Source organism: Brachycentrus maculatus, unplaced genomic scaffold (genome assembly GCF_059751285.1).
Source record: "Brachycentrus maculatus isolate JH-2025_06_01 unplaced genomic scaffold, ASM5975128v1 h1tg000147l, whole genome shotgun sequence".
NCBI lineage: Eukaryota > Metazoa > Arthropoda > Insecta > Trichoptera > Brachycentridae > Brachycentrus > Brachycentrus maculatus.
The window spans coordinates 1,213,664-1,790,379 of NW_028280900.1; the positions used below are offsets into that span (position 1 = coordinate 1,213,664).

Sequence of the window (576,716 nt, forward strand, 5' to 3'; positions counted from 1 at the left end):
AGCCCAGAGTATCCCCTTTCGGTAATATTGTCTGCAATATGTGATAGCAACTGCTCAAACTTCACTTTGTCGGTTTTATTTATCAGCTCAACCCCATTCAGCAATCTAAAAATAAAAATAAAACCTTTGAATATTTTATTTTAAATACATCAATGTTTTATTTATTTTTTAGAAAACAATCACTCAAAACAAGAAATAAACATAAAAAAATTATGTTAAAATACCCAAATGCAACACAAAACAGTACTGTAGAACGGGGCTACTCGAACTTTGACGTGTTCCTTGAGCCCAGTACAAAAAAAAATTAAATCTGTATTTGGTCTACAGTAATGAACATATCGACAAGATTCATTGTTTCCCTGACAGGTGACACTTATTGTCACGATACTTCGTTCGATACCACAATCTAAATACTTTTTTTGTACTGGGCTCAAGTAACACATCAAAGTTCAAGTAGCCCCGTTCTACTGTACCCAAAAAAATTACATGAATAAAAAAATTCAACAGCCTCCCTTTAGAAATTAAAAATATGAAAGACACAAACACTCTAAAAACACAAATAAACTTAACAAACACTACAAACATACAGACTATACAATAAAAAACTAAAGATAACTCCCTCGTACCGCATAAATATATATGTTCCCCTGTAATATATTTTTTTAAATGTATAACATGATACTATAAACAAAAAAGAAGAAAAATGTCCCTCACCAAGCACAAGAGCTTAGTCTCTTTTTTGGAGAGGCTCAGCGCAGCTAAAATTATAAGATTGTATTAACCGTTTAACTGCTGAAATGTTTTCTTTAAAGTATGCTTCAATTGTTTAAAACTTGTTTGCAATAATGGTTCATTTCAAATTATGTGAATTAAAGGGGGATAAAAAAAGGTTTTTACAAAATAAAAATACATTTTTATTTTTTGTCGGTATTAAGACGCCGAAAAATGTCGGTATATCAATGTTTTTCAAAGTATACAAGAGTCAATATATTGCTTCTCAGCAGTCAAACGGTTAAGTAGTAATGTATTTAAATTGTATAAAAAATTTTACTTAAAAAAAAAACCCTCCCAAATATCTATAACATGCTGTACTCTGCGTGGCAGAGTTTCAGTTGAGATTTGACTGGTGGTAACAGGGGATCAAACTAAGTGTAGTTTATAAAATAAAATGACAACTTTGTAGTTTTTTCCACATGAATTTTATTTGACCAGCGACTGGGTTTCATCGTAACAGACATCATCAGACTGATTACATCCATCTAGTCTGATGATGTCGGTTACGATGAAACCCAGTGGCTGGTCAAATAAAATTTATGTGGAAAAAGTACAAAGTAGCTATTTTATTATATAAAATGCTTCTCCACTAAGAAATGTCAGTACAAAACTTAAAACTATGTGTATTTTAGATGGTATGTAATTAAGTCCGCCCCCGTGGTGTAATGGTTAGCGTGCTGGAGGTCCCGGGTTCGATTCCCAGGGGGGGTTCAAATAAATATAAGTGATATTTTCACTATAATATTGATTCCATATTACCCTGGACTGGTACCTGAAGCAGAGGGCTGATCACTTTTCCTTCATGAATTAACGATCAAGATAACACTGCGTTTATATAATGCAGTGCTCTTTTCACCATTGGGGGGCGGATAAGGGTTTGAATGAATGAATGTGATTAAGTTTCAAGCTCCCATACAATGGTCAGAACAAACAATAGAGAACTCACCCGGGAGCAATTTTGATCCAACACAACTCCATGATGTTGGTGTATATTTATAAATTATAATTCAGTCAATACGGAACATAATATACAACTGCATGGTTTCACAATGAATTTGTAAAATGGAGCAATAACTTGAATAATATTTATCTTTGAATATTTTGTATCTAGATACAATTTAATCAAATTCGAGACGGAAGAGTATGGAAAAAAATCCAAAACCGTTTTGACCGACTCAAAAACCAACTAATTCGTATAATAGGATAATGGTATAATAATAAAATGGACCGGTTCTGGAAACAATTTGACAGAACAGCGGTTTGACAGATGACAGTGACAGAAAGCATTAGGCATCTTTTGTTCATTCTATTTTATGGCTATTCATCCTTCCAAGTTTAGTTTTCCAGACAGTATTGAAAATGACACAGACCCTTGACTAGTGATGGGATTCAAAATTTTCAAGAACCAGTTCACCCTTTAGGTATTACCTCCCCCCCCCTCCTATAAAAAAAATCTTTCAATTAATCATTTATTCATTTTTACTCTGCACATAAACAGAACATTCACATTACAACTGAGAATGCTCCAAATGATGAAGCGTTTATCTTTCACTATATTTTTTAATTAAATACAATAACTTAATTGAATTTTCCCACTATTTTTTTCTATCTTTCAAAAAAATTCTCTTCGTGAGGTTAAAATATTTTTACAACGTGGTGGACCAAGTAAACCGAGCGTGCTCCGATTTATGATCTCAATCGGAATATTGTGACAACAAAGGGTTAATGACCGGTTCGGTGAACTCTAGAAATTTTAGGCACCAGTTCTACCAAACTTGTGCAAACCGGCTGAATCCCACCACTGCCCTTCACCCGGATATTGAATTGAAGTGCATTCAATCGTTTGAAATGTGGCTTCACCTCAGAAAGTTTTGTATTCTCTGGATGGATAAGGTCACAAATGAAGAAGTTCTAAGAAGAACTTGATCACGTAGAAAACTCTTGTCGAATATCAAGGTTTGGAAAATTTCATATCTGGCTGATGTATTACGTGCAGAGGAATACCACTTTCTACAAATCATTATGATGGGAAAAATAGAAGAACGTCAAGGAGCTGGCCAGGATAAGAGAGATGGAGGAGTTGTTCCAGACGACACAAAACCGCAAAACCTTGATCGCTATCGTTGGGGGGGCTGACAAGGCACATGAAGAATGAGAAGTGAAAATATTTTTACAATAGACTTTTGAATAAGTATTAATAAAATACTGTAAAATATCATAATGAAAAGCGCAGAAAAAAGTTTTATAGTATGCTCTCAGAGAATCAATTTGGCTTTAAGATTTAAGAGATGCAGTACTGAGTTAGGGAATTCTTCGAGATACTTACTAAATAAAATGACACAACAGCGAGCCGAATGGATAGACCACAATTTAAGTCACCCAGGCCTGCTTGTTATGATTACGGGGGCATGTGCGAAGGCACAAACTACAGAGGACAACCCCGCTCAACCTACATGGACCAAATTATCTCCTACATGCGTTGTAGCAGGTACGCCGAGTTAATGAGATAAGTATAGGATAGATGCACGTGGAAACTGACTATGAAATAATCAAACCAATCATCACAAAGATTGTAACTTACGAAGAAGAATTTATTCGGGTATTTATTTAAATAAAAGGTTATTTATTTCTAAATCATCTACATAATTAAATAACATCGACTAGGCAGAACTACTACACAGGTACTATAGTATAAATAATTTTTGAGCAGAACATTCTTAGTAGTATATAATGATTCTCAGTAACCGAACTTAGCCCAATAAGGAAATAGTCGTACAAATGTTGCCATAATGAATACATGAACTCATGAGGGGTGAGGGGAAAGAATAGCTGTCAAAAATATAGGTGATTGTCAAAATTAATATCCGTGACATTTTGCCACATTAATTTTGTATTAGTTTTTATCTAAATGGTAATGAGAAATTTCGATAAAATTTGAGGGTGACATTCACGATAATGAACGCATATTTATATAGTTGATATTTATTTATTTTCTTTAGTCATAAAAACGTTCAATCAGCTTATAATCGTGTAGGCGTGAATACGTTGAGGTTATACATTTAATAATGGATGAGGCGATTACTGACATTGCTATTAGGCAACATGTAAAATATTTTTTAAGACTTTTAAATGTCTTACCATCGGGGCTCTCTTCACACGATACAACAAGGTGAGTCTAACAAGATATATATGCGAGCGCACCGAGGTATTTTACGTGAATACTAATATAATATTGGTTTATTTTGAGGAATAAACGAGTCTTATTCACCTTATATACACAGTTAAGAAATTAAGTCTTTTCCAGATTGACTTTGGCATTTTTTTCTATATCGGGTTTGGATTTACTGAAATCAGTTTCGGCTCTGTCAACCATATCGCCTGATATATCTTCTAATATAATTGAGTGGATCTACAGACTTCAAATTTTACCGGAAAATGAAGGTAAGCATAGTTACTTGTTAGAGAAGATTTATTATCTGTATAATACTAAAACTAAAAGTGTGTTGAGATGGATGGTGAGGAAAGAAGGGTAAAATAAATTTATGAGGCGAATGTAGTTGGAAAAGGAGCAGAGAAAAACTTGACATGAACAAGTATGTCGAATACTTGAACGCATAAGGAGTCAAAATGTGGGGATGTTTGAAGAGATGCATTATTGTGGAAGAGGCGAAGAATGTTTCCAAAGATGGTGTGGTGCAGCATTCTATTCTCTCTGCCTGTCTCTGCGGAGAAGTGGCGTGATGGTTAAGTAGTTAGTTAATACTAAAATACTTGAGGAAAATGCCATTTTAATTAAAGCATATGCATGGTTTTGCTCATATCATTGAGAATGTAAATATTTGTCAAATTTCAACATTTAAATTCACCTAATCGTGGAGTCTGCTAGGTTACCCCAGAGTTCAGTTCTGGGACCTTTTTTAAAACTTTCAATTAACTAAAGATTTTGAAACATAATAAAATTCCACGGATTGTGGTCTGACTGCTACGCGGATAATAAACTAATTTATTCCTACTGGGAGAGAAAAATGAACCCGTTGATTCTATTGAGAGAATAGGAGAATGGATGCTTGAAAACAGTTGACATTGAACATGTTCAACTGTAGATAGCCACACCCAGTGACACTATCCAATATGAGGAGTACCACTTCACTGGCTGTTAAATTGCCGGGCTTGTTCTTAGATTATACTTTCTCCCTTGAGACTCAAATCATCAAAACATCAAGTTTATGTTTTTATCAATTATTGCAAATTAAGAGTACTCATCATTTAATTTTATAGTCATTTAATTTTATCTAAGTGCCCTTGAGGTAGATTTTGTAAAAATCGTGCAATAGAAATTGTCCAAAATTATTATGTGTTCTGGGAATCAATCAATGTCCAAATGTTTGAATTTATTGTATTTAAATTAAAATTTGGATTTATTCTTACCCTTACTGTGCCAAAAAAATCCACGCGTTCATTGCTGTGTAGTTAATACACATAACGTTCATAGACAATTGCCTAAATTCATTATATTTTAAGTCAAAAGTGATGTTTATTGAAGTTTGATAGCTGTAAACATGAAAAAATCATCGACTCACGCTCATTTGTGAGCCAACCACCTTCACTGGCTGCCCAAAAGCGACTGATGACTGCAGCGCATTCAAGTCTCAACTCGGTTCATTACTAGAAACACAACTGAGAACTGAGACAGCATATCTCCCATTCCGATTTAACCAAGAAAAGTAAGAGCGAGATGTGAATAGCGTCGAAAACATTTTTTTTAAGCATGAATATACCTACAACACTCAATGGCACATTTTGATCATTTTGTTCATTTTTTTCCTAATTCTCACAAAATATCAAAATATCTTATAATATGCCCGATAAGTGGTAATTGTTACAATTTTTCATTCAATGCGTAAATGTATTATGGAGGAATACCTAAAATCTAAACTTATTATTTTTTACATTTATCGAGATATTAATGTTTTAACACGCAATGTGTACTAGTTACACATTTATATATTAATTTTTAAATCAAACACAGATTTTTTTAGTCTACTAAACTGTATTTTGTTAAAAAACATATGAAAATTCAAATTGTGTAAATTTTTTTGCCTAGTTATGGCATTTTCAAACGAATGTCTAGTTACACATCACCAGAAATGAAGGGTTAAATTAGGCATCTATGTTTAGCAGTATAAAAGTACTCCTAACTGTATATTTTGTGCATAAAAATAAGTCAAACAAGATTATTGTAAATCTTTCAGATGACGATATGAGCCTGTGTGGATTTCAAGGGTCCTCAACACTAAATATAGATTTAGACGGATGCACCAAACACTACCGATGTGGTCACCTTACTATGACCTACACGGGACTGTGTTGTCTCATTATCTTAGGAGATGACCTTTCTAGAGTGCACAGGAAAGCTATCATAGCTGGTTTGTGAAAAATATTTTTTATTTACAGACATTTTTTCTGATATGATAATTTAGCAGTAAACAAAATTTTATTAATAGATAAAATATAAATACCATTTCTTTTGTACCATTAGTTGTAAATACGGGTAAGAAAAGAAGAAAAAATCAATATTTGATGTATCAAAATATAGTGATATTTTTAAATAAAATTTTTATAATTACTATTTGTATAATTAAATGAAAAGATGGAATAATAAAACGCAGATTTATATTCTAAATTATGATAAATAAATAAAAAATTTAACAATCTAATTTTATGTCTACCTCCAGTGGTAAAGCCGTTAAGGCTGGAAGTCTTGGGTTTGATTCCCAGGAGGATCAAAATAAATATCAGTGATTTTTCACTCTAATATTTATTTAATATTACTCTGGACTGATACCTGTATACAATGCGGTGCCTTATGCACCATTGAGTGCGGATAAGAGTTAGAAAAATAATTACGCTGAAAAAACTTTTACTAAGACAGGAATAATTTTTTTGTTTATATATTTCATTAATAAAATATGTAGCTCCTATTGTTCACATGGAATCATATTGACCTATGATTCTTTTCTAGCTGTCAAAGATTCAATTGAATTATTGTAATACAGTGAAACCTGTTAGATTGAACACCACTAGTGCACTGAAAAAAACGTTCAATGTAAGGAGGTGTTCAATTTAACAGGTAAATAAAAAATTATAGAAAAAAAAAATATTTATGCCAATACAAGTAAATTTTTTATTAAATTTAAATGAAAATATTTATTGTTTCTTTAAGAAAAAATTTTCAACTGTCGTTTGTTTTACGTTTTCCACTTGGTACTTGCACAACTGATGGCGGACAGAGTTTAAAGTCTGTGAAAGACCTTTGACCTCATGTGTATTGGCAAAATCTGAGAGGCACTTTAAGCTGGCAAATGCATCTTGAATTGTGGGCTTGGGAATTGGAATTTCTTGAACAATTGGTTCAATTTATTCGTCTAATGATTCAAGAGATACAAAAAGAAGATCTTCCTCCCAACCAGTTTCTGTGGATGTTTCAAATGCTGGAACATCCTCATAAGGATTATTAAGATCTGCAAATCCGTTAGTTGCTGTTAAATCCTGTAATTCTTGTTCATCAACATGACTATCGTTAGCACTTGACTCTAATGTCATTTCTTGAATTCCAGCTTTTGCAAAACAATGTGATATTGTTAATGTTGTTACTTCATTCCAGCTTTGAGAAATCCATTCAATAGAGTTCTTGACATATTACCAGGTAGATTTTTTGTGAATTTACTTTTTATCAATAACCAAAGGTGAAATAATAAAAAAAGTAAAGGAAAACAAATAATTTACCAATATTTAGCTTATCTAAAATTATTTAATGTTCATTCTAACAGTGTGTAATTAAATGATAAATACTATTTTTAATGTTCAATGTTCAAAGTATAGAGGTGTTCATTCAGAAAAGGTGAATTAGTGAGAAAATGGATGTGTGTGTGTTCAATGTATATAATGTAGAAAGGTGTTCATTCAGAGAAGGTGTTCAATCTAACAGGTTTCACTGTATAACAAATCCTAGAAGATAACCTTCAGTTTTATGAAAATTCTTTTTTCGTGTTTATTTTTCAATAATTATACATAAATATGAATGATTCAGAAAAAAAATTATGAATGAATTACTATAATGATTCTTATTTTTATTGGATTCATCCCATCGTAATTTTTTATATTTGATGTTCAAGTTGAATATTTTAACAGTCAAAATCAAATTATTAAAAAATTAGCCTGAAGAATGACCTCTTACTTTCTAATACTTCATTTAAACTTTGTGCGAAAATTAAAATATAAGTAATGATTAATTATGTTTTTAATAGGAGTGAAGTGCTTACAAAAACCAGAGGGAAATTATTCTGCCGCGATCTCGGGAACGGAATCGGATATGCGTTTCCTGTATTGTGCAGCTTGCATTAGTTATATTCTGGATGACTGGTCAGGTTTCGATGTGGAGAAAGCCACAAAGCATATCATTGACAGTATTGTAAGTATCTATTGAGCAGCGAGCAATCAAATCAATTAACAAAATATGTAAGTCATTTTTATATTCGAATGTTTTTTCTTTCTTAAGAGTTACGACTATGGAATTGGCCAAGGACCAGAACTGGAATCGCACGGAGGCACAACATTTTGCGCGATAGCAACACTAAGTTTATGTAACCAACTAGATAAACTATCCACACGTCAAGTGGATGGGCTCAAGCGGTGGCTGGTGAACAGGCAGGTTGATGGGTTCCAAGGAAGACCTAATAAACCCGTGGACACTTGCTACAGCTTCTGGATCGGCGCTACACTCAAACTGTTGGGAGCTCTCGACTTAACAGATTTCGAATCCAATAGGAAATATATTTTGGATACGCAAGATTCAATAATCGGCGGATTTTCCAAGTGGCCCGATACTAATTCTGATCCATTACATACCTATCTGGGTTTGGGAGGTCTTAGTTTAATGGGAGAAAATTATTTGGATGAAGTCATGCCAAGTCTGAATATTAGTATTAGAGCCTACAATCATTTGAATCAAATCCAGCAGAAATGGAAAAATGAGTGACCACTTTTTAATTATTACTGACAATAAAAGTTACTAAAACTATGTACATATAATTAGGTTTGAAACAGTAAACTATCGTAACATATTACAGTGGAAATTATTTGATATGAATATTTAATAAAATATATTGTTGTGTTTTATGTTTAAAGAATGAACAAATATTTTTCATGTTAAACATTTAAAAATGAAATGTTTTCTACTGTGCATATTTCATTTACCTTACTGCCATTTTCTTTTTGTTATTATCTTGATAAAAGTGCTTGCTCATCTTATTTAAAATTGTTTATTCTGTGATTGTGTTTCTGTAGTTTCATTTTTTTAAATGTAAATATACTAATATAGTTTATACATTTAATAGATTAAATGCTTTTATTTAATTAACTATTGACAAGTGCTCTTTTCTTTATATAGATCTATTAAATAAGATGCAAAAAATAAAATTGTACCGTAAACCCATATTCCTTTGATATTCCAACAAATCACATATTACTAATCTTTACAATATCTTTTAAACAACTCATAAAAAATATTATACCAGAGGGATTATTTTTAGTATGTTATTTATGTGCGTTATTAAAAATTATGCTTTGAATAATAGTAATTTAATATTAAGGCACAACAAATATAAAAATGTGAGGCTGATGTATTGAAATTTATACCATAAATGTATTTGACGCACAATTATTTTTGTTGAAGCAATTTAGGATTAACTTTTATTTTTAATGAATATATTTACAACTTAAATTAGATAGTAGTCTAAACAATAAAATTGAGGCTATTTTATTTTACGAGACAGAATACAAAAGTCTCGTATTTAAAAAAGAATTATAAATGGTTTGTGACTTTTTGCAATACTATATTATAGATATAATTAAATTATTAATGAGTATTATATTAAAAGCATTTATAGGGTCCACTACATAATATTTTTAATGTAGATCTCTTTGTGAAGTGGAACGATTAATAATTATAATATCTTAAATCGAAATATAATAAAACTTGAAGACTCGATATATTATTTTTTCATTATAACATGATGTTGTGTATTCTACAGATTTTAAATTTTATTTCATGATATATATTTTGTAACTTAAATTTTGCAAACTAGCATTCTTATTCCATTTGTTAGCACTCTAATACATATTTTTTTTATTAAATTGTATTACATGTTTGCTTTTGAAGATTTTCATTAAACTGTGCCATTTGGCCTGGGATTTCACTAATTATTATTTAGATTTTTTTTTCATAAATCCGCTAGACATTTATTTAACACAATCAAACTATCCTTTGTAAAGTTATTAGTTTCAACACTACCAGATAAATTTAATGAACAACTTTGTAACAGCGGGATTGTGTGACTTAGATATTAAGGAAATTTATGTTAATGAAGCGCCTATCCTTGTTATGCCTACAATAGTTAAATTTGCATGATATATGGGTACTTTTATACTAATTCTCAAATTATTTAAGATTCACGGACACATCACCATTATTTTGGAGTTTTCACTCAATTTGGTATTGATTGTTAATTACATGAAAGCACGATGATCAGTCTTATTTCTGATACACCCTGTGAATCAAACCCAGGACCTCCAGTATGCTAAAAATGTGCTCATCAATATGTTACAGAGGTAAACTAATATATTTTTTAAATGTATATACATATAACTACATTTCGTACATGATATGCTTTAAAAATATCCCTATTTGTTTCTCATAAAATTAATCTGTAAAAAATCAAAATGAAAAAATATTGAATTAATATGCATTATGATTACTACAAACTTTGTGATACTTTATATCTTAAAACAAAGTTTTTTTGTCTGAACTATAAAGATCTACAATACTTGCCATGTTACTTTCTCACACCGCGAGTTAAAAGTCATATTATATACAGATTAATTTTAATTAGTGGTATTATGTATATGGCAGAATTTTACCAAGTACTTGATTTAATTATGTATATTTTTTTAATTATTAGTTATAATGAAAGTGTTACCCAGCTCTATAGAATGAATCCTGTTGAATGAAGTATATGACCGGACAAAGTACGATTGACATACCCATAAAATGGCATTAATATTTCAGCAATAATGAAAATGTAAGATGCAATTTGTAAAGAATTCTATAACTATTTGATTTGTATCTTTGTGTAATAAACCATGCTAGATGTCAATTATAACATTTATGCGTTTTTGTTTAATTTTCGGAAAGACATTTTGAGTAAATCCGCATCTTTTTGCAAAACTACTAATGGAATATTTAAACCCTGATAGATTATTATAAAGACCAGATGTCTCAACAGACAACAGTTAGATCAGTGATGAGCCACATATATCGCAGAGCTATTCACAAACTAAGTTGTCTAAACTTTAAAAAAAAATGTTTTTGACCACTTTTTATTGGTACTTTTTTTATCCAACAGGTTTTGACAAGAACCTAGTCATCATCAGGATTACACGTTCTTGTCAAAATCGGCTGGAGAAAAAAAGTGCTTAAAAACAAAGTTGTTTTATTTTATAAAGTTTATAAAATGTGCCACAAAGTATCTGCGAAAAACATTCCATTCAAGAAATTGAACTGTCTGAAATTATAAAAACTATGAATTATGAATTCCCAAAAACAACATCCCACTTGGATTTGATTTCCTTTGCAGGTTTTCCCGCCAAATTGTTTTTTCGAGTTTATGAATCTATTTCTTATGGCAGAGAATTGCAATTGTAAAATTAATGTTAAGTAAAAGTATATATATAATCTGACCCCTATCCACATTCAGTGGTCCTCAACCTTTTTATCGCCGCGGACCAGTCAACATTTGATAATTTAACCACGGCCTATTGTGGCTGGAGTATGTAGATTGTTTTGATTTAATAAGTCGCATGTTTTACTTCAAAGGTGTTGTGCCGGAAGTAATTTGGCATAAAATTACTTCATTATGACGATTGTTATATATATTTTTTTAATAACTGAATAATTATGTTTTGAATATTGAAAGCATTAACTTTGTGGATCATATTATTATATTATTTTGAGAAATAAAAAGACTTTGTTTTTTGATCCACTCACATTTTTATTAACTAGTTTCTCTTCAAGGTTTAAAGTTTAAACTTTAGTCATAAATTAAACCTTGAAGAGGGCAACAGGTTGTTGCCGAAACTAGTTGGTTAATAAAAATGTGAGTGGATCAAAAAACAAAGTCTTTTTATTTCTCAAAATAATATAATTAAATAATTATTTACTTTTTATTGGGTATAATCAATTTTTTTTGGGTAATTTTGATTTTTAAGTATGATCTTGGGCGGCCCCGTACTATTTGATCCACGGACTGGTGCCAGTCCGCGACCCTTGGGTCGGGGGCCACTACATCGGACTGACACAATGTTAACTTGTTCACTAATTATATAAATGAGAGTTGATCCCTGCACTTGTGCTAGTCCAAGGTAATATCCTATAGGACCTCCAGCTCGGTAGATAAATCCGCTAACAACTACCCTACAGAAGCTACTCAAGCTGAGTTATATAAGGCGGGATGTCTTATCATGGGCAGAATGATGGATGTTACACAGTGGATAGTCATCACTCAAAGCAGTCAATGACAGGTCATAAGACTATAATTTTATATATTTTTTAAACTCTTGAGTGTTTTACTTTGTAGTTAGATTTATTTATTTACCGTAACATAATTTAAATATTTTTTTACTAGGATTGTATAAATTGTTGTAATTATTTTCTGAAATAACATTATAAAAGCTTTAACACACTGCCAGTAGCAAGAAGAGTGTCATACCGCATGCCTTTGTCAGGTACAAAGTTTTGAGTACTAATATTTCTTAACTTGTTCAAATTTTGTTATAAAATTGAGACGCACAATGTTACCAAAAGTGTCAAGTTTTTGTCAATTTATGTAAATTTTAATATTAAATCATTTGTACATTATGTTTTTCTTTATTTGACTCTGAACATCTAGCATAATTTTTATTGGATTTTCATGGTAAACTGCAACGAAATGTGAGTAGGCAGGTGCCTAGGCGTATTTGGGTAGGCGCTCGACTGTGAAACTAGCGACGCGGGTTCGATTCCCGCCAATTGCAAAATGAATTTAAGAAAGGTTTATTTTCAATTGGTCTGGGTGTTTGTGATGTATTTTTCACATTTACCTTCCCTATCTTTACTATCCTACCTGCAGACAAGTATCTAAAATAGACGCTTTGTGGGTTTATCCTTTTCAAAAAAAAGAGTAAGTTCGTGTATTATTTCCCCCCTTGATGTTTCAGTCATTACAGGGGCTATCTTCAAGGCGCTATGGCACTGAAATTGTGACATAATGATATAACCAAAAATATTGTTATCATTGTTATTTTATTTATTTTTCAAATCTTTGTAAAGGTTTTTGTTGGACACTTGAACAATGATAAAAATAGCTTATTTAGAAAATAAATTAGTAGTTTTTCAACACTCCAATAGAACACGCATAATTTTTCTTAATTTAGTTTTGTTTACATAAAAAAAGACATTCCAGATCGTGCCGATACGGCGTGAGTGTAAAAAATTGGATGGAAGTTCAAAAAAAATTACATTTTTTATTACCTAATAATGTATTTCGATAAATTTATATACAATGACTGTTTGGTTTTCTATTCAAGCGTCCATTTTCTTAGCACTAATGGCTGAAGATATCTTGGTGGGATCATATTTGTATGTCTTTTGTAGAGGACCCTTCCCGGCTTTATTGAATCTCATTTCATCCAAGCGCAATCTCTCTTCCATTTCTCTAGTCAGCTTCATGTTGGTCCAGGAGTCTTTCACGCCGTTGACGAAACCCTTAGATTTGACGGGTAGCGTGTCGGGGTTGTGCTTTATTAGTTTTTCAATCTTGAAATATTTCCTCACCTTGGGAATCTTGAGGAAAGAGACTTGGCACAGAGATATGAAGTTGGACGAGGTCCAGTAGCACAGGATGGCCCCGGGGAAGTTGATGATGAAGGGAAACATGACCACGGGAATGGCGCGCAGACCGTACTTCATCAGGCCCATATTGTTGGAGTTCATGCGCCCCGTCTCCGCCCCGACCTCGATGGTCACCAGCAGCGTGAGGCTGGTGATTATCGGCAGAATGTAGTACTGGTCGGGAATGCACAAGTCCGTAAACCACAAGGTACCGCCTGTGGCCATGCTCTCCACGGGGCAGTTGGCCATTCCTCGCAGGCCCATGAAGAAAGATATGAAGAATGGAGCTTGTATCATGGGCACCAAAAGACTTCGGAACGGGCTCAAGCCCTTCTCCTTCATGAACAGCATCAGTTCCTGCCCGTATCGTGCGGCATCCAATGGATTGCCTGTTTGTCTAGCTTGGGTCATTTTCAATTGAAGCGCCTGTATCTGAGGCATATTGTTATTCATGCGGGCATTATTCCTCTGGGCTATTATGACAATAGGGAATACGAGTATCCTTACGCAAATTGTACCCATTACTATGGCTCCCCACCATGGAATATCATATGTAACATGTAAGTATTCCATACAGTTCTGTATGATACCCACCGGACTCCAACCCCCTAGTCCCAGGCTGGCCAGTGTGGGTTCTCCGTTGGAAGACAAACTCGCCATTTTCTCCACTATGTCAGCCATTACAGGGGCAGGGGGTGGCTCGGGGATGTCGGGTAGTACGGAACTAGCGAAACCTGCGGCGAACTGCGTGTTATTGAACGGCGACTTAAATTGTGTGGGACGACGGTCATTATTTTTGGAGATAGACCAATTTGTACATAAATAATACTGCTGTCGTCCATTCCAAATGTGATAATTCCTTCTGGAATATCGTAGTTTGGATGAGTCCGGTAACCTAACCTCAAATATTTGAGGTATACTAGCGTATTTACCGTGGCGCTGAATAATTTTCAGCATTTTTACAAGACAACAAATAATAAACTAACGAGAAAACCTGAATTATATCAATTTTCGACGTAAATGCGCATCTCTGACATCGAGAAAAAATAAATGCAGAAAACCTCATGCTGGTCACTCACGACGAGGAAAATAGTAGATTTTGTTACATTTTCTCTGGTTTTGTAACGTTCAAGTACGAAATTTGGAAAGACGAAAGATTTCACTGCCAACCTGGCGATATGACGCGAAATCATTAGTATATAATGTTTGTATATAAGCTTCGTTCGAGTCTGGCCGGGCGGCCGTTATGAATTCATTGCACAAACTAATTTATGTAATTCATTGTAAACAATAAATGACAAGCCGGGTGATCTCGTGTTGAAAATAACCATTATATATTGGAAATGTGAGTACTTCATTATTGGTAAGGCGTTTCCTCTCATTCCGCCGTTTGCCAAACAGCTGTCAAACAAATTACGCAAGAAATTTGTCTCGACTGCTGCTCAAATAAGCGCTAATTAGAAGAAATATGTATTCTATAACCTCCGGAATGACCCCATCAACAGCATTGCAGGTAATCAACTGTTTTTGTTGTTGTTTTTCATGCCTGAAAAACTGCAATCTTCTTTGTGTGAAATGTCATTTTGACAGTCCGTTGACAGCGAGTCTGTTTTCATTATTGTTTTTATGTTATATTTTAGGTAAAGTACGGACAACCGGCATAGTTACAAGCACATTTATTGTCATATAATGTTATTTATTGCACTATATGCATATAAAATAAGATTCAACAAACACAAAAGATGTCATTCAAAAAATAGCTACAGCACGTGGCGTATAGATTTTGAAATGGTTTTCCAGTTTTACTTATACAGTTACAAATGTCAATTTACTAGTGGGTGCAATGCTTGGCCATGTTTTGTTCACAAAGAAATAGGTATGGATGATAATTAATAAATAATATTGGATATATGATGTAAGAAGACCAGCCCGACGAAGCTTGCAATCGCAAAACCGGACTGGACTCTTTTGCTGACAAATTTCCAGCCCCCATCTGTGCTCCACGAGTAGTTTTATGATGAGGTTGGAACTCTTCATATCAACCCCTCCGAGAAGCCTGCCACTGTATACCTTATAAGACCATCTTAGTGTATACCGGTGTCTGATATCCTCACATCGGAGATCGCTCAGTGGGTCGTAATGCTCGCAATTATTTTTCAAACATAAAAACTAATTCTGTAACTTTGTTACCTTTTCAGACTCTTGCAACTATTGGCAAATGACTTGTCGCGGCAGAAGGGTTCCATTTCCCCCATTGTGTTGGCGCTTTGGACAGTTTCATTTCCTAGCGCTGGATCAGAATATATAAACTACAGAGGACGATTCGGCATTGTTTTATTTGGATGTGTAGCCAGTAATTACTGTTTTAGTGTTTGCAGATATGTATAGGCAGATAGATGATATAACCATGAAACGTGTGTTATTGCACAATTTTCTTGGGAGTTATTCATCGTGACTAATATATGTATACTCTCCCCCCTGAAAATAAACATATTATGCTCTTAAATATGTTTTTATTTTGTTCATTAATGACCGAGATCCTTGAAAAATATCATCCTATCCCGCTCTCTGTGATCTTACAACATTGGCCTTAATTTTTTACAGAAATGCAATCTAAAGTAACTAACTGACCATCACGCCGCTTCCGCAGGGATAGGCAGAGAGAATAGAACACCACACCACGCTACTCTTGTCTTTGTACACATTCTTCTTTACGCATCCCCTCACACATCCTCCTCCCAACCCTTATCCGCACCCCAAAGGTGCATAGGGCACTGCATTATATAGAAGCAGTGTTATCTTGATCGTTAAATACACGAAGGAAAGGTGATCAGCCTTTCGCTTCAGGTACCAGTCCAGGGTCATATTAAATATATATTTGACTGAAAAATCAATAATATTTATTGCGACCCTCTTGGGAATCAAACCCGGGACCTCCAGCATGGTAGCCTAGAGCGCTAACCGCTACACTATGGAGGCGGACCTCATACATACCCGCCGATTATTCGGATTCCTGAATTGACCACTTTCAATTATTTTAAATACTTGATCATGCCAAGTTTTGCCCGGTCATCCTCTGCTCATGTTCCCAACAAGATTCGCCTCATAAATTTGTTTAACACTCCTTTCTTCGCTCGTTCGTTTAGATCTTTTATAACTAACTAACTAACCATCACGCCGCTTCAGGCAGAGAGAATAGAACGCCACACCACTCTGTCTTTGCAAACATTCTTCGCCTCTTCCACGTTCATGCATCTCCTCATACATACCCGCCGATTACTACGACTCCTAACCTGACCACTTTCAAGTATTTAGCATACCTGATCGTGCCATGTTTTTCTTGGTCTTTCTCGGCATAAATTTGTTTTGCCGTTCTTTCCTCACTCATTCGTTCCACATGTCCAAACCATCTCAACGCACCTTTCTTAATTTTATTGATAATGGTTATCTCCGCTTTGCATTCCTTCCTTATTTCACTATTCGAACATCTATCATACATCGTTTTGTCGCACATTCTTCTGAGAGATTGCATTTCGACTGCACTCAGTCTACTTTCATCCTTCTTTTGCCAACTCCATGTTTTACTTCCATACATTAGAGTTGGAACCAGGACTCCGTTGTGCACTGCCAGTTTAGCTTCCGCTGATAGGCTTTTATTTGCCATAACTGATATTATTAGAGGGTATTTCTTTTTCATCGAGAATTTTAATGACTTCCTTTAATCTGACTCTATCGAATGCTTTAGTAAGACCTACAAAGCAGAGGTAAGCTGTCTTATTGAACTCTATTGCTTTTTTAACTAATTTGTCTAACAACAAATGTGTTGAACTTATTTACGTCCGAGTTCACTTAGATCTTGGTTCGTTTAGATCTTTTATAACTAACTAACTAACCATCACGCCGCTTCAGGCAGGGAGAATAGAACGCCACACCACTCTGTCTTTGCAAACATTCTTCGCCTCTTCCACGTTCATGCATCTCCTCATACATACCCGCCGATTACTACGACTCCTAACCTGACCACTTTCAAGTATTTAGCATACCTGATCGTGCCATGTTTTTCTTGGTCTTTCTCGGCATAAATTTGTTTTGCCGTTCTTTCCTCACTCATTCGTTCCACGTGTCCAAACCATCTCAACGCACCTTTCTTAATTAATAATGTAATAAATAATAAATAATATATATAAATAATAAATAATGTATGTAAAAATAAAAATAATAGATCAACCTGGCTGATCGGTGATAATATGCGTGAATAGCCTATAAATAAAAAAAAGACATTCATAATAACAGCAATGGGGGCGCGAGATAGAGACAGGCATGAATATAGAAAGAGGTAGAAAGACATTCGCCGGAGCTAGCGGTTGAGTTCGGCTTCGTCCACAGAACCAAAGATCAATTAACGAACATCTATTTACTTATATTTCTTCTTTTTTTATGGCTATTCACCCTTCTAGCCAATGCGAGTTATTTTTTATTTATATATTATTATTTTACTCTTTTTACAATTTAAAAAAGATAAATGTTTGAGTTTTTATTATTTACAAAAAAAAACTTCAATTTCATACTATTTCTGTGAGCCTGAGCGGCTCATTATTAGAAAGTGGTATGAAATTGTGGTAAAGTGGTTCGAACCGAAAAACTTTGATTAAAAAATCCGAGACACTAGCCACGGGACCACAACCCGATACGATTTGAATTATTTGTTTTTTTTTTTATTATCTTATTATGTTTTTTGTGAAGTTTATCTGTATGTATTTATATATTGAGCCTTCCTACATGTACTATTGTAACCCACAAATGTATAATTTTTATTTTTTATTTTTTAAATGTATTTCATGATATCTTTAATGATTCTTCTCCACGCGTGCTTTCAATCGTCTTCTGTCCCCTGCATCAATCACCCTTCTCCAGAATCAGAATGTCAATTTGTCACTGACTCACAAAGCCGGCAATTCGCCGCGCCGCACATAGGGGCAAGATGACTCGAAAACAACAAAAGCGCGATCGTGCGGAACAGCTTTTGAAGATAGTTCTGAACGATGCAATCGCCGCAGAATTGAAAATCTAGGGAACTCCACTCTACTTTCACAACTAGGTCATGCAACGACAATGAATCTGAAAGCTTCTGGATAGCCAGTTGCATCCAAATTATTAGCAGAAATAAAAATTATTACAAACAAGTTTGGGAGGTTAATAAGGTTGAGAGGTTAGTGGAAAACGGAATGCTAATGCTGGAGAGGTCTGAAAGGAAGCCGTCATTAAACGGGCACCCAATGAAATAAGATCTAGGTCTCCAATTAATGCCCTGCAAGTGCAGGCCTCTGACGCCCCCTTGGAATTATTAACTATCATTTTTTTAAATCAGAATATTATATTTTTTAGTCGAAAATTTTAAGATAAATTTACATGTCAAGTATTGTCTTCTCAATCCAATTCCATTTTCCACTAACATCTCAATCTCATCGACCTCCCCTAACAAACAAAATTAATTGAAAATCATTTGTAAATGTGTATGAAATATATAAAATAACTAACTAAACAAACTAACTTAATAATGAAGCTAACCCCAATTACAGGAAAACAAACGATATCAATTCAAATCGTATCGGGTTGTGGTCCCGTGGCTAGTGTCTCGGATTTTTTAATCAAAGTTTTTCGGTTCGAACCACTTTACCACAATTTCATACCACTTTCTAATAATGAGCCGCTCAGGCTCACAGAAATAGTATGAAATTGAAGTTTTTTTTTGTAAATAATAAAAACTCAAACATTTATCTTTTTTAAATTGTAAAAAGAGTAAAATAATAATATATAAATAAAAAATAACTCGCATTGGCTAGAAGGGTGAATAGCCATAAAAAAAGAAGAAATATAAGTAAATAGATGTTCGTTAATTGATCTTTGGTTCTGTGGACGAAGCCGAACTCAACCGCTAGCTCCGGCGAATGTCTTTCTACCTCTTTCTATATTCATGCCTGTCTCTATCTCGCGCCCCCATTGCTGTTATTATGAATGTCTTTTTTTTATTTATAGGCTATTCACGCATATTATCACCGATCAGCCAGGTTGATCTATTATTTTTATTTTTACATACATTATTTATTATTTATATATATTATTTATTATTTATTACATTATTAATTAAGAAAGGTGCGTTGAGATGGTTTGGACACGTGGAACGAATGAGTGAGGAAAGAACGGCAAAACAAATTTATGCCGAGAAAGACCAAGAAAAACATGGCACGATCAGGTATGCTAAATACTTGAAAGTGGTCAGGTTAGGAGTCGTAGTAATCGGCGGGTATGTATGAGGAGATGCATGAACGTGGAAGAGGCGAAGAATGTTTGCAAAGACAGAGTGGTGTGGCGTTCTATTCTCCCTGCCTGAAGCGGCGTGATGGTTAGTTAGTTAGTTATAAAAGATCTAAACGAACCAAGATCTAAGTGAACTCGGACGTAAATAAGTTCAACACATTTGTTGTTAGACAAATTAGTTAAAAAAGCAATAGAGTTCAATAAGACAGCTTACCTCTGCTTTGTAGGTCTTACTAAAGCATTCGATAGAGTCAGATTAAAGGAAGTCATTAAAATTCTCGATGAAAAAGAAATACCCTCTAATAATATCAGTTATGGCAAATAAAAGCCTATCAGCGGAAGCTAAACTGGCAGTGCACAACGGAGTCCTGGTTCCAACTCTAATGTATGGAAGTAAAACATGGAGTTGGCAAAAGAAGGATGAAAGTAGACTGAGTGCAGTCGAAATGCAATCTCTCAGAAGAATGTGCGACAAAACGATGTATGATAGATGTTCGAATAGTGAAATAAGGAAGGAATGCAAAGCGGAGATAACCATTATCAATAAAATTAAGAAAGGTGCGTTGAGATGGTTTGGACATGTGGAACGAATGAGTGAGGAAAGAACGGCAAAACAAATTTATGCCGAGAAAGACCAAGAAAAACATGGCACGATCAGGTATGCTAAATACTTGAAAGTGGTCAGGTTAGGAGTCGTAGTAATCGGCGGGTATGTATGAGGAGATGCATGAACGTGGAAGAGGCGAAGAATGTTTGCAAAGACAGAGTGGTGTGGCGTTCTATTCTCTCTGCCTGAAGCGGCGTGATGGTTAGTTAGTTAGTTATAAAAGATCTAAACGAACGAGCGAAGAAAGGAGTGTTAAACAAATTTATGAGGCGAATCTTGTTGGGAACATGAGCAGAGGATGACCGGGCAAAACTTGGCATGATCAAGTATTTAAAATAATTGAAAGTGGTCAATTCAGGAATCCGAATAATCGGCGGGTATGTATGAGGTCCGCCTCCATAGTGTAGCGGTTAGCGCTCTAGGCTACCATGCTGGAGGTCCCGGGTTTGATTCCCAAGAGGGTCGCAATAAATATTATTGATTTTTCAGTCAAATATATATTTAATATGACCCTGGACTGGTACCTGAAGCGAAAGGCTGATCACCTTTCCTTCGTGTATTTAACGATCAAGATAACACTGCTTCTATATAATGCAGTGCCCTATGCACCTTTGGGGTGCGGATAAGGGTTGGGAGGAGGATGTGTGAGGGGATGCGTAAAGAAGAATGTGTACAAAGACAAGAGTAGCGTGGTGTGGTGTTCTATTCTCTCTGCCTATCCCTGCGGAAGCGGCGTGATGGTCAGTTAGTTACTTTAGATTGCATTTCTGTAAAAAATTAAGGCCAATGTTGTAAGATCACAGAGAGCGGGATAGGATGATATTTTTCAAGGATCTCGGTCATTAATGAACAAAATAAAAACATATTTAAGAGCATAATATGTTTATTTTCAGGGGGGAGAGTATACATATATTAGTCACGATGAATAACTCCCAAGAAAATTGTGCAATAACACACGTTTCATGGTTATATCATCTATCTGCCTATACATATCTGCAAACACTAAAACAGTAATTACTGGCTACACATCCAAATAAAACAATGCCGAATCGTCCTCTGTAGTTTATATATTCTGATCCAGCGCTAGGAAATGAAACTGTCCAAAGCGCCAACACAATGGGGGAAATGGAACCCTTCTGCCGCGACAAGTCATTTGCCAATAGTTGCAAGAGTCTGAAAAGGTAACAAAGTTACAGAATTAGTTTTTATGTTTGAAAAATAATTGCGAGCATTACGACCCACTGAGCGATCTCCGATGTGAGGATATCAGACACCGGTATACACTAAGATGGTCTTATAAGGTATACAGTGGCAGGCTTCTCGGAGGGGTTGATATGAAGAGTTCCAACCTCATCATAAAACTACTCGTGGAGCACAGATGGGGGCTGGAAATTTGTCAGCAAAAGAGTCCAGTCCGGTTTTGCGATTGCAAGCTTCGTCGGGCTGGTCTTCTTACATCATATATCCAATATTATTTATTAATTATCATCCATACCTATTTCTTTGTGAACAAAACATGGCCAAGCATTGCACCCACTAGTAAATTGACATTTGTAACTGTATAAGTAAAACTGGAAAACCATTTCAAAATCTATACGCCACGTGCTGTAGCTATTTTTTGAATGACATCTTTTGTGTTTGTTGAATCTTATTTTATATGCATATAGTGCAATAAATAACATTATATGACAATAAATGTGCTTGTAACTATGCCGGTTGTCCGTACTTTACCTAAAATATAACATAAAAACAATAATGAAAACAGACTCGCTGTCAACGGACTGTCAAAATGACATTTCACACAAAGAAGATTGCAGTTTTTCAGGCATGAAAAACAACAACAAAAACAGTTGATTACCTGCAATGCTGTTGATGGGGTCATTCCGGAGGTTATAGAATACATATTTCTTCTAATTAGCGCTTATTTGAGCAGCAGTCGAGACAAATTTCTTGCGTAATTTGTTTGACAGCTGTTTGGCAAACGGCGGAATGAGAGGAAACGCCTTACCAATAATGAAGTACTCACATTTCCAATATATAATGGTTATTTTCAACACGAGATCACCCGGCTTGTCATTTATTGTTTACAATGAATTACATAAATTAGTTTGTGCAATGAATTCATAACGGCCGCCCGGCCAGACTCGAACGAAGCTTATATACAAACATTATATACTAATGATTTCGCGTCATATCGCCAGGTTGGCAGTGAAATCTTTCGTCTTTCCAAATTTCGTACTTGAACGTTACAAAACCAGAGAAAATGTAACAAAATCTACTATTTTCCTCGTCGTGAGTGACCAGCATCAAAGATATAATCCAACTTGGTAGAAAAAAACTGTGATTGTCTATGCTCAGTTTGAATCATTTTAGTCTATGATCTCGACATGCTAGCGATGGAAGGGCAACGATAGAAATGTAGCGTTCGTAAATAGTAGAGAGTGCAATAGACTGCGTTACAATTTCATACAATAAAATGCAGTCAATTACTTAATTATTTCCATAAAAAAATGCTCCATCCTTATATCGTCCTGTAAATTGTATTCCATTTTTCAGACACATTTGTGTCTATTGATCAAGTGAAGTGTTGTTGTGCTTTCAAAAAAAAAATAGTGTAGTGTTCCATAGTATGTGTAGCGTACTTCCATAGAACTACACATTGTGTGCACATCATTAATTTTGACATTTCGTTTTTGATATCAATATTGACATTTTGTTTCGTTAAAATAGGCGTTATATTATTTGTTTTAAATATTCTATACATTTATTTATCTAAAAAATATATTTAACCCTTCTTCTCGTTAAATCAATTTTTCCATCCCTCAGTTTGTAATTAAATGTTTGTGTATTTGCACTTGCACTAAGAATCAACCAACAATGGATTTGGTTTTACGTGTACATTCATGACATAAAAATTTGAATTTGGTATTTTAAAATATTTTGTACAGGTGGATTAAAGAATAATGGTGCTTTAAATTCATTTATCGAAGGCCCTAGAATAACCCATATTTTTTGTTACGTTGTTTTTTTGGAGAATGGCCAGACTGGAGGATATTGCAAAGTTTGAAGATGAACACCGGCAAAATACACAAATTCAAAGGGGAAAATTATATTTTTCCAAGGACAATATACTTTCCATTGATGACATAAAAGTAAGCATGCTTGTTTCTTTAAATAATTTATATTTTATTGTCAAATAGGTTATTATCGTCCTAAATTTAACGGACTACGTGTAAAATTATTATGATTATTTTAAAATTTATTTTTCTCTTAATATTCATGAAAATAATTTGTGTCGGGTTGTGGTCCCGTGGTTAGTGCCTCGGACTCTTGAGTCAGATTTTCTCGGTTCGAACCCACTCTACCACAATTTGATTTACCACAACTCGACCTATTTCTAATAATGAGCTGCTTAGGCTCACAGAAATAATATGTAATCGAAGTATTTTTTAAATTAGTAAAAACACAAATATTTATTGATTTTAAAAAAATTAATAAATAAAATCAGTATTTTTAACATTATATTCGTAAAATTCACTGATTGAAAAACAGTATCCTTACGAGTTAGTAAATTCATGTTAATCCTTTAACCACCGCGCACACCATTTATCCTGTTTTGGCCAAGCGCTATGCGGTTGCATATGCTATGACTCATCCTATGGTGTCCTTGGCTATACTTAACTTTGCTTACAAAAAAAAAATCTAATATTTACGCTTTAAAAAATCAGTACTCAATGACAGGATATATGTTCTAGAGACAGGATAAATATGAATGACATCTGTCGTTAATATAATTTTTTTTATTCTATCGTTAACCTTTATTCCCTAAGTACATCCTGCTTTGAGAATAGATGTCTGCAAAGAATTTAGGCGTGCAGTGGTTTGACTTTGTGAGGAATGAAGAGATAAGGCATAGGACGCAGTAAATTTTGGTCGCAACTGTCGTCAAGAAAAGGCGATTCAGTTGGCTAGGCCATGTACTCCGTATGCCTTCCGATAGCCCTCATCGAGCTTACATCTTTTACAAGGCATCAGGTTCGCGCCGCCCAGGATGGACATTTTAAATTGATGTTATATTGTTACAGGAAGAATTAACACTTGAAGATGAAGTAAAATGCAGATTATGTCTGCAAAGAATATCAACCTGCGACGCTATTTCGATTTGGGAAAAAGATGAAAACCATAATGAAAATATATTTCTATGTTGTTCCGTAACAGTCACTCGAGATGATATTTATATACACCTCTGTCAAAAGTGTTTACTCAAAATAAATATTTTTATAAAATTTCGAGACATGTGTTTGTCAAATGATCTTAAATTAAAAGCGATGCAGGAGTTTAGTAAAGATGTGCAAAATGAAAATATTAATGAAACTTTTGGCGATTTAGACAATATTGAGGTGGAAATCGATACCAATTTCAGTGATGCAAGCATTGATTTTTACGATGAGCAAACATCTTTTGATCCCAATTTTGTCTTTGAAGAAACGACAAGTGTTAAAAAAACTGGTAATTATCTTTATTTACTAATCTTTATGAATAAAAATATATTTATTAGTTTGTTTTAAATCTTAATTATATATCTGCAAAAGGTGTTTTTACCTGTGACAGGTAAAAACATGCTTATTTACCGCAATGACATCGCCATCTATTGCAATGAATGTAACAGCAAACACACAATACTAAACATTGCTCATGGACAGCGTGTTTCTTGACACCTACTAAAATATTGTATACTCTCACAAGCATTGTGAAATTAAACATTAGATATGTGTGCTATCTCATTTATTTTTTTCCCATTCAACTAGATTGAGCTACAGCAACATGTGGCCGGGTATAGCTAATGATAATATTTCAATAAAATAAAAACACATTTAATATCCAAAATAGTAGACATTGAATATCACGGGTTTTTTTCTTTGGTGCTCTAATTCTGTTCTATTCAGACACTATTATTATTATTATTACTACCATCACGCCGTTTCTCCGCAGGGGTAGGCAGAGAGGATGGAACGCCATAATCTTCTGTCCTGACATACGCTCTTCGCCTCCTTCACATCCATACATCTAGTCATACATGCCCTCCGATTACGCAGACTTTTGGTTTTGATTTTAGGTTCTGATTGATCTGATCGTGCCAAGTCTTTTTCGGTCGTCCTCGTTCTGTTTTCCCTCTCACATTCGCCACATACATTTTCTTAGTCATTCTCTCGTTATCCATTCGTTCCACATGTCCATACCACCGCAAAGAACTCTTCCTAATCTTTTCAATTATTCCTCGTTCAGCCCTCAGCCATAATAGGTTTAAACACATTTTTGCATACTATTGGTAGAGCGCGTGACATGCCAAAATGCGTTGTGATATTCTTACCTCGGTTATTAGGTGATATAAAAATTAAACCCAAACTCTCGTAAGGTGTGCAGCACTAGGATGTTGGCAATTTACGGAATTGTACACTAAGTATGTAGCGAAACCCAATATTCATAAATATTCTTTGATGTACCATTACCGACCTCGGAAAATAGGGAGTGTACTGTATGATGTTTTAACATAATATGTACTTTGTGAATGGGAAATGTGAAGTTTTTATTTATTTAATTTTTTGTCTTTTCCCGCTTTAGGGAGAAAAAAGGAGGTGTATCATTGTAAACAATGTCCCATGGTATGCTATAAACGATTAGACGAAAGAAAACATCGCCGATCTCACATGCAAACATCTGAGAAACAACAATATAGCACAACCCATGACAAATTTATTTGCTCTTATTGTGAGGTAAGTCTCGATGGGAGATGTATTAGTATAAATTTAAGTGTAGCGTACGATATAATCGTTTTTAAAATGTATTATTGGGGTTGCAGGAAAAGTTTCAGTATATTTCACGTCTCTCCAAACACCAGGACAAATATCATCCAAATATGGAATTGGTCGAGTCACTTTTATGCCAGATTTGCGGAATAACGCTCGAAAAGGGCCAAAGAATAAGCACACACATGTACAAAATACACAAACCTAAATCTCCCGTAATTTGCGATACTTGCGGATCCAAGTTGAAGACCAAGCGAGGTCTCATCAGGCATCTAATGGAAGTACACTTAGCCAAGAAATGTAAACTGTGTCCAGTTTGTGGCAAAAATGTAACTGCTACTCGCTTTCGACAGCATATTAAATCGGTTCATGAAGTGCATCATGTTTGTACATTTTGCAACAAAAAGTTTGGAATGCCGTGTAAATTGAAAGTTCATATGCGAACACACACAGGTATGTTTGTAAGTTTTATATACTAAATATTGAGTTTTTTGGCATCCAATCAGAGATAGGCAATCTAATCCTAAAACTAAATTGTGCACAAGTGTATAAAAACTTTAAAGAACTGGAACTTACGTGAGTAAGTAACTAAATTGGTAAGTTCCTTAATATCCGAATAGATATGCCTACACTAGGCCATAAACTCATAGATTTTAATAAACCTTTTTGTTCCATAACGTACAAACTAGAGATGAGTGATATTTTACTGGTGACTTAGATGGTCACCGGTGATACCGGCGACCCCATTCTCCTCAAAGCAGAGAGCTCAGGGTCGCTGCTTTTTTTGAGAGGCAATTATAAAAAATATTACTTGTTTCATGTTACTTTAGTTTATCTTTATTTTTAGAGCGCTTTTGTTGTTTTGTTAGTTTTTTTAAATGAAATTTTACTATTGTTTTACCTATTTGTAGGAATACAAAATAGTAAATACATTTAAAAATATGCTCTTGTATGTTGTTGTTGTTTTTTTATATTTTTAGAAATAATAAATAAGCTTTGTGCGTTTATTTTATATATATATATATATATATATATATATATATATATATATATATATATATATATATATATATATATATATATATATATATATATATATATATATATATATATATATATATATATATATATATATATATATATATATATATATATATATATATATATATATATATATATATATATATATATATATATATATATATATATATATATATATATATATATATATATATATATATATATATATATATATATATATATATATATATATATATATATATATATATATATATATATATATATATATATATATATATATATATATAATATATATATATATATATATATATATATATATATATATATATATATATATATATATATATATATATATATATATATATATATATATATATATATATATATATATATATATATATATATATATATATATATATATATATATATATATATATATATATATATATATATATATATATATATATATATATATATATATATATATATATATATATATATATATATATATATATATATATATATATATATATATATATATATATATATATATATATATATATATATATATATATATATATATATATATATATATATATATATATATATATATATATATATATATATATATATATTATATATATATATATATATATATATATATATATATATATATATATATATATATATATATATATATATATATATATATATATATATATATATATATATATATATATATATATATATATATATATATATATATATATATATATATATATATATATATATATATATATATATATATATATATATATATATATATATATATATATATATATATATATATATATATATATATATATATATATATATATATATATATATATATATATATATATATATATATATATATATATATATATATATATATATATATATATATATATATATATATATATATATATATATATATATATATATATATATATATATATATATATATATATATATATATATATATATATATATATATATATATATATATATATATATATATATATATATATATATATATATATATATATATATATATATATATATATATATATATATCTGTAATTAAAAAAGAAGGGTACAAAGTTTAATTCTCTTTAGTGTATAGATCTACAAGTAATGTGATACCAAAGACGCGCACAGGGATGGACAAAGTAAAGCAGCGACTAAGTCGCTGTTAAACGAAGCAGTGACTTACAAGTCACTGTTGCCGATATACTGGTCACTTAAAAATCACTATTAAGCTGATTTCTAGTACAAGCAAAGGATTTTTGGCGAAAGTTCCAAAAAAATGCATTCACTATATAATAGAAGAACTTAACTTTATCAACAGCTTTAAACAAATACATGTAACTATTTTTTACACAGTTTGTAATGCCTTCCCAAGGCAAAACAGCTGTCACAAAATACATACACCCAGTAATAATGATGGAATATAATATTTTATAATTTGGACCAACACCACTGATTTGTTGCAAGCTGATATGTAGAATATCCATCTTCTAGTACACTGTTATGGTATTTTATCTTGTAATTAAAACATGTAAAATAATTTTGAAGTTTCTATAAATGTGTATTTTTTCAGGGGAAAGACCATATTCTTGTCCTGACTGTGACAAAGCCTTCAGCCATCACGTTACGATGAAAATTCACCGGTTTAACGTCCACAAGGTTAACATGTTTGACCGACCCAATCCGACATTAAAGTATCCGCGAAAACGAAACAAAAACAAGCATTCAAATACTAGTAATAGTATTGCAGTATAACATATAAAGGGGATATATCGTGGGTGTACTGGCAAAAAATGTAACTCGAAAATATGCAATTTTCACTTAATGATGCATATATGTATAAAGTTTAAAACGTTTTAGAAACTGGTAAAATACACTAAGCAGTTTGAAATGTTATATATATCGCTCACTCCTTTGAACAACGTCATATATCAAAAAACTTGATTTTTCAGGAGATCGTTTTTAAAGTTTAAAAATGTAATAAAATGTATTAAAAATAAATATTAAGACACTTATTGAACTTTTTACTGTGCAACAAATCTTTTTAGGTAAAACCTGAATGTTTTTTCTCCATTTTAAAAATATTTCGTATATTTAAAAAAATAATTAAACAATACTTTTTTTTTCAAATTTCAAAAACAACACTTTCTGCCCTGTAGCGGGTGAATATTAACTTAAAAATAAGCCGCTTTTGCTGAAATATAGTACATTTTCTAGGCATTCTGAAAACATGCACAACTGAAAATTGTTGATTTTTTATATATGACGTTGAAAGGAGTGAGCGATATGTGGTTTTAAAAGTAAATTCTACTTTAAGTTTACTAGCGGGTATTTTATTCAGACTAAAAGCTTTAAATAACAGGGATTATTCAAACAAGGATTTTAGAGTTAACGTTTTTTGCCAGTATACCCACGATATTATATCATTACTGTAATCATTATTCAGATGTTACATTTTTATTCTTGATTTACAAAATTCGTAATTATATAATAAATTATTTTGGAATATGTGTATTATATATGTACTTAATTTAGAAATTATTTAAAAAAAATCATTTGGAAAAAGAAAACTTGTTTTTAATATTAAATAAAATGTCACATTTTTAAGGTATTCTTAGTTTAATTGTAACTAACTACAATTATATAAATAAATAAAATAATAAAATTCTACTTTCTAAAAACAATAATCAAAAATATTAAAGATTAATTTAATTAATTTTATATTACCTACCATAAATGAGAGTAATTGGATTGCAAAATATACAATAATCCTTGGTCCTGTACGGGACCGTAGGGCATAGAACGATGCAAATCTGAGGTCCTATACAGGACCACTGGTTGTTTAAAGTTAGTATGAATGTGAATGTGTATATTCAATTCCTGAATTATTTGTATCAAGGTTCTGTTGATATTTCAACATCGGTGGGAATATGGAAGTCTGGGTAAACATATATGTATTGAATAATGTGGTTGTAAATAGGTTCTAACATCTAGCATTTTTTAATGAATATTTGGACACAATATTTTGAGTGTGTCCAAATCTCTGTTCACATATCTGAGTTTGTCCACTTAGGAGTTATTTATATTGACATCTCAGCGTAGATGAAGGAAGAATATGGAAGTGTGGGTAATATATATACTAGGATGCTGTAGTTCCATATTCTTCTCTATATTATATATAAAGATGTCGGGATGTCAATATAAGTATTTGGACACACAAAATTGTTTGTGTGAATTTTCTTCTTTAATTAGAGAGGATATTCGTAGCATATTCACTAATGTGTTGGATACCAAAATTGCCGGCAATGTGTGTATTTTTGGCACAGACAAATCTCTTGTTGATGTGAGAGTTGTGGAGCTCTGCTACTTGTGAGGAGCACGCGGCGGCGGGGTCACCGGAAGTATGTAGACTTCCTTCCCTAAACATCAAATAAAGTGAAATATATAGACAATAGTTTTTTTTGGTGATCAATTTTTTACCTTTTATGTGTGGTAAAGCGATATTTGGATGGTGAAATAAAGAAAGAATGCATGGCCGGTATAAAAATTATCGATAAAATTAAGAAAGATGTGTGAAACACATTGTTTGCGGGAAACGCTTGAAAGTGTCTTTTACTTACTGTTGGTAGAGAGCGGGAGACACTTAAAAGCGCTCTATTTACTTAGCGAGAGATGCTAAAAAACATTGCACAGATCGGAATTAGGTTTACGGTTACATGTGATTAAATTAAATTTCTATTTCAAATTATTTATAAAAATTAATATATACATTACAAACAATATATTCAAGGTGTATACAGTGATCAGTAAACGACCCTGATTAGTAAACTAATTAGGGTCGGGATGAAAAAACCGCCCGACAACAATGTGTTAAGATTGTTTGGATATGTGGGACAAATGAGTGAGGAAAGAATGGTAAAATGAATATCAAACTAATGTATGTAGTTTAAAATAGAACTAGAAGAGGACCGAGGAAAACTTAGTATGATCAAGTATTCCAAATACCTGAAAGTTAGGAGTCAGAATAATCAACGGGTATGTACAAGGCAGTGTCACCTCCAGTCTCCCGCTCTCTAGTGGTTAGCGCGCCAGGCTACCATGCTGGAGGTCCCGGGTTCGATTCCCAAGAGGGTCAAAATAAATATGTTTTAGTGATTTTTCAGTCTAATATTTATTTAATATGACCCTGAACTGGTACCTGAAGCGAAAGGCTGATCACCTTTTCTTCATATATTTAACGATCCAGATAACATTGCTTCTATACAATGCAGTGCCCTATGTACCACTGGGTGCGGATAAGAGTTAGAAGAAGAAGGATGTATGAGGAGGTGCATGAATGTGGAAGAAGCGAGAAATTTTTCCAAAGACAGAACGGTGTGGCTTTCTATTCTCCCTGCCTATCCCTGCAGAGAAGCTGTGTAATGGTTAGTTAGTTAAATTCTTTACTGTCATTTGATAAATAAATAAAAATACTTGTTAGTGACTAATAAGACCATTCCCAAGAGATCAAAGTCAAGATAGAAATGGCGACAAACTGCTTCTTCAATATGCCAGATCAATTAATGACATTGTGTACTAAGGGTGGTGAAAGATGATCATTAATAACTCGCTACTGTATTGCCTTTGGTTTACTATAAATAAGTATGACTGGCTCTAAGTGAGTGAGGTTTCTAGGAGACACAAATCTAGAATCCGCTTACCAGACTATGCGAGTATGCACACAATTGCGGCTATGTTTTTGTCACCAACATACCCACATTCCTTACAAACACATTAATTCTACTATGTTTAGTAAATTATTAGCTCGAAGACATTTCTCAGAATGCTTGTTCACACGTGGCCAATATTGACTTGGTTTAGTAGAATATCTTAAACTATTGGCCTCGTGTAAATTCTATGTTCTGCTTTATTTGAGATTAACGCTTTACTTTTCTATAGAAACTTATAATTAAAATATATATTACAAAGTAAATAATCGATAAAATTAAGCATTATCGATAAAATTAAGAAAGGTGTGTTGAGATGGTTTGGACATGTGGAGCGTATGAGTGAAGAAAGAACGGTTAAACAAATTTATGGAGCGAATGTAGTTGGAAAAAGAAGCAGAGGACGACCGAGGAAAACTTGGCACAATCAGGTATGTCAAATACTTGAAAGCGGCCGGGTCAAAAGGCGTAATAATCGTCGGGTATGTATGAGGAGATGCATGAATGTAGAAGAGGCAAAGAATATTTGCAAAGACAGAGTGGTGTGGCGTTCGATTCTCTCTGCCTACCCCTGCGGAGAAGCGGCGTGATGGTTAGTTAGTTAGTTAGTTAATAAATTATGCTCACCAAAATTCATTCCCAGGTTGTGCGTTTCCATCCCATGCGTACGTTTCCACTATCAATTTCCCTTCATTTTCATCAGTCAATTTAGAAGATGGTTGTCTATCGGATAAGTGAACTTTTATGCCACCTAAAAATACGAGCAGAGATAGGAGAAGAGTACTAATGCCTGATTAATGTTTGCAATATTTCCAAAATGTATTCTAATTACCTAGTGGATGTGCCGGACATGCAATGAGCAATCCAGAGTCACTTAATATATCTGAAATATGAAAAACATAAATTGAAAAAAATATAAATTGAATCCCAATATTTTGGGTGCGTGAATTTTTGGTCACAAATCCTAAATTTGCTTTACTTAGAAGTTACTTTATTGTTCTCTCGACAAAGATGAAAGAATCAAGAAGAAACCAAGAAATTTGAAATACTTACAGAGCTTATGACCTGTCATTGGTTGATTTGAGTGATCAATTTAAATACTGCATAACATTTAACATGATTGACACCGCAGTACTTAAATTTCATAGAGTTGTATGTATATAGATATGTCGTAAGTGACAACATACATTTTTTCGAGAATAAATTTCAAATGCGATATCTACGATGGGAGGTCAAAAAGTTCGCGGAATGACAGGGAAGGATAATGAAATGAAACATTAAACTATTTTTCCTTTTCAATGTATTCTCCCTTAACCCTAATACATTTATTAGATCTGTCAAATAACTTATTAATACTGTCGAAAAAAAAAGGCGTCAAAATAGGCCGAAATTGCCGACTTCATTGTCATCGCCAATTTTTCATCCACCTGCGTGGAAGTTCTTTCTTTATTTTTGGAAACAAATTATAGTCGCTTGGGGCCAGGTCTGAGCTGTAGGGTGGGTAGCGCAGTTGTTCAAAACCGCACCGGTGAATGGCAGCCGTCGCAACATGGCTTCTGTGCATTGTCGTGCAAAAGGAGCACGTCTTTTGTAAGCTTTCCTCGCCTTTTTTCTTTAATAGCTTCTTTTAATTGATCTAGTAAAGAAGCGTAGTATTCTCCCGTTATGGAAACACCACGTTCCTTATAATCAATCAATAGGATACCTTCTGTATCCCAAAAGATCGTCGCCATGATCTTTCCGGCCGATTGAGACACCTTTTACTTCTTAGGAGGGGGTGTGCCTTTTTTATGCCACTGCATCGACTCTTACTTTGACTCAGGTTCATAATGGTGAATCCCAGTTAAAATTTGGGCCATAACTTCCTCCCTTTGCTCTCCACAGCGGTCCAAAAACTCGCAACAACTTTCGACGCGATCGCGTTTTTGATGGGCAGAAAGCATTCTCGGAACCCATCTTGCACAGACTTTAGTCATGCCAAGATATTGATGTAGGATGTTTAAAATGGTTGTTTCTGATACTCCAACTAATGTTGCAAGCTGTTTTTTCTTTAGCCGGGCATCTTCCAATACAAGTTTTTTAACTTCTTTGATTATTTCTGGCGTGGTAGCCTCAATCGGCCGTCCAGGTCAGGGGTCATACCAACACATTTAGTATTAAAATTAGGAAGTTAAAAAAAATATATATTAAAAATTATTCACCTTCACGTATATTTTTCATATAGGCAAAATGTACATCTGATATGCCCATTAGCTGCGCGGATAGATTCTTAATTCTTTCCAAAAATGTCTTAACGAAAATATTATCCTGGTGCAAGAATGCTCTCCAAACACCTAGACCTGAAAATTATCCAAAAATTACTTCTTCTACCCCTTATCCACACCAAAAGGTGCTCACGGCAATGCATCAAATTGAAGCAGTGTAATTTTTTTATCATTGATTACACAGAGGTAAGGTGATGAGCCTCGCATTTTAGGTACTGGGTAACATTAAATCACTTATAACACTCTCCTTTTCATTCACCATTCACTTTGTGTAATACCACTCAAAAACACTATTTCATGACCATTCAAATGTAAACAAATGTCTACATTTGACCTAATGATGGAATTGTTATTCCGAATCCGGTACCATGAAGTGATATTGCACAAAGTGAACAATGAATGAAAAGGAGAATGTTATATTACAATACCACAATGTTAACAATGCTTTTAAGATACAAAATAAATCACTTGATGTTTATTTTGACCCACCCAGGCGGGACCCAGGAATTCCCAGGAATGGAAGCCGGGACTTCTAGCATTACCCTGGATTGGTACCTAAGGCAAGGCTAGTACCCTTGCATTTGTGTATTTAATAATTAAACATTGTGTCGACCTGAATGAATAAAGGGCAGAAGAAGATATACCTATTCCTACGACGTGTAGGTACGCTGTTTTCCCCTGATCCATGGCCCTTTTATTAGCTTCAAGAAGTGCGCAGTCGAATGCAATAGAGATGTGTCGGGCGTACACGGCATTATCAAAAAGGGTCTCTCTATCATAAACAAATCGCTTTGTAAACTTATCTTCTATTCTAGAATCCTCATTCTGATGAATATTCAATGCGTCCTTGTAGGTTAGGCTGGGCACCTAAAGAAGCGGTTAATTAATTAAATATAATAATTCAGTAAGAATATACCATGTCGATTCAATCTTAAGTTTACACATACTTCGTAAAACTTGGCCCACAGATCTCTCCATAAAAATTTACCCTCGTTAGTAGATAAGGGGTTGTACTTTTCCAAGAATCCTCGGTTTTCTTTGCAGCCATATCCATTAGAATACGTATTTTGTTTTTCATTAATCAATATTTCTTGAAATTCCATCACGTCTCTTACTTGAAGTCGTGTTCCGATCAAACCTACTCGTATAGAAAAATGTTAATGGAAATCAGTGTCTTATTCTTATTGGATACATATAGAAAATATATGATTGTTAGTAAAAAGGCAGGGCTTTTTTTACATGCAATGCGGCGAAACGGCATAGGCATCTTTTTTCATGGATATATAAATTCATTAAAACGATAAAAAATGGTATTGTAATGATATTTGAATGATGTTTCAATATATTATATATATATATATATATATATATATATATATATATATATATATATATATATATATATATATATATATATATATATATATATATATATATATATATATATATATATATATATATATATATATATATATATATATATATATATATATATATTTATATATTTTTATTTATTAACTAACGTCCAAGTGACTGAAATCTAGCTACAGCTTATGCACATCGCTTATCATAACCCTACTCGGGCTTCAACTTTTTAAGTTTCATAGCCTATGCCTACTCGTGAGTGGATGTACTCTTTATGTTTAAAGTTACTATAATTTCATGTAATTCATGAGTGAAAATTCTAGGCAAAAACACTCCCTATATTTTTTTTATGAAAAGAGGAATGTTTGTGTTTTTATTTACACAAATATTTCAATTTTATCATATTTCTGTGAGTCTAAGTGGCTCATTATTAGAAATAGGTATCAAATTGTGGTAGTGGGTTCGAACTGAGACACTCTGACCTAAGAGTCCGCGACACTAACCACGGGACCTCAACAAGACACTTGACATGAAGTAAGTTCCGGGACCTTTTTTGTTTAAAAAAAGCCCCGAGTAAAAGTATAATACAAGTACATCAATATAAATATATGGGCTGTTGGATAAACCAATGGGACCTTTCCCAAAAGATCAAATTCATGGTAGAAATTGCAAGACACTATTTCTTCAAAATGTGTGACCTCCTTAGTAATTCAACCGAAGTCTGTGCATGAGTGATGATGCCACATATCATCCATATTTCTCTATGGCCTGTCAAAGCTAACTCTCACCCAAGCTATCATATATCTATAAAGAAGATTTAAGAACTTAAAATATGGTGCTATAGAAAAAGAGATGGAAAGTTGTAAACAATAAAAAAAATAAAGGCATGTACTTGGCATTTTGTAAGAGTAGAGAAATAATATGAATTATATTACAGGGCAAATTTGAAGCATAACCAACAACACAAAGAATGCTAGTAAGGTCCTTGGTTTTCTCATTGTTAATCTATAGTGCGGAGAGTATCGAATAAAATAGGAAAACCCTTGTAATGTGATGTTTGCAACAAATGCTGCAGATTATATGAACACCCAGCCGTACAAATCCCTCGATAAACAAAAGTTGAACTTACGACAGAAACTCTCTATGTAACTTATATTCTCTTAAGTATGTGCAATAGACGACTTCTCGATTTTTTTTTGGAACATCTCCAAAAGAAACCTTGATAACCTAAAGAAAAATATCTTGATAGGGAGTGTCGAGGGTACGAGGGGCTGACAAACAAACAGATGGAGCAATCTGATCACAGAGCCGACGGTGATATTATTTATATGCTAACGGAGTAACACGAAGCTGTTCAGGATGTCCGTAATTGCAGCCAGCTATTTTGCCATATTGTCATGAGAAATGTGCAAAGCAAGTTGATTAAATTAATATGCCATTTAATAATGTTTAAATTAAAAAAGATGTATGTATCAGAAATACCTATTATAATGCCAAATCGTTCAATATTTTCCAAATCTGGTGTCACTAAACCTTGGTTATTCCTGGAACCATTGTTGATGAAAACTGTTTTTCCAGACACATAGAGCAATGCGGATAATTTCATTTCATCGTAACTTAAACAGTTCTTTAGCAATAAAGGTGCCTTTTCATTTTCCGTACCCACTTCGGTCCAACCAAATAGTCTGTTCAATAAAACATACAAGTTAAAATGAATATAAAAAATATAACGTATCATATAATTTTAGAGGTAAGCTCTTGTCTCTGCAGCACCTTCCACTGTTCTGTGCCCAAAATGTAGTTTTTCGGATCTTGATTCACAATGCGAAATTCACTCTACGTCACTGCGGACGGTATGCAATTATTAAACTAGAGGACAAGGCATTTAGTCACATGTGCTATTTCATTAAATACAACACATTGACTAATCACAGCTATTCTTACAATTCTTACATGAATACTTGTCCTGTAATGATGACAGTATCTCCACATGTATTGGGACATGTGACAGAAGGAGGGGAGTTGGAGGAAGGACATTGTTGGCCATCTGGAAATATAATTTACACTACCAGTTTGGCCTTAGCAGTGCCATCTGTTGAATTTTCTGTGGAGTAATATAGTTAAAAAAATGTTTAACTAAAGTATATTAAATAGTAACCCTGTTTCTCCGGTAAGAAGTCGATAATAATCTCGAGGACCACAGAATACTACGGATCTTTTTAGTAGCAATCTTTCTATGAATGCTTCAATTCCCATATTTTTATATAATTCCCGTTCTATTGCGGTTCCATGTTTTCTGAAAGCGAAATAAATAAAAAATATTGTATTATTTTGAGAAATAAAAATATTGTGTAATATTGTGAATATATTGTGAAAAAATGAGATGAATATGGATACCTTTTATGTAGAAGAAATTTGCACATTAGAAATAGGACCTTTTCATGAATAAGAGGGTAAGTGGACACTATGTTTTCCTGTAAAACTGTTTTTGAAACATCTTTAGACAGGGTTTTGCATCTGTAAAGAAATTGTAAGATTATAAGGATATGAATGCTTATATGTATTTGCATTTTTAGACTACTATGCCCACTCAAATAGCACACAGCATTAACTGAAGGTAAAGTGATCCTCCCTGTATTTCAAATTTTTAGATAAGGGAGTGGAATGTATTTGATGGGATGCAGTCATTACGTCATCACAAGTTGATTCGGGGTAAGGGACATTATTCCACTATAAAAATAGAAATAGAAGAGGAATAAATGTAGGGACATTAGAATAACTACAATTAATAGGGCACTAGGGGATGCATACCCATAATCAATGGCGTGCACAGAGAATTAATTAGGGTAGGCAGTAGAGGTAGGTAGTAAGGTAAGCTGGTACTACTTGGTAAGGTAGGCAGTGGTGGGATTCAACTGGGTGCGAATTTTTAGAGTTCGCCGAAACGGTCCTTAACCCTTTGTTGACACACAATATTCCGATTGAGATCATGTATCGGAGCACGCCCGGTTTACTTGGTCCGCCACGTTGTAAAAATATTTGAACCTCACGAAGAGAAAAAAATATTGGAAAGATGAAAAAAAAATAATGGGAAAATTCAGTTAAGTTATTGCACTTAGTAAAAAGAATATCGTGAAAGATATACGCTTAAAAAATGTACAAGTAAACAATGTTTTCCTTTCTATTACTTGCCGGTCTCCCACAGGGCCAGAAGGAGATAGAAATATTTAATATATAAAAACATTTTTTTTATAGGGTAAGGGGGTAGGGGTAGTACCTAAAGGGCGAACCGGTTCTTGAAAATTTTGAATCCCATCACTGATGGTAGGTACTGGTTGCGTTTTTGTATGTCACACGGGTAAGTTGGGATAGGCATTGCTTTTCTGCTTATATGGAAGGCACGCCTCTGCCCATACTCGTCTTAACTTGTGAATGTTTGAAACTGCTAATATGAAAAAGTCCTTTTAGGAAGAGCAAGACACTTCTTACTTAGAAGTAAGTTCTTACGAAGTTGGAAACTAATCTGACGCAGTGCTATATGCACCATCGGGTGTGGATAAGAGTCAGAAGAATAAAATGAAACTTGTAACATTTAAAAATATATAAACATAAATAAAAATGTTTTTATTTTTTATTTTTTCAAAATCGTGAATTTCCTATAGTAATTCACCGATTGCTTTGATACAAGTTTGCATTAAAATACCCGCGTGTTTTTAAACCATTTATACAACATGTTTCTTACCTATCACAGGTGAAAACAACAACAAAAATTACCGCAATGGCAGCGACATCTGTTGAACGTAACAGCAACACACGCAACTCTTAACATTGCTCAGACATACATGGCTGGCAGCGTGCTACTTGACACTCTTGCACATTGAGCAGTTTTATTTGTTATAGATCGCATGTTGCTTCATAGATTTTTCAAATTTTTCATTGCTTCACAAGCATTGGGCTTTCTATTTTCTTTGTTTTCCATTTAATCAGACCACATTAGATCATCGATAGCAACGCGTGGCCTGGTGCAGTTAGTTCTAAGTAATATTTACAATAAAACAGCGTTTTCTTCACATGATTTTCGAGCGGGAATATTATCGTATTAAAATAGAGTAATTTCATAAATTGGGGATACCGTTTTAAATGTGTTAAATATTTCAAGAGTTTTTTTTACAATTCAAATAATTGCCTTTAATTTGATTTTATTTTGAAACATGTTATTATTTTAAAAAATATAATACGCAAATATGAAACAGATTTTCGTTGGATAATTTGAACAAATGAAAATAAAATCATTGAGACTACAAACTGAAAGAGATAGTAAGTAAATATTTATTTATGGGTATGTACGTAAATAACTGCTAAAATAAATAATAAAAGTATCCTTTATATTATATTGATATTCCTTTTATATACATATTTGAAATATCCATTTAACATCGTAGAAAAAAATGTATACTTTTCGCTCACTCCTTTCATCAACGTCATATATAAAAAATCGTCAATTTTCAGTTGTGCATATTTTCGGAATGCCCAGAAAATGTACTATATCCCAGCAAAAGCGGCATATTTTAAACTTAATATTAACCCGCTTAAGGGCAGAAAGTGTTGTTTTTGCATTTTGAAGAAAAGTTATTGTTTAATTTTTTTTAAGTTTTTTTAAATATACTAAATATTTTTCAAATTGAGAAAAACTCTTCAGGTTTTACCTAAAAAGACCTGTTGCACAGTAAGTGGCTTGATATTTATTTTTTAATACATTTTATTAGATTCATAAACTTTAAAATCGATCTCCTGAAAAATCTTTTTTTTTTAATTTATTTATAACGTTTTTGAAAGGAGTGAGTGTTTTATTACCGCCTAGTTGATAAGCTTTATTTTTTTGTTAAATTTAAAAATAATGTTTAAAGAAAAACCCTATTGACACTCATCACAATTGAAAATGGCCATAATTTTTTAGGCGATTTCATTGATAAAGACCAAATAACTTTACCTGGTAGTTTGTATTGGAAAAGGATTAGGAAACTCTTCGCTATTTTTAACAAGTTCATCGTAAATTTGTATCGTAGGATCCCCTGCAGGTTTCTGTATCAAGCGACACTCATCTAGAAATTCGCGGATATTTTCCATTAAAAAAAAATATATCTGTAAATAAAAAAAATCAATAAAAATATTTCATATTTTATGATTTTACAAAAACACATCACTGCGTGAATATCACATCGTTCGGTGTGTATTCATTTTTGTCAAAATTTGACTCTAAATCAGAAAAAAAATCATAAATAACAACTAATGGCACTCACAAGATGGTATGCTGCATATACAGTATCTACTCAATGAATTAGGGCCACCCATTATTTTTTTGAATACTCTGAAATCTTTTGGATTATTATATTTATTTTACATAAATACATTAGGTTTTCTATTGACATCTAATATCATGTATATTACCTTCAATAATATGTAAAATATACCTGGATTATTTAAGCCTTTACAAAATTTCAAACCCTTTTTCTGAGAAAGGTCCCTAATTAGCGCAGGTAGACAGATAGTTGAAAGTTCAAAAAATAGTCCTATCTCATTTATTAGTGAAGTTTCTTGAGTTTTGGTTGTTGTTTTGTTCAGAGAGGTTATATAGTTATCGTGTCTTGTGAAAAAAACTGAATTTTTAATTTTAGTTCATAAAGTATAAAAAAAAATTGTAAACACAAGTGTTTTTTTTGAAAAGGACAAAATGGGAAAAAGTAAAGACATTTCTGAGGAAAAAAAGTCTAGTGTTATAGTGCTACTGAAATAAGAAATACTATCTAATAGAGAAATTTCAAAAAAAGAAAACGTTTCTCGTCAAACAGTGGACAGAATTTCAAAATCAATAAAAAATTAGTCACCCGCCACCAGCAATCGGCGAAAGAACTGTCGTAGGATTAGAAAAACAACACCGAGGACTGATCGAAAAATCGTTCAAAGTGCCTTAGAAAACCGTAGTGCATCAGCAAAAAAATTAAAAATAAAATTGGAAGAAGAGGGTATAAATATATCGGTATCAACACTGAGGCGACGTCTTTACGAAGTAAATCTGAAATGCAGGCGCCCTGTAAAAGTACCAAAATTGACACCACGAATGAAAGCGGATCGATTAAAATGGGCCAGGCTACATCGAAATTACTCGGTAGATGATTGGAAAAAGGTATTTATTTAAATTGAATTTTCAACATATCATTTTAGTAAATAAACTTATATATTTGAATTAAACTTAAATTTTCATTATTTTTTAGGTCATCTTTAGTGATGAGTGCCGGTTAGAAACCGTGACAGAGAGCCGTCGATTCGTCAGGAGAACACCAATGGAACGTTACAATGAGGCCTGTATGGTAAAAGTTATCAAACACCCCCCTGCAACAATGATATGGTCATGTATTATTAACAATTTACCTGGGCCGTTGTTTTTCGTGGAAGGAACAATGAACCAAAATTCCTATAAGCAGGTCCTCGAACGAATTTTATTGCCCTTCTACCATACACTCGACCCAACAGAAGGTCCATACACCTTCATGCAGGATGGGGCACCTTGCCACCGGGCTAAATCAATAATAAAAATTTTGTCTAACAAAAATCTGCCTTTGCTCCCCTGGCCTGGAAATTCTCCGGACCTTAATCCTATAGAAAACGTATGGAGCATGTTAAAAAATAAGGTATCCTCATTTCCAAATCCGACAGTAGACTGTCTAAAAAAAAAATTAAAAAATTTGGTCAGAAGACGAAGAAATAAAAAACATGATAAAACAGTGCATTTTAAGTATGCCAAAAAGAATTGAGGCAGTTATTTCTGCCAAAGGTGGAAATACTAAATACTAACTATATTTATATGAAAATATATGCATAATTTAAGCGTAATAAAGTGTTCATATGTAAATAAAATTCAATGTTGTTTTATTCAAGGTTTTCTCTGAGTTATTCCTGTTTGAATTGAGAAATTGCGCGAAATTCTGCGTGGCCCTAATTCATTGAGTAGATACTGTATTTATGTACGTGTGATCGAAAAATACGTTTGTAGTTACGTTTTTCATACGTTACATACCTAAATATATTTTAAATACTACAATTGTTCCGTTGGAATACAGTGTTCGGTTTATAAAAATGTAGTATTTGCAAATTATGTTACAATATTTGGCGATTGAACAGTACATCGCTTGCATTAAACCCATTAACTACACTGTTGGTTTAAAAGGAATAGATTGTATATCGCTAAGAAAAAAAGGTCACCAATAATCCCGCAACTAATTTTTCGTTAAATCCATTAATATATTAGTTAATACTTATTAATCAACAAATTCATCCGTGAAATCTACCAAGATTTTAAGGCAAATTTTGATATTTCTTTGCTTTTTCACAATTCTAAACAAATTAAATTAAATCAGATTTTAAAAATTTCTATATCTTCTTTTTTTTGGCAAAACACTTAAAAATTTAGTGATACTTCGTATTCAACATAAAACGTACATTGCGTTTTTTAGCGAAACTTTGTAGTACCTACTACAATTTGCGAACACTACAATTTTCAATGTACATATTTACATAGTATTTCTTATAATAATAATAATTGAAAAAAAACCTTTTCGTTCGACTGAATAAGCGCACGAGAGTTTTTGGCTTGAGGAAACTCGAGCCAAAAACTCTCGTGCGTTTATTATGAGGAAAACCTCTTGCGGAATTCCGAATCCGATGAAAATGTTCGTGTGCATGGTACGTACTTTTTGAACAAGAAAACTAGCGTGTACCGGCTTCCTTGAGGTCAATAGAGTAAAACTGATATAATATGAACTATTTACCGTTTATTCTCTTTAACACTGATGATTTATTTTAATAATAAATTCTTTGTGAGATTACAATATTTCCAGATAAAAATTAAAATGAATTTGCACAGGCCGCACCGAAGCAGGAAAAACTCGACACTTATCTATCGATTCACGTGACACGTGAGCAAAGACTGACTAATTTGTATAGTATGAGTAATAGTCACGCCTTCAATTAACAAATTTAATTAAATTTGTAAATAATAAAGTGTGAAAAAACTTTAGCATTTCAAGTGTAAATATTTACGCTTAGGGTTGCCGTAATTGGCTCCTATTGATACAGGAGAATAAAAAAATAAAAAAAAAAAGTGGGTAGGTGCCAAAGTCGAAGCAAATTCGTAAAAATATAAACAGAAAGTAAAAAATCGAGAAATTTTCATAAGAAAGTAAATATTTTAATATTTAATGTGATTTAGAATGTAAATCGATTGAACAAATGAATAGTAAATAAATTTCAAACTCGCTAACAATCTTATTTTCACAAAATAAGATTGTTCCGAAGTTTTTACTACAATATAAACTAAAAGAAAAAAACAGTCAACACCCATATGTGGAGTTCTACTATACGTATCTATTATATAGTAGATACATTGCACGTCGTAAATGTAAATGTAAAAAAGTATGAGAAAATAAAATTGTGGTAGAAAGGTTTCAGGATATCAAAAACTAAACTCATTATTGTATCTTAATTTTATCTAAAGAAATCAAAGGTAACAAATTATTCACCTAGCCTCCTCTGAGTAGTATTTGAGTACATGTGATCCCTCGCACAGGCAATTCCAAATGACTTTTTTTCTCTTTTTTGCAACGTATTACCATATTTCGAAATCGGAAAAAGAGAGTTCGGTGTGTTTTACATTAAAGTTTAAAATAATATTAATTTTTTTAATACTGGGTGTATTGCTACAAAACATTACTTTTACTCTCTCTCTCTGGTCTCAATCCTGCGGATTGGTCTGTAGCAATATATGACATCTCTTTCGCCATTCTCGCCTATTTTCGGAAGTCCTCTTCAGCTCCTCATACGTCGAGCAGCCCATGTCTTGGTATAAGTCGCATAGGTATTCGCGGCAGGGGGGTCTTCTGGCGTTTATTCCCTCGATCATCCCCTCTATTATTTGGTGCAGAAAACCCTCTTGTCTTAGCATGTGGCCGATCCATTCGGCGCGTCTTTTGGAGATAGCCGCGACTACTCGTGGTTCCTTTCTTTGATCAATCGTAGTACCTCGTCGTTGGAAATGTGGTCTCTCCAGGATATCCCGAGCATTCTTCTATAGATCCACATGTCCAACACATTCAGCCTATTATTATCTCTTTCAGATAGGCACCATGTCTCGCAGCTATACAGTAGCACACTCCATATATACATTTTGACAAGAAGTTTGCGTAGTTTCAGATCTATATGATTTGAAAATCACCGATTTACTGTTAAACACAAGTCTTGCTTTTACTATAGGTAGTTATTATTTCCAAAGTATTCAAATTATATTTTAATTATTATTTTTCTCCAATAGTCTAATTTAAATAAAATTAATCAACATTCAATCATTGTTTTCTTTGTAATTCATATTTGTGACTATTTTTTTTTAAAGACTTTTAAATATTTTTTATCTATCGCCTTATCTTTTTGATAAATAATCGAGTTTCAAAACAGACAACAAAAAACTCACATTAGTTTTGTATTGGAAAATTGTAGAGTGTGTATAAATCATTTGATTTATATTTTTTTAGAAATTGCAAAACGTAATGTGGCCAAACTCGACACTGAGTTTGAAAAATAAAAATGATGTCACGCCAAACTCCACTGCTTCTAATCCTAAGCAGTAAGGGCGTTTGTGCAATACACGGAATTACACGGAATTTTACCGTCCGGCACTGACGGCACAACTGACGTTACCAAATAAAACAGATGATTGGCTTGGATTGGCTTGTGCTTTTGTCCATCTTTCTTCAGATCGGTGCGTGAACACGTTGCGCATAAATTCGATCACACTAAACTGTCGTTTCATTTTCATTTTTCAAAACCGGACGGTGAAATCCCGTGTAGTGGACAAACGCCCTATGGATTTAATGGTTTGAGAAAAATATGTATGCATTTTTGAAATCAGAAATAAAAACAGGTTTCGTTAACATAAATTTATTTAATTTCCTTATTTTATAAGTAAATATATATATATATGATTTGTAATAATTATGATAATATACATGTTATCAACTAGGATATCCTGCTGCAAGTATATGTGCATACCGTAGTACTGTGGCTGGATACATTACATGTTAGAACTATTCTCTAATATTGCATCGCATAAGGCTAATCTACATTAAGGAACACACACATTCTGGGAACAGAGTACAACATCCCCAAAAAGGTTACAAACAAAAGGAATGTGTTGAGATTTTCTTAAATTTAATGTTAAATACACACACAAACACACACACACATATATGTCTGTGTCCGTGTGTGTATAATTTATTTCAACATTTTGAGTAAATAATCCCAGAATACTCCAGAGTACTAAGGGTCGTCGGAGAGGCGACAGAGAGTCATAATAAAAATACATTTTTTTTAATATTAAGAGTTTATGGAAATAAATGAAAAATAATCAGATAAATATTGCATTATTACATTTTCGAGAAGTTAAATAATAAAAAAATCTAAATATGTTTTTATATTTAATAAGAAAAAAAACCTTCACATATTGTAGTCATACAAGAGAAAGTGACCAAGTGCATTTTATACAAAAACGTGATGATTGACTATTTGATATCTTACTAGCTTAATATTGCTCTGAAAAAAATTCCAAAGGATTTTAAACTTGGAAGTATAAGAATATTGACTTGTTAAAAATAACTAATTGCATTGATGTTTATTTTCTTGCCAACCAAAGTGATTTAAATGGCCCTATTGAACATTTTATGTTTTGTTAGTTGGTCACTTTCTCCTGTACGACTACGATATATCCGGCTATAAAATATGTTTAGTATTCTGAGGTTAAAAAAGCCGCCATAGAAAAAGAAAATAGATGTGGATGTGAGACTAATAAAAGTCTCAAGGCTCACTTGATAAAAAAGAAAAATTACTATTTTCTATGAAACACACACCAGATGTACAATATTTGACAAATTATAAGAGAAAAATCATTATATCAAAGGAAAAGACATTGTATCACAGATAAGGACTGATACAACTGATACACAGATAAAACTGGATACTTCTGACATCCTGTCCACTGAGATATCCTATCCAACAACCTTTTAAAGCGGGACTTGTGTGAAGTTTTAAGATTGCAACGGCAGATGGCGGAAAGTGAGGTGTTTATTACACAACTAATAGACAATCAAAAACAAGGTAAATTAAGGCTCACCCTCAGTAGCCTCCATAATCCGTCCATGGAAAATGATAATTTTTACTTTAAAATGACCATCGTTCGAGAACCATAGAGAATTTGTTCAATAGAATTTGTTACAGTACACACTGATTGGAGATAATTGTTCATTGTTTATCATCTATGAGCTAAAAAAAGTCCTCCTTCGAATTCAAGTGTGATTTCCAGATGGGTCAAAAGAAATAAGTGATTGTTCACTCCAGCAAGATGCTGGAAATTGTCTGCAGAGCCTTTGTTAAAAATCTACTTAATATACCTTGCAATTCCTGTCTCCTCGTAGCTTCCCTCATAATAATTTGTTTTCACGTCATGATCATTAAATATCATAGATAAAATAGAAACATTTCATAATAATGATGTAAGTACACATGTCTCTAATATAAATGTCCTTCAGTGTTATGTAATCAATTTCATTTAGTTATAATGATTTTTTTCCCTTTATTCGTTTAGTATAAATGATTGTCTTTAAAAATTTATAAACTCGCAGAAAAATATGGAAAACAAAAATCTAAATCTATTTACGTCCGCCACTTTTTAAAACAATACTGAAAATACATAATTATTACACAATATTCTAATACGTGAGTGATTGCAACTAGCAAAAAACACAACAACAAAAAACTCAGTTTTATCCATCTAAAAAACACAAGATTTGTTCCTCTTACTTTTAACTATAACTTTATATCGAATCTCTAAAATAAGATGGCAATTTTGACTGCGCCAAGCAGATACAATGTTTGTTAACATATTAAATACATTCTAAAAATTTATCACATTAATATACCATTATGGGGGATCTGATTGGCCTAATACACAGTTTAACGAATACACCTATGCGGGTACATATCTCACTTCACCATTCGGGCGAAAATATCACTAACAATCGCTGTAATGACCTTTCTTTGCTCAAACACGCACCAAACATTATTGCTCAAAGCATAAACTTAAAAAAAAGAGGAAAACCCAAATACAAGGTAATCGGACAGCAGAGAAAGGTCACCAGTGTTTATATGTGATTTTTACTCAAATCAAAATTATTTAAATAACTTCTTTATTTTTTAAAAGAGACTTTGACCAGTATTCCTGAAGCGAAACTTCTTAAAGTACATTTAATTGTGAAAAAAGTGGACAGTTCCATAGGTGGCATGACTGGAAGAACAAGGATGTTTCGCTTTTTGTTACGCTAGCCAGTTACAGTTGCGATATAAGTACTAGGGTTTCAGACATAAATGAGGGTGTTAAAACAAAGCTTAGAATTACCCAAAGCAATGGTAAAATAAGTAATTGATGCCAAAACTTCTGATGAAATGAAGAAGAAAAAAACATCCCCCGGGGATGCTTGTAAATAAATAAATAAATCACCCGAAGCGGACCCCGCACAAATGATATGGAGCAATTCCAATAAACCGTTTAATAAAAGGAGTCGTGTCTTTGCACTAAAAGGAGGATTTATACGTGACCCGCCACTATCCACCTTTCTCCGCTTGTGAAAATAAGAAACCCACTCTAAATAAATAAATTGATCTCAATAATAATAAAACAGAAACCCGGCCCAGTCTAATTTATGCATGTAATACTTTCTCATATATAGGCTTATCCTTATTCCTACAATCTTACCTAATGAACCCAGAAAAAAAAACATAGTACAATAAGTGATGACCACGGTACATACAACCTTTTTTACCGCAGTCTTTATTTATTATGTTATGTTTTTTAGGCATTGCCTCCTTAAGCGTGTCAAGAAATGAGACTGAGAAAATTTGTGACTTTGAACATACATTTCTTATTTTCTCTTTATCTAACCCTCATTCACCTCACCCAGTGGCGTATGGGGAACTGTGTCGTATCGCCATAACATGATTTGTCCGAACCGGCGTTGAAACTCAATGGTAAAAATAACTTTTGTTCTCGCATCACTCCAGGAAGTTTTACATCACGTATCTCCATAAATTTAAGTATAATCGGGGTCTACAAATATATATATATATATATATAGTGGTGTATTTTTCAAACACGGTGCATTCACATTCACCAAGCTATGTAAAAAGGTTTTTTTCAAAATACAATAGAAATTTGTTAACATTAAAGTTAAACTGTTAATAGTAACTCTAATAACAATGACACATTTTTCTAAAAGTTAAATCGATTTTATTTTCACACTCCGGCTATCGATTCCGGACTGAGGGAACATAACATCGGTCTCCCTAACATATCAATGACAAATTTGCAAACTGACATAACCGCTACAAACTCCATTCCCACTGCGTGTCGGTAAAAATTTTTTTTTGGTAATGGTACTGCGTAAATACGTTAAATGATCCCATAAATGATAAATCACATAATGTGATTTTATACTTGCTATGAAAAAGACATTATTTTAGCATTTTGCTTAGGTTAGGTGAGTTTTTGTTTGGTTTTCAAAATCAATTTTTTCGGCGGTTATATCATTTTGTATTTTTGCAGAGGACATAAAAATTTACAATAATAAAGTCGGTCGTACCAATACCTCATATTTTATACACATCAAGTATACAGACATCCCTTGCCATCTGCGGTTTCAAATATTTACAGACAAGCAATATCAAAAATAAATTCCTTAAACTTGGTTAAAATATACATATATTTTCATAGGCATACGAAACAAAGTGAATACATATATACTTGCTACTGTTATATGCAGCCAGCAGTTAGAAAATTAACAAAAAAGGAAAGTATACAAAAGAGAATTACAAATTTAAAATAATTCCAAATTAAGCATATCATTTATGATAATAGCAATATTATTAAAAAAAATAGTAGGAAGGCAATAAACTGCAAAATATATAGATTTGGAGTTATACTTGGTTTAAAAAAATTACATTATGCCAAATAAAAGACCAAAAGGAGTTTTTAGTCGCTCCTACACAATTATTTTACTAACACACTTGGGACGAGTGTTTTTTTTACGCCTGCGTACCGCTGGCGACTGGATTTGATAATTATGTAAATAGAGTTAAGACCACAACAAAGAGATTGGTACATAATATTCATATAAAAACATCAAATATGTACATAATTCCTTCTATTCTGACTTAAAAATACCCTTCCCGTCCTTAAGCATCAATCAACCGAACGGGTAGAAATACCTTTCCCGTCCATAGTGTGATAAGTGGCTTACAAGATATGAGCTGATATCCTCACCAGTTGGCAATTAGTGAGAAAACTGACGGACAGATGGCAGTCTGAATAGAATGGGCATGCCATATTTCATTAATAGTGTCATGTACTCTCACACACAACTGAGCGTGTTTGGCATATTACGTAACAAGGAAATACTAAGACATATTGTATGGAATCCACAATTGATCTAATTTGCAATATAGCCTCTGAAGATAACAAGAGATGCCTGTATTAAAAACAAATATTCCGAATGCTCCCTTAAACTTTAATTTTATAAACTAGCATTGTATAATTATAAAGATCATTATTAATACTAGAAGATTCGTGAAACAATTTTCCTCAATTACAGAAGTAAACTTTATACAATACATTAATTTAAATACACAAGATATTAAAACGTAACCCAGTTTAATGATTAATTTATATAATTTTTCATGTCACACGACAATATGGTGGCATAATAACAAAAGTATAATTTATTTTTTTCTTTAAAAATTTAAGTAGAAATTACCCTTTTTGATAAAAAATTTATCATTAAATTGAAAGAAGTCTTCGAGTGATAATTTTATATTATTTTCAACAGTACAAAATATAGATGTTTTGCTCGAATCAAGTATTTTATACGTAAATAAATCATTTGCAATTACTTTTCTCTAAAATTCTTCTTAATAGCTGTTTTTACAACAATTTAATTATTTTGTAACGCAATTTCCTTATACATAATGCTATTCGTGTACCAAGTATAATTTAAAATGATCACTGCTGAGCAAACTAATTTTATTTTGTGTCACATTCACAGTTCGAATAATAAGTCATGTTTTAAGTGAAAATATTGAATAACCGATTCTAAAAAATTTAAGCCTGGGTCCCGGAAAATGATACCCTTATTGGTGATAGTCACACAAGAGACATATTTATATCGTATCACAAACAATCCCCCGTATTTATATTTTAAACATCAAAAAATCAAAGAAGAATTATTTATATGCATTTAAAGTAAACGCCTGAATTCCCGCTATTGAAGAGAGCTCGAAATCTAAAAAAAGTGCATGATTATTTGGTCAGGTAAAAAGAAGTATAATATTGGTCAGCGACAAGTGCTCGCTTGAACTGTCAACTCGTATAAAGTCACCGTTCAGCCAGAAGTCAGCAATCAACAATCGCTGTGATGCCCTTTCTCTCCGCATAGCAAAAAAATTATAATACAAACTCATATTTGAATTATAAATTTATGTGCAATTCAAAGTAGTAAAACTAATTAATTTTGTCATTTGTTTCAAGAGGGGTCACCGCAGCATTTGCTAGTTAGTGAATTATGCACAAAAAATGACAATAGATAATCACAAATGATGATAGGTACACTAAAAAAAATATTACAACATATTAATACAATGATAAAGATAAAACAATATTCTTTATTTAGTAAAATGTGACCAAAAATATAGAAAATCTGTACTGGAGGTATTTTTTACGCAACATTCGGTATCTATCATAACAGTAACTAAGTCGGAAATTAGGGGAATAAAGTGTAATTCTTCAGACTTTTTCCATTTCAGATACACTTTTCTTTCGCGACTGTAAATTTTTGTCTACATTTATGTGAATGAAAAATCAAGATTTTGATGTTAAGTGACGGAGGTGTGATTAAATTGAAACAAATTGGTTCTAACATACCTGCAAAATGGTATTTTTAGTACTTATATATTTCTGGCCAGTGTTACCACGGATCACTATGACATCAATGAGCACATTTTGCAAGTAACACAGCCAAATAAAATACAATATCAGAATAATAACCTTAGAGAACGAATCAAATAAAGTTTAAAAACTAATCCGTATCGTGTTTGTCCGTATTTATTTCAAAGTAATTTGAATACATGAATTTTAAAATAAATATCTGCGCCAAATATCACGCATTGAATATTGTAAGCATTCTGCGAAAATTGATTCACTCGCATCACAGACGTTTGTCAGCCGCGGGCAAAGGATTAAAGCAGTTGCCGCGGCTAAGTACTTCATTATTTCTGAATCACGGTTTTAAGTCCAAAAAAAAGTTTAAAACCTAAAACTAGAATATCAGAGCAATAGTATAAATAAATTTGGCAAACAAATTTAAATGAACTATGTCAAAATTACGCGGCTAGACTGGGTCAATTTTTGCAGTATGCTCGGGACATGTAACTCTTTGTCACGCAATTTTTTTTAAATAAAAATATTAATTCCAATGAAGTTTGGGCAACATGCTAATAATATCATGAGCAAATTACATTGTTTGCATAATTTTTAAAACATGGTTTTTATTGTGCTACAAAATGTTTTATTATATGTGTAAACTTGATTGAAACGGAATTTACTGTAAAAATATTTAAATTTTAACATTTTACTGTCTGCCATCATTTGGGGCAATTCACAAACTCGGAAATTATCAGAAGAATAAATTAAATTAAAAGTACATATAAAAAAGTGATTTAATTAAAGAAATTAAATTGTTTACTTTTATTTTTGTCAATACCTAGGTGTCATTTATTAATGCATGATTTTCTTTGTGTTGAATTGTCAACAAATTTAACGTCTCACACGAAATGTCATGAATGCTTTGTAGAGTAAAACTGGAGTATGATAGTGAGAGTCACAAATGTCAAAAGTAAACGACGTCTTGTACTGCAATTGCAAAATCGGTTACCACAATTTTTTTTTTCTTCACATAATGCACCTCGGTTCAAATAGAAAGACCCGATTTAATTTTATACTATCTTTGATTAGTGTCTTGCGTGTCATTCTACATGGCGCCATTAGTCTTTAACATTAATAAATTGAAGCTGCATTATAATGACACCTTAGAATAAAGAGTATTAATCCATTTACAAAAAATGTTAAAATATTACACATTCTCATTTTAACAAAATTACTTGTTTTATATATATATACTTTTCACATTTACAGTACTATGAGAATTAACCCAAATGATCCATAAGCCAAATTGTTAAAAAAAATACTGAAATTTCTTATCCAATACCACTTTTATTGTTTCTACAGAGGAATGATCATAGAGAGAACACACATTTGCATGTATTTTTGTCGTTGACCCTTAGATGATATATAAATAAAAAATTCAGTCAGTAAAATAAAGATGATTGTGTGGTGAAGGGGTACGGGGGGTAGGGGGGTAGAGGGGGGGGATGGACAGTAATTGTTCTAGGTTGGCTCTGTGGAGGGGTGAGAGGAGAGAGATGATAGCGACGCTACTCTCCCGTGTCCACCCACTTGGCCTCTTCCGCTATTCTATCCAGACAGTCACTGAGATACTGGAACTGAAAACCACAAAAATATTCATATTTTATCAAACTTTTTGCGCAGAATATATATGCACATTGGCAAATTTATATCTATGAAGCAACATGTCTTGAAATGGACTGTTACACTTAAAATAAAGTTTTTTTTTAATATATAATTTTTACAGTTTGGGTGATTGTATTCAAGGAACTCTTCTGTTTTTCTGCGCGGATTTTTGGAAGAGTTTTTTTTTTCAACCTTTTTTTGTACTATTTTCATCTGATTTGTAAAAAATGGCACAAGAAAAAAACTATTTCACAATTCTTAATATACTAATTCTTGATCGCTAACAAATTCCCTTTATTTTACCTCGCTTCATTCATTCATTATTTTTTATTGTTAAAACTCTTTTTTTCTTACGACCGCATTTCTATTCTTTCTTTATATATGCATTTAACCTATACTTTTATTTGTTTCTGTAAATTTGTTGTGTTCTCATCTAATTGATGAAAAACATTTAAACAATTTGTATTGCACTGTATTTCATTTCTTGTAATGTGTTTTTTTTTGTTTGCGAACCGTAAATAAATATAAGTGTATAATTTTGTTTGATGTAGTATTCGGTGGATGGATGTGTACTCACGTATGGCGTGTAGATGTTGAGGCAGCGCGGGGGGCGGTCGGGGCGCTTGCAGTGCACGCGCAGGCAGCCCGCTGCCGCGTCCACCTCCCACTGCTGCGGCACCACCTCCACCACCTGCGCCGGCACCTCGGGGCTGCCGTCCGCCCGGCACGCCACCAGCGCCAGCGACGAGAACCCTGCAACGCGGGGCCGACATTACCTAACAGGGCTATACAGCGGCCAGGCTCTGTCCCCTGTTACTGCAGAGTTTACATACCCACCTCCGTCTCCGGTAATGGTAAGCACATTTGGCTACCGAACCCGGGACCTCCCATAGTTAAAATATCGCTCATTTGGTGCAACAATGGCGTAATTACACTTTTAGAAATATTACAGGAGATGCCATTCAGACATTGTAGCAATAGAAATGGCGCCATTATACTCAATTCTACAAATGACACTCGCACCGTCTTGCAAAATTTCATCACAAAATCAATTTTGTCCATGTTCCTCCCGATTTAAATAGTCTTTCCGCACATTTTGACATATTTGACTTTAAAAAAGTGTAGTTACGTCATTGTTGCAGAGCGATATGTGTTTTTTTCACTTTAATATTTATTTAATTTTTTGTGACTATCTCGAAGAGCCATGCCAAATGGATCGGTCACGTGTTGAGACAGAAGGGTTTCCTGCACCTGATAAAAGAGGGAACAAACGCCAGAGGACGCCCGCATCTTTGCGACTTATACGAGGACATGGGTTGTTCGACGTATGAGGAGCTGAAGAGGGTTTTGCAGAATAGACCGGAGTGGCAAAGGAGGTGTCACTTGTTGCTGCATACCGATCCACAGGATTGAGACAAAAAAAGGAAAGCGGGAGTGATCATCTTGCCTTGATCATTGTGTCAATGTCATGCAGTGCCATATGCACCATCGGGTGGGAATAAGGGTAAGAAGAAGTACCTGAAGCACAGAAGTGATCATCTTGCCTTCATATAAACAATATAGTAAAAATTGCTGCGGATGTGACGCAGTGACCAGTTTGCTGGTTTGGTTGGGCGGTTGTACTCACCTACGGTGGGCACCAGCTTGCCCTCCTTGCGGGAGTCGGTCTGGCAGGGCGGCAGGTGCGCGCGCCCGTAGCCGGGCAGCGTGCGCGCCAGCGCCAGGTACTCGCTGCAGCGGGAGAGGTCCTGCAGAGCCTTCAGCTGGTACAGCCGCTCCCCCGCCGCGCACGTGCCGCGGTTCACCTCCTCCACTGCCTGCAAGCCAACAGGGACACAATTAGTCACGCTACATGTACCATACATACACCACCTACCAATACCCAATATTTGGAGCGGAGAAAACCCAAAACCCATAAGCTTTATCAAGATGCCCTTACACCCATTAAAAGTCACTGTTTGGTGTGCTTTATGGGCAGGTGGAATCATTGGCCCATATTTTTTTAAAGACGATGCTGGCCTTCTGGCCGAGAGCGCTGCAGAACCATGATTACTGACTTCTTCGTACCTCAGTTGAATGGCATTGATGTGACAAAACTGTGGTTTCAACAAGATGGCGCAACATGCCACACGGCGGATGCCACAATAAATTCATTGCGGAAATTTTGAATTTGTATACCACTAAAAACAACACCCTATATTAACACTTACCTACAAATACATATTATGATGTTTTTAAGAATTAGTTTCTCATGTCCACTTATTAATTTTAAAATAAAAACTGAAAGTAATAATGCACTAACAATATATTAAAAAAATCGTTATTTTACTTAAGAGTGGTACTACTGGTAAGAGTTGGTGTGGGTTCCTCGAGCGCCCGACGCGGCTCCTGAGGAACCACGCTCCATCATTTATTTACTTTTCTCAGGACATTTACATCTCAAGCCTGTAATTTTTTGCTCATCTATAAATATTGTGATTGGTATTAACTTGAAATGGTTAAAAGTTATAATTTTACAAAGGTTAGCTGTTTACTGATGAAAGTGCATCAAGAATATCATTGCGTCGTTCAATATAGCAATGCAATCCTAAACGGTATAATGTATTTCTAAGAATCTGTGCCGAATGAACACATGTGGCCATGGGGCGTTAAAAAGTGCTTTGTGTTAGTCCCTTAAGGGTACGTTACGACCATAGTGTATTCATCCGAAACCCCTACCTTCTCGGGAATAAATGACTGCAGTAAAAATGTGCAAAGACAATAACGATCCTAGAACGTGTGCTTAATCGGTTAAATTTGATGAAATCGAACTACGAAAACCTCAGAGACAAAACAATCATGTCGGATAACGGAAAGGCGTCGAAAGAGGATAAAAGCGAAGTCCCGTTTGAACTGTGTTGAACCCGACTGTGCTAGTCTGGAAGTTGGAAGTTGGCCATCCACAATGACGAGGAGCTCAACAAGCTGCCCTCCAGCGTGACGACCATCGCTCAAGAAGGCGTCCTGCCCAACACCTTAGCCATTTTCCAGGCCATAGGATCAAGAGGAAGGCGTTTTAATTTGTCATCTTTTCCCCGCTCCAGACTCGACGGCCCGAGACCGATTGACGACGTTTTAATCCATTTATTTTTTGTATATCATTATCATTATCATACTATTATTATTATTATTATCTATGTCTTTATAAGCGCCCTTGAGGTAGTATTTTACGAAAATGGCGCTATACAAATTATCCAAATTATTATTATTATTATTATTATTGGACAGTCCCGAGACTCCTATCATAAACCTTAAATGAAAATTCAATAGATGTCACTGTAAACCTTAAATATCGCAATATTATAAGCAAAAAAAACAGTCTCCCGTTACAGTGCTAAAATTTTTGGTAATTGTGATTACAGTTTCCCGCAAACGGCGATTGGCGGACTGCAAAACTCATCTCCCACATAAGTTGTGTCAATATAGAAACTAATATTATTTATGAACTATTATAATACATATCTTGTTGAGAACCATTAATTTTTAATAACAATAACATATGCGAATGTATGAGCAAGTCATATCAGAACAGTTATGGGAAAAATATAGCCTCAGAATAAATATGAATGTATTGAAATATTTCCAAAAACATAGATAAGTCTGACAATATTATAGCGAATGCGGTAGGTAATTACCTGCCAGAAGACAAAGCTAGCAGCCTGTGGATCGTTCCTCAGCAACTCGGCTTCGATGGCCAGGTTGAAGAGCCACTTCCTGACGGTGAGGCAGCTGCTGGAAGCCGTGGAGTAGTTCTGGATGTATAAAGCGTGCGGACATTCTTCCGGTTGTAATTTTCTTTCTGGAAATTAACAAATATAATAATTGTCTGAGGAATAATTGTTAGGAAATTACAGGACAATTCGTGGATCTAATAACTTAAGAGCCGAGTCACAATCTTTCTAGTAACAAACTTAAAACATTAAATAGTTTCTTCATTTCTTATTTCATTTGTTTTAAACAGTCAAAAATATCAAATACAAAATAAAGACCCAGATCAACGTCCCAAGGACCCAACTCTAAAATTTAGAATTAGCGTCACATTCAGTGTTTGAAAATGATGCGGAATGCATCGAAACACGTGTCACAGTAGATTTTAAGAAATAATGGTATTTACTAAGTAAAACATTTGTGAAAAATGGATAGATTTTTACCACAAAGTGACTGCCGAATCGATTAATGAAAAACAAAATAAAGAGTTATGGAAATCAATTATATGGAAAAATCCTCAAAAATATTAATTCTTAAATTGAAAACCAAATTACTTTTTTGTTAAGTTCTCTGTTTGATTCAACATTTTAAGTGCATGTTAGTCTTCGGTCGGACTAAAAACGCATGTGATTAATATTTTATGTAGGTTAAGGGTAGTGGTAGTTTATAGTGCTGTTTGCGTACTAGTGCAGTGATTGTCCAGACAAAGAGATGGGGATGTCTGGAAACTGGTAGACTGAAATCTCGTCTTTCACATTTTAGCACAATTGTATTGGCAGAATGGTTGGGTGTTCCATGAAGACAATTAGTTGAGAGGAATGGACTCACCGAAGTTGTATTCGATGATCTCGAAGAGGTAGAAGTACTTGGCGACGGCCTTGGACAGGCCGATCTTGTCCACCACGGCGCGGTAGACGTCTTCGGCGTTGGTGGCCTTCTTCACGGAGACGGTGACCACCTCCCGGTCGGGCAGCAGAATCTTCAGGTCCACCGGGGACGCAGTCACCGAGTCCTCCGAGTCCGTCAGGAACTCCTGGATGTGGTCTGACTCCGCTATCACCCGCACCGCACACACCTGAACAGAGCAAATGGAAAAATATAAAATATCTAAACTATAACACTGGCTAACAATGATTTTGTAACTGGAATTTTGATGACTGATTTTGACTTAGTTAATCTTTCTAATAAGAATGTTTAACTAAGTCAAATATTGAATACAATATCTATATGATGACAAGCTTGTATCACATCAAGTTTTGATGTTATTATCATTTTATTGTTTGTATGGACTCCATACGTTGAAACTTTAATACTGGTTGGTATCTAGACATGTTTTAGTCTAATTTTAATCTAATTATACATATGTAATTAGATGACTCAACAGAGATGAAACATCATTATATACAATAGGAATATGGAAGTCTGGACATTCACAGGTCTTATGATCTGACATTAGCTGTTGGTGATTATTTTGTACACTGTGTAAACTTCACCATTTTGTCCATTATTGAATATCCATTTCTGTCTGTCTGGATCTGTCTGGAAGTTGTGTGAATCTATATAAAATAAGACCTTTGTGAGTCTTTATCCGCAGTTGGTGTACAGTCTGTGACACCTTCGGTAATACGTATCGCGCATTTAACGCACAGTTTGTGCAACACAAAGAACCATGGGTACCATGATATTCTGAACTAAAACATGGCTAAATCTTCATATTTTTTAAATGTATAGAAACAATCCCCATGAAACATATCTTCTGTACAGTTACATGATAAAATTGGGCTATGTTGATCGTAGCAGCCTTCGTAATCAGACAAAAAATGTCTGCATCTCGCCTTCAAAAAATAACCTCAGTTTAAACTGATAGAAAAAAAGCTGTAGGCGATCTAGCTACACCGTCGAGTTGGCAGTGCTGACAGGACGCGTAACGTGACAAATTCTAACGGAGATTTCCGAGCGAAACCAACGCCGAGGCGGGCTGATTGCAAAGGCGATGAGAGCTACCTAGTTCGTTGAAATCATTGAACGTTTTTATTGCGACTTTCATTTTGCTTCTTTAATTTATTTATAGAGTATTAAGTATTTTGTAATTATCTGATTCCAGTGTAATCGCACTTATATAAATACAAGGACTAACTGTGAGTAAAACATTCTTTGAATTTCATTCTGGCATTTCCTCATTATACTTAAAACGTGACCACCTAGCGTGATCACGAAACGCGGCAACATGTCGCCCATCACCAAAAATAGCAACCCGCTATAAGTGGTTGGCATAAAGCTATTGTTTTATTTTATAAACTTTTTAATTCACCTAAAAAAATGGAAAAGCAATCAAAATGTACCTTCTCTAAATACTGTTCAAGACCTCGTCTTCTGGCATCTAACTGTTGTTCGCTCAGAGCAAATGGCCACTTCCCGGGAATTTTCGGGAAATTGAAACCTGTAAAAAATTGTGGAATCAAAATACGAAAAATCATCTATATTTGAAACAGCCCTCAAAAGTAACATTCACAAATTTACAACCAAATCAGTTTTCCCTATGGTGTTTGATTCAATATCATCGGTTAAAATCCGAGAGTTGTCACCACCCACTTTAGTCCTCTCCTGCTCTTTCCGACTCACAGAATTTTGGATTCTATTCGCAGCAGTTGATAAGTATCAGGGGCTGTCAGCATTTTTTGGGTTATTAATGTGTAACTATTTATCAATTTTTCAGTAGTTCCGTTACTATTGAAGAGGACAACCTTGGGGGGCTACAGCATCATGTCCTGCTAATTCCTCCAACTTTTTGTGTTTACCCAACTCCGAGAATCAAAGTTGAAGGCACATCAGAAACATAGATTCTTCCAGTGGGTATGATGATGACCAGTAGGTATTTTCTTCACACTTTGATTTTCCTGTTTTACAATACCATTCAGGAATCACAATTCAGGACACAATTCTTAACTGTGTCCTGATGAATAATCGTGTTCCATTTGAAAAGTAGAATTTCCAAGAAATAAATACCCCATATTTCATTTTGGTAGAATATCCCGGAAACCCAACAGAATTTACATTAAGTAAGAAGATCTAACTTTGTAAACCTCCGTAGTGTAGTACTTAGCGCGCTACGCTACCATACTGGAGGTCCCAGATTCGATTCCCAAAAAGGTCAAAATAAATATTAATGACTTTTGGTTTAATATTTATTCAATATCACCCCGGACTGGTACCTGAAGCCCAAAGCTGATCACCTTTCCTTGGTGTATTTAACGATCAAAATAACACTGCTTCTTTAGGGTGTAGTCCCCTATGCACCATTGGGTTAGAAGATATAACCATAAGGGTAAGAAGATCTAAGTTACCGGCAAACTCCTTCTTGAGTGAGGCGTGCAGGTTGGCAAACTCGCGGTAGCGCCGCGAGCACAGGTGCCTGCCGGCCATGTAGATGTTGAAGGCCACGTACTTCTGGCCGGCGCGGTCCACGCACTGGTAGTCCGGCACGGAGATGGGCAGCGAGCGCTTCTCGCTGTAGTCCACGTAGCTGTAGCCGGGCCCGTCGTCGCACGGCTCCAGTCGCTCCGCCTCCTGCAAGGATGAGCGGTGGTCACACATTTATTTATTTATTCATACGCCATCAGTAAGCTGTTACAAACTCAGATTTACACATGAACTGTACAGTTATCATAATATGTTAGCAGACACTGGATCATTCACCCTACGGATGAACTATCAATATACGTATATTATAGATGTCTCCAACTTGAGACGAAGCATCCATTATTTATTTGCAAAAGAAGATGGAAGTCTGAGGAACCCAGAGCTTATGACATAACAGACAATAGATCATTCACCCTATGGATGATTTACAGTGAAACCCCGTATTTTACGTTTTTTTAGGGACTGAAAAATGAAAATTAAATGGAGGGAAAATATATTTAAAAAAAATCTTTTAATTTTATTTATTTTTTGTGAAAATCATGTAGACTATTTGCACACAAAAACCTCAATGGAGGGAACATATAAATAGGCATTTATTACCTAAGTTTGTTTAAATTTAAAATTTTGCTTAAATTATTTACTTTAAAAAAAAACACCTTGTAAGTACCTTCTTCTTTCAAACATATAACTCATATAGTACATCTTTGCTAACTTTTTTCATTTTCATCTTTTTGATTGTTTTGTTTTCTGTTAAAATAAAATTTTTGTAGTTTATATTAGCACTTTTAATCTAATTTAATTTCTGATTTCTATTGTATTCTTGCCAGTGCCCTTTTATTAAAACCTAAAATAAAATGTATACCAACACACAGGCCATGCCTTTGTGGGATCTTTTTTAGTATTAATATTATATATTTTTATGTACTTGTAATTATAATATATTGTGAAATGCAAAAGAATTTAAGATAAGAAAAAAACATATGCTGGGCATTATCAAAGGTGTCACAGACTCTGTGCCAGACACGGATGGTTCTTTATCAAAACGGTATAAAAATTGATTACAAACCTGTTGCGTTACGGATATGACTGTCAATGTGAGACAATCCCCTCCGGACTTGATCAAGTCCACCACTTGTTTGTGTGTCGCTCCTTCCACATTGATTCTATTTCTGGAATAGAGGAAAACAAACTGTCAACTCAACAACTGGAAACACACTAAATTAATTAGCAAAAATACCTCATTCATTGCATACGACATTATTTTCCAAATTTCACACACTATGAAAGACATAAAAATATCATTTTCTATTTATTATACTTATTTACACCATGTATTCAATCACAATAATTTGAGTGTGTCCAAATATTTGTGCACAAATGCTGCATTGTGCTCCACCCGGAGCTATGTTTTGATATCACAGAGTTGTTGCTTGCATCATATATACAGCCTTTTGAAATTTAAGTCATGTGGTCGTCAATCATGGATAGAATGGTAAATATTACACAGTGTATAGCGTGATTACTTAAACCAGACAATGATGGATCGAAAGCTCTGTAAATATCCGGACTTCTATATTTCTTTACCCAATAAACGTCTTTAATTATGTTGAAATATGTTAAAAAATAAATCAATATAAAATAAATCATGTATGATAAGTATTGGAAAATAGTATAATATATAAATAAGAAATAGTCACCCATCTGGTTGTAGATTTGCCTCGATATCGTATATCACAAACTCAGTCCGAGGGCACACATATGAGCTCAGCATGTGTGTCCCCACAAACTCTATTCGGACCTTCATTCTGTCGCACTTTTACATGAAAATTTACTTTAATATATTTTTAAAGGAACAAATCTGGAATACAGGACTATATTTCTTTTTCAACATCAATGCGTAACTGTAAAACCAAGTCAAAAATTACTTGCAACACAACTAATGATTCTCTGACCCTTAATCGGACCTGATGGTGCATAGGGCACCGCATTAAATTGACGCGGAGTTAATTATATATGAAAGTAGGGTAATCAGTCCTACACTCCAGATTTTCAGATACAAGAAAAACACGGGATTCAGATGACGTAAGTGAAGAAGCTCAGGTGAAGGCTATTAAGCAGGAAAGGAGAATAGCGCCAATAGTAAGGGCATTCGGGGTTGCATATCAGAACTAGTATTAGTCCTGTGTAACTTAAATACTGCTAATATGTACAGGTCCCGTAAGGACTTGTTATGATAGCCGAAAAAAAAGTTTGGTATTCGTAGAATTTTTCCCACCTCTGTAGTGTAATGGTTAGCGCGTTTAGCTATCGTGCTGGAGGCCCCGTCTCGATTCCTGGGGGTGGGGGGTTAAAATAGATATTAGCGTCTTTTAACTGTATTTTTTTAATGGAATAACCTGCCAAACCCCTGCTTGTCTGCAGATAAGATGAGAGATTAAGAGAGGGTAGATGTGAAAAATATATAACGTCTTTTAGAAAATTCCATTTCTGAATTTCAATAGTTCAATATACGGATGTATTTTAAGGGATGGGTGAGCAGTTTTCGCATGTTTTTTCCCCGATAAATCAATAAATAAAAACATCCTATAAAAATTACGCTAGAGAAGCTCCAAACTTTTTTTGTACCGTCATTCGGTCAACTGGGTCAGTAAAGAAACGCAAGAAAAAACGATCCGCAGTGCGTCAGCCGCCGTGCTAAGTGCCCGAGAGGAGCTTTTTTTTCTCCTTGTTTTCGCGTCAAATTACAATAATATTATGCAAATGTTACGTAGAGCGAGTGCCGGCGCCCGATAACACTACTTATTGGCGAAAATTCAAATCGAAAAAACGTGCTAAAAATACACATATCGTCGGCAGAAAGAAATCACACGTGATTCGCGCGAAACTAATCATTCACACAGGAAATTTATAGAAATAAAAATTTTCTAAATAAAAATTTATTGAAATAAAAATATTCATAAAAAAATGTGAAGTGATTAGCGCGTTGGCCACCTCGTCGGAGGTCCCGGTTTCGATTCCCATGAGTTTAAAATAAATATCAGTTCTTGCATTTATTTTGAATAACCCGCAAAGCCTCTATTTTTAGAAGTTTGTCTGCAGGTAGGATAGTAAGGATAGGGAAGGTAAATGCGAAAAATACATTACAAACACTCAAAAGACAAATAGAAAATGAATATTTCTTGAATTATTTTGCAATTGGCAGGAATCGAGCCCGCGACGCCAGTTTCGCAGTCGAGCGTCTAACCAATTACGCCACGGCGCCTGTCGTAACCGTTTCTTGTGATAAAATTTAGCTGTAGATACAGACGCTTCGTTAGAACAGAACACTCACATTACACCCACATTATTACACATGGTTTAATTAATTAATCGCGAGAGGAAGAATTTAAGCGAGGGTAAATTATTTACAAGGAAAGGTTAGCGAGTTGAGGCCTCGAGACGAGCTGTGGAGGTCCTCACTAAAAAGTTACATTTCCAATATCGCACAATAAATCATTTAAATGCAAATCTCTTCCGTTTACTGTATTCTATCGAAATCTTAATCTAAACGTGACCAATCCTGTGTTAAACCAATATGAAATCATCAAATCCCACCAGAACGTAACAATTTTACACGCTACAATTCCTGATTACTTTAAATCATTTATAATGAAAATGTAACGTTTTGGTGAGGACCTCCACACTTATTATAATGTTATAAGGGAGTGCGGCTGGCGACGTGGTGGCGACCGACTCGACGCGAGCGGGTGGGGAGAACGACACCCTGTCGCCTAATTGGCGACAAGATTTTCACATAATCAGAGTTGTGTCAACATAATTGTATCTACAGAACGTCTGGTGGTGAGAACGAGATTTAATCAAATACAAAATATAGAATATACAAAGATAAATTATCGGTTTACTCCCGAAAGGGTAGAATATAAACTCTTTCCGCTTCTGAACATTGAGGTATAATACGGCTTTAGATTTTTTATTATTATTATTTATTTTATTTGGAAATTTTACAGAGCAGTTACCTACATTAAAAAGTAGTAAAAAAAACAGTTATTTGCGCCATTCCAGTTACAAAATTTCACGTAGCTCGAAAACGGTTTAGTTCAGAACCAGTGTATATTTTACATTTTAAATATAACAATATACTAAACCCCCCTATTATGTTGAGATAGGTACCACATTATTGGAGGGAACTTTATATGGGGTTAATGTTTTAAATTGAATTTTTACATTTTAACCAGCGGAAAAGACTGAAATGAGTAATTTAAAATAAAAAATAAAAAAACAATTTAAAACATGAATAACCCATATAAAGTTCCCTCCTATAACACGGTACCTTTGTCAACGTTATAGGGGGGTTTACTGTAATTAGTGTATAGACATTTTTTTTTAAATATAAAATCGTTACATATCACAAAGTTCACATAGGTACAGATCAGCCATAATAAAGTACGAAAGTCTGATTGCGAAGCGAGGCACGTACTGTGAGAAAACCGGTAGCGTTTCCTGGAAACATCGAGCGAATGAGAACGTACGTACAAGGAGGTTGGTAGGCATAAAAAAGTAATCATTGATAAACACACCGCAGCAACAGAGAGCGAAATTATTGAGTGGAAAAGTGGTTGTACAGTATCTACTCAATGAATTAGGGCCACCCATTATTTTTTTGAATACTCTGAAATCTTTTGGATTATTATATTTATTTTACATAAATACTTTAAGTTTTCTATCGACATCTAATATCATGTATATTACCTTCAATAATATGTAAAATATACCTGGATTATTTAAGCCTTTACAAAATTTAAAACCCTTTTTCTGAGAAAGGTCCCTAATTAGCACAGGTAGACAGATAGTTGAAAGTTCAAAAATTAGTCCTATCTTATTTATTAGTGAAGTTTCTTGAGTTCTGGTTATTGTTTTGTTCAGAGAGGTTATATAGTTATCGTGTCTTGTGAAAAAAACTTAATTTTTAATTTTAGTTCATAAAGTATAATTTTTTTTTGTAAACACAAGTGTTTTTTTTGAAAAAGACAAAATGGGAAAAAGTAAAGACATTTCTGAGGAAAAAAAGTCTAGTGTTATAGTGCTACTGAAATTAGGAATACTATCTAATAGAGAAATTTCAAAAAAAGAAAACGTTTCTCATCAAACAGTGGACAGAATTTCAAAATCAATAAAAAATCAGTCACCCGCCTCCAGCAATCGGCGAAAGAACTGTCGTAGGATTAGAAAATCAACACCGAGGACTGATCGAAAAATCGTTCAAAGTGCGTTAAAAAACCGTAGTGCATCAGTTAAAACATTAAAAATAAAATTGGAAGAAGAGGGTATAAATATATCGGTATCAACACTGAGGCGACGTCTTTACGAAGTAAATCTGAAATGCAGGCGCCCTGTAAAAGTACCAAAATTGACACCACGAATGAAAGCGGATCGATTAAAATGGGCCAGGCTACATCGAAATTACTCGGTAGATGATTGGAAAAAGGTATTTATTTAAATTGAATTTTCAACATATCATTTTAGTAAATAAACTTATATATTTGAATTAAACTTAAATTTTCATTATTTTTCAGGTCATCTTTAGTGATGAGTGCCGGTTAGAAGCCGTGACAGAGAGCCGTCGATTCGTCAGGAGAGCACCAATGGAACGTTACAATGAGGCCTGTGTGGTAAAAGTTATCAAACACCCCCCTGCAACAATGATATGGTCATGTATTATTAACAATTTACTTGGGCCGTTGTTTTTCGTGGAAGGAACAATGAACCAAAATTCCTATAAGCAGGTCCTCGAACGAATTTTATTGCCCTTCTACCATACACTCGACCCAACAGAAGGTCCATACACCTTCATGCAGGATGGGGCACCTTGCCACCGGGCTAAATCAATAATAAAAATTTTGTCTAACAAAAATCTGCCTTTGCTCCCCTGGCCTGGAAATTCTCCGGACCTTAATCCTATAGAAAACGTATGGAGCATGTTAAAAAATAAGGTTTACTCATTTCCAAATCCGACAGTAGACTGTCAAAAAAAAAATATTCAAAAAAATTGGTCAGAAGACGAAGAAATAAAAAACATAATAAAACAGTGCATTTTAAGTATGCCAAAAAGAATTGAGGCAGTTATTTCTGCCAAAGGTGGAAATACTAAATACTAACTATATTCATATGAAAATATATGCATAATTTAAGCGTAATAAAGTGTTCATGTGTAAATAAAATTCAATGTTGTTTTATTTAAGGTTTTCTCTGAGTTATTCCTGTTTGAATTGAGAAATTGCGTGAAATTCTGCGTGGCCCTAATTCATTGAGTAGATACTGTAATACTCTAACAAAGCGAGTTGGGCTTGAATGATTAACCCTCCCTTCCCGGTGTTGTGTACCATGTACACATTGCTTCTAATAACCATCAATATCTCTATAAATATAACAAATACAAGGCTAAGATTTTAGGTATTCTTCCATAACATATTAACGCATTGATTAAAAAAATTATATTAATAATAATCAGATTATTTTTAGACATCTCATCAGAGATGAAGAATATGGAAGTCTGGGCATTTACGGGGCTGACGACCGTCATAGGCTGGTTTAAGTGATCACTTTACACACGTGTAACATTCACCAATTCTACCCATTATTGACAACCACACTACTCAAATTCTTGGAAGTTCTATATATATGAACCAGTTTAGAAACCTTGTTCTTGAATCACTAGAAACATCTATTGGTGAGATGTAAAGAAGCTTTTTATTAAGCAGAAACTCTTATATTAAATATTGTTGTAAATAATAATCAGAATTTATCGGGTACATCGGAGGTATTTTTTGAATATCGTAAAAAAATTCGCGTATAAACAGCGCGTGAAGAGTGTGCGGGAAGCGCGACACTATATTCGCATCTCACTCTTGCATATTTGCACTGTGCAAGAGCGAGGAGCTCAAAGCTCAATGTTCTCAGTCTTCCTCCGGCTAGCGGCAGTCGTCAGTAGCTCTTGAGCTTGCAACTAGAGTGGACCTATGCTTGTTCCGTGAGCGTTGACAGATGGTTTTTTTTTATGTTTTCAGCAAATAAATCTAAACTATTATTTTTGACTTCATTTATAATAAATTAAGGGGTTTAGATATGAATGTCCGTATTTTTCCGATTTAAAATCGCTATTTTTTTATTGTGTAGTGACTACCCAACACCGGCACGCGCATTTTTATTTTAGCACCGGAAAGGAAAGGTTAAAGTAGGTAAGTCAGATTTACTATTTAAAAATAACGCGACGGTATTTTATATTTCAGGGTTGGTACGAGTATTACAGTGAAAAGGTACGTATTAACTAAGTAGATAACTACAGGAATGTAGATAACTTCTGTAACTGTTACGAGTAGAAAGCTAATGATGCTAAAAAGAACAATAATAAATATTTGTTGAACGTTATTTTTTTACTAAACAGAAGTAAACTTAAGATTAAATGTAATTAATTTCATTAATTGATTCGGCAGTCACTTTGTGGTAGAACCTATCCATTTTTTAATAAAAGTTTTACTTAGTAAATAGGTACCATTATTTCTTAAAATCTACTGTGACGCGTGTTTCGTAATATTTATGTGATATTTGAAAATGATGCGGAATGCATCAGTAGATTTTAAGTCACAGTAGATTTTAAGAAATAGTGGTATTTACTAAGTAAAACTAATTAAAAATAAATATAAGTAAATAAGATATAAAGTAAAGTTAAAATTAAGTGTCGCAAAGAATCAATCACTGTTGCTGATGAATATAGTACATATCGCTCATTTGGTGCAACAATGACGTAATTACACTTTTAAAATAAATAAAAAAACAAGTTAAATATTTCAACATGAACGGGAAGACTATTTCCATCGGGAGAAACATGGACGGAATTGATTTTGTGGGGAAATGCTGCGAAATGGCGCGAGTGTCATTGTAGAATTGAGTAAAATGGCATCATTTTTGTTGCTACAACGTCTGAATGGCATCTCCTGTAATATTTCTAAAAGTATAATTACTTACGCCATTGTTGCACCAAATGAGCGTTATAACGTAATATTTTTATTATAAGAAAATGATAACTTCTTCTTCTGACGCACTCATTGGTGCAAGGGGCACTGCATTATATCGAATGTTAATTTAAAATTTGATTATATAAGGACAAGGTGATTAGTCCTGCGCTTCGGGTACCAGTCCAGGGTAATATACAATAAAATATTGAAGTACACAATCTAATTTATTTATTTGACCGCCCTTACAATCGAAATTGGAACCTCAAGCTAGCCAAACGTGCTAACCACTACAATACGTCGGCGGACAACTGATAACGCTAAAGTAATAACAATCGAAAAATGACTAAACAAGACCGGCACTAAAACTATGGAAACGTTGATGCATGTTTTTTTTTAGAACTAATATAAATATGTATAGTGCGCCTAAATACAGGGCAATATAAAGACTTTTTGAAATTATTAAAGAAAACACTTGTTTTTTTTACCACTTGAGTTTATTTGTGACAACTAGTTTCGGAAGCTAAGCTTCCATCGTCAGGTTTAAATTAAAGTTTACATTTAGACCTGAAGATGGAAGCTTAGCTTGCGAAACTAGTTGTCACAAATAAACTCAAGAGGTAAAAAAACAAGTGTTTTCTTTAATAATTTCAAAATATCTGAATATTATTAATATTTAAAGCATTTACTTTGTGGTTAGTCATTTTTACTTATTTATTTTTTCACAAAAATGTTAATAAAATTAGTATATAACCACTCACCGGTGAGTGGTTATATACTAATTTTATTAATATTTTTGTAAAAAAATAAATAAGTCAAAATATCTTGCCATAAAGTAAATGCCGAAACAATAAATAAAATAATGACTTCTTTTTAAATGGGCAATAATAGAAAAGAATCACAAAAAACTGAATCTAAAGTTCTTTTTAAGATGTCAATAATCGGTTTGACAACTTTAAAAGTTCACAGATTTGTGGAGCAACAGATCGATCCAAATCACAGCGAAGCACTGAATGCGTGCAATGCCAGACGATACAAAGACTATTACAATATTATATGTATTGTATCGTTATTGTTTTATAAAATTACGACTTAATGAAAATCAAAGGTCTAGTGACATCATAGTCAGCCAGAGCAAAACGAACTAATATTTGATAAATGACCGAATTCACAAATAATAAATAATTCACGTATAAAAAAGTTTTTGACCTTGTAACGAAAACGACACAATTTAAAATAATAATTTTCTTTCATTAATTAATTCCGCAGTCACTTTGAGATAGTATCCATCCATTTTTATTTTTATTTCACTTGGTAAATACGATTATTTAGTGACAAAAGCGGTATTTACCAAGTGAAACATGATAGTTTTACTTGTACTGTATCAGTTAAAATACTAAAATAGTGGTATTTACCGAGTAAAACTTAAATGAATAACCTTCTCTTGATTTGGCATAAACTTTGTGGAAGAACATGATGATTAAAAAATAAAATAAAACACTTTGGGTTGGTCGAAATACAAACTGTTTGTATTTTAGCCTGTTGATGAAAACGTCTGTAGTTCTCGAAACCAGTCGTATTTACATTAATACCATAAACTTGAAAGTGATCTTATACAAGTGTTTTATTTTTATATTTAAACCATCTTTTTTCTAGTGAAAATGATTATTAAAATGTTTAAAAAACGAATCAGGTTGCGTAAATTTGTTATAACAATACCTACATCATCAATCTTGAACGATAGTTCGCTGAAGGAAGATCGTAGATAATATTACAATAAATTGATACATGCGCAACCCGATTGGTTTTTTTAAGCGAGATTTTCAACAATAAGTTGTAACTGTAAACCTATTTAAACAGTAGTTGTGAATGCAGATAATAGCACTCCGAGTGGGCGAACCATCCACCCAGACGAGAAGACGAGAGAAAAGCTTTAGAGTGGCCGAAGAACTGGACGCATATAGCCGGAAAGGAGGCGTCGAGGAAGGCCAAGAACAGCGAAGAGTGGCAGACATTGAATGGTACCGACCATCACCCAGCAGTGGGTGGATGCGGGTTAAGAGATAGATACCACGAAAGTAAAGCTAAGAGTGACCTACCGGATGCGGGCTAAGAGAGAGACCGCGAATAGTAAAGCTAAGAGTGACCTACCGGATGCGGGTTAAGAGAGAGACCGCGAATAGTAAGGCTAAGAGTGACCTACCGGATGCGGGTTAAGAGAGAGACCGCGAATAGTAAGGCTAAGAGTGACCTACCGGATGCGGGTTAAGAGAGAGACCGCGAATAGTAAGGCTAAGAGTGACCTACCGGATGCGGGTTAAGAGAGAGACCGCGAATAGTAAGGCTAAGAGTGACCTACCGGATGCGGGTTAAGAGAGAGACCGCGAATAGTAAGGCTAAGAGTGACCTACCGGATGCGGGTTAAGAGAGAGACTGCGAATAGTAAGGCTAAGAGTGACCTACCCACACTAATAGTAAATCAGAGCACGCGATGACGCGCAAATAAATTGGGACGTCTCGGCTTATTGCATTCTCAATATCAGCTATTTGGGGTCAAACGAGAAGGTCACAATAAATCATGAATAGTGATATCACGCGTATTTCACTATCATTTCAATAATAATATTATTATTTCAAGCGATTACGCAGCGGAGAATGGAAAGGAGAAAAATTTATGAAAAAAAAATGTTCTCAAAGGGATAATCTCTTTTATTTATTACTAAATAAAATCATAAGACATTCGGAGATTCTTATACGGCACAGTAAATTATAATCGAATTCCGTAAAGAAATAATAGTGTTATAAAGGATTGAACTATCAATATTTAAAATTGGGATTACGTCACCTATGAAACAAAATTGTATAATGTATGAAAAGACGCCAGAAAGTAAACTGCGCGAAATTAAAAATATTTTTTTTTAATAATGTAATAGTAATACAGTATTATAGGATGTCAATGTACGTGCGAATAATTAAGTACAGAGACATTAGAATATATGGTAGGTCAGGAGTCGGAATAATCGGCGGGTATGTATGAGGGAATGTATGAAGGTGAAAGAAGCAAAGATTGTTTGCAAATACAGAGTAGCGTGGCGTTCTATTCTATACGCCTACCCCTGCGGGAAGCGGCGTGATAGTTAGTTAGTAAGTTCGTATATGGTAATGTTATTCTAATGTATACAGATTGTATTTAACGACACTTTTTTACGGAACAATACGATGAATGTTGTAGTTGACAAAAAGTTCCACAGAAATAAATATTTATTTTTTGTTAAATTTATATAGACCCATCTTTGTAAAATACTACCCCATTCCGATTAAATTAGGTGATCCCTGGCACAATATGTTACAAGTAACTACGATTGTTTCTTTAGAAGAAGAAAAACAGATGAAATAAGAAAGAGGTTGAATGTGGGTTGCTACAGATCAAAGGAAGAAGGAAGTATTTATCTTCACGTTAGTAGGTAGAGGCAGTGAACAGGAATATAAACTGAAGTGAAGGTCGGGAAAGAAAAAGTTGCTCCAATATACCAGTTTTAGACATTCACAACATCCGCACAATACGCTTACAAACAATGCGATGTACCATATATAGTATGAACCTATTGATAAGGCCATGTTAAAAGTCGATTTTTCGGAAGAAAGAAAAATTGTCTTTACACACGGTTCAGTGACGTATGGATTTAAAAAAAATAATAAAGAAACATAGTTTCGTATTAATAGCGGGAAATTGTCGTCTATGGCAATTTTTACGCACTGATTTTAGGGACATTCATAAAGAATAAAAAAAAAACATGCATATGAGTAATGATAAATAATATGCTACCTTATCTTACTAAAACGCTTTATTTTAATGAGCAATTTTGGAAATAAATAAAAAAAATCTTTTGATTTGTATAAACACAATGCAAAAATTTAAAATTGTTGTGATAATATGTAGATTGTTTTATGGTAAATTCGATATTCCTCCCGAGTCAAAATAGCACGTCTTTAGTACCGGTTCCAAAATAAAGGCAATCGACAGATTTGGAGGTATTTTTTTTCGTAATAAAATTGAAAAGAGATCATTTCTCGTATTTATATTGAAAACAAATATATGACACGAGCGCAGTTGGAAACAGAATCAGAAGGAGACCGAGGAAAACTAGCCATGATCGAGTACTTCAAATACATGGAAGTGGACAGGTCAGTCGGAATAATCGGCGGGTATGTATGAGAAGATACGTGAATGTAAAAGAGGCGAATAATGCTTGCAAAGACAGAGTGGTGTGGCGTTTTATCTTCTCTACCCACCACGCAGAAGCGGCGTGATGACTAGTTAGTAGATAGTATATCAAATATGAATACACAAAAAGAAGGTATTTTTTTAAAAAGGAAAACTAAAGGTCACGTTTCTTGTTTTTCTTATAACATTAAGTATAAAAAAATGGATCAAAAACACATTTTGCAAGGCTAGATTTTCTTATAACAGTAGGTATAAAAAAAATGATCAAAAACTTATTTTCCAAGGCTGGAACACTCTGGTAGTGAAAGGTTCACAGTTGGATAATCTTCGAACAACGGGTTATACCAGATATGATGTAAAACGAAATGGATACCGTGCAAAGTTCCAGTTTCCGGTGTCCCGAGCGGCGCTCGTCCTGAGGCCGGACCTGGGCACGAAGTCCTGCGGCCTGGTGACGCAGTGCACCGCACTCAGCATGGCTCCGGCACTGCCTGACGGCGACGGCTGGTTGGGCCAGCAGAGCCGCCGAGAGCAGATATAGCGCGACCGAACCGGGTCAAGTGGCGCAGGGAGATATCGGACTGTGACGTAAACACTCACCGGAGATTGGGAAGGCGCTTCGTACAAATATTCGTAATATAAAAAAAATATGTCTTTAAATATGTGACTGTCACTTTTAGATTACCCGATTGGGATGGTATCATTGAAAGCTGTCCCAACGCATTCCCAGATCTGATACAGAAGCATCTAGGTTTCCTGACAGACCTTCTCTTGCAAAGCATTTTTTTTTCATGAACTATGTTGCGAGATTTACAGAAAATATGAAACAACATTGTATCCCGATTTTATTGTGAATTTACATGTAAAGCTTTCAATATCCCTGTAACTGCCAATATAATTGGGATGGTATTCCATTACTTTTTATCGGTTTAAGGTTATTTCTTCCAGCAAGTTTTTGATTGTCAAATATATTAGGAGTTAAAAATATGCAATACGAAACAAAATTTGTAAACCGACCGAATGAATCTAAAAGACGATTTAAGTAACGATTTTTTAAGAAAGTCGGTATTTCATTCGGTTTTTTATTCGATTCCCCATGTCTAACTGTCCAAGCCGCCAGTGTGTTTTTGGATTTATACGCATCATTCGTCGTATATTTTATAAATTGTATTGTACGTAAAATACACATTTTATATAAAGTGATTAAGTATCAATGGGGTTAATACTTTCCACGTATTAAGGAGATAATAATTTCCAACAGAAATGCGTTGATTTTGTTCAAAGTTACCCAAATTGGTTATACTTTCCCGGGTAACGTAGTAACTGTCCTTTTTAACTTAATTAACTTTTGTAAACATCGGAAAGAAAAGAAAACTAGAGTATTTTGGGCAGATGATGGGCCGGTAGAAATCAGTGTCGCAGAAATGTATCCACGTGATGAGGGGTTGAATTGTTCAAGGGTTCAATTCAATTCTAGTGCATGTTTAACCTTGGCTCGTAACGCATGTTTGAGCTGAAACCTTTAGTGCATGTTGGTCTTCGGTTCGACCAAAAATCGCGTGTGTTAAACATTTTGTGTAATTTTAAGTGTGTAAATGGTGCTATGGTGGTGAAGGGTGGTATTGTTTGCATGCTGTGTTAGTGATTGTCCTGACGAAGAGACGGGTACGTCTCGAAACCGGTAGACATAAAAATCTCGGTGAGTGAATCTTGGTTATATACTAATATTATTCCCATTTTTGTAAAAAAATAAATAAGGTTCAATTGTTTTCACGCTTTCAAAATCGCAAATTAAAAACTGGTCGCAGTCAGTGCGAGTAACATAGTATCGACACATTAAGGGTTATAATTGACGCGAACTTTTTGACTCATTTCAAAAATGTATCACACTCCAGGTTAATTTTTACCAACTTATTTTTCGGAATAAAATGAAGACTAAAAGTTGAAAGAAAACGCAGTATGTATACATATTTAACGTCCATTTAAAATAGACTAATAGAATTATTTCCATCGATAAGTATTGTAAATCTGAATTATTGACGGATTAACGTAAACACGCAATTACCACGATAAGCTTGGCAAATTCGTTGTTACGAGTATTTGCGCCGATCTAGCCAGACAAATTAGCGCTGTTTACACAATGATAAAACGCGCAGATTATGCTAATCGGTTCGCAAATTCCAAATTACGATATCTCTATTTCAACGAAATCGTGTCCCCTTTATTCTGGCGTAAAAAAAGAGGGAATTCACGTTTTGATGGATTCAGATTCCGTATGCTATTCGAAAGACCGGCCAGAAGAAATTATAGCCATATCTGGCCACCGATTACATACGAAAGACAACGCTTTAACTACGTAGTGTCGATAACTTTAACTTTAATTCTATTAAGAAAAACACAATTGATTGTTATCATTAACTTCCAGACTACTGGTTGGTTATGGGTTTCAATACGCCGAAGTCGTTAAAATAAAAGTCCGGACGCAAAATAAAAGTTATCTACACTAGGTAGTTAAAACGTTAACTTACGTATGTAATCAATGTCTTGCATCATTCATAGAGCAAATAAAGTTTTGTTGTAGATTGTTACTAACTATCCGGTACAAGGAAGCGTTGCGAGTATAATTCGTTATGTTCAATTATACCATAATTTAAAAAAATAAGTTTAATTACTTGCCAATCTTCAGAGAAATTACTCAATAATAAATCGCACAAGTAAAAAAGTGAGGTGAGGTTAAAAATGAAAATATGATTGTTTTTTTTTCCTAATCCTTATCCGCACTAAATTGTGCGTAGGGTACTGCATTGCATCGACTCAATGTCACATTGGCCGTTACTTACTTTAAGGCAATATGATCAATCCTATGCTTCAGGTAACAGTCCAAGTTAATACTAAATAATTATGAGACTGAAAATCACTAATTTTTATTATTATTATTTTTAATAAAAAAAAATTAACCACTGCAAAGCAACTGCCGAATCTATTAATAAAAAAATGACTGAACATTATAAAATATTTTTAAGGTCGCTTGGTGATGTAGAGAAAAGATGGAGGGATGTAAACTTCAAAGACTCCACCCCGACTTACATAAGGGTCGAGTTTTTGGGTCAGATACGTAACTCGTGTTTAGCGTAAGTCGAATTCGTACCAACTGTTACCCTTCCGACCGCATTGTAACATACGTTGTAGGCGTCTGCCCTCAGTGATGAACAAAACATTGCGAAATAAAAAAAATGACGTAGAGCAGAACTCCAATATCAAAAACGCACATGAAGAACATCATATATTTTATTATCGATCAGGGTTGCTAGATTTCTGAAGTTACAGAGCGGGAAATTCGTATAATAGCATTAGTTGAATGGTAGGTACGTATGATCCAAGGAAGTCGAATTACAATCTATGACAAAAAATAAGAAAAACGCTCAATTAAGGAAAACACGCATATAATTATAATCTTCCATTTTTTTTAAATATTGATGGCTTTATGTGGATTCATTTTTCATGATTTTCATATAAGAACCTGATGACAAATCGCTCATATTGCAATTTATCTGGCCTTAATAATTTGTACATGTTGACATTTTATTTAGTACTTATTGAATAAAGCCCAAAGAAAATGATCTGTGATTACCTACTATATATACCCTACCTTAAGGGGACCAAGTAAACACAATTTCCCTCAAATCGGAATTATCACGGGTAATTCGTCCTAATCCTCCTACAACGCGATTACACGACCATCGCAAGTCCTCGTGAATTTTACTCGTACGAATCCGCGATCAAACATACAGATCTCGAATAGGTGTCTTAATTGATCGCTCGAATGCCAATTAGGACACCTGTTCGAGATCTGTATGTTTAATCGCGGATTCGTATGAATAAAATTAGCGAGGACTTGCGATGGTCGCGTAATCGCTTTGTATTAGGACGACGCCTAAAGGTGATTTTTAGTAACTTTAGCTAGATTAAAGACTATTTTAGTCATGAAACATGATCAATAGAACATTATCTTTCTTACCACTAATTTTTATTATTATTATTAAATTAAATATAACGCTATAAATGTTGGCATTTATTTTATCAATATGAGGGAGTGGACCGGGATGAGCTGAGGATCCCTTTGGCAAAGGATCGTTCAAGAAATTCCAGTATGGCAAACGGTCTTCAATAATTGAGACACCAGAAGAGTAAGAAAGATGTGTCGGGTTGTGGTCCCGTGGTTAGTGTCGCGGACTCTTAAGCCAGAGTTTCTCGGTTTGAACCCACTCTACTACAATTTGATACCTATTTCTAATAATGAGCCGCTTAGGCTCACAGAAATAGTATGAAATGGAAATATTTGTATAAATAATAAAAACACAAATATTTCTCTTTAAAAAAAACGAAGATTATATTTTTCAGAATCCAACTGACATTTTTGCAGTTAGGTACTTTTAAAATGAACGAATACGATTTGCCCAAAAATACGAAAATGAAATTACTTAAAACCCACGAAGCCAGAGGACCTCTAGAGTAGCACTTATAGTATAGTAGTGCCGAATAAGGAAATATAACGCTATCTCGAGGACACTCGAAGCAGTGCTCAAGGATAACAAAGACAACCCTGGGTAAAGTATTCCTTCCGTAAGGTAAATTCAAGGAAATCGGATTTTCAACTCCTTGAATAATGGACGTCTTTGAATAACAAGAGTGCGTAATAAACAATATTTTATTTCGACAATTTTCATAAAAATCACAAAATAGCTGAAAAAGGTTTATAAAGTGATTACTTCATATACTGGATAGCATTCTATCCATAATTGAGGACTAGATATTTAAGTTTTAATTGACATTAAACTTACATTTTAATTATTTCGAATCGTAATAATATTTGTGTCAATGGCGAACTAATATTTACACAAAGTAATATAAACATATTAATCAATTGATTAAATCGCACACCAGGCACATATTAAAAATGAAAATATGATAAAATTGATTTATAGTGTCAAAACAAAACATTGGATTCAGGAAAGATATTTTTAATTGTTTTTTTTATTACATTATTATATTTCAATCCAAATAAGGAGTACAAAGTAATTAATTTAGATAAAGTATACACATACATACAAATATGCATACGTTCATTTTTTTAATACATATTTATCTTTACATACTTTTTTAAACATGTCAACAGTAAAACACACCAACTAATTACACAAATTGGGTACATAGTATTTTCATACATATACGAACCCCATAGTTACGAATGATATACACATTTATAAAATTAGACATTATTTTTTACAAGACGATTAGCGCCATTAATTGGTGCGATTTTTAATAGCAGCTACAGTTCATGGCAGACGTCGAATATTCATCAGTATAATGACTCTTTTAATCTCTATTAATGACTCTTTTTTTACTCTTTTAATGTCTCTTTTTTGGTTTTCACGGAATATTTACATTTTCCTACAATTTTTTAAAAACAATTTTAAATTTATTTTTTTACAAATTATGAATTTGGACTAAGCAACTCCTTAAACTGAATCAACCAATTGTAATGGCTGTAATGGCTATTATGCGAATGTATATGTTGGTTATTTATTGATATTGCCTTCGGAATACTGTAATATAATTCAGAAATTGTATTAGGCTTGAATGTTAGGACTCTATATACCATAATAATTATATTAAAAGTAGCGATAATACTTGCCTGCTTTCTGATATTTGTATCGATTTAGTAATAAACCCCTTTATAATGTACAAAGTACGTATTACGTTATGAGCTTTGCGGTACTAACGCAAGTCTGTAAATGTCTCGATTAGTCGGCATTCGTTATGCTATAAATGTTGGCATTTATTTTATCAAAAGTATCGCGTGTGTTGGACATTTTCACATCTAACATTGGTCAGGAATGGAAAAAATGAAATAAATAACGATTATTTGCACAATCACAAAAATCAACTGTCAAAGTGACGTTTTTTGAACAAACAAAAGCATAGAGCAAAAAAGGGGTTATTCCAAATTTCTACTTTGTGTGTTGTCGTTGGAAATTTCGTTAAATGTAACGAAATGTGCTGCGTTTACATATACTTTATGTACACGAGATACAAGGTATGTCTCGATGTGTCCCAATCAAGACCACACGACTGTATTTAGCGATTGATTGATTATAAGAATCCAATACGTTTTTCATTTTAAAATAAATTGAATATGTACATGTAAAATCGCGTAGGCGTTAAAAAAAGGTAGTCGACTCTGAAATTTTCAAAGTTTTTTCGTGATCCCAAAAGTTTTTGACGACAGCGGGAAATATTTTTTCCCTTTGAGATTTTTGGAGATTTTTCGAACCTATATAATGCTAATGACGTCGGGATGTAGCGAGTTTATGGGTAACTCCATGAACTATATCTCGTTGGTTAGTCCCACTCCTGTCTTAAACGAGGCTACAAGCGCTGTAAATGATATCTTGACTATTCTCAGTAGGTATTCTGGTCAGTACAAACACGCAAAAAAGTGCAGGTAAGATCTCACGATTTCCCGTCGATTTTTTTGGTCGTCGGATCTTCGCATCTCTATTTTATTCCAACTACAATGAGATCGCTGCAATATTCTATTCCCAAGTTATGATTAACAGAACGACCATATGGAATTCTATTATTACAAGCATGAGTAAAGTTTCAATAGATTAGTGCGTCTTTACTAATTACGAAGTGACTCATTGTCACTGATATTGCAAGCGATTCCAGGTCATTTGCCAATTCACATCCAATTAGAAGTACATATCGCTTACTCCTTTCAACAACGTCATAAATCAAAAAACTTGATTTTGCAGGTGTTCGTTTTTAAAGTATAAAAATATAATGAAATGTATTACAAATAAATATCAAGCCACTTATTGAACTTTTTACTGTGCAACAGATCTTTTTAGGTAAAACCTGAAGATTTTTCCTCCATTTGAAAAATATTTAGTGTATTTAAAAAAATAATAAAACAATAACTTTTTTTCAAAATGCAAAAACAACACTTTCTGCCCTGTAGCGGGTAAATATTAAGTTAAAAATATGGCGCTTTTGCTGGGATATAGTACATTTTCTGGGCATTCCGAAAACATGCACAACTGAAAATTTACCTTTTTTATATATGACGTTGTTGAAAGGAGTGAGCGATATAAGCACTAATATAAACTCCGGCAATACGCGTGTACAAATATGCAATGTCACAGAGCGGGGAAGAAATGCGGATTGTCTGTAGTAGTTCATTTCCAGTGAGGCATCGCAACATAGATGTGACGTGCAAGGCTTGAAATGTGTTGAAACAGTAAGGCTTTCGTTTGAATAGGTAGTATTGTACAACCCCAATAATATCTCTCCGGCGGAAGAACAATGAACGAGACAAAGCACGAGGAGAAGGCAGCATCATCTTGTCACAAAGCATCGCGACACCTAATCCCGCAAGAAATGAAAGCTCAATTATTCTTAGAAAGGCCTTTTGTAGTCCGCTTTGTACAATATTCAGAAAAATTACTCAAATAATAATAATAAAGAAAATTGAAGACCGAAAAAAACACGGCACGATCAGGTATGCCAAATACTTGAAAGCGGTCAGGTTAGGAGTCGTAATAATCGGCGGGTATGCATGAGGAGATGCACGAACGTGGAAGAGGCGAAGAATGTTTGCAAAGACAGAGTGGTGTGGCGTTCTATTCTCTCTGCCTACCCCTGCGGGGAAGCGGCGTGATGGTTAGTTAGTTAGTTAAGAAAATATTTATCTATCATCAAATATAGTCCGCCTCCGTAGTGTAACGGTCAGCACGCTCGGCTACCATACTGTAGGTTCCGGGTTCAATTCCCAGCGGGGGTCAAATGAATATAAGTGTAAGACGGAGGGCTGATCACTTTTCCTTCATATGTTAACGATCAAGATAACACTGCGTTTATATGATGCAGTGCCCTATGCACCATCGGGTGCGGATAAGGGTTCACAAAATCATCAAATGACAAACGTGCGTATAATACAGTATATAAGTTTTTTTCTAAAGATTACGGATTTATTTGATCTGGACAGCGATTTCTTATTGAATTTATAGATTGTGAATTGGTGAATTGTTGAAATGACCGATTTATCAATCGATTATCGCTGAATATTTTTTTTGCTCGTTAGACTTACTATGTATTCGCCTGTAGATGAAAACAACTGTAGTTTTCGAAACTAGTCATGTGTAAAGAAATAAAATTCATTAGTGGTATTGTACAAGTGTTTATTTATTTTTTTAATAATCAATTATCTCTCTTTTAATAATCAATTATCTCGCCTGTAGATGAAAACAACTGTAGTTTTCGAAACTAGTCATGTGTAAAGAAATAAAATTCATTAGTGGTATTGTACAAGTGTTTATTTATTTTTTTAATAATCAATTATCTCTCTTTTAATAATCAATTATCTCGCCTGTAGATGAAAACAACTGTAGTTTTCGAAACTAGTCATGTGTAAAGAAATAAAATTCATTAGTGGTATTGTACAAGTGTTTATTTATTTTTTTAATAATCAATTATCTCTCTTCGATTTCGTTTGCAGGAGAAGGTCATTGATAATTGACCGATGAGTAATTCTGTGTTTCAATTAATTTTATGAAGAAATTCAAATTGACTGGTGATCTTTGGACACAGAATATCAATATAACACAAAGTCTGAGTATTGACACGGCACTGGCCGGCTTAAGTGATCACTTTATACACTGAGTAACGTTTACATTCTGGCCATGACTAACCATCCATATTGCCTTAATCCTTGGAGGTTGTGTATGCATATGGAGTATCTTAACGTAACGATTTTGTATCTCGCTGAACAATTTTCGATAAAGTGCTGGGAAGTTAGTTTCTTGAGAGTTCAAGAACAATTGCAATCTGCATAATGTTTACTGCAGCGGCGGATACTAGATAATACCCGATTATTTGCATATGTGTATTAAATCAACTTATTAATAAAAAATATCATCATTATTATAATTATTTAATAAAAAATCATATAAGTAAACAACTGCTGTAACTCCAAAGAAACTTTTAAGAAACGTCTGAGACATTACTATCTATTATTAGAATTCTAACTGTCCATCAAACCTCATCCCTTAGCTTTTTCCTCTACCTCCTTCCCTAAACTCCATTTTTTTTCCTTTGCCTTCCTTATTATCATCAAATTGTAATTTTCATAAATATTTGATAAAATATAAAGTGCACAAGTAGTTGCTTAATCAACACAGCAGTAATTTGTAATTAACGTTTTTTTTATGTTCAAGCACTATCTACCCTCTGATTGCAAACAGCTATATAAGGTATCAAACGTTTGACCAATATCACTAGTCTGTTTTTGGTTGGTTGGAAGATATTGCTTTTAAGCAATAAGCCCACCAATGTACATATTTATTTTATGTACATGAAGTTAAATAAATAAATAAATTTATGCACACACGAAACACAGCTCGCCACTGGTATAGTGTGTAGTGTAGTGCAGCACAGTATACCTACTATGTAGTGTTCAGGGGGAAAGGAAACCTGTTCCCAAGTAAAGGTGACTCCTGAAGTACACTACTAGTAATACAGGAATCAGGCAGGTGCACTGAGCACTGGTACCATACACTGTACAATATGTACACTCAGTGGCGTGCACAGAGTTTTTAATCAGGGTAGGTCGTAGGGAAAACAGGGTTTTATTTTTTTTTTAACTCATCTATCATAACTCTAATAATGAGTGTTTTGGCGCGAAGAAATAACTGAGAAAACTTATAGTTATTTTTTAAATCATTTTTAATATTATTTTCAGACTTCCATATTCTTCTTCATCTCATCAAAGATGCAGAAGAATATGGAAGTCTGGGCATTTACGGGGCTGACGACCGTCATAGGCTGGTTTAAGTGATCACTTTACACACGTGTAACATTCACCAATTCTACCTATTATTGACAACCACACTACTCAAATTCTTGGAAGTTCCATATATATGAACCAATTTAGTACCTTGTTCTTGAATCACGAGAACTTCACTAGAGACATCTATTGGTGAGATGTAAAGAAGCTTTTTACTAAGCAGAAACTCTTATATTAGTATGTGAGGTCCAAATCCTGGATTTTGATCACACACATGAGAAACGCCAGAAAATACCATTTTCATTTTTATTACTTAAGATTTAAAATAGTATTTTATTTTATTTGTTTGGGAATTATATAGCATTAAGAGAGAAAAAAGAGAAGAGAGGGTGAGTGTGTGAGTGTATGTGTGTGTGAGTGTGTGTGAGTGTGTGTGAAGGTGGGAGTAAGAGGGTAAGGGGTATGGTATAAAATGTAAAATGGAATATGAGAGGAAAGGAAATAATTATCACAGTTTTCCATATTTTTTCCATTCCATTAGGGTAGGCACTGCTTATGTTCCTATATGAAATGCACGCCACTGTATCATAATATGATATCACTATATTATAGTGTAGCATATGGTAGTAAATACCACATTATTCCAATCACTCTTCAATACAGTATGAATTATTAAGTGTTTATTTGGTTTGACTATGATGTAACATCTACTATTCCTCCTCCATTTCCATTCCCATATAGCAGTATTGTCCTTGTCCCTAAGGCCCTTCACGTGTATTATCTGTATCCCGTTAAACATATTCGACTCCTAGATCCAAAAAATCTTGAGCGTAGGACTGACAGGGTAGCATCGCGTCGATTTAAATCGATACCCTATGCACCATTTGAGTACGGGTTAGAAGAACATTCGATGAAATTGAAATATTTCAAGTGTGACCATAGATTTAATCAACCAACTTGGGAGCTATTCGTGTCAAAAAACAATTGATGATACCCAAAATTAAATAAAAAGTTTTATTGATATGGGAAAACGGATTTTTTTTTAAATCCTGGTCAAAAAAATAACCACAATTAATTAAAAGTTATATTTTCAGACGTTTCTAATTAAAATAACAATTCGGAAAATAATCTCACGTTTACAAATAAAGATCTCTGCTAGCTAGCAACAATTTTCAAGCATAGGTGTTGTCAATGTAAGTGTGATGTGTTTCACTTGTCACTTGGAGCATATATAGGTACGACTTTAAGAAATTACAGTAACACAGTTGTCAATTTTGGTTTTAGTGGTGAATGTTAGAAGTGTGTGAATTGATTACTTAAATCAGCCAATGGCAGATTGTAGGCCCTGTAAATAACTAGACTTCACCATACTTCATACATACAGACTACATATAAACATGGCATCTTGTAATATTCTATTTTAGCATCATGTGTGTATCTATTAGTATTTTTTAAAGATAAACAATGGTATATTTACATATTATCTATTATCAATAAATCATAAACCCACAAAATCGGAAAACATTTTGATTTGTATCTTATCAATAAAAATGTGTAAATAAGAAAACAAAGACGAAAGTAATGTTTTTTCGCAATGATACTCGGCGGACCTAGATTTATAGCCGCAGTCGAATGTGCCGATCGTGGGAAATGAATAGTATAAAACAAAACATACGACAATGCCCCCGGGTGACATTTGACACTTACGTGAGAATATTTAGACTCGGTCAAACCAGAATTACGCAAAATGCACGGATAAATATTTGGAATGAAAGTGAAGATTGCGACAGTTGTACTTACACTTCTAATATGCGGTCTCCCTTGCGAATTCCAGCTTGTTCGGCAGCCCCTTTTTCTAGCACTGCACTGACATGTTGAAGGGGCGCATACAGTTCTCCGTTTATCGACCGCAGTTGGCCCCCCTCGGAAACTTGACCACGCACATTGAACCCGAAGCCCGTTTCTGTTTTATAAATTGTTACACTTCGCGGCCCATTCGGCGACATTCTCTTCTCGTTTTGTATGTTTTCGTCGGTTTCCGCATCAGCCATATTAGATTTCTGACATTCTTAAAACGACTGCACTAGCGCCACTCAGAACATGCGGATAATTTATGAACTAACTAAATAAGTAAGAACTGACGTATTGATAGTAATTTTCTAAGTATAATTGTATTTCAGGTACTTACCTAAAACAAATCAAGTGCATAATAGCACGTAAATATATGTAGATTTCATATTTTCATATCTTTTCCTTTTGCTTATAAAAGTTAGATTTACTTTTAATATCATATTCGGATATATTATACAGTTTTCGGAAAAGTATGTTCTATTCTACATTATTCTACTTAAAATTTTAAACATACTGAAATCTCTATGTAAATGTATGTATGTAAATATGTCTTTCAGAAGATACTTTAAAAATTATAGGCGATCCTAAAAACTGCAAAACTAAATTTTTTGTATTATACATATATTTGGCAAAATTATTAATGTAGAAAAAACAAGGTTTTACCAAATATGATAAAAATCTAAGAAATGTGTAGTTTCTGCCAACTCTGTAAAATTCTTACTAAGTGAATTAATACGACGAAATATTGCTTTATAATGAACATGTTAAACTGATCTCTAAATTGACATAACCCATTGAACAAGACATCTGACTTACTGTCCGATTGCGGGAGAAAATTTAAAATATCTACTCCTACACATAGAACTGTCACCGGGGGATTCCGCATATTATTTTTCTGCGAACGGATCAACCCTTTCAATCAACAGCTTTTCTGTCTCTGCTAGACTGACCATATGCAAAACAGTGTAACCATCATTGTCAGCCCCCGACAGAAGCTCCAGTGGGCACCATGTTATTGCACCCTCTCCCCTATACATGGCTTATTGGAGAGCGGTTTTCCTACCATTCTTGCGACTTCACATCTGGTCCTTCATCCAACAAGTATTCCACAGCTTCCTAGTCAGGTTAGGTTAGGAAAGAATAAAAAATATGACCGCATCCATAATATGCACTATTGTCAGCGTATTAGTTTTAGAGGAAAAACTATACTGTTCATACTACCCTGATGATATCCGTGCAAATATTTGTGATGTAAAATATCCTGTATATTTTTCATTCTTATTCTTCCAACTTTTATCTGCATCCAATAGGGTACGGGTGTTATATTTAACCAATATTACAGTGAAAAATCACTTGTTTTAACATTGACCCCCTATGAATCGAACTTGGGACCTCCAGTAATGTAGCTAAATGCACTAACCACTACACTACAGAGGCGGATATATATTATCAAGGTGGTTCTACCGAAATGAAACTAGTTGAAAGGAATATATTACGCTTTATTTCACACATATGGAAAACTTGGCATACAATTAAATCTATTTACAAAGGAAAAAACAGAATTATCAATGTCACCTATCTAATCCTAGTGAACAATAATAATAATAATCAATAAGACTGGATAAAATGTTCAAAACAATTAAATACTATATATTTAAATTTACAAACAATTCACTATAATCACCACAATTATTTCAGGTCGATAATTACAAAATTTAAAATAATTAATTTTTAAAGAAAAATGCAACATTTTAATATACAATAATTAAAATCTTATTTTATTAATATTGAGAAACAAATGTTAGAAACAATGTAGCAGAACAACGCAATAGCTAATTCACATCTTGCAGCGTACATGTTGGAAATGTAATACCTCAAACAATATTTTTTAAAAATCTTTGTTGAAATTCATTTAATTCACCATAAAATAGAAAAAGATTTTCTATCAACTTCTTATTACGATAACTTCTATAGATTTCACCATAGATTATTTACATATTGTTTGCGGTAAGGTATTCCATTTCAAGGAAAATGTAATAAAACGTGAAATTGGGATGTTTCACACTCAAATTAATAAAATATTAGTTGAACCTATAAAAATAATTGCAGCGATTACTTATACATAATTTAAATCACATAGGGAATATTATTGGCTTTGCTTTTTGTTGAATAAATATAAAAACGTTTATATCTGAAATAAGTTCAAATGGCAGCGGAATTTAATACAAAAGCAATGAGACGAATGGAGAAATCATACATAGATGGAAAAGTAAAAATGCCTAAAATACAGTCAAACATGAATACAAGATTTCAGTTGTAATGATCAAAAAGTCCCAAATATTTTCATCTGAGCTTGTCATTTATTTTTATACAACAACTCGCCAGTCTGACGAAAATGCTTCTCAAATATTATATCCATGCTTGACTGTAATTGAATGGCATATAATAATATAACATGATATTGCTACAACGATGAAAAGAAATTTCCATTCTAACAGTTATGCATCAAGGTACTGAAAGGAAGCAAAGGAGTCAAGTTCAACCTAGTGTGTAAATACCCCAGTGGTAGAATAGGTCTGAATTAACTCTACGAAAAAAAAGCATTAAAAATTTGAGCATGCAACATGCACAGGAATATTTTTTTTATTTGTAGTAACAATCAAATTTATTAGAAAAATTCACTTGGTGTAGAAAATATCATCCAAACTTCTCAAAAACAGTAGGTCATTTTTATAGTAGAAAATGATTGAGAAAACCGAAATAATTTTTTCAGCAATACCTAACTAAGATATTAATCTTTCATACAACCTATCTGCGAAATGTAGTAAGTAGTGCTTTAGCAACCGAGCAAGGGGTTTGGGTTCGATTTTAATGGGTATAAAAATCAATAAGATTTTTCATATTGACATAAAAATTATGATCGCCTTGTCTTAATGTAATCAAAAATTAAGAAAACTGTAAGAAAAATGTAGTTTTTGTATTTTAATTTCTACGCTTTTATTGACAGACTGCTGATTTTTTTATTGATCGAAATATTTTTATTAACGTGCAAGCATTCAAACTATTTTACAAGGACAAACAATATATGGCTAGTCTATGGTGAAATTTAGAGAAATCATCACAATATAGAAGAGGATTGTGCAGAATATCGTGTATATTCATATAAACTCCTTCTAAAGTAAAATTATTTCTATGAATTTGGCCGTAAATTAGTTGCCATATTGTTTGAGATTACGCATGCAATTTTATATTTATTTAGAGAAAGGTCAAGTGTAAATAAGCTACATTTAGTCAAGTATTGCGATGAAGGGATTAACTGAAAAGCTGCCAGTGAAAGGGTAAATAAGAGGTAAGTGAATTAGAATTATGATAGAGAACAAACAATGACAAATGGAATAGTCAGTCGATATATTTGCTACCATACACGAAATGTAATGATGTGGATAACACTCTGATCCAAAATATGTATGTATTTTTAATGATATGATTTATTTGTCAAATATTTCCGAATTCAGTAAATTTCGGAGTTGGTATACTTTAATTTGCAGTTATATTTTATTTATCAAGACCCGATATATTTAAAAAACAAAAGTTACTAATAATATTTCGAGTGTTAAATTTTTTATTCACACGCTGGTTTTTACGCAACTTAGTTGTTTATGTAGATTTTTTATTGATATCTCAATATATCATAAATGGATCTCTGCTGTTACATGACTTACATTTTTCCACCATAGATGGCCACCATGAAATTTGTATTGGAAGTGCAAAGTGCTTTTGTCACTTAAAATCTATCACTCATGATAAGACAATATCATAACATATTGTAAGCTACTTTACAGAAAAATACAGGTAAAAAAAGTGCATACTATCTAGATTTTTGTTATATTTACTATGTTAAATGTATAATTATTTTTTGCATACTAATATTTATACCAAATAAAACATAAAAAATTAGATATTATGTGTTTCTTGTCTCTCCTGTACATTTTTATAAGTGGCTTCTGGGGTATTGTTATATCGTGAATGATATACAACTTTAGAATTTTGAGTAATGTGGTTTTCAATCTTGGGTGGAATGGTAAATGTAACACTGTATAAAATGATCACTTGAACCAGCTAATGGCGGGTGGTTAGCCGTGTAAATACTCAGACATCTATATTTTTTTATTAACATAAGTTACCAAAATCATGAATTAACAATATGTTGAGGTTTTATAATAATAAAATAACGGGCAATTTTCACTTTTTTTTTATTCATAAAGATTTTTTTAAGTCACGATGCAATTAGTAATATTCTTATAGAAATCTGCAAAGAAATAAAGGAGTTACAAAGGATTCAATTATTTATACTTCAATTTAAAAAAAACCTCATCAAAATGTTATTTCAACAGCAAGAACTAAAACTGCAAACCTTGCAATCCCTGTTACCGTGAAGTTTACGTACCCTGTTGATGCATTTTATTCTGTAAGCAGGGAACTGACAGCTGTGGAAACTTGCACGCACTTAATGAAGACATACTTTATTTCGAGAAGTGAGTTGAAAAATGTAATTTTATATGTATGTAACATTTCTCCCTAAAGTGAAAATAGCTCATTATTTTGTTACATAAATGTGTGCCAGTCCCAAAGTTACATTTGAGTAATAAAAATCAAGACAGTAAAATATGTTTAATTTGAAATAGATTTAATTTACATATCTGCGGTGATTACAATACAATTTTTTAATACAATCTATCTATTCATGGAGCGATATATGGAGTGCGCATTCTGTGACATTATCAACGCTATTTCACCATCAAACTGAGAGAAAGAATTAATTTTACTAGGGATTATATAAACACACCGAGACAGTCAATATTTTATCAAATTGCGTGAAAAAGCGTGATAGAATCACAGATTACAAGAGTTTTATTCTAATTTTGGAATGGAAGTCCACCATATGACATGATTATGGTACGTAGTGATAATTACAATGGTAAATGGACATAAATGTATGTGAGGTACTTCATGAACGGAAAGAATGAGATTTTACGTGCGATAAATTAATTAGAAAAATATTTAAAAGTTTACTCTATGCTCGACATCTCATCATTTTCTTGGACAGATTTGATCAAAGAGGGTATTTCAGAGGAATATTAGATATAACATCGAGAACCATTTCCTATAATTAGTCACATTCAATATCTTTATGAAGGCAAACCATTTTATCTTACCTAATAACGGTGGTCGCGATAATAAGCATCACTAAAGGATACGGATAATTTTGTTAATACCCGTCCGATATAAAATTTCTGACAAACCAAACTAAGATAGCGATGAAGGAATGGAGGACATATGATTAGAAATGGAAGAATTCACTAGAAATCAAGGTGACTTGTGAGAGTGGAAAGTTAACCTAAGGAGAAACAAGAGTCCGTTATTTAGAACAAAGATAATTTGTATTATTGTATCATTGCCATTTTCAAAGTCCCGAAATGATTTTTCTTAAATTCTTGAAAATGTTATACACGTCAAGAAACTACATTCGCAGTAAGAAAAAATAGCCGCCATATTGTCAGCCGTTGTGAAGTGTAATTCGTAATAAGAATTTTTTGCAAAATTCAATATATGCTGAATTTGGAATTAACGGACTTATAAATACAACGTATGGGTGAAAAATAAATGATTTGCCTAAATGTAACATCGAGTCGGATCCCGGGAGTCAGGAATCAGAGTGGAGGATAAAATCAGTCTTGGCTGGCCGAATACGAGAGATACTACCATCTAGTTCCAATTTCCACCGTCGCAAATTATGAGGAGCTAAGAATGGGTCGGAAGGGAGGAGTTATTCCATAGATCCTATAGTTTAAATTACCTAGAACAAAACACATTAGTAGTCTCTAGACTGGCTGCATTATCGGTACCAAGCGAGTGATGAACAAATATTAGGCATTTCCACAAAGGTCACCGTTAAATATAACACTTACAAAAATATATCAACCCATCGAAGAGCCAGTGTCCCGGCAATATCGCGTCAGACTTGCGAGCCTTCGTCGTCCCGTCCCGTTCCGTCGGCCGACGCGCAAACAAACTTTCCACAGTAAAACGGAGCTCACTCCTTTAAAAATACTTAATGCTTAGTGTTCCTGTATAAAAAGTTTCTTATGCGAAATCTAAGTCACATCGCGTCAGAATTTCCTTACGATTATCTTACAAAACGCGAGACCTCGCGCCGAACGTCGTAAATGTAACACTTCACTTTACCACTCAGTCGGAGTTCCTTAACTACGGAGTATCCTCCTCATTGTACGTCAGCGACGAGAATACCGAGGCACGCCTGAATACTTAATAAGTGGAGTTAGTCAAATTTTGGCAGAAACGCGTCGCAAATCACAAATGGACAGATTATTTCCTAAGAGACGAGGGACTCGGGTGATCCGCGGAGATTGGGTTATTGTCTAGTCGGAGTCTTCGTCCTCGTCGAAGCCCGTGAGGTCGGCGGAGGGCAGGTAGCCTTGCGAGAGCGCGTACTCGATGACCGCCAGGTGGCAGAACACGTACTGGTCCGGCATCTGGATGGAGTAGGCGCGCTGGGAGCGGATCTTCTCCACCGTGCCCTTGATGTCCACCAGCCCTGTGTCCTCCAGGCTGGAGATGCAGATGTCCAGCGTGCAGAAAGTGCCTGGAACACGCACAATTCATTCATTCCCCTTATTCAATAAATCAAACATGAAGAGAACAAAATTATCCTCTAAATCCGCAAAGTGATTAGTTTCATAATTTCACGTACTTTAATTGGAGATACGCTTCGTAAGAAATAGACTTTATTTTATTAGTACACTTATTAGGACACAAAAATAAATAGTTCCAACTGCATGACCGCAGTTCCAAAAAACTAATGTAGGAAGAATACAGATGATGCGAGTGAAGGAGTTTGGGACGAAGGATATTACCATTTTGCAGTGCTTTGATATATTATCTAAATATTATGGTGTTGAATCAAATATTTGATGGACTTGTATTATCCAAAATAGTAGTGTGAAGATACACAAGCTGGTACAAGCTGGTACAAGCCAACACGGGTAAGAACCCTGAGTAACTCAACCATAACTATTATTTTATTTTTCCTATACACTATTCTTCCTCCATTTTTTTCTCATACGACAGCTGTCCTTCCTCTTGAGTTCCTTTACTTACATTATCTGATTAATAATAATAAAACCCTTATCCGCACCCCAATGGTGCATAGGGCACTGCGTCATATAAACGCAGTGTTATCTTGATCGTATACGCATGAAGGAAAGGTGATCAGCCCTCCGCTTCAGGTACCAGTCCAGGGTAATATTGAATAAATATAACAGTGAAAAAATCACTTATATTCATTTTACCCCCCTTGGGAATTAAACCCGGGACCTACAGAACGGTAGCAGAGCATGCTGACCATTACACTACGGAGGCGGATAAATTATCTGATTACATTCAATATTATCCTCTCCTAGTTCCCAGATCCAAAGCGCACTCCTCGGGAAAGCCTGACATCAATTATTGTGCTGTTAATGACTTGAGACAGGATCGGAAGAAGGGTGCACCCACCTGTCCTGCCGATGCCGGCGGAGCAGTGCACGATGATGGGCGGGCCGCGGGCGTGGCCGGCCCAGCGGTCCCCGAGCGCGCGCAGGCCGCGCTGCTGGCGCGCGCGTACGCCGCCCAGGAAGGCCAGCACGGCGCCCGCGCTTCCCGGAACGCCGTAGTCGGGCCAGCGCACAAACTGCCAGTGCGACACGGGCCGGCTCTCCTCCGTCTGCAACCGTTACAACACCGTCACAACATGTACACTGCGGCTTAAGGGGATACAACGCAAACGCATGTCAATACGCAAATAGATACGACAGAGTAAAGATACCGTCCTCCCAATCTGCATAACCATTCGTAGACTAAAATTCTAAGAAGAATACATGTTTCAGATGCAAATGTATTTATTTAAAAAAAAAATACAAAACTGAATAGAATTAAATTAAATACTTTTGTTTTTTAACTGTTTTATTTTCGTAAGTTATATATAGTATATTTTCGGCTTTGCAAATAGTATTTTTTTCAGCATCAGTTATTGAATGTGAGTTGTAGAAAGTTTTCTTTCAAAGAGTGTGCACGCTTCTGGAAATACAGGTACAGGCAGCGGCTCCTTTTCATCAATATGGACCTCTCCAGCTATTGGTTACACAAGCTTTCGATAGTTTCTATCCCATACCTTGCCGTTGAATGTAAGAAAATTGGAAATAATGTAAAAAAACAGACAAAATGTATCAAATATGCAGCTTAGTTCGAAGAATAAATGCAGTAAACGGTGATAGAGACACGATGAGGTTTAGTTTAGTATGAAATTAAGTCGGGATAGAAGAAATAACTATACATCCGGGAAAACGATTTAAGGAATGATATATAGAGGTTTCACTGTATATGTATAATTGATTTTTTTTGTTGTTTTTACACCATATATGGAAAAAATATATTTATATTTTTTTAAAACTCCTTTCCTTTCAACAACTCTTTTTTTTCAAAACCATATAATTATTTTGAAGAAAAACTTATTACTTAAGTAAAATGTTACCTGGATTTCTTAATCCAGGCATATTAAATTGCGACTTAATGAATACTAAGCCTTAATGTTACCCATCAATTTACATTAATTTAATTATCACAAACCACCCTCACCTAAACACACTATTTTTTTAATTTTATTTAATTTTTTATAATTTTTTTATTGAAAACCAACAGAATATTTCACAAAAATAACATTATATGATAAAATACAAAAAAATAACAATTCTTATTATAGGTTTCCACCTAAGTAATCTAAAAATAAAAAAATAAAAGCGTCTTTTAGATACTGTTGGTAGAGAGTGGGTGACACTTATAAGCGTTCTATTTGCTTACTTTTGGCAGAGCGCAAAAGACGCCAAAAAACAGTGTACATATCAGAGTTGGGTTTAAGGTTACTTACAATTAGTATACGACCCTAATTAGTGTACTACTTAGGGTCCAGGTTGATGAAAAAACCACCCGCCAACAATGTGTTAATAAAGTGAGCCGACCATTACTCTTGATTTCAATCTTTAAAATCAGATTATTCCAGTAATGTCGCGCAAGGTTGTAGAGAAGCGTCATTGATCCGCTTTAGTTGTGATTGTGGGGGGATAGTCACCTTGAGGTTGGTGAGCAGCATCTCGGTGACCCGGTAGTCGGGGTTGACCTCCACGGTCTGCGTGAGCACGGAGAAGCCGTGGTGGCAGGCAGAGTCCCCGGGTGTGAGCGGCCAGTACTGCCCGCACTTGGGGCGGCCCTGCTCCACCGTGCCTGTCGTCATGACGATCACCAGCGAGTGCTGCTCCCAGACCATGCGCCAGAAGTCGCCAAACGTGTTGGGCAGGGGCCCTAATCCAAAGAACACCAGGTTAGAAGGACCCCTCACAATGAGAACGGGTGTAATAGGAAAAATACAGTGATATAAATATTTGGGCTTTAGCTTTGGCCAATGAGACTAGCGAGTGTTTTTGCCTAGATTTTCACTCATGAATTACATGAAATTATAGTACTTAAAGAGTAAATCCACTCACGAGTAGGCATAGGCTATGAAACTTAAAAAGTTGAAGCCTGAGTAGGGTCATGATAAGCGGTGTTGCATAAGCCGTAGCTAGATTTCAGAGTCACTTGGACGTTAGGTAATTTAAAAAAAAAGGCCAATGAGACCACTCCCAAGGGTTTAATCAGTATAGAAATGGTAAGAAACTGCTTCTTCATAATTGAACGAGAACTGTGTGAAGCTACATCTTTTCAGTGCTTCTCCACTATGGGCCACTATGGGTTCATGACGTTGAAAGCCGACTATGGGATCTCATCTGCTACCGCAAATAAAATGTGGTATTAAAGATGAATGCTCAAAATGTCATGGGTGGAGAGTGGAAAATCGAGAGAAGATATAAACAACACTAAGACAAGAAAACTAGAGTACATTGGCCACTTTATGAGTGAAAAGTAATACAAATTATTACTATATTACTTATTACAAGCAAAGTCAAAAGAAAACACGGCATAGGGAGAAAATCCTGTGTTTAAAAATTGTGGCTTGAAAAGGGTTCCACTGTAGTTGTTGTTTCGAGCATCTATAAAGTGGAAATTTCCATGGTAATTCTTTTCAGCACATTTTTTCAAATCTAACCTAGTTTTTTTTTTAACCTAACTAATAATAAAATAAAGGAAATACATTGGAGAGTTATTATGGACTAAAAGGATCTAATAAGAAATAAAGGAATGCAAACAACTTGCCTTGTGTTGAGATGAATGCATTGTGCTGTTTGTACCCATCTACGTAGTTTGCATTGATGTAATCGCTGCACGGGTCGGTGTCATCTAGCTGCGACAGGAGCACTCTGGAGTGGTCATAGCACAGGACATCATTGTACCGGTTCTTGGGCAAATTCTTTATTAATCTGGAAATATCATTTCAGCATTTCAATATATTGTCTCGATAAACTTTTCCAATCAGAATCATGCTCGTGATAGTGTAAAAGGTAGTGTGGAGGAAGAGGATTCTCATTTTGTTGGTGGCTGTCAATGAGAGTATAAAATGTGATTCATTAAATGTTGGTCAGGAATAGAAAAAGGGTCACTAAATGATGACATATTACTATTTTTTTACATTCACATAAAATCAAGCATGTGTAAGACGGAGAATATTGTGAGGTGGGGACAACAACAAAGGCGATACTGGAATGATCATGTAAACAGATTTCCACGTATCGCTCTTCAAATCATGTCATCTTCAGTCATCTATAATTGCAAGACTCTTGATAGGCAACTTACTAATGAATAATTTATTGAGAAGTATTGTACAACATGTCTTTGACACATTATTGTAAAATAATATTGTAAATGTGATAAAAATAAAAATGAATGAAAGTATTAAGAGGCGTTGGCAGAAGACTGACTTGGTGTGGGTGAAGGTGCCGGTGGGCGGGCTCTGCTTGATCTCGTTGTACTGCTGCAGCAGGCCGGGGCGGCCCAGCGAGCGCACGCGCGCCAGCAGGGCCGCGGGCCCCAGCCCCGCCGCGGGGGCCGCCAGCCCGTCGTCGTCCGAGAATCCCGAGGATGCCGAGCCGCACACGCTGGACGCGTCCGAGCACCACGTGTGCCCCGCTGCTGGATGCCACAACACCAATTTATAGCACATTTCACAACAAAAGAAAATCACTGATTATAACATATGGGAAAATCACTGGTTACTTTGTGGTAAGAAGGTTGAGAGAATATTTTATTTATTTATTTGACAGTCACCCAGTGAGAGGATGTTTCTGCTCTTTCATAGATGATATAAAGAAAATCATGGTAGATTACTCTGTCCATTTTATGAGGGGATGGAAGTACAAAGTAATATGAATAATATTACAAGGCAAATTGGAAAGTTACGCAGCATAGGAAGAAGACATATAATTTCATTAATTGATTCGGCAGTCACTTTGTGGTAAAATCTATCATTTTCAAACACTGTATGGTGTTTGAATATGATGCGGAATGCATCAAAACACTTCAAAATAGATTTTTAGAAATAGTGCTATTTACCAAGTAAAACTTAAATTAAAAATGTATAGAATACATATATCCTAAGTGAAAATTGCCATGATGATTGCCAACCTTCAGCATGGATTGGAACAATGAGAAAAATAATTACAGGAGCAGTAAACTATAGATTTGCACCAATATATAGTACGGATATGATGTTTAATTGAAGCCACACAATTGTACCAATATATGGTATGGATATGATGTACAATTGAATTGCACCAATATGTGGTATAGATATGATGTAAAACTGGAGTTACAGAATTGTACCAATATATTGGTACAATTGTGTAACTTCAATTTTACATATTTTTAGATATGATGTAAAATCGAAGTAACAGAATTGCGCCAATATGTGGTAAAGATATGATGTAAAATAGGGTAAACCTACGTGATATCTTTATGTCGTCCTCATCACCCGAGCTACCCGCCTTGAGCTTGTCCCCGCAGGCGCTGTCCCCGTTGGCGTTGTTGTTGTGTTTCTTGTCGGCATGGTTGACAATGTGCATCTTGACATCCCCGTTGGCGAGGGGGGGCACCTTTATTCTGTCCTCGACATCGCACGTGTGGTCCGAAGTCATAGTATTGTGCCCGCCCGATTCCCGCTGCAGGACGTTACCGTTGGCAACACTCTCTGGCACGAGGGGATTCCTGTCGCAGTGTTGCAGCCTGGAACGCACACACTCAGATTGACAACTCACATTTACATACTAACTACATAGTAGATTTCAAGATCTTAAACGTTGACTTAATGTAGACGACTGTGCAAGAGGTCGGACATGTTATATATTGGAATCTGACTTTTTTTGGAATACATATCGTAACCGTACAGGAGAAAGTGACCAACTACCAAAACGTAAAATATTCAAGAGGGCGATTTAAGTCACTTCTGCTTGGCAAGAAAATAAACACCAATGCAGTTAGTCATTTTTAACAAGTTAACATATTATACTTCCAAGTTTAAAATCCTTTTGGATTTTTTCAGGGCAATATTCAGCTAGTAAAATATCAAGTAGTCAATGATCACGTTTTTGTAAAACAATGCAGTTGGTCACTTTCTCCTGTATGACTACGATATTGAAAAAATATTTTGTAAATATTTTTTTAAACTCTTTTCTTTGCAAAAACAAATATTTATTTTGAAGAAAAACTTATTTTTTCAATGCAAAAACGGTGTTGTAAGAATAAAAATAAATTATGTCAAACGTTATCTGGGTTCAAATAAAATTAAGGTGCGATTTATCGAATACTTGATTTTAGGGGTAGAAAGGTGGGTTGCTAAAAGAAGTATGTATATTCATGGGTGACAAAGATAAAGTTAAAAAAGTGTGTATGGGAGAATGGAAAGAGTTTTTTTTTTACTAAATAGATCTGAACCCGATATCTAGGCATGTGTGTATAACTAGATATCAGGGCATGCGGTCCCTATTAAGCATCCTATATATTGACTCAATTACTAAATAAATCAATAAAAATATGATCTGTAAATAAATATCTCATATCCAACTACTGAAGTTAAACCCTTCTTCTTCTAACCCTTTTCCGCACAAGTGTAGGCAAATGTATAATTTCAAAGAAGTGTTATCCTGATTGTTACTTACATAAAGGAAAGATCAATAGTCTTGCACACGAGGTAGCAGTTCAGGATGATATTAAATAAATATTAAGAGTAAAAAAATCACCTATACATATTTTGACCCCCCGGAAATCGAACCCAGGGCGCACAGCACGGAAGTCAACATTATATTATTGCATTATCTGCGTTGCAAATCCAATTTTTCCATCATTCGAATCTCACGCATTGAAATCCATTTTTTTTTCGAATACATAAAATACTAATATAACACACCTATAACTAATAATAATAAAACCCTTATCCGCACCCCAATGGTGCATAGGGCACTGCGTCATATAAACGCAGTGTTATCTTGATCGTTTAGACATGAAGGAAAGGTGATCAGCCCTCCGCTTCAGGTACCAGTCCAGGGTAATATTGAATAAATATGACAGTGAAAAAATCACTTATATTTATTTTACCCCCCTTGGGAATCGAACCCGGGACCTCCAGAACGGTAGCCGAGTGTGCTGACCATTACACTACGGAGGCTGACATAACTGGGCATCTTAAATACGTAAAATAATAATAAAGCTGGGATTGTGTCTCAACACAAGCACACTCTCACTGGATACCCCCAAGGAGAAATGAGTAATAAATATAAATTTAATAACAGTCAAATGAAAACACGGCTGTTTTAAAATAAGGATAGGCAAGTACTGTTCAATTCCCAATTTAAAAAAAAACAAACAACAAAAAATAACAAGAAAAAAATCCAACACCTCATGAATGAATTGTACATATTTAGAGGAAGCAAATTTTGTTTTTGTAGAAATCGATCTCTTAGTAAAGATGACAGAAAATAGCATGATGGCTAGATGAGAAATGGTATACATAGACTACCTGAGCAGCAACTAGGCGATGGAAGACTTCAGGCCGCGTATGGTGAGGATTTTTTTTTTATGGCGTTGCATTCATAATTTACCTAGCTTATTATGTAAAATGTTTATAGATCAAATAGTGGATTTTTGTTCCTTCTAGCTAAGAACACGTTTTAATCTGTGTTGGGAATAGGAAGGATAAACTGTGGGCCAATCAGGAACTTATCAGCATTTGCTCATTGCTGGAAGAAAACCACGTAAAACTCCTCAGGAGAAGTCGGGCTGTTGACTGTCGTTAACAGGCCTTCCGTTCTACTAGAAGAGGGTTCGGCATTTTGTATTTTAGCTTGGTTTATGGTACCAATATCCTTCTCTGTTTTTATCATGTAGGTGATATCCATCTCTTATGAGAGTTCCTTATGAATGAGCATGGATCTGAAGTTGGATACTTCCTCAACCAGGCTCCTCCAGCTGTTGCCTTTGAAAGCTGAAATGGGGGGAAAGGTGGGAAACAGGTGAGGGATATCTTGAGGTCTCTTCATCGTTTAGTGAGAACAGAGGTATCTAGACGTGAACATGGGGCAGAGCTGCACCAGGAATACTATCATATGGAGGAGACACTCTCAAGAGAGTGGGGGTGTGGTACCTGCCGAGGAGCAAGCGGTAATGGAAGAGTTCAGGCCACCGGGGAACAAGTGGATGATGAATGATCTCGGACTACTTAAAGTGAGAAGAGGGATATCTGCACGCGAGCATGGGGGGAGAACTGCAGCAAGAATGTTACCATACGGATGAGACACTCTCAAGAGAGTGAGGGGGTAGTACCTACCGAGGAGCAAGCGGTGATAGAAGACTTCAGACCACCTGAGGAGCAAGTGGATGATGAATGATCTCGGACCACACAGAGTGAGAAGAGGGATATCTGCGCGTGAGCATGGGGGGAGAACTGCAGCAAGAATGCTACCATACGGAGGAGACACTCGAGAGAGAATGAGGAGAAGTGGGTGATGGAAGACTTCAGACAACCTGGGGAGCAAGCGGACGATGGATGACCTCGTACCTGGCGATGCGAAGTGAAGGCCACACACAGTAAGAAGAGGGGTACCTACGCGCGCACGTGGTGCGAGAGGAGCAGCAGCGCGAGCAAGCACGCTGCCGCGCGGGGGGCGGAGGCGAGGGCGGGGGGACACTCACCAAGCGGCATGGTCCACGCGCAGCGGCCCGCCCAGGCTGCGCGGGAGGGACGCGCGCGGCACGTGCTGCGTGAGCTGCGGCACGCTCACCGTGAACACGCGCTCGCGCAGCTTCTCGCGCACGAACAGGCGCAGGATCTTGAACGGGGCCTTGAACCACAGCGGCGCCGTCACTATCAGCACCTTCTTGAGCTTGGCCGGGTACCCACCCTGAATAACGAGAAAACAACTCCGTCAGAAAGTGATGCATACATCTAACAAACCAATAAAAATGAAGAAAATAATAGTTATATTATTTATTGATTCGGCATTAACTTTGTGGAATGACATATGGATTTTTAAAATTATTTACTTGTAGTAAACCACATAATGAGTTTAATTTAATTTAAACACGACTAGTTTAAAAAATTAACACATGTTTTCTTCTACAGGTGAAAATTAAAACATTAATATTAACATTTCTTTTAATTTTCACCTGTAGATGAAAAAACATCTGTTAGTTTTCGAAACTAGTCGTGTTTAAATGAAATAAAACTCATTGAGAGGTTTATTACAAGTGTTAAATAAATAAAATAATAATAATAATAATAAAATAAAATAAATAATAAGTATAAGTCCAGTTTGGACATGAGTTCAGAGGAGAAAAGTACAAGCTACTGCAACTAATCATCATGGGTAAGATCGAGGGTCGAAGAGGTGTCGGAAGAAGGCGGATCTCCTGGCTCCATAATATATGTATACACGAGTGGTCAGGAGGTACGGGACGTCGTGGAGCTGTTTCGGAGAGCCCAAAACAGGGACACTTTCCCACAAGTGATAGTCAACGTCACCTGTGAGAAAGTGTCCATATTTTGGGTGATAGTCGTGATAAGTGATAGTCGGGGAGACCCGACACGACACGACACGTAAATAAGTAATCCAATATTACGACACGAAGAAAAGACCCTCGAGTCAGTTTCTAGGTTCCCACTCTGCCACAACTTGATTCTAAATAACGAGCAGCTTAGGTCTACGAAAATGTAATGAAATATTTGCGCAAATAATGAAAAAAACCAAATATCTTTTCTTCAATGAAAAAAATCACATATAATCCCCGAGATCACATGAGATCCCGTATATTTTTTAAATAACGAAATTAAAAAGAAATCCTTTAATACTACAAAAGACGAAACTCGCCACAAAAGGTCTAGATTTAGGAAAAGTAGTAAAAAAAACTACTGTATATTTTTTTGCTGTCGAGTCTGTACTCAACAACAAAATATACATTTGTATCTATATATGAACATATCTAGGCTTTATATTGCTTTCATTTTTCCATTTATAGATTGTGAAATAAAGTTGTATTTTATTTTTAAATAAAATCAACGACAGAAAAAATCATTCAAATTTAGAAGTGAGGATAGTATTATAATTTTGTTTATTTAGAATTCGCGACATTTTAAGTATTAATTCAGTGATAGTTATGACGACTTCAACCGCAATAGAGAGAGAGAGAGAGAGAGAGAGAGAGAGAGAGAGAGAGAGAGAGAGAGAGAGAGAGAAGAAATAGAGAATGTTAAGAAAACAAAACTAGAGTGCTTCAGCCATTTATGAAAGATGTATTATATTTGGGAGCAAAGTAAACTCTGTAAAGAAAAAAGACGTATATCCTGCCTTAACAGCTTGAAAGAGTGGTTCTACTGTAACACTGTTTAAATCAGCTCCACACAAAGCAAAAGCTGCTACGATGATTGCCAACCGGCACGGTGAGAAGAAGAAGAAGAAGAGGGACGCGTTGACTTACTGTAATTTCTCTAAAATACCTAAGTCGGTTTGATAAAGCTGTTTATTACTGGATAGGATCGCGTAATCTGTAAGTGCGCAGATAATGTGTGGTAGATAGAGCGATCGGTAGTCACGCACTGTCGGCTTGCTTAGAAATTGCCGATTATTTAAACAGAGTCGTAAACTGAGACTTAGTACGCAATCGGAGAGCCGAAACGTCGTAAAGTTGGGGAATTCTCGGAAAATCCCGACACGAACGCGAAAAGCGCTCCATTCGATCCGAATATTTCAGCGAACCGGCAATATTCGTAGAAGACACATCGCGTATCGTGATTGAAAATCCGCGAGCATCGGGGGAAAAATACGCGAGTGTATAAACAAACACAGCTATCGGGACTATAATTAAGTTTTCGAGGAAAAGATATAATGGACCGTTTGTTTGGAGTCGCAATAAGCGGAAGGAGATATCAGCGTAGCGTAATTGAGCCCCTGTATGAGCAATGAAGTCATATTACATCGGTTCACATCTCCTACAGCTTCCTCCTCCCATATGTCGCGCGATACAACGTGTTCTCGTACTTAGCGCCTGATAGTGCTAGATGGTCCGCGAGTGAAGATCGTGTTATTTTAAGCCAAAACCAAGAAAAAATATCTGTATTTACCAAAACTTCGGTGGGGATACATACGAAACATGCAGCGTAAATAACCTTAACATTCGCAAATTTTTTTGGTGTGTTCGATTCATTGTTCTAATAAAAGGGTTTATGCTAAATAAAAGCTTTCTCAAATCAACCATAGATGCAGCTGCGAACTTAAATATGAAGCGACATGAGATTTATGATACATGTATGAGTTCCAAAAAATAACTCCCAGTGTGTAAAATAATTTGGGAAGAGTCTTACATACTTTTCATAAAGGTCTCTGCTGAAAAAAAAATACACAACTCAACCATTGATCCTGCCTAGAATTAGTTTTGAAATTAAGTGTCAATTGAAGGATAAATGAAACTACCGAAATTTTAGTAGTGAATTTGTCAATCATGGGTAGAATGGTGAATGTTACCAACCTACGATAGGTCATAAGCCCTGTAAATACTCAGACTTCCATATTCTTCTTCATCTATATTGAGATGTTAAAGCATAACCTTAACTTATATTCGCTAAAAAAATCAATACTTTCAAATGTACATTTTATTTTTCTGACTAACATATGCACATTGAGAATTAATTTTAAAACGCCAAAATTATCAGAGATGAGGTTACAGAACACAACTTAAGTTTTAAATACGTATTGAAAATAGTAATTAAACTGTAAACTGTACTATCCGTTAAAAAAAACGTGAGTGATGGGCCAATAACGAATGGAAAATAGTAGGATATAACGTATATGTGTTACAAAATTCAATAAGCTATGTAAGTGGTTACTTGGTTGACCTTCTTGGGAGTTAGTTGGCTGGGGAGTTACTAGCGGTGCCGCAAGTACAATATTTCCGTTGAACCTGCACAATATTTATATACCGAGTAGTTCCGGAGTCACCAACCCCTCGCGGAGTGCAACATCAGCTCGCACGGGGCGCACGCGCGCGACGCGCAGTCGCCGGGGGGATCTCCCGGGAGCTGACACTGTTACCAGAGATAATTGGGGATTGCATGATTCCTGGAATTAGCGATCACGCAACAGTACGGAGAGCTTGATTTGAGAATATCGGCTGGATCCAGGAGATGAATCGACATAGAAAATTCGTTTGAAAAATGTTATAGCTGTCCGTTGTTAAGTAAGTCTCGACGTGGCAGAGAAGAATAGGATTTACATACCTTAAGTGTAACATGTGTATTGTCTCTGACTTGAGCTGTGATCTTTCCCCTTTTCTCCCTCCCGTTCCCCCTCCAAATGTTTTCATAAATTTACAAATTTGGATTCTTAAATTCGAATAGTACAAGCACTTATTTTATAATATTCGTATTTATGAGATTGACTTGATGTAATTGTTCTGTGAAATAAAAATACACTTTACTTTGTAAGTTATACCATTAAAATGTTTAAATTAAATTTTTAACTGGTAAATACTACTACTATTTCTTAATATTTTTATATTCAATAAAAAAACTTCTTAAAAACCTTGATTACAACGTTGGCTTGAATACGAAATGTTACAAAAAATAAAAATATATACGTTTAAATGTACGTAAAATCTGTTTTTTCATAATCGTTGTATTTTACACGAGTTTAGCATAAAATTTAAATTTCACGAAAACATCGAAAGTTCAGAAATCTTGAAAAATATTAATATGGCCAATATTTATCGGCACCTTATTTATGCCTTACTCCATCATTACATTAGTGTTCGAATTTCACGAATTTTACAAGACTGTATAAAATACATCACATCACAGGGCCTAAAGACGATGATGTGTGATGAAAATAACATTGTATATAATACGCATTACATCTTTGGGTAGTCCGCGATATAAAAATGTGTCGAATAAAAGTTCGGATGGGGAGGTTTTCCGTTCAAGTGAGCAGCGACGCGCGGCGCATTGTGAAGCAGGCAGTGAGTGGGACTCGGGTATGCGTCACAGAGGGGTGAACAGTGTGCGTACGTACACATATCGAACATATTCACCAAATCGGGGACGCTATGGAGTGGTAAACGTCGCAAATTATATCGAGATAAGAGAAAATCACCTGAATTCTCCTATAGTCCGTTAAGATTCAAAATATGTACTGGCATTTTATTCACAACATCCAATGAATATATGCTGTATATATGATTTATAGTAGGTACCTATCGGTAGAATGGTGAATGTTACACGTGCATAAAGTGATCACTTAAACCAGCCTATGACATGTCGTAAGACTTCTAAATACCCAGACTTCATCAGATTACATTATTCTTCATCTACGTTGAGATATCACTAGAATTTTAGTAACTATTCATATTATTTTTTGACATCTCAAAATAGATGAAGAAGAACATGTAAGTCTGGGCATTTACAGGGCTTACGACCGTCATAGACTGGATTAAAAATCACTTAACACACGTGTGACATTCACCATTCTACCCAACGATCACACTAATCAAATTCTTGAAACTTCTAGATGCGAGTATATTGATCAAACTCGAAACACATTATGCGAAAGTTTACTAGAGACATCTATGGCGGGAGGAGGAAAGCTTTTATTAAGCAGAAACTCTTTCATATACATACGTATGTAACGCCTTGAAAACAACATGTGATCAACATTTTCGTGTTTTTTTTTAATTTAAGCTTATAATTTGACCTGATAATTTATTTATATTTGGACACACTCTAAGGGGCTTTAGTCCCGTAAATGCCCAGACTTCCATATTCTTCTTCATCTATGTTAAGATGTCAAAGAATAATACGAAATAAAACTCCTTTAATTAGAGATAATCCAGATTTGTGAACAAGTATTTGGACACACTCAAAATGTTGTTTGAAATTTTCGTCGAGTTTCCAAACGCGAATATTTACCGCCGACGTTTCTCTTTAAATAAATTAAATATATGAATATAGCCATTCTATGTGATGTGGGGTAGTGTCGCCACCCCCCACCCCACCGCCTCGCGCTGCAGCCCTCCCCAGAAGGCGCGGGGCGTTGACCCTGGCTGCGATCCCTCTGCCGTACACCTGCCGATGCGCGAGCGGGTGAGGGTAGGTACCCGCCCGAAGATTTACACTCGCGCAAGAGAGGGGACCGGATGGATTACGAGTACCGCGAGATACACAAATATCGAAATGCATATTATTCTACCCCTTTGCGTTGTTGTGAAAACTGCAGCAGCCATTTATAAATAATAAAAAAAACTAAGGCGTTCGATTAAACATTTATATATGACATTCGTTTGAAAATGCTATAACTAGGCGAAACAATTGTCACAAAATTGATTTTATGCGTTTTTTTAACAGTAAAATACAACTTAGTAGACTCAAAAAATCAGTGTTTAATTTAACATTTAATAAATAAATAAGTTAAATTTAAGTTTTGTACCGACATTTCTTGGTGTAACTGCATTTTATATAATAAGATAACAACTATATACTTTTTTTCCATATTTATTTCATTTGACCAGTGATTGGGTTCCGCCGTATCCGGCTTCATCAGACTTCTAAATTTTATATTCTCCAGTAACGACGAAACCCGGTCATAAGTCAAATAATATATATACTTATGAGGAAAAAAAATATATGGTTGAATAACTTTATTATAAAAGGTAGGTGTGTTGCCAGATATTTTTTTAAATTAGAATGCAAAATTGTACGATAGACGTTCAAATGGTGGTGGTATAAGGAAAAAGGCTGAGTTAAGCATTATCATTTAAATTAAGAAAGGTGTGTTGAGATGGTTTGTGCATGTGAATCGAATGAGTGAAGAAATGATAGTATAACAAATTTATGAGGCGAATGTAGTTGGAAATAGAAGCAGAGGAAGACCGAGAAAAACTTGTCATGATCAATTATTTCAAATACTTGAATGTGGCCAGTTCAGGAATAATCGGCGTGTATAAATAAGAAAATGCATGAATGTGGAAGACGCGAAGATTATTTGCAATGACAGAATGGCGTAGCGTTATATTCACTTTGCCTACCCCGGCGGGGAAGCAGCATAATGTTTTTTTTAGTTAGTCAATTAAATACAATAAACTTTATCCTGTAGCTGTAAAATAAACCCGTATGAGCGTAACTCAGCGTTCATCCTTTTAAATATTTAACTATATGTAGATATACTATAATATCCACCTTGTAATCCTGTTTACCTTGTAACGATAGTTCAAAAACAGATGAAGTCGACCCACATATGATAAAGAAAAATTAATACTTTTAATATAATATCGAACCCGGGACCTCTAGAACGGTAGCCAAGCGTGCTGACCATTACACTACGGGTTCAATTCCCAAGGGGGGTAAAATAAATATAAGTTAATTTTTTCACTGTAATATTTATTCAATATTACCCTGGACTGGTACCTGAAGCGGAGGACTGATCACCTTTCCTTCATGTGTAAAACGATCAAGATAACACTGCGTTTATATGACGCAGTGCCCTATGCACCATTGGGGTGCGGATAAGGGTTTTATTATTATTATTAATATAATATAATTTACGAAACCTGTAAATTGCTTGAATGTTTTTCGCAGATACTTTGTGGCACATTTTATAAACTTTATAAAATAAAACAACTTTGTTTTAATCACTTTTTATTTAATATTTTAGAATTAGTACATAAACCCTGATGATGACAAGGTTCTTGTCGAAACCGGTTGGAAAAAGTGTACCAATAAAAAGTGGTTATAACAAAGTTGTTTTATTTTATATACCTGTAAATTATTTGAGTGCGGGGATACGAAGGTAGGTACTCTCTCTAGTAATTAGTATTTGAAATATTGTGAATATTTAGGAAACCGAGATAACTGACACGCGAAGAAACGGTTACGGGGCGCCCACACTGCGTACGCTAAAAGCTTGTAGGCAAAGTTTTCGTTGTCAAAAGAGGGTCGGAAGTGCGCATGTACGAACTTGAATACTTAATAAAGCTTCAGAGAGCAAGGATCCCCTCCCCCTCCTTCGTATAAACAAAATACCGTAAAATCGCTTGTAAAACGCTCACACCGGGAGCAAAGTCGTAAATTCCGACTCAAAGGACCAATAATTTTTTAGAAAAACATATTTAAAATAATGATTGTACGCACGCCTTTAGCAATTCTGCAATATATTATATTTATGTATTAAGATCAAGATTTACAAAACTTGTGTCCGACCCATCATGATGTATGGAATCGAAAGTAGAGCGGACACCGTTGCCACAAAAAACGCGCTTAGAGTGTCAGAAATGAAGACTCTAAGAAGCATATCAGGCAAGAGTCTTCGGGATAGAATAAGAAACGCCAGGATCAGGGAAATATGCGAGATGGAAGATGTAGTTAGGTGGGGAAGGCAACGAAGGAGACAATGGTATGCGCATGTGAGGAGAATGGAACCATCCAGACTCCCCCACATCGCACTGTACGGCCAACCCCATGGTAAACGACTCCCGGGCAGGCCACCAAAGAGATGGGTCGATAGCTGGGAATCGACATTGCAGGAGGCTAATCCCTCTTAAAAAACAGGCCACAAGGCCTACAACATGATGAAGAAGATTAAATATTAAATCAAACACTGATTTCTTTAGTCCCAGGTTCGATTCCCCCTGGGAATCGAACCCGGGACTTCTAGTACGGTAGCCTAACGTGCTGACCATGAAAATATTGTATGATTACGAATACAACAGTAGTGAAAAATTTATCAAAAAAAAGGTACATTAATAACGAAAAATTAATAAAATAAATTTTGAAGATCAATTCAGTAGATTTACAAAATGTCAGATTTTACGTTAGAACAATGAACACAATATTTTTTCTCCACAAACATTTTCTTAAACGACGGACTGGGAAAATTGTCTTAAAGCAGACAGAAAATATAATGATCATTTAGTATTATGAAAGGCCGGGGAGCTGGTCACGTGCTCGTTTAAGTGTGCACTTCAGTAATGGCGTTCTCGCGCCCCCCGTCGCTGCGCAACGCTGGGGTGAGTTTTATCAAACACGCACAATCAAAGCCTCAGTGGACACTGCTGTTATTAGTACCAAATATGCGTAGAACGGGGCTACTTTGATGTGTTACTTGAGCCCAGTACAAAATATATTTAGATCTGTATTTGGTCTACAATAATGAATATATCGACATAGTTCATTGTTTCCCTGACTAAGATTTTTTTTTGGCAGAAACCGTTTGGCAGTTTTTATTACTATAAATGTGACACTTATACGTTACGTGACATTATTGTAGACCAAATACAGATTTATTTATTTTTTGTACTGGGCTTAAGTAACACATAAAAGTTCAAGTAGCCCCGTTCTACGGTACTGTAGCAAGTACAACGTTTAACTACTATGATTTAAATTTAACAAACTCTGAGAAAACGGATTGGTTTTTTTCAAAGTAAAAACGACTATTTTCTGATTAATAACAATTCTTGGTAAACGTTCTAGTTCTATAAAACTATATAAGATTTTAGTTTTGATTGGAGGACTGCTCTCCCAAAGTAGTGTTAATTTAAAATAAAATTTATTTACACTTTTACCTAGGTTCATTTAATGAAATCATTAGTGTATTAAGATAAATGTTTACATATTTGATACATACCTGTTAAACGATCTGAGATACAGGTATGAGATTCGGTGACACATGCACGATTCGAAAATCAAAGTAAAACTTTGCCAAAAAACTGCATTTAGCAACAAAAAAAATACACATTATGACGGTTACCCAAGAGAGAAACGACGTGTGACGTCGCGCTCTTGTGAATTCTATGATTAAAATACATTCATACTTTTTTTCCAGCAAGATTTTTTTAAAAAAAAAAAATAAGTTCCTCATTAAATTTATACATTAAATATTAAAATGAAACTATTTTAACACTCTCCTAATCAATTAGCGTTCACTTTGTTTATTACCACTTTAATAAACACTAATTCGTGACTATCGGTTTTGGAATAATCATTCCATTGTCAGGTCATTAAAATAATAATAAAAATATTTTTAGAATTTAATACATAAACCCTGATGATGGCAAGGTTCTTGTCGAAACCGGTTGGATAAAGTGTACCAATAAAAAGTGGTTAAAACAAATTTGTTTTATTTTATAAAGTTCATTAAAATAAAATTATTACGGTCTGACATTTGTACAAAAATATTTTTTTTAAATATCAAATGGAGTTCTACAAATTAAACGCCAAATCTATAAATAAAAATTTATCATCAAAGGTTAAAAAATCAAAAGTATTTTTAAGGCACACGAATTCCTCATCGATGAAAAGGCAGTAGACAGGATGTAGAGTTTGAGTAGTGCGCGTCGACTTGTGAGGATTCCCTCGAAATGGCTCGACTTGCGATGCCGTCTCGGCTGTGGACACCGCGCCGGCACTGGTGGGCTTCCCTCGTATCGCGTATCGGTGTATTTTGGTGATCAATTACAAAATTTCGCACTCGCTGCGCCAATACGCTTGGCGGAGGGTCGCTGACTCGGCGCTGTGTACCTGCCTCTGGTTGGATATATGAACAGGAAATATGCCATCAATTTCCTTTGTATAAAAAAGGGAATGGAGAATCTCTCAAGAATAAGGTAACAATGAAATAATAAAATAAAACGCACAAACATGCCGAACATGATATGTCGAACAAATACAAAATACTTATGTATTTATTTGTTCTACTAGGTGTTGATCCATAGTTTTAACTTGATCATTAATCATATAAAAGGGAGGTAAATCAGTCCTATTTTATTAGTCTTGTTTTATTCGATTTCGTTCAATGTTTTCATCAATTGATTCGGTAGTCAGTTTGTGGTAATATCCATTTTCATTTAGTTCTCACATGATAAATACCACTATTGGTTAAAATCTGTTGGACACGTGTTTTGATGCATTTTGCATAATTTTCGATAGGTACGGTGTTTGAAAATGACGCGGAATACATCTAAATAGATTTCAGTACCAATTGATTATAAGGATAAGTCCGCCTCCGTAGTGCAATGGTCAGCACGCTCGGCTACTGCTCTGGTGGTCCCGGATTCGATTCCAAGGGGGAGGGGGGTGATTTTATTCACTGAATATTACCTTAAACTGGTACTTGAAGCGGAAGGCTGATCACCTTTCCTTCATGTGTTAACATCAAGATAAAACTGCGTTTATATGATGTAGTGCCCTATGCACCATTGGGGTGTGGATAAGGGCTTGTAGATGAAGGAGAAGAAGATAAAAAAAATAGTGGTTAGTCCAACAAGTGAATTTGAATTTGAAAATAGTTTAATGTTTTAAAAATTGATAGGGTCACGAGTGCACTCACATACAGTTGATGAGCACTTAAAAAAGTTAAGTCGGGAGTTGTTTATTTGCGTTTCTGTGGAAGGCGGGAAATGGCTTCGCGATAGCGGTGGCCGATGTGGAAGTGCTCACTCCGGGAGAAATTCAGAGGAAACTGTCGGTAAACAGGCTACTTCTTGCGAAAATTACATTCCCATTTGGACCGAGTCGCCGAATTCCCGGCCGACGAGAGGGGAGCAGAGGCGGACATTAATCTCAACTATTTTCCGAGACTCGAATAGAACAGGCTAGAAATTAATTTTCCGATAAAATTACTCCTCATGGTGTAGAGGGTAGACATTTTTCAAGCGAGTAAATATTTTTAATTATAATTTTATTTATTTATATTATTTGTTTGGGATTTATACAGCTTGTACATAAAAAAAATATTTAAAAAAAGTTAGATTGACAATGATAAGAGCCAATTGAATAATTCACCAAACATGTTATGAATACTGTTGTTTATTAGGAAAAGTTTTACATGGTAAATATTTTAGAGTTTTAACTGGTACAGTACAAGTAAAACAACTACGTTTTGTTTGGTAAATACCACTTTTATGATTAAATAGTGGTATTTACCGAGTAAAACATAAATTAATGGATAGATGTTACCACAACGTGACTGCCTAATGAATTAATGAAACTAAATATTATTGCATAAAGGCGCCTGAAATCTCGAGATAAAAATTTTCACACCGCGGCTTCCTAACCCTTGAGCACGGTAACCGGTGATAAATTAACAAATTATATAATCTTAACAGAGACGAAAATGTTTTTTGTGCAAGTACTAATAAAAGTGTCAAAGTTTACAGTGGGTACGCCTGTCGGCTAGTTGTTCTAGCCATCCACTATGTAACATCCATCATTGTCCCCGAAATTGTTCATTGATATTTTACTATAATTTTAAACCTTGATACTCTAGTTATTTTTTGTTATTAAAAAAATTTGCACAGTCAAAATATTATTGATGATTATACGGCACTGATATATGTTTTAAGTTTAAAAAAATAAAGAATGGAGAAATTATTATTCGCTCGAACTCTTTAAGTAAACGATGTCGATTGAAAATCTGAATTGATTTAAATTGAAACTGCTTATTGAAATTCCTTTCTCAAGGATTCACGTTAAATTTGTAACGTGGGAAGAACTCTGATAAGGGTATATTGTATTTCATTAAACGAACGAAGCCATTGAATACTAAACTGCGGTAATATGAGATAGTATCTAATTATTGAAAACAATTTGGTAAACGGTTATCAATAAAATATATCGAGAACCAATAATGTGCCACTATCTTGGCAAGTATATAAAAAATTATTTAACATGTAATTTTAAATAACACGGTAAATACCACTTACTTTATAAATATTATTTAACAAGTAAAAGTTATAAAAAAGACAGATATTACCGCAAAGTGCCTGCCGAATCAAATCACAAAAGTGGTTAAATAAACGGTTTTTGCATTTACTTTAGTTAAAGATGTGTGAAATTAAAATAATAATAAAAAACTGTTTTGGTTACGAATTTCCAAAAGGCTAGAATACAAACTGTTTCCGACTATGCATAAATCAAATTGTAAATAAAAAAAATTGTTTATTACCACTTGAGTATTAAATATTTTTTTAAGACTAGTTTCAGAAGATACAGATGCTTTCATCAACGGATTTAAATATAAACTATAAATCAATAAAAATTACGGTTCCGGCGTATCCAAAAAAGCTGCACATTCTGTGAAGTTATACTCGTATGTTAAAATAATAATTGGATTATTGAACAATCTTTGTTTTCGAGTAATTTAAAAATCTCGAATCTTCACTTGTGTAGGAGACATTCGCCAAATTCAGACGAAAACTTGCACTATAAAATCGTAAAATTTCTCAACCGAAATATGGAAACACATGAAATGTATCATGAATATTCTGAATATTTAAAAAAGGCGATAAAGCGTCTAAACTTTCAAACAAATGTAAAGAGAAGTACGTAAGCATACTTGCCGGGGAAGTTAATTTGTCAATCAGAGCGGAAAAATTAAAAATATAAATTATGCAGCCAGATCGTATCCCGCGTTGCCGAATTCACAACATTTACGCAAACAGCTTAAACGAGACTTGCACAACAGGAAATACACCGAGCAGTCTGCGAGCTGAAGGCAGTCACTGCGCGCTGCACGTAATGCCATGACAAGACATCGGTAAGAACAATGGGAGACTATTACGCTAATGACTAATGAATGACTCGGTGACTAAGGATGAGGTCGGTAGATTGCACAGAACTTTGCAGCTAAAACAACAAAACCATTCATTCACAGCTAATGGCGAGACAAAACTCTAGAAAAATAATTTGTAACGTCAGGCGATGATATCCTGGCAATTTCACTGGTAGGATTTTAGTTATGACGAGTTCGGATACTGCAATGAGCAAGAGGTAGCAAGAGGTAGACAGGCGCCGTAGCGTAGTTGGGTAGACGCTCGACTGCGAAACTGGCGTCGCGGGTTCGATTAAATTCAATAATGATTTATTTTCAATTGGACTGGGTGTTTGTGACGTACTTTTCATACTTACCTTCCCTATCCTTGCTATCCTACTTGCAGACGAGTCTCTAAATGTAGGGGCTTTTAATCCTTCAAAACAAACAAAAAACGAAAAAAGAGGTCACAGTAGTATTTCCTGCATGAGTCATAAAAGTGCGTTTTCCTATAGATTTAAACTACTGAACATGCAAACAAAATCTAAAAATACCGTACAATATGATTTTATATTTTGAGATCTCGATATGGGTGAAGAAGAAAATGGAAGTATGTGTATTTACAGGGTTTATGACTTGTCGTAGGCTGGTTACGTGACCAATTTACATACGTGCAACATTCACCCATGATTGACAACCACAAGTCAAAATTTTGGAATTACTAGATATATTCATATCAATCTCGTGCACAATATAAGTGTTATACACATAATTTTAAAAAAATCTATGAAGAAAACAAATTAATTCACAACAGCCATGTATGTTGGATTGAGAAAAGCTTTTATTTAGTAGAGACACTTTTGTTGTATGCAAGATCCGAACCCCGGATTATATTCACATACTACGAAACGCTTGAAAACATGATAATTTTTTTGTGCAGCTTATAATTTGATTATTTTTATCTACAACATTTTGGACGGGTGTAAATCAGTTAACAAGCCTATGACAGGATATAAGCCCTGTTAATATCCAGACTTCCATGTATTGAGATGTCTATACTTCATCTATATTGAGATGTCAAAATGTAAAACTAACTCCTAAGTGGATACCGATTTGTGAACAAGTATTTAGACACACTCAAAATGTTGTAAATAGCGCTTCTGCCCGTTTGAAAATTTTATTTTTGATATGTTTCCGTTCAAAATTTGTCAAGTCTTGCTGTCAGTTAACCAGGAAGAATCTGTGACTAATTGTGACATCTGGAACTTTGTATGATGAACGGATCGCGTATTTTATTACAACCAGTTGAATGCGCCAATGTTATGGCCCCCATTGTACGGCGGTTACAATGGAGCGTTGTCATGCACGAACTCCTGGGTGCGATTTCCGTCTGGGTCGACGTAAAGATTCGCGAGCGAAGAGACAGCTTAGGGTTTTCATCCTGAAAATATCCTGTTCCGTTTAGTCATCTTTGAATGCAAAATATATGAGAACTATATAAAAACTCTAATGTATGGAAGTGAAGCATGGAGTTGGCAAAAGAAGGATGAAATTAGACTGAATGCAGTCGAAATGTGAACTACTAGACGAACGTGCGGCAAAACGATATATGATAGATGTTCGAATGGTGAAATAAGGAAATAACGCAATTAGGTAAGCATTATCGATAAACTTGAGAAGTGTGTGCTGAGACGGTTTAGACTCGTGAAACAAATGAGCGAAGAAAGAACAGTAAAACAAATTTATGAAGCGAATGTATCCATCTTATGGAGAAAGATTTGTTATAAATTATAGAAACTTATTTTTTTAGCACACCATAGTGGGTCCTGACGAAGAGACGGGTACGTCTCGAAACCAATAGAGTAAAATCTCAGTAAGTGGTTAGATACTAACATAATTTATAATTTGTTAAAACGTATGATCACAAAGTTAGTTCTATATTTTTTTTAAACACATTTAAATATGGAATGACTCGCCCTAAAATACATTTTTATAACGCATGTCATTAAAATTTTGAATTGGTATTAGTGTATGAATAGTTTGATGGAAGTTTTGTAGTGTTATTTGCGTTTTGGTGAATTAAACAACCATTTTGTGTAAATTTTCACCGGAAAAACTGAATATTTACATGGATACAACGGAAAATCCGACGAAACGTGTTGGTTAAGATTTAAGCATTCGAGACACGTGATGCAGGTAAATGAAAACGTGCTAAACGAGCAACGTAAATCACGGTCCATTAACAATTTTTATTATTTAAAACCGATTAATCTTTCATAACATGACAATCTGAAAAAGCGTTGCGACAATAATTCATCCGGCATGTGCCTGAAACTCGAGGCGCGTGTTTTTCAAGTAGATACCGGAGTTTTTTCAGTAAAAAAGTACATGTTGAATGATTTATTTCAAAGGAGCTCGGCATCGCGCGTGTCATAATGAAAGCGAATAAAACTAAATAAATGTACGCGACACAGTTAAGTAGGGTGGCACGACCGATTATTGACAGCCTTCACAAAGATAACGGTTTGTAAACATTAAATTTTGAACATATTGAGGAATATTTTTTTTGCCTTTTTACTTTGCAGCTCCACGCCGAATGTTGGCAATCAACGTGACAATTTTTAAATTATAAATAAAACACTTGTTTTTTTACCACTTGAGTATTGTATGTTATTTTTTAACGACTAGTTTCACAAGTTACAGATGCTTCCATATTCGGGTTTGAAAAAAACAAGTGTTTTATTTAAATTTAATCTTGTCTTACCACAAAGTGAATGCCAAAACAATAAATAAAATGACAATTTGTATATTGTCTGCAGCTGCTGTAACAGCGACAGTGGAAACACTTTCCTATATTTTTAGTAAAAACGAGTACTCAGTATACTCGTCTAAAATACCATAAAAATTATGCTACAGGTGCGGATAAGCGGCGGCGAATGGTTAATAAAAATCTTTGAGAGTAAAATATACCACATCCTCGATTTACAGTTCCAACTAGGCTTAGAAACCATATGCGGCATAGAAACTGGCGTAGAGGGCCAATAATTGGTCGTGTTACCCTAAAACGTGCGTGGCACAGTTAAATAGAAATAAATCATGGTTTGTATTATATCCTTCTGCACAATGTGTGTTCTGTCTACAGTCAAAATGACACCGCACGTTCCACATGTCAACTTCGCAAGGAACATTATTTGGGTCATATATTTATGAGTATCCTTAACCACATACAGAAAACCATTTAAATGTTATAATAGAATCATATTTTTAAAACATAAATAAAGCGTGACTCTGCTTATGTTTATAAGAATATTTTCAAATGAAAATCCCGCTTTGTGAACATCATCATAAATATGTAAAATATATTAAACGTACATAAAATGGCTTTGTTTTAACCGACGCATAATCGTACAATCTCGGTCCCTTCACTAAAATATTTTTCATAATTCCGGTACACCAAAATATCTTGTCAAAAACTTCGCGTACGTTTTCGATCATACTATATCCACTTCTCGGGAGGGAGCACTTTCCATTCCTCCACATAACGCATAATTTTCAGTAATTCCTGCACTGTTTAAGTCGTGAAAACGCCCTAACCACAACACTATTGAGGCCTCTAAAGTTGTGTCAAATAAAGTCAGTTTTGTTACAGTCCAGTCGGTAGAAAATTTATCTTTTTTTGGTATTTAATACGTTAGAAATTCTGCCGGCATCGTAAAATGTAGGGAAAACGCAAACCCAATGTGTGATTTATTTATTTGCAACAATCTAGTTCCGTTATCACGTATGTGTTGATTGTAAAAACTTTCATCGTAGAACGCAATTTCATATAGCTTCTAATTGGTCAATATCGCGATTTTTAATAGTGATGGAAAGCGAAATCAAAAGAATATACGAAACATTGCAAAACTTGAATGTGACGTAACTGTCAATCACGAAAACACATTGTCGATAATGCCAGGAGTCCAGTAAAGGAAAAACGGTCGATTTTGTAACACTCGATTTATTGTCCGTCTCTATCTCAGAGGTTGCCAGCCTGTTTGGACCCATTGCTTCCCAGGCGTTATATTTTTTACTTGCCCTAACTTTCTACATTTCACATTTTCTTCCAGATATTCCTCGCGGCCTACTTTTCAAATTTTGCTATTGTAAAAGCTTACTTTTTTCGTCAACGATTCCCGCGACCTTTTTTCGAGTCCCTTGTGCCAAAGATTGCTGAGAAAATAAATCACCCCTTAAAGTATTTTTTACTCCGTATGGCCCCTAAGCGATTTCAATCGCGCGCTTTGAGAATAGCTGGAGTAACTGTCCGTATTATTTGACAAATACATCATAAAACATTTTACAGCATTTGAAATGAGTTAAATAAACAATTAATAATGTAAAATAATGCAATTAATAAAATCAAAAGTACCATTCATTCGCAAAAGATGCGTGACGTAGAGAAAGCATAATTCTCTTCTAACAAACTAACTAACCATAGCGCCACTTCGCCGTAGAGGTAGGCAGAGAGAATAGAACGTCACACCAATCTGTCTTTGCAAACAATCTTCGCCTCTGCCACATTTATGCATCTCCTCACACATACACGTAGATTATTCCGACTCCTGGCCTAAACACTTTCAAGCATGCATTAGAAATACTTAATCATGCCAAGTTTTCGATAAAACGCAAAAAATGGACTGGCACGCATTTGTTTTATTTTTGTATTCATTCAATTCGCTAAAAAAAATAGCTGACGAGGTGTGGACGTTGCATTCGAGAAAAAGAAACAAAAAAATGTAACGTGTTCAATTTTACAGTCGCGAAAAAGGCATCGACTGTATTTTCTAGGATATCTACAACTCAGTATCACTGCAAGGAACTCTCCTACAAAATAGAATAATGTAAATACTAAGAAGTAGCGTCTACCCCACCGTTTACTAAAGGTACACATGTAATATTATTATAATGTAGATACGCCAAATTAGAATAAACGGCGGGTTCCCATTTTCCTGAATAATTTACGTGGTCATAATATTCAACGACTAGTATAAACATTTGCTCAATACCAGTATGTGGGCAGCACAATGGGGCGGAATATACGACCCTTATACGTGTACCCGTCAAATATTTACATAGCCATTCCATTATAAAACGTTTTATACGAGTTACAATTTTAATGGCGCGTTTAGACAGAGTAGGTACCCAAAGGACCACTACTGGTCTCCGAAAAGGTGAAGCTCCTGACACCAAGACTGGTCGTGAGTTACATGACTCACGTAGGTCTTGAGAGTGACCTATGACACAGAGGGAGGTCACTACACCTAATATGGTCGCAGTGACACAAGGGATGCAAGGTCCCTTGACCTCTTTATTAAAAAATAATCATAAAAAATCCTGAACATTCCAAGCAGATAGACTACGAAACGGATTACTGTACATATATTATGTGTGAATTTAATAAATAAATACATAAAATTTCAAAAGCTTTGAATAAAAAATCAACCTATTATTTCTGACTATCAAATATTACAATAATCCAAATCACGGGTAAAAACGCCAGTAGCATTATAAAAATAAATACTTGGGTATTATGCGTACAGGCAGTGGCGTGCATTCTATATGGGCTGAAAAGCAGTGCCTACCTTGGATTACCTTATAGAAACACGACCAGTGCCTACTATGCCTTATCCTTACCCAACCCTACTGCCTACCCTGATAAAAACTCTGTGAACGCCACTGCGTACAGGTTATAAGTTAAAATAGTAATACTATCGGCTAAGTGCACGCCAGATAAAGGAAATGATCTTTATTGAGGTACTATAATTTCCGTTGGTTTAATGCTTTACCCCGACGCACAATGCCGTCCTTACCGAAATTACCGCACGACACCTCGCAGATAGCAGACAGTAAATTGTACGTGTGCTTTAATTCGACGTCCATTGCTAGAATTAGTGAATTAGTAGAAACTTCAAATTTTAATGCCCGTGATATTTTTCTTTGTAGGAAATAATTCGGAAGCCAACCAATTACAGTTCATAAGCCCTGTGACTATCCAGACTTCTACATTCCTAACACAGTAAACTTTATCATCTGTGTTGAGATATCAATAAAAATCTTGTGATTTAATCAATAAAGATATCTTTAATGGAGTGAAATTCAGCATTTGTTAAAAAAAATGGACACACGCAAAAATATTGCGAATGCTACTGCATAAATAACATTTTTACGTTGTGAAGAGATAATTAGCTACTTGAACACTTATCTTGAATCAATTAGTTTTTTTACAACGAAAATCTCCAATTAAGAATCCGATAATTGAAAATCCGCTTTTGCGGTACTTGATCTAATTATTTGATAAATGAAAACATGCAGATTATAATTTTATTTGAAGAAGATTTAAATAAAAATTAAGTTTTTGATTTATATAGTTTTTTTTGTATATTCAAATATGATATTTTTCAAATAAAAATAAAACAAACATGAAAGTTCTTTTTTTACCATGGATGATAAGGAGAGTTTTATTTCCATACCCTTCCCACTACCCTTATATAATTTAATGAGTCACGGGAAGTTTCAGCTGTGGAAAACTCGCCAAAAATGAGTTTACATTTTGAAGTCGTAAAAAGAAAGTTCAAGGAAGAATCCGGGATCGATGGAGACATTTTGATAATAGGAAAACCTTGAAATAAAGTGGCCCAGTGGCCTTTACCACTGGATAAGGACGGGATTTATGTTCAAAAGAAGGTTAACGGGTACAATGTATCGCGAATATATAAAGAGATAATTCAGCAAGCTCTTACTAGCACACTACACCCTCGCACTGAACACAGATGGGGTGGGATGACTCGAGTGTGATAATTTAAGTTTAAATTTTTGCTGAGTCTTCTATACCCATAGAGAATAGTAAATCGTTAAGAATAAAACCTCAAGAACTAAGGAACACACGTATTCGAGAAATCTGTAAAAAGTGTGACTTCTTCTTCAAGCCCTGATATAGGGCCCTGCATCATATAAGTGTTATCTGGATCGTCAACATATGAAGGAAAGGTGATCAGTCCTCCGCTTGAGGTACCAGTCCAGGGTAATATTGAATAAATATTACAGTGAAAGAATCACTCATATTTATTTGACCCCCTGCGAATCCAACTCGGGACCTCCAGTACGGTAGACGAGCGTGCTGACTATTACACAACGGAGCCGGACAAAGTATGGCTACATAAAGGAAAATTCATAAAAAGCAGATTCTCACCCTGTAGCTTTACCTATGTCGATTGTCTAGATTGTCTAGATCTATCTGTAACCTATGTATGCACTTACACTATATTTAACTTTAATTTATATAGAATTACCTTTTGTTGTACAGCGCCCTTAAGGTGATAACTAAAAAAATGGCGTTTGATATTAATTTTACAGTTTGGAAATTGTGTTCATTACACAAATACAAAAATATCCAGAACGTGAAGTGCAAACTGATATATGCACATGGGTATGTATTATAATAAAAATATATGCTTCTAATAAAACGCGACACACTTTCTAAATTTGATTGACGAGTAAGTGACTCACGTTACGTTATCTACTCGGTAGGACGTTGACCGAATGTCTCCAGTCAGCGATGTTCGATGCCATGTCCTGGAGTCCATCTAAGGAACAGAATCCCAGTATCCAGGTGGTTCTTTTATCTCGAAATGCAGACATTTATATTATAAAAACAACAACTATTTAGTTTTTCCCACATTAATTTTATTTGACCAGTGACCGGGTTTCGAAACTCGGTCACTGGTCAAATAAAATTTATATGGAAACAAAGTATACAGCTGTTTTTTTAATTTATTATTATATAAAATGCAGTTCCACCAAGAAATATTAGTACAAAACTTAAATCTAATCAAGCAGAGATCTTTTTTTTAACGTGAGTTACTTTTTACGTTGCACATAATGCACAAGGTTTATTTAAATCTTTTTTGTTGTTTTTTTTAGATGGGTATTGCATTTATTATTTACCTCGCTTATTATTTATGTACAAGGTTTATAGATACAACATTCTGAGTGTGTCCAAATACTTGTTTACAAAATCTGGATTATCTCCAATTACAGGAGTTATTTTCATATTATTTTTGACAGCCCCGTAAATGCCCAGACATATTCTTCTTCATCTTTGATGGGATGTAAAAAACAATAGGTTTATAGATCATTAAGTGGATTTTTGTTCCTTCTAATTAAAAAAAAATGTTTTTTTAATCTGTGTTGGGAACAGGAGGGATTATCTAGTGTGAGCCAATCAGGAACTTCTCAGCATGGTTTATATCTCATTGCAAAGGATTGATTCTTCTCGTCTCTTATTAGTGTTAGGAAGGTTAGAAATTGATCGTTTCCCTGCCTCCAGTGCTATTGGGACAGTCCATTATCCGTTTTCGTGGCAGGTTAAAATGCTAATTCCTTTGTTCAATTAATGTCTACTGCAATATCCGATATAAAAACGGAAGTGTATGGTAATCACCTGCGGTAGTAACTACTTTATAGCGGATGAGTCATTTAAAGTAACGTAGTCGTAAAAATGGTAATCGAAAGCAATTAAAAATGCAAAACAAAGATTATCGCGGCGGTGGGCGCTTATTCGATATTTCAAACCGTAAATTATACTGTAACCGGCCCTTTAAAAAATGTTTTAACTACTAACCAATCGGCGAAAAGTCAACGATTATTGACTAGTCGGTTAGTGGCCGATGAGTCGATTCATTTCTAGACTACATATATCCAAAAAATAACCATAAGCATATTAAAATTGCCAAAAAATAAACATTTTGAGGAATGTATCCAAAATTAAACGAGGTTATTGGATTGAATTCTACTTCTATGTAAAAGATACAATGATGTATATTTTGACGCGTTTCGTCTTAATATTCATCATTGTTATTACATTGACATTATCAAACTGAGTTTGATAATGTCTTAATAAGACGAAACACGTCACAATATACATCATTGTATTTATTTAAATAAAAGTAGAATTCAATCCAATAACCTTGTTTAATTTTGGATGTATTACCTAAAAATTGAAAATGGAATTCTACCAACTGTCTGCAGTTACAATAAATAAAAAATAAACATTCTCAATTATTGGCAACGCCAGTTGTTTAAGTTTTACCCTATTTACTGCGTGAGTTTGAAAGTTACTCACCGCAAACAAAAAAATTCTCGTCTAATGTTACGTTGGAATTATTGATTCGAGAAATAATAAAATATGTCTATATGTAAAAACAGGTGTGAATTTGATACGTGGAGTCGCTGCGACCTTCAATAAATTATCTAGTGTTACGAAGGTCCGGATTTCGGTATTGTATAAAAAGCGCAGATATTTTTTTTACGAATATTAAATTGCGTGCACTGACTACAGTGTGGGACGCTTAGCTAAACGAAAATTAACTTTTAGATCTCAATCATTCGAGTGTACCAATATATAAATACAGACGTGGGATGAAACAGGACGCTCGATAAAAACTAATTTAAATCACAATCAAAAAGAATTGTATTAGTACACATACGTGGGTGATATTATAGGTTACCATATTGTGGATCTATTCTGTAGAAGTGGTAAACTATTATTTTCAACATAACGGAAAACAGTAAAAAAATATATAGGTACTTGTTCAAACAATTTTTCGCAAAATCGCACATGTTTGATACTTTCTCAGGTAAAAATATATCTGATATTCTATTAATTCACTTCGTAGTCAGACACGTGTCATAGTAGATATTAATTGTGGTATTTAGCAAGTAAAAGTTAAATAAACATGGATGTTTTTTCTATCTAACAATGATCGAGATACGAAAAAAGTTAAATTGTCTTCATTTTTTTCGCTAAAAATAAAAATCAGCTAAGTGACACATTGCGAATGAACAAAAGTATAAAGAACATACATCACGCAGCTGCGGTTACGTTGATTTTAAGCACATGGGATACAGAACGACAATATTGTTTTAAATTAAATTTACAGCAAAAATTATGATTTTTTAACTAATGCGGGTAGGATACAAGGAGGTGATTAGCCTAAACTATTTTTAAACGATGTAAACTATGTAATGGACATGTCGTTACAGGATTTGTGAATACGCCGATATAGGTATTAGATTGCCCTAGAAATAGGTGGGACAAAAAACTAAAAAAAAGGATTAAGAAGGCGTATTATTTGGAGTCGATTGATTATAAAAAAAAATATTAAAACTAAACCGATTGCAGAAAGGCGCCGGCGCCGCGCCGTGACGTAGTTCGGTAGACGGGTGAGTGTGAAACTGCGTTGCGAGGTTAAATTCTCGACGATTGCAAATTGAATTCAAGAATTATTGATTTTAAAAGCCACCCCGTTGCAACCAGGGGATTGAACCTATGCTATTTCGGGATTAATAAGTTTGCTAAGGAAAATAATGGCGAAAAACTGAAGTTGGCAGGATAGATATTGGTTATTTTGGCAACACTGAGCAATTCGGTACTGGTGTTATACATGAAGTTACCTCAAGTATTATATTTTGGTAATAGTATCGAACGACTCCGTATATTGTTCTGCGTATAAACGTTCGCCGAAATATGTGCAGTTTAATTTGCAGTGTTCTTCATAATTTCGCGCTAAGAAGGATTAAATGACGATTTTGGGATTCTCGGATTTGAATGAATTTGGATTTAGCATGAAACACGTAAGTAGGTACGCTGATGATGCTGTCGTTGTGGCTGACTCCGTCGAGGGTCTTAATTAATTGTCGACTTGCTCCACACACACACACGAGTTAAAACATACATATTTTCTAAACTAATACGTTGTGGAACGGTTAGCTCCTAGGTGCCCTACCTTGCAAGCCTCGTTGTGTTGTATTTGAGTAATCAGCTCAATCAGGATATCTTTATTACTGTTTAACATTATCACAGAGCCCTGGAAATGGCCCCATTTCTCAATAATGTGAATTCTGTAATCTACGACTGTGAAAATTCACGTTCATAATAAAATACTCTTATTCCCTAGATATTAGATACTCCCATTGCGGTAAGTATGGCAACATATTTGCTGGAAAATTCCGAGAGATTCGCGAATTCGGAAATACAAAGTGAGCAGAATTTATAGATGTAATAAAATAATTTAATCAGCTAAAAGAGGTATCCATCTTTGGCAATTTGTAGTCGGTTGATCAGCGATTTATGCGAAAATAAATTTCCCCGGATCGCTTTACTCTCCGAACAATAAACCACATTTGTATTCCATATTTTATTTAGTTTTAATTTAGTTAACATATTACGTAAGCACGGAGTACGGAGGTACAATCCAATCGAAATAAAAGAGGGAGAAATTTAAATTATATACGAGTACGTAAATTTTGTATCCATTGCGGTATTTCAGGATAAAATACTCCATAAACTGAAATGATTCATTTTGAATAACTAAAACAATCATGATAAATATCGGTAGTTGAGTTTCAAAAGCATCTTATTACCATTTTCGTGTTTTTGTACGTTTTTATACATAAAACGCGAAATGTAAAGCCAGTTTCCTAAGTCTAGTCGTTCTATAATAATTTAATGTATTGGCGTTCTATTGTCCCGGAATGTATATTTGCACGAGGTCAATTTGGGGTTGACCTACTGGGATGTCTTAAAAATTGGCCTAATGTGAAAACCGCACAAGTGTTTACTACACACATGAAGAAGAAGTGATATCATGAACGATTTTATCATTTCAGAAATTATTGCTTGATGGAAATCAGATTTCGAAACAATTGTTTAATATCAAGACGTGCTTAAATCCACTAAGCCATGAAAATAGCATCCACGATACTTTCTCAAACAATCAAAAATAGTTCAGAAGGTACTTTTTGTATTTTTAAGGAATAACCCGCAAATCCTCTATTTTATGAGGTTTGTCTACAGGTAGTATAGTAAGGATAGGGAAGGTGGATGTGAAAAACACATCACAAAAACCCAGACCAATTGAATATTATTATTTTTTATTTATTTTGCAATTGGTGGGAATCGACGAACCTACGACGTCAGTTTCGCAGTCGAGATATCCAACTACGTCACAGCGATGTATTATTTATACAAATTTGAAAATAATCTTATGACTGATTTTTTTAAGTTCTACATAAGGTGAAGAAAACATAATAACACATGAAAAAATATATTACGCAACGAGGACGCAAGAATTGATATTTGTGGTTAGTCGGCTCATTAACTAAGTAAATAACGCATAAGAAATACAAAAGTTTATTTAATTTATTAAGAAAACCACGGTCATCAACAATGACAAGTGTTTAAAAAAAATCAAATGACAAAGTTGTTGACAGTGAATAGCGAGAAACGTGATCGGTGGTCAGGAAGGATGATTCGTCAAATGAAATACTACTACAATAACAAAAAATACCAACATTAGATTAGAGGGATACCTCGCATAGTCCGACAAGCTTTAGGATTCTTTGAATCCAGACGCTTCCATCGCATGATAGTTAGTTCATACTAATTTTCGATTAAAATATGTAGAAGGGCAAAATCAATGTGTTGTCAACGTTAGTTTATTATAAAAAAATATTGAACAAAACATTTACTCAGTTTTATTCCTCCAATATCAGTTTATAACTGAACCTACTCAACGGAATTTGTAAAGTTTATTATTTCAAGTATTCTTAGGATGATTTATTCATAATATAATTTATGATAAAACAATATTAAAAGGTGCACAAGAAATAATTTAACGATAACGATTTTTTTTCTACAACTTTCTTTTCATAAGAATGCGAAATATCAGATCGATTCAACAAAGGCAAGAGGGCCGATATCGCGGTCATTTTTGGACGATAAACCGATACCCCATAGTCAAATAAGTAAAAATAAATTAGAATGTTTAAATATCATAAATTCTTATACTATTTTGTGGCACGTGTTTCGATGCACTTAACATCGTTATCAAATAACGTAATATTATCACCAAGTGACTGCCGAATCAATTAACAAAAAGCTTTTTAAAATGGAATTCCAACGAGAAATATCAGTAGACAATCTCAAGCTTTTAGAAAATCAGAGAAAAAGCGTCACTACAATTTTATAAAAGAAACTCGAAAGATAAAGGTGGTATTTTAGTACGGGATTAGGGTAAACCGTCTTCAAAGGTTCTAGGAACGGATCGTACGGCATAAAGTGATATAATCCTGAATAGGAAATTGGGCTACATACAGGTATACAATATCCTTACCTTGAGGTTAGCTTGCTCGATTTGGCAATCAGAATAGTCGTCCTTAGTAGCACAAAAGGAAAATCAGGAATAAATAATGTTGTTAGCGTAAAACGGTGTACATAGGGATAATAGGGGATCATCATCAGAATTCAAAACGAAAATTGATAATGCCAACGCAATTTTGGTTATAAACATCAACAAAAAACAGTTAAGTAAAAACAAAAAATAAGATATGATAAATAACTCGAGAGAGACGAAGTTTTTTTCCGTAAGGGAATATGGAAGTCACGGCAGTTAATTATAGGGCTTACGACCTGTCATCGGCTTCACTTTTTATATACATAAGTACTTTGTAGCATTCTCCATTTTTGTTTTGATTAAACATCCAAATCTCTTGTTATTTTTGAAATTGTACATACTTAAAATCCATAATGTTTTTTATGTTTTTGTTTTACATTTTCTATAATTTTCACGACTTATTTCATAAAAGAAAAAAGTGCTTTGAAAGAGAGTCTGTCAGAAAGCCAGGATGCTTCTGTATCAGATCAGGGTTGGGATTACTTTAAAGGTACATATACAATATCCAAGCAACCAATCGTATGCTAATCGCAGAGCCATCTCTTGATATTCTTGGCAAGTACATAAATGCGCTGAAACCATTACTATTTCAGATTTTCAGTTAACGCATTCATACATATTTTATTTGTTTTGTGTTTAGCCTGGTTGGGACATTTCCAAACTGCTTGTTCGTGTGCGAAAGCTACAAATCACCAAATACCCTCAAAACCCACAATCCAGTTTGTAAAATGAAATTTCCAAAACTGCCTGCGTTTCAGTATTAGACAAGGTTTAACCAAAACCCTAAAATGTCAAGGTTCCACCGTTTTCATCCTTTTGATTGCGAATAATAAAGGTCTTTGGCATTTTGCAAGTAGAACGGAAAAAAGCGAACAAACGATCACATGTAACATGTTATTTGGGATGACATTGATTTATTACCGACAGGATGGTCTGCGGTTTGATACAAATACTATATGTTATAATATCGTTCTATCGGATATTGGCTCCTAAATAAAATGTCAATTCTTGTCCGGAAAACAAACTTTATTACCAACGAATTTTAACATAGAAAACATTCAATTGAAAACAAAAATAAGAACAATTGTCCATTTTTGAAAAATACATCATTAAATATTTTACATTTGAGTTAAATAAACAATAAATAATGTAATATAATGTGATACATAAATTTCAAAGTACATTTATTTGCAATATGCGTGTTGACATACGGAAAGAATAATTCGATTCTAAATAACTAACCACCGCCTACCGCAGGAGTAGCCGGAGAGAATGGAACGCCACACCAACCTCTCTTTGCAAACAAACTTCCAAATCCATGCATCTCCTCATACACACCCGACGATAATTCCGATTCCTGACTTGAATTTCAAGTATTTGAAATATTTGGCCAAGTTCTCCTCAGTCTTCCTCAGCCTCTATTACCAACCGCGTTCGCCTCATAAATTTATTTCACTATTATTTTTTCACTCATTCAATTTACATGCCCAAACCATTTTTTATTTACAACATTTGAGTGTGTCCAAATACTTGTACACAAATCTGGATTATCTCCAATTAGGAGTTATTTTTTACACGATTTTTTTAGACATTTCAACAAGGCATTAACAGGGCTTACCACCTCTAGGATGTACAATTTTACCCATGATTGACTACCACACTACTTAAATTCTCGAAACTCCTACAAAAATTAATCATTTTTTTTTGTTTATAATTAAATGTAGAGATTTTTAAAAAATTTATTATTAGATTAAAACCAGTATTTTTAGCTTTTCCACTTTTTTTATTTGACCAGCGACCGGGTTTCGTCGTTACCGACATCATCAGACTGGTCTGTCTGACTGACTGACCAGTCTGATGATGTCGGTAACGACGAAACCCGGTCGCTGGTCAAATAAAAAAAGTGGAAAAGCTAAAAATATTGGTTTTAATCTAATAATAAATTAAAAATGCAATTCCATCACGAAGTGTCAGTGGATAATATATATATTTTTTTAAATTGTGGTATTTAGAAACCAAGGACAAGTCACGCCCTACCTTTGGTTATAACATCTTCGTGCAACACATTCGCTTGACAGCACCAAAAAATATGACCGAAACAAGACACGTGTAGGCATTATTCAAAATGTAAAGGGATAATCGCTCAAAGTTACAAACAAAGCAACCCCTTGTCACGTGCCACCCTGTTTCACCTAGCATTCCGGCCTCACTATGGCCTGGCATTAGCGATGAGCGATGAGCATGGGGGATATTAAGGAAAGCTTAAAAACTGTACTCGTTCATTTTAAAGCAGGTAAGTATATACTTAAAAATGGAACTCCTACATATGTATATCATAAATCTCATGATATTGTATAATATAACCAAGCATTGAAGCAGAGAACTGATCACCTCATGTGTTAACGATCAAGATAACACCGCGTTTATATAATGCAGTGCCCTATGCACCCCTGGGGTGCGGATAAGGGTTTGAAAACGAAAAAGAAGAATAGGCTCCAGTGAACTCAAACATAAAGAGTCACGAGATTTATAATATATGTAGGAGTTACAAAAATTTGAGTAGTGTGGTTGTCAATCATGGGTAGAATGGTGAATGTTTCACGTGTATGAAGTTATCTCTTAACCAGTCTATGACAGGTCACATAAGCCCTGTAAATATCCAGACTTTCATATTCTTCGTCATCTATGTTGAGATGCAAAATTTAAAAATAACTAAGTGGAGAAAACTTATATTTGTGAACATGTATGTTTGGACACACTCAAAATATTGTGTCAAAGGTTTTTTTTCAATTTTCGCATTTCCTATTCGGTTTTTATGTATTGTTTATATGCCATTAATAGCAAAATTTTGATGCCTAATATGTCAGGAACTAGAAATACGCAACCAAATTTGTGCACTGATGTGACAGCTTAGAAAATATTTTTGGTTCAAAGTCTTCAATTAGTGTTTTTTGTTGTTGTTATTTTCCTCTTCACTCTTTTTTTTTTAATCTCAACATAGATGAGGAAGAATATGTAAGTCTGGGTATTTACATGACACACTTAACCTTCTTAGCTACCCACTTTTTAATATTCCGAGGCATTTAAAACATTTTGTAATTTTATTACGTGCGTAAAAAATGGTACCGAATTGCTCTTGAGTAATTGAGAATTTGATCTGATAAATAGTGTGTCGATCTCTAGGTTAAGTAGCATAAAATTATTAATTTAGACATGGATACATTTTTCTTTGAACACCCTAGGGATAGTACAATATCTACTAATAGAGACGAATGTACGTTACAAGTCACAATACGGGTGAAGGCTTTGTTCCGAATAAGGTTTCGGGTACATTATGACGCGAGGGGAGTTCGCCGAAACGGAAAACCTTTTCAGGCCAGTCTAGCGACACTCAATAAACCGACATCAGATTTTATCGGAGTGGGACAATAGCGGACCCAAATGTCAGATTAATTAGAGCATCGCGTGCAGCGGACAGCGGACAGCGGACCGCGCACTGTACTCGCGACTCTAATCCAAATTGATTTCGCTAATCTGAATAATGATTTCCTAGATTTTATAATAGTATAAAAAAAAACGATAAATGCTGCTTAGAAACACAGTGCTTACAAACATCATAGGATAACAATATCTCAGGATAACACTGCTATGCGGCTGTTAGACCATTAAGAATGACGCTTACAGAAAACTTGGATCTTTCGAGATGTTACCGGAGAAAATTGAAAATATTTATTAATTTCAAAACATATACGTGCATAAGAATAACATAAATAATATTTCCAAAGAGTTATTTCCATTAAACATTTTAGGATTAAGGTTAACAAGGCAACTACAAAAATATATGCAGGTTCTCTGATATTTCAGAATAAGGCCGGGATGACCACGGTCTAAAACTTTACTAGAGAAATTGGAAACTTGTGCAGAACCTCCAACAGTGATGAGGCGATGGAAGAAGCCACGATATTACACTAGTATTCAGAGATGCTCCTCAAAGTTTGTGTCATCATAAATACAGGATTGTAGGGTAATTTATCTCGCCTCTAGCAGTTAAAATGAATTAGGACCATTAAGTCGTATATAATTCCTGTTGTAGAGAGTAGGGAAACTTCAAGGGGTGGGAGGCACTTCGTACGGGAAGCAAAAGTACTAGAAGTGTTCGCGGTGTAGGTAGCAGTGGTGTTCACGTCACCATCGGGATTTAGTATTGGCTTTAGGGCGGTGAACTTACCAATTTCGGAGCTCGGATCGGACCTTGAACTTTAATTTCTTCTCCGCCCTACAGATCCAACCCACACTCCTACACTCTACATACGAGATACGATGTCCTCTCCGTACCCGGAAATACATCATAGACACAATGACAAATGGTATAACCGAAAATTTGTTACATTCTCAAAGGTTTCATTCCGTTAATGATAAAAAGTCATCAAGAAGAATGGATCCTTGTGGAAATTATTTTTATAAAATAGGAGTAAGCGCGTTTGATTACCGTGATGGAGGTCCCGGGTTACAAATATGAGATTTATTTAACATTACTCTGGACAGCAAGCGCAGTCTGATCAAGTAGGCTACGTGTAATTAATGATGAGAGCTAACACTGCGTCGAAACGATGCAGTGCCTTATGCATCATCGCATCATCGGCATCGGATAAGGGTTAGAAAAATTATATTCACGCGATGTTTTTTCGAGGTAATTACGTCTGTCATTTATATGAGCAAGGTCATGTTGATGGGACACTGTAGTGGCACAAAATGAGCTCGAAAATAGCCAAAAAGAAGAGACGCCATTTTGATGAGTTTAAGAGATAATCACAGCGGCCGGACACGTTGGATAAGTGCTTAAATTTAGAAAAATGGTGTACTTACATAGTTCAAAGTAAAAAAGGAGGAATAATCCATCGGGGATATTTGCGTTCTGGCACGGTACCAACTCTCGCAAAGCGGGAACAGATATCTGGGTTTTGTCATGTGAACTGTCACGATTTCGATTTCATTTTGACGATTCTACCAATGTGAATGGTTTGGCGAACTGACCGTCCAGGTGTTTGGAGGGAGACCAAAATTAGACGCAGTGCGTTTTAACGTCTGCCATTTTATGAACGCGAGAAATCGACGCTTTATACTCCGCCCTCACGGGACTGAATAAAATCTTCACTCGCCAAAAACGGGTTACGACCTTTTAAACAACACGATTGCAAAAAAGGAATGAATTTTAATTAATTTTCACAATGGTCACGTTAAACAAACGTGGTAAGTTACAAGCATTTAATCTTATTTAAAAGTAATTAAAATGTAACATTGTTTTAAAATCACTATATATATATATATATATATATATATATATATATATATATATATATATATATATATATATATATATATATATATATATATATATATAATATATATATATATATATATATATATATATATATATATATATATATATATATATATATATATATATATATATATATATATATATATATATTATTATAACTTAATTATAATGTCTACAGGTTTCGAAGCTAACCGATTCTTTATAAAGAATGATTAATACAAATTAAGTTATAATGAACTAGTAAAACGAATAAGAAAATGCATAAGTATATATATTTTTATTAGAATTCGAAACATACTAACCATCGACAACCTAAAAAGAGTTTACTATGCTATCGTACACTCAATACTACAGTATGGCATTGTTGCATGGGGAGGCTCATACAACAACATACTGAACTCTGTGAAAAAAGTACAGAAAACCATAATTAAAGTTATTTTGAAAAAAAAAAACATTTATCCAACAAAATTATTATTTAAAAAAATTTCAAGTCCCAAATATAGAAACCATTTATAAAAAACGCAATTTTTCAAATACTAAAGGGTGACAATTATTTAAATTAAAAAAAAAAATTATCATCGAGATTCTTAAACGATTTTTCTACTCCGAAATGCAACACAAAGCAATTTCAGCAAAACTTCAAGAATTTGGCAATCAAACATTTCAATAATCTCCCTAAAGAAATAAAAATAATAGATGATGTAAAAATACTTAAGAAAAAATTAAAGCTCATTACATTTAAATCTTGAAGAAATATACAAAAAAAGACTATTATATCTTTTATTACATAACATTAAACCACGAGTGTAAGTACCTCTCCAAGCACAGGAGCACAGTCTCTTTTATGGAGAGGCACAGCGAATCGATATATGAAAGTTCTCCATATGTATAAATGATTCAAATGTATTATGTTATAAACGAAAAATTAATATATTAAATAAATAAATAAAAAAAATTAAAAAAGTTATAATAAAATATTTAAAGTGATTTTAAAACAAAGATACATTTTAATTATAAAAGGGAAAATCGCAAAGTTATTGCGTCAAATATAAATTAAATATATTATTTAAAAGTTTTAAATTTAACGATATTGAACAAGGAAAATATCTCTTTTATTTTTCCACTTGAACGTCTGGCATTTACTTAACATGCCATTCATACTATTTACATCTCAGTTTAATATAATATATATTACGATTTAATAATTAAGTTAAATTGCCGATTTCAACATGAAGAATCATTGAAAATATCTGTCACTCCTTTTGTGCCATCAATTTACAGCATGGGAATCGAGTGCGTTTGCCATTTTCAGGGAGTAAAATAATATTTTTCATTCAATATTGCCCTGGAATCGAAAAAAACTAAAATAGACAGCAATTATAAAAACAAAAACTAATTTTGCCGAGTGCCGTTTCATGAACGATTTGTAATGGATTTTTCGTTACAAGGTAAAAATCTACCGGGTTCATGAATACGGAGAAGAGCAAGCTAACCAATTTTAGGGATAATGACGGGCAGACAAAGCAAAATAAGCACGGATCATCGTTTCACCGCAGAGATGGGCTAATTATCCCATGTCTGATGGAAAGAGGCCGAACGGAATGGACGAGCTGACAGATCGGGTCTAATTTTATTAATCATATTTTAGCACATTAGCGGAACACCGTTCGAGCTGAACACACTCGCATGTGTGAATCTAATATCTGCCGTGTATCGACGAGAACGTGTTGGGTGCAAAATCGGATGTATTATACATACACTATGGATACACTGGATACGATGGCTATGTTTTTGCTCGCAAAATAAAACTCGCGGATATTTAAATGGTGTTCGTTTGACATTTACATTTAGATCAATACAACATGTGTGTATGCAAAATAGATTACGCTTGTTATTTTTCTTATTCTAAGACTTTGTTGGACTTTGATATGCTATTTCCAGGTTTTGTAAATAAAGCAACAAATTATGATGATAGTGGTAGGTACATATTTTTGTATAATGTTATTGAATTTTCAAAATTTCCATTTGTATGTGTGGTCCGAATCCTGGATTAAATTCACATACATGAGAAACGCTTGCAAACACAATTTTCAATTTATTTAAGCTTATAATTTAACAGTAACATTTGACGTAATTGATTTTTTACGACCGTCATAGGCTTGATTAAGTGATCACTTTACACAGTGTAACCTTCACCAATTCTACCCATGATTGACAACCATCCAATTTTAGGAACTTCTAGATATATTTAATTAATTTGTAAATTTTACAGAAAAGTTACATAAATTCATTAAAAATAATGAGTAACAAAAAACAGGTATTTGTAACATTTCCTTTACAAAATTTTACATATATCACGAAATATAAATACCTGGAAGAGGGGCGGGAGGAACGAAAAGGGGAAAAGCGAAAGATCAAAGTTCAAGTCCAAGACAAATTATGTTAAAATTGGGACACAACACGATATGATATAAATATCGACTTACTATAATGATCAAGCTCGTGACATATTACATGTAAGTTTCATGAGAGCTCACAACAACCATCTATGTTGGAATAGGGAAAGCCTTTAAGCTAAGATTCTATTTGGTAAAGTTTACTTACTCGGCAATCGTCCATTGCCTCGTGTCTATAAATAGGTCGCGCGCGGTCCGCAGCGTCGCGGTGACGGTGGCACAGAAGCCAAAGGGAACCCTACTCGGCAGCAGGAGTGTAGGGAGCAGTCGGGAATGCGAGCTCCCTGGCGCGCCGCCAGGAGGACGAGCGGTCGCACCGCGCTACACACGCTACACGCTACACACTACACTTCGACTGGCAACACTGCCCTAATTCCCGACAACCTGTGCACTAACATTACCACACACCCTGTAAATCCCTTCGTAAAACCGCAGTAAACGTAAGGGGCATATCGACACGCTTTTTAATATCTATCACATAATATGTGATAGATATTAAAAAGATGTGTAATATCTATCTTTTTTTTGAGTTGTCAACCAACGGCCCAGATTCACCCATACATTATTTAAATTCACTTCTATGATAAAAATTATACAAAACCCTACTTAAAAACTTTACCATAACTTAGATGTAATTATTATTGAAATTAATTATTTTCATTTTAACCCTTATACGCACCCAATGGTGCATAGGGCACTGCATCGTATAGACGCAGTGTTATCTTAATTGTTCCCTACATGGAGGCAAGGTTCTGCGCTTCAGGGACCAGGCCAGGGTAATATTAAATAAATATTAGAGCGCGTTTTAAGTGAATAACGTTATAACAAACAATTTTTTGGTGTAATATGTCCACACAGGCTAGAAGCATATCTTAAGTAAAGATAAGAGAATAAAACAAGTTTCCTGATTTATCGGGAGGGGAAGAGAGAAGTTACTAACGCGAAATAACTCTAACAAAGTTTTGTAAAAGGAGTGTGGAATACAAATTATGTCACTTACTGAAATTGGTCACTGTAGGACTCAAGAAAATCAACATACCTGAAACAGAGAAAACAAAATTATTAACAAAAATAATATTATTAATCAATTTATTTTTTTTAAAAATACGTAAACACGTAAGCATTGATCGCTGAAAACATATAAAAATAGAATAAAACATGTCGATTACATATTTTTATGTTTTGTAATGACGTTTCTTTGCTACATTTTATACTTGTATATTAAAACAACAACTTTACAGGTATACAACATGAGTAAGTCCAAATACTTGTTCACAATTATGGGTTTTCTTTACATATTTTTTTTAAATTGACACTTCAACACAGATGAGGATAAGAATATAGAAGTCTAGGTATTTAGAGGCCTTATGACCTGTCATAGGCTAGTTAAGCGATAACTTTGCACGCGTGCAACTTTCACCATTCTACCCTCGATTGAAAACCAATGTTGAAAACCAAAAAAAAATGTAATAACTATATTGTTTTATCCATTTTAATTTTATTTGACCAGTGACCGACCGGGTTTCGTCGTTACTGACATCATCACTGACCAATCCGATGATGTCGGATAGTATAAAAGTGGAAAAAACCATAGTGTTGTAGTTTTATTATTTGTTTAAGTCAATTACTCTTAGGTACGGAGGTACAGCAATCCTTATTATAAATATTTTTCCTGAAAATATATTCAACTGAAAAAATCAACATTTTAAAAATCGAGGATATTATTATTTTATTTTTTTAAAGCAACATCGCAAATCCTACCTCGAACATTGTTTTCGAGGGTGTGAATTTTCACATGTGACATATGGAATCCAAATTTTCCACCCCGTTAATTCGAGATTTTACTGTTTAAATACTTGTGTCAACAAAAAAGCGGTAACAGCGAAAACGTATCTAAAAAGGCTATGGAAAACAAGGGAAATCAAAAAGAGATACGAAAATATATTTTTAAAACAATTTAGCGAATGGAAAAAAGTGATAGTTTATAGCGGTGTTTAATTGTTTGCGTTTCAAATTATATTCAAACAAAAACATCTCAAACCAATACAAAGAACTCGCGAAACAATTTAATATTAAAACCGTACTATTTTTTGCATCAATTTCTTTCGATACTAATTTTGGTTAAAAGCGTAGAATCATTTTAACGTTCACTTTTGAGTGATTACTTTTACATATAAAAAAATGTAAGTAACTCACTTGATGATACAATTTTATAACGGTTCTTAGAGATATTCTAAACGTTAATAACGTGGAGGAACCGTAAATTAATTAGCCTATTACACGCGGTGATCCCACAATATTAGCAGATATTTTTTATTTGCGTAATTTGGGATTTTTTAAAATTCTATGTATTTTAATTTCTTAATTTTATTTTAAATTTTACAGAATAGTTAAACATTCATTTACAATAACGAATAACACACATAACAGGTATTCGTACCATTCCAGGTACAAATTTTCACATTTGTAATTTAATATAAATACCAGGAAGAGGGGCGGGAGGGAGGAAAGAAAATGGGAAAAGGGAAAGACCAAAGCTCAAGTCAAAAGACAAATTATGTGAAAATAGGGACACACCACGATATGCATATCGACTTACTATGTATGCGATCTTAGTGCTGACAATGTCGAGTTGAACATTCAATATTCCCATATTCATCGTCGACCAAGGTTGATGAACGATAAATATTAGGAACGTTGTCAAGAGTTTTTTTCTACTCGTACTTATATTCTTTAATATCGTTACGATCAGTGATTCTAGATTCTAGAACATAGACTTCATTACAATTATAAATATAGCGATACATGGCATTAAAATGAGATTTGTAACACGATGAAAACGTTTTACGGAGTAATATTCTTTACAACTCACTCCAATTCGCTCACATTTCTTCGAATAACAAAATATTAACAACCTTCCTTCCTTCATCAACCTCTGAAATGCCTATTTTCCTCGTCACCATCTGTTGTTGCTCATTGAGATCTCAAACTAGGCAGCTTGGTATACCTTGTTCGTAATCCTAAATAACGTTTACAACATTTTGAAATTGTCCAAATACCTATTCACAAAATCTGGATTATCTCCAATTACAGGAGATGAATCGCCTGTAATTGGAGATAATCCAGATTTTGTGAACAAGTATTTGGACACACTCAAAATGTTGTAAATAAATTATCTGGTCAAATTATAAGCTTAAATAATAAAAATGAAAATGGTATTTTCTGGCGTTTCTCATGTGTGTGATTATAATCCAGGATTTGGACCTCACATACTAATATAAGAGTTTTTGCTTATTAAAAAACTTATTTACATCTCACCAATAGATGTCTCCAGTTAATTTCTAGTGATTCAAGAACAAGGTTTGTAAATTGGTTTATATATATAGAACTTCCAAGAATTTGAATAGTGTGGTTGTCAATAATGGGTAGAATTGGTGAATGTTACACGTGTGTAAAGTGATAAATTAAACCAGCCTATGACGGTCATCAGCCCCGTAAATGCCCAGACTTTCATATTCTTCTTCATCTTTGATGAGATGTCAAAAAATAATATCTAAATAAAGTTCCTCACCCTATATTTTATTCGCAAACCTAGTAATTTTTTTCGTTGCGATGTTTGTTCGTACCCCGAGGCAAAACTATTCATTTCTCATTGTTCCAGATACAACAACTTTTCTTTTCTCACATTTTTATTTCGAGAAAAAATAATAGTTCTTTGTTCGGTACAAATTATAACAGAGGAAATGTTTTGTTTTACGATTTTTAATATTCTCGGGCCTCGTATACTAATCCTTTCATTTGGAGAGACGACTTCCAGATCACAAGATTGAGTAAGAAACTTTTAATTGTAAAGCTAAACTAAGCTTACAAAGAAGTAAGAAATTTTCACACTATTTCACCTGAGGTTTCAATCCTAAACATAGAAATAGGTAAAAAAATAAATAAAAATTTCTTGAAATATAAGCAATATAGTTGACAAAATTTTAAAGGTGTGTCCAAATAATGTTAAAAATAACGGATTTTAGCCCGCTTTATGACTTTATACTCCATTGCCGATTTTATCCATGATTGACGACCACACCACTCCAATTTCGGAAAGTTTTACATATATTTTAACACGTTCACTGCGTTCACTATATTGCGAACAATAACGACATGCTGACGAAATATCGATTTTCAAAGCGCTAAAACTATATTAAAAATATGAAATTTATTTTTGTAGATACCAACTAGTACACTGTTCTCTTTGTATGTAGCATTCACGTGCCGCTCTTGTTTATACTCGATTTAAGACAAGCAAGTATAAACACGAGTGACGACTCAAGCTGAGTTTACACTCGCAAATAATACATTCATACATGAAATTAAATTATTACTTTTGTTGTATTTTTTTATTGATGTTAGATGTACGCGCCTGCAGCGTACGCCACACCCAACGTGTTAAGCGAAAGAAACACTTCACATTTGAAATGCAAACTTCATATTAATAAAAATGAATCATTTGACGACATTGAGTCTAAAAAGCCGCATTTTCCGAAGTCTCGAATAATAAGTTCTCTTTTATTCAACAGGCATTCCGCATTGCGCCTCTCGTTCCTAGAATTTAGCTCACGACCACATAATTTGTAGCGTTTTTCTTTCTCTTGTTTCCGAATAATATTCGTTTACCTTATAAATCCTAATTGACTGATTGCGGGAAGCTGCTCTAGCTCTAGGTTCAACAAAATGGGAAATTGATGTTCGAACTGCTCCTTTGTTATGGGTTAGCGATTAACGTAAACTGACGAAATTTTATAGGTTTTCCATTATTTTCTTTGAAATTTAATAGGTAAATACCACTATTTCTTAACATTTATTGTGATATTATATTATATATCACAATAAACATATATTTCGTGATATATAATAATATATATCACGAAATATATTACATTTATATTTCGATGCATTCCGCGCCATTTTCAAAAACCGTATGCGAACTAAAGTCTAAATTTAATTTAAGTTTTGTCTAAATTTAATTAAGTATAATTTTACAATAGATTTTAAGAAATAGTAGTACTGACGAAAAATAACTTTAATTAAACATGGATAGATATTACAAACATAACACCATTGTTAATTTGCAACTGATTTTAAATGGCAAGCCGTTCGTTAATTTACCCTAGTTTGATAGACAAAAATGTCAATAACATATATTTTAACATTCAATAAGAATTGAATGGATTTTTATAAGAAAAACACTTATATTCTTCTATTTTTACTTTATATTCTTAAACGATATTTAAATGTTCTTTACAATTTTATTTTGAAATCATTGATGAAACTAACTACCTTATTATGAAATATCATAAACCAAAGTCAAAGTACTAGCGAGTTAATACTGATCATCTGTCACCGCTTGGCACATAACAAATCTGAATTGCGAACATATCTTTCGGATTACCAATATGATGAACTTAAAGTGGCATTGCTTTTTAAAATTTAAATAATTATGATAATCCAATACACATCACAAGCTGAAGAGTCAAGAGAACACGCGTGTTTTCAATTGACGATTCAATAGATAACCAAGTATCGCCGATACAGGAGACGAGGTTATGATTTGACCACACGCGGTTCCGGAGTGTTTGAATGTGGTTAAAAAACTACGTTGAGTTGTGGCAGAATGATAAAGAACATTTATATGTATATGTATATATATATATATATATATATATATATATATATATATATATATATATATATATATATATATATATATATATATATATATATATATATATATATATATATATATATATATGTATATATATATGTATATATATATATATATATATATAAATATATATATATATGTGTTATGTTTACACAGGTTAACAGCCCAGGAGCACATAGCAGAGGATGAGGACAAGAAAGCCAACCACGCAACTGATAACAATACACTGTACGCAGTGTGGGTACAGATATACTCAAGACTTCAACATCTAACATAATTAAAACTCCAAACTTTAGCATTACGTCATCAGGCGATGAAGTTACGGTATATTTAGAGTGTAATCATAATAACAAGAACGTACTAGCTAAATATTTCACGGGATTTTCCTTTTGACAAAATGGTCGAGAAAATAGGGTATTTTAATGCAAAAATACAAAGTCTTTTGGTATGCATACAAAAATAAATTAAATTGATATCTAAACATAGATGAATAAGTCAATTGAGATGTGAATACTTAAAAGTCTGGGTATTTACAGAAGTCACAATCTGTCTGGCTGATTTAAGCGATCACTTTAAACATTCACCATTTTACGCCTGAAAATGATTTCTTATTAAAATTGCATTTATATTATAGTTTTCCGAACCGTCGCACAGTGCGTTATTTTGGCAATCTAGGGGTACTTTATTATTACGCTTAAAATATACCGGTTTTAGTAGGTTTTTGGATACTTTCACTTATAAAATACATGATTGAGTGAACATTTTGTATTTATCTTATAGTATTTTTAGAAAGATAATAAAATGATAAAATGGGTATTAAAACAACTTTCATGCTTTATGAAAAGAGGTCACAGTTAAATGTGTTTGTATTACACTTAAATGTTTTGGCAGATATTAATATTATTTAAATATTTGTTGTAGATGCATATATGCATAAAACGTCATCACCAATGTTTGTAAAAGAAAGGTATATATTCGTATATGAGGCCAGGAATTATTTGAAAATGGAGAATATTCAAGTTATGTTTTATTCAGAATCACCATTATTTAAATGTTCTTCTGATTCATTAAACTCATATTTTAAGTTCTGTTTGAATAGATAAACATGATCATATGGCATCGGATACTTTACCGTCTATCATACAAAATTCATCGTAAGCTTCACGTGCATTTTTATTTCATTCACAAGTATTTTTGTTGGAGAAAGTGTCGTAATTTCATACAATTTTTTTTCTTTCATCAACTTCTGTAGTCATTGTGTTCACCGTTTCTTGAATAAAAACCAATTAAATGGGGTGCCAATATCAAGTCGACAATGGTGCACGATTTTGCCAAATATATTTTTTGTTGTGTTTAACAGTTCCACTATAAGTATACATATTTGTATTGACATCATAGTAATACTAAACAATTTTTTGTCTGTATGATGGTCTTCTGAAAATTTTGTCGGTACCTATTTTGTCGGCATCATGACAGACCCACTTTAGAATTTTATTTTAACTAATGTTTTTCGAGTAACAAAGAGTTTCAAGCACTTCTTCTTGAACCTTGGATAATCGCGCCCCAGTATGATCGTTAAGTGACTAAAGCGGAATTTCAGCTGAAATTTCGTTGATGGTGATTGCTGGAGAATTTCACAGATTCTTTCGCTTAGTAAGGTGGATATTGTTTCCTATTTATATCTATCATTTGTTGCCTTATGATATCATACTGATGGGTTTTTAGATTATTTTATAGGTAGTGCTTAATCCGCAGATAATTCGGCTTATTTTTTATTGAAATATTTTTTTATTGTTAGGAAGGCAGAAGATAACTCTCTGATGAAGGCGGCAGAATCTCTTTTTCCAGTTTTTCTCAGTTTGATTACTGTGGCCAAAGACAACTCTTGTTGGGTTGTTAATTTAACATGATTTTGTATTTTTCGTTTTTTGACCTTCGATGCACACGATTCAAAAACCTTTCAAGGCCTACAAGGCTTACAAATTGAGCTACTTTTCAAAGTACTTGATAGAACTTGAGTAAAAATATTAGAAAACATAAGATTTCCTTGAATAATCTATAAAGAATTTGAACTCAAGAATTGTTTTCGAGATCTACCCGATTTATTCCACTTTTGCCCAATTTTTTGACAAACACTTCTGATTTTTGTTTTAAAACTAGTCAAAATCTTAAATAACACTGAAAACATATTATATTGCTCCAAAATATATGCAATTATGGCTTCAACTCTCACGCGTTTCGAATCGACGACCCATATGTCAAAAATAGCCTGACGAGAAATTTACGTAGTCATTCTGAAATTGAGAAAAAAATGTATGGGTATGGCAAATTAAGCAAAAAGTTATTATATATGCTAATAAGAATATAAGTTAAGCTTTTATAAAAATACTGTCATAGTACGGTATTTTAGGGTATGGCATACTAAAAGCCTAGTTATAATTGGAATAAACCAATTATAATTTATATTTACGAGCTATAAGTTCAACAAGACTTTGCAGGCTAATGAAATAATATTTACTCAAATAAAAACACGTACAGTATACCTTGATAAATTAATACTATAAAAATATAAACAAATATTACACATACATAACACAAATTTATAATATGATGACTCAAGCGACTGATGCGCATTCGTTTAAAACCGCTCACCCCCAACGGCGCGCTGAAGCTCGGGTTTCCGATACGATTATGTATTTTTCGGAATGACTTAATTTGAAAATAATTAAACAGTTTTGTAAAATGGTTTGTTTTCTATTGGAATAAAATATTTTTTTCAAAATATAAGCCATCGAAAAAAATAATAAAGTTCCGCTAGATTGCCAATATAACGCACCGTGCGTCGAGGCGCTGTTTAGATCTGCGCAACACAAGGGCAATTACTTTCAAGTGATAGTCGACGTCTGACATGACACGTACAGAAGAAGATTTAGTATAATCATTTATAAACGAAATTTTACTCCCGATATTGTGAGATTTTTTAAAAAGAAATGCTGGATAAGGAATTCGTGGGAATTCGAACTAATAGAAACGAAAGTTGGTAACAGACAATAATGATATAAATTCCTGAAGCTGATGGTCAGAACGGATGTAATCTATTGTGAGTACGGCATTATTCCGGATTAACATAAAACACAGGTTCACTATTTGGTGATCATTTTACCAATTTAGATAGAGCTTTGTGTTTCTATGAGAGATGCACGGATCGGAGTTCGAGGCTATTTGCATAATGTGCAGGTATTACGTCACACACTTCCACACAAGTGACGCTACAGGTTTGTGTATAATTCGATGGTTATCTAAAATACAAGTTCATTCATCAAATTATGTATTTCGTTTATACAATCAAAACTCCCACCGCAAAAACGCTGCAAGACTATTTTGATGGGGATTTCGACCACTTTTGGTTATTAATTAGAATAGTTGAGAAATTTAAATATCAAGTCAGTTACGCATTGCATTTCTGATGTGCTGGCGTTTCGATACGGGATCCCACAAAAGACGAAAGTGACGAAAGTTTAAGTAATTTTAAGCATACAAATATAACTAAAGATTTCACACAATTTCATACGATGATTGCCTTACGTAAATAGTCTTTGTTTAGTAAAAAGCTTTCCTAAATCCAACATACATAGATGGCTGTTGCGAACTCACATGTACTGCGTCGCGAGATCGATCAATATATCTAGGAGTTCCGAAAACAATTGACTAGTGTGGTTCTTAATCAATTAAGCAGCATTTGACTAAGTCACGAGTCGTGTAAATACCCAGACTTTCATATTCTTCTTCATTTATGTTGAGATATCAAAAAAGTTATTTCAAGCAGTTGTTGATCTGATTATTTCAATGGCATCTTAAGAAGTAAACGTAGATTTAAAAAGTGAAATGTATCAATTTTTATATGACGATGGGTATACGGACGACATTCACTTGGCCCATTTATCATGGCAAGTTGGGAAGGCTCGCAAGAAGAAAATAAGAAAAGAAGTAAAAATTAAATCATTTCGATAGCACATGTTTCATATTAGTAAACTACTAAATGACGCGTAAAATTGAGGCGAATGAAAATGGTTCAAGAATGGCAAAGGGTGGTGACTTGCGTTATTCAGAATGCAAACGAAATATCGGGAGTCACGATGAACGCGGTTTTCGGAAAAGATTCAAGCAGAGTGGAATAATGTCAAGGAAAAAGCTGTCGAAAACAATTTGGAGGGATTTATGAATTATTACTTGAACGGATGACGCGGCTCATTCTCTCGCCATACGTCCGACAATGAGGTTAATCTCGAAAATTGGAAAAGTAACGGCAATTAATCTTAGCCCAGAGATCGTCGTCAATTTTCATACAAAGTTCCTTATAATATTAAGGTGGGATATTCGATAGCCTGGAACTTAATTTTCTTTAAGCACAGGTAACATTTAACGCAATTGATTTTTGTTATTTATGTATTACAGTGTAAATACCACAATTTCTTGAAATCAATTGTGAAACGTGTTTCTATGCATTTCGCATCATTTTCAAACACCGTAAACAATAGATTTTGAGAAATAGTGGTATTTAACGAGTAAAATATAAATTAAAATAGATAGATTTTACCACAAAGTGACTGCCGAATCAATTAATAAAATTATTGTTTTTTTTTTTTATTTTACTTAAAACACTATTTTTGGATAGAAAAAAATAAGTTTTTCTTCGAAATAAACATATTGTTTTGAAAATAAAAGAGTCGTTGAAAGAAAAGAAGAAAAAACTTAAAAAATTATTTTTTCAATATACACTTTTTAAAAAATCAAATTAAAATAAATATTCTAAAAACATGTGCGCAGACAACACGTGTGGCTTTTTGCGCAGCCGGTCGCGTTCTGAATTTGTACGTTTGAGATACCACCCTTAAGGTGTCTCGTTATTCGGCCAAGTGAGATCCCCCATTCGGCTGTAGTGTTATGATTCGGAGTTCCGTACTGCGAAGGTTAAGGTCAAACCAGGAGACTATAAATTTGTACTTATTACCTACTCATCGCCGAGCGGAGGAGGGCGGGGTATAAAATTAGCGAGACATCCTCGTAAACGCGAGAACGAACTTATAATTTGCTTAAATTATCGCGATAGAAAACAAATAACGAGAACGCACAATACAATCTCAGTGATTAACGACTTACACTATCGTGTTTAGTCCGAAGAGATAACCGGTAACCATGACTTTATAAAGAATGATAAACGAGCATAGTAGCTCGGATTGGGTCAGGTTAACGCTAAAGCAACCTTAAAACCTTTAACCCTTTCGCGGTAAACCCGGCAGCTATGTACAGGCAGACAGTCTTAGACCTGGATCAATGGCGGCTATGTTCAGGCAGACAGCCTTAGACCTGGCTCAATGCTCTACTTCGAAATACGTCCACGTTAATTTAGGGATCACGTAATAATTTAGTATTTTGTTACGTAATCTATAATACAATAAAATTTCGACATCTCAGCCGACAAGGTAATATGACTGATACCATAACATCGCCAAACAACGACGTAATAGGGTAGTGGGTAGTGTCATTAGCGAGAAATGTACGTGTATTTTAATTTTAACGTGTTTACGTAATAATCAAACTAGAAGAGAAAAAATACACAAGGAAAAAATACGTTAAGAGAAATTGGGCATATTCAAAATTTCCCAACCTAAACGAAATTACAACCTTTTTCAAATGTTTTTGTGTGTTGTTGTTTTTTTTTACGTTTACAATTTACATATCTCTTGGCGGTATTTAGTGTTTTCCAGATGAGAGCTTGACCCTGTATAACGAAGAGACCATAGAAAATTCATCCATTTTTGTAGTAAATTTCCGTCGCTCAGTATATATCTCATTTGCCTATAATTGATATAAACGCAACCAGTTTCGTTATGTTTAACAACGTTTTTAACGCAAGTAACTGGAAATTTGAAAAACTCTATAATTTTTGCAAATTCACCTCGTTTTTATCAAGAAAACTACTTAAACTGTTTATTTCAAGACACTACTGTTAAACTGAATTGTTTTTATTTTATTATTATTTTTTTATTTTTTTAAATTATTTATTGGTGCAAATAATTGCTATTTATTAAACTTTTTCGATTTCAAACCAATACATTAAAAAAAACTATCGTTTTACTCTCTGATAATGTCAAGCACACGCGACATTCATGCAAAAAATGCGAAAAAAACAAGACTGCTTTATTTGACTGTTTTTCGTTACTTTTAAAATTAATCGCTAATCTCTTTTGTAGAATTAAAGATTAGCAGTCACAGGAAATTGAAAGCTACCAAATGTAAATTCACAGTAAAATCGGGACACAATTTCAAACATTTTAATAATTTTGGCTTGACAGGAAACCAAGAGTTTCTGTATCGGATTCTGGGAAGCTTTCAATGTATCACAAATATGCACAGTGGCGGTGGACGCAGGTTCTGCGGTGATGGCGATGGTGCGAACGGATGCTCGCATTATTAATAATAATAATTGTAAGACACCAATAATTAAGCATGACGAGGAACGGAGGCGTGAATCACCATCACACGTTGTATTGAGACGCAATTCGGAGATGCAGACATCGCGGAGTGGCACACTTCGGACTAGAATACGAGTACACACACACGAGCAGGGCTGTCAGTAATACTTATTAAAAATATAAGTAAAAATTAACTCTTCAATAAATGTTTAAAGGCATAATGGATAAGAACCATTGCAAAAGGCGAAACAACGCGGAAAGTAGTTTTTATATACATCAATGTTTTTAGAATGTCAAAAATTTTGTAAACACTTATAGGTTTTTTTTCCAAATTCCAGATCAACATTTTGAGTGTGTCCAAATACTTGTTAACAAATCTGGATTATATACAATTATAGAGTTATTTTTCATATTATTTTTAAACCAGCCCATGACGGTCGTAAGCCCCGTAAATGCCCAGACATCCATATTCTTCTTCATCTATGCTGAGATGTCAAAAAACAATATGAGATTTACATGCTTAATATCACTATTTCTTAAAATGTTTCGTGTTTCGATGCATTTCGCATCATTTTCAAACATTGTATGCTGCGGAATGCATCGAAACAAGTTAAACTTTAATAACAAATGGATAGATATTATCACAAAGTGTGAATTAATTGATGAAATAAAACAAAGAATTTCATGCATGAGGGATTACCAAGGTATTTTTTTTATATACGACAGATATAATGTCAGTTTTTTTAAGAAAGAAACATTCCAGAACTGCCATATTAAATCTAACAGATCAATCTTTTTTAAAAAAAGGTCCTCTGTTGATATATCTTTAATAAATTCAAGTTGAAATTTATTTACATCAAAACCATTAAACTGAATCACGAAATCAATAAAACCGTTCAAGACTACCATTAATACTATCGGGGAGTTCGAAAAAATCAAACATATTTTGAATTAATATTGTTTCAAAACGATATGTACTGTCATTGTAGATCAAAATATATTATTTACTTCGAACAAACCAAAATTATCTGAATCATTCATCATTTATCATTATTTATTCCCAAGAGCTAAACTTATTTATGAAGCGAGCCAATAATTCATTAACCAAACTTAATAAAGAAAATTATTTTTCTTTTTCAAGTTCGAGTCTATTTGAACAGTTTATATTTGCGTTTTCAGGCAATTTCAAACTTCTGACATGGTCACGAGAGTAAATAAATTCCAAATATATTTCAGATTTAAGTTATAAAGTTACGGAATTTTTTGTCGTTCTACAAAATAAACAACGTCTGATCGATAATCATATTGTATTTCAATTTGTTCTTTTGAGAATTCGAATTTTGCCAATAATGAAGAAAATAATAATTGACTGAAAAGTTTTCGTGCTTATTGTATCCGAAAATAAACTTCTGTTGTAATAAAGTGTATAAACTGAAGCACGGAGGAAACTGCCGAGATTTTACGACAAATTATTGGCCGTAAAATTCATGATAATTATTAAAACTAGAAGTTATCGATCTTAATTTTATAAAATGACATTACGATTGTAAATAAATATTGTAAATAACTGCAGAATAATAGTGGAGCTTAAAAAATAAGAGTTTATTTTAAATGGGTATTTATAATTAAATATTAAAATCAAACCCTGATTTTTAGAGCCCACAAAAATAGCATTTTATTATTGAAAACACATAAAAATTAAATTTGTGACAAGTGTTTCGCCTTGTTATGGCATTTTCAAACTACTGTAGTTGTTTAAAACTACAGTAGGTTTGAAAATGTCATAACAAGGTGAAACAATTGTCACATGTGTTTTTAATAATAAAATGCAATTTAGTAGACTCTAAAAATCAGTATTCGATTTTAATATTCAAAATATAATGCCAAATCTATAAATAAATTGAAAGAGTATCTTAGTAACACTCTTTCACTTTAAACGCAAAAACATCATTCACCTACCGTAGTAAAAATATTACCGCGAGTTTATTCACTATTAATTCAAATTCTTTTATTTAATCTACCAATTGAACAGCAACATCTTTTTGGCAACCCTGCTACATGACCAGGTGTCACCGCGATTACCGAGAATCGGCAGATATACAGAGGTAGGCGCCGAGTGCCGGGCACAGAGTGGGCACGCCCGGGCACGCCTGGCACGCCGCTCAGCGGGCCGAGGAACACGCCTAACGACGCAATAAAGTCTGCCAGAACTAGAAACATCACTAACCGAACCATATTACTCTATCGGACAGTATCTGTCGTGTCAAGTGTTTCCAATTTATTATTATCGAAGCGAAGACGGCAACAGCTAATAAAGAATTAACCTGTTGGGTGAAGGTGCAAAATAAAATACGGTATGTTTTTTTTCATCCATAACCTACCGTTTGAATTATATTCCTAACGGTGTTTACTTGTATTACTAACATCAGGCCGTTTTTCAAATTCCATCGACGATAAGTGGAAATTGGCATGAACCCTTATAATTCCTGCACTTTGCTTTCGTCCGTTCATGAAGCGTCAGTAAAAAAGATTTACATATACTTACTCGTAAAACGGCCAATATTAGAGGAACAAAATGTCGTTTTAACTAACTAACCATCCCGCCCCTTCTCCGCAGAGGTAGGCAGAGGGAATATAACGCCATACCACTCTGTCTTTGCAAACATTCTTCGCCTCATCCACATTCTTGCATCTCCTCATACATACCCGACGATTATTACGACTCCTGACCCGACCGCTTTCAAGTATTTGACAAACCTGATCGTGCCAAGTTTTCCTCGGTCTTTCTCTGATTTTTTTCCAACTACATTCGCCTTATAAATTTGTGTTACCGTTTTTCTTCACTCAAACGATCCACATGTTCAAACCATCTCACCAACACACCTTTCTTAATTTTATCGATAATGCTTATCTCAATCTTGCATTATTTTCTTAATTCACCATTCGAACACCTATCATACATCGTTTTGCCACGTGGAAGCCATAAGTAACTTATGCGTAAGTTACTTTTTCGGTGGTTCTAGTCCTAACCAAACTTCTAATTAGTAAAATGTGCCAGCTGTGTTCCGAGATGTTGCTTTTGAAGAAAGTGCCTATTGCGGTGATTTTCATTTCAGTCGATATTGAAATTAACATCGCACCGATGAACCTGAAAATTAAATATCTCCTCGTCCGTAAATCCTTCCCAAAGTACCTGAATATCGACTAACTTATCTTGCAGGCGGATTTCTTTATCGTTATTTATTCATTTGATTTCTCGGCAAACAAGAAACAATGGAATCAATGAAAAAACATTGAAAAAATGTTCTCTTAGTTTAAACAGCAGATAGTAATGATTGTAAAACATTTTGTAGAACTCCATATTCAATAAGAAAGCTTTCCAGTTAAAATTAGAAATTAATTTTTCAATCAACCATCAAATTTCAAGATTATAATTATAATTTATTTTTCAATCTGAGGGCTCATTAATCATACATAACACAAGTTAGTTCCAAAGCGCCCTTAGAAATCGAAATAATTGTCACAAAAACCCACTAAATACGCACAATCAAAATTTGTCAATCAGTTTTAAACTAATTAAATTTCTCATTGATGACTTACCTTATACCTTCTACAAAATTACGTCTCTACTTTGTAAAAGCCAATTTAGATAATATATTTAAATTTAGTTTTAAAAGTAAATATATACTTAACATCAATACTTATTTCAATCGATGTTCATTTGTGAAATGAAACGACACAAATAATATTTATCGAGTAACGATAACATGATACAATATAATTTACAAATACTGTGAACAATGCAAAAAACCAACACTCAAATTCATAATAAAAAATATGGCCAGTTTTGACTCTCAGTTTGCGGTTAAAGATACCTGCAGATGATAACGTATTAATACGGTGGACAGCTACCAACAGGTTAAGATGTACTATGAGAAAAGCCATGTGGTCAGACGACGCTAAAAAGCATTAGAATGAAATATTTACGGGATGGGATATGTATATTTATGATTATTTTTAATATAATTGGATAGGACTTGACATTTATATTTTTAAAACGAGTTTAGGTTATTTAAATAAATTTCGAATAAATACCTATACAATGGTACTATAATGATACCTACATCGTTACGGGAATTTACTACTTTATATGCCTTACTAGTCATTCAATGAAATTTAGTTTGGTGAAAAAGGTAAAATTTCATTCTCTTCGTTATGTATGTCTGGTCCCTTAGACTTGGCTATTACTGCAGCTTTATTTTGACTAATTCTGACTTTAATTTAATTCATGATCACCTGGATATCGTACATCTATTAAGTCAACACCTCGTCGATGCAATGTGGTATCCCAAACACAATGATAGGGTGCGGATAGTCATTAATTGTTCATTTTCCTCTCAATATTCCTCAATTTGCCGTTCGGTCCCCAGTCGACGCTATAAGTTATTAAATTAAATTAGGTAGCCGATGAGCTATTAATGTAGGTAAGTATCTTCGGGGTCCGAGGTCATCTTTTGATGGCGTGGTCCGGTGTCACGTGACACGGAACAGCGTGTGGGCACTAATGAAGAATCGATTTTATCACGTAATACCTAGTCGAGATAAGGTCAAGGTGGGACCAATATCATTACCGTCCGGCGCCGAACTCCGCGAATGGAGCGACACACTCGAGACTCTACTTGACATCGTATTTCCACGGCGAAGGAACGTTGGCGGACTAAGAGTTACCTGTTACTTCTGATCCATAAGTTTTTTCCGATGTTCGTATTGCAAATGTTCCAGTCAAGGTTCTAAAAAAATACTTTATGCAAAGATATTTGTGTTAGTGATGGCTTATATTTTCTCTTTTTTCCCCTTTAAACATGCTTCTTACCTTATATTTTTTATATGCCTATTTTCTGTACCTTTTATTGCTTTGTATTTTACATGTTGCCCTGTGTTTTCTTGTTTGTTACTTTCTTATCTATTTTTCAGTCTTGTTAACCTTATTACCATGTCCCAAAAAGAGTAATGGAGATTACTTATGGGGAATTATTATATATGTGACTTATGTATGTAATATGTTTAAATAAATAAATAAAAATTTAGTCTCTGTGCGGAAAGTTTTCGAGATTTGTTGATGTATACATTTAGTAATAAGACACGAAACTCTCTTCCGAATTAATAAACACGCGAAGGATAAATTACTAACTAAAGAAAGAAAAATAATGGAATTTTAGCGGTATATAGCGTGAACCGTAGAATAACTGGTCACTGCAATGATTTGCCACTTTTTGACCCAATCATCGCTGATCAAAAAAGGGGAATATCGCTTTGTCATTATTAAGACGTTTGTAGAAAAATAATATGAATAATAAGCCATATTTTAAGCAAAAGATAATTATAATCTCAAGAAGGAATTGTGTTTTGAATCCTGGGTACCGCCAAATTATACTTAAATCTTTTTTTTGGGATAGTCGTATAGTTATATAGTAAACACTTTTGTGTAGGTCTTAAATATATGTGACAGCTGCCATTAAGGGGTAATATTGCATTTTTAACACGTAGGTACATTCCTTAAAATAGATCTAAAAACACATTTGTACCCGCATTTACAAATCCTTTAAAATATGCCTGAAACGAAATAATTATTTAAAAAAGGCAAAGTCGATTCTTACCCCCTGTATCCTCCATCATATTTATAAAAGCAGATTACCGTCGCTGTGTATCCCATGTTATTAAAATCAATATAATCGCTCCCTATTTCGTTACGTTAAAAGAAATTTCAAAGAAAAAACTTGATAAACTTTGAAAGTTGGTTTTGTACTATAATAATTAATATTGAATGAAAATCGTTATTTGTGATCGGAAAGGTAAATAGAATTGTCGAGAATTTATTTTGGTGCACTGGTATTATAAATAATATTGTAGAGAAACTGAAGAGATTGTAGCGAACGAAGAAGAACGAAGCCATCTTATGTTCGTTTAACGTGCATAAAATGGCTTCGTTGTACGCGGATATTCTCAATTGATGATGTTGTTACAAACTTTAAGTCTTGCCTCAACAAAGGGTTAAGATGTATTACACATGTGCCTACTAAATAATTAAAATTCCATCTATTGTTACGTACGCTCAGAATACTACACATGTTTGCAAGAGAGTAATTATTCCGAGATTTGCAAGCGGACGAGACGATCCGGTAACACGAAGGGCAATTAGTGCAGCTCTGTGACTTGATTGTCCGCGACCTTGTCGCACGTGTCACCCTCGCGGAGTGGCCGTTACAGATCGAGGAAGAAAAGGCGCGGCATAAATTACCGCCACAGAAATACAGCGATAAAGCAATTCCGAGCTTTGTATAGAAAATTTTAATAAGGAATAGAAGGTCGCAAGACGCGGCCATGACACGCTCGCAAGGTCAATGGGAGGTCGCAATTATTCGAGCGTTTTTGAGAGAAAACCCCATTAAAAACGCGGTTTCTAATTAATGAAGGAAAACTAATTATTTCAACATTTTCAAGTAGAGTGAACTGCAGTAAGATGGCATATTTATCGAGAGTGAATTAAGGCCCAATATACGCTTAAACGGAACTTAATTTTCTTAAAACCCAGGTAACATTTAACGTAATTGAATTTTTGCTTAAAACACCGTTTTTGTATTGAAAAAAAGTTAAAATACATGGTTTTGAAAAGAAAAGAAAAGTGTTATTGAAAGGTAAGGAACCAGCCTTAAGATAGGAGTGTAGAAAATCTAGGTATTTACAGGGCTTACAGTGGCTAGCACTACGATATTCAATAAAAAGTTTTTTTTTTAAATTTTCATAACCATTGAAAATAATTGCTTAAAAATAATATGTTGTTTATCTCGATTGATATTTGTTTTTTTTTTATTATTTATAAAAAAAACATTTATTTTTTATTTATTCTCATCAAGCGTCAAAGATCCACCCAGTCCTCTAATCATGAAATGAAACACGATAAAAAAGCTTCAATCGAATGAAGCCGGAACACGCAGTACAAATAGTCTAAGCAGAGTATCCAACGTAACAAATCAAATGACATGAAAATAAAAACAAAGAGTAAAAAAAGTCACGTGACTCGGTGACGTCACGTGACTCGGTGACGTCACGTGACTCGGTGACGTCACGTGACTCGGTGACGTCACGTGACTCGGTGACGTCACAGCGCAGGACAACTTTGCGGAAATTGGAGACAAAAGGCAGTATTATGCAAACAGCCAACAGTCAGAACTGCTGTATTAATAAGTTGGCAGTCTAAAAAGAGTATTTTTCTAGCGGAAGGTAGATACTAAATATTATTCTGAATATTATACTTAATATTACTTAAAGACACACATGGTGGCTTGGTGGGTCTCTGCAAAATAAATATGTTCTAAATATGTAAAAATTGTGATTTAAATAAATGTATACAAAAAAAAATATACATATTATGTCTTGATTTGTAATTACATATAAATTGATATTATAGAATTTTACAAATAAAATGCCAATTCGATAAAAACAAAACAGTATTTATTTACATGTTGAGATGTCGAAAATTTAAAAAATAACTCGTAAATGAAGAAACCTATATTTGTGAACAAGGATTTGGATATACCCAAAATGTTGTGAATGTAATGACTGCCCAATTTATAAGCTGCATAAAAAAATTAAAATCATGGTTTCAGGCGTCTCCCAGAATGTATAACAATAAGAAGACGTTGCATATATCTGAATAAAAGATGCTGCTATGAACACACACATAAGACGTCATGAGATTTATGGTATAATGGAGTTCCAAAAAAATGAGTGGCGTGGTTGTCAATTATGGGAAGAATGGTAAATGTTACACGTGTGTACATTGATCACTTAACCAGCTTATGACAGGTCATAAGCCTTTTGAATACCCACATTTCCAGTATTTATTTATTTAAAGTCTTACCACTGATGCTACGCGACTAGTTTTTGTCTTCTTCTAGCTCTTATCCGCACCCAATGGTGCATTGGGCACTGTATCGTTTTGATGAAGTGTTATCTCGTTGCTTACATGAAGGCAATGTGATCACTCCTGCGCTTCAGGGACCAGTCCAGGGTAATATTAAATAAACATTAGAGTGTAAAATCACTAATAATTATTTTCACCACCCCTTGGGAATCGAACCCGGGACCTCCAGAAAGGCAGCTAAACACGCTTACCATTACACAGTGGAGGCGGAGTTATACTGTACTTATACATTTTCTAGTTTTACATGGAACAGAACGTAAAATATTCCCAACATTATTATATTTAAAGTATTTACTTGTGGTAAGTCTTTTTTACTTTTATATTTTTTAACAAAAATGTTAGTACTACTACTACTACTACTACCATCACGCCGTTTCCCCGCAGGGGTAGGCAGAGAGGATGGAACGCCACACTCTTCTGTCCTGACATACACTCCTAGCCTCCTTCACATCCATACATCTAGTCATACATGCCCTCCGATTACGCAGACTTTTGACACCGCCAGATTTTAGGTTCTGATTGATCTGATCGTGCCAAGTCTTTTTCGGTCGTCCACGTTCTGTTTTCCCTCTCACATTCGCCACATATATTTTCTTAGTCATTCATTCTTAAAAATGTTAGTAATATTAGTATATAACCACTCAATAAGATTTTTATGTCTACCGGTTTCGAGATGTACCCGTCTCTTCGTCAGGACAATCACTACCGCAGCATTCAAACAATACGACCCTTCACTACATTTTTGTAAAAAAAATATAAAAGTGAAGGACGTAAAATATTACAATGTGAAAAAAATATATGCTATGTAAGAAAAACACGATTGAAACAAAGTAAAAACTGCATAGTTCCATGTATAAATCAACCATAAAGAGAGTGAATTGTCACAAGAGTGACGCATCACCCGATACGTGATGCAACTGGCGAACTGATTCAAGTTTACGAGCGTGCTAATAAATATGTCACACGGCGTCATATCACAACAGTGCCCATATTAGCGAGTGCATCACGTTGCAATACACACTCCACACAAGAAATGCATTTCTGCTATTGAATTGTGTTATCATCGTTTGTGTTTCGACATTTTCCGAAAGAAAAACAACATGTTCTCTCAGACGAATGTCTATTAAGGGGGAGTATTCGGTTGTTTAATCACTAGTCCGGCATTGCCAGAAGCCGGTCGTCGTCTTTATGCACGATTTAAAAAAATATATACCATCAGAGGTATATTCAGGTATATTAGGAATATTCAGATATTCGAATGACTTTCTTTAAAAATCCATTTTAAAAACATATTTTTATAATTCTTTTTTTAACTCCTTGCCATTCCATAACACTTTTGTTTTCAAAACGATATTTTCAGAAAAAAATATCAGTTACGTAAAATGGATCCTGGATTAAGAGAAACTTAAGTTACGACTTAACGAATGTTGGGCCTCAAACACACAATACGGTTTGCGATTTTAATGATTTTAAGCACATGGGATACAGAGCAACGGTAATTTACGAGAAAAATATCATTTTAAATATATTGATCGCAAGAGTACAGGTGTTGAGGACCTGGTTAGCATTTTTTGTGGACTTTTCGTTACAAAGTATGTCAAACTTTCAACAGGATAGTGAATTACGTGTCGGAAAAATAAACTTTACTTGACTGTTCAATTTGTCAAACGTAAAGGCTGATTACGCAAAGCAATTTCTACAGACTAGAAATATATCAAAAGCAAAGATAAGAGAATAAAACAACTTTCCCGATTCATCGGAAAGGGAAGAGAGAAGTTAGTGAAGCGAAACAACTCGTAACAAAGTTTGGTAAAAAGAGTGTGGGAAACCAAATCACATACTTACTGAAATTACTGCTTTATGACTCAAGAAAATCAACATACCTGAAACAAAGAAAACAAATGTTTAGCAACAAAAATAATATAAAATAGATAGAAGTACTTCATAAATTACTACAACTATCAATGATCTTAGCATCACATTCAATTCAACTGAAAAAAAAGAGAAATCTTTTAAAATCCGCAGATTCATTCTACGAATTTCAAAAACGTGACTTTTTTATAAATAAAAATAGAAGGCGAATCTTATTTCAAGACTAATATTTTCTTAACTTACTAACTAACCATCACGCCGCTATCCGCAGGGGTAGGCAGAGAGAATATAACGCCACACTACTCTGTCTTTGTAAACATTCTCCGCCGCTTCCGCGTTCATGCATCTCCTCATACACATACCCGCCGATTATTTCGACTCCTAACCTGACCACTTTCAAGTATTTGGCATACCTGATAGTGCCAAGTTTTTCTCGGTCTTCCTCTGCTCCTTTTTCTAACTACATTCGCCTAATTTTTTTTTTACCGTTCATTTCTCACTCATTCGTTCCACATGTCCAAACCATCTCAACACACCTTACTTAATTTTATTGATAATGCTTATCTCAGCTTTGTATTCCTTCCTTATTTCACTATTCGAACATCTATCATACATTGTTTTGTCGCACATTCTTCTGAGAGCTATACTTTCTCACGATAATCTCAGAATAAAGTATTAAAAGTAAGTAAAATAAATATGAAGCCTAAAAGTCTTTCTGCGATATTAACTGAGGTTTGTATCATAATTTCAAATTCCTCTTTAAATATTTCCGAGTGATTCATACTAAATTTCGGCCGGCAAAATTCAAATTTACTTCCCGGATAAATCGGCGACATTTCCTTTTTACTGAAATCATTACGTCGCCCTTAATATCACTCAAATCACTTAACCCCAATAGCGCGCGTAATATATTCAGTCGTTAACATTCATCGCAAGTATTTGCCGTCGTTTATGTCGCGACTTATTGCTACACCTCCCACATCGCGCGCCCGGCGCGGGTACAGTCCGCACTCGTCCAGCGCTCGAGGAACCCCGAACACATTACTGCCAATGAATAGACTCTTAGACTAGCCGCCTAGACCAGAGATCGCAAATGATTTATCGCTACTAAGTCAACTATCCGACTCTTTAGTGTGGTGGTTAGCACGTTTGCTAACAATGTACATATAAGGCCCTGGATTCTTAATTAAGGGAGTCAAAATAAACACTAGTACTAGTGAATTTTTACTCCATATATAGAATATTTGTGTTCGACATGGGCAGCAGATTATGGTAAAATATTTTTAACCCTTGACTACTATCATGCAAAAATATTACGTCTCAACTATGTATGGGTAAATTGATACCAGAAATTTAATACAGTTTAAGATGTTTATATGATAAAAAATCCATACTTATTTCAAATATTACTTAAGTATATGTATATACTACATATACATCAATAAAATTTATTGACTAATTGATGATTTAATAATTAATACTCGTATAATTAATAAACGCTAAAAACGTATGGGCCATTTGACTCATGGATAAGGATAAACAGCCGGAAATGCCGTAAAACCTAAATACTATTGAATGTTTGAGAGTTTCTTGTAGGGTAGGGAGAGATAAAACGGACTGGTCTTTCAAAATATATGGAAGTTAAAAGTTGTAATTTCGGGATGACATAAATATGGAGACCCATTGTTGTTTCGCCAGTTTCCTATGAACAATACTCTGAGAAAATCCAAGGTCTCCGTACGCAAATACTGAATTTAACCGCCGTAATATTTTTGTCGCACAAAACTGCACCATATTTTGATTAATTCGCACAATACTGCACCTACTAATACCTTAATAAACTCCGACTGATTCGTCATTGTTAACCCGGCACACTGATGATACGAAGCGCCGATAGTTCTTACGCGCGATCAATATGCTTTGGCTCCGTCATGTGACGCGACGGTCACTGGATGGATATCCGTAGCGGGAGACCGGATGTCCATTCAAGTCTCATGACAAACGTGTAATAAGTAATAGCGCTTCGCGTGGGATCCACTTGGATTGTCCTATTAAACAGCGCGGCGGGGAGTATACGTAATGCTATTAGACACCCATTTGGGCAGCATAGAGGTGACCTCGTCAGCGCGAAACAAATATCCATACGGAAAGGAATTCTTAGTAATTGTCATCAAAAGTAGTCTTTACACGGACGTGCATTACCGCACGATTACTACTGTCCACGGTCCAGTGTTCGGGATGAACCGGATGAAACGTGCACAACTCGTAAAAAATACCATGTGGTTTATTTCAGACAATGAGTTTTCAGTGTGTATGCCACTTTCGACAACGTACACATTCGAGTGTCGCAAGAACACTGTCTTCCTGAACTACACTAATTACGCAGTGAAGAGCATACGTCCAAAGCCAGCAATACTACGAGTAAATTAATTGTTTAAAGTTGATAATCTCATGGTTTTAAAACGGCATCTTGTCACTCACATATGGATAAAAACTAACCTTCCAGTCAAATAAATTATTTTAAAGACTTGCTCTATAAAGATCCTTTCTGACGAAGAAACATGTAGGTACGCCTCGAAAACGATAGACTTAAATTTCAGTGAGAGGTTATATAACTAACATAACTAATATTTACTTATTAAAAGAAATACATGTTTTAAACGAAGTTAAAACGATATATTTGTTTGAAATCGGAAATATCATGTGTTGAATATTGAATGTGGGTAATCAAATTAATAACTTTGAATACAATTAATAAACGAAGTATAACGAATAATACCATTTTTGTGAAGCATAAAAAAGGAACATTTTGTGGCAATTTAGTAAATTGTCATATGCTTTTAACTAAATCATTTACTTGTATTGTTCTACTTCGTACAGAGACCGAATTTTCTTATTTAAGTGTTGCTTGAAATTTGTGACCCACATTGTCCTCGTATTGTACGTTTTTTGCGTGAGCTAATTTAACGGGAAAAGTAGTCGAAAAGGATAACTACTCAACACTTAAGACCGCGTGGTGACGACAGGATATTGGCGTTTCTGACTGTTAATAGTGTGACCGCAAAGAGTAACAAAATATCGAAATAAGTATAAAAAAGTTAATTTGAATTAACCTTAAGAGCGCTTGTGCACTACACGGAATTTTACCGTCCGGCAGTCCGGTTAGCATGAAAAAACGGATGATTGGCTTGAGCTTTTATCCGTGTTTAATAATAAGAAATAATAATAAAATTGGATAACTTATATAGCGCCATTTTCGTAAAAAAAATACCTCAAGGGCGCTTCACGGTGAATGAATTGTGTTTCTTCGGATCTGTGCGCTCGATCGGTGCTCGATCACGGTGCGCGTGAACTCGATCACGCTAAACTGTCGTAGTCGCTTTTATTTGAAAAATCGGACTGCCGGACAGTAAAATTCCTTGTAGTGCATAAGCGCCCTAAATGTGTTTAAAACATCAATTATTTTTGACACATCTGGCTGCGACAAGTGCTAAATTTGTAATAAAAAGGTAGTAAGATTAAAATAGAGCGCAACACGGAGAGCATAAAAACATTCTATCTTTTTACTCTGTGGGTACATTTCTGCTATATCATGAAATGACTTTTGTGGAATAATATAAAGAATAAAATAATAATTTAAATATAAATAATAAATAATAAAGTTATTTTAATTATACTACAGCATTTACACAAATTAATACACGTTCAATAAACCCGACTTATTTAATTTAATATAACGAGCCTTTAAAACGGACACCCTCTAGCTGAAATTAGTTCGTAATATCGAGATATAACCGTAATAATAAGCTTAGGATCAGATAAAACAAACGAAATCTCATCAGATAAGTTCGATTTGAAAGCGTACTTTCAAAAACTCTATTTGAATTCGTTTTATAGAGTTGTGAAATTCTTTTCTATACAATCTGTCGACCTATCTCGCATCTGCATCTGCATCCAGCGGGGTGACCTCTGCCATTCCGGATAACAATCTGCGCCGAGTTCCTCTGTGCCGGCACTTCCGGCGGGTACTTGCATCACCCCGGAACTTCGTACATGTTCCGCATTCGGGTATGGGGATGAGGATGGCTCCGGGTGTAGACTTATTGGCTGATTTCATATTACTCTCTGCACCAGTGTACTCGTATGTACTACGTACGCGGCAGGGTTGACCTACATGCAAATCAAACAGAGGCCGGTAGTTGTTTACTTTAGATATTGCATACATTGTAGGTAGGTTCTAGAAATACTACTACTAATACTAGTCACTTTAATAACATAATAAAAAAGAAAATATACTGAAAATTTAGATAAATTCTTCTTCTTCTAACTCTTATCAGCACCCAATGGTACATAGGGCACTGCATCGTAGCGGCGCAGTGTTATCTTGATCGTTAATTGCATGAAGGCAAGGTGATCAGCCCTGCGTTTCTTGTACGAGTTCAGGTCGATATTAAATAAATATGAGAGTGAAAATAGGCCATAAATCGGAGATAAATTCAATTTGTTTTAAATACTATGATAAAAAGTATGGTTTAATGTAGAGTAACTAACCACGACTATCAGTAACTTATCAGATCACCGGTAATTTGCCAAACATTGATATCACGATTTTTTTAAAGGATTTGTAAATTTTAAATTTATTTTTAAAATGATGCATTTTTTTGTACGAAGAAAACACCAGATTTGAACGGCTGTTTTCGTATAGTATTGTAGCGTAATTTAATTTGAATCCTCTTCTTCTTCTTCCTTCTCATAGATCCTCGGATCTGTCTGTTCCGTTATCCGTCTCTTGTGACGTGGACTGCCAGCTGTCACGCCATCGCTTTGGAGGTCTTCCGGGTCATCTTCTTCTGTGTGGGTTCTCTTGGAGAGCAATTCGGGTCAGTCTATTTTCTTGCATTCTATTGACAGGGGCATTCCAGAATCGTCTTCCCCATTTGACCATATCCTGCGTCTTACACATTTTCCATTTAAACGATTCTAGGAATTATTAGAAGAATGACGGAAAAGAACAAGAACGAATAAGGAGCCTTTGTTACAAATTATTTAAGAGCACATTTTTAAGGTTCAGCAGTTTCAAGTAGATAATGTTACCAATACCAATTATATTTACATAAGGTAATTTTTGTAACAACTGTTCCCGTTTTCCTCGTTAATTTCGTCACTATTTTCTAGATAAACCGCAGAAACAAATGATATTCACATTTTGTATTCAATTTCTATCCGCCTCCGCGATATAATGGTTAGCGTGTTTATCTACCGTGCTGAAGGTCCCGAGTTCGATTCTCAGGAGGGGGGGTGAAAATAAATATTTGTTTTTAACACTCGAACATTTATTTAATATTGCCCTGGACTGGTCCCCGAAAATCACCACTTCTTCACGTAAGTAACGATCAAGATAACACTGCGCCAATACGATGCAGTGCCCTATGCACCATTGGGAGCGGATAAGGGTTAGAGAGAGAGAGAAAGATTTCTATTGAAAGCATGATAATCAGTTAAAATTGTAAATAAAATGTCTGATTCAGATTTGAAAGAAAAGGAAAAGATTAAGGATAAATAAAGAAATGAAGGAACGACATAATGTAGAACACGAGTGAGTAGGGATTAATGAGAGTAGATAGATAATACAGAAATAAGCAGCTCTCGGTGTAGTGTAATGATGATGATAATAACATGTAAGACGTCGGGCGAGAGATCGTAGCGAATCGCAAATATCAGCTCTAGAAACGTGTTTCACTTTTTACGTCAACAAGTGCCGAAGCGGAAAATTGCCCAAAAGGGGGACAGTCTCAACACTTTCGAGACTAGCGACTGGCCGTATGGAATATCGAAGCGTATTATCACGAATCATTCATTACCGTATACTTAGAGAAACTATAATTTTGCTAATTTGATTAGGTACCTACTTACACCGCCGCCAGAAATGGGACTTGACGTAATCGACAAATGGTCGATTTTGAGATGTGGGCACAATTTTTTTTTATCAAATATATATATATATATATATATATATATATATATATATATATATATATATACATATATATAAATATATGTATATATATATATATATATATATATATATATATATATATATATATATATATATATATATATATATATATATATACATATATATAAATATATGTATATATATATATATATATATATATATATATATATATATATATATATATATATATATATATATATATATATATGTATATATATATATATATATATATATATATATATATGTATATATATATATATATATATATATATATATATATATATATATATATATATATATATATATATATATATATATATATATATATATATATATATATATATATATATATATATATATATATATATATATATATATATATATATATATATATATATATATATGTACGCTACACTGCAGGGGCAAGCAGAGAGAATAGAACGCCACACCAGTCTATTTTTGTAAACAATCTTCGCTTCTTCTTTCATACCCGCCGATTATTCTGACTCCTTACCTGACCACTTCTAATTATTTAAAATACTTGATCAGGTCAAGTTTTCCTCGGTCTCTGTTTGTTTCCAACCACATTCTCCCCATAAATTTATTTTACTATTCTTTCTTCACTCATTCGATTTATCATATATATCACGAATCATTCATTACCGTATACTTAGAGAAACTATAATTTTGCTAATTTGATTAGGTACCTACTTACACCGCCGCCAGAAATGGGACTTGACGTAATCGACAAATGGTCGATTTTGAGATGTGGGCACAATTTTTTTTTATCAAATATATATATATATATATATATATATATATATATATATATACATATATATAAATATATGTATATATATATATATATATATATATATATATATATATATATATATATATATATATATATATATATATATGTATATATATATATATATATATATATATATATGTATATATATATATATATATATATATATATATATATATATATATATATATATATATATATATATATATATATATATATATATATATATATATATATATATATATATATATATATATATATGTACGCTACACTGCAGGGGCAAGCAGAGAGAATAGAACGCCACACCAGTCTATTTTTGTAAACAATCTTCGCTTCTTCTTTCATACCCGCCGATTATTCTGACTCCTTACCTGACCACTTCTAATTATTTAAAATACTTGATCAGGTCAAGTTTTCCTCGGTCTCTGTTTGTTTCCAACCACATTCTCCCCATAAATTTATTTTACTATTCTTTCTTCACTCATTCGATTTATCATATATAATGTTCGAAAAATGTATGCAGATTAAGGATTAAAAAAAATGATTGTAAGAAAATTGATTAGGTACATTACTATGTGTTTAATATCAAAAATAGTAATTTATCTAATAAATATATTAAACCGGATTTATCCTTCCTGGTTCCAATACAGAAGACGGGAATGAAGAACAAAACATAAACCTTCTATGGCAAGGTAAAAACCGAGTCAGCATTCGGATACAAATATTATCGTGTGACGCAAATAGCCCGCGAAACTGCTACAACAATCGGAACGAGTTTTCGGTTTCGCTGCGGCACGACGCGGCGCGGTGCGGTGCGGCACGGCGCGACGCGGCGCGACCCACTGACCGGAACGCGCACTGGGTCACTGCAGCGCCGCGCGCCGGGCGCCGGGCGTCGGACGGGGTCGGGTGTAACGCGAGGCGGGTTGGACTATAGTGGTTCAGAAGGATGGATATATGGAGTACATGCTTATCCGTTATTTGAACATATTAAATAACTTATTTTATACCGATATGCAAGATGGTGACTCATTGTTTTGAAGCCACTTAAGAACCGCTCTACATAAGAATTTTTCAAAAGCTGTGGAGTAGTTGGGTAGACGCTTGACTGCGAAGTTGGTGTCGTGGGTTCGATTCCCGCCAATTGCGAAATGAATTTAAAAAATGTTTATTTTCAATTGGTCTGAGCGTTTGTGATGTATTTTTCACATTCACCTTCTCCATCCTTACTATTCTACATGAAGACTATAAAAGTAGAGGCTTTGCGGGTTATCCCATTTTTTAAAAAGTTTATTTATTTATTTAAATCTACATACGAACCTAGATTCGAGATACGATGAATTGCGCTTGCTACTACATACGACGCCTTTTTCTGTAACACAAGCACAGTTTTCCAGGTCTGCATTAAATGTTGCATTGTGTGAATACGTTATTTCTTTACAAACATATGTATGTACCTGTATTATGTAACGCCAATAATTTGTAATGGTATACAAAAACACAAATCAATTGACTTCCAGTACGATGTGATGGGAAATATGGGTTCGAGATACGAATCAATCGGGAAGTAATTAAATTAAAAACGTAAGTCGAGGAGCCGTACCAAGGTTCTTGGCCGTTTTCTAACGATACTGTTCGTCTTCGGTGGCCATTTTCAGTACCCAAAAAATACTGTCAAGTTTTATGAATAAACCATTTAATAGTGATAGCATATTACTTTTTTTTAATCACCAGATTCCGTATTTAAAAATCTTTTTTTAACAAATGTAACTTAAAGAATGTCACGATCAAAAACGTATTCTTCTTCGTTAATACCAGATCGAAGTATGTATTAATTCGATCATTGATTATAAGAAACCACGGTAATCAGTAAAATCCAACCATTATTTAACTGTCTACACGAGAAAATGTCACAAGAGTTATGACCTTTGTCTAGGTAAGTTTATAGGAGACAAATTTACCAGTGCAAATTAGGTCCCGCGTGAACTTTTTTTAATAGAACAATATGAACTTTCTCCATGGTGACGCATTTTGGAACTAAAATTATCCGAACAAAAAGCGACTCCGACAATGGTTTACAATTAATTTTCTTTTTTTGCGAGCCAAGTAAGGCCAAGTGGCGCGTGGATCGTGGACCGTGGGTGGAGCGGACTCGAGCGTTCAATGAATCATAACGTCACAGCCGATATTATTCGATACGCCATTTTGTGTTAATATTCACGGTTAATCGAGAACGCTCGGATGGCTCGCTCATCGACAATTTATAGTGCGGCGTTTGGTGAATATGCCTTCGCGAGATCGGAAGACCAATACGTAAGATCCGCCTTAACTACCTAGTTAGGTGGCTGCGATACTGTCATATGTATTGGGTTGATGCAAAAGTAATGACCGTTTTTTATGATCCCAGGTAAATTTTTTTTTTCATAAATTATGAATAGTATCTTCTTTTTTTATGATTCCATTGTATAAAGGATGCTTTCCCTCTACTTTCTATTCAGTTTTGGCCTGGCCAGAGTACAGTAATAACCCCTTGTATTTTTTCAAAATGTCGTTCGATAAAGTGCATTTACGTATTGTTTACTTTATGAATTCCGAAAACACAATACCGCGAGTGTGGCAACCAAAAACATTTGTGAAGTGTATGGAGCAGATGTCATCAAAGTTCGACAGGTACGAAGATGGTTTGCAAAATTCCGATCTGGAGATTTTTCACTCATTGATAAACCACGTACCGGGCGGCCATTGAAGTCTGATGACGACGAATTAAAAGTCATAATTGACACCAATCCACGTCTAACCAACAGGGAGATTGTGTCAATGATGGGAGTCAACCAAACAATCGCATTAAGACATTTGAAGCGTATGGAAATGGTTTCGCGGTACGACGTTTGGATACCTCATCAATTGTCGGCTGCCAATTTATTGGATCGTGTTTCAACGCGCGTTGCTTTGAGTGCGAGACAAAAACATGAACCTTTTTTGCATCGTTTGGTGACGGGAGATGAGAAATGGGTCGTGTACAACAACGTGACAAGAAAAAGACATTGGACTATACCTGGACAAGCCCCATTAACAACTTCGAAGGCCGAAATCCATAAAAAAAAGTTATACTTTGTGTTTGGTGGAATAATAAGGGTATTGTGTATTTTGAACTCTTGGAACACTATAAGACAAGTACAGCAGAACGATATTGTCAGCAATTATCCAAATTGAACATGGTCCTTCAAAAGGATAGACCAGAATTGGTAAACAGAAAAGGGGCAGTGTTTCATCACGACAACGCGCGACCCCATGTGGCTATGATGACCTAACACAAGCTAAATGAATTAAATTGGGATGTTATCAAGCATCCACTGTATTTTCCAGATCTTGCTCTTTCTGATTTTTATTTATTCCGATCACTGCGAAAAAATTTTAATGATGAAAAAAATTATTCAATAGAGCAAGTAAAAACATCCCTTACTTCATTTTTCGCATTAAAATCCGCGGAATTTTATACTACTGGTATTGATAAGTTGATAGAAAGATGGAAGAAGGTTATAAGAACTGATGGAAATTATATAATTTATTAAATAAATAATACACAAGAAAAAATTTTTTAAAAAAAATATATGTAAAAAACGGTCAAAACTTTTGCATCAACCCAATAGATGTATAATATTATGGACGAATTCACAAGACATGTTAAAATTTTAAACCTTGTAACGAAAAGTCGATACAAAAACAAGGGATTTAGTAGATCCACACATTCTGCATCCTATCCTCATCAATTTCGCATGGTTAATTACTGACACTCGCGTACTTAAATTAATATATACATATAAACGCAACCCAAGCTGTTTCTTTAAATTAAATGTCTAACAGCCAGTCACAATTTATTTAGACGTCGGTATAAACGTCCGTAGGTTGATCCTGATCTATACCATTGTCAAATTTCAGCATCAGGATTTTTAAATACATACTTATAAATATATAATATTTAATAAGAGACTCGAGATGGGTGGGATCCACCGCTACCCATCTACCGTGGTGTAGTTGGGTAGACGCTCGACTGCGAAACTGGCGTCGCGTGTTCAATTCCCGCCAATTGAAAAATAAATTCAAGAAAGATTTACTTTCAATTGGTCGTGATGTGTTTTTCACAATTACCTTCCCTATCCTTACGATCCTACCTGCAGAGAAGCCTCTAAAAGCAGAGACTTTGCGGGTTATTCCTTTGAAAAAATGTCTCAAAGCGGCTGAAGAGAAGAAGAAGAAATATGCCGCCATGGGACACCGTTTCACTGTGATATTTATAGAATGAAAAAGGGTGACTTTCGCGGATACAGTTCCCAATATTTTTCCGGGAACGTAAAAGAGAGTAAAACATGTATAGCCGAATTCGTCCTTGGCTGGAATACGACTAGGAAAAATAAATAAATACATACCCGATACAAACAATGAGGTTTATTATTTATTCATAGGAATTTGTGTATTGATTAAGGTAAGCTCGTGCCCGTACCTGACGCGATAAGATTGCGATATCGTACCGAAACCGTATACACTAGGTCAGTGTTCCGCAAAGTGTGTGCCGCGGCACACTGGTGTACCGTGGTGATTAGTTGGTGTGCCATGGAAAAAAAGTCGCTTACCGATAAACGAGCGAGAAGAATTCATGGAGCTAAAAACTGATCGGACATTAAAACTGACATTTTCCGAAACAGATCTAGCACATTTTTGGCTGCATATAAAAATGTTAAACAAATTTATGAGGCGAATGTAGTTGGAAAAAGAAGCAGAGAAAGACCGAGGAAAACTTGGCACATTCAAGTATGTCAAATACTTGAAAGCGGCCGGGACAGGAGTCGTAATAATCGTCAGGTAGGTATGTATGAGGAGATGCATGGATGAGGAAGAGGCGAAGAATGTTTGCAAAGACATAGAGGTGTGGCGTTCGATTCTCTCTGCCTACTCCTGCGGGGAAGCGACGTGACGGTTAGTTAGTTAGTTAGTAATAAAAATGAATATCCACTGCTTTTTAAGCGTGCTATTACAATTCTTTTACTATTTGTCACGACTTGTGCGAATTGAGTTTTTCTACTCTAACTGCTTTAAAAAAAGAACGCCCGTGGACGATCAACGAAGAGATAAGAGCAGCCTTATCAACAATTGCTCAAAATTTTGATCGCCTGTGTTCAGCTAAGCAGGCTTAGATTTTGCATTAAAAATAATATGTAAAATATATTCTCGCTTTGTATTCATTTTAAAAATAAATTAAAATAAACTGTTTTTTTTTCTTTGGTGTACCTCTAAAATTCTTGATTTGGCTGGTGTACCTTGAACAGAAAAAAGTTTGCGGAACACTGCACTAGGTTACATATTTGATAACACCAAATGCGACTTTAAATGTGTAGAATTTCAATCAATGTTTCCATTAAAAATGTGAACACTCTATAACCCGATCAACGCTGAGTAAATTGCGTAGTCACTATTTAAACAGATGTTGATACAGAGGAGTTAAGCAAAGTTTGATACAAAAATTAATTACAATTCGAGTATGTCGTTCCGAGAAATGAAGTTTTGAATTCCGGGTGCCGCAAAATCATATATCGCTCACTCCTTTCAAGAACGTCATAAATCAAAAATCGTCAATTTTCAGCTGTGCATGTTTTCGGAATGCCCAGAAAATGTACTATATCCCAGCAAAAGAGGCATATTTTTAACTTAATATTTACCCGCTACAGGACAGAAAATGTTATTTTTTTTTGCATTTTGAAGAAAAGGTATTGTTTAATTATTTTTTTAAATTTACTAAATATGTTTCAAATGGAGAAAAAACCTTCAGGTTTTACCTAAAAAGATCTGTTGCACAGTTAAAAGTTCAATAAGTGGCTTGATATTTATTTTTAATACATTGTGTTATATTTTTAAACTTCAAAAACGTTCTCCTAAAAAATCAAGTTTTTTTTATTTATGACGTTCTTGAAAGGAGTGAGCGATATGTACATCTGTACGTGTCTATCTGTGTTAGTCGCATATCAGTCGTGTTTGTTTAGTGTCAGGCGCGGTCAAGATCATAACGTGGTATTGTCGCGGATATTTTTTTTTACTGACGAACACTAAATTTAGATAACAAAAAAAACTGTGCGATTAAATGTATAACCGCGAATCAAATTTCACTAACGCACCTACTACTCATGAAAAGGCAACATTTTTACTTTCAAAGATTTTCGTACTGTAAATATCGATAAATTTGTATGAATATTAATGGTGAAATTTATAGCCATATTACGTATTAATATTTTTAATATTTAAAGCATTTACTTTATGGTTGGCCACTTTTACTTTGTTTTTTAAATGTAGGTAATGTTAGTATATAACACTCCGTTGAAGTGATTCTATATTTTATAGTTAGTTTTTTAAATAATAATTTTTCTTTTAAGGCTCTACACACTAATATAAATAATATTAATATTTAAAGCATTTATTTTGCATTAAGTTATTTTTAGTTTGTTTTACGGTGGGTGGTAATAAACTTACGTTACTAACATTTTTTTAAATAAAAGTAAAAATTTATAGCCGTTATATATGTATAAAGAAGTAGTATAGACACGTAGACAGGATAATAATTAACAGTTGATCGTTGCCTTTTTATTTTACAACACAATGTATATTTTTTTATAAAAGTATAATTCAAAGTAAGACTAGAGAATATAATCGAATAAATACATTATTTTAAAATATATCATTGAAAAAATATGTAAAAAGTACCTACCTGAACAAGTAACTATAAAACATATACGAGTATAAAGTCACTTAGTTAGGTAGTCATATATGACGTTATATTATTTTAAAATGTTTTCATTGAACGAATATATTTGCAGCAATTAACGCCCTAAACTTGAACTGTGACGTTGTTCTCACAAATGGGCGATATCTTTTGCAACAGCTAAGGTAGGTAGGACGACAGAATCTATAGGGACAAGAGAGGAGTTGACAATTTTTGGCGGTGACAGTTGCGTAATGGTTTACGACAGCTTTTGTTATTGATGGCAAAATCTTACTTTTCAAATTTGTTTTATTTTTCAGGAGAGATGTAAATTCGCGGATTATTTTCGTACATTATTTTATTGCGAGGTCACAAACAAAGAATAACTCACCCCCTCGGAGGCGCAAAGCTCCCGGGAGGGCAGGAAGCCGAAGAGCAAACAGGGTTAGTAAACAATGTTTGATTTATTTTACGAGTGGGCATATTAAATAAAGTTTTTGTCTTCGCCGAAGATACCAAAATACGAGTGCAATAATAAACAACCGTAACGTGAGATATTTATTATTCATGGGACATGGAAAGGCCCACGCACCGCACAGTTTTCCTATTGTCATATAATTTTTTTACATCTTTTTTTCGAAGACCAAAAAAGAATACGTCGTTTGAGGAATATTTACCATTTTTTAACGCATTCTATTAACAAATATAAAATTTAATGCTTAATATTCCCCCATAATTACAAATTTAAACGAATTTCGAGATACTCGAAACCGTTTGAAAACTGTTTAATAATAAAAATAAAAATAATTTAACCTTAAAAGTACAGTCCCACTGAATGTAAATGCGATCCCTCAAAACAAAACGATGTATGATAGATGTTCGAATGGTGAAATAAGGAAGGAATGTAAGGCATTATAGATATATAAGCATTATAGATAAAATTAAGAAAGGTGTGTTGAGATGGTTTGGACACGTGAAACGTATGAGTGAGGAAAGAACGGTAAAACAAATTTGTGAGGCGAATGTTGTTGGTAAAAGAAGCAGAGAGAGACGGAAGAAAACTTGGCATAGTCAGGTAGCCAAATACTTAAAAAACGGCCGGGTAAGAAGTCGAAATGATCGGCAGGTATGTATGAGGAGATGCATGAATGTGGAAAAGGTGAATAATGTTTGCAAAGACGTTCTATTCTCTCTGCCTACCCCTGCGGAGAAGCGGCGTGATAGTAAGTTAGTAAGTCACTTAAAAGCACAAAATTTATGGGTATTATTTTCATTCTTACAATGTAAAATTACTTTTTTTAAATGTTACTCTTACGTATACTACTTTTTCATACTGAAAGCAAGCAATGTATTAGCGGTGTACAACTTAAATAAGCTAGAACGAGTACGAGTATGAAATTCCTAGTGCCCTAGCCATTGCTGTTTTTCTCCTTATCCTGTATTTTCTGTCACATGTAGCAGTAATGTTTTTCACACTGACCCTTATTTTTGCCTTCTGTACACCATCAAACATATTCCACTCCTTTATTCATGAATCTGGAGAGAACGACTGATTACCTTGCATTCATGTAAGCACGTTCAAGATAACACCGTATCGATTAGGTACTTGAGTTTTATTATAATTAATAATAAAAACTGAAATTTATGATTGTAAAAAGTTTATCACTGGCTGAATAAGAACGCAGAAATGGTCGAGATGGTTTGGGCACGCAAACCGAATGAGTGAAGAAAGAATAGTAAAACAAATTCATGACGCGAATGTGCTTGGTAATAGAAGCAAAGGAAGACTTAGGAAAACTTGACATGATCAAGTGTTTCAAATACTTGAAAGTGGTCAGGTCAGAATCGGAATAATCGGAGGGTATGTATGAGGACATGCACGAATGTTAAAGAGGCAAAGATTGTTAGCCAAGACAGATTGGTGTGGCGTTCTATTCTCGCTACCTAACCCTGCGGGGGAGCGGCTTGAATGTTAGTTAATAAGAATTTGTTTTTAATTAGAACGCCTTTTTTAGAACATTTCGCGGTATACGGCCACATTTTGCGACTTGAAAAATTATTCTAAACATTATTTTTTGACATCTCATCATAGATGAAGAATATGGAAGTCTGGGCATGTAGTAGTGTGGTGGCAATTTAGTAGTGTAGTTGTCAATAATGGGTAGAATTGGTGAATGTTACACGTGTGTAAAGTGATTACTTAACCAAGTCTATGACGGTTTTCAAGCCCATTTTCTTCTTCATCTATGGTGATAAAAAATAATGTTAAAAATTACTCCTTATTGCAGATAATCCAGAATTGTAAACAAGTATTTAAACGTATTATGTACCTACATTAAATTATACCTACATAAAATTATTCTAATGTTTCTGTGGCAAAATAGCGTTTAAAATATTCAGCGTAGAGTTTGGTTAAAGGGTGAGTATAGCAGCGGGCGTAATGTGTCGCCCGAACCACAAAATAAAAGGCAGATAGCCTTTCTGTTACAATATTGTATGCATAATGGATGGACGCGCTGGCCGTCGCCGTACTCCGGCCCCGCTTCATAGGGCAATCAATGCGCGAAATCCAACACATCCACACCAACTACAATGTATAGAGACACGTTGACAGGTGGACAATCGATATTTTGTATCTACCCACAAAGATTTTTCGGTTATTAATAGTCGTCACTCATATTTCACTGTATACAATAATATTTTACATTGAAAACCGTTAACCCTTACTGGTCCAATGTCGAATCTCATTCGACATCGATTTTTCCTCTTAGGTCCCATGTCGGATGTTGTTCGACATTTTTTTCATCATTAGTATTATTTATTCAAATTCCAATCTTACATTTTTGTCACTCGTATCTATTACAACAGTATGTGGAGCAGAGGACAAAAGATTTTTTCCAATTGGAATGTAACTATCTAGCTATATATTTTTTTTTAATTTTGGGGGACCGGAAAGAGTTAAGGTTTTATTTATTTTCTTGAATATTTCAAGAAAATAAATAAAACTCACCTAACGATATATTTTAATGTTTTAGATTTAGTACATGTTTGACCCTGATGATGACAAGGTTCTTGTCGAAACCGTTTGGAGAAAAGTACAAATAAAAAGTGGTTAAAAACTTATTGATTTTATTTTAAAAAGTTTTATTTATTTCATAATATTGGAGGCGACACATATATATTATAAAACCCTTATCCGCACCCCAATGGTGCATAGGGCACTGCGTCATATAAACGCAGTGTTATCTTGATCTTTTACACATGAAGGAAAGGTGATCAGCCCTCCGCTTCAGGTACCAGTCCAGGGTAATATTGAATAAATATTCCAGTGAAAAAATCACTCATATTTATTTTACCCCCCCTGGGAATCGAACCCGGATCCTCCAGAACGGTAGCCGAGCGTGCTGACCATTACACTACGGAGGCGGAGGCGGGAAGCCCCATTTTATAAAACCCGTTTTTTTCTCGGAGGCGACACATACATTTCAATATCCCATCTATTTAAAATTTAAGAAAAAGACAGCTTGGTAAAAATCACAAATAATCATGACGCATTGTGACATGTGTTGATTATTGATATTGAGTGCATCGAAACACGTGTCGCAATATAATATATTTAATTAGTGGTATTTATAACATATTTAAGTTTTGTACTGACATTTCTTCGTGGAACTGCATTTTAAAGAATAAAATATTATCAATGTATTTTTTTCTATATGAATTTTATTTGACCAGCGACTGGGTTTCGTCGTAAACGACTTCATCACCAGTCTGATGATGTCGGTTACGACGAAATCCGGTTGCTGGTCAAATAAAATGATTGTGGAAAAAATTACATAGTTTTTATTTTATTCTATGGTATTTATCATTTTACAAAATAAAAAGTTAAGCTTATCGTCAATAATTTAGACGACAGTTACTAGCAGTTCGGCTGCCCAAACTTAAAACACAGTAAGGGACATTTTTTTGCATTTTTGGACTTAGTAGAATCTACTTAGTCCAAAAATTAAAAAAAAAGTACTACAATAAAAAAGTCCCTTACTGTGTTTTGAATTTGGACAGCCGAGTTGGTTACCATATCAAAGTTTGATGAACAAAAAATAAATTTCTACATAAAAAAATCTCGCGTATATGAAATTTCGCTGTGAGATCATAACTCCTGCATATCCGTCGTTAATTTGTTTTGTATTTTTTTTCCGTAAAACTTTTTTGCGGAAGAACGTGCCATTAGCTATGCATGTATTCATATCATGACGTGATGGAGTCCAAAATTGGCAGTTTGGATAATATTATGAGAAATTTGCATAGCGTAGGCGGTCCGCATCGCCGCGCCACGGCGGACAAAGTTAGCCCACCACCCGAATGGATCGAATTGAAAAACAGAGACACGTGATTATTCCTCAAAATAAAACGTGCTTTTCTACCAGCTTGCGTGGGTTGAATTTCACCTTTACGGTTTTCGCAATATGCTCGCTGTTACTTATTTACGCACGTTTACGCGCTACGCCCTTATCATTTTGGCACTCGGATAAATTTGTCTGTCAGCCTTTACACGTACGGTTTTTCACCGCGTGATCTGTGATTTGCGCGTGATTTCGACGGAAGAGGGAGCGTAATAAGAGGAATAAGCGCGCTGTCTAAACATTCTCGCGGTTGAGCGCGTGGCAGGTACTTTTGTTAACATTTTCATTGCAAAATATTTTCAGATAATTCGGGTAGAAGCTCAAATTGTGTCTTCAACTGTCTATATTCAACCGTAAAATATATAAAGAAAAAAAATAATTTGTAGCGCATAAAAAACACATTTGATTCTTCTAACCCTTATCCGCACCCCAATGGTGCATAGGGCACTGCATCGTATAGAAGCAGTGTTATCTTGATCGTTAAATACACGAAGGAAAGGTGATCAGCCTTCCGCTTTAGTTACCAGTCCAGGGTCATATTAAATAAATATTAGACGGAAAAATCACTAATATTTATTTTGACCCTCTTGGGAATCGAACCCGAGACCTCCAGCATGGTAGCCTAGTGCGCTAGCCACTACACTATGGAGGCGGACAAAGATTTGATTGGGTACACTAAAATATACTAGTGGTAGAGACAAGGTTACCATCAATTGTAATATTATTTTTTTGCAAACGGAATCGACCATGATCACAAAAAGGAAAATAATAAAGGTACAATTACAATACATAATACTCGATAAAACATGGCAATGGCAGCAGTCGGTTACTTAGCAGTCTGAGTCTTGAATATAGCACCTCCATGCATTCAAAGCAAAATGCCTGTAATTCAATCGCGTTCCGAAACTGTGCACAAAGCCTGAAATAACTGTGCCGACTGCATTGTGTCCGTGCCAATCTGCATTCTCTCCCTGGGTCTGTAGTGACCCGACCCCTCAGCCGCTGAAGTGATGAAGTGACCTACAGACCTACCCGCTGAACTATCTGGCGCCTATTCTGACCCTTGTCACTGCGGAGAGGACGTCAGACGACGTCCGTACGAGACGTATGCTAGTTGCTAACCTGGTACAGGCTTGTCATCTAGATTTCTCGTTTAAGGGCAAGTATTCGTTAAGTCGCAACGTTATTTTCTCTAAATCCAGGTAACATTTTAGGTTTTTTTTATTATTTGTATACATTTATTGAAATCACAATTTACACATAAGTATTAAGAACTTTTTTTTTTGCAGAGACCCCACCAAGGCACCTAGTGTGTCTTGTCGGTGGAGTTCTTTTTTAATACATTTTTTTTATTGTTTTTAACGATTTTAACCTAATATACACACAAAAAAGAGAAAAAATTATGAATATAAACATTTTACAATTTTCATAAAATTAACTCTTGATCATTTACCCATTCCTTTATTTTGCCTTTGTTCCATATTTTATTTTGAACTCTAACATCCGTCGGCAACAAATTAAAAATGTTCAGAACGATATATTGCAGTGTTGGACTCCCATATTTATTGTTAATTCTTGGGACTATCAAACCTTCGTTGTGTGTAAATCGTGTATCATGGTTGTGTACGAAAGGATTTAGATATTTTTGTCTAGTTTGTTGTTCAACGATGATACTCATCCGTTACATCGTTAATGATATTTTTCTGAAAACATTGTTTTTGCATTAAAAAAATAAGTTTAACTTCGAAATAATTATATGGTTTCGAAAAGAAAAGAGTTTTGAAAGGCCAAATAAAATATAAATAAAAAAATACTTTTTCCATATAAGTATATTCTAAAAACAAAAAAAATATCCAATGCACATATTTTTTTTAAATGCGCGTGAGCACACGACCAGCCCTGAACGTGTTCTGATTTGAACGCTTGAGACAAGCTTGAGAAACTCTAGACCACGGGACTTGTTTAAATATATTTAAATACGGGACTATCGTAAAATGTACGACGATAAGAAAAACTCACATTTACCAAGAACGTTTATTGAAAACATTGAAAGATAAGTGCAACACGTTTTTTGAGAACTTTATATAAAATATGAACATATCGGTAAAAATCCAAGATACATGCTGGTTGTCACAAGATTCTTTACATGATACCTTCCCATAAACTCGATGTCCTTCGTAAATTTTACAAATGCCTAGGGTTAAAAATCAATGTCAGGGGGAAATATTGTGCTATATGGATCCACAACATCTCTTAGCCAAATCGTTTGCCATATTTCAAACACCCATTTATTTTCATATTTCACTTATTACCTAGAGAAAAGGGTATAATTTGATTCGCTATTCTGTAAAGTCGCGTCTGAAGATCTGATATAATTCGTGGAGCGTGTCGATATACAAAACCTTTTTTTCTCGGAAGATTTATTCCGATCCTTTGAAGTCAAACGAAAGTATTATAATACAAAGGAGAGACGAATTCGATAAAAAATATATTTTCAAAACCAATAAGTAAAAATCAAAGGAAAATAAATATTTAGGGGTATTTTTTTTTTGCTTATTCATAAATTGATGATTTGGATATTGTGACTTGACACATGTCTAAAGAAAATAAATAAAACATAAGAAAATTTCACAAAAAAAAGTAATTGAAGCTAAAAAACAACGAAATTTTACACTCGTGTACATCCACCTACCCTTCCTGATTTACATATTTCGGATGTAATTGTTCCTTATGTAAAATATCTCGTGAATAATTGTTCCTTCGAAAAATTATTTCGTGTGTAATTTTCTACTTGTAACTTATTTTACCTCGACGGATTCGTACAACATTAGCTTCCAAATTACACAAGATAGTACGAGTACGGGTATGCAACCTTAATGACCCAAGTAATTGCTGCTATTCAATCATTAAAATATATTCCACTCTTTTCAGACCTAGAGCGCAGGACTGATCATCCTGTCTTCATTTAATCAACGATAAAGTTAACACCGCGTCGATCAGATTCGGTGTCCTGTGCACCAACAATCAAGGTGTGGATAGAGGTCAGATTTTTTTTTTGTTATTTCGAGTGTATTTATTTCCTTTAAAATATAAAAATAAATACTTGTTTAAGACCAATTTTTGAGTTCATTAACACGACTAGTTTCGATGACTACAATGTTCTCAAAATTAGTCGTGTTTACATTAATAAACTCAAAAACTGAACTTGAACAAGTGTTTTATTCTATATTTAAATCATTATGATCTTGTACAAGGTTAGTGTCAAATTAATAAATAATAATAATAATAATTTTGTCATAATTTATCTTTGTTTTTATTTTGATTCGTGTGCAATTTTACCGTGTTTTTTTTATCCTAACTTCGACAAACCACTAATGTTAATTTATGTATCAAACGAATGAAAATGCCATAACTAGGCGATACAATTGTCACAATATTAATTTTTTATGTGTTTTTGTTAATAAAATACAACTTAGTAGACTCAAAAAATCTGTGTTTGATTTAAAATTAATACATAAATTAAAATGAAAGAGTTCTACAAATTAAACGCCAAATCTATAAATACACTAATGTTAACATAAATGGTTCGTAAAATACATAATATCATAAGAAAATCAATATGAAAAAAAATCCTAGACGTCAAGAATTGGAATAAATTTATTTCAGAACCCCATATTTCGTGATATAAATATATAAAGCACTGAAAAACTAGGGGTGAGATATTGTAACATGGGCACAGGTAACACGGGTAGGCCTAAACAAAGACACGCATATCCGAGCGAGTCTACAGTAGTTGGGTTAAGTTTCGGATAGACTTTCCCCGTTTCCATATCTGGAACAGAAGAGTTGAGTGACAGCTGTCGGATGAATGAACCATATCTCTGAGCCCGAACCCGCCAGCCGCCTGTTGCTCTTACTTTCCTCCACATCCGATATCGGATACAGAAGCGCTCGAAGGCTTACTAAAAATAATCGCCATAGGTCGTGACAGATACGTACAACAGGTTTAAAAATCAAATGCAATTCAACGATTCTTTTGACATCTCAATATAGATGAAGAAGAATATGGAAGTCTGGGTATTAACAGGGCTTATGACCTGACATAGGCTGGTTAAATTATCATTTTGCTAATGTGTAACATTCACCATTCTACCCATGATTGACAACCACACTACTAATTTTTTTGGAACTCCTAGATATAAGATAAATATCATGACACAGTATGTACATACGAGTTCACAACAGCCATCTATGTTGGATTGAAAAGCTTTTATTTAACAGAAACCCTTTTATTTGGATGTATTTTAATTGTACTGGGAAACGCCTGAAAACATGATATTCAATTTTTTATGCAGTTTAAACCAGTTATTTTAATTCCGAATATTTTGAGCGTGTCCAAATACTTAATCACAAATTAAGGTTTTCACAGTTAGGAGTTATTTTACATTTTTTTGACAGGTTCCTTTTACGATATATTTAATCGATATAACATAAATGGTATAAATTTATCACATTTTGAACGTTGTAATTGAATTATAACTAACTAACTAACTAACTAACCATCACGCCGCTTCCCCGCAGGGGTAGGCAGAGAGAATAGAACGCCACACCACTCTCTCACACCACGCCTCTTCCACGTTCATGCATCTCCTTATACATACTCGCCTATTATTACGACTCCTAACCTGACTACTTTCAAGTATTTGGCATACCTGATCGTGTCACGTTTTTCTCGGTCTTCCTCTGCTCCTTTTTCCAATTACATTCGCCTCATAATTTAATTGAATTATCTAAACGCATTTCAAAGATGGACATTTCCAATAACATACGAAAGGACATTTTTGCGTTCTACAGAATTCGTGACGTAGAAGTCGTTTTTTTTCGCAATACGTTTCAGCACATACGCATTCGTTTGAAATTTTAATTTCATTCGGTCACATTGCCACGTGCAACCGCCCGTACTTCTCTCCTCTAAGCACATATATTCACAATAACGATTTAAAAGGTAATTTTGTTCGCGGTTACCTATAGAGAAACACGGCACACTTAATGTATAATGACTGGGTCCGTAGGTACTCGTACACTGGCAAGATTGGTAGCTAGCAGTGACGGCAGTAACAACATAGGTGTTAGGTGAGGTATGATTCGGTTCAATTTGCGGCACGATCTCACCCGTCACAAGTCTCATCCATCATCCAGAACCCCTCCGTTCACTTTAGGCCACGTTTAGCGCTAATAATTCCCCATCGCTGCTACTCTAGTAGTAACCGCCTTCATCAAAATTTAAGACCAATCAAATCGCAACGTACGCGTTACATTATACAGTAATACCATGCGATACATAATTAAGTGAATTGAAAATTAACGAACTTTACTAAACATTAATGTAACCAGCTGTACTCAGCTACGCTTTTCTAAGGCTCGGTCTGACTAAATGGTAAAGAAAACACATTTTTTTAAATGTCTGTTTTCACAAAGTTATAAAAATATACGATAAATCTATGAAAAAACAATGCAATGTATTGAAAATGCTAAGTGAAAGCACTGTCAAAAAGCATGCTGTCTGCCACGAGCAATATTAAGTATTGAGTGTGTTAACGTTATATTCAACAGATTACGATCAAAACGCAATTTTCCAAAAAAGGATTTTTTTACTAGTCACAAATAACACAGATTTATTGTCACGTGTATATGATATTTATATTTTTAGATATTTTCAACAATTATCGGACGTAATTCAATGTCATATAATAAATTTGTAATATTTACGTATGATTTATGATATATCACTTACTTCCTTCAACAACGTCATTTATAAAATATCGTCAATTTTCAGTTGTGCATGTTTTCGGAATGCCAAGAAAATGTACTATATCCCAGTAAAAGCGTCATATTTTTAACTTAATATTTACCTGCTACAGGGTAGAAAGTATTGTTTTTGCATTTTGAAGAAAAGGTATTGTTCAATTTTTTTTAATAAACTAAACGTTTTTCAAATAAAAAGAAACATTCAGGTCTTACCTAAAAGGATCTGTTGCATAGTAAAAAGTTCTATAAGTGGCTTGATATTTATTTTTAAAACAATGAATTACATTTTTAAACATTAAAAACGATGTCCTGAAAAATCAAGTTTTTTTTATTTATGACGTTGTTGAAAGTAGTGAGCGATGTGTAGATAATAGTTGATCGAGTACAGTTGATTCCGCAAATAAAGTTAGTGCTAAATTAGGCCATTGTAATTTGAAAATCTTGTTTTTTTTTCTGACGTTTTATACTCTCTTCCTTAATACACATATTGATGTTATAATTCAATTCAATTTAGTTACTTATTACTTCTTAATTATTTTTATCAGAGTGGTGGTAATAATTTGAGTAGAACTTTCTATTTGTAACATTGGAGCAGTGCGGTAATGTGCGAGGTGCAGAGTCTCCAATATCCTGTGGAAATGAACGTTGAACGCAATTTCGGGGGGCATCGCAGTGCATGACTCGGCAAACTGCATACCGCTTGCATCCCACTGACGCGCGCAGACGATTGCACGTCATCGGCTGACTGCACCATCCGCAATAGTCAGTTGATTCACCAGGGAGATAGGTGGCTGATGCAACACGTATGAAATGAAACGTAAAAATTTAAATAATTTATATGAAATTTAGATTGTAAACGAAAACACTTGTTTTTTACCACTTTACTACCTATCACATTTATTTTCAATGACCAGTTTCGGAAGCTGCAGATGCTTCCATTTACGGATTTGAAACTAGTCGTCATAAATAAATATAATACTCAAGTGGTAAAAACCAAGTGTTTTCACATACAATTTTACATATATTTATATACAATTTTTAATCTCTATTATTATTTAATATTACCTTGGACAAATTACCGAAGCGCAGGATTTATCACCTTGCCATTATGTACCTAACGATAAACATAACACTTTTCGTCGATACGAAGAATTGACGGATAGGAATTAGAAAAAGAAGAAGGATCCTAATATCAAGTTATGTACATCAGTATATTTTATTTATTGTTTCGGCATTAACTTTGTGGTAATACATGTTACAATGATTAAAGAAAACACTTCGTTTTTTACCACTTGAGTTTTATTATAGACTACATGTTTCAGAAGTTAAACTTCCATCATTCAGGTCTGTATAATAACTATAGTCATGAAACATGTAGTCTATAATAAAACTCAAGTGGTAAAAAACGAAGTGTTTTCTTTAATCATTACATCAGTATATGTTATAAAACTAATCAATATGCAAAATGTACCATACCGAAATAATAATTACAAGCTCAAATAAATGTATGTAGGGAATGGACACGCTTTTAGGAATATAAAAAAGAATATTAAAAATGATTCAGAGTTCATAGTATTATGGTAAGGGTCGGAGGGCTAATGGAATATGGAGGGAGAGTAATTTGGGAGGTGGAATGAAAGCACTTCCTGTACAAAAAGGTGGAGGAAATGTTTCATAATAAGTAGACCTATAGAATGTAGGGTGTACTACCTTACTAAGCACAGGAGGCGTAACTGACACACGGTGGAATTCTTATCAAAAGATTTACTCTTTTAAAGAAAAAAGAGTATTGTTTGAAAAAAGGAAAAATTAAAAAAATTAAGGCTATCAAAAAAAAATGCAATGGGAACGAATATAGAGAAAAAAGTATTAATCGATGAAAATATGTTTTATACATGATTTGTTTTTTTTTAGATAAACCTCTGATTGATCGCAAATCCCATCAATAACGCCTATAAAAAATTGTCAGTAAATTTAGCTATCCTCTAGCTATTTCCTCTGAATCAATGAAGCGAGCCAGTGACCGAATCAACAAAAGATTCGTTTAATCAGACCGCATCAAAACATTGTATTTTAAAACGCTCAACGATCGCGAGCGAAATTCACTAACAATTGATATTTTCTAGCTCAATTAGTATATAATAAATGAACGGGTTATCAAGATCTAGTCGTCACGAACGTCCCACGTCTAGTGTTCAGCAGTGTAAAGGTTGTATTAGCAGAGTTATTAGAGTATGCACAAGGGCGGCGGTTCCATTAACGCACAAAGCTTTGGGAGAGTAAAAGAAGCCTTTGAATAGAGACACCTTGACACTGCAGGACGCAAGAGTGACGAGAAAACAAACAAAAACAAAAAGAAAACATTAGCGTAGCTGAAAGTGACTCCATTGACTCTAGAACCTTTAGACTTCCAGCGACGTTAAAATTATTCAGCTGTTTTTCACGGAGAGTTTCAAAACACATCCTGAAAATTGCAATTTCCATTAGGAAGGTAGTTTCACATGAAGCAGGAATACCAGTCGACTTATTTTATATATTTTTAAAACCAAAAATATTTTTAAGTTTTGGGCAAATATGTTTCTTATAAGTTTCTTAAGAAAAACAAAAAAAATCATATCGGAAAGGGAAAAACGTGGGCATTTCATATAAACATAAAAATTGGAAAAAATAAAAGCCGCATTTTAAATTCTGACTTCCTTACTGAAATAAGAAGAATCTGCGAGGTCGAAGATGTTGCGCGACGGGGAAGGGTTAGAAGACGTTTCTGGAGAGATCATGTGGAAAGAGCAAGTTCGGATCGAGTGGTGAGGATAGCAGCAGACCAAAGTTTTTACGAAATCTCTTGTGGCTTTGCGCAATAAATAATGATTAAACAAGTACATACATTTTAAAGTTGTAAATACCACTATTTCTTAAAATCTATTGCGACAGCAATATGTTTTCAGCATCATTTACAAACACACATACGGTGTTTAAAAATCATGCTGAATGCAGCGAAACACGTGTCACTATAAATTAATAGAAATATAATTAATAAGAAACAGAATTGATAAGAAATAGTGGTATTTACTAAGTAAAACTTAAAAATGCATGAACTTGTTAAATCATTATTTATTGCGCCAAGCCACAAGAGATTTCGTAAAAACTTTGGTTTAACAATTGAAAAGAAGAGAGCGAAATAATACAGCGAAAAATAAAACAAATCCTGACAGATGCTGCTTTCCAAGAACGCAATAAATAATAAATAAGAATAAAAATCCAGCAAAGAACAGATGGCCGTGCAATTAACATAATGTCAGTACGTAACAAGTAAAATGAACAGGTACAATGACTCTTTATAACAGAAGAAAATTAATATGGCTTTGAAAAAAGGAAGAAAAAAAGTTTTTTAAAAAGGTTCGAATATAAATAATAAGATATTAAATGACGTATTTTGTGGTTTGTGATATAACTGGCATTTATATCATGTGAAATAAAAATAGGAAAAATATACTTTGACATGATTATATATTACGCAAGTGTGTTGGAATTCAGATACGATCCCAGTGTGGCATGTTCAAATAATTTCAAGGAGTGATTAATAAAAAAAAAGTGAAAATAATAAAAAGTTAATCATTGAATAAAACCAATGTTAGAAAACAGTTCACGTGGAATTACTGAAAAAATATTTTTAAAAGAGGACATACATGTAAATAAATATGAATAAATCCGCAAATAAGCCGTGAAAAAAGCGGTCAACGTTTATAACTGATTTATTTTTTATTCATTAATCGCCGGTCATTTTATGGTAAAATCTATTCATTTTTAATTTTGGTTTTACTTATCACGGTTGCTTAAAATCTATTGTGACACATGTTTGGATGCATTCCGCGTCATTTTCAAAAACCGTGTTTGAAATACGGTATTTGAAAACTATGCGGAATGCATCGAAACACGTGTCACAATAGATTTTAATAAAAATTGGTTTTTACTAATTAAAATTAAAATTAAAAATTACATTTTTTAAATTAATATTTCCCGTTGTACAACTTTAACCAACTTACAGAATATATAATACAATTATATATTTTATAATGTATAGAAGAGAAGAAGATTGAAATAAATATTGTAAAAATATAATGAATAAAATATGACGATGTTGTATCATTACTAAATACACTGACATGGTATATACTGTATAGATAACGCTGGGATTTATGAGGGTGGTTTGTATGGTAGACTGAGGGTCGGTGGGTATGTTTGAGATAATAATTTCGCTGATCAAGGCTTTCTAGTATTATATTCACTTTGGGATCAATTGGAAAACTTTATCTTGGTTCCTACATGTGTCTGACATTTGCACATATACAATATTACATAGTATTGTACTTCCATCAAGATGATTGGTAATTTTTAATAAATAATAATCGTTGACAACTTCTATAGAACAGATGAATAATAAAATATAGGCATTCTCGGTTCCCAATAAGCGGAATTGGCGGGGAGGAGAGCGGACGAACCGTTAAATAATGGATGAGATTTCTCGAATTACCATAAATAATATAGAGACGTCCTGGAAACGGAAAGGACCAGAAAGAATGTTCAAATATTTCGTCGTTTTAAGTAATTCTGGCAAATGGATCCAACTAGAAGAATTATAAAAAATGCAAATTTGAGAAGCATTTACCCGTATTCCGAAATTCCATCAATATTGGATTTCTTTTAACGAAAAGTACATAAAGAAGATAATAGGTCGATCATCACCTCCTGTATCCCACCTGTATCCAACCCTCATCCAGATAATGTTACGGGAATATTCGCTAACATAGAATTACAGCGGAGAGGTCACATGTTTTTTCACGCCCGATTTTTTTTAAGTATGTATGTTGGATATTTTATAAGTTTTTTTTAAAGAATACATTAGAGAAAATTTACTGATTTAGGGAAAATTAAGTTGCGATTTAACGAATACTGGACCTAAACTACTCATATAATTGAAATCAATTGAAACGCAGCCATTTTCGGAAATATAAAACGGCAATAAATATTTTTTGACTCTAGAGTATCTTTTTAATAGATTTATATTATCCACTGACACTTCGTGATGGAATTGCATTTTTAATTTATTATTAATTATTATTTTATTATTAATTATTAGTAATTTTTTCACTCTCATATTTATTCAATATCACCCTGGACTGGTACCTGAAGCGGATGGCTGATCACCTTTCCTTCATGTGTTGACGATCAAGATAACACTGCATTTATATGCAGTGCACTATGCACCATTGGGGTGCGGATAAGGGTTTGATGATGAGAGTATCTAAAAGACCTGAGTATTCCAGACGAGTTGGTTGATGGATGTCCCACGCGGAAGTGTGAAACTTTTACCAAAATCAGTGATTATTGTAGTCTCAACAGAAAATATATATTTTTTTATCATGGTTAAATTTTTAAGCCCTCTATAGTATTTGTCAAATTGATTTATGTGTAAAATTTCATTCGTTGAAACGATCAATGAAACATTGCGTACGTAAAAGGTGGAAAGAAAAAATATAATTAAAAATCTTACAAAACTTTGGGAACAAATTTTACGGGGAAAATATATTTCAGTCGATTTCAACGGTTGCCCTTAGAAAAATATTATTTCAAAGAATTCATGAAAACTTGTGTACTTCGATATAAAAGAAGTCCTTTTAGGCAAGGAATGAATTAGAATTACATATAATATTGTATCTTTATAATGACAAGGTTCTAACTAGCAACATTTGACAAAATGAGTTAGATAATTGGATAGAAATGGTTCCGTAAAGGTTTAAATGAGACGCCTCGTCAATAACAACATCTCCGAGTTTGTTAAATCGTTTCATAGTAAAATCACATTTTGATAACGATACAGGGGCAAAAATAGTTTAAAAATAGTTAAAACTAAAAAAAATGTATAGAAATCTTTTATTTACAACATTTTGAGTGTCCAAATACTTGTTCACAAATCTGGATTATCTAGAATTATAGGAACTATTTTTCATATTATTTTTTGACAATTATTATTCTAGTGATTCAAGAACAATGTTTCAAAATTGGTTCATAGAACTTATAACATAGGACGTCCAAGAATTTGAGTAGTGTGGTTGTCAATAATGGGTAGAATTGGTGAATGTTACACGTGTGTAAAGTGATCACTTAAACCAGCCTATGACGGTCGTCAGCCCGGTAAACGCCCAGACTTTCATATTCTTCTTCATCTTTGATGAGATGTCAAAAAATAATATGAAATCTTTTATATTCAGAAGGAACGAATGATAAACTGGGAATTTTATTTTCAATAAAGCCCTCGGTTTGGATCGATATCATTGGGTAGAACAATAGACCTGTCACTTGTCGCTTCCCGCCTCTGTCCTCTCCCACTTTACCCAGCTCACAGATCCTTGACCACCTCCTTTTGGCGGACACCTTAAGTGCTTGTCGGCCTTCGGACAGATGAACAACGCATGTAAATAGAATAGTGTGTATGTATAAGTGTGTAATGTGATCGTAGTATTGCGTTACATTAGTGTTCACAATAGGCACTAGCCTACTAGATTGTCCTGACAACAAGGTGGGTACGTCTCAAACCAGTAGACAAAAATCTTAGCGAGAGGTTTTAACTAAATTTTGGTATCAGCAATAAACAATAAATTTATGTGTCGTTTATTGAGTGAGGACTTTTAAAAAAACATGGAACCACGGGTAGTCAATGATAGAAGGATCTACAATTTAAGGACGAGGAGAGCTTACCCTAACAGTCAACAAAGACGATAAATTGGGATGGAATCAGGAAAAATAAAAATATGGGTTACTAACATAGACAGTTTATTCGGTAAAAATGATTGTATAACGAGACAATTTTTCTCATAAAATAAAATAAAAAGCATTTAAATGAAAAAGTCCGTCAGAACCCTATGAAATAAAGGGTTGAAAGTAATCATATTGAAGAAAACCCGTTTTCACGAATACATCATTATCATAAATAATCACTGAAATTCATCTTGTGACAGCATATGTTCTCACATAATGAAAAGTCATCATTTGATCAAATTGTCATTAAAAAAATAAGATCGATCCTACTTAAGATTTTGAATACTTTAAAAAGTGATTTTAATATAAGTTCTACGAGCATATTATTTAATATTGTTATTTTACTTCTCCTTCGAACATTACTGTGTACTTTAGGAGTTTATTTTTATTACTCTTTATTTAAGAGTGATAACATTTTCGATGTACGCAATAAACGATTTAAAATTTTTGTGACTATTTTCGGGCGTTTATATGTCCGCCTCCGTAGTGTAATGGTCAGCACGCACGGCTACCGTACTAGAGGTCCCGGATTCGATTCCCAAGGGGGGTAAAATAAATATAAGTGATTTTTTTCACTGTAATATTTATTCAATATTACCCTGGACTGGTACCTGAAGCGGAGGGCTGATCACCTTTCCTTCATGTGTAAACGATCAAGATAACACTGCGTTTATATGATGCAGTGCCCTATGCACCATTGGGTGCGGATAAGGGTTTTATTATTATTATATTTATGATGCTGCCCATGTTTATGGGTAAAAGCCCTCTGGAAGTATGAATATTATTCAAGAAATAAATAAACAAACAAAATTACTCACCACAACAGTAAATACTGGTGGAATTATTGGAAAAAAACAAGAACCCTAAAAATATCAATATCCTCAATTTATACTTGACGTAGAGGTTTTTGAATTATTCTTATTGCACCCTCTTCCCGCGCTTGGAACCTTGTCATTCTAGGGGTACATTCGTGTATTTCGATAACCAGTAATGGCGGGTCTCTGCTACCGAGAAAAATGTTTTATTATATTACGAATTCGTACAACACAAAGCATTGGATACGCGCCATATTTTCCGAGAACTAAATAAATAATAAGCACATTTCCATGAAACCGCCATATAAAACATGCGAATAAAAGCACAAGAAATAGAAATATAAAAAAGCCTTTCGTTAGCAGGTCTGCGCCGTTAAAATTATTTTCTTCTGCGGTTTAAAATATGAAAATCTACATAAGAATTCATTCTCAAAGGAATTTTGTTTGATATAAATAAAAAACGTATCGAGCGAAATAATGGTTTAACACCAACAATATCCACAGAAAAATCACGCGCGCTTAGAAATCCGCGACGTAGTACGGCTGTCCAAATTCAAAACACAGTAAGGGACATTTTTTTGTAGTACGTTTTTTTGCATTTTTGGACTAAGTAGAGTCTACTTAGTCCAGAAATAAATAAAAAAAACGCACTATAAAAAAATGTCCCTTACTGTGTTTTGAGTTTGGACAGCCGAGTAGTGGTTGCGTTTTACTTACAATACCCCATACAAATGAACATACTATTTAGTTCTATATATTTACTTATTTTTAAAACAAATAAATTGTAATTCAATAAATGTTTTTTTTGTAATATATATGTAATATTACCCTGGACTGGTCCCTGAAGCGCAGAAGTAACACCTGAGTAAGAAGTACCTTGCCTTCGTGTAAGCAACGACCAAGATAACATTGCGTCAATACTATGCAGTGCTCTATGCACTATTGGGTGCGGATAAGGGTTAGAAGATATGTTTTTTAAACAATTATAGTAACATCATTAGAATGGTAAAAATACGCTTTAAATAACACTTAAAACGTAATTTCCAATAAATAAAATGATATTTATTTCTGGGTAGAATGTTTTTTTCCTCCCCTAAATACAGTAAAATTACTATTGCATGATTTGAAACGGTAAAATAAAACTTTTTATTTTTCGAGGCAACAAAAAATCAGAAAAGGGGGAAATTAAAGATAGGTAAACGAATTCGAAAGTTGCAAAGCATCTAAGGATCAGTCAACTAAAACTTGGTTCAATTTACAATGAATGTGTGTTGTGCTATTCAAATTGAAGCAATTTTCACTTGACTGATCCCCAAACACTTCCGAAACATTCAACTCTCGTACTTATCTCGGAACTTAATACATTTAACATTTTATTTTACCCGAATAAAAGGAAATTGTCCCTTAAACTTTACTTCAACACTCAACACTCTTGTGATCGTGAAAACAAAAATGCTGCAGTAATCAGCAGAACTGTTCATATTCACCCCAAATAATATTGATTTATATTTGAGGGGAAGAATGATCGGTTCACATAGTGAAATACTTGGATATTTTTATGAATTTAAAAATATTTAAATAGAGGATTTCTTTGTTTTTCTTTGGTGGTACAAATGAACAAATCGAAGTTACAAACGCTATTACGAGTAAGGGTAGGGTAAGATAATACAGATCGATTTTATCCGGTGCCTTACGCACCATCTGGATACGGATAGGGGATAAGAATAGGCTTCCAATCAAAGATGGATAAGTTTGTGAAATACCATTCTAACACAAACAGTTAAGTAAAACTAGTTTTACACATACTTATATAAAATTCAACAGTTTAAACATCGAATTCAACCTTTCAGTAAATGAATTTAAAAAATTTCAGACTAAACTCAACCATTTTTTTCATATCTAAATTAAAGGTTTTCTCAAAAAAACTCATCATTTTACGCATCAAATTCAATTGTTATTTTCATAATACATTTTTTCGATACGTTATTTTCAAGTACGTCATAAACACATACTCGTAATTCAAAGCGTTGATCGTAAAGCCGTACACACTTGCCCAGATCGACCCTAACTAGAACTGTGTACACACATAGTTTCCCATATTGTGGAGAAATTTGATAACACGTAGTTAGATATATGGTTCAGAATAACAATAGGCAATACATTACGCAAGAATTATAAATTCAGATCACACGGCGGTTTCAATTGCTGTACCAGACAGCGCGGGAGATAAAATGTGTTGGTCTATCCCTCGGTAAGGATTTATGAGGGCGAGCTTGAGGCTAGATTACATCGGTAGTAGAGATTGGAGCTGAAACGAGTTACTTGCAAAATGTAAACTGTGCTTTTAGGGCACTAAAGACAGCGCAGAGTAAAATTAACACCTCGAAAATACTAGATTCTAAACTAGAAACTAAAGTTGGATGGGGAGGTGCATACAACAACGTATTAAACTCTCCCAAAATAATCCAGAGAAAAAACATTAAAATTGGTAAAAAAAAACCTTTCCCACAAAAACATTATTTTCAAAATTTCAAGTCTCCAATGCAGAAACCATTATTTTTAAAACCAATTGTTCAACTCTGAAAACATGATAAATATTTAAAACTAAAAAAGTACGTCTTCGAGATCCCAAAATGATTTTAGAATAAGAAAAAGCAACACAAAGCGATTCTAATTTTTTTTATAAATATTTGAGAATCAAATATTTTAATAAAATCCCTAAAAGTTTAAAAAAATAAAATAACAAAACAACATTAAAAAATGAAACATGAAAAAGGCTATACTTATCCTTCATTAGCTACAATAAATAAATATTGAGTGTTTAGTACAACCTCAAGAACTTGGTTTCCTTTTTGGAGAGACCCACCGTAACTAGTATGAGAGATAGACATGTAGCAGCTATTGAATTAATCTGTATTTTTTTTTTGTAATTGCATTAAACAGATAAAAAATTGTGATTTTATGTTTTTTTATTATCAGCCATAAACGCGACGTTAACTAGATCATTGATAACAAATGTTTTTTGTAGGCGTGTTTTATTATCAAATCTACCGATGTAAACAGGGCTTAAAGATCGAATTTTAAGTCCCAAACATCAATCCTTGTTTACCCAGAAAAAGTTGAGGTTCCCGAGAGAGAAAAGTTTCAGCATAATGAGTCTGTTTATACAGGAAGGGAAATCTCTGGAAAAACTCGACATCGGATGACCTTTAACTTAAAAGTAATTAGACGAAGTTATCAGCAAGGGCTTTAAGAGTTTACACAGATGGATCAGCTCGATGGATGGGTCGGATGGTTTCCGCTCGCAGTGAGAAATACTCAGAACCGGTAAAAAATACCCTATTGACAAGTGTAGTTGAAACAGTGTGGGTACCAATTTACTTACTGTTGAAGAGTCGCTGTTTTGTATTACGAAAACCAACTTACCTGTAACAAAGAAAACAAAAATTAAATTAAAGAAATATTATGTTTTGAATATTGAAAGCATTAACTTTGTGGATCATATTGATATATTATTTTGAGAAATAAAAAGACTGTCATAAATTAAACCCCGAAGAGGGCAACAGGTTGTTCCCGAAACTAGTTGGTTAGTAAAAATGTGAGTGGATCAAAACACAAAGTCTTTTTATTTCTCAAAATAATGTAAAGAAATATTAATTTGCAAGTCTACATTTAAATGAGCACGGATTCGCAAGAATAATATGAAAATATTTTTTTTAACAAAATGCAGTAAGATAAACCGCAGAGTGAACAAGCTTTTGGCCCGTAACTGGCCACATTCGTGTTACATTTCTAAATTTAAAAAAAGTGTAACAGTCTGTAAAGTTTGACAAGTGGCGGATTGAATTTGGAGAATGTGGGGAAAGAATTTAAAGGTAAAAAGTAAGTTAAATTCCCCGTAGAGAATACATATATCCCATTTACGAGTTATTACCTACTTTATTTTACTTGTGGAAAAGCTCTTTGCGTCGGCAGACATCCAATTCCAATTCCAGTTCCAGCAGACATCAATTGGAGTATATTTATCTATGTTGTTGTTGATATTCCTTGATGAAATTCCATTGTAAAATGCGTATAAATTATTTCTCCTTGAAGTACAGATTCCGCTTACCATGTGATTTACAGGGAATCTCGTGAAAAGAGAATGAGGAAGAAAGGCATAAAAAACTCTAATATATCTTTGCTGGAATCGAATCCGCGTCGAATGTCGGGCGTCAACGAAATTACGCCTGCCAAAAACATAAAGTGGGTTAAGATAATAAAAAGCAATTTAACCGTCGTAAAAAATGTAACGCTTTTATAAAGGAGTATTTTTTAAAGTTGTGAAAATGAGTGTAATTAAAAATATTTTTTCATAGTTTAAATAAAATATTTGGGTTTTAAAAACGTAATACAGGTTTTTCACTTCATTTGGACGTTTCTCAAACCAAATCGTACGCCTCACAATTAAAATTGGACGTTTAAAAAACCAAATTGAACGTTTTACTAAAGCAATTGGAGGTTATATTGTATTTTATAAAAAATATATAGTTTTTAAAAATATATTCAAATCAGTATCGAAAATTCAGTACACAACGCTTGCAGACTATGACAGCGCGCCGCGCAGGCTTGCTGACTTGACGAATAACGCACTTGATAGTCTTAAGAATAAAATATGTATGTGGACAGGTTTTCATACTGACTAATATGAGTGTTTTTTTTTGTAATTCTAACATTTTTATATAATTCAATATAACGTCCAATTCATCTCGTAAAACGTCTAATTTGACTTATAAGGCGTCCAATTTAGTTTGTAAAACGTACAATTTGAAGTGAAAAACCTAAAATATGCACATTTATACTTCAAATGTTATGCATAATTCTTTAAGTTTTTGTTATTTTTTCTACGCTTTTACGTTAAGTAAATTAGATGTACGAAAACACGTTAATTTTTTGTGTCCAGAATGTTCGTGTTAACAGATTGATCGTGATTTCCACCGTACTAAAATGGCAATTCATTGCGGCAGAAAAGCGAACGATAAAACGGAAAGAAGAAAAGCAAGCGTAAGAAAACCTCTTAAATACATAAACACTGAAGAGAATTTGTCACTTTTCGGTCCCAATTCATATTGACTCGAGGAGGACATTTTAGTGTGCTCGTTTTATGGGATATTTCTGTTTTACCGTCCTCTTTAATTTATAGCAGAAGCTTGGCGAGAAAATGGCGGAGATATATTCAATCGGGTCCGTGAAGTGGGAAATGGGGGAGTCAGGAAGGAAAATTGGTACGAAACTAACAAGCCAATTGAATCGCCGAAGGCGTCTACAACTTTCCTATTATCCGAGTGAAAAACATCGTACAAATAATGTTATTTCGGTTCATCGCGTGGGTTGAAAAAATACGGAAAAACGAAGTATTACGAAAAATTCAATGATCAAAGGAAGCCAAAAAAAAAGTTTCGTATAAAATAGAAATAAGTACCGACCGATTGTTTGATATTTAATAAAGGAACATTTTCGCAAACGTGAGGTCAGAGTTCATACTCGAAATTTGCGTTTATTTGCTGTTCGTTTTCGATTTGATTCTGGGAGGCGATTTTAATGTTGCAAGAAATAAACGACCCCATTTGGATTATTTTATCGGGTAAACGACATACTAATCTCAACATAAATTATTCTAACTCTCTTAAATTATTACACATACATATTTGTTGGTTGCCTTAGAAAAAATTCCTTCCCTATTATAAGAATTTATAGCATATTTAGTTTATATCTCTTAAAAATTAATGTGGATGTATATAGTTGACAAAAAATGAATAAAGTTGATCCCTAAAAAACAAATCAAAATATACAACAATACAATAGACATAATTAATTCAATATCTTACATCAATCAAGAAAATGGGATTAATGTCAACACAAATCATTGAGGGTGAATGAATACCTGAAGCCAGGACCTATTTATTTTAAAGGATTTGATTCGACATTCAGTTTGTGATATCTATTCATTTTTAATTTAAATGTTACTTGGTAAATAAACACGATTCCTTAAAATCCATTGTAACACGTGTTTCGATGCATTCAGCATCATTATCAAACACATGATACGGTGTTATTAGAAAATGATGCTGAATGCATCGAAACACGTGTCACAATAGATTTTAAGAAGTAGTTTAAATAATGTCCGAATATTGTAAATATACGCAAGCAAATAAATCGGACTAGAGGAATAGCGAACGTTTCTGACGTCACTTCAAATTAATCAGTCTAAAAACAGAGAAAACGTATTATTACGTACTATTAATTTATTCCCTAGATTCCCTTAAAGTTAAAATAACCCTTCCACAAATGTCCCATACCATCCCTTGTCCCAAACCTGTCCTACAGTATCTACTCAATGAATTAGGGCCACCCATTATTTTTTTGAATACTCTGAAATCTTTTGGATTATTATATTTATTTTACATAAATACTTTAAGTTTTCTATTGACATCTAATATCATGTATATTACCTTCAATAATATGTAAAATATACCTGGATTATTTAAGCCTTTACAAAATTTCAAACCCTTTTTCTGAGAAAGGTCCCTAATTAGCACAGGTAGACAGATAGTTGAAAGTTCTTAAAATAGTCCTTTCTCATTTATTAGTGAAGTTTCTTGAGTTCTGGTTGTTGTTTTGTTCAGAGAGGTTATATAGTTATCGTGTCTTGTGAAAAAAACTTAATTTTTAATTTTAGTTCATAAAGTATAATTTTTTTTTGTAAACACAAGTGTTTTTTTTGAAAAGGACAAAATGGGAAAAAGTAAAGACATTTCTGAGGAAAAAAAGTCTAGTGTTATAGTGCTACTGAAATTAGGAATACTATCTAATAGAGAAATTTCAAGAAAAGAAAACGTTTCTCGTCAAACAGTGGACAGAATTTCAAAATCAATAAAAAATCAGTCACCCGCCACCAGCAATCGGCGAAAGAACTGTCGTAGGATTAGAAAAACAACACCGAGGACTGATCGAAAAATCGTTCAAAGTGCCTTAGAAAACCGTAGTGCATCAGCAAAAACATTAAAAATAAAATTGGAAGAAGAGGGTATAAATATATCGGTATCAACACTGAGGCGACGTCTTTACGAAGTAAATCTGAAATGCAAGCGCCCTGTGAAAGTACCAAAATTGACACCATGAATGAAAGCGGATCGATTAAAATGGGCCAGGCTACATCGAAATTACTCGGTAGATGATTTGAAAAAGGTATTTATTTAAATTGAATTTTCAACATATCATTTTAGTAAATAAACTTTTATATTTGAATTAAACATAAATTTTCATTATTTTTCAGGTCATCTTTAGTGATGAGTGCCGGTTAGAAGCCGTGACAGAGAGCCGTCGATTCGTCAGGAGAACACCAATGGAACGTTACAATGAGGCCTGTGTGGTAAAAGTTATCAAACACCCCCCTGCAACAATGATATGGTCATGTTTTATTAACAATTTACCTGGGCCGTTGTTTTTCGTGGAAGGAACAATGAACTAAAATTCCTATAAGCAGGTCCTCGAACGAATTTTATTGCCCTTCTACCATACACTCGACCCAACAGAAGGTCCATACACCTTCATGCAGGATGGGGCACCTTGCCACCGGGCTAAATCAATAATAAAAATTTTGTCTAACAAAAATCTGCCTTTGCTACCCTGGCCTGGAAATTCTTCGGACCTTAATCGGACCTTAATCCTATAGAAAACGTATGGAGCATGTTAAAAAATAAGGTATACTCATTTCCAAATCTGACAGTAGACTGTCTAAAAAAAAATATTCAAAAAATTTGGTCAGAAGACGAAGAAATAAAAAACATGATAAAACAGTGCATTTTAAGTATGCCAAAAAGAATTGAATCAGTTATTTCTGCCAAAGGTGGAAATACTAAATACTAACTATATTTATATGAAAATATATGCATAATTTAAGCGTAATAAAGTGTTCATGTGTAAATAAAGTTCAATGTTGTTTTATTCAAGGTTTTCTCTGTGTTATTCCTGTTTGAATTGAGAAATTGCGCGAAATTCTGCGTGGCCCTAATTCATTGAGTAGATACTGTATATCGTAGTAAAAACGGAAAACTTTCATGGTTGCCTGTTAGTTTGCGGTTTAGCAGGAGTTTCGGGTGTAGGGTCCAAACATCGTGACATGATGTGCTGAAGAACCTTTTGGTTGGGCAAAACGTTGTAACACGTGTAACATGTATCCATAAGTTTGGATAGAAAATTCATAGCTGATTTGGTATTCACGATTGTTATTTAAAACTATCTTTTAATACTGAAAGGATAGTTTTCAGAGAAAAATACACAGCCAATGTACACGTAGTAACGTCAGAACGGAGTAAATCATGTTGTTTTATAAACAATTTCTATTATGTTAACAAATTGCATTGATTACTACAGTATTACTACTACCATCACGTCGCTTTACTGCAGGGGTAGGCAGAGAGAAAAGAACGTCGTAAGCACTTGTAAAGACATAAAATCAAGACTTAAAAGGCATTATCAAACTACTGGCAGTAGTTTGATAATGTCCTAACAAAGCGAAACAATTGTCACGAACTTAAATTTTATATTAAAAAAATATATATATACAACTTAGTAGACCATAAAAATCAGTGATTGATTTTAATATTTAAAATATAAATATGAAGTTCTAGAAATTCAACGCCAAATAAATAAATACATATAAGTATGCGTGTATTTTTTTTTCGTCGTTTTGTTATTCCGGTACTAACTCGGTTTCCCTTAGCGTTTGCAGTTTCATTCATAGCGCTCGTGACCGTGAAAAAATTAAAAAAATATTATGTACAAATATTATTAATATTTGGGTTAAATGCATCTGAAGAAAGCGTGGAGACGAAACGTAAAATGAATATACATTATTTACAAATATAAGACGCGGAACCAAATTTCTATTTAAATGTCATTTCGCTATCTCAATTTGAAAATGAGGAGTCGTTGATGATGTTCGCGGATCGTCACGGAGTAGAAACTCGTATCACGAGCGAGGGAAAGAATTTCATCCGAAATATTAATAATGAATTGATGATACGTATCGCCACACGGATGGGCGCTTGAATTTTGAAGATTTAACTTGAAATATGTGCAGAATAGTCAAGTCACACAAGTATACAAAGTGATCACCGATGACAGGTCGTAAACCCAATAAAATCTCAAAGAACACCATATTCCTCGTCACGAATTGCTTCGTCTCTGATATATCTTTATCTTTATTATTAAAAATGTAAATGATGGTTAGTTCAAAATCTTACATATCGCTCACTCAACGACATAAATTAAAAAAGTTGATTTTACAGGAGAGCGGTTTTCAAGTTTAAAAATATAATACAATGTATTAAAAACAAATATCAAGCCACTTATTAAACTTTTTACTGCGCAACAGACCTTTTTAGGTAAAACCTGAAGGTTTTTTCTCCATTTGAAAAATATGTAGACAATACCCTTTCTTCAAAATGCAAAAACAAAATTTTCTGCCCTGTGGCGGGTAAATATTAAGTTTAAAATATGCCTCTTTTGCTGGGATATAGTACATTTTCAAGGCATTTCGAAAACATGCACAACTGAAAATTGACGATTTTTGATTTATGACGTTCTTGAAAAGAGTGAGCGATATGCTAAAGTAATTCATCACTTGCTTTGATTTTTTGAGTAACGCTGCAATCGAATATGCGCGAGTTTTTATTTACATGTGACAGGCAAAAACACGTCATTTTAAAACGCCTTTTTACTGCAATCGCAGCGCCATTTGCTGTTTAAACATAACAGCAAAACACGCAAAATTAAACATTGATCGACAGCGTACTTCTTGGCTGCTGCCAAAATATTAAATATCCACAAGTATTGTGAAAAATAATCATTAGAAATGAGCGTTTTTTTTCTATTTTACCAGAATGGACCACAGCAATTCGTGCGGGGTACAGGCTGCTGCCAGTTCGTTATAAATCCAGACAATTTTATGACAATGTTTTCAACACACTAGATGAAATTAGTAACATTGTTGACAGAGAGATAAAAATGCACTAGGGCGTATACAAAATGCCGTATTCTCCTTTGCGAGCCAATCAATAAGGCCATTTTATTAGCACCGGAAACCATAACATACGTTTTCCTTATCTCGCTGACTGCTGCAACATGTATTATACAATGAATCTGACTACGCGAGCATTATCAGATCACCGGACTTGCGCGGTATACCTCGCTCAGTCCGACTAATTAATCCCGTCCTTCGAACAAAACCAAACTCCACCACGAAATTAGGTGTATAGAAGAAAACAGTATTATATTTATTATATTGACATTAACATTGTGAAATTTCTATACGATATATGTCTTGGATGATAACTTCATAATCTTTTTCTGACGTTTCTACCGCCATATTTAAGATTTTAAAGTGGCATTGTTTAATAATTAAAAGTGAATTTGTTGCTGTGTTAAGAATCGCAGTTTAATAAACGTTAAATATTTTTTTCAAAAGTAAATTTGATTCAAAAGGCAACAAGTTATTAATATTGTTTTCAATATTATCGTTATATTTGAAATAATTATGATTTGTCATTTTTTTCTTGAAGATGTAAAAACGAAGAAAAAAATACGTATGTATTTCCTAATTTTTATCGAAGATTTGAAAAAAAAATCTCCTTACACGTGGGTACATTTATGATGATTTTAAATTTAAAATGAATAAAAGACAATGCACTATATTTGTATGACAATATAATTACTAAATTCCTACAAAATTTCATATCATGACTTCAATAAACTTAGTTTTAAAACGATTGTAAGCAACCATTAGCAAAATTCCATTGGATATGTTTGAGATTTATCTCTTCCAAAAAGGAATTGAGTGCATTTTTTCCCGTTCTTTTTTTTTCTTCATATTAATCAATGACGACTTCACCCATCGATTTGTTAAAGCGACAATTGTACATCGAAGAGCAAAGTAAGTATGCACATTTATTTAAGTCCACTCGTATGCACACTGTGTTTTATCTACCAGCAACATATGTAGTTGGCCTATAAAATGAATCAATGTGAATTTGGATCGATCAAAGCCGGATTAAACAAGGTATTCCCGTAACATATGTGTGTATGTTAGGTACAGGTGCTCTCCCGCTCGAACACGGGGATCATTTCGGACGGCGAGGACTGAGGATGCCCAGCACCGCACCGGCCGGAAGTCGTCGGGACACTAAGTAGACACTTTATGGGAGAGAATGTAATGGAATGCGAAAACCAGATTACCAAACCAGCTGCTAATAAGAGTAATAAAAAGGGAATAAACGGACCGTTATACACGTTCGCCATATCGACTTAATGCCGGTAAGGTAAATATCGCTTTGATTTAGTAAATCTGCTCAAAACTCTGGAAAAACGGAACACTTGCGTGGAGTGATTCAAGGGCGCGTACATTCAAAAGAAAGCAACCTTGAAATAATAAATTTTAAAATAAATTCGTGGTTTTCCGTGTAACACTGTCTGCAAAAATATTAAATAATCTGAACGCGAAATAGAGATAAAAAAAATAGCAACGTATTTTTTAATGATAGTCTTAACTAATTTTGTCCGCTTCTATAGAGAAGCGGTTACCGCATTTGGTTGCCATTCGGGGGAACTCGGATTCGATTCCTCAGGGGGCTCTTAATAAACAAAAGTGTCTTTATTAACCGATATTTATTTACTACTCTAACACGTGACAGCGGCCGGGTCAGTAGTCGTAATAATCGACGGGTATGTATGAGAAGATGCATGAATGTGGAAAAGGCGAAGAATGTTTACAAAGACGTTCTATTCAAATTGCGTTCTATTCTCTCTGCCTACCCCTGCGGGAAGCGGCGTGATGGTTAGTTAGTTAGTTAGTATTTATTTAACATAACCTTGGAATAACCCTGGGCTGGTAACTGCAGCGCAAGACTGATCACCTTGCCTTCATATATTTAACGATTAACTAAACATTCCATCAATAAGATGCAGTGCCCTATGCACCGCAAGGTGCGGAGAAGGGTAAGAAGAAAAATAATTGAGAGTGGATTGTTTTATTCCCGCGTTTTGCAGAATTATAAGTTATATTATATCATAAAAATAACAAGAAATATTTACGCTGCCAAGTAGTCCGAATAGACGGCTATAATGCAAGTAAAGTCACCTAGGCAATAGAGGTGAAACGAGCGCCGCAAAGGAAACTCGTACGTGGCTACAGCGTTATAATGTACGTGCAGCAAACGTAGTGCAGTGTGGCAGCAAGTGCGAGTATAGCGCACTGCCAGCGGGTAGTAAATATTGATTGTTCTAGAACAAAGTGGAATGAATGGTTGGCGGGCACTTAGTTATATGTAACTTGCAAGGGTGAGATATAGTGTCATAGCGCGTGTATTATGGACATACAAGCCGTATTCCTAACGGTGCCAAGATGAAATTGTTACAAAAAATAAAAATATCACATTTAAGGGCCAGTATACGATAAATCACAACTTAACATTCTTTAAACCCAGGTAACATTTGACGTGATCGGTCGTATGATCGTGTGACGGTCGTAAGCCCCGTAAATGCCCAGATTTCCATATTTTTTTTCATCTATGTTGAGATGTCAACAAATAATATACAAAAGGAAAGGAGAAAAATTCAATATAAATTCTAAAAACCAAAAAATTCATTAAAAAATTTGGCGTGAAGTGAAGGGGTGAAGTGGCGTCCGTCTCTTAGCGCAACCGGACGTTTACTGAATTCTATTATTACGAGTAAGGCCTTAATAACGTTTAGAACAGAGGTTCAGAACCATTTTGGGCCCATGGGATGTATAACAGCCCACTTCCCTATAAGGTCGAGCAGATCTCTTTTTAAAGCAATCTTAAAAATGTTCGTTATATTTTAACCCCGCCTAAGTAAGCATATCGCCCAAAATCATATAATATCGCCCCTCAAGCGACTTCAATCGCCCACCGGAAGGTGAAATTGCACTGGTTTAGAATTTTAAACATCTAGACTCATCTAAGTTTGTTTCCAGAATGGCCACATATGAAACAGTTGGTGGGTACATGATATTATGAAGAACTGTTATATTAGATAATACTGGGTTAGGATCTTTTAAGGACGTAAAAATGTATATTTTTATATTTATAAATATATATATATATATATATATATATATATATATATATATATATATATATATATATATATATATATATATATATATATATATATATATATATATATATATATATATATATATATATATATATATATATATATATATATATATATATATATATATATATATATATAAATATATATATAAATATGTATATATATATATATATATATATATATATATATATATATATATATATATATATATATATATATATATATATATATATATATATATATATATATATATATAAATATATGGTAGCGTAAACAACATAGTAATTGTTAGTGAATCGTATATTTTTATTTTACAATCATACTAATATCATTCAATCGAGTATAAAATCACATGCAAACGAGTGGAGGCTTAAAAAAATTATAAAAAACCAAAAACTCAATCGAGGACTAGAATATAATCGAATAAACACAATTTTTTAAAAATATATAATTTAAAAAGTACGTAAAAAATATTTACTACAACAAGTAACCATAAAACATACATAAAATAGCAGCTTCTTAATTCAGAATTCGTGATTTTTCAATTTGTTTTAGGATATACAATTTTATACTGTACTAAAAAAATAAAATACACCTTTGGAGGTGAATAAAATCATTAGAATCATAAAATCGTCACATTCGTCCATCTAAAAATAAAGTAAAATATAAATAAATTTTATCTATTAAAAGCATAAGTAAGGTAATAAAACACTCACAAAATATATTTAAAACAACTCTCCTCTTCATCTATTGTTTACTTTGTGTAATTCCAATTTAAAAAAGTGCTATTACACAAAGTAAACAATGGATGAAAAGGAGAGTTGTTTTTTGAATATAAATAATCAGTTTTAAATAACGTACAAGAAAATACGGTTTCAATCGAAAATTGCGTTAGTTTATTTCGGTGCATCGCGTTGTTTCAGAATACCACTACAATATATGAAGTTAAACAGGCGGGCCCTTACAGAATATACTGGGAAAACTTGTCTCGAGGCCAGAGCAACTATAGATACAGCATTAAATAAGTTTTTCGCAGATCCTTAGAGAAATATAAAAGCAAATGGGGTTTTCCAAGGTGGGGAGGGGAATGTTTTCATTTACACTTGCACAAACCGTAGGTGTTTTCGTTCATTCCACGCACTTATGCCGGCAATAAAACTCGTCTGAAGCGTTCCTTGTGTTATTAATTTGGTAAGGCGTTCTCGCACGATGACGCGCATTCCGATTCTGGAGAGATTGCGAAGATATATGGAGCCATTACGGGCCACAGACCTGAATAAAGAACATATGCGGAGATATCTTCATTGGATGGATGGTGCGATATTAGTCTCACTATATTCCACAATGTGGGCTAGATATCGGATTTTATATGAAAACGTCAAACGTCGCGTCAAGAGAACCACTGAGTAATATTGTAAAAAGACACATATAAATAAGATTTTGAGTGTGTCCAAATACTTGTTCACAAATCTGGATTATCTCCAATTATGAGTTATTTTATTAAAACTGTTATTTATTATTTTGAAAAATATATTTGATATTTTCTCAATACATATTCTATCAAACAAAAAAAAGTCAAATCAACCGGGCGCTAACTGAATTCAGTTGTTGCGAGTGAGGTCTTGAAGAAATTTAAAATACCTAACATATACACCAGCATTCAAAAATCAACTTTAATAATTGACCATGTTACGAAAAGCCCATAAAAAGACGATTTGACCCCCTCTCCATTAATATAAAATTATCGTCGGCATGCATATACATACATATATTTTCCGTGTGTGCTTAAAATCAAGTAAATGCAGCCCAGATTCGTAACGTTAAATGAAAAATCTTACGACAATGAGAAGAAATTTAGATTGATTCCATATTTTTCGCTAGTTTAAGAAAAGTCAGATATGATGTAACTACACTACGTTACTTTTTTTTAATATGTTGGCACTGAGTATACCTACACCCTTATTCAATGTAGATTTATGAAGAAAATAAAATCATAGAAGGTACCTAACTCACATTATGCAATAGTCAGGATTCTACAATATATCATTATACCTTATCTCTTATCGACCGGCCCTTAGCGCCGGTCCCATTTCAATCGATGTAATGGAGAAAAAGTATTCGAAAAGGAAATTGGGGGGAAAAAAGCCAACGAAGACAAGTGAACCCTTTTAATGGACTACTTTTTTCCTAATCTCGATTCCACTTGGAAGTAAACGAAGCTGGGATTATTATTTTACCGCAGATTATCGACTTTTACCACGGAAGAGAAGGAGGAACACTAAGGGGAGAAAGTTGAAACTTTTCTTATCCCAACCGCCCAACACAGCGGGGTTTACTTTTATTCTTTATTTCCCTCTTTCCTGACTGGGAAATTGTGTATCCAAGTAGCCTATTTTAAAAATATCTCATATAATTTTATACTTTATATAAAATATTTTATATATATATATATATATATATATATATATATATATATATATATATATATATATATATATATATATATATATATATATATATACATATATATATATATATATATATATACATATATATATATATAAAACTGCAGTAGGTACAGTAGAACCTCGATATAATGAACCTCTATTTAACGAACTTTGGATATAACGGACAGGTAACAAAATTCAACTACATGTTACGCATTTTAGAAATTATACAGAGTTAATTGTAAAAAAAAACAGCAAACTTCAAAATTGCAAAAATCTTGATTCCCTTTTCAAAACAAGATTACCGAAAGCAAGCACGTCGAAATCAAATAGCAAAGTCTGTCGTCAACGTGTTTATGTTTTGTATTTTTTTAAAGTATGATTTATTTAAAACCTATTTTTACATAAAAAGACTTTCGGCTTTAACGGACACCTCCTCCCTCTAATTAGTCCGTTATATTGAAGTTTAACTATACTGATTATTTTACTGTACTGATAATGTGATGTAACAGAACGAGGACGGCCGTAAGAGACCTGGCGCGATCAGGTCAATCAGAACCCAAAATCTGGTGGTGTCTAAAGTCTGCGTAATCGGAGGGCATGTATGACTAAATGTATGGATGTGAATGAGGCGAGGAGTGTATGTCAAGACAAAAGAGTGTGGCGTTCCATCTTCTCTGCCTACCCCTACGAGGAAACGGCGTGTTGGTGGGAGTAGATAATATGTGTAGTACTACAGAAGTAGACGACGTGTTTTATGGCGCCTGTCAATGTTGAATGTAGTAGGTACTTGAAGCCTAACAACATTAAAATATAATATTTAAAAACGTCTTATTACGCAGTCTGATTGATTTGTTATAGAAAACCGTGTCGTATCCCAACTTTCATATAAAATGTTGTGAATAAAATGAGTGAATGTCAAAACAAAAGAGTGTGGCATTCCATCCTCTCTGCCTCTGAAACGGCGTGATGGTAAGAGTAGATAATATGTTTAGTACTACAGGAGCGTGTTTTATGGCTCCTGTCAATGTTGGATGTACTTAAGTACATCAACTCACAACATTAAAATATTTGAAAACGTCTTATTATGCAGTCTGATTGATTTGTTATAGAAAACCGTGTCGTATCCCAACTTTCATATAAAATGTTGTGAATAAAATGAGTGAATGTCAAGACAAAAGAGTGTGACGTTCCATCCTCTCTGCCTACCCCTTCGAGGAAACGGCGTGATGGTAGGAGTAGATAATATGTTTAGTACTACAGGAGCGTGTTTTATGGCTCCTGTCAATGTTGGATGTACTTAAGTACATCAACTCACAACATTAAAATATTTAAAAACGTCTTATTATGCAGTCTGATTGATTTGTTATAGAAAACCGTCTCGTATCCCAACTTTCATATAAAATGTTCTCCTAAACGCGTCTCCTGTTCACCCCAGTTGGCTCATCATCAGATTGCGGGCGCCCCACAATCGCAGCAAGAACACCACTCATTGTACCCAGTCCGGGAAAGTGGCTTTGTTAACATAGTTGGAACGAATCCGGCCAGCGAATCGAGCGTCCCCTCGCACAATGGGCTGCCGCTTCGGCTTATCCGGGCTATATCTGCACTCCAGAGATGCACAGACTAGTTTACACGGGTTGGTGCGCCGGTTTCAGTGACCTACATACTGATCTGGGATGTACAGTTGGCAGGGGTATTATGACGTTATCCGCGTACCATCTGTGTAGTTGTGTAGTACGTCGCTGTTTGAGGCAGGCTCCGTGGCGCTTGGACAGGTAGACGCTCGGCGTCGCCGCCAAGTGCAACATAAATTCAAAAGATTTATTTTCAATTGGTCTGGGTGTTTGTGATGTATTTTTCACATTAACCTTCCCTATCCTTACTATCCTACCTGCAGACAAGCCTCTTACTGTAGAGGTTTTGGGGGCTATTCCTTTAATAATAAAAATAAAACTAACTAACTAACCATCAGCCCGCTTCCCCGCAGGGGTAGGCAGAGAGAATCGAACGCCACACCACTCTGTCTTTGCAATCATTCTTCACCTCTTCTACATTCATGCATCTCCTCATACATACCCGACGATTATTACGACTCCTGACCCGGCCGCTTTCAAGTATTTGACAAATAAAAATAAGGTACTCGCAAATATGCAATTTAGTAAGCGACCGGCTGAGCGAGGGGCCACACGAGTCTCTGCGCATTTTTTTTTGATTTTCCATGTATTGAAAAAATATTTGTATATATTTTTTTAACTCCTTACCTTTGAATAACTCTTTTCTTTTAAAAATCGCGTATTTTTCTCGAAGATTAACTTATTTTATACTTAAAACAAATATGGTGTTTAAGCCAAAAATTCAATTTCGTTAAATGTTACCTGGGTTTAAAGCCCAACATACGTTGAAACGCAACTAAATATTCTTTAAAGTCAGATAACATTGGACGTAATTGCTTTTTACTTCAAATAAATTTTCCCTCAAGATAAATATATGGTTTTGAAAAGAAAAGAGAAAGGTAATGTGTTAAAAAAAAAAAAAAAAAAAAAAAAAAAATATATATATATATATATATATATATATATATATATATATATATATATATATATATATATACATTTTTTAAAATATATGTATGCTAAAAAACAAAAACAAAAATCCAACGTGAGCAGAAAGACGTCTAGCCCTTAGCGCGGCCGAACGCGTAATGAATTATTTTTTTGCGAGTAAGGCTTTAAAGAAAATTTAGTTGCGGGCTATTGAATATCCCGCCTCAAAGTACAGACTGAGTATTTTGACGTTTTTGAGTATTTTGTGTGTAGTCCGATAGAATTTTTGTATTGCCTACAAATTTGGTTAAGGTTCCGAGGTTCTTGCGACGAGTCTACGAGATTAATAGTAAATGGGACCGAGAAGCCGGTTAATTGTGGCGTAAGTAACCGGCTCAAATGTGGCTTACTTCGGAAACTAATTGTATTTGGAGGTTCATTGTGGAATTGTAACCCGTAGGTAAACATTAAAGGTCATGGCATTAAGGTCCTATTCTTGGGGGTGTTATCGAACACACGTTAGAACAAAGCGTTCAGTACTGCATAACACTGTTACTTGGTAGTATTAAATAGCAGTATCGACGTTAGATAAGGAGGCTTACGCTAGCACATATAAAGCTATAAATAATTGAAAATTAGCCATAGCAATGTGTGTAAAAAAATTGTGCATAAATATGACAAGATTATATGTACCTAAATACATTTTAATTTTTATTTTAGTTTATTTAAGTGTTTCTCATTTTAATCCAATATTTATAAAAAAAAATATGGTCATTGTCCAGTTTTGCATCACCATTAAATTATAAACAAAACACTTGTTTTTTACTATTTACGTATTATATAGTTACAGAAGCTACAGATGCTTCTAAAATTAGTCGTAACAGTATAATACGTACATACTTAAATGGTAAAATAAACAAGTGTTTCATTTATAATTTAATGATGTCTTATCATATAGTGAATGCCGAAACAATAAATAACATTGCATCACCATATTTATTTGAAGACAAATTTTAGTTATTTGTATATATTATATAATAAAAGGTATCGGTCTATTTTTTTTTATTCAAACGTTTCTTTGCCAGGGATATAATTTAATGAACATTTCAAAAATGATTTTGCACACTAAGTTAAAATGAATTATAAACATTCGTACATGAAAGTCGTGTACGTTTTCATATTAAATCAGACATCTATCAAATAATAGTTTTGTCTCTTTACTATCCCGGTATTTGCTAATTGCCATTTGATAGGCGCCGTGGCGTAGTTAGGTAGACGCTCGACTTCGAAACTTGCGTCGCAGGTTCGATTCTCGCCAATTGCAAAATAAATTCAAGAAAGATTTATTTTGCAATTGGTCTGGTTGTTTGTGATGCATTTAAATAAATGCCTTGAAATAAAATAAAAAATCTAATGCAATATTTTTTTTTACAATATTGTCACCCTATGGGCCACAGGCATCTCTTCTGGCGGCAAGTTTGCTATATCTCCGCTGTATGACAGAACGATCAATTTCCTCATTACTTAAATCGCTCCAAGGACACGAGGCCAATTAAGCATTTAATTAAAAAGTCTAACGCGTTAAATTAATCACTTAATATAAATGGGAACATCTGTTTCTTGTCAAATAACGGGCGAGCCGAAAGGAATATAGGAGATACAGAGGCGCATAATTATCCGAATCTCAGAGGTCTATCCAAACATATGATTTATTTCAGGAACAAGTAGGTATTTAGTATTTTTTGGCCGTTTTCCAACACGCGAATGATTTTTTCTCTACCAAATACCGGATTCGCGATTTCGAGGAATTGACAATCTTGGTAAAGGATAGACATGGGTCGTTCGTGAACGACCGTATTTCAATTTTGAATGAATCGCATTCATGAATGCTGATCCGTTTATTCACTGGTATTAATTGAGATCTTTGGTTAAATTAACAGCCAACCTTTTTTTGGAGTTGATAGGATTTGTGATAAAATTTTCCGACGCAAAATTTGTTCGGCGAAATGAGACGGATAGCATAGTAACAGAAAAGACACCTAATTAAATTTATCTAATTTCGATGGCCGTATTAGTGATACAAATACATTGTAGATCTTTCTTATATTATTGTAGAAAATAATCCCTAAACAAACATCCGCTAATAATCGTGTTTTACTAGAATTTTACAAAAAAGTACTGCCCTTACTTACCCACACTTCCAAATTACCAAACTTTACCCTACAATTAATATTATTATTAATTATTTTATTTATTATTTCGGCATTAACTTTGTGGCAAGACATTTTACAATGATTAAAGAAAACACTTGTTTTTTACCACTTGAGTTTTATTATAGACTACATTTTTCAGAAGTTAAACTTTCATCATTCAGGTCTGTATAATAACTGAATATACAGACCTGTTATTATACAGACCTGAATGATGGAAGTTTAACTTCTGAAACATGTAATCTATAATAAAACTCAAGTGGTAAAAAACGAGTGTTTTCTTTAATCATTATTATTAATTATAACAAAATCTGTTGGGCACCGAAATCGCCTATTTGGTAAGAATCATACTTTAATAGAAAAATATACGAGTTACTATAGGTAGGTACTTCTATAAGAAGGTGTACCTACCTATAGTAACTCGTATGTAGTTACTATAGGTAGGTACATCTATAAGAAAGTGTTGAGTATTTTTTATCGACGTATTTACACAAGATGCATGTAAAAAGGAATAAAATTATTATAATAACCGCCAAATAAATCTTGCACGGTACGATTAATAAAAATAAATAAAAAAAGTATTTCTTCTAACGATGTTCTGTCGGGAAGGGGTCGATACGCAGAAATTCAGAATTGAATTTATAGTCAACTAGGAGTAAACACGGAACAAGCAGGCTATTGATCGCTGAAATGAGTTCAGCATTCGAGCTGATTCACAGGCGACCAGCGCGTTATCTAAAATCTAAACGCTGCAGGTTGTAAATTAATCGCGAACCTCGGGGGAGGGATTCCGGCTGAAATATTGAAATGTTCCACAGAAAGCGCTAACCTGAATAAGCGGATTAATTTGGTATAAATAAATCACGTGCGGAGAATCCGCGTCGAGGGCTAGCCATCCACCTTGAATCAATACAGCCAAATAATTTATCGCCGAATTACGCTGGGGTAATATTTTCCTAAGAGTAATGGAGTTTACACGAAGATGACGTACCCTATAGTGGGGTATATGTAACGTGACCATTTATTTTTGTCCTCAAAACGGGACATCTATAAATTTTTACGTAATAATATGTACCATATATTTAAGAAAATACGTATTTTTTCATACTTTTTTTATGAATTAATAAAAAGAAAAGGAATTTTGATAAAGAAAATAAGAGGAATAAATACTAGAAATATGAAAAAATGTTGTTCAGGCTATCTAAAAACGGGACGTCCCGTTCAAAACGGGAGTATGGTCACTTTAGGTAGGTATATGGGACTATGCTACAAAAGCCATACGAACGATACGATAGCGAAAGTTAAGTTCTTACATCTCAACATAGATGAAGAAAATCATGAAAGTCTGGGTATTTACAGGGCTTATGAGCTATCATAGGCTGATTTAGTGATTACTTTACACGCGTGTAACATTCACCATTCTTTCTACCCATGATTGGCAACCACACTACTCAAAAATTTGGAACTCCTACATATATCATAAATCTCATGACGCTTTATGTGTGAGTTCATTATAGCATCTATGGTCGGTTTGAGAAAGCTTTGAATATCAAGATCCTAAACGGATTATTTTACATACTGGTAAACGCCTGAAAACATGATTTAAAAATGTTATGCACCTCGTAATTTGACCAGATTATTTAGTGTGAACATAAAAACTGATTATTGCAGTTGAAAATGTCGTTTAACATAACGAAACGCGCTGCGTTTATATAGATTTTAAGCGTATGGAATACAGAGCGACGGTAATTGAATAGCTAAATTTTGGTTTTGGTAGGGGTGAGTGAGAATTAGGTCTTCCCTTTTCTATGTGTGGACTTTTCCTTGCAAGGTCAAACATTTAAAGGCAAACCGAAAATCGTTAAAAGCTAAACGTAAAATTAACGGCATACTTGGAACGATATTAAATTTCCACGTAATACTACGTCGTACTCGTGTGATATAATCAATACTTCAACAACCAACTTGCGGTATACCATTCCATAACTTTGACATCTTATAAACCTGGAATTATTAACTAAATTCATGCGCAGTTATAATTCCAAATAGCGACATATCGCTCATTTGGTGCAACAATGGTGTAATGACACTTTTAGAAATATTACAGGAGATGCCACAGAAATGGCGCCATTTTACTCAATTCTACAATGCCACTCGCGCCATCTCATGTTTCTCCCTATGTAAATAGTCTTCCCGCACATGTTGACACATTTGACTTATTTAAAAAATGTAATTACGTCATTGTTGCACCAAATGAGCAATATCGTAAAAATGTCTTCAAGTCACAAGAGTCTCGTTAGATGTCGCCTTCGACTCGCATGTGGATAGGTGCTTGGATATTCAATATGTTGACAAGTTATATATAAAAAAAAAACAAGTTGTATGGATGTTCAATAATGGGCAAGTTACAGTGTATAGAGTGATCACTTAAGTTCCCAGATGACTGATCGTAAGTCCAGTAAATGCTCGAAATTGTCATATTTCATTCCTATAAATTGTTTCGTACGTGTTAAGATATCTCAAATATATTTTCAAACAGTTTTTACTACCATAATTTAACATATATTTCATAAGACATGCCATGTAGAAATTGACAATACAGGAAACTTGTACGTTTCATTATCCAACTCAAGTCTGTAGATAAATACAAAAATGATATTTTTCGGAAAATGCGATACATTGCAATCTAAAAATCAAAAGGATTGGTTTTAAGTTAAAAATAATACCTACTGATGATACAATCTAACATAAAATTATTATCAATAGTAGTGGTATCATAGATGGTTGACATTTTTAATCGATGTGGTTAAAAATCGTAAAATAAGCGCGTTTTACTTAAGCGTTAAAGTGAGTTTTTATCAGGTTAGGCAGTAGGGTTGGGTAAGAATAAGGCATAGTAGGCACTGGCCGTGTTTCTATATGGAACGCGAGTAATCCAGGGTAGGCGCTGCTTTTCTGCCTATATAGAATGCACGCCTCTGACTATGTATCTTAAGACTTTAAGGATAGTGCTCAACTACGTACTATAAACATATTTTATTGTTTTCGTTAATCCTTGTCGTTTTCAGACCATCACATATGCCATAGAAAGACTAACGACAAAGACTTCTAAGATAATAACGAAGAGTTACAACGCCAATGCCAAATCCGTTGATGAAAAGAGCTAAAACAACTAAAATGACAAAATTTTGTCACACCTCGAAATAATTCTGATTAAATTATACAATTGAATAAGCGGGTTGTAACAAGAAACAAACGGAATGGTACAAACGGCTTTGCAATTTCGTAACAAAAGAGTTTCTAGTTGAATCGCGAGAGTTTCGTTTTGAATTATTCAGGTTTTAGCTTAATTAGAGACGTAATTATTTCCATCTTCCGTCAAGTGAACGATGTTTACTGCGACGGCTGTAATAATTTAAAAATATTCGGGTTGAAAACGGTACAAAAGTGATGAAAGTAGGTACCCCGGTACAATGATTTACAAACATCGTTTTTTTTAAGTACCGTAGAACGGGGCTACTTGAACTTTGATGTGTTACTTGAGCCCAGTACAAAAAAGATATTTAAATATGTATTTGGTCTACAATAATGAACGTATCGTGACAATATAAGTGTCACCTGTCAGGGAAACAATGAATCATATCGATACTTTCATTATTGTAGACCAAATACGAATCTAAATATTTAAATAATTATTTGTACTGGGCTCAAGTAACACATCAAAGTTCAAGTAGCCCCGTTCTACGATAGTAAAAACAAAAACAAAAAAACGTGGCGTACATGTCCGCCTCTGTAGTGTAGTGGAAAGCGTGTTTGTCTACTATGCTGGACGATCCGGGTTCGTGTCCCAGGGGGGTCAATATAAAAACTAAACTAAACCAACCATCAAGTCGCTTCCCCGCAGGGGTAGGCAGAGAGAACAGAACGCCATTGCACCCTGTCTTTACAGACACTCTTCACCTCTTCCACATTCATGCATCTCCTCATACATACCTGCCGATTATTTGAATCCGCTGCATTCCCTCCGACTACCCCTGCAGTAAAATGGCGTGATGGTAGTAAAAAATCTAAATAAACTGATATTCCACGTAAATGTCAGTTACGAGAGATAGTGGTGAGCGACTAAATTCGCTGTTATATATTTTGTACGTAGACATTTTTCTTGCAGTGCGAATGAATTGAAAACAGGTGTGACGTCACAAGTTGAATTGCTTTTTTTTAATTTCAAAACATTAAAATGTTAATTTTTTACCATTTATAAGAAAACATATTTGAAATAATAATTAAGGCAACAGTGGTCTTAGTTACATTTGGAACAGTGGGTAGATTGAAGTCATTCACTTGATGTCAACTCAATACTGAGATGTCTCTTAGATTTGGCAGTTCGTGACATTCCACTTAGTTTCGAGTCAGTAGGGATTACATACTATCTGTAAGTTTTGCTGAAAGCCAATTCCACGAGACGGGAATATAATTCCGCTTTCAAATTAACATGTGGCGGATACATATTTCTTATTAACGATTTTTAAATTAAAAAATGCTTCTGGATACAACTGTAAAAAACAAAAAGATAGGACGTAAGAACTGTAAATGCCTAGATTTCCATATTTTTCTTCACCTCTCTTGAGATCAAATTTAATTTAAAGTAAATTTAAATTTAAAGTATGATCATCGACATACCTTCATTTTTTTAATGAAGGGGTTAAATGTAAAGAAAAGTCACTATGTTTTTCTTTGGGAAATGTTAATGACTAAGGATAGCGATATATACAAAGTAAAGGCATAGATTGTTTTACATTCCTATACACAGGACCAACCTGCCGATGGTTATGCCTGTAGGAAGAGCTACGTTGAACAATATCTCATTGAATATTGATCTGTTCCATGTGTCTGAAGGAGTTTTCCGAAGCGGGATTCTTCTACACCTTTAGCAATAGTATTCTTGCATATTTTCGATTTCAATTTATACGCTTTAAATTTTAAGTTTGTAATGTGTATGTTAATTGTAAATAAATTGAATTGAAAAGGAAAACATCGGCTCCGTTCAGATCAAACGCTGGAAACATACGTAATACGATATCACGCGACATGTATTATTTTAACGACACGTTAGTATGAATGTCGGTTACATTGCAACTCGTTTCGCTAGCAGGTGGAAAAATAAGTAGTATCTAATGCCTTAAAACGAAACGTCTCAGCCGTGAAAATGTCCTCGACCTAAAACGGATATCGTCGCTTATACATACTCGTATTAAAAAAGATTATTTTAATGTATTTAAATAATAATAAAAACGACGATTACGTTATTTATTATTTAGTTATTTTTCTATGTGATACATCACATCAGACATACATTCAGTTTACAAGCTGAATTTTGCAAATGCGTCTAAAATATGGATACAAAAAAGCCTCGAAATAAATGACTATTTGGAAAGATGGGGTGTGCGTTAAACCCGAATGTCCGTTATTTAAAAATAAGTTTAAATTTATTTTTAAAAAAATACATTTAAAAAAAAAATACTGTAATATATAAATATAATTTATAATTTTTGTAAATATAATATCAAATAGAATGAAACAATAACTGCTTTTATAGTATGCAGGCACTATCGAAATTCTCGGGCACGATAAAGTTGATAAAGTGATATTTTCCGCTATCAAAGATGGGAATCGTTATCTCGGTAAGAATACCGGGCGGAAAACCTTACATCCTCTTTCCTACGCTAACTGTCGCACTCCACTTTTACGACCATATTGTCAAGGATCTGCTTCCCGAGAACTGCAAGAAAGGGTGACCTACCGAATTGTGAAAACTACAATTCATTTCCTGCAAAGAAAATATAGCGTTGCGTTACATATAAACTGAAATGATATTCCCAAAATGCTTTTCCAAAGGTTAAGAAAGGTGATCGAGATGAGTGAAGAATAAATACTAAAAGTAATTTACAAGGCGAATATAGTAGGAAAAAGGATCAGAGGAAGACTGAGGAAAACTTGGCATGATCTAGCATGTGAAATACTTGAAAGCGGTCAGGTCAGGAGTCGAAATAATCACCGTGCATGTATGAGGAGATGCATGAATGTCGAAGAGGAGAATGTTTGCAAAGATAGAGTAGTGTGGGGTTTTATTCTCGCTGCCTATCCCTGCGAAGAAGCGGCGTGATGGTAAGTTGGTTAAAAATGGCGCGTACGTAACCCTGTCCAAAGAAATTTACAGCAAACAATAAAATACCATAAATAATTTATGAAATTCTATTGAATAAACGAAGGAATTTGTCTAAATATAAATTTTCGCGACTGCAACACTGTTGCGTAACAGCTCGGTGGAAAACGAGTACGGATTATATATCTTTTCGGAAACTTTGACTTCCTGACAATACGCATCGAAAACTGGACGAAAATTCATTAATAATCCGGATGAAAGTCAAGAAGCAAAGTTTGAGTTATCTTCACTACGTTTAAACGTTAACTTCCTTAAGGAATCCCAGCTTTCGGTAGAACGGTCTACAATCCAAATAAGATTATTATTATGAATATAAGATTACAATGTATGTACAACGTAAAATTGCTCATATTAAAAGGGGTTCAAAAAGGAGTATAAACTACGAATGTGTAATTAACATAATTCATACCTGTCCTGTATACATGTACGTATATTCACATATCCTTGTGCATAATATTTGACTTCGCATTGTAGCTAAATTTGGTTGGGCTCAGATAAACATCTTTTCGCGAGGAAACTAGATATCCCTTCCTTGACAATATGGGCCATTACGAACCCTTTCGGCTTATATTACGACCCCTATTCACAGAGAGGCAGCTTGAGCTATTCCTCCAACTGCGAATGCGGGGCCAGTATTTATTAAGGCAAGGTGTCTTCAATAACAATAGTACGGTGACCTTTATCCTTTATTATTACTATCAGTTTGAACTCTCCGATAATTGACTCCGCTAGATAATTTGTTCCGCTTTAAACGATTGATATTATGATTAAGTGGAATTCAGCACCCATAATTTTATTGGGAGCATATCGAGCATTTCCTCGCAGAACGTCGTAAGCGCTAATTTGAAGGGAAAAGTTAAAAGATATTGAAGATATTTGTATAAGGGACAATTTCTTATTTTTCGAGAATTTTCACGATTCAAGACGATTGTCCATTAGGCCCACATACTTTGAATCACAACTTAATATTCTTTAAACCTGAGTAACATTTGACGTAATCGATTTTCTTCTTAAATCTCCGTTTCTGTATTGAAAAAATAAGTTTTTCTTAGAAATAAATGTACGGTTTTAAAAAGAAAAGAGTTATTGAAAGGTAAGGATTTAAGCAATATTTTTTTTCTTAATATATTAAAAAAAACTATTCCAATATATATTCTAAACAATTTTTTTGCGCAGAAAACAGCGCAGGCTCCTCACCCAGCTGGTCGCGTATTGATTTGTACATTTGAGAGTACACCCTTAAGTGATCGAAACTAGAAACTATGTGACTAATTATTCGAAAGAAGGCTTTACATATTTGAATGTTTTTTGTTTAAATTCGTTCGCCGACGCCTAATTCTAACTTGATTGCACTTTCCTCGTGATTTCATTTACATTCAAATTGAATCCACCTACCCTTAAGCCGGTCTTACGGACCTAGAATTTTCCCTCACCTTTATCCCGAAGGATGATTCCCGTGAATCCCGTGATTAACCGCCCCTGCCGGGGGTGGGGGAGGCGGAGCGGTCCGACGAGCACGGAAGGGATGGCCCATAAACTAAAATAATGAAGTCCTCTGGTCAGTGTTTGGTTTACTAGCGGCACGGCAGAGAGAACAAGAGGTGGAAACTCAGGTGAATTCGCTAGAATGACGAAATCGGAAGACAGGTTGAACGTGGAAGGATATTGAAACCTAGAACGAACTAGAATATCGGCTGTCCAAATTTAAAACACAGTAAGGGACATTTTTTTGTAGTAGGTTTTTTTTGCATTTATGGACTAAGTAGACTCTACTTAGTCCAAAAATGCAAAAAAACCTACTACAAAAAAAATGTCCCTTACTGTGCTTTAAATTTGGACAGCCGATATGAGTCTATACTATAGACTCTATAGGATATAATCTTGAAAATAAAAACAGTATATATACGGTTTATATATATATATGTATATATATATATATATATATATATATATATATATATAAATATATATATATATAAATATATATATATATATATATATATATATATATATATATATATATATATATATATATATATATATATATATATATATATATATATATATATATATATATATATATATATATATATATATATATATATATATATATATATATATATATATATATATATATATATATATATATATATATATATATATATATATATATATATATATATATATATATATATATATATATATATATATATATATATATATATATATATATATATATATATATATATATATATATATATATATATATATATATATATATATATATATATATATATATATATATATATATATATATATATATATATATATATATATATATATATATATATACACACACACATAAATATACATACATATATATGTATTACATTTTTAGAATACACTGTAAGAATATTTTTTTTCCATAAATAAAACATCTATTTTCTGGCATCTGATCTTACATTTAATCCATTTGTACAATATTTAAGATTAAAAAAAAAAACAAATAACGATTTATTTTAACATAATAATTTTATTCAATTTCTTTATCTAGTTGAAAAGTGTTGGATATACCTGCTTATTATTATTTTTTTACTTAGAAAATATTTACGAATACATGATTTTTAAAAAAAACGTGTCGAAATATTATAACCAGGCATTTTTTTTTCAAACCAATCGAGCGCGGTATTCATTTACGTTATAACCAGGCATTTTTTTTCAAACCAATCGAGTGCGATTCATGTACGGGGTATCTATTTTCTAAATATTTTACTGAACAAAGGGTTAAAAGAAGCGGTGACTACGTTATGTACGAGAAAATTGTATCTTTGATAAATCGTAAATCGCACAAGGAATACGTAACGTTTGCAAATAACAACATGCGGCAGCTGTAGAGTAGTTTAACCCGACTCCTTTGTAGTAATATTACAGTGCCAAAGTGAAAAAGGACCTCCAGGGTTCAACTCCCGCCAAACAAGGACTAGAGAAAAATTGCACCACTCGCGTATCGCGGCGAGGGGACGTGCGAGTGTGTGCAGCCTACATGCATTCAAATGCACATCATGTGTGTTCAGAATAGAAGTGAACCATGTCCAAGAAAGCATTTAAAAAAAATACTAATTATTTATGGTACTATGGATATGGTACGATTCCGTCATCTATTTTGATTATTTATTGGTATGTACAAGCCAAAAAAATATATAAGATTCTACTGAATGTACTTTTATTACGTATACATTGTTTTCATTTCAAATACGTTGCCATAGTATTAATAACTTTGTAAAATATTTTTAAAATATCAGATATCTTAGTAGAATATTTTTTTTATAAAGTTGTCTGATAGTGCAGAAGCCACCTCATCAGATCGACACGCTGTTTTCTGAGTTTTCGCTGAGTCCCGCGCTCCAGATGTATGGATATAGGATTAAAATACATTTGATGGGATACAGATGGCGTATATATAGGAGTTCAGGGTGAACCACATTATAGCTATATGTAAAGGAAAATGGAGAAGGTATAGTACCTAGGTAGGAAAAGAAAAATAGCAGCAATGGCCAGAGCACTCGGGGTTGCACAATCGTACTTGCTTGAGTTATGGACACTACTAATAACATGTACGAGTTACTCGAGGACTAGTAAGCTTTAAGTAATCTCCTAGACACACTTAAGATTTATCTTTTTCATTTGAAACCCCATCAATAAAGAGTTATTATTAATATCGCATAAACTAAATATTAATTGAATCTCTTCACTTTGTGGTACTATCTATCCATTTTTAATTTTTTGAAAATGATCCGGAATGCATCGAAGCACGTGTCACAATCGATTAAGAATTAGTGGTATTTACCAAGTAAAAATAAAAATAAAACAATTATCGTTCCATCGATTTAATTACAAAAGTCAATTTCATAAAATATGGACATGCACAGCTTTGCTTCTGAACACCTTTATACCTGGGGAGAAGGCGCATTTCGTTGTATTATTACATTACATTGCAAAAATGCAAACCTACCACCTGCCTCGACTTCACAAAACATTCAAAAGTCAAACACAAAAGAAGAATTTACTTGAACAAATCTAAAGTGCTAAGTAAGTTTGCTTGGATCATATTTGCTGTCACAAAAAATACCTTTAAAGTGGTCAATCACTGTACGGTTACCCAACATAACGAAAATATGACAAGATTACGATTAGAATGCGAAAATTACGATCTTTATCATAGTATTTTTTTCTTCGAAGTGTCATAAAAACCCATATAGAACGAGGACACTATTGACATCGACTCGTATGAGATTCCAGTGGTGTACAGGGCACCGTGTTAACTTGATCGATAACATGAAGGCAAGGTGACCAGTCCTGCGGTCCAGATGCTTGAATATAGTAACGGAATGCGTTTGGAGGGTTGTAGTCGTGTTTAGTTAAGGAGCCAAGGAAGAGAGAAAGAAGAGATTAACATAATTAAGGTTTCCTTAATTTTAATTCATTTATTTATTTAAACATATTATATAATAAGTCAAATTTATAACATTCCCGATGAGTAATTTCCATTTCTCATTTTGGGACATGGGATTATGATAAAGAAGATTGAAAAACAGATAAGCAACAAACAAGAAAACATAGGGCAAAATGGAAAATATAAAGCAATTAAAGGTAAAGTCAATAGGCATATAAAAAAAACACGAGGTAAGGAGCATGTTTAAAGGAAAAAAGATACAATAAAAGTAACCACTAACACAAATATTTTTCCATAAAGTATTTTTCAATTCGTTAATTAATTTATATTATAATATTCAATTTACATTTCTTATTGAATGTTATTCTTGCTTGTTTTATCCGACTGACTATTTCTAATTTTAATCGACAATCCTGAGTAATATTTCTGCTCAAATAAACAGATTCCTGTCCTTTTTTGATATTTTTTACTATCTAGTACAATGTTTATCCTTAATTCCCCTCTTCCTACGAACATACATTTAGTTTATTCTTTGTTTATAATCATGTTAAATTTTGATGTTCATATAATATCTAGATATTTATAGATTTAGAGTTAAATTTGTAGAATTCTATTTATATATTAAATGTTAAAATCAAACACAAGTTTTTTGAGTCTACTAAATTGTATTTTATTGTTAAAAACACATTTTAAAAAAATGCGACAGTTGTTTCGCCTTGTTATGGCATTTTCAAACGAATACTTGATTTTTTCAATTCGTTTGAAAATGCAGTAACAGGGAGAAACAATTTTCACATTTTTTAAAAATGTGTTTTTAACAATAAAATACAATTTAGTAGACTCAAAAATTCGGTGTTTGATCTTCAAATTGAATATATAAATGGAGTTCTACAAATTAAAACAGAATTTATTTTTATGTGTTTTTTAACAGTAAAATACAATTTAATAGACTAAAAAAAATCGGTGTTTGATATTATCAATTAATAATAATAAAAACCCTTATCCGCACCCCAATGGTGCATAGGGAAACCCAGAACCCGAATTAGGCAAGAACTTCTCATAAAGAAGTCTATTTTAATTGGTAGTTTTTAATTTTAATTTGATAATAAATTTCTATCCTAGGAGAAAGATACCCAGGTATGGTATATTTACGAAGGCAGTTTGCATCTTCCGAAAGGACGCGTAGAGCGATCAGCGGTTATTGATTGCAGTGTAACGTCTGCGGGTATTTGATAAGCGGAATGAAGGTATAAGGGTTCCGGAGAATGTATTCCGACTGTATATTGCAGCTGCCGACAGGTGAGAAATTTTGACCTATGCGTACGCTACATAACTCTCAATCAACTCGCAACACATATTCCTTTAAATAACTCATTACTATCTTAAAGTAAAGTGATTCTAGAGCATGGGTGGCCAACATTTTCAATAGCTGGGCCAGATTTTAGAAATGAGATTTCCTACCGGGCCGTAAAACAAAATTTATTTTATTATTCAAAGCAAACAAGATAGAAATAATGCCGTTTAATGTAATACTTTTTCAAGATACAAACATTATTATACAATAATCAGGCATGTTTTCTTTGTTTTAAATTCCACGAACAAACAGTTTATAGTCCATCTGTCTTAAAAACTTCTCAGTTCTTCTGTTACTCTTCTTTTCTTTAGTCCAACGTCTTAACCACTTGACGCCATTAAGGGTCTTGAAATTGTCAGGATAGTGAAATACTCCCATATATGGGATATGATACCGACTACGCACGATGGAATGTTCTTTTGGTGGTTTTGTTTACACTAAAGGGAAAAATGTGTGATTTGCTCCGCGGGCCGCAAGTAGACACCCGGCGGGCCCGGGTTGGCCACCCTTGTTCTAGAGTGTAGTCAAGGATTGGCACATTCGCTCTTATTGAATCGATATCATTGCTACTCAATATTGAAAACGAGTACGAAAATCAGAAAATAATTCCGTGACAATACTTTGTATTTGTATTTTAGTGTACACACACACTGGATTTAACTTTTAAAAGCTATATCCAAGGTATATTTGATGTCTGAACAGAGATGAAGGGAATCAAGGCATTCGCAGGGCTTACTTCCTGGCATCGGCTGACTTAAGTGAACACCTTATAATTTAATAGTTATTTTCTATATCGATTTGGTGCAGTGCCCTATGCACCATTGGGTACAGATGAGGGTAAGAAGAAGAAGAAGGTAAGGGATTCAGGGCGTTCGCAAGGCTTACTACCTAACATTGGCTGAATTAAGTGAACACCTTATACATTCATAGTTATTATCAATATCAATTTGATGCAGTGCCCTATGTACCATTGGGTACGGCTGAGGGTAAGAAATAGAAGAAGATACTTGTGCACATATTAAAAACTTATTCAGCATCCTTTTCCCAAAACGCCAATTTCATTCGCTCGTATGTCGAGTCCCAATTTAAAAATAAACGCCTAAATTCAAAGAATTCTACTAACACATGTGTTTTGTTGTATTCATTATAGCTGAGAAGTGCCAATTCTTTCCCGAATTCCAAAACTTTTTTCACTCTAAAATATAAAGCGAATTTCATTTTACAATTGAAAAGAGAAAAAAATTAAGTGTGTTCCATTCCAAATTCAAAACAACGCGTCAATTCCCATTTAAGCTTTTAAATACAAATAGAATTTTACCAATAATTGAATCTAGAACAGCGAGTTAACTATCTAACCATTACGCCGCTTCCCCGCAGGGGTAGGCAGAGAGAATCGAACGCCACACCACTCTGTCTTTGAAAACATTCTTCACCTCTTCCACATTCATGCATCTCCTCATACATATCCGACGATTATTACGACTTCTGACCCAGCCGCTATTATAAATTTGGCACAATCAAGTATTTGACATATTGAAGTTTTCCTCGGTATTCCTCTGTTTCTTTTTCCAACTACATTCGCCTCATAAATTTGTTTAACCGTTCTTTCCTCACTCATACGTTCCTCATGTCTAAACCATCTCAACACACCTTTCTTAATTTTATCGAAAATGCTTATCTCAGCCTTGCATTTTTCCTTATTTCATCATTCGGATATCTATCAAACATCGTTTTGCCACACATTCGTCTGAGGGATCGTCTCGGGACAGCGAGTTCCGTTCCAAATTTAAAACAAAATATGGTATCTCTTCTTCAACACTTAGCAACACCAATCGCTTGAATCTTTTGGTATTTGCTTTCAATTTTACAATTATATACATTTTCAGATAAACGTGCGTAATATTCCATGGTTTTAAAAACGCATTAATGAATAGTGAGTGTTTTTTTTTTAAATGCAGTGGAATTGAAATTATGATTTGCGATGACAATTTGACAAAAAAATTGTGTTGAATTTCAGTCCCAAATTTTTTATTCGGAGTAATCGGATTTGCGTAAAAAAAACGCACGTGGGACTCACCGGCATAGAAAACCGGTCATTATCATAAAATATGTATGTATTTTTAAAAAATGCAGTGGAATTGAAATTATGATTTGCGAAGACAATTTAACAAAAAAATTGTGTTGAATTTCAGTCGCAAATTTTTAGTTCGGAGTAATCGGATTCGCGTAAAAAAAACGCACGTGGGACTCACCGGCATAGAAAACGGTCATTATCATAAAATGTGTATAAATTAAGATATGATGCGAAGAAGGTGAATGTGTAAATACGCACTCGAGTCAAAATAATAAATGGTAGCCATTTCTCGGTAAACAAAAATCTGAAAACCAACCGTGTAAATAACTGCAAAAGTAAATATTAAAGCTGAAAAGTAAATATTATTTTTGCACAAGAACTGAGAATTTGGAATCGCTACCGACTTTGTTTACGATATATTTTGTGCTGTAGATTATTTACGGCGGATCATTCCTAGTTATTTTCATTTGTACCTGCAGGTAAGCTATATTTAACAGGCTTGAAATAGAAGTTTATTCGCACCGTGAAACATTTATTATCTTCGGGTATATAGGTAAAATAGTTACCTTGTTCAAAGTGTCGGAATTGTGAGGTTTTTAAACCGCAGAAGTGTGGAAGAATCCTCCGTAAGTAAGTAGTGAGTACAATCACATCACAGAACACCAAAATAATCTTAAATACCACGTAATTGTCGAGATTGTACGACAGAACTCACGTCACAAATGTCGCGTGTATTATTTATTTATCAAATGTTATTTATTGCGACGGTTCATATTTTAATGTCATTTTAATGGCGCACTTTTGATAAAAATCGTACTAAGAAGAGAACTGGCGAAGTTTGCATTACGCAATGTTTATATTAGGAGCAACAGGGCGCGAGAAGGCAAAAAGCGACCGCCTGTCACGAACACACCGCAATAATCGAACACCGGCGGGAGAATACGAACAGCACCGTCGGCACGACCGGCGCGGCGGCGAGTCGGCAAAACACTAAATTTAAAAGTGTTTCGCGCGCATATACTCGCGAGCCTGGCGAAATAAACAGCCAATAAAACCATCAGCGAAAATTTAGCAAATAAGAAAAAAGTCAAGAGTCACACAGGAGTGAGAATAAAATTTATACGGACAAGTTTGTTTCTTTTCGCGAGGTGGTGCATTTACTTAACTTTTTTCTGGCTGGCAGCCGTGTAACAAGAATATTGCGGCCAGTGGTGTTCGTGACCGATAAGCTGCGCGCGCACGGGAGCCGACAGCTGAGCGGTTCACAGTGGAATTGTGTGACAGCTGCTGTCACGGGCGGCGTTTTTTTTCCGTCTTAAATTGCACAAAAGAGACGCGAAGGGATAAGTGAGGCTTTCATTGTAATGTTTTCTCCTCTCCCGAAGAGTCTGAGGGCGGATTTGAAACATCAAATTTACATTTCTATTCCACCCTAATATTATTTAATATCCTATGTAACAACGAGACTAAATTGACAATGAAAATTAAGCATACTGTTCAGGATTGAGGATTTGGGAGCAAGCAAAACGGCAAAAAAAATAGTGAATAAGATCAGTCAAATTTTGTTTGGTTTAATATTTTGATCTATTCAGTTTTGAATTGAGTAGTAGATCAAGGTATCAATTAATCATTTAAATAATCCCTAATAAATTCAAACGAACTACCGAGTAAAATGTTTTTTAAATGCCAAAATCATTACAGATATAAAAGATGATATATTTTTCGGGAAAATTGACGATGTAGTTCTGAAAGCTTTAACTTTAATTCGTATTACTATTTATAGCGACATAGGCATTTAAATTTGTAATTTTAAGTAGCTAAAACTATGTATTTTTTACACGAAAATATAACATTTCGATATTTTAAGCTTAGGTTATCTACAATACGTAGATAAGCGTTATCTCTCCTCAAGAATAGACCCCAGGGGTGGTACAGCAAAGCCGTTATTTAAGTAGCGTAGATAAGTATAACTTAACGTCGAGACTTTTATTTCTAACCATTTGGGCATCTTCAAACCGTTTTTACATAAGTATTGCCAAAGTTGATGTTACCGAAAAAAAAAGTTTGTTTAAAAAAAAAACTGATATACGAGATTGGACGCGGATTAGGACCGTCGAGGCGCTGTTTAGACCTGCTTAAGACAAGGACAATTACTCTGAAATGATAGTTGACGTCAGAGGGACCCGACATGACACGAAGAGATAAAGAACTAACTAAAAAATTAACCATCACGACGCTTCCCCGTAGGGGTACGCACAGAGAAAAGAACGCCCCACCAATCTTTACCTTTTTCACATTAATGTAATCTCCTTATAACCCGACGATTATTTCGACTCCTGACCTGAATACTTTCAAGTATTTAAATACTCAGTCATACGAAGTTTTCCTCGTTCTTCCTCTGACTCTATTACCAACCAAATTCGCTCCATAAATTTGTTTCTTACAGAATAGTAACAAAGCCAACATTTATCAACACTACGTAGTTACATGTTCATAATACCACCCCCGGTTATCTTGTATATTTACTTACATAGACCTAACATAGAGAATACGTCGTGAGTTTTTGTACACGTGATGATTCTGCGTTAGTATGTATATGATGGCGTTAGGTTTATACTGGATAATATTATGGAGATTCGAAGTACAAGTGGCTGTTTTACAAATCCACTGGGTTTAGGCGAAGTGACAGTCATATGATTCGGCGAGGGGAGGGGATCATTAGTGAGGGGGTTAGAACGATGAAAAGGTGCGTATTTTTTTGGTAGCTTGCGCGACCAGTGGTAGCTCGTAGAAAAAAAAGCGATGTAATTAAATTCTAAAATTATTTTTTAAATAAAAACATTATTAAAGACGAATTTCATAATACTACTGTTCTTAGTAACATGATGTTTATAATCCCAATTATAAATTCTTACATTAAATTTGGTTAAAAAATAGATTTAAGTTTTTACTGACATTTCTTGGTGGAACTGCATTTTATATAATATAATAACAACTATGTAATTTTTTTCCACATTAATTTTATTTGACCAGCAACCGGGTTTCGTCGTAATGGACACGACCAGTCTGGTGATGTTTTATTTTATTGCAAACTATATAAATTATTTATTAGTCAGGAGTAAGAATTATTGTTGCCATATCTTGTCATCGAGGTATGAATGTTTTGTGCAGAGTGGGACAAATAAAAGTGGCTTCGCTTTGTAAGTTCTACGTTACAAAGCGAAGCATGGAGTTGGCAAATGAAGGATAAAAGTAAAGACTAAATGCAGTTGAAATGCGATCTCGCGAATAACGCGAAGGCAAGGTGACCAGTAGCGCGCTTCAGGTACCAGTACAGGATCACATAAAATTTATTATCAGCTTGAAAAATTCATAAAAAGTCACATATATTGTTATCCATCTCCGTAGTGTAGTGGTTAGCGTGGTCTGCCACCTTCCCGGAGGTCCCGGACACGATTTCTAGGAGGGAAAATAGTAAGACTTAAAATGTAGTTTTAAGCTCCCCGCCAATGTGAAATAAATGAGTACCCCTTCCCCCGCTCCGCAAACCGAATATGGTGTTGCCAGGTACAAATAGCAAATGGCGCGTGGTCTCACGTCTCGTGAATATAAATATAAATTAAATGCAATTTAAAACGTGCCATAAATGAAATGTTTTTTTTTATTATACGCATAAATATAAAATAAACGATATTTAGCCCCGGGCCCGAGTCGCCGGTCGCTTACTTCAACTAAACAAGCCCTTGCCCGAACTTAAGGAAAAGGCATCAATTGCTAAAAAAATCGCCAGATGTGTTAAATTATTACGACAGTAAATTTTGAGCATATTGCAATTTGCAGCCGCGAGATAATTACGCACAAATCAATAATGTAATTGACAGACATTTTTATCGATCGTAAAAACGGTTTACTAAAACCCCTTATCTCATTATTTTGGTATCAAAAGGATGCAGTTTTTATTATTGGTTGAGGAAGAAAAATTCCAGCTCTAAGTCAGAAAAAATATGTAATGCAATACCATATATTCACAGAGAATTTTTATTATACACGCGATTTTGTTTTGCCTTAAAATCCATAATATCATAAAAACATTCATAAATATAAAGTAACTAATTAGGCAGAGGAAAGAACCCCACACCACCCTGTCTTTGCAAACATCCCTAGCCTCTTCTATATTCATGCATCTCCTCATACATACTCGCCTTTCGATTATTTCGACTCCTGACCAGACCATAAAACATAAAATTATAATAAAAATTACGTTTCTCGACATTAAAAAAAAAATAATAAACACGAATACTGCAAGCAATAGTAAGTTTTTTTAAAGTAAGCCCAAGTGTGTTTGAAAATAGGAATAAGTTGCGTCGAACCCAGAACCTCTGACGCAGACACTGAGTCTATGATACAAACCACTAGGCCAAAACCCAACTCAAAACTCGATCAATATTCGTTAATTATTTCAGTCTTTGTTGATATAAATTAATTAAATAAAATATAGACACGCTACAAGATGTGGCAACATTATACTGTAGGTTGAGAGCGTGCGCGGGTAATTCGGTAGCAACTAGGCAAGAAAAAGACGGGAAGACGCAAATAGCACAAGGGCGACAGAGATAGCAATAAGTGTTAGACCTGGATGACGTCATGGCGCGCGAAAACACAGATACGAACTAATCCGCGCCAGGAAAACTGCCGAGAAAAAAATTAAACAGCGGAATAGAAAGGTACCCGGTATTTAGTGGGGCAGAAGTACAGGCCGTGTAATTGAACGGACCCTTTGGAAGGCATTTGATCGTGCATAGAAACTGTCGGATGATCATTTTGAGCGGCGCCTACACAGAATCTAAGGAAGTGTGCGTGCAATCAAATTCTGTGATCGGAATTCAAAATAATGAGAATTCTTGAATTTTGTTAAACGAATTATTTTAATGTAACGTAAAAAGTACCTACTCTGGCGAATTTAACTACCTATAAAAGAGATATATTAATAGTATCAGACGATCATACTAGTGTTAAAACGTAGTGTTTTTTACGATGTATGAAAGCCATAACCTTACTTCTTGACATATTTGTAACAGGTCTAATAATAATATAAACGATATTCAAGAGTCTAGAGGTAGATTTGATACCAGATGGTGAACGTGCATTAAATTGACTAGATTTTGAGTGTGTCCAAATCCTTGTTCACAAATCTGGAATATCTCCAATTAAGATTTATTTTTACATTATTTTTTTGACATCTCAACATAGATGGGGAAGAATAAGGAAGTCTGGGCATATACAGGGCTTATGACCGTCATAGGCTGGTTTAAGTGATTACTTTACACGCGTGTAACATTTATAAATTCTATCCATGATTACACTACTGAAATTCTTGAAACTTCTAGATATATTGATCAAACTCGTAAGACAATATGCAAGAGTTGACTAGAGGCATATATGGTGGGATGTGGAAAGCTTTTTATTAAGCAGAGACTCTTAATTTAAATTGTTTTGTTTATTGTCTTAGAAAATTTCGTTAAAAAAACGAACGAGGTAGTAAACGGATAGGGAATAGTAATTGGATATTCGTTTTCCTCCTCAATGTAATACTGAATATTCCATTCCATTTCGTATTCATTCCACCGGAGACCACCGGAGAGGTCACATGCCTACTCACGCCTGATTTTTTTAAAGAATGTATTTTGGATTTTTTTGTTTTTTAAATATACATACACAGAAAAAAAAGACTCCTTGCTTCTCTAAAACTCTTTTCTTTTCAAATCCAAACTTATTTTTTCAATGCAAAAGCGATGTTTAAAAAAAATCAAATGCGTAAAATGTTTTCAGGAATTAGAGAAAATTAAGTTGCGACTTAACGAATGCTGGGCCTTAACGATTTCGAACAGTATTCGTTAGAATTACATTTCGTGAAAAAATGGCGACTTCGTTGAGCCTTTTGGCGATCCCACTTCATTTACAGAACGTATCAATATGATCATTTTGACTGTTACACCTGATAACATAACATTATTTGCAAGTTCTATTTAATTTAAATATATTACATAAATAGTCAGACGTTTTTTTCGCAAATAGCTCAAATTCGCAAGGCCATTCAAAAGTTTGACATAGTAACGAAAAGTCCATACAAAATATCGATAAGGCCGACCCTCACCGTCTACCCAATATGTAATCTACGGTCATCCATTTTTAACAGCTCAACATAGATGAAGAAGAATATGGAATTCTGGGCATTTACAGGGCTTCCGATCGTCGTAGACTTGGAGAAGTTTTCACTTTACACACGTGTAACATTCACCAAATCTACCCATGATTGACTACTTCACCACTTTATTTTTGAAACTCCTAGATATATTGATCAAACTCATGACAGTACACGTGAGTTAATAAAATCACATAGGGCGTTAGTCCACTACACGGAATTTTACCGTCCGGCACGTCAGTTAGCGTTTTAAAACGATGATTGGCTTGGAATGGCTTGTGCTTTTGTCCATCTTTCTTCGGATCGGAGTTCTTGTTCGGTGCGTGAACACGTTGCGCGTAAATTCGATCACGCTAAACTGTCGTAGTCGCTTTCATTTTTCAAAACCGGACAGCCGGACGGTAAAATCCCGGGTAGTGGACAAGCGCCCATATTCTAGTAAATTACCGTCGCTAAGGACGCGTGCCAAAAAATCAAAGCGAACGCAATCTTGTCCGATTATGTTAATCGTTCTCTTTCGTTAAATGACAAATAACTCAAAACACTTATGTTTAGCCCAAGCAAATTAGGCATATTTAAGGTCAAAGCTCATTTAAAAAAAAACTTAAGTTTTGTGATTTTGGCATGTTTTTCTTAGGTCACCACTTAAATGTGTCTCAGTACTTGTTTTTTTTTTAAATATCTACAAAATGGAATTTATTTCATATAAGGTCCCAATGTGACCTCAATGTAGATACGACTTCTTGGGTTGGGCGTATCGATATAGTTATCACTTATACAGCAAGCAAGCTGTCATTATACAACCTGTAATTTGTTTACTTGTCGATTCAAATATTGCCTTTTCATGCAATTTTTATTTGATTAATTCGGTATGAATAAATATGATTAGTGTCAAACACATTTATATATGCCCTGCGAATATTTTAACCGTCCGTTTACTGCTTACTTATCGTCGGTGGTAAAAAAAAGATTAAAAAAATGAAAGGGTGGTGGCGGCGCGCGGCGGAAGTATATTTTTAGATTTCTTAATCAAATTTCAAAGGTAAAAAGCCTTGCGAACCTTTTTTAAGAGTTCGTCAGTAAATTTATAAATGTAATAGGGTAAAACACTTAGTTACTGGCCATGCCAGCAACTGTAACCCTAACGAACAGTCCATGTTTTTGTTTTTGTTTTTTAATTTTTAATTTTAGATAGTAAATACCACTATTCCTTAATATGGAGGAATCTAGGAGTGTTTATCGCTCATTCGGTGCAACGATGGCGTAATTACACATAAAGAAATATTACAGGATATGCCATACAGACGTTGTAGCAACAGGAATGGCACCATTTTACTCAATTCTACAATGCCACTGGCGCCATCTCGCCGCATGTCGCCACAAAATCAATTCTGTCCATGTTTCTCCCGATGTAAATAGTCTTTACGCACAATTTGACATATTAAACTTGTTTTAAAAATAGTGTAATTACGTCATTTTTGAGCATCAAATGAGCGATAAGTCGGGACAGCAGGGCGTGGGGTTCCATCCTCTCTCCCTACCCCTGCAGAGAAGCTGCAAGATGGTAGTAGGTAGCAATAGTGGTATCCGACTAATGTATCGTAGTATGAAGAGCTTCGACGCAAGGCACAAAGTAATTAATTAAATTCGGTGCATGTTTGGATGTCACTCGAAACTTTAAACGAGTTGAAGTCAACTTTGGTCCAGAGAGTGGAACTAGACGCCGGAGTTTCGCTAACTTTCCTGGATGTAATGAAACGATCGTGTATTGCGGGCACGTTCTGTAATGTACATACACACGTCCCCCTATGTAATCTGAATGTAGGTGGAAATAATAACGTGACGACCGGTGTCTAAAGTATTAAGCAAAATCTAGAGAAAACATACGTACATTTACTCCGGAGTTTCGGCGCTATGATTGCGTCGCTAGCTAGTAATGATAAAAAACAACAGCAACAAAAATGCACGTGCAGCACCGTACACGTGGTAGAAGTGAAAATTAAAATGATAATAAGAGAGATTTAGTGTAAGAGATAGAGAAAGAGAGAATCTCAAAATAAATAAAACAATACAAATTTTGCATAAAAAACACAAATGATCACATATTTTGTATGTTAAAAGCATTGTTAACTTTGTGGTATGGTAATATAACACTCTCCTTATCATTCATTGTTCACTTTGCGTAATACCACTTTTAAAATGGTATTACACAATGTGGACGATGAATGATAAGCAGAACGATGAATGTAGACTACATTTCACCTGATGGAATTGTTTTTCCGAGACCGGTAGTCATGAAGTAGTGTTTTTATGTTGTATTACGCAAATTGAACGATGAATGAAAAAGAGTGTTAAATATGTAATCATAAACCACAATGATACATACATATTACTTACACAGTGCGTGATCCATCAGCTGTTCATATATGGCTTCTGACGTGTACATCTACAACTATCTTACTGAATCGCTTTGTAATGTCGCTCTCTTTTGCCCCACTCCCAAAGCGTCGGAATGTATAGCTCTCTTTCTCTACGTTATATCTTTCTTCTCTCTCGTGTAACGAATTAAGCCCAATGAACGTGACGTGACTTGAAATTTCACTCCAATAATATCAATATAAAATTATCACATCTACTTTTAAACTATAGTTGTACAAAGTACTTGAATTTAATAGTTCAAAGGTTTTGACCTGATTGGTTATATGTAGATAGATACTGCGTTAGTAAAAAATAAGATGGAAGGATGTTGGAACAAGTTTTAAACTGGGACATCGATCCAAAGTGGGATAGGTCCGGGTTGCCGGGGTGGTAACACGGTACCACAAAAACATAAACGTAAAAAAAACATATTATTATTTTTTTTTTTTTACATCTCATCAAAGATGAAGAAGAATATGGAAGTCTGGGCATTTACGGGGCTTACGACCGTCATAGGCTGGTTTAAGTGATCACTTAAACCAGCCTATGACGGTCGTAAGCCCCGTAAATGCCCAGACTTCCATATTCTTCTTCATCTTTGATGAGATGTAAAAAAAAATAATATGAAAATAACTCCTGTAATTGGAGATAATCCAGATTTTGTGAACAAGTATTTGGACACACTCAAAATGTTGTAAGTAAAAAAAACAGTTATACCAGATGTGTAAGTAAAGACAAAGCATCTTTATATACGATACAATACGAAGGTATTGTACGACCTGGCATCTGCTGGCTAAAGTGATTTTTTTTAAACCTTTATCCGCACCCCAATGGTGCATAGGGCACTGCGTCATATAAACGCAGTGTTATCTTGATCGTTTACACATGAAGGAAAGGTGATCAGCCCTCCGCTTCAGGTACCAGTCCAGGGTAATATTGAATAAATATGACAGTGAAAAAATCACTAATATTTATTTTACCCCCCTTGGGAATCGAACCCGGGACCTACAGAACGGTAGCCGAGCGTGCTGACCATTACACTACGGAGGCGGACAGTGACGGCGAAAGTGATTACTTTGCCAATATTGCAAGTTTCCTTTTTATTTAACTAATGAACTTTCCAACAATCACGCCGCTTTCCCGTAGGGGTAGGCAGATATAATAGAACGCCACGCAAATCCGTCTTTGCAAACAACAATCTTCGACTCTTCCTCATACATACTCGCCGATTATTCCGACTCCTGACATGACAACTTTCAAGTATTTGAAATACTTAAACATGCTAACTTTTCCCCGGTATTCCTCTGCTTAACTTGTAGAAATAATTTGTAGAAAACTCAACAATACGGCTGCTCGTGACGACGATTTTCATTAATACTTTTTTTCTTTCTCTCATTAACATTTTCATACCATAATCCATACCTGTATAAGCGCCCTTGAGGTAGTTTTTTACGAAAATGGCGCTATATAAATCATCCAAGATTATTATTATTATTATTAACAGAAGCAGAGGAATACCGGGGAAAAGTTAGATAATAGACCAAGACAATAGTTAAACAGACCAACCACATTCGACTTATAAATTCATAAAACCATCTTAACATACTTTTTTTTTAAATTTTATCGATCATGCTTATCTCAGCCTTGCACTCTTTCCTTATATCACCATTCGAACATATACCATATAATGTTTTTTTTATTTGTTCAGGAATTGTACAGCTTTACATTTAAAAAAGTATATATAAAAACAATTTGATTACATTCTTGAAAATAAAGCCAATTACACAATTCCACAATTTTTTGCCACATATTCGTTTGAGAGACCCCATTTCGACGGCATTCAGTCTACTTTTGCCTTTTTTCATTTGCTGAAAGATATTCCAACAAATAAAAACAGTATTCGTAGTAATAATAGCCGATGCATTTATTACGCCCGATAAGTCTAATACATAAACCGATGAAGGCATAAATAAAAGCCCCATATTTCCGAGTTTGTAGCCACCGCATACTCAGCCGGCCGGAAGTAACATGGTTACCTGAGCCAACAGTGAGAAAATAGAGGAAGAAGAATAAGGGGGGAGTTATTACTCAAAGGAAGAAGTGAATGCAGGTCAGGTAGGAAGATTCGAGAAAATAATCATCTTTAATATATTATTAGATTAAAACCAATATTTTTAGCATTTCCACTTTATTTTTATTTGACCAGCGACCGGGTTTCGTCGTGACCGACATCATCAGACTGGTAGGAGGCTATACAAATTGTTATGTTATATATAAAACAAGGCAGGAGTTGATAACCATGATTTGATATAATTTTTTGATATATCAAATCATGGTTGGATATATATGATATATCAAATTGGATATATATGATATATCAAATCATGGAGTTGTAAGTTGGAGTTGTCAATAATTTTTTGATATATCAAAATTATATCAAATCATGGTTATCAACTCCTGCCTTGTTTTATATATAACATAACAATTTGTATAGCCTCCTACCAGTCTGATGATGTCGGTCACGACGAAACCCGGTCGCTGGTCAAATAAAAATAAAGTGGAAAAGCTAGAAATATTGGTTTTAATCTAATAATATATTAAAAATGCAATTCCATCACGAAGTGTCAGTGGATAATATAAATCTAATAATCATCTTTAATGGCGCAGATTGTGAGCAGGAACCCTCCGCTATAACTGTTTCCAAGAAAATTGGAATGCGCTCTTCCACTCTTACATTGGACCAATTTCTTCCATTTACAGGCATCTTCAGACTGGTGGATGTTTTCATTTATCGATTCGGCAGTCACTTTGCGGTAATATCTATCCATTTTAAATTTACGTTTTACATGTTTTTGTTCAACATGGAAGTCTGGGCATTTACAGGGCTTACGACCGTCATGGGCTTGTTAAGTGATCACTTTTCACACACAGAATTGGTGAATGTTGCACGTGTGTAGGCCCCCGTAAATGCCCGAACTTGCATATTCTTCTTCATCTATGTTCAGATACAAAAAAATATGTAAAAATAACTTCTAATTGGAAATAATCTAGATTTATGACCAAGTATTTTGTAACTCAAAATGTTGTAAGTTTTACTTGGTTATGACCACTATTTATTAAAATCTATTGAGACACGTGTTTCGATGCATCTCGCATCATTTTCATACGCAGATGCGATGCCCTATGCATCATTTGGTGAAGATAAGGGATAGAAGGTTACGAGGTGTGGGCAGAAGACAGATCGGCTGTTCAAACTCAAAACACAGTAAGGGACATTTTTTTGTAGTACGTTTTTTTTTTGCATTTTTGAACTTTGTAGATTTTACTTGGTCCAAAAATGCAAAAAAAACGTACTACAAAAAATGTCCCTTGCTGTATTTTATGTTTGGACAGCCGAGATGTCCTGGCTCCGGAATATACGAGATTGGACGGGGATCAGGACCGTCGAGGCGCTGTTTAGAGCTGCCCAAGACAAGGACAATTACTCTCAAGTGATAGTCGACGTCAGGGGGACCTGACATGACACGCACAGAAGAAGAAGAAAGAAGGGTAAGGAGATGAGGTGATTAAAGTTGACAAATGAATCAGCAGTGCCAATAACTGGTCCGGGAGGCAGTATGAACAACTCCCCTGTTTAACCTAAATATAAAACCAGGAGTCGTTTTTCAAAAAAATATAAACGAACCACCCACAGAGTGTACCTACCTAATGGAAAATTCGAGCAGAAAAAATTCATTTTAATATAATAAATACGAAAATAGAGTTTTCGGAAAAATTATTTACTCCGTCTATATATATAAAAGTAATGAAAAAGCTCGATATTTCTATATTATCGTATTACAAGTACATTATAAGTGAATGCAGTAAAACCTCGATATAACGGACCTCTATTTAACGAACTTCGGATATACAGGCGGACCTCAACTTTCGCACATGATTGGTTCCTGAAAATGTGTGTGAAAGTTAAATGTTCGAAAGAAGAGGGATAATTTTTTTTAAACGCCTAAAATTGTACTTTAAAATTTGTTTTTTTAAAAAATGACTTGAATAAAAATTATATTTTCTCAATAAACTTGTCAAGAGTTATATTTTACTGTTTTTATTTTAATTTTCTTCATAGAGTTATGTAACATGAAGTAGGTACTAACAATAAGTCTGGACATTTACGGGGTTTACGACCGTCATAGGCTGGTTTAAGTGATCACTTTACACACGAGTAACATTCACCAATTCTACCGATGTTTGACAACCACACAACTGAAATTCTTGGAAGTTCTATATCTATATATGATCTAATTTTGAAACATTGTACAAGAATTACTAGAATTTTCAGTCGTGACATCTATTGGTGAGACAAATAATCTTTTTATCGAGCAGAAACTCTTATATTTGTATGTGCGGTCCGAATCCTGGATTATATCACATTCATGCGAAACGCCAGAAAATATCCTTTTCATTTTATTATTTTATCTTATAATTTACTAACAACATTTTGAGTGTGTCCAAATACTTCTTTCTTCTTCATCTATGTTGAGATGTCAAAAATAATATGATAAATAACTCCTATATAATCCTAAGATAATCCAGATTTGCGAACAAGTATTTAGACAATAGTGTTGTATAGAATTTCGTTTATTTACATCCAAATACAGTATTCATACTTATTAATATTTTGTTATTATTTATTTCAAACCTATTTGAATATAACGGACTTTCGGCTTTAGCGGACAACTTCCCCATCCAATTAGTCCGTTATATCGAGGTTTTAATGTACTTATATATATACAATATATATAATACAAACATTCCCTCGATTACTTTTTTTAACCATTCCAATCGCAGAGTTACCCGATCGCAATTTCCCTCATTTTCAGTTTTCCCATTGAGTTTATACTGTATTGCGTCATTTATCCAAACATTTCAGGATCCAATTTAGTCGTGGCTGTGTTTCCGAACGATTTTCCGAGTAAATACCGAAAAGCTAAATATCACTTTTGACATTAAAACATTTTAGAGGCGACGCTAGCGCGTGAAACGCGACATTAAACGGAATTTTCAATTAATTCATATACTTATTTATTTTTTTACAAAAATGTTAATAAAATTAGTATATAACCACTCACCGAGATTTTTACGTCTACCGGTTTCGAGACGTACCCGTCTCTTCGTCAGGACAATCACTAACACAGCATGCAAACAATACTACCCTTCACCACCATAGCACCATTTACACACCCAAAACTACACAAAATGTCTAACACATGCGATTTTTGGTCGACCCGAAGACCAACATGCACTATAGTTTTCAATACAGACATGCGTTACGAGCCGAGGTTAAACGTGCATTAATTAATTAAGAATTAACGTGCATAATTCTTTTAGTTCATCTTTGAGATATAAACACGACTTTACAATACCAAAATGCAATACCAAACAATTCCAACAGAACTTCAAATATTTGGGAACTAAGTACTTCAACATTACACTACGGAGGCGGCACGCTCGGCTACCGTTCTGGAGGTCCCGGGTTCGATTCCCAAGGGGGGTAAAATAAATATAAGTGATTTTTTCACTGCAATATTTATTCAATATTACCATGGACTGGTACCTGAAGCGGAGGGCTGATCACCATTCCTTCATGTGTAAACGATCGAGATAACACTGGGTTAATATGACACAGTGCCCTATGCACCATCGGGGTGCGGATAAGGGTTTTATTATTTTTTATTATTATTAAGTACTTCAACAACCTTCCTACAGACATAAATAAATGAAGACTTTAAAACGCTAAAAAATAAATTAAATGAATTTTATAAATGTTAATCTCAGTAAGAAAAATAAATAAATAATAATTTGAATAAATATAAATTGTAAAATGTAAAACAAGTGTAAGTCCCTCTCCAAGCGCAAGACTCAGTATCTTTTTTGGAGAGAACTGCGTTCTTATTTTTAAGATTTTTAGAAATAGTTCGAAAATTTATTAAAATCTTAAAAACGTTGTTACCATATAAAATAAATAAAAAAAATATAGTTTTGAGTGCGTAAATGGTGCTATGGTGGTGAAGGGTAGTATTGTTTGCATGCTGTGTTAGTGATTGTCCTGACGAAGAGACGGGTACGTTTCGAAACCGGTAGACGTAAAAATCTCGGTAAGTGGTTATATACTAATTTTATTAACATTTTTGTAAAAAAAAATAAGTAAAAATGACTAACCACAAAGTAAATGCTTTAAATATTAATAATATTGAGAATAAAATATATAAAACCTCTGTATTATTTCTTGTACATGGTGTTTATATTAAGTTGAAGTGTAGAATATTTGCGTCGTTCCGAGTATTAAAAGGTTTATTTACGCGAATGATGCTTTCTCGGAAAAAAGTAAATAAAATTTCGAGCGGAAAAGCTGGGAAAATATTTACGTTTTAACAGAGAATCTGCGACGCAGTAATAATAACCAGAAAAATATTATATTTCAAAGCGAAAAAATGGCGTGGTGTATAAAAAAGATTACCCAACAATATTTTCAGTAGGCGTCGAAACGGAAATTATTGTTCTCAAAACATATTTTTAGGTACTGAATGATGTGGAAAAAAAATATGGTAAAGAAACGTGTTTTAACATATTACTGCCATCTATACACAACAAGAGTAACTATTTCCATTATTGGTGTTATTTTACATTACTGTCATCTGTGGAGGAGAAGTTGAAACATATTCAAATGGAATATAAGCTGAATGGCGCGAAAATATTGAAAGTTTAAGTTTTGTTTTGACATGTGATGATAAACACACGAAAGTGATGGGATTGAACGAATTCAATAATCTAATAAATATTTCAACCAAAGAAATAAGTGAAACGGTTAAATGAATAAAAAAAATCGAAAGTCATTGATAGGAATCTGTAACACATACATTGTAACTATACAGTAAGCGGTTTAGTTATCTAAGATGTATATTTTTTATGTTTAGATGTATGTCCGCCTCCGTAGTGTAATGGTCAGCACACTCAACTACCGTACTGGAGGTCCTGGGTTCAATTCCCAGGGGGGTATAAATAAATACATATAAGTGATTTTTCACTCTGATATTTATTCAATATTACCCCGGACTGGTATCTGAAGCGCAGGGCTGATCACCTTTCCTTCATGTGCGAACGATCAAGACGACACTACTTTTATATGATGCAGTGCCGTAAGCACCATTGGATGCGGATAAGGGTTTGAAGATGAAGATCTTGTTTTACCGATAGTACTGTGCTGCCACTTGTGGCTCCGTGGTCCACCCTCAAACACGGCTCTAACGCATAAGCACTCCGGATACTGATCTAGCTCTTCACTTTGAAATCACAATGTATAACACTCCGAGATCACTTACCTTGAGAAGCATCAGGATTTTCTGTGACAGTTCATAGTCGAAGTTGGAGTACTTGGACTGTGACATGTCGTAGATGAACACCAGCCCCGCTCTCTGCGTGTCTATGGACTGCAGGGCCACGTCCAGTTGGTACACCACTCCCTGCCAAATAAACATCACGATTCATCAAAACAATAATAATAATAATAAAACCCTTATCCGCACCCAAATGGTGCATAGGGCACTGCGTCATATAACGCAGTGTTATCTTGATCGTTTTTACACATGAAGGAAAGGTGATCAGCCCTCCGCTTCAGGTACCAGTCCAGGGTAATATTAAATAAATATTAGAGTGAAAAATCCCTTATATTTATTTGAACCCCCCTGGGAATCGAACCCGGGACCTACAGAACGGTAGCCGAGAGTGCTGACCATTACACTACGGAGGCAGACAATATACTACCATTATTCATTTGAATTTTTCGGAGTTTGTTCGGGAATATTGAACTATTATATTACAATGATTAAAGAAAACACTTGTTTTTTACCACTTGAGTTTTATTATAGACTACATGTTTCGGAAGTTAAACTTCCATCATTCAGGTCTATATAATAACTAAAAAATAGAATATAAAATTGTTCTATAAATAAGGAGAGGGAAAAGTAAGGGGAAGGGGTTAGTCAAGGGGCGGAGTTTGAAAACAAAGGAAAAATGGAAAGCAAAGGTGAAGAATTTTGAAACAATAAATTATTTAATAAATTATTATTAGAATTTAGGTTTTTTTGGATTTCTAAATTTTCAAGATAATTCATAATTTGGCCTTTATATGGAACAAGGTGTAATAATTTTAATTTATGAGAGTGAAATAAATTAAAATTTTTACAATAAATTAAAATTATAATAAAACTCAAGCGGTAAAAAACAAGTGTTTTCTTTAATCATTGTAACATGTCTTACCACAAAGTTAATGCCGAAACAATAAATAAAAGAACATTGATATTCATTTATTTCATTGTCTGAGAGCCCAGACTTCCATATTCTTCTTCATCTATATTGAGATGTCAAAAAAATAATATGAAAAATAACTCCAGTTGGAGATAATCCAGATTTGTGAACAAGTCTTTGAACACACTCAAAACGTTGTATTTCAGATCTGCCCACATCCATTATCAACTTATGAATAGCACTTTTATATTAAGATCATATTTTCAATGACTTTATGTATATTGGAAGCAAGTTGTACAGCTTTATTGCATGATAATCAAAGTCCTTTTGACAAGAGGTATGTAACAGATTTTATTTGATGTGTTTCTGTGTTATGGATCTTGTAGTTCTATGTACGTGTTACCATAAAGTGTGTATTGTGATTTGTGGGCTATTCACAGAGAATAACACCAAGTTTTTTTTTTATCAAAAATGAGTCACCTTTTCAGAAACACGCAATACACGGAGTTTGGAAATATATTATATTCAATATCATTTCTCAACCATCCTTTTGACATGATCCCTCCAGTTTCATCTTCTTGTCTTCATGTCGAAAGGATGGACCATACCAGAATCCCTAAACTTGTTATTTAAGGGAATCCAGAAGGACGCCTAATACCAGCAGGTCTATAGAAAAGAAAGAGGGAAAGTTGGATCTGCTCATCACAGGAACAAGACCGGAGTCCTAATTAAACAGATCAACAGATCTATTAAGAGAGGAAGAAGAAGAAGATTTCTCAACCATTTGCTTCTGTACTATCTTTGTAAATGCTAAAATTTTAACTCCACGACCGTAGCTGACCGACATATCTATGACACAGAGAGATGCCCTCCGATTACGCAGACTTTTGACACAACCAGATTTTAGATTCTGATCAATCTGATTGTGCCAAGTCTTTTTCGGCTGTCCTCGTTTTGTTCTCCTGCTCACATTCACCACATATATTTTCTTGGTCATTTTCTCGCTATTCATTCACTCCACATGTCCATACTACCTTAAAAAACTCTTCTTAATATTTTCAAATATCCCTTGTTCAGCCTTACATTCCTTTCATATATCGTAGTCATACAGGAGAAAGTGAACAGGTGCATTTTTTTTTACAAAAACGTGATCATTGACTATTTAATATCTTACTAGCTTAGACCGAGAAAAACTTGGCACGATCAAGTATGCCAAATACTTGAAGTGGTCAGGTTAGGAGTCGAAACAATCGGCGGGTATGTATGAGGAGATGCATGAACTTCGAAGAGGCGAAGAATGTTTGCAAGGACAGAGTGGTGCGGCGTTCTATTCTCTCTGCCTACCCCTGCGGAGAAGCGGCGTGATGGTTAGTTAGTTTAGCTTAATATTGTCCTGAAAAAATCCCAAAGGATTTTAAACTTGAAAGTAGAATATATTGACTTGTTAAAAATGACTAACTGTATTGATGTTTATTTTCTCGCCAAGCAAAAGTGACTAAAATGGCCCTCCTGAACATTTTACATATTGTTAGTTGGTCACTTTCTCCTGTACGACTACGATATCTTCATTTTTAATTCTGTCATACAACGATTTCTGTTCTGTGAACTTGAAAAATAACCCACTAAAATTTCATCCACTTATTCCGGGCATTCCTGATACGCCATTTTGTTTGAAAAAACTTAAAACAAGGGCAAACACAATTTAAAACAGTAAATATTTGTATCAGTAAATAAATAGATGAAACAAATAATGCTCACGCTGTACTTAAATTTATCATTTGTTCTCTTCTCAGAAGTCAGTCAATGACCCATTGAGCAAGCACACACACGCACACACATATCTCTGAGTGGGCGTACTCCATTTTATATTCTTGTAAGAAGTGATTCATTTCCACAAGGCACATTTTTATTTATTTTATTCAAATTCTCCCACCGTGTCTCGGCTCCATGTGATTACTTACTCGGCTCTGCGACCACAAGGTCCTTTAATGGAGTTGTGTAACTTTCAAATTATGCAAATTGTGTCATGATAATGTGCTTTGTGACCCATATGCGTATTCACAATTGCCTTTAAATTTGACCTTGTAATGAAAAGTCTTTACAAAAAAGATGTTAGCCCGGTCTTTACCTCATCTGTATTCTACTCTCATCCAGTTTAAATCATTTTATTTTTTTATTTATTTTTATTTTGTTTTATTTACTATACTTACATTTTTTAATACAATTTCTATACATTTATACATATCGCTCACTCCTTTCAAGAACGTCATAAATAATAAAAAACATGATTTTTCAGGATAATGTTTTTTAAAGTTTAAAAATAGTATACAATGTATTAAAAATAAATATCAAGCCACTTATTGAACTTTTTCCTGTGCAACAGGTTTTTTTAGGTAAAACCTGTATGTTTTTTCTCCATTTGAAAAATATTTAGTTTATTTAAAAAAATAATTAAACAATACTTTTTCTTCAAAATGCAAAAACAACACTTTCTGCCCTGAAGCGGGTAAATATTAAGTTAAAAATATGCCGCTTTTTCTAGGATAAAGTACATTTTGTGTGCATTCCGAAAACATGCACAACTTAAAATTGATGATTTTTGATTTATGACATTCTTGAAAGGAGTGAGCGATATGACAAACTTATAATTTTAGTTTCGCTGCGCTTCTCCAAAAAAGAGACTGAGCTCTTGTGGTTGGAGAGGGACTTAAACTCAAGGTTTATTGCTTTATTTGATCAATGGAAATATATTTTTTAGATTGACATGTAATGGGCATTAATTTTTTTCTTAAGAATTTTGATATCTTATTATTTTTTTATTAATAATAATAATAATAATAATAAATCCCTTATCCGCACCCCAAAGGTGCATAGGGCACTGTGTCATATAAACGCAGTGTTATCTTGATCGTTTACACATGAAGGAAAGGTGATCAGCCCTCCGCTTCAGGTACCAGTCCATGGTAATATTGAATAAATATTACAGTGAAAAAATCACTCATATTTATTTTACCCCCCTTGGGAATCGAACCCGAGACCTCCAGAACGGTAGCCGAGCATGCTGACCATTACACTACGGAGGCGGAGGTTTTTTTTATCAACAACATTAATATTTTAAATTTAAGTTTCACTTAGAAAATACCACTATTTCTTAAAATCTATTGCGATCTTTGTTTCTATGCATTCGGCATCATTTTCAAACACTGTAAGCATGGTGTTTGAAAATGATGCAGAATGGATCAAAACACGTGGCACAATAGATTTTAAGAAATAGTGGTATTTACTAGGTAAAACTTAACTTACAAATGGATAGATTTTACCACAAAGTAACTGCCGAATCCATTAATGAAAATATTAATATTATTTATTATATCGGACACTTGATCATTCACCCTACGGATGAGATGTTAATTTTAAAGGTGTCTCAACTTGAAATGAAACACGTATCATTCTTCCCTTTTTTTTTACGAATATGGATGAGCTTATGATCTGGTATTTAGCTGGCTTAAGCGATCGCTTTATACACTTGTGTAATGATCACCATTGTGCCCATAATTGAACATCCATATAGCATTAATTCTTGAAACCTGTATATATGTAATGGTCTTAGATCCTTCCGCATACCGCTAAGGTTTTCGATACATTCGTGAAGCATGACCGATGGTTACGCCATCAGTTGAGCGATTGGTGAAGTATTTATTAGGTTGTAAGCCCTGGGATGCTCAGACTTCCATCTTCTTTCATAAAAAAAGGGAAGAATGATACATGTTTCATATCAATTTGAGTCACCTTTAAAAATCATTATATTCTATAAAAAATTAACAGTGCTGTGCGAAATCAGAAAAAACCAACAATTTACGACGTTATTAGTTGTTTTTACTACAAAAATCATTGCGAAACATAAAGCCTCTGATGTGTAGCAATTAATTTATTTATATATGGTACATACTACTTATCTTTTTATTTATTTATTTTTTATTATCAAGCCTCCACTTGTTTACGAGTGATTTTAGTTTTGATTATTTATTTTACAAATAGTAAATATTGGCAAACGTCCATAGAAATAATAGCAAATAAATTATTTTTTATACCTGTAACGTGGTTTGATGTGTTGAGTTCTGAGGGTTATGCAAGTACGCAGTGAACACCGCAATAGCGGCACCCATCGCATCTCTGCTAGGCTAAAAACAAAGAAAAATTACGTTATCCAAAAATATCAAACAAATCTACTTCTTCCACCCTTATTCGCACCCAATAATGCTTCATCTCAACAATTTTGGGGTCCATCTTGTGGGGTCCAGTCTTGCAACATTTCCCGCCCATTGCCACTTGAGTTTTGCCACGCGATCCATGATATCTGCTATTTTGGTTCTGTTTTTTATTTTTTCACTTCTTGATATATATGAAGAGTAAGGTGTCGTCCTAGTACAATGCGAATACCTGATCATCGCGCGAATTAACGGCGCGATCATCGTGCTATAGCGAAAATTGGGTATCCTAATAGATAGCCGTGCGAATCCTTGTTGGTGCGATGTGGTTCTTTCATCCCCGACGATGTGATGCGATCATCACGCGAATCTCAAATAGGACACCTATTCTATATCAATATGTTTGATCTCTCGTTCGTACAAACTTAGTTCGCTGGAATAGGTTATCAAACATTTTAGTTGCGCAACGAGATCACGTGAATGCCGATTAGGACACTTATTCAAGATCTGTACAGTGGAACCTCTCATAACGAGTAATTCACTCAGAGTCTCTTTTTCACGACATTCACTTGTAAGTCGGGGCTTTCGCACTAGTCAAAAAAAAAAAAGGTTTTGCTAAACAAGTGTTTCGTTTAGCGAGATTCTGGAATGAATTATGCTCGTTATAAGAAGTTGACCTGTATGTTTAATTGCCGATTCGTATGAGTAAATTTCGAGAGGATAGGTCGGCTGTTCAAACTCAAAACACAGTAAGGGACATTTTTTGTAGTACGTTTTTTTTGCATTTTTGGATTACATCTTTGGATTCTACTTAGTCCAAAAATGCAAAAAAAAGTACTACAAAAAAATGTCCCTTACTGTGTTCTGCGGGAAGGGTAATTTTACCTTTTCACTCGACTCATCGTAAATTGCGTGTAAGTTATTTTTACGCATGACTTTTGCGGCATCTTTTGATCTCATATCGATGTATACAGTATGGTTAAATGTTATCACTTCTTTTCAGAGATGTTTATCTCTATTATGAGCGTGAATCCGCCCGCAGATAGTGTGTTAAGTTTGGACAGCCGAAGTGATGATCGCGTAATAGTATTGTATTACTGCCGTACATGGCTACATGGAGTGGAGGGAGCGGACTCACCAGTATGGTGAACTTGCCGGTGGCGAGCTCGGCGCGCAGGGGATCGGCGCGCGCGTCCAGGCTGCTGAGCCCCTCGCGCGCGCGCGTGTCGCCGTGCTGGCGCAGCAGCGCGAGCGCGCGCGCCACGTCCCACTTGCGCGCGTGCAGGAAGCGCACGGCCACGGCGCGGTCCACGGGCGCGTCCTCGTGCCCGCTCTCCCCGCCGCCCCCGCCCGCCTCGCCGCTCGCCGCCGCCGCCGCCGCCGCTGCCTCCGCGCGGCGCGCATTCGCTATCTCTATGAAGCGGAGGGTGGCCTGGAAAACAATACCAAACAATTACATTATGATTTTATTAAAAAATATATTATTATTTACGAAAGTTTTTTTTTTAATGAAAGTTAATCTTTGTCCGGTTAAAGATTAGGAAGAATTCTTTACTGTGGTATGGACATGTGGAGCGAATGGATAGCGAGAGAATGACTAAGAAAATATATGTGGCGAATGTGAAAGGGAAAACAGAACGAGAACGACCGAAAAAGACTTGGCACGATCAGATCAATCAGAACCTAAAATCTGGCGGTGTCAAAAGTCTGCGTAATCGGAGGGTATGTATGACTAGATGTATGAATGTTTAGGAGGCGAGGAGTGTATGTCAGGACAGAAGAGTGTGGCGTTCCATCCTCTCTGCCTACCCCTGCGGGGAAACGGCGTGATGGTGGTAGTAGTAGTAGTGAATTATTCTAGTCATGGTTTTACAACCATATTAATCACATTTTCAACACAAGCTCCAGGGTTGTCCCATATGTTTGAAATAAAGGTAATTGTTGTATTATTTTTTAATATGGTTAAATTTTTTCTTTTACTGTAATTTATTTTCTATATATTTCTACTATTGCAATATTAAAATTAAAAACGCAGTTCTCTCCAATAAAGAGACTAAGCTCTTGTGCTTATTATTACCACTAATAATTATAGACAGAATGTTAATTAAACGTTACACAGTGTATAAAGTGACCACGTACACCAGCTAATGACAGCTTGTAATCTGTTTAAATATCCAGATTTCCATATTCCCATCTCAAAAACCTCTTCGTCCATATCGAGATATCAACAAAAAAAACACTAGAATACACGTGTCTTACCCTTATTAAAATGAGTATCTTTTTCCAAATAGACATTTCTTCACTTCGTAAAACTAACATTAACTAATTTTATATAAACAGTAGCTAATTATTAATAAATAATTCATATTTACAAATTAATCTGTAAAAAATTACCACTTTTCAAAATATATTTTACAGTATCACCAATAAAAATTATTTTAATATAAAAACTAGTTAAGTACCCGAATCCACAAAACCCGTTGTAAATTGAACGAAGTAACGAAGTCCGAAATCGAAGAAGAGATTTAAGTCGATCCTCACCTCCTTTAAATTGCCCTCATTCAAAAAAATTCAGGGTGCCAAAAATCCCAAAGCGAACGCAGCCTAATTCGTAATGTTTAACGAAATTTTCAATGACAATATGGTAGACAAATCAAAGTGTTTACCTCTAATAATGTTGATAGTCTATGACGTACATGACGTACTCACATATTTCGTAAAAAAAAACCACTGGTTATGACAATAGCATAGTAATGCAATTATTTCTCGTCACTCTTGTTATAACAATGCATTAAACTATCTTTTTTCGATTCTTGGTCAAAATTAGGTAACAACGTCGTTTAAAATTAGGTGGATTATTTGCTTGAGTCGCTGTATTTTGTTACGTTTAAATTGATGAGTAAGCAAAATTCGAAAACTCCAAAATGTACCCTAGGTGAAGAAATATACCTACGTAAAATAAAAAATATATATTATTTTATAATAAAATTAAAAAAACTTTTGTTTTAACCACTTTTTTATTATTAGTGCACTTTAACCTAACCTACCGGTTTCGACAAGAACCTTGTCGAAACCCTAAAACATTAAAATACTTATAATTAATTACATTCCCTTACCAAAAACTTCCACACACTCCGTATAAAATCGGATTTTTTATGAGTATTTTAATGTTTTAGAATTTAATAAACCCTGCTGATGATGACAAGGTTCTTGTCGAAACCGGTAGGTTAAAGTGTACTAATAATAAAAAAGTGGTTAAAACAAAGTTGTTCAATTTTATAAAGTTTATAAAATGTGCCACAAAGTATCTGCGAAAAACATTTAAGAAAACATATAAAAATCTTGTGTAATATTAATAAAATATCAATGATGACTTTGAGATTACACCCTTAATTGCAACAAAAAAACAGTATTAGGCAATGTTCGTTCATTAGATCACATTAATTCCATAACCAATTTTGCTTTTAATATTTTCACGTTTTTTTTAAAATTTGTAGTGAAAGCCGTTTCGCCTGAGACTGTTTGGCAGTGCCCTCCCAAGACAGAAAAGCTGCAACCACAGTTTAGATAGAAAACAAATCGTATTTAGATGTTCATGTATACATTATACACGTATTTAGAACACAAAATATTATTTCTAAATCGTTTAGACACATTTTGAATGGTCGGCATTTTGATAACGCGATATTTGCGTTTTACTGAGAAAAAATTCTCGGAAATCGCTCGAAGCATTTTTTCCGAAAAAATTCGTCTACAACCGCAGGAGCGCCATTAGAAATTATTATCGGGAACTGGTATTTACATCACCGCGTTTTTTTCCGAAGCGTCCACTCGGTCATACAGCGTGATTAGTTTTAGGGCCGTGATACCAAGAATCGATGTCACATTATTATAATAATAACCTCAACGAATGTCAGTCATATCAAAACAACGCAGGGTGACGCGAACAAGTATCTGTAGCGCACAAATAGGGTATTATCACTCGGGAGGAACATCTAATTTAACATACTCAACCTATAAAGGATTGTGTATGACTCGTTTTGTGTGTATAACAGCCGATAAAATCAATATTTTCATTCATCATTTTCTTTTGCAAAATTCGCTTTCGTCAAAACGTTGTTTTCGTAAGCTGGTAACGAATTACGTTACAGAAACGAATTCACACTACTAATATTACAGCTTTATAAAGCAGATACATAAAGGGATACGCCCCATAACACACCCGATGACGTAAAATTTGATGACGTATAGCGGTGTCCATTTTTCCTTTTATCAAAATATCTAAAGTTTAAATCTTCATATCTCTCTTACTTCTCTACAGATTTTAATAAGAATGTTATCGATAGTCTTGTGATTTTTCATATTAATTTATTAGCCAATAATAACACACAAGGAGCATGATCTATTATATCAAACTATCTAACATATCGACAATAACACATTGTAAGATAGGACCCCACAAGATAGATCCTTTTTTTTAAGACGGAGACCTTATCGACTTCTCGACACTTTTCATTGATATATTTTCTTCCAGGCTATCAGGACTTCTTCCGTAAATGTGTCCAAAAGGTTTAGAGGATCCGCCATTTGCACATAGAGCAGCAACATTCGTCGCCAACATCACATTTCAAAGGCTTTCATTTTAAAATGTGTGCCGCGGACTCTTTTGAGTCAGAGTTTCTCGGTTCGAACCCACTCTACCACAATTTGATACCTATTTCTAATAATGAGCCGCTTAGGCGCACATAAATAGTATGAAATTAAAGTATTTTGTAAATAATAAAAACAAAAATATTTTTCTTATAAAACAATCCTAATATTTGCCAAAAAAATATAAGGTTATAGATATTATTTAGAGTCTTTTCAAGGACTTATGACCTATTAACTGCAGGCATTGCAACTCTTAAGAACTGTTTTTGACAGCCCTGTTTTGCATGATACGATATTTTGTATGGTTTATCTGACGATTATAACAGATGAGCAATTAAAACAATTATTGGCAACAAAACATGGCATTAAAATACATGCTTCGTTTTCTTCCGTGTCCGAGCCTAATGGAGCACAGTGTGATGTATCGTATATCAATAATTATCAAAGTATTTTGAAGTTATGTAATTTATTAAAATGAAATGGGTTAATATTTTGGAAAGTGGTGGAAGATTTTTTTCCAACAGCAAAAGCCAGTGAACAGAAGGCACACTCATGGCACTCGTCTTCCGACTGTCACTGTATCAAAGATTTTATTGCCACATTTTTATCACGCGCATTGCTTATATAAAACGATATTTTCCATCTAATATTGCTCAGGAATCTTCTAAGTAAATATATATTTTATTCCCTAATTAATCTAAATTAACAAAACTAACCGTCAAAGTGACGTTTCTAGAACGAACAAAAGCATACCATTGAGATAGTGGAAAAAAATGCAATTTAAGTTATCCAAATTTCTTCTTCAAACCCTTATCCGCACCGCAATGGTGCATAGGGCACTGCATCATATAAACGCAGCGTTATCTTGATCGTTAACACATGAATAAAAGGTGATCAGCTCTCGGCGTCAGGTAATATTGGATAAATATTAGAGTGAAAAATTCACTTATATTTATTTGACCCCCCCCCATGGGAATCGAACCCAGGACCTCCAGAACGGTAGCCGAGCGTGCTGGACTACGGAGGGGGACTAAATCCAAATTTAAAATTAATTACTTTTATTATTAAAAAGAACATTATTTTTGTTGTTTATCCAAATTTATTTTAATTAAATAAAATTGTTTAAGGAAATTGTGTTAAATATAACAAAACGGGCTGCGTTTCTATTTTTTTAAAGTACGTGGTATGCAGAGCGACACTGTTTTACGAGAAAAAGTGTTAGTTTTAACTGCATGAGAATACGATACAAGGATGAGGATCACCCTAATCTCTTTCCCCCATTTCGTTACCAAGTGAAATATTAACGGAATTTGTGAATAAAAATAATATGTTTACAAAATATTTATAGTGTTAAACCACGATAAATGGAACTCTTCCGACAATCTATTATTGTGATAATTTAACAGTGTTGTGTAAAAAATAAAAACAACAACGAAGTCGGAAGTTAGCCACGGTATCGGAAACCGAATCGAAATTTAACAAACAAAAGATCGGCACTTCGCTAATTTAAAATTTCGCGCTTTTTTATATCTAAATCCCGCCAAACGAGCGTCGGAAAAACGGTTTTCGAATCACAAAAGAAGCACGGAAATCTCGTCCGAATTCAAATGGCGAATAGAGCACGACTGAGGCGTTAGGGATGTCATGTCATGTCCCGAGGATGTCGTGCGATTGTATTCGAGTATCGACACGAGATTTTAAATAGTGTAAGATTGTTTCATTAAAATGCGTGTGTGTGTGTGTTCGAAGAGTTCCCAGAAAGGAAGGAAACGTCAAGAGGCGAGAGTGAAAAAACAAACAATGTTGGTACTGGTAAGTATCACATAAATGGGTCGTGTGTATGTGTGCGCCAGAATACCTGTGTGAACGGATGTCTGGCTGAGGAAGAGGACACAGGGGTAAACAACATTCAATTAAAAATAAATAAAAAGTATTTTATTTATTTATTTATTGAACGGCTGATGCCTTTAACATAATACATATATACAGTATCTGATATAAATATACAATAATGAATACACTAAAAGAGAAACAGAAAGTCTTAAAGATAAAATAATAATAAAATAACAAATAGTAAGCACTGGTAAATACACGTCTCCTTCACACACTATCAGCGAGCAGCGAGAGAGTGAAACACAACGTTTAAATTTATCCATTATAACATGGAGAAGAAATGCTGAGAAAGTACAGACTTCAAGGTGGATAACAATATATTAAATAAATCTATACTTTCAAAAGCATTGGCTAACATGGGAAGCCGCGGAATCGGAGAGAACATGGCACAGATTGCATTATGTAAAAATACTGTGAATATAGATTTTTGCCTAGTACCTCTTCGACGCACGCTAAGCTTAATTTGTTATTAAGTTGTGATATAATATTTATTAAATATGACCCTGGACTGGTACCTGAAGCGGAAGGTTGATCGCCATTCCTTCGTGTATTAAACGATCAATATGTCACTGTTTCTATACGATGCAGTGCCCTATGCACCATTGGGTGCAGATAAGGGTTAGAAGAATAATAATAACAATATATATATATATATATATATATATATATATATATATATATATATATATATATATATATATATATATATATATATATATATATATATATATATATATATATATATATATATATATATATATATATATATATATATATATATATATATATATATATATATATATATATATATATATATATATATATATATATATATATATATATATATATATATATATATATATATATATATATATATATATATATATATATATATATATATATATATATATATATATATAAATATATATACATATATATATATATATATATATATATATATATATATATATATATATATATATATATATATATATATATATATATATATATATATATAATATAATATGTCTGTCTCCGTGGTGTAATCGTTAGCGTGTTTAGTATCTCATCATAGATGTCTCCTATGAAATTTTACTTGATTCAAACGGTCGGTTTCAAAATTGATCAACATGTTAGAAGTTCCAAGAATTGGAGTATTGTGGTTGTCGATAATGGGTAGAATTGGTGAATGTTATACGTGTGTAAAGTGATCACTTAAACCAGCCTATGATGGTCGTAAACCCCGTAAATGCCCAGACTTCCATATTGTTCTTCGTCTATGTTGAGATCTCAAAAAAATAATTTACTCTAATATTATACTTCTTTATTCTTAATTTTATTTGATGAGATGTCAAAAAATAATATATACAATAAAACGATTGATTAGTATTATCACATAATATCACCTAAAAGCCAATGTTAATGCCAAACCAATCAATAATATAATTTCACGTAATTCATGAGTGAAAATTTTAGGCTATCCCACTATAAGTGCATGATTTTAATATACCAGAAGCTACGCATAAAACTAAATACGTGGATTCATTAAAAATAAGAGGTAAATGTAATTCGCAAGTGTTGGCACCTCTGGCCGGAGATGCCCTAACTGTATGGCGGATCGCACTTCCGCCGCTGCGACAGCGCTGTACCCCGTACAGCGCGCCGCGCGAGGCCGGTCCTCGCTCTGCACTCCGCACGAGACGCGACACCCAACCACGCTAGTGGCGATACTCATCTGTCGGCATGATGTATCGGCCGAACAGGTTGTGAGGAAATATGACAGAATATGTTATCCTTCGATAGCGATACTTGTATAACAAATGACCTAAAAGTCCTGTAAATACCCAGACTTCCATATTCTTCTTCATCTATGTTGAATTCTTCATCGATACAAGAGGTGTCGGTCGAACAGGTTGTGAGGAAATATTGAATAAATAAAACTATTTTATTTATTGTTTCGGCATTTACTTTGTGGTAAGACTTATAAAAGAAAACACTTAAAACAATGTGAGTTTACATTTAAATCTGAAGATGGAAGCTTAGCTTCCGAAACTAGTGGTCATAAAATAAACTCAAGTGGTAAAAAATAAGTGTATTCTTTAATAATGACAGACTATGTTATCCTTCGATAGCGATACGTGCATAACATATCGCTCACTCCTTTCAAGAACGTCATAAATCAAAAATCGTCAATTTTTAGTTATGCGTGTTTTCTGAATGTCCAGAAAATGTACTACATCCCAGCAAAAGTGGCATATTTTTAACTTAATATTTACCCGCTACAGGGCAGAATGTGTTGTTTTTGTATTTTGAATTACTGTTTAATTATTAGTACTGTTTAATTATTTTTTTTAAATATACTAAATATTTTTCAAATGGAGAAATAACCTTCAAGTTTTACCTTAAAAGATCTGTTGCACAGTAAAAAATTTAATAAGTGGCTCGATATTTATTTTTAATACATTGTATTATATTTTTAAACTTTAAAAATGTTCTCCTGAAAAATCAAGTTTTTTGATTTATGACGTTCTTGAAAGGAGTGAGCGATATGAACTAAAAGCCATGTAAGTACCTAAACTTGCATATTCTTCTTCGTCTATGTTGACTTCTTCATCGACACAAACGGTGTCGGTAAGGAAATATGACAAACTTTGCTATACTTCGATAGTGATACGTGTACAATATTTATCGATAATAATACATGGGCACATCATTATTTCACGAAAAAAAAAATACACAAAAAGAATAATGCCTGGGAATTCGCATTAAAAAAGTACATAGCACACGAAAGCGAAATTGCTTAATTTCGCGGATTCTATTCACATCAGTTTCAAAGATAAAACAGACATAAAAAATTCGATTGTTTAACTTTTATGATTTTCATATATTCTCTCTCGGTGATTTGGAATGTAATGAAGCCTCCAAAAAAGACTTAATCATCAGACAACTTCTCCGCAGGGGCAGGCAGAGAGAATAAACCGCCTTTGCGATCGTTATTCGCCTTATTCACCTCATTGAAAATGTCATAACTAGTAATAGTCATAATTTATTTTTATGCGATTTTTAACAATAAAACACAACTTGGCAGACTCAAAAAATCAGTGACTGATTTAACATTTAATTCAAAAACTTTTTTTTTTGAAGATAAATATTTGCGTTTTTATTATTTACACAAATATTTCAATTTCATACTATTTCTGTGAGCCTGAGCGGCTCAGTATTAGAAATAGGTATCAAATGGTGGTAGAGTGGATTTGAACCGAGAAACTCTGACTTAAGAGTCCGCGACACTAACCACGGGACCACAACCCGACACGATATTCTAATAACTCTTAAGAGCGCTTGTGCACTACACGGAATTTTACTGTCCGGCAGTCCGGTTAGCATGAAAAAACGGATAATTGGCTTGTGCACTTGTCCGTCAATCTCGAGATCGGTGCGCATGAACTCGATCACGCTAAACTGTCGTAGTAGCTTTTATTTGACACAACCCGACACATTATTATTTACCTCTTCAATATTCATGCATTTCCTCATACGTACCCGTTAATTATTTTTACTCCTGACCTGTCTACTTTAAATGAATATTATCGTTTTTTTTTATTAATATAAACAAAATTGTAAATATTCGAATAAAAACATCTCACATGGAAGATTAATTACTCTCTATAAAATACGTTTGGAGAAATATTAAGATAATATTCAGTTCCAAGAAAGGCTATGTGTTTAGGGCATGCTAACGCATGCGAGTCAGTTAAGGAAGTCACGCGACATAGCGTTTAACTCATAACAATACTACTGATTCATATATCAATATTACACATATCGCTCACTCCTTTCAAGAACGTCATAAATCAAAAATCGTCAATTTTCAGTTGTGCATGTTTTCAGAATGCCCAGAAAATGTACTATATCCCAGCAAAAGAGGCATATTTTTAACTTAATATTTACCCGTTACAGGGCAGAAAATGTTGTTTTTGCATTTTGAAGAAAATGTATTGTTTAATTATTTTTATAAATAAATTAAATATTTTACAAATGTAGAAAAAACCTTCGGGTTTTACCTAAAAAGATCTGTTGCACAGTAAAAAGTTCAATAAGTGGCTTGATATTTATTTTTAATACATTGTGTTATATTTTTAAACTTTAAAATCGTTCTCCTGAAAAATCAAGTATTTTGATTTATGACGTTCTTGAAAGGAGTGAGCGATATGTAAACCTGATACACAGAATCATATCGTATTCTTAATAAAACGTTTGGAGTTTCTACCTGACTTGCTCGTCATTTACATTTTTGTAGAAGGAACAGTTCTCAGAATAATTCTCCAAATTTTCTTATTAACACAATAAAATACACTAATGTATGGAAGCGAAACATGGAACTGGCAAAGGAAGGATGAAAGCAGAGTAAACGCTGTTGAAATGCGCTCCCTCAGACAAGAATGTGTGTAATCATAAAAATTACGTTTTGAGTTGAAAATATTTGTCTTGGCCTACAATTTCAGACAGAATAAGGTGTGCAAACTTTTTCTGTAAGCTTAACGGGTCAAATAATTGAATCCTTTGGGACACCAAAGGGAACGCTCTTAGGCTAAAAAGGTCAAGTCCCTCGAATCAACTAAAGGTAGACATGTAGTTAAGATTAAATCATTCATAAGATTTCATCAATCTGTTTTCAAAATAGCCATTAACTAACGCGACTAACGTGGTAACTGTGAACCAACAAAATGTCAACGAAAATGTTCTATAAGAACAGTGTGACAAAACCAACAAATAAAACACTTCTCGTACAAAATAAGAAGGGCAATAGTGGAAACGTTGTAAATTTGGAATATCCAATTATACGGAATTAAGAGAACAAACATGGAACGGAAGTGACCCATCAACTTCCGGGACCGTTATACACTCTTCTTGGCGAGCTCCCACCTTCCGACCCAGTGCACATCGTGCTAACAAACATCAACACGTGTTTTAATTTATGTTAATTTTGACACTCACGATTTCGGACTGACACTTGACGTGACTTATGGATATCCGCTTAAATTTACCTCCCTTTTTGGCCCCCTTAATTGAATACTCGAAAATGGTAAAAAAACGTACGTATACGGATATTTAAAAAAGTCTAAATACAAATTTTCACTTTTTATTAATTCGTTCGGCAGTCACATTGTGGTAAAACCAATATTATTTTTAAATTTAAGTTTTACTTAATAAATACCACTATTTCTTAAAATCTATTGTCGCGTGTTTCGATGCATTCAGCATCATTTTCAAACACCGTATTACGGTGTTTGAAAATGATGCGTAATGTGCCAAAACAAAATCCAGAATAGATTTTAAGAAATATTGGTATTTACTAAGTAAAACTTAAATTGAAAATACATTTTCACGTTTAGAATTCGATTCCCGCCAATTCCAAAATAGATTCAAGAAATTTTTATTTTCAACTGGTCTGGGTGTTTGTGTTGAGTTTTACCCTTTTACCTTCCGTATTCCTACTATCCCTACCTGCAGACGAGCCTTTAAAAGCAGAGGCTTTTGCGAGTTATTTTTTATTTTTATTATTGAATCTTACTTTTCTCTTCCCTAATAGCAGTAATGTCCTTTATACTGATTCTCTTCACGTACGTCACTGTATCCCTTCAAATACATTTCACTCATTCCTAGACACAATCAGGAGCGCAGGACTGATTAGTAATAATCCATCAGGTTTTTCAGCGTAGCGATCGATTACATATTTGGGTGCGGAGAGGAGGCGAAGAAAATTTCAGCATATAAACAGTTTCTATTTGATTAATTGATTGCGCCGCGGCCGAAGTCAACTGGGGTGAATGGTTGATGACAGCACTTAATTCTGCTGCATCTCGGCGAGATGACAGGGGAGGGGGGGGGGGCACGTGACAGCTTCCCGCCGCTTCCCGGTCCGATGGAAATACGCGGCTAGACTCGCCACATCTCTCTGGACAACGCACGTGGGTAGGGAGGTACAAACATGTATCGCTTCACACCGCCTTGATTGTTTTACGATTGTTTTGAGTTGCATTTGAATATGTTGGGGTTTGTTTTATCCGTAAGGGCGATTGTGCACTGCACGGAATTTTACTGTCCGGCAGTCCGGTTTTGTCAAATAAAAGCGACTACGACAGTTTAGCGTGATCGAGTTCATGCGCACCGATCTGGAGATTGACGGACAAGTGCACAAGCCAATCATCCGTTTTTTTACGCTAACCGGACTGCTGGACAATAAAATTCCGTGTAGTGCACAAGCGCACCTAAGAGTTATTAGAATATCGTGTCGGGTTGTGGTCCCGTGGTTAGTGTCGCGGACTCTTGAGTCAGAGTTTCTGGGTTCGAGCCCATTCTACCACAATTTGATACCTATTTCTAATAATGAGCCGCTCAGGCTGACGTATTGGCTGGTATGAAATTGACGTATTTTTGTAAATAATAATAACACAAATCTGTAAAAAAAATTGAATCGATATATCGACTTTGGTATGCTTCGCTAAAAGCGAGGCTCGCCTATATACCGACGATAACGCCGTTGTATTTCGGAGGTCGAGCTGGGAGGTTGTATCGCAGCGTGCGCGTATCTGAAGTTTTGATCCGTCAATAATATTCACAAATTAAATTTAACTACATAATTTATTTAGTGAAAAGTAGAAATATATTTTTTAGTAAAAATCTATTGTTTTCGGTCTTACAATGACGGATTCGTCTAATAGGCGATTGTCAAACATCGTACGAAAATATTTGTTGTACTCAAAGTAGCGATTACAATGTTTACAAAACGGAAGGTTGTGCATCGATAGTGAAAACTCCGAAGATGAGCCAATTTCACACGACCTTGACATATTCTTGATAGTGACAATTCTGTTTTATTTCCCATTTTGCATTTATTTTTAAATATATAAAATATAACTACGTTTATTACAAAATGCTATTTTATTTCAGTAGTTCGATGTTTTACACCAATACCAGAAAGAAATAATAAAATCGGTCTTAAATCATGTCCGGTAATGGGAAGGGGCTTCTTCACGCAGGTGGCGGTCACTGCCAAAGGGGTGGAAGGATAAAGCGAGCAATTTCTCCACAGTCAAAAAAGGCAGAGATAAGCGATATCCACAAAATAAGGGTTGGACACCCTCCCAGGTCACTGGATCTATGGCTGACAGAATATTTATTGAGTTTACGTTCACTTTGCAAAATTCTAGGGTCTTTTCCATAAAGAAAGTGGTGCGACAGCACAGGAAAGAAAGAAAGGCGATGTGTGGTGTGAAGATTAGGGTAAAAAACCGAGTGAAATGGAAAAAAGATAAAAGGCTATGTTTTACTTGACACAGGTTGACAACGCTTTCGCAGGCCACAATAGCTGTCACTTAAATATAAATACTATCAGAAAAATAAAAGCTAACAGAATGGGTAAATAGGTTTTCCCCGAAAGACTCGAACATTAGAAGTGTCTAAATGGCTAGAGGTGCTGTTCTCCTTTTCCTACCTATTCCATTTCCTCCGTTTCCTTTCCCGTATAACAATTCTAAATATTTTCCACTTCTCTTTTAGATTTCGAGTGCAGAATCAATCACCTTACCTTCCTATAATCGGGATCAGTTTATACAGCGTCGACTCTTCGACAGTGAGATAAGTTTGTCAGTTATAAACAGTCAGTAACATTCACCATTCTACCCATGATTGACAGCCACACTCTTCTTTTTTTGGATAATCCTAAATCCAATCTAAATCTAATCGTAGATGGCTGTTGTGAACTCATTCATGGAACGTCATGATATGGTTCATTATTGACTTGAATGATAAAAAGGGTGGTGTGTCATATCATATCAAACCCTTATCCGCACCCCAATGGTGCATAGGACACTACATTGTTATCTTATAAACGTAGTGTTATCTTGGTCGTTAACACACAAAGGAAAGGTGATCAGCCTTCTGCTTCAGGTACCAGTCCAGGGTTAATAATATTGAACAAATATTAGAGTGAAAAATTGGTGGTGTGTCAACCATGGGTATAATGGTGAATGTTACACGTGTGTAAATTGATCACTTAACCAGTTTACGACAGATCGTAAGCCCTGTAAATGCCCAGACAAATATAAAAAAAATAAGTGAAGAAACCCAGATTTGTGAACAAGCATTTGGACAAACTCAAAATGTTATATATTTATTCATTTTTTCTTGATTTCTGATCAATATTAGACCAAAAATATTTAGAAATTGTGAAAATTTAAGATACGATGATAGATCGAGGACCAATTGTGTTTTTTTTTCTGTAATTAACAACTTTTATACAATAGAATTAAAAATCAGACTCAGGAACAATTACTGATAACGAACATCCTGCATTCCAAATGGCCATCTTATCCGCATTTGGAGCGAACACCTGGGGAAGGAAGGCGACATCCGGACAACTACACATCACATCGATTTGTACCATATACCATGTGACCGATTATGTCGCGCTTGATGCAAGCGTTTATCTGTGCGTGTAACTTCTTTTCTGGCATTGCGTATCACGACATATTTATATATAATAAATCATAAATCAATCCTGTAATCTTTTAATAATAAATCCCACTAAAATTTTACATTCTAATGATTTATTTGCTTTTTATTTATATTCTTCTCGACTATTTTTTACTATTGTTCTAACTATGTTTCAAAAATTTGTTAATTTTGTAGGTACCTTGTTAACCTTAATCCTAAAATAAGTAATGGAAATTACTCATCGAGAATATTATACATGTAACTGTTATGTATGTAATGTGTTGTAAGATAAATAAATTTTGTATTAAAAATAAGGCTGATCCACACATTAGCCAATAAGGTCAGTTCTTACCCCAGTATCCAAAGCTAGTTAAAATAATGATTTTTTCTTATAAATTACCTTTGCTCTGTATCCTATGTGCTAAAAATCAATGTAGACGTAACTAGCACTGTAACTCTCTAGTTCTTGCACATAATCTATACACTATTCCTTTATAATTAAACTAGAACTTTTTTTAACCACTTTTTTTATAGGTACTTTTCTCTAACCGGTTTCGACAAGAACCTTGTCACCTTCAGGGAAACCTTTCCCTAAGATTATCCCTGAAGATGACAAAGTTCTAGTTGAAACTGGTTGGAGAAAAGCACCATTAAAAAATTGGTTAAAAACAAAGTTCTAGTTTCTCGTTAATGTCCTACAAATTATCTGCGAAAAAACGTTCAAGAAATTATACTTTAAGTACATATTTCGATTAAGAAACGTTACTTTGATTTATTGATTTGGCGTTTAATTTGTACAACTCCATTTTAATTTATGTATTTATTTTAAAATCAAACACAGATTTTTTGATTCTACTAAGTTGTATTTTATTAAAAAACACATAAAAGTTAATATTGTCATAATTGTTTCGCTTAGTTATGGCATTTTCATACGAACATTCGTTTGAAAATGCCATAACTAGGCGAAACAATTGTCACAATATTAATTTTTGTGTTTTTTTAATAAAATACAACTTAGTAGAATAAAAAATCTGTGTTTGATTTTAAAATTAATACATACGTTACTTAGATAGTTGTTTTTTGTTGTTAATTGCAAATACTTGGAATGCATTTAATGTTTTGTGACATGGTATCTCGTTTTTTTAATATTCGGCCGTTATTTTTCGACTGTTAAGCGTTACTTTTAAAGAAATTGTTAACCATATTCGTAGAACAGATCTTTCAGATAATTAAAACTATTTTTCGCAAGAAAAAAATAGGATACCGTCATACTACGAACAATACAAGCACAATGTAACTACTGTGAACTAGTCCCATTCCGTTATATGACGAGTTCAAAGTCGGGAAATTTCACGGATCAAAAGCGATATTTTAGGCAAATCTAATCTCCGTACACGAATGGTCATTTTGTTGGAATCGTATTTTATGAAATCGTCCAATTTGTATTTCAGCGGGGCATTGTGTTGCGATTTTAGAAAATTGCCACACAATCTCGTTGTTCTCGGAAATCGTAAATCGTAATTTGAATATTAAGTCTCCAGTTTCTAGAAATAGAACTCGTACGCTGAACGCGAAAGGCAGCAGCGTCGCACCTAATGGAATTGAACAAATAATATATTTTTTCAAGAAAATATAGGAGATATTGTCAAAATTTATTTTCCCAATTTTCGCGAAATTGTGCTGGAAGCCTAAAAACATTTGAAAAATGTTAATGCATAATATTTATAAATGGCCACACTCTTCTGTCTTGACATACACTCCTCGCCTCCATCACAACTATACATGCCCTCCGATTACGCAGACTTTTGACACCACCAGATACAAGGTTCTGATTGATCTGATCGTGCCAAGTCTTTTTCGGCCGTCCTCGTTCTGTTTTCCCGCTCACTAAAATATAAGTCCATTCGGCACATATATTTTCTTAGTCATTCTCTCGTTATCCATTCGCTCCACACGTCCATACCACCTTAAAGAACTCTTCCTAATCCTTTGAAATCCGAAAATGAGAAATAGAAATTATTCATCGGGACAATTATATATACTTATGACTTATGTATGTAATATGTTTAAAAAAATGAATAATTCCTTGTTCAGCTAATATATATATATATATATATATATATATATATATATATATATATATATATATATATATATATATATATATATATATATATATATATATATATATATATATATATATATATATATATATATATATATATATATATATATATATATATATATATATATATATATATATATATATATATATATATATATATATATATATGTATATATATATATACATATATTTATATTAATAAAACTACATTACATCGCCGATTATTCCTGACTCCTAACCTGACCACTTTCAAATACATATTTGAAATACAGTGCACTAAATGCAGTGCCCCGTTCGCTCCGTTCCCAGCATTCACTCTCCCTTTTATATCATTATCAATCTCTCCACCCCTAGAAAACATACTTCCCAAAAATACGAAATCATCTATTCGCTAAATTTCCCCGTATACATCTACTTTAAAAGTATTCTTTTTTTGACATCTCATCAAAGATGAAGAATATGGAAGCCTGGGCTGGTTTAAGTGATCACTTTACACACGTGTAATATTCACTAATTCTACCCATTATCGACAACCACACTATTCAAATTCTTGGAAGTTCTATATATGAACCAATTTTGAAACATTATTATTGAATCACTAGAACTTCACTAGAGACATCTATTGGTGAGATGAAAAGAGGCTTTTTATTGAGCAGAAACACTTTTATTAGTATGTGAGGTCCGAACAATTATTTTCCGAGGATTTTGTGAGCTAGTATTTGGACACACTGAAAATGTTGTGCCTTAAAAGTTATTAAAAATTCCAATATTATCATGTTCCCTGCCAGTGGTGGTACACGTTGGATTTCGCTAGTAAGGTAGCAGAGACAGCGTCTTTGAGTGGACCGCTGCCGCCAGACCGGCCTCAGACGTGGCTATGAATTATTAATGACGTCATCCAGTATCATCGCCATCATCTCGGCTCATCATCCGCCGACATTTCGTCACGGACACTCGAGACTGCGCCGCCGTAATAACGCGGGAAAATGTCATCCTCTCCTGTCGAGCGGAGCATAGGGCACCGCATGGAAGTGGCTTTGCACGAAGGCTGGCTAATCAGTCCTGCGCTCCTGATATGTGGATTCAAGATAATTTTTGATCGAAAAGTAAAGGATCATTACTGCTATGAGCGAGAAAATGTAAGAATTATTGTGGGTATTATAGGATAGGAAGATGAGAATAGCAACTAGGGCACTCGGTGTTGCATACCCGTACTCGTTGGTTGTTGTGAAAGTTGTACGTAGGTCTTGTCACGAGTTATGAATGAAGTTTTTCTTTTACCGTTATTATTGTAATAGTAATATAAATATAATTTGTCCGCCTCCGTAGTATAATGGTCAGCACGCTCGGCTACCGTTCTAGAGGTCCCGGGTTCGATTCCCAGGGGGGGGGGTTAGATAAATATAAGTGTTTTTTTCACTCTAATATTTATTCAATATTACCCTGGACTGGTACCTGAAGCGGAGGGCTGATCACATTTCCTTCATGTGTTAACGATCAAGATAACACTGCGTTTATATGATGCAGTGCCCTATGCACCATCGGGTGCAGATAAGGGTTTGAAGAAGAATAAGATATGTACATATTTTATTTACATCATATAAGATTCCAATACAATTTTAAAATTATATCCAATTTCGATGATGCGCATCCAACTGTGAATGACATTACTTTGGATTGATGTAGTATTAATTATTTACGACAATTCTACATCAGTACTTACCTATGCAATATTTCACGACTTATCCATGATGTACCTGCTTTATAGTGATTGGTTTTATGTTACGCACGACAAAACCTTGTATTCATTTGAGTTAAGGTTATCAGTCAAAATGGAAATTATATTGCTTGTATTTATCGTGAGATATTGGAGTGCGGATAAGGGGTTAAAGAAAAATATATATAAATAGAGAGATTAAGACATCTGAAATGTGGAACGTCTTCTTAATGTCACTTGAAAATGAACGTATTCGGTTAGAAGTGATTGTACGAGTACAGTATACCCATCATGGTGTGTGTATTGGCGAGTCGTGATATCGCGAGAGGTAAGGAGGAGAAGGACAGAAGATGAACTTATGCCCGAGAGTACACTAGAACCCACTCGATACACTCGGAGCTACTTTGCAGAATAATGTAGGAGAAAAGCTCCGACGGGGGGGCAATTTATATTCATGGTGAGGAGACACACAGCACCGCAGTGCTGCCAGTCGAAAATGACAAACGAAAAATTTATATCATATAATTTTAAAAAATCCGCACTCGCGGTATAATGATTAGCGTGTTTAGCTACCTTGTTGGAGGACCCGCAAGTCCGATTCCCAGGGGGGGGGGGGTAAAAATAAATACATATTAATGATTTTACACTATAATATTTATTTAATTTTGCCTTGGACTGGTCCCTGAAGCGCAAGAGTAATCACCTTGCTTTCATGTAAATAACGATCAAGAAAACACTGCGTAAATACGATGTAGTACCCTATGCACCACTGGGTGCGGATAAGGGTTAGAATATAAAAATTAGAAATGTAATCCGCTGGTAGTGTGGCCAAAAATATATATTTTTTACTTTATGTAAATATTAAAAAAAAAAAACAGAGAAAGCAATGAAATACACCGGGTACAAATTTTGTTAAAAAATCACAAGTTGAAATTGTAATTGAAATATACCTTTCTATTTATTTATAAAAATAGTGAACAATTCGTTCTCAATGGTAAGAGAATTATTGATGGTTCTGTTTTAAGCTGTTTCCCTTTGAATTTCATAAAAAAAATAACAAAACTATCTTGTTTTTCAGTAAAATCCTATATGATTACAAACCACAAAAAAACCTAATAAGTGAGGCAACATTGAAAGAAGAGGATGATGTGTGACACCTCACGATGTATGACACCACACATATGCAAATATTTCGGATGATCACATGTTATCTGCTCTAACGCAACGATAACACCACGTAGGTACTTTCTAATTTTATTGTGTTTTATTCATTAACCATTTTCAAGTGCGTTTATCCTTATCTTAAATACAAATACAAATCAAGAGATAACAAGCGTTTTATTCATGTGATCCTGTGATCCTTTCAAATACTAGGAAATCCTGGGCAAAATCCCAAATCATCCCTGACACAGTGAATAAATAATGACGAAATAGACTATCTATCACAGCTTGATGTAATATACATATAAAAATAAAGTACAGTCATATCGGCGAGATTATCTGACTGGAACAAATCGCTTAGTCACGACAATAATTAAGCTGGTAGCATAATCGTATTCGATGGTGGTAGTGTAAAATCTACGCTGTAATATGATAGTTCTCCTTCAAAAATCAAATAACGACTTTTCTTACGGAAAATAATCTTACGTCGGAAATTTTTATAATATGACAATATTTTGTAATAATTATTATTAAGTTCAGTTTTTTTTTTAAGAAAATGCCACTCTACGACACATTCTAAACCCTAGATTGGAAGGCGCGCGTAGTATGATATTTTCCTTGCATAATTAGATTATTTTGTATTCATGAATAGCCAAGTAGGGACTGTCGCTATTCGTTTTAAACGATGAAATCACGTATCCACTATTCGTTCTGTCATAAGAGAATTAAAATAAATATTTTGGTTCCCTAATTTTGGGACACTCTGTCCGGCAATTGGTATGACCATGTTAATTAAGATTAACTGTATTTATCTGAAATATTTTTTGGTAGAATATACTAGTGTTACGGCTTAATATTTGTATCAACATGAACTATGACCCCAAGAGCCCGCAAGGGGCAGGGCGGGGTGTACGCGGGGAATGTTTACGTTATCCCTTATGAGATTGAGGCAGGGAAGACTGCACACACTTGTCATTGTACTGTCATGGCGACCTGCTGAATAAACCGATTGCATCCTAATTACGAGTTATTATTACCTATACCCGAGCCACGTAATACTAGGGTGATAGAGAAATCAGTGATTAAAGTTATATCTGCGCCGGGCCAGACATTGTGGCCCACGGAGCTGCCTACTAGAATCATATGGGCCAGAATGTCTCGCCTACAGAGTGGTAAGAATTAAAAAAAACATTTCAACATCAATTTAGTGATTCTAAGAAATCTATTCAGTGGAGGAATGTGGTATTGGTACGACATGTGCGGTGTTTAGTGTTTAATTTTTGTATCGAATCTCGGAATCGCCTTTTTCGTGCGATCTGCCATCACGTGTAGTGCGATACAGTAGTAAGTGTCGTTAGTGTGGAGGGCTATCTGGATCGGAATTAGAGGATGTGTGCTTCGTTATTCGTCAGCCAACGCCGCCATTCATTCACATACACAATATTGCACGCGAGTTTACATCCTCACAGCTTGCTTGTTCATCCGTCTAAAAGCATTCCGGATGAAGCGCTTTTTCAGAATGTTCGGCAACGAATTTCAAGGCCAATGCGAATATTTTACTTCAGTTGCTATTCGATATATTATGGACATTTGAAATTTTCACTAATATGACACTGCTTTCCGCAGGGATAGGCAGAGAGAATAGAACGCCACGCCACTGTCTTTGCAAACATTACTCGCCTCTTCCACATTCATGCATCTCCTCATACATACCTGCCGATTATTTCGACTTTTAACTTGATCGCTTTCAAGTATTTGACATACCTGATCGTGCCAAGTTTTTCTCGGTATTCCTCTGCTCTTTTTTTCAACTACATTTGCCTCATAAATTAGCTTTACCGGTCTTTCCTCTCTCATTCGTTCCACGTGTTCAAACCATCTCAACACACCTTTCTTTTTAATTTTAATTTAATTTTATCGATAATGCTCGGTCTTCTAACCCTATTCCGCACCCAATGGTGCATACGGCACTGCATAGTATTGATGCAGTGTCATCTTGATCGTTACTTACATGAAGGCAAGGCGATCACTCCTGCGCTTCAGAGAACAGTCCACGGTAACATTGAATAAATATTAGAGTGTAATATCACAAAAAAAATATGTTCACCTTCGCTGGGAATCGAACCCGGGACCTCCAGCACGGTAGCTTAACACTCTAACCATTACACCACGGATACGGATAATGCTTGCAATTAATTATGGAGTAAATTAAGGAATTTTACAAAGCAAAGGTCATTTTAAAAATTAAGTACATTATTTATGAGTACTTATTTTTACTTATTTTTTTATATTTATATTACTTTATTTTTAAAATATCAAAGTAAATAGCTAGAATACATATCCCACGGTAATATTTTCAGGTAACAGAGGAGTATCTGCATATATCGACCAACTAAACGACAAAAATAGTTTGCGTAAATTATGCATTCGCTCATCATCCCCTTTCCATCCAGAATATGCTAAATCTCTCACGGGGGAAATAACTCGCTCCTGGAATAGTGGGAAATGAATAATAGTTCAGGGATCACACCCCAAAGGACTGAGATATCCTTTTGACATAAATCTAAACCTTTTTTAGCAAAACGAAAAGGTACCATTTGCCCCCATAGATAAATTATATCATGTGTTCCACAAATCTGTTAAGGCCCAGTATTCGATAAATCGCAGCTTAATTTTCTTAAAACCACGGTAACATTTGACGTAATTGAATTTTTTTTCCTTAAAACACCGTTTTGTAATGAAAAAATCACTTTCAATAAACGGTTTTGAAAAGAAAAGAGTTATAAAAATTATAAAAATATTTTTCCAATATGCGTTCTAAAAAATCTTTGTGTTTGCGCGAGATCACTAGAGACATGTGTGGTGGGATGAGGAAAGCTTTTATTAAGCAGAGATTCTTTCATTTCTATGCGAGGTCCGAATCTTGGATTATATTGGAGTATTTGGACACACTCAAAATGTAGTTTTCATTTATTATAATAATAATAATAATAAAACCCTTATCCGCACCCCAATGGTGCATAGGGCACTGCGTCATATAAACGCAGTGTCATCTTGATGGTTTACACATGAAGGAAAGGTGATCAGCCCTCCGCTTCAGGTACCAGTCCAGGGTAATATTGAATAAATATGACAGTGAAAAAATCACTTATATTTATTTTACCCCCCTTGGGAATCGAACCCGGGACCTCCAGAACGGTAGCCGAGCGTGCTGACCATTACACTACGGAGGCGGACATTTCATTTATTATAGAATAAAATAACAACTATTTTTTTTTCTACGTGAATTTTATTTGACCAGCAACCAGGTTTCGTCGTTACCGACATCATAAAATGCAGTTCCACCAAGAAGTGTCAGAACAAAACTTAAATCAAATATTATTGTAAAAATATGCGTTTTAAAACAAAAAAAATATAATTTAAATAATGTTTTACTTAGTAAATACCACTATTTATTAAAATGTACTGTGAAACGTGTTTCGATGCATTCCGCATCATTTTCAACCACCGACAGTAGATTTTAATAAATAGTGGTATTTAGTTAGTAAAACATTTATTAAAAATGGATAGATTTTACCACAAAGTGACTGCCGAATCAATTAATGAAAATTAATTATTGTTTTGATATACATAAGTACCCTTTCTTTTTAAATTCGTGATAAATGAGTTGGAAAAAATGAATACGAAAAGTGACAAAAAACTATATAAACGCAATCCGATTTTTTTTGTTCAGTGCAATTTTCAACAGAAATTTAGAAAGAAGAAAAAAGTATTATTTCCGCACTTTCTCCATACTTTCGTTAGATCGAGCAACGTCAGTTTTACAGTAGGCTTTTGTCAAATGGCAATTCATTTACGTTTCTTCAATTTCCAACAGACGTTATATCGCTCACTCCTTTCAGAACGTCATAAATCAAAAAACTTGATTTTGCAGGAGAATGTTTTTAAAGTTTAAAAATATAACAAAATGTATTAAAAAGAAATATCAAGCCACGTATTGAACTTTTTACTGTGCAACAGTTCATTTGAGGTAAAACCTGAAGGTTTTTTCTCAATTTGAAAAATATATAGTATATTTAAAAAAAATATTAAACCATACCTTTTCTTCAAAATGCAAAAACAACATTTCTGCCCTGTAGCGGGTAAATATTAAGTTTAAAATATGTCTCTTTTGCTGGGATATAGTACATTTTCTGGGCATTCTGAAAACATGCAAAACTGAAAATTGACGATTTTTGATTTATGACGATCTTGAAAGGAGTGAGCGATATGACAAAAAATTGTTTCACTCCAAACACACGTAATAATACCTATATGAAAACCTAGATTGAAGACAGGAAACATAACAAGGAAAAGTTTTTTGTTCGTTTTACGTTTTGTGGAAAAATAACTTGTCTATCTAACTAACTAACCATCACGCCGCTTCCCAGCAGGAGTAGGCAGAGAGAATAGAACGCCACACCACTGTCTTTGCAAACATTCTTCGCTCTCTTACACATTCATGCCTCCCTCACACATACCTGCCGATTATTTCGACTCCTCGACCGCTTTCAAGAATTTGACATAACTGATCGTACCAAGTTTTTATCGATCTTCCTCTGTTCTTTTTTCCCAACTACATTCGCCTCAAAATTTATTTTTACTATTCTTTCTACGTGTCCAAACCATCTCAGCACACCTTTCTTAATTTTATCGATCATGCTCATCTCAGCCTTGCATTCTTTCCTTATTTCACCATTCGAACATCTATCATACATAGTTTTGCCGCACATTCGTGCGAGGGATCGCATTTCGTTTAATTTCTTTGTAAATTGAGCCAATGGTAGTCTAAAAGGTACGTAACATAGGATAACTTAATTTTTTTAATAAAAAAATGTTAATTCGCATATCGTGCTCGCACGTTATATCGGGCTTGCATTTGGTTACAGTAACCGTGCGTTGCGGTTACAGTAACCGTGCGATACGGCTACAGTAACCGTGCGATACGGCCATAGTTCGGTAAGCCAACAGTGACGTAATGAGTACCCTTAGCAAACACGATTGTCTCGGAGCAATTTCGAGGAACAGAAGATAGTGGCTCGCCTTATCTGAGCGCAACTTCCTTTCATTTTAATTTATGCAATTTCTAGTCGGGTGTGAAGAGTTCCCACATTATACATTCTGTTACAAAACTCTTGTAACGCGGACCATTCACATTGTTAAACAAAAAGAGTAAAAAAAGCATTAGAAATAATAAAGAAAAATAAACAAAAATCGCCATTGCGCAACATGAAGTCATGTAACAAGACAACGGGTTATTAACCTTCATTTAGTCGCCCGGCGATTTTTCGACAGTGTCGAAATTTATTGCAGATAATAAAAAAAAACCTATCGAGAGATAATTCCTTATTCTATTACTGGAGCTTATCTGTACCCAATGGTGCATAAGGCACCTATATAATCAACGTAATTTTAACTCGATTGTTAATTGCATGGCAAAATTGCCAGTCCTGCGCTTCAGGTACCAGACCATGATTACACGAATGAGTGACAACGTCAGAGCGTCTTATTTAAAAAAATGTTATTATTAAAATATATATTTTAGTTATATAAAAATAATGGCGGCAACATAAAATATAAAACAATAAAAGCTCTGATTCTTTATTTCTTCAATTATTTAAATGTTTAAAAATTTCGTTTTAAAAAAAATGTATCTGTCAATAAAATTATTTTATTAAATTATTTTAAATTTTGCTGCGTCATATTGACGATGAAATGTACAAATAAATATTTAAATAATTATTTAATTTCCATTTTAAAAAATATATATAAATGTGAGTAAGTGGTATTCTTCCTTCTATACAGGTGTATGTAAAAATGACTGACAGACATCGACTACTTACTATAATCTCAATATAATTGTGGCTTCCGCCTCTGTGGTGTAATGGTCAGCACGCTCGGCTACCATACTGGAGGTCCCGGGTTCGATTCTCAGGGGGGGTCAAATAAATATTAATGATTTTTTCACTGTAATATTTATTCAAGTCGTTACATTATTTACTGTCTTATTGACTGATCAAATAAATTTACGTGATTTTTCACTCAATATAACCCTGGACTGGTACCTGAAGCGGAGGGCTGATCACCTTTCCTTCATGTGTTAATGATCAAGATAACACTGCGTTTATATGATGCAGTGCCCTATGCACCATAGGGTGCGGATAAGGGTTTGAATGAAACGAAAAATGAAAATTGTGGCTGGACCATTCCCAAAACTGCCTTCCTACCCTTATGGAAGTCCTCCTTTACTCAATTAGCCTGACGCAATTTCCACCCGAGGCTAAGAATTTTCTATGGTCACCAAGCTGCCGAACCCATATTAAGGGTTAGTGATTTTATAACTCGTGATCTTATCTCATTCCACCGCCCATTATTGCGGCATCAATGTAATAAACCCTCTAAAGAAAAAATATCAACACCCAATTAGCCCTCGTTCAAGGGCTAATCAATTTAGGGACGTATACCTAACAAAAAAAGATAACTTCGCACAGTACTAATTCCCTACTTGTTGCTTCGTCGAAATCCATTACGTTTCGCTAATCTTCATTGGGTGAAAGGTATTTTTATTCGTTTAGTAAATTACGGAATAAAAAATATTGGATGAGAGCCAATTATTAATGTGAATTATGTTATTAATATTTCTGACAAATAAGACAAAATTTGACATTTTAAAATATCTACTTTTTTGACATCTCAACATATATGAAGAAGAATATGGAAGTCTGGGCATTTACAGGGCTTACGGCCGTCATAGGCCGGTTTAGCCGGTAACATTCACCAATTCTACCCACGATTGAATACCACATTATTCAAATTATTGAAACTTCTAGATATGTTGATCGAACTCGGAACACAGTGCTTGACTTCACTAGAGACATCTATGGTGGGATGAGGGAAGCTTTTTATTAAGCAGAAACTCTTTCGTTTTATTTATAAAATATCTATTTTAAATTGGTCTGAGTGTTTGTGGTGTTCTTTTTACATTTATCTTCGCTATTCTTATTATCCTGCAAACCTCTAAAAATTAAGGTTTTTCCTTAATATAACACAGTTCGTGAATCCTGCAAATAGCTAGACTGCTATATTCCCATTTAAATGAACTTCTTCATCCATGTAGAGTATGATATTAAAAGGAATTTCTATTACCAGAATAATGTAACTATTACTTTATTTTTATTTTATTATCTGCCTACTCATGTATAAATCAATACACAATATGGCTACAGAGTATCTTAAGAAGCTGTGTATTCCAGATGAATTGTTTGATAGACGTCTCACGCTTCGATCGGCTACAACATCTGCAATGGGCAAAGTGATCTTACCAGCTCGCAACCAACGCACTAAATTTGGCGAGCGTGCCTTTGCTGTTGCAGGACCGACGGCGTGGAATGCTCTTCCACCAATGGTTAGAAATAGTGAGAGTGAGATGATCTTTAGAAAAATACTAAAAACACATTTGTTTGCTAAATCATTTCCACCATAATATTTTCCCCAATTCATTCACAGTGAAGCGCCCTTGATGTATTATTTTACGAAAATGGCGCTATATAAGTTATCCAAATTTATTATTATTATTTACCAAAAAAAAAACTTTATTTTTTTAAGACTTACTTTTTTATTATTATTTTAATATACCAAAAGATAAATTTTAAGTTTACTAAGTAGTCTATCTAATAAATTATAAATACAATTCAGTTTTAAATAAAGTTTGTCAAACGAATTGCCTCCCTTAACATGAGCAGTACGCTCTATTAGAGAGCTAACTCATGATTTAAAAATACTGTTCAATATATTTATGTATTTATGATAAAATATAAACAGTAAAATTTATATAAATATACATATCGACATAAACAGACGCTATTTGAGCATTTTCAGCACTTGTCAACAAAGATTAGGGCACACTAAAATATTGCGAATAAAGGAGTCCGTAAAAGTATTGTATGGTATATGACGAGGCACTCGAAGAATTCCATTGAATCGGCAAGGAAACTCCATTCTTCGGGGCCCGTCGGGACTCCTGAACAATGCCGATAAAGCGAGTAATTTGCAGCCTTTTCCACGGGAAAAGTGAATTGGCGAGAGGAAGGTGGTCTTACACAAAAGGAATTCTAATGAAACCTTAAGGCAGTTCTAATATCCTTCGAAGACAGAAAATCCCTAATAAAACTCATCTTTATTCAGTACAGAGTAGAGCTATCGATATTAATATTTTTTTTACTACTTATTCTTCTTAAAGTATAGAAAAGTGACTAACTATCTATCACGTCGCTTCTCCGCAGGGGTAGGCAGAGAAAATAAGCGCCACACCACTTGTCTTTGCAAATGTTCCTTGCCTCTTCCGAATTCATGCATTTCCTCATATATACCCGCTGGTTATTCTGACTCCTAACCTAACCATTTTCAAGTATTTGAAATACTTGATCACGCTTTACTCAGTCTTCCTCTGCTTCTATTTCCAACTACATTCCTCACATATATATTAGTTTTACCGTTCTTCCCTCACGCGCGAGCGTTTTTGCCTGGAATTTTCACTCATGAATTACAAGAAATTACAATTATAGTAGCAGTGTTGTATAAGCTAGATTTCAGAGTCACTAGGACATTAGGTAATTAAAAAATCCCTCACTGACTCGTATGTCCAAACAATATCAACAGACCTTTCTTAATTTTATTTTTATTTGTCACAAAAGTGACCATATTGCATAAACATTTACCATCGCTTAGGTTAGCCGTATTTATTTTACGACGCGTAGTTTCGGGTAAATGGAGGACAATTTCAACACTGGATAAATTCTCACTATTTGTAGACCAATTCTACAATTTAGATTAATCATTTTCATGAGTTGCTTAGTGACTGTTGATGCTTAACGTATTGAGAGAATAAAATGATTTTTCATCCAATATTGTGTTCAATAATAAAAAAAGATAAATAATAATATAATACTATTATCAAATATGTCCGCCTCCGTAGTGTAATGGTCAGCACGCTCGGCTACCGTTCTGGAGGTCCCGGGTTCGATTCCCAAGGGGGGTAAAATAAAATATTAGTGATTTTTTCACTGTAAGATTTAGTCAATATTACCATGGACTGGTACCTGAAGCGGAGGGCTGATCACCTTTCCTTCATGTGTAAACGATCAAGATAACACTGCGTTTATATGACACAGTGCCCTATGCACCATTGGGGTGCGGATAAGGGTTTTATTATTATTATTTTATTATTATCAAATCCAAAATTATTGGTAAAAACGAATTTCTCACGATAAATACAAGCAATAAAATTTCCATTTTTACTGATAACGTTGACTCCAATAAATACAAGGTTTTGTCGTGCGTAACATAAAACCAATCACTATAAAAGCAGGTACATCATGGATAATACGTGAAAAATTGCACAGGTAAGTACTGATGTAGAATTGTAAATAATTAATACTACATCAATCCATAGTAATGTCATTCACAGTTGGATCACAATCGTATTGGAATCTTATATGATATATATAAAATATGTACATATCTTATTCTTCTTCAAACCCTTATCTGCACCCGATGGTGCATAGGGGACTGCATAATATAAACGCTGTGTTATCTTGACCGTTAATACAATGAAGGAAAGGTAATCAGCCCTTCGCTTCAGGTACAAGTCCAGGGTAATATTGATAATAAATATTTGAGTGAAAAATCACTTACATTTATTTGATCAGTCAATAAGACAGTAAATAATGTAACGACTCCCGAAAGATACGGAACTGTGCATAAGCAGCATGTCCATCAATTGTGATTTTCAATTGGAGGAATTAATTCCATCACTGTCAATTATCATTATAGTTAGGTACTGAGATTTATTCAGGCTCCACACTCTGCACACAAGAGCTGGATGGATATTTCAATTAAATTTATGAATAAGCTGCAACGGTTTAAAATTTGCAAAAGAAAAACAGCACACATTCGTAAACTGCGACTGAATTACATAGTTGCAATAGTTTCGAAAAGGCTGAAACGTATTTCTCGCTTTTTTTCAAATGGTTTCAATTGTTTCGAGACACAATAATAATAATAAACCCTTATCCGCACCCCAATGGTGCATAGGGCACTGCTTCATATAAACGCAGTGTTATCTTGATCGTTTACACATGAAGGAAAGATGATCAGACTTCCGCTTCAGGTACCAGTCCAGGGTAATATTGAATAAATATTACAGTGAAACAATCAGTAATATTTATTTGACCCCCCCTGGGAATCGGGAACCCGGGACCTCCAGAACGGTAGCCAAGCGTGCTGACCATTACACTACGGAGGCGGACAAAAAGAAGGAGACACAAACTGAGACAAATTGATTTTCAATATACACTTTACTGTATTCCAGACGTATGTTTAAAAACAATTAAAGTATATTTTTATGAAATTCACATCACGTTTTGTGATTAAATTACGTATTCAATCTCTCACGCGCCGAAGGAATTTGTGCATAATTAGCTTTAAATGATCAAATCCAAAAACCGAATTTAGCATAGACTTCTTTTAAGGAAATCGTTATTAAATTATGTTCAATTTTTTATAAATATTTTTTTCACGATTACCATGTAAGTATGCAAAAAAATGCGGAAAACACACCGCGGTCACCGTGGTTGATGATATTAAATAATGCACTTTTATTTGAACGAAATTAATAATGATAATATAAATTATGCAATTTTATCAAGGATTGCCGTATTGCCATATTTTGATTGTTTATATTTACGAGTACAATATATTTCGTTCACGTTTTCGCTTAACCTAAATACGAGACCATTAGAGACAAACTCCAATGATATGTAATTTATACGGTGACCACCTGTTGGTAAATAATTAAATAAATAATTATAAAATTGGATGGATGACGATTGCATTACAATTTTTTAACGGGAACTCCGTGTTCCAATTAATTAAAATGTCCCCTTACGACAGATGAGTTGTAAATCAAGTAAAGATTCAATTCGGCGAGTTAGACCCAACAATAAGCATTCATATCGTTCACACCTTTCAACAACGTCATGTCGCTCACTCCTTTCAAGAACGTCATAAATCAAAATACTTGATTTTTCAGGAGAACGATTTTAATGTTTAAAAATATAACACAATGTATTAAAAATAAATATCAAGCCACTTATTGAACTTTTTACCGTGCAACAGATCTTTTTAGGTAAGACCTGAAGGTTTTTTCTACATTTGAAAAATATTTAATTTATTTATAACAATAATTAAACAATACATTTACTTCAAAATGCAAAAACAACATTTTCTGCCCTGTAGCGGGTAAATATTAAGTTAAAAATATGCCTCTTTTGCTGGGATATAGTACATTTTTTGGGCATTCCGAAAACATGCACATCTGAAAATTGACGATTTTTGATTTATGACGTTCTTGAAAGGAGTGAGCGAATGTATCAAAAAACTTGATTTTCAGGAGATCGTTTTTAAAATTAAAAAATATAATAAATCCCTTACCGCACCCCAATGGTGCATAGGGCACTGCTTCATATAAACGCAGTGTTATCTCGATCGATTACACATGAAGGAAAGGTGATCAGCCCTCCACTTCAGGTACCAGTCCAGTGTAATATTGAATAAATACTAGAGTGTAAAAATCACTTGTATTTATTAAACCCCCCTGGGAATCGAACCCGGGACCTCCAGAACGGTAGGCGAGCATGCTGACCATTACACTACGGAGGCGGACAAAAATATAATAAAATGTATTAAAAATAAATATCAAGCCACTTATTGAACTTTTTAATGTGCAAAAGATCTTTTAAGGTAAAACCTGAATGTTTTTTTCTCCATTTGAAAAATATTTAGTATATATATATTTAAAAAATAATTAACAATACCTTTTCTTCAAAATGCAAAAACACCACTTTCTACCCTGTAACGGGTAAATATTAAGTTAAATATATGCCGCTTTTGCTGGGATATAGTACATTTTCTGGGCATTCCGAAAACATGCACAACTGAAAATTGGTTTTTTGATATATGATGTTGAAAGGAGTGAGCGATATATGTACTTATACACGTAAGTTTATCGTCATATATTTTGTATATTAAAAGCATTGTTAACTTTGTGGTAGTTTGAATGAAAATGAGTGTTTTATCGTCACAGTTTAAAATGGAGGATGCAATTGTAGTTTTGATTAATTTAAAAGATCGTTGTTTTCGCTTCAAATATACAACCTTCACAACACGTAGATTGATTTTTAAAATACATAATAATATGACCAGGCATAAAAATACAATAACGTGTTATTTTCTGGTGTAAAAAAATAGGCTACGATTCCGGTTTTGATATTGATAGTCACTAACCACGAAATATAAAAAAAAAACTTATTATAATATTCCAATAAGAATAATTCTCTTGTATTTGAAACTACCTACGATAATTTTATTTGTACAAATATGTGATACATAAAATTGATGTTTATAAAATCGATAGTCAGTTTAAAGATCGCATTTAAATAAAAATTATAGATAATTTAAAATAAGTCAGGTTTGTTTATCCACTGCGTGCAGCCACATCCGCTATAAATACTGACCGAGAATTGAAAATAATAATATTCACTTGTGAATCGGAAGTTCAAATTGAATGATTGCCAGATAGGAAGACTGTCTGAATCATTTGCGTATAGTCGAATTGAAAACAATTACTAAAATCACGATTGATTCGCGATTTGCTGAGGTAGGTATAGTAAACATCAAAAGTTCGACACCCTTTCGGCTGTTGCAATCGCAAAACTTTTCGGGTCAATTCCTACAAGTTGAATTGTTTAAAATATTTACTAGACATATTCGGTAATGACAACACTGATATTTAAATTTAAATAAAAACATTAAAAAAATTAAATTAAGCATAAAACTTGAAAAATATACCGATACCTGTAGCGACCAACATTCTGCGAGAATCACAAAGAACCTGCAGTGTTGGTAAACATTGCAAACTTAGAATATAATTAGACCGGCTTTGGGAGAATATTATTTCCGGGACACTTGGTCAACTATTTGAACTAAAAAAAAGTTTACAAAGTTTAGAGTTATAGAGAATTAAACGCCTATTTACGTCGATAACGGTGTGTCATCATTAAGCAGACGATAGGCGGAACAACTTCGTGTTTTTTATAAATGAAATGTAAAGGAAGAAACGACAAAGTTCCGCGCAAGTAGAACAAACAACGCACTAGCTAATTATAAACTCGTCTTCAGGCGTCATAATAATATATTGACGAAATAAACATAAACAAAGAATTTTTCACTCACCGCCTCCTGATCAGGCGTAAGAGCCGCCGCCATTTTAATTTGGCTACTGACTTGAATTGCCACATTCACTCCGAATTATTCCTCAAAAAAAATTATCTAAAAATATTAGTTTTCCCTAAATGTTGTGCGTAAGAACTGTCAATAAATAATAGATTTTGACGCGTCGCATAATAATTAGCCTTAAAAATTTGACAGATCAATTTCCATATATTCTTACAACCTCAAAACAAAAACTCTTGTTTTGTTGTTTATAAAACGAAATGTGATATACCTTTATAAATAACAGTTACAATAAGAATAGACTGGAAGTATTTTGATTTTGAAAACGTCAGACTTCTGTCATGCTTAGTTGTGTATGATACTCTACCTACATTTACATGATAACAATATTTTATTTGGACGCAAAACCTGCCTTCATTGGAGATGGACAATAAACAAGAAACGATGGGGCCCATTAAAGTGTCACAGCATTCGATACCAATGGAAATTTTAGATGATCTCAGCAGGTAAAGTTAACAAATCTTAATTCATTATTGTCTTCCATTTCCATTGAATAAATATTCACATTAAAGATCTTAAAAACTCATCTTTCGCAAACTGTTGTTTTTAGTCGATTCATTATCAATGTTCCTGAAGAAGAACGAACGAATTTGGTCCGAATATGCTTTCAAATAGAATTGGCACACTGGTTTTATTTGGATTTTTACTGCACTGATGAGACTGCGCATGTGTATCCGTGTGGAATGAAAGAATTTTCTGCACATATATTCCAGGTTTGTTTATCCTTACTAAACTTATAACTATATTACCTCAATTTTAAGATGTCGTTGATTACAAAACATACCGTTATTTTAATTAATACTTAGTACAAAAGAAGTCAGTAACTCAAAAAATGCTTGATTCTTAATGTTTCTTTCATCTCCTATATAATTCAATAAATGGATTCAGTGGTCGCTAATCAATAAACTTTATAATACATATTATTTTTTGACATCACATCAAAGATGAAGAAGAATATGGAAGTCTGGGCATTTTCCGAACTGACGACTGTCATAGGCTGGTTTAAGTGATCACTTTACACATGTGTAACATTCACCAATTTTACCCAACCACACTACTCAAATTCTTGGAAGTTCTATATATATGAACCAATTTTGAATCACTAGAAACTTCACTAGAGACATCTATTGGTGAGATGAAAAGAAGCTTTTTATTGAGCAGAAACTCTCTTTTTAAATTTTAATAACATGAAAATAACTCCTGTAATTGGAGATAATCCAGATTTTGTGAACGAGTATTTGGTCACACTCAAAATGTTGTTTATAATACATAGCTGAATTGATTATTGGAATTTTGTTTAAACAATAACATTCAGTGACTTTTGTTTTTTTCAGCATATCCCATTCCTTCAAAAGCATCGTCCAAACTTGGAGAATATCCTGGACCACTGGAGGGAGTACAAACAGTCGGTGCCGACGTTCGGAGCCATCCTCCTCAATGAGGAGCTCACCCATGTACTCCTGGTGCAATCCTTCTGGACCAAGGCTTCGTGGGGGTTTCCCAAAGGGAAGGTCAATGAGGATGAAGAACCGTGGCACTGCGCTTGCCGAGAGGTATGTCACTATCCGGGAAAACATTAAAAATTCTAATTTTGAGTACTAAAAGAGTGGAATAAATTGTAATTGGTAAAATGACAATAATTTTATTTGATTTGTAAACTGATTTCTTTAAAAACACTACCCTAAGGACGTCTCTCTTTGATATTATATGACACATTGTTTATTCTTAAACTAACAATAATAAAAGTCAAGTTGAAATTTTATTTTACTGTTTTTTATGAAATAAAAAATTACACCAATTCTAAATTTTTATAAATCATATTAGAAAACATAGGGTCAAGCAAGATTTAGTGTCTTAGATTCTTTTAAAATACATAATCAAAATTAACAAATGTGTCTTAGATTATTTTTTAAATATCTCATGGCAATTAACGGTCGAAATGTGTAAATTGTTTAGTGAGTTATCAGAGACCTGCATGAATGCGTGTGGGATTTTTTCCTAATTATTTCGCCGTTCACACAAAGCGATCGTATAAACCGGTCAATGACAGGCCATTAGCCCTATAAATACACAGACTTTCATAATTTAATGCATTTACTACATAACATTGCATCGAGTGGTGTCCCTTTAAATTAAAAGTTTAGTGTATATAAAATGGTGGAAATTTATAAGATTTATTTTTCAGGTGCTGGAAGAAACTGGATTTGACATTACCAGTCATATAAACAAAAATGATTTTATAGAATCTGCCATACATGACCAGATAGTGCGACTTTATATTATTGGCTACGTTCCGCAGAGCACCAAATTCCAACCGAGGTGATTCTTATTATATTTTAATAAATGCATCAAGAAATGAATTCAGTATAATTGTTGTATAATTTACACTTTACAGGACAAGGAATGAAATCAAAGCGTGCGAATGGTTTCCGATTGCTGATCTGCCTTCAAATCGGAAGGACATGACTCCGAAATTGAAGATGGGAGTCAGTCCTAACGCTTTCTTTATGGTCCTTCCGTTCGTGAAGAGGTTGAAGCGTTGGGTTGCCGAGAAAACCCAAAAGAATAGCAGCAATTCCAAGAGATTACGACACAAATCTATGGGTGACATTGAAGTTTCATCAGGGAAAAACAGAAACAAAAGTATAACGCAGGGATTGCAGAAGGAAATATCCGAATACCAAGAGAGTAATGTATTCAAGCCTAAAAATAATTCCAATCAGAAGAATGTAACAAACACTGGAAAGAAAGATAAAAAAGGCAATTTCAAACGGCAGTTGTTCACCAACAGCAATTTTGGGCATCAAGCTATCGACAAGCAAAATACACCCGCCATAGATAGTTCTTGTTCACCTACTAATTACTACGCAAAATCCTGGATGCATTTCAAATTTGACAGAAAGGCCATCTGGGAAAGTATGGCGTAAAATAAACCCTGACAGATTTTAAAATGAGAATAATTTTCTCATCGATGACGAGATATTTTTTTACGAATCTTTTGATAGTAGATCTTTTAGTTTGTTTCCATTACGATACTTTTGAATTTCAAATGCTACTCAGTGACGACATTTAATTTGGATTATATGGAATCAGTTTTTTTTCCATATTTACATTGTTTTGCGTATTACCGATCCGCTTTTGTCCCAGCTACATATGAAGGGCTTTTATTCATTCGCAGAATGAATGTGCTATTTTTTTTCTTCTTCATATTCTTTCTTAACATTATGTATTTTTTACCGTTACCTGACTGACTACCTTCGAAACGGTTTTGCACGAAATAGGTATGACAATTTTTACCAACAAATGTTTATTTCTTTTTTTATTTTTCGGGTAACAGATGACTCAATCAAATTACATAATAAAACAGTTTTTTTCCATTACAACAATGTCTTTTATTTAATTATTTATTATAATATTACAGTAAAATATATTGCATTATTTCTACTTATAACATAATTCATACAAATTTTAACAGAATCGATGTGTATCAGATTATAAATTACATACGTGATATACATTGTTTTCTTGTCAGATTTTTGTGTGTACGGATGTAATGTATTTTTTCTAGTTCAAAATTTACATTGATAAAAATATATTGCATTTGCGGAATATTATATCTAGAAGCAAAAATTCTCATCTTTCATATTAACGGTAAAATAATTATTTACATTTAAAAAATATATTGTACTCTTTTTCCTATTTAAGGAACTGTTTCTTTCATATAGAGATCAAAAATATAATATACTTCGATTACAAATATAGACTATAAACTAATTCTTGTGTGGATATTTTCTTCCTAGCCTCAAAATAACAGTAAATTACAGTGGACGGATTAGCTTCTCTTTACTACAGCGTTATGTTTCAACAGGCTTATGAATTGAATAAAATGTGTGAAAACAAATGAAAACGCAGGGAAAAAAATAAGTAGACAGCGTTTGGTTATTTGTTTAAATGATTCTTAAATAACTTTGGAAATTTGAAATGAATCTAAATATTATCAAAAACATAAGTAAATAAGATGGCGGCCAGGCAATGTCTATTTGTAGACCAAATTTAACAAAATAGTACCAGCAGATTCTACTTTCTGCTGCATATTTTTGCACACGCACACGCAGTCATATTTTATTCCATTGTCTACCAAAAACAAAAATCTTAGCACATCTTACGCAGGAAATTTTACAGTCCTCAGTTTTCCATTTGCAGGAGAAGAATCACAATTACCAAAAATTTTACCGCTGTAGTGGGAGACTGTTTTTTGCTTATTATATTGCAATATTTGAGGTATATAGTGACATCTGTTGAATTTTCGTTAAAGCTTATGAGTATAACTCGGGACTGTGTCACTCTTACTCTTTAGTAAAATATTGATTTTATTACATATTATTAGTGTATAATACTTTATATTTAAAAATTATTACGTGCATGCGTGAAAGTAATTCATAAAAACACAATAATATTGTAGGTGAGCGTTTACATTTCTTCTTTATTTTATCGGAAATTCAATATATTTCAATATTCAATATGCTGTCGCAATAAATATGTTACGCGAGCGGAATACAGACACGTCCCTCATTAACTTACGCTCAACCACCCTTTAAAGTGAGCTACATTGACATACAAAATGTGTAGACCTAAGCAATATTTTAAAAATATTGTGGCAGTCACTCATTGCCACATAAGTATCATAATAACAAAATCTATTTTTTCGCCAGCTTTACAAATCTGCACTTAAAGATGTCAATCTTATTTTGTTCTACAGTTTCGTAATACCCTCGTTAAGCAAAATTAATAAATTCAGTAGAATTATTTACGATCATGTTTTGATTTTTATTGATAATAATAGATTACGGAATGTACAAAGCAAAAAGCAAACATTTTTTTAAAGTTGTAAAATTTGTTTAATACTGTTACGTATTTTCTAATTTGGATAAATATTTGATACACTAATTTTAGATTTTACAAAGTAAATAGCTAATGATTTTCACATACAAAATGTTAGCTTGTACTACAAAGTAAGAAATTTAGGCATATTGACATCTCGACATAGATGAAGAAAAATTAAAATGTGGAAGTCTGGGTATTTACAGGGTTTATGACCTGTCATAGCCTGGTTTATTCTGTTATCTACATGTCAAATGTAATCTTCTTATATTATACATACAATGATTTCTTACTACTCACTGCACAAAATAAATTATAATTTTGGATAATTTATAGATCGCCATTTTTGTAAAATATTATCCCAAGTTTTCGTACTTGACATCAGGTGTAATATAGTAGTTCAACCCTAAAAGCATAATCATTTACCTTTATGACAAATATCTAAACCCTCTAAAAGCCGTTAGTACATTGTCTGTGCCAATTTCTCTCAACGACTATTGACATTAAAATGATTCCTAGCTCATAAAGGCTATTTTTCATAAGTCATAAAAAATATTCCTCTGTATATTAACCAGACGTTTTGCATCTCACTCGGGCCTCGTATCGCAATAGAAACTACATCACTTGTGTTGGAGTGTGAGAGAGACGCACAGTAAAAAATGCTTGGTTTGGAGCTACCACATACAATATTAACTGTTGTATTCTTCAAAGGTTAGACAGATAATTTTTTATCTTAATGGCTTGTTACTTTCTTGCGTTTCTGTTATTGTAATGAAAAAATCAATGGTTCTAAAAAATATGCGTAAAATAAAATAATATAAAATAAAAAATGGTGGCGAGAATATGACAATTAATTTCAAATGTGGCCATTGGGTTGAAAATGCAAATATTTTTTTTTTTTTTACAATATATGTGGTATCTTTTTTGTGTTTTCATAAATGTTGGAATGTTATTCATAAATTAGCAAAATCCATAAGGGTAAAAATAATTCACAAAAGTGGAAAAATATGATTATGGTTCTAGGTAAAGTGCCTTTCATCAAGGGACTTGTACAGATTAGCAGTAGCTTGTATCTCGAAAACCTTTACAGGCATATAGGCCTTTACAGACCCTGAGTATCGTAGCTATTTCGGCTGTTTTCTTTTTACTTCCCTAATTAATAGCACCTACTATTCCTGCTTCATTTTAAGTATTGTAGGATGTTACCGCTATATGGAAAACCATATAGCGGTAACATCCTACACCCTGAGCTCCTACACATAAGTCATCTGTATAATTTATTCCATTAATTTATAATTCCACTCATAGATCAAAGAATTTGGAGCGCAGAGCTTGCTATGTTTGCTAATACATAATACCATTCTTTATCTAAAAATAAAACATCAATATGAATATAATTTAGTATAAGCACAAAAACATCTCTATGTGCAAGTACTTGAGGCTTTAAAACAGAAGGCATTAAATCGCTGGTTAGGTAACACAAACGCTTCTCTGCAAACTGTCAGTAAAAAATAATAATTATGATGGGTGACATATAAATAAGAATCCATTTCTCCCCTATAGTACAAAGGCCAAAGCTATTAACTTGTAAAAATTCTCAATAGATGTCATTTCTATCTGACATATGAAAGCAGTTGATGAAATACGCCATACTTATATACTTCTAAAAGTCAGCTACTATGGTTGTTAAATAATGGCCAGAATGGTGAATGTTACATATGCATATGCAGAGATAACTTAAGCCAGGCTATGACAGATCTAAATTCCCTATAAATTTTATATGAAAGAATACTTTGTCTCTTTTGCGACATCTATATAACATTTCTTAGTCTTGTTTTATATTCAATTTAATTTTGTGGATATATTTTTGTGTTACTAGCCTAACGATGTGCAATCACAGCGCGTGCGGAATCACAATTGAGATAAAATTACGCTATTTTCGCCGTGTTCAATCCTCTATGAGTATTTCGGGGACATTGTCCAATTTTCTTCTTCGCTTTACGCAGACGTAAACGGCTCCTACGAGCATCAGGAACACGGGGATCCCGAGGCCGATTGCGATAATCAGAATAACGAAGAGAGAGAAGCCTTCCATCGGTGGCGACCCGTACCCCATTGTGAAAGACCTACATGAAAAAGAAGTCAAGTATTAATTAGGTATGCAAAGTAAATAGTGAAAACATACAATAAAAATGTTGTACGCAATATTTCAAGTGTGTTCAAGTATTTATTCAACCTATTGAGGAATTATTTTTACTGTACTTTTAAAAAAGATACAGAGATTTGCTATTTTGGTCATTTTTTAGAATAAAGTTTTTAATAGATTTTTTGTCATCGTTTCCATGTGGTAGTTAGTGCTCAGTAGGGGTAAATATCATGTCTCGGCAATTTATAAGTCTGCCCCGAAAACAATATTTTTTGCTGGCATTTTCCTCACAAGTACATACAAAAAAGTGTACTACATATCTTGTGCAGTTTCCAAAATATGCGTAGTGTGACTTCCATATTCCTACCTCAAAAGACTTCTTATCTGTGTTGAGTTATATATAGGGGGAAGTCAGAAATACTCACCAAATGTTATAACGGGACCTCTCGTAATATCCATCTCCTTTGCCTCCCAAGGATATGAACACTTTCTCTTTGAGCAGGATGCATCCAGCAAACTTGCCGTATATTATGTCGGCAGTGGTGTTTGGTTGGATTTCATCCTCAAACAGGTTTCCCATGTGGACTTCTGTGGAAGTGGAAACATCGCGTACAGCTTGCGTGTAGGAAACCGGGCGGAACTGGACAAATCCACCATCTCCCCTTGTGATAGTCTCCGGAGTGGACAGCTCGATGATCTGGAAATATTTATGTTGAAAATGAGATTAAAAATCACACTTTTTCGAGAATCTAAATCTTTATACACAAATTATTTTTTGATATCTTATCAAAGATGAAGAAGAATATGGAAGTCTGGGTATTTTACGGGGTTGACGACCGTCATAGGCTGGTTTAAGTGATCACTTTACACACATGTAACATTCACCAATTCTACCCATTATTGACAACCACAATACTCAAATTCTTGGAAGTTCTGAACCAATTTCGAAATGTGTTCTTGAATCACTAGAATTTCACTAGAGACATCTATTGGTGAGATGAAAAGAAGCTTTATTATTGAGCAGAACCTCTTTTATTAGTGTATGAGATCCGAATCCTGGATTATAATCACATTCACAAATGTTGGACAGTACCCCACCTAGGAGCTATTTATATGAAGATTTTTATTGATATCTCAGCACAGATAAAGATGTTTATTGAGATGGGAATACGGAAGTCAATTTTTATTCACATGTTTCGAAATTTTAGTAATATGTTTAAGGTTAGAAGAATGGTGAATGTAACACATTGTGTAAAATTATGCAAAACCAGTCATGTAAAGCCCTGCATATACCTACATTTTCATATGCATTTCGCTCACTCCTTTCAACAACGTCATATATCAAAAATCGTAAATTTTCAGTTGAGCATGTTTTCGAAATGCCCAGAAAATGTACAGCAAAAGCGGCACATTTTAAACTAAACATTTACCCGCTACAGGGCAGATAGTGTTGTATTTGCATTTTGAAAAAAAGGTATTGTTTAATATTTTTTTTAAATAAACTAAAAATTTGTCAAATGAAAAAACATTAAGGTTTTACCTAAAAAGATCTGTTGGACAGTAAAAAGTTCAATAAGTTGCTTGATATTTATTTTTAATAAATTACATTATATTTTTAAACGATGTCCTGAAAAATCAAGTTTTTTGATATATGACGTTGTTGAAAGGAGTGAGCGATATCTCAATAACCTTCTTTATCTATATTGAGACATCAATAAAATCTTGACATTTTTTATTTATCTAGATCCTTTTCATTTCTAAAGGCCACAATCATTTATCTGATTCTACTAGGAAACATTTTTTCAATTGGTGCAAAGTCAAAAGGCCTTCAGAGTATCAGAGTAGCCAAGAGGCAGCATGCATCCTTAAGGCTGCAGGTTCCTCACCGCTGATCTAGATCATTGATTCCCAATGTGAGCAATATTGCTACCCAGTGAGTTATTGAAGTCGTTTGAGGAGTGATCAGGAGTCTTGGAGGTTGATTTAAAAACTTTGGCGATGAAAGAAAGGTAGGATGGAAATTTTGAAATAAAAGGAAGATGGATTGAAGATGAAAACAATGTGAAAAACTTTATCAACCTCATTGAGAGGTGAGCAACTGGAAAACACATTCTCAATGAGGGGCAATGACCTTAAAAAAGTTGGGAACCTCTGATCTAGATTCAGAAGCTCGTCTGAATAATTATAAATAAAATTATACAAAGTACTCTGTCGAGTAATGAATTATCATAATTATAGTGACCTATGAACCATGAAAAGATAGTGCGGTATGTGTGTCAATGATAAACTGAATGCACATGGTGCCTGTCACGAGTTTGTTGTTTGTAAACATTTGATGATTTCATTTAAATACAACATTTTTTTTCACACAAATGGAATCTTTGAATTCTTTGTTTTGTATGTACCAAAAATATGACTAATTGCAAAGTTAGTCGCATTATTGAAAGAATGACCTCATTTAAATAAGTTGCTCAATAATTTTCGCCTATCCGTGCAGAGTAATGATTACAATGTTTTTACATAGTTTTTAAAGATCCTGAGAGGTCGATATGCTCACCATTCCACTTTTCAACACAGATTTTCTACAATTGAAAATATCAACTTGGGTAAAACGTGAGTTGTACTCACTAGCCATTCAAAACATAGGTGAACTCTGCGCATAATTAGTTCCTAGGACAGGTACTCTGAATAAAGATTGTGACGTGTGACAGGTACGGTAGCCGGGTACATTATACGTTATTTCGGAAGTCAAAACCGGACTATCGAAACGTCCACTGATTATATCCTGGAGGATTCCCAAATCCAATAACAAACGACGATCTTCGAGACTGAGTAATTGATGTTTTTTACATGAAGATGATGATTATGTTATGGATATACATATGTATTTTTAGAAAAAAAGAATAACTCGCAAAGCTTACTTTTAGGGGCTTGTCTGCAGGTAGGATAATAAGGATAGGAAAGGTAGATGTGAAAAATTTATCACAAACACTCAGACCAAGTGAAAATAAATCTTTCGTGAATTCATCTTGCAATTGGCGGAAATCGAGCCCACAAAGCCAGTTTTGCAGTCCAGCGTCTTCCCAACTACACTACGGCACCTGTCAAAAGTGTATATATTTACCTCAAATATCCCTGGAGTATGTTCATCATCCAACCCTTTTCTAATGTTGACGTACATTGATCCACCAATCTTTTCAGTACTTATAAACAGCAACTCCAACGCAAATCGGGACTTGTTAAATTCTTTAGATATCGTCATGTTTTGTAGTATAATATCGACAAGTGTGGAGTTGGCAGAATGGATCAAATGGGGCAACTCGAACGCATACGATGTGTAGGGATACAAATCCATCTAAAGAGATAAAACGATTGCTGTTAATTAATGACATTGTAATGTGAGCTAATCGGACACTATCACGTGTTTGTTTGAGTAATCAGCATCCGTGTATAAAAGTAGCATTTGAAAGCAAAAATAATATTGAAAAAGCCCATAAATTTCAGAGTAAATGAGAGCAGAAAGGCTAGAATTGAATTAAAACTTTACATAGTCACAAGGGAGAAATATGCATCTCATATATCTTAAGTAAATAAATTCGTATTGTCACGTACTGTAGAGAGAAAAAAGGTATTTTTTCAGAAAAGAAATTTTTTGTATTGTAACATAATTAAGAAGAAAAAATATGTAAAAGATTTTTTAAATAATTATTAATATAATCAAAACACGATTTATGATTCAACTGACTTCATTTAGGTGACACTTGTTCCATTTTGCATTATCAAAGAGTATAAGAAAAAAACAGATACACATATGTAAGTATAAAATTTGTTTCTTCTCAAGCCTGAACTCACAAAAGAAAACAGCAATCACAAAAATGAATAAATCCCGTAGAATCATAAATGGCAATTAGATTCATATTAAAAGTGATCGATTATGGAATTTTACAAGTAAATGCCAGTTCAATATAAAAATAAAATATATTTATTTTATTTATATATTTTTATAAATTTTGGGCTATTGTTTTTTCTGTACTTGGGAAAATGGCTTATTTTCATTTTTATCTGTGAAATTTCATGAAGAGATACTCCCAATAATTTGTAACAAATGTGTCACTAATTTGGAACTAAAAAATAGTTTTTTTAAACCATTTATTTAAAATGCAAAGAATATCCTTAAATTATGGTTCAAAATCTGCAATATTCCATAATCAAATAAATTGTGCCCAGTCATATATATAATCAAAGGGACAATCCAATTTTGATATATAAACATTTAAAATTACTGCCGGTACATGGAATATTGGGGATGAGTATCATCGTTGAACAAAAAACTAGACAAAAATATCGAAATCCTTACACAACCATGATACACGATTTACACACAACGAAGGTTTGATAGTCCCAAAAATTAACAATAAATATGGGAGTCGAACACTGCAATATATCGTTCCGAACATTTTCAATTTGTTGCCGACGGATGTTAGAGGTCAAAATAAAATATGGAACAAAGGCAAAATAAAGGAATGGGTAAATGATCAAGAGTTAATTTTATGAAAATTGTAAAATGTTTATATTCTTAATTTTTTTCTCTTTTTTGTGTCTATATTAGGTTAAAATTGTTAAAAACAATAAAAATGTATTAAAAAAGAACTCCACCGACAAGACACACAAGGTGGCTTGGTGGGTCTCTGCAAAAAAAAAAAAGTTATTAATATGTATAAATTGTGATTTAAATAAATGTATACAAACAAAAAAATAAAAAAAATGTCAAAAAGATAGATATACCTTAAGAGTGATATTTCCCGCACGTTTGTCGGTCCCCTGACCAAAATACTTGGCCCTGACTTCCACCATAACTTGTCCTTCTTCTTCTACCAGATCCAGGCGTTCCCACTGCATTCCTTTTGTGTTGAATGCTTTAGTTAATGTCTCGTTGGCCGGGTTGATTACGCCCGTATTGTTCACATCACTAAACTCCCAAATCTGATGTACAAAATAAAACATTGTAAAAATTCATGAAAATAAATGATTACAGACAAAAAAAGACACGGTTATAAACATAATTAAAAAAAATTGTAATTGTGTCGGGTTATGGTTCCGTGGTTAGTGTCGCGGACTCTTTCGGACGCGGAGTTTCTCAGTTCGAACCCACTCTATCACAATTTGATACCTATTTCTAATACATAATGAGCCGCTTAGGCTCACAGAAATAGTATGAAATTGAAATATTTGTGTAAATAATAAATACACAAATATTTCTCTTTAAAAAAAAATATAGATATACATATATTGGCCAGAAATCTTTCCTTTTTTTATCAAAAAAGAGAAATATTTGTGTTTTTTTTATTAACACAAATATTTCTATTATAAAATAATAAAAAAATATTGTATTGAAATTGTAATCTAGTATAATTAAATCCTCTGCCTCCGTAGTGAAATGGTCTGCACGCTTGGCTACCCTTCTGGAGGTCCCGGGTTTGATCTCAAAGGGGGGGGTCAAATAAATATAAGTGATTTTTTCAATCTAATATTTATTCAATATTACCCTGGACTGGTACCTGAACCGGGGGGCTGATCACCTTTCCTTCAAGATAACACTGCGTTTATATGATGCAGCGCTCTATGCACCATTGGGGTGCGGATAACGGCTAGAAGTAGATGATTAAATATTTTCTACTAACCTTGTCAATAACCACTCCAAAGCTATATTTTGGTTGATCAGCGAATGCAATGGATTGTGGCAACCCATCTTGCCATTTTATATCCAAAGTGTTATTATTTTCAGTCAACGCAAACACAATTGTAGGCTTTCCGTATGTGAAGTCCCAGATGCCGTGTATGGTGTCATTTTCCCCGATTGCTCTCACATACAAAAGAGTAATATTTTTGCTGTTGCAATCGATACACTGAGGGTTCATATCTGAATGGAGCTGCAATAAAAATAATAGATAGATATCTGGGCATTTACAGGGTTTACGACCTGTCATTGGCTGGTTTACGTAATCACAATGTACACTACGTAATATTCGCCATTCTGCTCTTGATCGAGTACTGTCTTGTACAAGACAGTACTCGTTTTATTTTTGTTTAATTTAAATTGAAAAAAATAGTGATGTTCCTCTGTATTGTAAATAAATAAATAAACATATAACTACCTCTCTGTCGTAAGCAAGAGCATTTGAAAATGTCAAAACGACACAAAGGATCGTAAATGCCCTCATTCTCGCACATTTAATGGATAACTGAACAAAGTCTTTAATGATCATGACTATTTGTCACCACTTTATGCGATGAATCAGATTATCACGAGATTAATGAACTTGTATTGTCGTTCTACCGAAAAAAATATTATTTTTTAAAAGCCACTAAACTTTGTATGTAATAACACAAGTGTAATAACACTCCTGTATTAAATATAACGCCGCAAAAATGCTATTTAAAATGTAAACAGAATACCCTGTTATCTCAAGTCATTTAAAATTATTATCAGCATGAACACTCGCTATCAACTCACAAAACCATGTCAATTATTTCCATAGATATTTTATATAATTTTACCAGACCATAGATTTTTTATGGCATGTCCTACACAATTTGTGTGGTCAGTTGTTGAAGATGTTGTGCGATGGGGAAGAGAAAGAAGACGTTTCTGGAGAAATCATGTGGGAAGAGCGAGTTCGGATCGAGTGGTGAGGATAGCAGGGGACAGCAGCATAAGCGGGATCAGACCCCCAGGAAGACCACCTCAACGATGGAGAGATAGCTGTCGTTGATAGTCTTCCACCTCCCAGGAGCGGACCGGATGACAGGACATAGTCCTAAAAAAAGAAGAAGGAGAAGAAGAAGAAGAGTTGGTTGATAAATTGATACTGAAAATAGTAAATAACACTGAACAAATTATTCCATCCCAGAGGAACACCGTATTACGAAACATCTGTCATCCGTGGTAAATTTAAGAATCCTCCGGTTCTAAAGACATATGACTCGTCTAGAAGAAGAATTCATGAAACGCCTTCTTGTCTTAAAAAGAGTACCAGGCGTCAGGTCGCATGGCAGCTTCCCTACGCGCTAGTCTGACCAAATACTGAATTGGACAAGTTCTCTCCTGAATAAATGAGCAAGACAAATCCTGTATCTAGGTTTATCAAAGGGATTCAACGTGCTGAGATTCTAATAAAACCTACACTCACAAAAAGAAGAAATAAGTATTAAAATATTATAAATTATGGTTAAAATTAACACAGATTTAATTTTTTTCTTTGCAATTTTCAAATATTTTTTCTAACGAGATTATACAATGAATTTGAAATATTTACATTACCCCGATTATTATTTTTCTAGGAAAATATAATAAATGCTATAGCAACATTTTCTAATAACTGTCAAAATGCAAATTTGACTTTTGACGTCTACAGGAAATTGTCATTTCTGACTTTTGACCGCTTTCGCCTATACAGGTATCTAGGAAATAATAAAATGACAGTGAGATGACTGATATGATGTGTAATTTATTCAAAATGATGTCATAGTATTCAAGTAAAAAGTATTATTATGATCAAGTGTATAGGCATATATTATTAGTTTAAGATATATTGATTTACAAAAGTTTCTTAAACGATTCGTTTTGTTTTGTGATCACTGAGTAAATATTTTAATTTTATCATGCTTCCGAATACAGTAATACTTTTTAGTGGCAAAAGAAAAAGCGGGAAAGATTATATCACTGACAAGCTACAGCAAATGTTAGTAATTCAAATATTGATGTTGTTTTTATTGTGTTTTAATGTTATACTTTTTGCATTTCATGTTTATTCTTTTAGATTAGGCGATGAATGTTGCACCATTGTGAAGATTTCGCAACCAATTAAGAGTCATTGGGCTACGTGCAAGAATCTAGACCTTGATCAACTTTTAGGAGATGGAGAATATAAGGAAAAATATAGATTAGAGATGATCAAATGGAGTGAAGAGATGAGAGATAAGAACTATGGTTGTTTCTGTCTGCTAGCATGTCAAAGTGGTACGCAATTTATTTGAATATTAATATTTTGAGGAATTATCATAATTTTCCTTTCGTATTTAAATATGTCGATTTGATTTATTTCAACACAGTTTGATAATGTTCATATGAGGTAACACATCTATTATTCTAAATAAATTCTCATCACCATCCTGCTTTAATTCTTAATTGGATGTGTCCAAATCTTTTTTCATAAATTCTGGATTTAGGTCCACTTACAAGCTATTTATATTAAGATTTTGTTGTACTCTCGACTAAGGAGTTTATGTATTTATTGGGGTAATGACCTGTCCTGGGCTGCTTAAAATGATCACTTTTTACACTGTTATATTCACTCTGTTACGCACGATTGACCACTACATCACTCAATTTTCAAAAAGGTGACTTAAACCCACTAATTACCCAAAAATCCATAGGCTATTTGGAGCTATTTTTTAATACTATAATGTTTGTCCGCCCGCCTCCGTAGTGTAATGGTCAGCACGCTCGGCTACCGTTCTAGAGGTCCCGGGTTCGATTCCCAAGGGGGGTAAAATAAATATATGTGATTTTTTCACTGTAATATTTATTCTATATTACCCTGGACAGGACTTACAATCTTGTATTTATTTAGATTGGCAGTAACAAGTATATTGAAAGTTTTTAAATGTAAATTCACAGTAAAATCGGGAGACAATTTTATATTGTTTCACATTTTTAATAAATTTCGCAACTTAGTTCAAAAAAAAAAAAAATTGCTTTGCAAGAGCAGATCTGTCAGGAAGCCTAGATGCTTCTGTATCAGATCTGGGCATGCGGTGGGACAGCTTTCAATATACCTTGGACTGGTACCTGAAGCGGAGGGCTAATCACCTTTCCTTCATGTGTAAACGATCAAGATAACACTGCGTTTATATGACGCAGTACCCTATGCACCATTGTTTTATATATATTATATAATGTTTGTACTCTCTACTGTAAAAGAACCCTAGAGATGTCGACCACTTGAACCAGTTGCCAGTTTATCCGGAGCGTGACTCGGGCAAGGAGTTTGTGTTGCATTGATGAGTCCGAGTGCTGCTCGGACAAATCGTATTCCAATTTGTTGGTATTGATTTGCCCGACCCAAATATATTTATGTATTTGTTTTTATTGACTAACCCGAGGAGTTTTTGGATAGTCCTGTTTACAGTTGTTTGGTGATGATTTCCTGCACCGATGAATTTTCTCGCCAAAATTCGGCTGTTAAGTGGTTTGATACTCATACTAATATATATTATTTTTTGACATCTCATCAAAGATGAAGAAGAATTTGGAAATCTGGGCATTTACGGGGCTGACGACCGTCATAGGCTGGTTTAAGTGATCACTTTACACACGTATAACATTCACCAATTCTACCCATTATTGACAACCACACTACTCAAATTCTTGGAAGTTCTATATATATATATATATATATATATATATATATGAACCAACTTTGAAAAATTATTCTTGAATTACTAGAACTTCACTAGAGACATCTATCGGTGAGATAAAAAGAAGCTTTTTACTGGGCAGAAACTCTTTTATTAGTATGTGAGGTCCGAATCCTGGATTATAATCACATCCACAAAAGATTCTCAAATGTTGGACAATACCACACCTAGGAGCTATTTATATGAAGATTTTTACTGAAATCTCAGCATAGAGAAAGAAAGCACTAGAGACATCTATTGGTGAGATAAAAATAAGCTTTTTATTGAGCAGAAACTCTTTTATTAGTATGTGAGGTCCACATGAGAAACGCCAGAAAATATCATTTTCATTTTTATTATTTAAGCTTATAATTTGACCAGATAATTTATTTACAACATTTGGACACACTCACAATGTTGTAAACTAATATATTATTAAATATTTGCCATTGGTTTTTTTCTCGCAGCTAAACCTTCCAAGATATGGATTGTCAGTGACATCAGACGGCGCACGGATCTCAAATGGTTTCGGGAGAATTATGGGTCCAAGATGATAACTGTGAGAGTAAAAGCAGATGACAATATTCGTGTCCAGCGAGGTTGGGTATTCACCCCGGGAGTTGACGACGTCGCTTCGGAATGTGATCTGGACAGTGTCGCGGAATGGGATTTTGTTATAGACAACAGCGACTCTTCCGAAGGTGTTGAACATAAATTAGCGGATTTGCTGAGGAATATAAAATTGAAACAAAATACATCGTAAAATTTCACATTACAAAGCTATGATGACCTTTAGTTAGTTGGCCAATCACGCATTACCGAAATGTATTTATTTTAATAATATTATATTATTGTAATATCTGCGGTTTAATCAACCATCCTACCACTGCAACATACGCACAATGAAATTATGATGCATGTTGACATAATAAACTGACTATTTAATTCAAAATTTGCAAAAATCAATTACAAAAATTATTGTTAAGAATGTTTTTAAGAAAAATATCATTTTTGTCAACCTTTCCGGGAGTACAAAAATTGATGTCCGACTTTCTCTGGGGAGTGGGTTCTTTTAACATGAATTTTTTTTCCCTCCTTAAATTGATGTATTATGAAGATAAAAATTATGTAAAAATAATTTTAAAAAAAAAACACCTATTTGAAATATTTTTCAATTATGACAAAATCACACACAAATATCCACAGATGTCATTGCTATACAAGTCACATCTTACTAACTGACAGACGGATGACGTTCATTAACGTCCATACTCCTTTAAGGAAAATTCACACTGAAGTTCATTTACGTCCATACTCCCGGACAGGTTAATTTGTTACAATGTTTCTTCGCATACATAACTTAATTTTTGTACATTTTTAATAAAATTAGTTTAATAGGTGTCACAATCACTATTTTTATGGATATTTATTTTGTTATTATTAGACAATTTGCTAACAAATGATATGTTGAAAAATTTGGTTATTGAGTTATTTTTTCTTCAGATATTGATGAATATAGTATTTATTGTTTTTTTTACAATGTATAGTATTAGATGAATCGCAGAACTCAATTTTTAATCACTAAACACTAAGGCGTATAAGTGGGGGTCACACTAAATAGTTTTATAACGACCTTCGATTTTCCTTTAGCACATATATTGAAGTTTAATTATTATTATTATCATTTAGTTTTATGATGGTGGTATTGAATTTATTTATGGTCAATGTTATTCAATACATATTTGACTGTTAAAAATATTTTTATAATTGCGTATTATTGTGGAAAAATATATAATATACGGGAGTTATTTAAGTTAAATATTTATTTTTATATCATAAATTTAATTTAAGTGAATTGATATGAATTAAGGCTGATTTTTGTAATGTTTTTGTGTTCTAAAAATAATTATTTGGGAATTTTAATTTTAAGTTTTATTCACGTGTTTTGGTATCATGTTTAATCCATTTTTAAAAACAAATAAAAATATTTTTCAGTTTCTGGTTTTATTTTTTAGTCTCACCTGACTTATCCCCACTTTATAATCGTTAGTAATACAATTAATATGCAAGTTGACAGCTCATTACGTTAGCTACAAATTTCTTAAAGAAAAAAGGAAATTTTGCGCAAAATAAAATATTTTTAATTTATTATTAGATTAAAACCAATATTTTTAGCTTTTCCACTTTTTTTATTTGACCAGCGACCGGGTTTCGTCGTTACCGACATCATCAGACTGGTGAGAGGCTATACAAATTGTTATGTCATATATAAAAGAAGGCAGGAGTTGATAACCATGATTTGATATAATTTTATTGAATTATATAAAAAAATTATATCAAATCATGGTTATCAACTCCTGCCTTCTTTTATATATAACATAACAATTTGTATAGCCTCTCACCAGTCTGATGATGTTTGATATAATTTTATTGAATTATATAAAAAATTATATCAAATCATGGTTATCAACTCCTGCCTTCTTTTATATATAACATAACAATTTGTATAGCCTCTCACCAGTCTGATGATGTCGGTAACGACGAAACCCGGTCGCTGGTCAAATAAAAAAAGTGGAAAAGCTAAAAATATTGGTTTTAATCTAATAATAAATTAAAAATGCAATTCCATCACGAAGTGTCAGTGGATAATATAAATCTATTAAAATATTTTTATTCCTCATTCCACTGTCCACATTTATCTATATATCTTTTAGGCATCACCATAATTCCACATTCGTAAAACTTCCGGTTTTAATTGTTGAAAAATTCAATCAAGCAGTTAATGTTTTAAAACTGAAAAAGATAACTTATATCGATATTGTTAATCACATTTTCAAAATAAGCCCTACATTAAGAAATGTGGGAGGTTTTATTTTTTAACCGTTAGAGTACTGATAATCGATATATCGACTCTGGTACATCCTGCCAAATGTGCGGGCGTCGATATATCGACGATGATGCTAGTGTATTTTGGCGGTCGAGCTAGGAGGTTGTGTCGCAACGTGGACGCTTTTAAATATTTACGATTCGTCAATAATATTTACAAATAAATAAATTAGAGTATTTTTTTTTAAATTGCTGAATGAACAATTAACGTGTCTTAGGCATATATAAGCCTGATTGTTTCGGATTATTTTTAACAATAGACTATTATTCAAATGAATAGATTATTCGACCAACTCAATTATTTTCATAAAACTTTATAAAATAAAACTATAACTCTGTTTTGACCCACTTTTGTTTTTAGTACTTTTCTCCAACCGGTTTCGACAAGCATCTTGTAATCTACAAGTACATATCCATCCCTGCAGATGACAAGGTGCTTGTCGAAACCCAAAAACAAAAGTGGTTAAAAATAAAGTTATAGTTTTATTTTATAAAGTTTCAATTATTTTCATTCAATTCATTCAAAGCTAATTTTAATATTTAAACAGTGTTTTAAAGTAAATTCGTGGAATGAACGATTATATAATCGTTATTATCACTAGATAATATGTACAATATTAGGTCTATTATATGACTGATGCGTTTAGCCATTGTTGCGTAAGCTGCCATGCGATAATGAAAATGCAATTTTAATTATCATTAGGTAAGCATGGCTCTATTATTATTGCATCCATTACCATCTATGACATTGTTATTACACAATTCTCGTGTATCTCGTCTAGGCTGTAGACTGTAGACATGGGAATCGAATTTGAAAAACCGATTCATATTGGGATTTCCGTAATTTTTTAAACAGTGATATTTTTAACAGGCACTTATGGTTCATAAATTCAGAGATTGTATAAATTACATCATTCGTCAAATATATAACAGAAAAGATTATTCAAGGCGGAATAATTGATAGCCCTAAACTTAAGTTTCTTCAAAACAAGGTAACATTAGACTTGATTTTTTTGTTGTTGTTAAAACGCCATTTTTATATTAAAAAATAAGTTTTTCTTCGATAGAAATATAAAGTTTTCAAAAGAATAGAGTTATTGAAAGGTAAGAAGGTAAAAAATGATAGAGTTTAAAAAATTATGAATACTGTTTTTTCAATACAATGTATATATACAATATTTAAAAAAATGTGCGTGAACAACACGTGTAGCTTCCTGCGCAGCCAGTCACCTACTGAATTTGAAAGTACACCCATAAGATGTAATTTGTTTTTCGTATATGGAAAGTGTTAACAAAAAAAATAATTCAAAATAATTTTAAAATTTATGTTGTTACAATGTTCCGATATAAAAAAACTAACGCAAGACCCTTTGTGTAAAATCTATCAATGAGTAATTTATTTACAAAAAAAGTTATTAAAATAATAATTAAGAAATGAAGGAGTTCTAATGGTTAATTAAATAATAAAACCCTTATCCGCACCCCAATGGTGCATGGGGCACTGCGTCATATAAACGCAGTGTTATCTTGATCGTTTACACATGAAGGAAAGGTGATCAGCCCTCCGCTTCAGGTACCAGTCCAGGGTAATATTGAATAAATATTACAGTGAAAAAATCACTCATATTTATTTTACCCCCCCCTGGGAATCGAACCCGGGACCTCCAGAACGGTAGCCGAGCGTGCTGACCATTACACTACGGAGGCGGAGGTTAATTACCTACCATTTATTTTCTAATGGGTATAGTAAACGTGAATGTACATACATACGCGTGTGACTCAAGTCACACACGTATACATACACTGGTCAAATAAAATAAATTTGTTAAAAAAATATATATAGTTCCACCAAGAAATATTAATAAAAAAATTAAATCAAACAAAATAATTTAAAAATGTACATATCGCTCACTCCTTTCAAGAACGTCATAAATCAAAAAACTTTAAAGTTTAAAAATATAATACAATGTATTAAAAATAAATATCAAGCCACTTACTGAACTTTTTACTGTGCATCAGATCTTTTTAGGTAAAACCTGAAGGTTTTTTCTCTATTTGTAAAATATTTAGTTTATTTAAAAAAAATAATTAAACAATACCTTTTCTTCAAAATGCAAAAACAACACTTTCTGCCCTGTAGCGGGTAAATATTAAGTTAAAAATATGCCGCTTTTGCTGGGATATAGTACATTTTCTAGGCATTCCGAAAACATGCACAACTGTAAATTGACGATTTTTGATTTATGACGTTCTTGAAAGGAGTGAGCGATATGTAGGTATGTCTGTAAATACTGCGCAGGAAAATTCTCCGAATTTCACTTGGGCCGGGAAGATTAAGAATACATTGGGGAAAATTTTCCACGAAACTGGTTTTTCAAATGTTGAGACTTACCGAGAAGAAGCGCTTGAACTTGCTATTGAGATTGAGAGTTTTTATTTGTGAGAAACTTTATGATAAAACCGTTTTAGTATTTTTCTCAATTTGATTTACCACAAAATTTCTAAATAAAACGGGTTTTAAGAGTTTTCTCACATTTTTTTAAATCGTTCAAAGCCTTAAATGTAAAAGCGTAACAAGAGGCAGAAATCGTTTGTTATATTTATTTTTAAAAAAAAGTCAATCATGGAATTTTCCTCCCCCTATAGTCTAGGCGTGATGGTAAACAATTCATATAACAATTTATTCATTATTTATGACATTTCAACAAGGATGAAGAAGGGTATGGAAGTCTGAGCATTTACGGGGCTTACGACCGTCACAGGTTGGTTTTAGTGATCAATTAACACGCGTATAAAATTCATTAATTTTATTCACCATGATTGATAACCACACTACTCAAATTCTTGAAACTTTTAGATATATTGATCAAACTTGTAACACAGTATGCGAGAGTACGCTAGAGACATCTATGGTGGGATGAGGAAAGCTTTTTTTAAAGCAGAGACTCTTTCATTTGTATGTATGTGAGGTCCGTGAATTGTGATTTATTTTCATAAACCAGCCTATGAGGTCGTAAGCCCTGTGAATGCCTAAACTTCCATATTCTTCTTTATTTATGTTGAGATGTCAATAATAATATAAAAAATAATTGATACACGATTTTTTTTTCAATAAAAATAAATTGTATTACTAACAAACATAACAAGTGTAAGTCCCTCTCCAAGCAAAAGATCTCAGTCTCTTTATTGAAGAGAACTGCATTTTTAATTTTAAGATTGTAAGTAGAAATGTTTGGAAAATGAAAATTAAAAAAAAATTGTTACCATATTAAATAAAATAAAAAAACTAAAAAAAACTCCTAATTGGAGATAATCCAGATTTGTGAACAAGTATTTGGCCACACTTAAAATTTTGTTAGTAATTTATGCTTTTAAAATACTTTTAAATTGATACAGTGTTCATGGATTTTGAATTTTGAAGCGCCGGAGTAAAATTTTGTCGCCTTTAAAAAAAATTATCGTCTGAAAGCTTAAAAACTTATATTTTTGATTTTTCTTCACAAACAAATCTAATTTAAGCAATCTGATTTGTCAAAAAATGTATATACGCCATATGAAACGAGAAATTTGATGTTTTTTGTGGTATACCAAATATAAGTACGCCCATCCCTACGTCATACCGCCTCCACATTCCAATGCGTTTTGATACTCGAACATTTTGCCAATGGCAAATTGGGGGTTAGTTTTTGCGAATCTTCGCGAAAGTAATCTTCGCCATCATCCCTCTTGCTTCTTACGTGATTTTAAGGGTGGGAATATAGTTTATGTATTTCAGTATAAGTGATATCCATTAAAAGTTAAAGCTAGTCGGTATCGATATCGCATAATGCGAAGGTGCCCGACAGGAGGCGGGGAGAGCCGAAGGGTGGCGGAGATGCCCGAATCGTTTTCTTTCGGCACACTACAAGCGCCGTGAAACCTTTTCCACAGAAATTTAGCAGGGGACGTTACGCGGGGATTCGTGGCCCGGAAAATGAACAATTAAAAATCACAAAAAATAATTCTAGTATAAATATTGATATTTTATACACTTGGACTTTGCATTCAGTTCAAAATCTAAGTGACTAGATTTTTACAGCATTACAGTAAAAGCATTTTATTTTATTTATTTAGACTTCTATCGTAGAGGTTTCTGAGTGTGGTTACCCACTATACCAGAGGTCCCAGATTCAATTCCTAAGGGGGCCAAAATAAATATTTTTTAAAAAGTATTTTTTCAATGCAAATTAATTCAATATTATCCTAGACTGGTTCCTGAAGCGTAAGAGTACCTGAAGCATAACCTTGCCTTCATATAATTACCGATCAACTTAAATCATAAATTATATGCAGTGCCCTATACACTGTTAGGGGCTAGTGAGGGTAAGAAGAAAAAGAACGAGGAGAAAATGAAGAAAAAAAAGATATTTTATATTTACCTTTTTAAAGGGTGAAAAATGTATTCTTAATATAATATTTGAAATATGTATTGAAATTTTAATCTCATACTATTTTCGAAGGCTAAAGCGCCTTGTCATTAAAAATAAGAAACAAGTTGACCCGAGAATCCCGCGACACTCATCTATGAGACTAAAACCCAGTTCAGATGTATTCATAAAGTTGTTTCAAGGCTTTGTTATATGGTTGAAGAAGAAGAGTTACATCACCATATTCCGAATGTGGACAATATATAGGGGATGCAAACCATGCGTTCTTTTAGTGTCCGCTTACAACAGAGAAGGAGAACTTTCTAAATAGCTTAACACGGGCAGGAATCCAACTCCCCACCCAAGTATCCACCCTTCTTTCTCAACCAAATTTTTAACATAATTGCGGTCATAATTTCTAAAATAAACGCATTTAAACTATGATTTATTATTATTATTAATTGTTATTATTATGTTGTTTATAAATAAAAAAAAACTTGGCACTGGCAGAAACATCCCCTCGCTAGGTGACTGCCAAATAAATAAAAAATAAGCGACGCGGAGACGCTTGAACCTCCAGTGTAATGAGTAGCTACTGAGGTTACCTTACTCTGATCGATTAAAGAAGAAGCGACGCAAGAATCTTCAGTGTGACAAGCAGCTACTAAGGTTACCACCTTACTCTGATCAGCAAATCAAGAATCTTCAGTGTAACGAGAACCTGCTGAGGTTACCTTACTCTGATCAGCAACTCAAGAATCATCAGTGTAACGAGCAGCTACTGAGGTTACCTTACTCTGATTAGCGACTTAAGAATCTTCGGTGTAACGAGCAGTCACGGAGGTTTACCTTACTCTGATCGGCGAGTCACATGGTGGTGTCGGGTCGGGGGTCGCGATTGGGCGCGCCTGCATTAGCGAACTTTCATTGATCGGGCGGCGCGGCGCCGGCAGCCCGGCCTTCAGCGCGCAGTCCGCCGTCAGCAGCCGCTGCGTCTCCCGGTGTCCGGTCCGGTGTGCGGAGTGCGCTGTCCGCTGTCCGCTGTCCGCTGTCCGCCGTCCGGTGTACGCTACCGCAGCCCGCAGCATGAACACTGCCCGACCCTGCCGCGCAGTGCCCCCCCTCCTGTGAATACCGACCGACTCTACTCTCCGAACGCCCGACTCTCGACTTTGTTATGGTTTGACTCGGGACCCCTGGAACCTCATGCACTCCTGGTAAGTCCTCGCTCATTCTCTCCTTACATCCTGGGAGACTCTCGCGACACCCCCGTACTCCGTCAGATCGCGTGACCGCCGCGTTTCTTTCCGAATATGATTTATTCATATCGCTTTAAACTGGCGGATTTCCTAGAAAAGTCAACTTCATAACAACCCTTAAATGTAGTTACTACCTAACTTAATTTAATACAAAAATCATTTATAATAACATAACAACAACGATAACGTTCATATACATACAATACTACCTTCGTTATTTGATACTGTAATTATATATGTGTTTAGTTTAAAATAATAATAAGTCGTTTCTGATATATTCATGGAAAGAGAATTACGCTTTAAAGTAGACTAGATTTGGCTAGATTTCGTGATTCTTTCGTAGTAAAGTGTTACATGACAGCTTCGCACCTTGAAAGGCAGCCCCAAGAAAGGGGTTGGTTGTGTTATGTAAGGCTGCGGAATGTGTTCGTTCAGCCATTCTTTCAGCCACACATTTTTACAGGCGAAGTGTCGTCTGTTTCCTGTCCCGAGTAATTTGTCCCGAACGACGGTTATGGTGAAACCGAAATAATCGATATGTCGAAGTAACCGAGTTAATTTTCTTGTGTAAGCATATTCGTTGATCGGTTGCTAAGCAATGTTTTGTTGTACCTTTCAGCGGGCCCTGAAACTAAGCTTTTCAGCTTTTCATATCACTCAAAGCTCTGAATTCTTAATATTATTATATAAAATGACAACTTCTTCATTGTTTAATATACAATAGTACTTACTGGAAATGATAAATCGCAACTGTATCGGTTTAATACTAAAATCGATAATAAGTTTTGGTGCTAGTATGACGTAAATTGTTTAATCCATTATCGCATATTTAATAATCTATTTTGAATATTAAACTTGATAAAAAAGCTTATTAATTATTTACCAAGCAGCTTACTGAAAGCGACATTTAATTTATTTAATACCTTTGTATAAAGTAATACGAAAAACAAAAAAAGTAGTAACGAAAATACGATACAAATATTAATTAAACAAGTAATTTCATATTTCTAAGGTAATTATTTACTGAATATCATATTGTTATATTTAAGATATATAAATTAAACACTTTTATTTTATGGTAGAAAAACGGAATTAATGTTGAAAGATTTTTAATAAAATTTTAATATTTATTCGTGATAGTAAAACATAAACAAATTATCATCAAATATGATAAAAATAAAATTTATAAACATCTTTTTTTGGTATGTTTAAAACAAAGCTTTCAATGACTAGATTTTAAAAAAAAGTTATTAAAATAAAATAATAAAAACATTCTTATGGTAGAGTATGGAACCGAACTCAGATATGAAGTCAGCATCACCAACATGGGACTGTGCCTTCTAGTACCTTATTATTCATTTTATTTTAGAGCCATGTTTTTTGTCTTTGCGACACCTTTCACTGCTCTTTGTCGAAAGTCAGGTTTTCAAATGTTTATGCGACGTCTGGCTTGTCTTTCGACTATTCCAAATAGTTCTTTCTTTGTCTTCCTCTTCCTCTCTTCCCTTCTATTTCCCCCTAGTGATAAATATATCGTACCGCAGTATATGTCCTATCATGTTCCCTCTTTTATTGTCTATCACATCTAATAAGGTTATTTTTTGTTTCAATCTTCAAAGGACTTCGTCGTTTGTCACTCTTCCCATAAAGATAATTCTTTTTATCCTTCTCTAACGCCGTAACTCAAATGCTTCTTATACTTCTATCCCTCTTAGTTATCGTCCAGCCAGCATCTCGCTACCAAAGTCTCCAGATAGGTGATATTATTTTTTTTATATTATTTTTTAACATCTCATCAAATATGAAGAAGAATATGGAAGTCTGGGCATTTACGGGCTGACGACCGTCATAGGCTGGTTTAAGTGATCACTTTACACACGTGTAACATTCACCAAATCTACCCATTATTGACAACCACACTACTCAAATTTTTGGAAGTTCTATATATATGAACCAATTTATAAACCTCGTTCTTGAATCACTAGAACTTCACTAGAGACATTTATTGGTGAGATGTCTCACATATATATATGGTTATATAAATGCCGAATCCCGCTTTAAACTATATTTGCTTTTCTTAAACATCATATTTTTAAAGTAAACAACATCAAATTTAATAAAACAATAGCAATATACGATAAATCGCAACTTTATTTTCGTTACACCCAGTAACGATTGAATTTTTGTGCTTAAAATAAATAAAATAAATTGAAAAAGTTTTTCATGGAAATAAATATATGGTTTTGAAAAGAAAAGTGTTATTGACAGGTAAGGAGTTAAAAAAACAAAAGATGTTTAAAAAATAGTTAAATTCCAATATACTCATATATTCTAAAAAAAACACGTGCGGCCCCTCGCGCGGCCGTTCGCGTTCATAATTTTAACGTTTGAGATCTCGGCCTTAATAAAACTTATTATTAAATTAATTATTTAGTATAATAACTTTTACATGACGATTAAACACATTTAATCGTTTAATTTCATTGGTTTTTGTATTTTTAAGCGTGTGTAACAAATATGTTAACAAAATGTAGTGTAGGGTTAAACGTAGTCCCGTGACAGAAGTGGGTCACCACAAGAAGTAAGGGGGTCATTTAAGGTCCTTTAACAGACGAAACTTCGGTCGTACATTAATTCCCTAACAACTTCGTTACTAACTAGATTTGGACACCGTCCAAAGCCGTTAAGACTCGACTATTTTACATTAAGGATTTCACTTGAAATTAAAATTTGTCGTAAATTAAACCCCCCCTTGAAATTCACTGTCGTTTTAGGGTGAAAAGAGAAATTATCTTCATACCGTTTCAAAATACTGCAGCGTCCTTGGATTACTGGCAAAACGCTCTAAGTCAGGACTGTTGTTACGAGCTTTGTATTTTTTTGACCCTCGATACAGTTAATATTTCGCGCTTTTATCCCATGTGTTGAATATGGCTTGATGTGTTTTGATTCAATAACTTATTTTTAAAATAAAATTATTAGAAACTCGCCAATTTAACATAGGTGAATTATTATTCAGTAAAAATAATAAATTACAGAGACAATAGTTAGAAGGCTAAAATCCTGTAATATACTGTTTGCGTATTGAACGATTTTCTATAATCTTTATTGCACGATAATTATTTCATCGTTGATAACATGAAAATATGGGTATTAAACCGCAATTTCATTGAATAACGAGCAGTCAACGAGCCGGTATATATTACCGTCGTTTAATTTTTTTATTCATTTATTTATTTTATGTGTTCGGGAATTGTACAGCTTTACATATAAAAAATGTAAATAAAAAACAATAGTTACATTAAGAATAATAAACATTACATTAAATTAATAAAAATAAAGCCAATTAAACAATTCCACATATATGTTACAATAACTATTAAAAAACATTCAGAGATTTCAAAAATGGTATGGTATAAAAATAGATTTTGCAGGAAGGAGAATATAAATAATACAGGTGCAGTATAAAGAGTTTCAACCAACGGGCTAAGATTCATCCATATATTATAATATTTAAATTGACATATAAAAACCCATTTCTCTTACCATAATTTAAATGTAATTATTATTAAATAATAAAATTAATTTTGTCATAAAAATTACATAAAATTACCCCGCCTTGTTGTGTATATAACATATAATTTTGTCTAGCCTCCCACCAGTCTGATGATGTTGGTAACGATGAAACCCGATCACTGGTCAAATAAAATAAATTTGGAAAAAACTAAATAGTTGTCATTTTATGATAATGAATGTTTATGAAATAGTAAATACTATAACTAAACTTTTTATTAATATGTTAGTCAGATAACTAAATAATTAAGAAATAAGTGTGATTTTCAGATAGTACAATTAAAGTTCATCGTATTATTTAATTAGTAATATGTGTGTTTTCCTTCTTCTTCATGAGCCCTCTGTCTTCCACTGCTGGATAAAGGCTTCTTCCCCTTCTTTCCATTTCTTCCGGTTAGTTGCTGCTTCCCGCCAGTTTCTACCCCCCCACAGTGTGGAAATTTAAATTCCAAACTCCTTCCAAATCAAATATTTGTGTATCAGATAGTAACTGTTTTTATAACGAGTGCGCAAATTGAATCTAAAAATTGTCAGCTTCATTTGTAATGCGAAGAAAAATTTTAATAAACGAATTGGTTCAGAAAAGCACATTAATTATTTAAAAGGTATTATTAGCGGAGTGACACCTTATACAAATGACTTTTCACTGTAATGAATTTATGCCTCTCGAAATGCGAGTTTTTGTAACGCCGTAAGTCGGAAAATTCAAGGGAAGAAACAGGGGTGTTCCATCCTCCCTTCTCACTCTTAAAACCTCATTATTTATGTGTTCTTCAGACGTTTCTTTACAGTATTCCTGCTTCTTGAGTTTTCTCCCTTTGTGCCTACGTTTCCTACGTTTTTCACTCCTAACTTTTTTATACATGTATTTCTTAAATGATATAAATAAAAGGGCTGCTAGTATAAACGATTTGTAAAAAAACATCAATATATCCTAAAATATCTCTCATCTTATCTTGTATTATCTTATTTATACCGCAAATTCAACATTCATAAATCATAAAAACCTTAGGAATTTTCTTAATAAAGGATTTTGAATAAAAGAAACGAAAATATTCTGTGTCCAAAATTTTCTATCACAAATGCTGGATTAACACCACTAAGGAGTTGTTTAATGAAGAAAGATGAAGAAGCCGATTGAGATAGGATCGTAGAAGCCTGGGTATTTATAAAACGTACAACCTATCCTAGACTGGATTCAGTGGTCACTTTATAAACTGTGTTACTTTCACCATTCTACGCATTAAAGGTCAAAAAGTATCCACTTCTGTTGTAAACAGTGTTTAAAACTTATGTATGTAATACACGTTGCTCATAATTGTTCTTTTATATTTTATTTTTAATTTAAGTTTTACTTGGTAACATACAGATCACTTGTGACGTGTTTCGATGCGTTCCGCATCATTTTCAATCACGGTATGATGCGGAATACATCAAAACACGTGTCACAATAGATTTTAAAAATGTTAAGAAGTAGTATTTACCATGCAAAACTTAAATTAAAAATGGATACATATTAGGGTAATTACCATGAGGTGACCGATGAATCAATTAATGAAATAGTTTTTTTTAAACTCGTTTCAAATTATATATTTTTTTGACCTCCGCTCGTTTACAGCGATTTTAGAATTATAAATTATACGGAGAAAATAAATAATTGAAGTAATAAAATAATATATTATTTATTGATTCGGCAATAGACTTTGTAGAATGACATGTTGATTATTTAAAAAAAATAAAACACTTGAATATACCACTTCATCAGTTTTATTTTATAAATACGACTAGTTTCGAAAACTTACAGATGTTTTCATCTTCTGGTAAAAATTAAAACTAACGAATAAAAAATATATTTAGGGGTATATATAGGTTAATAAATAAAAGAAAGGGGGGGGGGGTTAAGGAACAAGATTTTTTGTAAAAGGAAACAAAGATGATAATGGTGACGTATTTTGAAACAGTATTAAACATATACTCTTTCAGGTAAAACGTTAATTAATAATATACTGTTTCAAAATACGTCATCATTATTATCTATGTTTCCTTTTACAAAAAAATCTTTTTCCTTAACCCCCCCCTTCCCTATATTTATTAACCTTTATATACCCCTATATATATTTTTTGTTCGTTAGTTTTAATTTTTACCAGAAGATGACAACATCTCTAAGTTTTCTAAACTAGTCGTATGTATATATATAAAACTCATTAAATAATATATTCATGTGTTTAATTTAAAAAAAAATTATTATTTTTTAATTAATTTAATAAAAGTTTAATTTCAATTATGTCGGTGTGTAGGAATGTAGAAGTCATATTAAAATCAACCAAAAATACCAAATTAATGTACTTTTTTCTATGGAAATGTCTCTGGAAATGCTATCTCGGATGACTGGTTTTCAATATCACAGATTACGTCCAGTCCAATAGATTGGTCCGATTAACGCCGATCTATTTAATTAATTAAAAATGCCCAAGGTTTGTGCATTGACCTGCTCCGAGGTGCGAGGCAAGGTCTCCAGAACCTAGACCCTTCCCGTCTCTTATTGGGAGCACTGATGGACCGACGGCAGACAGGAGACGGGAGACGAGTGCGAGCAGATCGAGGTTAGCTGCAATATTGGCATGTGGCGGCATGTTGGCTGCAATATATACTGGTTGGGATGTGCTAATAGCGCAGGTTGCATCTAGATGGGAGATAGTAAGAGGATACATAAAAATATCGTGAGTAAACGGTTTCGCTTTCTCTCCAAATATCCTATTGGAAAAAATGCCTGAATTAAGGAAAATTAAAATAAATAAATAACCGGGCATCGATGACGTACGGAAGAAGAGGAGTGAGTGTTTTTGCCTAGAATTTTCACTCATCAATTACATGAAATTTTAGTAACTTTAAATATAAAGAGTAAATCCAGTCACGAGTAGGCATAGGCTATGAAGCTTAAAAAGTTGAAGCCTGAATAGGGTCATGATAAACGGTGTTGCATAAGCCGTAGCTAGATTTCAGAGTCACTTGGACGTTAGGTAATTAAAAAAAAACGTACGGAAGATAAAGAGGTCACGTCATGGTGAAGATAACCTTAAATTGACTTTTATTCGTCAAAAAAAATCGTTGATTTTTACACTAGCTCCTTGACAATGCTGATCGATAAATGGTTTCGATATACTAAATCCTTAGAAATCATAGTCCAGAAATATAGCTTTCCACACTACGCTATAAATGCATAATTTTTTACTATTTAAGTTTTACTTGGTAAAAATGATTGATTCGATCATTTTCATAAACGGTGTTTGAAAATGATGCAGAATGCATCAAAACACGTGTCACAATATATTTTTAAATAGTGGTATTTACCAAGTAAAGCTTAAATTTAAAAATGGATAGATATTGTCACAAAGTAACTGCTGACTCAATTAATGACATTATTTTTAACTGTATCTTAAGGCTCGATTTTCAACGGTTTGACTACTTTTATTAAATTTTTTTAAAGAGACATATATGTGTTTTTATTATTTACACAAATATTTCAATTTCATACTATTTCTGTGAGCCTTAGCGGCTCATTATTAGAAATGGATATCAAATTGTGGTAGAGTGGGTTCGAACCGAGAAACTCTGACTGTGTCACTAATCACGGGATCACAACACGACACTTAGTCAATTTTTTTTTAATTGATTCGGCAGTAACTTTGTGGTAATATCTAATAAAAGTTTTACTCTGTAAATACCATCGTTCCTGGAAATAGCAGTATTTATCAAGAAAAACTTTAATTAAAAATGGATAGATCATGGTTATATTTTAATATTACCGTATGTTTGGTTTTAAATATTATTTAATACGGCAATGTTTGGAAAATAACAAAACAAAGTGTTTAGATTCGAGTCGCTTGTTGTACTCTAAGATGACTCCGAAACTCGGCGCAAGTCATTGTTTCGTTCAGTTACAAATGAATAACATTAGCACAATAGAAACATGTTAATTGAAGTAATTCTTGGCACAAGATCGCGTGAATGGGACAAATGGAGGGTTGGTAGAGGGAGAAAGGAATAACCATTTAATTCGGAGGTTAAAGGTTAAACTAATTAAATCAAAATTAGAAAATTTTATGTTTTTTTTACAGAATGGGCAACATGCAATATTTCGTAAAAAATTGATCCAAAATATTTTTTATTCTGCATTTATTTATTTATTTATTTATTAAGTAAGGTTCTTGTATACAACTTATGTACATTGACTGACTTATTCCCAAAAAAGAATATCTTCCAAACAATTAAAAACATTGACATTCACCATAGATGAAGAAAAATATGGAAATCTGGGTATTTACAGGGCTTACGACTTGTCAGAGACATGTTATTACGATCAAGATGACTCTACATCGATGCAATGGAGCATCTTATTCTCCATTGGGTTAAAAATATATTCATGTAATGTAAGTCGTATGAGATCTATTCTATAAATCTAACTGACGATTTAATAAAAAAATGTAATAACTGTTTTTTTAAAAATTACCCCTTTATGTCACATATTTTCGCTCTATAATCGTAACATCCATTTTCTGCTATTTTTAGCAATGTATTGCTTGTGTTTGACGATTGATTGTCAAACTGACGCAAACATAGAGAAAGAGCCAGAAATATGTATGGATTTATTCCAGATTTTTATTTCTTGTCGTTGGAAATTTCAAAACGCGTAATAAAACTGGACTGCGTTTGAAATAATTTGAGGTACATGCAGCAATACAGAGTAACAGTAATTTACTAGTCGAAAAGTCTAAATATCTCTATACACGCACTTACACTGATTGACTACTTCAAACCTCGTCAATATGTTAGTTACAGTAAAACCTCGATATAACGGACTTATTGGGGGAGGGGGTGTCCGTTAAAGCCGAAGTCCATTATATAAAAATAGGTTTTTAAAAAAAAAAGGTTTTCAAAATATGAACACTGTATTAAAATATAAATAAACAATACAGAACACAAGCTAAATTCTATTTATTTTCTTAGGAGACTCATCGTGAAGTGACGTCACTGTTCAATATCGACGAGCTTGCTTTAGGCAATCTTGTTTTGAAAAACGAATTAAGTTTTGAGACATAATTTGTGATTATCATGGGCGCTAAAAATTGCTTACGTGCGGCGACACTCGGATTTAAGCATGTATAATATTAACAGGACGTATTTAATTTTTTAATATTTTACCGTTTTTTTCCTTTTTATCCGAAGTTCGTTGCATAGAAGTCCGTTACATCGAGGTTTTACTGTACTTACTTTTCTTCTTCTTCTTCTTCTGCGTCGTTAACAATCCACTCTCCTCCTGAAAATATAAATATTTGTAGCAATCTAGGGATTTCGGATAATATGGTATGTCTCCAACACCACATCTCGAAGGGATCTACTCTTTACCTTCCACGGTTAGTTACTAAGCTAAGAAAAAAAAGTGTTATATATGGAAGGATGGAGCACGAGCCAATATGTGCTGGGATATAAATAGTATTCGTATCTGGAACACCCATGGGGTGGAGTTCACCTATTATCATTGCCCACATATCCCGCTGGTAACGTTCCGCTATGCAAACAGCCAACATCCCCGTAGCTACCCCGACTGGTCGGTTGTTTTGCTCGAAAATCAATTTACACGGGAAAAATATTAACTCTGTAAATGATCGCTGAACTCAAATAAATTAACAACATGTGTTTTCAAATTCTTGTTACGTGATTATTGGAGTAGAACAAAGTACGCGTACCATAGAATATTTTTTTAAAGGTGTACAAATTCAAATTTCCCGCAATACATTGATGGTGGCACCCAACGTGTGGCATGTTGCACCATCTTGTTGAAACCACAGCTCTGTCATATAGATGCTATTCAACTGATGTACGAAAAAAAGGTTCTGTAGCGCTCTCCATTGACTTAAAATCCATCATCCATCATCTTTAAAAAAAATTGGGCCAATGATTCCACCTGCCCATAAAGCACACCAAACAGTGACTTTTAATGGATATAAGGGCGTCTCGACAAAGGCTTCTAGGTTTTCTCCACTCCAAATTCGGTAATTCCGCTTATTAACCAACCAAAAATATGCCTCATCGGTGAACAAAATTTTGCATTGAAAAAGAGTATAAAGCTGAATATTATTTTCGGCACATTCACCGAACCTACGACGCGCATAATGGTCATTCAGTCTATTTATGGTGAAATGGCAAAACATATTTACTACAAATCAACTGTCAACTGTCAAATTGACAGTCTATGGAAACAATTTTGCCAGTTTAAAAACCAAACCTCTAAAAAAAATCACTCTTTGTATTTATATTTATAGATACGCTTTGATATTTGATTTCAAATACATTACAGTGATTAATTTTATTTGTCGTTATACATACATATAGGTTCATACAATGATTAAGTTGTAAAAAAGGGGAAAATATTCCATGCAGCCGAAATTGAAACAAACATACTTAATTATAATTATTTCCATATGAAAAATTAAGCTCGATTATTTTCAGGAAAATTCAGCTTTTAGATCTCACGCAGCTTTCAGGAGTAAAAAGGGAGAATTATGGGGTGCTCGGAATCAAAGTGAACCATGTCAATTCAAGATGATGAAGTGTTTTTGCTTTATACTGAAATTTTTTATTATGTCTTGATTTGTGAATGCCTTGGCTGCTTTTCACTTACATATGCATGTATGTATAATATGTAACGTCAATCATTCTGCCCATTATTGGACTTCTATACTTCTTCTTGTATCTTATTTGGAAATGACCAATAAAACTGTCATCTGTGGAGAATTCTGTGAAGTAAATAGCTTTCTTTTCTTGACCATAGGTGAGAGTTCTTTCAAATTTTTAATTTCACGGGAACTGACAGGTAAAACTATCATTTGTTGAGAACTTTGTTGAGTGAATAGCTAACACTTCTTAATCATACGTGAGTGATCTTTCGATTTCTGAATTTCACGAATTAGGGGAACTGAGAGATAAAACTACCATTTGTCGAGAACTTTGTTGAGTAAATAGCTTACTCTTATTGACCATAGCTGAAAGATCTATCGAATTCTTAATTTCATGAATAAAGGGAACTGAGAAATAAAACTACCATTTGTTGAGAACTTTGTTGAGTAAATATCTTTCTCTTCTTGATCACAGATAAAGGTTCTTTCGAATACTTAATTTCACGGACTAGGGGAACTGACAGGTAAAACTATCATTTGTTAAGAACTTTGTTGAGGAAATACCTTTCTCCCCTCTCACGTATGGACGTGAGAGATTATACTGTCAATTTAAACATGTTGAAATAAAGTATTTTTCGGAGCATTGATTTCAGACATATGGGTCAGATTCAGAAAATATGGACTTGAACCATTTTAGTTTCCTGAGAACTATGAGAGCTGCGTGACTAGTTGTATTATATATTGTTAACTCCCACACAATACTGTAAAGCAGTAATACCCTAAGCTACAGTTGTAAAGTAGGCTACCCGTCATAATCGAATAACGCACTTTTTTTTATCACCCAACGCTAAATGAAAATGGAAAAATAAGATAAAAAATGAAACATTTCCTGTTTACGATGTAAAAAAAGTTTCAAATTTGTTACTTAAAAACATATAAACAAAAACTATGGACGTAAATTGAAATATGAATTTGAATATCGTTCACGCGTGATACTTGTATGTAATAAAATTGATATGCCAAATTATTTTCATATAATCATTTCATCATGCTGTATACAATATACCCGTAAGGCATAAGTAAAATTGACATCATAAATAAAATAACATTTTGATATTTCAACAAAGATGAAATATATATATATATGGAAGTCTGTTTATTTACAGGGTTCATGATTTGTCATAGGCTGGTTACGTGTCACTTTTAAAACGTGTAAAATTTTACCCATTATTGACAACCACAGTACTTAACTTTTTGGAGCTTCTAGATACATTGATCAATCTCATTACACAGTACATATGAGTTCACAGCAGCCATCTATGTGGGATTAAGAAAGCTTTTATTGTGCAAGATCCGAGCCTCGGATTCTTTTCTTCGTCTATGTTGAGATGTCAAAATGTAAAAATAACTCCTAAGTGGAGATAACCCAGATTTGTGATGAAGTATTTGGACACATTTAAAATGTTGTGAATAAATGAAACTGCCTATCTACAATATGTCTTATTAATTGGTTCAGCAGTCACTTTGTGGCAAATAAAATCTATCGTTTTTTAATTTAAGTTTTACTTGATAAAATTTTTTTTTTTTCCTAAAATACATTGTGATGTCATGTTTCATTTTTAAACACCGTACGCATTACGGTGTTTGAAAATGTCGAAAAATGCGTCGAAACACGTGTCAATATATTTTAAGAGAAAAGTGGTATTTACCAAGTTAATTAAAATTAAGGACATGTTTTATTTTATTGTACACAAAACACTGAATTTAACCCCTGATGGCGATATAACAATATATAAAGAGTCTCAATAGAGACTAAGCATCTTTTTATACGAAGAAAATAAATATACGTCCTATCATGTAAGGTGTTTTTTACTCTTACAGCAAGATACGTTTTCTGGTGAAACGTGAAGGCTTTCCTTAAAAGAATTGTAAACTTAATTCATCTAACTTTTTCCATTACAGGAATCATCAACTCAGAAAGGAAATTAATCACAATTTTCTGGGAAAAATAGTTTTATTGCATTAATTACGAAGTTTTCAACAATTTTTTATGGACTTTAATTTCCACTTCGCACGTTTTCATTCAAATTATTACAGTAAATAAAAGTTGCAATATTTAAAATGTCCAAATATGTATGTCTCAGTTATCATACTTAGAACCTATTTATATCAAGACTCAAGAAACTAATAAATTTTATACTCCCATCTCTCTTTACCCCTGTAGTGTAGTAGTTAAAGCGTTTGACTATCGTGCTGGAGGTTCCGGATTCGATTTCTAAGATATTCAAAATAAAAAAACAATGATTTTTCATTCCTATAGTTATTTAAATGTATATTAGATTTTTAGATACCTGCACAGGGCTTATCGCTTTGCCATTATGAAATTAACAATCACGATGGTACTGTATTGATACGATCCAGTGCCCTATGCATCATTGAGTACGAAGGGGTTAGAAAAGACAAATTTTAAATTCATTATAATCTTTTCTTGAATGTTTTTCCCAGATACTTTGCGGAACATCTTATAAATTTAATTACATAAAACTATTTTAACCACTTTGATTTATTTATCTTTTTTATATTAAAAAGTGGTTAAAAATAAAGTAGTTTTATTTTATAAAGTTCATTATAAGCTATTCAAATCGATTATTCGCAGATTTATCAAAGTGACTTCAAATTGTATACTATGTATTATATTACATTTATTAGAATTTCTTCGAGAAATATTAGAATTTCATAGTTTTTATTCATTTTTTATTATAAAATAATGGTTGCCTTTCTGACGATATAAAATGTAAAATATTTCCATCTAGAAATAGCACGCAATATGGTTATGCCATTATCCCCTCCTTCGCAAAAACAGCCCTTATTTTACTATCATTTCTCAGCACTCCGCGTAAGGGTTGATCAATATGATTACAAGTAGTGGGTGTATGGAAGTATCGGAGAAAATAGCGCGAGATCTGTACTTTACGGAAGTGTAGGAAAATATATAACGCCATATAAAACTCTTTGCAACTATTTGATTAGAGCTTTATTTTTATAACTTTTAAAGGTTAACGTGAATATCAGTGTAGCGCTGATTTTTTTTCGATTTATTTTAAAATCCTATATTATGTAGATACTGATTGAGTTTTTAGGGATATTATGCAGTGGTATGGCGAAAACCTCATTTGCCTTTGATTCTTTTTCTAAGTCTTATTTCTCATTACTTAGGGTTGTGGAAGCAACGACTCTTCTACAGTTATCCCTGGACTGCTTTGAACCACCGAGGTGCCTGCTGCTGCCTTAACTTGATCGGTCCATCATGTAGGGATCTTCGTCTCCCTCTCTTCCCCTCCAGGCTAGCAAACACAACCAGTCGTTCCAGGCTATTCTCATTACTACGTGCATTTACCTGGGATGAAACAATAATAATAATAATTTTAAATATTTTATACCGCGCCATTTTCGTAAAATACTTCCACAAGGGCGCATAAAATAATTTTACTACTGGAACCATCTTCAGAGCGTTGTGTTATATAACATATTTTTATTAATTTGTTTTACGATTATAAGATATTATTTTTATTTTTAAGTTCTTCCGACATACTTTGACATTATAACACAGAAATATGCATAAAAATCTAATGCATAATTTCATTAATTGATTCAACAGTCACCTTATCGCAAAATCTATCCATTTTTAATCAAAGTTTTTCATTGTAAATACCACTGTCTCTTAAAATCTATTGTCACGCGTGTTTCGATGCATTCCGCATCATTTTCACTATCACGTCATAATGCTCAGAAATCTATCTTGTTTCATATTAAAACGACAGATGCATCGTCTAAAATTTTATTTTATTTACGAATGTCTTTCACAATCTAAACACTAATAAAAATCGACACCTACAATAATCATCACTTTATTTATACGATAAAATACAATGGATTTGTAAACACAATTCTTCTTCTTCTTCTTCATCGTCTTCTTCTTCTTTTTATAGATCCTAAGGATCTGTTTATGCCTCCGCTTGTAGCTCTTGGGATATTGACTCCCAGCTGTCTTCCACCTTTTTGGAGGTCTGCCTGGGGGTCTTCGTCCTTCAGGGATTCCTTGAAGGGCGATACGTGGAAGTCTGTCATCTGACATTCTGTTTACAAGAACAATTCAATGAATATAAATTAAATTTGAGAAAACTATAATTTATATTGATTTATTGTGCGTAGGTTGAATAACCCAGTGTCTCAAAAACAATAATTTAAAAAAATCCGCGTAAATTATTACAATGAGAGAATTTCTTTTTAATTCCGTTTTGAATTTTTTTTTAATTTCTTCCTAAAACGATAAACACATAATACAATGTGAACACATATTTCCTTGTTTTATGCCCGCCCTTGGCATTATTAACACCGAAATTTATACAAATATGCCGAATGTACTATAATTAGCGATCGATATTTTTGTCCTCGTATTACCGACTAGAAACGCACTGACGTGGTTTTATACAAATTTACCGACTGTAATCGGTTCTTTACAAACATTGTAATAAAGGAGACTGAACATCATTTTCAGAATACAAACATCAAGTACTATGTCATGATTATGAATATTTTAAAGTTTTCCAGAATTAAAATGATAACAAGATAGTAACGATAGGAAGATTAAAACATTGATAAAAAGGATAGTTTAAGAAAATGAGAGAAAAATAGGGAGAGAATCCAGAGGAAGCGATAATGTGTTGGTTAATTGGGGTTCATTTGATTCACATCAAGGAAAAAATCGTGATTTGATTTATATTACCAAAAGAGATTTTAGAATATAACAACGTAATCAATGAATTGTTTTTTTTTTATAAAAAATATTTTTGTTTTTATTCTTCACACAAATATTTCAATTTCATACTATTTCTGTGAGCAAAAGCGGCTCATTAGAAATAGGTATCAAATTGTGGTAGAGTGTGTTCGAACCGAGAAATTCTGACTTAAGAGTCCGCGACACTAACCACGGGACCACAACCCGACACAGATAGTAATATAATAAAGAATATGAACTAACTAACTAACCATCACGCCGCTTCTCCGAAGGGGTAGATAGGGGGAATAGAACGCTACACCACTCTGTATTTGCAAACTCCCTTCTCTTCTTTCACATTCATGCATCTCCTCATAAACACTCGCTGATTATTTCGACTCCTGACCTGACCACATTCAAGTGTTTGATATACCTGATCATGCCAAATTTTTCTCCGTCTTCCTCTGTTCCTTCTTTCAACTACATGAATATTATATGTGTATCCACAAAATTATTTTGGAAAGTTGATCGTACCAGTTTTCCTCGGTCTTTCTTTGCTAGTATTTCGAACTACATTCGACTTATAAATATGTTCACTGTTCTTTCTTCACTTATTTGCTCCACATATCGTAGTATCATAGTAATGAACAAGTGCATTTTTTACAAAAACGTGCTTATCGACTATTTGATATTTTACTAGCTTAATATTGCCCTGAAAAAATCCCAAAGCGACTTAAAAACTTGGATGTATAATATATTGACGTAAAAATGACTAACTGCATTGACGTTTGCCAAGCAAAAGTAACTTAAAAGGCGCCCTCCTGAACATTTCACGTTTTTATATTATTTTTGAAATCTCATCAAAGATGAAGAAGAATATGGAAATCTGGGCATTAACGGGACTGACGACCGTCATAGGCTGGTTTAAGTGATCACATTACACACGTGCAACATTCACCAATTCTATCCATTATTGACAACCATACTACTCAAATTCTTGGAAGTTCTATATATATGAACCAATTTCGAAGCATTGTTCATGAATCACTAGAAATTCACTAGTGGCGAAATAAAAATAAGCTTTTAATTAAGCAGAAACTCTTATATTAATATGTGAGATCCGAATCCTGGATTATAATCACATACATGAGAAACGCCAGAAAATATAATTTTAATTTTAATTTTATTATATTTAATTTTATTTATTTACAACATTTTGACTGTGTCCAAAAACTTTTTCACAAAATCTGGATTATCTCCAATTAAAAAAAATTAAAATAACTCCTGTAATTGGAAATAATCCAGATTTTGTGAACAAGTATTAGTAAATTTTACAATTTGTTGGTTGGATATTTTCTCCTGTACGATGTATAAACCATCTCAACGCACCTTTCTTAATTTTATCCATTAAGCGTTTCTCAGCCTTGCATTCTTTCCTTATTTCACCACTCGAACATCTATTTTATATCATGAATAAATAAATTCGTTTGTATTATTATCAGATCATTTAATTTCCAAATCATTCAAATGAAGCTTTTGTGATGTATATTCATTCGATATTTAAATTTCCTTCTTGTCCGATATATCCTATTCAATAAGCCACATTTTCACTTTATGTGACGTCACATCCACCAACCTTGCATTCGTGTCAAAACCGGATGGAATTTAGATTATAAGAATCTGAAGTGAATATTTTACATATAAATTTTTACGTGCATTTTTCTTGATTTACATTATATCAGCGCTGGAAGATCGAATTGAAAATGGCTCATTTATAGATTTGGCGTTTAATTTGTAGAACTCCATTTTAATTTACATTTTGAATATTAAAATCATACAATGATTTTTGGAGTCTACTTATATAATTAGTGAAAATACCTGGATAACGGACGGGAGGAATGAAAAGGTGTTGCCAGGAAGTTTTATTTATTTGGCAGTCACATAGTGAAAGGATGTTTCATCGATTACTTATTATTTTTGCCTAGCACAAATGAGTTTCATGATTTGTATTTTTTTATTCTTTTCAAATACAATATTCTTCTTCAAACCCTTATCCGCACCCGATAGTGCATAGGGTACTACGTCATATAAACGCAGTGTTATCGTGATTATTAGCACAAGAAGGATAGGTGATCAGCCCTCCGCTTCAGGTACAGTCCAGGGTATTATCGAATAAATGTAACAGATAAAAAATCACGTATATTTATTTTTCTCCCCCTGGGAAACGAGCCCGGGACCTCCAGTAAGGTAGCCGAGCGTGCTGGCCATCATACTATGGAGGCGGACTTACCTAATCATACGTTTTAATAATATTTTTTAACGTATTCGTGATATTATAGCACATTAACTTGTTTAGTTACCAAAGCAACGACCTTTTGGCAGTTCACTCCGGAAACGCGACATTTTTTTATTATTTCTGTGCCAAGTCTCCGAACAATGGGGTGTGTTTTCAGGAATTTCAGTAGATTTCAGGGAATGGTTATTGTATGTACTCGTACATCGCGGAACGACCTTTTCGGTTTTGCATCAATATAGCGAGGATTTTATGCGAATATCGTAGACTGCTAAGATTTCTTGTTGAACTTTTATTAGATGAATACTAGTACCGAGTCTTTTATTAAATTAAACTCGTCTGAGTGCTTTGAGACTTTGAACAACGGAAAATGTAACATGAAATTTTACTTATGTGATAAAATTAGGGGATTATGAGAATTCGTTTCATGACTTGATTTTTAAAATAGTTTAAAAGCAAAAACATGTTTGAATATTAGAAGATGTTTTATTTTTTAAAAATTTTGAGATGCATATTTTCTAAGGGACATGTTTGTCAATATGAGTGATCGAGAGGATCTACGTCTTCGTTTAACGCTTGTCTCCGTATTATGGAAAAATAAACATTCTTTGACTTCTCATAAAGCGTTAATAATGACACAAACCATAAAGTATTTTATTATTTTGAGAAGAGCAGAATTTTGTTTATGATACACTCACAAAGCTGAGATAAGCATTATCGATAAACTGAATAAATGTGTGTTGAGATTGTTTAGACTCGTGTAACGAATGATTGAGGAAAGAACGGAAAAACAATTTTAAGAGGCGAATGTAGTTGGAAAGATCGAGGAAAAACTTGGCATGGTCAGGTAAGTCAAGTACTTGAAAGCGGCTGGGTCGTGAGTCAAAATAATAGGCGGGTATGTATGAGGAGATGCACGAATGTGCAAGAGGCGAGTAATGTTTGCAAATACAGACTGATATGGTGTTCTATTCTCTTTGCGTACCCCTGCGGCGTGATAATTAGCTAGTTAGTAAGAATTTTTATAGTTTGAAAAGATATATGATTTGGCATAAAAAAGGTGTTGCCATCGTGTCGACCATCCTGAAATAACTATAATTTAATTTAATACTATGGTGATAACGTCTTGATGATTTCAGTAAAATGACTATACTGAAATCGTCAAAACGTTAACATAATGTGCGCAGATGCGGCAGGCGCTCCATCCTCTTCATCTACGCCTGCGAGGAATCAACTCGATGATAGTAGAAGTAGTATAAACAAAATGAGCACCGTTTATCCCTTTTCCATAGTTCGATCAACGCAAAACTCGGCAAATTTGATATAGCATTTCTTATCGATGCGATCAAATTTTCAATTCGACCCTTTTGTCGTTTTGGGTTTAATTTATGTAGTAATTTTTAAATCAAACACAGATCTTTTTATTCTACTAAGTTCTATTTTATTAAAAAAAAAACACATACAAATTCATATTGTGCCAATTTTTTTCGCCTAGTTATGGCATTTTCAAACGAATGTGAAGATTAAATGGACTGACGTTCATATGTAGCCATACAATTCTAGGTACTTAAGGAATAGTTTTAACATGTGCAGTAATAATGTATGGGAGACAACAATAGTTAATGGGGGATGTATGTAGGTACGTACACTATTATTCATTTTCTGGGAAACGTCACAATATCAATTTTTATGTGTTTTTTTTTAAAATAAAATACAGCTTAGTAGACTCAAAAATCTGTGTTTAATTTTAAAATTAATACCTTTTCCATAGTTTGAATCAACGCAAGACTCGGCAAATTTGATATAGCGTTTCTTATCGACGCGATCAAATCTTCAATTCGACCCTTTTGTCGTTTTGGGTTTTCATTTCCCTAAGTGAATTAAGTTGGGAAACGAGAGACGATAGACGAGACATCCTTCATCCTTCACCCTTCATCTATATACGAGTATAAGCTTGTTGTTTTACGATTGAAATAAAACGCCACATAAAGCCAAGATGAAACGGCTCACCAACAAATATACTGTGCCCGTACATGATCCGCGATATCACGTGTAATTAGGAAAACTAACGTAACAATAAAACAAAGACAGCTAGGAAAAAAAGGAAATTTGTTATTTTTTTTACATTTCAACTTGGATAAAAAAAACTTCTTGCATTTCTTGTTGAAGATGTTGTGCGATGGGGAAGAGAAAGAAGACGTTTCTGGAGAGATCATGTGAGAAGAGCGAGTTCGGATCGAGTGGTGAGGGTGGCAGCGGACAGCAACATAAGCGGGATCAGACCCCCAGGAAGACCACCTAAACGATGGAAGGATAGCTGGTCTTCCACCTCCCAGGAGCAACCCGAGAATGACAGGACCTAGTCCTAAAAGAAGAAGAAGAAGAAGAAGACGTATCTAGTGAAAGTAGATGTATCTAGTGAAATTCTAGTGAATTCAAGCACTATGTTTCGAATTTGAACAAAATATTTAAAAGTTTCTAGAATTTGAGTAGTGTGGTTGTCAATCATGCTTCGAATTGGTGAATGTCACAGTGTGCAAAGTCATTACTTAAACCAGCCTATGACGGTCGTAAGCCCCGTAAATGCCCAGACATGCCACAAAATTCTTCTTCATGTGTCTTTTATGCGAGACATTCATAAGAAACAATTTCCCTTGAGGCTGGAGTATCGGTCTGAACATCTGGGCTATCGATTTATCTCTATATTGTGTTACTTATATGGAAAACTTTATATGGTATATATGGTAAATTAAAGTAAGTAAAAAAACTCGCTACTTGATATATTTGTAACAAAGAAAACATTTTACAATTTAAATTTATTACTCATTCATCTGAAAATAAAGCTTCTTATTGTACCACTTCACGCTGAAGGGAAGCAATCATGGCATTTTTTGCTTTGTATTCTGCCTCTCTAAACAGCAACTTAGCGTTACAGTACATCCACTCTCTCAAGTTTACGTTCAACTTTACCTTGTAATATAATAAATATCATTTCGTATTTCTCTCAATATTTATATTTCAAATTACTCTAGCTTTCTTTTATTTAAATTGTCTGTGAGTAATACCTTTTTTATAAGAGAGAATTCTTTCAGAATACACCAATCCTTACACCAATTTATGATAAGGCAAAATATTTTATTTATGTTCAATTATTTTTTTATCATGCAAAAATTTACAATTTAATATATTTAACAATAATGTGTCTTCGTCTCGCTGGAATTTTCCGTGCCGAGGGCACGATTTCCGTTACGTGTTCACAAATTTTTGAATGTGTCCAAATACTTGTTCACTGGAGTTATTTAAACTTTTTTTGACATGTCAACATAGATGGAAAAGAATATGAAGGCCTAGGTATTTACGGGGCTTATGACCTGTCACAGGCTGGTTCATATGAGTTGAGATGTCAAAAAATTACATGTATTCATATTTATTTTGACCTCCCCTGGGAATCGAAAATAGGACGTCCAGTATTGTAGCCAAATGCGCTAAATACAACAGTATGGAGGCGGAATAGGCGAATTCAGGAGTTAAGGCACGCGAGGTTGCAATGCCGTACTACTTACTACAAGCTTAAATAAAGCTCCTGCGAGCCTCTCATGACACCTAAAAAAACCGCATGAAAACATTCAAGTTTAAATTCCAACACGATGAATTCATTTAATATTTCGTTTAAAGTAATCTTGTGTTTTCAGTTTCCAAAGTATTAAATACAGAAATATTTAGAAAGCTGAAAAGTGTGCTACTTTTTAACACCCCGACCTTGAGTTACTCGGGGGAGAAATGGTGAAAGGAGGAAAAGAAGTAAAATTCCCAAGCAAGAAATAAATACAATATCTTCACTATAAATTCATTTGTATTGTCCAAAAATATTTATTTTTATTACTGGAGTCTGGGTAAAAGGAACATCAAGAATCGTAGCGGGAAGGCCAAATATAAGGGAAATTACTATTATTTTCAACTAATGTCTTACGGTTTGAACAAACTAGGATTTTAGGTCAGTATTTTATTATAAATGAAAAGGATTCATTTTAATATTGTACAGGGTGGCGCAAAATTCATCACTCTAACAGAAGATGTTATAATTTTTGCAAATGGCGTCGTATATCAATAATATTTGACATTTTTGAACTACACAAATGCAGTATGCAAACAAATTTAGGTAAGCGCAAAATGAATCATGCAATTTTGTTTTTAAATAACCTTTTATCTCAATTGAAAAAAAAGATTATGAGTGATAGAAATCTTTACTCGGACCTTTACATTTTTTTTGTTAAATGGAAAATATGATACACGTTTCTGCCCGTTTTATCAATAAATTTATTCACTGCAGCTGTCTAGTTCACAAATGTCAAATATGATTGACGTACGACACCATTTACAAAAATTATTACAACTTCCGATAGGGTGAATAATTTTGTGCCACCCTGTATACACTGAAGACAAATAGCCATTACATTAATTTTAATAAAAAAAAATTAAACAATTAAAATAAAACATTAATAGCTGTTTGTCTCCCATAACTAAAATAATAATTAAAAGAATAGTATCTTATAAAACCACTATAAATTTTATTATAACTTAATCATGTCCTTAATTATTATTTTTTTATAAAATTATAACTTTACTTCATTACAAAAAAATCATGTTTTGCTATTTAATATTTTATTCTTTGGGAAATTTGTATGCTAAAGTATTTTATTGTAGAATTTAAATCCGTAAGACAGAGTTTAAATAAGGTATAAATTCTTTCCGTATGACATATATTTACCATTTTTGGAAGACATTTTATAAAAGTAATCTTGGAAAAAAAAACCTCACGTTGAATGTTGAATGTGACCAAGATTAGTTGCATCCTACGCCTCATCTCTTCAATCCTCACAAAGTCAAACTACCGAAGGCGTAAATTTTTTCGCAAACTCCTATTCTCATAACTAAGTACACGGCTGCTCTGGACCCTTGTAAGGTACCATATTTCACAGCAAATAGCTAGAGAATAGGACCAATGCAGGCATTGTACAGGCGGCATTTGGTCTTCACCGAGTATAGATCCGATCTCCAGACAGCCTTCATACTGTTAAATACGGACGCTGCGAGTCCTAATCGTACTATTTATGTGTTAACTTTCAGAAATTGTTTTCACCTTTCTCAAAAAAACATGTCGTGGATTTAATATATGGGTAGTAAATATATCTTGATAAAGATATCTTGATCACGTGATTTGATATTTATATGGCTAGGCAACCAGTGCAATACGTTTACAGCTACAAGAAAGTCCTAAAACACCTTTCCCGGCGTGTTCCAGCTCCGGGAGTCTCGCACATCACACTAACTAAACCATAATTGTGACATATTTGACGAATAAAAGGTATTATAAAATGAGTTATCAAATACAGCACTACATTATATATTGTTAACCCACAATCGCCTCTAACACACCGCCCACTACACTGTCAACATGCTGAAGACTGTATTTTTTTATTATTTCTAAACACATCAATTCATGCTTCGAAAAAGCCATAAGTTTAATACTCGTGGCTTTTTTCTGATATCTGATGCTGAAATGATATTTAAAAAGCAAATATTAATATAATTCGGCTGATTTTTTATTTTGTTTATTTTAATAAGACCATGATGCAAACAAATAAAGTTCTATAAAGCCTGTGTGCTTAAAAGCGATATAAACGAACTCGATTTTGTTATGTTTGATGAAACATTCAACGACAATAAGTAGACATTTGGAATAACTCTATATTTCCATAACATTATATTTCTTGCACGTTATCTATGGTTTCATTCGTTCAAGAAACATTTGGTTTTGGTTGGTTTTGTTAATAAAGCAAATAATTTGTGTTCATTTAACTTTTTTCAATTCATGCACAACAGAAGTTAAAAAAAAGTCAAAAACAGCATACCGAAAATGCCAAATGCACGCGTTTTTCGTTATGTCAAATAAGTATTTTTGAATGATAGACCCATAGATATCATTACGCGGGAAAAAATGACATCTACCATTTTGCTTGATTGTACGTAGGTCTAATTTTTGGGTCAAAAGTTTTCTAAAATTGATTATTGTTCTAAATTACTATTAAAAACTTTTTTCACAAAGACGATTATTCTGGCGATCGCGGGTTAAAACCCCCGTCTACCTTCCGCTGTAAAATGGGGTATGGGTTAGGGAATGTGGAAGTAATATTTTTCAATTCTCAATAAATTTTGCTTCAAATTACTGGAGAGATCCAGGAAAATGGATGCCGTACGAAAGAACATAAAGACAAAGTGAGATTGATTGGGAAAGTAAACTAAGATAGAATGATTTGGCGTTTGTTAGATTTACATAGAATTTATAAGAGAGATTCGCGAGCTGTTTTTTGTTAATGTTCTAGTTCCTAGAAAATTAAAAATAAAAACACTTAAATATATCGATTAATTGTGTGCAGAGTTTTTAAATATCCTGAGGTATTTGTAAAATTTTGAATAAATTATTGTTGTTGTTGTAGAAGACGTATTTTAAATAGGTCACGAGAGTATTGATTATGTTTGAAAGTTAACTATTATTGTCAAAAGTTTTGAACTTTTATTTTTAACAACTTTGATAATAATTTTTGTTGTCAACATTTTAAAATGATTAAATTAATGTAGACCGATTCATTGAACAGAAACTCTTATATTAGTATGTGAGGTCCGAATTCTGAATTATAATCACACTATCACTTAAACCAGCCTATGAGTGGTCGTCAGCCCCGTAAATGCCCAGACTTCCATATTCTTCTTCATCTTTGATGAGATGTCAAAAAATAATATAATCACATGCATAAGAAACGCCGAAAAACATATTTTTCATTTTATAATTTTAGCTTATAATTTGACCAGATAATTTATTAACAACATTTTGAGTGTGTCCAAATACTTGTTCACAAATCTAGATTATCTCCAATTATAGAAGTTATTTATCAAAATATTTTTATGTCAAATGTCAATTTAATGTCAAAAAAATTATATGATAAATAACACATATTCTTGGAGATAATCCAGATTTGTGAACACGTATTCGGACACACTCAAAATGTAGTTATGAAATTTTGTATTAATTGTTATTATTAATTTGTTTGTAAAATAAAACTTGACACTGGTAGAAACATCCTTTGACTGGGTAACTGTCAAATATTTAAAAAAAATAAAAAAATAATTCACCCTTTTCTGCGCAAGTCCGTGCACTGTCAGATGACAAACGTGAAACCATTTTAGGGCATGCCGTTTACGTGAGGTCAATTCGTACCAACTTTAGAGTACCTACACCCTTCATGTGATTCTTGTCTCCGGAGTTAATTAACGTGTACGGCTGTATGTTATTATTATCTGGGTCAGTTATGTATGCTAAACTATGGGTGTATATGTACATAATATGCACGCAATACAAACGTTATCATTTCCTGCCTGCTAGAAAATACTAAATAACCCTCATACATGGAATGATTGATTTTGTTTTCAGAGCTAAACAAATACCCACACATTTTAATTTTTGTTTTACGAATCCGAGATTTTCACAATTGTATTTTAGAATTCAAACCTTAACTGATTTTTATATTAAAAGAATATAATGAGAAATTCAATTATCGTTTGGTTATATTTATGGAATTGCAAGGGTGAATATTGTAATATAGAATTAAAGTAAAGAACGTATGGAACTGACGGTAAAAATCTCACAAATATATGCATATATATATATATATATATATATATATATATATATATATATATATATATATATATATATATATATATATATATATATATATATATATATATATATATATATATATATATATATATATATATATATATAACAGCGAAACCTCTATCTATCGTTTTTAAACACAGATTGAAATAAATTATGAACGCTGGATTAAGAAGTCAGTACACAAGGAGATACGATCGAGTAAAGATACCGTCCTCCCAATCTGCATAACCATTGGTAGGTTGAAATTCTATAAATACATTCTTAAAAACATTAACATAAATAGATTAATTTTTTTACTGACTTAGAATAAAAAGCGTCGTAAATTATCAGTAAATATCTACTAATAACATTTTCTAATTTTAATCTTAATCTAGTTTTATAGTCAACATAATTTGTTGACTATAAAACTAGATTAAGTTTTCTTGATTTCAAATGATGAATCTTAAAATATGACATTAACAACGTTTGGACGGGGTGCTCGCGGGGTGGTCTGATCGTGGGCGACCGCTCGGTAAAGCTCGCTAGTAAATGGGTGTGGAGTAGGCGGATGGAGCCGCCGCTTTCAAACTTTGCGTAACGATAATGATAATTGTGGTTGTAGCAGGAAAAAGGATATACGGAAACTTTTTATTGATCCTAGTCCCAATGTATTGAGGATTTATGGATAAAGAATCGGAGTACAGGTTCAAATTAAGATATTGTATTAATTTATTAATTTGGCAATAACTTTGTGGAATAATACGAAGATTTTAACATAAAAACAAAATACTTGTATCATGCCACTATTTGAGTTTATGAACGTAAAGACGGCTAGTTTCGAGGACAACGGTTTGAATTTCTTCTGTTTATGAGAACATCTGTAGTTCTCGAAACTAGTTGTGCTTACATTAATAAATTGCACTCGAGACCTTCAACACGAAAGACTCGCATTTTTATTATCATTCATTTATTTATTAGATTTTCTTTTATTTATCATAGCGTATCTTGAATTGTAATTTTACATTACAATTCAAGATACGCTTATCACCCTACTACGGAGACGAATAATTTATATAAAAATTAAAACATTAACAGATAAAGTCTGTCATCTGTAATCATAAGTAAACCCGTTTTAATTCAATTTTAAGTCAAACACTTTAAATTAAAATAAAACTTAATATTAAACTAAACCAAAAATTCCATTTAAAATTATAAAGTATCACTTAAATATCTATTATTTTACAACTATACCATATCTGACAGCGAGTAGTTTTAAATTTGAATGTTATAATTTACAATTTCAAATCGTATAAAAATCGATAGCGCGCAGCATACAGAGAATAAAAACACTTAAAATATGATATGAATATGATTTAAATTTATGTACAAAACATACTTGTAATTACAGTCTCTTTGATACTCGTATATTGATTTTTTGCTTTGAAACAGTACAGATATTAATTTATTTATAGATTTGGTGTTTAATTTGTAGAAGTCCATTTTAATTTATGTATTTAATGTTGAATCAAACACTTATTTTTTGAGTCTACTATGTTGTATTTCATTGTTTAAAAAAATTAACACATAAAAATCAATTTTGTTACAGTTGTTTTGCCTAGTTATGGCATTTTCAAACGACGACATTCGTTTGAAAATGACAAAAGTAGGCGAAACAATTGTCACAAAATTGATCTAACAATAAAATACTTAGAAGACTCAAAAAGTCAGTGTTTTATTTAACGTTTAATACATAAAGTACAGATATTTATATGAATTGTAATGATATTTGCCAAGAATTTATAAGATATCTGTATTTTTAGTGTTTTGACTAAAAATGGATACCTAAAATCAATTTACCGTCTTTGAATCGGGTAACAAATGCCTATAATTAGACAATACAGTCCTTCAATTCGAATTCCATTTCAGCGCAAATTGAGTCGCACATCTTTATCTGGACCCAACTTTAACAGAGTGACTTGAAATATTCAGAGATGTTGTTTCCCTTTCAATCGTATTAGTCTACCCTACCCAGCATCAATGAAATTTCACGAAACTACCCTCACCCCTTTAACATTCGGACTCTCTCACTCTAACATTATATCGGACCGCCTCTTCAGTACATAATTCAACCGTTTACTCCCTCTAAAACCTTACAGAATTCAGTAACAAAAAGGATAATGAAAACCATAAATTTCTATTTAAAATTCTGAAATTCGACGTTATTTTTGTAATTTATATATAATGTCTCTATTTCAGTTTTCAGCGTATTTCAGGATCGGCCGGTGGTTTTTTTAATGTCGTGCGGTTCGACAGAGTTCGGGTGTTTCCGGAAAACTTCGTAGTATTTCGTAGAAGTTCGTAGACACGGGGTAATATCCGCAACACGGTCTGCGCATGCTCCGTGCCGAGGCTCCATATTACACGTACGGAATACCAGTATTGCGTGCTTGCTATGTTTATGCCCAAAGTCTCGTGAAATCACAGGGGATTCCGAAAGAGTTGCGACAATTTTTATTTTATGGCTGTATTTTTTTTTTTTTAATATTTTGAAAATACATTAGGAAAAATACATATTTTAAGATTATAAAAATACATATTAGCGTAATACAACATTTCTGACGAGTTATTATTTTTTGTTTTCAATATACTTATATTTCTTCACAAATTTTGTTAATTTCTATGAACTTTCAACATTATATTGTACTAATATTTATGTACGTACATATTTTATATCTTTTACATTTTTTTATTAACTTTTTATACACACCCGTCATAAAACAATTAAAATCATAAAAATAATGTATGTATGTATTTGAAAACATTCTTTATTCAATAAAATAGTATGATTTATATCACACTGTTGTTTTAAATTATTATTTTGAGTTTAAAAATGGAAAATCGTAGTGATCAATTTTCAGATTAAATTTTATTCAATATTGCAATTTCTCAAAATAATTTAAAACACGATAGTAAATATAGTACTACATTGTAAAGAAGCAGTGTTTTAATCATATAATCTTTGTTTACTTTATAAAAGCAAGGTGATCAGTTTATATATATCATCATATTTCAGTAATTCTTGCACTTTCCAAGCGGCTAGACTATATAATGAAATACCTTTCCATGTAACAAAATTCTTTATTTCTGATCCTCTTCAAAAAATGCCTGAAATATTATATTAGTATCATCTATCTCTACAACCCTAACTGTTCACCATATCTTTTCTTTCTTAATTTTCTTTACCTATTTCCTGAACACTTTACCTACCCTAATCCTTAACGATATTACAATTATGTACCGTAGAATGGGGCTACTTGAACTTTGATGTGTTACTTGAGCCCAGTACAAAAAAAGATTTAAATCTGCATTTGGTCTACAATAATGACAATAAGCGTCACCTGTCAGGGAAACAATGAATCATGTCCATAAGTTCATTATTGTAGACCAAATACAGATCTAAGTATTTTTTTTAGTACTGGGCTCAAGTAACACATCAAAGTTCAAGTAACCCCGTTCTACGGTACTTAAATATACAATAATGTAATCATTTAATCATCCATAATTAAACTCATTATTTTACTTACAACTTCTTCTTTCTTTTTTTTTTAATGTATGTATACTCATTATTTGCCCCCTAATTTAACAGCTGTATAAGGTATAAACGATTAGTTTTTGGTTAGTTTGAAGATATTGTCTCTTTGATATTTCACAGTGACTCCGTAAATTAGGCAATCTTCTGACCAGGATCCTTTGATATATTTAAACATAAAATCAGCAAAAATACATGCACCGTTTTATTCTCTCGGTCATCCTTGTAGTCGAGAGTTAGTACAGTCAAAAGTATTCCGCAATGCTACTGTATAGTGCTGTGCAGGCGTACTACATGTATGTAAAATAATTCGCGAGTACGTAGGTATAGTGTTGTTCTGTTTGCGCTTCTTTGTACTCTACACCGCGATGGAATAACCGTCGCGGTGTAGTAAGTACCTAACTACAACACAGTGTAGTGTTTCTACCAATCCACATATGTTCTACAGCGAGCCAGTTTTCTTTGTCCGGTTTTGTCTGTAGACTGTAGACTGTAGACCATTGACAAACGAATGTACTGTGTATAATACGTGAATTTATTTATGAACACACGCCACGGAGAACTGCGGAGAATCGATTCACTTTAAGACGTCAAATCTTTAAAAAATTCGACACAGATTATGTGATTGTATGCTCGAGAAATGTATATTTATATTAAACCAATCAATACCATTTTTTGATACATTAGTTCGTAAGATTTAAACGATTTTCTTTTTAAACAATAAAGTTGTAAAACTGTAAAATAATTTTTAAGGTTAATTATTACAATTATCAGAATTTTTGTCAATCAATATATCAGAATTTATGCAATTATTTCAAATAAAATATTAATTAAGAGGCACGCATTTTAAACATTTTGAAATTAAAAATGTCTCAAATTTAGATGAAGCAAAACATGAATATCGTTTTTTTTATATGAATCCCAAGGTTTGTGATCTAGTATTTAGCTGGCAATTTTTATACTTATGTAACGTTCACTATTCTGCCTTTTATTGAACATCCATATTGCATCATATTTTTGTATATATGCCATATATATGCCATAGTCTTGGATCCCTTTCACGTTCAGGTAGCAATTTCGATAGATTTTGAAGTATGACTGATTATGTATCGTATTTGTATTAAAAATTCTTAAAATGTTGAACCGGCGTCAACAACAGTCATTTTGAATGTTAAAAAGACACCATTATTGATTTTCCAATGTAGTTATTTATAAAAGAAACTTGTCCAATACATAAAATTAATAATTCCCCCCCACCCTTCTGCCTAAAATAAACAGTAATACAACTATTTTAGTTGCTGTTGATTTGAAATGATCGATGATGGTGATACCTGGGCTGAAACTACAATGAAAAGATAATAATTTAGCTATGAGGCGTAAATAAATATGACCTTAGCTCTTTTCGGTAAGAAAACAAATATTCATTTAAAATAAAGTGGTTTTTACATCCTGACAATATGGATCGATGAGCATTGATCGATTCATACGGATTAAAAAAGTGGCTAGTAAAGATAAGGCTATCTACCATACATTAATTACTATAATAAAATAAAGTTATTTTTGTTTATCTTCTGATTGTAATACCAGGCCCTGACAATGTCAAAAATGAAATATGAAAAAAAAACAAAGAACGATCAATTATTTAACGATTATTGCTATATTAACATCCCATGTATTTATTTGTCAATTTATAATTAGTAAAAAGGGGTAAATGCGTAATTTTTTTAATATCTTATATTTACTTTATAGGAAAACTTTCAGAATATCCAGATGAGTATGACGTATTTTGTGATACAATGTTATTAAACAAACATCAACTAAAAACGAAATCGATGAAAAACAAATTACATTTCCTATTCTAATGATGCTGACCTGATTTGAGCTGGCTTATTTGACCCCAACTGAACTTTGAGGGTTGATTTACGTTACCTCTTTTTTTTTTAAATTTTCATTAATATAGTTCAAAATTTAAGTACAGTACGTGTATATGGAAAATAAATCAATAAATAAATATTGAAAATATGTATTACATGTTAACATCTCAACGTAAGTCTGGACATTCACAGAGCTTACAATCTGTCATAGGCTGCTTTAAGTGATCGCTTTACACTCTACTACTACTACTACTACTACTTCTACTACTACTACCATTACGCCGGTTCTCCGCAGGGGTAGGCAGAGTAGGCATTTGAAAAATATTTAAAAAAATAATTCAACAATACCTTTTCTTCAAAATACAAAAAAACACTTTCTGCCCTGTAGCGGGTAAATATTAAGTTAAAAATATGCCGTTTTTGCTGGGATACAGTACATTTTTAACATGCACAACTGAAAATTGACGATTTTGATATATAACGTTGTTGAATGGAGTGAGCGATATAAGTAAAATATAACATTTACATACGTATTTTTCGTAAGAATTTAATGTCTGCAAATAATGAATTCCTCGTGTTACGTTCTCAGCACGTGGAATGTCAGATTTACAAATTTTATTCCGTCCGAAATAACCCCAGAATACCTCCCTCGAAATTTCCGCAAAGGATAAAACATTTTAAGGGTTAACTTAGGGATTTTGGAAATATTTGAGCAAGGCTTAAGAACTTTTATGCGCAAGGTTAAAAATTGGTTGGTGTCCTCACATTGTTTAAACGGATTAATAATATCAAAGTCCCAGAGGATACCAGAAGTACTAGTGAAATAAAAACCGAAGCTGGAATTACTGGGAAAAGTTAAGGAGTCAACTACGCAGTAAAAATAATAAAAATAATGATAATTTTTAATACAACATTTTGATTCTGTTCAAATACTTGTTCGCAAATCTGGATTATCTCCAATTAAAGGAGTTAATTTTTCATATTATTTTCTGACATTTCTCAAAATGAAATGAAAATAATTAATAATTATTTATTGTAACTGCAGACAGTTGGTGGAATTCCATTTAAAATTTTTCCGTAATATATTCAGAATTGAACAAGGTTATTAGATTGAATTTTTCTTTTTTTCTAGCGTTTCTCATGATTATAATCTAGGATTCGGACCTCACATACAAATGAAAGAGTCAGGATCGCATAGAATGCACTTAAAAATATTGTTACGTAGATATTTTATTTATTACTCAGGGTATTACTTTGTGGTAAGACTTACTAAACACAACTTGAGTTATATTTATTTTAAAGCCTAGTTTCGGAAGATGCAGATGCTTCCATCTTCGGACCAAAATATAAACGGTTACATCATATTTATTATATTATATTTAGTTTACATTAAGACCCGAAAATGGAAGGATCTGTAGCTTCCGAAACTAGCAGTTAAAATAAATATAACTTAAATGGTAAAAAACATTTGTTTTCATTTAAAATTTATTACTTAGATGATTAATGTTTGAAGTAATTGTTAAAAAATTCGGATTTTACAAGAAAAACTTTTTTCTCTTAAATTACGGCAGTAACAACGTAATCGTAGCAACAGAGGAAAACCGAGACAGCAAAGGTACGTCAGTATTGAGAAAAACTTTTTAAACTTATAAGGTAGAAAGTGAATTAATTAAAGTCCATGTAATTATTTTATTGTAAAACCTTTATACTGTAAATTGTTATTGTATCTATTGTATGTAATGTTTATAATCTAATAATAATAAAACCCTTATCCGCACCCCAATGGTGCATAGGGCACTGCTTCATATGAACACAGTGTTATCTTGATCGTTTACACACGAAGGAAAGGTGATCAGCCCTCCGCTTCAGGTACCAGTCCAGGGTAATATTGAATAAATATTACAGTGAAAAAATCACTTATATTTATTTGACCCCCCTGGGAATCGAACCCGGGACCTCCAGAACGGTAGCCGAGCGTGCTGACCATTACAATAATAAAAAATAAACATAATAAAAAAATGTATTTAACTAACTAACTAACTAACCATCACGCCGCTTCTCCGCAGGGGTAGGCAGAGAGAATTGAACGCCACACCACTCTGTCCTTGCAAACATTCTTTGCCTCTTCTACATTCATGCATCTCCTCATACATACCCGACGATTATTAAGACTCCTGACCCGGCCGCTTTCAAGTATTTGACATACCTGATTGTGCCAAGTTTTCCTCGGTTGTCCTCTGCTTCTTTTTCCAACTACATTAACTATGTTCGAATGATAAAATAAGGAAAGAATGTAAGGCTGAGATAAGTATTATCGATAAAATTAAGAAAGGTGTGTTGAGATGGTTTGGACATGTGGAGCGTATGAGTGAAGAAAGAACGGTTAAACAAATTTATGAGGCGAATGTAGTTGGAAAATGTATTTATATGAGAGTATTTCGGCTCAACACAGGCCATGCCTAAAGAGCCGTTATACAAATAGTAAAAAAAATGTATGTATCTATTAAATATAGAAATAAATAAATAAATGTCGTTTCTTGTTCATTTTTTTAAATCACCGCTACTAAATTGACTAATATTACAAAACGTACATTTTGATAGAAGTAAAAATCGAGGGTAATATTATAATCAGTCGTTCAGTACACTAAGCCCGCGCAGTTTTGTAAAATGTATGAATTAGTACTTTCAGTACTTGTATCCTTTCTATGTCATGTCAGAGTTTCGCTGTAAACTATTATATTTAATTCATAGAAAAATTTAAAATGTAGCCGTTATATAGCGTGATGACATGACCGATCATTTAAATATTTACACACACAAGGCTTATATATTACCTACCTACAATTACATACATGTATAAACATATGCCGACACATACGTGTAACGGTTTTTAAATTATGTCACACATACGTCCATATATAAAGTTGATTTATTTTTAATGATATCCGCAGAGAAAAGAAAAAGTCTTACAATAAGTAGAACCCCCCCCCCGACGAAGTGCAGGACTGATTATATTGCCTTCATGTAATTGACAAATTGATAAATATGATAGTTCATCAGTGCAAAGCAGTACCCTATGCACCATTTAGTGCCATAAAGGGTTAGAAGAAGAAATGTGATCATCCTGCTCTCCAGATTATTGATCTGGGATACTGAGGATAACATTAAAGGTTAGGGTGCTCAGGGTTGCATAAGCATACTCACACTAGATTGTGTTGCTTGAGCACTGCTAATTCGTATGGGTCCTTTGAACAATATAATGATCAGTATATATTGTTTGTTAGTATGTATTGCTTGTTGACATTTTCAGTTTCAGAATCTTTCTTCAAACAGCAAATCCGCCTGTTTTTCTGTATTTTCAATCAACTTGAATGTTTTCAGCATTATTCCAAATATTTCAGGATATCCGGAAGATGAATACAAATTACGCCCTAAGTAGTTTCCACCAAATAGATCTGCTGAAGATATTTGATCACGTTTCAAATTTATCAAAACGACGCGACGCGACGCCATCTCGAAATAATATATTCTAAAACGCTAGAAAAATATTTTGTTGTGTTAAATCTAAGCTTTCCAGCCTCAACACTGTCATTTTCTCTCATTTTCACTTTAACTACTACTACTACTACTACCATCACGCCGTTTTCCCGCAGGGATAGGCAGAAAGGATGGAACGCCACACTCTTCTGTCCTGACATACACTCCTCGCCTCCTTCACATCCATACATACATCTAGTCATACATGCCCTCCGATTACGCCGACTTTTGACACCACCAGATTTAAGGTTCTGATTGATCTGATGGTGCCAAGTCTTTTTCGGTCATCCTCGTTCTGTTTTTCTGTTCATATTTTAATTGAAAATAAAATCAGTATTTCCAAAATTAAAAGAAATTGTACTATTTAGTTTAATACGTCGTCCGCCTCTGTAGTGTAATGGTCAGCACGCTCGGCTACCGTTCTGGAGGTCCCGGGTTCGATTCCCAGGGGGGTCAAATAAATATTAGTGATTTTTTCATTGTAATATTTATTCAATATTACCCTGGACTGGACCTGAAGCGGAGGGCTGATCACCTTTCCTTCGTGTGTAAACGATCAAGATAACACTGTGTTCATATGAAGCAGTGCCCTATGCACCATTGGGGTGCGGATAAGGGTTTTTATTATTATTATTTAGTTTAATACGAGTACATAAAAGACTAAAGCAAGAAATAGAATAAAAAACAATTTACCATGGAGTAAATAACGTAGATTCTCAACGGGAACAGTACTATCCAACACTGGGCTTTGGAGAGGTCTTCTAGGACACACTAGAGGCTCTCTGGGAAGCAGGCAACACATTTTTATTCCTAGCTTCTACCTTGGACATTCTGGCAATTTCCTTTCCTTCATCTGAGACAAATTAAGGATTTTTAAAAATAATATTCCTTATTGTTACAATGATTAAAGAAAACACTTCGTTTTTTACCACTTGAGTTTTATTATAGACTACATGTTTCAGAAGTTAAACTTCCATCATTCAGGTCTGTATAATAACTAAAATATAACTATTATACAGACCTGAATGATGGAAGTTTAACTTATGAAACATGTAGTCTATAATAAAACTCAAGTGGTAAAAAACGAAGTGTTTTCTTTAATCATTGTAACATGTCTTACCACAAAGTTAATGCGGAAACAATAAATAAAATTCCTTATTGTTATTGTTATTTATTATTATTATGAATTATATTAAACGATAATATGTTTTATTGTTTTTCTCTCTCTGAAAACGACGAAAACGCGCTTTGCCAACTCTAAAAATTACGAATATTGAATGTAGTATTGGAAGATGATAATTTAATACTAGTGCCATAACAGTTTCTATTGCTTTCAAAATATCCATTACTCAAAATCATTTTATTTTTTAAGTAAAAAAATGTTAAAAGACAAAATTGGACGATTAATTTTGCGCCACCAAAATCTGTATATTGCAGCTGTCTAGTTCACAAATGTCAAATATTACTGACGTACGACGCCATTTGCAAGAATTAAAACATCTTCTGACAGAGTGATGAATTTTGTGCCACCCTGTAGAATAGACCTCAAAGTGTAGCCTGCGCGCGTATTTCAGGAGATTAGTTACATATTTCGAGTAATAATAATCATTTCTCCAACAAACCATTACTCTTGTATGGCCCACTTACTACTCACTTATTATTCTGACGTATCCCTGTACCATCAATAAATCTTGCCCTTTTTATTGCCCGCCGCGATCTCAATAAGATACTCGCATCGTACCCCTGGAAAGATAAGGTTCCAACTACTAAAATTAAAATTTGGTAAAATAATCGATTGGTTCAGCTTTAACCTCGTGGAAGTTTTTTTAGCGGAGAGCTGATCACCTTTCCTTCATGTGTTAACGATCGAGATAACACTGCGTTTTTATGATACAGTGCCCTATGCACCATTAGGGTGCGGATAAGGGTTTGAAGAAGTTAAGAAGTTTTTTTTTAAATCCATTTTTGTGCAATGCTATATTCATCATTGTGTACCAACAAGGATAGGAAGAAGAAGAACATATCTCGTATATTTAGGCTGGTTTTCTGTAAGAATCTCATCCTAGACCACCAAGACAATAACCGGGTGCGCTAACCACCGCATTACGGAGGCCGGACAGTTATTATAAGTTCATATTTTTCATTTTCATATTTCATCCGTACTTACGCAACTTACGCGTACTTTTTATTTTTTTTATTTTTTTTAAACACTCCTTGCCATTCAATAACTCTTTTATTTTCAATGCAAAAGCGATGAAAAACTTATTTTTACAATACAAAAGCGGTGTTTTAAGATAAAAAAACATTAAAAGTAACCTAGGTTTAAAGAAAATTAAGGTGCAGGCTATCGAACATTTTGCCTTAATCTTAAAAGTGACCGATTGCATCTAGGTTCCTTAACAAATTATGTAGTAAAATACCACTTTTTTACGTACCTTGAAATCAGAGAACAAGCAGTTAAAAGTAAATTAAAATGTCAATAATAAGTACAAGAATATGTTAAAGTAATAAACTAGGATGCAATAATCATTTAAAAATCATTTCGAAATGAGTTGGAACCTTGTCATACTAGGGGCACGATATTTCAGAAATCTCCAGCTAGGGGTGGCTGTATTTTGGGGCAGGCTCTATTTGCGTAACCCAGAGCGGGAATGACCCAATTCTTTCCAAGAACAGCCTTATACTTGCTGCCCTCCTGGGAGCGGGGATGCTTCTAGAAGTCTGCGTTCTACATGTAAATATGCGAAGCGACTTAAGGCTGTATTATGTTTCATAGGGGATACGAGAATGTGCTTACAATTAAGCCAAGAGAAGAAAAACGATTCAATACATATATAAATGAGAGTATTATATCTGTCAGCTTTTTGTATGGAATTTCTTTCAGTTCAATTAATGCACCTTGAAATTTCTGGGATCCGAATCCTTGGCTGAAAAATGAATTTATTATTTCTTGAATGTTTTCCGCAGATACTTTGTGGCACAATTTATAAAGTTTATAAAATTAAATAACTTAGTTATAACCACTTTTTATTAAAACAATTTAACCTGCCGGTTTCGACGAGAACCTTGTCATCATCAGGGTTTATTTTAATTCAAAAACTTTAAAAACATTAAAATACTCTCATCAAGCACTTCCACATACTCCGTAAAAATCCTAAATGTTATTTTTATTATTCATTGCATAGCAACCCCAAATAACAATTATTGGAGTCACCCAAAAACAGTATGAATCTGCGCACGCATACGCAAAGTGGAGAACACACACAAAAACCTACTGTGCAGAAATTTTAGGAACAGAAATTGGAAAAATATCAAAAATACGACTGTTACTTAAATTTAATTGATTATTAATAATATTTAAATTTTGTTTTATGGCTTTTTTAATTTCCAAAATCTCTAAATTATGCAATGTATTACGCTTTTTATGCTTTTTTATTAGAATGTAGTATTTCAAAAATACTACAAACCGGTAGGTTAAAATGTATTAATAAAAAGTGGTTAAAACTAAGTTATTTAATTTCAAGTTTATGGAATTATTAAGTCAAGTATTTTTTTATTTTTTGATAATATTTTTAAAGTCGTATTTTAAACCCGGAGTTGGAGAAAATATCATATGTGGTATATATGTATATGCGTAGGTATTCCAAGGAAAGTATTTAACATGCAGTTGATTCCGTTGAAATTGGGCCACCAGTTAATTGGGGCAGATGCTTATTAGGTCTGCTGTTAATGTTTATGTTTAATATAAAAAGGCAAACGTATTGCCATTGAAAATTCTAAAAAAAAAATTGCGCGTGAAAAAACTGTCCGACCCCTAACGCGGCCGTTCGCGTTCTGAATTTGAATTTTGCGAGTCCCACAGAACGGAAAGAACTAAATAGTAATCTACCGCGTTGAGTTGGGACAATATTCCGCTTTATTGGCATAGTAAATCAGGCAAATGCTAAAATGTTATATTGGTAATTTTCAAGGATTTTTTCATGGAACGCGGTGGAATGGCGTTCTGGCACCTTTTTGCACAGATATATATTTTTTTCTTTCTAAATCAATAAGACGATTCAGTTTTTTCGTTTACGTAATAACAATCTATGTTTATTTAAATAATTCGTTAAAATGATAAAATATGGTATACAACATTTTAAGTGTGCCCAAATACTTGTTCACAAATCTGGATTATCTCCAATTATAGGAGTTATTTTTCATATCATTTTTTGATATCTACGGGATAATCCAGATTTGTGAAAAAGTGTTTGGACACACTCAAAACGTTATAAATAAATTAACTTGTCAAATAATAGTCTAAAATAATAAAAATGAAAATGATATTTTCTGGCGTTTCTCATGTATGTGATTCTCATTATGTGGATTCGGACCTCACATACTTATAAAAGAGTTTCTGCTCAGTCAAAAGCTTCTTTTCAAGTCACTAATATGTAGATATCTCTAGTGAAATTCTAGTGATTCAAGAACAATGTTTCAAAATTGGTTCATATATATAGAACTTCCAAGATTTTGTGTAGTGTGGTTGTCAATAATGGATAGATTTGGTGAATGTTACACGTGTGTAAAGTGATCACTTAAAACCAGCCTATGACGATCGTCAGCCTCGTAAATGCCCAGACTTCAATATTCTTCTTTATCTTTGATGAGATGTCAAAAAATAATATGAAACTATGGTAAAGTAATAAATATATAAATGTTATTTGAATATATTTTTTAGTAAATAGCTTGACATGAAGTGAGTTCCGGGACCTTTTTTGCTGAAAAAAACCCTCGTACTGAATTTTAAACAATATATACAATTTATCAAGTAACTGTGAAAATTAAAAATGTGACTGCTGGGATGAAATTGTTTTTCAAACATTAAGAATCAAATAATGATGATGATGAATTGTTATGTGTTACAATTAAAAAATAATCCAAGAAACAAATGTTTTCTTCTTCTTATAATTGATTATTATAAGTCATTAAACGTCTCGGTCCAGCAGTGTCCCAATTAAGCGGGATCAACCCTTGATAGGATGTGTTGTTAATTTCCAATAATCTTACTGATAATGACGGAGGGTTATATTTAGCAGGTTTCGAATAAAGTGGGTTAGAGACCCTAGAACATAAAATTTTATGTTTAACATATTACACTAGCCCTTTTGAATACCTACTTACAACGACAAGACATTTTATGGTTATTGCTATTTACAGAGTTTCCCAAAAGGTAATTTGCAAACGAAATAAAATAAACTCGAATATATAATGTCAATTATATAATGTAATTGTCTGCCTCCGTAGTGTAATGATCAGCACGCTCGGCTACCGTTCTGTAGGTCCCGGGTTCGATTCCCAGGGGGGTTCAAATAAATATAAGTGATTTCCAACTGTAATATTTATTCAATATTACCCTGGACTGGTACCTGAAGCCTCCGCTTCATGTTTTTTCACATGAAGGAAAGGTGATCAGCCCTCCGGCTGATCACCTTTCCTTCATGTGTAAAAACGATCAAGATTACACTGCGTTATATGACGCAGTGCCCTATGCACCATTTGGGTGCGGATAAGGGTTTTATTATTATTATTATATAATGTCAATATGGGATACCTCTGCATAAACATTTCTAATACCGTATTTATAATTTCACAATCCTTGTTAAGCAGTGAAAGTGACAGCACCCGTTAATAAGAACGCTGTCCGCCATGAGCGATGCTGAAAATTGCGTGGTTCTATTACTTAAACAGATAGCGCTGCCATTTTGGTCAAATAAACATGTTCTAGAATAACTCCTAAGTGGAGAAACCCAGATTTGTGAAAAAGGTCTAAAAATGTTGAAAATTTTATGTGGTGAATGAAAACACACTCTTATTCGAATGCAACGTTGTGTCAACATTTTAAAGAAACCGTTGAATAATTAGTTCGAACAAACGAACGCTTAAATTTTTATTTACATAAAGCAATAGATTATACAAAGCTTATAAAATACTGATAACTTATATTGACGTTGCGTAATCACAATCCAATGAAAACTGTCAATTATAAGAACATATTTACAATATTTTAAATTTAAGTTTCACTTCGTAAATACCATTATTTCCTAAATCTATTGTGACACTTTAATGCGTTTTGCATCATTTTCAAACACCATACGTTTCAAATACGGTGTTTGAAAATGATGCGGAATGCATCGAAACACGTGTCACAATAGATTTAAAGAAAAAGTGATATTTACCACGAAATATTAAAACTTAAATGAAAAATGGATTGACACTACTACAAAGTGACTACCGAATCAATTATTAGAACACATTACAATATTTTATTGATCGCGTCCTCGAATCGAAATGTCGCTTCTTGGAAACCCTACTATAAAATTTTATATAAATAGTTTGGTCTAGTTTGAACTCAATTCCGTATGATAAGTACACGGTAAATATCGATCACTCTAGATTTACAAATAAGTGAATATTTGTACAAGGACATTTAGGTAAATTTACATTTCATAATAGGTAAAATGATTTTATTAAAGTGGTCGGGAAAAAAAAGTATGGGCAAGAGTTTGATATTTATTGCATCGATCTTTTTCTCGGGACACTTATTTCCAAAGTAAATGTTTGCGTACTTACGATTGATTTTATTTCCATGAAAGTTTTTTAGGCAAAACTGCTAGTTTTACGGGAAGCAAGACTTGTCGTTGACAGGTAAAATATAATAAAATTGAAATATGAAAATTGAAATATAGTGTAAACAGTACATTTACTGGCCACTTAAGAAAATGAGTTGAAAATAATATTCGTCTTATTTATATTACTCCATTTTCACATTTTCTACTAACATCTGCCATATTTTATTTTGTAAATTAAAAGCATTGTTAACTTTGTGGTATGGTGATATAAGAGTCTCCTTATCATTCATCGTTCATTTTGTGTAATACCACTTAAAAAATTAAATTACATTTTTTAAGGGGTATTACACAAAGTGAACGATCAATGATAATAATAATAATAAAACCCTTATCCGCACCCCAATGGTGCATAGGGCACTGTGTCATATTAACGCAGTGTTATATTGATCGTTTACACATGAAGGAAAGGTGATCAGCCCTCCGCTTCAGGTACCAGTCCATGGTAATATTGAATAAATATTACAGTGAAAAAATCACTTATATTTATTTTACCTCCCTTGGGAATCGAACCCGGGACCTCCAGAACGGTAGCCGAGCGTGCTGACCATTACACTTAGGAGGCGGACAAACCGCCTTTTTTTTTTTTTTTTTTTCAATGATAAGAAGAGTGTTATATTTCATATATATTTCTTATATTATGTTCTTTAAAAAAACACTTTATTGTAATGTAAACATGGTTTAGTTTTATAAATATACTCGTATTTCAATTTTCTACACAAATATTAAAATGCATATTTTCAACCTCATTTTTATACTAGAAACAAGCTTAAAATCATAGAATTTTTAATACATACATACTTCTAAATAAAGACTCTAAGAAGCATATCAGGCAAGAGTCTCGAGTATCGAGATAGAATAAGAAATGCCAGAATCAGGGAAATATGCGAGATCGAAGATGTCGTTAGGTGGGGAAGGCAACGAAGGAGACAATGGTATGCACATGTGAGGAGAATGGAACCATCCAGACTCCCCCACATCGCACTGTACGGCCAACCCCATGGTAGACGACTCCCGGCAGACCACCAAAGAGATGGGTCGATTGCTTAGAATCGACATCGCAGGAGGCTAATCCCCCTTAAAAACAGGCCACAAGGCCTACAACAAGATGAAGAAGATACATATTTCTTTGTAAATAACACTTTTCATTAAAATCATGTCCCGTATTCTGATGCACTCATATTATTTGGATAAATATATTATTGAAGAAAGAATTTACAAAATTGCCGCAGAAAAAAGTGGCCAGTAACTGTCAGTGGGCCAGTAACTGAGTGTTTACACTACCAAAAATATTTTTTGAACCAAACTTTATGCTAACATTAGTGGTTATGTGTATAGATGACATGGGTCCATCGTCTTTTATTTGAAATGACAGGGTTGGAGGCGGCGTAGGGTTGTTGGGAGATAAAGTAGTAGAGAAGGATCACGGAATGAAAAAATGTATTATTATTTTTCACGTATGTTTTTTTATAAATCATTTGTTTTATAATTACAGCGCACTGCCTAAATATGTCGAAATATCGATTACGCGTATTCGAAGTTCGATATTTATAAGGCAACCAATACAAGGCAGGTCATACAACTTGATTTTGTTATTTTGAAGTGTAGAATTTTCTAGCATAGCGCTTTTCAGAATATATGTTCAATATCCCTGATTTGTAAGTTATTAAGTTAAAAGGTTTATTGTATTTCTTTTGTAAAAGATTACAGCTGTAATATTTTTTAATCTTTTACTATATTTTTTACTCATTCTGTATTACTTTATGGTAATTAGACTGTAAATGTTCCGCATTTCGTAAAAAATACATGTAAGAATGAGTCCGTAGTATCATTTATAATTAGGAATATTTGTAATTTAGTTTCAGTGAATTTAATCAAATCAAATTGTCTATCCGACACTAAATGCGAAAATTCGATTGTTAATGTAAACATTTTTGGGGAGTTAAGATTTGAGGCTCGTACCAGCAGCGCCCGTGGCGCCTCGCCGTTGTTTCGTTTCGATAGTGTGTGGGGGGCCTAACCCCCTCGGTATTGTGTGTGGGTAGGTACTGGGCGCTGGGTATCTACTCCGGGTAGGTACCTACTTGGCCTTGGCACACATTTTCTACGCAGGCCACACTGGCGACAAGAAAGGCGGGAACCTCGGTCAAATGTCAAATGTTCAGCGGATAAAGGCTAAGACGCTTACAACGAGCGGATTGATTGTTGTAAATATTACATTACGGAAAGAGTAGATTGAAAACAATAACAACAATTTCTTAAGTTGATAAATAACAGCCACAATAGTGTTTTGTAGTTTCGAGGAAAGAGGCGTTAATTTTATATTCATTTATTTATTTCAATAGCTCAGGGGCATTTAAGGATATCAAATCAAAATCTAATTTGAAATTACTATCGACAAACGAGAATTTACTTGTTTGCCGTCTTAAGAGATTTTCCTTTTTAATATGATTCTAAAAATAAAACTTTTTAACCGTTTCCAATTGTATAGAAAATTCGTCGAGATAAATAACTTTTCTTCGGCAATAAGTAAAAACTTTTCACCGGCAAGTTCTGAAAACCCTAAAAATTACTCTTTATTTTCGTTCACTTAAGAAACGTTTTTTCTGCCTCCATAGTGTAGTGGCTGCATATTCGACCAACATGCCAGAGGTCCCGGGTTCGTTTCCATTTCATATAAGTAATTTCACATCCCAAAAATTTATTGAAAAGATCCTATCATGGCCCGATACAGATTAATTAATTAGATGATACCCTGGTCTCGTATCTAAAGAGCAAGACTTGCCTTCATATAAAAAAACATCAAATTAATATTCCATTAATTTGATGCAGTTCCCTATGCACCATTGGGTGCGGATAAGGCTCATTTGGAGAAACGTCATATTGTCAGTTGTAGCTGATATTTTGAAGTTTTGAGACATGATTATGATTATTATGACCTCTAAAAATTGTTTACATGTGGCGACAATTGAATTTAAGCAAATATTATGCGCATTGTATCCTTACGCTCGATTTTTTTAAAGAATTTATTCGGATACTTCTATGTTTTTTAGAATCAACAAAAAAATATATTTTTTAAATTCCTTACTTTTTAATAAATCTTTTCTTTTCAAACCCATACAATTATTACGAAGAAAAACTTATTTATTCAATACAAAAGCGATGTTTAAAGAAAAACATCATTTACGTTTAATGTTACCTGGATTTAGAGAAAACAATGTTGCGATTTAACGAGTACCTACTTGGCCTTAACAGGATGTTTTTAATTTTTTTATATTTGACCAATATTTTTGTCCGTTACATCCGAAGTTCGACAAATAGAGGTCCGTTTTATCGATCTTAAATACTCTTTTTGAGAATAATTCTCATATTAAAAAAAATGGCAAGCTTCATATTAACGAGTGGGGTTAAGGGGAGGTCATGTCAGTGTGCGTAATTCTCACCGGAACTTACCCAGTAACTCGTTATCCTGTGAACATGATCCTTATGTGTTTTGTAAACTGCCTAATTATGCTGTTACATGAGATTTAGTTATTAACTATGTTCAGTTAGGTTTATGTAGAAATTCCTAGTTCGTTTTGTAACTAGTTCGCATTACCTTTGAACTCTAGGAATATTATTTTGAAATATAAGCTGACACGTGAACTTCATGTCACTGTAATTTTTAAAGAATTATATGGCAGACATAATTAAAACAAAATTTTAAGGACCAATATACGATAAATCGTAACTTAATTTTCTTTAAACCCAGGTAACATTGACGTAATTTGTTTTTTTCTTTCTTAAAATACAATTTTTGTATTGACAAAATAAGTTTTTCTTTGCAATAAATATTCGGTTTTGAAAAGAAAAGAGTTATTAAAAGGCGAGTTTAAAAAAAATGTAACTAACTAACTAACTAACTAACCATCACGCCGCTTCCTCGCAGGGGTAGGCAGAGAGAATAGAACGCCACACCACTCTGTCTTTGCAAACACTCTTCACTTCTTCCACGTTCATGCATCTCCTCATACATACCCGCCGATTGTAACGACTCCTAACCTGACCACTTTCAAATATTTGGCATACCTGATCGTGCCATATATTTCTCAGTCTTCCTCTGCTCATTTTTCCAATCATAAAAATAATGTAACAAAAAAAATCTAATACAAAAATTATATCGGGCGATAAGCTCTCAGCGCAGACGGACACTAATGAATTCTAATATTGCGAGTAAGTCCTTAAGATAACTTTGCTTCTATGCAAAGCAGTGCCCTTTACACCGTTGTATGCGGATAAGGGTAAGAATAGGTATTTATTACCTCTTTTTCTATTCCTGACCCCTATAATTTTCATATCTTAATACGTCGAAGAAAGCCATAAAAAAGAATGACAGATATGCTTAGATTTTGAACCACCCTGAGTTTAGATTAGTTATAAGTTTAGTTTAGTTTTTGCCGCATGAAAACTTTCTCCGAACTTTGCATTTCCACTATTTTTATTACCTCTAGCGGATTGTTTGTAGTATAAATTTGCTGCATCATTGTTAAGAGGTGAAAGGCTAAAACAGGAAGAAAATGGTATCCGCTAAAGATGCTGATTCACGTATCGTAATATCAATAACTTATTCTCGCGGTTGTTGTTCTCGCGACTTTATTAGCTGGGGATGACGATATACTACATTGTATTGAAAATAAACTCTAGTTTTTATGACCGGAAGTTTATTTGAACACAAATCTACGTACATAAAGATGACAAAAAAATAAAGCCGAGTATTGTTACATTTTGACACTTTAACGAAGATGAAGAAAAATAGCTAAGTCTGGGTATTTACAAGGATTATGACCTGTCATACGCTGGTAACATTCTACTACCAATGATTGACAACCACACTACTGAAAATTTTGGGAACTCCTACATATATCATAAATCTCATGACGCTTTATGTTTAAGTTCACTAATTTCATCTACGGTTGGTTTAATAACGCTTTTATTTGGCATAGACCCATTTATTTATGATGTGTGCCAGATCCTCACTAATTTAACTACTCTGTAAATACTCAGACATCCATATTCTTCTTCATCTATGTTGAGATTTCATAATGTAAAAATATCTTCTAAGTGGAGAAATCCAGATTTGTAAACAAGGATTTGGACACCCCCAAAATGTTGTGAACTTTTATATATTTTTATGTATATTTGCATGTTTTGAAACTCCTACATATTTCATAAATCTCATGACGCTTATGTTTTAGTTCACTGTGGCCATCAATGGTTGATTTAGAAACCATTTATTAAGCAAAGACTATTTTATTTAGATGTGTGCAATATCATTACAAATTTAACCAGCCTATGGCAGGTCATTAGCTCTGTAAATACCCAAATTTCCATATTCTTCTTCATCTATGTAGAGATGTCGAAATGTAAAAATTACTTCCATTAATTGATTAGGTAGTCACTTTGTGGTAAAATCTATACATTTTTTAATTAAAGTTTTACTTAGTAAATACCACTATTTCTTAAAAACTACCGTGACACGTGTTTTGATGCACACCGCATCATTTTCAAACACCGTATTTGAAAATGATACGGAATGCATCGAAATACGTGTCACAGTAAGTTTTAAGATAAAGTGGTATTTACTAAGTTAAACTTTACAACATTTTGAGTGTGTCCAAATACACAAATATATATGTGTCTAATATATAAGAGTTTCTGCTTAATAAAAAGCTTCTTTACATCTCACCAATAGATGACTCAAGTGAAGTTCTAGTGATTCATGAACAAGGTTTCTAAATTGGTTCATATATATAGAACTTCCAAGAATTTGAGTAGTGTGGTTGTCAATAATGGGTAGAATTGGTGAATGTTACACGTGTGTAAAGTGATCACTTAAACCAGCCTATGACGGTCGTAAGCCCCGTAAATGCCCAGACTTTCATATTCTTCTTCATCTTTGATGAGATGTCAAAAAATAAGTTAAACTTTAATGAAAATGTAAAAATTCCTCCTAAATGGAAAAACCCAGATTTGGACTCACCCAAATATGTTCTGAACCAAATATAGTTCACTTTTTTTTTATTCATAGGTATGAAGACACGTGTAAATGCGTATTTGGGACCACACTGAAACCGTTGGAGGTATTGATTCGGACCAATTTACATAGTTACTAAATCGTTATAAGTGTGCGACTTGGAATTTCACCCCTGTGATGACGTTTGAAGGTTGAACTGTGTAAAAATAGATCAGAAAATAATAGCCCACTTTTGTTTGTTTTGTTCATTTGGTGGGTCTATTCTAGAAAAGTATATAATTAAAATGTAACATTGTTTTAAAATCTCTGTTTACTCTCCACCAATAATCTAGTTATGTTATGGGTGGGGGGTGAACGGTGCATGACAATTTTTTTTTCTGTATGTATAATGAATGTGTATATATATGTATATGTATATATATGTGTGTATGTATGCGTATGTATATGTATGTATATTTATAAATATATTTTTAAACTTCTTACCTAGAAAAAAAATCCTTTAACCACCCTTTATTAATTCCTCTCCTTTCCTTCTCCTTCCTGCTAAATCTATTATTTTATATAATACCCTTTTTTGTTTTTTTTTGTTTTTTGTTTAATCTCTGAATGTTTTTTTAACAGTTTTATAACATAATTGTGGAATTGTTTAATTGGCTTTTTTTTAACGTAACTATTTTTTGTCAATGTAATGTAATGTTTATTATTGTTAATGTAACTATTGTTTTATATCATTTTTTTATATGTAAGCTGTACAATCCCCAAATAAATAAATAAAAAAATCTCTATAAATATTTTATTTTAACTTAATTTTAATAAAATATTCCTAGTGATATTAAAACAAAGCTACATTTAAATTATATAATAGAAAATCACAAAATTAGTGCTTCAAATATAAATTATATCTATAAAAGTGGTTCACTGTTACCAACACAAAAAGCTGTCGAAAACCATCTCTGTTAAATCATATCGCTCACTCCTTTCAAGAACGTCATAAATCAAAAAACTTGATTTTTCAGGAGAACGTTTTTAATGTTTAAAAATATAATATAATGTATTGAAAATAAATACCAAGCCACTTATTGAACTTTTTACTGTGCAACAGATCTTTTTAGGCAAAACATGAATATTTTTTCTCCATTTAAAAAATATTTAGTATATTTAAAAAAAATTAAACAATACCTTTTCTTCAAAATGCAAAAACAACACTTTCTGCCCTGTAGAGGGTAAATATTAAGTTAAAAATATACCTCTTTTTCTGGGATATAGTACATTTTATGGGCATTCGAAAAACATGCGCAACTGAAAATTTACGATTTTTGATTTATGACGTTCTTGAAAGGAGTGAGCGATATGTTTTGAATCTGTCTTTGTAGAAATTTTGAGTGATTTATATAAAACGTCGAGTAGTTAGAAGAAATTAGATGTCCAAGCTGAGAAATATACGTTTATGTGATTGAACCGGCCTTATTATTTTTTGTTTCGACATTCACTTTGTAGTAAGACATTTTTTAAATTGGAAATAAAACCTTTGTTTTTTTACCACTTGAGTATTATATTGTTATCATTAATTTTGAAAGCTACAAATGCTTCCATCTACGGAATTGAAAATAGATTAAAGCTTTGTTTATATTTAAATCTGTATATATTTTTAAAGTTTGTATTCAAATTCGTGGTTTATATTTACGTTGATGAAAGCATACGTAGCTTCTGAAACTAGTCGTAACAATATAAAACTCAAGTGGTAAAAAACAAGTGTTTTATTTATAATTTGATTGGACCGAAGAAAGAAGACGATAGAGAAGCCTCCAAACTTGTATCAAACTAGGATGATCCGATGGGGTGCAAATATTTGGCATGCTAAAATTGTATTTTGTAGTTCAAATGTCTTACGATTTTACTCTAATAAATAAATCTTTAAGCTTCTGATAGCTTATAATAAATCCTCATATCCTTATAAAAAACGCATTTTTCACTAAATCACGAAATAAAAAGACCTTGATGTCCGACATATCAGTTACGCTAATAAAATTAGACCAGAGGAAGACCGAGGAAAACTCGGCATGATCAGGTACGTCGAATACTTGAAAGCGGCCGTATAAGGAGATGCGTGAATGTGGAAGAGGCGAAGAATGTTTGCAAAGACAGAAAAGCGTAGCGTTCTATTCTCTCTGCCTACTCCTGCGGAAAAGGCGTTATGGTTAGTTTGTTAGTAAAATTAGACAAGGTTGAACCCTATTATTTATTCAATTTAATATTTTCGTCCTCTTTGATGTAAAGCGGTTGAATGAACATGAAATAAAATTCTAAATATACGAAAGACTTAATGCCTCCTGTCAGTAATACGTCGATATGTCTGTATGAAATTATTACTTATTACCACGGTATTACCACGGTAATTTCCACTTTGTCCAGTTAGGTTTTTTTATTCCTTCATTATCATGTTTCTATTTGCGTTCGCTTTTCCTTTTATGTAATTGAATTATAATGTGGGAATACTGTAGACATTTTTAAATTTATGTAATACGTAGGTTACTTCGTTGCCCATGTATGGATCTAAGTATGTTATGTACTTTATACAATTCATATTATAAATACATATGTAGAAAAATTGGACACATATTATTTCAATGTTTTGCTAATATGTAAATAAAAAAGAATAAAATAAATGGTCTATGATGGGAACTTATAATAATATAAAAATAGTAAAGGGTGATCTAATGCATAGGTGTGGTACATAGGTAATCCTTAAAAAATACCTAATGCCAATGCAGTACAATGTAAAAGGCATTGTACGAAATATATTGTAGATACTTACTGTGTGAAAAATTGCATAATATGGCTTCAGATTATTGTGAATAGTAGTGCATTTCAGACGAATTGACGCCTTACCGTTCAATTGGATACAAAACTGCAATGCGTATTGTGGTCTTACCAGCTCTCAACCAACGCATTAAAATTTGACAAGCGTGCATTTTCTATCGCGGACTGATAGCATGGAATGCTTTTCCACAAGTAGTTAGGAACTATGAGGGTAAGGTAATCTAAAATAATTTCAAAATTATTGTTATAAATTTATATTTCCTTAATTTAATAAAAATATTATACAGTACGATTACAGGGGATAAAAATTTATGAAAATGGCGCTATATGAATAACAATTAAAAATATGGCTTGAGACACCAGGAATATAAAATTGTGATTCTTTGGTTAATTCTAAGAAACTGACGTATCAAATACGAAATAAAATATGTAACCTTAAGAGTCAAACATAAAAATCCATTACATAAACGTTACAAAACATCTCGCCAAAGTACACAAAGTTGCAGTGAATATTGTAATACAACTTCTGATTGCATTCACTGCATCGTAACAAACAAATAGCGAGTATCAGGGACGGCGGCGTCCGATGTATTGTCGTTCCGACGTCGACGCCATGGTAAACGTAATATTATTTGTGACGCCGGCGTCTGAGCCGCTGGGAAGCGATACGGCAGCGTCTGTCTACCTAGTGCAAAGCTCCCGGAAGCTCGGAAGCCTTCGGATTCCGGAAACAGCCGCCCTATCGTCAGATTGTCGAGCGCTATGTCTTTTGTTGATAGAACAGATATATTACATTTATGAAAAATCTTTTTCCGAAAATAAACGCATACTTTGACGGTCAAAATAAACTAAACATGAAGTATTTGTAGTGCTTCATAAATTTGTCGTTTTCCATCTCAATAGGAAATGTGAGAAATATTTAATTTGATTTTTTTTTTCAACTTTTATTTTATCTCTCAGGCCAAGCGTTGATTTTTCCATGGATCTCTGTGTGCATTCGAGCTTCTCTGCTTTACTTTTTGTCAGAGCCATGGTTTCTAGTTCATATGTATTCACTTGCAGTGTGCAGGATTCGTACGTTTTTCTTTTTAAACAGGTCGGAATCTCTTACTCTCTGGGATGTATTTAATCACTAGAGACATCTATGGTGAGATGAAAGAAAACTTTTTATTGAGCAGAAACTCTTTCATTTGTATGTAAAGTTCAAATCCTGGATTGTAACGTGAGAAACGCTAGAAAGTATCCTTTTCATTTTACTATTTTAGCTTATAACTTGACCAGTTAATTTATTTACAGCATTTTGAGTGTGTCCAAATATTTGTTCATAAATCTGGATTGTCTCCAATTAGGAGTTATTTTTTTAAATTATTTTTAAACATATCAACAAAGATGAAAAATAATGTAAATTAGTAAGCTAAATGGGTCCTTAGACTTCACTTAGACCTTAGATGTTCACGCACAGACTGCGAAGAGAGAACCTCTGATTTTGTATTTTCGAAATGTATTTCCAATATGATATTTACCTAATATTGTTTTATTACGGCGTCCGAAATAGAACGAGTGTCTGGTTAATATAATTTTATCGATTCAGTTCAACATAACGGGGTGTTCGTTTATTTCATAATCGAATATAAATAATTTCAGTACAACACGCTCCATGATGTCACGCGATGTCGCGTTTATTCCGAGCCATTTTTTTACAATTATAATATTCCAGCAAAACTGCTGAATTTAAAAACTTTGCATCCAACAAAATAGAATTGATTACCTTTCTCCACTGAGAATTCTCTTACCTCTTTTTACAAGACACTCTTTATAAATAAATACATTGAACATCATATTTTCAAAGTACCTAATTTAAACAAAACTATTTTGTTTTTTTATAGTTTTGTATTGATTTTTCTTGGTGGAACTGCATTTTAAATAATAAAATATCATTTCTTGAATGTTTTTCGCAGATACTTTGCAATACATTTTATTAACTTTATAAAATAAAACAACTTTGTTTGTTGTTGGAGAGGACGTATTCGCTGCGCAATGCTCAATAAAAGCAACATTTAGGAGTTTTTTCCCGTTTTTTAAATTACATTTTCATATGGTGTACGGAGTGCGTGGAAGTTTTTGGTATCGTAAGGGAAGGGTAATTAACTATAACCTAGCTATGAGTATTTCAATATTTTAGAATCAGTACATAAACCCTAGTGATGACAAATTTCTTGTTGAAACCGGTTGGAAAATGTGTTCCAATAAATAGTGGTTGAAACAAATTTGTTTTATTTTATTAAGTTCAATAAAATCTTAGCTTGACTACAATACCAGACTACATGTCTAGTCTAATGATGTCGGTAACGACGAAACCTGGTCACTGCTAAAAAAATGTGGTTATTTAAATATAACTCTTGTTTTCTCTTTTCTAGATTACGAAACAAGTCCTGTAGTTTGAGGTTTATGATTAAATGCATTTATCGATGATTTTTCAATTGATATATCGATACTTTCCACATTTTTTCTTCAACAAGCGTACATAAAGTGGTACGATTTTTTGAATATAAATTCTCCGATGCAAAACCAAAGAAGTTATTTAAAAGTAAATTACACGGAAAATAAGCATTAAAGCAACGGCAGACGGTCTGGATGACGGAACGAAATTAGCTTTTAAACAATAGACTGATTTTCGCTTCTCGCAATGAATTAGGGTCCGGGAGAAATGGCGGATTATCCTGACGAAGGCGAGAATTACCGCGCTTTGTATTTTGTATTGCGTTATATAAACATGTCGGACGTTTCTGCGGAGCACTCCAAGCGTGAAATTAAGATAAGTGTGCCCTTCTGGTCCTAATTCCCTCCCCAGCATCCTTTTTATAAAAATATCACAGCCGAAGGACGTCCATATTCGAGATAATGTACAATAGATTCAGGCTCCGTTCTGCGGGCGGGCGGTTTGCCGTGCTAAGCGTTGTGGGGGTATCTATCAGTAGTAAGTCTATTTAAATTGACGTTTACACTTCTGAACTGGTATTCCATAAGGAAGCTACCGTTTTGACTTCGTATAATAGAACATTTTAATTTTGATGGTATGATGGATGGATTACAATGGTATGGACACGTGGAGCGAATGTATAACGAGAGAATGACTAAGAAAATATATGTGGCGAATGTGAGCGGGAAAACAGAACGAGGACGATCAGATCAATCAGAACCTAAAATCAGGCGGTGTCAAAAGTCTGCGTAATCGGAGAGCATGTATGACTAGATGTATGGATGTGAAGGAGGCGAGCAGTGTATGCCAGGACAGAAGAGTGTGGCGTTCCATCCTTTCTGCCTACCCCTGCAGTGAAATGGCGTGATGGTAGTAGTAGTAGTAGTAGTAGTTTAAATATAATATCCAAATTGATCTCTTACAAAAACTCTGCAAAATCAAAATCCGAAGAAAAGCGTCAGTTACCCCGTCCGTACTTAATACGGCAGACAGTTCTTTGCAGGTTTGGAAAAAAAATATAATAATTTCCGAACCTAACGAGGTCAAAACGATCATTTCATCCGTATATTGTAGCCGAGCTATTATGCCGTCTAATATTCGGCAATCCATTTTCCGAATTTCCATAATAATAAGGGATCAATCGGAAAACTATTATCCCAGTTTGATCCTATGTAAATACGAGCTACACAAAATAAAGCAGAGATCATTTTAGCTGTTTTTAATTTGGATCGCGATTACAGTTCCTACATGTCCTACTAACTTCTGGGCATCGATTACAAGAAGTCTACACAAATTAATGTTCATTATTTATTTACAACATTTCGAGTGTGTCCAAATCTTGTTCACAAAATCTGGATTATCTCCAATTACAGGAGTTATTTTCATATAATTTTTTGACATCTCATCAAACATGAAAAAGAATATGGAAGTCTGGGCATTTACGGGGCTGACGACCGTCATAGACTGGTTTAAGTGATCACTTTACACACGTGCAACATTCACCAATTCTACCCATTATTGACAACCACAATACTCAAATTCTCGGAAGTTCTATATATATGAACCAATTTTGAAACATTGTTGTTGAATCACTATAACTCCACTAGAGACATCTATTGGTGAGATGAAAATTATTTATTTATTATTTACTGTACATTTTTCGACAGGGGTAAGCAGAGAGAATATAACGCCATTCTATTTTGTCTTTCAAAACATTCTTCTCCTCTACCGCATTTATACATACCCGCCGATTATTTTGAATCCTGACCCAGCCGCTTTCAAGTATTTGATACACCTGATCATGTCAAGTTTTCCTCAGTCTTCCTCTGCTTCTTATTTCAACTACATTCGTTTCATAAATTTGTTTTATCGATCTTTCCTCACTCATTCGTTCCACATATCCAAACCATCTCAACACACCTTTCTTATCCTTTTCCTTTTTTATACAATTTAAAACACAATTATTATTAATTAAAGATAATCATATTTCATAGTTATGTCAACGCATAGAAAATGGAAGTATTCGATTAAGGCCCAGTATTCGTGAAGTCGCAACTTATTTTTTTTTTAGTTATCTAACGTCCAAGTGACTCTGAAATCTTGCTACGGCTTATGCAACACCGTTTATCATGTCCCTACTCAGGCTTTAACTTCATAAGTTTCATAGCCTATGCCTACTCGTGAGTGGATTTACTCTTTATGTTTAAAGTTACTATAATTTCATGTACCTAATTCATAAGTGAAAATTCTAGACTAAAACACTCAACTTAAATTTCTCTAAATCCAGGTAACATTTTACGTAATTGTTTTTTTTAAACACCGTCTTTGCATTGAAAAAATAAGTTTTTCTTCGAAATAATGATACGGTTTTGAAAAAAAAGGTTTTTGAAAAGTAAGGCGTTAAAAATAATTATTAAAATATATTTTCTATATATTTTCTAAAAAACCAAATTGATCCGGTATACATTCTTTAAAAAAATCGGTCGTTAACAGACGTGACCCCTCGGGTGGTCCCCGGTGGAATGAATTCTGTGCTAACAAATATCCCCTTGGAGAGTATTTCTATAATATTTTGATTTTACGAATACTTAAAGTCGTTGAAGAAGTTTCCATTTTAAAAATACGTAATGAAATACAGATAAAAATATCTATTAAATTAGGTATTTATTTCGTGCCCGTTATCCCATGGTTCTGCACAATATAAACAAGGGGAACGAACCATTACGCTCACTCGTGTTTAGATATGTAATCATAAAATGATTAGTGTACAGATAACTCGTATAGGCATTCAATTCGAGTGCTCATTACTCGACTTCATATCGCACAAAATATACCCACACTTCATGTTCGCTATCCGCTGATACGAGCATTTACAAGTGCGGTGCGTACCTGCGCAGGTACTTATTTTAATTACATCCTGGCAACACCGAGACAAGTCCAAAAAATCACCGGCAGATGTCTCTACTTCAAGTCTGTTCTTAGATCTAACTAGTCAATTTTTTACCTTTTTTGTTGTTTTGTTATTTTCAGACTAGAAAAACCTTAATCCCATGTCCCAAAACAAGCATTGGAAATTACTCATTGGCAATATTTTATATGCGACTAATGCATGTAATGTGTTTTAAAAAATAAACAAATAAATAAAATTCTTGTGAATTATTCACAGGAATTGGATGTCTTCGGCATATGTATATCTTATAGCAATATTACAGTTAGATCTCTACCGATTGAAAAAGATAAACAGCATTCTACGTCACATTTTTCTTATATTTTGTTGGATCCCTTGCTTGGTTCTATCCACCCCTCCTTATTAACTCCTTACCTATTCCCCTGTTTTTCTTATTTCCATTGATTTTTAAAGTTACATAAATTTATATCACAAAACTATAATCACAATATTTTATATCACATACTGCAAACTTATCGTAATTTATGTTTTACTCAAACACTATCTGCCCACTAATTTCCAACAGCTGTTATAAGGTTAGAATCCATTCTATCACAATGTATGTAGTTGATACCTGATTGTTGAATACCAATATTAAAGGAATACTTTGTATTTTCAAAGCATTGAGGCATGGTAAGATAACGCTCTTAATATCATTCATCGTTCACTACGTATAATAGCACTTTTTAAAAAGTTTTAAGTGGTATTACACGATGTGGACGATGAATGATGAAGATAATGTTATACAAGTACCTATTAATAAAACACTACTTCACTATTTTCGAAATAACGTCAGTTGATTTATTGAATTGTGAACTTATAGACATTGTAGATTCGTCATATTTGTAGAATGAGTTTGTCGTGGTATTGTGCAGGATTATACTGAATAGTATGAAGGGATAATTATTGATCATTATAATCCAAATATTGCCCATAAAACCACAATCTGTGTTCGATAATCTAGTCATAGACTATGCGCTTCAATTCATTATTATTTCGCATCGTGAAATATTATTTTCATAGGTCGTTGCGGATGTAAACGTTGAATTTATTAGTATTTATGTTGAATTTATACAAGCACTATCTGGCCACTAATCAAACAGCACTAAATAGTGTTTAAGCGTTGATCAGTCACATTAAGTGTATTTTTGGTCAGTCGGAAAGCATTGCTTTATATCGATACAACTTATTGTAATATTCAAGAAATTATAATACTAAATTAGCATAGTACAGTCTCCATTCTACTGCATAAAGCGGTGTGACAATTGTTTATTTATTAAATTGATTTTTAATTTAATTTCGTCTGAACTTTGGAACGCGGACCTGACTAATTGACTGACGGGAGGATATGGGAGTGTTAACTAGAATATCCTAGAGGCAGTTTGTGGACTCCATATGCTAAACATGTCTGCAGGTAGGATAGTAAGGATAGGGAAGGTTGAGGAAAATGGTTGGCAAAGATAGAGTGGTGTGACACTCTATACACTGCCTACTTCTGGGGATGTGGGGTGATAATTGGTTAGTTACATTTCCTTTTGAATGTTAAAGAAATAAAAACATCACGGAATTTTTGACGGAAGTTGATCTTCTTTAGCTTGACTTTTATTGTTCAAAAATCACTCACTCCTTTCAAGAACGTCATAAATCAAAAAACTTGATTTTTCAGGAAAACGTTTTTAAAGTTTAAAAATATAAAACAATGTATTAAAAATAAATATCAAGCCCCTTTTGAACTTTTTACTATGCAACAGACCTTTTTAGCGGAAGTTTTTTCTCCAAAAATATTTAGTATATTTAAAAAAATAATTAAACTATACCTTTTCTTCAAAATGCAAAAACAGCCCTTTCTGTCCTGTAGCGGGTAAATATTAAGTTAAAATATGCCTCTTTTGCTGGGATATAGTACATTTTCTGGGCTTTCCGAAAACACGCACAACTGAAAATTGACGATTTTTGATTTATGACGTTCTTGAAAGGAGTGAGCGAAATGTTTACTATTTTTCAAATATTATTTTAGCCTGAAACGAGCAGTGAGTAGAGGTAGAGGGCAGTTTGCACATGACTTAATTAGCGAGTTATTAGGGTAGCAGATCTCGCAGAGGTAGCAGGTAGGTACCCCTATCCCGGCCTCGTGGGGGAGAGGCGCTCTTCACACCCTCTCTACAAATACCTCACCCTAATCTGTTGGTTCAGTTTCACGTTCGATTGGATAGTAACCCCCAAATGCTTTGCGGAAGGTTTAAATTACACCCTTTTTTGATTTTCAAAAAAATATTCGAGTTTGTTATTTACGTATACTGCTTAGACATTTTTGTCAGCCTCCGTGGTGTAATGATTGACGTATTAAGCTACCGTGCTGGAGGTCCCGGATTCGATTTCCACGGGGGGGGGGGGTGAAAATTAAAATAGGTGATTTTACACTCTAATATTTATTTAATGTTACCCTTGACTGCTCTTTTTATTTATTGATTTAATTATTTATGGTTTACAAACAACGAAAAATACATAACAATAAAATAAAGTGCAATACAAATCATTCAAATGTTTTTCATCAATTAAATGAGAACACAACAAACTAAAAGAAACAATAAAAGCACAAGTTAAATACATATATAAGGAAAAAATTTTAATTTTATCTTAAAAAAAGAGTTGTAACAATAAAAATAAAATGTAATAAATAAAAATGGAAATAAATTTCGAAGCGCAAGAGAAGCGCACCTTGCCTTCATGTAAGTAACGATCAAGTTAACACTGTGTCAATACAATGCAGTGCCCTATGCACCATTGGATACGGATTAGGGTTAGGAAGAAGAAATCTGAAGTTCGAGCCACCATTTCTTAATTTCATCTTCGCGCGCTTATTTCATTTACAAAATATCAGTATATTTGTAAGGGTTTAATTGATTTATTCGGCAGTCACTTTGTGGTAAGATCGATTGATTAAAAAATTTATTTCACTTGGCAAATACCACTGTTTCATGAAATCACCACCGTATTGAAAATTCTTAGCTTCATAAAAAAAATCACGTTTTTAGGTCTCTCTCAGTTTGTAAAATAATTCGAGAACGACCATCCATACATTTAAAATAAGGATCTCTGCTAAATAAAAAATAACTCAAATCAACCATAGATGTTGCCGAGAACTCACATATGAAAAAACGTCAATTATGGGATATATACATGTAAAAGTTCCAAAATTTTTATTAGTGTGGGTGTTAAAAATGAATAATGTTACACGTGTATAAAGTGATTACTTAAATCAGCCTATGACAGATCATACGCCCAGATCATATACCCAGACTTCCATTTTCTTCTTCTAATATTTACTTAGTGAAATTTAAATTGAAAAAACGTTTGATAAATTTGCTACATAACTTGATAAATTCGCTATGTTTTGCTCAGAAATCAGCTCAAAGAAGGTATAATATTCCATAGGATTATCGTCATACAAAATGTTCGCGTAATAATATGCGGTATAGGCGATCAATAAGAGACTAAAATTGTAAGACAAGTTCTCTTACAAAATCCTTTGAAAGAGAAAATGCGATGCTTAAATTATAGAACAGTGTTGCCACAAAATTTCCCGAGTTCCCGCCATAACTTGCACATGGCGCCAGAACGGTTCGTTCGTGTGAAGGTACCCACTCATAAAGGAGGGTAGATACTCTGCCGTACTAGACGCAGAAGGGGTATCTGCATGAGCGATTCGGAGTGCATAATAATACAATAATAATATATTGAAAATATTTATCATAGAATTTTTTTTAATTCTTCATTTTCTGCATGCATTCGTTAAGATAAAAAAACATATAATAGTATTCGTTATATGTGAAAATAATATTCAAATTAATGTAATATACAGATGTCTTAAAACCGATAGTGACAAAAATTATTCAAAAAAATTATGGTAATACAGTACAAAATATTTCCATTATGTGAAGTGATGTATGGAAGCGACACATGGAATTGGTAAAAGAAGGATAAAATCAGAGTTGATTCCGTTGAAATGCGTTCTTTTAGACGTGTGTATGGAAAATCGATGTATGACAGACTTAAAAATGAAAATATTCGAAAAGGAATATAAAGCTAGAGATAATTAAATAAAATTAAGGTGGTATGGACTTATGGAGCGAATGAATAACAAGAGAATGACTAAGAAAGTACATATATTGTAAACAGGAGAACAAAACGAGGACGGCCAAAAATATTTTGACCAGATCAATCAGCACCTAAAATCTGCTTGCTGCAAAAGTCTAGGTAACCGTAGAGCATGTATGACTAGATGTACATACAGATGTGAAGGAGGCCAGGAGTGTATATTAGGACAGACAAGTGTGGCGTTTCATCCTCTCTGCCTACCCCTGCAGGGAAAAAGCGTGATGGTAGTAAAAATATTAGTAGCAGTAGTCTATTTTATAAATCATCCGAAAAAACAGATTGATGAGGAATGAGGATTGACGTTTGGGGTGGGTGACATTTTGATAGTTTACACCATCGTAGTCGTACAAAAATGACCAACTAACAAAACGTAAAATGTTCAGGAGGGCCATTTAAGTCACTTTTGCCTGGCAAGAAAATAAACATCAATGCAGTTAGTCATTTACAACAAGTCAAAATATATTATACTTCCAAGTTTAAAATCCTTTGGATTTTTTTCAGGGCAATATTAAGCTAGTAAGACATCGAATACTCAATGATTACGTTTTTGTAAAAACATGCACTTGGTCACTTTCTCCTGTATGACTACGACATATTTGTAAAATACACACACGCGTCAGATACTGCTTGTGTGCTTAGTAGGGGGGCATCTAGTACCTACCCACCCACCTTTTACTCTGAACACTCCACAACTACCGACAGCACTCCTCTAAATATTTGATTGTATTATTGGTTTAGCGTATTGAGAGCTTATTTCGCTCGGTACGCAGGGTTTAATTAGTTATCGCGTTAACATGGATGTATTTTAATTCGAAATTCCGATTTGATTTGAATATCATCAATTCGGATTACGTACGGTATTTTAAATTTGAAATGTCTTAAATATCTTTAAGACAAACAAACACTTCAAATGATGATATTTATATAATAATAAAAAAAAATTAAACTATTTTATTATTTATTTTTATATTTTAAATTTTACTTGGTAAATACCGCTATTTCTTACAATCTATTGTGAGACGTGTTTTGATTTAAATAATTTTGATATCTATATTAAATTGAAATTGGATATATATTACCACAAAGTGACTGCTGAATCAATAATAGGAATGTATTTTTCACTCTAATATTTATTCAGTATTACCCTGGACTGGTTCCTGAAGCAAAGGGCTGATCACCCTTCCTTCACGTGTTAACGATCGAGATAACACTGCATTTTTATGATGCAGTGCCCTATGCACCATTGGGTGCGGATAAGGGTAAGAAGAAAAAGATGAAGAAACTCTCAAAGTGATGATAGAATAAGTGTAGAAATATATTTTAAATAATTTCATTGACAGTACGTCTAACATATCGAATTGGGTTACGTTTTTATTGATTTTAAGCACATGGGATACAGACCAAGAGTAATTTACTAATAAAAATATTATTTGACATGGATGATGGTATAATACAATAATACAATGTGGTATGAACTGCATATTATTTTTTTGTGTATGGACTTTACGTTGTAAAGTCTTTGAAAAAACTTTGGAAAGTAAAAAGAACCTTGAATTCCACCATTTTCATTTGTAAATCGTATAAAAAGTAAAAAAGACGTGAACATATAAAGAACATCAATCGTCGAATAACATAAGAAAACTTGCCATGAAGTACGTCAAAACTTGCCATGAAGTCAGAAGATGCGAAGAATGTTTGCAAAGAAAGAGTGGTGAGGCGTTCTATTATCTCTGCCTAACCCTGCGTGGAGGCGGCGTGTTGGTTAGTTCGTTAATATCATAAGATGGCATAACAATTCTGTAATAATATTTTTATTGGAACAAAATATGGACACACAATCAACGGAAATTCCAGTGATTCAGCGGATATTTCTCGGAAAAAAACACAATTTGTCTGATTAATTCCGTTTATTTGGCAAAGTTTCCCAGGCCTTCCAGACCTAAAATGAAATACGAGAAAACAAATTGGGATGGGAGAGTAACATCAAATTTCGGTCTGAATTATTAATTTTGTTTTTAAATTTCGAGAAAATTCAAGAAAATTCGAGTATTTTTCATTCCAGATAAACATTTTCTGATGTTTTTCCTTCATTTAATTCTGGTATTTTACAAGTATAAAACATCCATTTAACATTTTGGAAGGTATATATGTGTTTATATATATATATATATGTATATATATATATATATATATATATATATATATATATATATATATATATATATATATATATATATATATATATATATATATATATATATATATATATATATATATATATATGACAAATGCTTGTTAACGCACTAGTGACATCTAGCGCTACAAGTACTTATATTCAATAATATCTAGCGGATTTTTATAGTTATTTTTTAAATAGGCTTAATCTAGTACTTGTTGATAATGTAAAAGAGTATCACGTGCAATTCAGAAAAATAATTATATTTACTTTACAATAATCTCGCTAGATGTCGCTTCAAACTAGCAGCCAGACTTTGACACATCGCTAAGTAATGTAACAATTAACTTAAATAAATCATATTTTTTTAAATGCTGATTTAAAAAGTAAACAGTTTGTATAATACGCTTGCGCGGTACAAAACTGCAGGATTCTACACCCATATTCGATGCTATAGCGTGAGACATTTGTTACAATCGTCCGTTGTTACTTTCGTACCTGATCTACCCTAGTTCTCTAGTTTACCACATTTATTTACACGCTGCATCAATTTTAGAGCAATCAACCTTAATAACTAAGATAAAATCAAATAGGCTGGACGTTTAAAGGTTAGACCAGTGCTTCCTAAACTTTTAAAAATACCACTCCCATGAATATTTATTTTATTAAACCTCTTGCATAGAATATAAAGTATTTACTCTGTTGGGTTTATTATTTTGAATCAAAATCTCACAACCAAACAAAACCAGATTTGTAATAGTTTGCATTTCATACAGCCGTTAAAAATAAATTCTACGATAGTGATTGTATATAAAAGTTAGGAAAAAAGAAGTGTAGCAGTATGTTTTGAAAATGATTACAATATTGTAAATTGATGATCCTGTTTTTTCATTGAAAATGGGAATAGCATCGGGTAAGGATTTAGGGGATGAGGAAAATCTAAGGAAAGGTGATATAATGGTCAATAAAGGTGTTAAGGATAGGTAAAAATGTTTTAGTCGTTTCTTGAAGGTGTATAGAGAAAGAGAGAAGGTGCATATTCACGGGTTTTTGTTAATTCATTATATAGTCTGGCCGCTTGAATTTATTTGTTTTTTTTTTAAAAGAGAAATATTTGTGTCTTTAGTATTCACAAAAATATTTCAATTTCAAAAATCGTCTCATATAAGAGGTAATTTTAAAAATATTTAAATCATTATTTTGTTCCATAGTAAATAAAGAATAATAAAAATATATAATAAATAAATCAAAATTAAGTGATTATATTTTAAATGATTTATGTAACTGTAGCGATTTAAAATATATTTTTTTTTACAATAGTTTTTTATTTTATTTTTATTTAAAAAAAGAAATAATTGTGTTTTTATTATTCACACAAATATTTCACACATACTATTTCTGTGAGCTTAAGCGGCATATTATTAGAAATAGGTATCAAATTGTGGTAGAGTGGTTCGAAACGAGACACTCTGCCTTAAGGTCCGCGACACTAACCACGGGACCACAACCCGACACCGAATGCATAAATTTTCAAGATATGTGTTATCATTATTATTTATTACTTTATAGTACTGGCAAAAGTATATTCGGTTTAATTTCATAATATTTATGTATGTTTGCTTAAGTTATTTAATGCGATGTTTTTCAACGATCAAAATTAATTTAACATCCGATGTTTTACCGAAAAATTACTCACTAAGTGATTTAAAAAATCATGTTTAGTGCTGATGGTACTTCTCTTCATCAGCTAATAACGGCATAGGATCCAGAAAAACTCTATATTTGGGAAACATCCGAACGCTAGCGAAAAACTAATATTTTTTTATCAAGGACGATGAAAATACAAAATTGTTTTCAGAAATCACTTGTTTATATCATACTTTAACACAAAAACAGTCTACCAGCATTTAATTTTCATCCATATAACCTGTAATCATTTTCAAATACTTTCAAACCTTTTAAATTAGCGATGATAAATTTACAGTAACACGCGTTCGCTGTCTGCTTCAATTATTTATGTTTCATTCCGTCAGATTTCGCGATAAGACCAGCCCCCGCTGTGCATTTGCTAATTAGCAGAATAACCGCCAAAAGTACGCGTTTTATTTTCAACTTTATTTCCCTGAAGGGAATTGTGTACGTAAATTAAAACGTTAAAGGTTTTATTACGTAGATACGCCATTCATACACTCGCGCAACAACAAACACATTTAACACGTTCCCCTTAGTTGCCACTCTTTTGGGGCTATTCAGAGACTATCCGCTAACGTTGAAAGTCTAAATCCAGAGACTATGTTCACAATACTAACTAAATATTTGATACATTTTATAAAAGTTATCAATCCAATATACGATACATCGCAACTTTCTTTTCTTTAAACCCAAGTAACGTTTAACGTATTTTTTTTGCTAAAAATGTCGTTTTGGTATTGAAGAAATAAGTTTTTCTTCGAAACAAATTCAAAGCTTTAAAAAGAAAAGAGTTGAGAAAGAAATGAGTCATTATTAAATTAAAATACAATTTAAAAACATTTATCTTCTATCATATTCTCTCTGATAGTGTGGTAATTATTTAAAAGTTATAAGGGGGTTTACTGTATTGCAGCGTTTTAAAAATTTGTTCCAAGGTTTTATCTAAAAATTGTTCTAAGGTTAAGAGGTATTATAACAAAAAAATATTTAAGAACGAAATTAATCCGTCTCAGAATTCACATTCTTATTTTTAAGCATTCATAACGAGTAAACTCGTTTTTTCACCATCGTTCAAATATCATCTTGACGGATATATTCGTCACATGTGTGAAATAGGTTTGTATTTTATTAAAAATGGGAATAACCCGCAAAGTCTCTTCTTTTAGCCTTGTCTGCAGGTAAGATAGGGAAGGTAAATGTGAAAAATACATCACAAATACCCAAACTAATTGAAAATAAATGTTTCTTGAAATTTTTCCATTGGCGGGAATCAAACTCGCGACGCCAATTTCGCAGTCGAGCGTCTACTCTACTACGGCGCTGTGTCAGTCCCTACTAGTACGGATATCGCTCACTCCTTTCAGCAACGTCATATGTGTATAAAAAAACATGATTTTTCAGGAGATCGTTTTTAAAGTTTAAAAATATAATGAAATGTAATAAAAATAAATATCAAGCCACTTATTAAACTTTTTACTATGCAACAGATCTTTTTAGGTAAAACCTGAATGTTTTTTCTCCATTTGAAAAATATTTACTGCTTATATTTAAAAAAATAATTAAATAGTAACTTTTATTCAAAATGCAAAAACAACACTTTCTGCCCTGAAGCAAGTAAATGTTAAGTTTAAAATATTTCGCTTTCGCTGGGATGACGTACATTTTGTGAGCATTCCGAAAACATGCATAACTAAAAATTGACGATTTTTCGAAAGGAGCGTGAGAAGTGAGCGATATATTCGTTTTATATGTATTTGAAACAGGTTAATAAAGTCACGATTATTACCGTATACAAAATCGCTTATTGTTGTTCTCTTACTTTGTATAATTGACTGCATTTAACACGTGGCTTATTACTTAAACTCTTTAACACCCTCATTTACACAAAGTGTCCTCTACAAAATGTTACTAACCTTTGATGAACCGCGCGCAGTACACAGCGCCACCCCTACTCATTCAGTAAACAAAAGTTTAACCGCAAAACGTCGATAAAACTGCAGAAAATTCCATACTAATTTCACCTAGTCAAAGATTAATCTTTTCCAGTCAAATGGATATGGTTTGAATGGCATAATCATCGGCGGGATTAGCGTTCGTGGCTCTTCATACAGACTTGCACCGGGGAACGTGTTTCGTTGCGGGTGTGTGGTTATGTTAGTGCAGGAGGGTTGGAATAGCTAAAAGTGGACTCTCCGTCTGCATTGCTGTTACCCCGATACTCTTACGCGACACTTTTACAAGGAAAACGGTAATTCCATTAAACGTATTGAAGTCGCTAATACATAATGCATTTATACACATTGCACAAGCGTTGCACATGTGCATACATAATAGTATTATACCTGAGTATTATAAATCATTATATTCATACCAAATAATTTAATCCTGTATCAATTATTGCGAAAATATACTTAACAATATAAAAGAAAGCTTGTATTTATTAATAAAAATACAAGAGTTTTACAAAGTGAATGAATTTTCTAGACATTCCTACTTTACCATCTTAAATTTAATTACGCTCTTCTCTCCAATAAAGAGACTAAGCTCTTTTGCTTGGAGAGGACTTACAGTTATTATTTATTGTTTATGTTTGTGGGTGCTATAATTTTAACTATTTAAATTTTTATCGTTTTTTTCTTCGTTTTACATGGATGCATTGAATTAAATGTATTTTTTCCTCTTTATTTATTTATTATTTAACCCCTCATAACTAAATATTCGTCTGGCGGACTACGCAATTAAAAACATGAAACTTAATCAAAAGTATTTATTTAAAATAGGAATCGCTTACATGGCACTTAAGTTTGGTTTATTAGGAACGAATGTAAGAGACATTTAACAATAAATCACTATTCCGCACAGCTACCACATATCGCTCACTCCTTTCAAGAACGTCATAAATCAAAAATCGTCAATTATCAGTTGTGCATGTTTTTGGAATGCCCAGAAAATGTACTATATCCCAGCAAAAGAGGCATATTTTTAACTTATTATTTACCCGCTACAGGGCAGAAAGTGTTGTTTTAGCATTTAGAAGAAAATGTTTTGTTCAATTATTTTCTTAAATATACTAAATATTTTTCAAATGGAGAAAATAACTTCAGGTTTTACCTAATAAGATCTGTTGCACAGTAAAAAGTTCAATAAGTGGCTTGATATTTATTTTTAATACATTGTATTATATTTTTAAACTTTAAAAACGTTCTCCTGAAAAATATTTTTTTTGATTTATGACGTTCTTGAAAGGAGTGAGCGATATGACATATTATGTCAATATTGTGCGATCCACAAATGGCATTGTATCTACAAATATGGTTAAGTTATCTAAGGTTAAGATGTTTAAATAGGGAATGTTACAGTGTGTAAAGTTATTACTTACACCATCCAATGGTAGGCTTTGTTTAATGCCCGGACTTACCATAAATGTCCACGTTAAACCGTAAGCAATTTTTACCTCAAGGGATACATACGACTGTGTCCAAATTACGCAAACTTTTACGAGCACGGCTATGCAAACCTGAGTGCCTCAGCCATTTCTGCTAATTTCCTGTTATATCTTTGACCGAGATAATCCGGTAAAAAATATTTAAGGATGGTAAATAAAGATTACGCTTCTATAGTGCGGTGGTTTTGCGCACCATGCCAGATGTCTCGAGTTCAATTCCCAGAGGGGTCAAAATAAATTAAAGCTTAATTCCCTTTTAATATTTATTTAATATTACTTAGAGTGGTACCTGAAGCGCTGGATTGATCACCTTGTCCTCGAATAATTAACAATCAACTTAACATTACATCAATTTAATGCAGTGCCCTATGCACCATTAATAACAATACCCTGAATTAGAGTCAGTAATATTAGAAAATAAAGATTAAAGGAATCTATACCCTAAAAAAATCTTTGAAGTTATCAAGTGATATAAAAACGAAGCACAAACGCAATGTTCAGGATTTTTCAGTTTTTAGTATTCAGGCGAAAGGTGCATTGTCTCGGTACCTACTGAAAGCTGCCTGAAAACATGCTCCGTCGATCAACGACCTGTGCTGAATACTGCGGGTACTTCAGCACTCCTTAAACCAGGCCATGAAACGACCAACCATTTCATACCACCCTATTTCCTGAAAAACGGCCTACTGACTGTAACACACTGCACGTGTTTTTATAGAATGCGATCGAAATTAGTGGATACAAGTACAATCAAAGCCATCGCTTTATATTCAATTTTCGTTTTGACATATCGCTCACTCCTTTCGAGAACGTCATAAATCAAAAATCGTCCATTTTCAGTTGTGTGTTCATGTTTTCGGAATGCCCAGAAAATGTACTATATCCCAGCAAAAGCGGCATATTTTTAACTTAATATTTATCCGCTACAGGGCAGAAAGTGTTGTTTTTGCATTTTGAAGAAAAGGTGTTGTTTAATTATTTTTTTAAATAAACTAAATATTTTTCAAATGCAGAAAAAACATTCAGGTCTTGCGTAAAAAGATCTGTTGCTCAGTAAAAAGTTCAAAAAGTGGCTTTATTTGATTTAAATATACTAAATATTTTTCGAATGGAGAAACAACCTTCAGGATCTACCTAAAAAGATCTGTTGCACAGTAAAAAGTTCAATAAGTGGCTTGATATTTATTTTTAATACATTATATTACATTTTTAAACATTAATAACGTTCTCCTGAAAAATCAAGTTTTTTGATTTATGACGTTCTTGAAAGGAGTGAGCGATATCAACATAGATGGACAAGAATATGGAATTCTGGGTATTTATAGAGGTTATGTATGACCTGTCAAATGTGGGTTAAGTGATCACTTACACACGTGTAACATTCACCATTCTACCCATGATTGACAACAGCACGTCTTGTTGCTGTTGTTCTTTCGACTTTTTTAGTTAGGGATGACGACATACCATTTTTTATTGAAAATAAACTCCAATTGAAATGATCGGGAGTTTATTTAAAAACAAAATTACGTAAATATGGCAAAAAAATAAAGCTGTATATTGCTACATTTTGACATCTCAACATAGATGATGAAGAACCTTAAAAGTCTTGAAATTATTTACAGGACTTATAGCCAGTCATAGGCTGGTTGAACAATCACTTTACAGACGTGTAACACTCACCAGTCTACCCATGATTGACAACCACACTACTCAATTTTTTGGAACTCCTACGTATATCATAAAATTCATGACGTATGTGTCTTTATGTATGTGTTCACTGGAGCCATCTATGGTTAGTTTGTGAAAGTTTTTATTTGGCAGAGATTGCAATATCTTAACCGGATTATTTTACATACTGTGAGACGCCTGAAAATATGATTATTAATTTTTATGCACAAATTTTTGAGTGAGTCCAAATCCTTGAACGTGGTTTTGATATTAAATCAATTTATAACATTTTGAGTGTCCTGGATTATCTCCAATTAGGAGTTATTTTTTACTTATTTTTTAGACATCTCAACGTAGATGAATAAGACATAATATGGAAGTCTTAGCATTTAAAGGGCTTACGACTGTCGTAGGCTGGTTTAAGTAATCACTTAACATACGTGTAACATTCACCATTCCATATTTTCCTTCATCTATGTTGAGATGCCAAAAAATAATATAGAGAATGTACATTCCGTTTAAGATTCTTTATATCAGAATTTGATTTGTTTTACAGTCATTTTAAATACCGTTATATGGTACTTATTTATATTTAATGTGTACTTACTTCAAAATATGCACACACTATGTACCACAGAAGTACTATAAGTCAAATGTCTCTATGACACGTATAAATCCGCCCCAAGCGTTTTAATATCTTCAAACAATATTTTAAACTCGACGTAAAGGCGTATATGGGTCAACCTAATATGCAAATCACATCTCCGCACAAACCACGGCTCAATAAAGTCAAGTACATTCGTAAAAAGGCTAACTCGGGTATTCGTAATCTGATTTGAACTGCTTCGTGGGTGTATTCCTTTGTACGCGGTTGTTTATTTTAGTCGATTTTCCGATTTCCCGCGCACCGATGCTGGTTTCCCGCCATATGGGGAATTTGGCGCCAATATTATGCCGCATTTTTTTTTATTCTAATACAAATTATGCGGCTACCGTGTTTTTCCGTTCACGGGTACATTGCTATAATAATTATTGCATGGATAAATAGGTAGGTTCACTTTCACAGCATGCGAGAGTAAGTATGTGTGCATGTGTTAAATAATTAAATTCACCACTCGCAAAAGGATATACAGGAAAACCTCGATATAACAGACCTCTATATAACGAACTTCGAATATAACTTACGAAACATCTTGTCAAATGTAACAAAATTAAATAAAAACGTATTGTTAATATGTATTACATATTTATATATTAAATGTTAAAATCAAACTGATTTTTTGAGTGTACTAAATTTTATTTAATTGTTAAAAAACACATAAAAATTAATTTTGTGAGAATTGTTTCGCATTGTTATGGCATTTTCAAACGAATAAATTTACATATTATTAGATTAAAACCAATATTTTTAGCTTTTCCACTTTATTTTTATTTGACCAGCGACCGGGTTTCGTCGTTACCGACATCATCAGACTGGTGATGTCGGTTGGTCAAATAAAAATAAAGTGGAAAAGCTAAAAATATTGGTTTTAATCTAATAATATATTAAAATGCAATTCCATCACGAAGTGTCAGTGGATAATATAAATCTATTAAAAAGAATAAATTAACATTTAAAATATAAATTAAAAAAGAATTCTACAAATTAAAAGTCAAATCTAAAAATATAATGTGCTGTGTATGCTTGTGTATTATTACCATATATATGTGTATATATATATATATATATATATATATATATATATATATATATATATATATATATATATATATATATATATATATATATATATATATATATATATATATATATATATATATATATATATATATATATATATATATATATATATATATATATATATATATATATATATATATATATATATATATATTTATATATATATATATATATACATATATATATATATATATATATATATATATATGTATATACATATATATATATATATATATATATATATATATATATATATATATATATATACATATAATATTCCGTCATGACTTCGTTTTCATGGTCCTGCTTTTACAAAAATCTTTTCTCCGACAAAGTTTGTGCTGCTAGTTGTATAAATAATGAAGGTTTAATTATTGCCTGCGTAGAAAATGCTTTTAGGCAGATGTGGCTTAGAAAATACATTGCTTAAATTTGTCACTTAAAAAATATATCTCCCTTTGTGGATCTGGGGTATGCAACCCATTTATTATTCGTTTTAATTAAATTTTCCCCTTTTTCCTATTAAAATATATAATATTCATTTTATTGCACGCAAACACTGGGTTTAACCTCCAAGACCTATTTATCAAGTTATGTATTTAGTTCAACCGAGACGAAACATCTCCTTATATTTTTTTTTTATGGAACTTTATTATTATTAATTATATCAGACACTAATTCACTAATTCATACTAATTCACCCTACTGATGAGATGTAAATTGAATGGTGTCTTAATTTGATATGAAACATGTATTATTCTTCCCTTTTTTATGAAAGAAGATGGAAGTCTGAGCATCACATAAAAATGAATATCACCTATGTTCAAACGGAACAAGATCAATAAGTATTTCACCAATTCCTCAATTGACGGCGTTCCAATCAGTCATACTTCATAAATGTATTGAAAATATGGTGAGGACTGACCGGAGCCATTTGGTCGTATCGTAACACGTTACGATGCGAGCATTCGTATAGTCAGTACAGCGAGCCGAGCGCTCCATCCATAATTTCGGATGATCGCTGATGCTCGCCGCTAGCGACGTTACGACGTTACGTTGGAAATTTACATGTTTCATGAATAAATACAATATGGATGTTCAATAATGGGCAAAATGGTGAACGTTACACAAGTGAAAGTGATCACGTAAGACAACCAATGACATGTCGTGAGTCTACATATTTCTATAAAGGTCGATTTACATATTCTTTTCGTATCTTTTGAGATATCCAAAACTTATCTTACTTTAATGAATTGAAAATAAGTAAATTTTAATTTAAATGCAAGATAGGGCTAGCGAATTTGGTTTGTACAAACATTTCTTTAAAATGTACATTGCTTGGTGACCCCTGCTATAAGTAACGGCTGTATTAAGCCTTGAGGTTACCCTTTTAATTCCTTGCATATTAAATTATGGAGAGGTATGTTTACGTTTATTGTATAAACAAACACATTTGAATGTTAATATACATACTAAGTATATGCATACGTATGTGCATGAAGTTATCTTTTATTAGTGCATAAAAGTTGTTTGCCTTTGCTCCTGCGGTACCGATGGCATTTTAATCCATGCGCACAACGGCGCATAGAACGGCGCATAGTGATGGATATAACTGTCACATGGGAATAGAAATTGAGGGAATAGAAATTGAGGGAATAGAAATAGAAATTGGGAATACTAGGTAGGGAAAAAAAACGATAAGTTTTAGGGCACTCGGGGTCGCATACATGTATTATTTCTAGATTATATTACTACACTGCATACAAATTATTACTTCAAAGATCTTCCCTAAAGTAGGACACCATTAAAACAAGTTTGTTTTAAATAAGATTAAACATGGATTCGGAGCAGAGCTTAAAATAAGTTATATTATTTCTACTCAAAATACTCGAAAGATTTTTTTTTAATTTTCCGAAGTCTTCAAAATAATACAAATTAAAAAGTTTACAGCATAAAAATCAAAATGGCGTCAACAAACATCTAGAATTTGTTAAAAACGACGATCAAAACAAAATTGTCATTAATACATGTGTCTAAACTGCACTATCTTATGCTCCAAGGAATCTTCTTTACAGATTTGAGAGAAATTCCACATAAATTTCGTTCATCCGTTGTAGCCCGAATGAAAGCACGATTCTATATGATATCAATAGCTAGGAGAGAGAGTCAAACCGTGTTTTCACATGCATTTTGACCTAGTTTTAAATTCCGGGACCAGTAGAGACAGAGAAAATTGTTCCATTTAAGAAGCAAACCCCAAGATTTTTAAACAATAGAAACGAGTATATATTTATATATATATATATATATATATATATATATATATATATATATATATATATATATATATATATATATAACGTGGTAATATTTTTCTTTATAAATTGGGTGTAAAAATTATGTAAAGTGGGTGTATAATAATAAAATAAACAATGTGTTGCTTTGTAATTAAAGAAACGACAATAAAAGTTTATTCTCAAATAATCTTTACAATATTTTATATCTATCTGATTCTGACAGTTAATAATATTATATTTTTTCTATCGGATCTCTTTTGTTTAATTATGTGCGACGCATGCGACATCTGGTGGTAGAACTGTTTTATGTAGGTACTATTTGTAAGTACTTAATAAAATGTATAGGTAGGTACCTAGTTATTTTATTACATTTATATATATATATATATATATATATATATATATAACGTGGTAATATTTTCCTTTTAAAAATTAAGTGTAAATAATATGTAAAGTGGGTGTATAATAATAAAATAAACAATGTGTTGCTTTGTAATTAAAGTTTATTCTTAATTTATCTTTATAATCATTTTTATATCTATCTATCTATCTATCTATCTGATTCTGACAGTTAATAATATTATCGGAAGTCTTTTGTTTTCTTCTGAGCGACGCATGCGGCATCTGGTGGTAGAACTGTTTTATGTAGGTACTTTTTGTAAGTACTTAATAAAATGTATAGGTAGGTACCTAGTTATTTTATTACATCTCCCCCCTTGGGGATGAAAATTCATAGTAAAATTTTCACTCGTCCTCCGGATCATCTTCTTGTATAAGTTTAGTGATATAATAAAGTTTTTTTTTTTTTTCGTTCTTTTTTTTTCTTTTTTTTTTCTTCTTGACCCTTTTAAAGTAGACACAGTTTTTTTTCAATCCATTTGTTTTTTTCTTTTGAATTCCTTCATTTTTATTCTGATCTCTTAAAGTATCTTCTAATTTAACCAAATTTACAACTTTTAATTGTTCATCTGCATTTTCATTCGAGTTTAATACTGAATTCCTGCTTGGACAATCTACTTCTAAATTCTTCTTTCCTGGAGAATATTTTATTTTATCTTTCGTAGAAGTTTTTTCTACTTTATTTTTATTTTCATTTTTCAAGCACTGTTTCTGTGTTATTTGTACGTCTTTATTTTTATTCTGATCTTTTAAATTATCTTGTAATTTAACCAAATTTACAACTTTTAATTGTTCATCTGCATTTTCATTCGATTTTAATACTGGATTCCTGCTTAGACAATCTACTTCTAAATTCTTCTTTCCTGGAGTATATTTTATTTTATCTTTCGTAGAAGTTTTTTCTACTTTATTTTTATTTTCATTTTTCAAGCACTGTTTCTGTGTTATTTGTATGTCTTCATTTTTATTCCGATCTTTTAAAATATCTTCTAATTTAACCAAATTTACAACTTTTAATTGTTCATTTGCATTTTCCTTCGATTCTAATACTGGATTCCTGCTCACACAATCTGCTTCGAAATTCTTCTTTTCTGGAGTATATTTTATTTTATATTTTGTAGAAATTTTTTTCTCATGATTTTTATTTTTAATTTTATCACTAGTTCTTAAATTTCCACGTCTTCTTTGATTATCTTCTAATCGTTTTCTTTGATCATCTTCTGATTTTTCTCTCTCACTCCGAACATATTGTAGTAATTGTTTTAATACATCTAATGTTTCATAATCCATTTCCATATTAACAAAATTGTCGTTTTATAACGTGGTAATATTTTCCTTTTAAAAATTAAGTGTAAATAATATGTAAAGTGGGTGTATAATAATAAAATAAACAATGTGTTGCTTTGTAATTAAAGTTTATTCTTAATTTATCTTTATAATCATTTTTATATCTATCTATCTATCTATCTATCTGATTCTGACAGTTAATAATATTATCGGAAGTCTTTTGTTTTCTTCTGAGCGACGCATGCGGCATCTGGTGGTAGAACTGTTTTATGTAGGTACTTTTTGTAAGTACTTAATAAAATGTATAGGTAGGTACCTAGTTATTTTATTACATATATATATATATATATATATATATATATATATATATATATATATATATATATATATATATATATATACTCGTTTCTATTGTTCAAAAATCTTGGAGTTTTCTTCTTAAATCTACCTATAGTAATCTTTCATACACGTTGAGTTAGTTAGTGTTATCGAGGGGAACGTTATAGGGGGTTAAGGTTTTTAAAATGTATTTTTACAACATTTTGAGTATGTCCAAATACTTGTTCACAAATTCTGGATTATCTCCAATTACAGGAGTTATTTTCATATTATTTTTTGACATCTCATCAAAGATGAAGAAGAATATGGAAGGAATATGGAATAAAAAGCTTCTTTTTATCTCACCAATAGATGTCTCTAGTGATTCAAGAACAAAGTTTCAAAATTGGTTCATATATATAGAACTTGAGTATTAAAATTTTGAGTAGTGCGGTTGTCAATAATGGGTAGAATTGGTGAATGTTACACATGTGTAAAGTGATCACTTAAACCAGCCGATGATGGTTGTCAGCCCCGTGAATGCCCAGAATTCCATATTATTCATTATCTTTGATAAGATGTCAAAAAATAAATTGTATTTTTACATTTCAACCGACGGACCTACTGCGTTATTCAGGGGACTACCATTATAGGAAAAATCTGCTGCAAACGTTATAGGGGGAAGCTTTATGCGAGTGTGCGTTTTAGGGGAGTTTACTGTACTTAATTCTATAACTTATTTGTATATGTGTATCGGTGAACATAAAAAAAGATATTCAAATGTCCCGACGACACGGGCTCTGGCAAACATGGTAACACTCAGGAGTAACAGGAAATCAATAACAATTTTTTAAAGTAATATTTTTTTCATCTTACAAAATATCAGTGGTAACATGGACAATAGGGGGAGACTTTATTCATGGTCATATTGCTTGTAACGGATTAATTATTATTTATTTTTTTATGATTTTTTTGTTGTTTTAAAATGTCTCAATTCACGTCTTTTCGCGTTTTTTTTAAGGATTTCTACGATATTGTTGTTACATGTGTGATTGTTGATCTATTTAATAAAACATTAATAATTCATTGTTTCTTAAGGCCTCAAGGCAAAGGTAGAATGCAATAACCGGTTGGTTGCGCTAGGGTCACACTTTCCTTCACGGTTTTTTTTATAGATTATTTATCAGAATTTGTTTTTTTAGAATATACATTAAAAATATGTTTTCATATATTTTTTTGGACCTATAAATAACTGTTTTCTTTTCTAAACCATCTTTTTACATATTTCGAAGAAAAACTTTTTTTTTTCAATACAAAAACGGTGTTTTAAGAAAACAATTCAACTACATCAAATGTTACCTGGGTTTGAAAAATGTTAAGTTGCGAGCTATTGATTCCTGGCTCTTAACTATTATTTATTTTTCATATTATTTTTTGACATCTCAACAAAAATGAATAAGAAAATGGAAATCTGTGCATTTACGGGGACTATGACCGTCATAGGCTTGTTTAAGTGATCACTTGACACACGTGTAACATTCACCAATTCTACTTATGATTGACAACCACAATTCTCAAATTCTTGGAAAAATAATAACTCCTATAATAAAATAAAATAATAAAATAATAACTCCGATAACCCAGATTTGTGAGCAAGTATTTGGATACACTCCAAATGTTGTCAAAACAATCGGCGGGTATGTATGAGGAGATGCATGAACGTGGAAGAGGCGAAGAATGTTTGCAAAGACTCTCTGCCTACCCCTGCGGGGAAGCGGCGTGATGGTTAGTTAGTTAGTTAGTTCAAAATGTATTGTAATATCTTATTATTTGTATTTTAATTTGTGTCCCATGAAAATTATTTGTTGATGGTAATTAGATTGACGACGAATAAAATAAATAAATTATAAAAGCACAAAGAAACGTACATAAATAAATGTATATAATCCCGGGTGGTAGACTTTAAGGCTGGTCGTTGTGTTTGGAGGTTCGCTCGCGTGGGAGCCACCCCTGGCGTACTGAGGGTGTTTCCTATCTCCGCGGGGTGGTGCGAGCTGGTGGGCGGACCCGCCGGTCAATATCCCTCCAGCCAGCGAGGGATATCGCCAACTTGGATTGGATTCTATTCCATTTAGGGGATGCACTTTGCCGATCACATTCACTGCTGGCAAATATTTTTTGAAAAGTCATCTCCAATATTGATATATATATATATATATATATATATATATATATATATATATATATATATATATATATATATATATATATACATATATATATATATATATATATATATATATATATATATATATATATATATATATATATATATATATATATATATATATATATATATATATATATATATATATATATATATATATATATATATATATATATATATATATATATATATATATATATATATATATATATATATATAGGAGTGTGGTATCAATTGATTGGGATATATTTCAATATTGTAGATGTCTCACCTTGCTTTTTTTAAAGAGAAATATCTGTGTTTTGTGTATTAAATAAAATTTATTGACATATAGTAAAAAAATGTATATATCCATGAAATAAATAAATAAATAAAATAAATGACAAGGTAAATTAGGTTTTTTCTTTAAAGTATCTATAACTTCTGTTTTTTTTTCATTTATCTTAAGAGATCTTCATTTCGAAATGAAACATTTGAATACTTTGAAATTCTACGCAATCCAATCACGCAATATAAACAAAATGGTCGTTTTATATGATTCATAGGGTAAGGGGTTCTAATTATCAAATTCATATATTTTTAGGCGTTTCCTTGATTTTAAATAATTTAAAAATAATTGATATTAAAATAATAAATGATTCATTGATGAATGTTAGCAAATCCAAGATTATGGTTTTTTGAAAGAGAAGAATGCAGATCTGAATGTGAAATATTGGTAAACGGAGAGATTTTGGAAAAGGTAGATGATTTCGTGTATTTGGGTAGTATGTTTTCTAGGGATGGAAAGATTGATAAAGACTTAGAAAGGAAAGTGAATGCTGGGAACAAAGTTAATGGTGCACTGAAATCAGTTATAGCAAATAAAAACCTATCAGCGGAATCTAAACTGGCAGTGCACAACGGAGTCCTGGTTCCAACTCTAATGTATGGAAGTGAAACATGGAGTTGGCAAAAGAAGGATGAAAGTAGACTGAATGCAGTCGAAATGCGATCTCTCAGAAGAATGTGTGACAAATCGACGTATGATAGATGCACGAATAGTGAAATAAGGAAGGAATGCAAAACTGAGATAAGCATTATGGATAAAATTAAGAAAGGTGTGTTGAGATGGTTTGGACATGTAGAACGAATGAGTGAGGAAAGAACGGTAAAACAAATTTATGAGGCGAATGTTAGCGGGAAAAGAAGCAGAAGAAGACCGAGAAAAACATGGCACGATCAGGTATGCCAAATACTTGAAAGTGGTCAGGTTAGGAGTCGTAACAATCGGCGGGTATGTATGAGGAGATGCATGAACGTGGAAGAGGCGAAGAATGTTTGCAAGGACAGAGTGGTGTGGCGCTCTATTCTCTCTGCCTACCCCTGCGGGGAAGCGGCGTGATTGTTAGTTAGTTAGTTAGTTAGTTAGTTAAATAATAGTTTTATCTTTCTTAATTGCTGTAAACAAATTAATGTTTATTGTAGTTTTTATCTATGGATTTTCAGACTAATGCATACGTTTCACTTTATTTAGATGAAACTAACGCATATTATTATTGTTGCATACTTGTCAATTTCTCATTGTGCTAAACTGCACTTATTTCGTTAACATAACTCTGGTATTTTTAATATTTTATGTTGTAATATTTATAATTTCAAACTAATATTTTTATAATGTAAATGAACGTTTCGTCGCGAGTTCTGCATAGTGAGACGTTCATCAAAAAATAAAACATGCATCATAAAAAATATTTATAATAATATTAAAAGTTTTTGAATGTCATAACAAGGCAAAAATATTGTCACAAATTTCATTTTTATGTGTTTTTAATAATAAAATACAATTTAGTAGACTCAAGAAATCAATGTTTGATTTTAACATTTAATATATAAATAATATATTCAGAGTTGACCTAAAAATACGTTACAAAGAACCTACTTGAATTGTATGTCTGCATAGGCTTAAAAGGCAGTAATATTACACAACACTTCGAAAATTTTACAATTCTAATAAGCTATGCATTTTTAGAATACTACTTTATTCACGTCAATTTATCGAAATCATTCGATATTTTTATTTTGATAACATAAAAATATTAATGAAAATTATTTAAATTGAAAAATATTGTAGTTCATGGTAAAAATCACAATTTTGTAGCCCTTGTTTAAGACCATGACGAATCAAAAATCTGATGTTTTGGGTTAATGGCGCAGAAAAAATGGAAATAATACATCACCTGGTGAAAGAATTTTCCTTGGAGAATTTAATTTCGAGAAAGAAGATTGTTATTCATGGTTTATTAGAATTTATAACTAGCATTTTGTTTTTTTCACCTATCTACATAGGCCTATTTTAGCCTAAAAATAGTAGATCAAAATTTTTTTTTTACCAAATTATTTTTTTTTAGTATAAAATTAATGGGTATTGATATATGGTACATAAATCAAAATACCTACAATTTTATTATGTTATTTATTTCTTCATACACATATTTTTAATGTTTATTTTATAATAATGTTATCACTGGGTTTTCCCGTGACAAGAGTACATTTTACAATCCTTTTTTTAAATATTTATTTTTCATTAATTTTTTTTCTTGATACAAATGTTTCTTAAAATCTATTGTGACTCGTGGTTCGATGCATATCGCATCATTATCAGTTAATTGAAAAATATTTAAAAAATCAATTTAATAAACTTATTGTAGAGAATAAATGGCTTACGATATTACTTACTAGGTTTACGGATATTTACTAGCTTACTAGGTTTACGGACATTTTGACGAATGAACATATTATTTTTTTGGATATTAAATGTTTTATTCAACTGATATATGACTAAAATAGTCGTAACACGTTAGTATAAATATTATGATAACCCAAATGAACTGATCTCTGGAGATTATTTTTGAGAGCTTATTGCTAAAAAGCAATATCTTCCAACCAAAAGCAAACAAGTGATACAAGTTAAGGTTTATACCTCATATATGGGACGTCGATCGACTTTTCGAGCTGCCGATCGCATACTGCATCATCCAGATCGCGAGTTACCCCTTAAAACGAAATCATATTTACGTACCCACGAAATAAAATATTTTTAAGTTACATAAATATCCGAATCTGCTTCAGTTTTTTTTTTCAAATTCATCCATCTTGAACGCATTAAAATTGTAATAAGGGTCTTTTGCGGTTTATCCTAGTTTTATATGAAACCAATTATCTGGCGAGGAGATGGATTTCACTTACTTATTCGAGAGACACAATTTGCATAAACCATCCTCCTTATGAGGGGAGATTTCTTTTGTATGTCTGAAATTGTGCCGAGCACCATCTGGCTTCAAGTCCTTATCTTCAAAAACACTCGAAGATTTACTGAAATTATTCACAAAATGAACATAATATTTGAATCAGATTATTATTAATACCACCTATACCTCTTAAAATACAGTGTCGGGTTGTGGTCCCGCGGTTAGTGTCGCAGACTCTTGAGACAGAGATTCTGGGTTCGAGCCTACTCTACTGCAACTTGATACCTATTTTTAATAATGAGCCGCTTAGGCTCACAGAAATAGTATGAAATTGAAGTATTTTTGTAAATAATAAAATCACAAATATTTATCTTAAAAAAGGAAAAACATACACAATTTAATTTATTTATTTAACGTAACATATTCATTATAAATCTAGCTGTAGCTAGTCACGCATTGCTGTAGCTCAGTCTGGTTAAATGGAAAAGAAAGGAGAGAGAAAGCACACATTTTTCATTTATTTATTTTTGATTTCACTAAGTACTTCTTAAAACACCAAAAAAAAAATTATTTCACTTAATATTCTTACAATACTAGCTGTACCCAGTCACGTTGTGTCTCAGTCTGGTTACATGGCAAAGAAAGGAAAGAAAAAGCACACCTTTCTTATATGTTTACTTTTACAACGCTTGTGAGTTTTAATATTTCGCATCTGTCAAGAAGCACGCCGTCAGCCATGAGAAATGTTTAAAATTTCGTGTGTTGCTGTTACGATCAGCAGATGGCGCTGCCATTACGGTCAAAAACATGTTTTTAATTGTTACAGGTGCATAGGAAAATACCCGCGATTTTAATGCAGCGCTGTGTCGAAATTTCAAAGTAATCGGTGTAAAAATTAGTAGATTTCTAATTTTTGATTCTAAAGAAAATAATACCCAAACACTGGAAAATATATAGAAATATGCTTTGTAAACAACACACGTAATTTACGATGATAACTTTACAGTTTATAAAAATCTTGTGTAATAATGGTACAAAATTATTAATGGTTTAAATACATACATCAATGTTTAGTATAGGAACGCCATACAGGCATTTCACATATAAACACGTACTTTTCACACACAGTTTTATACTTTGTTGCCTAACTGCACCCAATTATGGTGCATAGAGCACTGCATAGGATCAAAGCGATACATGAAGGTCCTGCTGATTGTTGAATCAAGGAGTGGAATATATTGTACATGGCGGATAAATTAAAGAGTTCTAGGTGAAGGACATATCGCTCACTCCTTTTAAGAACGTCATAAATAAAAAAACTTGATTTTTCAGGAGAACGTTTTTAAACTGTAAAAATATAATACAATGAATTAAAAATAAATATCAAGCCACTTATTGAACTTTTTACTGTGCAACAGATCTTTTTAGGTAAAACCTGAATGTTTTTTCTCCCTTTGAAAAATAACTAGTTTATTTGAAAAAATAATTAAACAATACCTTTTCTTCAAAATTCAAAAACAACGCTTTCTGCCCAGTAGTGGGTAAATATTAAGTTAAAAATATGCCGCTTTTGCTGGGATATAGTACATTTTCCGAACATTCCGAAAACATGCACAACTGAAAATTTACCATTTTTGATTTATGACGTTCTTGAAGGGAGTGAGCGATATGGGAAGACATAAAATCCTTGTAAATGGAAAGAGAAATGAAGGGAGATTGGGTAGAGCAATAATGGTTACCGTAATCGGGGTTGCATAACCGTACTAACACAACTTATCGTTATAATACATTGGTCCCTTGAGGACAAACTTTATTAGTTAATCTCCTTTAGAATAAATAGCCTTTTGCAGTGGTTCTCAATTAGTTTTTCCTGCGTGCCTCTTCAAGAAACACCTCTAATTCGCGTACCCCTTAATGCGGAAAATTCTTTTAGCGATCGGTAAATTTGGGCTGGTCGATTAAAATTATATTATTTCGGTAATTGTTTTGAGTAATTGTTTTTTACAAATTAAATTATCTCAAATTACGACGGTTAAATTAAGCCAAGAAGTACCCCCTTCATACAATTTCGTGTTCCCATATTTTTTAAATATTTTTTTAGATGGGAGTTGCATTTATCTTGCTTATTACAAACAAGGTTTTAAGATCAATTAGTTGATTTTAGTTTCTTCTATCTATAAACACTTTTTAATTTATTCTATGTTGGGAACAGGAGGGATAATCTAGTGTGGGCCAATCATAAACTTTCTCAGAATTTGCTCATAGCTGGGAAGAAACCGCGTAAAATCTCTCAAAAGAAGCTGGACTCTAGATTGTTCTCGATAGGCCTTCTGTTCCACTACAAAAGGGTTCGGCATTTTGTGTCCTAGCTTGGTTTATGGTACCAATGTCCTTTACTATTTTTATCATGTGTAAAACCGCTTCTCGTTAGAGTTCATTATGAACTATCATGTTTCGTATCCGATGTTGGATAGGTCCTCACCCAGGCTCCTGTAACGCGCCTCCAGCTGTTGTCTTTGACCCCTGGGGGTACGCGTACCACTAATTGGGAAACACTGCCCTATAGTATTGTGACAAAAGCGCTATAAACGAGTAAGGAAAACGGGTAAGAATGTGCGTCACGCAAAGCAACCTTTGCTAAGCCATAACACTTTTCTCTTGCCGAAATATTTTGGAAAAATGGTCAACTTGAAACCAAATAATAAATTATTTTGATTTTATAGTACTAGAAAAATATCAGCAGACCTTTAAAAATAATTTAAGCATATGATAAATCGTTACAACTTAAGTTTTTGACCAATTTTTTAATTATTCATAGCTAACCAATTAAAATAAAACAAACTTCATTTAATTAAAGGAACGTTGAGTTCGTAATAAATATTTGATTACGTTCTGCTCCCAGTACCCATAAAGACATTAATTAACGGAATTATTTTTAAAAGAGAATTTCATTGATTGATTTTATCGTAAAAGCTATTCGTTTTAAATTTAACTTTCAGTTGTATTATTAATGGCATTTGGTTTTGATAATGACGTTAATTGCATCGAAACACGTGTCACAATGTATTAAAAGAGATAATAATAGTTCTTTTATTAATTGATTCAGCATCAACTTTGTAAAATGATATGTAACTTAGTGAATAGTTTTACTATTCATCTGTTGATGAAAACATCTGTAGTTTTCGAAACTAGTTGTGTGTTATGAAATAAAACTCAATAAGTGGTATTTTACGAGTGTTTTTTTTGTAATAACAATAATTCTCCCAACTTATGGGACATGAAACGAGTAATTTTAACATCAGATAGTTCGTACTAAATTCTACAAAACAAGGAGATTTCGGCCTGTTTAAAAAGAAAAATGTACGAATCCTGCATACTGTCAGTGAACACATATCGTTCACTCCTTTCAACAACGTCATAAATAAAAAAACTTGATTTTTCAAGAGAACGTCTTTAAAGTTTAATACAATGTATTAAAAATAAATATCAAGCCTCTTATTAAAATTTTACTGTGCAACAGATCTTTTTAGGTAAAACCTGAAGGTTTTTTCTCCATTTGAAAAATATTAAGAATATTCAAAAAAATTCTTAAACAATACCTTTTTTTCAAAATGCAAAAACAACACTTTCTACCCTATAGTGGGGAAATATTAATAAATAAGTTTAAAATATTCCACTTTTGCTGGGATATAGTAAATATTCTGGGCATTCCGAAAACACGCACAACTGAAAATTGACGATTTTTGATTTATGACGAAGAAGAAGGAGTGAGCGCCATATGCACTAGAGACTATGGCTCTAACAAAGAGAAATGCAGAGAAGCTCAAATGCACACAGTGATCCATGCAATGATCCATGCTTGGTTTAAGCCTGATGAATAAAGTAAAAAATGAAGATACCAGAAACCGAACCAAAATAGAGGATATCAAGCAAGACTCAAGTGGCAATGGGTGGGACATATTGAAAGACAGGACCCCACAAGATGGACCCCAAGTTTGTTTAAACAGAGACCTTGGGAGAATAAAACAGGCGTCAGGAGACCCTAAAAGAGAAGGTCCGACAACATGAGCCGCTGCGCTGTGGGGGTAGAAACTGTCTGCAAACAGCAACCGACTGAAGGAAATAGAAGGATATAGGCCAATATACATAGGATACAGCCCTGATCTCCTAAACCAAATAAAGCTAAGCGTGCGCCAAAGAGGTACTAAGCAAAAATCTGTATTCGCAGTATTTGTACATAATGCAAACTATGTCATGTTCTCTCCGATTCCATGGCGTCACATGTTAGCCAATGCTTTTGAAAGCATAGATTTATTTAATATATTGTTATCATCCTTGAAATCTGTACTTTCTCAGCATTTCTTCTCCACGTTATAATGGATAAATTTAAACGTTGTGTTTCACTCTCTCTTACTGCTCACCGATAGTGTTTGAAGGAGACGTGTATTTACTAGTGCATACTAATTGTTATTTAATTTTTTTTATTTTAATAATTACGATTTTATGTAATAAGACTATTTGTTACAAGACTTTTTGTTTCTCTATTAGCGTATTCATTCGTGTATTTTTTTTATTTTTGTATTAGATACTGTATAAATGTATTAAATGTATTGCTTTAAAGGCTTCAGCCGTTCAATAAATAAATAAATAAATATCCAGCAGCGGATAACACAAGGCTAGAGAAGAAGATGAAATTCTTATTGAAAGAAAAAATATGTTTCCATATTCCTTAAGCTAACTGGAACAAATTACCGACGCATTTAGAGTTTCAACTGTAATGGCATTATTTCTATAAAATGTTTAATAGGTAGCTAGGGGCTCGTTGTATTTATTACTTTTCTTGTTATGGATAATTAAATTTCCCGAAGATAAATATTTTCCCTTTTAAAGAATTTTTATTACAAAATTTGTTCAATTAAACATAGGAAGGAAGTCATTAAGAATAATAAATGTCAAATGTCAGGATACTAAGTAGATAAAGGATGAAGATTGCATCCTTTACTTATTACCTTTTCAATTAGTTTATTTTTAATCAATGTGTAGATTTTTTTTATCAACAATCTGTTCCCGGCCACGCGTTGCTGTGGCTCAGTTTGGCTAAATATAAAAGAAAACAAAAGGCACCCATTTTTAATATTAAATGAATTTACAACATTTTTAGTGTGTCTAAATACTTGCGCACAAATCTGGATTATCTCCAATTAGGAGTTATTTTAAACATTATTTTTTGACATCTCAACACTCTCTCTAGTGAAGTACTAGTGAAGTCAAACACTGTGCTTGGAGTTTGATCAATATTTCTAGAAGTTCCAAGAGTTTGAGTAGTGTGGTTGTCAATCATGTGTAGAATTGATGAATGTTACACGTGTGTAAAATGATCCTTTGACCCAGCCTATGACATATAAGCCCTGTAAATACCCAGATTTTACATTCTTTTTCATCTATGATAAGATGTTTAAAAAATAATAAAAAAGAGCTTCTATTTGAAAAGTTAAGACCAACAGAATCTATATTTTTTCATTTATATTGAGATATGTCAAAAAATGTAAAAATAACTTTTTAGTGGAAATACTCCAGATTTTTTAAATTATTACAATCTTTGTTATTTGCTTACGATTTTTTCTTGCCTATTATGTACTCGGATTTATAGCATATTTAGTTTATATCCATTAATCAAGATCCGTCACATAGCTCATTTATTCGTCTAATTCGTTTTATCACAATTTCCAAATTTAAAAAAAAAAAACAAAGAAGTAAGTATCCAATTTTTAAAATTTATTCTATTTTATTTAATATAGTTATATTTTTAAGTACTACATAATACAAATTCTAAACATTTGTACATATGGCAAACTTATAGTTTTAGATTCGCTGTGCCTCTCCAAAAAAGATACTGAGCTCTTGTGCTTGGAGAGGGACTTACACTCAAGGTTTAATGTTTTTAATATTGTAGTATAATATTATTTGGATACTCCAGATTTGTGGACAAGTTTTTGGATACACATTATTAAATGTTGTAAATAAATTATCTGGTCTAATTATAAGCTTAAATAATACAATTGAAAAGGGGATTTTCTGGAGTTTCTCATGTGTGTGATTATAATCCAGGATTCAGACCTCACATACTAATATAAGAGTTTCTGCTTAGTAAAAAGCTTCTTTACATATCGCCAATAGATGTCTCTAGTGAAGTTCTAGTGATTCAGGAACAAGGTTTCTAAATTGGTTCATATATATATATATAGAACTTCCAAGAATTTGATTCGTGTGGTTGTCAATAATGGGTAGAATTGGTGCATGTTACACGCGTGTAAAGTGATCACTTAAACCAGCATACGACGGACGTCAGCCCCGTAAATGCCCAGACTTCCATATTCTTCTTCATCTTGTCAAAATGAGATGTCAAAAAATAATATTAAATGATGTTATTGTTATTTCAGAAAGGCGCCCCAAGCGACTATAGCGAGACGCCGAGAGCCCCCGAGTGCCCTCGGCGCCCGGCCCGCGACCAGCGCGCAGGACGCGGAGCCCCGTGACATGAGCGTCCGCCCCGCGCGGACGGGCCCCACCCCTCTCTTCTCTGATCACCACAACTAACTTCATGCATTTCAAGTGAGCACCTCACACACTACGACAGTTAAACAATACACTTGGGCCTCGTATAACACGGTTTTACACAACACGGATGTATAAATTGTGGCATGTTTTTCATACAACACGCTTTTTATAACACGGTTTCATTAAAAATAAATTGATTATGCTACATTTTATTTATTATTATTATTTTTTACATCAATAAACTTAATATGAACATATTAAAAAGAAGAAAAAAGAGAAGACCATACAAAAAATAATAATAATTAAGATGACCATACAAATATCCGTACATATAATGAAATACGTGATTAAGATTGAGAGAAATAATATTGTATTATATGTATTATTTAAGTTTTTTTTTCAAGAGACATGTAAATTTATATATTTTTATTTAAAAAATAAAGTACAAATTCATACATAATTCGATTTTCTTGGGAGCGCAAACCCTAATTTTGTATGAACTTCAAACCTTGTATAACACGAGGTTTTTGAGTAACCATATAACCGTGTTATACGAGACCCAAGTGTATTAATATTTCAAGCCATCCAAGTGTAGTTCATCATCATACATGGATGGAATCCGTGTACTTTGAGGAATCCAATTCCAAAATTAAATTCTGTTTTTAAACAATAGACAGTGTTTATTGAATATGAATTTTTAAGCTCCCACATGCATTTTTTATGGTTTAAATACTTTTCACGTATTGTCATGTGATTGTTTTAATACAGAGACCTTAGCGAGGATGTAATGAAGATATTTTGAAAGTTTCAAACAGTTTGTGCTTAATATAGTAATGCTTCAAGTACAAACAGACAAACAAACAAACAGACGGGACATTACATAATTTTTTATTAACTGTGTATAAATTACTCAGGTAGACTGTATTATTCTCATTAAAATTTCAAAAAAAGATTTTTTAGTCTTTTTGAAAATATTGTTTTTCGATTAATTAATGCGTAATTATGTTTTTATAACAATTTTCATTAAAGTTTTGATATAATATAAGTGTGCAAAACAATTTAAAAATAACAAACATGTTATGTTTTCATTAGCATCGCAAAAACTGACTTTACGGAGAATTATGTAAGGTTTTCAAAGGTTATCACTATTGCTTGAAAATTCGCGATCGAGAGTTGTTCAAAATTAATCTCCTAAAATAAATAGATTGAACATAAAATAATATCGAAAACCGTATGAAATCGATAAAACATGAATTTAGTTTTTAACATATCGCTCGCTCATTTCAACAACGTCATATATAAAAAAAACGTCAATTTTCAGTTGTGCATGTTTTCGGAATGCCCAGAAAATGTACTATATCCCAGCAAAAGGGGCATATTTTTAACCTCATATTTGCCCGTTGCAGGGCAGAAAGTGTTGTTTTTGCATTTTGAAGAAAAGGTATTGTTTAATTATTTTTTTAAATATACTAAATATTTTTTTAATGGAAAAAAACATTCAGCTTTTACCTAAAAAGATCTGTTGTACAGTAAAAAGTTCAAAAAGTGTCTTGATATTTATTTTTAATACATTTGATTTTATTAAAAACGATCTCCTGAAAAATCAAGTTATTTGATATTTGGCAGATTGGTCCTGTATACCAGATGTAAAACAATCTATGCCGATGGTGTACAAGGTAACTGTTAGGAATATAAAAACAAAAGAGTAGTATGGCGTTTTGTCCTCTCCGCCTACCCCTGCAGAGAAGCGGTGTGATGGTTAGTTAGTTAGTTTTACAACATCACTTAAAAAGAAAGTTATAATTTACTTTCTATAAATACATCTATCAGGAACGCAAAAGTTATTTTGGCTATCATGTACTCAATTTAGCAAATAACTTATCAAATGTTACTTCTTCTTTCATCCCTTGTTTTTCTTTGTTATATTCCTCATACCTGGGGATAGTAGTAACTGCTAGATTGTTCCTGAATACTTCGGACTATGTCTCCCCATATCTCACGGTTCTGTTCCTTCAGAGTGCTTCTGGAATTGTGTATCCTGTGGTCTTATTCTGGCACTCCATATAACAGGATATATTTCTAGTAACCTTTTCCATACACATTTTTTAACACAATGAACTGGTTGTCAATTTAACACAGAAAACCAAATGCGCGACGAAATAAGACTCGCATATATTCAATGCTCTTTATAATATAAATTATGACAAAAATTAACGAATTTTCAAGTACAAACTAATAGTATTATACATTTTTTGACACCTGAATATAGATGGGACGGGATGGGATCCATAAAACGGAAGTTTGGACATTTAATGGCTTGGTTAAGTGATCATTTTACACACATCGCTCACTCCTTTCAAGAACGTCATAAATAAAAAAAACTTGATTTTTCAGGAGAACGTTTTTAAAGTTAAAAAATATTATACAATGTATTAAAAATAAATATCAAGCCACTTATTGAACTTTTTACTGTGTAACAGATCTTTTTAGGTAAAACTGGAAGGTTTTTTCTACATTTGAAAAATATTTAGTATATTTAAAAAAATAATAAAACAATACCCTTTCTTCAAAATGCAAAAACAACACTTTCTGCCCTGTAGAAGGTAAATATTAAGTTTAAAATATGCCACTTTTGCTGGGATAAAGCACATTTTCTGGGCATTCCGAAAACATGCATAACTGAAAATTGTCCATTTTTGATTTATGACGTTCTTGAAAGGAGTGAGCGACATCTAAAATTCACTAATTCTACTCATGATTCACAACCACACTACTTAATTTTTTAAATCTTCTAGATATATTGTTCAAACTCGTAACATATTATGCGCGAGTTCACAACAGTTATCTATGGTGGGATGACGAAAGCTTTTGTAAAGCAGAGACTTTCCATTTGTATGTGAGGTTTGAATCCTGGATTATATTTACATACTTGAAAAACTCTTGAAAATATGATTTTCAATTTATTTTAGCTTAAAATTTGACCAGTTAATTTATTTACAGATTTGGGAACAAGTATTTGGACACACTCAAAATGTTGTAATAGTATTCTAATTAAATATTTAAAATAATAGTAAACCATTGACTACTGCCTGTAGGGCTGATATATATAGATCATTAGGCCCATTTTTTAAAAACATTATGATACATGCAAAGGATAAAGTCAGCATCTTATGGTGATCGCTTACTATAAAAATTTAAATTTATGATATTTCTCATTAACTGATCTACAAATCGGATATGGATTATCGAGAACGGAACGAAAAAGACGAAAAATATTGTATTAAAATGCAAAAGATTTTTCATCTTAAATTGAATCACCCTTATCACACCAGAACCTGTGATATAGAGTTATCTTTAATTTCAGTTGCAGTCTGTACGTCAATCTTTAATATTGTTGAAATTTGTGTTTACATTTTAACAGAGAGTTATCTCAATTAAAAAAATAATAATTTGATGGTTCGATTTTCGGAAATACTGAATTTTCTACAGTTATAAAGTGTGTAACATCGCTATTTTATAAATGAATTTTTTAATGAATATTTGGTGATAATTTATAGTAATTTTTGGTGGTATATTTCAGGTCGGTCATGAGAGATCTCGCCCTACCACTGATAGTTCCCTATAACGACCACGTAATTATTACCACGACTACGCTCATCATTTCGACAATCCTTCTTCATCTTTGTACGAAAGGTAAGTTCTCATCGATAATTTACATTTTTTTTAATTCTAAAAACGGCTTATGTCTTTAACGAAATGTACAATATCAATAAAAAATATACAAAAAACTCATCACTATCAGCGAGCAGAGAAAGAGAGAGAGTGAAACGCAAAGTTTAAATTTATCCATTATACTCGTAACATGGAGAAGAAATGCTCAGAAAATACAGACTTCAAGTTGGATAGCAATACAATTGAGATGTATGTCTTACGATATTGGCTGATCTAAAATTATTTAAATTCCTTGAAAGTAATTCGCAATGAAAGATTGCAGCATGCGAATGTGCCAAAGCCGTATTTTGGAATTAATAACAAAAAATGTCAGGTGCCGTGGCGTAGTCGGATAGACGTTCGAATGCGAAACTGGCGTTGTGGGTTCGATTCCCGCCGATTGCAAAATGAATTCAATAAATATTTTATTTTCAATCGGTCTGGATGTTTTTCACGTCTACCTTCCCTCTTCTATCTACCTGCAGATAAGCCTGTGAAATCCAGGCTTTGCGGGTTGTTCTTTAAAGTGCATGTTAAAGTTCATACATATCATATGACATACAGTAGACTAAAAAAACTAAACTCATTAACTATCTAGAATCACAAAATAATCGCAGAACTTTAATTGACTCTTCGACCTTCAAAATAAACAAAAATAACAATATTATTCCTCAAACTTGAACTTGCAGACCTCTTTAGAGATAAACCACCTATCTCTTAGATGAATTATATATATATATATATATATATATATATATATATATATATATATATATATATATATATATATATATATATATATATATAAATGTAATTATAAATAAATTCTTTATCAACACCACACTCCTGACGTTTTTTTTCTTTCTTTGTCCTTCTTAGTCATCTTTTGATATAATGTGACAATAAAAAACCTTACGTTTTCTTAACTCAAGCGTCTTTATTACATTTTATTCATTTATTGTGACAACAAAAAACATATGCTAAACTTCCTCATAAAATCAATAAATCAAAACAATCTGGAAATACTTACGACTGAACTATTTATATGAGTTACGTTTGATAATTTTTACTTATTTTTTTACAAAAATGTTAGTAATGTAAGTGTATAACCACTCACCTAGGTGTTCTTCCATCGGTTTCGAGACGTGCCCGTCTCTTCGTCAGGTCAATCACAACACCAGCATGCAATACTAAATACAAAACAATACTACACGTAACTACCATAGCACTATTCACACACTTACAACTACACAAAATGTTTATCACACGCGTTTTTGGTCGACCCGAGGACCAACATGCACTAAGGTTTATAGAACGACATGCACTAAGGGCCGATGTCTGACATGCACTATAACATGAATGGTTCCTTCCGCAGGTAGTGTGGGGCGCCCTGCTGAGTGGTCCACGAGCGTGAGGTTGGGGCGCTCCGCGCACGGCCCCCCGGCCCCCCGAGCCGGACCGCCCCCCCGCTGTTAGCAGGTGACAATAATACAACCCCGTACTATAATATAATACCTGTATAATCGCCGTTTATACATAATATACAAATACAGTTTTAAAACTTCGAAATAGCGACGGGCGGTGTTTTCATTTTTTATTTTATTTTTTTTTTGAAATTTTACGGAACGGTTACATACATTTACATAAATGAGTAACAAAAAAACAGGTATTTGTAACATTTCATATACAAAATTTCACATATCGCTCACTCCTTTCAACAACGTCATATTTCAAAAATTGTTGATTTTCAGTTGTGTATTTTACATGTTTTTGGAATGCCCAGAAAATGGACTATATCCCAGCAAAAGCGGCATATTTTTAACTTAATATTTACCCGCTACAGGGCAGAAAGTATTGTTTTTGCATTTCGAAGAAAAGATATTGTTTAACTATTTTTTTAAATATACTAAATTTTTTTCAAATTGAGAAAAAACATTCAGATTTTACCTAAAAAGATCTGTTGCACAGTAAAAAGTTCAATAAGTGGCTTGATATTTATTTTTAATACCTTTCATTATATTTTTAAACATTAAAAACGATCTCCTGAAAAATCAAGTTTTTTGATACATGACGTTGTTGAAAGGAGTGAGCGATGAGTTATTATGAAGTAAAAGACAAATTGTGTAAAAATTGGGACACACCACGATATGAATATCGACTTATGGTACTATGTACGCGATCTTAGTGGTGTTTTTATTCGATTTTATTATGTTTTTATTACACATTCATTATATAAATCGACCATAACATTAAAACCACAACGCTTGTGATTATTTTCAACACTTATTATCAAAAAGCATCATATTGAAGCGTCTAAAAAGACATGAACAGATAAGCATTATCGATAAATTAAGAAAGGTTTGTTGAGAAATGTGGAACGAATGAGTGATGAAAATGTACGAGACAAATGTAGTTGGAAAAGGGAGCGGAGGAAGACCGGGAAACACATGGCATGATCAGGTATGTCAAATACTTATAATAACATTATTCATTTAATTTTAAAATTTTGTGTTGAGATGATTAGGTTGTGTGAATCGAATGAGTGAAGAAAGAACAGTAAAATAAATTTATGATGCGAATGTGGTTGGTAATAGAAGCAGAGGAAGGCCGAGGGAGAAACTTGGCACGATTAAGTATTTCAAATATTTGAAAACGGTGATCACTTAACCAGCCTATAACAGGTCATAAGCCCTGTAAATACCCAGACCTCCATTTTCTTTCATTGACTGATTCGGCAGTCAATTTGTGGTAAAATGTATCCATTTTTTAAAAAGTTTTACTTAGTAAATACCACTATATCTTAAAATGTACTGTGACGCGTGTTTCGATGCATTACACATTATTTTCATACGGTGTTTGAAAATGATGCGGAATGCATCGAAACACGTGTTACAGTGGATTTTAAGAAATAGTGGTAATTACTAAGTAAAACTTTAATATATAACTCCATATTCTTCTTCATCTATGTTGAGATGTCAAAAATGTAGAACGATTCTTCATTTTTCAAAATACCTCGTTTTAATGGTATAGCCCAGAATATTGCAACTTCATATTGATGTCAGTCAGCCTTTTACAGTTCAGTATGGGAAATGTCAAGGTGGCCTTTAAAATTTTACGAGAATCCCTACTCAGCTTTGTATCTCCATGCAAAATCCCTTCGGCTATTGTATGCAAAAGGACTTTTGAAGCACTAATACGGAAAATATTCATTTTGACTTTAGCGGAGTAATCAAAGGTTGCCTAAAGGACATCAAGTCAAGGGGTAAAAATAGTTTAAATGCGTTTGACATTTATTAGTTTTTTTTTCGTCCCCAGCGTGAAAGTAATTTCGTCTGGTAAGCAGAAAGTACATATCGCTCACTCCTTTCAATAACGTCATATATCAAAAATCATTAATTTTCAGTTGTTCGTGTTTTCGGAATGCCCTGATAATACATAATATCCCAGGAAAAGCGGCATATTTTTAACTTAATATTTACCTGCTACAGGGCAGAAAGTGTTGATTTTGCATTTTGAAGAAAAGGTATTGTTTAATTATTTTTTTTAAAAAACTAAATATTTTTCAAACGGAGAAAAAACCTTCAGGTTTTACCTAAAATGATCTGTTGCACAGTAAAAGTTCAATTAGTGGCTTGGTATTTATTTTCAATACATTTTATTATATTCTTAAACTTTAAAAACGATCTCCTGAAAAATCAAGTTTTTTTGATATATGACGTTGTTAAAAGGAGTGAGCGATATGTTACACGAGACATTTCCTCTTCTTCCTTGCTCCATCACAAATTGTCGTCGTTGTAGACCTTCAGGGTCAGCTCTCCTCATTCTCGGGTTATAGGTCATTTTATCATATACAACGTCACCTAGGTCATGCATTCGAATCGTGTTATCTCTCTGTAGTATGGATGAACTTTTTGATCTTCCTCTAAATGTCTTTCGAGGAAGATCATGGCGATCGCCTTGTTTACAATGTGTTCAGGTTCTCTACGTCCTATGTGCCTATACCATCTCAATTGCCATTCTTCTACATTACTATTCATATTTATACATGATTGGATAGAGTTTATACATAATCATTTCGGGAAAGCATAACTAGTGCTCTTGGTAAAGTAGTGGGGTAATGTGACTGAATATTCCAAAAATTGGTCTCGCTGCAACGTTTTATACTGATTAAAGTTAAGTCATTTTATTGTTTGGTAGATATGTGTATGGTATAGACCAGGGATAGCAAACCTTTTTGAGCCTTAGTGCCTTTTTTTTTAAATATAATAATATGTCGCTTGCCACATACCATGAAAATAAAAATGCATCTAATATTTGTGAAACTTCAAATTTTTTATCGAAAAAAATAATTAAGGACTTATAAATGGCAAAATAACATAAATAAATTTAAAAATACTTAATAAAATAATGTGGAATCCTCAGAACTTCACTATTAGTGAGATTTTTGTTGTTGGATGCTAGATGCAATTTTTTTTTATATCGGGTTCATAGCTGGTAGCTTTTAATAGAATACAAGCAGTAGGACTATCTTCCGTAAGTCTACTTCTAATGTCTGATTTAATAATGTTCATTGAAGAAAGTAATGATTTACAGGAATAAGTCGATGTTTTGATTTTTTTAAAACTGTTTCTAAAAAACGCGCGCTATAGGTTCACCATCCCTGGTAAAGACCGTTACAATAATCGCCATCCCTAGTATAGACCGTTACAATAATCGACTCTAAGTACTACATACAAACGCATTTATCAATTGACGGGCAGTATCAGCTGACAGATTCTTGCGAATGCTCCTAATTTGCCTTAATAAATTTCCAATATTCTAAAAGAGATGTAATAAAATGTTTCCAGGCCGTCTGCTGGTAAGGAGTCCATTAGACAATGTCCGTGGACTCAGACTCGATTAGCGAGGAAGAACGGTGCTTGTTCCGTCCCTTCACCAGAGAGTCGTTATCTGCTATAGAGATCCGGATTGCCGAAGAGGAAGCCAAGCAGAAAGAATTAGAAAAAAAGAGAGCGGAAGGCGAGGTACGTAATCGATCTATTCAGAACCAAAACTGTTACACACTTATAGAACTAGACTATAAGATTTAATAAAAAATATTAAATATCCCACTTCTGTTATGTATAATACAAAAAATGCACCCGGTACAATTCAAAATTCAATAAACGTAATCTAATTTATTGTCTCTGCACAGGGATAATAAGACACTTCCTTAGATTTGCAATGGACAAAATGAGCAATTCAGCGGAAGCAAAATTTCACAAATTCACGAGTCAAGCATGTACTCCTTTTTATAAATTTGTACATGATTTTTTTGGTTGGAACTTGTAAATCAGGGCACTTTTTCAAATTACACACGAATGAACTAAATCACTTTACAACTTATAACGTATTGTTTATTCTTCAACTGAACAGAATTTGATACAATACAAAAAAATAGTCTGTTTTGTTATATATTGTCTTTCTACAGTCTTTCGTTTATTTTTATTTTGTAGAATAGAAAAACCCTCTTTCCAGAAACTATTTTATAATTTTCATTTAATGCAAACATGATTTTTTATTACTTTCTTCTTCTGTCTATGTTTTATGTAAACCTCTTTCGTATTTTCACAAATTGCAGACCGGTTTTGGGCGGAAGAAAAAGAAAAAAGAAGTAAGGCTTGTTCGTTTGCCCCAAATATCCCATATCTCTTCCAAGTTCGTTTTTTCATTAGATTTGTTTCAAAGCAGCCGAAATGAGTATACACAGTTATCGCCAATTAAGTTAACACTCAAAATTATTACAAATTTAAAAATCAACATGAAACATTACTGATGAAAATTGTACAAAACAGTTCACTTTACCCGATTGGCATCTTACTTTTGGACCTAATATTGAATTAATAATTAGCGATAACTCGAATTGAAATGCTTAGTGAAGCATTGCATTCCTAGTAAGTATGACACGCTTAACTGCCATTTACGCTGATAAAGTTTAGCTGGAGTTCTTGGTGTGTCACCTTTCCGAGGCTGTTGCGTCGGCAACACCCGTCCGAAGGCGAAGAGCGCAAGCCAACTTTGCTCGGTAACACAGCTAAACTTGTGGTATGGCGGACGACCATAAGCTTTAGTATTCAGTTTCCTCTGGGAGGTTTAATTGCATTGTATCTTTAAAATCAGCGCCCAGAATAGAAGAATGGTACAATAGTGACATTATATGCAAGTGCAGTATCTTAAGATTTATACCTATCATTTAGATATCTTAAAACGGACCTGAAAATGGAATGATAGATGTATCATTATTTAGAAGTTCACTCATGAAAAATCCTCTTGGCATTTTCGACATTCATCAACCTAGAAAGTTGTATCGAAAGATACCAATTTGCTTGGAATGAAAACTCACCATATTTCAAAACGTAGATTTTTAAATTAAAATTAAAAAAAAGTGCAGTGAAAATCGCGAATAAGTTATAAGTATACAATTTTAAATTCTTTACAAAAAGATTAGCAGCAGCAAAATTCCCACGTTTGAATGCAGTTGATGGAGATTAAAAGTAATTGGTTGATTGAAATAAAATCCAATGCTTTGAATGATATACACATGTATTTTGTGATCATTTGACACATCGTTGTCATTTTTTCTTTAGAGAATTGGCTTGTCAAGTTCGATAACAAATCAGCCATACAATACGAGCACTGATCAACCAATTAGAGTAACATATCACCTTCGCCACCTCATACCATCAAACTGCACATAGCTGAGATGTAGAATGATCTAGTAGAATTGACCGATAGTAAAACGTTTGGAGAACTGTAACAACTTTGCTAAGTACGCACGATCTCATTACATAGATTGATTCCTTCAGTAGGTATGCGTCATTTCATTTAACTGCATTTTGGTATTGCCATGTACATCTTTTCGAAATTGCAAATAGTGAGATTACATAAAATGCAAACAAAAGCTTGCGAAGCTTTATAAATAATGTGGGTATATCTATTGTTCAATTTTCAGTGAATACTTTTATACTTTTACAGTAAAACTGACACATTAAAGGCTAACAATTTTCAAACTAACACAGTAACACAGAAACGTTTTGTTTTATTTTGTCACCAATACACAACTTATTTGACAACAAATTTTGACATTATATTATGTAGTTAGCACGAAATGGGTTAATTCAATATTGATAATACTTGCACATTGCCTATATCTCAGAAATACACTAATGCAGCATGACTATAATTAATTATTAATTCATTTTAGCGAGGATCGACGTTTCAGTAAAATATTTATGACTCTATTACCCATTAATATAAGGTGACGACCAGATATAGTAGGTAAAATGAGTATATACAACCAAATATATATTTTGTAATGTCTTATTTTGTATTACATAAAGTTTTGTGCACTTCTCGCTTTAATTTTAAGCCTTATCTGAATGAAACATTTTCGTATAACATTTAAAAATCATACATTTAAGTAAGTTTTTTTGCTTATAGAATTACATAATAACATATTTTCGCATAAAACGACCTAAGAGCAGATAATAATTATTGCCACTTTTTCAATATAACAAAAGATTTACATTGCTTCATGCTTTTAATTAACATTAGTTATAGAAACCATTTCAATCTAACGAAACACATCTATAAAACCCTTAACTTAGGAAGTATTATCACACATACCTACTCAAAATTTAATATTTTACTTTATTTTCCTTATTTAAAATTAAGAAATATGTATTTACTTGAAAATTATGTAAAAATAAACATATATTTTTATTTTTTATCGAAAAAACTGTGGTTACTGAAAAAATCTTCAAATTTGTTTTTAACTTGGGGAACTTTGTAGCACCCTTTTGGAACTCCACATATGATATTAAACGGAAAAAAAATTGAGATAATTTTTCACGTTTTGATGTCATGTAAAACCGTATTTTACGGCATATAATATAATAATTTTAATACAATAGGTGTACTTTTATATTAATCATAATGAAATAGCCCATGATTTAAACTAATTGTACGAATATGAAACTTTTATACTAATCTGCAAACGAATCATGAAATAACCTAAATGTTATTTGAATATGAATACTAGCTTGGTGAACATACTTATTTGTAATAAAACAGTGCATTAAATTTTCATATTAAATTTTCTCATAAATTCTCTACTACGTTGTGACGATTTCAAACGATAGTCACAATTTTTTTTAAAAATATGATAGTCATTAAATTGATTCTTCTTTTGTGCCGCGGCCCTCATTGGTCGTGACACTCCTCTTTCATTGTCTTCAAAACATTTTGTGTAGTCTTCTACCTCTCCCTTAATCCGTATCTCTCTAACCACTGATGAACTTGTGGCAGCCTTGATTTGGTCAAACGGCTTCTAGAGCTGGATCTTCCTCTTCTTCTACTACCTTCGACCCCTCCCATGACCGTTAACTTTTCAAGGCTGTCATTGTGTCATCGAGATGTGTTCTAAAAACTGAAGGACTTACCTCAAACAGACGTAGGAATGTCTGTCATGTATGGTTCATTTAGGTCTTTTTTTTCCGTATCTGCTGTGCTGATCGGGGTTGTGGGCGTTTGTGTACCGGCCAACGTCGAGTCGGAATCGGATCTAGCTGACTAATTGAACTAAACACTAATCCCTTTCACTGCCTACACTGGGGTACTTCTAGAAAATTTGGTGATGGACTTACAATCTTGTATTTATTTAGATTGGCAGTGACAGGTATATTGAAAGCTTTTAAATGTAAATTCACAGTAAAATCGGGATACAATTTTATATTGTTTCACATTTTCAATAACTTTCGCAACTTAGTTAAAAAAAATTGCTTAGCAAGAGCAGATCTGTCAGGAAGCCTAGATGCTTCTGTATCAGATCTGGGCATGCGGTAGGACAGCTTTCAATAACAAGGTCTTTTAAAATGGAAATATTTGTCCTTGCGGCCCAAGAAATTCGTACCACGATTTTGACTAAGACTTCCTACATATTTAGAGATATTTTATACCTTCATGTACGTATGTTCTTAAATTTTTTATTCAAAATAGAGTTATTTTCATATGCGAGTTCTCAAAATATTAGCGCATTGGATTTACTACATAATGAATTGGGTCCAGAGGTGTTTTGTTGTTGTTTACATATATATCACAAGTCACCGTGACAGGCATATAAATACGAAATTAGATCTTTCTCCAAGCCCTTAAATCTGGAGCACCGTTACTATTTAGAAACATACAATTAATCATCAATAACAGTTTGTAAATAAAATCTCACAAGCGTAATATTTAGGCTACATTTTTTTACTAATTGATTCGGCAGTCACTTTGTGGTCAAACCTATGCATTTTGATTTTTAGTTTTACTTGGTAAATACCACTATTTACGAATATTATACAAAAAATTGTATTTAACTAGTAAAATTTTAAGTAAAAATACTTTTTTTCTTCTTTAATAGTAAAATGTTAGGTCATGTGAAAAGCGGTCATTTTGCAAAATTCGTTTGAAAATGACCATTTTTCGCAAAATGATTTTAGTTATGCGTTTTTTAAAAATAAAATACAATTCAGCATACTAAAAAAACAGTGTATGATTTTAACATTTAATAAATAAATTTAAATGGAGTTCTGCAAATCAAACCCCAAATCTATAAATAATTCTCAATCGTACCTTCTTGTCAGAGCCGTGCATTCTATATAGGCAGAAAAGCAGTGCCTACCCTGGATTACTCGCGTTTCATATAGAAACACGACCAGTGCCTACTATGCCTTATCCTTACCCAACTCTACTGCTTATCTTAAAAGATAAATCGAAATATGAATTATATGAGTGATCATTTAATTTTTTGAATAATTGAAGCAAACTTTTCTCTGCAGAAAATCAAGTAAAATAAAAACATTTTTAGGGTAGATTTACCATTGTTAGACATGGATCCAATTATTGTCGTTAAAAATCACAACGTCGAAAACTAATTTTTCATTTATAAAATCTCAAATTGTGTGAATAGTCAATGAATAGTCGCTAAACTAACCGATAATGTTTTGCCTACCCAAGTCCATTTCAAGTCCATTTCAACTCCAGTTCTATACAGAAACGGTGGTGATTCTGAATCTAGTTCTGATTAAAAACTCTGTGACCGCCAGCCAAAGTATTCATGAATAATATTTAGGTTATGATTCGTTTCGGATGTAGTTCCGTTTGATTCCAAGATCTCTTTTATTGATCGGTATCGGTGGAGCTGTGAGCCCGAGCTGTGTGACTATGTGGTTGTGAGCCGGTTGTGATTTGGTGGCGGATCGTTGCAGGCTCGCTATGAAGACGAGGACGAGGACGAGGGTCCGCAGCCCGACCCCACGCTGGAGCAGGGGGTCCCGGTGCCGGTGCGCATGCAGGGAGGATTCCCCTCAGAGCTGGCCTCCACCCCTCTCGAGGACATTGACACCTACTATCACAATCAAAGGGTAACAACAACTTATTCATGTGTTATACAAAGGGTAACAACAACTTATTCATGTGTTATACAAAGGGTAACAACAACTTATTTATATGTTATACAAAGGGTAACAACAACTTATTAATGTATGTTATAAAGGATAAAAACAAACTTACTGTAGTAAGTTTGTTAGCACAATATTTCGATTCTTCGGGAGATGTGTCCGAAAAACTAAGGGTCGGTCTCAAACGTATCTCAACGTAACTTTTATCAACCCCAAGTAACGAAGCAAAAAAATATTAAGAAAATGTAAGGGGAGATTCATATTATAATATATGTATGATAAGATGGTTGATATGTAAAACTATATTAGTTCATTCAGAATATGACAGGATTCAAAATGAAGATATTAGAAAGGAACGCAAGGCTGTGTCGGAATGCGGTTTCGAACAGAGTTTCTCGGTTCGAACCCACTCTATCACAATTTGATACCTATTTCTAATAATGAGCCGCATAGGCTCACAGAAATAGTATGAAATTGATGTATTTTTGTAAATAATAAAAACACAAATATTTATCTTCAAAATAAAAATAAAAATGGACTACGGATAGTTGAAAAGATTAATAAAAGGTTTTTAACCATTTAAGTGCTATATATTTTCGAAAGAACTATCTGGAAACGCGATCGCATTCTTTGGCATTAAAACGGTAGAGGCATTATGAAAATGCGGAGCGAATAGATAACGAGAGAAAGACTAAGAAAGTATATTTATGGTAGTTTAGCGATTGTGAGCAGGAGACTTGACACGACCAGGTCAATCAGAACCTAAAATCTGGATGTGTCCAACGTCTACCGGATCGGAGGGTATATATGACCAGAAGTATGGATGTAAAGGAAGCTAGGAGTGTGACATTCCATGCTTCTCTCCAGTAGTAGAACAATACTTTTTTTTTATGTATTTCAAAACATATTACATACATAAGTCATATATACATATAATATCCCCGATGAGTAATTTCTGTTTCTCATTTTGGGACATGGGATTAAGGTTAACAAGACTGGAACACAAATAATAAAGTAACAATTGTTATAAAATAATAACTAATACTAATACATGGCAAAATATAAAAACAATGAACAGGTGTAATAAATAGGCATAAGAAGCATATTTAAAAGAAAATAATTAGAAAAACATAAGGTAAGAAGCAAATTTAAAATAAACAAATGAGAAAATAAAAAAAAGAGGAAATATAACAAATGAGAAAATATAAAAAACATAAGGTAAAAACAAAATAAGAAAATATGACTAATCATTACATATATTTCTTTCCATAAAGTACCTTCTCAGATCATTTATTTTGAATCCCCGAATGGGTTTTATTTTATACTATCTATAATGCACAGAAGGTTCATTGGTCCCATAAATGACTCTAGACCCGACAGAACCATATTTGATTTCATCTAGCGTGAAGGGTTGATACATCGCTCACTCCTTTCAAGAACGTCATAAATCAAAAATCATTAATTTTCAATTGTGCATGTTTTCGGAATGTCCAGAAAATGTACTATATCCCAGCAAAAGAGGCATATTTTTAACTTAATATTTACCCGCTACAGGTTAGAAAGTGTTGTTTTTGCATTTTGAAGAAAAGGTATTGTTCAATGATTTTTTTTAATATGCTGAATATTTTTCAAATGGAGAAAAAACCTTCAAGTTTTACCTAAAAAGATCTGTTGCACAGTAAAAAGTTCAATAAGTGGTTGATATTGATTTTTAAAACATTGTGTTATATTTTAAAACTTTAAAAACGTTCTCCTGAAAAATCAAGTTTTTTTATTTATGACGTTCTTGAAAGGAGTGAGCGACATGTGACCTTTTCTCATTGCAGACATTCATAGTAGTAAGCAAAGGAAAGGACATCTTCCGGTTTTCGGCCACAGATGCCATGTGGATACTGGACCCCTTCAATCCCATCCGGCGAGTCGCCATCTACATCTTGGTCCACCCCCTCTTCTCTCTGTTCATCATCACAACCATCCTAGTCAACTGTATTCTCATGATAATGCCAACAACTCCAACAGTAGAGAGCACGGAGTAAGTACTAAACTTTACCATTATTTGTACAGTTTCGTTCATATAAAATATTTTTAAAAAATATATCAAAATTAAAGTCATATATTATATAATATCATAACCCCTTTTTGACATCCTATAGGTTTTTAGATGATTGGAAACATTTTTCTATAGCAAATAATAGAAAATTTTACATCCTGTAAATACCAATTTATAGATTATAGCAAATTTTTGAATATTCTTAAATTTTTAAACAATCAATTTAGTTAGTGAATTTTTTTTTTGGTCGAAGATCATTGTATAAGTTTATATTGAATTTATAATTATTTTGAAAACGGGTTGGTATGAATAATCAATTTCGAAGCTCTTGTGACGTCATCAAACTTGTTACATTTGCAGACTGATAATTTTTAATGAGAAAAAATATTTTAAGTATAGAGGGAGGTAATTGATGGAAACATCGATTAAAAAGTATACTGTTAAAAATAGTAATAATATATTTATATAGTCCACCTCCGTAGTGTAACGGTAAGCAAGCTCGGCTACCGTTCTGGAGGTCCCGGGTTCGATTCCCAGGGGGGGAGTCAAATAAATATAAGTAATTTTTTCACTCTAATATTTATTCAATATTACCGTGGATTGGTACCTGAAGCGAAGGGCTGATCACCTTTCCTTCATGTGTTAACGAACAAGATAACACTGCGTTTATATACAGTGCCCTATGCACGCCGGATAAGGGTTAGAAGAAGGGTTATTTTCTTAAATATCACTGCAAAGGCACATCCACTATTCATATGTGAGTGAAGAAAGGATGGCAAAAGTAAAACAAATTTATGAGGCGAATGTTGTTGGTAATAGAAGAAGAGGAAGATCAACAAAAACTTGGCATGATCAAGTTGAATGTTGTCTTGAATGGGCATGTCCTTTCAATTAAAAAAAATGAAAACAGTTTACGTATCCTAATATTTAAATTCAATATTGCATGATTTAAGTAAGATCACCCTCCACAGCTTTATACATTTTTCTTATTCTATAAAATACATTTGTGTGCATCTTTCCGGTCTGAAGATGGCGCTAGAGTGACGAAATTGGTTATTTATCATCAAAAATAATTTGATTAAAATATCAACCTGTCGATTTTGATAATGTAAATTTAGTATAAAATTTTGATCCTGTTCAAATCGACATTTATGAGCATATATTTTTTATTATTATCATAAAGCTTTTGCTATAATATTTTATCGTAAAATTATACAAAATAGATTATATTTTTTATATAAAATTGATTAGGTATATAGACAGGAAACTCCAAATTGAGCTTTGAAATCGTAGTTAAATTATTGTAAACTGTTCAGGATTACTTATTAAAACGTTATAATATTGATATGTAAATATTATATTATAATATTTGAATATACTAGTTTCTTTAAAATCGAAATTATATTTTTTTGCAAAGATTTATAACTTCTAAACGATTTTACATACATTATTCAATTATTCTCATACTATATGTCAGCACTTTAAATTATCTAATGGGTCAAATCGATGTTTGTTTTTTTGTATATCTGTTTATTGAAAAAAATACGAATGAAATGCTTTTTTGACAAAAATGTTTCAAACATATTGAATTTCGGTAAATAAAAACACACGCCCGCCTCCATGATGTAGTGGTTAACGCGTTGCATTCTGGGTTCGATTCCCAGGGAGGTTAAAATAAATGTGAGTAATTTTTAAGTCAATTTTGTTAACATCTAGGTCTGGTACCTGAAACGCAAGACCTTGCGAAAAAACGCAACACTGCGTGGATGCAATGCAGTACCCTATGCACCATTTGGTTCAGATTAGGGTTATTTTAAAGGAATATCCCGCAAAACCTGTATATTAGAGGCTTGTCTGTTAGTAGGACAGTAAGAAATGGGATGCTTTATATGAAAAATGTAGACTTATTGAAAATAAACATTTCTTGAATTCATTTTGCAATTAGCGGGAATAGAAGCCGCGACCCGTTACCTAACTATGTTATGTTCCTTGTATTCTTAGAAGAAGACGAAATTCGCGATGGTTTAGAAGTTATAAACCTTTTGTTGAAACGATTGATTACATTAACCTTGAATTTAGTCCCCCTTAGAGGAGCTGCGAACCTTAACATGTACCGTTGAACTTTCCAGAGTAATATTTACTGGGATCTACACATTTGAGTCGGCAGTAAAAGTGATGGCGAGAGGATTTATCCTTCAGCCATTTACTTACCTTAGAGACGCATGGAATTGGCTCGACTTCGTAGTAATAGCACTAGCGTGAGTAGTAGTGACATAGCCCTAGCCCTAGTCAACTAGTATCCATAGATCTAGCGACTCCTCTCCCGGCAACCGTCGACTAACTAGCGATCTCCCGCTTTTCTATGTTTCAACTCAGGATCAAATGTTACGCTCAAAATTTTAACTTATATGAATTTAATTGCAATCTGCAAGTGGAAATTATTATTATATTCTGAATAATATTTTAAAAGAATTTAAATTAAATAACAATAAAATAACGTTTTCATTTTAATTTTACAAAGAATTTAATTATATTTACATATGCCATCAAAATACATATAAAATCAAGTGCAGATTTTGAACTCGTATACGAATATTTTTCATTATATTTTATTGCATTTGACATTTTATTTATATTAAATGTAAAGCTGAATGTGCTTTTTTAAATGTAAAGCTGTACAATTCCCGAACAAATAAAATAAATACAAATAAATATTACTAATAGAAAATGTACTATTACATAACACAACAAAATTTTAAAAAGGATAGCGTGTATGCAGCACGTGTGTTATTCTATTTTATGTTTCAATAAAGACTACTGAAAGAATACGATTGATATAAAAAAGTCAATAAGTGCTTATATTCATATCATAAATACATGTTTATGAAAATTGTTAAAAAAAAACCAGTAAAGATATGCCATTCTTGAAAAAAAGAAGTCATTTGAATCAGCTTTTTTAACCAAAATTTCAACAGCAAAAATTCTAAACAAATTCAAATAATTGATTTTTTTTTTATTTTATCCTTTTAAAATACATTTTAGAGTTACGAATATTGAATGTCTTTGCGTGAGTCTAAATTTACAGTAAGGGATTATTAATACAATATTTAATTTCCTTGGTAAAGTCTATTTGTTTTGGAAAAGAATGTTGAATACTTTACTAACTTAGTTGAAATCGTTTTGTTTTATATCAGGGTGTTATCGGAATAAGGTAACTTTTATGAGCTCCAAATACTATCATATAGTTCAAGACCATTACGTCAGATTGGGAATGATTTCTTTCCCGGTTAGCAAAGTTACTTAGGTTATATTTGTCAACCCGTAACATTATAACAAAACAAACACAACATATTATTTATTATATCCACATTCAGTTTGCATTAAAATTTGTAATGAGTTCATTATTTGAGTGAAAACATTTGGTGCTGTGCTTTGGGCATAGAAAAGTCCCCGCAGCAGTCGTTGGTTATCGACTTTTGTCTGTAGAGGGTGTAATCGATACTGAGAAGGGTAGGAAAGGCTTGAAACGTTTCAATATTTTACACCAAAGCGAGTTATTTACTCATAAATTATCGACGCAAAATAAAATGCGACAAAAAATGTGTAAAACTTTGCTTTCGTTTCAAGTCGTTTTCGCTCTCCAGTATCTATATTTATTTATTACATTCAGTAAATTTTTAAAAAAAAGAGGTTTTTAGAAGCAAAGAAAATAGTAATTTAACATTTTTAATACTTTACTTGAAAATCAAATACATTTATGGGGGGAAAAGTTTATGGAAAGGAATTGTCAAAAGTGAATTGTATGAAAATATTACTGTAATGTGTGTGTATATATTGTACCAAGTACTGTTACAGTTTATAGTATAAAATATACGCATATCACAATATTTTCATAAAATATCAAATATTTTAAAGCAGTCTTCTTTTATGTGATTTCATATCGTTTACTCATTTTCATGTTCGGATGTAAATATTTAGGGTTCAAGTGAAGCAATTATAAAACCATCCGTTTGGAAAATACTATACCTCTTTTAAATGTTGTAAAATATTTTTTAAAGTTAAAAAAAAAGGAAATTATTTTTTAAAAAGCTGCAGCGCATATCTGAAAACATTTTTCTAATAAATTTGGATCTTTAGGTCAGAATTGAAGTTAGTAGAAAATGTGAAAAAGTCTACTTTATCTAATCAAAAATAGCTAATCTCTAAAAATTATTTATAAATTCTGAAGTGCAGGGTTCAATTCCCTGTCCAATTTGGGACATTTAGGTATTTTATATAACGAAAAAGAATAATATTGTTCAATTAATTACAAATATATTAAAACTATTTTTTTTCACTATTTCTAATGTTCACAGAGTGTCTTGTTTGAATAAATAAAAAATTCATGTCTAGCAAAGTTTTAACATAGATATCTGTAGAGATAAATTAAAGTTACTTGATGTTTTAATGAAAATCCCGGAATAGATTTAGATGGTTAAAACCAACACAGTTTATGTGTTGCAAATTATTTATGTGTAATATTAAAAAAATTAAATGTCTTAGACTGAAATTAATCAAAAATATATTTAGAATCAACTTAATTGAAATTAATGTAAAATTTAATCTAGATAAAGTGTATTTTTGATGTGTCGTGTTTTGATTATTGTTTTTCGAACAGGAGATCATACTTTGTATTTTCGAGATGTTTTCTTTTATGACATTATTTGGACAAAATAAATCTGACTCGAAATTATCGTTTGCAAAATAATTCGTATTTCGATGCAAAATAATTTTTATAAAAACCATAAAACTTTATAGAGTGCATTTTATTTTAAATTATTGTAGGACATCTTTGGTTTTATTATACAAGTTTTTATTTAAATGATTTTTTTTTTAAATATGATAAATTAGACCAAATACTGATGTGTGTTTGCATAATGCGTTTTGTGGTTATCCCGTTTTCAATCGCTTGTTGATAACCGAAAGGACCTTTTCGCCACTGTTCGCGGTGTTTTTACTGGTCCTAGCCCCAATTTGTTTTCATCACTGGCAATTTCATTATCTCTGATCAATTAAATTCATTCTAATGATTTTTTCATTATTAATTTTTTTCTTTTCTGCTCTTTCCTTCTACACATAGATGCTATGGGTACCAGATCAGAGAGAGCTCTTTCGGGAAGTTTTTTCGTTCGTCAACGAACACAATTTTTATGTATGTAGACGCTACCACAGAGACATGAGTGTAGACCTCAAATGTGATGTGGGGCGTGTGAATGCCAAATTTTTGCCTAATTTACAAAATAAAAAAAAATTATACTTAAAAAACGTATATTTACTACTTATCTGTTGAAATTACAAAAAAAACGAAAACTCTTGAGATATTTTTACTCTATAATCTTAAATACTTCCACAAATACATTCCTCCAAATGAAATGCACTCAATACTGTTAGTTTTTATGAAATACATATTAAATAGTACTTTAGAAACTTTCAATTATGTGCAAATAATGGATGTAAAAAAACATCTCCGCCAAATCAATTAATGACATCACTGAATCGGTGGTCAATCGTTGAAGCTATGGTCTCTTTTTTGTAAAACAATATACATTTTATTGAATATTATTCACTTGCAGTTATGTAACTATGGGAATAGACTTGGGAAACTTAGCCGCCTTGAGAACATTCAGGGTGTTGAGAGCGTTGAAAACTGTTGCTATAATTCCGGGTAATTATATTGTTGTGCATGCTTGTAGAATTAATACATACAACCATTGTGTTTCTAGATATTTAGACATAACATTTTTTGCTCAAATTTAGCCACTTACATTATAAGTACAAAAGGGCCATCTATAAGACGCTTGTTGAAGTTTTCCGATTTTAAATGGAAACGGTTATATCCTATATTTCATATTAAATTGTCAGAATAGCACTCCTAAAGTGAGAGTAATTTTTTTTGAAGCGTGAATTTGTTTCACAAAATGATGAATTTGTATTGCAATACAATTCCAGAGTTTAGACATGGATAGTACAATCAACCAGAGGCAATTGATGGAGTATACGTACTATATCGTTTTACTGCACATGTACGAAGAACTATCCAAAATAACAATATTGAAATCATGAAGGTCTTTTTTAGGCTTGAGAAATGAGTTGGCAATGAATAATTAAAAGTCACCAGTATAGATATTCTTCCTGCTATTATACATATACATACGATTATTTTGCCCAAATCAAATTTGAAAAAATATAAATAAATGTTTTTTTTACGGAAAACTTATACAGGCTCCTGGAGTATGGTACTAAAGAATATATAATAGTTATAGAAATTATACAAATTTCAACTTTGAATTTTAAAGAAAACAACAAAAGTTTTTAAACTTAAAATTATATGTTTATTTATCGACTGCAAAAATCTAAAATTCTTCAGTCCTTAAAATGAATAAATCTTGGGAGACAACTAAAATAAGTATCATGATATGAAAATGTGTATTCTCCTAAACTCATTTAAAAGTTATCAAAGTTAGTTCACAATATTTGGAATGAGTCTAATTTTTTATTAAAAATTGGGGAGTGTTGGACTTGAAATTACTTACATATATCAAGATTCGTTATTGATATCACAATAAAGATGATCGTATTCCCGTATGAGACTCCTTCATATCCATGTTGAAACATCAACAATAATCTTCACTTAAATTGTTGTTCAAAAAAATAAACATGAAGTGTTTGACTTCCATATCATGACGTCGATATACTCATGCATGATTTAAATCAACGGAAAATTTTAATTATGAAAAACTTCACTGATTCTTCTTATCCAGTTTTTTATATCATCAAAAGCTTAATTGCTATACGTATTGCACTATCCTTATGAAGAAAGTGGTATCGTCACTAAGCAAATAATAAACATATCTGTGTTTAGTGTATTTTAAGTACCTAGGATAACTACAATTAGTCACGTTAGTAGATCCTTTGTATTTTTGTTTCTTGATCTTACCACCAACTTCTCGCATTCGCCACTTTCTTGCTAGGAGCTGCAGTGCTTTGTCGATTTCACCGTTGCTGGAGTTATATCTGTACGATTGTGCGTTTCAGGTTTGAAGACTATCGTAGGAGCTGTAATAGAATCCGTGAAGAATCTCAGGGATGTGATAATTTTAACGATGTTCTCGCTTAGTGTGTTCGCTCTCATGGGTCTCCAAATCTACATGGGAGTTCTGACACAGAAGTGTATCAAAGTGTTCCCTAGCGACGGATCGTGGGGCGACCTGAACCACGAGAACTGGGATAGATTTAATAAAAATGATTGTGAGTATAGTTTTAAGAACTTTAAAAAAATACACTAATTGTTTCCTTTTCTCTACATCTCTTCTAGCAACATATTCGAAGTACCCAACAAAATAATACATTTGGCTTTAAAAAAAACCTTTTTTCACCCGTTTTTTTCAATTTCATTTATATTTCTTTAATACAAAATTAAATTGTGTTTTTCTATGCTAATGCAGAGTAATGTTTACGTTCAATGTCATAAAAGCCATTATCGGTGATAAATAATGATTATCTGAGGCATTGCCTTACAACGCATGTCATGATAAACTCGTGCAATTATGTCTATGTGCAATCACTATGGTTTGCATTGAGTGTCCCTACACTAGTATGTAGATACTTTTGCTTGAAGCACTAAAATCATGGTCTAAATTAAATGGACTAACTATTGGTAACCTCTTCCCTGCTATCTTCCCTTATTAACATTGGACGTAGGTACATAGTTATGGAAACGGTAAATTCTACCTGTTTTATAATTTAAAATGTTGCAATATATTATATATTAAATTATTTTTTGCAGCAAATTGGTACACGAACGAAGCGGGCGACATGCCTTTATGCGGGAATTCATCTGGTGCTGGGTAATGATAAACCATATTTTTTTAATATTAAAAAAAATCCACTGTCGAGGTCAAACAAAAGTAATATGCTGTCGAGAAACTGTTTTCTTTTATATAAAAAAAAATGTTTTACTTTACTTTAACGCGTTATTTGTATGTTGCAGAATGTGTGCTCCTGGATACCACTGTTTACAAGGGTACGGGTCTAATCCTAACTACGGGTATACGAGTTTCGACACCTTTGGTTGGGCGTTTCTCTCTGCCTTTCGTCTCATGACACAAGACTACTGGGAAAATCTCTATCAATTGGTAATGCGAAAAATATTATATTAAATATATTCGTATTTAAATCAAGTAAAATATCATTGAATCTTCTCTCACCATTCTCATAGTTGACTTTAGCTCTAGACTCGTCTGTGACTACAGTTTTGGCAGGTTTTTCAATTTGCTGAATTTAGACAATAAGTATTTTTTTTCAATGACAAAATTAAACACTTTTAAAAATAAGTACGATTCAGATCAGGCACACAATAAATAGAGTAAAAAACCTTGGAAGAGGAAATCTCTGCAAGGACATTCCATTCTTGAAGAGTCTACTTAGGAATTAAATCGAATTAAAAAACCGAATTAATAAAAATATTTTTTTTTCGGTTTAAATACAACAAAGGTTGTATACAACAATGTATTTGAAAGAATGCAAATACTGTAATTACACGATGTAATTAATAAAAAAAAACACTGAAGAAAGTATGTAAGAAGATCAGCTTCCTGGCAATAGCAACACTGAACTTCCAGCCACCATTTGTGCTCCACAAGCAGTTTTATGATGATATTTTATGCTTTATGATGATGTTGTATATTTTATAATTTTTCATCAGCCTAAAGAAAAATATCGACATCTTTAAAAAGTCTTGGTGCAGTATTCAATTTTTGGAATTGTTCACTTAAAGCTAATCTTACCAATCAGTGCATAACTTTGGTTGCGTTTTGTGTATTTATAATATAACTATACAATAAGAAAAGTGTGTTTGATGGTTTGGACATGTGGATGAGAAAAACCTTTAAGACAAATATTTGAGGTTATAGATGCAGCAGAGGAATACCTCAAATTCAGCATGATTTAGTACTCCAGTATTTGTTACAAATAATCAGTGGGTATGTATGAGGAGATCCATGCAAAACAGAGTGGTGTGGCGTTGAAGAAATTCCTTTGTTTTCAATGTTGCCATTTGCTGATTGATTCTCGTTGTTGGCAGGTTCTCAGATCAGCGGGTCCATGGCACATGTTGTTCTTCATAGTCATAATATTTTTGGGATCATTCTACCTCGTGAACTTGATCTTGGCCATTGTCGCCATGTCATACGATGAGTTGCAGAAGAAGGCTGAAGAGGAGGAAGCGGCGGAAGAAGAAGCTTTAAGGGTTAGAAATCTTTTATGTTTTAAAAATACCAGTACTTCAGTTACAAACGTTTTACAGAGTACAAGTTGTAGTATATACAAAGTTTAGTTTGTAGACGCTAGGTTGAGGGATTGAGCCCAGATAATTCTTAATGGACTAAAACGTGAAAAATTTTAACTTCATTTTCCAGTTTGGTCTGGGTAACAAAATGTTTTTTTTAAGAACCTTCACGAGTTATTCCATACAAAAATAATTTAATCTCAACATATTATAAATATAATAAATTGAATTCACGGTATTCCTCCTAGATTTCAAATTAAACTTGTTTTAATATTGCGATACGATCATATTTATGGTACATAATTTTTTTTCTCTCTTTTTTTACACACTAAAAAAAAGCTTTTTGAAACATAATATATAAGGGTTACAGGAAGCTATTAAGTAACTTGTAAAAAATGTGTTTTTTTTATTAATCATATTTGTTTATTATTTTGAGGTGCTTCTATGTGATTGGAATTATTTTACTCTCAAATAATACACATATTCATATTTTTTTGTATCCTGTTGGTAGAAAATCATAAAAAAGTTGAATGTAGAAAATGATACGCTTACGTTAATTCATTCTTTGGTTGAAGTTATAAACAATATTCTTAACGCTTGGCACTTGTATTGTCGTTCAGGAAGCGGAGGAGGCGGCCGCAGCGCGCGCGGCCAAGCTGGAGGCGCACGCGGCCAACGCAGCCGCAGCCGCCGCGGCCGCCGCCAACCCGCCGGACGAGGCGCTGGCCAAGTCGCCGTCGGACTTCTCGTGCCACAGCTACGAGCTGTTCGTGGGCCAGGAGAAGGGCAACGCGGACGACAACCGAGAGAAGATGTCCGTGCGCAGCGAGTCGGTGAGCGAACATCACAACCAACAGCAGCAGATGCTGCAGATGATGCAGGGCCGCCCGCCCCTGGCGAGGAAGGTCAGCACGGTAAGTGCGCATGCCCGCCGCACGCCGCACGCCGCCATCGCTTCTCCCCCGCCCCCGTCCTGTATTCTGAACCAAGCGTCCGACTCGTGTTCAACCGATGGTGTAACCACCTCACCCAATTTACTCACTTACATACGTACAATTGAAAATCATTATTTAAACTCGTTATTTCTGCAATGGAATCGGGAAGAATTGAATAGATATCTTTTGCGTGTCATACTAGGTCCCCCTGACGTCAACTATCAAATGAGAGTCTTTGTCTTGAACAGCTCTAAACAGTGCCTAGACGGTTCTGATTTCCGTCCAAGCTCGTATATTCGGAAGATTGGAGAATCCACTCCTCGTCATACTTCTCTCCTCTAAACACATGCTCCAGATAGGACACCTTCCGGATATTGATATCAGTCGGCAACCGTCTTCCTACTCTTGCTCTTTGGAGCACATTTATATTGCTGACCATATCGGTCCGTGGATCTATGCCATTTATTAAGAAAATAATTCAAGCTATTGAGAAAATTTGAGATGGATGCTAAAAGGCTGATTAAATTTCACAATCGACCCACAAACACGGTTGTGATGTAGTCAAAGCACCTATATCAATACTTCTCGTGAAGCGGCCATTTGTCCTAATCGTTGATTTTGGGACGAACCTCCATATTTAACAATATGTTCTTCTGTTCAAATCAAAATAGTCTCCCTTCCTCATTCTAGGCCATCCTTGTCCTCGAATTAGATTCTCGACACATTGAATAATATAAAATTCATTTGCCAGCAAGAAATACAGAAACATCGTAAACTCTCGTTTATCACGTAGATATTCTTTCCAACTGACCGTCATTCTTGTCGCAATATGATATCAGTGATTTTTGTTTTTAAACTCAAAGCAGTAAACGGTGGCGTCAGTGTCCCTCAAGGGTTTCACCTGGGACCCATTTATTTGTTTTTTTTTGTTGTTGTTGTATTATTCGGTAGTTTATTAAAATTTTAGCATCACTAGGGTGATTAGTATACGAGATCTATAGAGTTTTTGTAATTTAATTCTAAATTCATTTGTAAACTATTTTTAACATTGAAAAATAGCATAGTAGTTTTGCATATATGATATTGTACAGGCTCTAGACATCGTCTACGTTCTTACCCGTAACCTCTGCGCTCTGGTAAAAAATATTGATTTTATTATCAAAACATTATATTTTATGACGTAGGAATGCCATTAGGGACACATTGTAAGCGGAAATGAAACCAAGAGTAGATATATTAATGAATTATTATATCGCTATTTCAGATTACATTAGACTATTTTTCTTTCCTGTTTCCCTTCCATTCTTGAGGACATTATAGTGTCGGGTCATGTTCTCGTAGTGTCTTAACTCCAAGTCAGAGTTTCGGAGTTCGAACCCACTCTACCACAATTTGATGCATATTTTTAATATCGAGCCTCTTAAGACTCACGAAAACAGTAGGAAATAGAAATATTTTGGTTTATAGTGAAAACTTGAATATTTATATTTAAAAAAAGGTAACGTTAACGTTGAGTATCTCAATACATTTTGCGTATGTGACGATATGTCTAATGTTATCGAAATAGAATTTCCTTTTTTCTTCATAGAGATGCATACTGTTTTACTCAGTCTTAGTAACAATCTTTCAATTAGATACATTTGGAGACCATGAACACCAAAAATAGGGACATTTGCGGAGCGTTGTGTATCATATCTACATATTAGTAACATATTGTGGATTGAAATATTGATTTTTACAAAAAACTTTACGTTCACTCATCAAGTAATTCTTATAAAATCGATTGACCCAAAAAAATACTACATTAGTTTATAAAAATACGCTTTGTTCAGAATACGACAAATTACTGGAGTTTGATACTAATAAAAATTGCGTTTTAAAAAACAGAAAAAATATATTACACGACCAAAATTATAAAAAAAATCTTGGAATATGTAAAAAAAAAAATATTTATCAGAAATTTCTGGCAAATGTATTTTGTTAAACATTAGCAATATTTTGAATGTGATTTACAAGTATAAAATTAGTATCTTTCTTCCGTGAATTGTCTCTAACCATCTTTAATTGGCAAAAGAAAGCCTCCTTCATTAATTTCACGATAATAAAAAAAACAATGATCACCTTTAAAGTGAACTTTGAAAATATTTAAGAGAAAACGGGATAAGTATAAGATTTTTTCTCATTTTTTTACTTTAAAAGATAAAACATCACGTTCCTTAACTTTGGCAATAATGTCAAAACACCATGGTTTACAGAAATTGTATTCATAACAGGCTTTATTTTTTATATTATGGTGTATTGATTATATTGTTATAAATATGGGCTTATTTCGTGAGTTTCTTGTAAATAAAGCCCCTTTTGTGGATTCTTTCAAATTTAATATAGCTCCCTTTCGTAAGATCCCCTTCAAAGTGAACCGAGGTCATCTTATAAAATCATTTGGTTCACCTTATTGGGCACCCACATCATCTAGTTAAATTTTCTGATTAATACAATTTTTAAATCGACTTAAAAATATACATAGAATATAGTGTAAGGGGCAAGGCCTCACAGGGAATTGCGCTAGAATACTCCCAAAAATCCTGGAAACCGAAATGATATTTGGTATTAAAAAAAATGGTTTTGAAAATCCCGTAAAAAACTGAAAAACAACAAAAAGTGTTGGCAAAGCTCATAAACTCTTGCACCGGGTTTCGCTTTCCTCAGGAACGACGCTAAGAGTCATACATAAAATGTCACAAGGTGACGTTGTTCAATCACTGTTACGTGAATATAATGAATACGGCTTTCCTTTGTCAAATATGACCCCTCCTTTTAAGTTTTCTTACTTGTGACGTAAGCTTAACGTGTCAACTTCTTAAATAATAAGTCCAAATGTTTAATAAATAAAATTACAAATTCACAAAATATTTATTGACAATAATTACTTGATTAAAGACGGTTATATTACTGTCATCAAGTAAAATGATGGTAAACGAAAAACTTTAAGCAACTATGAAATGTGGATTACCAAAAATATCTACAATATTAATTTTAAAAATATATTTAGTTAAAATTATAATTTTGTGTTACAAACTTCTGAATTTTTGAAAAAAATTTAAATTAAGACTGTGATTTCGGTTTCAATTCCTGGATGAAAAGGGATGACATTGCAATAGGCTTGTGACGATTCTTATATCATTCAATAAAATATTTCATTAACTGGACAAGTCAAACTAAATTTCATTTAATGTTTTACTGGAGTACTGATTTCAATTAGATTGTTTTAAAATACTTATTTTAATTTCTACTTATCAAATGTATATTTCAAACCGGTCTCGAATTAATTTTTATGAATAAAATAGATAATTGTTAGGTTAAGAAATATTATGTGGTATAATAATTCGCTTGCGTTGTTTAGTAAACCCATCCCTGAATGGCTTGATACTCTATAACTCTAAAACTCTTTACTATACATTATATCTATTCTATCCCATTATTACCATTATTCATCTGTTAAATATCCTTTTTATATAAACGATCTATATATACGTAATCGACATTGAAAGAAGATTTTATTTATTCTCGATCGGAGTTAATTTTACAAATTACATAAGCATAGTTTTAATAATTACATTTTTAGTAATTTAGTAGTTTAAATACAAAAAATACTATATTTTTGAATAAAAATAAAGGTAACATTATTTAGAGTTAAAATTAATTTAAAATAATAAATTACAGTTAAAAAGTAAAAAAATAAATATGCGGTAGAGAAAGTGCTCGTATAACGTTATATAATTTAATCAATTGACGATAGAGAAACATTTTTTCTTGAAATTGTTATATTATAGACCTAGTTTCAAAATTCTATCTTATTCAGGCTAATGAATTTAAAGATGTTATCTTCTACGCCTGGATATTTTTTTCTCGTGTAAAGTTATTAAAAACAGATTTTTGACTTGTCAAAGTCTAAAACTAGGAATGCGATAAGTTAGAAGAATGTTCAATACACGTTTTTTTATGAAATAATAATGATTTAGCATTGTGTTTATTATTTCGATTAGGAAATATGTTTTTCTATTATACCTTATGAATTGCCAGCTCTTTATCTATTTTCATTTGATGGAATTGACTTTTTTCTTACACAAATCTCTCATACTTCCTTACTGTGCCCTTAAGTAGGTACCTACATACTATGGTGCCTTTGGAGAGGGTAACTATTTATAAAAATCATTAAAAATATATTTATATTTAAAAAATATATATATTTCGAGCTTTTTTTCATCTTCAAACAACGCTAAGCTTCTTTCAATTGACCGCAATACTATCACATTTGGCACAAAATATAAAGACAAGTTTAAACGATCAAAAAAAAATACTACCTTCTTGTCGCAGCAAAATATCACCCAATTCGCAACAATTCATAGCTTCCCAATAACACCAACTTAAGAAATATGGACACAATATTTCTAAAGGTTCTTACACGCAAATCAGACGGCAATTTTCATCTTGTTTTAATAACTATAAGATGCTACTCATTGCGATTTTTTGGCAGCATTTCAAAAAACTTATTTGGCTAAATTTACCATGTGTAATAATCTAATAACCAAAACTCTAAATACATTTTATTTATTTTATTAGAAACTTATAGTTGTTTCAGCATCATCATTTTCCTTCATTCCTTCTTATTGTCGATGTTCTCCCTTTTTGTATGTTGGAATCAGATTTGTTGTAAATGTTTTCGTGTAAATACTGTCGTTGTTATAAGCTCAGCTTTTTTCAAGCTTGTTTAGTTGGTTTGTAAAAATATCGTAACTTTTTTTCCCCGAAAATAAATGCCTTCTTATTTTAACACAAAAATAATTTTATGATTCAATTCAAGTATAGCTAAAATCGTCAAAATATAATTTGCTTGAAACAATTCATCCATGGAAAAGATAATTTGGATGTATACTCAAGAGTCCTGCTATAGAATGAGTCAGGTGACAATGTTTGGAATTGAATATCGAGTTCTTTACATTAAAAGACTCTCATATTTAGCTTTTAAAATCGACCCCTAACTTACTTTTATCCCAGAACTCTGAATATACGTCCAATACATCTTTTCTCCAAGGATTGTTTAAACAAATTCTATTGCAAAAATTATAAAAAGGCGTTTATTAAATCCATGAAAATTCCATTGATCATTTTAAAAACGTTTGCATCTACAACCTAGAATTATTTTTACAATATTTTGAGTGTGTCCAAATCTTTGATCACAAATTCTAGGTTGTATACCACTTAGGAGTTTATTATTATCAATATTTCATTGATATTTCTACATATATGAAGAAATGTACTAGGATGAGAATATGAGAGTTTGGGTATGAGTAGGAGTAAGTCGTCGTTTTTTGTTAACTTACTAATTTCAATCATAGATGTCATCTATGAAGTCTTTTCTGAAAAAGAGTTCTTTGTTTTAACATAAATACAACTTTTTAAAATTTGAGTTATACGATTTTTGATCACGAGTAGAATGGCGAATGATATATAAATCATCCAATGACAGATCGTAAACCTTGTAAGTACCCGGACTTCCATATCCTCATCTCAATACGCTTCTTCATCTAACGTATATTGATGAAATATTGATAGAACTATCTTATTTACTTCTTCAAACATTTTGCATGCAACAAACTTGTTTATACTTATTTTTCGAATCATGTACCTATTAGTTTTTAGTCTTTCAACGACTTCCAGAAGCATAAATGTAATTTTCTCAATCCAAAGTTGAGTTATTGGCTCAAAAAAGGTTATCAGTTCTGAAAATCGATCAAAATTTGGATTTATTGTCTTCTGGGGTCAAATTTCACACTTCTTACTAGAATAGTACTGGGTATACCTAGACGATCTTATCATCGTTAAAGGTAGGTGATTCTTAAAAGATTTTCTTATTTACGTATTGGCAAACAATCACACAATGTATGAACACAATAGTGGACAAGACGACTGACTACCTAAGATGTTATTTTTAAAGTAATGTTGGTAAGATATTAATTAGATTTAATGGTCCATATCATTGTGCACGAAATGGAATAAAACTTTATCGACTTGCACGATTACCGAGGGATTCGAAAAGTTGTATGCAAAACGAGGCATGGTAGCTCTGCTAAACAGACACACTGGTGACAAACACCTACATAAAGTAATAATAAAACCATTTACCATGGAAGGTGATTTGTTGCTTCAATAGATTGGTAAAACCCCTTTTGAGTAAAAATAAAAACAACTCAAAAACTTGAGGATTTCAAAATATATTGAGCGAAAAATAATTTCACCTAGATAGTCAGTTAAGGTTAATATTGATATTTATTATTAATAATACAATTTCATCAAAATCATTGCTTTGACTGATCTTTCGCACGCAATCGTTGCGGAGTCAACCTGGACATTAATAACATGATGGCAAGGTGATCCGTCTACGCTCCATATTCTTGAATCTAGGAGTGAAAGATATCCGATTGGATTCAGACGATATAAGAAAGTCCATCTTCAAATATTTAGAGACAATAGAATCAGTAAAACATTAAAGTCTTCTTAGACTGTCATTGTCTCCTTGGAATCCTGATTGATTTATGTTAATATAAAAATATCGTTGAAAAGAGTATATTATGTGATACGTAGTACTTAAAAAACTGAGTTTCAATCGTTATCCAAGAATTGTTTGTCATAATTTTGATTCCGAACTTAGCGTTTGTACCATTATAATAGCTAGATATCCATTTATCATATGTACACGGGGGTGTGCCTCAAGGTTTTGAGTTGGACCCTTAAATTTTGACGGCGAGCTTTTTGATAATTCCCTTTAAGTAAGTAATCAAAACCGTATCAACTCAATGTAGAGTGGTGCATTACAATGTATGAAGCATGCAGAATGTGCTCCTGGTGGTTCCGATGTTTGACTATCTCATTCAGTGTTCCTTCCCTGAGGCCTTGGTTGTCCATTGATGTTGTGACTCTTTATAGCACCCAGTTACCTTATAATCTCTAGTCGCTTGCTTACCACTCGGTGTTGTTGAATTGTTCATTTGTATGGCTATTTCCACGATAATGTCGGCTTAGCTTTATATAAGGGTGTATCAAAAATCTCAATACCCTTCTGTTATAAACCAATAAAATTTATATAAATTATATGTAATCTTTGTATTTTTATGCGTATTAAAACAACTAATCTTTTCAAAACAATATCTTATAGTTATGTCAGTAAGGAAGAAATTGCTGCCTAAGAAGTTGCCTAGTTCCTATTGTATAGTGTGTGTGTGAGAACAGATCTTTTATTTTTTAAGGAAAAATATACATTGTACTTTGAAATTATTTTTATTTATGGTATGATATAATATTGTCACATTCAATCATTGTGTACTAGATTAAAAAATATATTCAATTATCTCGTTGATGCTTCGAGCCACCAAATCCGACACTCGCGGTGTCCGTCACACGTGGAATTAGCCATACCTGTATAGGATATATATGATAAATTACCATATTTGATGTGTAATTTGGTCGATTGTCTCTTAATTGAAGGTCCCCCATCCCGACAGAGTAGCTAAATACGGAACTAAAAGCCAGTTATGTTATGCGTCGTGCCGCGACGGCTCGCAGGTACGTGCTGTGTGGTGGTACTACTAGCCGTTTGTTGTACAACTTCTGCCTGTATCCGAGCTGGCCAATCGGCCATCGCTTTATATGATACTATGTTTTGCACCATTCCGCATGTGTTTACTATCAACTCTTTCAATCCTTGCCTCGATACTGATATTATATATATGCGTATCATAGTCGTAGAGGAGAAAAGGACCAACTAACAAAACTTACAATGTTCAGGATGGTCATTAAAGTTACTTTTGCTTGGCAAGAAAATAAACATCAATGCAGTTAGTCATTTTTAACAAGTCAATATATTATACTTCCAATTTTAAAATCGCTTTGGGATTTATTAAGGGCAATAATATATAATCAATAATCAATAATTACGTTTTTATAAAAAATGCACTTGGTCACTCTCTCCTGTATGACTACGATATATCGTATGTATATTAGGCTGGACGAGGTCAAAAGTAACAGGACATGCTTGTAACAAATATCCTACGGGAGTGTTTTTTTTAAACTGTATTATTTAATATGGTTACAAAAGTTTTTTAAAAATAATTTTAATTGATTTTCTAGACATTTCTACTTTTACAATCTTAAAATTAATAACGCAGTTTTCTCCAATACAGAGACTAAGCTCTTGTGCTTGGAAAAGGACTTACAATTTTTATTTATTGTTTATGTTTGTTGATAATATAATTTATTTTTTTTATAAAAAAATATGTTTTTTTTCTTAGATTAAAATGTAGGTATATTATTATTTTAATTTATCTTTTAGCATTTCAATATTTTAATATCTGTATGAAGGTTATTAAAGTAGGTACTCTTTTCCCAAATATTTAAAGTTCAGTTAGAATTGCTTGGTATTGAATTTTGGTATTGTTGAGTGAATGATGAAACTTATAATTTCATATATCTTAACTGTATGACATTATTTACAAGGATCCACTGTTACTTTCGACCCAGCTCCAACCAATATCAACGTGAAAAACCTCTCTCTTTATTTATAACATAAATTCAATCTATCCTCTTATATAAATCTCTTCATATTTATAAATATACTCATACATATTTATAATCTCTACATAATATATACATCTGTTGTATAATTTCCTCTTCTTTTGATTATGAATCTAAAGCCAATAAAGCTTCTTACATAAACATATATATTTACAATATACAGCCCTGGCCATATGTAGTAGGCACCCCCTACAGAATTAGTTTATGTCTTTAAATACTGCGACTCTTGGAATTCTTGCCATCTTTTCGGATTGTATCGTATTTTGATGGATTTTACCTAATACTTATTACTTGTTAAGGGCGAGCGTGGTTTATTTAAAAACACTCTTTTTCTAATTTCAGTTCAGTTTACTACAGTTTACTAATTTCAGTTCAGGTCAGTTTTATATGTGAAACATTGCTCTATAGCTATTTTAATCACTGAAAAAGTGTTTTTTTGTTATTGTATTTTTCATTTTAAATCAAATTAAAATACCAAAAAATGTGATTTGAGTGAAACTGAGCGGTCTCAAATTATTTAAAAGACATATACCAATTCTATAGGGGGTCCCTAATACATATGGCTAGTGCTATATGTGCGATTTTTTTATCTTTTCCCTCGTCAATGCACCTCTATTGAAGTAACAATTTATTACATATTATTTTATTTTGTGTTTCGGAACTCTTCAACCCGTTCCTGGTTTACTGAAGTCAAAACCTTGGCTTAATTATGATTTGAATCAATGTGATTATATGTTGAAATATAACATCTTGAAACACTGGTCACTCATTAGATCTTCGATGAATATATTTTTAAACTGAGCATACCTTAATATATCTTTCCCCATCAATATTTTTTATCCATTATAATTGATAAAAGAGAATTTGAAGCATCTAATTTGTGGCCAGGATAATGTGTGCCTTTATTAAAGAGCCTCTTATTATTGGTGTTTTTCAGACGAGACAGGTAAAGTTGACATTGTTACTCTGACTATCCATTTAGACAGATGACAAATAAATTCGTGGTGTAGATAATTTTAACAATACTTCTTTTCGGCAAAAATTAAATTCACACCAAAATCCGTAACTTTGCATTCCCGGTGATATGGATCAATAACCGGTTTTAAAATAACAACATAATGAAAAATACAAGTCCGGATTGGATAAAAACCCTTAATTTTTCCATCAATCAAATCAATTTGTTTTTTTTCCTTCTTACATTGATTCGCACCTAATGCTGCAAAGGGAACTGCATTACATCAACGCAGCGTTCAGCGCAGTATCAGTCTTGCGCTTCAGATAATAGTCCAGGATGCGTAAAATCACTTTTTAAAGTTTATTTTGACCCCTCTGGAAATCGAATTTGTGGCGCCCAGCATGGTAGCCAAACTCTCTTACCTACTCTACGAAGGCAGACGATATTTTTTTTTTTCAGAATATATTTCTTAAGAGTAGAAAAGAGTTCTGTAATAATGTTCTGCCTGTACAAATGATGTGACAATGTAACAATGTTGACTTGATCCTTCGCGATCTCTGAACAAGAGTTCATCATTGCCTAAATCGGTTTCTACTTATTGTTTCGAGGTCGCGTCTTGTCTCAGTGTGACCCTCAGAGTGCCATGTGTGTGAAGTCGCTATCTCTGTACGATCTTTCAGAAGGCCATGTATCTGAGGCTGCTGTCTCTATATGATCCTTCAGAAGGCCACGTATGTGTGATCATTCAGAGTGCCATGTACGTGAGGTCCCTGTCTCGGGGTATCCTTCAGAGTGCCATGTGTGTGAGACCGCTGTCTCTCTGTGATCCTTCCGAAGGCCATGTATATGAAGCTTATGTCTCTGTATGATCCTTCAGAAGGCCATATGAGTGAGGCCGCTGTCTCTGTGTATCCTACAAAAGGCCGCTGTCTCTATAAGATTCATCAGAAGGCCCGTGAGTGAGACCGCTGTCTCTGTGATCTGATCCTTCAGAAGGTCTTGCGTGTGAGACATGTCAGAGTGGGTGTGTTGCAGGCGAGCCTGTCACTGCCCGGGTCGCCGTTCAACCTGCGGCGGGGATCGCGCGGGTCGCACCAGCTGACGCTGCGCAACGGACGCGGCCGCGTGGCGCCGCCCGGCGCCGACCGCAAGCCGCTGGTGCTCTCCACCTACCTGGACGCGCAGGAGCACCTGCCCTACGCGGACGACTCCAACGCGGTCACGCCTATGTCCGAGGAGAATGGTGCCATCATTGTTCCCGTGTATTATGCTAACTTAGGTTAGTTTGCACGCGGTACTAACAATATAACTGCATACACTTGGTTCGACACGGAATACAGAGGATGATATCGTGGGTATACTGGCAAAAAACTCTACAATCCCTGTTTGAATAATCCCTCTTATTAAAAACTTTTAGCCTGACTAAAATACCCGCTATTAAACTTAAAGTTAAATTTACTTTTAAAACCACACATATTTGCTCACTCCTTTCAAGAACGTTATAAATCAAAAATCGACAATTTTCAGTTGTGCATGTTTTTAAAAGTTCAATAAGTGGCTTGATATTTATCTTTAATAAATTGTATTATATTTTTAAACTTACAAAACGTTCTCCTGAAAAATCAGGGTTTTTTTCATTTATGACGTTCTTGAAAGGAGTGAACGATATATGATATTTCAAACTACTGCTAGAATGTTGAAAACTTTATAAAATGCGTCATTACATAAAATTTGCATATTTTCGAGTCAACGTTTTTTGCCAGTACACCCATGATATACACAATACGAATGCTGAATTTATCTCTTCCAGCCCAATGTAAATATTGTAAATTAGCTGATTGAATACCCGTTTATGCACACGTAATGAATTCACATGAAGAGTATCTACATGAGAACACGATTCTTTAAAAAAATAGCTTCCAAACATTGACTCATTAAAAATGTGTTATAATAGGCAACAAAACTAATGATGTTTTAATTTTATAAAGCAGTGATGGAATAAAATGGACGATTTCTTTTTAAAAAGTCATTACGAAATTCAAATTTTCAATTGGATCATATAAAGGTCATGTCGCCTATTAGTAAACAAATTTGTTTGGGTATTGAGTATTTTAGCTCCTAATACACACACACATATATATGTGTGTGTGTATTTTTGTATTGACATGTTGACATAAAAAAACAGTTGAGTTTCAATAATAAAACAGTTACCCATTTGTAACATTTTCAACTTAAAGTGTAAATAACTTTAAGTAAATAAAATAATTTCTTTAAAAATCAATGCATTATGGATAGATAAAAATACCATACAGTGACTGAATTTGAACTTATACATAATTTTCAATTCATTACAAACATATTTCAAATTTATTATACACCTAATCACAAATAATATAAAAAATAGGTTTGGTAATTAGTGATTATTTTATAAATTATTATTTTAAATCAGCAACAAGTAAAAAGTAAATATGTTTGAGGGTGAAGACTGACTGGAACATTTCGTTGTAACGTAACATGTTAGGATGCGAGCATTCAGGCAGTCAGTACAGCGAGCCGAGAGCTCCATCCATAGTTTCTGATGCTTGCTGATGCTCGCCGCGAGCGATGTTACGACCAAATGCTCCGGTCAGTCTCCACCTTAAGATAAAATTTGACGTTAATTTACTATTTAAACGATTATTGCAAGATAAAAATAACACTTCATATTATACAGAAAAAAAACATCAGTTCAATCAATCGACAAATTAGTCAAGATAGAAATAAATCCACACGTAGAAAAATTATTTTAAATGGTTTAATAAAAGTATTCATCAAAAATCCTCTGTATTCTCGAAACATTGAGTCATCAGCATTAATCGCACCGCAAATATTTATACATTATATTTTACATGTCAAATTTTTTTCATAAAAATAATTTCCTATAGGTAATTTTATATGCTTACAAAATGTTATTTTGAATGACTTCTACTCAAAGTTATAAGTGACAATATTTCAAATAAGAAGACACTTTTGAATTTATTTTAAATACTATGAGTGGTAGAACCACTGTTTGATTAAAAAAATACATAACGTGAATTCCTCTAACAATGGGTCAGTGGACAATCGTTGGGCGCTTGGCCCATAGTTGGGGGAAACGATGCTACTGCTTATAAATTGTTGGCTTCATTCATTGGTACTTAATTTTTTGACGCTTTTATGTGTAGAAAACTTACTAACATGTCATAAAATCTATTTCAATATAATTTAAATGAAAAGATATAATTTAAATGAATTTAATTAAAAATTTTAATTTTATTAAATTTACATCAAAATTTAATAAAATACACTCCACTTACAATGCATTTTAAAACATTTTTTTACACAAAACACAGTTGGTATAATGTACAGTTAGTTTTACACGCTTACAGATACATAAATAACGATAAAAGTTGATATCACTTTTACACCACTTACTTGCATGACAAATCACCACTCGATTTATTTAAAGTATTAAAAAATGTACCTAAAAATTCATTTCTATATAAAAATACACATGTTTAAACGCCATGTGGAATAAGTTAGAGAATTAATCAGTACATTTCTGGTTTGATAATTTTTGGAAAGTAAATTTGACACACTATAGAATATTAAGTGTTGATTTTCTTATTTGCAATTAAATATATTCTTATCCACTTACTTAAAAACAAAATATATAAAATAATACATAAAACAATTAATCATAACGTACACTAATGTGACATATGAAGCGCATGCATGAATTTGAAACAGCTTTAAAATAATTGTGATATTTGTAAAATACAATTATATAAAAGTGTATATATGTACTCCGAAAGCTCCTGTATAGCAACTCTTGACTTACACCTAGACCTACAAATGTAATAATTTATTTGAATATCATATCGGTATTTAATCAATCATGTAAAGAATTTCGGTAGAAAAGAAATAAAAATATATTTATGTATTAATTTTAAATCAAACACAGATTTTTTGAGTCTACTAAGTTGTATTTTATTAACAAAAAACACATAAAAAATTATATTGTGACAATTGTTTCGCCTTGTTAGGGCATTATCAAACGTTTGCATGATGCATTATTGATAAACTAATAATTACATCTACATATAAAAATTCTTAAAAATAATATTACCAACAATTGTATTAAAATCTCTAAAATATGACCATGTCAATAAATTCTTCCCTTCCCAGAAAACAAATATAAGGTTACATACCTACATCCCCCATTAGCGACTGTTGTCTCCCATAAATTATTGCTGCACATGTTAAAACTGTCACATAGAATTGTATAGCTACATAAGGACCGTAGTCCATTTGATCTTCACATTCGTTTGATAATGCCCTAACAAGGCGAAACAATTGTCACAATATAATTTTTTATGTGTTTTTTGTTAATAAAATACAACTTAGTAGACTCAAAAAATCTGTGTTTGATTTAAAATTAATACATAAATTAAAATGGAGTTCTACAAATTAAACGCCAAGTCAATAAATAAAAATATATTACCAATGTTTTCAGAATCATTATCACTTTTAACCGGTAAGGTAATACTAAATATAATATACAATCCACCACCAATACTTAATATAATGTACAATGCCCAGGGCGACAGCAGCAGGAGATAAAGTAACTCTACTAGATCCTAGCCCCAATAGAACCTACTCACAAACCCATAGTCGTGAGTTGGAACACCAGGCAGACTTAAGCTACTGTTCTCTCACAAAATACATATTTACTTGGTACTCGTACATAACGAATATGATTGAATCAGAATCAATAATGCAGAAACACAACAAACAAATACCAAGTTTTCTCAAAGACACTTTGAGTATTTCGCAATAAAGCTCTATAACCTACTAGCATTATCCATAAAATCTTCCAATATTGGAAATATTTATAAAAGAGCTATTTATAATTAGATAATGGAAATAGTTAGATACGAAACCGAGTGATTCCAGGGTATTTTATTGTTTTCACAAGGTGATAAAAGATATATAGTTTTTTAACACAGCAACACATTTTGATAATAAAGTTTAAAATATTTTATGATTTTAACATAGTGATTTCAGTGCTATTGTCTTTATGACGAAAGTTATATTTTCAATAATTCAATCCAAAGTTATGTACCAGCATATAAGCATAGATTTTGGAAAAAACGACCTCGAGCAAAATTCTTTACTTAAAAGATTGAAAATCAGAAACCAAAATGTCAACGAATGTTTCCTCGTTAAATCCGAGATCTCGCTATAACCGTGCTCGTAATAACCGAGTTCGACTGTACTTCACTTGTTAAAGAAAGGAGTTTCTTGCTAAGGTCATTTGTTATTTCAACATGGTGCTTCCATTTCATTCCGTTATTCCAGCATGGATATTCCAGGTTGTATTACAATGCTTGTGGGTGATTCCAGGTTCTCGCCACTCCTCGTACACATCTCACCAGAGCCGGATCTCGTATACATCTCACGGTGATCTTCTGGGTGGCTTGGGAGGCAAGCAGGTCCCGCAGACGAAGGAGTCGCGACTGCGCGGCCGCTGCAGCAGGAACCAAAGCCTATCCAGCCATCCCAATGGGAACCCGTACCAGGACACCAACCATAAACCTCCGCTTAGGGAATATCTTAGTGTAAGATATCATCTTATTCTTCTTCTTCTGCGCGTCGACTATCACTTGAGAGTAATTGTCCTTGTCGTGGGCAGCTCTAAACAGCGCCTCGAGGGGTCCGTCCAATCTCGTATATTCTGGAGGCAGGAAATCTGTCTTCTGCCAACACCTCGTTGTCATTTTGCCTTTTAAGATATCACCACATACCAAAAATATCCAAAATCTAGAAGTCCACCTAGAATACCATATTTTAGTACAAATTATTTTTCATTCAAATTATGTTTCAATACAAAATCTGAAATATCTACTGTGCTAATTTCACAGATAAATTATTTGTAATTTGGCTGTACCAAGGATCAAAACATAGATTTTTCATAACTGATTTTTAACTAATGTAATAAATTTTTATCAAAAATAAGATTCAGTTTTTGAAGATGTATTTATCCACCAATTTTTTCCCCTCTGTGGTGTTTGGTTTATGGAGCCCACTGAAAGAGCCTCATATTTGAAGTATTATGATATCTTGATTGTCGATCATTCGATTAATCACATCACTATTTTTATCTACCATTCATGGACGATTGTTCTAACACTGATGGAGGTTGACAATATTTGATTGATTGATTTATTTTGGTTTCAGGAAATGAGTTCAGAGTGTACAGATGAAGCGGGAAAAGTACTGAAACATTCCAGCGACAACCCCTTCATAGAACCAGCACAACAGACTGTAGTAGATATGAAAGGTATCCCTCGTGGATTTTCAATTATTTCATATATTTTCAATTATTTTATATAAGTCTCTGAACACACACGGATTCATTCACTTCTAACCCCCAATTCAAAATGAAAAATAATGTTAAAAATAAAGTATTCCAATCCAATTTTAGAATGAAAGAATAAAGTTTTTATCGATTTTACAAGTAACTTCTAACGCTCTTTGTCCAAAATACACTCTGCTTATAATTTATCTCCTATTTGTCCAAAGCCAGGTATTTTAGACCTTTGTACAAGACACCTGTTTTCTTTTCCTTTTAACTGCTCCAAATAGATTTATCCTGGTCTTCCTCGTTCTCACTTTTATTATATTTTATACTATATTTTCATATTGAAAAGTTCGTTGCGTTCAGATTATGCCCTACCGTCTTCCATATTGTACTTTCACATGTTTCTAATAAGGTTGTTTTGTTCTTTTGCTGTTTTTGAATTTCTTCCTTTGTCATTTTTTCTATTCAGCTAATTCTATCCATTCTTCTTTATTTCCATTTCATTCAAACCCTTATCCGCACCCCAATGGTGCATAGGGCACTGCATCATACAAACGCAGTGTTATCTTGATCGTTAACACAAGGAAAGGTGATCAGCCCTCCGCTTCAGGTACCAGTCCAGAATAAATATTAGGGTGAAAAAATCACTTTCATATTTATTTGACCCCCCCTGGGAATCGAACCTGGGACCTCCAGAACGGTAGCCGAGCGTGCTGACCATTACACTACGGAGGCGGACTGATTTTTCTTTAACCCCACACTTATTCCATTCTTCTTTTTCCTACTATAGAATGGTATACTCGAGAGATTTAAATTAATTTCTTTTTGACTTCATCGGTATCCGGGTAGTGAAAAGTATTATTTTGTTATTTTTAAATGGTGTTTAGCCACAGTTATTCTGATTTTTTTATCACCAGTTCATCTACAATCTTATGGAAATGTTATTGGTTGGTCCAAAACCTTTTTAATTTGATACATTCCAATCTAAGTTATTTTTAAAAATCTAATGCTGCAACATGACCCTAACTGAAGCGCTTGATTTGATTATAGATGTAATGGTCCTGAATGATATCATAGAGCAAGCGGCCGGACGACAGAGCAGAGCTAGCGACCAAGGAGGTAATTATTCACTGCATCACATTCTGCACCCTTCCAACATTACATTTCCTTGTCGTCAGTTGTCCATCGTGTGCATCCATCACTTGTTGTTAACCATTGCATTACTGTGACTGTAACGGTTGTCATTTCATCATTTTGTGTTGTTCATAAACATCAGTAGTTGTGTTCTGTCAATAACTGTAGAAATATGTACATTCATCAGGTTATTCTCTTTTATCTCTGTCAGGTTAAAAGAAAAAATCCATTAATTGATTCGTCAGTCAGTAATATCTATCTATTTTAATTGAATTTTCACTTGGTATGAATTTTTCGATGCATTTTTTAATGCATCGAAACCCTTGTCACGATAGATTTGAAGAAATAATGGTTTTTACCAAGTAAAACATAAATTAAAATAAGAAGACCAATAAAGATCTTATAACGGAATCCTGTTTAATTTTACATGACAAAAAGTTGGTGAAATATTTAAAATAAAAAAATTCAATTAAAAAACTAGCTTACTAACTAACCGTCATGCCGCTTCCCCATAGGGGTAGGCAGAGAGAATAGAACCCCACACATTTGTGTACAGACTGCTGTATTTGAAAACAATTTTCGCCTCTTTTTCATTCGTCATCTCCTCATACATACCCGCCGATTATTGCATCTCCTAGCCTGAGCACGCCCAAGTAGTTGAAATACTTGATCATGCCAAGTTTTCCTCGGTCTCCCTCTATTACCAGCCCCATTTGCCTTATAATTTATTTTTCCTATTCTTTCTTCACTCATTCGAATCATATGATTATGTTGGTCTGGGCATATGCCCAGACCAACAAAGTGGACTATTAACGTGAAAAAAATATAGAGCGACAAAAAATACATTGAAAAAAATATTTAGAATCATTGAAATAAATACGCTTACGTTCGATATCATTACACAATCGTCCAACTTACCAAAGAAAAATATTTAAAAAAAAACAATTCACACACAAAACACAATATGGCAGCCCTGAACTAAAAACCCTTAAAATTTTAATCATGTAAGAGTATAACCCAAGTTTTCTTTAAGAAGCTTAATTTTGTAGGTATATCTACTTTTAATTTTAACGGAGATTGAAGAGAATAGCTCTAAATATCATTGTGTAGTCTTAGATTTTCAATGTCATGTATCGCGTGTCAAAATCAGATTTTTTTCTTTCGTTTCATACTTAAATAAGTCTTTTTTTAAACTTAATTTTCGAAAATTATCTCATTTAATGAACGAAACATAACTATTCAAATAAGTTATGTTTTTATTTTACGTAAATTCAATTATTTTATATCACTAACTTATTATTATTATTGTTTGAGAAATCCACATTTACATACATTAAAATATTTTGTGTATATTCTTATTTCTTTTGTAAAGTTACACAATATTTGTCACACAAATCGATGAAATGTAAATACATAAGTGATTTTTTGTTTAATTTTTTATCAGTTTTCTGCACATTTGTAAATTTAAAAAAAAAACACTGATTTGCACTCGATGGTGCATAAGAATGCGTTTTATCAACGCAGAGTTTATTGATGGCCAATAACATCAACGCAAGGTGATCAACCCTGCGCTTCAAGTACCAGTCCGGGTGTTATACGTAGTTACAATATTTCAAGATACACCCCAAATGTTGTGAATTAAATAACAACTGGTCAAAACTTAAAAAATGACAGTCATGTTTTCAAGCGTCGCCTAGTATGTAAAATAATTCGAGAAGAATCATACACATAGCTCATAAAGGTTTGTGCTAAATAAATAAATAAAATCTTATTCATCTCAACCACAGATTGTGCCAAAAACTCGCATGTAATAGAAGGCGTCAATTAAAGGATAAATACAATTTCCGAAATTGAGTAGTCTAGTTTTCAGTCGTGGGTAGAATGGTGAATGTTACACGTGTATAAAGTGATCACTTAAACTGGCCTATGACAGGTTGTAAGCCCTGTAGATACCCAGACTTCCATATGCCATAGACTTATATATTGGTTCAAATTCTAAACACAGTGCTTGAATTCACTAGAATTTCACTAGAGACATCTATGGTGAGATAATCTTTATAAGTATAACTGTCGTTTAGGACAGTGTTCCGCAAACTTTTTCTATTCAAGGCACACCTACCAAATTAAGAAATTTCAGAGGCGCATATTAACCATATCATGGTAACATATTATGTTTAATGCGAAATGTGAGTCTACTTAACTGAGCACAGGCAATCAAAATTTGGAGCAATTGTGTTATTTTCACAAAGCTAGACTTTTTTCCGCGGCACACTAACTAATCACCACGGTACAGCAGTGTGCCGCGGCACACACTTTGCAGAACAATGGTTTAGGATAATCACAAGATAATCATCATAAGACATCGGATCATTTTCATATGTGCATAAAAAAATCTTAGATTACTTTTTTTTCAAAATTCATCGAAATTTATTATGTTTTATTAAATTTATTATTATTATATGTATGTATTTATAATGCCATTTCTTCTGTTTAGTATTGGTTTAATACGATGTTACTTTACCAGAATATTGTTTTGACCGTTGGGTCAACTCAGGGGGATTGAGATCTGAAGATGTTCTCATCCGATGGTGAAAGTTATTTTGCATAGCTGTCTTTTTAAATAGTTACATTTGATTTAAAATCGCATTTTGCATGGCATTTTTTTTCAATCACGCTTAAATTATTTTACAAAAAAATAGAGCATGCTGTGAAAAATTATACATTTTTTAGTTATAGCAAAAAATTGTCAGGTTGTGGTCCCTTGGTTAGTGCCGCAGACTCTTGAGTCAGAGTTTCTCGGTTCGAACCCAGTCTACCAGAATTTGATTCCTATTTCTAATAATGAGCCGCTTAGGCTTACAGATATAGTATGAAATTGAAATATTTTTGTAAATAATAAAAACACAAATATTTCTCTTTTAAAATAATACAAAAAAAAATTGTAAATATATTTTTTAAATCGCTACATGTACATAATATATTTTAAATATAATCACTTTAAAAATCATATTCCTTATTTTTGATTTATTTATGATATATTTTTATTATTCTTTATTCACTATGGAATAAAATTATGATTTAAATATTTTTTTAAAATACCACTTGTATAAGATAATTTTTAAGTTAATTAATGTAAACACAACTAGTTTCGAGAATATCTGTATATCTCAAATCTAGTTATGTGCACATTAATAAATGCAAAAGTGGGCTTATACACTTGTTTGATTTTTACATTTAAACTTTAAAATCAGCGGTTAGTTAAATTACGTTATATCTATTTTATTGCAATATGATTTATTATATTAAAAATACAAAAGCATATTTAATTATTTGTGTTCAATACACCATTTTTATTGGTTTTTTATACACATTTAAATATAATTTTTGGCACATTTTTATGCACTTGTTTAGTAAATTAAATGTATTTTATACAATTTTGAGGTTTTGTTTTTAAGCACAATAATTTTTCTTTTTAAACAATGCTTCAGATCATATTTAATTATTTTATATACATATTTTTTCTATTATTTATTATTTAAAAAAGATAGTCAGATAATACGAATATCATTTTCAAATAAATACTCTAAAAGAATTGAGACCAATCATCATGATGATTAAACTTCATTATTTAATTCGCGTGAAAGGTATTTTGAATTTTTATTTTACATAACTGAACGGTGGGTATTTGACATTTTAATTCATAAGAACTGATAATTTTGTATTTTTCTGCACTTGTGTGACTTTTAAATTTAAAAATGATCTTTTTATAATCCTTAGTCAATAAATAAACAAAAAGGTGCAGATTTATAACATTCAAAATTATTTAATGTAAGTCTTATAATGCATTTTTTGAAGTAATTGTTTTCTTATTCTGATGCTTTTAAACGATTGAATAGTGATAAAATTGTGGTTATGTTAGTATATTGTACAACCCCTCATCGAAATTTTTGTCTACCAGCTTCAAGAGGTAACCGTCTCTTCGTCAGGACAATTAGTATGTCAGCATCCAAACAACACTATTTGTGCTGTTTTACCATCGCACATTTCATACACCTTTATTAAATAATAATCGCTTGAGTTATTAGTCTTCGGAGTGACTAATAACGCCTGTGATTAACATTGTATTTAATCTAGGTGTAAGTGTGTTCGTCCACCTCCATACCGTAGTGGTTAGCACTTTAGACTACAGCGCTGGATATATTGGGTTTGATTCCCAGAAGGGTCAAAATAAATTGTATTAGTAATTTTTCACTAAGTATTTATTTAATATTACCCTGGACTATTACCTGAAACGCAGGGAGTTTATTTGTGTATTTTACGAACAAGATAAAATTGTTTCTTTATGATACAGTGCCCTATGCACCATTGGGAGTACAATGTGTTATGTGGATACATTATAATAGTGCTATGAAAGTATTGTTTGTAAGGTAGTTGTGTGGTGATTGTCCTGACGCAGAGACGGGAGACTGAAATCTCGGTGAGTGGCCATACCTGTATACTAGCGTAACTAACATTTTTTTGAAATGTTTGATCATTAAAAATACTTGATTGAATAACAGCTTTCATCGAAGCTTCGTAAACGAATAATCTTGCTTCAGTACTTGCACCAAATAAGTAATATATAATTTGACCAAACATCAATATGTTTTGCATGCACATTCGTAATTTTTGAAATTGATGTTTATTGGCTTCTGATTATAAATTTGTTTTTACCCGATTTTGTAGATTTTCAGTGACTTAGCGTCCCGATTGATTTTTGTCACGAGCATTACTTTTAGGTGTGCTACAAATACAAATTGTTTGATTGGATGTAAAATAATTGCACATTCGAGTGTTTTGAAATGTGACGGTTGAACATCTGCAAGATATGGTAATTTTATCAAAAGGGAGTAAAAAATGCGTTTTTTGTTAAAAAAAATGTAGTGTTTTAGATATCAAAAGAAACAAGGTTGTGCCAAGAGAAATTTGGGCCCTGGTTGAAAGTTAAAGGTTGAGACTGGCGCTCTCTCTTTTCACGGTAGTATTGAAAGCATATCACGCGATTGTTCGACCGACACGTTAATCGAAATTAAGATATTCTATTATAGTTTTGGAGGATCTTAATTCGATTGCCTTTTGGGATGGCACTTATCAAAATTTGAATACCGTAATATTCACCGAGATTTGACTTAAGGTGGAGACTAACCGGAGCATTTCGTCGTGATATAACTCCATCCGAACATCGAATGGAGTAGTCGGAACGAGCTCGGCTCGCTGTACTGACTATACGAATGCTCGCAACGTAACGTGTTGCATTACGACAAAACGACTCCGGTCAGTCCATACCGTAACACTTTTGATATTCCATTAACGAGACATTTTTTCAGCTTTTTAGCGGGCTTTCATTCAACATTATTAACTAATTGATATCTCTTTCCCCTTGTGACTGATTGTACCTATTTAAACAATGTAAAGTATGATTGATTGACCAATACTAATACTTGGCAATTGGCAGTGTCCATATACTACTTCCCTCCGACAGAGGACGACGAGGATGGGCCCACGTTGAAGGACCGCGCCCTGGAGGCCTTCATGAAGGGCATCGACATATTCTGCGTGTGGGACTGCTGCTGGTTGTGGCTCAAGTTCCAGGAGTACGTGGCTCTACTCGTGTTCGACCCTTTCGTGGAGCTCTTCATCACACTCTGTATCGTAGTCAATACTTTGTTCATGGCTCTCGACCATCACGACATGAATAAGGACATGGAAAAGGCGCTCAAAAGCGGAAACTATGTAAGTAACATTGCTATATTTAATCAATAAAATTCGAACATCCTGTATTACTTGGTGAAAAATGAATTTCAAAAAAAGCGTCATTAGAAAAATCAAAATAAACATGATTTTTACGAGAATTCAATAATTACAAAAATACTATCAAAATAACTCGGCTGTCCAAACTCAAAACACAGTAAGGGACATTATTTTTGCAGTATGTTTTTTTTTGCATTTATGGATTAGGTAGAATCTACTTAGTCCAAAAATGCAAAAAAACGTACTACAAAAAAATGTCCCTTACTGTGTTTTGAGTTTGGAGAGCCGAACTGTCTTTATATAAATTTTCATTATACATGTTTAATATCATTAAATGAAGCAAAAATTCCCTGGTTAAACATTCAATTCCCATCAAATGTTTTATTTCAAACATCTAGTTTTAAATACAAAGTTAGTAAATATGTTTTTTTTTCCAACTTTACATGTATGTGAACTATATACCACCATCCATCTCCATAATAATAATAAATTGTTCGATTTCTTTGAATTTTGTTTATAGAAAGTCGATGCGTGGTTAAATTTCATTGAGATTTTTTTTCTTGAACCCTGTTCTGACGAAAATTATCATAAAAACTTTTCTAATTTTTTTTTCCAGTTTTTTACGGCAACATTTGCAATTGAAGCGACCCTGAAACTGATAGCCATGAGCCCAAAGTATTACTTCCAAGAAGGGTGGAACATCTTCGACTTCATCATCGTGGCCTTATCCCTCCTAGAACTTGGCTTAGAAGGAGTCCAGGGATTATCTGTTTTGAGATCATTCCGATTGGTAATATAGCATTTTATTATTTTTACTTAACCTGAATAATTTTGGCTTAATGACTTATCTTTCTTTGATAACCTTTATTTCGGAAATTGGATACAATTTAATAAGGGTGGATTTATTGTAAAAAGGCCTCTGGGGCCATTTTGAAGACATTTTTTGTATACTTTCATTGAAGTACTCATGTTTTTTAAATATAAATTTAACCTTACAATCTTAGCATTAGCATAGTAACACTATTTTATTCTAAAGTAGGAGTCTAAGGGTCATGTAGAAGTTATCAAAAAGATTGGGTTTCTGTTTAAATACTTCTGTAGATAACTTTAACTTTCCTTTACTTGACAAAAAACAAACAAATATTACATTTTTTATAAAATTTTCCTTTGGTACCTTTCTGACAATACAAATTCATAAAAGTTGCAAAAACAATTTAAAGTAAAACATCAGAAGTAATTTTAACTAATAATTATCTACACAACGCAGTTAGATTGGTAATTTTTTACTGTTATTTCAGCTCGGGGCATTATAACTTAGGAGTCCCTTAGAAAGGGCTTAAAAAATTACCGGTAAATTTCTATTAAAAATATTACTTTTTTAGTCAAACCATTGATTGACAGGGTTCAACTTCCTTCTTTTTGTATTTTTTTTATAACCGTTCTTGATTATATATGGTTTTTATAGCTTGAAAAAAGTCTATGTTAGGTTAATTTTTCTGTAATAGAACGACCACTATTTCAGTTCGATATCGTAAATCGAAGAAAAACATGATCATCACTATTTCGAAACATCAACAGTGTTTTCTGTGGCCTCGAGCAAATTTTCGCTATTCGAATTTGGAATTCCGAATACACGAAACCTATTTAAAACTGCACACGCAAACGTCTCTTGAAAGTGTTTTTGAAAACGTTTCATGCATTCAGAAATTCAGTAGAATTCGGAAAATCGACAAGGCTTTGCAAACTGAACCACTTTGAAAGGCGAATTGGATGAGTTTATGTTTAGTGCAATGATTAAATTGGCGCGATGTTTTCAGCTTCGGGTTTTCAAACTGGCCAAGTCTTGGCCGACGTTGAACCTGCTCATTTCCATAATGGGCAGAACGGTCGGAGCTCTCGGCAACCTCACATTCGTTCTTTGTATTATAATATTCATATTTGCGGTCATGGGTATGCAGTTGTTCGGCAAGAACTACACAGGTGTGCACTGGGCACTGCCCGGGTTGGCCTCGACTCTAAATTATTTCAATTTTCAATCCTCACTTTACAATATTTTTCAATCTTTATTGGAATTGGGGCTTGCTTATTAGATGAAACATATTCTAGTAGGATTTTTTTAATGCTTACTTTCGATTATTTAACTAATTTTAAGATCTTTTCAGGAGTTTAACACGTGTTGTATTTCCAGGAGAATAACATACATATGTGATATTTGCATATATATAAGCTAAGATTATTATCCAGAATTTCATACTTTATTAAATTGGCATTAATTTGGTGCTATAAAATTATGGTTTGAGTATTATAAAATAATTTAACACTTGTGTAATACCACTTTTGAGTTAAACAATGTAGACCCATCTATAATTGTTTCAAGAACTATTGATGTTCTCATTCACAGATGAAAATTTAAAATAAAACATGTTATGATAAAAATAAAAACCAATTTGTGATTTAATCCATTGATTACAAAATGTATAGTTCTTTATACTATTTCGTTGTGTTTACATTAGTAATTTTATATGTGGTCTTATACAAGTGTTTTCATTTGCTCTTTCACTTTTTTTACAATTATTTTCTCGTCTCCTTTGGGAGCGTAGAAAATACTTAAATATGTATTAAACTAGTTTTGATTTTTAAAATATTGAGCTCCTAAATTCAACCCTTTTCATGGTATAAATACAATTAAGCGATTGATATTTTTAAAAGCATATTTAAAGAACATTTGAATACTAAATCACAAAAAAATATTTGAGAGATTTATTTATGTAAGATTTGTCTTATATCAGTACATAAGCAATACCGTGTTCATAATATGTATTTATTTCTAAAATAAGTATATCTTATGTCACCAATGAATTTTTAATTTGTTACTTTAATCCATTTCCATATTCTTTACAAGCACAAAAACTACATTTACTTCTTAAATTGGTATTAAAGAGAACATTATTTATAGATATCTCAATAATTTATTTAAAATTGAAAATATATACAAAACAAAAACACATAACAAAATAATGTTCAAAAACTCTAATGCCAATCAGGACATATATATATACATACACACTTTACTTTTAATTCGCTTAAATTTGGAGTATTACGACACATAATTTAATGAATAAAAATGCTAATTACAGCTTGCATTGCTTTAAAACGATAGACATAAATTTTCTTATTTATTAAAATTGAATAACGCGATTTTAAAATTAATTTTACAAAGTTTACGAACACAAACGAGCAGTTTACAACTAACAACTTTACAAATAACACTATACGTTTTTAATTCATATTATTACAAAAATTATAAAGTGATCTAACAGTATCGTATACACGGTGATATCTTATTGTGGAGAATGTTGGTGTATGTCCATGGTATTGACTTTACACAAAAATTAACTGTTTTCCAAATTTCTTTACGTACTAATAATAAAGAAAATGAATAATAATAAGAAAGCTGTCCCACCACATTCCCAGATCTGATACAAAAGCATCTAGGCTTCCTAACAGACCTCTTGCAAAGCAATTTTTTATGAACTATGTTGCGAAATTTATAGAAAATATGACACAAAATTGTATCGCGATTTTACTGTGAATTTACATTTAAAAGCTTTCAATATCCCTGTAACTGCCAATTTAAAGAAATACAAGTTTGTATAACTTATTGGCAGTGTTTAGTGACTGTATTATTGGTTGACATAAATTTAAAAAATAAAAAGCTATTTGACAGAAATCTGAGGTTGTTGATATGCCATGATTTACCAGAATCTCGGTAGACTACGGTTTTAACAATTTTCTTGGTATGCCATGGCTTTTAGCCAATCCATTGGTGTGTGATTATTGTACACAATACAATGCCATTGTTTCACGAAATCTATTGGTTATCCATGATTTCGCATTTTATTTTTACCAATATATAGTTTTACATAGTCAATTAGTATCTCAAAATTTACGCAGTCTGTTTGTAAACCTTGGTTGTATCCAATACATTTTTGGTATGGCTGAATTTCACTCAATCCATGCCATGGATGTACGCAAACTACTAGTATCGCATTTTATTAGTATGGTATGGTTTTGTGCTAACTATTGGTATACCATGGTTTTGTGCTAACTTTTGGTGTACTATGGTTTTGTGATAACTATTGGTGTACTATGGATTTTGTGCTAACTATTGGAAAGCCATGGTTTTGTGGTAACTATTGATATCACGGTGGAATACGACATTATGTCTATCTTGTAACACTACACACTACTCATACAGATGATCGCTTGACGCTTTCCCTTACAAACACACGTATACATTTCAATCTGTATTCGATATTTTCCTTCAAACTACTGCACAATTTAACATTGCTTTTGCAGCTTCGAGTATTCAAGTTGGCAAAGTCGTGGCCTACACTAAACTTGCTTATTTCTATAATGGGAAGAACTATGGGTGCTCTCGGTAACCTGACGTTTGTGCTGTGCATTATCATCTTCATATTCGCCGTGATGGGAATGCAACTCTTTGGCAAGAACTACGTGGGTAAGTCTTATCCAGATCTACAACTACCCCGTTTATGCAACATAGGTAAAGGGAAACAGTATTACATAAGTAGGTGCCCTTTGACTATACCAGTGCCTTCTATATATTGTCCTGGTAGAATGTAACATTATCAATTTATTATTAGATTAAAACCAATATTTTTAGCTTTTCCACTTTTTTATTTGACCAGCGACCGGGTTTCGTCGTTACCGACATCATCAGACTGTAACATTATCGTATACCAGAAACATTCCTTTAAACATTACATTAAAAAATTCACTGCAGTTAATTTTTTATGTAAATTGTACTTAAACAATGTACTTTTTTATTTGATGATTATTTCAAACAGATTTAAAATCTTCTATTTGAATTTTAATATATTTTTTCAAATAACATTTCTTGATGGAACAACATTTCACATAAAATTGCAACTGAATTGCTTTTTCCACTTTCATTTCAAATAAACGCGGTAATGTTAATTAGTATTAACTGGTAGTTGTTTAATTACTATATATTTATCTTACAAAGACTGCTTTATATCAAAACTGTTCGATTATCACATTTAAAAAAGCTTTTAAATCGAAATGCCACATTAAATTTAAATCAAAAAGTTGTACTTTTTGCAAAGATTGTAACGATTGCTACATTTATATTGTAAAAAAACGATACACTCTCGTAAATTCGGATAGTCGTAAAGTTTATGTTTTGTTACCAAATTTTTGAACAATTGGTATTGTAGCATGGCAATTAATATTATTATCTAGAAGGCACTGGTTTTTTTTATCATTTGTTTCAGTAATTACTACTCAAATTCTTAAATTATTGTTTTATGTTAAGGTTCTGTACAAATATCTCTGCAACTGCAAATGTATTGTCAATCAATCAATATATAAACAGTAAAGCTACAAAATAGACTTTTTTTGAGGTTCCCAAAAATAGACTCAATTATATTTTATAATTAAAATGTAACATCATTTTAAAATCACTATAAATATTTTCTTTTAACTTAATTATAATGTCTACCGGTTTCGAAGCTAACCGCTTCTTTATCAACTGCTTCAAATATAAATCATATTCAATTATATTTGTTCAGTAAAAACCACTCTTGGCTAGTTTTTAGTATACAAATTAGTTGGTCTTTGTTTTTAGCCAATTTTTATGGGGTGGAGCAGTGCTCCTGTCCAAATATTAGAACCTATCCTTTCAGATTGACAAGAGACAGTCCTCGATTGATTGCGCCCTGCTTTTCAGAACGCAATACAAGAAAGTAGCCATAAAACATCACCCAATGTCAAGATGACACGTCGAAAAACAATTTAAGCGTTTCTGATCGCTTTTTGATGATTTTAATGATTTTGAAGATTGAACCAAAATGATATTAACACATTGTTTGCGAGAAACGCTTAAAAGCGTCTTTAACATACTGTTGGTAGAGAGACGGGAGACACTTATAAGCGTTCTATTTGATTACTTTTGGTACAGCGCGAGACGCCAAAAAACATTGCTAAGATCGGGGTGGGGTTCGCAGTTGCTTGTGATTAGTATATGACCCTAATAAGTATACTAATTAGGGTCGGGGTTGATGAAAAAACTGCCCTTAAACAAACATGTGTTAACATAAAGTGTGATATTAGACTGTTTTTAACATTGCTTTTTCACTTAGATAACGTGGATCGGTTTCCTGATGGAGATCTTCCACGATGGAACTTCACAGACTTCATGCACAGCTTCATGATAGTGTTCCGAGTGCTGTGTGGAGAGTGGATAGAGTCCATGTGGGACTGCATGCTGGTGGGGGACGTCTCCTGCATACCATTCTTCCTGGCCACTGTCGTCATTGGCAATCTTGTGGTATGTATTGAATTCTTTAAGTACTTGGGAAGTGTCCTTGTTAAAAACGCTGACCCAGAAACCGAAGTAGAGTGCATAACAGAGGCCGCTCGTACAGTTTTTTTTTTAATAAGATAAGAAATATATTCTGTAATGACAGCCTCATTCTGAAGCTTCGGCAGAGAATGGTTAGGTGTCATGTCTAGTCAGTACTTCTACACGGAGTTGAATCGTGGACCCTCAAAGTTGGCACTATGAACCGGCTAGGGGCATTCGAAATGTGGCTACATCACAGAATGCTGCGTGTTCCATGGACCGATATGGTCACCGACATAAATGTGCTCTAAAGAGCAAGAGCAGGGTGAGAGTTGCTGACTGATATCAAAGTCCGGAAGAAGATGTTGGCTTCTACTTCTCTACTATAGGTCATGGATGATGAAAAAATACATATATCGCTCATGATAAAGCAACAACTCGTGAGGTACTTACTAAGAAAATTGCAAAAGAGAAAAAAAACTACATTATATCAACTTGTTCATTATTGCGCTGTATTTGGTATAATTTATTTTTTCTTCTCTTTTTTAGTAATTAGTAATAGAGTTGTTCTTTAATCATGAGGGATATTTAATGTACTCTACTACTACTACCATCATGTCGTTTCTCTGCAAGGGTAGGCAGAGAGGATGAATGCCACACTCTTCTGTCATGACAAACACTCCTAGCTTCCTTTACAACCATACATCTAGTCATACATGCCTTTTGATTACGTAGACTTTCAAAACCACCAGATTTTAGGATCTGGTTGATCTGGTCGTAGCAAGTATTTTTTCACATTTGCATTATCTAGTTATTCATTCGCTCCACATGTCCATATCACCTTTAAAAAAAAAATCTAAATGTTTTGAGTTATCCCTAGTTCAGCTTTGCATTCCTTTTTTATATCTCCATTTTAAATTATGTCATACAACGATTTTCCACACATTCGTATGAGGGAACGTATATCAATGGCATTCACTCTGCTTTCATCCTTCCTTTGCCAATTCCATGTTTCGCTCCATACATCAGTGTCGGTACGAGCACTTTGTTGTGAAGGTCCACAACTGTTGGAAATTCAATAAAAAACGTTTTAATTTATTTTACTATTACTCTTATCAATAATTTATTTTATTTTAATTACACGATTAAATTCATTAAACGGTAAAATTTATTATTGAATGGTTTTTAGTAAAACATGTCTTACAATTCCAGGTTCTTAACCTCTTCTTAGCCTTGCTCCTGTCCAATTTTGGTTCATCCAGTTTGTCGGCTCCCACCGCTGATCAGGAGACCAACAAGATCGCAGAGGCATTCAACAGGATCTCTCGCTTTAACGCGTGGGTCAAAAGAAGTATCTTTAACTTCTTTAAGTTTATCAAGAACAAGCTAACCAATCAGATAGCGGACCATGCGCCAGGTGAGACGGCAACCTAACCTAACCTGACTTAATAGCTTTAGAATTGATCCAATTAGAGAAACGTATTGGTGTGATTTCAATGTAATTAATATGAAGATGACTATGTTTTTCTAACCAATTAACATATTTTGTACTTTGGTAGCAATTGTGGCTGATATGGTCAAGGTTGTGACTGATTTGGTCGCAGTTGAGGCTGATATGAACACAAAACACCGAAAATTTGCTTTGTGATCATATTAGCATGCAACGTAACCAAAAATGATACGGGAAGTTTTCAAATCACTCTCGCAACATCATTCCCTATTTCATTTTGATGACATCTTTATAGATATCGTTTATCTAAAAAAAATTCAATAATTTTTAAAATCCAACTTCTCATTATGTTCTGAGAGTAATGAAATGGTTATTGGTTAGAAAAACAAAACAATTAAGAAAGTGTTTATAAGTGTCTATCAATTATAAATTAATAATATAATTTTACTGGCTTTGATTAAGCAATTGTGAATTTCTTAATAAAATGTGAATTCATTGACTCTGTCAATAAACACTCTCCGCCGTAAAACTAAATATGAAATATTGAACATAAGTATGTACAATAAACAGTTAGGCAACTCACCTACTGCCATAGCTTTTGCCTAAAAGAAACTTGGACCTTTGTGGTTTTGAAGTTTCCAACCTATTGTGAATAAAAAGTCTGTATTTGTTGGTCTGTTCGAGCTTTTATAACATTGTTAGCCCAAAGGGTGTACTATAAAAAGAGCTTTAACCCCAATACCTCAATCAAACACCTTGAAATAACCAATGTTTAACTTTTTACAAATAGATTTTTTATGTTTTTCACTAATTGTAAAATGTATTTTCTCTGCACTTTAATAGCAGGATAGTGAATTGATTTTATTACTTTCAATAAAAAATAAATACTTATAAATCATTCCTTATAACACTTTACATTTTGAAAATTACCGGCATTATTATAATTTTTAAAAGTTTTGCATGCTTTGTGATTCCCTGTGTTAATTTTTTTATGTAAGTTGTACATAAAATTGCGTTTTGTGAAAGTACTATCCCACTTTTAAACCTTTTGTCATTTAAAATGGTTTATCTTGGATGTTTTACTGTTGAAACTGACATTTTATGGTTGATTTAAAATTAATATACTAAACATATAAACATGAATACATGGTAATGTATAAGTGGTATCATAAACCAAGCTATGACACAAAATACCAAACCGACACAAATTGACGACAGTCAACAGTTCGGCTTTTTCTGGGGAGTTTTATGGTTTTCTCTCAGCAATGAGTAAATGCTAAGAAGTTCCTGATTAGCCCACACTAGCTTATCCTTCCTGTTCTCAACATAAATTAAAATAAAATATGGTTTTAGCCAGAAGAAACAAAAATTCACTTAATGATCGATAAGGTAAATAATAAATGCTACTCTAATATAATATAAATAAACAATATAACAATAAAACATGCGGAAAAAATCAAGACTGAGATTTGCGTTTCATAACATTGATGTTTTGAGATTGATAAATAATTAAACAACTGAAAAAGAGACAAAACTTTTGAATCAACCACAAAATGGCAAGCCTGCACGCTTTATTTTTAATAACATGTTTTGCTTGTTCTATGTGTTAATTTTTTAAAGAAATTTTCATTATTTTTGTGTGTTGTTAAAAAAAAACATTGCTGTAGTCAGGGGCGTGCATTCCATATTGGCAAAATATCAGTGCCTACCCCACCTCTTACTAAGTAGCGTCTGCCTTACCTTACTATCCATCTGATTAAAATGTTTATGCACGCCCTGTAGATCACGTGTTTTCTGTGAATAATTTAATTAACTTTTTCCCATTGAATTTAAAGTAAGTCTATTAAAAATATTATCTCTATTATGTTTCTATCAATGGTATTTTTTCTAACTGATGATCTTAAAACAATATATGTATGTAAAACTTATTTTTGCCTAATTGTGAAAAATAATATTAAATTTATAATTATTTATAGTAATTTTACTATCTTCCATTTCAAATATCAGCATAAAATAATGAATACAATTTCAGATTATTTTTTTTCTATTTTTTTGTGGTTGCATTTTTTGTTGTTTTTAAAATAATTAGGTTTATTATTAATATATATCATTTTTAAATGATTTTCAAAAGTACATGAATTTGACTCAATAAAATGAACTAGACCAAACCAGAATGCCATCTCTGTTTGTAAAATTATTTAAAAATTACATAGTTACACACATGCGGAACCGATTATTGAGTGTTAAATTAACTATTTTTAATTGAAGTTTTACTTGGTAAATAGCACTATTCCTTTAAATCTATACACCATATGGTGTTGGAAAATAATGTGAAAATAATGTGGAAACATGTGTCACAATAGATCTTAAGACATAGTGCCATTTAATAAGTAAAACTTAAATTAAAAATGCATAGATATTACTACGAAGTAACTGCTGAATCAATTGTGAAAAAGTTAACTTATTAACTGCGAGGTGTAGATAGCTTACTTCTGGACTAACTTACTTTTGTTTATAATGAAATTGTTATTTTACATTCAATTGACTGGTTAGTAAGTCAATGATACCGAAAGTAAAATAATTTAAAATTAGTTTTTTTTTTACCATAAGGTATTTATTAATTTATTTATTGAACGGCTATCTAATATAAAAATTATAATATATTTCTAATAGAAAATCTAATATAAAAATACACTTATGAATACACTAATAGAGAAACAAAAAGTCTTAAACATAAAATAATAATAAAATAACAAATATGTAGTATGCACTGGTAAATACATGTCTCCTTCACACACTATCAGCGAGCAGCGAGAGAGAGTGAAACACAACGATTACATTTATCCATTATAACATGGAGAAGAAATTCTGAGAAAGTACACACTTCAAGGTGGATAACAATATATTAAATAAATCCATACTTTCAAAAGCATTGGCTAACATGTGAAGCCGCAGAATCGGAGAGAACATGGCATAGTTTGCATTATGTAAAAATACTGCCAATATAGATTTTTGCCTAGTACCTCTTCGATACACGCTAAGCTTTATTTGATTTAGGAGATCAGGGCTATCCAAACAATTGTTAAGAATTTTATACAACAGGACCAAATCAGTTATTACCTTTCTATCACTAAGATTTTTTAATTTTAGCCTCTTCATTTTGCAATTATAATATAACTCAATAATGGGTATATTTAGTTTAAAATGAATGTATCTAAGGAAGTTGTGTTATAATCTGTCTACGCTGTCAGCGCGTATAGTATAATGAGGAGACCAGACTGTGGAGCCGTATTCCAACTAACTTCTAATTAAGTATCTATACTATGTAGTTTTATCTTCTTTACGATAAGCATAAGAGCATTCTGGTTTGCTCTATTACCAATTTGATGTGCTGAAAGGTTGCTGATATAAATGGAAGATATTAATATTACTCTGTTATAGATGTTGTCTGTACATGTATTGTAATTGTTGTATTATATGTGTGTTCAGAATTGAAATCACGCCCCCTTCCCAGTCCCGGTTTCCGGGGTAACTAGTCCCGTGGTTGTGTTTGTGTAACACCCGATGGATATTGTGCACGTGTGTTGGTGTTGGTAAATGTTGTATCTCGTTGTTAGTTCGTGTTGTAATACTACAATATATTATAAAGGAGGTCATGCGCCGGTTTTAAGGTTTGTCGGAAAGTACACATTATGTATTCCAAGAACACATTTTACTTTTTATTTCGGATCGCCACAAAAGGTAGGTAAACTTACTCAACCTGACCTTACCCGACATAAAAATACAGTAAACCCTCCTATGCTTTATCATAATTTCTTCCAAGTAGAATATATTTACTTATTGTATCGTGTGAACCTCCCTAGGACAGAGCAGCGATGTACCGATGAGTCATCAATGTTACTTCCGCTGAGCTTGTCTATCTAGGTCAAGATACACGGATCTACTGCATTATACGAGGGACCACCATTATAGGAAAGAACTCCCGTAAACGTTATAGGAGGGTTTACTGTACACCTACTGCATACATACTTCATATGTTTAACACACATATTTATAAAATCACACCATATACTGAAATCAGTTATAGCAAATAAAAACCTATCAGCGGAAGCTAAACTGGCAGTGCACAACGGAGTCCTGGTTCCAACTCTAATGTATGGAAGTGAAACATGGAGTTGGCAAAAGAAGGATGAAAGTAGACTGAATGCAGTCGAAATGCGATCTCTCAGAAGAATGTGTAACAAAACGATGTATGATAGATGTGCGAATAGTGAAATAAGGAAGGAATGCAAAGCTGAGATAAGCATTATCGATAAAATTAAGAAAGGTGTGTTGAGATGGTTTGGACATGTAGAACGAATGAGTGAGGAAAGAACGGTAAAACAAATTTATGAGGCGAATGTTAGCGGGAAAAGAAGCAGAGGAAGACCGAGAAAAACATGGCACGATCAGGTATGCCAAATACTTGAAAGTGGTCAGGTTAGGAGTCGTAACAATCGGCGGGTATGTATGAGGAGATGCATGAACGTGGAAGAGGCGAAGAATGTTTGCAAGGACAGAGTGGTGTGGCGCTCTATTCTCTCTGCCTACCCCTGCGGGGAAGCGGCGTGATGGTTAGTTAGTTAGTTAGTTATATATGTATTTCACATGCTTTTGGGTCTCAACAAAAGGTAGGTAAAAAAATATGACCTATTGTATTCTAACCTAACGTAACCTCACACAATTACATATTATCTTCACTGATTCCTTATAGTGCATACATTTTCAAATATCAACCTAACCTTATCTAACCTAACCTTACCTAACCTAACATAACCTCACACAATTACAAATTACCCACACTGATTCCTTATCGTGCATACATTGTCAAATACCAATTTCTTCTCGGCAGAGCATCGTAAGAATGAAATTCTATTTATACAAGTTAAATTTTATTTACGTAATATGTCAAATTCTCGCTGATATAAAGCATGGCGATATTCAGTATTCTTGTCAAAATTTCAATCTAAAAAGAGATAACCAGACCTCCTATATCCATTAAAAATCATAATTTTTCTAGTAAATTACTATCGCTATACCATACGTGCTTAAAATTAATATAGATGCAACTTGATTCCTTATGTTAAAACGAAGTTTTCAACAAGAACAAACTTCTTAGTCTCCACTTTTGTCAGTTTAAGTCTGTTTGATAGATGTTTGGTATTCATTATTATTTTGATTCCTAATTAATATTATCAAAAAACATAGCTTATTGCTCTCTGAAAATATGAAACACACATTATACCCATTTTATCAATTTTGAAAGATGACTGAACAAAGACAAAATGTAGATGGGTGACTAAGGGGGTTTTTACTTTTCATTCATATTAAATCTGTTTTTGTAGAATGGACCCAAAATTCAATTTCAATTTCAATACACATTTAAATAATGTATTTTTTTTACATACGATGATGTTTTATGACTCAGTTTTAATTTCCTAAATTTTGAACGATTTTATTAAAATTGACACTTACAATGTTTTGCTGGGAAGAACTCAATAATACATTCTTATATTCTGCACGCATAATATCTTTACTTTTCATATTCCATTTAACACAATTTTTATATAATGCATATAATTTAAGAATAAAAATTAGTTTGAAAAAATATTCACAACAATTTACTGAAAATAATGTTTTCTAGAGATGGAAAGATTTATAAAGGATAAATAAAGGAAATTGAATACTGGGAACAGAGGGAATGGTGCATGTTCATTTTTCCGTCTTATTAAACTTCTTCGTCTATGTTAAGATATCAATAAAAGTTTTATAAAAATACTTTCTTCTTCTTGAACTGATTGCAAACAAATATTAGAACTCACTTAAGAATTGTGAATGTCATAATAAAAAAAAAGTAATTAAAAATCACATTTTCAGGTGTTTCCTTGTATTTATATTGAATTGTTTATAACAGAATCACACACGCTTATTAACGATTTACACATACGGATGTTGCCTATAAAATTTGTACTGAAAATTTACAATATCACTTGCAACATATGAGTAAATGTATAGATTTTTTCAAAATTGAGGAAAATGGTTGCAAATATATAAAATACACGGAACATCTCATTCATTCCCATCTCAAGAAAATTCTTGGTGCTGTCATTAAATTACACATATTACATACATTATTCTCACAGAACACTTATTACATGCAAAAAAGTATAGTTCATATTTTGATAATCCCATTTTTTCAAAATTTCGAACATTTAATTGAATTTGACAAACAAAATAATCTAGGCGACTGATTACCAACTGGATATTTTAGTTCCAAGACTATGTCCACCTTAATAATTAAATAAATAAATTAGTTGAATAAACAACGACTAGAAGCTACGACTAAGTCATGCAGGGTTTATTTCCCATACTCGTGGCTTCAGTGAATTGTATAGTGACTAGTATAAATCTTTTGATGTACATAGTCAAGAAAGATTATTTAATTTTCATTGATTTTATGCCTTCATTATCATGTTTGTCGAACTATTTACGTGTGATATTAGATCAAATGCACAAGTCATTGAAAATATCACCAAAAGCCTGCTTTGAATGATGGTCACCGCAATCCAAACCTTAAAATCGGTTCAGCCCCTCGTTTCGTCCATTGTCCTGGAAGTAAATTCTAAAATGGCGGTTTGTGGCGTGATTGTTTTGTTCCCGGCGCGGACCCAGGTCTAAAGGCCGCGCTCTGTGGTCGCTGTGTTTCCGCAGAAAGAGGAGTGGACGGCGAGATGGAGATGGGAGGAGACCTGGACGACGCCGTCATCTACAGGGACAAGAAGCACAAAGATCAACTAGAGGTGGCTATCGGTGATGGCATGGAATTCACTATACACGGTGAGCAAAACTTGAGCAATGACGGAAGACTAGACAATGACTAGATATTAGGTTGAGTATGCGTGACAGTTGGGGATTCTGACTGGTTGAGTGGGAAATGCAATAACTGAACATTTTCTACAAATGCCTTGGCACTGTTCCGTGTCTGCAAGCTGTGCTGTTCGGGGTTATGGAGGAGTCTGTATTCCAACTAACGTCGGGTTGGAATCGGATGAACTAACCAACTGCTAATCCCTTTCAGTGCCTACACTGGGGCACTTCTAGACACTTGGTTTTGGTTTTACAAACTTCCATTTTAAACAAGCTACAGATATTGCCCTCCTGATTCGTCAATGTTTCACAACCCTCAAATTTAGGCTTTCGTTTCGTATGCTGACACGATAAAAAAAAATCTCATTGCCTTCATACAATGTAAATCGAAATAAATTGCAATAATGTTGAGTAGTTTTTTTTATGAATTAACAGGTGAAATAAATATATGTATACTGACATAAAGATTGGATGTTGTATTTTTATCATTGAATTAATAAACCTTTCTATTATATACCATATATGTAATTATGTCTCTGCATCTTCCAGGAGATTTGAACAACAAAATGAAGAAAGGAAAGATGTTGATGAACAACATAAATGCCATCAGCGGAAACCACCAAGACAATAGACTGGAACACGAACTAATGAACCACCGAGGCCTTCCGTTGCAGGTTTGACATCCACTCCTGATAACAGTTTGAAAATTGTGAGTTAAACAAGGGAACCTCTAAATATTAAATGCACTAAAGTTGACACTTGTATCCCAAATTCAGGACGACGACACCATCAGTCAGAAGTCTTACGGCAGCCACAAGAACAGGCCCTTCAAGGACGAGAGCCACAAAGGATCTGCGGAGACGTTGGATGGAGAGGAGAAGAGGGATGCCAGCAAAGAAGATTTGGGGCTTGAAGATGGTATGGTGTTTACTTTAATAGAACTAACAATTAGTAAAACAAAATTTTCATGAGTGATTCTCAGCCGCAAATTTGGCAATTTATCAAGACAGCTCCAAAGAAATATTTGTGGATTCTGGCAAATGTTTATAAAATCCTGAGTATATCATCAATTACTGATATTTTCCTTTCCCTACCTACCATTTTTCTCTATTTCCTTTCTCATATAGTAGAAAGGAAATATCCTTCTTTCTAAACTTTTTTATTTTCGTTCCAACTGTTTTTCATTCCAAAATCTAAGAATCTGGATCGCAGAACTGATCATCTTATATTATCAACATTATTACTTATATTCAAGTTATTACTGATCAAGTTAACACAGATAAGAATCAAAGAAAAAAGAAAGATATTAAGGGTATTATACCTTATATTACCTTGTTGGCACAGTATCTCTATCCTCTCAGCTCAAGTTGTTTTGATTTTGATGTTGAAGTTTTCACGCCATAGAGCAGATAAGTTAACTTTGCTATATGGAATTTAAAAACCTATTTCTTATTACATTAGATTGAAATTATTTGCAGATCTAGAGGAAGATGGAGCTGAAGACGGCGGCTTGGACGGCATCCGACCAGCGGTCCTGGCTGCTAATGATGATGAAGTAATCGAGGACTCTCCAGCAGACTGCTGCCCCGAGCAGTGCTACGCCCGCTTCCCCTTCTTGGCAGGAGACGATGATGCACCCTTCTGGCAAGGCTGGGCCAACCTGCGACTCAAAACCTTCCAACTCATCGAGAATAAGTACTTCGAGACGGCTGTCATCACCATGATCTTGCTCAGCAGTTTAGCTTTAGTGAGTTTATAATATTATATACTATAATATTTATAATATTGTCCATCTCCATAGTGTAATGGTCGGCACGCTCGTCTACCTTACTGGAGGTCCCGGGTTCGATTTCCAGGGGGGATCAAATAAGAATCAGTGATATTTTCACTCTAATATTTATTCAATATTACCCTGGACTAGTAGCTGAAGCGGAGGGCTGATCACCTTTCCTTTGTGTGTTGACTATCAAGATAACACTCCGTTTATATGATACAGTGCCCTATGCGGTGCGGATGAGAGATGAAGATGAAGATGAAGAAGAGTTTGATGACTGAAAGCTTTTCATCACATTTTTCTTTCTTCTTCTTTAGTCTTCTGTCTTCACTGCTGTATATGGGCCTCTTCCGTATCCATATAATTTTTTTTCGGTCTATTGCTGCTTGCAGCCAATTTTTAACCCCCACAGCGCGTAAGTCGTCGGACCATCTTTTTAGAGGTCTTCTGATGCCTCTTTTACTCTTTCATAGTCTCCATCGCAAAATTATAGGGGTCCACCTTGTGGGGTCTTGCAATATGTCCTCCCATTGTGCTATTTGATTCTTGCTACGTGATCCATGGTATTCGCTATTCAGGTTCTGTTTGTTACATTACTGGATCCGATATAGAAGCTCTAGGCTGATACTTTTGAAATGGAACTTATAGGTATTGTTTATTAGTTTATGGCGAATTCTATTGGTAACGAAATCTTGGTGTGAATTCCAGGCTCTTGAAGATGTCCACCTTCCCCAAAGGCCAATTCTTCAAGACATTCTATACTACATGGACCGAATCTTCACCGTCATCTTCTTCCTCGAGATGTTGATCAAGTGGCTCGCTTTAGGATTCAAAATCTACTTCACCAACGCTTGGTGCTGGCTTGACTTCATCATTGTCATGGTATGCTCTTATTCTATAATTTGATACCACATCGGTACATTATTAGTAGTAACGTAACCACATTTTACCACATTACTAGCAAAAATGTATCATGCCGAATTGAAATGAATCTATTTTGATAAGAATGCAAAAATCATTTTTTATTGTTTTTTGAGTACACAATTAAATATAAATTACTTTAATTCTACAACTTGGCCATCTGAAAATACAAAATTTAAAATTGAGATTTTTTGCTAATAATTGGATAATTTGTTTTTAAAAATGAGGTTTTTATACTTGCAAATGCGACTAATTCCTATTTTAAATACTAAAAGGAATAGTTGTTTCCATTTTTTTGTTGTTACTATTTTCCTTATAAATTTAAAACGGTTATTTTTTCAACTGAATTTTAATGTAAAGTATTATTAAATCAAAAATATTTCCGGATTTGAATTTAAACACCTTAATTTACCAAGTAATATAAAAAGATTTATTACATTTACTGACTTAATTCTAATACCTTTTTTTAAAATCCTGTTTTATTTTCAATTTCAAAGTGTTCATTATCCCTAGAATTGTCTAAATAGTGCATATTTATTTTGTTTTATTCTTATGGTGTTGGAACAAGGGAATCATTATAGGTACTTTTGTAAAATTAAAAAGAAAATTTCGTAAGGTTCCTTTTGATTCCTCACCTCATTATAATTGTTTTATTATTTTGTTAAATATATTTTTAACTTGTTCTAAAAAAAAAACAGAAATAAGAGTTAATGATGCTGTGAAATAAAAATGGTAAAGTGTTTGCTACATAAATTTCCGACAAACAATATTATTTTCAAATAAAATAATTTCATTTGAAAATCGCTTGCAGCATTATAACTTGCAATAAGTGTAAGTATTATAGACAATTTAAGCCGCATCGCTAACTGGACCAATGAACTTTGCCATTTTTGTTTCGACAACTCTCATAATATGGATCAAATCAAATGTGGCTATAACAAACACTGGAAAATGAGCTAAACTAAGATTTTTCTGGAAATGTGAAATTCTGACAAATAAATTAATTCATTAGAAATAATTCATCAGCAAGGAATATGAAATATATAATTATAAACACAAATGCATAGAAACAAGAGTTTCTATATTTTTTGTTACAGAGTGAAAAGTTACATACTTAAATTACACACCTGACTAAGTAGGTTACATAGGAAAAAAATAAGACTAGTAATAAAACTATGAATAAGAATATGTAATATGAAGGGTAAAGACTCTGGTTATTGTCACCTTCAGCAACTTGGTTTAGTCAATATTAATTTACAACTTCATCATATCAATGTTATTGATTTTTTTTATTGTATTGTTTAAATGTTCGCTTAATTTCATACTTCTTGTTTTCAAAGTTACATAAAAGCAAGGAATATAAGAAAGCTACACAAGATTTCAATGTTTATTGCTTTTAGCAAGATAGCGAGTGTTTTTGCCTAGAATTTTCCCTCATGAATTACATGAAATCATTGTAATTTCAAACATAAAGAGTAAATCCACTCACAAGTAGGTATAGGCCATAAAACTTATAAAGTTGAAGCCATGATAAGCGGTGTTGCGTAAGCCGTAGCTAGATTTCAGAGTCATTTGGACGTTAGCTAGTTTTAAAAAAATCAGTTTTTATCAGATATACTATTTAACTCATATTCACAGGTGTCAATAACTAGAGAGAGGGTGTCAAAATCATCTCTGTTTACATTGTTGGCTCAGAATGAATCTATTGTTGATATAAATTGGTTTCAGCCACAATTGATTTGGTGTAAATTATGCTTAACTTCAAGACATATTATGTAAATGTATTGTCAAGTGTGTTTTGGTGACTTGTGCCTAAGTCTGTTAGAGAAAAGCATATTAGCTAGGTGTGATCCGAATTAACGAGATGGTTTGGCGCCTAGTTGTCTCTGATAAACCTGGCAGCGGTGTGGACGGGCGCGGACGACATCCCGGCCTTCCGTTCCATGCGAACTCTGCGCGCCTTGCGGCCCCTGCGCGCCGTCTCTCGGTGGGAGGGCATGCGCGTGAGTTCCACACAACCAGGGGGACCACTCGCTACTTGTCTACTAACCCGACTTGTGTAACTCCTAACCTAACCCAACTTGTGTAACTCCCACTGAGCTAGACAAACAACTGGAGCGGGAAACACAAGAAACCCACTTGTGTAACATCTCTTGTCGCGGTGGTCGTGATATGGTCACAGAATGACGAAAATGGTGGTATCATATTTGATAAAAATAGTTAGGAATATTGGTACATTAAACCAAGCTAGGACACAGTAAAAGGACACTATCCCACTTTTAAACCTTTCGCCATTTTAAATGGTATATGCTAGAGGTTTTACTATTGAAACTGGCATTTTGTGGTTAATTTAAAAGAAATATATTAAACATGCAAACTAAATTACATAGTAATGTATGAGTAATGCATGTGCATTGATACCATAAACTAAGCTAGGACAGAAAATGCCGAACCCTTTTCTAGTGGAATGGAAGGCCTATTGACCGACAGGCAACAGTCCGGCTTCTCCTGAGGAGTTTAACAAGTTTTTCTCCCAGCAATGGGAGAAGGCTGATTGCCTTACACTAGAATATCTTTCCTGTTCTCAACACAGATTAAAATAAAACACGTTCTCAGTTAGAAGAAATAAAAATCTACTAATTGATCTTTAAACCTCGTACATGATAAACAAGTTTAATAATGAATGCAGCTCCCATCTAAATATTTAAAAAATATTGATTAAAATGTGCTTTGTGGCCATATCCGAAGCTACCATGACCAGGAATATTAAATGGGCTTTTGAATCTGTTATTTTTTATACATACATCTGATCAGCAGCCCGTTAGTCACTCCAGTTGTTTATGAAACTCATTGGTAACTCCATTACTGATGACAGCTGGATCATACACAAAGTTGTTTATAAGGTAAAAATAATAACACCAGCCATGATCCACTTTTTCATTATACCAGTGATAGGGTTTCTTTGCTTGAATAACGTCAAACTGAGGCTATAGACCAGTTGACTATGTCAATAATAACGAAACCCGGTCACTGTTAAATAAATAAGAAGTAGCTATCTAGTTTTCCATATAACATTCTTAGTCACAGTGACAGCTTATGTGGTCACAGAGCGGTGAAAATGTGCTTTGTGACTTTATCACCCACCACGGCAACTAAAGATGTTGCATGGATTGTGGTGTTATTATTTTTATGTCTTTTTATGGCGGTTTTTTAAGTGACTTGGGAGACTTTTCAAGTGACTCCAGGAGAAGACCATTATAACTCTGTGTACAGCTCAGTGTGTGAACTATGCCTGTTATGTAATATGTATAAAATGTGTTGCAGATCTCCTTATTATTTTAGAGCTGATGTAAGATAACTCGGCTGGACTTATGAATACTGCATAGATGAGCAACGTGCCAATAACAACAACATAATGATTTCTCACTTTCAAGAAAGAAATCATTATGATGATTTCTCTCTTTTAAGTGATGAAATCATTATAATACTTGTTCTGAAGAAAATGTGGTTTGAATGATGAGTACCGTGCTGTGTACTGCAAACTATACGTAACCTCTAGTAAAGAGTTACTAGCAGTTAAAAGCAATTGCTTTGTTATAACAGAGAATCTTTGATTAAAGCAATGTTTATCATTTAACTTTTGTCAATATCTATGATTTAATTTGGTACTCTCCTATATCAGCTCTTTAAATATATATCCCGTTTTGCAATACATCTTGTATATTACAAACTAATGCTTTTCCAGTGCTTTGCTTGAGGCTTCAGTGAGAAGTCTATATAACAATTTCTCTTCGTTTCTATGTCGATTTGGCTAATGTGTATTTATATACAAGCCTGTGTCCGTATGCTAATTCTCTAATTGTCTGTGTTGTGTGTCTGTATGTCTGTGTGTGTGGTTGTACTAATATACTATACTAATACAATATACCATCAACTATCGCTATCCTCTTCTTCTATCCATTCATCATAATGTAGTATATTTAAAATAACTGTCATTGAATTTCATAATATTTTGGCAGTTTTATTTTTTAAGTATAGTACATTTTAGTACACTCATTGAGATTAAGTGTATGTCGGAACGTTTGTCACACAATACATTTAAATTGAGTATGTACCATTGATAAATGTGCGCTTGCTATAACTAAACGCTTTCATTCCCATAGGGTTACCATGTATAAAAAATTATAAAAAGAGTGACCATTTTGAGATTTTGACAGTTGACCATCAAAAATATGTCTTGGAATTTGGTATTGCCACTATCAAAAAATAATATAAATAAAATCTTATTGGAACATTGATCCGAAACATTATTTGTAAGAAAAATTATTGATTTGGGTAATATCTACAAATTTTGAAATATACTATGTGATACTATAAATTATAAAAATCTATTGTGACACCATTGAGCACATTGAAGCATGTGTCACAATAGGTAATTCATAATTGTAAGCATTAAATAAGTAATTTTTAAGTTATACAATAGATTCATGGCTAAAAATGTATTATAATCCTTTTTGAAGTAATAATTACAGTTTTATGAGTTTTCTCTTCTAACATGCACTTAACCCTTATTTACTCGAACACTCGAGTTAACAAATAGACAGTTAGTTATTCATTAACTATTATGTATTAACAATACATTAGACCATACTATATGTACATAGTTTTGGTCAACCACAGACGGATGGTTTAACCAACAGTTGTGTAATTATGCTAAAAATACAGTACAATATAAAATATTTGGTTGCGGAGACGTTTGATATGGTCATAAAGTACATTTTTGGTGATTGATGACTATATCAGCCACTACTGCGACCAGAATTATTATAAGGTAAATGAAGTAAGGTTTTGGTCCCCGAAAAGATATATGGTAACTCTATCATACATGTTGTCACTATATTAATGTTATTCACTCGATGTTTTGCAATTCAGTTATAAATGTATATTTTGTTTTTTTATCATCTTACAAATATTCAGCTTTCGGGTAAAGTTACGAAGCGAAAATTACATCATGGATGCAAGATCGTAAGCGAAGATACTTGTTGAATTTTTACCAGGTCCTTAGGTTTGTAGGTAACACTGAGCGGTGCGGGGCTGGCGTCGTTCCGAGGTATTGCTTCCCTTGACATGTTACATGTATTCAGCTTGTGTGATTTGTAAATTCGACAGGTGTCTCTTATTAACTTCGTGGCCGCGCTTTGCGGCGCCGGAGGCATTCAGGCCTTCAAAACTATGAGGACTCTCCGTGCCCTCCGTCCGCTAAGGGCCATGAGCCGTATGCAGGGCATGAGGGTACGTAACCACAAAAAAACCACCAAGATTTTTCTAGTTATTACAAAAATAGCAGCAACTTACACTCAGCAAAATTTGTATTTTAAATCGCATCATAATTTTCACTATTTAAAATTGGATTGAATACATCCTTCACCTTTGTTAATTTATCTGTATTTTAAAAATCACCAGGTACACAATTCTTACCATCAACAGCAGCAATAGGTTGTTGTAATTAGAGCATATTTCACATGTTATATATTGTTTTTATTGTAAAATATGGAAAAATCGCATGCAGTATTTGTGGTCGCAACGGTAGCTGATTTGTTCAAAACGACCATTTAGGTCACTTTGTAACTATATCAGCCGCCATTGCTACTAGAAATGTTACATGGGATGTTATTTATGATTACCTTAGAGGTTTTTTTTCACTTGTATCAGCAATATAAGTTAGTATATAACCATTTACAGTTCTAGTTTTGGTTCCAAGACATCTATCTTCTTGTTGAAACAGTCACTTCGCCAACATTTAAATATTACTATGTATATGCCAACAGCATAGCACTATTCATATCAAGTATCAAATTGAATGAAGCTTTTAATAGCAGCGGACTTTAAGTCATTTTTATACATCCGTTATGTATTTTTTTAATATTCAAATATTTATATAATACTATCCTGGATTATATGTGATGGTACTTGATTCGTAGATCACATTGCCTTCATGCAAAAACTAATCAAATCGGAGAAATTGGAGATTGTTTCATGCAAAAAAGAGTAGACTTAGAAATTATATCATGTACAAATCTAATTCCGGACCATTTCTGATAAATTCTGTTGCATAATCCTAATGGATCATGAAATAAGAAAACAGGGAAATTAGTCCATTTACCTCTGCTTGTTCATTTCAGTAGTGTAGTGGTAGTTACGTTTGCTTCCCTGCTAGTAGTCCTAGGTTCGAATCCCAGGGTATTAATAAATATGAATCATTTTTCACTCCAATATTTATTTAATATCACTCGAAGTGAGGGACTGATTATCTTGCGGTTTTGTAAATAACGATTGAGATAACAATGCGTCAATACAATGTAGTGCCCTATGCACCAAAAAATGCAGATGTGAGTTAGAAGAATAATTGTTTCTTGTAAAATGCTGATGTTTTAAGCATGTGTAACTTTATATGAATGTGTTTAGTGTTATTTGTGGGTGTAGTGATTGTCGAGACAAAGCTTCATAGTAGAATTAGTTTGAACAAGGTCACCTATTGAACAAAGTTGGGTTGGGAGTTTATTCCTGGCATGGGAATGTGCCAGATGATGGTTCTTGGGATCTAAAGATTACAGTTCTTGATCAAGAGAATAGTACAAACTAGCAGTATCCTAGTCTAAAGATAGTACGAATGCAGCTATACTATCCTGAGTGTCCTAGGCATTGCTCTACCTTCTCAATTCCTTTATCGTTTTGCAATAATGATCCTAATATGTATCCTTTCAAATATGTTCCACTCCAATTGAGAAAATTGCGTTTAGGACTGATCAACCTGCCTTCATAGTATTAACTATAACATAAGTTAACACCACCTCCATCTGATAGCACCATGTGTCATCACTGGCGTGCACAGAGTTTTTTTTATCAGGGTAGGCAGAAGGGTTGGGTAAGGATAAGGCGTAGTAGGCACTGGTCGTATTTCTATATGGAACGCGAGTAATCCATGGTTGGCACTGCTTTTCTGCGTATACATGCCTCTGTGTGTCATCAAGAAGAAACTGAAAATATAACAGTCATTTAAGGCAAATGACTCAATATTAAGGTCCCAATGATTGCAAGACCTTGCTTATTCCAATGTCAGGACTCCGAGTACACTCTCAACTCAACTGTGTCTCATGGGTGACTCTTTTTAAAGCGATTTTTCAATGACGAAAAAGACTGGTATGTCTCAAAACCTGTTGAAAAATATTGTGTAAATGGTTACTCAGTAAAAATACCGAATACATTAGTTTGTTTTCGTTTTAACCAATAGATTATTTCCTTTATTGGGAGGATAAGATTTGGAGTGTAATCGATTGCTGCTTCTCCTTTTCACAATGCAAGTAGTGCAAACATCAGCAGTACCACTGGACTAGCCGACAGTACAATATACAGAGTAGAGATCAGTGAATGGATGACTAGCATCATTATCTAGAGTACCATGTCCCGTGCACCAGATCTAGCTTACAGTATCCATGACCTGAATGGCTGAATCAAGGAATGTTCTTTATCAACTTTGGCTGCTATTTTCTAAGCGATACATTCGTGTTTGAAGTAAAATCGAAATAAAAATGCCAATTAATGGGTCCTTTTCTTCTATATCTAATCCAACCCAACCCAAACTAACCTAACATAACCCTAAATATCTAATGGCGACATTTAACAGTTAATTTGTCTCTCTAACTAAATGCAAAAACAGTGTTTTTTTGAGATTCTTACATATAAGCAGTGTTTGTCCTCAATTTCTTATATAGCAGAATAACACTGTATATACACCACCAATGATGTATCTGAGTCCATCTGCACTGATCTAAATGCCAGAAGAAATCTTTTACACATTTTTGTGCGATTTGCAATATTCATCAATAGATTTTACTCTTTCGCAAGAAAATGTCGCCATCAATAATAATTATTTAGTATCTGTAAATTTATCAAACATGACTTTAACGAGTTACAGACACAAAGTAAATAAAAAAATGATATTCTGCCTTTGGTTATATTAAGTACTTGAATATTTGTACGCAAGAGATCTCTGGTTGGATTTCTGGTAGCCTATATTAATTCAACATGATTTTTCAGTGTCACAAGTTTAAGATCAAAGTAACATTGCATTGTTTTGATGTATATACCATCGGCTGAGGGACAAAATAAGGCAATCTATTGATGTGCCTTTTATTGGCATTTTTATTACTACTGTTTTCTTAAACGGATGTGTTAGCTAGAAATAGACAAAATGTAACAAGTATTGTTTTTAAGTATTTTAAAATGTATCCTAAATGATCACTGAAATATAATATATCAATTGGGTGTTTTAGCATTTATGTTTTTAATATTCCTCTTTGTGGTGGAAACCGATGTAGTCACAAAACACGTTTCCGGTGTTTTGCGACCATATCAGCCACCACCACGACCATAAATGTGACAATGATAGTAATCTACATCTTCTATTTTATAGATAAATTACTCAATATTATGTATGGAATCATTCCAGATTTACTGAAAAGAATTCTCTCATTTCTTTATGTATTTTTCATACTGTGAAAACTCAATATAAAAAATGCCTTTATTTCAAAATGGCATTGATATTTTTATTAGATATATATTTTTGATAATATTATCAATTATTTAGACAAAAGTCAAATATATTTGACAGATGTACTTGTGATTCATTTAGTTTTGAAAGGAGGGCATAACAAAGACAAGGTGATTTTTTCTGATCGAGCTGTTTTAAAATTTAATTCAAATTTAACAATTTCGATTTGATATTTTCAGTGTGAATAAAATTGAAAATCAGGTGTAACTACTTCTTTTTATCTATTTTAGTTACAATATTTTGAATCTTTAGCATGGACAGTGTATATTCATTTTCTCCACTCCGACACGTTTAGATGGTAACACTTGTTTAACGGTAAGCAACACCTTTTTAAAAATAAATGTGTTATATATGGCTGGAAACATTGATCTTATTAACAAAATAGTAAAAAAAAAATAATAACCACCTACCTATATATTTAAAAAAAATACATTGTTTAGCTCAATCATGGAATAACATGGCCATCAAGGCATTGCATACGGAAGTTAACACGTTAACTACATAGTGTAGATAACTTAATCTTACATCTGTACAATAGAAAAAGCAATCTTTATCACATATTTTCAATAAGTTTTACTTACTCACAATATAAATCAAAAACCAGTTTGAAAATAGCAAAGTCATTATTAGAATTAAAAGTCCAGAAGTAATATCAAAGTAATCAACACTACGTAGTTAAACCGTGAACTTCCATATAGAATCCGAGCCCTGATATTACATACCATGAGTTATCTCCTAGTCAATCAATTCCAAAATACCGTTTATAAAAATAATCAATAAATAAAGTTATAAAGTAAAAAAGATCACATAAATTTGAATGTTGCATCAATCCTTTTTTACTAGCACCACACCTGACTGTGATTTTCTGATACAACGTAGCAAATGTTAATGGCTCAAATCTTCCTTTATAGGATGGATTGCCAAAAACAAACTAAAAATAGTAAAAAAGCATCACTACCTTTTTTAATACCTTGAAAGCATGAAAAAATTTTAACCTTTTGCTCTGTGGGTACATTTTTGTGTACAGCTTAAAACACTTGAATAATAAAATTTTGGATGTTATCATAGATTTTAATGCATGGAATATTGAAAATTAAGTAATTAATAAACCAATACAAATTTGGATTGAATTGAGATTTACAAAAACATCTCTTGGAACTGTTAAATATTATTTTTCTGCTGAATTTGTTTTCTGCTAAATATTTACGAACTTTCTTAGCTTGAAAAGATCAATGTTTCTGAATTGCATGACAATTGCTTCTTCGATGTTTTTGCTAACTAAAGAATGCATTGACAGTGTACATTTTTCATTGACTCGTAATACTATAATATCACATCGTGCATGGCAATGTGAGGGCTTCTATTTACCACTAAGATTCTATTCAAATTAATTAATATTCTTATGTTATTTTAAAATATGATATGTATATCTAAAATGCTTTCCCCAAAGCAATGCTATATGTTTGTTTTATTAAAGGTTTTACTGGTGATTACACCTAAACATGAGTGTCTGATCACATCATATTGGACGCCTTTATATGACGAAGTTATATTGTATTTTATAAAAAATAAAAAAATACATTTATAGTAGAACCTATTATTCTAAATAGAATTGAAAATCTTGTCTGAAAACTTGAGTACACATCGCACGTACAGACTTTGAAAGCACGCAAGCTTGCCAACTTGACGGTTAACGCAATCGAACCTAACCAGTGAACACTGACGGTATTTGTAAAAGTATATGAATATATTTTTTTATTTTTATAAAATACAATATAACATCCAATTTGCTTTTTAAAATGTCCATTTTGAATTGAAAAACCTGTATTTATATTTATAGAACATGCATGAAGTTCCGGGTGGATATAAAAAAATATAACATATCGCTCACTCCTTTCAAGAACGTCATAAATCAAAAAACGTGATTTTTCAGGAGAACGTTTTTAAAGTTTAAAAATATAATATAATTTTTTAAAAATAAATATCAAGCCACTTATTGAACTTTTAACTGTGCAACAGATCTTTTAAGGTAAAACCTGAAGGTTTTTTCTCCATTTAAAAAATATTTAGTATATTTAAAAAAAAAACTTAACAATACATTTTCTTAAAAATGCAAAAACAACACTTTCTGCCCTGTAGCAAGTAAATATTAAGTTAAAAATATGTCTCTTTCGCTGGAATATAGTAGATTTTCTGGGCATTCCGAAAACATGCACAACTGAAAATTGTCGATTTTTGATTTATGACGTTCTTGAAAGGAGTGAGCGATATGTGCCCACTCTGATATTATTTATTAAATATATTGCCCTGGATTGGTATTCCACATTATTAAAGTCAAATTAACACCTCATCAAAATATGGTAATGTTGTTAGCATATGAACGTCTTTGTTCGATTCGAAGAACTGTGCTAGACTCCACATACAAGTTATTGATATGTTTTTAATTATATCTCAACATAGATGAAAAAGTTGTTTAGATATGGAAATATGGAAGCCTGGATATTAACAGATTTTCCTATCCGCCATTGGCACGTTTAAGTGATCACTTTATATATTCTGTATGACATTACGACTCCACCCACGATTGACATCATATTTCTCTAATTGCATTTGGCTACTACGCTCCCGGGTTCAATTCCCATGGGGGACAAAATGAGATATTTTTTTCACATGGACTGTTACCTGAAGCGCAGGACTGCTTTCATATAATTAAAGATCATAGTGCCTTGTGCGTCATTGATGAGAATAAGAGTTAGATGAATTTAAAATGATTCATTAAATTTTATGATTGCACAACATCCATATTATATCCTAATGAAATAATGAAATTTCGTCTTGTAATAGCTCCTATACATATGCAGTTGTTTTTGGGAATGCATTCGTGGGCCACCCGGTACATCTATGATTCTGATTTCTATCTATGTCAGTACAGTAAATTTAGTTTTTATCATTGTCACCATTTACACTGTGACATTGCCACTTTTGGACACATACATCTAAATTTCCTATACTTACAGAGATGAGATGTAACATTAGTGGTTGCGGTGGCGGGTTTTATAGTCACAAACCATATTTTCAGTCGCCATCTCAACTAATATGTCATGAGCATGGATAAACCAGATGGCCCGTTATTCTTTGTCCGCGTGTGCCAGGAAGACTTCCATAATTCGATCAATATTGACGGAGATATTGTAAGGGTTGAAATTAATAGTAAACTATGTATGTTTGCAGGTCGTAGTAAACGCATTGGTTCAAGCCATCCCATCTATCTTCAATGTGCTGTTAGTGTGTCTCATCTTCTGGTTAATTTTCGCCATCATGGGAGTCCAGTTGTTCGCCGGCAAATATCACAAGGTAATTTTTTTATTTTTTATTTTTTTATATCTTAAATATTGAAATTAAACACTGATTTTTAGGGTCTACTAAGTTCAGTATATTTATTTTTTTAAAACACTTCTTCTGCTTGGTATGCCTTGAGTCATTCTACATTTTCTTGCAACATCAGTTTGACAGTTAACTAAGACTTGTGTTGACCGTTTTAAGTGCTGAGAATTTTTCATGTACAAACAAGCATACATACAGCATATATATGATAAAATTGCTAAAGACCTTTTTTGCAGAAATGTTCCATTTAAATTTTAGTAAAAAATAATGGGTTTTTGCAAAAAAATATATATCTGTTTTTCAATAAAATAAGTTTTATTTATTTTTTTATTTTTGTTCATTTAATATATTTACATTTTTATTTATAACATAATACATTTGAATCATTTATACATATGGAGAACTTTTATATTTCGATTCGCTGTGCCTCTACATAAAAGAAACTGTGCTCTTGTGCTTGGAGAGGGACTTACACTCGTGGTTTAATGTTATATAATAAAAGATATAATAGTTTTTTTTTGTATATTTTTTCAAGATTTAAATGTATAGAGCTTTAATTTTTTTCTTAAGTATTTTTATATCATCTATTTTTTTTATTTCTTTAGGGAAGTTTATTGAAATGTTTGATTGCCAAATATTTGAAGTTTTGCTGAAATTGCTTGGTGTTGCATTTTGGAGTAGAAAAATCGTTTGAGAATCTCGATGATAAATTTTTTGTTAAATTTAAAGTAAAAGTAAATTTGTTTGATTGCTTATTCGCAAATTATTGAAGAATCAGAGCTTTAGAATGGCACTCTCCGTGACACAACCTCCCAGCTCGACTACCTATCGTCATCGTTGGTATATTGAGGGCCGTGCTTTTGGATAAATATATCAGAGTCGATATATTAATTCTCAGCACTGTTAAAAACAGGTCACAAGGCCTACACCAAGAAGAAGAAGAAAACTTTAACGGTTCAATTGCTATTTATTTATTTTCCTTTATTTGGTTCCTGATCAGCATTAGATATCGTTTTACTCTCTGCAGATGAAAGTTTTCTAAGGAAATTTTCATATTAAGATATGTACATTGTTCTACTTTCAGTGTGTCGATGCCAACAAGACAACGCTTAGTTATGAAATCATTCCGGACCGGAACGCTTGCATAGCGGAAAACTACACTTGGGAAAACTCGCCTATGAATTTCGATCACGTGGGTAAAGCGTATCTCTGCCTCTTCCAAGTAGCCACCTTCAAGGGATGGATTCAAATCATGAACGACGCCATTGATTCCAGAGAAGTAAGTCCATTTAAACTGTCATTAATGGTGTACTCTCAAATATACAAAGTCAGTATGCTACTGGCAATTTTATGTTTTATGTTTTTGAAAATATGTATGTTGGAATTGGGGAAAATAAATATTTATTTTTTATTTTTTAACCCCTTACCTTTCAATAACTCTTTTCTTTTCTAAACTATTTATTTATTTAAAAGAAAAACTTTTTTTTAATACAAAAACTGTGTTTTAAGCAAAAAATTCAATTCCGTTAAATGTTACCTGGGTTTAAAGAAAATTATGCTGCGGGCTATTGATTATCCCGCCTTGACCCTAGACCATGGGACTTGTTTTGATGTACCTTAATACCAGACTGTCGTAAAATATACAGGGATAAGAAAAACTTACATTTTACCAAAACGTTTGCTACATATTTATAACATATTTTTTAAGTGAATCATAAATATGAGTATGTAACTAATTAATGTTTATTGTTATATTTCAGATTAACAAGCAGCCTATCAGAGAGACGAATATCTACATGTATCTGTACTTTGTGTTCTTCATCATATTTGGGTCATTCTTCACTCTCAACCTGTTTATTGGAGTTATCATCGATAATTTCAATGAGCAGAAGAAGAAAGCCGGCGGCAGTTTGGAGATGTTCATGACAGAAGATCAGAAGAAATACTATAATGCCATGAAAAAGATGGGCTCTAAGAAGCCACTGAAGGCCATTCCCCGCCCGAGGGTAAGTATTTGTATTTTGATTTAGTTCTAGCACAAAAACTAGTGAATAACAAGTGATACTGAAAGTCACATTCATAATTAGCTAGTGAAACTGGTAGTCACATTCATGAATAGCAAGTTAAACTGACAGTCACATTCATGAATAACAATAGAACGGTACCATGGCTCACACAGCATGAACTTCCATGGATCATTTGCGGGAACACTGTCCCAAATGGCTCATCTCTCTTAGGGGCGTTCTTCACTGGCGTGATCACCAGATTCAGCCCCCTGACTATTTCCTGTGGGGCTACCTTAAAAAATTGGTTTACACAAATCATCTAAAGACCTCTGGTCAGCTAAGGATGATATTTGTGCTGCTATTGCCGACAAAAGCACAGATAAGCTGGAAAAACTAGACAGAAATGTAAAAATTTGACTATGTCAGCGTATTGACGAAGACGGTGGCAGCCTTCGAGATGTCATTTTTAAAACCCAATGAAATAAAACTTTAAATCTGCCCCTGTACACAGAAAAAATAATTAAATCCATACTGATAACACTTTTTGCGTTATGATTTTTTTAAATAAGGAAATGACTACGCCTCACCCTGTATGTGTACATAGTTATAAATAATGAGTGTAACTAATGGTTTATACTATTTTCCAGTGGCGTCCGCAAGCGATAGTATTTGAGATAGTGACCAACAAGAAGTTTGACATGTTCATCATGCTGTTCATCGGCCTGAACATGTTGACCATGACGATGGATCACTACCAGCAGAAGAAGGCCTTTAGTGATGTTCTGGATTACCTGAACATGATATTCATTGTGATATTTAGCTCTGAATGCTTAATGAAAATATTTGCTTTAAGATACCATTATTTTGTTGAACCATGGAATCTGTTCGACTTTGTCGTCGTTATTTTGTCTATATTGGGTAAGTCGCGTCATTTTACTAACTTATTATTTACATAGCCAATTTATTATTATTCAACCCACTCCCTTTTTCCTGAATACATATTATAAAGGTAAATTCACACATTTTCCACAGTAGTGTAGTCATAATAGGAATTTATTAGTTTTACAGTTCAGATATCAGACTGTTGTGATTTTTTTTCTTCTCTCTAGAATTTATTTCTCTCTTATCGCATTATTTAATGTTCCTGTTGAAATTTTGGCCTTGTAACAAAATGTACTCACCCTCGAAATTTTGATTCATTTGAAATTTTTGTTTTTTATAGTATATATATATATATCCATCACTCCATACTTGTTAAATAAAAACTTGGATGAACCCCTAGATTTATCTTTGATTCGTTCATTTAAGAAATGCCGCACTTGCCGCATGTTTTTGACTGCTCTGTTATGCTTAAAATCAATGGTTTAATACATTTGTAGCATTACATTATCTTAATTTGTTCGCTTTGAAGTCCGATATGGCTCCTAAGTGTACTTTGTTTTCAGGTCTGGTCCTCAGTGATCTCATAGAGAAGTATTTCGTATCTCCGACGTTACTGAGGGTTGTGAGAGTGGCCAAGGTGGGCAGAGTCCTCCGGCTGGTGAAGGGCGCCAAGGGAATCCGGACCTTGCTGTTTGCCCTCGCCATGTCGCTCCCCGCTCTATTCAACATCTGCCTGCTGCTCTTCTTGGTCATGTTCATCTTCGCAATATTCGGAATGTCCTTCTTCATGCACGTCAAGGACAAGAGCGGACTGGATGACGTGTATAACTTCAAAACCTTCGGCCAGAGCATGATATTGCTCTTCCAAGTGAGTATGGCGAAGCTCTCCGGGAGGGTTCTAACCAGAGTTGTGACCGGGGAGAGACTAACGGGAGTGGCTTGTTTCAGATGTCGACGTCGGCGGGGTGGGACAGCGTGCTGGACGGGATCATCAACGAGGAGAACTGCTCGCTGCCGGACAACGAGCGCGGCATCGCCGGGGACTGCGGCTCCGCCACCATCGGCATCACGTACCTGCTGTCGTACCTCGTCATCAGCTTCCTGATCGTCATCAACATGTACATCGCCGTGATCCTGGAGAACTACTCGCAGGCCACGGAGGACGTGCAGGAGGGGCTGACGGACGACGACTACGACATGTACTACGAGATCTGGCAGCAGTTCGATCCCGACGGCACGCAGTACATCCGCTTCGACCAGCTGTCGGACTTCCTGGACGTGCTGGAGCCGCCACTGCAGATTCACAAGCCCAACAAGTACAAGATCGTGTCTATGGACATCCCCATCTGCAAGGGCGACACCATGTTCTGCGTGGACATCCTGGACGCGCTGACCAAGGACTTCTTCGCGCGCAAGGGCAACCCCATCGAGGAGACGGGCGAGCTGGCCGAGGTGAACACGCGGCCCGACGAGGTGGGCTACGAGCCGGTGTCCTCCACGCTGTGGCGGCAGCGCGAGGAGTACTGCGCGCGGCTCATCCAGCACGCGTGGCGGCGCCACAAGCGGCGCGAGGAGGGCGAGACGGAGGGCGAGGAGGCGGAGGGCGGCGGCGGCGGCGTGGCGGCCCGCGACACCACGGTGCTGGCCGCGGGCGCCGGCCACCGCGTCGTGCTGCAGGCCGAGCAGCACACGGAGCAGCACCAGCTGTGACCCGAGGCGCCCGCGGGGGCCGACCCCGTCGCCGGACGTTAGCTTCGTCGCTAGCTTTTATATCCGACAAATCACCGACGCTTGTAATATAATGTTATTTTGTTGTTAACTATGGTTTACCGCCCCGTACCTTCGTGCCGCATCAGTAGGAGAGAGGCTTCGCGTCTCGTTGCGGAACGCGCGGTTGTATATTGCGCCCGAAGGAAACGGGGTGGCCGCGGGGGCCCGCCTTCCCCCGAGGACCCCCGCGGCCGCCCCCGGGGAGCCCCCCGCGTAGTGAATCGTGATCTGTGTAACTTATCATTACGGACTATAATCGCGGTTCCCGTCTGCTAGATTGTGAATTATTTAGTCGACTATATTTTTGTAACAAAGTGAGTATGAGCGAGCCCGCGCGGAACCGTTCCCTGCCCGCGCGGAAGGTTCGCGCGCGAATGAGATTACTTTAAATTTTCCAACATGCAACGTAGGTTATTATGGGTAAGGAGTATGAAGAATACTGCGTATAAATAAAAAGCTTCGTGTGCAAACAAAAGCTAGCCTCTTATCGATGGATTTAAATGTTTGTCATTTATTATCTCGGCTGCGTACATCCGATAATTAATATTTATACAAAACTTTTTTATAATCTTCCATGGAAATTTTGCGGTCGCCTTTTGCCGGGTCCGCGGGACCGGAGCCCCGGCGCGGTCCGGCGCGGCGCGGGAGGGCGCGGAAGCGTCGGGGCCCCCGTCCCGGCGGGAGAACACTAGATATTACGATCCGACACTCGGATAGATTATTCAGCGGCACTGTGTTACATTCACAAAACCTTTGTCATTTTACACCATCTTAATCGCTTGCTTTTGTGACGGTTGAAGTTCATCCTAATATTATATTAAGTCCTCCCACAACTCTCAAGTTTGCTTCGTTTTGAATGGTTCCCGACGGACTAATGGAAGGTGGGATTCGTGATAGGATAGATATTTCAGCTTTAAGGACCCGCTGCCGGCAGCCGCCTCTCCCCTTCCCCAGGCGGGCGGCTCCCAGCGGCATTCGGTTTATGCGGTCTCAACGTACATTACCTTTAGAATGGTTTGCACAAATTATTCTTTCTAGACAATAATTGTTTCGGAAGTTAATCAGTTACGTTTTCGTTACATCTGATCGGTTATCGCCTTTGTAAATTTTATTTGGAGACATTTTAAGGAAACCGTTACGTTACTGTAACCAACAGACGCCTTATAAGTTCACGTTTATTAACAAAATATAACAGAATTATAGAGTATTTAATTAAATTACTATTATTATTATTATACATATTGTTGAAGTTTGTACAAAATAAACTAAGTAACGATAAATATAGAACTTGACTGCTTTACACGAGACTTTTATTCTGGTTCCCCTTTTACTTGCCCGTGTAATATTTCTAGTCTTGGTGGTGGCTGATACGGTCACAAAGTACTATTCCGGAGCTATGCAACCATATCAGCCTTATATACAATGGTTATCGAGTATAGTGCATCAGTGCATGATACTTACTTGCCGGGTAACATTTCTAGTCTTGGTGGTGGCTGATACGGTCACAAAGCACTATTCCGGAGCTATGCAACCATATCAGCCTTATATACAATGGTTACACGAGTATAATGCATGATACTTACTTGCCGGGTAACATTTCTAGTCGCGGTGGTGGCTGATACGGTCACAAAGCACTATTCCGGAGCTATGCAACCATATCAGCCTTATATACAATGGTTACACGAGTATAATGCATGATACTTACTTGCCGGGTAACATTTCTAGTCGCGGTGGTGGCTGATACGGTCACAAAGCACTATTCCGGAGCTATGCAACCATATCAGCCTTATATACAATGGTTACACGAGTATAGTGCATGATACTTACTTGCCGGTTAACATTTCCAGTCGCGGTGGTTGTTGATACGGTCACAAAGCACTATTCCGGAGCTATGCAACCATATCAGCCTTATATACAATGGTTACACGAGTATAGTGCATGATACTTACTTGCCGGTTAACATTTCCAGTCGCGGTGGTTGTTGATACGGTCACAAAGCACTATTCCGGAGCTATGCAACCATATCAGCCTTATATATATGATCCATTATACTTATTTGTTCATGTAATAAAGTTCCAATATTCACCACCGTTACTGGAATAAAATAAACAACAAAAATGGATACCAGGGGATTCCTGACTGCATACAGCATCAATTGAAAGTTGTTTAATACAATTTGTCTTTGACTTAATTAAGCATTGATCTTTCCCTTTTTCCCCTTTCTTTCCTCCCATACCTCTTTCAGGTATTGTCTCAAATTCACATATCGCTCACTCCTTTCAAGAACGTCATATATCAAAATTCATCAATTTTCAGTTGTGCATGTTTTCGGAATGGCCAGAAAATGTATTATATCCCAGCAAAAGCGGCATATTTTTAACTTAATATTTACCCGCTACAGGGTACAAAGTGTTGTTTTTGCATTTTGAAGAAAAGGTATTGTTAAATTATTTTTTTAAATAAACTTAATATTTTTCAAATGGAGAAAAAACATTCAGGTTTTACCTAAAAAGATCTGTTGCACAGTAAAAAGTTCAATAAGTGGCTTGATATTTATTTTTAATACATTGTATTATATTTTTAAACTTTAAAAACGATCTCCTGAAAAATCAAGTTTTTTTGTTTATGACGTTGTTGAAAGGAGTGAGCGAATTGTGGAATTTTGTACTAACAAGTACTTTGTATAACTCATTTTATATGAATGACTTGATTTATGTAATTATTTCTGTAAAATTCCCAAAAAAAAAAAAAAACAGAATAAAGGAATAACCCGCAAAGCTTCTATTTTAGAGGCTCATCTGCAAGTAGGATTTTAAGGAAAGGGAAGGTAATTATTTATATGTATGTAAATTCAATTAAAGAATTAAATAACATTTAAGGTGTCTCAATAATAAAAAAAATCTGAATTTGCCGATCAACTTATATCTGAAGACTTGATCTAGATAAACCAACGGACATAGAATTTTTACATGTAAATAATACTGAACTTCATTTAAATAATCTTGAAAAATTATAAATTAGTAAATTTAAAATCAAAAAAAGATCTACTAAAAATAAGTAGCCAATTTGACTTGACTTCAAGTCAGCTTTTGAAAATATTCCCATTGTGATTCTTTTATCTTCTTTCTCTCCTTCAAATAAAAAATTGTTATATATAAACAGGTGAATGATCATGCTATGGAGCAATTCCACGTTATGGTTGACTTAATGAGAGAATGATTATTCCGAATCCGAAAGTTATTACCATCCGACTGAGGTATAACCATCTCCTTTTCCTAGAAACTGCAACCTAGAGTACGCAGATGATGCTGTTGTAATCGATGACTCCGTCGAAGGTCTTCAATTAATTATCAGTAGAGTAAATAGGTACTCCACGCACATGGGGCTTAAAATTAATGTCTCAAAATCTCATGTGTTGTGCAATTTGTGCTGCTCAATGGTTGCTAGCCATCTGGCTAGCAACCATTGATGTTGAGTTACCAGCTCATAGAGAAAGTTGAGAGTTCATAAGAAAAATGGCAGCCGTTATAAAGAACTGGGAGTGCGTTTAGGGCTTGCGGAAACCACATTCAGCAGTATGAAGGCTGTCCGGAGACAAGATTTGTACTCGGCGAAGACCAGATGCCACCTATGTAAATGCCTTCATCACTCCAACTATCTCATATTATACAGCTGTGAAACATAATACCTCACAAGGTCCCAGAACAGCCAAAATATATGCCTGCGAAGAATTTCAGACTCGAGGTGGTTTGACTTTATGAGGAACGAGGAAATACAACATAGGGCGTGGCAACCCATGGCCGCAATTGTTGTCAAGAAAAGGTGATTCAGTTGGCTGGGGTATGTGCTTCAGATGCATCAGGTTTTTACAAAGCATCAGGTTCCCACCGCCCAAAACGTCCACTGTTGACAGTTCTCATCAGAACTTCGGGACGCAGACCTGATTACTTGGAGACAGTTTGTGGACTCCATATAGGGAGCAGATATAAATAAGTAGTAGTCCATGTCTACTTACAACTCTTTTTTTAAATTCTTATCTGCACCTGATGGTGTATAGGGCACTGCATCACATAAACGCATTGTTATCTTGATATCCCTCCGCTTCAGGTACCAGTCCGGGGTAATATTGAATACATATTAGAGTGAAAAAATCACTTTATTTATTTGTTATTTATTTGATTCCCTGGAAATCGAACCCGGGACCTCCAGTACACTAGCCGAGCGTGCTGACCATTACACTACGGAGGTGGACTAACTACTCATCCTTGATTAAAACATATGTATGTTATTTGTACATTAAAGTATTTACTAACAAGATTATTTCTTTACATCCTCACCTTTTTGGAATAGCTTGCACAAGCTTGTATGAGTACATGTATGCAGCCCCCAGAGCCTTACCTATTTCTGCTATTATCATACACCTGCCTATATTCTTCTTCCATTTCCTTTTCCATATAGCGGTGATGTTCTTCATCCTGAGCTCCTTTACTTGTACCATTAAATATAATCCTCTCCTAAGATCCAAAAATTTGAAGCACAGAACTGACCACCCTGCCCTGCCTTGGATTGCCACATATTCAACGATCGAGTTAACGCCGGGTCAATTTGGTGCAGTGCCTTGTACAACACTTGAGTGCAGATAGGGGTCAGAAAAAGACCTATTTTATTTTATTTTGTTTTTTGCACCATGTTATTATGAAATTGTGTAATTTGGATGTAAAGGGAGTTCAGTATACATATCGCTCACTCCTTTCAAGAACGTCATAAATCAAAATACTTGATTTTTCAGGAGAACGTTTTTAAAGTTTAAACATATAACACAATGTATTAAAAATAAATATCATGCCACTTATTGAACTTTATACTGTGTAACAGATCTTTTTAGTTAAAACCTGGGCTTTTTCTCCATTTGAAAAATATTTAGTTTGTTTAAAAAAATAATTAAATAATACCTTTTCTTCAAAATGCAAAAACAACACTTTCTGCCCTGTAGCGGGTAAATATTGAGTTAAAAATATGCCTCTCTTGCTGGGATATAGTACATTTTTTGGGCATTCTGAAAACATGCACAACTGAAAATTGCCGATTTTTGATTTATGACGTTCTTGAAAGGAGTGAGCGATATATGCTTCAATCAAAAAGATCACATACATTTTTGAGTAAAACTTTGTGGTTGAGTGTAGTTTATACGAAATACATATTCTCATATTTTGTTTTCTTGAAGCAGAAACCTTCATGAAATGTATGTAATATTCTTTCCAGAATTATTTTACATACTAGGGGAGAAGCCTAGAAAACACATTTTCAATTTCATTAAATTATATAATTAGTAAATTGAATTATAAAAACAGAGAATTGAAATTGCAATGATTTTTGTAAAATATGTATCCTTATTAGATTATTTACTAGAAATAAAATCACACTTTGCCAATGAAAATGTAGTAATTTATTTACAGTGAAATTGGAAGACTATACTTGCGCCATACATTTCATGTCCAAATTATCAAATATATGTTTCTCAAAGTATTTTAGTTAACAATTACTCTACTTATTATCAATTCTGCACAACAACACATTCTCAAACAGGTTTAATAATAAAACAAAGATTGAGAAACTAATCCGAAACTAACACTATAATATTTATTATTGGTGGGTGACTAAACATATTTTGTATAATAGATTTATATTATCCACTGACACTTCGTGATGGAATTGCATTTTTAATTTATTATTAGATTAAAACCAATATTTTTAGCTTTTCCACTTTTTTATTTGACCAGCGACCGGGTTATATCAAAATATTGGTTTTAATCTAATAATATTTTGTATAAATGAAATAACCCTATTTTCAATATTCCTTGCAGAGGATATAAGGAGTTCACTATATATATAGTGTGTTCACTTAAAAACGCAACAATTTGTCATATCTGCTCACAGAAATTAAACGTGCAGAGTGCAATCAAACGATTTATAAATTTCGCATTTGAATAATCTTATTTTTGTGTAACTTAGATCCTTTGCAATGTAAAACACACACAATTTTGATTGACCTATACATTTATGCAGCTGAATTTACTTATTGTGATAGTAGATGTGATCAACCTCTTATAGACAGTCAATACCTGCACAATAATTTCTTTTTATATGCTTTATAAAATAAAACAACTTTGTTTTAACCACTTTTTATTAGTACACTTTTTCCAACCGGTTTCGACAAGAACCTTGTCATCTTCAAGGTTTATGTACTAATTCAAAAACATTGAAATACTAATAGTAAGGTTATAGTTAATTACCCTTCCAATAAAAGCAACATTTATAAGTTTTTACCCGTTTTTTAAATCACATTTTCATATGGTGTACGGAGTGCGTGGAAATTTTTGGTATCGTAAGGGAAGGGTAATTAACTATAACCTAACTGTGAGTATTTCAATGTTTTAGAATTAGTACATAAACCCTGAAGATGACAAGGTTCTTGTCAAAACCGGTTAGAAAAAGTGTACCAATAAAAAGTGGTTAAAACAAAGTTGTTTTATTTTATAAATTTTATAAAATGTGCCACAAAGTTTCTGCGAAAAACATCCAAGAAATCTTTTTATATGATTCGCCTTTTGCAATCAAATTTATGCTATTGGTCATTTCATGATAAGACATATCGATTACAAAGTGATAAGCATCTCCTGATTTCTCTCATCTTTATCCGCATTCAATGGTGAAAAAGCTTGACATCGACTTATTATGAATGCTGATCGCATGGAGGCAAGGTTATCAGTCCAGCACTTGTACCAACGTACCAATCCAGGGTTATTTATTCTCTAATTCCAAATCGTGGGTGCACTGGTAAAAAACGTTAACTCGAAAATATTTAATTTTGACTTAATGATGCAAATTATAAAGTTTTAAAAGTTTTACAATCTGGCAAAATACACTAAGTAGTTTGAAAAGTCATATTAAAGTGGTTTCAAAAGTGAATTCAACTTTGAGTCATTTTTCATTGTAATATTTATTTCATAATACCCTGAACTGGTACCTGAAATGCAGGGCTGACCACATTTCCATTGTGTATTTAAGAATTCCATGCGATGCAGTACAGTATGCATATAGTATGGGTATAGATAAGGGTTAGGAAAAAAAAAACTCTGATAACATTTTAAAATTATGTGTAACTATTTTAATAAAATTGTATTTCATTTTATCAACTGTTTAATATTATCAACCTATTGTTATTAAAAGTAGGGCTTTAGTGATCACAATAAGTGTAGTCCGCTGTAGTTTTAAAATAAATGGATATTTAAAATTTGCAAAACCAAATGTAATCCTTGGTGAAATGAGGATACAGAATAATTATAAAAGAATTTCTAATCTATTATTTCGAGAAAAAATACTTTGTGTTCTGATTCACTCACATTTTTATTAACCAACTAGTTTCGGCAACAACCTGTTGCCCTCTTCAGGGTTTAATTTATTACATATTAAAAAAAAAACAGTGTACAAGTTTTTGGGTTTCAAAAGGGTAGGGGTGGGGGTAATGGTGTTTTAAAGGAGGGGTAAGAGCAAGGATGGGGATAACTCTGTTTAGGTTGGGTTTGATTTTATGGGAAAAATATTAAAAATAAAATAAAAATAAATAAAATCAAACCCAACCTAAACAGAGTTATCCCCAACCTTGCTCTTACCCCTCCTTAAAACACCATTACCCCCACCCCTACCCTTTTGAAACCCAACAACTTGTACACTGTTTTTTTTATTTTTATATATAAAGGGTCCGCCAAATAACTTTTTTTTTTTGAAAATGCTATAAAAAAAAAACTTCGTAGCTTCGGCTGTGTGGCACGTAGCGCCGTCCTGTTGAAACCAAATGTTGCCAATATCCTCCTCTTCAATTTTTGTGAACAAAAATCCGTTCAACATGGCCCGATAACGATCGCCATTGACTGTAACGGCCACTCCTTGCTCATTTTCAAAGAAAAATGGCCCAATTATGCCTCTGGACCAAAATCCGCACCAAACAGTGACTCGTTTTGGGTGTACCGGCTTTTCAATGTATGCGTGCGGGTTTTCTGTGCCCCAAATACGACAATTTTGCTTGTTTACATACCCGCCAAGATCAAAATGAGCTTCATCCGAAAAATATATATTTAGTAATAAATGAAACCCTGAAGAGGGCAACAGGTTGTTGCCGAAACTAGTTGGTTAATAAAAATGTGAGTGGATCAGAACACAAAGTATTTTTATTTCTCGAAATAATATATCAATATGATCCACAAAGTTAATGCTTTCAATATTCAAAACAGAATTTCTAGTCACTTAAAAAGAGTGCAATGAAGTAATCCGTAAAGTGCAGTAAAGTGTACAATTCTCATATTGGAATGAAGGGAAGGACAGCTGAAATAACAGATGTATTTATTTATAAAAATCAGCATTTATTCAGGAATTAAAATTAATCTTCATTCATATCGTGTTATCTCCTAGCTCCCGAGTCTTCAGTTACAAGTACAGGGCGGGTTAAGTAGCTTTTAGATTCCAAATGTCAAAATCAAACGACAAAAACGTTTCGACAAATTAAATTTTCTATTCATCTTATAGATATTTGGCATCGATCAGTGTGTCTCGCTAACTATTAACGCTGCATTATGGAACAAACATAAAACCAAATACAGTGGAACCTCTCATAACGAACACAATTCGTTTCAGAATCTTACTCGCTAAGCGAAACATTTTTGGTTTGTCAAAACAAGTGAATATGAAAAAGGGACTTGCCTTTTCTCTGTAACTCATGCGAAATGTCGCTTATTAAGGGAGGAACTTTTTTCAGATTTTGTTATGCCTCGTTAAGCGAATTACTCGTCATGAGAGGTTCCACTCTATAATACAACTTATCTCTATATAGGATACCAATCAAATCAATTTTACAATGTAAAATTTTAAGCAGCTATTAGTCAATTATATGTGAGTCTTAAAAAATCAAAGACAGGAATCATAGTTACCTAAGGATTAGGTTATTTTTTTTATTACATGTTTTAACCCGAAAAAAAATCAATGAAAATAATTGATTATGATAAAATCTTGCTATATTTTAAAGTGAAAATGAAAATATAACGGGTTGTGGTCCCGTGGTTAGTGTCACAGAGTCTCTGGGTTCGAGCCCACTCTACCACAATTAATTACCATATGAACAGCTTAGGCTCACAAAAATAGTACGAGATTGAAATATTTGTGTATAATAATAATAAAAAAACACAAATACATATTTATATTTTTTTAAAACGTGCAATCTGAAAATTTATCCAATCAGCAGCTGCCATTTTACCAGTGATAATATGGCCGAGAGTAACGGTACATGCAATAGTGTAAGTCACCACTCATTTAAGTAATTAAAAAAAACCTTAAAAAATTATGGTGGTAATAAAAGTAGCAATGTGTATATGAAATACAAATGTAAAAATATTTTAATTTTTGCAACAAATTTTATTATTTTATTGGTATTTTATTATTTTATATAGGTTGAAGTAGAAGAAAGTAGTACTTTTACATTCATATAATAATTCCTCGGGATTATTAATAATTCCACAGATGTCGGTAGTATGCCACGTTTTAAACCAAAAATCGAAATGATGATAACACTCCGTCAAGAGAAATAGAAATTGAGTTTATATACAACGCGCCATGTGCCAAATGCGTGATAGGCATTATCAAAGGTAGTACAATACACGTGTCAACTGCGGGTACAGAGTTAACTGGCAAAACATAACACACATGTAGTAAGTGGACTTGAATACAGTTACAGTTGCTGTATTGCAATGCGCATCTGGCAGATTTGCGCTTGGTCGCACCCTCGTGTGTCTAGTAACGCCTCACGAAATCCGTCTCATACATTGGTAAAGTAGATCACATCTTCAATGCACAAGGAGGCTTCAGAAAAAGTTCACATGCATATTGCTTTGAAAAAAGAGGCTCTGCATCAACAAGAGTACATGACTTGAGGTGTACAAGATCATCGAAAAATAATGCCAACATTTAAAATTATATTATATTTATTATTTACTTATTTAACCACTAACAGTCGAATTTCGGCAAGAAATTCGTCGGTGCAGGAAGTCATCACCAAACAACTGGAAACAGGACTACCCAAACACTGCTCGGATTAGTCAATAAAAACAAATACAAAAATATATTTGGGTCGGGCAAATCAATATGTACTGCAAGTTGGAATACGATTTGCCTGAGTGGCAATCGGACTCATCAATGCAACACAAACTCCTTGCCCAAGTCACGTGAGGAATAAACTGGCAACTGGTTAAAAAAACTGTAAGAGGTAATTCGATTGCTCTGATATTAAAATGTGCAGAAAAAGATTTTTTTAAATCGATGTGTGCACCGTATATCCTTCTGCAGATGTCTAGTCTAGTCGATTTCTTACCACATACAGCAATCATTTCTAGAGTAACTGTCAAGTTAGCAGAAATTCACTCCTGAAGGTGATCCAAATCCCGAATCTTTTCTGCATACACAATATTTCTAATGTGCCCCCCGAAAAATAAATCCAAAGGAGTAAGGTCGGGACTTCTTGGAGGCCGGGCAATGGGGGCTCCTCTATCAGTCCGGCTGTTGGAAAAGCGTGTGTCCAATGTAATTCGAGTGCGCATATCAAGGTCACGCCACCTCCAAAACTAAGCTTACGTTCACCAGCTAGCGTTCAGTGACAGAATTACCCGTGTCACATAAAGGATTTCAGTGGTATAATTTTTTTAAATGTTGGCATTTTCATTCGATGACCCTGTATATGGAATATGAACCGTCCCTTAGTCATATAATGCGATTTTATACCCGGTATTAGAATTTACAGTTTTAGTTTAAAATTTATAACTTTTAGGATAACCTAATATAGGTTAGAAGCAAAAATAAATGTGAGTCTAGTTTCAACTTCTACGGTGGACACAGTGACCCACAGATCGTTGACGTAATATGACGCAGGCTAAGAGGTGTTTTTTTTTTCAAATACATATCACAATATTTATTTATCACGGAGATAATAAACAAAGTTTTAGCGTGGAAAAATACTTGTTACTTGACATATTTATTCAATGTTTACAATATTGAGGAACACTAGATTTTCAAAAATAATAAAAAGTTGAAGATTCTAAGTGATTTAAGTAAAAAAAAAAGCTTTTTCTTAAATTTTACATGAACCTTGGTCTAAATTTACAATATTATCTCCGATTAAACTCACTAAACATCAGTTAAAATTAGAGGCAGTGAGAAATACAATCAACCTATTCATTTACGGAAATGATTTAGAAAACCTAAAATTTATTATTGAAATAAATTTCAAAATAGCAATATCATATTCTATTTATAAAAAAAACATCCAACTTAGATAAAAGCTGTAAAAATATTACGACGATTATATGAGTCCTTGAATTTAAAAACGGTCCAGCGTTTTTATTTTTCACAATTTATAATATTGCAAGGATTAAATTTCAAATTTGAATAACTCATTAGGATTATATAATTAAAATAATAATAATAATAATCAAATTATCCGTTCTATATTTTAAAAAGCATTTTCAAAATATGAGTCGTTTAAAATCAAAGACAGCAACCTGCTAACTACTTCAGACCTGAATTCTCCTTAAATAATACAAATTTGGGAAAAATATATGAAAATTTCAATGCCTCTCTATGGCTTCGAAAGCTTAGATCTCACCCAAGCTACCACAAAGAAGAATACTCAAAATATCATGGACTGAGAGAGTTCTTAACGAAGATATTTTAAGACACATCGCTCACTCCTTTTAACAACGTCATATATCAAAAATCGTCAATTTTCAGTTGTGCATGTTTTCGGAATGCCCAGAAAATGTACTATGCCAGCAAAAGCGGCATATTTTTAACTTAATATTTACCCGCTACAGGGCAGAAAGTGTTGTTCTTGCATTTTGATGAGAAGGTATTGTTTAATTATTTTTTTTAAATATTTTTCAAATGCAGAAAAAACCTTCAGGTTTTACCTAAAGAGATCTGTTGCATAGTAAAAAGTTCAATAAGTGGCTTAATATTTATTTTTAATACATTTCATTATATTTTTGGTCAGCACGCTCGGCTACCGTTCTGTAGGTCTCGGGTTCAATTCCCAGGGGGGGGGTCAAATAAATATAAGTGATTTTTTCACTGTAATATTTATTCAATATTACCCTGGACTGGCACCTGAAGCTGATCACCTTTCCTTCATGTGTAAACGATCAAGATAACACTGCGTTTATATGAAGCAGTGCCCTATGCACCATTGGGGTGCGGAAAAGGGTTTATTATTATTATATTTTTAAACTTTAAAAACGATCTCCTGAAAAATCAAGTTTTTTAATATATGACGTTGTTGAAAGGAGTGAGCGACACGGGAAAGAAGAGAGAAGTTATAGACACTATAAAGAAAAGGAAGCTAGTTTTTTTTTGGTATTTTACGAGGCGAGAGAAATACAAAGTAATTCCTATAAGATTACAAGGAAAAGTTAGTAAAGACAACATAGGAAGAAGATGTAAATCCTGACTTAACACATTGTTTGCAGGAAACGCTTAAAAGTGACTTTTACATACTATTGGTAGAGAGCAGGAGACGCATATAAGCGTTCTATTTGCTTACTTTCGGTAGAGCACAAGAAACACCAAAAAACATTGTACAGATCAGAATTGGGTTTGCGGTTACTAGTGATTAGTATACGACCCTAATTAGTATACTAATTAGGGTCGAGGTTGATGAAAAAACTGCCCGACATCAATGTGTCAATAGATGTGTGGTCCCGTGGTTAGTGTCGCGGGCTCTTAAGCCAGAGTTTCTCGGTTCGAAACCACTCTACCACAATTTGATACCTATTTCTAATAATGAGCCGTTTAGACTCACAGAAATAGTATGAAATTGAAATATTTATGTAAATAATAAAAGCACAAATATTTCCCTTTTTATAAAAAAAACTTTTTTTTTTCTCAATTTATTATAAAGTTTGGTAAAACCAAAGGGTTCTTTGGACGCGTAAATCGACTATAGTAAAAGCCATGGACTATAAAGTTCATTACTAAAATAAAAAAATAAAAGGAATTTTATGGAATACTTTATTTTTTATGGAAAATTTGCATTTTTCAAATCAACTTTTATTTTTTGCTTAATGCGTTTAAAGGGTTAAAATGCTACTAATGTTATTTGACAAAATATTTCGCAATACAAATATAACAAATAATGACAAGTCCATTATACTGAGCGTCAGGTCTGTTGGGGTTAAAAATTACTTTATTTGATCCATATTATACAAATTTTGATTATAAAATGCCAATTAGATGTTTTGAATAGATAAGTACGGATCGTTAAAAATTGTGAGTCAAAAAGTGCATTCTGAAAACTGAGCCAATCGCAAGTTGATAATAACAATATAATATGCAACAATGCAACTAAGTGACCTTTGAAATGAAAAAAGGCATCTTTATTAAGATTGGAAAAATAAAAAAGAGGTTAACACACTTTTTGAATGCAAGTATTGTATAAATTGCCACAGAACATAAACATTTCAAATTGCCGTTTTTGATTTTTATAACTATTAAAAATATTGGAATTTTTAAGTGAGAAGGAGGCACCAATTTCATGAAATAAAATTTTTCACAAGTAAAAAAAAAGTAGTATTTTATTTTTAAATTTTAGTGATATCTGTTTAAGTAATGAAAGAAACATAGAATATAATAAATGACAGTTAATTTCTACGTTAAAAAATAATACATGTGAATTTTTCTGTAAGTACGTATAGATGAAGTTTATTTATAACAAACTATCCTTATCCTGCTAACAATTCAGTCTCTCCGTAATAATGAAGCCGGACAGCTTATTTAATTTTGTACGGATTACATAGACTGGAAAGGAATTGCGCTGTTAGCCAGAAGGAAATAAACTCAATATACAGATATCACCAAAATGAAACAAATATTTAAACTAAATAACATATTATTTTATTCAGAGATTCAGCTAAATTTGCGATGATTTATTTTCGACTGCCGACTGATAACTCAATAATAAAAATTAAAAAAAAAAAACAAAAAAGCTAAATATTTACTTTGGTTGAACAGTGTATGTACCTGACTGATTTAGGATCTTTTGTCAATTTTCACTTTTGAAATGGGATCGGTCCTGTGTGGACGGGAGATGCGGGTAGGATGTATGCGAGTAGGATGTATGCGAGTAGGATGTATGCGAGTAGAATGTATGCGGGTGCCGTGAGTGGGGGGTGGAGGAACCATAGAGGATTTAGTATGCGTACAGTATATACACGTCGGAGAACATGTCGGGAACACCCCGTCACTCAGTATATTCCCAGCATTCTTTCTCGTACCCTTCGTAAACATGCTCCAAGAGGACTTTGCGTCTGTTTTCGCAATATCTGCAACACCAAAAAAAAACTACTTAATTTTTTTTCCATAAACGTCATTTGCCGCAACGATTACTTTTTATAATATACGACTAAAATATTCAATATATCGCTCACTCCTTTCAAGAACGTCATAAATCAAAATTTGTCATTTTTCAGTTGTGCGTGTTATCGGAATGCCTAGAAAATGTACTATATCCCAGCCAAAGCGGCATATTTAAAACTTAATATTTACCCGCTACAGGGCAGAAAGTGTTGTTTTTGCATTTTGAAGAAGAGGTATGGTTTAATTATTTTTTTAAAATAAAATAAATATTTTTCAAATGGAGAAAAAACCATCAGGTTTCATCTCGAAAGATCTATTGCACAGTAAAAAGTTTAATAAGTGGCTTAATATTTATTTTTAATACATTGCATTATATTTTTAAACTTTGAAAACGTTCTCCTGAAAAATCAAGTTTTTTGATTTATGACGTTCTTGAAAGGAGTGAGCGATATGCATGTTTCATTTTATTATTAAATGAAACTCAGGTATGATATATTTTATTATCAGCACATTGTTTGCGGGAAACGCTTAAAAGTTTTTTTTGACATACAGTTGATAGAGAGCAGGAGACACTTATAAGCGTTTTATTTGCTTACTTTTGATAGTGCGCGAGAGACGCCAAAAAAACACAATGCATTCTTAAGATAAGTCTTAACATAAAATAAATACATTCAAATTTACATTCCTACTTATTATATTTACCAATTTTTACACTGTTTTCTTATGTATTTCTACAAAAATTACAGAGAGGAAGTTTAACTGCGTTATAAAGGCGTAATTGGAGGTAATGTGACCTCCAATTACAATATATAGAGAGGAGGTTTAACTGTGTTACAAAGGCACCACTGACCTGTATTTATCTTGAACTTTTTGTTTGATATCAGCTAAGTTTTCAGACGTAATATCTCTCTCGAGGTACTCGGACAGCGTCTCGGTGGCGTTCTCCAGGTCCCTCTGGTTGTCCTCAAATATCACAGACTGGTTGTTCTTGCGGAGGTAGTACGCAAACACGTACGTGTACATCAGGGTCTGCCTGCACAGGCACAGGATGTCCACGGCCTTCTTCAGGAACTGCACCTGCAAGGGGCAATCACAATGTGTACTCGGGGTCTATCCACCCGATACTCAAATACACCCGAAACTCAAATACACCCGATACTCAAACACACCCGATACTCAAATACAGCCGATACTCAAATACGCCTGATACTCAAATACACCCGATACTCAAATACGCCCGATACTCAAATACGCCTGATACTCAAATACACCCGATACTCAAATACGCCCGATACTCAAATACGCCTGATACTCAAATACACCCGATACTCAAATACACCCGATGCGGTCATAGGCAGTGGCGTGCACGGAAATTTAATCAGGGGAGGCAGTAGAGGGTGTCCGCATCCGCAGTGTAATGGTCAGCACGCTCGGCTACCATTCTGGAGGTCCCGGGTTCAATTCCCAGGGGTTGTCAAATAAATAATAGTAATTTTTCACTCTAGTATTTATTCAATATTACCCTGGACTGGTACCTGAAGCGGAGGGCTGATCACCTTTCCTTCATATTTTAACAATCAAGATAACACTGCATTTATATGATGCAGTGCCCTATGCACCATTGGGGTGCGGATAAGGTTTTGAAGAAGGCAGTAGAGGTAGGTAGTAAGGTGAGCTGGTACTACTTACAAGGGTAGGCAGTAGAAGTAGGTAGTAAGGTAATCTAGGTACTACTTAGTAAGGTAGGGTAGGTACTGGTTGCGTTTTTATGTTTCACACGGGTGTAAGTTAGGATCTTCTACTTCAAACCTTTATTTGCACCGCAATTGTGCATAGGGCACTGCATCATATTAACGCAGAGTTTTCTTGATCACATGAAGGAAGGGTGACCAAACCTTTATTCGCACCCCTTTATTCGCAAACCTTTATTCGCACCCCAATTGTGCATAGGGCACTGCTTCATCTTAACGCAGAGTTTTCTTGATCACATGAAGGAAAGGTGAGACATGAAGGAAAGGTGAGCAGCCCTCCGCTTCGGGTACCCGTCCAGGGTAGCATTGTATGTAAATATTAGAGTGAAAACATGGCTTATATTTATTTGACCCCCCCTGGGAAGTGACCATGGCATGGCACCGGTCTAGACTATGGCGTGCATGGAAGGTAAGGGCAATAACCTCGATCCAGCTCATGTTGTGCTGCTGCATCTCCTCCATCTTCTCCTTCACGGAGGCGTAGAGCTTGGACTCGAAGCGCAGGCTCTGCATGTGGTTCATGTAGCGGTTGCAGTAGAACAGGTAGCGCTGCAGCGCCGAGCGCGACCGCTCCTGGGCGTCCCGGGCCGCCTTCGCCTCGTCCTCGTCATATCTGCACAACACCAACAATTTATTTATTTATTGGAAAACCAACAGAATAACAAAAAATAACAAAATATAATAAAATAACTAACCATCACGCCGCTTCCCCACAGGGGTAGGCAGAGAGAATAGAACGCCACACCACTCTGTCTTTGCAAACATTCTTCGCCTCTTCCACGTTCATGCATCTCCTCATACATACCCGCCGATTGATATGACTCATAACCTGACCACTTTCAAGTATTTGGCATACCTGATCGTGCCATGTTTTTCTCGGTCTTCCTCTGCTTCTTTTCCCAATTACATTCGCCTCATAAATTTGTTTTAGCGTTCTTTTCTCACTCATTCGTTCTACATGTCCAAACCATCTCAACACACCTTTCTTAATTTTATCGATAATGCTTACTTTTAAGTGAAAACCTGTAATTGGAATTAGATTTTTTTTATTTGATATAATAAAATAAAATAAATCTAGTTCTAATTACAGTTTTTCACTTAAAAGTAATCTAAAAAAAAAAACTGTCACGTACATAAGTATCTCCAACCCTTATCCGCACCCAATGGTGCATAGGGCACTGCATCGTATTGACGCAATGTTATCTTGATCGTTAATTATATGAAGGCAAGGTGATCACTTCTGCGCTTCAGGGACCAGTCCAGAGTAATATTAAATAAATATTAGAGTGTAAATTCACCAATATCTATTCTCACCCCCCCCTGGGAATCGAACCTGGGACCTCTAGCACGGTAGCTAAACACGCTGACCATTACACCACGGAGGCGGACATAAGATAATATAATATTACAACTATATAATATTATAACTTATGCAGGTGTTTAATTAAAAAAAAAAAACATGTCTTTCCACAAAGTTAATGAATCAATATATAATAATATTGGAGTCAATAAAATGACAAAAGTGCAGTTGGGTAAATGATGGGCACATTACCTGTTGCAGTTGTACCAGGAGCTGCCGTGGGGCTCCCAGGGCCCGAGGCACACCCAGCAGAAGTCGTTCTTGCAGTTCTGGTTCTTGCACACCATGTGGTTGCACCCGCCGTCCTTCTCTATGGTCACGTTGCACTTGGGACACTCCTTCGTGTTGGCCGCTATCCAGTTCGAGGTTTCCGAATCGTCGTCGCATTTCTGAAACACATCGGATCGCCGTTACTCACTGACTTCAAAGAAAATTATTATCACTACAACTGGTTGATAACCAAAATACATTGTTAATTATGTCACGGTCACTGTTAACCTCTAAGCTGCTCGATTTCTAGTGTCAAACTTTCCGTCCCGTGCTGGATTTTTTTACATTACAATATTTTTGACAAAAAAAAGCATATTTTTGCCTACTTTTTGTACTGAAACTTTCGGAAATCCATCATAGATGTTCACCGTACACAATTCACTTTACTTATTATGTTTTTATAGTGTATTTACACAAAAATATTAACATTTACGGACTAGCGGCCGAAAATTTGGCGGCTGTATAGAAGACGCGGCTGTCGTATAGTCCATTTGTTGCATGCGCGCAGATTTTTTTTTAAATGCGTTGTATTAAAAAATAAATGTAAATTAAAACGAAATTTAGAAAAATATTTTAAATTAATGTTTATATTAAAAACGGGCATGATCAATATTTCGAAATTGTGTGAAAATATTCAAAGCAGTGATTAAAACAAAAATTCATTTTGCATGTGGGACATCAAAATTATGTGACTTTATTCCTTTTCTTGCGTATTGGTTATCCGCTTTCACCATTTTTGTTTTCAGAATTGTTGTTTCTTATAAAAAACATGATATTTTCTTCATTGTCGTATAAATTTTAACTAGGAAGAGATATATTTATGATGATAAAAGTTATAACAAAAAAAAATGCTTCCAGTATTCGAAGCATCGCACGATAATAAACAACAACAAAAATAGTACAAAAATATCACACAGCACCGTGGTACACAATCACTTGTTTTAATTTAGATCGCCTAAACCGATTGAACAGACTATACGATACTGAGAGCACGCGCCGAGCATCAGCCGACCGGAAGTATTCACGATAAAGTCGACACTAAATTGAAATAATTTTGATATTTTATGACACTAAATCAAAGAGAACTAATTCATCCATGCCTCAAACCAAATTTAAGTACAAAAAATTATGCATAGGTGTTGATATAAGTACGTAAAGTTGAAAAACGACTATGCATGCGATCCGCAGTCAACGGTACCTTTATAAAAAACGACAATAGATGCGATCCGCAGCTTACGGGTTAACACAAAAAAATTGTTACGATTAATATTGCAAGCACTAACTTGGTGATTTAGAAAAAGTTTTAAAATCAATACAAAGTGATTAAAAATAACATGCGTATACGCGCGTGTCATAGCAAGTTTAGTAGTGCGCAGATTGTCATATACGCCAGTTGTGTCGCTACGCTAGCCGTTGTGGCTACTTGCGATGTATTTTTCCCTCGTTTTCAGATACTTACCAGAGCTAACATCACAAAATTGCTACACTTCAACTTCAACTACGTTCAATAAAGCAACATTTAAGAATATTCACATTTTTCCGTTTTTGAATCATATTTTCATATGGTGTATAAAATACATATCACCGTTGCATGTGGAAGTTTTTTAGGACCATAAGGGAAAGGTTTATAACATATAATGTATTTTTTAAGGTAAAGATTATGTTTTGTTTGAAATAACGTCTGCACACATGCTGTACAATATCAGCAACGCAGGTCGTCATACTGATGTGGCTAATATAACAGCGGACAGTCAACACATTAGGCTCGTCTGTGACTTGTTGGATGGAGAGAGTAGTAAGAGAGAGTAGCGGTCTGACCTTCATCCACTTCTTGAGCAGGTGGCACTTGACGGGGTCGTGCCAGCTCTCGCCGCAGGAGAAGCAGAAGGTGTGGCCGCACTTGCACTTGACGGGCTGCTGCTCCACGTACTGCACCTTGATGGCGTTGTTGCAGTCGGGTGACGGGCACCAGCGCAGGAGTCTGTTGCACTGCAACACACACACACACATTATTTATACATTCCAATATACTGCCAACACAAGCACTTATAACATGCATTTCACCAAGCAATAAAATACCGTTTTCTCTTCAGATTGGATGTTTTACAAACCAAATTGGACATTTTAAAAATTAAATAGGATGTTTAAGAAATAAAATTGTACATTTTAGAACCAAATTGGATGTTTGTTAAATCAAATTTATCCATTTACAAACCCTTTACAAACACTTTACAAAACAAATTGGAAATTTTACAAAACAAATTGGACGCCTTACAAAACAAATTGGACGTTTTATAAAACAAGTCGGATGTCATATTGTATTTTACAAAAAGGTTAGAATTTTTAAAAATACATTCAAAGTAGTACTCATGATTCTAAGTAGTATTGAAAATCTTGTCTGGAAAATTGAGTACACATCGCGCGCACAGACTATGACAGTGCGCAGGCTTGCTAGTCTTAAGAATAAAAGAAGTGGGCAGGTATTCACATTGACGGTATATGTAGTACTAATATGAATATATTTAGAAAAACTCTTAGAAAAATATATTATTATGTCCAATTTGATTTGTTAGGCCTCCAATTTTGTTTGTAGTGAAAAACCTAAAAACATATAACTACTTTTTGTAATGACAATTCGGATGTACTTACTTCTACAAAACTATTGGTGATGAGATGTTGGTATTTGAGCTTGACTTTGGAATCTTTCACCAATCTCATAACGCTGGCATCGTCAACTAGAATATCACAGGCGTGAGCGGCACAGGCTATTGTCTGACCCTAGAAATGCGCAAGTTCAATCCATCATTATCATTCACACGGAAAAATATTCATCCGAGACTATAGATTAAAGCAGTGGTTCTTAACCTGGGTTCGATCGAACCCCAGGGGTTCAGTGAGTCAGTCTCCTGGGTTCGGCAAAGGCCAAAACACACAACCGACTTATTGTACGATATTGTGAAAAATTATACAACGTTCAATATATATCAATTTATCCAATAGATCTAGTATATTATTTGAAAGGAATATTTCAAGTATTATGAAAAATTATACGACGTACGATATATTAATTTATCCAATAGATCTAGTATATCGTAGTCGTACAAGAGAAAGTGACCAACTACCAAAACGTAAAATGTTCAGGAGGGCCATTTAAGTCACTATTGCTTGGCAAGAAAATAAACACCAATGCAGTTAGTTATTTTTAACTAGTCAATATGTTAAACTTCCAAGTTTAAAATCCTTTGGGATTTTTCCAGGGCAATATTAAGCTAGTAAGATATCAAATAGTCAATGATCAGGTTTTTGTAAAACAATGCACTTGGTCACTTTCTCCTGTATGACAACAATATTATTTGAAAGGAAAATATAAAATATTATGAAATATTGTACAACGTACGGTGTATTCATTTATCCAATAGATCTAGAATATTTCTTGAAAGAAATATATCAAATACTATGAAAAATTATACGCCGTACGATATATTCATTTATCCAATAGATCTAGTATATTATTTGAAAGGAATATATCAATCTAGTAATCATTTTTCCAATTCAATGTTCGGTAAACGCGCATATCAAAGTGGTGGGGTTCGGTACCTCCAACACAGTTAAGAACCACTGGATTAAAGAGAAGCCTCTAGATAGTGACATTAATGAACCGTTGGGTTAAATTCAATTCAATTTAATTTATTCAGTAAAAGTTAACATATACATTACAAACTAAAATTTAAAGCATATACACTAACACAAAAATTATTTAAACTTGTGTTCTTGTTTAATTAAGTAAACTTGTTAAAGATGAAGAAGAATCCCGCTTCAGAATACCCCCTCAGACACATGGAATAGATCAATATTCGGAGTGATATTATTCAGCATAGCGGCAGCTCTTCCCGCAGGCATGACCATCGGCAGGTTGGTCCTGTATACAGGAATATGAAACAATCTATGCCGAAGCTGTCTTAGCTAACTATCGGGAACATACAGACCAATGCTCCGGATAATTTCAGGATTATCGATCATACCCCGCAACAATCAATAAAAATGCGTAATCAAATACACATTCCTTCTAGTCTCTAAACTATTGTAGCCAAGCATATTCTGGAGAAACTCGGTCGGGTAGAGCCGAGGATAATAGCCAGGTTGCGGCATTTATAATGGGATAAGTAGATTGTATGGACTCACCAGTCCTTCCTCCATTATTTTGGTGGTCAGGTACTCTCCCCAACACAAAGTGCAGAATCTATGAGTACATTCTAAACTCGTCATCATCTGAAATCATTACGGAACCTATTAAGTTTTATCTACACATATGTACATGCAGTTGCATACTTCATACTTTAATAAGCCCTTCTGGCATACCACGCCTTGAACAAGTATGAGGATATAACTTTGTTATGCAATCACTATACATATCTTTTCATAGCTAAATTATAATGTTTACCGGTTTCCAAGCAAACAGTTTTTCTCAAGACTAATAATTTAAGATAAAAAAAATTAAAATCACTTTGGGCAAAAAAAAGGTAATAAAATTATTAAAATAAAATCAATAATGGAACATAGACAGTGCTAGACAATCGGAAACAAAATGATTTGATTGTTTTCGCATTATCGATATTCCGTAATTGGAAAAGTTTTACCGAAGATGGCAGGACCATGAAGCAGATCTCACATTCCTCTGTCCCCGACGCTGAAGTTCGTCTTGGCAACTGAAAAGTACGAGACTATGTCATATTAAATTAATGAATTCCAATCAAACTTCTCCGTCTTATTCCTCATTACTGAGGGTTGTAGCCCCTTTTTAAAAAGAAAAGTTTATGAATCCTGCATACTGCCAGTGAGCACATATGCACTAGAGACTATGGCTCTGATAAAGAGAAATGCAGAGAAGCTCAAGTGCCCACAGCGATCCATGGAGAGATCCATGCTTGGTTTAAGCCTGAGGGATAAAATTAAAAATGAATATACCAGGAAAAAAAAACAAAGTAGAGGACATCATGGATCGCGTGGCAAAACTCAAATGGCAGTGGGCAGGATATATTGCAAGACAGGAACCCACAAGATGGACCCCGAGAATTCTACGATAGAGACTTTGGGAGAACAAAAGAGGTGTTTAAGACCCTAAAAAAGATGGCTTGACGACATTGTCGCTGTGGGGGGTAAAAACTTGCTGCGAGCAGCAACCAACTGGAGGATATGGAAAGAAGGGGAAGAGGCCTATATCCAGCAGTGGAGGTCAGAGGGCTCATAAAGAAGAAGAAGTGACCCTTGTGGAAGCAATGACTCTTCTCCAGTTATCCCTTGACTGTGCTGCACGTAGCGCTCCAACCACCGAGATGTCTGCTGCTGACTTAACTTGATCGATCCATTATGTGGAGGATCTTCCTCTCCCTCGCTTTTCCTCCAGGCTACCGATCACAACCAGTTTCAAAACCGATCAAATCAAACATTACCTGATAATCGGAACAGGGTATTATTACAAATTATATTTCTTAATCTCCGCCTCTGTAGTGTAATGGTCTGCGCATGCTCGGCTACCGTACTGGAGTGATTTTACACTCTAATATTTATACTGATATTTTGTTTTGTAAGTTTTGTACTGATACTACTTGGTGGAACTGCATTTTATAAAATAAAATAAAAACTGTAGTTTTTTCAATCAACAAAAAAATATATCATTTTCAAACTCAAAGTTCGGTATACTGTAGATATCAATTGATTTATTACTATATTATCTATTGAGTTATAACTTTAGGTTTTTACAAGTATTACGGTAATGAAATTCGATTCAAGTCTGCCCACACCTCGTCCACCTTCCGTTTTGCCTTTCACGATTAGGTGCAATAGCTCATACTTCTCCTCGCTAAGCACATGCCCCAGATAGGACACCTTCCGGGCTGTGATATCAGTCAGCAACTGCCTGCCTATTTATTGTCTTAAGGTGAAGACTAACCGGAGCATTTCGTCATAACGTAACAGGTTACGATGCGAGCATTCAGGCAGTTAGTACACCGAGCCGAGCGTTCCATCCATAGTTTCGGATACTCGGTGATGCTCGCCGCGAGCGATGTTACGATGTTATGTTACGACGTAATGCTCCGGTCAGTCTCCACCTTTAGGAGCATATTCACATTGCTGACCATATAGGTCCATACAATGCGTAGTATTTTACGATACAACTGCATTTCGAATGCCTCTAACCGGTTCATAGTGTTGATCTTGAGGGTTCAACGATTCCACGATTCAACTGTGTAAAGTACCGACCAACCATTATACCTAACCATTTATTGCTGAAGATTCAGGTTAAGATTATCAATTATTTATTGAATTTTGGCGAGAAAATTTGCCGGTGCAAGAAATCGGGGATCAAGAGGAAGGCGTTACAATTTGTCGGCTCATCTTTTCTCCGGTACAGACTCAGCCCACTGGACGTCCCGAGACCGATTGAGGGCGTTTTATTGTATTAATTTTTTGTGTATCATTATCATCATCCTATTATTATGTATTATTATCCAAGTCTTTATAAGCGCCCTTGAGGTAGTATTTTATGAAAATGGCGCAATATAAATTATCCAAATTATTTTTATTATTATAAACCAATACCGAGAAGTCGGAGTACGACTTTAATGAGCAGGCTCATCACAATGCAAGCTCCTTGCTCCATTTACACTCGGACTTAACTGAGAACTGGTTAAATCATTTAACTATTATTTTAAAACACATATAAGTTATAAAAAGATACCTTTGTTCTTGAAATAACGGGTTTCCTAAAGGGATTGACAACTCTGGCTTCTGAGAAGAGCTGTTCTTGGTTACCATCGTAGAATCTCTCCATTAGTTTCTCTTTGTCCCATCTAAAGTGATTTAATAGTATACGTGCTGTGGTGGCCGGTATCTGGAAATTGAAAAGGCCATCAGTAAGTTGTGCGATATTGGAGACCACATTTCTACACTTAAAGAGATATCAATAGTCAAACATCAAGTGGTGAAGGTTTCATACGCTCTGTATTGTTTCCTATTGATCTTAGTACATTTTTGCTACAGCGGAAACCTGGAAACCGAAAAGATTGTGAAAAAAAACATTTTGAAAACACGCAAGACTGAAGAAACACATTGATTATTATATAAAATATTATATACAGTCAAACACGGTTATAACGGGACTGACTGAATTTGCTCGATATATCCGACACTAGGTATTTTTTTCATAAGCATACCTACTACATACAGACATGACAAAGCTTGCAATTTGCAATTTAATCCCATATGTGTTGCACCTTTTTTTTAATTGTTGGCGACATACCAATTTAGGTACTTAGTGTCATAAATGTAATCCGACCCTGAAGGCATAGGTTGGATTTTATTACTTAAGGTCGAAAATGTTTTAGAGCATTCAAATATTTACAACATTTAAAAAAAGAAGATTTTTACTCGCTATAGCTGAGAAGTTGCTTGTTATAACCGTGAATTGTATGGACAAAATCATAAACCAAAATATCAACAAATGTTTCCTCGTTATATCCGAGATCTCGCTAAAAGCGTGCTCGTTATAAACTAGTTCGACTGTATAACCTAATTTTGTTTAAAAGATATTGAAAAGTTGATGAAGTATACAGTACTGTACCTGCATAGCTACTCGAGTACTGTAATATGTATTAGATTGAAATGTAAAGAGTTGCATATAATGTACATATACCATAAAAGAAACAATGTCATATAATACTTCATTCAAATTAAAGTGGGGACTGACTGGAGTCATTTCGTCGTGATGTAACACATTACGATGCGAGCATTCGTATAGTCAGTACAGCGTTCCGAGTGCTCCATCCGTAGTCGGATGCTCACCGCAAATGTTACGTCACAATGAAATGCTTCGGTCAGTCCACACCTTTAGAATTGAATGAACAAGAAAAAACACAAAGGAACACACACATATTACAAATTTATTGTCTAGTCCGAACTTCTTCAAATCCGAACAGGCCGCAGCCGTTTGGATTTCCGGGGTTTTGTTATGATTCAAATTGGAAATCCAAAATTCAAAACTGATCAGTTAGATATGCTGTCAGTAAAAAAGGGTGAATATCTAAACCCAAACAGAGAATATTTCAAATTAAAATACAAACTGGCAACATATGTGTGTTTGTCATTTTTAATAGAAAATAGAAATACATGTTAAAATAAATACCAAACTAAAAAGTAAATTGTCTTCCACCAGTAGATAGAAATAGTGAGAGTGAGATAATTTTTTAGAAAAAACCAAAGACACATTTCGGCTGTCCAAACACAAAACACAGTAAGGGACATATTTTTGTAGTAGGTTTTTTATTTGCATTTCTGGACTAAGTAGATTCTACTTAGTCCAAAAATGCAAAAAAATGTCCCTTACTCTGTTTTAAGTGTGGACAGCCGTTTTGTTTGCTATATCGTTTCGACTTCTTTTTCCCAATTTATTCACAGTGAAGCGCCCTTGAGGTAGTATTTTACCAAAATGGCACTATATAAATTATCCAAATTTATCATTAGGAGAGATTAAACGGATATCTGGTAACTATACGGCATCAAGCCTGTCCGGCCTTGTTTTACTATCCAACCGGATACTGGATAGTTAAAAAAATATCAAATTTTGATTAAATTAATGCAATTATGCTACTTTCCTTATTAGATAGGTATGATACTTAATCAATAATAGAAATACGTGCCAAATGAATGAAAATCCGATAAAAGATTGTTTGTTTATTGCAAACAAATAGGTACAAGTGTGCAAAACAGTTTATTGATATTCAAATTAAACTAAAGGTAAATTATGATGAATGAACACAAAGTTCTCTGCATTTGTGGGCAAAAGGCGATCGCGCTTGTTTTTATAGACATGGCCGACTTCAGAAAACAACCTCTCACTATAAACAATGCAGCATGAAGCTGAAAGGTAAATTCTTGCAAACTTTGTCAAGTTTGTTGGATATTGTTTCCCATTGATTGTACCAAAATTGACCACCAAAAGTAAGGATCGGAAGTACGATCGAGGCGTACAGTTTTCAAATAATGTTCAATTTATTTTCTATATAAAAAGCATTGTTAACATTGTGGTATGATAATACCTTATCATTCATCGTTCACTTTGTGTAATACCACAAGTAATACAAGTCCACATTTAAAAATATTCCCACTGTGATTATTTGTCTTCTTTCTCTCTTTATTTTTATTTTTGTATAAATGTCAGATTTGAACTAATGATGGAATGATTATTCAGAAACCGGTAGTCACGAAGAAGTGTTTTTAAAGTGGTATTATACAATAATTATCGCAAGCATTATCGATAAAATTAAGAAAGGTGTGTTGAGATGGTTTGGACATGTAGAACAAATGAGTGAGGAAAGAACGGTAAAACAAATTTATGAGGCGAATGTAGTTGGAAAAAGGAGCAGAGGAAGACCGAGAAAACATGGCACGATCAGGTATGCCAAATACTTGAAAGTGGTCAGGTTAGGAGTCGTAATAATCGACGGGTATGTATGAGGAGATGCATGAACGTGGAAGAGGCGAAGAATGTTTGCAAAGACAGAGTGGTGTGGCGTTCTATTCTCTCTGCCTACACCTGCGGAGAAGCGGCGTGATGGTTAGTTAGTCAGTTAGTATTACACAAAGTGAATGATGAATCATAAGGAGAGTGTTAATGTTCAATTTCATTGGCAATCTCGCTTTTTTATTGATCTGACGCTGCCCGCCATTTTCATTTCCAACTTCAACGAAACAGTCCCAAAAGGTGTCATGAGCTTCACGAGTTACAGTTGATCACAAATATGTTGCTACTCAAATAAATAAAAAATGCACCGCCCTGCAGGATACCGGATATCCGGCTTGTGAGCCGACTGGATATCCGGTATCAGCCAAAACACTATCCGTCTCATAATAATAATTATTATTATTTTCTATACAATGTTTTTTTTACTTCTCTCGCGTTGTAGGAAAAGTAACCAAATAGAACACTTATACGCGTCTCCCGCTCTCTACCAACATTAGGTAAAAGATGCTTTTAAGCGTTTCGTGCAAACAATGTGTTAATATCACCCTGGATAAGTAATGTAGCCAATAATGTAGCTCAAAAATAATTGATTTGGAAATTACAATGCTACATTAATTATAATATATAATATTTTGTTTTTATTTAATTATCAATAATCAGATGGGTTCACACCCACAAATTTTTGAATTTTTAGCCGGTGACCTTCGAAAATAAAAAGAGCAAAAAGTGACTTGATGTATAACTGGCATAATTAATAAGTTTTGAAAACGAAATTGCATCTTTGAACTTGGCACCAGTGACTCAGAAAATGACACAATAATAAAGAATTAGGTCAGCGAACTTTGCAAAAAAAAATCCCTGTCAAAATCATGCAGAAATGAACATTTCCTTTGTACCCGATACAAAATTAGAATAATGCACAAATACTGAAAAATAGCACTGACCTCAACGACTGTGTTGACTTCTTTTATAGAATTTACCATGTGTTTCACGATTTCTTCCGTTGATAAAACTTCAAAAGGATAATCTTCTATTTCAGTTTGACGTTCCCTCGTATTATGAGACTCGACTTCCATCGCGAAATCAACATCGTCCCCGCTAGACTCGTTTCCCGAGTCTACATCGTCCTTTGTCTCATCTTCGGAATCCATTATAGTCTTTTCTTAATAACTAAACTACACAAATGTTGAAAAACTTTCGGGGATAGAAACAATACATTAATAATCGCACTATGAAATTTCGAAAGGTCAACAATGAAGAAAATAGTGCACCCGCAAGCCCACAAGCTGCCAAAACCTGTGACGTATATTTTTTCTCTGTGTGTGGTGTTTTTTCAATGTGTGCGACACTCCAAGCTTAATACAAGGGCTTTTCGTACTCAGCTATGAGGATATGTATGTCTCTTTTCCCTCAACATAGACTAATATGAATAAAAAGTGACAAAATGATTTTTGTATCTGTGTGTGTATCGCCGATTCAATACAATAAAAACTGTAAAAAGAAGTAGAAGATTATTTGTAATACCCCATCTTTCTCGCACCTCGAAAAAATATGGAACTTGCTAATTCTAGTGCATTTTAATGTCGAGTCTATGTTATTCTAAGCTTGCGATCTATAAAATTCACAGTCTATGGTATTAGACGTCGGCTTGTCTTTGCGCAGTGCACAAAATGCAATTTTCCAATGGTAAATTATCGTATTTGTCATTTCACATTCTTTAAAAAATAAATATCGTACCGGCTGCCGTTATAATAATTGAATTAGTGGTATATAATTTGTTTTTACAGAGTAACTCACAGTTATAAATATAATTTTTTTTTATAAAAAAACACTTTTTGCACTACGAATTATAAGGTTATTGTACTCTAGTATCACTTTAAATGAAATGGCCTGAATAAAATAATTCTTTGATGTAGTTCATATAAACATCTACGAAGATAACAAATCATACTGTTATAACAGTATGCATATCATACTATATGTATATCATATATCATACGAAAAAAACTGCAAATGTTTGATTAAAATATTGGTGTTTATAGATTTTGAGATAAATGTATGCATACCAATTTACATTGCGTTGCATACCACGGCTTATGCAACACAATGAAAAATGGTTTGGAATAAGCATTTATCTTCAGTAGGTAAGTAGGTACCTTACTATCAATAATCCGTTTATCATGTATGGTATTATAATGTTTTCATTGTTCACCGATAGATGTCACAAATATTCGTAAAAATTAGATACTGACGAGCTGAATGAAAAAAAAACCATACGAACACTGATTTTAGATATTACTGTAAACTAATATTTACAAGGTGGCACAAAAGTTGTAACCCGATGTTTTTTTTTTTGCTGTATTTTTTTTAAGGATTAAAAAATTTCGTTCTGTATTTGGATTGTGTTTATTTGATGTCTTATTTTTTCCATTCAATCGAGAAAATGATATCGCCCAAGTGGCCGCCGTCAGAATTGATGACAATAAGACGACGATTTATGGCATTTTCCATCACTATTTCCAGATTTCCATCATGAGCGACGAGGCCATAAATTATGTCATTAAGATTGTCACCAATTCAGGCGGCGGCCACATTTTCTCGACTTATGGAAAAAAATAAAACGTGAAATAGAGACAATCCAAATACAAAACTAAATTTTCATCCATAAAAAAATTACAGCCAAAAAAAAACATCGGATCACAACTTTTGTGCCATCTTGTATGTTTTCATTCGTATCACGGTATCAAGAAACCCATGCTACAAAAAACAAAGAAGTGACCATATTTTGTTCACAACTTATTCCAAATCAAATATTTTGTCCGCTGTCTGCTAAATGTATAAAGCATCCAATCACCAATCGGATCGCTGCAGTATGCGGTAGTGCGGTGTTAACTTGACTGCCAATTACATGAAGGCAAGGTCGGGTACTCCATTTTTTAGGACTTATTTCTTGTCCCATCCGGACCCAAGTGGTGCATAGGGCACCGCATCTAATCAATATGGTTTTTGCTAAATGAAAGCCGAGTGATCAGTTTTGGAATCCAGTTTGTGGATATAGGAATGGAATTTGTGTGACGGAACGTAAATGACGTGAGTGAAGGAGCTCACGATGAATGACATAACGGCTTTATGCTCAAGGAACTAGAGGAGGAATAATGGGTACTTTCAATTAACCAAAATAAAAAATAAAAAACTGTAATAGTAATAATAATAAAACCCTTATCCGCACCCCAATGGTGCATAGGGCACTGCGTCATATAAACGCGGAGTTATCTTGATCGTTTACACACGAAGGAAAGGTGATCAGCCCTCCGCTTCAGGTACCAGTCCAGGGTAATATTGAATCAATATTACAGTGAAAAAATGTACTGTAATAGTAGGTAATTAAAACTGTTATTTTTAGACATCTCATCAAAGATGAAGAAGAATATGGAAGTCTGGGCATTTACGGGGCTGACGACTGACGTAGGCTGGTTTAAGTGATCACTTTACACATGTGTAACATTCACCAATTTTACCCATTATTGAACAATAATCCAGATTTGTGTTAGGACACACTCAAAATGTTGTATAAAAACTCTAAGTTAATCGTTTCCTTGAATTATATATGGTTAATGTAGCAATTCATATTAATTAACTGTTTGCATATAAATATGAGTACATTATCACGTATTCTAGCGTTTTTTTTGTATTTAACCAATAACAGTGTTTTCTCAGAACTAAGTTTTTTAACATAAATATATGACGTCATTTGCATACGACCTTTGTTTAATAAGAAAACAAACGCTACTTGACTCTTGGCCGAATTCTTAAACACGGTTGATTTTCGACAACGAAATTCTTTCAAACGCATTCGCATCAGCAAGTAGTCAGCTGCCGAATTGACATTTGAATAGTTCAATTGCAAACCCCGTTATGTTGAAAAAACGTTTTTTTAGCCAATGGAGGCAATCGGTAGAAGATTTAAAATTCTATCGTCCATGTTTAACATAATCTGCCAAAACTCGTTAAGTTAAGAATAAAATGGAATAGAAAAATCAATACTCTTGCAAAACTCGCTATGCTGATCGACACTTCACTTTAAAAAATCTCTCAAAAAGTTCAAATCGGTAGAAGATTTAATATTCTACTGATTACTGCCATTGGACAAAAAACTAATTTTTCAACATAACGTGGTTTGCAAGTGGACTAATTATTTGTCGTAAAATTTTATTTTTTCAATTGCTATACGAAACGTACATAAAATTGACAATAATCCCAATAGCACAACAACCCCTCTGTAATTTCTCCTCAGCCCTTAATAGTGTCTATGCTTCTATATCTTTTGTCTGTGGTAAATACATTTATGACCCTGAAAAAGTACCTGAACCACAGAACTGATCAATTTACTTTAAATAATTACCTAACGATCAAGAAAACACTGCGACGATATTTGCAGTGTATGCCAACATGAAATGTGCCGGGAAGCTTTCAATTGCCTTACCCGCCGCTTTGAACAGAAAATATTGTAGAAAGTTCTGGATGTTTCCTTGTGACGTCACCGTTCTATACGGTTCCAGAAGGATGGGTCGAGGCCTTCCAGCCAGAATGTACAATGTAACATCTGCCTGGTGACCGGTAAACCCTGCCACCTCGTCTCCTGACCTCCCGTAGTGTGACACTGTTGTTATTGTGAGAAAGTGAGCGGAGAGGTGGCGGTAATAGAATGATTGGTCGCTAATTCGACCACGTCTCGACCCCTCTTAGGATCCTTCCATGCCACTTAGCTCCAAGGCACGGACTGCGTGGGACGAAGAAAAATATATGTAACTAATATTAAAAAAAATGTGGAGCGAAGGGATAACGAGAATGACTTCTTCTTCTTCTTTCTGTGCCACTTCTAACGAAGATCGGCGATCATCATGGCTATCTTCACTTTTGATGCTGCAGCTCGAAACAAAGGTTTGGTGCTTCTGCCAAACCATTGTCGTAGGTTTTTCAGCCATGATGTCCTTCGGCGTCCTTGAGTTCTTCGCCCCTCAATCTTGCCTTGTATGATTAGGTGGAGAAGACGATATTTTTCATTTCTCATGACGCGTCCGAAATACATCAGCTTTCTCTGCTTGATGGTTGGAGAATGACTAAGAAACGAGAATGACTAAGAAAGAATATATGGGGAGAGCGAGCGGGAGAAAATTGCAGTGGGCAGGACTTATTGCAAAACAGGACCCAATAAGATGGCAGTGAAAAAAAAATTGCCTAAAAAACTCAAATGGCAGTGAGCAGGACATATTGCAAGATAGGACTCCACAAGCTGGACCCCAAGAATTTAACGATGGATACCTTGGGAGAACAAAATAGGTGTGGGAAGACCTCAAAAGAGATGGTCCGATGACAAAGTCGCTGTGGGGGGTAGAAACTGGCTGCAAGCAGCAACCAACCGGAGAAAATTGAAAAAAGGGGAGGAGGCCTATATTCAGCAGTTGGAGGTCAGAGGGCTCATGAAGAAGAAGAAGAAGTGGATGGGAGAATAGAATGAGAACGGCCGAAAAAGAGATGGCACGATCAGATCAATCAGAACCTAATATTTGGTGGTGTCAAAAGTCTGCGTAATCGGAGGGTATGTATTGCTAAATGTATGGATGGGAAGGAAGCTAGGAGTGTATGTCAGGACAGAAGTGTATGTCAAGACAGTGGCGTTCCATCCTCTCTACCTGAAACGGCGTGGTGGTAGTAGTAGTAGTAGTAGAAAAATTATATAAGGATTTTTTTTATCTCCATTCCATCTCATAGCCTATAGGACGTTGAATGGACGCAGTAATGAAGATTGGTAAAGCTGCAGACTGTTGTAAAAATGCCTTGGATCTTTTTTGTTCTATCTTGACTGTCCGTCCATGTAGGTCAATGGTCAGTAATAAATGTCGGGTTGTGGTCCCGTGGTTAGTGCCACGGACTCTTGAGTCAGAGTTTCTCGGTTCGTACCCTCTCTTTGATAGATACCTATTACGCAATTTGATACCTTTTTCTAATGATGAACCGCTGAGGCTCACAGAAATAGTACGAAATTGAAATATTTTTGTAAATAATAAAAACACAAATATTTCACTTAATTAAAAAAAATACAGTGGAAATAAATAAAAGTGATTTTTCCACTCTATGGTACCTGAAGCGGGGGGTTGATCACCTTTCCTTCACATGTTAACGATCAAGATAACCCTGCGTTTATATGATTCAGTGCCCTATGCACCATTGCGTGCGGATAAGGGTTTGAAGAATGAAGAGACGAGTTCACCTCAAAACTGATTGACCAAAACATGTATACTAACATTGATAACATTATCATTTTTCACGGAGAACTTTACTCAAGGCTCTGATTTAAAAATAAAATTAAAATAAACATTTTGGAAAAAATAGGACCTAAATTTTCCGTGACATTTTAAAATTACCCAACCTGTTATGGTCACCTTTGTCAACTTAAACTTGTAGTTATGACCTTCTGTGTAGTTTAGTTTATTATTGTCCTTAAAAATCATCCTTGACCCTAGTAAAGATTCAAAAGCTGATTTATTTGAAGGTTAGTATGAAATTATTGTTTTGTTTTTTCTATAACTTTATTTTTAATATGAACCACAATTTACATTCAATTTACTTTTAATATGGACTCCAAGAATTTAACGATGGAGACCTTGGGAGAGCAAAAGAGGTGTCGGAAGACCCCAAAAGAGATTATTTTATTAAACCATATCCGCTCCCTAGGTGGAGCATATGGAGTCCACAAATTGTCTCCAGGCTTTTCTGTCGGCTGCCAGCTCCCTTGCGTCCTCCCAAGTCAGATCCGCGTCCCGAAGTTCTGACGAGAACTGCCGACGAATTTCAGCGGCGCGAACCTGATGCCTTGTAAAAGAGGCAAGCTTGATTAAGGCTCTCGGGAGGCATGCGGAGTACATGGCCAAGACAACTGAATCGACTATTCTTGACGACAGTTGTGACCAAGATTTGCTGCGTCCTACGTCTTATCTCTTCATTCCTCACAAATTCAAACACCTATTCTCAAAGCTTAGTACACGGCTGCTCTGGGCCCTTGTAAGGTGCCATGTTTCACAGCCGTATAAAGAGAACAGGAGCAATGCAGGAGCAAAAGAGATGGTCAGACGATATTGTCGCTGTGTGAGGTAAAAACTGGCTGCAAGCAGCAACCAACCGGAGTAAATGGAAAGAAGGGGAAGAGGCCTATATCCAGCAATGGAGGTCAGAGGGCTCATAAAGAAGAAGAAGATGAATCACAACAAATATTTTTTTAATAGATATATATTATCCACTGACACTTCGTGATGGAATTGCATTTTAATATATTATTAGATTAAAACCAATATTTTTAGCTTTTCCACTTTATTTTTATTTGATCAGCGACCGGGTTTCGTCGTTACCGACATCATCAGATGCATTTTGCATTACATTTGCAATTTTTCAAATCTATTATAACTTTATATAAAATCGTGCTCTCAATACAAAAAAACCTTTATAAAAAATATTTTTAATATCATACAATACTTAAATTCACTCAAATTAAATTAATTTCTCAATAAAATTATATCAAATCATGGTTACCAACTCCTGCCTTGTTTTATATATAACATAACAATTTGTATAGCCTCCCACCAGTCTGATGATGTCGGTAACGACGAAACCCGGTCGCTGGTCAAATAAAATAAAGTGGAAAAGCTAAAAATATTGGTTTTAATCTAATAATATATCACAACAAATATGATCTTTCACTCTAATATTTATTTGAAATCGGCTTGGACTAGTACACGAAGCGCAAGACTGACGGGATGGCAGCTCCATTGGGTGCAGGTGAGGGCTAAAAGAAAGAAGATGAAGAAAAATGGTGAATGATTCACAGTGATAACTTAAACCAACCAATTACAGGTCTTAAATAGCCTTGTAAATACCGAGACTCATATTTCTATCTCAATAAACATCTTCATCTTTATTATAGGTGTCTCAACTTAATATGAAAAATCTATCGTTTTTTTTTACAAGAAAGAAGATGGAAGTCTGACATAAGCGATCACTTTATACACTTGTGTAACGTTCACCATTCTGCTCCATTGTTCTTATTCTTCTTCTTCTTTTTCTAGATCATAAGGATCGGTTTGTGCCTCCGCCTGTCGCTCTTGGGATGTTGACTCACTGCTATTTTTCCACCTTTTTGGAGGTCTGCCTGGGGGTCTGCGTCCTTCAGGGTTTCCTCGAAGGGCGATACGTGGAAGTCTGTCTTCTGACATTCTGTTTATATGTTCATTCCAGTATCGCCTTTGTTGTCGTCCCCATCGGAGTTTCTCGGTTCTAACCCACTCTACCACAATTTGATACCTATTTCTAATAATGTGAAATAGTATGAAATTGAAATACTTGTGTAAATGATAAAAACATAAATATTTCCCTTTAAAAAAAAACACGTTTCACAATAGATTTTAAGTAATAGTGGTATTGACTAAGGTAAACTTCAATTAAAAATATTAATATTGTTTCTTTACCTATGTTGATTTATCATTAAAAAATCTTGTGAAATCCAGGTATTTTTTTATAGTGATCACTAGTTGCATAGTCCGTCCCTTGGCATAATAATTGCGTGAGTATCACGGTGTCAATAGCTGTACAAAGTACATAAATATCTTTAGTCTTCAGCGGTTAACTTGTTGCTCCAGTGCGTGTTTAGTGATTTAATTATTGATCAAATCGTACTATATACATAGAATCAAAATCAAATGCCAATTAATATATTAAAAAAACTAAGAAATTAATAATCACGAAACTTTAAAATTTTGACCAGTCAACAAGATCCCATTAAACGAAAAACCGATTATTGCACATCGTTTATAATTTCTATCGTAATACTGCAATTGTAATTAGTTCGCAAAATAAGTGCGTGTATTATTTTTGATATTTAAATTCATCTTAAACGCGATAAAGCAATTGATACAACTTCTAAAGCAATTGATTTAAATCTCTCGTGACGAATATTGGTGCAGGGGTATCTAATTTTACGGAAATCACATTCGTTTTACGAATCCATGAAAACAATAACTGTCCAATTTATAAAAACATCTTCGAGCGGAAAATCTCCAGATTCTCCTGATTACAACAAGATATGCATTGGTGAGTATTTTTTTAAATAATTAAAATAAAATATTTATACTAGTATTAACTTGTTCGTTCGGTTTGTAGGATTATTTTTGTTTTGTGACCCCACCTAAAAAATACCTATTTTAAGATACAAAAAAATAATATTCCAAAAACAAGATTTTGAGTGTGTTCAAATACTTGTTCACAAATCTGGATTATCTCCAATTATAGGAGTTATTTTTCGTATTACTTTTTGACATATCATCATAGATGAAGAAGAATATGGAAGTCTGGTCATTTACTGGGCTCACCGTCATAGGCTGGTTTAAGTGATCATTTTACACACGTGTAACACTCACCAATTCTACTTCTATGGAACTTGTATGTATACGGTTCAATTTCGAAACAAAGTGCTTGCATCAATAAAATTTCACTAGAGACATCTATTTGTTAGATGACGGTCGTTAGCCCCATTGATTTTTTTTTATTTTCTCGGGAATTATACAGCTTTAAATTTTTAAAAAATTAAAAAATAGTTACATTAACAATAATAAATATTACATTACATACACAAAAATAGTTACATTAATAAAAATATAGCCAAAAATAGTTGATTTCCATATTCTTCTTCATCTATGTTGAGATGTCAAAAAAATTATATTTCTAATTCATAAACCATACATATCGCTCACTCCTTTCAACAACGTCATAAATAAAAAAAAAGATTTTTCAGGAAAACATTTTTAAAGTTTAAAAATATAATACAATGTATTAAAAATAAATATCAAGCCAACTTTTTAATGTGCAACAGATCTTTTTAGGTTAAACCTGAAGGTTTTTTCTCCATTTGAAAAATATTTAGTATAATTAAAAAAAATAACTAAACAATACCTTTTCTTCAAAATGCAAAAACAACACTTCCTGCCCTGTAGCGGGTAAATATTAAGTTAAAAATATGCCGCTTTTGCTGGGATATAGTACATTTTCTGGGTATTCCGAAAACATGCACAACTGAAAATTTACGATTTTTGATTTATGACGTTCTTGAAAGGAGTGAGCGCACTTATATATGCACTTGGCCTGTTCAATCAATACGTAGACTGTCGTCATAAAACAAAATGTACTTTATTAAGAAATTATACGCTTAGGTCCCCTTTAAATATGAATCTCCCCGTCTGATCTCCACTTATACCAACGGTGTTTCCACTTTTGGAAACAGTTCTGGAATCCTTATTTTGCGATGTCCTTCAGCTCTTTCGTCGCATCTGCCTTAATCTCGGGAATCGCCCCAAATCTTCTTCCTTTCAAAGGTCTTTTGAGTTTGGGGAACAAAACGAAGTTAGAAGGAGCGAGATTAGGTGAGCAGGGTGGGTAGGGAAGAACAGTGATCAAGTGTTTGGCCAAAAACTCACGAGTTTTGAAACCTGAATCCGATGAAACAACAACTATATATAATATACAGCAATATAACATTTACTGAGTATGTAACTAATAACGAACGATCTACCCTTTCCAGGCAAAATATCTCGGAAAATGTGTACGCTGTATAGCAATTTTTACTGCCCTTGAATCCACCTATTGAAAAAGTCCACGGAAGTATGCGTTTTCTTCGCGTATGCGTATACGAGTACATTTATATTTTAACCGATTTACTAAATGAGAGCGATATCGTCTTCACTGTACTTTACACGGATTTTACGGTAAATGGTCGATATGAAGTGTGATGCTGTTTTACGTTAATTCATAACTTTGTGAACAAGATTTTGAGTGTGTCCAAATACTTGTTCACAAAATCTGGATTATCTCCAATTACAGGAGTTATTTTCATATTATTTTTTGACATCTCATCAAAGATGAAGAAGAATATGGAAGTCTGGGCATTTACGGGGCTTACGACCGTCATAGGCTGGTTTGAGTGATCACTTTACACACGTGTAACATTCACCAATTCTACCCATTATTGACAACCACACTACTCAAATTCTTGGAAGTTCTATATATATGAACCAATTTAGAAACCTTGTTCATGAATCACTAAAACTTCACTAGAGACATCTATTGGTGAGATGTAAAGAAGCTTTTTATTAAGCAGAAACTCTTATATTAGTATGTGAGATCCGAATCCCGGATTATAATCACAAACATGAGAAACGCCAGAAAATACCATTTTCATTTTTATTATTAAGCTTATAATTTGACCAGATAATTTATTTACAACATTTTGAGTGTGTCCAAATACTTGTTCACAAAATCTGGATTATCTCCAATTACAGGAGTTATTTTCATATTATTTTTTGACATCTCATCAAAGATGAAGAAGAATATGGAAGTCTGGGCATTTACGGGGCTTACGACCGTCATAGGCTGGTTTGAGTGATCACTTTACACACGTGTAACATTCACCAATTCTACCCATTATTGACAACCACACTACTCAAATTCTTGGAAGTTCTATATATATGAACCAATTTAGAAACCTTGTTCATGAATCACTAAAACTTCACTAGAGACATCTATTGGTGAGATGTAAAGAAGCTTTTTATTAAGCAGAAACTCTTATATTAGTATGTGAGATCCGAATCCCGGATTATAATCACAAACATGAGAAACGCCAGAAAATACCATTTTCATTTTTATTATTAAGCTTATAATTTGACCAGATAATTTATTTACAACATTTTGAGTGTGTCCAAATACTTGTTCACAAAATCTGGATTATCTCCAATTACAGGAGTTATTTTCATATTATTTTTTGACATCTCATCAAAGATGAAGAAGAATATGGAAGTCTGGGCATTTACGGGGCTTACGACCGTCATAGGCTGGTTTGAGTGATCACTTTACACACGTGTAACATTCACCAATTCTACCCATTATTGACAACCACACTACTCAAATTCTTGGAAGTTCTATATATATGAACCAATTTAGAAACCTTGTTCATGAATCACTAAAACTTCACTAGAGACATCTATTGGTGAGATGTAAAGAAGCTTTTTATTAAGCAGAAACTCTTATATTAGTATGTGAGATCCGAATCCCGGATTATAATCACAAACATGAGAAACGCCAGAAAATACCATTTTCATTTTTATTATTAAGCTTATAATTTGACCAGATAATTTATTTACAACATTTTGAGTGTGTCCAAATACTTGTTCACAAAATCTGGATTATCTCCAATTACAGGAGTTATTTTCATATTATTTTTTATGACGGTCGTAAGCCCCGTAAATGCCCAGACTTCCATATTCTTCTTCATCTTTGATGAGATGTCAAAAAATAATATGAAAATAACTCCTGTAATTGGAGATAATCCAGATTTTGTGAACAAGTATTTGGACACACTCAAAATGTTGTAAATAAATTATCTGGTCAAATTATAAGCTTAATAATAAAAATGAAAATGGTATTTTCTGGCGTTTCTCATGTTTGTGATTATAATCCGGGATTCGGATCTCACATACTAATATAAGAGTTTCTGCTTAATAAAAAGCTTCTTTACATCTCACCAATAGATGTCTCTAGTGAAGTTTTAGTGATTCATGAACAAGGTTTCTAAATTGGTTCATATATATAGAACTTCCAAGAATTTGAGTAGTGTGGTTGTCAATAATGGGTAGAATTGGTGAATGTTACACGTGTGTAAAGTGATCACTCAAACCAGCCTATGACGGTCGTAAGCCCCGTAAATGCCCAGACTTCCATATTCTTCTTCATCTTTGATGAGATGTCAAAAAATAATTTGTGAACAAGTATTAGGATACACTCAAAATATTGTAAATAAATTATCTAGTTAAATTATAAGCTATAACAATAAAAAGAAAATGGTATATTTTCTGTCGTTTCTCATGTATGTGATTATAATCCAGGATTCGGACCTCACATAAAAGAGTTTCTGCTCAACAAAAATCTTCTTCATCTCACCAATAGATATCTCTAGTGAAAATTCTAGTGATTCAGGTACAATGTTTCGAAATTGGATTATTTATATAGGACTTCCAAGAATTTGAGCAGTGTGGTTATGTATCATGGGTAGAAATGATGAATGTTACAAGTAGCTTCTCGATATGGGACTCAAGATCTGCCTAAAGTTCGTCACCCTACCTAAATTAGAGTTCCCGGTTAGAACCCACTCTACCACAATTTGATACCTGTTTCTAATAATGAGCCGCTTAGGCTCACAGAAAAAGTATGAAATTGAAATATTTGTGTGAATAATAAAAACACAAATATAATATTTATGTTTTTTTATAAAAAATAAATAAATAAAGTCAGCTTATCATATTATTATCGTTGCATACTTGTCAAATTTTCACATAACTTTATTTTATATTTTATGTTGTTATATTGGTAATTTCAAAATAATATTTTTAATAATGTAAATGAACGTCTCGTCACGGGTTCTTCCCAGTGAGACGTTCATTAAAAAATAAAACATGTATTGTAAAAAGAAATAATAATAAATAAACAAAATTGTGATGTTCGCGTTCTTCGTACGAAGGTTTGCATGTGCTCACTCTTTATAAATAATATGTGACGCCTTATCATTGCAAATATTATTATTCAACAATATACGGTAGAAAGATCGCAAATAGATTTTGATAGCAAATAGTACATACTATAATTTATTCTTGGCGTGATCGTATCACACCGTGTCCGCGTTCTGCTCCCCTAATACGCAGTTCTCTACCGCGTTTAAATGAATTTATATAATGAAAATATAGATGTGAATATATATACATATATATATATATATATATATATATATATATATATATATATATATATATATATATATATATATGTATATATATGTATATATGTATATATGTATATATATATATGTATATATATATATATATATATATATATATATATATATATATATATATATATATATATATATATATATATATATATATATATATATATATATATATATATATATATATATATATATATATATATTTACATCTATTCACAGGACTTATAACCCACTGCACTCAGCTGCGTCACGTTAATCATTGTGCCCATTATTGGACATTTACCTTCTTCTTCTTTTTCTAGATCCTAAGGATCTGTTTGTGCTTGTAGCTCTTGGGATGTTGACTCCCAGCTGTCTTTCCACCTTTTTGGAGGTCTGCCTGGGGATCTGCGTCCTTCAGGGATTCCTTGAAGGGCGATACGTGGAAGTCTGTCGTCTGACATTCTGTTTACATGATCATTCCAGTATCACCTTCGTTGTATTTCCTATAAAATATTTTTTGAAATATTTCTTCTAAAGTGATGGCAGCACCATCAAATATGTATATGAGGGGCTAGAAATACGCAACATGCAACCAAGTTTGTGCACGGATTGGCGCGATCAACTTTGAATTATTGAATAAAAAAAACGGATTAAAAAAACGTCTGATTTGAAACATGTCGTTATTTATTTATTTTTTAATTCATCATCCATTTTTGTGGGACATGGCGCCAAATTCGATCAACAACCTACCATACTGCCAAGTCCTGGATTAGATTTTTTTGGGACCTTCAAAACGTGAAAGAATCTTGTTTATGATACTACCAACTTTTTTGCTAGGGTCGGCCCTGAACACCACTGATCTTTACAAACCAAATATAATATAATCTAGAGAAAGGGACAATGTAAACATATGATTATATTAATTATACTTCATTATTTTTGTTAATTAAATATGAAAGAAGCTCACATATTAATATGTCCTTCCGGGTGTTGTACTATACATTGATTACAGAATACCGAGTCCGAATTTCTGACGCGCGTAGCAGATGATAAATTGTATTTACCGTATGACAGTATGGCAGTATGGCATCAGTAAGGTAGCGAAATCTTTTCAACTTAAATACTACAAACAGATAAAAGTGTCAAGTTAAAAATAAACATAATTCCTGTGTAAATTGATAACAAAACCTTAGCATTTTTGCGTATTTGCTCGAATTAAAAACTTAATATGGCGACTCAATTTAAAATAACATTTTTGCACAAATTAATTCTTATAAAGTGGATGGTGGTTTGTTGTATATCCCCAAATTTTATCATGATAATGTTGGTTAGTTGACTTAATTTTTACTAATTGATTCGTCATCACTGGAACTATCTGCAGAGCGTTCTGTTATATAACTTATTTTAATTTTAATTAATTTGTTTCATAATTATTATTTTTCCCGGCATACTTTGACATAAAAACACACAAAATCTCATAAAACACATAAAATCTTATGAATTTGAACTAATTTTATTGATTGTCACTTTTTAGTAACTTCTATCCAATTTAAGTTAAATTTTTGCTTGGTAAATACCACTGTTTCTTAAAAATCTATTGCAACACGTGTTTCGATACATTCCACATCGTTTTCGGTGTTCGATTAAATTATTATTTTAAAATAAATGCTGTTTCCTTGCTGGGAAACTTGTCTCCCAACGCAGTTCCCATTGATTGTCTCTTTGCATTTGAGTCAAAACTTCAAATACCTACTATGAATCTCATGTCACGTTATGAACTGTCGTAATTACAGTAAAACCTCTATATAACGGACCTTTATTTAACGAACTTCGGATATAACGAACAAAAAATCCGGTCAAATGTAAAAAAAATTGGGATATAATACATGATTAAATTCAAGTGACGCCTTATGTAAACATTTTTTGCAGCTATGACAACCACAAATTATGTCTCAAAACTTTTTATGTTCAACCTTATTATTTTAGAGAGTTTATCATAAAAAAACAGCACACTTCAAAAGTGCAAACAAATTTTAATTATTTTTCTAAGCAGGATTACCGAAAGCAATCGCGTCGATATAAAAAAGTAACGTCACTTCACGACGCGTGTCCGAATAAAATAAATATAATATTGTTTGTGTTTTGTATTGTTTATTTATATCTAAATACAGTGATCATATTTTTTTTATTTATTTCAAACTTTTTTCATATAACGGACTTTTGGCTTTAACGGACACCCCTACCCTCAACTAGTCCGTTATATCGAGGCTTTACTGTATTGGTAAACAACCTCAAACAAGAATTTACTTTTACCTACGTACTTTTTATCGAATTAATTCGTAATTTTCTCGTCCTAGTCGTATGTTTCTAATTCACTATTTCAGGCTATTGTCTTTTTTTGTCTTGTGAACCATCGATCGTAGTTATTCTAAGAAATGATCTTTGACGTGCTAATCAATTAAGCAGAATTGTTAGGAACCAACATCAATTTAAGATCATCTGCTAATTAAGCGAAGAATTAAACGATTGGTGATTTTTTATTCTTGAATTCGTACGTCACAATATCAGTGACGCAATGAAAACCAAACGTGACCCAGGTCACCTGATTGAAATTATAATATGTAGGTACTTATAAAAAATGTTATTTAATAATATACTACACATTACACTACAACCGAGTTAAACTGTATAAAAAAATCACTTCGATATTAATAATATTTCGCCGAGTTAATAAGAGCCCAAGTTTAATAGTTGCAGCAACAAAAAATACTAAAAATAAATGTTTGTGCCATATTTTTGGCACCGTATTTTTGTATTTTAACTCATTTTAACATACATTTTGTCCGCCTCCGTAGTGTTATGGTCAGCACGCTCGACTACCGTTCTGGGGTCCCGGGTTCGATTCCCAAGGGGGTAAAATAAATATAAGTGATTTTTTCACTGTCATATTTATTCAATATTACCCTGGACTGGTACCTGAAGCGGAGGGCTGATCACCTTTCCTTCATGTGTAAACGATCAAGATAACACTGCGTTTATATGACGCAGTGCCCTATGCACCATTAGGGTGCGGATAAGGGTTTTTTTTATTTATTAACATACATCTGTTATTATAATTTATATCACACTGCCTTTTTCTCCACTGTTATTTATATTTCTCAAAGGTCAAAATACACATATATATATAAAAATATTAAATGATTTGTGGACTGATCGGTGTGATTACCCTTAAATGTGACAAATTACTGTAGTCGTTATTTATTTTGATTTTTTTTTAATTCGATGGCCCATGTCTAGTGTAGTGATGAAACAGGTACTTTTCGCAACTGGAAGACTTGAATCTTGTTTTGGTTATGATTTACTAGCACAACTAAAACGCATTAAATAGCCTTGTAAATAAATAAATAAATGTTGTCTTGGATTTTTAATTGACATAATGTTTTTAAAAAATAATCGTATTTGAATGCGAAAAAATACGTTAGCGACCAGGGGTATAATATAGAAAGTTTTTAAAAATGCGCATATTGTACCAGTTTTTGAGAATTTCGTGTATTATAGATTATAGCATGTTAAATAAATCAATAAGACCATATTAATTTTTGACATCTCATCAAAGATGAAGAAGAATATGGAAGTCTGGGCATTTACGGGGCTGACGACCGTCATAGGCTGGTTTAAGTGATCACTTTACACACGTGTAACATTCACCAATTCCACCCATTATTGACAAACACACTACATACTCAAATTCTTGGAAGTTCTATATATTATATGAACCAATTTAGAAACCTTGTTCTTGAATCACTAGAACTTCACTAGAGACATCTATTGGTGAGATGAAAAGAAGCTTTTTATTTAGCAGAAACTCTTATATTAGACTCCCATATTCTTATTCATCTTTGATGAGATGTCAAAAAATAATATGAAAAATAGCTCCTATAATTGGAGATAATGCAGATTTGTATTTGTACACACTCAAAATGTTGTAAATAAATAAGAGCAGGCTATAATAAATAGTTTACAGCAGGTAGGTCGTTTAGAGATTTGGTTGCATTTGTGACGTCAACTGTAATATAAATTAATTCCATGTTTTGCTGGCCATTCAATTACTTTGTTGTTTATTGATACCTTGTACGATTTGACTGTTCCGAGAAATTCGATCGATATTAAGGAAATTCCAAGAATTTTAAAGGAACTCCCGAAATTGATAATATGTTTTCAGCCTTTTTTATGCAAAATTTAAATACATATTTTGGCCATATTATTATTTGTCTGCCTCCACTCAGAAATCAGATGCAATTTCAAATGGATTAATTGTAATTCTTCTTCTTCTTCTTCTTCTGCTTGGTGTAGGCCTTGTGGCCTGTTTTTAAGAGGGATTAGCCTCCTCCGATGTCGATTCCCAGCTGTCGATCCATCTCTTTGGTGGTCTGCCTGGGAGTCGTTTACCTTGGGGTTGGCCGTACGGTGCAATGTGGGGGAGTCTAGATGGTTCCATTGTCTCCTCCGTTGCCTTCCCCATCTAACGACATCTTCGATCTTGCATATTTCCCTTATCCTGTTGTTACTTATTCTATCTCGTAGACTCTTGCCAGATATGCTTCTTAGAGTCTTCATTTCTGACACTCTTTGCGCGTTTTTTTGTGACTACGGTGTCCGCTCTGCTTTCGATCCCATGATATTATTCCTCCTGTAATTATTAAACCATGTAATTATAAATAGTAAAAAAATGAGATGGAGACCTCAAAAAAGATGGTCCAACGTCTTAGCCGCTGTGGGGAGTAGAAACTGGCTGCAAGTAGTAAACGACCGAAAAAAATGGAAGGATACAGGCTTATATCCAGCAGTGGATGACAGAAGGCTAAAAAAGAAAAACAATTATATGTACAATACTTTACAGTCAAAAACGTCGCACTAAAGGGTAAATATTCAAGCAAATATAAAAACGGAAATAATCGCGGAAATAATTAATACGTATTGCATAATGCACGAACAGGTAACATGAATTTTATTGCGACAATTATTTTGTTTTTATGTAGTAGAAACCAGTGGTGAATCGTTCATCAAGAGCGATTGCAAACAGATTACTACTTGATTAAATCATGAATAAAAAACCACCTTTCATAATTGATGGCGAGGTTGTGGTCATTAAATCGAAATATTTGATTCATAAGAATAGAAACATTCAATTAATTTGAAAATGAAGGATTTTAAATACTGCTTTTGACCAGTTGGATCGGATTGAAGAAAAGGGTTTTTTTTCATTGCTGTTACTACATAGACTTTATAAAAACAAATAAAACTCAACTTTATTTAGTAACCACCTTTATTGTACTACTTTTTCCCAATGGGTTTTCACAAATACCTTGTCTTCTTTAGGGATGGACGGCAAGGAATTAATAAAAATTGGTTAAAAAAATGGTACCAAAGTTAAAAAAACTTTATTTTTATAAAGTCTTATTATTTTGTCAAAGCCAGAAAATTTTTGTTGATACAAAATTGCCCAAATCGGTTTTGATTTTTTTGAATTGGGCGAATTGGTTTTGTTTAAATAAGTAGGTACCATGGACTCTTATAATTCTGGCGCAGAAAACGTAGAAAGATATAGTAACGGTTCCCATAGAATACCATATACATTAAAACATTCCTTTATCGTATTGTATTATAATGACCCATCGTATTTTTATAATTCGTTTTTTTTTACAGAACTAATTTAAAAATTCATAGAGAATTAATGAATAATATACGAAGGTTTTTCTTGTTTATTTTGAATATTATTCGTAACTATAAATGTACACATATTTACCTTACACATTTGATAAATCATACAAGACATGCGTTCGACCAAAAGCCACTTATAGGATTGAGGCAAGAGCAGATACTTCTAGAACAAAATCTTGACTCCGAACCTCCGAGATGAAGACTCTCAGATCCGTAACTGGAAACACATTGCAAGATCGAGTAAGAAACATCGACGTCTGGAGCATATCGTGAGGTGGGGACGACAACGAAGGCGATACTGGAATGAGCATATAAACAGAATGTCAGAAAACAGACTTCCACGTATCGCCCTTCAAGGAAATCCTGAAGGACGCAGACCCCCAGGTAGACCTCCAAAAAGGTGGAAAGACAGTTGGGAGTCAACATTCCAAGAGCTACAAGCGGAGACACAAACAGATCCTTAGGATCTACCAAAACAAGAAGATGAAAAAGATTTTATAAATCGCGGCCCGCCACTGGTAGGTACCTACCTACTCAGATACGTAGAAAAAGTAGATTATGTTAAATACGTTTTATGGCACTATTTTTTCCGATAAATATAGTTTAATCACGTTGTTTTAATGGCATGTTCTTGTGTTGCATCGGAGCAGACTAAATGCATTAAATGGGACTAAATTGTAAAATAAACAATAGTTAATAAAATTTATATTTGCAAATCAGATTCAGAGGGGAGCCTACACAAACTCAATTTTACATTTTCTCTTCTATCCATTTAAAATTATAACCTTACTAGTGAATTACTATTGCTCTGCATCTCATATGTTAAACATATTGTAAACTCAATCCATTAACGAAAATTAACGAAAAATTTCATCGAAAATAATAAGAAATTTGGTAAAAAAAAATTACCGCACTTCACCTATGCTTTTGTTCGTTCAAGAAACGTCACATTGACAGTTGGCTTCATTTAAATTGATATTTTTTACTTTTTTTTAGACCGATGTTAAAAAGGAAAATATTATTTTTCTCTCTGAAAATGTCAAACACACGCGTATCTATATATATATATATATATATATATATATATATATATATATATATATGTATATATATATATATATATATATATATATATATATATATATATATATATATATATATATATATATATATATATATATATATATATATATATATATATATATATAATCTAATATATATCAACAAATGCAACCCTCTTATGTGACGCGTCGTGGACTGCCATTGTGTCGTCAATTTTCGCAATGTTTAGTGTAGTTACCGCGTGTGTTTGCCATTTCAGTTTGTGAAATAATATTTTTCAATCTAGTGTTTGCCAGGAAAACAGGTAAATCAATAACTAAATAACAAGACGTAAAGGGTTGTTTACAATTACAATTGATTTAAGCACGCGGGATACAAAGCGACAGTGATTTATTAGAAAAATGTCGGTTTCAACTGCACGAGGGTATGATACAAGGGGTATTATACGATGATCTTGTTAATCTCTTTTTTGGATGGACTTTTCAATAAAAATACCAACTTTGAATTAAAATACTTATATAATACTTATATAAAAAAATAATTATATAATTTAATTATGCCGTTAGTAAGTTGTGAAGTGTTATAGTATCGTAGTTAGTGTCGCTGACTCGGACTTTACAGGTTTGAACCCTCTCGGCTTAGATTTGATTCCTATTTTTAATAACTGACCGCTAAGGACTAAGAAAATAGTAAGAAATTGAAATATTTTTGGAAAAAAAATCTCTTTAGTGAGTAAATGATATTTCCGATTGATCGTAATTCGAGAACTGCCAGCAACTGTTTGTATGCACATATCGCTCACTCCTTTCTCGTTTGTAAAGTTTAAGAATATAATAAAATGTATTAAAAATAAATATCAAGCCACTTATTGAACTTTTTACTGTGCAACAGACCTTTTTAGGTAAAACCTGAATGTTTTTTCTCCATTTAAAAAATATTAAGTATATTTAAAAAAATAATTAAACAATATCTTTTCTTCAAAATGCAAAAACAACACTTTCTGCCCTGTAGCGGGTAAACATAATATTAAGTTAAAAATATGCCGCTTTTGCTGGGATATACTACATTTTCTGGGCATTCCGTAAACATGCACAACTGAAAATTGACGATTTTTGATATATGACGTCGTAGAAAGGAGTGAGCGATATGTGATGCATACGACCTTCTCTCTGTCCAGCGTAGATATTATGTGTTTAATAGAAATGTCCCTAGATTCGCTGATAAATATAGAGCATTTATTAGTTGACACTTCGTGGAAAAGTACTGGAAGCATAGTTGGCACCTATTTGAGACAAATAGTCATTTTCTTATCTTTTTGTGACGCGTCGTTTTAATGTGTATTTGATAAGTAAACTCGCTCGCGTCCGTCTTGATCTTTCATTGAAGATTCGTATCTTAAATTTTCTCCGGTATATAAGGAGATCAAAGTTGTTTCCTAGTGATCACTCTCAAGAGAGTGTTGCCCGTAGCGGCCCCTACTCGACCCGTTCAAGCCATTGAAGAAACCCTCAAAGAGGAATATTTCCCACACCAAAAAAGCATAATTAGTGCCTGCCCAAACCCAATCTTACAGCCAAACAGCACCCGTGTTCAACAGAAGGTCGCAAAAACTTCTCGACTAGTCAGGTAAGTTTTTTTTAACGTTTCTGCACCGTGTTTACTAATTTGAAAAATGCATATTTGCGTAGTAATCAAACAATTATTCATTTATTTGAGTATACATACACACACATTTATATATATATATATATATATATATATATATATATATATATATATATATATATATATATATATATATATATATATATATATATGTATATATACATATTTATATATATATATATGTAAAAATATATTTTTATTTACTTACGTCGTACATTTTACCCTAAACAAAACCCCATATTTTCATCGATTAAAACCTCTGAAATTTTCCGTTGATGTACATACACACTTACATTGAAGCATGATTTCATAGTTCAATTGAAAAAATTCCTTAACATGCGATATGGGGAAAATATCATTATTAATTTGATTTATGGAAAAACGTAATTAAAGAAAAATATTCTTAAAATTTCTTCTTCGATATTCTTCAAGAGATAGTGGCAGGTATTTCCGAAACTGAAATGAAACTATAGTTTAAATACGGTTGAATACGACAAAATGTATTTTTAAAATAACTTAACTTTAGAATTTGTAAAATATTTTAGTAAATTTTCCTTGGAAAACACAATAAACGTAATCATTTTTCTCAGTTACTTTACAAAAAATATTCGCATTTTTAACCAGCACAATCACGTATATTATAATTATTTTTATTGAAATAAAAGCATTTGGAGGTCAACCAAATAATGCTTTCTGCATAATTAGTATTTACACATGCTTTTTATCAATTTCAATATTTCAGAACACAATGAAAGTAAATTAATAATTTTCAAAGATAATACGCATCTGTTTCGAAGTTCCTCAAATTATTACATAATTTGTATTGCCATTATCTCTATAAATATTGTATTCAAGGGCGCGTTGTAATGTCTTATTTTATATAAATATAAATAAATATGCAATAATCTATTACATATATATTGTGCATCTCCAGGAAGTAATACAAACGTCTTTTATTGCGTTAAGAGGAGAGTTATCATATAACTCTTAGATATTTTTGTTTTTTTATTTATTTTGCTAACAGTGCGACACGAAAAACTGATCAATGGACAACCCTCAGGGGGCTTGTGCACTACCCGGAATTTTACCGTCCGGCAGTCCGGTTTGGAAAAATAAAAACGACTACGACAGTTTAGCGTGATCAAATTTACAGGCAACGTGTTCACGCACCGATCAAGAGCACAGATCCGAAGAAAGATGGACAAAAGCACAAGCCAGTCCAACCCAATCATCGTTTTAAAACGCTAACTGACGTGCCGGACGGTAAAATTCCGTGTATTGGATAAACGCCCTAAGAGTATAAAAATATGTACAGTATATTGTCCTAGGACTCAACACAATTATACAGAAAATTAGTATCGTCGTGATCAGCGTAGTATGTATGGTAAAAAAAACATTTGTTTTTGAGAGAGAGAGAGAGGAAGAGAGGGGGAGGAGTGACGTCACAAAGATAGCGGCTTTAGGCATTAATTTTTTACAATTATCTTAGTAACTACTCGATTGATTCATAAAAAATAAAATGTAATAAAATACTTTTTTTTATTTAGGTTTTACTTAATAAATACCACTATTTCCCAAAATCTATAGTATCACGAGTTTCGGTGCACTGTTTGAACACTAAGCGGAATGCATCGAAAAACGTGTCACAATAGATTTTAAGAAATAGTGGTATTTACTGAGTAAAACTTAAATTAAAAATGGATAGATTTTACCATAAAGTGACTGCCGAATCAATTAATAGAGGTATTTCACTGTCTAACAAGCCGTGTCTTGCAATTTTACAAGAAAGTTTTATATTTGAAAATATATTTATAAAATAAATGGATTTCATACCAATAAATCGAATAGCTCAAAGATAGAGAGAATTTTTACAACTTCATTCGTCATTTATGCAAAAATACAAGTTAACGACATGCCATTTCAAAATTAGGTTTATGATAGGTATTTATTATGAACAACGATACTTCACGAGGTAATAGAAATGAAATAAAAATTAAAACTGACAACTTAAAGTTTTAATATTGAAAAATGTGTAAAATTTTAATGATGGGCAGTCAAAATTATTACTTGGTGATCAGGGAAGGAAATTAAGCCAGTTTTTTTGTTAACACTTAATGTAACCATGTGATTTTTAAAGTTCTCGGAATTAGATGAAAAAAAACGGTCAAAATGTTTTTATTCGTTAATTCTGGTTACTCGTTTCATGATAAAAACCAAAAGATTGAACATAATTGAATAAATAATTCTACGTAAACCTGAAAATAAAAATAAAAGGTGGAAAAAAAAATTTCGTCTACGATTATCTCAATTCCTAACCTAACCGCTCTCCAGTATTTGACATACCTGATCGTGCCAAGTTTTTTTCGGTCTTCTTCTGCTCACTTTTCCATATGAATACGAGTAATACTATAGTGAACTATTTGGTTTTGGTACTTGGTATGTATTATAGTTACGAATTAATTTATGGCTATAATAATATATTGGAAAACTCCATAGAATAATATAATAGCAACATTTACAGACTGCCAATCAAATTAAAATGAATATTTTTACATTTTAATCTTCTTTCTTATTCATGAGCCCTCTGTCCTCCACTGCTGAATATAGGCCTCTTCCCCTCCTTTCCATTCCTTCCTTTCGACTATGTCGAAGTACCATATCTTTTGTGGTCTTCCGACACCTCTTTTGTTCTCCCAAGGTCTCCATCGTAAAATTCTTGGGGTCCATCTTGTGAGGTCCTGTCTTGCAATATGTCCAGCCTATTGCCATTTGAGCCGTGCGATTCATGATATCCTCTAATTTTGTTCTTTTCCTGGTATCTTCATTTTTTTTAATCGATCAGACTTAAACCAAGCATGGATCTTTCCATGGATCGCTGTGTACTCTTGAGCTTCTCTGCATTTCTCTTTGTCATAGCCATAGTCTCTGGTGCATATGTGTTCACTGGCAGTATGCAGGATTCCATTTACATTTGATATCTCTTTTCTAATAGTCAATATTTATTAGGAATAAATAGTACGAAATATGACATAATACACGTAATGATTTGGTGAGTCATTATTCAAACGGAGTTCAATAGTTATCAGTAAGGTCAATAATTTCTCATCACAGCCGTTCAATAAACGAATCAATATGTCTCAAGGTTCATTGTTTATTGTGCTGCCATATTCTATTCGATCTTCACAAAAACGTCATCTCAAATTTAGAAATATCTTAAATTTAGAATGTTTCTTTATTTTACCGTAAATATTCGGGGCAATTTGTTAGGGTACCTACCTAGACATATCTTAAATTTAGAATGTTTCTTTATTTTACCGTAAATATTCGGGGCAATTTGTTAGGGTACCTATCATACATATCTTAAATTTAGAATTTTTCTTTATTTTACCTTAAAAAATTTGGGAAATTTGTTAAGGTACCTAGAAATATCTTTAATTTTGAACGTTTTTATTTACTGAAAAAATTCGGGACAATTTGTTAAGGTACCTTAAATTTAGAATGTTCTTATTTTTATTTTACTTTTTGAAAAAATCGGGGCAATTTGTTAAGGTACCTAATCGTTATGTATAATGTTAGAAATTAAATAAGTAGGTACCTACGTATGTTACACGAAAATCGATTTAACGCATTGTGTTCGAAATTAATTCAAATGATTCCACCCAATCAGTCTACAGTCAGCTGATGACAACAGCTAATGAGCTGTCATTTTCATTCGTTGTGTGATGTCCGTATAAGTTCGATGCATTGAGAGAATCAAACAATATTTTTTCATTAAACTATTTTTTAAAAGAATGTATAGAAAGTTAATAGAAATAAATAAAAAATAATGCTACCATCACAGCAATATTAGGTAAAAACTTTTTTTTCGATTTGAACGTTCACAACCTGACTTTTCGAAATTTGACGTAAATCCTAAAAAAAGGGATATTATACGTCAAATGGCGTAAACATTTAATCAATGGAATGATAAGCCAATAAACCATAGACATTTCGTACAATATTGCACAGATAGGTACTGACATGAATTATCATACCCTTTGGTTGGTTGCCATTAAAAAGCTAAGAAATACCTCTCCTTGTAAAAAAATGCACCCTCTCTAACAACTTTTAAGAAACGTCTTATTTACTTAAATACATTACTATCTGTCATTAGAATCCTAACTGTCCATCAAACCTCATCCCTTAGTTTTTCCCTCTACCTCCTTTCCTAAACTCCCTTTTTCATTTGCCTTCCTTATTCATTTTGTAATTTACATTTTTTATTATTTTATGTTCAAGTACCTACTATTTACCCTCTGATTGCAATAAGGTATCAAACATTTTGACCAATATCACTAGTCTGTTTTTGATTGGTTGAAAGATATTGCTTTTTTGCAATAAGCCCGCCAATGTACTTATTTCTTTTCTGTACATGAAATTTAAATAAATAAATAAAAAATAATGTTTTCTATCATCACGAGAATCACGAGAAACACACAATAATATATAATAAAAAATGTCATAATAATAAAATGAGTCACATTAAATTCGCCGATTTTGTGACTTTTAATTGTGTAAAAAATGGCCTAAAGTTATCTTTCCGAGTCATTTAAATGAGCATATAGTACACACGGCTCCTTGTGATGTAAAAACAGAAATTGTAATGATTACAAAAGACTTACTGTCACTCATGTTTCACACCCTACATTAACACGAGATAATGTGAAATCTTAAAGTAAAGAGTAAATTGTAAACAGTAGCATTAAATTTAAAGTAAAGATAAGTTTTTCTTAATATTTACTTAAGCCAACTCGAATAAGGACAAGGGAACTGTATAGATAATATTCTGTGTATACAGGGATAAAATGAGATCGTTTATTCAATTCATTTCTTTACTGACGGTATATGGAAGTCTGGATATTTAAAAGGCTTAGGATCTATCATTAGCTGGCTTATAAAATCAGTTTATTCACTGTGCAAATTTAACCATCCTATCGTTGATTAAACAACATTCTTCTTCTTCCTGGCTCCATAAAATAATCATCTTTGCACACTGTTGAGGTCAGCTCTCAGCGTCGTCAGGTTGCAGGTCCTGCAGTCATGGACAACGTCAATTAGGCCATGCCTTAGAATATTTTCTGTAATAATAATAATAATAATTGGGATAATTTGTATAGCGCCATTTTCGTAAAATACTACCTGTAGCACCCACGTTTTTTTTTATTTGTCTTCCTTTAGATGTCTTTCGAGGAAGATCCATGGCAATCGCCTGGTTTACGATATGCTCTGGTTCTCCACGTCTTATGTGCCCATACCATCTCAATTGCCTTTCTTCTATCTTAGTATTGATATCAGTTACATCCAGGCTTCCACGAATACGTGAACTCTTTATTTGTCTCCAAGGGACACTCCAGCTAACCATCTAAACATTCGCATTTTACCAGTTTCTAGTTGCCTAGAGTAGGTGTTATACATCGTCCAGCATTCGTTGATCAATCAACCATAGTGCTAAAAATTTTAATCATATGAATACCATATACGTAAATTATCAATCATTATTTTTTTTGTCCGCCTCCGTAGTGTAATGGTCAGCACGCTCGGCTACCGTTCTGGAGGTCCCGGGTTCGTTTCCCAAGGGGGGTAAAATAAATATAAGTGATTTTTTCACTGTCATATTTATTCAATATTACCCTGGACTGGTACCTGAAGCGGAGGGCTGATCACCTTTCCTTCATGTGTAAACGATCAAGATAACACTGCGTTTATATGACGCAGTGCCCTATGCACCATTAGGGTGCGGATAAGGGTTTTATTATTAATATTTTTAGTAATTTAATGACACTAAATTTTGAATAGATTTTTTTACCTAAGTTAATATTATATAGTTGATGAAAACATCAGTAGCACTCGAAACTGGTCATGTTTACATAAATAAACTCAAAAAGTGGTTTATTGAACGTTTTTTGCTGATACTTTGACACATTTTATAAACTTGGAGAAAATTACAAAAAGCGGTTTAAATCGAAATTTGAGTTTTGATTTAGGAAATCCAAAAAGTGGTTTTACAGTTTTATTTTTATGTTTATATCAATTGTTTATAAGGAATCTAAATTCATATAAATGTTTGATTGTCATAAAATTATAATTGTATGTATGGATACCACAAAGAAATGGGATTGGATAGAACCATGAACAATATCCACACTCTTTCATGAAGAGATACCGCAAATATGTATTAGTTGTGACGTAACTGTGTTTTATTCAATCAGCAGTCTGCATTCGCGTGATTAATTGTAAATCAATTTAAACCGATTGTATTTTAATACAATATTTAACGAATAAAAGAAGGCACCTTTGAGATTATAATTAAAAACACGATTGTATTCTTTAGGGATATTTCCTTATTTGCCGATTGTATGCGACTTCCTGCGCAGCAGCTGGCAGCCTGTGTCAACACGAGCCACAACAATATTGCTGAATTTCCTTGCTTTTTATAGTCTCTGTTCTGCGATAATGAGTCGAAGAACACAAAAAGGAATTCACCTGTATCCCCTGAGACAAAAAAAAAACAAAATCATCTCACTTAAAAGAAAAAATCTATAAATAGCATATTTTTACTGTGATATAAATACAATGGAATTTGAACCTCATCTGAACCTTCAAACTGTCGAATTCTACTCTCTGCTTACCCTTGCGGTGGAGCAGCGTGATGATTAGTAATCGTTTTTGTTAATCAGTGAAAATTAAACTAAGCAAACATATTAGGCACTGCATTCTCACAAGGTATATGTTAAAAATAACTTTTCTGAAGTTGGACACCATTTACTTATTTTCATAAAATAACATTCAGCAAATGTATTTATTAGATTTATATTATACACTGACACTTCGTGATGGAATTGCATTTTTAATATATTATTAGATTAAAACCAATATTTTTAGCTTTTCCACTTTATTTTTATTTGACCAGCGATCGGGTTTCGTCGTTACCGACATCACCAGTCTGATGATGTCGGTAACGACGAAACCCGGTCGCTGGTCAAATAAAAATAAAGTGGAAAATCTAAAAATGTTGGTTTTAATCTAATAATATATTAAATGTAAATTTTAAGAAATATCTAGAAATGATTATCGAGTAAATATAGAAATCTTCTTTAAAAAATTTAATATTGTTTAAAAACAGAAAAATCTTACTAAAATGTTCAATAAAAAAACTGGTAGGGTGTATGAAAGTGATAAATATTATTAGAAAAAATCCAGAAAGTATAAACTAATATAAAATAATAGAATCCATGTTAATGTATGTATATTATATATGAAATTTGTCAAATATATTTTTTTAAATAAGACACTGTCAAATTTCTTCTAAGAGGACATTTAAAAAAAATATGTAGTGGTATTGGGGTCGGTATGTTCTGGCGCGATATGTCCGAATTTTAATTTTTAATTTTATTATTTCATCATAAACATTTTTAAATTATGTGCCCTAACTTAGTTTTCCCGTACCGAGGACACATTTCACTATATTAAGTGTAAAATTCTAACGAAAGAAAATAGTTTATACAATCAAATGCTATATGGCTGAATGATACAATCTATTATATTTCAGATCTACTCACTTCCATGTCCATTTACGAATAGTTCTTTTATATTAAGTTTCAATTATTAATGACTTTGTGGCTAATGGAAGCAAGTTATACAACTTTATTGCATAATAATCAAAGTTCTTTTGACCAAATTAAGGAGGTATTTCTAGTGCCAGACATATGAACACGTATTGCGATTTCTACTAAGACACGATTTCTCAAACAGTATCCCTGAACTTAATTAAAAAGAAAATATTACCGTATTTTCATCACAATTCGCGTTTTACACAATAACAGAGTTTTATTCGATTTGGCATTTCTTTTTAAAATACATAATACATAATATGATTGATATTCCCGAGTTACTATTACTCGTCAATTCTAAAATACCCGTTCAATTCTAAAAGACCCGGCACACACGACACATACGGGTATTATTTTTCAGTGTAGCCATTCGAAAACCAACTATCATATCGCTCACTCCTTTCAACAACGTCATAAATCAAAAAACTTGATTTTTCAGGAGATCGTTTTTAAAGTTTAAAAATATAATAGGATGTATTAAAAATAAATATCAAGCTACTTATTGATTTTTTTTACTGTGCAAAGGGTCTTTTAAGGTGAAACCTGAATGTTTTTCTCCATTTGAAAAATATTTAGTTTATTTTAAAAAAATAATTAAACAATACCTTTTCATCAAAATGCAAAAACAACTCTTTCTGCCCTGTAGCGGGTAAATATTAAGTTAAAATATGCTGCTTTTGCTGGGATGTAGTACATTTTCTGGGCATTCCGAAAACATGCACAACTGAAAATTGACGATTTTTTATATATGACGTTGTTGAAAGGAGGAAGCGATATCTATTAGTACAAAAGTTAAATCTAAATATATTAAGATTTAGATAAGCTTATTAAAAATAAATTAAATTAACTTAAAATAATAGCATAGCCATTTTAAAAGTCCGGTCCTGTTACTAAATTGGCTTGCAGTAAGAGGAACAAAACTACACGTGACGTTTTTAGCTTCGTCGAAACACGTTATTTGGCAACGTATTTTCGAGAAAACCCCCAAAAAGGTGCCAAAATAAACCAGTTAACGTTAATTTATTCGTAAACAAATAAATATATTTTATTTCTTGTTATTATTCCGGTCATTGTAATCTAGCACCTAAGGCTACGTTCACACGCGGATATTATATTCTATAATTTTGCGAATGCAATGGAACCTCTCATAACGAGTATTTCACATAAAGAGCAGAAAATTAAAGAGTTGTTCACTTAGCGAGCGACATTTCGCATAATGAGTTAAAGAGAAAGGGCAAGTCTCTTTTTCACGATTTTCATTAACTTAAGCCGGAACTTCCGCGCCAGTCAAAAGAAAACATATTTCATATTTTTTTTGACATCTCATTAAAGATGAAGAAGAATATGGAAGTCTGGGCATTTACGGGGCAGACGACCGTTATAGGTAGGTTTAAGTGATCACTTTACAAACGTGTAACATTCACCAATTGTACCCATTATTGACAACCACACTACTCAAATTAGTACTCAATTTAGTTATTCATATTCTTCTTCATCTTTATTGAGATGTCAAAAAATAATATGAAAAATAACTCATATAATTGGAGATAATCCAGATTTGTGACAGTGAAGTATCTGGACACACTCAAAAAGTTGTAAAACATATTTCGCTTAATGAGTAAGATTCTGGATCGAATTATGCTCGTTATGAGAGGTTCCACTGTATTTTGTATTTAATTTCGACTATTTTCGCTTGACTTTGGCCGTGGCACCCGAAAACACGCGATAAAATTATGTAAACCGTTTTAAATTATAACCATAGCTCACTAGACGTGTCAAGCAAATCCAATCGATTTTAGCGCATGCATTGCATTTTCAGCAGCACATATATACCTCTTCTTAAATGACGTAAAACAACTGATTCTCAAGGAAATTCTATTAAAGCCCAAGATAGATGATAAACCACAACTTAATTTTCTAAAAATCTAGGTAACATTTGACATCATTGAATCTTTTAGTAAAACACCGTTTTTGTAAAGAAAAAAATAAGTTTTTCTTCTAAAGAAATATATGGTTTTGAAAAGAAAAGAGTTATTAAAAGGTTAGGCGTTAAAAAAACATAAGTAAAAATATTTTTACAATGTATATATTCTAAAACACAAACCAAAATCCACAATATAAGTATATATTTTTTTCAATCGGATTTGAACTGACGTCCGGCTTTCAGCGCAGCCGGACGCTAATGAATTCTTTTATTGCAAGTAAGGCCTTAAAACGCATCCGCGAGCTGTCTATAGACTTTTTGAGTAAGGTAAAATTTTGTTATTCATTTTGGCAACTCAAAAATACGATTTATTTTTATTTATCAATCACGAAATATGTTTTTTTTTAAATCCTAAATTCTTATATAAAGGTAGGTACGTATGTATGTAGATCTTAGGCAGTGAATCCTTGTACGATTCAAAACCTTTTTTTTAACCGGTTTTTTTTCCAAATGCATAACTCTAGCATAGACATCTACCGTTAAAATCAAACAACGACAAAATAGTGCGGTTCGTCTCCCTGTGAGCTTAGTCTATGTTTTAAATAAAAACAGTGAATCACTATCACATGACAATAAAGTTTTGATACAGGTATGTGACTATCACATACTCGTACTTGTCTACCTTCGTCTGGAATACGCAAAATTCAGCGAAGGTCCTTATTATTTAGTATGTAGTACTATAAACGTATTTATCAAAATAAATATAGTCGTCCAAGGTGCACGCGTGCGTAGCGGAGTATCCTTGCATTCGCGATAAAGTTTAATTAATTAATCCAGTGTGTCCTTTTAGCCAAAAACATTAATAAATTAGTCAAATGAACAAATACAATTAAGCTTTTCTTATCGTTTAATTCGACCCAGTTCAATATTGGATGTCTGTCTGTCGGCTATAAATATAAACATAGGTCCAATGGTCGGAAATCTTATGTATTAGCCATTGAGCCAAATCGGCTGTCCAAACTTAAAACACAGCAAGAGATTTTTTTTGGAAAACATTTTTTGCATTTTTGGACTAAGTAGATTCTACTCAGTCCAAAAATGCAAAAAACGTTTTACATAAAAAATATCCCTTACTGTGTTTTGAGTTTGGACAGCCAAAATATGATTAATATTTTTAATTATTTGTTGCCTTAGAAAAATCTCCTTGCCTTATGTACAAGGATTTCTAGTATATTTAGTGTCTTAAAAATGAAAGTGGATGTGTATTCAATTTTTCAAATCCTTTTCCGCACCCCAATGGTGCATAGAGCACTGCATCATACAAACGCAGTGTTATCTTGATCGTTTATACATGAAGGAAAGGTGATCAGCCCTCCGCTTCAGGTACCAGTCCAGGGTAATGTTGAATAAATAATACAGTGAAAAAAATCACTTATATTTAATTGACCCGCTTGGGAATCGAACCCGGGACCTCCAGAACGGTAGCCGAGCGTGATCACCATTACACTACGGAGGCGGAAAAATAGGCGGATATGTATAGTTCATAATAAATATTGATAAAATGTACAAGGTTGACACCTAAAAACAAATCAATCAAGATTTGTCACATAGCTCATTTATTTGTCTTATTCGTCATGTCATATTTTCTAAATAAGACAGCAATAAATCCGATAGATCTTTATTTCCTATAGCTTCATCAAGTTTTATCAACTGAATACCTTCTAATGATTAAAGAAAACACTTGTTTTTTACCACTTGAGTTTTATTATAGACTACATGTTTCAGAAGTTAAACTTCCATCATTCAGGTCTGTATAGTAACTAAAATATAAAATATAAAATTGTTCTATAAATAAGGAGAGGGGAAAGTAAGGGGAAGGGGTTAGTCAAGGGGCGGAGTTTGAAAACAAAGGAAAAATGGAAAGCAAAGGTGAAGAATTTTGAAACAATATATTATTTAATAAATTATTATTAAAATTTAGGTTTTTTTGGATTTCTAAATTTTCAAGATAATTCATAATTTGGCCCTTATATGGAACAAGGTGTAATAATTTTAATTTATGAGAGTGAAATGAGTGATTAGTATTATACAGACCTGAATGATGGAAGTTTAACTTCTGAAACATGTAGTCTATAATAAAACTCAAGTGGTAAAAAACAAGTGTTTTCATTAATCATTGTAACATGTCTTACCACAAAGTTAATGCCGAAACAATAAATGAATACCTTCTTTTACACATTCTGTTTCCAATTTAAATCAATCACAACGATTAAAAAAAAACTTGCTAGCCAAATCTATTTGCAATTCTAGTACACCTTTATTATAAATTCAGACCTTTATTAAATTTAACGATCAAGATAACACTGCGTTAATACGACACAGTGCCCTATGCACCATTGGGGTGCGGATAAGGGTTTTATTATTTTTTTTTTTAAATTACGAGTATACCCGGTAAAATATGATTAAGTATTAAGGATTTTATTCATTTATGAAAAAAAATCTTTCTAATTTAAGTTATCCTTAAGAACGCCACTTATTATGAATAATTCTAATAATTGTTGAATTGCGCTTGAATCACTAGAACTTCACTAGAGACATCTATTAGATCCAGGCTAATAATATTTGTATTTGGATTTGTTTGTGTTTTTTGTTTGTTTGAATTATTGTACATTTCAATACGTACTTTGGTGGCGGGTTATTTTGTTTACTGACAAAGATACCGAGATACCACAACACTGACTCATTAAATAAATATATGTCAGAAAATTAAATAAACAAATTTGCAACGTTTTAATCCACTATTTACCCAAATGGCAGACAAATGTCGAATAGCTCAGGCGCCACTACTAACTTCTCCAGCTACATAGTGCGGTGGTTATCGCGATAAGTCAGTTACACGTTACACGCATGTTATCAAGGGTTCGATTCCTGGCGTGGAAAATATTAAAATTAAGTATTATTGTCTGCCTCCTTAGTGTAATGATCAGCACGCTCGGCGATTGTTCTGAGGTCCCGGGTTCGATTCCCAGGGGGGGTCAAATAAATATAAATGTTTTTTCACTCTAATATTTCTGGAGAAGAGTCATTGCTTCTGCAAGGGTCACAACCCTCAGCAATGAGGAATAAGACGGAGATGAAGAAGAATATTTATTCAATATTCCTTCATTATTTTATCCTTTTCATCATGTGTTAACGATCAAGAAAACACTGCGATGGTATTATGCAGTGCCCTATGCACCATTGGGGTATGGCTTAGGGTTTGAAGAAGATTGAGGATTTTATGGTCCAATAATATTTAATGTGTTTGTTTGTATGTAAGTAAATATATATGTATGGAAAAGAAAGGTTTTCGTGCTGATTAGAAAGAAATTTCGATTGTAAAAATATTTCAGTGGCTTCACTTGGCCTTTTAGTTTTTTTAATTAATTATTTTATCACATTATAATATGTACATATTTGTGTGTTTATTTTAAACGTGCGTACATTTTATCTCATTAGCATATACAATATATCATTCTTAAGTCAAGGTAATATGATTTTATCTTAAAATATTAGTCTGCAAATATTATACACAAAACCATTTTTTTTATATTTTTTTTATAAACACGTGCTGTGATTTTTACGCGATCATTATCTTGTCGAATAACTATAGTTAATGTTTATTAATATAAACCTAAAAAATATTTTTATTAATATGAATTTTTTAATTTATCATTTAAATAATCTATTATTCTTACGTTATTTTTTTGTTTTTAAATAATTGTACATCTTTATTTAAAAAAAAAACATTTTTTTTGTTCCTTTTATCACATTAATTAATTTGAATAAAATCAACTGTATTTCTACAGACTGTCATTTGGCAGTTGATAGTTGATTTGTAGCCAGTACGTTTTGCCATTTCACCATGAGTAGACTGAATGACCATTATGCGCGTTGTAGGTTCGGTGAATGGGCCGAAAACAATATTCAGCTCAATCCTCTTTTTCAACGCAAAATTTTGTTCACCGATGAGGCACATTTTTGGTTAAATGGCTGTGTCGATAAGCATAATTGCCGAATTTGGAGTGGAAAAAACCTAGAAACCTTTGTCGAGACGCCCTTTCATCCATTAAAAATCACTGTTTGGTGTGCTTTATGGGCAGGTGGAATCATTGGCCCATATTTTTTTAAAGACGATGCCAGCTAGAATGTTACGGTCAATGGAGAGCGCTACAGTTCCATGATTAGTGACATCTTCGTACTTCAGTTGAATGGCACAGAGCTGTGGTTTCAACAATATGGTGCAACATGCCACACGGGGGGTGCCACCATCAATTTATTGCGGGAAATTTAAATTTGTAAGCCTCTTAGAAATGGTGGTATTTACTAAGTAAATCATTAAATAAAAATGGCAGAAATAGTGGTATTACTATGTAAAACATTAATTAAAAATAGATAGATTTTACCACAAAGTGACTGCCGAATAAATAATAAAACTCTAAAAAATACCCTATATATGGAAAATCCTATGATATCATCCCTACAGTGTAACTTGCCAACATGGAAGACGTCGGATCCGAAGATACACGGTTCGATATTAAATAAATACACGTAAAATAATAAAACCTGCAACTATCTTATAAGATCACGATAAACCAGTAAGTAAAGACACACTCCCGTTAAGGAGTTTCGCAAACCGGTTGTCGCGTGACGTATCCCTCTCTAGGCGCGTTCCATCTTCAGGGCTGACTACTGATCTTGAAGCCCAGTGAAGGCATTGACTCGGTCATACAGTCAGGTGATCAGCGTCACACTCACCGTGACCTGCAGTGAGGACAACTATTCTTGTCAACAATAATATTAAATTAAATCGTTTGCTTAAATTTTTCGTACATTCTAAATATTAAAAAAAAACATTAATATGAGGGATGGGCAGAGGAGGGTATAGGGATACATTAGGTTAATATCAACCATTTTAGATTTTTATGTATTTTTCGATATAACGTCCAATTTAACATGATTTGTGAATACGACGTACTTTTGATTTCTGTTTTTTTTTTGCCACAAAATGATGTGGTACATTATTTGAGAGATTGGCAAAGTACCAGGCATATTCAATTTATTGATGTCTCAACATAGATGAAAAAGAATAGGTATAGGCTTACGACCTGTCAAAGGGTGGTTTAAGTGATCACTTTATACGCGTGTAACATTCACCCACGATTGACAACCACACTTCTCAAATTTCGGAAGTTGTATTTATCCTTTGATTGGCACTTTCTTTCACATGTAAGTTCTCGGCACCATCTGTGGTTGAGTTGAGTATTTTTATTTATTTAGAAAACATCTTCAAGAAATGTATGTAAGATTATTCATTAATTATTTTACATACTAGGCTACGCTTCAAAACATGAATTTCATTTTTTTTAAATCTTTCGACCAGTTATTTTATCTACAATATTTCGAGTCTGTCAAAATTTTTATTCACAAATCTGAGTTTGTATGATTAGAAATTAATTTATATTGATATATGAACATAAATACACCCTGTAAAAACCAGGACTTAGGACTAGGTTATTATTCTTCATCTATGTTGAAATATCAATAAGAAATAAGATCTAAGACTTAGCATCTAAGTAGCAAACCCGGATTTGTGAACAATTATTTGGAAACACTAAAAATATTCAATGATTTTAATTCAAACCCTTATCCGCACCCAATGGTGCATAGGGCACTGCATCATATAAACGCAGTGTTATCTTGATCGTTAACACATGAAGGAAAGGTGATCAGCCCTCCACTTCAGGTACCGGTCGAGGGTAATATCGAAAAAACATTATAGTTAAAAAATCACTCATATTTATTTGCCCCCCCCCTTGGGAACCGAACCCGAGACCTCCAGAACGGTAGCCTAGCGTCCTGATCATTACACTACGGAGGCAGACTAAAATATTGTTAATTCAATATAAGAATAATATAAGAGTTTCTGCTTAATAAAAAAGCTTCTTTACATCTCACCAATAGATGTCTCTAGTGAAGTTCTAGTGATTCAAGAACAAAGTTTCTAAATTGGTTCATATATATAGAACTTCCAAGAATTTGAGTAGTGTGGTTGTCAATAATGGGTAGAATTGGTGAATGTTACACGTGTGTAAAGTGATCACTTAAACCAGCCTATGACGGTCGTAAGCCCCGTAAATGCCCAGACTTCCATATTCTTCTTCATCTTTGATGAGATGTCAAAAAATAATTTATAAAAAAAAAATATATATATATAAGAATGAACATAAAGTAAACTTCATTCCAAAATATTTGATACAGAGCAAGCTGTATGTTATTTTTATTTTACAATTTGTTTGATATCCACTAGATCCCAACCCTGTACCCATACTTGGTCAGTGGTGTATGGACGGCAGCCAAGGTGATGTCTACTTCCGTAAATATATTTACACTTCCTTTCCAGTTACCAAATACCATACGCTGTACGCTAGTGTGTCACACACGTCACGTGGCTTTAGGTAGAGAAACATAGTCGGTAGACGCTCATTCCCGTAGCATTGATATACAAGGTGTATCAAAACTCGAGATATAACTTGATCAACATACTAAACGATCGCGATCGAATTAAATAAAATGTAGTCAGACTATTTGACATCAAGAAATCATTTCATCAATGATTCGGCAGTCACTTTGTGGTAATATCAATCCATTTTTAATTACTTGAATTGATTACAATATTATATGATATAACAATTACACATATTTAAAAATGACGTAGAAATCCAGAAAAAATAGAAAAAGTCATGAACTGCAATAATAAAGCAATAAAAATTCTGTTTTGAATATTGAAAGCATTAACTTTGTGGATCATATTGATATATCATTTTGAGAAATAAGGAGACTTTGTTTTTTGATCCACTCACATTTTTATTAACAACCAACTAGTTTCGGCAACAACCTGTTTCCTTCCTCAGGGTTTATTTTATGGAATAAGCCTTAAGAGGGCAACAGGTTGTTGCCGAAACTAGTTGGTTGTTAATAAAAATGTGAGTGGATCAAAAACAAATTCATTCAGCGGGTAGAAGCAGTTTCTTATTTATTTAATTTTTATTATTTTTAGTTTTATTTATGATTTATTATCAGTGGGAACATAGACAATAAGGCGGAGGTTTTAGTCATGATGCGGAACGCATCAAAACACAAGTCACAATAGATTTTTTTGAATGTGGTATTTACTAAGTAAAACTTAAATTTAAAATGGATAGATTTTACAACAAAGTGACTTCTTCTTCTTCCTGGCTTCATCCCAACTTATCATATTTGTAGAATGCTGTGATCAGCTCTCCTCGTCCTCTGGTTGTAGGTCCTTCTGTCATGGACAACGTCACCTAGGCCATGTATTCGAACCATGTTCTCTCTTTGCAGCATCCATGTATTTTTTTGGTCTTCCTTAAATGTCTTTCGACGAAGATCAATCTGCTGTTGCCTGGTTTACGACATGCTCGGGTTCTCTACATCCTTATATTTTACCATGACTGCCGAATCAATTAATGAAAATGTGTTTTTATCAAAAGTTTTGAAACACCGTGCTTTTAGCATACCTGTTAGTCTGGTCCATAGCATTGGTGATAGTCAAAACACAAAACACGTTACAGGTATCGCTGTAAACATTTTGACAGATCATTATTTATTCGATAACACTGCCAAGGCGACTGTATGACCTACTAAACGACTTGCATAACTCTTCGAATGCCACTATATATTTATTTATCTGTGCCCGAGACACATACGAATGCACGTCCGAAAGAAAATGTTCAGGAAAGCCACATGCAACTCCATACACAATACACAAGGTGTCCTCCTTCACAGTAAAAAGGAAAACATGAATTATAGAGACAGTTTTAACAATTTGTCGCATTGAATATAAAATATGAAAATACATGCAGCCAAAATGTTTCCTATATTTATAAACCAAATAGTTGAAAGGCTACTGCATCGTATAGTAAATTACGTGGAGTCAAGGTAGGATCTTACATACATACAAGGATCTCTTGGATTGTTGTCCAGTTTGATATTTAATAAATATTAGAGTGAAAAACCAATCTGTGTGATGAATGGTTTTTCTTGTATCATGGTCAGTCTAGACCAGGCTTAACCCTCCGCTCATCTCTTCAACTCGGCGTATTCGCTTCATCCCATGTCGGAGGTAATTCTGTCAACGTAGTTTAAGCGGGCTCGTCCTCTGTAGTTTGTGCCTTCGCACATGCCTACCGCAATCGTAAGAAGCAGGCTTGTGTATTTTATATTATGGCCTATCCATTTGGCTCGCTGTTGTGTGTAAGCATCTAGACTCCTTAGCCCTGCTTCATACTTCGTTGTTCTCTACATGTTCCGACCAACGAATCCGCAACATAATCTTCTTCAAACCCTTATCCGCACCCTTTACATTGGGCACTTCATCATATAAACGCAGTGTTATCTTGATTGTAAACACATGAAGGAAAGGTGATTAGCCCTCCGCTTCAGGTGCCAGTCTAGGGTAATATTGAATAAATATTAGAGTGAAAAAATCACTTATATTATTTGATCCCCCCTGGGAATCTAACCCGGGACCTCCAGAACGGTAGCCGAGCGTGCTGACCATTACACTACGGAGGCGGGACATTACATTATATTTATTTGACATCCCTGGAGTCGAACTTAGGAGACTTCCAAAACGGTAGCCAATGCACTGACCACTACACTATGAATAGGGATAAATCTCATACAATCTGTAAAGTAAATAAATTAATTGAACATTCATCTTTAGAGACCTTCGTCATTTTTATTTAAAATTAGCCGGAGAAAAACCAGAGATATCCAAATATTACTGATTAGAGTTGGATTGATTGAAAAATATTTTGTTTTATATTGAACAATTGACGGCATGGTCTCATCATTTAAAAGGTTGCATTTAATTACTTATAACACTTATCAAAGTTATTTATTTATAGGAAATTTACAAATCTGATTAATAGGTTTAATTAACAATTATTTAAGTTAAGTTTAAACATTTTTATCATACACTTACTCTAGTGTTAAATATATATTTTTTTAAATACGTTAATAAACCTTATTGGCTTCTGAGTACGTCCGGCCTTGAATAATATATCTCACGTATGGTCCATACGGTATGGAGACATAATGTTCTCAGCATTTCATGCTTAAATGACAGTTAGTGACAGCCTTTTCACGCATTCGCCATGGATTTAGCATGGGCGCTCGAACCACGAAATATTAGATAATCTCGAGAAAATACGGATATGCATATAACCTCATGTTTCTTAATACGTCAAAAGCTAAGCATCGTGAATAATTGCAGCCAATTACCTCAATGAGATGTATAATTTTTCAAGTTCAAACTATAATGCCTTCAAATTCAGGTAAGGACTTATAGGTTCGAATAACATCACATCATAAAAAATACAACATCGATATATTTCGTATTGTATTAAAATTCTTTATCTTCACAACAGAATCGCCCCTTGAAAAAAAGTTCTTGATTTCATTTACTGAATGAACTTTTATTTATTTATTTTAATTTACCTGTGTATGTAGATTTGTTATCAGGGTAGCCAGGTAGATAAGGCATAGTACGGCTGTCCAAACTCAAAACACAGTAAGGGACATTTTTTTGTAGTACGTTTTTTTTGCATTTTTGGACTAAGTAGATTCTACTTAGTCCAAAAATGCAAAAAAAACGTACCACAAAAAAATATTCCTCACTGTATTTTAAGTTTGGACAGCCGAGTAGGCACTGGTGGTGTTTCTACACGGAAGGCGAGTAATCCAGGGTAGGCACTGCTTTTCTGCCTACATAGAATACACGCCTCTGATTTCAATGTACATATATTCACACGTATTTTTTTAATGCACAAAAGAAAAAAACATAATGTTTTAAAGAAAGCATACAAAAAATAATAAAGTATACAAAAAATCACAAGACAAATCAAAATCACCACTATTCATCATGTTTGTCCGAGAAACATCCGAGATATGTACTGAAATCCATCCCCGGAGATAACAAGGTGCTCATAGAAACAGGTTGAAAAAATTACTAAAAACAAAAGTGGTTGAAACCAAAGCTTGAGTTTTATTGTATAAACTTAATAAAATGTGCCGCAAAGTATCAGAAAAAAACATTCAAGGAATGAAATTATTACTTAGATGAGCTTGGTATAAACATAAAAATGTATTTTTTTACAGCAACGTTAGTAATATTGGTATATAACCACCCACAATGAATGGTTATATACTAATATTACTAATATTTTAGTTTTAAAAAATATATAAATGTGAAAATGACTAACTACAAAGAAAATGCTTTAAATGTTGAGAAATATTGAGAATATAAAATAGTTTCAAGATTCGATATTCCTCCGAGTGAGAAAAACCTATTAATATGTTTCCTTTGCGATCAGGAAGACACCATTAAAAAAAATAGTTTGAAAAAATTAACATATGTTCTTACAATCCACTCCTGGTAATTTTGAAGTGTTTGAATATAGTTATACAAAACAGCAGTAATTCGTTCCCAAAATATTTTTTTTTTTACAAATTAGCTTTATTAACTCCGAATTTCTAAATGAACCATTTTACGTACGAGTACCTCGCCATTTCTGTGAAATCGATTGATCACACTGCATTAAATTACCTCACTTTTATGTGCTCGTATTTTTTTTTAATTGACGAAAACGACTAATTTTTAACATAACAAAATTCTTATCATCGCATCTACGACCAGCCGTTCTGTAATTATCTGATATCTGTTGATGGCTATCTCTAGTATACATATATATATATATATATATATATATATATATATATATATATATATATATATATATATATATATATATATATATATATATATATATACATATATATATATATATATATATATATATATATATATATATAGTGTATATATATTATAGTATCTCTATTATATCGAGAAAAACATGGCACGATCAGGTATGCCAAATACTTGAAAGTGGTCAGGTTAGGAGTCGTAACAATCGGCGGGTATGTATGAGGAGATGCATGATCGTGGAAGAGGCGAAGAATGTTTGCAAGGACAGAGTGGTGTGGCGCTCTATTCTCTCTGCCTACCCCTGCGGGGAAACGGCGTGATGGTTAGTTTTTTTTAGATAATAAAATCGTCTTCAAACCCTTATCCGCACCCAAATGGTGTATAAGGCACTGCATCACATAAACACAGTGTTATATTGATCGTTAACACATGAAGGAAAGGTGATCAACCCTCCGCTTCAAGTACCAGTTCAGGGTAATTTTGAATAAATATTAGAGTGAAAAAATCACTTATACAGAACCCCGAACCTCCACAACGGTAGCCGAGCGTACTGACCATTACACTACGGAGGCAGGCAAGAGTAAAATAATATTTTTTTATTTCATTCATTGATTCGGTAGTCACTACGTGGTAATATTTATCCATTTTTAATTCAAATTACACATTCCGAATACTTGTTCACAAATCTGGGTTTCTCCACTTAATTAAGTGGAGAAACCCAGATTAATTAATTGGAGTTAATTTACATTTGACATCTCAACATAGATAGTGATAGTGATCACTCAGCCAGTCTATGACATATCGCAAGGGCTGTAAATACCCAGACTCTTATATTCCTCTTTATTTATGTTGCGATATCAATATAAACCACAACATATCGCACACTCCTTTCAAGAACGTCATAAATCAAAAATCGTCCATTTTTAGTTGTGCATGTTTTCGGAATGCCCAGAAAATGTTCTATATCCCAGCAAAAAAGACATATTTTTAACTTAATATTTACCCGCTACGGGGCAGAAAATGTTGTTTTTGCATTTTGAAGAAATGGTATTGTTAAATTATTTTTTTAAAGATATACTTAATATTTTTCAAATGGAGAAAAAAACCTTCAGGTTTTACCTAAAAAGATCTGTTGTACAGTAAATAGTTCAGTAAGTGGCTTCATATTTATTTATAATACATTGTGTTATATTTTTAAATTTTAAAAACGTTCTCCTGAAAAATCAAGTTTTTTGATTTATGACGTTCTTGAAAGGAGTTAGCGATATGTGATTTTCTTTCTTAAAGATATACCGAAATATCATCAACTTTTTTTTAAACCTTCAGATAGATTCAGTTTCGGAAGATAAATATGAAATAAACATTACTATCCTCTTTATTAGTTCTTACCATCTGATGATGACCATCACGTGTCTCGAGGGTCACGTGTTGTATTTATATTTTGTGGCCTTAAAATCAATTAATTACTTAATCCGCTTTCGCGATACCATGATATTACTATAAGTTTGTTTTTGGTTGAAATTGGTCATTTTCGCAACAAAACTTTCGCCAAACCATACCATGTATCCATTATGTGCAAAAATATCATTCCATGTGTGGCCGCACCAGGCCTTCTAAAACTTTTACATTTAGCACTATATATATATATATATATATATATATATATATATATATATATATATATATATATATATATATATATATATATATATATATGTGTGTGTGTGTGCGTGTGTGTGTGTGTGTGTGTGGTCCTGTGGTCAGTGTCGCGGACTCTTGAGTCAGAGTTTCTGGGTTCGACCCACTCTACCACAATTAGATACCTAATTTTAATAATGAGCCTCATAGAAATAGTATGAAATTGAAGTATTTTTGTAAATAATAAAAACATTTTTTTTTAAATGTTTTTATCTATTTAAATTTTAATTTAATTAATTATATAAATATATTTTAATACTTTAAATTTCCGAGCCCATCTCGTACAAATAATTGTGAATTTACGTTTTATTTCCATTGTATTATTGTCTCAAAATCGATGTCCCTGAATGATATTTAAACGCTTTCATCCTCTCTCCACAAGGACTCCACAAGGGCATGGCCTGTGCGTGGGTAAACATTTTATTTTATTAATTATTATTCTGTAGGGTTCTAGAAGGGCTCTTTCCCCACATATTGGGAGCCACCGGTGTATGGTGTTAATGTTAGCACGTCCATCTTATTATATGAACACACTTTGCTAAGCGCATATTTTCGCACATTTGTTACGAAACATTTCGAAACGTAGCTATTTTCTTCATCAACAACATCGAAACTTAATTCATAGTATTCGACAAAGTACACACTATAAATCTTTTGTAAATACGTTATATTTTAGCAAAAGTTGGTTTTTAAATGAGTCATGGTCTCGCATTAACTGTTTTTTTTTGACACACAAAGTGTTGAAATCAATTATTTTCGGGAAATTCCGAAATCAATCAATATTAGTATAATCTGACTCCATAATCAAATGAGGAATCCACCTCTATTTTTTTAAATCGAAAGTTATTTCCAAAGCTTTTATGAAACCTGAAAGATATGTGCGATAGAGCGATCAAATGCAAATGTGTGAGACAGAATGTTTCGAAGTATTATGTCAATGTAGAACTGTGTCTAGTCAGAACCAGGGTTGCCAGGGCTTTTCCAAATAAATACCGAACAGTGAGCAAAAAATAGTTTTAATCGTTTATTTATATTATTAACTTAAAATACAAAGTACCATTGCACAAAAGCAACTAGCTAATCTAACTTATAAAAATGAAATTTTTTCTCAGTATTTAAAAAAAAATTCTTTAATTAGCTTATATTATATTACAAAAATATAAACACTTATATTATTTACACTTAATTTACATCTCATGGCATCTCATCATACATTTTCAAACCCTTATACATTAAATAATTTTGTAACTCGGTTTTTTTTTTATATTTAACCTTATTTCTAGTAATATGTTCATGAAAATTTTTGTTTGACACTATTTTATCCGTAAAATACTATTAATTTATTGCTTAAAAATGTATATATTATATAAAGATCAGCATATTTAATTTTAGTCTCTTTTTTATAGATAGCCAGTTTTTCTCTCATTTTTTCTATTTTATTATATAAATATTTTTCTTGAGCACCATTCTCATCGCTTTATTTCGCATAATTTCCAATTTATTTCAATTTCCTTCATTTGCCAAAAATAATCTTGTTGAGCGGTAATCTATATGTGGAATACTGATTGTTTTATGAATGAGTTCTGCAGTACTTTATCTAACTTGTTCCTTTATCTACTAAGATTTTTTTGTTGATATTTTTTTTATTAACATGTTCAAAGTTTGCATTTTAGATTAATTTTGAATCCAATATTACACCCAAATATTGCACGCTTCCAGCAATTTCTTATTTGCTTTAACTGCCCCATGCATTTCGCGACATATCAGACTGAAATTATATCGTATACATAATTCAGCCTTCACCATGTCCACACTTCATTTATTACGGCTCTCCTGCACTCTGCAATCCACTGTTTTCATTAGCAACGATGGACCAAATAGTCATATTGCACTCATTCTCACCCTCTTCACGAAAATATCTTTTGATAGCATTCCACTCAAGCAACGGCCTTTTCACAGCTGGAAAAAAAGTTACCCATCGATGTTATATGGCGAAGTACCTACAGCATGATATTCTTGGTTAGCAAAAGCATCGTTTATTAGGGAGAAAAATTAATCAGAAAAAAATACCGAACCACCCTTACTTACGTTCGGTATTTTAACACCGAGCACGGTGCTAAAATACCGAATGGTTCGTTAGAATACCGAACACCTGGCAACCCTGGTCAGAACCCATTACGGGCAGTCCGTATAATAAGCCATTTAGAGCATGCCTTACCGGTTTTCGGCAATCGATTAACCGGTAAATATGTCTAAATTCCACCACCAAATTCAATGGCGTGCATAGAGTTTTTAATTAGGGTAGGCAGTAGGGTTGGATAAGGATATTGAAGGCTGTCCCACCGTATGCCCAGATCTGATACAGAGGCATCTAGGCTCCCTGATAGATCTGCTCTTGCAAATATATATTTTTTTAAACTAAGTTGCGTAATTTATTGAAAATGTGAAATAACATAAAGTTGGATCCCGATTTTACTGTGAATTTACATTTAAAAGCTTTCAATTACATTTAAAAGGTTGGGTTAGGATAAGGCATAGTAGGCACTGGTCATGTTTCTATATGGAACTCGAGTAATCCAGGGTAGGCATTGCTTTTCTGCCCATATAGAATGCACGCCTCAGATCAAATTATCGACAAATATATGTCTAATATTGGTAGTAGACTAATTTTACTTCACTAGGAGGGTAGGGAAAGAGGATGGAACGCCACACTTATATGTCCTGAGTCCAAATCATCTTTATCTACAATACATGGTAACGCTTTTAAATCGATCAGACCAGATCAGAGAAAGGTCCTCCGATCAAATTTTCTCGTTTGTCAACGAGCTCTTTTTATGTGTGGGCACTGCCAAGCAGACTTCACTCCTCATGTACGGTGGACGGCAAAAGTTGGGAGTCTTGATACAGGTTTTCGGAACCCTAAATCTTTTGAGCTAGTTCCTATCTTGAATTATATGTATCTTCAACTTTAGACTAAAAATTAGAATGACAAAAATTAAGGTCAATAGTAATATGTACTTGTAAAATAGTGCAATCATATTTACTTACATTGTTATTCGTATTCACAAACCCTGTGTATATTTGACCAGTAACGAAAACTACATGCAAAAGTAAAGGTAGGTATAGGCCGGATCTCACCAGATCCTATATTCATCTAGTTGAAATTTGGTTTATCCAACATTTTGAGTATATCCAAATACTTGCTCACAAATCTTGATTATCTCCAATAATTATAGAAGTTATTTTTCATATCTGTCGTTTCTTACGTTTGTGATTTTAATCCAGGATTCTGATCTCACATACAAATTAAAGAGTTTCTGCTCAATAAAATTCTTCTTTTATCTCACCAATAGATATCTCTGGTGAAGTTCTAGTGATTCAAGAACAAGGTTTCTAAATTGGTTCATATATATAGAAGTTCCAAGAATTTGAGTAGTGTGGTTGTCAATAATGGGTAGAATTGGTGAATGTTTCACACGTGTAACATTCTCCAATTCTACCCATGATTGACAACAACACAACTCAAATTCAAGGAACCTATATATGATCCAATTTTGAAAAACCAGAGACATCTGTTGTTGAGATGTAAAGAAGCTTTTTTATTGAGCAGAAACTCTTATTTTAGTATGTGAGGTCCGAATCCTAGAGGGTCGTAGGCCCTGTAAATGCCCAGACTTCCATATTCTTCTTCATCTATGTTGAGATGCCAATAAAAAAGCATGATAAGTGATAAGGCGGAGTATCCGGGCAGCATAGCTTGCGGGGAGGAAAGAGAGACGCCGCCGACGGGACCCAGCGCAGGTTGGGAAGTTGTGTCTGGTCATGTGTACATTACCACGCTTTTCATCAATCTTGACGTAATGTGTTTGCATCGGCTTCCGATTGGCTGCGAGCGGAGAGAGGGGGCGACGGGGGTATTCTAAAAATCAACACATACCAGCTCCGACAAATCATTCCGTGTCCGATACTCCCAGACCGAGGTACTCGTGCAGGTGACTCGCTAACTAACGCCGTGTTACTAAACCGCTAACCCTGCCGCTGGCCAGACGAGTAACGACTTATCATCTATCGACAGGTCGCGAAAAGTGACTACGAGAATACAAATCGCCAATGTGCCTATTGTGATTGTGACAGAAACCGAATCTCATCTTATTTATAAATATAATCATTTATCTCGTCGCAAAATACGCGAAAATTCCTGTGATTTCCGATTGAAGAAAAATGACTAAAGCTACGTTAAACTAAGTTACTATTTTCTCTTAAAATTCTAAAAATTAACTACATTTGTAAGATATTAATAAGCATTAGCTCTACGAGCTGATCATCATCTCTTCGTCGTGTTTATTCGGCATCTGTAAGTAGTTTTTAATTTATTATTATTATTATTAAGAAATATTTTGGATTAATTTGCATTTAGCATCCGATTTCTCCGCCGTCAAAAACTTTGTTTTGAACTGTGCCAAACCGTGTTTGTTTAGTTCTTAGATAATGAGGTAGCCTGTATTCGCTAAAATAAATCTTAATATGCGAAGAAAAACACTAACCTTTTGATATTCGATGTAAATAGATACTTTAAAATAATCAATCAACAAAGTAAGTAGAATATGCAAAACACGAGAAAATCAATTATCGATAAATTCTTATAGAAAAAGTGTCTAAAATTTACATATTGAATTTATGTATAAACAAGATTTTAATAGATTTCATCTTCTCTAAAGAATTGTATATATTAGCTGTTTATATCCTGCGTAAGCTTGTATAACTACGGGAATGAATATGCAACCCTGAGTACATCTCCCCCTTTTTCGTCTTTCCTAGTATACCAATTTTCGCTGTATTCCTACTATACCTACAATTCTTTATCCATTCCATTTCATTACTGCTATGTAATATTGCTCACCCCTTATCATCTGAGCACTACCTTATTATTATTATAAGAGAACAGAATAGGAACAGAATAAGAACCTATTCTGTTTCTATTCTGATAAATTCTGACAAAACATTTCTTTTGTCCTCATAACTTCAAACATTTTTTTAGTAATATTAGAATATAACTACTCACCGGTGAGTGGTTATATACTAATATTACTAACATTTTTGAAAAAATGTATAAAATTAAAAAAGACTAACCACAAAGTAAATGCTTTAAATCCGAACATGTGTTAATGATATAAAATTTGAATTTAAAAACCGCTTTATATTATTTCAAGTTATAACTGTGACCAACAGTTTGGGCTGTATATTTTTTAAAATATCTATCTTTAATTCAAGTACATTTTAATCTTTATTAATATTAGTAAAAATTGTGGCACAACGCTACACAATCTTGAAACTATTCCGAAACCGGTATGTTCTTCTTCTATTAATCCTAACCCGCACTCAATGGTGCATGGGGCACTGCATCGTATATAAGCAGTGTTACCTGGTTCGTTAAATACATTAAGGAAAGGTTATCAGGGTGATATTCAAAAAGTATTAGATCTATTATATTGAAGAAGTACAGATGTTTTTTTTATAAAATAAAAATAACTAAAATTAAAAATGCTACCATTGAGCTTTCAATTTTTGAAGTTTTCAGTCACGGTATCGCATGCTTTTAGCATTTTCAGCGATTAAACAATGCCTTATAAATTTTATCTTTTTTTTTGTTTATTAAAAGTATTGTTAACTTTGTGTTATGGTAATAAAACACGCTCCTTATCATTTACCGTTCACTTTGTGTGTAATGCCTGTTTAAAAAGTGGTTTTACAAAAAAGTGGACGATGAATGATAAGAAAAGTGTTATCAAATATTGTTCAGGAATCAAAAAAAGTTTTTTATGCATTAATTGTAAAAATCACCGGTCGAAGTGATGTTCATTGAATGAACCAAAGCATAAAGAAAGTGCAAATTACGCAGTTATTCCAATTTTCTAGTTATTGTCGGTAGAAATTTCGTTAAACCTAACAGAAATAGGTTGCGTTCATGTGAATTGGTATCGGTATCGGGTTTTGGTCCTTTGGTTAGTGTCGCGGACTCTTGAGTCAATGTTTCTGGGATCGAACCCACTCTACCACCATTATATTCCTATTTCCAGGGCTATTTTTCCCTTGCAACGCGGTGGAACGGCGTTCCGGTACCTTTTTTCACAGATATATATATATATATATATATATATATATATATATATATATATATATATATATATATATATATATATATATATATATATATATATATATATATATATATATATATATATATATATATATATATATTTTTTATTTTTTTTCATTTTCAAAATCAATTAGACAAAACAATGTTTCCACTTACGTAATAACAATCTATATTTATATAATTCATCAAAATGATAAAATATGGGATTGTAATGAACATTATTTTTAGTAAAAAGCTTTACATAAAGTAAGTTCCTGGACTTTTTTATTTAAAAAAAAAGCCCTGCTTATTTCTAATGATGAGCCGCTTAGGTTCACAGAAATAGTATGAAATAGAAAGTATTTTTGTAAATAATACTTTAAACACAAACATTTGTCTTTTTTGTATGGATTCGTTACAAGGTCAATCTTTTACAGGATTTGACTACGAGTGTAGTGTGATAATTTATTACTATCCTGCCAAAACCTTCCGATGAGAACTGATCCATATAAATAATATATTCCACAATTCTGTCTTTATTCGTTGAACAATTAATTTGACAAAATAGTATAATCTCGATATAAAGAACCTCTGTTAAACGAATTTCGGATATAATGAACAAAGAATCCGGTGAATAAATATTATACGTATTTTCGTCATTTTAGAGAGTTGATTATAAAAAAAGTACACTTCAAAACTGCAAACAAAACTGGACTCCTTTTTCAAAGCTGGATTACCGAAAGCTAGCGCATCGATATCAAACAGCAATGTCACTTCACGACGAGTATCCGAAGACAATAAATATACTGTTGTTTGCGTTTTTTATTGTTCATATATATCTAAATACGGAGTTTATTAAAATTTATTTGAAACTATTTTAATATAACGGACTTTCGGCTTCAATAGACACCCCCTACCCCCAATTAGTCCGTTATATCGAGGTTTTACTGTATTCAATCAATTTAAATATTAGCATTCGCGTACACGAGTTTTTTTATTTGTTAATTTGAATCAAACACCACGTTACGTAATTATCGAAGAAGAAAAAACCTTACATGTGTATCATAAGGTATTCACACAGAATGCAAAAATTCTGTTTACTGCGATCATATCATTTACATATGTACATATCAATACTACATAAAAACTTGCGAATAACACTCCGTCTCATAACACCTTCACAATTATTAGGAAAATTGGTTTATTGTATTTAACCAGTGGATGCCTTCAATAAACGTTAAAAGTCATTATTCTGTTCATTGACGTCTGTAGACGCATGTACCGAGCAAAATGTCCAATGTTCTCATGTTTAGTTATGTACTCAATACACATTGTCATTGTTTAATTAGTAATTAGTGATTACTAAAGAATCGAACACTTAGCGAACGCGATCAAACAATTTTTCGCGAATTTCGCAATTTTTACTCTAAGCGAAGTTCAGTGTATTTGTATTCGTAGATTTATACAATACTATACAATTAAAACAATGTTTAAAATCATAAGAAATAAAACTGATAATAAACGATAAAATTATCATTCTGACATCTCAACGTAGATGAAGAATATGGAAGCCTGGGTATTTTTATTGTATTTTATTTTTATTTTATTTACGGCTAATGCCTTTAACAATATTAACAAAAAATGTGTACAATAACAATAAAAAATATAGTAATAAAAATCATCACTTACAATAATCATCAGTATCAATAACAACAGATTTTCTAAACAATTCGTCATATAAACGACTGTTACGTACTAGAAAAAATCTGATAAGACTTTCAGATTGGTGCAATAAAAATAAACTCTACCTAAACCTCAAAAAATTCCGAATTAAGAGATTTTATAAAAACAAGAAACCATTATCTTTTAATAACTCATCGCGATTGATTGCACGGCAGCCATTTATGGTTGGCTTGAGAAAGCTTTTATCTAGCAGAGACCCTTTTGTCGAGCCCTGTATTTACAGGGCTCATTAGAGAGTATTTATTTTTTAATTATTTTATTTTTATTTTTATTTTATTTTATTTACTTAGACTTCCATTTTCTTCTCATATATCGCTCATTCCTCTCAAGATCTTCAAGATCCTTCCTTATTTTTCAGTGTAGCCATTCGAAAACCAACTATCATATCGCTCACTCCTTTCAACAACGTCATAAATCAAAAAACTTGATTTTTCAGGAGAACGTTTTTAAAGTTAAATAATATAATACAATGTATTAAAAATAAATATCAAGCCACTCATTGAACTTTTTACTGTGCAAAAGATCTTTTCAGGTAAAACCTGATGGTTTTTTCTCCATTAAAAAAATATTTAGCATATTTAAAAAAATAATTAAACAACACCTGTTCTTCAAAATGAAAAAACAGCACTTTCTGCCCTGTAGCGGGTAAATATTAAGTTAAAAATATGCCTCTTTTGCTGGGATATAGTATATTTTCTGGGCATTCCGAAAACATGCATAACTGAAAATGGACGGTTTTTGATTTATGACGTTCTTGAAAGGAGTAGGCGATATGTTATGATGTCAAAATGTACCATTCAGAAAAACTCGCAGTAGTGTTTTTGTCATATTATCACTTCATTAAACTTGATATGATATGAATGAAGAATGCAAGTTACGTGTTATATCACAACACTATCGTCAAATAACGATTAAAGTACGATATGACCACTGTCGAGTCGAGCCAACTGGATCATTGTCCGAGACAATAAATATTACTTGTGTATTGTATTAAACCATAAACCAATAATTGATTCAGTACGGATACTTCGGCGATATGTAGAGAGATACATACATTTATCTTACGTACACACGTTGAGATAACTACAATATTATATCATTTTCAAGTATGGCATTGTTGTATGGGGAGGAACTTACGACAACGCCTTGAACCCTATCAACACAGTTCAGAGAACAATATTCCCAAAAGTAGAAACCATTTTCAAAAGAAAAGCTATTTTAGGGTGAAATACTATTTAAGGGTGAAAAATACTTAAATCTACAGAAATTTTCATCTTCGAAATACCAACATGACAGTATAATACCAAACAATTACAACAGAACTTTAAATATATGGGAACCAAGTACTTCAATAACCTTTCTACAGATATTTAAAAAATTGAGGATATTTAAATGCTAAAAAATAAATTAAATTAATTATGTACACGTTAATCTAAGAAGGAAAGAAAACATACTCACACAAAAATATTTTAGTAAAAATAAATTATATTACCAACAAACATAAACAATTAATAATTAGTGTAAGTCCCTCTCCAAGCACAAGAGCTTAGTTGCAACCATTTTAAATTAATATGAATAATAATAAGGAAGGCAAAGAAAGAAGGGAGTTTAGGTAAGGAGGTAGAGGAGAAACTAAGGGATGAGATTTGATGGACAGTTAGGATTCTAATAATAGATAGTAATGTCTCAGACGTTTCAGAAAAGGTGCAAAAAATTCAGCTTGACTTTTAAATAATTTATATATGCATTGACGTACATATTTTTTTTATATTGTGGCTTTACGAATGTATTGAATTGTTCTGTATGATATGCGAGTAATTACATATCATTGTTTCAATTAGTAAAACAAAATATCCTACATGTAACAAAAATGAATTATTTTCATTAATTGATTCGGCACTCACTTTGTGGCATTAATATCTATCCATTTTTAATTTAGATTTTACGTAAATGGATGAAAATCACACATGTAACAAAAATAACGTAGGAATCCTAAAAATTATACGAAAGTCATAAACTGCAACGGCAGTCACTTTGTGGCAATATCTATCCATTCTTTATTTACGTTTTACTTGATAAATACCACTGTTTCTTAAAAAAAATGTTTTAAGAAATAATGGTATTTAAATGTGTCGCTTTAAGAACTGTTTGATTATTTTTTAATATTCAAAGAAATAACATTTTAGTGAAATATTTGTTACGCAGGTAGTAAAATAACACCTGAAGAGATTTTGAGATGTACCCGTCTCTTCGTCAGGACAATGACCACTTTGGCATACCTATGTATGTGTAAAAATAGTGCCATGGTAGCGATTTATAGTGTTGTTTGCACGATAGTTTTAATGATAATCCTGATGAAGAGATGGATACTTCACTAAATCGGTATATCAAAATCTCAGCGAGGAGTTATTTAATTATTAATGTAACTAAAATTTTGTTTAAAATTATTATTCTTTGATAATTAGTCTATTGGAATGTACTATACCTTATCACATAGGCAGGGGCGTACATTCCATTAAGGCAGAAGAGCAGTGCTTATCCTTATATACCCACATGAGATATATAAACGTAACCAGTACCTACCCTACCTTACTCGGTGGTACCTAGCTTACCTTACTACTTACCTCTACTGCCTACCCTTGTTGATTCTCTGCACGCCACTGCATAAAGGTATGTTGCTTATGTTAGAATAAAATTCTTATTAAACATGAGATTGACCAATCAGCGTACATTACAAATTGTCTGGTTTCACGAGAAATATTGGCAGATAGTCGCATACCCTAATTCTCTATAGATTGTTTGCATTTGAATGTTGGTACAATAAACCGGTCGAGATGTGTTTGTTCGCTCCGTGAATTAACAGTACTTCTCACTACAAATTTGTACCAGTATTTCAATTTAGACATTTTACTTTTATTTTATTTATTAAGTTTTTTAGAATTGATAATATTGCGACCCCTTAAAATATATTTCCAAAATTCAAACAATAAAAATTCTTCACCACCTTTGTTCTACTCTCCTACTCTTCTAATCCGGTAAAATCATCATATTGGGCGTTTGTGCACTACACGGAATTTTACCGTCCGGCACTTAGCGTGATAAAACGGATGATTGTCTAGTGCTTTTGTCCATCTTTCTTCGGATCGGTTTTCTTGATCGGCGCGTGATCACGTTGCGCGTAAATTCGATCACGTTAAAATGTCGTAGTCGCTTTTATTTTTAAAAACCGGACTGCCGGATGGTAAAATTCCGTGTAGTGCACAAGAGCACATTGTCTAGTAAATTACCGGCGCTTAAGGGGATACAATGCTAACACAGAATTCTATCACCGACCGACCACCGGAAAGGTTACACGTTTCTTCACGCCCAGTTTCTCAGCCCAAAAAAATCACCGATATTTATTTTACACTTAGAACCTCCAGTGCAGTGACCAAACGCACTAACCACTGAACTATAGAGGCAAAATAATATGACTAGTAATAAAAAATATAAAAAATAAAAATAAATATATAATAACTTATTCATTTTAAAAGGTTTACGCATGATCCGGGCGTTGAAATATTTTTATTCAATTTTTAAGAAATTTATCACATTAAGAATTTTTCTTTCAACCATTTTTTTCGTTAAAAAGAGTCATTTGTTTTTATTATTATAATTTCCTTGGGTATATTAACCGATGACAAAAAAATAATTTCGGCCTTTTAAGGTTCAACCGCGAGAATAGGAAACCTTTTAAAGTCCATCGAAGAGAAAAAAATTCTACCTTTCCATAACTCATTACTTTTCAAAACCTACCAAACTTATTTCGGAGAAAAACTAATTTTTACATTACAAAAACGGTGTTTTAACCAAAAAATGCAATAACGTTAAAAGGGGATAACGCTAACATAGAATCCACCGCGGACTACCGGAGAGGTCACACGTGTTTTCCACGCCCGATTTTTTAAATGAATGTGTATTGGATATTTTTGTTTTTTAAAATATATATAGAAAAAGTATTTTTATAAACATTTTTAACTCCTTTCCTTTCAATGAGTCTTTTATTTTCAAAACCATATAATTATTTCGAATAACTTATTTCTTCAATGCAAAAACTGTGTTTTAAGAAAAAATCAATTTCGAAAAACGTTACCTGAATTTAGAGATAATTAAGTTGCGACTTAATGAATACTGGGCCTTTAATGTTACCCTAGATAACTAAACATTCGTCCACGCGACGACGCCTACGTTTACGGAATAGTTATTTATTGTTAAATGTCTCTTACATTCATTCCTAATAACCAAACTGAAGTGGCATGTAACCAGTTACTATTTTTAATAAATATTTTTGATAATTTTCACTTTTTAATTGCGTAGTCCGCCTGGCGAATGTTTAGTTACTATGTATCTACAAATGTAGTTTAGTTATCAAGGGTTAAAGAAGATCAACTTGCGGGCTATTTATTATCCCGCCTTAACACTTGTTTTTGATATCATTAAAATAAATTAACGTTTGAATTCTTCTTCGCTCCTGTATCAAATTTTGATAACCTTCGCGCTAATTACCGTGTGACATTATTATAGGCTCGGAAGGACAATCGAAAATTTCTTTCGACCCAAGGGTATTCCATTATCGCACTTAAATAGGACAACCGAGTCACAATCAAATTATTTGGCAGTTTTGCACGGTGATGACGCCAAACGTACATTACTTCGTGTGTATCTACATCAGTGGTTCGTAACCGGTGCTCCGCGAACTTGTTGCAAGTGCTCCGAGAAATAATTAAAACCAAAATATAATGTTGACTCATTTACTGTGCGATTTGAGTTGCAAATATCAAGAATTATGAACAACTATCAACAATTAATTACTCTATTTTGAATATGCCTCATTTGTCTGCCTCCGTAGTGTAATGGTCAGCACGCTCGGCTACCGTTCTGTAGGTCCCGGGTTCGATTCCCAGAGGGGTTCAAATAAATATAAGTGATTTTCCACTATAATATTTATTCAATATTACCCTGGACTGGTACCTGAAGCGGAGGGCTGATCACCTTTCCTTCATGTGTAAAAACGATCAAGATAACACTGCGTTATATGACGCAGTGCCCTATGCACCATTTGGGTGCGGATAAAGGTTTTATTATTATTATTATTATTATTTATTTTGAATATTCAACCCTAGATTTAAGAACTCCACCAATAAGACACAATGTGGCTTGGTGGGTCTCTGCGAAAAAATTGCTCTAAATATGTAAAATGGTTTGTGTTTTATTTAAATGTTAAAAAAAAGATAACTAAACTATATTTGTAGAAACAATGCCATTTGTGGATCGCAAAATATTTACATAATATGTCATATATAGTGGCTGAGCGCAATAGTGATATATTGTTAAATATCACTTACATTCATTCCTAATAAACCAAACTCAAGTGCCATGTAACCAGTTCCTGTTTTTAATAAATACTTTTGAGATTTTTTTTTAATTTTAAAAGAGAAATATTTGTGTTATTATTATTTACACAAATATTATAAATTCATACTATTTCTGTGAGCCTAAGCGGCTCATTATTAGAAATAGGTATCAAATTGTGGTAGAGTGGATTCGAACCGAGTAACTCTGACTTAAGAGTCCGCGACACTAACCACGGGACCACAACCTGACAAATTAGGTTTCACGTTTTTAATTGCGTAGTCCGCCAAACGAATGTTTAGTTACTAAGGGTTAAAGCACTCACTTTTTGATTCATTTTAATACATATTATTTAGATAAATAAAATAACTTTGTTTTTCCGCTTGTCCGCCTCCGTAGTGTAATGGTCAGCATGCTCGGCTACCGTTCTGGAGGTCCCGGGTTCGATTCCCAAGGGGGGTAAAATAAATATAAGTGATTTTTTCACTGTAATATTTATTCAATATCACCATGGACTGGTACCTGAAGCGGAGGGCTGATCACTTTTCCTTCATGTGTAAACGATCAAGATAACACTGCGTTTATGTGACACAGTGCCCTATGCACCGTTGGGGTGCGGATAAGGGTTTTATTATTATTTTATTTTCCAAATACTACATTAAGTACTCTATCAACAGATCGTACTCTAAAAATATAATTCTTAGAAATAACTCAGGAAGAATTTTGGATATTTGTTCAAGACTCATCTCTCTCCACAAGGGCACTGAAAATTTTCATGTTTTCAATCTCATATTTCTGTGAGCTAGGTTTTCTCGACATTAACCAATATTAAAACGAAATAACGCGAAAGGCTTAGCAATTTTGATGAAGAAATGAGAGTTGCCATATCAAATATTATACCTAATATCGCTGAAATTTACTAAAACCCAAAAGCTCAAACATTAAATAATTTTCGTCGCAAAAAGTTTTATTATGGTATTTATGTACTTTTTAATAAATGTTACTTTTAATTTATCTGTAATATAATAATCAGTTTTATTTTTAATAAATGTTATCTTTGCATGTTTTTTTAATCTTTAGTTTTGGTGTACCACGAATTTTCTGTATGGTGAAAAGTGCTTTCTGACTTTAAAAAGGTTCAGAACCACTGATCTACATGCACCACACTTGCCGGTAGAATAGTATGATATACTCTGTTCACGAATGTCGGGCATGCAAATCAATTACCGTATTATGTTTGTGGAGTCATTTCAACTACTTTTGTGATTCCTATCCATGTATTATCCGTTACGGTCAGTTTAATAAATGTGGTGATTATCAATACTTGATAAATGTGAAAAATTACAACATTTTGCGAGTGTCCAAATACTTGTTCACAAAATGATCTCCAATTACAGGAGTTATTTTCATATTATTCTTTGACATCTGATCATAGATAAAGAAGAATATGGAAACCTGGGCATTTACGGGGCTGACGACCGTCATAGGCTGGTTTAAGTGATCACTTTACACACGTGTAACATTCACCAATTCTACACATTATTGACAACCACACTACTCAAATTCTTAGAAGTTCTATATATAAAACCAATTTCGAAACATAATTCCAGCTTATGACGGTCGTCAGCCCCGTAAATGCCCAGACTTCTATATTCTTCTTCATCTTTGATGAGATATCAAAAAATAATGTGAAAAATTAAACTAAAAATGTTTGATACTACATTTTGGAGGTGTTCCACAATTCCTTGTTCACAAACATGGTTTTCTCCACTTATTTTTACATTTTGGCATTTAAACATAGATGAAGAAAATATGGAGGTCTATGACCTATCGTAAACTGGTTAAGTGATCACTTTACACACGTTCAAGATTCACCATTCTACCCATGATAGACAACAACACTGCTCAAATTTTTAGAACTCCTTCATATATCATTGATCTCGTGACACTGTACCTGTGAGTTCACGAAAGCCATCTATGGATAGATTGAGAGAGCTTTATTTAGCAGAGACTCTTATTCGGAAGTGTGCCTGATCCTAATCGGGTTATTTTACATAAAATAAAACATCCTGGTTGCACACTATAAACACATTTTGCAGTTATGCAAATACGTTCTAAGTTATAACCACCCATTTTGTTTACAGGCATCACTTCAAACTCAAACAGGTATTCGTATTAGCTTAAGAACGAACTTGCAATGTGGCAGAAAATGAGATATATATGAAAATAAGTTGTAAAAATGCCTTGCTATGTTTGCTAAAATATATTTAAACTATTAAAATTCTCTTAAATGCGTACTGACAATATATATATTTGATAATTTTTCCCTTTTCATTGAACTAGTAAGGCATGAATAAGTAAAGCTGATATGAAATGAATATAAATAGAGTAAAACCTCGTTTTTGTCCGCCTCTGTAGTGTAATGGTCAGCACGCTCGGCTACCATTCTGGAGGTCACGGGTTCGATTCCCAGGGGGGGTCAAATAAGTATAAGTGATTTTTTCACTGTAATATTTATTCAATATTACCCTGGACTGGTACCTGAAGCGGAGGGCGGATCACCTTTCCTTCCTATTTTTACATTTTGGCATTTAAACATAGATGAAGAAAATATGGAGGTCTATGACCTATCGTAAACTGGTTAAGTGATCACTTTACACACGTTCAAGATTCACCATTCTACCCATGATAGACAACAACACTGCTCAAATTTTTAGAACTCCTTCATATATCATTGATCTCGTGACACTGTACCTGTGAGTTCACGAAAGCCATCTATGGATAGATTGAGAGAGCTTTATTTAGCAGAGACTCTTATTCGGAAGTGTGCAAGATCCTAATTGGGTTATTTTACGTAAAATAAAACATGGATAAATAAGAATACGAATGTCTGGGTATTGACAGGGCTAATGACCCATCATAGGCCGGTTTAAGTGATCACTCTAGACACGAGTAACATTCACCATTCTACCCAAGATTGACAGCTATACTCCTCAATTTTCGGAACATTTTAAGACGCAGTAGATTTTAATTTTTTATGAAACTTTTAATTTGATTAGTAATTTTATTCACAACATTTTCGGTGTGTTCAAATCCTTGCTCACAAATTCACTTAGGTGTTATTTTCACATACTTACTTGCTACTTAAACCCTGTAAATATCCAGACATCCATATTCTTCTTCATCTATGTTAAAATGTCAAAGTTTTTTTTTCAAGGAATAAAATGCAAAGCCTCTACTTAAGAGACTATGGAGACATCTATTGGTGAGATGTAAAGAAGCTTTATTAAGCAGAAACTCTTATATTAGTATGTGAGGTCCGGTCGTCAGCCCCATAAATGCCCAGACTTCCATATTCTTCGTCATCTTTGATGAGATGTTAAAAAAAATATATATTTGAAAATAACTCCTGTAATTGGAGATAATCCAGATTTTGTGAACAAGTATTTGGACACACTCAAAATGTTTTAAATAAATTTTCTGGTTAAATTATAAGCTTAATAATAAAAATGAAAATGGTATTTTCTGGCGTTTCTCATGTGTGTGATTATAATCCAGGATTCGGACCTCACATACTAATATAAGAGTTTCTGCTTAATAAAGCTTCTTTACATCTCACCGATAGATGTCTCTAGTGAAGTTCTAGTGATTCAAGAACAAGGTTTCTAAATTGGTTCATATATATATAGAACTTCCAAGAATTTGAGTAGTGTGGTTGTCAATAATGGGTAGAATTGGTGAATGTTACACTTGTGTAAAGTGATCACTTAAACCAGCCTATGAAATCGAACCCGCGACGCCAGTTTCACAGTCGAACGCCTACCCAACTACGCCACGGCGCCAGTCATTTTAGCCTGTCAAATAATTTTGTAAAGTTATGAAGTGTAAAATCACATTGTTAGTGATTCAAATAACTGATTGATGGCGAATAAAAATGAGTTTATTTGTATATATTTTCATACCTAGCTATTCTGGTCTATAGAGACAACGCCGTTAAATACATCCTGGTTGCACACTATAAACACATTTTGCAGTTATGCAAATACGTTCTAAGTTATAACCACCCATTTTGTTTACAGGCATCACTTCAAACTCAAACAGGTATTCGTATTAGCTTAAGAACGAACTTGCAATGTGGCAGAAAATGAGATATATATGAAAATAAGTTGTAAAAATGCCTTGCTATGTTTGCTAAAATATATTTAAACTATTAAAATTCTCTTAAATGCGTACTGACAATATATATATTTGATAATTTTTCCCTTTTCATTGAACTAGTAAGGCATGAATAAGTAAAGCTGATATGAAATGAATATAAATAGAGTAAAACCTCGTTTTTGTCCGCCTCTGTAGTGTAATGGTCAGCACGCTCGGCTACCATTCTGGAGGTCACGGGTTCGATTCCCAGGGGGGGTCAAATAAGTATAAGTGATTTTTTCACTGTAATATTTATTCAATATTACCCTGGACTGGTACCTGAAGCGGAGGGCGGATCACCTTTCCTTCACGTGTAAACGATCAAGTTAACACTGTATTTATATGAAGCAGTGCCCTATGCACCATTGGGGTGCGGATAAGGGTTTTATTATTATTATTATTATTAAAACCTCGTTATAACGGACTAATCGGAGGTGTCCGTTAAAGCCGGACTTTTAACTTTAACGAATATATAAAAATTGATTTTTTTAAAACATTATTTTGAAAATAAAAACACTATTAAGATATTGAAAGCTGTCCCACCGCATTCCCAGATCTAATACATAAAACATCTAGGCTTCTTGACCGACCTTCTCTTGCCAAGCTATTTTTTTTTAAATAATAAAGATTCGAAATTTATAGAATATTTGAACTAAAATAAACAATACAAAATACAAACAAAATTCTATTAATTGTCTTCGGACACAAGTCGTGAAGTGACGTTACTGTTTGATATCGACGCGCTTTCTTTCGGTAATTCTATTTTGAAAAAGGAAACAATTTTTGTTTGCACTTTTGAAGTTTGCTAAAAGAAATCCTCGAATATGCTATTGCTCCGTTCATATGCAATCTTCTAGCAAGACTGCATTGTATCTCAAATTCTAATGCTAGGTGCTAGACGTATGAAGTGATTATCATGGCAGCTAAAAAATGTTTACATGCGGCGACACTTGAATTTAAGCAGGACACTTTTTTTTCATTTGACCGTATTTTTTGTTCGTTATATCTGAAGTTTTTTTCTCTAATATTTATTAATATTTTTTCACTCTAATATTTATTTAATATTTTTTCACTGTAATATTTATACAATATTACCCTAGAATGGTACGTGAAGCGGAGGGATGATCAACTTTCATTCGTGAGTTAACGATCAAGATAATACTGCGTTTACTGTCCGCCTCCGTAGTGTAGTGGTCAGCATGCTCGGCTACCGTTCTGGAGGTCCCGGGTTCGATTCCCAAGGGGGGTAAAATAAATATAAGTGATTTTTCACTTTAATATTTATTCAATATTGCCCCAGACTGGTACCTGAAGTGGAGGGCTGATGACCTTTCCTTCATGTGTAATCGATCGAGGTAACACTGCGTTTATATGAAGCAGTGCCCTATGCACCATTGGGGTGTGGTAAGGGATTTATTATTATTATATTATGCAGTGCCCTATGCACCATCGGGTGCGAAAAGCGTTTGAAAAAAAACTGAAGTTTGTTAAATACAGGTCGTTAAATATCGATTCTATACTGTAATAAAATAAAGATCATTCACAGAACTTCCTCATTCGATACAAAGTTACGTACTGCATTTTTTTTCAGAGATAGAAAAATAAATGATCATGAACTGATTTTTACTGTAAAGGTTACATATAATACGTAACAAACAATCGTTATAACTGATTTACCATGCCGAGGCTACTTGTTTTTCCTACACGACCTTTCTGACTATCATCTCTACTCCACAAAATGTAATCAACGCTTATGTCTATAGTAAGAAATATAATAACGAACCATTGCAAAAAATACTTGAAGTCGTAATAGGATAAACATTACAGTAACTAGCTACTACTACTGCATTTTTGCGCGTCAAACTTACGCGATACGGTTTAAAACATAGAGATGTGCAGTAAACTACCTTTTTTACACGGTTTTTTATACGCGATTTTGAAATAACACGGTGCTAAAAAAGACAAAAGAAATGGAAAATTTATTTAACAACTCTAAACACTAATTTGATATTTCTTAATTTTTTTCCTTCATTAATTGATTCGGAGGCCATTTTGTGGTAAAATCTATCCATTTTGAATTTAAGTTTTACTTTTGACACGTGTTTCGATGCATTTTTTTGTTTTTTAAAGGAATAACCTGTAACCCCTCTATTTTAAACAATCCTAAAATTATTTATAAATAAGGGAACCTATCCACAATTTTTTCAATTATTTTTTCATTATTTTTTACACGGTATCGCGTGAAACGTATCAACCGTGTAAATGAGTACTTCAGTGTTTCTTCTTTCGACTACGAATATTCGACAGTGTTGTCAATTATATTTTCCCAGCTTGCTATAATTTTAATTTTTTAGCAGATTACTTAGAGAATCGCACCATTAAATGGCCAGTTATCGATTCTATTAATAAGCGTATTAAAAGAATAAGAGAATGGATGTCTGATAACAGACTGACATTGGACCTGTCCAAAACAGAACTAATCTGGATAGCCACACCCAAACGACAGAATTTAATTGATAACACGACACTGCCCAATACGAATGATACACTTCACATGTTGTCAATTTTCTGGGCGTGTTCTTAGATTCTGATCGAGAGATATTTGAGATTCAAATCAGCAAAACAACAAGTGCATGTTTTATCAGATAAGGCATATAAAAAGCGTTCGTAAGAATTTTACAGCTTAGACTGCCCGTCAACTGATAAATGCATTTCGCCCACTCCTTTCAAGAACGTCATAAATAAAAAAAACTTGATTTTTCAGGAGAACGTTTTTAAAGTTTAAAAATATAACACAATGTATTAAAAATAAATATAAAGCCACTTATTGAACTTTTTAGTGTGCAACAGATCTTTTTAGGTAAAACCTGAAGGTTTTTTCTCCATTTGAAAAATATTTAATATATTTAAAAAAAATAATTAAACAATACATTTTCTTCAAAATGCAAAAACAACACTTTTTGCCCTGTAGCGGGTAAATATTAAGTTAAAAATATGCCGCTTTTGCTGGGATATAGTACATTTTCTGGGCATTCCGAAAACATGCGCAACTGAAAAATGACGATTTTTAATATATGACGTTGTTGAAAGGAGTGAGCGATTTGTATGTTCAAGAGTCGATTATTTTAAGAGTACTCATATAATACGGGTCTACCAAAGAATAAAATGACTGCAATCATTATTAAACTCTTCAGCGAGAATAATATTTAAATTTTCTTAATTTAGTCATTTCACTCCACTACTTCACTAATTGCTTACGCTTTCTTGAAAGGGTAGAGTGTAAACTTTGTCTCCTTTTCTATAAATCAATGCATAATACGGCTCCATAGTTTATAAAAACTGTGCATTCCAGACGAATTATCTAATATACATACGTCCCCCGAGTTTCGTCTTTGATCGGCTATAACAAATGCCATGTGCAAAGGGATATTTAATTTTAATTTTGGGGACCGTCTCCTTTCTGTTGAGAGTCCGATAGCATGGAATGCTCTTCCGACAAAAGTCAGAAACTGTGAAACAAAAAGAAAAATGTATTGTATAATTAAAATGCAACTTTGTTTTAAAATAACTATTTATATAGTGATTAAAGTTACATTTAAATTATAAAATGGAAAATCACAAAATGAGTGCTTCAAATATAAATTACAATAAAGTATTGGTTTGTCAAAAATATTTCATCAATTGATATAACTGTATAAAAATATGTATCTATTTTTAAAGTGAATTTTCTTGGTTTTTCGTAAATTCTAAATTCTTAAAGACACCTAAAAAATATTGATACGAAAAGTCAGTAACTCATAAAAATGTAAATAATAATAAACCCATATCAATAGCAATATGATAATGACTAAAGCCTCTTCCCTATATTATTTCCACTGATAATGTCCCTATATTATTTCCACCTTGATCCTTCAACATCCTAAGGGTTTCCGGGTTCGAGCCCACTCTACCGCAACTTGATTCCTATTTTAAATATCAGGCAGGTTAGACCTGCGAAAAAAATATGAAATCGAAATATTTATTTAAATTATAAGAAAACAAATGTTGTATCATTGACAAAAAAAAACAAAGAAATCAATATGCTTTTCGTAAATTGCGCCATATATTTTATTATATTATTACACGAAAAAAAATCATTTCTTTCATATACATATACAGATAATACATATAAGAAGTGTCCAGTTCAAGGTTAAATCAACGATGGGTCTGTTTACGCTCTTTTTTTATGTCAGGGAACCTATCAATTAAAAGATAAAATCGAAATTGATGCAAAATGCTGCCTTAAAAAACACTAACCTGTATTTGGAATAATTTAATCATTTATTTTCGAATGATCCTATGTCAGTTTTCAACAAATTATTAATTTAGAACAACATTTTTACATCTGCATATACACATGTGTATGTAGTTCCATTAATATGTGGGCTATTCAATTAATATCTAGACTGACGTTATAAAACAAAATATACTTTATTCAGAAGTTTTATATATATAAACCGATTTAAAAACATTGTTCTTGAATCACTAGAACTTCACTAGAGACATCTATTTGTGAGATGAAAAAAAGCTTTTTATTGAGCAGAAACTCTTTTATTAGTATATGATTATAATCCAGGATTCGGACCTCACACCTTATAATCACCTGTATGTGATTATAATCCAGGAATCGGACCTCACATACTAATAAAATAGTTTCTGCTCAATAAAAAGCTTATTGTCATCTCACCAATAGAAGTTTTATGTTTGGGTCCACTTCGAAGTATTCACCTCCCCGGTGCACACACTTACTCCAACGGTGTTTCCGATTTTGGAAACAGTCCTGAAACGCTTATTTTGAGATGTCCTTCAGCTTCTTCGTCGCGTTTGCCTTAATCTCGGGAATCATCTGAAATTTTCTTCCTTTCAAAGGTCTTGTGAGTTTGGGGAACAAGGAGAAGTCAGAAGGAGCGAGATTAGTTGTGTAGAGTGGATGGGGAAGAACAGTGATCGAATGTATGGCCAAAACTCACGAGTTCTGAAGCCTGAATGGGCTGAAGCTGATAAAAGAACAGCGCTCCACAGCCCATTCAGGTTTCAAAAGTCGTGAGTTTTTGGCCAAATATTGGATCGCTGTTCTTTCCCACTTTCCCTACTTAACGACGATTCCCGAGATTAAGGCAAATGCGACGAAAGAGCTAAAGGACATCACAATGGAAATCTTTCAGGTCTATTTCCAAAATTGGAAACGCTTTTGGGATAAATATTTGTCTCACAAACATGTACCTACATTCTAAATAAAGTACATTATATTTTATGACGACAGTCTACGTATTTATTGAACAGGCTAAGTATATAAAATCATTTTTCCTTCCACCGAGAACCTCAATTTCTTGTGATGTTTTGCGATAAATATTTACGAAAATGTGTATCAAAACTGTGACACACTGTACATAACTTTTTAATTTTATTGAATACTAAGATAAATAGGTTCAAGTGTTTTATTCGAATTATGTCAATACTGACTTAGGCCCATTCATAAATGGCTGATTCGATTATGTTCGGATGACTTGAAAACGTCATTCTTTTTGTTTGACCCGTTTTTAGTTCAGGGGGTCTGATTCGGAGGAAAGATAATGCGTTATCTAAAAAATATAGATAAGGTAAGTGTCTATAAAACTGACCTAGCCCCTATTGCTGACCTATTTCAAAGAAACAACAGAAAATAAGACACTGGTTCAATTATTACTAATTTTTAATATTACCAACACTGCAGCCATGCTTTTGTTATGTGATGACAATGTTTTACAGTCAATATTTTGATTTTTCATATTTGAAATATCAGTTAAAGTTTGGACATCTGGCAAGTAGCGCGCGCACACGGAAAATCCTTAACAGACAAGCCTAATCTTTCAAGTTTTATTTTAAAGGTGTATTATTTTTATATGATTGATATTTACTAATATTTTATATGTGTTAGTTAGTTTAGTGTATTGAATTTACAAAAAACAAAGTATTTGTGAAATAACCATATGATTGATACAATACATTTATAAAATAAAAGTTGTCAGTATTACATTCACCCGAAATTTCATTAGTTTCCTTTACTGACCTATAGGTCAGTAATGAGTAAGACGAGAGCATTTTTAAAGTTTACATAAATTTGTGAAAATTCTTAAATACGTAAATTTCTTGCGTGCTTTGGATAGCATACAGTTTTTGGATTATGGGGGCCTAATTCTGACCTATATATTTTTGCTTGGTTTTATAATTATAATAAATAGTTTCAGCGGTCAGTAATAGAAACGAATCTAGATCAGTATTATAAACACATACTATTTCAGAAAAGGAGTTTCGTTCTGAGCCATCTTTTTGTGATTTTTCTTATGTTAAAATACAATTTATTTTTTCTTTTTTAACATAATATCAACAAAAAAAACTTTGTTTATTATCAAACATAAACTGATTCCACTATACTCGCATGAGTGATCACCTTGCCTTCATGTAAGTAACCATCGAGATAACACTGCGTCAATACAACATCAGTGCAGATGCAGTGCACCATCGGGTGCGGATAAGGGTTAGTAGAATATAAATATAAATATATATATATATATATATATATATATATATATATATATATATATATATATATATATATATTATATATATATATATATATATATATATATTTATATATATATATATAAATATATATATATATATATATATATATATATATATATATATATATATATATATTATATATATATATATATATATATATATATGTATATATATATATATATATATATATATATATATATATACATATCAGGCACACTACCATCATGCTCTAATGTTGCACACCCAAATGAGGTTACTCCTTGTAAACCTCCAAATCCCACGATCTTAAATGTTCTAACAGCGTTTAACTGTCCCGTTCCGAAGGGGATATCAATTTCTTTACTAGCGCTGTATCTATCTCCACAGTTTAACCATCGGCGGTAGATTCCCAAATTTGCACGCGTGTGAATCGTGTTCTCGTTACGCAAGCGTTATTTGGCAAATACAGAGTGTTTTTTTTTCGTTTCTAATAAGAATTATTATTAATTTAAATTATCTACTGAAATTTCTTGGTGCAATTGCATTTTCATATTTATTTTATAAATATCTACCTTTTTACACTAATTAAATTGTCATAATTTTAATATTTACTTTACCCTAACAATGAGTGGAAAATAATTGACAGATGATATGATTGAGCAACTTCTGAGCTATACGGACACTGATGTATGTATATAAGTGATGATGAATTCCATTTAGGGTTAGAAAATAAAGATTATGCTTCCGACGCCGACTCAGATAACTATATAATCCAAGAACTTGATGAATCTGACTCTAACAGCGTCAAGCCCGTACATATGGTAGACAACAGTAGAAATGAAGAAAATTTGTTCACTTCCAAATCAGGCTACAGATGGACAGATATTCCCAAACCCAAGTCCAAACTGTTCATACAACGTAATGTCATTTTTGTATTGTTTCTCGCTTTTTCTGATTTTTTTACCATTCTTTGTTTTTTTTTCACCATAATATACGACAAATTAGAAACCCGCTAGTATGTACCGAGTAGTATGCTTCTCTCTCTCTCTTTCTCTCCTCACCCCCTCTCGCTTGCATTGTTTCCGGCCGAAGCGCCTAGTGTCCAGTGATGCTTAAACATTGGGCGGAATTGAATGTCATTTCCGCAGAGAACTTCTTCACAACTATGTTTTTTTGAAAATTATTGTTTATTGCAGAAAATTCAAATTTAAATGGAAAAAATAGAATAACAATAGCATGATAAACATTTTGACATTAGTCGAATTTGTGAAAAACCTGTATTTTTAGCATTTTACTTGGGGTATTGCCAGTACCCCCTTCGGAACCCGCGGATTGTTTTTTTTTTACTCTGGACAGGAAAGATTAAGCAGTCTCTGTGTGCCAGAAGATAAAGTGGCAGAAAAGAAGAAAAAAAACTGAAAATCACCAAGGGTCTTCAAAAAATCTTCCTCGTAAAAACTAAAATAAAATGAGTCCTGTATTGTAGTAAAGTAGGAAGGGGAATTTTTTAGGAATTGTAATAAATCCCAAAAAGGATGGTTCCGCTTTGATCAAGGTCGTGGTATGCCTGAACTGGAAGTGCCAGAAAAACAGGATACTATATAGTATACTTCAGAAGGAATCATAAAAACAATTCCAGAACCGGTGTGACTAAATGCTAGAGGAAATTATTCCATTCCAGAATTACTTATTTATAGTGAGCTTAAAAAAATACATTAACAATACATTTTGTTTAACCAATATGTTTTTTTTTTTAATAAATAATAAATTGTCACATAAGTACTTACTTTTACATTTATTTCCATTACAAATACTTATATCTTACTCCAGTTTACATATGGTAAAATATATTAAAATATGAATTTAGTTTTTTTTTCACTCATAGTCAGTAATAGGGGCAACAGCGGTCAGTATTATGAAATAATCCATTTCGAATAGGTCAGTATTGAATACAAAGCCTTTAACTGTTTATTGCGTGGATTTTAATATATGCACTTGACTTTTGACTATTATTTTTTTAACTTTGTAAGGATAAAACTATCCCATTAAAAATAAAAATAAATTTAAAAAATTATCAAGCCGTTTTAATATTAAATAAATATTTTAAAAATATGGACCGGCTTAAGACAAAAACTAGGTCAGTATTATAGACACTTACCTTACGTCTAAATTTACTTTAAGACATTTCAATACTTTTTGGATGTTTGTTTGTAATGAAGTTGTCATTTTGAATCCGGTAATGTTATAAATTAATATGTCCGAAAAAAAATACTCTATTGTAAGAATAACGTCATAAGAAAATACTTGATTTTACATAAAATGCAGGTCACTTGGTTAGGCGTTCTATTTTAGAAAAAATGACAGAATATAGTCTTGCCAATATTAACTTAAGGGACATTGAAACGTTTTATGTTCATACTTATTTATTAATAAACACTTTTACTTTATAATTTTACATTTTAAAAAAAAGATAAAAAAATACGAAAAATAAAAATAAAAAATAAAAAATAAATGAAAAAAACACACTAAAAAATCATTAAAATTCCATTATTTTTCATTTTAATGTTGGAATTTTAATACTTAGAAAATTGAAACAAAAGTAACATTATTTTTTAATTTATAAATACATATTTTTAAAACTTATTTTATAATACATAATTCATAAGAATATGGTTTTATTTATACATTTGGCGTTCTATTTGTAGAACTCCACTTTAATTTATATATTGTACTAAATGCTGAAATCAAACACTGATTTTAGCATTTAGTATATAAATTTAAATTGTATTTTACTCTCAAAAACACATAAAAATAAAATTTGTGACAATTGTTTCGCTTTCTAAATGCCACAATAAGGCGAAACAATCGTCACAAAATTTATTTTTATGTGTTTTTAATAATAAAATACAATTTCGTAGACTCTAAAAATCAGTGTTTATTTTTAACATTTACTATATAAAAGAATACGGTTAATGAAATATGTAATAAATTTTTAAGAAAATGCTACGTTGCGTTTCTTTTAACGCAAAACGCGTGATTTTAACCTCACTTTGAGGTATTTTTATTTATTGACTTGGCGTTTAATTTGTAGAACTCCATTTTAATTTATGTATTAATTTAAAATCAAACACAGATTTTTTGAGTCTACTAAGTTGTATTTTATTAACAAAAAACACATAAAAAATTATATTGTGACAATTGTTTCGCCTTGTTAGGGCATTTGTTTGATAATGCCCTAACAAGGCGAAACAATTGTCACAATATAATTTTTTATGTGTTTTTTGTTAATAAAATACAACTTAGTAGACTCAAAAAATCTGTGTTTGATTTAAAATTAATACATAAATCACTTTGAGGTTATAAATTTGAGTTGTAACGTTGTTCTCGCTAATGAGCAATTAGTTTATTTCTGATGTTGTCTACACTCCATAGAACGCGTTATCTTTCCATTGGAACAACCCCCCCTAAGAATAGCGTTGCTCTTAGCTTGGGTATAATGTAGATATATAAACTGTACATTCGTTCAGAATAAAAACATGTACGTAAGTAACTAGTAGTTACATTAATGTGTTGCAAAAAAACGCCACTGCTAATAACATCCGAATAAGCATGAATTTAAATAGAATATTATCGCTCTAGACATTTGGTATATTAGTATAACTATAAATAGATATAGTAGTAACATTTCGGTATATAGCCACCGGCTATATAATACGGCTACCGTTCTGGAGGTCCCGGGTTCGATTCCCAAGGGGGGTAAAATAAATAAAAGTGATTTTTTCACTGTAATATTTATTTAATATTACCCTAGACTGGTACCTGAAACGGAGGGCTGATCACTTTTCCTTCATGTGTAAAACGATCAAGATAACACTGCGTTTATATGACGCATTGCCCTATGCACCATTGGGGTGCGGATAAGGGTTTTATTATTATTTATTATTATTTGATGAAACGTTGTATTTTCTAAAAAAATCATATTTATGCAATACGCGTGTTCAAAAATTGCTAAATTTAAGGTACTATGACGGTTGAGTTGTTTTTTTATGTAGTTTTTATTTTGGATAGTTGAGTGGCTTACAGAATTGAGTTTTTTTTTTTTTAAATAATTTAAATTTAATTAAGTGGAATTCAGAGCCAGCGAGTGTCAATGGATTGAATTTGACCATCGATGATTGTAAAGAATTCTTAATCGCCTAATCAATTCATAAATCCCGTTTGATTTTTTAAATTTAAAACGCGAGCAATAACTGTATGGAATTGCATCATCTGACAATTTATTGTTACGACATTTATTTCATAGATATTATGCATAAGGAATTATTTATAATAGCTTTTAATATTAACGAGTGCCTATTTTATTAACGGGCCCCTTAGGCCTACTAAATTAAAATATTTGTGTATCTAATAATGTATGTCCGCCTCCGTAGTGTAATGGTCAGCACGCTCGGCTACCTTTCTGGAGGTCCCGGGTTCGATTCCCAAGGGAGGTAAAATAAATATAAGTGATTTTTTCACTGTAATATTTATTCAATATTACCATGGACTGGAACCTGAAGCGGAGGGCTGATCACCTTTCCTTCATGCGTAAGCGATCAAGATAACACTGCGTTAATATGACACAGTGCCCTATGCACCATTGGGGTGCGGATAAGGGTTTTATTATTATTAATAAAAGAAAAACAAAAATTCTACTTTAAAATTAAATATAATGGTAGGCAGTAAAAAAATATAGATAAGCAAAAAAAATATCTTAATAAAAAATATCTTATTTGTTAGATGCTAAGAGTGTACTCTCATATAAACAATTCATTACGCAACCGTCTGCGCGGGAAACCACACGTGGGGTTCACGCAGTTATTCAGAATATACATTGGAATTTGATTTAATGATAGAAATACTTGAAAGCGGCCGGGCCTGAAGTCGTAATAATCGTCGGGTATGTATGAGGAGATGAATGAATGTGGAAGAGGCGAAGAATGTTTGCAAGGACAGAGTGGTGTGGCGTTCGATTCTCTCTGCCTACCCCTGCGGGAAAACGGCGTGATGGTTAGTTAGTTAGTTATAAACATGCTTAAAATATTTTTTTAGAGACCCACCCACCAAGCCACTTTGTGTGTCTTGTCGGCGGAGTTCTTTTTACACATATTTTTTATTGTTTTCATCCATTTTAACCTAATATACACACAAAAAAGTGTGAAAAAATTAAGAATATAAACTATATATTATATAACATTAAACAGTGTAAGTCCCTCTCCAAGCACAAGAGCACAGTCTCTTTTATGGAGAGGCACAGCGAATCGAAATATAAAAGTTCTCCATATGTATAAATGATTCAAATGTATTATGTTATAAATAAAAATGTAAATATATTAAATGAATAAAAAAAAAATAAAATAAAAAAATTCAATTTTCAAAGCATCAACTCTTGATAATTTACCCATTCCTTCTTTATTTTGCATATCTCTTAAGTATTCGACGTACCTTTAGTAAAATATTAATATCGTCAATATTTTATCAAAAGTAAATGATTTAAACGAAACGGAAGCTAGTTTTCGTTTAGGGCAGCCATACTCAACCTGCGGCCCGCGGGCCGCATGCGGCCCGCCAAACTTTTTTGTGATAACACATTTATTATCAGGAACATGATTTACAAAATCTGGCATTCTATAAATATGGAATCGTATATCTTGAGATTTATTTCGACTTTGACATACAGACATGGAAACCCGAAGAGGATGGTCGTTGTCGTGTCAACATCAGATCTGGTATAAGAGTGTTGCTACTGCACACGCTAGATTTATTCCCAAAAAACAAACATTTAACAGACAAATATGCGCGCTATTATTATTTATATTTGCGTCCGCCTCCGTAGTGTAATGGTCAGCACGCTCGGCTACCGTTCTGGAGGTCCCGGGTTCCATTCCCAGGGGGGGTCAAATGAATAAAAGTGATATTTTCACTCTAATATTTATTCAATATTACCCTGGACTGGTACCTGAAGCGGAAGGCTGATCACCTTTCCTTCGTGTATTAACGATCAAGATAACACTGTGTTTATAATGCAGTGCCCTATGCACCATTGGGGTGCGGAAAAGGGTTTGAATGAAAAAATAAATTATTATTCTGTTTTGGTCATATTTTTATAAATCTCAAATGGTTTTCCAAAAAAACGGAGGTGGTGGGTTTCGTGATATTTTTTGTCATACCAGTATAGTGTTGCGGCCCGCGTAGCTTTACAAATATATGTATGCGGCCCGAAGAAAAAAAAGGTTGAGTATCATTGGTTTAGGGGATAGTGTGTTGAATTGAATAATAAGTAACCTAAATAATCGAAGAGGACCGACCCAAAGGATGGCTTAAGGATTACCCAATCAGCTCCTGGAATTAGTCTTCCTGCAATCAATTCATTAATTGAAGTACACAAACAGACGACAAACATTCATTGGATAAATTTTATATATACGTATACACGTTTATATTATGTTACACACTACGTTGTACGAAATCGTGACCCGCTTTTTACAATTTTATTTTTTTATAGATACGGCCAATGTACGATTTTCAAGTATCAAGTATTTGGTTTAGTTCTTTTGCTCATTGCAATGGTATTAAATAAGATGTATGTAATATGCCCAACATAGGGCGCTTGTCCACTACCCGGAATTTTATCGTCCGGCAATCATATTTTAAACAATTAAAACAAGTACACACACACAAATATATGATAAAATAATAATAATAAAACCCTTATCCGCACCCCAATGGTGCAAAGGGCACTGCGTCATATAAACGCAGTGTTTTGATCGTTAACACACGAAGGAAAGGTGATCAGCCCTTCTCTTCAGGGTAGTATTGAATAAATATTGAGTGAAAAATCACTTATATTTATTTGACCTCCCCCTTGGGAATTGAACCCGGGACCTCCAGTGTGGTAGAGGTAGACATTCCTTAATTAATAATACATTTTCAAAATTAATTAAAATCATAGTTTAAGAGAGCTAACTTAAAAAAGTTTAATAAAAATCTGGGAATTCGGATGGTAACTCATATTTATTTAAAATTATAACTTTTTTACTATAATAAAAAAAAAATGTAAATTAACCTTATTTATTATTAAAAATATCGTTATGAGAAATTTAATGAAGTTTAACAATCTCGGTTCTAAAGAAGCTTCCAACGTACATTGAAATTAACCCCTTTAATGTTACCCTGGTTCAAAGTTATCACCTCTGATCCAAATTTATCCGCATGGCCCAAGTAACTCCGGTTTTTGTTCGAGTTTACCGTCTTGATCGTGAGTCAATAAAAATTCTCATTAAAACCGAGACGCAAATAAAAATATTAATAAATAATAATATTGATCATAGTTGCTTTGATCCACGAGCGAACAAAAAATATATTTTTGTTTTCCTTATTAACTTACTGTAATAAAACTTGATAGTTCTAATCCTTAACCTCATTTAAAACCAGTCTTATAAATAAAAATATATAATATGTAATGTGGCGCTTCTGTTATGTTTGTTTTTTGTCTTTTATTATCGACGCAACACGGTTGAAGGTCGTATCGTCTTTAGAAATTAATTTTTTGTCACAATTTTTTTAAATTTATTTCATCGTTTATAAATTAATTTGTTTTTTACCTGGCTTTGCCCGCGATCCGAATTTTTGTATTGTTTTATAGAAACAGTGTAATAACAAGATTATCCCTCCGATGGACCTCCGGCTCAATGATATGGACGCTAGCAGGCCAACGAAGGTTAACTGTTTGAGCTAATAAGGTTAAACCTTTTGGATCGAGGTAGACACCTTAGGGCAATATTAGAGGAAAGCTTTTCAGATAAAAAAAAGAACCCTCAAGCATTAAACGCCCAGACTAATATCAATTGAACTTTCGAGTTCTACTATTTAAACCAGCCGATGACTGGTCGTAAGTTCTGCAAATACCCATACTTCTATGTTTTTCTTCATCTATGTTGAGATATTAATATCACAAAACATACAATATTATTATTAGGCGCCGTGGCGTAGTTGGGTAGACGCTCGACTGCGAAACTGGCGTCGCGGGTTCGATTCCCGCCAAGTGCAAAATAAATTCAAGAAATATTTATTTTCAACTGGTCTGGGTTTTTGTGATGTATTTTTCATATTTACCTTCCATATCCTTACTATCCTACCTGCAGACAAGCCTCCTAAAGAGGCTTTGCGGGTTATTCCTATTTAAAAATGCCATATATGCCAGACGATGCATTGTGCACCCTATGGATGATATGTCAATATTATAATGTGTATCAACTTGATATAAACATCTTTTTTATTTTTAAATGAAAGAAGATGGAAGTCTGAGCATCTCAGGGCTTAAGACCTGGCATTTGGCTGGCTTAAGCGATCATTTCATACACGCGTGTAACGTTCACACTTCTGTCGGGTTGTGGTCCCGTGGTTAATGTCGCGGACTCTTAAGTTAGAGTTTCTGGGTTCGAACCTGGTCCACCACAATTTGAAACCTATTTTTAATAATGATCCGCTTAGGCTAACAGAAATAGTATGACATTGAGGTATTTTGCAAATAATAAAAACACAAATACTTCTCTTTGAAAAAAGGCCAGGTTGTATTATATATATGTAACTCCTAAGTGAACAAAACCCAAGTTTGTGAACAATGAATTGTACACACTCAAAATATTGAAAATGTTATGAATTTCTTTATTTTCACTTTTTGAAGGTTGAATAGTAATTTGTCGATTTTCTTATTATAATCATTATTTTATTTATTTAAAGAGTTTTTGATGTTTTTGAAATTTATTCGCATTTTTTCATCTCTAATCCTGACTGGATAAAATAATATTTTTCCCTATACTAGTATAGCTCCAGAGCCCTAATCAACTGCAGGCTCTAATCATGAATCGTGTTCAAAAGTTTAGCTCGCACTTATTGTGCACCGTATGATATTATTTTTATAAATTACACGAGCGCAAGCGAGACCTCCTTATAACAAATTACCGTGACACAAATCAAACATGGCGACTTTATTTGACAGCCAATTCTTAGTGTCAATAGTAGTCAACGTGTTTTACAATTTTGACATACATTGGTCCGCCATATTTCCAGTAATCCCTAATATTATAAGAAATAATTGTCATATTTTTTCTTTGGTTTGACTATAATTGAGGACAAAGACTGTTGTATAAATACTACGTACGTATATTTTTAATGCGACGCAACGACTAGCCGGTACTACGGACCCAATATGGCGTATGGTAGTTTTGTTTTTCCGCAACTGTGTTTGACAGGAAGCCATTCTATCAACAATGGCTGTCATGGATTTCAGAAAAGTAAATTGCTTCATCTAATTACAGATTTTATGGTGGATAAACAAAGATACTCTGAAACCGGACAAATATTTTACGGTATAATCAACTAAATTAACGAAACTCATAATTAAGGCGATGTTGTCTCCTTCTATTCAATAAATTTGGATACAAGCTAATCTCTTTTTCGTGAAAAAAAAACAGCTTTAAACAAAACATGTATTTTTAATTTTTAATTTATCATTTTTTAAAACATATTGCATACATAAGTCATATATCGCTCACTCCTTTCAAGAACGTCATAAATCAAAAATCGTCAATTTTCAGTTGTGCATATTTTCGGAATGTCCAGAAAATGTACTATATTCCAGCAAAAAAGGCATATTTTTAACTTAATATTTACCCGCTACAGGTCAGAAAGTGTTGTTTTTGCATTTTGAAGAAAATGTATTGTTTAATTTTTTTTTAAA

General features: G+C 33.4%; 12 protein-coding genes and 1 long non-coding RNA gene across 70 annotated transcripts in view; 7 read left to right on the forward strand and 6 right to left on the reverse strand.

The window, feature by feature from the left end:
• The first annotated feature begins 3,594 nt into the window (after window positions 1–3,594).
• betaggt-I (geranylgeranyl transferase type-1 subunit beta) lies at window positions 3,595–9,816 on the forward strand. The gene is made up of 6 exons (XM_088261030.1): window positions 3,595–3,685; window positions 3,774–3,943; window positions 4,079–4,215; window positions 6,027–6,200; window positions 8,082–8,245; window positions 8,333–9,816. The coding sequence occupies exons 2-6, from the start codon at window positions 3,840–3,842 to the stop codon at window positions 8,810–8,812; spliced, it is 1,059 nt and encodes a 352-aa protein (XP_088117156.1). The 5' UTR covers window positions 3,595–3,685; window positions 3,774–3,839; the 3' UTR covers window positions 8,813–9,816.
• A 3,336-nt stretch (window positions 9,817–13,152) lies between these two features.
• Window positions 13,153–23,040, reverse strand: OXA1L (OXA1L mitochondrial inner membrane protein). The gene is made up of 2 exons (XM_088261053.1): window positions 22,990–23,040; window positions 13,153–14,820 (listed from the first exon to the last, which is right to left on the reverse strand). The coding sequence occupies exon 2, from the start codon at window positions 14,714–14,716 to the stop codon at window positions 13,451–13,453; it is 1,266 nt and encodes a 421-aa protein (XP_088117179.1). The 5' UTR covers window positions 14,717–14,820; window positions 22,990–23,040; the 3' UTR covers window positions 13,153–13,450.
• On the forward strand, window positions 14,820–16,265 carry LOC148308824 (uncharacterized). The gene is made up of 2 exons (XR_015837632.1): window positions 14,820–15,272; window positions 15,400–16,265. It is a non-coding gene; the product is annotated as an uncharacterized LOC148308824 (long non-coding RNA).
• Window positions 23,041–23,143: 103 nt separating the features above from the next.
• On the forward strand, window positions 23,144–30,212 carry LOC148308825 (uncharacterized). Its single transcript, XM_088261045.1, has 5 exons — window positions 23,144–23,836; window positions 24,770–25,193; window positions 26,307–26,458; window positions 26,545–26,944; window positions 29,175–30,212. Exons 1-5 carry the CDS (start codon window positions 23,720–23,722, stop codon window positions 29,354–29,356), a joined length of 1,275 nt encoding a protein of 424 aa, XP_088117171.1. The 5' UTR covers window positions 23,144–23,719; the 3' UTR covers window positions 29,357–30,212.
• A 33-nt stretch (window positions 30,213–30,245) lies between these two features.
• LOC148308826 (ADP-ribosylarginine hydrolase CG2909-like) lies at window positions 30,246–44,522 on the reverse strand. 3 transcript variants are annotated; one of them, XM_088261043.1, is made up of 11 exons: window positions 43,685–44,522; window positions 40,927–41,078; window positions 38,334–38,453; window positions 38,095–38,232; window positions 37,419–37,621; window positions 35,519–35,709; window positions 35,216–35,438; window positions 34,509–34,646; window positions 33,140–33,190; window positions 32,935–33,058; window positions 30,246–31,020 (listed from the first exon to the last, which is right to left on the reverse strand). In XM_088261043.1, exons 2-11 carry the CDS (start codon window positions 41,061–41,063, stop codon window positions 30,846–30,848), a joined length of 1,500 nt encoding a protein of 499 aa, XP_088117169.1. In that variant the 5' UTR covers window positions 41,064–41,078; window positions 43,685–44,522; the 3' UTR covers window positions 30,246–30,845. The 3 variants fall into 3 exon arrangements, with proteins under 3 accessions (XP_088117169.1, XP_088117168.1, XP_088117170.1); XM_088261042.1 differs by having other exon boundaries at window positions 30,250–31,020; window positions 43,763–44,522; XM_088261044.1 differs by lacking the exons at window positions 40,927–41,078; window positions 43,685–44,522 and adding an exon at window positions 39,679–40,041 and having other exon boundaries at window positions 30,252–31,020.
• Window positions 44,523–49,450: 4,928 nt separating this feature from the next.
• Window positions 49,451–85,000, reverse strand: Snx27 (sorting nexin 27). Of its 2 annotated transcripts, none has more exons than XM_088261055.1 (9): window positions 84,719–85,000; window positions 61,904–62,006; window positions 60,762–60,984; window positions 59,760–59,857; window positions 58,246–58,492; window positions 57,345–57,508; window positions 55,298–55,487; window positions 54,248–54,423; window positions 49,451–53,642 (listed from the first exon to the last, which is right to left on the reverse strand). In XM_088261055.1, exons 1-9 carry the CDS (start codon window positions 84,967–84,969, stop codon window positions 53,574–53,576), a joined length of 1,521 nt encoding a protein of 506 aa, XP_088117181.1. In that variant the 5' UTR covers window positions 84,970–85,000; the 3' UTR covers window positions 49,451–53,573. The 2 variants fall into 2 exon arrangements, with proteins under 2 accessions (XP_088117181.1, XP_088117182.1); XM_088261056.1 differs by lacking the exon at window positions 84,719–85,000 and adding an exon at window positions 73,445–73,564.
• Window positions 85,001–86,252: 1,252 nt separating this feature from the next.
• Ptpmeg2 (Protein tyrosine phosphatase Meg2) lies at window positions 86,253–276,447 on the reverse strand. Of its 2 annotated transcripts, none has more exons than XM_088261112.1 (11): window positions 276,392–276,447; window positions 244,156–244,449; window positions 242,901–242,990; window positions 237,885–238,025; window positions 99,998–100,206; window positions 96,759–97,036; window positions 95,737–95,944; window positions 95,075–95,238; window positions 93,954–94,183; window positions 92,345–92,552; window positions 86,253–91,433 (listed from the first exon to the last, which is right to left on the reverse strand). In XM_088261112.1, the coding sequence occupies exons 1-11, from the start codon at window positions 276,422–276,424 to the stop codon at window positions 91,210–91,212; spliced, it is 2,079 nt and encodes a 692-aa protein (XP_088117238.1). In that variant the 5' UTR covers window positions 276,425–276,447; the 3' UTR covers window positions 86,253–91,209. The 2 variants fall into 2 exon arrangements, with proteins under 2 accessions (XP_088117238.1, XP_088117237.1); XM_088261111.1 differs by having other exon boundaries at window positions 95,737–95,947; window positions 276,392–276,446.
• A 134-nt stretch (window positions 276,448–276,581) lies between these two features.
• On the forward strand, window positions 276,582–279,834 carry DCP2 (decapping mRNA 2). The gene is made up of 5 exons (XM_088261114.1): window positions 276,582–276,897; window positions 277,002–277,164; window positions 277,786–278,004; window positions 278,637–278,770; window positions 278,847–279,834. The coding sequence occupies exons 1-5, from the start codon at window positions 276,815–276,817 to the stop codon at window positions 279,376–279,378; spliced, it is 1,131 nt and encodes a 376-aa protein (XP_088117240.1). The 5' UTR covers window positions 276,582–276,814; the 3' UTR covers window positions 279,379–279,834.
• Window positions 279,819–290,003, reverse strand: LOC148308830 (glycosylated lysosomal membrane protein A-like). Of its 2 annotated transcripts, XR_015837634.1 has the most exons (7): window positions 289,634–290,003; window positions 289,160–289,408; window positions 288,264–288,461; window positions 286,603–286,833; window positions 283,904–284,175; window positions 282,678–283,458; window positions 279,819–282,540 (listed from the first exon to the last, which is right to left on the reverse strand). XR_015837634.1 is itself a non-coding variant. In XM_088261113.1 (6 exons), exons 1-6 carry the CDS (start codon window positions 289,742–289,744, stop codon window positions 283,281–283,283), a joined length of 1,239 nt encoding a protein of 412 aa, XP_088117239.1. In that variant the 5' UTR covers window positions 289,745–290,003; the 3' UTR covers window positions 282,553–283,280. The 2 variants fall into 2 exon arrangements, 1 of the variants encoding a protein (XP_088117239.1); XM_088261113.1 differs by lacking the exon at window positions 279,819–282,540 and having other exon boundaries at window positions 282,553–283,458.
• An 870-nt stretch (window positions 290,004–290,873) lies between these two features.
• Pmvk (Phosphomevalonate kinase) lies at window positions 290,874–294,929 on the forward strand. Of its 2 annotated transcripts, none has more exons than XM_088261116.1 (3): window positions 290,874–291,220; window positions 291,304–291,498; window positions 293,405–294,929. In XM_088261116.1, exons 2-3 carry the CDS (start codon window positions 291,429–291,431, stop codon window positions 293,698–293,700), a joined length of 366 nt encoding a protein of 121 aa, XP_088117242.1. In that variant the 5' UTR covers window positions 290,874–291,220; window positions 291,304–291,428; the 3' UTR covers window positions 293,701–294,929. The 2 variants fall into 2 exon arrangements, with proteins under 2 accessions (XP_088117242.1, XP_088117241.1); XM_088261115.1 differs by having other exon boundaries at window positions 290,875–291,220; window positions 291,299–291,498.
• Window positions 294,930–301,197: 6,268 nt separating this feature from the next.
• Window positions 301,198–472,429, forward strand: para (sodium voltage-gated channel paralytic). 50 transcript variants are annotated; one of them, XM_088261059.1, is made up of 37 exons: window positions 301,200–301,446; window positions 387,529–387,700; window positions 391,227–391,339; window positions 392,733–392,836; window positions 396,205–396,381; window positions 396,978–397,010; window positions 401,647–401,802; window positions 403,665–403,870; window positions 406,018–406,146; window positions 409,501–409,592; window positions 410,963–411,175; window positions 411,714–411,774; window positions 411,918–412,062; window positions 413,010–413,174; window positions 413,834–414,127; window positions 421,691–421,768; window positions 424,767–425,010; window positions 429,156–429,370; window positions 429,990–430,092; window positions 431,164–431,232; window positions 436,742–437,019; window positions 437,654–437,827; window positions 441,397–441,559; window positions 443,223–443,410; window positions 444,638–444,842; window positions 451,587–451,751; window positions 452,331–452,455; window positions 452,534–452,699; window positions 453,260–453,528; window positions 454,264–454,437; window positions 456,357–456,479; window positions 466,319–466,441; window positions 467,556–467,750; window positions 468,232–468,477; window positions 469,125–469,395; window positions 469,923–470,227; window positions 470,308–472,429. In XM_088261059.1, exons 5-37 carry the CDS (start codon window positions 396,235–396,237, stop codon window positions 471,067–471,069), a joined length of 6,282 nt encoding a protein of 2,093 aa, XP_088117185.1. In that variant the 5' UTR covers window positions 301,200–301,446; window positions 387,529–387,700; window positions 391,227–391,339; window positions 392,733–392,836; window positions 396,205–396,234; the 3' UTR covers window positions 471,070–472,429. The 50 variants fall into 50 exon arrangements, with proteins under 50 accessions (XP_088117205.1, XP_088117185.1, XP_088117190.1 ...); XM_088261057.1 differs by lacking the exons at window positions 301,200–301,446; window positions 387,529–387,700 and adding an exon at window positions 391,018–391,142; XM_088261060.1 differs by lacking the exons at window positions 301,200–301,446; window positions 387,529–387,700; window positions 456,357–456,479 and adding exons at window positions 391,018–391,142; window positions 459,646–459,768.
• Window positions 472,430–483,090: 10,661 nt separating this feature from the next.
• Window positions 483,091–499,802, reverse strand: ari-1 (E3 ubiquitin-protein ligase ariadne-1). 2 transcript variants are annotated; one of them, XM_088261006.1, is made up of 10 exons: window positions 499,423–499,802; window positions 495,698–495,850; window positions 493,596–493,664; window positions 493,141–493,227; window positions 491,608–491,736; window positions 490,777–490,947; window positions 488,881–489,077; window positions 487,752–487,941; window positions 486,428–486,654; window positions 483,091–485,543 (listed from the first exon to the last, which is right to left on the reverse strand). In XM_088261006.1, the coding sequence occupies exons 1-10, from the start codon at window positions 499,627–499,629 to the stop codon at window positions 485,462–485,464; spliced, it is 1,512 nt and encodes a 503-aa protein (XP_088117132.1). In that variant the 5' UTR covers window positions 499,630–499,802; the 3' UTR covers window positions 483,091–485,461. The 2 variants fall into 2 exon arrangements, with proteins under 2 accessions (XP_088117132.1, XP_088117131.1); XM_088261005.1 differs by having other exon boundaries at window positions 493,596–493,679.
• Window positions 499,803–520,559: 20,757 nt separating this feature from the next.
• LOC148308834 (synaptic vesicle glycoprotein 2B-like) overlaps window positions 520,560–576,716 on the forward strand; it is a 93,823-nt gene continuing 37,666 nt past the window's right edge. The window contains exon 1 of one of the 2 annotated variants that reach the window (XM_088261120.1): window positions 520,560–520,745. The gene's annotated coding sequence lies outside the window, so the exon portion shown is untranslated. Of the gene's footprint in view, window positions 520,746–546,838; window positions 547,241–576,716 lie in introns of those variants that run through there. The other variant, XM_088261118.1, reaches the window with a different exon arrangement.

Excerpts from the sequence above, each read along its gene's own strand:
- betaggt-I (XM_088261030.1), top strand. The coding sequence starts at position 3,840 with ATGGATGAGGCGATTACTGACATTGCTATTAGGCAACATGTAAAATAT. Across the intron at positions 3,944-4,078 it reads TCTTCACACGATACAACAAG|ATTGACTTTGGCATTTTTTT; the intron begins GTGAGTCTAACA and ends AGTCTTTTCCAG. Across the intron at positions 6,201-8,081 it reads CAGGAAAGCTATCATAGCTG|GAGTGAAGTGCTTACAAAAA; the intron begins GTTTGTGAAAAA and ends TGTTTTTAATAG.
- OXA1L (XM_088261053.1), bottom strand. The coding sequence starts at position 14,716 with ATGCTGAAAATTATTCAGCGCCACGGTAAATACGCTAGTATACCTCAA.
- LOC148308825 (XM_088261045.1), top strand. The coding sequence starts at position 23,720 with ATGGCCAGACTGGAGGATATTGCAAAGTTTGAAGATGAACACCGGCAA. Across the intron at positions 23,837-24,769 it reads TTTCCATTGATGACATAAAA|GAAGAATTAACACTTGAAGA; the intron begins GTAAGCATGCTT and ends ATATTGTTACAG. Across the intron at positions 26,459-26,544 it reads TTATTTGCTCTTATTGTGAG|GAAAAGTTTCAGTATATTTC; the intron begins GTAAGTCTCGAT and ends TTGGGGTTGCAG.
- LOC148308826 (XM_088261043.1), bottom strand. The coding sequence starts at position 41,063 with ATGGAAAATATCCGCGAATTTCTAGATGAGTGTCGCTTGATACAGAAA. Across the intron at positions 35,710-37,418 it reads ACGATTTGGCATTATAATAG|GTTTGATCGGAACACGACTT; the intron begins GTATTTCTGATA and ends CTATACGAGTAG. Across the intron at positions 34,647-35,215 it reads CCTACACGTCGTAGGAATAG|GTCTAGGTGTTTGGAGAGCA; the intron begins GTATATCTTCTT and ends GATAATTTTCAG.
- Snx27 (XM_088261055.1), bottom strand. The coding sequence starts at position 84,969 with ATGGCTGATGCGGAAACCGACGAAAACATACAAAACGAGAAGAGAATG. Across the intron at positions 57,509-58,245 it reads GATCATCGAATACAACTTCG|AAAGAAAATTACAACCGGAA; the intron begins GTGAGTCCATTC and ends GTTAATTTCCAG. Across the intron at positions 55,488-57,344 it reads CTAGCTTTGTCTTCTGGCAG|GCAGTGGAGGAGGTGAACCG; the intron begins GTAATTACCTAC and ends GTTGGCTTGCAG.
- Ptpmeg2 (XM_088261111.1), bottom strand. The coding sequence starts at position 276,424 with ATGGCGGCGGCTCTTACGCCTGATCAGGAGGCG. Across the intron at positions 244,450-276,391 it reads TTACGCCTGATCAGGAGGCG|GCCACCCTCCGCTTCATAGA; the intron begins GTGAGTGAAAAA and ends ATTGTTTTCCAG. Across the intron at positions 94,184-95,074 it reads TGCATTCATCTCAACACAAG|GGCCCCTGCCCAACACGTTT; the intron begins GCAAGTTGTTTG and ends TCTTTGGATTAG.
- DCP2 (XM_088261114.1), top strand. The coding sequence starts at position 276,815 with ATGGACAATAAACAAGAAACGATGGGGCCCATTAAAGTGTCACAGCAT. Across the intron at positions 276,898-277,001 it reads ATTTTAGATGATCTCAGCAG|TCGATTCATTATCAATGTTC; the intron begins GTAAAGTTAACA and ends TGTTGTTTTTAG. Across the intron at positions 277,165-277,785 it reads TTTCTGCACATATATTCCAG|CATATCCCATTCCTTCAAAA; the intron begins GTTTGTTTATCC and ends TGTTTTTTTCAG.
- LOC148308830 (XM_088261113.1), bottom strand. The coding sequence starts at position 289,744 with ATGATCATTAAAGACTTTGTTCAGTTATCCATTAAATGTGCGAGAATG. Across the intron at positions 288,462-289,159 it reads TTGGAGTGGTTATTGACAAG|ATTTGGGAGTTTAGTGATGT; the intron begins GTTAGTAGAAAA and ends TTTGTACATCAG. Across the intron at positions 284,176-286,602 it reads ATACTCCAGGGATATTTGAG|ATCATCGAGCTGTCCACTCC; the intron begins GTAAATATATAC and ends AAATATTTCCAG.
- Pmvk (XM_088261115.1), top strand. The coding sequence starts at position 291,141 with ATGCTTCCGAATACAGTAATACTTTTTAGTGGCAAAAGAAAAAGCGGG. Across the intron at positions 291,221-291,298 it reads ACTGACAAGCTACAGCAAAT|ATTAGGCGATGAATGTTGCA; the intron begins GTTAGTAATTCA and ends TTATTCTTTTAG. Across the intron at positions 291,499-293,404 it reads TCTGCTAGCATGTCAAAGTG|CTAAACCTTCCAAGATATGG; the intron begins GTACGCAATTTA and ends TTTTTCTCGCAG.
- para (XM_088261059.1), top strand. The coding sequence starts at position 396,235 with ATGTCCGTGGACTCAGACTCGATTAGCGAGGAAGAACGGTGCTTGTTC. Across the intron at positions 397,011-401,646 it reads GGAAGAAAAAGAAAAAAGAA|GCTCGCTATGAAGACGAGGA; the intron begins GTAAGGCTTGTT and ends GGATCGTTGCAG. Across the intron at positions 413,175-413,833 it reads CGGAAGAAGAAGCTTTAAGG|GAAGCGGAGGAGGCGGCCGC; the intron begins GTTAGAAATCTT and ends ATTGTCGTTCAG.
- ari-1 (XM_088261005.1), bottom strand. The coding sequence starts at position 499,629 with ATGGATTCCGAAGATGAGACAAAGGACGATGTAGACTCGGGAAACGAG. Across the intron at positions 493,228-493,595 it reads TCATGGTCCTGCCATCTTCG|ATGATGACGAGTTTAGAATG; the intron begins GTAAAACTTTTC and ends TAATGATTTCAG. Across the intron at positions 486,655-487,751 it reads ACAACATGAGCTGGATCGAG|GTGCAGTTCCTGAAGAAGGC; the intron begins GTTATTGCCCTT and ends TGCCCCTTGCAG.